The 528,434-nt window shown below is 46.1% G+C and overlaps 2 protein-coding genes across 2 annotated transcripts; one reads left to right on the top strand and one right to left on the bottom strand.

Moving 5' to 3' along the window:
- Nucleotides 1–146,058: 146,058 nt before the first annotated feature.
- On the top strand, nucleotides 146,059–230,897 carry KCTD3 (potassium channel tetramerization domain containing 3). The gene is made up of 18 exons (XM_073671943.1): nucleotides 146,059–146,396; nucleotides 149,333–149,386; nucleotides 150,189–150,234; nucleotides 159,356–159,429; nucleotides 159,872–159,930; nucleotides 161,037–161,117; nucleotides 164,043–164,177; nucleotides 171,045–171,135; nucleotides 179,542–179,732; nucleotides 183,888–184,003; nucleotides 201,135–201,222; nucleotides 202,341–202,457; nucleotides 203,374–203,544; nucleotides 208,828–208,983; nucleotides 211,273–211,369; nucleotides 218,751–218,935; nucleotides 219,017–219,155; nucleotides 228,584–230,897. The coding sequence occupies exons 1-18, from the start codon at nucleotides 146,326–146,328 to the stop codon at nucleotides 229,134–229,136; spliced, it is 2,424 nt and encodes an 807-aa protein (XP_073528044.1). The 5' UTR covers nucleotides 146,059–146,325; the 3' UTR covers nucleotides 229,137–230,897.
- A 9,595-nt stretch (nucleotides 230,898–240,492) lies between these two features.
- Nucleotides 240,493–465,085, bottom strand: LOC141258620 (usherin-like). The gene is made up of 18 exons (XM_073673581.1): nucleotides 465,031–465,085; nucleotides 462,837–462,944; nucleotides 459,924–460,107; nucleotides 457,433–457,590; nucleotides 436,133–436,291; nucleotides 435,322–435,484; nucleotides 393,866–394,220; nucleotides 282,456–282,680; nucleotides 280,739–282,252; nucleotides 279,250–279,559; nucleotides 262,159–262,368; nucleotides 261,133–261,371; nucleotides 256,636–256,853; nucleotides 254,216–254,392; nucleotides 253,703–253,786; nucleotides 245,542–245,786; nucleotides 240,604–240,816; nucleotides 240,493–240,498 (listed from the first exon to the last, which is right to left on the bottom strand). Exons 1-18 carry the CDS (start codon nucleotides 465,083–465,085, stop codon nucleotides 240,493–240,495), a joined length of 4,623 nt encoding a protein of 1,540 aa, XP_073529682.1.
- Between the last annotated feature and the right edge of the window lie 63,349 nt (nucleotides 465,086–528,434).

Raw genomic sequence — 528,434 nt, 5'->3', positions numbered from 1 at the left:
GAACTACTTAATTTGGACATAAAACCTGTGATCTACACCCAACGGAGGAAGCCAAGTTTTTACAACTTTAAAAAGAAAATTCTTGGGTGGCAAAGTCTATGGCATGAGATTTGACACCTTACCATCTGCATTGAGCTTGGTTATTTACCAAATCCTAATTAAATGGCAATATTATAAGATTCTTAAAGGGGTATTTCCAAAATTAAAAATCGTCTTCTAATGTAATATATTTATTATAATGGCAATATAACACATTTTTAATTTAGCCCTGTTTTGCACATATCACCCCCCCTAAGAATGACCCGCCAGGCTTTCGTCCTTCAGTTCTCATTGAAACCACCTTTCTTTATAGTTCCACTGCTCCTGGTCAATCATGCGCAGGCCAGTCTCTTTCAGATAGCTTCCTGCTTACAAAGCACAGCTCTGAGACGTTTCGAGAATGGACTTTCTCCTGTGAGGGATGAGCATCCTTCATTACAGTTCAGAGCTCATACCAGGAGTCAGCAATGTGCCCTTGTGCTGGTCAATAAGAAGAGCAATGTATTGCAGAATGCACTGTAAACAAGGGGCTGAGAAGAGAGATATACTGCAGGATGGGTTATGTTCAGTGGCTGAGAGGACCAATATACTGCAGGGTGGGCATTATAAATGAAGTTGAGAGGAGAAATAAACTATCAGATAGGCTGTATACAGTGGTGTGAAAGGAGAGATACTGTTGGATGGGGCACTGTTTACAATGCCTGAGAGGAATGATATACTGTAGAAGAGGGCTCTGTATAGAGGAGCTGAGAAGAAAGATATACTATAGTATGGGGATCTGTATACAGGGGCTGAGATTAGTTGAACTGTTTTTTGCTTGCTGCTTAGAGACCATTGATTTGAGACTGCAAATGCCACTCTATTAATGCATATGGCAGAGGATTATCTTATGCTATATGCATCAATAAAGCAGCTTTTGCAGTTAAACAAAACTGATCTGTCTGCAGCAGGTGGCAAAGAGAAGGTGGGTTTTGTTTTATTTTTTAACCCTTTCCCTTGCCTTGTTTCTTAAGGTTTTGAGGTCAGGAGAGACTTTTCATAGCAATCTGGGCACTTTTGATTTGGTCCAAATTGAATCATCGGCTGGGTTAATTAAAGGAATCTGTCGGAAACAAATTTTGGAAGATTTGCTAGTTCGCATTCAAGACCCAATTTGTCAGAGCTGCTACAAAGAGCATCTATCACCCCAGAGAACTGATATATTTTATAGAAAGTTTATTGATTTCCATGACAACTGTGTAATTATATATTTCCCCTGTGGTTGAGCTCTCCTCACTTGTCCTCAGTAGAGATGAGCGTTGTTCTACTCGAACTGTTCGCCAATCTCAAATTCGAGCTGTTTTGGGCGGTGTTCGAGCCGTTCGGCGAACACGAATAATTTGAGAAAAATTCGGCTGTTCGAGGTTATGTTCGATAACTGTTCGTGCACCAAAATCATAACTGGATTTTTTCTCAGTAATGATGAAGCAGCGCACACACGGAGCGAAGTGCTTTTTTTCACACAAGCAAGGGCATGTGTCATTGGCAGTGTATGTCACATGTCCTTGCCCTATAAGACCAAGCCATTTTCCCCGTCGCCACCATTTTCTCACTGCTGCAGCTGCGTGTTAGACGGCACCGCTGTTGCTGTGTGCGCTATACCTTGTTAATTTCAAGCCAATTTTCGCACAAATATACAGATAGCTTGGGAGTAGGGAATAGTTGTGATTGCAGTCCTTTTAAGGACTAGGTTACAGCATTTCCTACGACTTTTATCAGGGAGGTCTGTGCTCTTAAATAGATAGTTTGTGGGAGTAAAGACTAATTGTAATTGGAGTCCTTTTCAGGACTAGGTTACATCAGTTCCTATCAGTTTTTGCCAGGCAGGTCTGTGCCAGTGCTGTGCAAGTTTTTTTCACAGCATTTGGCTGAATCTAGCAAAGCTAATCCTTTTTGGCCTATTGCAGAGTGTGTTAGTCAGTGGAGTAGCCTATCTGTGTTGCAAGATATACCACCTGTGTATAGAATACCAATTTTTTTACTGCACCTAGTGAAGTAAAATCTTTTGGGCATAGCATCATTCTATTAGTCCATCTATACTGACCTCCATCAGGTTGCAAATTAAAACTAATTTTTATCTGCATCTACAGTACCTCTGAAAAAATATTTGGGCTTCTACCTGTGTGTGGGACTTGTTGTATTAGTCCATCTATACTGACCTCCATCAGGTTGCAAACTGAATATATTTTTTTCCTGCATCTACCTCTGAAAAAATATTGGGCTTCTAGCTGTGTGTGGGACTTGTTCTATTAATCCATCTATACTGACCTCCATCAGGTTGCAAACTGAATATAATTTTTTTCTGCATCTAGCTCTGAAAAAATATTTGGCCTTCTAGTAGTGTGTCGGACTTTCTCTATTAGTCCATCTATACTGACCTCCATCAGGTTGCAAATTAAAACTAATTTTTATCTGCATCTACAGTACCTCTGAAAAAATATTTGGGCTTCTAGCTGTGTGTGGGACTTGTTGTATTAGTCCATCTATACTGACCTCCATCAGGTTGCAAACTGAATATATTTTTTTCTGCATCTACCTCTGAAAAAATATTGGGCTTCTAGCTGTGTGTGGGACTTGTTGTATTAGTCCATCTATACTGACCTCCATCAGGTTGCAAACTGAATATATTTTTTGCTGCATCTACCTCTGAAAAAATATTGGGCTTCTAGCTGTGTGTGGGTCTTGTTCTATTAATCCATCTATACTGACCTCCATCAGGTTGCAAACTGAATATAATTTTTTTCTGCATCTAGCTCTGAAAAAATATTTGGCCTTCTAGTAGTGTGTCGGACTTTCTCTATTAGTCCATCTATACTGACCTCCATCAGGTTGCAAACTGAATATATTTTTTTCTGCATCTACCTCTGAAAAAATATTTGGCCTTCTAGTAGTGTGTCGGACTTTCTCTATTAGTCCATCTATACTGACCTCCATCAGGTTGCAAATTAAAACTAATTTTTATCTGCATCTACAGTACCTCTAAAAAAAAAATTTGGGCTTCTAGCTGTGTGTGGGACTTGTTGTATTAGTCCATCTATACTGACCTCCATCAGGTTGCAAACTGAATATATTTTTTTCCTGCATCTACCTCTGAAAAAATATTGGGCTTCTAGCTGTGTGTGGGTCTTCTTCTATTAATCCATCTATACTGACCTCCATCAGGTTGCAAATTCAAAATAATTTTTTTCTGCATCTAACCCAGCCAATAGTTTTGGCCTAATACCACAGTTTGGCCACTCAGCTCTGCTCGGTTACCATCCATTGTTTTTTTGTGCAAACAACTCCAGAGTTGTGAATTAGTTAACCACCAAAATGAGTGGAAAAAGGCCTGCTGCTGGTGGAAAGGGGAATAGGCGTGTTGGGAAGGGGAAAAAAGGTTGTGCCCGTGGGGTAGGTGTTAAAGCAACAGTAACATCTGCAGAAGAAAGACCATCTTCCAGCCAAACTAAAATGTCTACTTCTTTTAGCGGACAATGTGATAAGATCCCTTTCTTACGGCCACGCCAATCGCTACAAATTCCAGATGAGGCACAAAAACAGCAGGTGCTTCAACGGATATCAAGTGCTCCTTTAAGTGGGCTCTCCTCCACATCAACTTCAACATCACAAATACTCCAGTCCTCAAAGGTGTCACCCAAATCGCACTTGCTTCCTCACAGCTCCCAAATCTCCAGCTGCCCGTCTGAGTATGAGGTAGAACAGATGGTTGAGTCTGCAGAGCTGTTTACTCATACTATAGCCTGGGAATCAGAGGTCGACTCCAGCGCTTCTGTGAATCCAGACGAGGAAATGATCTGCACTGATGCCCAGAATCTTTATGAGTCGGATCCAGGACCAGACGCAGAAGGTTCTGACCATAATGTAGACCCTCATTCCCAAACTGTAACTCCTGTTGGTGGAGACAATGAGGAAGACGATGATAAGACTCAAATACCTGATTGGAGCGACAACTTTAGTTTTTTGTCAGGGCAGGAACAGGTTGGCTCTGAGGACGACGGGTGTGATAACGCACAGGGTGATGATGATGAGGTCGGAGATCCCACTTACTGTCAACCCACAGTTAGCCAAGGGATGAGGTCAGCAGAGGAGGTGGAGGAAGATGCTAGTGACGACGAGGTCAGGTTGCGCCTTCCTGGACAGAGACGTAGTACTGGAAGCACGTCAACAACTGCATCCTCAAACACAACTCTGCCTCTCACCACAAGTCGTGGTGGCTCTTCAGGTCGCATGGGTGCTAAGCCTTGCATAGCCTGGGCATTTTTTCAGATCGATAAAGATGACCCAACTCGTGTTATCTGTAACATTTGTCAGCAAAAGCTAAGTAGAGGCCAAAAAATACATAGTTTGAGTACTTCATGCATGAACCGGCACATGGACATGAAGCATAAGTTGCAGTGGGAAGCTCAGTGTGCTACAATGCGGCCTAGCCGGCCGGGCCAACCACCGTCTGCGATATCTTGTGCATCCGCGGCCTCTTCATCCTCTGTGACTGGGGGGACAGCAGTCACACCTGTTTTGGGGCGCAGACCTGCCACCTCTTTACCCGCAACAGCCAGCGTGATTGGCAGGTCATCATTTTCTTTGGAGGTGGTAACACCAGCTGGTGTTGAGCGCTGTCCGACATCGATAGCACCACCTTTGGATCAAGGCAACCTAACATGTCCGCCTGCATCTTCCTCACAGACCGGCAGTTTGCCGGGGACACCCTTATCAACCCCGTCTAAGCACAATAGCCAGCCCTCGGTCCCTCAGATGTGGACAAGTAAAAGACCATTTCCTCCTAGCCATGAGAAAGCTAAGAGGTTGAATTTCACCATCTGCAAGCTCTTGGCTACAGAAATGCTGCCTTTCCGCCTGGTGGACACAGAGGATTTTCGAGACCTTATGTCCGTCGCAGTGCCCCAGTACCAGATGCCCAGTCGGCACTACTTCTCAAAGAAAGGTGTGCCTGCGCTCCACCAGCATGTCGCACATAACATCACCGCTTCTTTGAGAAACTCTGTGTGTGACAGGGTGCATTTCACCACAGACACTTGGACGAGTAGGCATGGACAGGGGCGTTACATGTCGCTGACTGGGCACTGGGTAACTATGGTGACAGCAGGACAAGGGGCTGCTGTCCAAGTCTTGCCGTCCCCACGAGTTGTGCGTCAATCCTCTTTATGTCAAAGTTCCTCCACTGCTTCTGCCTCCTCAACCTCCTCTCGGTCTTCCACCTGCACCCAAAGCCTGTCTTGTCATGCCACAAGCTTTCTAACTGCGCAGAAGGGATCCTGCACACCTCCTTACTATGCTGGCAGTAGGGCTCAACGTCATCAGGCGGTTTTTATATTGAAATGTCTGGGAAATGTGAGTCACACAGCTGAGGAGTTGTGGTCAGCTCTGGAGAACCAATTTCATGAATGGTTGTCTCCACTGGACCTGAAACCAGGGAAGGCCGTGTGCGACAATGCTGCAAACCTGGGTGCGGCCCTTCGCCGGGGCAATGTCACACACGTGCCTTGTATGGCTCACGTGTTGAACCTGGTTGTCCAGCAATTTTTAGCCCACTATCCCAGACTAGATGGCCTTCTGCAGAGGGCACGGTCGCTGTGTGCTCACTTCCGCATCCCGCAGCTCAGCGACTTACATCTCTATAGAAGTCGCTGGGCCTGCCACTTCACCGGCTAAAATGCGATGTGCCTACCCGGTGGAATTCAACTCTGCACATGTTGCAGCGACTGTGGCAGCACCGACAAGCCCTGGTGCAATACGTTCTGACGTATAGCCTGGGCCAACGAGATTCAGAGGTGGGGCAAATCACGCTGGAGGAGTGGTCTCAGATCAGGGACCTATGCACCCTTCTGCACAGTTTTGAAATGGCGACGAAGATGTTTAGTGCTGACGATGCCATTATCAGCATGACTATTCCGGTGATTTACATGCTGGAGCACATGTTAAACAGAATTCGGAGTCAGGTGGTGGCACAAGAGGAGGTGGAGGAAGTAGAGGAGGAGGAGTTGTATGCGGAAGGGCTAACATCTGCAAGGTCCAGACGGTCGGCAGCACCAAGGCGGCAGGCATGTGAGGGTGGGGGAGATGGTTTTACCAGGGCGCATGGTAGCAGCCAAACTAGTGAGGAAGGTGCAGGAGCCCAGGAAGAAGTGGAGGACGAACTGATGGAAGACTCATCAGATGAGGGAGACCTTGATCACATTTCTGTTGTGCGAGGTTGGGGGGAGAGGACAGAGGAAGGAAGCATGATTGTTACCTCGCCACCAACACAACAGGGACTTGGTGCTCCTGGATGCGCAACACACATGAGTGCCTTCTTGCTGCACTACCTGCAACATGACCCTCGAATTGTGAGAATTAGAAATAATCCTGACTACTGGGTTGCCACACTGTTAGATCCCCGGTACAAAAGTAAATTTGCAGAAATTATTCCTGCCATAGAAAGGGATGCACGCATGCAGGAGTATCAGCAGAGACTGTTGCAGAATCTTACATGTGCTTTTCCACAAAATACCAGTGGTGCACGTAGTGAATCTCACAGTTCCAACTTGCCAACCGTGGGACCGTCAAGTGTTCAGCACTCAAACCGTAACAGAACCACAGTATCTGCTGGTAACATCAATTTTGCGGAATCATTTCACCACTTTTTTAGCCCATCCTTTGCAAGGCCACAGGAGACAAGAAGTCTGACACATAGTCAACGCCTAGAGACGATGGTACAGGAGTATCTCCAAGTAAACATTGAAGCCACGACTGTGTCACTGGACCCTTGCTCTTTTTGGGCTTCCAATCTGGATAAATGGCCGGAGCTAGCCACTTACGCCTTGGAGATCTTGTCATGCCCCGCAGCCAGCGTTCTGTCTGAACGTGTGTTCAGCGCTGCTGGTGGTGTGCTGACAGATAAGCGCACGCGGCTCTCCACTGATAATGTAGACAGACTCACGTTCATAAAGATGAACAAATCATGGATCCGAAACGACTTTTCTACCCCTGTGTCATCCTGGGGAGAGTAAAAGCTTGATGATTGGTTAAAATCACCCTACCAACCGTTTTAATCTTTCAAATTACTAATCATGTTTATCTGTATCTTGACTGGAAAATAATTTGGGCTTTGTAGCAGTGTGCAGCACTGATCCTATTAGGCCATCTATACTAAAGCTTCACCAGATTTAAAATTAAAAATAATTTTTAGCTGCATCTAGCCCGGAAAATAATTTTGGGGCTCCGAGATGCGCAAGGCACATAAGTGCCTTCTTGCTGCACTACCTGCAGCATGACCCTCATATTGTCAGAATTCGAAGTAATCATGACTACTGGGTTGCCACACTCTTAGATCCCCCAAACTTTTCGATCAACCTTTTCATTTTAATAAAGACCAAAAAAATGGTCATTTTTGAAATTATAAGCATTAGCAGGTTGTTAGAAACTGAAATCAAACAGTTTTCAACTCAAAACTTTATTCTAGGTGATGTTACATTTTCACATAGGACCCCTTGTTCGAAAGGAGCTTCTGAACTCTCTCGTCCATTGAATTTGTCAGGTTTTGGATGGTTTCTGCTTCAATTGTTTTGCATGAGGACAGAATACCCTCCCAGAGCTGTTGCTTAGATGTGAACTGCCTCCCGCCATCATAGACACTCCTTTTAATGATGCTCCAAAGGTTCTGAATGGGGTAGAGGTCAGGGGAGCATGGGGGTCACACCATAAGTTTGTCCCCTTTTATGCCCATATCAGCCAGAGATGCAGATGTTTTATGTGCAGCATGAGATGGTGCATTATCATGCAGAAAAATGATCTTGCTGTGAAATACACGGTTCTTCTTCTTGAACCATGGCAGGAAGTGCTGTTTGAGAAAATCCACATACATTATGGAGTTCATCTTTAGCGCCTTCAGGGATCCTAAAGGGGCCGACAATCTCTCTCCCCATGATTCCAGCCCAAAACATTACTCCACCTCCTCCTTGTTGGCGCTGTAGCCGTGTTTGCGTGGGGTGTCCATCAACCAGCCATCCTCCACTCCATCCATCTGGACCATCGAGCGCTGCACGGCACTCATCCGTGAACAAAACAGTTTTGAAATCAGTCTTCATGCAATGTTTGGCCCACTGGAGCCGTTTCTGCTTGTGTGAAGTGGATAGAGGAGGTCGACAGGATGGCGCATGCACAGCTGCAAACCTCTGAAGGACCCTGCATCTTGTTGTTCGGGGGACGTTGGAGGCACAAGCAGCTTCAAAAACTTGTCTGCTGCTATGACAAGGCTTTTTTGCCGCTGCTCTTTCAACCTGACGTAATTGCCTGTAGGAAAGAGTCCTCAATTTGCCCTTATCAGCACGCACACGTGTGTACTGTGAATCAGCTACATACTTCTTGATTGCCAAGACACTTCATCCTGATCATCGCACAATGTTGATTGTAGTCATGCCTTGACCTAAACACTCCACAATTTGTTGCTTCTCAGCAGCCGACACATCCTTTTTCTTTCCCATTTTGGCAGAAAATGTAGGCTGCTTAATAATGTGAGGGAGCCTTCTTAAGTAGTCTTGCCTTTCATTGGACACACCTGCCAAACTAATTAGCACAGGTGTCTGCAATTGCTTACAGTGATATAAAGAGCCCTGACACACATCACCATCAATGAGTTTAACTGACAAACAAACAAATTCTTCCCTTATCACTCCTAAACACTTTTTGCATAATAATTTGGAACGCAGTGTACATGTGCTTTTCCACAAAACACCAGTGGTTCACGTAGTGAATCTTACAGTTCTAACTTGCCAACCGTGGTCTGTATGGAGTTGTTCAATAAAGGGCCCAAAATTAAGATAACATAGATGGGAGAGGTCTCTATGAATATGAATTCCTAAGTATTTGATACCCTGTGAGGGCCAGGCAAAGGGAAAGTTGGACTGGATGGAATCCTATATGGATTTGGGGAGGGAGACATCGAGGGCCTCAGACTTCGCTGCATTGATTTTAAAATTTTACCATGTAACAAAGTGATCTATTTCAGCCATAACAGCATGGATGGATATATGTGATTGAGTGATATATACTAGGACATCATCAGCAAATAGAGAGCACTTGTACTCGGTGCCTCCCACCTCAATCCACCTAATATTGGGGTTATGGCGAATTGATGAGAGCAGGTGCTCCGTCACTAGGATGTATAAGAGAGGGGACAGAGGACATCACTGCCTTGTCCCATTGGTGATTGTGAAAGGTGATGAAAATGTTCTGACGCACCCCCTGGGCCTTGGGACACCCGGAGCCGGACCCTTTTTGGTGGATGCTGGTGGTTGTAGTCTTCGTGGCGGCGACCCGGTTCCGTGGCTCAGGGCGGTCAAACCAGTGGCGGAACTATTTATGTGGTTTTGATGTTTAAATGTCCGACTACGCCACCCGTGGATTGCGGTCAGAGTGAACCGCCGCTACAGGGCAGACCGCTGAGGCTGGTGTTGTGGGTGCAGCAGAGCGTAGCATAACTCCCCACGGGAGGAGTATAGCCTCAGGGCAGTGTATGCGGAGGATGGGGGTGATGGTGCAGGGCAGCAGCAGTAACGACACGGAGTCAGTGATGCAGTTCAGGGCCTTTACTCACAGTTCTTATTATCCAGACCACGTCTGCAGGTAACGGCTGCCCACGTCGTACTGTGCTCACCAGGTGAGGGGCTCAGACAACTCCCAGATAACTTTGGAGCACTTCACAGGACCCCCTTTGTGTGTCCTTTGTCTGGCTTTTCTTACCAACACTTCTGTCCGGCTGCCTCGGGCCTCCTCTTGGTAAACTTGGCGCCAGTTTCCCTGACCCTATGTGGTGCCTTCCTAGCGGGTGTAGCGAGGGGCTGCGCCACATAAAATGTCAGAGCCTCCGGTTTCTAGCTGAGGGTCGTTTCCTGCCTCCACTAGTTCGGGGACCGGTCTCCCCCTTTGGCCTGACCCCTCCACGCAGGTGGATTCGGGCATGCGGTGGCGACTCGCCCGTCCGCACCCCTGGGATCCCTTCATTCCTCGTTCCTGGAGCCTTCTCCGCTCCTCTTCCTTCCTTCTCCCTCTTCCAGGCCTGGGCCTCTGTTACTAGGCCCGCCTCCGGAGCAGAGCTCATGCAGAGCCCCTGCTCCCTGCCACTTCTGCTCAGACTTCTCTGCACTGAACTAAGATGGTGCCCACCTTTTATACTCCCTTCTCAATGCACCCAGGAACTGCTTCCTCCCTGCTCCTGCACTACAGGGTTCCCCTTCCTCAGTGTTCCCTCCCCCCACTCCAGCCAGGGACAGGGACTGTCGTGCCCATCTCAGGGGCATATTGGTCGCCCTGCCCCACGGCAATGTGGTGTAATGCATGCAGGTGTCGGGTCCTGATCCACACTCCATCCTTACCTGAGAGTGAGATATCACACCTCTGGGTGAGGTGCAATACGTCTGTAGCAACCGAGCCCTCAGGGTGCTACAGTTCCATTTATCTTCAGCCTAGGTGACGTATTGCGATACAGGGCCGTGATTTTGGCTATAAAAGGGTCCCCTAGACCCCTACCCCAAGCTTTTTAAGAGAATCATATATGGCGTGCCAGGAGACTCTATGGAATGCTTTCTCAGCATCCAACGAGAGTATCTAATTACAAATTTTTAACTGCATCTAGCCCAGGAAATACTTTGTGCCTAGTAGCAGTGTCTGCTAGTCAGCGGATTATCCCGGCTGTTAAGCAAGCTGCACCACCTGTAGTTTAGACACTTAATTTTTTCAAAGGAAATGCTTCTGGACCATGGGATACTTAGTGAAGAGCATCAGGAGGCACCCCAAGGCATAGGGGCTGGGACTGGCAGTAGGATGCCTTGCGGTGGACAGTCGAGCTCGATCCTTATAAAAGCTTTTTAACTGCAGCAGCTTTAGTGGACGCTACTGGAGCTGGAATTACCGCGGCTGCTGGCATGAGACTTGCCCTCCAATAGATCCTTGTAAATGGATTTAAAGTGTATTCATTCAAATTAGAGAGACAATTTAAATTAAAAAGCTTAGAGCTGCCTCCACCACAGGGGGGCTCGCTCAACCCACCAGCGGACAGGCACCAGTATTGGGAGAGGGGGGCTGGCCGTCAGGGTTCACCGCGGCTCTGGCACAAACCCGGCGACACGGAGGTGGCACGGGCAGGAGCGGACTGGCCGTGTCGGCTTCTCACTTTTTGGATTTTAGAAGGGCATGACATGCCTATATCTGTGTCTCCCCCTCCTTTTACTCCTCCACCTCTTTTATTTTCGCATGACTATATGTACTTGTCACTTTTCCATGTGTTAGTTATGTCTTCTGAGCAGTTTGTCAGCTTTTGGACACCTTTGAAGGTGTTTTCTATGTGTTTCTATGTGTTTTTGTTTGCCTGCCATTGGTTTTAACGGTGTTCGAAGGTGTTCGACGAACAGATCGACGAACAGTTCGGCGAACACACGGGTGTTCGACGAACCGAACCGAACTCGAACACTACGGGGGTGGCTCAACACTAGTGCTCAGTGTGCATCTCCCATACACACTGAGCAACAGATACTGCAGCTTCATCCCCTTCTCTCCCCTCCTTTCTGATAACTATTGTGTTACTATTGAACATTTTTTTTATATAACTGAATTTTTATTGAATTTTTAAAATAAAATTACAGTATAAGAAATTATAAAACTTAGGATAGTAGTATACAAGAATTTAATGGTAACAGACTCTTTGCATGATAAAAATACAGTACTGCATAATGGCTATACTTTAAGTTGCTATAGACCTTATGAAAATCACAGAATTTCTTCTACTTATATATTTTTTTTAATTTATATATTTACATCCCAAACCCATTTAACAAAGAACAAAAGGCACAAAAACACTTAAAAGTAAGAAACATATTCATTTTATTGTTCTCCTGTGTAAACTGCTCAACTAAATAAATGTTGTAGGGTAAATGTTGACCTCAAGAACAGAATCCCATCTCTACAGATTAGTTCTGGAATTTTTGGATACTTAAAGGGGTTGTCCACTACTTGGACAATCCCTTCTTAAATACTGTACTCCACAGTGTAAAATAAAAATATTATATACTCACATCCTGTACCGCTGCCGTGTCTCCAATGTTCACATGACATTTGCATGCCACGCGAGTGCAGTCAATCAGCGGCCACTATTGGGTTGCTGAGCTCTCATTTCCTTATGAGGAAATTCAGACGTCCAAGGGAGGTGGCTACTGATTGGCTGCAGTGCTCACATGGCATAACAATGTCATGTGACCACCGGGACACAAAATGTTGACAAAGCTGGAACGGCACTGGTGCAGGAGGTGAGTATATGTTCTTTTTATTTTTACACTGGGAAGTTCAGCGGTTAAAAAGTGGTTGTCTGAGTAATGAACAACCCCTTTAATTAAATTACAATTGAGCACTGAATGGCGGTAATGTGTGGGAATAACACAACGATGTTCTAGATAACATTATTATTTGGATACTGTATGGTGATACTATATAGATATTGTATGGCAGTATTATTTAGACATTGAATGTCTGATTTATGTGGGCATTGTATGACAGTGATATGTAGGACTTACATGGCAAGGTTACAGGTACTATTATTTAGATATTGTATGGGGAAATTATTTAGGCATTATATGGCAGTGATATGTAAGAATTACAAGGTAAGGTTACAGGTAATATTATTTAGATATTATATGGTGGTATTATTTATGCATTACATGGCAGTAATATTTAGGAATTACTTGGTAAGGCAAAGAGTAATATTATTTAGATATTGTATGGTGATATTATTTAGGCATTACATGTCAGTAATCTGTAAGAATTACATAGCAAATTGAAGAAGAGTAATATTATTTAGTTATTGTATGGCAGTATTATTTAGGCATTCCCTGGCAGTAATATGTAAGAATTACATGGTAAGGTGAAGAGTATTATTATTTGGATATTGTACGGCGGTATTATTTGCGCATTATATGGCAGCACTATGCAGGAATTACATGGTAAGGTTAAAGCCAATATTATTAAGATATTGTATGGCAGTATTATTTAGGCATCATATGATGGATTGATTTGGGTACTGAATGTACTGTCTGAATACTCTGTACTTTTTGGTGGTGTATATATAGCACAATTAGTTTATAAATACTGTTATTTTGGGCACCCAATTTTGCATGGTAACCTGTGCATTCATTCTGGCTTTGCACACAAGGCGTCAGTCATTTGGGTTGTTGGTGACCGTGATCCTACAGAAATACGTTGGGGCAAAAGCCATTATGGTGGAAATCTATTAGATCTGAAGAACTCAGGATAAGTGAATAGATATCCCCTGTATCTAAAGAAGGTATTGCCCAGGTGGCATTCCAGTAATACCGCCGGAATGATATTAGCCAATTATAATAGGCAATTTTCCTTTAAAATTGGATGTGGGTTGACACTGAACCATTTGCCAGAACAGGTGGTAAGGTTTCCGTGTTGATGTAATGTAATGGGATTTAATCTGTCACTTTCATGGATCACAGGAACAAATGTTCTGGAACAAAAGTGTTTGACACGGCTGATAATAGCGATGGGGGTATAAGGGAGTTATTATCAGGAAAAGACATATAGAGGAAATCCTCCGGCTTCTCACCTCTAAATGGTCATAGCAATAGCATCGGATAAAATCATGCCGATATTTGGTGAAGTCAGAAAGGTCACCCAAATACAAACACGCATAGAGCAATAAAATAGACAGAGGGCGCCAAGACATTATCATCACCGCTGTCCTAGTTCTTGTCATGGTGCAAAAATAGAAAAAATCCTAATTTCATGGCCCCTGTACTTTCAGACACTTTTATCTTATTTGGTGGATAATGTAACAAATAGATCATGTTGCTCGTGCTACTGTGAGCTGCCTGCATGGCCTCAATATGCTACCATAGCCTACAGCATCACACATTGAGCACATCTGGGACGTCATTGGTCGATAAATACACAGGAGCTGCCAGAAGCGGATCTTGATGATTTGCTCAAATGTATTCAGCATATCAGAACATTTTTTAGGCAACCATTAACCCCGTCACGCACCATGATGTACCATGTCATGGAATGTGTCAGGGATTTTGGAGCGGGGAGGAGACCAAAAACTGAAAATGCTAAATTGAAAATTGGGTGTGGAGGGGAAGAGTTAATAACCACATTGATAATGTGAAAACGTTAAGAAAAAATGGCCAATACTCAATAATAGAAAAATTAAAAAAATATTACAAGCTAGAGAAGAAAAAATATATATATAATGTAGTGACACTGGTACTGGTAACAGCCAAAGAGCAACATATAGAAGATGGCTAAAGAAAAGGATGCCCACAAAATGTCTATGCCTTCTGGGATGACACCTACCCCTGCGTACCTTTTGTATGAAAATAGAAATAGTCACTTGTGACTAGCAAGCAGACTGTCTCTGAAAGACACAGATTTCAGATTTTTTTTTCTATAAAAAATATTGTGCTGCTTTGCTGCTGCTGTCTAGTGCATTAAAAATAAAGAAAAGAAAAAAGTGAATTTCAAATGTAACATGACAAATGCCAGGCATATCAGATCACTGCAAATCACTAATCAATCACACAGAGTCTGGCACTGCTGCTGGCACCTCTCCTATCTCTCTCTCCTTTTCTTCACTCTTCTCTCATCTTCTTCATGGCTGCAGTTGTATATTACTGTCTAGAGTATCTGTCCAATTTTTTATGACTTTCTCCCCTTATCTCTGTTGATGAGCTGTGATGTACTCTCACTATCCAGACTCACCCTAAAATAGCTGCTGCATTCCTCACCTCAGCTTTTATACAAGCTATAATAGTCACTCCTGATTTCGCTATAGCCTGTGCTGTAATATCTGCAAGGCATTGATGGTAAAGCCCGCGAGGTCACACCTGAGGTCATGTGAGGCTTCTGTGGTGGATACAATTTAAAAATGGTGGTGGGCATTTTTTGGTGATTTTTATGTATCAAATTCCAAACTGTTCCAATTTTGCCAGGACCTGCAAATTTCCTAAAATTGAGCAATAATTCAATTTGAATGGAATTGATTAAGTCATCTCTATTTAGTAATTGATCTTTAATTTGTCTGCTGAGGAGCACTGATATGTAAGCACTGTATGACTCTGTTAAGTTCATCAAGATTAGATCAGTGGGGGGTTGATATCCGACACCCAGCTGTTCGCAACCCTCACTGCAGTGGAATATACGCAGTGTACGGAGCCAGAACACCACATTTCCATACACTATGTAGCGGCCGTTGTTTGGTACAGCAGGTCAGCACAAATTCACTTCATTAGGAGCTAATCTGCAGTGCCCAGATTGCCCATTACACAGTGTACAGAGCTGTCCTATTTAGGGATCTGCTAACAGCTCAACTTTTAGGCGACCAAGTGTCACATCTCCACCAACCTGGTATCCATATGCCATCAAAATCAAAGTCCTGAGTAACCCCCTTTAAGATACTTAGGAACATTTCTTAGCTATTTTTAATTCCCTTTCATTCTCTTTTTTTGGTGCTGGTGTATATTTAAAAATGACTTAATATGGTACATAGCATCACTGTTGCCCATTTATTCTATAGGTCACTGCCACAGACTGGAACCATTCAAGAAAGAAGGTGCTGTTCATGGTGCTGTAGGACCTTAAAGGATGGTCCTATTGTGGTGAATGAGAGATTCCAGAGTTAGACTTTGGTATCAGAAGACCTTCAAGTAAAAAATCAAAGAGGCACAGTGATAGGATCAAGGAAGAGAGATCCAGCTCCACGGACATAAAAATCTTTGATGCACCCGTGTTTCTAGTTTATCAAAGTTGTTAGACGCACCAAAAACATTTTGGTGATTTTTATTGTTCTAAGCAGCTATGAATGTTATTTGGAATTTTAACACGTACCAATAAAGAAAATTTTTATGTCCGTGAAGCTGGATCTCTCCTCCTTGCTTCCAGTTTTGGGTGTTTTTGGCAGTAACATTATCTCTGTGTGACATGCAGAAGTAGTGCTGTTGTGCTTCAGAAGCATCCAGCCACTAGAGGGGTTAACACAGTCACAGGAGACAGAGAGTGTTTTAGCAGAGCCCCAGGGGGATTGTGGGGAACTTGCTATTGTAGTCTGGCTGAAGCTGAAGGGAAAGGTAGTGTGTTATCTGTATCTGAAAGAAGGCAACTGAACAGGATTCAGATCAGGAGAGAAACTAAACACAGGTCAGATAAACTCCCGGAATAGTGCAGAGTATTATCAGGCAGGAAGATAAGGACCGGAAGGAATTGTGTCACAGGGATCATCTCCCTCCTCAAACCCTCCCCCCTCCATCTCCATGCAGGATAAAGAATGCTGTGTACTATTGTGTCCCTGTGTAGGAAAAGCCTGTGGTTGTGTATGCATAGAAGTGTGCTGCTAAGAGATCTAATCTATGCTGAATTATGCTACTGAAGAGACTGTAATACTGTGCATTGTGAAGAAACTACTGTATTGTTACTGGAGCCGGTTGCTCAAGAAACTCAGACTGTACTGTAATGAACATTGTTGCTGTAATATCCCTGAATTGCACTGGCCGTGCTTAAGATTAATTTCCACTGTTAGGCTATGTGCACACGATGCGGATTTGGTGCGCTCTTTGTGCATTTTTTTCCGTGCGGAAATGCAGCAGAAACGCATTGCACATCTTATCCCATGACTTACTATGACATTTTGCAAGTTCTGTGCACATGGTCAGGATTTTTTCTGCGCGGATTTTAGGTGCGGAAAAAAACGCAGCATGACCATTTCTTCTGCGTTTCCACATGCAGATTTGCCTATACAATGCATTGGAAAAACACATGGCAAATCCGCAAGTAAAAACGCTTCAAAAACACTTCAAAAACGTGTGTAAAATCCGCATGCGTTTTTTTCTGCCAAAGACATGCAGAAATGCTCCGGAAAATTTCTGCTTCATTTCTGCATCGTGGGCACATAGCCTTAGGCTGTGTGCCCACGATGTGTTTTTTAAGCGTTTCCACAGCGGCAAAAACACTGCAGAAACGCTTAAAAAACGCATGGTAGAAGGCCTGCCATGTTCCCCAATGATAATCCACATGTGCTGTGCACATGCTGCGGAAATTTCCGCTGCGGATTATCATTGCGGAAAAAAACGCAGCACTACCAATTATTTTGCGGAAGCGCTGCGTTTTCGCCGCCATTGACTTGCATTAGATTGCATGGATTACGCATCACTGTATATGTAGATGTGCATTCCATGCGTTCTAATGTGCGGATGGTACCCGGGTGTGGAGGACAGGAGACTCTCCTCCGGACCTGGGTACCATAGAAAACTGTAAAAAAAAAGAATAAAATAAAAAATAAATGTATACTTACCTTCTGGCAGCCCCCGGTGCGCTCCTCCTTGCTTGCCGGCAGTTCGCGATGGACTGAAGGACCTGCGCTGACGTCACAGTCATGTGACGGGTCACGCGACGCTGACGACGGCAGGTCCTTCAGCGCAGTGTACCGCTGCCGGCAAGGGAGAACGGAGGGAAAGCAGGACACCGGGGGCCATCAGAGGGTAAGTATATATTTATTTTTTGACATTCTCTCGGGTCACACTATATAAATCCATGCCGTTTGCATGGATTTATATAGTGTGACCAAGTTGACAAGCACTTTCCAAGTGATGTTAAAATCGCTTGGAAAGTGCTTGACAACCCGCATGCGGAAATGCAAGTGAAGAACGCTTCACATCAGCATGTCCCTGGCAGCAAAACGCATGTACAATCCTCATGTACAATCCGCATGTACAATCCGCATGTACAATCCGCATGCGTTTTTTTCTGCCAGGGAGATGCAGAAACGCTCAGGATAAAATCCTGAGCATTTCTGCATCGTGGGCACATAGCCTTAAACTGTTGAAAAAGACTCTTGTCAGATGTGTCTGGTCAGCAATTGAATCTATCGTGTGCCTGAGAGAAGCTGCAGCACATGGTCTATGGTCGCTCTGAGTAACTGTTCCCCCAGGATTCCAAAGAATTCATGAAACTCGTCTCGCCCCTATCTGAACCTAGCGGCGTGCGTGTAACATATGCTCCGGACAGGACTGGGTTCAGGCATTACTGGTGAGCTGGACTTTGTTTCTCCACAGTGGTGGGATGAACACTGTGGCTCCTTCGTTCTAGTAATCCATGTAGTTTTCCAGGTACAGAGCCCTGTCGATGTTCCTGGCACATCTGTAATGTGCAGGATCCGTTGCTGGTTCATGGGAGAATCTACTGTAGCAAAGATCTTCAAGTCAGAAGACGAAGGAGCACAGTGCTAGGATGAAAGCTGTGAACATTCGTTGCAGAGATCAGTCGCGGTCAGCCGGTCACCCTGGACATTGTATGACATGTCTCAGAGACAGGTCAGAAGATGTTTATAGGTGAGCATTGCCTTAAGGCTGTTAAGTGTGTGGTATTCAGAAAACTAACAAAACTGCAAGTGATTGATGGGGCGGATTCACTCACTGTACTTCCTAAGTAGTTTATAATAAATTAGGTACTCTTAAGTGGTTTATAATAAATTGGATGTTCTTCCAGCAATAAAACAAAAACAAAACACAAATGCAGAAAGTCACTGTATCTGTAATTAGAAAATAACTAATCATCCTGGATATACTGCAGATTTTAGGGTCCACTCGGTCCTGGTCATTATGACTGCTCCATATTAATCAGGTACTGTAAATAGCATTGCTTGGAAACGGCCCCATGTCTTCTGTAACTTGAAACTGCAAGTTATGACGAGCAGGAAAAAAATAACAGATCTGAAAATTCAGCAGCTTGTTAGGACGGTAGACTTGCTCTGTTACTGAAATCCATCCAGTGCAAGCAGGGCCGGCTCCAGGTTTTTCTGGGCCCCGGGCGAAAGAGTCTCAGTGGGCCCCTTTAACACATACCACGATTCATGATGCAGAGAAATATATAAATATATATATATATATATATATATATATATATATATATATATATATATATATATAGTACAATGCAAAGATTTCACTTCTTACATTACATGAGTGATATCTATTGTAAATTCCACAATAGCTCAGAAACCGGTGAATCGCTCCACACAGAATACTGGCCCCCATATAAGGCTCCATACGGAATACTGGACCCATATAACGCTTCATACGGAATACTGGCCCCCATATAAGGCCCCATACGGAATACTGGCCCCCATATAAGGCCCCATATGGAATACTGGCCCCCATATAAGGCTCCATACAGAATACTGGCCCCCATATAACGCTCCATACAGGATACTGGCCCCCATATAATGCTCCATACAGGATACCGGTCCCCTTATAACGCTCCATACAGGATACTGGCCTCCATATAACGCTCCATACAGGATACTGGCCCCCATATAATGCTGCATGCAGGCTGTTACCACCCACATAATGCCCCATACAGGCTGTCCCCCCCTTATAATGCTCCATGCAGGCTGTTACCCCCCACATAATGCCCCATACAGGCAGTCCCCCCCCTTTTAATGCTCCATGCAGGCTGTTACCCCCCACATAATGCCCCATACAGGCTGCCCCCCCCTTATAATGCTCCATGCAGGCTGTCCCCCCCCTTATAATGCCCCATGCAGGCTGTCACCCCCTCTCTCTATAATGCCCAATGCAGGATGTCACCCCCTATCTTTATAATCCCCATGCAGGATGTCACCCCCCCCTCTTTATAATGCCCCATGCAGGATGCCACCCCCCCTCTCTTTATAATACCCCATGCAGGATGCCCCCCCTTCTCTTTATACTGCCCATGCAGGATGCCACCCCCACCTCTTTATAATGCCCCATGCCACCCCCCCCTTTATAATGCCCCATGCAGGATGCCACCCCCCCTCTTTATAATGCCCCATGCCTCCATACATTAAAAAAAAAAAAATCAAATACTCACCTCCCTCCTCCTTACCTGCTACCTGCTGCCCGCTGCTCAGGTCCGGACTCCAGCGTTGTCGGCGTCTTCCCGCTCAGTGCTCCCTGTGACGGCTCAGGGGAGGACGCGGTGTAAAGACGTCACCGCACCCTTTGACCTGAGACGTCACAGGGAGCGCACAGCAGGAAGACAGCGGATCTGTGGAGGCATGGGGAGAGGTAAGTATCCGGCTGCCGGGGCCCTGAGCAAGCGGGGGGAAGGGCGGGCGCTGACACCGCTCTCCTCCGCCCATAGTCCGGCGGGGTGCGCGACCGCCAGTGGGCCCCTCTGCCTGCTCAGGGCCCCGGCATTTGCCCGGGTGCGCCGGGTGCTGACGCCGGCCCTGAGTGCAAGAATAAAGGAAGTGAGTGACCCATCTTCACCCAACTAGGAATATATCAGGGAACCTATGGAATGACAGGTTCTTGTCTTCACTAAGACCAATGCTCCAATAATGACAAAAGATTTTTAAACTTCAAAGTCAAAGCAGTTTTGCATTTTTTTTAATATTTTAAAAATGGACACACCTACCAGACCACCACAGTTCCTCAGGCCTCCTTTCAATGCCCTCTGCAAGTCTTCTCACCTCTTCTAGCTTAGACAGCACATAACTGCTGCAGCCAATCAACAGCCATTGATTGGTTGCAGTGGTCACCTGATATAAACCAATGGAAGAGGAAGCAAGGAGACTGGTGGAGAAAATGGGCAGCAGTACCAAGGAGGGGCTGGGTATGTTACCATATTACTATATACACATACAGTTGTGCTCAAAAGTTTACATACCCCGGCAGAATTTTTCCTTTCTTGGCCTTGTTTCAGAGAATATGAATGATAACAAAAAAACTTTTTATCCACTCATGGTTATTGGTTGGGAGAAGCCATTTATTGTGTTTTCTCTTTTTAAATCTTAATGACAACCAAAAACATCCAAATGACCCTGATCAAAAGTTCACATACCCCATGTATCAATACCGTGTATTGTCCCCTCTAAGATCAATGAAAGTTTGAAGTCTTTCGTGGTAGTTGTGGATGAGGTTCTTTAATTTCTCAGATTCTCTCATTCTTCTTTGCAAAAATGCCTCCAGTTCCTGTAAATTCCTGGGCTGTCTAGCATGAACTGCACGCTTGAGATCTCCCCAGAGTGGCTCAATGATATTGAGGTCAGGAGACTGAGATGGCCACTCCAGAACCTTCACTTTGTTCTGCTGTAGCCAATGACAGGTCGATTTGGCCTTGTGTTTTGGATTGTTGCCATGTTGGAACGTCCAAGTACGTCCCATGTGCAGCTTCCGGGCTGATGAGTGCAAATTTGCCTCCAGTATTTGCTGATAATGTGCTGCATTCATCTTTCCTTCAACTTTCACCAAGTTTCCTGTGCCTTTATAGCTCACACCACCCCAAAACATCAGCGATCCACCTCTGTGCTTTACTGTTGGAATGGTGTTCCTTTCATCATAGGGCTTGTTGACCTCTCTCCAAATGTAACGTTTGTGGTTGTGGCCAAAAAGTTCAATTTTAGTCTCATCACTCCTAATTACCTTGTTCCAGAAGTTTTGAGGCTTGTCTCTGTGCTGTTTGGCGTATTGTAGGCAAGATACTTTGTGCCATTTGCGCAGTAATGACTTTCTTCTGGTGACTCGACCATGCAGCCCATTTTTCTTCAAGTGCCTCCTTATTGTGCATCTTGAAACAATCACACCACTAATTTTCAGAGAGTCCTGAATTTCAGCTGATGTTATTTGTAGGTTTTTCTTTGCATCCCGACCAATTTTCCTGGTAGTTGTGGCCCAAATTTTTGTTGGTCTACCTGACTATGGTTTGGTTTTTACAGAGCCCCTGATTTTCCATTTGTTAATCACAGTTTGAATGCTGCTGACTGGCATTATCAATTCCTTGGATATTTTTTTGTATCCCTTTCCTGTTATGCAGTTCAATTACCTTTCGCCGTAGATCCGTCGACAATTCTTCTGCTTTCCCCATGACTCACAATCCAGAAACGTCAGTGGCTGGATGAAAGATGCAAGAGTCTGTCTGGATCCCAGAAACTCACTCAGCTTTTATGCACACACACTGATTACAAGCAAACAGGTCACAGGTGAGGATGTTACCTTTAGTAGCCATTCAAACCCATTTGTGTCAAATTCTGTGCATGTTATCAGGCCAAAATCACCAGGGTACGTGAGCTTTTGATCAGGGTCATTTGGATGCTTTTGGTTGTCATTAAGATTTAAAAAGAGAAAACACAGTAGTTTGACAATAAATGGCTTCACCTAATCAATAACCATGAGTGGAGGTAAAAATTTTGGGTTATCATTCATATCCTCTGAAACAAAGCCAAGAAAGGAAAAATTCTGACAGGGTATGTAAACTTTTGAGCACAACTGTATATTGTAAGATGGTAGATGGACTGGACAGGATGGGAGGTATCTGTCACCGAAATGGCAACCCTCGGTGATGTAGGACCCGGAGAAGCAGGCTCCAGCACATATAGTGCTGAGAGGTGTTTTCTAAAAGGCCCAGATTTTGGGTCCAGTTTTTGGGACGGACAAAGAGCTGGGTGGGACTGGTCGTTCCCTTACCTCCAGTTCCAGGAGTTCGAACGGGCAAAATATAAGGTAGTTCAGCTGCCTCATTCAGGGGCTGTGTGGACAGGTGGAAATACCTGTTGTGCTGGTCAGTCTTGATCAGAGTCAGACTAAGCCCTGTGATATGTGAACGGCTGAGCCATATTGCTGTATGGACTATTTATGTTGTTTTCCTGCTTTATGCCGGAAAGCTGTACATTTGTTTATAGTTGTTTATCGTTGTTTATCTGCCGGTTTGGTCAAAGATATCTAAAGCGTGTGTGAATGCTATCGTATACCAAGGAGTGTGAATCCTCACAACTGGTCCTTAGAGTGTGGGCAGTGATTCCCAATGAGGTCAGGTGATTGCTGGAAAGACAGTATGTCCTGGGTGAAGGCAGCGGCTGTTAAGGCAAGGTCTGGATAAGCTAATCAAGCAACTGGTCTAGGCCAATATGCAACAACAGAAAGCCCAGCAGGAAACTAATAAACTGTTGATGCAACAGGTGCAGCAGCAACAAGAACAACAACAGCAGCAGATTAAACTTTTGGCAGAGACACTCTGGGCCAGGGAAGATTCACCCACCCAAACTGAAGTAATCAGAACCAGGTGAGGAAGGCAGTAAGAGGGTCATTGCAAAAGATGTCTCTGGGTAATGACGTTGAAGCGTTCCTGATGGTGTTCGAGAGGGTGGCGGACTGGGAGAAATTGCCTCAGGAACAGTGGGTGGAGGTTCTGGCTCCATATTTGACTGGGGAACCACAGAAGGGTTATTATGACTGGACCTTTCAGGACACCAAGGATTGCGGCAAGCTCAAGGTGGAGATCTTGGCACGGCTAAGCGTAACCCTGGCAGTAAGGGTGCAAGAAGTGCATCAATTGAATTATCACAGGAACAAGCCTAACTGGTCCCAGATGTTTGACTTCCTGCACTTGGTACAAAAATAGCAACAACCAAAAGACATGTTCTCCAGCCCAGATGGTGGAGAGAGTGGTAATGGATTGGCTTATCCGCTCTCTGCCAAGGACGGTTTAATGATGGTTTGCCCAGGGAGTTCCCCAGAACACAGATGACCTAGTGGGCCTAGTGGAGAGATACTGGGTGGTAATGCCTTGGGTCATATAGCCATCTGTTGCCCCATGACCTCAGAGCCAATGGACTGCAGCATAGGCTGGCGCTGCTCCTACTTTGCCTACTCTGTCTACAGTGCGGTTCCTCATTCTGGTGAGGGGACTTTGGCCTGCCAAGTGACTGAACGATGCACAAGTGATTGAACTTCTGGACTGTGGGAGTTTGGTGACCCTGATAAGGGCCATACTTCTGGGTATGCTAGTCCCGGGGAAAGCGGTCGGGGTGAGGTGAAGTTGACGCGCCCCTCGGCCTGTGTCGCGCTGCGTTGCGCACGCGGGAGCTTACCCGGAGCCGGATCTCTTGAGGGTTGTAGTCTCGTGGCGGCGACCCGGTCCGTGCCCAGGGAGTCAAACTGAGCGGCGATGTACTAGCAGTAGATGGTTGGTGACTACGCCACCCGTTGAATGCAGCTATGGAGCTGCCGCTGCGGGGCAGACCGCTGAGGCCGGTGGAAGGATGGTGCAGCGTGGATGGTATAACCCCCAACGGGAGGGGTATGGCCTCAGGGCAGCCGACGTGGATGATGGGGGTAGCAGGAACCACTCAGAGACGGTGCGGTGTAGTTCAGGGTCTTTACTGGTGACAAAGATAGACCCTCCCGGAGTACTTGCTAGTGATAGGGGCCTGGTCAGTCCTTGAGCAGATGGGATTTCCCCTGGCCAGGCGGAGTTGTAGGCCTTCCCAACTAACTGTACTCTTCTGGCTACCTTGCTAGAGGCGGGAATAAGTAGCCCACGTCCCTGAGTGTACCGTGTGGTGCTCACCCGTATGGCCGGTGACTCGGGGCCTTCTAATGGCTTCCGCTCCACGATGGCGGTGCTGGTCCCACGCGTGTGACCGTGCCTTCGGGCTTCTGGGCCAGAGGACCTGAAATCCTCTGCCGGACGGTTTCTGCTGCTGGGTAGGAGTTAGTCCCCACAGCCTCGGACTCCGGGTCCGGTTAGAAATCTTCTCAGTCAGGGCGAGCTCTGTAGCTGCCAGCCCCTGACTCGTTGTAACACTGCTCCCCACAGAGCTCCTGATGTTTCTTGCTATGCTGCTTCTCTTCTCTACTCTTGTTCTGTCTTCTTTTCTCACTCACTCTGCCTCAGCCCCGGGTTTATATAGGGGAAGTCCTTCCCCTCCCAAGACTGGGCAGGAGGTGTGGCATGCACAAGATCCCTGACCAAAGGACCTCCCACCTGCTCTCAGACGTAATATCTCTATCACTGTGGCAACCAGACCCCTGGGGTGTCACATTCCCCCCTAGTGAAATTTAGTACTCCGGGACTAAACATATTTTTTAGAAAAACATAACAAAGTATAGCAATAACAATACAACAAGAAAAACACATAAGATGGTTACGGCGTGTCCGCAACCGGGTGCAGTTTTGAAAAGCAAGGTGTGCATTTCACCAAAACAGGGAGACGTAACCAGGTAGGGGCCTGTCCTGCCCCGAGTCCTTAACAGTCTTTAGTCCATCCTGGGTTACGCTCCAACTATGTACAAGGATTCCCGGTAAATCCACCAAGGACTCCTAAAAAGAACTAGAAACACAAAATTATACACAAGCAACTATAAACAAGTAAACAGTATAAGATAGCTTAAACATTTAGATCCTCCAACGTGCGGGTAGCTGGCCTCTAGTGGCCCTAGTGGACCTACGGAGCTGACTGTCTGGCCCTGAACTACAGGGTGTAGGAGCTGTCAAGGGTAAACTGGGCAGCTGTCTATGGGCCCTCTGGCTCACTAGGGGTATGGCAGGCTCACTATAAGCAGAGGGTTGACTTTCCGGGTCTGCTTGTGTAGAGTCTTCTGCCTCCTGGACCGGCTGTTCTTCCAGCTCTACCGGTTGCTCCGTAGGTTCTTGGGATGATGGTTGGAGGAAGGTGAGTACGGGTACCACGACTGCACCATTGACTTGAGTCCAAGACCGAGGGAAGTCCCCGAGCACGGTACTAACCATATCTTCCCTTTCCTCTACGGGTCGATGGTCTTCTTGTTCCTCTTCAGGGTTCCTCAGTTGTTCGGGACACTTCTTCAGGTGGTCCCGGGATACAATGGCTGTGGTTTCCCCTCCGTCTTTACTGATGGTACAGACCTTCGGGTTTTCGTGGCTTAAGGGCAGTACGGTGTACGGGTCCTTCTCCCACTGGTCGTCCAACTTGTGGAGCCGTCTCTTCCTCTTCAAGACCTGCTCTCCGGGTACCAGGGGAACAGCGGGAGCATACTGGTTATAAGTTTTCTCTTGTCTTTCCCTAGCCTGACAGAGACTTCGCTCCACGCTCTCCTGTACTCTCCGGTACTGCTGCTGCCTCTCTGTGTCCCAGTCTGTTTCTGGTGAAGTGTCCTCGGGTGTCAGGACTCCCATTTCCAGGTCAACAGGTAACTTACCAGGTCTTGCCCTCATTAGGTAAGCCGGGGTACAGTTGGTGGAACCTACCGGGATGTGGTTGTATAGGTCCACCAGATCGGGCAACTTTTCAGGCCACAGACTGCGTTCTTCCAGGGGCAACGTTTTTAGAAGATCCATTACCACCTGGTTCATTTTTTCACAAAGTCCATTAGTCTGCGGATGGTAGGGTGTCGTCCTTATCTTCTGGCAGCCATACAGATTGCAGAATTCCTGGAAGACCTCCGCTTCAAAGGCAGGTCCCTGGTCCGTCAGCACTTGGTCCGGGTACCCGTGTGGACGGCAAAAGTGCTGCTGGAAGGCTCTAGCTGCTGTTTGAGCCGTTAAGTCCTTGACGGGGACGACAACCAGAAACCGGGAGTAATGATCCACGATGGTTAACGCGTAGACGTAGCCACTTCTGCTTGGGGTCAGTTTTACATGATCCAAGGCTACCAGTTCCAACGGTTGCCGGGTGACGATGGACTGCAGGGGAGTCTTCTGGCTGGCGCGGTCCTTCCTTCTCAGGTTGCACGGGCCACAGTCTCTGCACCACTTCTCAATGGTTCCCCTCATGCCTACCCAATGGAATCGCTCGCGCAGCAGGAACTCCAGCTTCTTCCACCCGAAGTGTCCAGCTCCGTCGTGGTATGCCTCCATCACCATGGCTGCGTCTCTTCGTGGCACCACTACTTGCCAGAGTAATTCATGCGTCCGGGAGTTAACCATTCTGCGGCACAACTTCCCTTTGTAAAGGAACAGTCGACTCTTCTCTGCCCATAGTTGTTTGGCTTCCTCCGGAGCGTCTGGTTCAAGGCGAGCCTCCGGCCGAGTCAGCATCTCCTTCACCAGTCGGACGGCAGGGTCGCTGTCTTGCGTTTCCGCCCAGTTGTAGTGAGGTAAGGGGTTCAACGTAGCAGCCTGCTTACTCCTTACCCGATGGGAATACTGGATAGTCCCATGACGGTGGAACGCAGGGAGTTCAATCTCTTCCAGTCCCTCCGGATCTTCTCCTTCGTCCGGCAGGTTGGGCATCCTGGACAGGGCGTCCGCGTTAGTATTGGAGCGCCCTGCCCGGTATTTGATTATGAACTCGTAGTTGGACAGACGGGCCATCCACCTCTGCTCCAGGGCACCGAGTCTTGCCGTGTCCAGGTGTGTCAACGGGTTGTTATCCGTGTACGCGGTGAACCGGGAAGAAGCAAGGTAATGCTTAAAGCGCTCAGTGACTGCCCATACCACGGCCAGGAACTCTAGCTTGAATGAGCTATAATTCTCGGGGTTCCTTTCAGTGGGTCGCAGTTTTCGGCTGGCGTAGGCGATTACTCGTTCTTTCCCCTGCTGGATCTGGGACAGTACGGCTCCTAGCCCGATGTTACTGGCGTCGGTGTAGAGGATAAAGGGCTGGCTATAATCCGGGTACGCCAAGATTTCATCCCCCGTGAGGGCCATCTTCAGTTGGCGGAAGGACTCTTCTTCTAGCTCTTCCCATTTGAAGGGCGGCTTCTGGTTCTTAGCCTTCCGGGACTGGCCTATCAGGAGGTCCTGCATAGGCGCTGCCTTTTTGGTGAAACCGGGAATAAACCTTCGGTAGTAGCCTACCAACCCGAGGAACTGCCGCACTTCTTTTACGCTGGAGGGGCTTGGCCATCCCTTAATTGCGGTGATCTTATCGGGATCGGGAGCCACTCCGTCAGCGCTCACCACGTGTCCCAGGTACTGCACCTTTGGTTTCAGGAGGTGACACTTGGAGGGTTTCACCTTTAGGCCGTAACTCGCCAGAGCTTCGAACACCTCCGCCAGGTGTTTCAGGTGGTCCTCATAAGTTTTGGAGTATACAATGACATCGTCCAGGTGCAACAGGACCGTCTCGAAGTTTCTGTGGCCCAGACAGCACTCCATTAATCGTTGGAAGGTTCCTGGGGCGTTGCAGAGTCCGAACGGCATGCAGGTGAACTCGCTAAGTCCCATCGGGGTGGTGAATGCGGTCTTCTCCCGGTCCGCCTCTGCTACAGGAACCTGCCAGTACCCGCTAGTGAGATCCAAGGTAGAGAAGAAGTTAGCAGACCTTAAAGCAGCCAATGACTCCTCTATCCTTGGTAAGGGGTACGCATCCTTGTGTGTGATACGGTTGATTTTCCGGTAATCTACACACATCCTCATGGTGTTGTCTTTCTTTTTGACTAAAACTAGCGGGGCTGCCCAGGGGCTACAGCTATCCCGGATTACCCCAGCCTCCTTCATGTCTCTAAGCATCCCCTTGGCGTGTTGGTAATGTGCAGGGGGTACGGGTCGATACCTCTCTTTTATGGGAGGATGATCTCCCGTGGGGATGCGGTGTTCTACCCCCTTGACTCGCCCGAAGTCTAACGGGTGTTTACTAAACACTCTCTCATACTCTTGAACCACCCGGTAGACTCCCTGTTTCTGGTGGGAGGGAGTGGAGTCAGTTCCCAAGTGTAGTTGCTGACACCAATCCTCCATTACTTTCTTAGAGCCGTTACCTTCCTCCGGGTGAGATGGAGGCAAGGGTTCCACAGACTGTATAGAGTTTTGGTTGATGGTATATAATTTTGCTAGCGTGGCATACCGGGGCAGGTACACTTCCCTCTCCCCGATATTGATTATGCGAACGGGCACCCTCCCATGGCGTACATTGACCACCCCCCGTGCTGTCAAAATGGTGGGCCTACTGTCTGAGTAAACTGGTTCTACCATTGCCTGGTAATCTCTACCTCTCAGACCAATAGCTGCCCGGCACCAAATCATCATTTCACTTTTTGGGGGCATGGCAATAGGAAAAGGGTCACACATTCTTACGCTACCAATCTCACCGCCGGAGAGTTCCACCTGTTGCCGTCGCATCAGTGCCCGGATCTCTTTCTGGAGCACTCGCTGCTCGCCGGAGCTGGCGTTCTTGGCAACCTGTTGTAGAAGGAAAATCACTTCTGCAAGACAATTCTCAATTACATTAGTTCCTAGAGTTATTTTTGGGTGGCTCTCATGTTTGTCAATGTCTACAATGATCAGTCCCTGTGCTGCCAGTTCGACTCTACCGATTTTGATGGTCACCTCTTTAAATCCGATTTGTGGCACGGGCTGGCCATTGCTGGCGATGATACTCAAGTCGTCGTCAGGGTAGCGGGTAATATCCGAGTCATTCCAGTACTGCTTAAAGAGCACGTACGGGATGGTGGTGACCTGTGACCCGGTGTCCAGTAGGGCACTCATGGGAATGCCATCCAGTACCACAGGCAAGACTGGACGTCCTCCCACATATCTGTCGCGCCAGTTCGATGGGCCTGGTGATCTTTTTCCTGGGGGTTGGCCCTCTACCCCAGGTTGTGCCCGTTTAAAGAACAGTACCTTTCCATATGTCCGGGTTGATTGCAGCGGCGGCAGATGGGTCGTCCGTCCTCGCTGTATCGGTCACTGGGTCTTCCTCTGGCCGGTGGGGTCCTCCTTGGTCGACGCCACGGGATGTCCTCCGGTCCGGATGCCAGCTGGATCTTCCATGGGGTGGAAACCTGTAAAGACTGCACAGTTCGGGTTAGCGCAGCAACGCTCTTAGCTAGCTCTTGGACCTGATGGCGTAGGTCTGGAGCCGGGTCATTGTCCAAAGCCTGCGCATCAGCTCCCACAGGCCCTGCCGACAAGGGCGCCGCCTCCTGGTGGTAAGTGATAGCTGGGCGCCTGTGGGTCACAACGCCACCCGGTGCCGGTTCTCGGAGCACCCGGATGGCTCTGTCCTTGAACTGTGCAAAGTCCAGATGGGGATCTTGTAAGGCCATTGCCCGCAACTGGGTTCGGTGGGCATTGCAATATAAACCCTCTATAAATTGTTCAGTCAACAGCCTGTCCTCGTTTCCCACCCCATCAGGGTCGGTCTGCTTTATGGCCCTCAGGGCCTCTTGTAGGTTTAGTGCATAGTCCCTTATACTCTCATGCGCTCGCTGCTTGCACCCGTAGAATCTAAGCTTAATCTCGGCTGAGGTGCGGGTATCAAAGGTGTCCTTCAGCCGGGTTAGTATCCCTGCGACAGTCTTCCTCCCAGGTGGCCAGGATTTTACTTCCCTTTTGGCTGCCCCGGTTAGTTGGGCCACCAGGATGCTCACTTTTTGCTCTTCTGTGAGGGGGTACACCTGGAAGAGGCTATCCAGCTTTTCTCTAAAGTCATGCAGGGTATGTGACTCCCCTGAGTACTGGGGTAGCCAAGCTGCTCCCGGGATATAGGGCATGGTGAAGGGCATAACTGCAGCAGCGGTGGCGCTGGCGGGGGTTGAGGCAGTGAAGCTCTCCTCCGTATCCGACATCTTCCTCCCCCCTAGTGGACCGTGGCCTACCTTGCGATGATCCTGTTCCGTAGGCCGCGGCTCCGCAGTGGATCGTCAGGGTTGAGGACCTTCCGTCGCGCTCCGGTGACGTCGGCGTCTGCTGGGCTCCTTCCAGGACCTTACGCAACGTCCGGACGTGAGGCGGGGCTTCAGTTCTCGCGCGCTTTCGGAGTCCACGCCCCTCTTCTTCCCGTGCGGCGTCCTCAAGATGGCGTCCAATGGCGGGAAAACTCCACGGATGGCGGGAAGAAGGTCGAAGATGGCGCCGGATGGCGGGAAAACTTCGCGGATGGCGGGAAGAAGGTAGAAGATGGCGCCGGATGGCGGGAAACCTCCACGGATAGCGGGAATCTTCACCACTGGTAAGTTTGAACAGTCTTTGCTTTTCAGGCACGCAGTACCCGGTGGTTGCGGGCACGAAATCCTGCCGACTACGCCAAAGTTGACGCGCCCCTGGGCCTGTGTCGCGCTGCGTTGCGCACGCGGGAGCTTACCCGGAGCCGGATCTCTTGAGGGTTGTAGTCTCGTGGCGGCGACCCGGTCCGTGCCCAGGGAGTCAAACTGAGCGGCGATGTACTAGCAGTAGATGGTTGGTGACTACGCCACCCGTTGAATGCAGCTATGGAGCTGCCGCTGCGGGGCAGACCGCTGAGGCCGGTGGAAGGATGGTGCAGCGTGGATGGTATAACCCCCAACGGGAGGGGTATGGCCTCAGGGCAGCCGACGTGGATGATGGGGGTAGCAGGAACCACTCAGAGACGGTGCGGTGTAGTTCAGGGTCTTTACTGGTGACAAAGATAGACCCTCCCGGAGTACTTGCTAGTGATAGGGGCCTGGTCAGTCCTTGAGCAGATGGGATTTCCCCTGGCCAGGCGGAGTTGTAGGCCTTCCCAACTAACTGTACTCTTCTGGCTACCTTGCTAGAGGCGGGAATAAGTAGCCCACGTCCCTGAGTGTACCGTGTGGTGCTCACCCGTATGGCCGGTGACTCGGGGCCTTCTAATGGCTTCCGCTCCACGATGGCGGTGCTGGTCCCACGCGTGTGACCGTGCCTTCGGGCTTCTGGGCCAGAGGACCTGAAATCCTCTGCCGGACGGTTTCTGCTGCTGGGTAGGAGTTAGTCCCCACAGCCTCGGACTCCGGGTCCGGTTAGAAATCTTCTCAGTCAGGGCGAGCTCTGTAGCTGCCAGCCCCTGACTCGTTGTAACACTGCTCCCCACAGAGCTCCTGATGTTTCTTGCTATGCTGCTTCTCTTCTCTACTCTTGTTCTGTCTTCTTTTCTCACTCACTCTGCCTCAGCCCCGGGTTTATATAGGGGAAGTCCTTCCCCTCCCAAGACTGGGCAGGAGGTGTGGCATGCACAAGATCCCTGACCAAAGGACCTCCCACCTGCTCTCAGACGTAATATCTCTATCACTGTGGCAACCAGACCCCTGGGGTGTCACATACACATAGAGACGCCAAGAACTATAGTGTGGCCTGCGTCAACATAAGCACAGACTGTGGTATGACATCCCATAAAGTGGGAGTGGTCAAGGACTTGTTGCACCTTATAATTGTAAGACTTGATTTTTCTTTGTTTTGGGACCTGTGGAGGAAAGCAATGTCACCTGGTAGCTCGACAACCAGGTCAAAATTAAAGAAACTTTTCAGTTTTCTGTGCTCATTGGCAATGAGGAAGAGGGTGCATCCTCTGAAGCCAAAGTTCCTGAGCTGAAGGTGTCCAGGGGAAACTTTGAGACCACCCAACTCAGGGATTTAATGTTAAAAGGTACGAAGATGGCTATGGCTAAGTGGTCGCAGGAAGCTGAGGCCGCCTTGCAGGAACTGAAGCTGGCCCTCTATAAACAGCCAGTGTTGGTGGCACTAGAGTTCTCCAGAGAGTTTGTGGTCCAGACGGATGCATCGGATGTTGGGCTGGGAGCGGTCTTGTCACAGGAGATTAACGGGGAAGAGCACCCTGTGATGTACTTAAGTCGTAAGCTTTTCACCTGTGAGAAAAACTACTCCATAGTGGAGAACAATGTCAAGTAGACATTGGACACTCTGAGGTACTGCTTATTGGACCGGAAATTCGGACTGGTATCCGACCATGCCTAAGGTGGAGAAAAAGGGGAAATACTCAGGTGACTTGGTGGTTCCTAGCATTGTAAGATTTTAGTTTTCAGGTGGAGCTTATGCAGATGACCAATTAAGGGTCTATTGTATTTTGGCAGAAGGTGGCCAGCCCCCCCAGCTTTAGGCAGAGGGAAAGGTAGGTATGTATGGTGGCAGCTGGACAAGTCCTGGATGGGAGGTATGTGTCACCAAGGTGGCAAGCCTTGGTGGTGTAGAGCCTGGAGAAGCAAGCTCAGCTAGTGCTGAGAGGTATTTTGTATTTTTTTTTTAAATGATAAAAGATAGAAAAGAACCCTTTTAATCTTCAACCCTGGACGCTATTTTTTTTTAACTAAATGAATTTTGTGAAAAATATCTGAATAATATAATCTGTATACTTCTGGATACTGTAAATCAACTTCATACACATAGAACAAAATGATGAAATTCCCACTTGCGACAGTCACAGGCAGTCTGTTTCTCCAAACACACCCACATTTATGCAGACTCTTCAATTCTCCTCAGGGTGTAGGTTCCTCATTTCCCCCTATTAGTGACTTCTCACACTTGTCCACTCTGCTAGACACTTCCATGGTACTTCCCCTCACAGTACCATGGAAGTGTCTAGCAGAGTGGACAAGTCTGCAAGCAAAGCTGCGTACCGCTGTAGATCTAAGTACAAAGTGTGAGAAGTGTCAGGAGCCATTCCACTTCCTTTCTAATAGTAGCCAATCAAACAGGAGCCATTGTCTGCTATGGAGCCATCCAGTTTTTTTTTACCCAAATGTAGTATTTGCTGACATAGCGCACAAACCACAATAACATGTGATAACTTGATGCAGAAAACTGTATTTTGACACCTAACTTTCCATGTTCAATGACTTGTGTAATATCAAGTGTCAAGTTGCAAGAAGACATTTTTCTACATCATGGAATAGTTAACATGTCATGTGTAAGGTTATAGAATGCTGCACGATATGGCAGCACACAAACTACCTAAACTACTTCCCAATTGTTTGAATAGGGAGTTGCAGTAGTATTCAGTATGTTTCATACATTTTTTCCATATTTTTAAGCCACACTTCAATCCACCCAGAAAAAAATCACACATTTGCATAAACCCCATCCCATATTGAGTCCAATTTGCAAGCTTATATGTGGTGTGCACTTAAAGAGGACTTATTACTTGCCATAAATATGTAATTTTCTTTACCTTGTGTAAATGCTGCTGTTCATCTGAATCAAACATAGTTTTTCTTTTCTTCCTGCTCCTCTCCGTTCCTGAGATATGGCCTCCTCTTTCCTGTATGTAAATTTAGTCTGCTTAGCTAATTTGGTGTTAGCCAGGAAGACGCCCATAGAGAAGAGTTGAGAACCACACCCACTTAGGCTAATAAGATAATATTTACGTAGAGGAATGAGTAGGCCATATCTCAAGAACAGAAAGGCTCAGGAACTAAAGAAAGACAAAGTCGGATTCAGGAAAACATCGGCAATTACAATGGGTAAAAAATAAATAAATACACATTTATGGCAAGTGACAGGTCCTCTTTAAGTTCCTCCTGCAAAAGAAAAGGCTATGACTACTGTCATGGAGATATTAAGAAAATATTAACCATTTCTCTCAAACCCCTCTTCCCTCTTCACCCTCCCTTATCCACCATTTGAGAGAAGAGATGACAATCTAAATTGGTTGCTATGCAAATTAATGCCCACAGCAGAAGTGGCTTAGACAGATGCTGGCACAAAGAGAGGTGCTACAGACCCATTTAGCAGGCAATTGTGTTTTCCTCTGACACAGAGAAGAGGACGCAGCTCGTTAAGATCAAACCCACTCACAATAATTAAGAAAATTCCCCAGCTGCAAACTGCAGGATTTTCGGCTCCGATACAAAATGTGTAATAATTAAAGTTCCATGCGTCCGATAATAACGGGACCTATATTTTTAGTGGCAGGGTCAACCCAGGAACAATGTGATTATTTTTCCATAGCTGTGAGCCCCTTCGGGGAGCAGTAATGCAAAAATACCAGAATAATGGATCGCAGCTACGCTATGTGTGGTTTCTAAAGAAAGGTAAATTCATAACGGAAAATATGGCGTCGCTTACAAGCTTCTGCGAGCAGCCAGGGGTAAGTTATGGCGGAAGTTAGATATTTTAATAAAAACATGAAGTGTGGAGCCCGATCCCACATGATGACATCACAGGGGTGTGTGGGCCGGTATTTCCCCTTGGCATAAAAGAGCCAACTGAAGATTGATCCATATTCATTGCCAGGGGGTATAGATACTATAAGCAACGGATCGCATTTGATAACGCTCAAATCAAATTGGGGAGCCCCTTCTCCAGCTATACTGATTTGTCCCTGCGAACTGTATAGTAAGTTTCTTCTGTAATCCTGTTTATTTTATGTAACTGTCTATTCTGTACTGTAAATGTCCATTTGTAAAATCTTTGTATATTTTTCCTAGACACTGCCTCCCTTTTGGATTAAATATAAAATGTAATAGCTCTGTTTCTTTTGCTCTGTAATTGTTCCCTCCCCCGAAGCGATATACGCTACCAGAAAGCAGGCGTCCGGCCAGGCCTGTATTATAGTTCAAACTCGGCCGGTGGTGGCAGAGAATAATATTAATTGGGCTATCGTGAAGCTAGCAGTAACCATATGGGTGTGTACACATATTCCATGCGTTGGAATCCGGAGGTGTGCGCCATACGCTTTCTGCTCGCTTGCCAATAGCTAAGTAGTGAGTAGTCGGGATCGTGTGCTCGCGAATCCCTGCTCCATTCTGTGAATAATTGACAGAGTGACGGCAGCGGTGAGATAATGTGTGATCTCCCTGGTGTCGCCTCTGAGAGTCCCTGACAACTACTATTACTACTACTACTACTACTACTACTTTAGTTCCACCCCCATTTACTTGAATTGGTTAAAGCTGCAATACTGGACACAGCCTATAGACCAGAGTGGCGCTGTTTCAGGAAGATAACCAGAACTTTTTTTTCTTAGCTTTCGACACTCTCAGTAATTTCAGAACTTATACTCCAAAAAGAGTTATGTATTGTTCAATGTAGAAAGAAATTTCATGGAGGATCGAAAAATCAAGAAGTAGAATATGACAAGGTTGAACATATCAATTCTTTATAGATGATACCACTAGCAGATAGCGCCCCCCTAATGACCCCGTACAATAATTAACTATATAGAAATCAATACATAACCTGTTCTTACTCACTGCCTCCTGTAGATCTATATTTCAGCCGTTCTTTAGCGAAAATCAATATCCATTGAAATTTTCCGAGATTTATGGGGGACGGCTTCAGATTTCTGTGATTTAGCCAGGAGTAATTCATTTGCATTTCTCATCAGAATAAATGTTAAGGTTTTGCATTGGTAAACTGAAATCTCCATTAATACATTTATGATTGAGAAGTTTTGGAGGGAAGATCTGTTTTAGATGCCACGTTTGTAATTCAGGAATTACATTAATGGCTGTGAAAACTGCTCCATCAATTAGTAATTTGCAAGCAAGATAGAAATATCTGCAAAAGATGAAGCTGTAAAAGACGAAACATTTATCTGGTGAAATCAATACTGGACACCGACCATGCTGGAGGCTTAAAAGCACCAGTTAAAGAGGTATAAACCAAGTAAAATTCATTTAAAGGGGTATGACACATAAATGTCAGATGGCTATCAGCGAGGTTGTAAAGGGGGTTTAAAACGGGTCTTGTGCTAAGCAAACCCTAATGCTATGATTTGGACTGTCAATGACTTATGTATCCTTTGTAGATACCATTGACCCATAGCAGTGGAGATACCACCTAGGTATCAAATCTGAATATTATGCAAATGCAAAATTTATGGAATTGCTGTAAAGTGCTTTATGCTGATTGATGTTGATTGATATGTATCCCCTCCGGATTATGTTAAATTTAGAGGTCTGAGGTCCCAACCATTATACTCAACGATTGTGCTGTTTCCACTAACGCCTTCACACTGCGGCCAATTTTTGTGTAGTGTAAAACATTGTGAAAGATGCCTATGACAGCGCCAAAATTCAGCTTTTATTGATATGCAAATAAGATTTGTAAGTTCACTTTAGAGCCTATTTGTGCATTTGCAGTGTATGGCTCCTCTTTGCTTCTCCGTGTGGGGGCCAGTTCTACAACCACTTCTTGACTGACAATGAAGAATGTGGTGCTGCTGAATAACGTCACCTCTGCTCTCCAATGTCAGCCAATAAGCAGGGTGCGGCGATGTTGAAGAGAAGCAAAGAGAAGCCATTAGACTGCAAGAGCATGATTATACATGCTGATCCACTTGGCAACCTAATTTACATATCGATAAAACCCAAATTTTGGTGGAATAGTCACATTTCATAGTGTTTTACATTGCCCTGTCCTGCAATACCAATGTTTGCACAGGGGTTAGGTTAGTGATACGTTTCTTTAAAGAGTTAATACAATGAAATGCTGGTGATAAAGATGGTTCAGAGGTTAAAATTAGATTTAATATTAGAATGTGTGCACACACTCCTACCAAGAGAAATCATACAGATGCAGACAGCATGGCAGAAGAGGGGAGAGCAGTGGAGCCAAGCTGAAAGTGGCTGCATCATAGCTAGCTAGAAGTAGGAGTGAGAAGTCCTTTCTGAGTGTGAGGAACTGATACACAATAATAAGCTCAAATTATTATTATTATTTATTATTATAGCGCCATTCATTCCATGGCGCTTTACATGTGAAAGGGATATACATAGCACAAACAATTACAATACATTTGAATAATACAAGTCGGCGACTGGTACAGGAGGAGCAAGGACCCTGCCCGTGAGGGCTCACAATCTACAGGGGATGGGGGAGGATGTAGTAGGTGAGGGTAGAGCTGGTCGTGCAGCGGTATGGTGGAGCGGTGGTTACTGCAGGTTGTAGGCTTGTCGGAAGAGGTGGGTCTTCAGGTGACTTTTGAAGGTTTCCACGGTAGGCGAGAGTCTGATGTGTTGGGGTAGAGCGTTCCAGAGTAGGGAGTATGCACGGGAGAAACCTCGTGTACGATTGTGGGAAGAGGAGATAAGAGGGGAGTAGAGAAGGAGATCTTGTGAGGATCAGAGGTTTCGTGTAGGTAAGTACCGGGAGACTAGGTTGCAGATGTATGGAGGTGGCAGGCTGTGGATGGCTTTGTATGCCATTGTTAGGGTTTTGAACTGTAGTCTCTGGCCAATGACAGGACAGTTCAGAATGGACATGTTGTTCCAGTAGTTTTGAGGCATAGGTGAGAAGTGAAATGGGGCGATAGCTAGACAGAGAGGATGGGTCAAGGGATGGCTTTTTGAGGATGGGTGTGATCGAGGCATGTTTGAAGCATGAGGGGAAGACACCAGTTGTTAGTGACAGGTTAAAAAGGTGGGTTAGGGTTGGGATGAGGATAGTGGTAAGGTTAGGTATGAGGTGGGACAGGATTGGGTCAAGTTTGCAGGTGGTGAGGTGTGATTTGGAGAGTAAAGAGGAGAGTTGGTCCTCCGTAATGGTGGAGAAGCTGGTTTTGGAGGAGGAGGATTGAGTTGGTGTGAGGAGGGGCTGTGGGGACTTTAGGCAAAAGTTTTGTCTGATGTTATCAATCTTCTGCTTGAAGAATGTGGCAAAGTCTTCGGCTGAGATGAGAGGAGAGGGAGGAGGCACTGGGGATGGAGGAGATAATTGAAAGTTTTGAATAGTTGTTTAGGGTTGTGAGACAGGGAGGATATGAGAGATGAGAAGTATGTTTGTTTTGCTGCAGTAAGTGTGGACTTGAAGGTAGCTAAGGACTATTTGAATGCAATGAAATGCTCGTTGGAGTGGGACCTTTTCCATCTCTGCTCAGCAACCCTGGAGGCCCTCCGCAGTTCTTTAGTCAGGTTGGTGTGCCAGGGTTGCCGGTTGAGTGGGCGAACTGTGGTATGTGTGAGGGGGCAACCGAATTGAGAGCTGCAGCTGTTATGGTGTTATATAAAGTCGCAGCAGCATTTGCATCATGTAATGAACTTATGCCTATGAGAGGGATAAGGGATTCAGAGAGTGAGTGTAGGTCAAGGTGTTTGAGATTTCTGCGAGAGTATGCAAGTTTGTGGAGTGGGGCTTGGGCACCTGAAGAGGAGAGGGTAGAGAATGTGAGTAGGTTGTGGTCAGAAAGAGGGAGAGGTGAACTAGAGCACTTAGATAGGGAACAGAGGCGGGTGAAGATGAGGTCCAGTGTGTGGCCATCTATGTGAGTGGGGGCAGAAGACTATTGAGCAAGGCTGAAGGAAGAAGTGAGGGATAGAAACTTAGAGACAGATGAGTGGGAAGTGTCAACGGGGAAAAAACAAGTCACCCATGATGATAGTGGGGATGTCAGCGGAAAGGAAATGAAGCAACCAGGTGGTGAAGTGGTCAAAGAAGGTGGTGGCTAGTCCTGGGGGGCAGTAAACAACAGCCAGTTGGAGGTTGGAGGGGGAGTAGATGCGCATACAGTGCACTTCAAAGGAGGGGAGAGTAATGGAGGGTGGCAGTGGGATATGGGTGAAGGAGCAGTTGCCTGACAGGAGAAAACCTACTCCTCCACCATGCTTGCCATTGGAGTGAGGGGTGTGAGAAATATGGAATCCACCGCACAAAAGTGCAGCTGGGGAGGCAATGTCAGAAGGGGTGAGCCAGGTTTCGGTGATGCCGAGGAAGGAGAGTTTGTTAGTAATGAAAAGATCATGGATGTACGAAAGTTTGTTGCACACGGAGCAAGCGTTCCATAGAGCTCCTGTTAGTGGGGCTGGGGAGGCGAGGGCTGGGCAGATGGGAATAAGGTTAGAAGGGTTGCAAGAGTTTGAGACAGATCGTGGATAGATGTAAGTGACTGTGGGGATGTGGTGAGGAGGACCAGGATATGGAGAGATATCGCTGGCAGTCAGAAAGAGCAGGGAAAATGTTAGCAGGTGGGAGCAGGAGAGGGCATGAGAAGGTTGTCTGTGTTTGGAGACACAGGAGTGAATACTGAGGAATAGTTCTGAGGAGGAGGTGAGATGAGTGGGGAGGATGGAGGGAGAAATAAAGAGTTCCTTAGCAGCTGTAGGGATTAAGGGGGTTAGTAGAAAGTGAAGGACTATAGAGGAGAGAGTGAAGACAAACAGGAACATCATTTATTTTGCCTGGGTATCCTGTTTCCTTCGGTTCCCTTCAGGATTAATTCAATATCACACTGGCCAGACCACGTCAACCAGACTTAGGCTTCACAATATATATGCTAGCAAATGCATTCAGCAGTTAAGGGGAGGGGAGAGGCCTCTGACCCAGGTTTATCAGATAATTACAAATTGGGCCAGAGTGGGATATAATACAAGCAAAGTAAAACAGGCTGGTCATGAAGAAAAGAAAGTGTTGAACATGGGGTCGTGCTGTGGTCAGTTTACAAACATACCAGGTTAGTGCAGATGATAGGAATGGCAAGATAGGTTACACATATGGAAAGATGGGTGCCGTACCAGGTTAGTGCTGATGATAGTGCAGAATCACTTGTGTTACAGGCCGATACTGGCTGTATAACACAACTGGCAAATAAAAACATTTTATTTGTGTCACCACTTTCTTAGACTGGTAAGTTTTATAATTTTTGGTTGATGGGGATGTGTGAGGGCTTATTTTTTGTTCCCTGAGCTGAAGTTTTTATTGATACCATTTTGGTGTAGATATGATACTTAGATCACTTGTTATTGTGGAAAAACATAATTCGACCATTTAGATGTTTTTTTTATTACCCCATTTACTAATCAGGTTAAATAATTTTATATTTTCATAGATTGGACTATACCAAATATGCGTATTTCTTATTTCTTTATTTTTAAAGGGGGAAAAGGGTGGTGATTTGAATGTTTATATATTTTTTATTTATTTTTATTTCGTTCTTTGCACTTTCTACTGTATTTGTTAGTCCCCTAAGGGGACTTGAACCTGCGATCATTCGATCAATTTTACTTTACATAGTAGTACAACAACACTGCTATGCATAGTGAAAATCACGGTTTCCCATGAACGGCAGCTACAGGCTGTCTTTCACAGGAGATCCCTCATGACAAGCACGGGAGTTTTCAGCAGATCCCAGACCGTTATGGAAACCCATTGGCGCCTCGTGATCATGTCAAGGGCGCGACGATGGGCGCATAGAATGACGCACCCTCTTGCTGGCACTTGTTCAATTTGTAAAGAGATTGACAGCAACTTCTAACAGGTTAACAGCCACAGCCGCAGCTCAGTTCCATCCTCGGCTGTTAGAGGTAGATGATGATTGATTATCACAGCCATCATCTGCTGGGAAAGATGCGGCTTCAGATGTGAGCCCGCATCAAAGTTAGGGAGCTGGCATGTGACATAAGGGGTTAATATCAGGAGTAAAAAAACAACACTATTTTGACTATGATTTTCAAAGTAAGTAAAACAGGTCTCATCAGGTCTACGACAGCTATTTAAAAGTGTATGCAGTCTGTATGGTGGAATAATAGCTCTGCTTTAATAGGCAGCAGATTTTTTTCCACCAGATGTTTGAAAAATCCACATCATGGAAAAAGTGATATGAAATTAACGTGGATTCCACAGATAGAGCGTAAAATTGTAATTCCTTTGCAAAAGTGAACACACCCTTACATACTATATTTAAAAAAAAAACATTCAAATCAACGCCAATATCAGATTTCCACGTAGCTGTGATAGATCATGTCACTTTTTTAATTAAACCTCGACTTACTCATTTTACAATACAAACATATTACCCTATATATACATTTTGAAAACTGTCAACATCAGGGTGCGATAAATCCGATCCCATTAATGTTATTTCAAGGAATTGTCTTAAGGCGAATACAAATTGATTTATAAAGTGCCAGGAATAAAATGAAGCTATATTTTCTGTCGTTATAGAGCGCGGCATAGTGGTAATGAAAATCGTGTTATTTACAGTTAGGAATTGTTCATTTCACACTGTCTTGATCACAATAACAGCTGCAGGATCCATTATTATTCTTTTTATGCCATAAGAGAGGAAGCAACGATCTGGAGGGCATCAATCAGCCCCCCGGTAAAATGTTACTTAAGGAGAAATAATACAGATAAAGTTTGACTTTATTTCCCAGGGTTGTGATGAGGAAAACAGTTTTGCAGACTTTTTAATTAATTCTTATCCTATGCAAAACCGATATCTGCTAAATTGCTGCAAAGTGTCCCATTAGGAACTGGTGGGAACACCCCTGGTTTGATTAAAGGAGAAATATTATTAAACAAGGACTGTCAATACGATGAGTAAAATGATATTTGCTTTGATAATCCCTGATACATTGTTGCGGCCGACCTGAAGGGGAGTTAGGAAAATCCTCATTTGCTTTAGAGGTCAGTATGTAGTGAACCTACAGTTAAGAACTATTTATTTTACTCGCCCCATTAATTCTACAGCATGTCAACATCATCACTGTCCTCATTGGGGGCTCACAATCTACATTCCCTATCAGTATGTCTTTGGAGTGTGGAAGGAAACCAGAGAACCCGGAGGAACCCCACGCAAACAAGGGGAGAACATACAAACTCTTTGCAGGTATTGTCCTTGGTGGGATTCAAACCCCGGACCCCAGTGCTGCAAAACAACAGCGCTAACCATTGAGCCACCTTACTGCCCGCACGTATATACAGTATACACATTACACATATACAACACCATAATCTGTACCAGTGTTTGTCGACAGATAATAGATTCCAACAAGGGAAAATATTAAAAAAAGTTACACTTTATTGATTCAATTCATAAAAACATATCACATTTTTTAATATTTTCCCTTGTTGGAATCTCTTCTTATCTGTCGGCAAACACCGGTACAGATTATGGTGTTGAATTTGTGTTGAAGCGTCTAACACTATACCCCTTCTGGACATATAAGAATAATTACACATATATAGTATACACATTACACATATATAAACATAACGCAGTTGGTTTATTTTCCTATAATTTGCACCAAAAAATGCACAAAAAACCTTGCATGTCATAGCGTATCCTAAAAAGGAGAGAGGCAGCTGAACTAGGTACATAACAATTCATTGGCAGGTAGGTATGAATGGAAAGCTTAAAAGTCAGAAAGACAACCTACAGAAAAATTAACAGATGAAAATAGACAAAAGCCCATCTTGTTTATATGTACTGTAGATGTAAGGAAACTCATTGAAACAGAAGTCAAATTTAGAGAGGAACAAAAATATTTCCAACCTCCGATCTAACAATTAAAAGAAAGAACAATGACTCCACAGTCATAATTACGTGCAGTCTGGTTTCCCCTTGTTATAGCTGCTGTCTTTTTAAAGTGTCTCACTGCTCGTACAGTAAAGAATCGCCATCTTAATAACTCAAAGGGGTTGTCCAGAGAAAACAAGTTATCATCTATCTACAGGATAAGCGATAACTTGCTGATCAGTGGGTGTCCCACCGCTTGGATTGGCACCAATCGGCACAGCTGAGAATTTTTATCCCTGTGATGATGAGTCACTACTCACAGGTAAGCCATGAGAAAGGGTAGTCAGGAGGTCCAAGGTCAGATACCAGGAGGGCTCGTAGTACAGAGGGGTAAGCCAAAGGCATGGTCAGGAAACAATCCGGGGTCAAATACCAAGAGGGTACATCAAAACAGAAGGGCAAATCCACAAGAATAGTTACGACAAATCCTAGGTTCAGCAACTGGGTCAGAGGCAAGAGATTCAGAGCTAAGCAACCACATCCAGCTAAGCAAAGCTACAACTGACACAGACTACTAGCAGCAAGCTACTCAAATACCCTGCAAATGATTAAGGATGGGAGACACCTGGGGGAAACGTCCACAGACTAAACCAGATAGGACAGCGGGGCTGTCAATCAAAATGATGACAGCCCAGCACGCCCAGGGTCAGATTGGATGACTGGACTGTCACTTACAAAACCAACAGTCCAGCACACTCCAGATTCCATAGGGCGGCTGACCTGTCACTCACAGCGTCCCTAGGCCACATTCAGTAATGGATCCCTCAATGGAGAACTTTTATCCTCGTTACATAATGGATTGGTAGGTCAGATGCCCAACTGCTGCTCCATTCATTCTCTATGGAGCACAGAACTAGGCAGCCTGAGAATGAATGAAGTGGTGGTTGAGAGTGCTCACTGTCACTCTATTCTAAAGAGGGATGAAAGTTCCCCGTTCTTTGGATTGGTGTGGTTCCCAGTGGTCGGACCTTCGCTAATTAACAAGTTATCACCTATCCTGTGGATAAGAGATTACTTTTTTCACTGGACAACCTCATAAATACTGTTGTTACCCAGTGATGCAAATATAAGGTGTGAAGCTGTTACAACTTATTGTCCTAAACTGCTTTGCTAAAGAAGTTGTCCACTACTTGGACAACTCCTTGTATTACCCCACGCCTGGCCCCAATAAAATAAAAAAGCTTATACTCACTTCCCGTGCTGGCCCTGTTCCAGTGGTGTCGGTGCTCAATGTACCTGGGCTCTCGTGCGGTTGTTGTGACACGTGGTGCTCGGCACCCAATCAGCGCTGGCGTCTCTGTCTCCACCTTTGGACAAATTAAACATTTAGAGGAAGTCAGAGATCAGTTGCAGCCACGACTTCCTCATCATGTTCAATTCGACAGAAGACGGGAAAAGTGATGCCAGAGCTGATTGGGCGACGGGCTCACATGTCACAACAACCACACGGAAGCACTGGGACCGCGAATGCTGACACCACTGGAACTACACTTCTGGGGTGAAACTATTCAAGTGAAACCCAGCAAAAGAAGTGCAGATATTTAGGGATGAGCATACATGCAAATACTTCTTCGTCCAACTATGTTATTTTTCGGCTTACACATATTGACCATTGATTTCAAGGTCAAGGACTTGGAATTTCGATAATTCCAACTTTTGTTCTGCTACTGTTTTCTAAAAAGGTGCACACTTCAGCCTCATAAGTAAGTTAATGAAGTAGACTAAAAAAATTTAAAGGAAAACTCAAGGTCAGAGCTTGATGGAGGTGGTGTATTTGGATTCAAAAAACACCAAAGAGAGCGCTCATTTTCCATACATCATCCCCAGGCTCTGTACTAGGTGTGAAACAGTGTATCAGTTTTGAATTACCTGTTCCATTAATGTTTAATTATCATTTTGTAAAACTTTTTATACTCTATATTGTAGGTGCTGCATAGTGTTACTGAATGATGTGGTTCTAGGTCCTGAGACCCTCAGGTCAAAACTCTGCTCTATAGTGCTCTTACATGAGCTCTGTGTGCGCACAGAGCGGTGTACAAGCTCTACAGTGGGGTATCGAAACTTTAAAAAAAGTTTCATTAGTTATAGATTCTATTAAGTGTTGTTGACCGATCGGGTTCTGGTTCATGAGATATTCACCGAACGCTTAATGGAAAGGAGAGGAGCACAACGTTTATTCACCAGCGTGAGCAAAGTGATGTATGGACCCAAAGACTTTCTACTAGGCTTGTAGACCCCTCTAATACTTCTGCTCCATTGTTTGAGCACTGAGTGGGGATCTAAAGACCTGGATCCCTACCGATCAACACTACTAAACAGGAGCATTAACATACCAAAAATGTGTAACAGCTTACTAAATCTGTAAAAAAATGCATTACAATGCAATACATTTTTCACTGAATAATCACATAATTTCTATTAATTATAAAAATTCCGAAATCTCCTGTTTGGTTACAATGAGCCTTGATTTTTTTTCTTTTGCATTGAAACATTTCCCCATTGTTTTTCACAATGAATCATTTACGTAATTTTAATTGGAAAATATATATGAACAGATGCTTCGCGCTACAAGAATACCACTTGAGAGAGCTTTATCGTACTTGCCCACAGCCAATATCTGTCGTTTCTAATGATTTAATGAGAAGTAACATTATGTTTACAGAACTTTCTGAAATATTTTTTCACCGCTTTTGGAGCAATCACCGAACAAAATCTTACGACTTAGCCTGGGGCGCATGCTTATTAACAGGCAGTGGAAATATCTGTATAGCAACAGCGATGATCGCCTCTGCAACAGATGAAAATGAAGTCTAATAAAGGGAGAAGTTAACTTTTATTTGATTGCCAAAGAACAAAATGAGCATCATATACAAAAAATATATTCCCAGTAGTTACACTATGGGGAAAACTATAAAAGACTCAAAAATCTCTAGTACAAACACCATACAAGAACCTATGCTGTTTGCTTAATATACAGTTGAGTAAAAAGATTTGCTCTACCTTGGTCCGGTGTCCAGTCCGGTCCTCCCCTGGCAGCGAGGCCAGGGCAGTCTCTCACTTCCACGACCCAACATTGGGCACCTCCAGCCCTTACTAACCCCTGCAATGTCATGACATGTGTTACGTCGCAATGTTATCACACTCCGAGCCTAGTAAGCGCAAACGGCACAGTGTTTTCTTTTTCCTTTCATGCTTTTATTTATTCTTACATTTATTTTATACATTGTCATGAAAGACCTTTGTTGGCATTTCAACATATTTTTATATGTATATATATGATTTCCCCTGTAATTGGGGATGGTATATTAGCCCTTGTCAGGGGTGGATTAAGAGTAGCAAGGGCCCCGGGCAGTTTAGAAGGCGCGGGCCCCCCCCCCCCACACCTGATTTATCACGTGACATGTCACATGATCCCCTGTGATAGATCATGTGATAGTTCACGGGAAATTAATTTGCCACAATATTAATTGTGCTGCCCCATCTGAGAGCAGCACAATATAGGGGCAGATACCCTGATTCCAGCGATGTGTCACTTTTTCAGCTGCTTGTTGTCATTTTGAGAAAATCACCGTTTTATCTGCTGCAGATCTAGCAGCTCTCTGAATGCTGAGCTCTGTATAGCCCCGCCCACACCACTGATTGGCAGCTTTCTGCCCATGCTCAGTGTACACAGAAATCTACTGATCAGTGATGGGGGAGGGGTCCTACAGAACTTACTAGTCATCTAGTGATAATTACCTTCTGACAAATCAATGATTTTATCAAAACAACGCTAAGCAGCCCAGTAAGTGACACATTACTGGAATCAGTGCCTCTAACCCTACATTATGCTGCTCTCAGATTAGGTGGCAAAAACCTGATGACAGATTCCCTTTAAAGGAGCTGTAAAGACAAAAAAGTTTGTATTAAAAAAAAATACAAGCCATTTGTGAAATTAACTTTTTTTCATTGTTAATTCACATTAGACTGTATCTTCAACACTTTTGTCAGCAGGTCTTATTACAGACTCTGAATAGGGCAGCTCTCTCCCTCTCCCTCAGCAGAAAGTCACAGCATGGTTAAAAAACGGGATCTTTTATGATTTTCTCATAATAAATAAAAAAGTACATGCAAGTCCTCCAAACTATTTTCCGTTTCTCTATAGGGGAGGTCCTAAATCTTTCTTGTTCTTTAGTTGATCACATGTCAAAAAGGCAAAGCATTTACTATGAACTCGCCTAAAAAAATATACACTTGGAGAGTAATATCATCATCTGCATGTAAATATTCCTTGACTCTAAGGGCTCGCTCACACTGTCGTATAACACGGCCGAATGCTATGTGATGTTTTATCGGATAGGACTCGGCCCTATGTTATACTATGGGACAGTGCAGATCTGCGATTATTGGCATGAGAAAATAATCTCATTCGATAATCGGACCATGTGCACCCATACAAGTCTATGGGTGCACGTAAAACATTGGACTGCACTCGGATGTCATCCAAGTGCAGTCCGATGAACACTCACAGAGACTATGGAGAAGATGGAGAAATTAAGTTCTCCATCTTCTCCATATCTGTGCTGCGAGAGAATCGGATCACACTCAGTTGAAGCTCTGACAGAGTTTGAGCCGAGTGTCATTAGCATAATTGGCCCTATTCTCTTGCATGAGAGAATATATGGCTTAGTGAGTGGACCCTAAAACTGAATAGTAGTGACGGACAGGCACCTCACAAACGGGATCCATGTAGCTCTCAGATGTCATGTAGGTAGGGCTTCATTCCATGGGGTAGGGCTTAATTTCAAGGTATATAAAAAAATGGACTTCAAATAAAAATTAAATGAACACAAAAAGCACTAATTAAATTATTTTTTTCGTATTTATGTTTGCAGCCCCTTTAAAAACCCTTTGAGGACCAAGGCACATATATGTCCCATAGTTTTAAACTGGAAAAAAATTTGATTGAATAAAATTTAAGGTCCTCGAAGGTGTAAGTAGGTCATAAATTCATATGAATACTTGCTCATACAATTGCACATGCCAAAAGATGAAGAAGAACAGAATCAAAAATATGACATTAAGTGGATCACTTACAGGTATTCAAGGTGAAAGAGACCAGCAAAGGCATCGTCTCGAATGACAGTAAATGAGTTAGAATTCAGCAAGCTGAAAATGAAGACAGCAGGTTAGAAGCGAACCAGACTTTATGGTGCTCAGAATTAGTCAAGCAGAATTTATTGACTGCTGTTGCAAAGCACTGAGACTCCCGCAGTGTATAGTTGGCGCCGTGCGGCCTCCCGCTGTGTATAGATGGCACCGTGCGGCCTCCCGCTGTGTATAGATGGCACCGTATAGATGGCTACGTGCGGCCTCCCGCTGAGTATAAGTGTATAGATGGCTACGTGCGGCCTCCTGCTGAGTATAGATGCCGCACGGCGCTCCCCCCAGAGACAGCAGGAGGCCGCACAGCGCCATCTATACTCAGCGGGAGACCGCACGTAGCCATCTATACACAGCAGGAGGCCACACGGCGACATCTATACTCAGCGGGGGGCCGCACGTAGCCATCTATACACAGCGGGGGGCGCACGTAGCCATCTATACACAGTGGGGGCTCGCACGGCGCCATCTATACACAGCGGGGGGCCGCACATAGCCATCTATACACAGCGTGGGGCCGCACGTAGCCATCTATACACAGCGGGAGGCCGCACGGCGCCCCCCCAGAGACATCAGGAGGCCGCACGGCGCCAACTATACTCAGCAGGAGGCCGCATGCAGTCATACACACACACAAACATATACAGACATGCATAAACACATTTGAAACACAAAAATACAAACAAACAGACATCACACAATGACATCTGCCCACACACACAGACAAACACACACACACACACACACAGACAGACATCACACACACACACCTGCCCACACACACACACCTGCCCACACACACATCTGTGTGTGTGTATGTATAGTGTGTGTGTGTGTGTATAATGTGTGTGTATGTATAGTGTGTGTGTATGTATAGTGTGTGTTTATGTATAGTGTGTGTGTGTGTGTATAGTGTGTGTGTGTGTATAGTGTGTGTGTGTGTGTATAATGTGTGTGTATGTATAGTGTGTGTGTATGTATAGTGTGTGTATGTATAGTGTGTATAATGTGTGTGTATGTATAGTGTGTGTGTATGTATAGTGTGTGTGTGTGTGTGTGTATAATTTGTGTGTGTGTATATTTTTTTAAGTTAAAAACAAGTAAAATGCATGTGGCATCAATATCAAGACTCCAGATATAAGGGCCTATTCACACTGAATTTTGCAATGCATTCATCTCCTCTTTCCAGGCTTCTATCTAAATCTCTGAAAAATGGCATTCAGATGGGCCTTGACATAGCCATTGATTTGAACAAAGGCAAACCGAGGCTAAAGTCTGAATCTTTAGGCTCCATTTGCTCTGCTTTCAGATGCCTCATTTCAGACAGCACAATCCTGAATTTCAGGGATTCAGTTGTAAGCCTTGTGTAAAGACCTGAATGCAGCGCTGAATGTAGTGTGAATAGGTCCTTACATCCTACACCACCTCAGGGGATTGTTGTTATGGAGTAAAGCCCCTGGGTGGCCGCAGTTATGACCACCACCAGGGCTCGCGGTCACCCACCCTAGCTTTGGTATTCTGGGGAGCTGGTATAATGAATATCTGAGAAGAGCCCTAGAGAAGCAAGAACATTGGACAACCAAGAGGTGGTGGCCTCAAGTCAGGTGTAGTGTTCAACAGGGCAAGACTTTCTAACCTGCCCACACACACACACACACACATACACACACACACCTGCCCACACACATACACACACACCTGCCTACACACACACACATATACACACACACCTGCCCACACACACACACACACCTGCCCACACACACACATATATACACACCTGCCCACACACACACACACCTGCCCACACACACGCCTGCCCACACACACACACACCTGCCCACACACACACACTTGCCCACACACACACATACACACCTGCCCACACACACACACACACCAGCCCACACACACACACACACACACCTGCCCACACACACACTTGCCCACACAGACATCTGCCCACAAACACACACACACACACATGCCCACACACACACACACCTGCCCACACACACACACACCTGCCCACAAACACACACACACACACACACTTGCCCACACACACACCTGCCCACAAACACACACACCTGCCCACACACACACATATACACACACACACCTGCCCACAAACACACACACACCTGCCCACACACACACACCTGCCCACACACACACACATATAGACACACACACCTGCCCACACACACACACACACCTGCCCACACACACACATATACACACACACACCTGCCCACACAGACACCTGCCCACAAACACACACACACCTGCCCACACACACACACCTGCCCACACACACACACCTGCCCACACACACACACATATACACATACACCTGCCCACACACACCTGCCCACACACACACACATATACACACACACACACACACACATATACACACACCTGCCCACACAGACACACACACACACCTGCCCACACACACACACACACCTGCCCACACAGACACCTGCCCACAAGCACACACACACCTGCCCACACACACACACATATACACACACACACACCTGCCCACACACACAGACACCTGCCCACAAACACATCTGCCCACACACACACACACACACACACACACACACACATACACTCACCATCCCCCGGCTCCATTCCTCCTGCCTGCTCTGTCTCTTTTCCGTTGCAGCACTGCAGGCCGGGGCGCACAGCGTGACCTCACAGCTAGGAGACACAGCCGCGCACAGGGCCATGTCTCCTAGCAGTGACGCGGCTGGGCCAGCACAGGGAAGTTAACTGCTGCAGTGCTGGCCCGGCCGATGAAGAAGTAGCGGCGGCCGCTGCTGGGGGAGCGGTCCGGGCCCCCCCCTCCCGCCACTGCTACCGCTATGTGCCGCGGCGGCCCGCACATATAATGAGGGCAATCCGGCATTAGACACCCCGCCTGGATCCGCGGGCCCCCTGCCGGCTCGGGGCCCCGGGCGGTCGCCCGGATTGCCCTCATTATAATCCGCCTATGGCCCTAGTTACAGAGCAAATTCAGTCTCAAGGTTGCACTCCAGAGCTGATCTGGGTCTCCAAGGACCCAGCAGCTTTAGCTCCTTACTGGTACCAGCATTCACATGATCGTTGGGATTGGTGAAGGTGCTGTGAGGGCTTCCTATGCTGAATATATAGTGCTCGGTCAACACTGCACATACAGTTGTCTGTGAGCGCTTCCTATGTTGTATATACAGTGCTCGGTCAGCACTGAACATACAGGTGTATCATCTGTCAGAGGTCGTAGGCTCAAAAAGGCTGCCTAAGACAGACTTGGCGCTAGCCACTCTCTAAGGTAGATTCCAGAGGAATGGCCTTCACCTATTAACCTCTGTTCATGGATCTGGTCTTTCAAACTGGGTCCACAGGAGCAATCCAAGGGCTGCTGGCCGGAGGAGCGAACCAGAGGCAAGTTAAGTCAAGGTAGCAGGGTCAAAACCAGCAGCAAAAGTACAAAATCATCAAACAGAGAATGATCAGGAAACTGGCTGTGGTCAGACTACAGAAATTCAACTAGCCAAACAGGATCATATAGCATCAGACAGAGCCAGAGAAGAGCTTTAGCTGGCAGTGAGCATCAGAGGTTCAGAGGCTTAAATAGAAGATAACCCCACCCAGGGCCCACAGAAAGAAACCAGGAATTCACCCCAGCTCCTTAACTAAGCAGCATAAAAAGACTCAGGAATGAAATAAAACTACAGCTTCGCTGCTCTGCTTTGTACACTGGGGAGAGGCGAGTATAATTTGTTTTTCCAAAACCCTATCTTTATTTTGCTTTGAGGTATTTAGAGACCTTACAGCACAATATTGTGTTAAGCGAGGGCAATAACCCTTCACGGTTGACCAAGTGAGTGTCAAATTATTATGTTGATTGCGCAATCCAACAGGGAACCAAACGGAGGCAATGCGTGCTCTGTATTGGGAGGATTCAAAGAATCTCTCATCCCGTTTATTTTGCTTAGCATTTTATAGTGTTTTGAGTTTATTAATGTCCAATCATCTACAGCCATACTACAGGCTTGAACCAATGTTAGTACAATTATTATGGAAATACACATATGGTCATATTATTGTTAGCTTGGTGCATGGTGGAAATGTACAAGGTCAGTCCTGGCCTAGACTAGTTAGATAACAGGAGCGGGGTGTCTGACAAAATGTTCTTGAGATAAAAAGTTAGTGTGGGAAAGTTCCATGGGAAGAGAAGGAACGAATGTATGTTATGCAAGGAGTGATAATAACATGATTTTAAAGCAAGCAGACAAAATGGAGTTGCTCTAGCATGAGTATCAATATGTCTTTTACACTTGGACAGCATGAATATTAATATGTCCTTTACATTCGTCCCTAAAAATTATGTTATTATCAACAATAGAGGTGCTTTCCCAGGGTCATGTTTTGAGCCTGAGGGACATTGGTCTTCACTCAATTAGTGCCCTTGTTACCATTTGAGGCTGTCGTGGCATGTCCATCCCCCCTTGTTAGTTGATATAATCATAAAGCTCTGATCTTCAGAAGTGAGGCTGGTTGGGGCATGCGGGTAAAGATCATCATTCCCTTGTCGTCCAGGTCCTCAATGCTGGTTACATCTGGGAGGTTCGTGTATAGTAGCACTGGATGTTGGTTGACAGTGTCCTCCTTGCTCTCTGATGACTGGCAGGTTTTCCTCATGTAAAATGGGATACAATAAAAGACTAGTTTTAGTAAGACATATATTAACAAGATGCAAGCAACAATATGCAACACTCCTTGTAATATTCCAGCAATTCATCCACCAATCCCTTTAAACCAATTAGCAGGATTTAAAAAGGAAAATGTATCAGACCACCAACTGTCTTCTGGTCAATTCATTATGTTTGTTATATTCTTCCCTGAGTTTCCTAATGTCTTCCATTTTAGTCTTTAACCATATGGTAGAGTCGGGGTCAATATAGTGACAACAGACTGGGCCTATAACCTGACACATCTCTTCTTGAGCTTCTGTCAAATAGTCCAACACTAAAGTATGTTGATTAGCCACTATGATAAGCTGATTCTGCACCGCAACAGTAGTATTAATTACTTCCAAAATATTCCAAATCTGGTCATTTAAGTAATCAGTGACTTCTACTAATTTGTCCCACATTTGTGTAACCATAGGGTAGAGGAAGACAGTACTGGCTATCTTATTGGGTATACTCTTTTGTACTAAATGAGGTCTTCCTGATGGGCGTGGGGTGTTGTCTTTGGCACGTTTATAGATGGTATGAAGAGGGATGGCTCTCATATCTACTTTACTATGGGGAATAAGATAAGTGGCTGAAGTTAGCCGGGCCAACGTACAACTCCCCCCTACTCCAACTGGGAGCCATTTATACGTATTATTTCCACAGACCCAATATGTGGTTGATGGCAGGTCCCATAAAGCAGAGTGCTGTAATGCTAATTTATGTACCAAATCGATAAAAACGGTGTTATTTGATAACATACACCATGAAGGCATTTGTCCCAGGGGGCTACAATATCCAACATTCGGATTGCCACATGTTGGATCATTAGACTTATATTCAGAAAATTCATATTTTACTGCTGTTGGGGTTGTCAGGAGCACTTGGTATGGTCCGTCATACAATGGTTCTAGTCCATGTTTCCGAACATGCCTCTTCACATACACATAATCCCCAGGCTTGAGGGTATGACAACCTTCTGCATCAGCTGGATCTGGAATAGAAGATGATACTAATGCATGGGTGTTAGTTAAGGCTTTGGCAAGCTGAATCACATATTGCACAACATAATCTGTTTCTTCTGATAATTGTTGTGGGGTAAATCTAGCTATGGCAGGTTGTGACCCAAATAGTATCTCATAGGGTGACAGTTTGTGTTTCCCTATGGGTGTGGTGCGTATGTGATATAGTGCAATGGGAAAGAGCTCAGGCCACTGGGCCGTAGTCTCCTGCATCATTTTGGTCAACTGCCTTTTCAGTGTGCCATTCAATCTCTCCACCTTGCCACTTGACTGTGGATGGTAAGGAGTATGTAACGTCACTGTTGAACCGATCATGGTAAGTATTTCTTGATACACACATGAGGAAAAGGCTGGTCCTTGATCACTTTTGATAACTTCTGGGACTCTATAACGGCAAACAACTTCAGAGACCAGCTTCTTGGCGGTAGTCTTGGCAGTCATGTTTGGAACGGTGAATGCTTCTGGCCAACTGGAAAACATATCCACTACCACTAAGCAGTATTCATATCGTCCTGCTTTAGGGAGAGTGATGTGATCAACTTGCAATCGTTGGAACGGATACTCTGGTTTGGCAAGGTGCTTTGTCGGTACATTCTGTAATCTGCCTGGGTTGCAGGTTTGGCATATTGTGCAACCTTTGTTCTGTGCACTCAATACGGTGGAAATTCCTGGAGCCCAATAGAGTTTCTGTACCAGTAGCAAAGCTTGATTCTTCCCTCAATGTACCGGTCCATGGGCCCAGGCCGCAACGGCTGGATACAGGAGTCGAGGCAAACAGTACAGTTGTTCCTTCTTCCATAGCCCATCTATCAATTTAGCACCGCCTCCTTCCACGACTGGCGTTCTTCTTTAGAGACTTTCTGCTGTGTGGAGCGTAGCTTTGTGATTGGAGGGACCGGTTGATGCTCTTCTGCAGGTTGATCCTGGGTTGGCATGGAATTTAGCTGTTTGGCCTGTTGCCGCGTAACAGCCATGGACATGGATGTCGGAAGAAGAGCTGCTCGCTTAGCATGGAGATCAGCAAGTGCATTACCTCTTGCTTCAGGGGCATCTGGTCGGGTATGGGCTTTTACCTTTACGACAGCCAACTGTCTTGGTAGTTGTACCGCTTCCATCAATTGTCTGACTCTTTCAGCATTTTTCACTGGAGAACCTGCACTCGTGACGAAGCCTCTCCTTGCCCATATTTCCCCAAAATCATGTGCAATCCCGAATGAGTATCTCGAGTCAGTAAATATATTCACATGTTTTCCTTTGGCCTATTGACAAGCAGCAATCAGAGCTTTGAGCTCTGCTTCCTGTGCTGACATACTGGGGGGTAAGGCCGCAGCCTCTATCAATGTATCAGAAGATTGAGAGTAGGGGGGAAAATGTATCTTCAGTTGTGACAGCATATCCAGTATGAAACCTGCCAGAGGTGTCAGCATATCTGGATCCATCCGTATATAACGTAAGTTCTAGGTCATCCAAGGGTACTTGCTCCACTAGAACAAGTGGAGTTGACTCCGCAGTAATTTGTTCCAGACAATGAGGTGGTGGAGCCTCTTTCCCCTCTCCTTCAGGTGCCGGTAGCAGGGTGGCTGGGTTGATGGTGGTGCACCGGTGTAATTTCACATTTTCTGGCAACATCAACGAACACTGCAGCCGCAGGTGTCTCTGTGTGGACAGATGTTTAGGTTGCTGTACAGCCAGAACAGCCGCAATATCGTGTGGGGCATAAATGTCTCATGTCCAAGGATGATGTCCGCCGCTGTTTTCTCAAGTAACTGCTGTGTGGCATGAACCGCTTGTAGACAGCTGGGGGAGGCCCTGGCTACCGGGTCCAGATGCGCTGAGTAATACCCGACTGGGCGCTGCTTTGTACAGTGTCTCTGCGTGAGTACTCCGGCTGCATGTCCTCCTGTCTCAGAGACATACAAATGGAAAGGTTGAGCATAGTCCGGATTCCCAAGGGCAGGGGCTGTCATTATCCTTGACTTTAGTTGTTCAAAGGCTTGTTGCAGCAGTTCTTGGTGGTCCTTGTTGTTTACATCAGCCAGAGTGTCTTCTTTTAATGCATCATATAGGGGCTGCATCAGACTTGAGGCGTCTGGGATCCATTGTCTGCCATATGTACATAGTCCGAGGAACCGTTGCAGCTCTATGGGATCTTTTGGGAATGGTAGTGCGTAGATGGTTGTCTTCCTTTCTTCTGTGAGATGTCTGGCACCCTGAGTAAGGCAATGGCCTAAGAAGACCACTTGACCGAGGCAGAACTGAAGTCTCGAGGCTGAGACTCGACAATTCAGTTTTGCTAGATGCTTGAGGAGGCTAACACTGGCCCTGATGGACATTTGCTCCATGGGGGCACACAAAAGAAGATCATCCACGTATTGTAAAAGTACTACCTCAGAGTTGTCCAGCTGCCACGGCAGCAGACAGCTAGACATGTTCTTTGCAAACTGATTAGGGCTATTCTGCGCACCCTGCGGCATCACCGTCCAAATCATTTGCCTGCCCTGATATGTAAATGCAAACAGAAACTGACAGTCTTTGTGCAGTGGAATGCTAATAAAAAAAACAAAAACGTTTGCTAAATCAATTACTGTAAACCAGACAACGTGTATGTGCATCTATTAGAAACTTAAGGATATATGACCATCTAGAAAATTAGTTTACATCACCATATTTTAGCCCTAATGTCAAAGTGGACATAAATATGTGCTGTTGAGGGTAGTGGATTGATCAGCCAACTTATCCTGAGCCCATATTTTAAGGGCTTGACAGAAGTTAACCCCACTCTCATACGTATTGGCGTCTAATGCTTTGTCACAGACTGATCATGATGATCTTCCTCATACACATCCCGGGTGTAGTGTGTATTGCTGCCTGTATTTCGGGTGTGCCAAGATGGCCATCACCAGAAGGAAGCATACTACAAGAAGGGTGCACCAAGATGGCCACCACCAAAGGGACATCTGGTCAGAGGCCGGAGGTGATGCAATGGGTGTAGCAACATGGCCGCTGCAGGAAGGGTTGGAACTTTGGGTGGACATAGGTATAACAGATGAGGATGCTACTAGGAGTGGCTTGGGTAGTAGCGAGGGGTGGGCCTTCTGGACCCTGGACGGGGTGCGTGACATGCAACACAATAATCTGCTGACAATGGATTCTGCGGGCCACAATTAGAACATTCCCAACAATTCATTACTCCGCCATTATCGGAGAGCAGTATCTTTGTAATACACATAACATAGCGTCTTTCCCTTATTGTCTGTATTTTCTTCCTCCATTCACCCTATTTTTTTTTTTCCATTTTTTTTTTTTTGACAAATTCTCTGCTGTTCCGTATCAAGCCAAGGCCGTTTCCTATCTTAGCAGCTGTAACTGGGTGCTTATCTGGCAGCGCGCATATTTTAGTTAACCATTTAAGTTCCTCCACATATCCACATACTTTTTCCTTCTGTCAGCAAACTCAGCGCAACCTTTTTTTTTCACATGCATTCACTTTATTTTTCAACATTCCATCATCTCTTCCTTGCTGCATTTAACATCTTCTACTGTAATTTACAGTACAACCCACACACATTACTCTTTTGGTTTTCTCTACATGTATAACAAACTGACATGATAGCTGTCCGGCTCTTGTAGCCATCACCTCTCCTTCTCTTAACAGACCATGGTCACGGATGTAATTATTAGATGCAGCTTGTATTGTAGGTCCCCCAATACGACATATCTCTGCAGCTAGCCCCCACCCATGCTGCAGTTTCGCATTTGCTGCGTTTACAATGATCCCAACCTGCTGTCGTGGTATACTCCCCATGCCTATTCTCAGTATAGTGGAGAATTCCGAAGGACCATTCAGTAAAACAGACGCCACCTCCTGATACTCGTGTCCATGTTCTATTTCCCCAGTTTGGGAGAGGGTGAATAGAGAAGAGTTCAGAGGACCCTGGGTCTCTCTGAATGCAGTATGGACCATGGCAGGGACAGGTGGGGATAGTGATTTATAATACCCCCCGTCAGCATTAAGTAATGGGCAGGTTGGTGCTACAACACCGGTTTTACGTGCTCCACAATTATAGCACGTCTTGCGTCATCCTGGATTAGTGACCCAACACACATTACAGAGCCAACCGTCTGGGTTATATGATGGTGGCTGGCTCTCAGTGGAAGTGCAGGGTATTTAATCTCATAAGGTAAAAATTGCTCAGCTTCCGGATTGAGGGGCTGGGGTACTGCTACATTTGTGGGGGTAGGGGATGCTTCTTTAGGGACTTCGGAGTTGGTTTCTGGACACATAAGTTGGGAAGGGGAATCTACTTCCGCCCTATTTTTTTCCCAGCAGCTTCATTTTGTAACACAAAACAGCCAGTCTTCGTTACAGGGCTAGATAATTTTCCCTTCTTTACATAAAAATAATTGAAATAACCAGGCTTCATCTCCTCCGCTATTTCTACATATCCTTCATCACAAATCTCATGTGCAACTTTCCTGAACTTCTTAGCGTCTTCCAACAATCCACAGTCAACTAATCTACCCCTTTGCTGCCGGATGCCTTCATCCCACAACACAGGCTGAAGCCTCCCCTCCACAGGAAAATTTAACACCTTAAACACTTTTGGTGCATTCTTAAAAGATCTTTTCCCTTCTCGACCGATCATGATATTCATCACATCCTCCCCCTCCTGCAGGGGAGACAAATTTTTTCTGCTCCACGGAAACATTGATTAATCACTACAACTGACAAAAAAAATCCTTAATTTGTGCACAGCACGAGTCCGAACCTCAGCTGCTGTTTCACAGACTTTATTTCACCCCTTCCCGTCGGGGAGTCTCGAACGGCCAGATGAAAGGAGGAGAACTCTCAATATAATAATTTGACACTCACTTGGTCAACTGTGAAGGGTTATTGCCCTCCCTGGTGGTCTAGTGGTTAGGATTCGGCGCTCTCACCGCAGCAACCTCGGTTCAAATCCGAGTCACGGCACCAGCTGTTAAGGGAGGGCAATAACCCTTCACGGTTGACCAAGTGAGTGTCAAATTATTATGTTGATTGCGCAATCCAACAGGGAACCAAACAGAGGCAGTGCTCTGTATTGGGAATATTCAAAGAATCTCTGATCCTATTTATTTTGCTTAGCATTTTATATTGTTTTGAGTTTATTAATGTCCAATCATCTACAGCCGTACTACAGGCTTGAACCAATGTTAGTACAATTATTACGGAAATACACATATGGTCATATTATCGTTAGTTCGGTGCATGGTGGAAATGTACAAGGTCAATCCTGGCCTAGACTAGTTAGATAACAGGAGCGGGGTGTCTGACGAAATGTTCTTGAGATAAAAAGTTAGTGTGGGAAAGTTCCATGGGAAGAGAAGGACAGAATGTATGTTATGCAAGGAGTGATAATAATATGATTTTAAAGCAAGCAGACAAAATGGAGTTGCTCTAGCATGAGTATCAATATGTCTTTTACACTTGGATAGCATGAATATTAATATGTCCTTTACATAAACAGGAAACTGGCTGTGGTCAGACTACAGAAATTCAACTAGCCAAACAGGATCATATAGCATCAGACAGAGCCAGAGAAGAACTTTAGCTGGCAGTGAGCATCAGAGGTTCAGAGGCTTAAATAGAAGATAACCCCACCCAGGGCCCACAGAAAGAAACCAGGAATTCACCCCAGCTCCTTAACTAAGCAGCATAAAAAGACCCAGGAATGAAATAAAACTACCGCTTCACTGCTCTGCTTTGTACACTGGGGAGAAGCGAGTATAATTTGCTTTTCCAAAACTCTATCTTTATTTTGCTTTGGGGTATTTAGAGACCTTATAGCACAATATTGCACATACTGTATGGTTGGCATCACATAAACTCAATGCAAATCCAATTTCTGGACTGATTTGTTGATTCTGCTGAATTTGAATTTTTACAGATTTGCACGTCTCTATCAGACCTTAAGAAGGAAAACACTCCCCTCCTTTTTCACACAAAACTCCAAACATATACTGTAGATATAACACAAAATGAATCAAAAGAGCGCAAAAACTTGACAAATGTGACGAAAAGCAAAAACTCACTCCAAAAGTTACAAACAAACACTCAAAAAAATAAAATAAAAAGATAACCCCTTTATTTCTAGTCTTGTACCGAACTTTATTGGTAATTTCCTGGACACTTGGCTCATAACAATGTTTTGGAAGTCTGTTTGTGTAGGATGCGCATCTCATATGTTTTGTGCTTTGTTTAGAAAACTTGCATCTGAATTGCTCATTTCGGATGATTTATTTTCAGTATTCTCCATGTGGAGGATAACAGAGGGTTTATCTATATGTAAAAATGCTAATTTTGAAAGAAAACAGCATCTCGGTCATATTGTATCCTTATGTTTTCATGTATATTTTAGGTTACCGCCAATACAAACTCATCCAATTGTAACAGATCCACCTGCAGCGCTCAATCATCCGGGTTTACATGATATTTTTGTTTAGTCTTCAAGACAGTATGCCATATGTCCTCCCGATTCATTACGGGCACTGAGTGCAAGCTCTGCTCCATATTAAAGACCCCTTATGATACAGTCTTTCTAAGTGTAGATCTGGGGTACTTGCTGGATCATGGGTTATACAGGATCCGAAAAACATGGCTTCTTTCTGTTCTCAGATCATTCGCGGTATTGCAAATCATTCTTGTTCATTTCAAGAGCGCTGTGCTGCAATACTTCAAACCACCTGAAGAAAGGAGTGGCGCTGTTTTTGATGAAAGCTTCCATGTTTTTATAATCCTGTACAAGCCCTTTAAATATTAGGTCCTTTATAACAGCATTGAACTGCAGGTGTAAGCACAAGTGCGACCTTGGTGTTGCCAACTATTTAGTGAAGGTTCCCACCAACTTGTTTTCCATCAGTCTCCAACCTGTCAAACAAAGAGGAGGTAAAATGTCAATTTATCTTGCGTCGGATCTTCCCCATAGAATTGCAATAGATGTGGTAAATGTGCAAGTAAAAAACACATGTAATCCGTACATGACTATAATTGAAATGTCATCACAGGAAAATATCAGGAAGTATCAAAAACAAAGCAGCTTTATTTAAAGGGAATGTGTCAGCAGGTTTTTACTATGTAATCTGAGAGCAGCATGATGCAGGGGCAGAGACCCTGATTCCAGCGATATGTCATTTACTGGGCTGCGTTTTGCTGTTTCAATACAATCAGTGTTTTATCAACAGGAGATTATCACTACAGGACTAGGTGTCTCATGCTTCCTGGTCCAACCACACCCCCACCACTGATTAGCAGCTTTCTGTGAATATATAATGTATACAGAAGGCAACCAATCAGTGATGCAGGTGGGTTTTTACACAGAAAGCAGACAATCAGTGATATGGGTGGGGTTAAACACAGAAAGCGGCCTATCAATGGTGTGGGCGGGGTTATACAAGGCTCAGCATTCCGAGCTCTGCTAGATATGCTGCAGAGAAAACTGTGATTCTATCCCCACTGCTGCACCCAGTAAACTAAGTGATACATCATTGGAATCAGGATCTCTGTCCCTACATCATGCTGCTGTCAGACTACATAGCAATATGCTGCTGTCGGATTCCCTTTAAAATGTGACAAACTAAAAAGAGACAAAAACTACAACATCAAAAACGTAAAAAAAAAAAAAGCAAAAGTCACTTAATTTACTTAACAGGTGCAAACAAGTTGCAACATAAAAAAATCACCAAACACTCATCGTGGGAACTAAGCCCAATTCAGATGGATTCTGCCGCCATAAAAAAAAAAAAAACTCTACAAAGAATGAACATAATGCACAGCAATGTAAAAACGTCGTTCCGTGCACATGTTCCCTCTTTTGAAACTTCTTTTGACTCTCTCGGGCATCGAATGGGAAGGAAAAAGCAAAGGTGAGATAATGAAAATTGTAAGTGGGAGGAAAGAGTTAAAAAAGCGCCTTTTCCATTGATCTTTGCTATGGAAGCCAGGGGTGAAGCCATAGTGCAAGCAGAGGTACTAGTTATACCCAAAAGGTTCCTCGGCCACATAAAAAGACTTTGGTTTTAGAAATGGCACACGATAATCGGGGGCTGTTGGATCTTGCATTGGCCAAGAACTTGCTCTTGGATGGGAGCCTCTTTTCTCCATTATTGCTCTCCCAACTTGAGCCGTCTAATTTATTATAGATTATGGTTCTTTTTCAGAAAGATCATCTTCATCTACTGAAAAAAAGAGAATCCTCTCCAGTAGTTTTATTAAAGAAAGACGTGAGTTTCTTGCAGGGTGGATGGCAGCCTGACCCGTCGATACACTTCATGTCTCTGATTTTTTTTGTGTTGGAGAAAGGTTTTAAGATTCTGCTAATTACTGAATTATTGTGACTCCCGGTGAGGGGCACACGGTGACACTGCAAACTTCAGCTGTCATTTTGTGGTTAATAGCTCAGTCTGCGTTTGGCTATCTATCAGGTGCTATATTTACCGGCACTTCATAAATGGAAACTGATTTTGTCTTGCTCCTTAGGTTGCCGAAAGTTGTGAGACAAGAAAACTTGTTGTAATATTTTTGCCGCTTTCTTACAAAGGTAATTGGAAAAGACATATAGGTTACATAAAGGGATTTAGAAAATAGCGTATAGCAGGGATGTCAAACTCAAATACACAGGGGGTCAAAGTGAAAAACTTGGACAATGTCGTTGGCCAACCAGTATACAGTATAATGGGCCCACATAGTCCTCCATACAATATAATGGCCCCACATAGTGCTCCATACAGTATAATGGGCTCCACATAATCCTCCATACAATATAATGGCCCCACATAATCCTCCATACAGTATAATGGCCCTACATAGTGCTCCATACAGTATAATGGGCCCCACATAATCCTCCATACGATATAATGGCCCCACATAATCCTCCATACAATATAATGGCCCCACATAGTGCTCCATACAGTATAATGGGCCCCACATAATCCTCCATACAGTATAATGGGCCCCACATAGACCTCCATACAGTATAATGGGCCCACATAGTCCTCCATACAATATAATGGCCCCACATAATCCTCCATACAGTATAATGGGTCCACATAGTCCTCCATACAGAATGATGGGCCCCACATAGTCCTCCATACAGTATAATGGGCCCCATATAGTCCTCCATACAGTATAATGGGCCCCATATAGTCCTCCATACAGTATAATGAGCCAAACATTGCCTTCCATACAGTATAATGGGCCTCACATAGTCCTCCATACAGTATAATGGGCCCCACATAGTCCTCCATACAGTATAATGGGCCCCACATAATCCTCCATACAGCATAATGTGCCAAACATTGCCTTCCATACAGTATAATGGGCCCCACATAGTCCTCCATACAGTATAATGGGCCCCACATTGTGCTTCATACATTATAATGGCCCCACATAGTCCTTCATACAGAATAATGGGCGTCACATAGTGCTCCATACAAAATAATGGGCCAAACATTGCCTTCCATACAGAATAATGGGCCCCACATAATCCTCCATACAGTATAATGGGCCCCACATAGTCCTCCATGCAGTATAATGGGCCCCACATAGTTCTCCGCACAGTATAATGGGCCCCACATAGTCCTCCATACAGTATAATGGCCCCACATAGTCCTCCATACAGTATAATGGCCCCACATAGTCATCCATACAGTATAATGGCACCACATAGTCCTCCACACAGTATAATGGCCCCACATAGCCCTCCATACAGTATAATAGGCCCCACATAGTGCTCCATACAGTATAATGAGCCCCACATAGTGCTCCATACATTATAATGGGCGCCACACAGTCCTCCATACAGAATAATGGGCCCCACATATTCCTCCATACACAATAATGGGCACCACATAGGGGTGGTGGTTCTGGTGTTACGGGCCGAACAAAACCACCCTGTGGGCCATATTTGGCCCACGGGCCAGAATTTGACATGTATGGCCTATAGTTTTAAAAAGTGTCATTAATGCAGGTCTGATCATCAGGACCCCATCATTCAGTTGAACTTCAACTGATTCAGATACAGTAGCCCACTCATGCATGCAGCTGTAATTAGCAGCAGCTCAGACCAAAATGGCAGGTGCTGAAGACCGTATTTTTGGTCCTAGTACGATCCGACAAAACATTGTATCGCACTCAAACCAATGTTAGTCTATGGGGCCGTGCACATGTCCGAAATTTTCATCAGACAGAGCCGGTCCAAGGATAAAACATTAGCAGCATGACAGAGTTTGATCCGATATTTGGATTGCACTAGGCAAGTCAATGAGTCCGTGCAAACCATCGGATTGCAGTCGGATGACATCAGAGTGCAGTCCAATTTCCACAGACTGAAATAATGGAGAAGATGGAGAATTTTTTTCTCCATCTTCTCATTATCCGAGAGAATTGGATCACATAATCGTTCCGATTCTCTCGGATGAGAAAACATACAGCCATCTGCACCTGTGTAAGGGAGTGACAGGGGCTGTCATATGCCTCTCCCTCTTAAAACAATGTTTTTAATAAGTGTGTGATTTTATTGTATTTTGTGACTGTATTAATATGTGAAACTGCATAGAGTTTTATAAGCACTAATGTATGCAGTTAATGTAATGTATTGTGATTAATATAGCATGTAATGTATAGGGAAAGTCTAGGATGAAGTTTAGAGCATCAGGTATAGTAGGATAGGGTTTATAGTTTAGATTAGGAATGGAGAAGATGCAATTGTGGGCATATTTTATATATAGGAAGTGGGTTTACAAGTTAATATAGAGGTAAAATGTTTGGGTTCAGCCCAGCAAGAAAGGGGAAAAGGTCATATAAAAAGGGGACTCTTCCTGGTTAGAGAGAGTTGAAGATTAGACTTCAGATAGATAAAGTGATAGCAGGAGTTCAAGGTCAGAGAGGGCTGCAGGCACAAGAGGTATGGACTGTTTAGCAGTATGAGAACGTCAGCAACGAACTTCAGTGGACATTCCTGTAATGTCCGTGGCCTATGCCCCGAACTAGGCACTGAGAAGTGTGCCTTATTCTCTTCCCACAAGGGGAAGCAGGACGGAAAAATGAATGAGGGAGACGGGACGGGTCACGCTGTGTGCAATGCAGTGTACTCACATTCAGGCCACCGGCCTGTGACACTCTTTATTTGTGGAGTGCCAAGGCATGGGAAAGCAGCCCCTTGACGATGACTAATGCCCTGCGCACCTTACTCCTGCCCTAAGGATAATCCATCAATGAGGTTTTCTGTAAATTTTTAAAGTAACTAAATTTTCACTTTTTTTTATATTTTACAGGCACTTTAATTTCCTACAAATCGGTGGGTGTCCGGATCCTGACACCCCTATCGCTCAATAGACCCCGGAACAGTGCACAGGTCAGCAGACAGGAGAGCACATCTCCTGTCTGAGCGCGCACACAGAGCAAAGTATGAATTCAATAGAAAGCATAGGCTTTTAAATTATCGATGGAGGTCTCAAGACACCACCGATCTGCAGGTAATAAAAGTGGCTGCCAAAGATGAAAAAATTCCCCCAAAATTTAGTTATTCTTTAAGGCTACACTGACATCGAGATTTTTTAAAGATTTTTTTTGAGTTTGCTCTAAAATCGTTCTCAAAAGCATTTCCTATTTAGTATCTATTCAATGGAAACCCACTTTGCAGTTCACAAGGATTTTTTTTGAGTGTATCTTTTATCCAGAAGTTGTTTTTTTTTAATTCCTGATGGAAAAAAAAAGGCATGTCCCTTCTTTGAAATAGATACTGATGTAATCCGCTCTAAACAAAGGTAGGCATAAAGCATAACGCCTGCAAAATAATGCATGAGGGAAAAAAAACTCTTCCAAAACACTTTAAAACTTCTTCAAAAGTACTTTAGGAAAAGAAAAACTCTTTCCAAGCCCAACTCTCCTTGAAAAACTAGTCATTTTTTTGCATGCTTCAAAAACTCAATATTCACCTTGTCTTAGGATTCCTTCATGCAGAGATTTTTTACCACTGATTTCTGTTTTGTAGGACGAAAATAAGCTTTTCATGTTTTTTTAAAAAGTGCTTTATACTGTAGGTAATATATATATATATATATATATATATATATATATATATATATATATATACAGTACAGACCAAAAGTTTGGACACACCTTCTCATTTAAAGATTTTTCTGTATTTTCATGACTATGAAAATTGTACATTCACACTGAAGGCATCAAAACTATGAATTAACACATGTGGAATTATATACTTAACAAAAAAGTGTGAAACAACTGAAAATATGTCTTATATTCTAGGTTCTTCAAAGTAGCCACCTTTTGCTTTGATGACTGCTTTGCACACTCTTGGCATTCTCTTGATGAGCTTCAAGAGGTAGTCACCGGAAATGGTCTTCCAACAATCTTGAAGGAGTTCCCAGAGATGCTTAGCACTTGTTGGCCCTTTTGCCTTCACTCTGCGGTCCAGCTCACCCCAAACCATCTCGATTGGGTTCAGGTCTGATGACTGTGGAGGCCAGGTCATCTGGCGTAGCACCCCATCACTCTAATTCTTGGTCAAATAGCCCTTACACAGCCTGGAGGTGTGTTTGGGGTCATTGTCCTGTTGAAAAGTAAATGATGGTCCAACTAAGCGCAAACCGGATGGAATAGCATGCCGCTGCAAGATGCTGTCATAGCCATGCTGGTTCAGTATGCCTTCAATTTTGAATAAATCCCCAACAGTGTCACCAGCAAAGCACCCCCACACCATCACACCTCCTCCTCCATGCTTCACGGTGGGAACCAGGCATGTAGAGTCCATCCGTTCACCTTTTCTGCGTCGCACAAAGACACGGTGGTTGGAACCAAAGATCTCAAATTTGGACTCATCAGACCAAAGCACAGATTTCCACTGGTCTAATATCCATTCCTTGTGTTCTTTAGTCCAAACAAGTCTCTTCTGCTTGTTGCCTGTCCTTAACAGTGGTTCCCTAGCAGCTATTTTACCATGAAGACCTGCTGCACAAAGTCTCCTGTTAACAGTTGTTGTAGAGATGTGTCTGCTGCTAGAACTCTGTGTGGCATTGACCTGGTCTCTAATCTGAGCTGCTGTTAACCTGCGATTTCTGAGGCTGGTGACTCAGATAAACTTATCCTCAGAAGCAGAGGTGACTCTTGGTCTTCCTTTCCTGGGGCGGTCCTCATGTGAGCCAGTTTCTTTGTAGCGCTTGATGGTTTTTGCCACTGCACTTGGGGACACTTTCAAAGTTTTCCCAATTCTTCGGACTGACAGACCTTCATTTCTTAAAGTAATGATGGCCACTCGTTTTTCTTTACTTAGCTGCTTTTTGCTTGCCACAATACAAATTTTAACAGTCTATTCAGTAGGACTATCAGCTGTGTATCCACCTGACTTCTGCACAACACAACTGATGGTCCCAACCCCATTTATAAGGCAAGAAATCCCACTTATTAAACCTGACAGGGCACACCTGTGAAGTGAAAACCATTTTCGGTGACTACCTCTTGAAGCTCATCAAGAGAATGCCAAGAGTGTGCAAAGCAGTCATCAAAGCAAAAGGTGGCTACTTTGAAGAACCTAGAATATAAGACATATTTTCAGTAGTTTCACACTTTTTTGTTAAGTATATAATTCCACATGTGTTAATTCATAGTTTTGATGCCTTCAGTGTAATGTACAATTTTCATAGTCATGAAAACACAGAAAAATCTTTAAATGAGAAGGTGTGTCCAAACTTTTGGTCTGTACTGTATATATATATATATCTATATATCTATATATCTATATATATATATATATATATATATATATCTATATATATATATAGATATATATATATGTCAAAAAAACTGACCAGCACATCCCAAATGTGAAAAGGTGCAAGCATCCATCTATCTATCTATCTAAAAAAAGCGATGAAAACAGCACTGCTTGTAGAAAAAGGTGATTTATTTAGCTAAAAAAAGAGCTCTAATTACGTTTCGGCTCTAGTGTGAGCCTTTCTCAAGGCTTGAGAAAGGTTCACACTAGAGCCGAAGCGTCGCTAGAGCTCTTTTTTTTAGCTAAATAAATCACCTTTTTCTACAAGGAGTGCTGTTTTCATCGCTTTTTTTACTTATATGGAAGGTTTGATACATACCTAGAGAACGAGGACCCTGATTTTTACAATTTGGTTGCAAGTGCTGCTTGAACTTTCTTTTTTTATCCATCTATCTATCTGTTATCTATCTATCTATCTATCTATATACAAATATTCTTTATTCCGCGTTTTCTTTCTATATTGAATAGTGATGAGCGAACGTGCTTGCCACTACTCGGTACTTGCCCGAGCATCACTGTGCTCGACAAGCTCGGCGAGTATTTCCGGGTTGCTCGGGCGGGAGCTCGGGTTCCCGCTCTACATGTTTGGTGCTCTTTAGAGAGCCAATAAACATGCAGGGATTACTTGCCACGCACTGTAATGCCGCAGCCATGTCTCAACTATGAGAGACAAAATGAGAAAACAAATCCTGAAAATCACATTGTCTGATATGGAAAGAAATTTTTTACAAATTTTGGTGGAAAATGAGTATTTGGTCAATTACAAAAGTTCATCTCAATACTTTGTTATATATCCTTTGTTGGCAATGGCAGAGGTCAAACGTTTTCTGTAAGTCTTCACAAGGTTGGCACACACTGTTGCTGGTATTGTTATGATCTGCTACAGAGACTAAGGAAAGGCAGGAGATCTGTCCCTACAATAGAACTAAACTAGATCCCTACGATGTAACGGGGAACCTGATCCTGCGATCAGACCCGCTAAAGTCCTCGGCTAGTCTGAACGCAGACCTATAGATGTGGGGGAGGGATCCCTACCAGATCTACCAGATCTAGGGACTGGGACAAGTTGGACACCTCCTAGCAGAAATAGTAGCAGTCAAAGACAAACACACAACAAAAAGCATAGAGGTCCGAAGACCTAGCAAAACTAACAGAGAACGGCAATAGAGCAACAAGCTAGCTCAACAGTAGTAAATACAAATGAAGTCCAGCAAAGCCAGGAGAGTTGTAACAGTACCCCCTCTTCTAAGAGGATCCTCCGGATCCCCTAGGCCCAGGCTTACCAGGAAACCTCCTGTGAAACGCTCAGACAAGTCTGGGAGCAGAAACATCATCCGCCCTCACCCATGAGTTATCCTCAGGTCCGAAACCCTTCCAAGCGACGAGATACTGCAAACTCCCTCTATACCGTCTAGAATTTAGGATGCGGGAAATTTCATATTCCCCGTCCTCCACCACCGGAGGAACAATGGCAGAGGTGTCGCCATCCGACACATCAGCTTTTTTCAACAGAGAAACATGAAACACCGGATTAATCCTCCAGGAAGTAGGAACCTCCAGCCTAACAGCAGATTGGTTAACTATCTGAAGTACCTTAAAGGGCCCTACGAACTTGGGACCCAATTTTTTAGATGGAATCCTCAATCGTAGATTCTTAGAGGACAACCAAACCATGTCACCAACAGCAAACAAAACCTCTTGCCGTTTCCTATCAAAGTACCTCTTAGATTTCTTGTTAGCCTCCTGAAGATTACCACGCACATCCGTCCAAACTCTCTCCAAATCACCGGAAAAACTCTCCTCCTCAGGCACAGCCGAAACCAATTTGGAAAATGACCCAAAAGACGGATGTCTCCCAGAACAACAAAAAAAAGGCGAACACCCAGCAGAAGAGGATGTATGGTTGTTAAGAGCAAATTCAGCAAGTGGCAGAAACTCAGACCACCCCTCTTGATTGTCTGCCACAAAACAACGCAAGAACTGCTTAACATCCTGGTTCTTCCTTTCTGTCTGGCCATTAGACTCAGGATGATATCCGGATGAAAACGACAAATGAACTCCCAACCTGTCACAAAAGGCACGCCAAAAACGAGCCACGAACTGAGGTCCCCTATCAGAAACAATGTCAGTAGGAACACCATGTAGTCTGACAATTTCCTTGACAAAGGCCTTGGCGAGTGTCTTAGCGCAAGGTAGTTTGATGAAGGGAACCAAGTGACACATCTTGCTAAAACGGTCCACGACCACCCAGATGACCGTGAAACCTTCAGAGGGAGGAAGGTCAGTAATAAAGTCCATAGCCAGATGTGTCCAAGGTGCACTAGGAACCTCCAGAGGGCAAAGCAACCCCGCAGTAGGAGCATGCGAAGACTTAGATCTAGCACACACAGTACATTGACGCACCCACTTAATGACTTCCTTCTGCCATCCAGGCCACCAAAAACTGCGACCCACAAGTCTCTTGGTCTCAGAAATTCCTGGATGACCTGCCAACCGAGACTCATGACACTCAACAAACAAATCTCTCCTAAAGGTCCCAGGCACAAACAACCTCCCATGGGGAGTGTTAGATGGGGCATTCTCCTGTGCTTTAAGAATCTCATCCTCCAAAACGGAGTCCAAAGCAGCAATCACAACACCTTCTTGTAAAATGGTCTCCTCTTCCTCCTCAACACCGACCATGTGAGAAAAGCTGCGAGACAAAGCATCCGCTTTAACATTCTTGGTACCCGGGATGTAAGTAACGGAAAAATTAAACCGCGAGAAAAAAAGTGCCCACCTAGCCTGACGGGCATTCAAGCGCTTGGCAGCATCAAGATATATCAGATTTTTATGATCAGTGAAAACCTGAACGGGAAATTCAGCACCTTCCAAGAGATGACGCCAGTGTTCAAATGCGAGTTTAATCGCCAGCAATTCCCGATTACCAATATCGTAATTAAGTTCAGTCTCGGAAAATTTTTTTGAAAAAAAGGCACAGGGATGTACTCCATCCTTGTTTTCCTGAGACAACACCGCACCAACCCCCACCGAAGAAGCATCAACCTCAACCAAAAACGGCTTAGTCACATCAGGCTGCATAAGGATGGGAGCAGAGGTGAACCTCTCCTTTAGAAACACAAAAGCTTCAATGGCCTCAGAAGTCCACTGAACCGCATTAGCACCTTTCCTGGTGAGATCGGTCAGCGGTTTGACAATAATAGAAAAATTTTTTATGAATTTTCTGTAATAATTGGCGAAACCCAAAAACCTCTGTATCGATTTCAAACCAATAGGCCTAGGCCATTCCTGCACAGCTTGAACTTGAACCGGGTCCATCTCAAAACCTTCACTGGAGATAATGTAGCCCAAAAAACTAATTCTCTGTGCAGCGAACTCACATTTCTCCAGCTTAGCAAAAAGCGAATTGTCCATTAATAACTGTAATACCTCACGTACGCTCCGCCAATGAGACTCCAGATCCGGCGAATAAATCAAAATGTCATCCAAATACACCACCACATCTTTGCCGATTAAAGGTCTAAGGATATCATTAATAAGATTCTGAAAAAATGCTGGAGCATTGGGGAGACCAAAAGGCATAACCAGATTCTCAAAATGACCCACAGGAGTGTTAAAAGCAGTCTTCCATTCATCACCCTCCTTCATGCGCAATAAATTGTATGCCCCCCGGAGATCAATTTTAGAGAACCACTTGGCCCCCACTAACTGGTTAAATAAATCAGGAATCAATGGCAGTGGGTAAGGATTGCGTACAGTAATTTTATTAATCTCACGAAAGTCCAGACAAGGACGTAAACCGCCATCTTTTTTTTTCACAAAAAAAAACCCAACAGCCACAGGAGACTTGGAAGGCCTAATGTGACCAGCGGCCAAGCTTGTCTGTATGTATTCCTCCAAAGCCTTTCTCTCAGGAATAGTAAGATTAAATAAACGACTCTTAGGAAGAGTCGCTCCAGGGACAAATTCAATGGTACAATCATAGTCTCTATGGGAAGGCAAAACCTGCGACTCCTCCTCAGAAAAAACTCTCCAAAAATCCTGAATAGGTACAGGCAATTCCCCTCTATCCACAGCAGCAATGCGTCCGTTACAACACTTGTCATAACACTTAGGGCTCCAGGACTTAATTTCATTGGTAGACCAATCCAGTACAGGATTGTGCAATTTTAACCAGGGTAACCCCAATATTACTGGAGAAGGCAAATTATCCAATACCACCAAATCCAACTTTTCTTGGTGAATACCATTAATAGTGAGGGGAAATTCACAGACCTTGTGAGTAACACTCTTCAAGGGAGAGCCATCGACAGAAACCACAGCAATAGGGGATGACAAAGTTTTAGGTTCTAATCTAAGTTTTTCCAAGAATCCCCCATCAATCACATTCAGAGTAGATCCACAATCCACAAATACCCGAAATTCAATTAATTCATCCTGAGCAGCAGTAGTGGCAGATAGGAATACTCCCTTAGAATTTAAACAGGCAATACGAGCATGACTGACCATTTTTTTTTCTTTCTTCTTACGAAGGACACAGCTCTTAATAAAATGACCAGATCTTCCGCAATAGAAACACAAGCCTTCAGAAAGTCGGCGGTCTTTTTCCTGAGAGCGGGGTGCCATCGCCCCAATTTCCATCGGCTCTCCATTGTCAGCACAGAACCTCTCAGGACTCGAAGCTGACATAGCAGAGGATTTGCTCTCATTAACCCTTGCACGCAGTCTCCTGTCCACCCGTATAGCTAATTGCATTGCCTCCTGCAAGTTTCCAGGTGTGGGATAAGCAATCAGTAAATCCTTAACCCTTTCACCTAGCCCTGCCAGAAACAAGCTTTTCAAAGCTGAATCGTTCCACCCTACCTGGGCAGACCACCGACGGAAGTGAGAACAATATTTTTCCACATTACCTGATCCCTGCCTCAAACGTCTTAATTCAGACTCAGCAGATGAGACACGATCAGGATCATCGTACAACAAACCCAAAGCAGAAAAAAAACTATCCACTGAACTAAAGCACGGATCACTAGGTTGGAGAGAGAAGGCCCATCCATGAGGATCTTTGCGCAAAAGTGACATTATGAACCCTATGCGCTGTGATTCATCACCAGAGGATCCGGGTCTCAAACGAAAATATAATAGACAAGCATTTTTAAAAGAAAAAAAATCTTGTTGTTCGCCAAAAAATAGATCAGGCAGACGTACCTTTGGTTCCACAAAATGCGCTCCAGAACAGCTACTCACGTGTTGTTGGAGCTTGGTCACCTCCAGAGAGAGTACCTGCAAGCGTTGAGCCAAATCTTGCACCGAGATCATGATGGAAAACTGGAGGTCTTTCCCCAGAGAAAATCCTTTCCTTTTTATTTTTATTTATTTATTTTTTTATGGCTGGACTTACTGTTATGATCTGCTACAGAGACTAAGGAAAGGCAGGAGATCTGTCCCTACAATAGAACTAGATCCCTACGATGTAACGGGGAACCTGATCCTGCGATCAGACCCGCTAAAGTCCTCGGCTAGTCTGAACGCAGACCTATAGATGTGGGGGAGGGATCCCTACCAGATCTAGGGACTGGGACAAGTTGGACACCTCCTAGCAGAAATAGTAGCAGTCAAAGACAAACACACAACAAAAAGCATAGAGGTCCGAAGACCTAGCAAAACTAACAGAGAACGGCAATAGAGCAACAAGCTAGCTCAACAGTAGTAAATACAAATGAAGTCCAGCAAAGCCAGGAGGGCGGAGCCGGATTAAATAGGCAAAATGGTCATGTGACCAGCAAACTAAAAAAAACCTAACAGGAGAGTTGTAACAGGTATGTTGGCCCATTCCTCCATGCAGATCTCCTCTAGAGCAGTGATGTTTTGGGGCTGTCGCTGGGCTACACGGACTTTCAACTCCCTCCAAAGGTTTTCTATAGGGTTTAGATCTGGAGACTGGCTAGGCCACTCCAGGACCTTGAAATGCTTCTTATGAAGCCACACCTTCGTTGCCCTGGCGGTGTGCTTGTGATCATTGTCATGCTGAAAGACCCAGCCACTCTTCATCTTCAATGCCCTTGCTGATGGAAGGAGGTTTGCACTGAAAATCTCACAATACATGGACCTATTCATTCTTTCATGTACACGGATCAGTCGTAATGGTCCCTTGGCAGAGAAACAGCCCTAAAGCATGATGTTGCCACCTCCATGCTTCACAGTAGGTATGGCGTTCTTTGGATGCAACTCAACATTCTTTCTCCTCCAAACACGACGAGTTCTACTTTGGTTTCATCTGACCATATGACATTCTCCCAATTCTCTTCTGGATCATCCAAATGCTCTCTAGCAAACTTCAGATGGGTCCGGACACGTAATGGCTTAAGCAGGGGGACACGTCTGGCACTGCAGGATCTGAGTCCCTGGTAGCGTAGTGTGTTACTGATGGTAGCCTGTGTAACGTTGGTCCCAGCTCTCTGTAGATTATTCACTAGGTCCCCCGTGTGGTTCTGGGATTTTTGTTCACCGTTCTTGAGATCATTTTGACCCCACGGGGTGAGATCTTTTGTGGAGCCCCAGATCGAGGGAGATTATCAGTGGTCTTGTATGTCTTCCATTTTCTAATTATTGCTCCCACAGTTGATTTCTTCACACCAAGCTGATTTCCTATTGCCGATTCAGTATTCCCAGACTGGGGCAGGGCTACAATTTTGTTTCTTGTGTCTTTCGACAGCTCTTTGGTAGTGTTGAGCGAGCACTAAAATACTCGGGTGCTCGAAGCTCGGGCCGTGCTCGCCGTGATACTCGGGTGCTCGACCCGAGCAACGAGCCCAATGTTAGTCTATGGGAGACCAGAGCATTTTTGCGGCGGCACACCCGGCAGTCTTTTAAAAGCCTAACAAGTGCCCAAAATGATAGTGACAGTGCTCAAATGACATGGGGACAGCATGGGGATTGCCCCAGGAAGCATTTCTGACCCCCAGGTCACTGCTGTCAACAACGTGGTCAGAGGTATTAAGCCACTGTTAAGGGCTCACAATAAAACGTTCAAAAATGAAACTGAAAGTGCTTTCCTGTGAAATATGTTAAGGAAGTTCCTTTCCAGGGTAAAGACTTGTGTATAAGGTAAAATAAATAACCAAAAAAAAAATACTCCTCCACAGCTTGGGCTATGTTCACAAGTAGCATTTTTTATGCGTTTTTGCACTTTTGTATTGCTTTCAACCGTGACAAATCCATTCACCGGGAAATGTCATTTTAACATTTTACAACCTTATCTGGCCATGTGCTGTGTGACACGTGCATACAGCGCTGAAAAGACATGGGAACAGAATGGGGAAGACCCCTTGAAGCATCTCTGACACCCAGGTCACTGCCTAAAAGTGTGCCCATCAGAAGTCATCCTTGCCGCATCAGAAGATGCAGACTTGCAACTATCCCCGTGCAAGTTCTTGTCCCAGGGCAGTGTTCAATTGCACCTCCCCCATTCCTTGCAATGCAAGCGCAAATATGCAGCCAACCACCCACCCACCCCCAGGCTGCAATACCATACTGCTTGCTTGCTTGCACTTGAAATTGGGCCTTTTAGGCATGTGGAGGCGGAATCTGGCCACCACGTCATGGCTGCGTTGGCGGCCTGGTATCCATACTAAGTCCCCAGCCGCCCGGCGGCCGGGTGTCCACACTCGGTCCCCAGCCGCCAGGGGGCAGCTGGGTGTCCACACACGGTCCCCAGCCACCTGGGGGCAGCCGGGTGTCCATAAACGGTCCCCAGCCGCCCCTATTTCTCCTTGGAACATTCCCCACACACTTTTCTTAGCCTGGCCTGCATTAGGGCAGCATTGGACAAGCCCACCAGAGAACCAGACTCCTCCGGTGGGCCCTGGCTTCTCCATCAGGGGAGTTGAGAGTGCCAAGGTGAGGAGCATGATGATGATGATAGAAGTTAGCATCTGCTTTGTTTTCTTGGAATGCAAGCGTAAGTGTGCAGCCTGCCACCCACCCACCCCCAGGCTGCAATACCATACTGCTTGCTTGCTTGCACTTGAAATTGGGCCTTTTAGGCATGTGGAGGCGGAATATGGCCACCACGTCATGGCTGCGTTGGCGGCCTGGTATCCATACTCAGTCCCCAGCCGCCCGGCGGCCGGGTGTCCACACTCGGTCCCCAGCTGCCAGGGGGCGGCCGGGTGTCCATACTCGGTCCCCAGCCGCCCCACGGCCGGGTGTCCACACACGGTCCCCAGCCGCCTGGGGGCAGCCGGGTATCCATAAACGGTCCCCAGCCACCCCTATTTCTCCTTGGAACATCCCCCCACACACTTTTCTTAGCCCGGTCTGCTTTAGGGCAGCATTGGACAAGCCCACCAGAGAACCAGACTCCTCCGGTGGGCCCTGGCTTCTACATCAGGGGAGTTGAGAGTGCCAAGGTGAGGACCATGATGATGATGATAGAAGTTAGCATCTGCTTTGTTTTCAAGGAATGCAAGCACATGTATGTAGTAGCGGCTAGGCCTGAGGTGGTCAGCGTTTTGGCGCATATCCTACCTCCTCCGAGGATTGCTGGATGTTTTCCTACTACTATACAAGTTCTATGACTCCTGTTAAAACAAAGCTTCAGGTGATAAATGATGGATGAGGTGGTGGCAAAGGAGAAAGAGCAGGAGGAAAAGGGACCATTCACATCAATATCAGGCCAGTCATCCACATATGTCTTGTAGGATATGTTTCTGTAACAAAAGGAGCGGTTCGACTACACAGTTATAGGGCATACAGTGAGTGCAATGCCTACCAAAAATTTTGAGGCACTCCAATGCCCCTTGGAAATTACATGGAGGTCAGAGGGCCTTAACTAAACCGTTTTTTCCATTTATAGCAAATGGGTCTCCTGTACACTGTTGGCCTAAGCAGTGAATGGAAGGCTTTCCAAAAATTATGAGGAACTGCAATGCCCCTTGAAACAGACGTGGATTACAGCGTGCTAAAAACCTTCTACCCATTATTGGGGAGTGGGTCTCCCTTAGTTTTCGCCTTTGCATTGAAAAGCAAAAGCTGACTAAAATTAGGAGGAAATGCAATGCCCGTTGGAAGAGTCGTGGAGGTTAGAGGTAATTAAAAACAACATTTCAATGCCGCTTGGAAGAGCTGTGGAGTTCAGAGTGGCTTAAGAAGACGGTTTTAATGCCCCTTTGAAGAGACGTGGAGGTCACAGTAGCTTAACAAGATGGTTTTAATGCCCCTCGGAAAAGACGTGGAGGTCCCAGTGGCTTAACAAGACGGTTTGAATGCCCCTTGGAAGAGACGTGGAGGTCACAGTAGCTTAACAAGACGGTTTTAATGCCCCTCGTTAAAGTGGTGGAGGTCGCAGTAGCTTAACAAGACGGTTTTAATGCCCCTTACAAGAGCCATACAGTACAGCATCTTAAAAACATTATTCCCATTATTGGGGAGTGTGTCTCCCATAGTATTTGCTTATGCCTTCCAAGCAAAAGCTGCCAAAAATTAGGATGGAGGAACTTGCAATGCCCCTTACAAGAGCCATGCAGTACAGCATATTACAAACATTATTCCCATTATTGGGGAGTGTGTCTCCTATAGTCTTTGCTTATGCCTTCTTGGCAAAAGCTGCCAAAAATTAGGATGGAGGAACTTGCAATGCCCCTTACAAGAGCCATGCAGTACAGCATATTACAAACATTATTCCCATTATTGGGGAGTGTGTCTCCCATAGTCTTTGCTTATGCCTTCCAAGCAAAAGCTGCCAAAAATTAGGACGGAGGAACTTGCAATGCCCCTTACAAGAGCCATGCAGTACAGCATATTACAAACATTATTCCCATTATTGGGGAGTGTGTCTCCCATAGTCTTTGCTTATGCCTTCCAAGCAAAAGCTGCCAAAAATTAGGACGGAGAAACTTGCAATGCCCCTTACAAGAGCCATGCAGTACAGCATATTACAAACATTATTCCCATTATTGGGGAGTGGGTCTCCCATAGTCTTTGCTTATGCCTTCCATGCAAAAGCTGCCACAAATTAGGACGGAGGAACTTGCAATGCCCCTTACAAGAGCCATGCAGTACAGCATATTACAAACATTATTCCCATGATTGGGGAGTGGGTCTCCCATAGTATTTTCTTATGCCTTCCAAGCAAAAGCTGCCAAAAATTAGGATGGAGGAACTTGCAATGCCCCTTACAAGAGCCATACAGTACAGCATCTTAAAAACATTATTCCCATTACTGGGGAGTGTGTCTCCCATAGTCTTTGCTTATGCCTTCCAAACAAAAGCTGCCAAAAATTAGGACGGAGGAACTTGCAATGCCCCTTACAAGAGCCATGCAGTACAGCATATTACAAACATTATTCCCATTATTGGGGAGTGGGTCTCCCATAGTCTTTGCTTATGCCTTCCAAGCAAAAGCTGCCAAAAATTAGGAGGAAATGCAATGCACGTTCGAAGAGTTGTGGAGGTTAGAGTTAATTAAAAACATTTCAATGCCCCTTGGAAGAGCTGTGGAGTTCAGAGTGGTTTATCAAGACGCTTTTAATGCCCCTCAGAAGAGACGTGGAGGTCCCAGTAGCTTAACAAGATGGTTTTAATGCCCCTCGGAAAAGTGGTGGAGGTCCCAGTAGCTTAACAAGACACTTTTAATGCCCCTCAGAAGAGGCGTGGAGGTCCCTGTAGCTTAGCAAGACACTTTTAATGTCCCTCGGAAAAGTGGTGGAGGTCGCAGTAGCTTAACAAGATGCTTTTAATGCCCCTCAGTAGAGACATGGAGGTCCCAGTAGCTTAACAAGACGTTTTTAATGCCACTCAGAAGAGACGTGGAAGTCGCAGTAGCTTAACAAGACGGTTTTAATGCCCCTCAGAAGAGACGTGGAGGTCCCAGTAGCTTAGCAAGACGGTTTTAATGCCCCTCAGAAGAGACGTGGAGGTCCCAGTAGCTTAACAAGATGCTTTTAATGCCCCTCAGAAGAGACGTGGAGGTCCCAGTAGCTTAACAAGACGCTTTTAATGCCCCTCAGAAGAGACGTGGAGTCGCAGTAGCTTAACAAGACGGTTTTAATGCCCCTTACAAGAGCCAAACAGTACAGCATCTTAAAAATATTATTCCCATTATTGGTATAGTGGTGGTGGAGGCTGAGGATAAGGAGAAGAACATAAAACAGCCGAAATGAGGAAGCGTATACCCATGTGTGGGTGTGAAGCGGTGCATGTGAATACACCTCCCGAAAAAACACAGTGGATTTGACTTTATGTTACTCTGCTGTCATTTGGTGGTGATGAGAAGTCTGGCCCAATCCAGCCCATGTTCATTTTGATAAGGGTCAGCTTGTCAGCATTGTCAGTTGACAGGCGAGTGCGCTTATCAGTTATAATTCCCCCAGCGGCACTAAAAACACCCTCCGATAACACGCTAGTAGCAGGGCAGGCCCGGACCTCCAAGGCGTACAGAGCGAGTTCATTCCAAGTGTCCAGCTTGGATACAAAATAATTAAAAGGCACAGAGGAATCACGGAGGACGCTGGTACGGTCGGCAAGGTACTCCCTCACCATCTTTTGAAATTTTCCACTCCTTGTGAGAGTACTCTGCGCCTCAGGGCCTGTAAGCTGGGCGGGTCTCAGAAAACTGTCCCAGAACGTTGACAGTGTTCCCCAGCCTCTGCTGGATTGGAGTTGCCTCTCTCTCGCTTGTACGCCTTGGTTGGTCAACGAACTGTGACCTCTGCCGCTAGCGTGTTCAGATGGGAACTTTTTTAACAGTTCTGCAGCAAGGGCCTTCTGGTACTGCCCCATTTTTGTAGACCTCTCCACCTCAGGAATAAGAGAGTGAAAGTTCTCCTTGTAGCGGGGGTCTAAAAGTGTCACCAACCAGTAATGACTGTCACCCAACATTTTGACAACGCGAGGGTCACGGTTAAGGCAGCGTAACATAAAGTCAGCCATGCGTGCCAGACTGGTAACGGGCAAGACTTCCGTGTCCTCACCTAGATCACGACTGACCATGCCCTCCTCCTCCTCCTCTCCCCTGTCCTTAGGCCACCCACGCTGAACCGACGGTATGACAGTTGTACAGGTACTACCGTATACAGCGCATGATACAAGCTCCTGTTCTTCCTCCTCCTCCTCTCCCTCATTGTCCCCCAATGCACGTTGGGATGAGATGAGGCTGGGCTGTGTGTAATCGACCGCTACGGCTTCTTGATCCATCTCATCATACTCTGGCTGCAATGCCTCCTCTTTAATTCTCTGCAGAGAGCGTTGCAAAAGACAGACAAGTGGAATGCTGACGCTAATGATTGCGTCATCGCCACTCACCATCTGGGTGGACTTCTCAAAGTTTGTCAAGATGGTACAGATGTCACACATCCAGGTCCACTCCTGAGGTCTTATGTGTGGAGTCTGACCTGAATATCGACGGCCTTGTTGTAGCTGGTACTCCACAACTGCTCTCTTCTGCTCACAAATCCTTTGCAACATGTGGAGGGTAGAGTTCCAATGTGTGGGGATATCACACACCAGTCGGTGTGACGGAAGCTGCAAACGCTGCTGCAACACAGCAAGGGCGGCGGAAGCTGTAGCCTACTTGCGAAAATGAGCTGACAGGCGGCGTACTTAGAAGACCAGATCTGGCAACTCGGGGTACGATTTAAGAAACCGCTGAACCATGAGATTAAGCACATGAGCCAGGCATGGTACATGTGTGATCTCGCCTCGCCTCAGAGCCGCCACCAAGTTACGGCCATTGTCACACACGACCATGCCTGGATGTAGGTTCAGCGGTCTCAGCCACAGATCTGCCTGCTCTTTCACAGCTGTCCACAACTCACAAGCAGTGTGAGGTTTCTCACCTAAGCTTATGAGTTTCAGCACAGCCTGTTGCCGCTTGGCGGAGGCAGTACTGCAGTGCTTCCAGCTTGTAACTGATGTGTTGATATCTGAGATGGAGGCTGAACATGAGGAGGAGGAGGAGGATGATGCGCAGGAGCTGTACACTGTGGGGGCAACTCTGACTGACATAGGGCCCGCAATCCTCGGTGTGGGGAGGATGTGTTCCGTCCCAAGGTCCGACTGGGTCCCTGCTTCCACTATGTTTACCTATTGTGCCGTCAGGGAGATGTACAGTCCCTGGCCACAAGCACTTGTCCACGTGTCCGTTGTCAGGTGGACTCTCCCAGTAACTGCGTTGTTGAGGGCACGGCAGATGTTTTTGGACACGTGCTTGTGTAGTGCGGGGATGGCACACCGGGCAAAATAGTGTGGGTTGGGGACCGAGTACCGAGGGACCGCCACCGCCATAAGGTTGCGGAAGGATTCCGTCTCCACCAGCCTAAAAGGCAGCATTTCCAACGCAAGCAGTCATGAAATGTGTGAACTTAGGACTGTTACCTGTGGGGCGTTAGCTGCGAATTTCCGCTTTTGTTCAAAGCTCTGGGATATGGACAATTGAACGCTACGGTGGGACGTGGACGTGGATGTTGATGCTGTTTCTTGAGAAACTGCCATAACAAGTGAAGACTGAGAGGAGGGGGCATCTTTGCATGCAGTATGGACAGGGGATTTCCTTGCACACACAACAGAGGGTTCTATTGCACGCACAACAGCGGAAGAAGCAGTGGTGACACCTGCTGACACTGGTCGTGGACCCTGGGGTTCGCCCCACAAAGTCGGGTGCTTTGCTGCCATGTGCCTGATCATGCTGGTGGTGGTCAGGCTGGTAGTTTTGTCACCCTTGCTGATGCTGGCATGGCAGGTGGTACAAATGGCCTTTTTGGGGTTATCAGCAGAGTCTTTAAAAAAATTCCAGACTCTGGAAGACCTACCGCTTGTACTGGCAACGTCCCTCGTGTTGGTGTTACGGGGAACGGTTGCCCGCCTTCTGTCTGCGGCCACCACACTGCTTCTTCCTGCCTGTTGGGGTACTCTGCCTCCCTCCCCCTGTATGCTGCTGGCCTCACTCTGCATGTCATCCTGCCACGTTGGGTCAGTTACTAGATCATCCACCACCTCCTCCTCTTCCACTTGCGCACCACGATCCTCCTCCTCACTTCCTGGCAATTGTGTCTCGTCATCGTCCACCTCTTGTGACAAATTGCCAGCGTCGACTTCCTGTGGCCGTGGCTGTTCAAATATTTGGGCATCGCTACGTGGGATCTCCTCTTCCACCACTTCAAGCTGGAGCAGGCGAGGGGCACAAATCTGGAAATGGAACAGTGAACAGCTCTTCAGAGTGTCCAAGTGTGGGATCAGTTGCTGTCTGACGACACTCGGCATGGTGGGAGGAAGGAGCATCAGGGTGAGGAGGAGTATTTGGTCGAGACTCATGGCTACTAAGAGTCGACCGTGTGGAAGACAGGCCGGAGGTCGTGGTGCCCAGGTAACTGGAAGTATTATCTGCTATCCAATTAATAACCTGTTCACACTGATGAGTTCGCAATACTGGTGTTGTTCTGTGCTTCCCTAGTAATTTGGTCAAGAAGTGGGAGCGAGAAGATGTGGCTGTTGGTTGTGGCACATTTTCACCTTGGCCACGGCCCCGTCCACTGCACGCACCATCACCAGAACGTCCACTTCCACGTCCCTTGCTACGCGCCTTGCCCATTGTACAGGAAGTAAAATAGCTTACACTCACACTATCAATGGAAAAAGGGTAATAAAAAGTAGATTAGAACCGTGGAAGAGGAAAACCACAGTTCTATTTCTCTGGCCTACACCAGAGTCTTTTAAACAATCTGAACAATCAGGGAGAAACTATTACTGTTTTTCTTTACGGAAAAAAATACCAAAAGCTGAATAATAGAGATTTCTTACCGTGGAACAGCAAAACCACAGTTATAATTTACTGGTGTTTACCAGACTTTAAATATATATATATTTGCGACTGAACAGTGAACGACACACTCAAACTGTTTTTTTTAGATACAAATGGCCCAAAAGTGGATAATACAGAGGTTTGAACCGTGGAACTGCAAAACCACACTTGTATTTCTCGGGCCTACACCAGACTATTTTCAACAGATATATTTGTGTCTGAACAATCAGGAGACACTATTATTTATTTTTTACGGCAATAAATGCCAAAAGCAGGATAATAGAGATTTTTTTACCGTGGAACAGCAAAACCACAGTTATAATTTACTGGTGTATACCAGACTTTTTTAAATATATATATTTGCGGCTGAACAGTGAGCGACACACTTAAACAGTTTTTTTTTAGATACAAATGGCCCAAAAGTGGATAATACAGAGGTTTGAACCGTGGAACTGCAAAACCACACTTGTATTTCTCGGGCCTACACCAGACTATTTTCAACAGATATATTTGTGTCTGAAAAATCAGGGAGACACTATTATTATTTTTTTTACAGCAAAAAAATGCCAAAAGCAGGATAATAGAAATTTTTTACCGTGGAACAGCAAAAGCACACTTCTGTCTCTCTAGCCTACACCAGACTATTTTCAACAGATATATTTGTGTCTGAAAAATCAGGGAGACACTATTATTATTTTTTTTACAGCAAAAAATGCCAAAAGCAGGATAATAGAGATTTTTTACCGTGGAACAGCAAAACCACACTTCTGTCTCTCTGGCCTACACCAGACTATTTTCAACAGATATATTTGTGTCTGAAAAATCAGGGAGACACTATTATTTTTTTTTTTCGCCAAAAAATGCCAAAAACAGGATAACAGAGATTTTTTACCGTGGAACAGCAAAACCACAGTTATAATTTACTTGTGTTGTATACCAGACTTTTTTAAATATATATATTTGCGGCTGAACAGTGAGCGACACACTCAAACTGTTTTTTTTTAGATACAAATGGCCCATGGAACTGCAAAACCCCACTTCTATTTCTCTGACCTACACCAGACTATTTTCAACAGATATACAGTACAGACCAAAAGTTTGGACACATCTTCTCATTTAAAGATTTTTCTGTATTTTCATGACTATGAAAATTGTACATTCACACTGAAGGCATCAAAACTATGAATTAACTCATGTGGAATTATATACTTAACAAAAAAGTGTGAAACAACTGAAAATATGTCTTATATTCTAGGTTCTTCAAAGTAGCCACCTTTTGCTTTGATGACTGCTTTGCACACTCTTGGCATTCTCTTGATAAGCTTCAAGAGGTAGTCACCAGAAATGGTTTTCACTTCACAGGTGTGCCCTGTCAGGTTTAATAAGTGGGATTTCTTGCCTTATAAATGGGGTTGGGACCATCAGTTGTGTTGTGCAGAAGTCTGGTAGATACACAGCTGATAGTCCTACGGAAAAGACTGTTAGAATTTGTATTACTGCAAGAAAAAAGCAGCTAAGTAAAGAAAATCGAGTGGCCATCATTACTTTAAGAAATGAAGGTCAGTCAGTGCGAAAAATTGGGAAAACTTTGAAAGTGTCCCCAAGTGCAGTTGCAAAAACCATCAAGCGCTACAAAGAAACTGGCTCACATGAGGACCGCCCCAGGAAAGGAAAACCAAGAGTCACCTCTGCTTCTGAGGATAAGTTTATCCGAGTTACCAGCCTCAGAAATCGCAGGTTAATAGCAGCTCAGATTAGAGACCAGGTCAATGCCACACAGAGTTCTAGCAGCAGACACATCTCTACAACAACTGTTAAGAGGAGACTTTGTGCAGCAGGCCTTCATGGTAAAATAGCTGCTAGGGAACCACTGTTAAGGACAGGCAACAAGCAGAAGAGACTTGTTTGGACTAAAGAACACAAGGAATGGATATTAGACCAGTGGAAATCTGTGCTTTGGTCTGATGAGTCCAAATTTGAGATCTTTGGTTCCAACCACCGTGTCTTTGTGCGACGCAGAAAAGGTGAACAGATGGACTCTACATGCCTGGTTCCCACCTTGAAGCATGGAAGAGGAGGTGTGATGGTGTGGGGGTGCTTTGCTGGTGACACTGTTGGGGATTTATTCAAAATTGGAGGCATACTGAACCAGCATGGCTACCACAGCATCTTGCAGCGGCATGCTATTGACGCGCCCCCTGGGCCATATTCTTTAGGGGGAATATCCGGAGCCGGATCAGATGGGAGTTGTAGTCTTCCGAGTGGCTGTGACCCGGTCCGTGCCCAGGGTGTCAAACTGAGTTGTATGTGGCAGTCCTACAGATGTTACTAAGTTCTTAATGTCGACTACGCCACCCGTTGTGTTGCGGTCACTGTGGCCGCCGCTGCAGCAGGGTCCGCTGAGGCTGGTGGTGTAGGTGCAGCTTTGGTGATATAACCCCCAACGGGTGGGGTATAGCCTCAGGGGGATCAGGTGCAGAGGATGGGAGTTGTGGTGATGCAGTGTAGACGGCAATCAGAGACAGAGTCGGGTTATGCAGTTTAGGATGTTTACTCACTGCTGATGTTCTGGTCACTCCAGCTTCGAGTGACCTCCCGAGCCGTGCTGCGTCCACCAGGTTCTGGATCCAGCCAACTCCCAAATAAGTCCGGAGCGTGACCCTGAGCTCTCCTTCTGTCCTTTCTCTGGCCGTCCCCACTATTGATCCACCCAGGTCCAGCTCCCTCGGGCCTTCTGTTGGGAGACCCTTGGCCTTGGGTTCCCTGACCCTCCTCGTGGTATGCCTTCGTGGTGGATGTGGTGGGTGACCGTGGCAAACGCTGCCCACGGTCTCCGGTCTCTGGCTGGGGAGTGTTTTTGCCCCCACCAGCTTGGGTTCCGGTACCCTGATGCCGACTCTTCACCCGGGGATTTAAGTTGGGTTCTTGGAGTCCTTTTCTTCTGTTTCCCCCTCTGGGTCTCTCTCTCTTCTCCTCTCTCACTCTGGGTCTCTCTTCTCCTCTGCTCGCTGACTTTCTCTCTGCAACTGACCCTGTTCTTAGTTGGTGCCCACCTTATATACACCCTCTATGTGTGAGCTCAGGTGACCAGCACCCATTGAGCTCCTATCTTTACCCAGGCTGCTCCCCCTATCTGCCCCTACACTACTTGGGATGTACCACCCCCCTCCCACTCCAGCCAGGAACAGACTCGGTCGTACCTGCACATTTCTAAGTGGGAGTACCGTCGGTCTGCTCCTCGGAAATGGGATGTGTGTAGTGCATGCAGCCTACCGAGCTCAGTTTCACACTCCTTCCTTACCCGGGAGTGGAATATCACACCTCTGGGTTGAGGTGCAATACCCCTGTAGCAGCCGAATCCTCAGGGTGCTACATTCCCCCCTGGTAAATCACAGCACGTCCTCGGGCTGTAAGACAAAAACATCACAAAACATACAAAATTTTTCATAAACATATAAAACATATAAAACATCATATAAATTAGCAGCATCAATAAAACTTTTTATAATAAACATTCTCGTCGTCTCTTGTTCCTCCTTCGGTCACTGGGCAACTGTTGACCGGGCAAAGTGCGACAGTCTTTCTAGAAAAATGGTTTTCCTATAAAACCGGTAGGGGGCGCTTTAGGACGCGCAACTATATACAGGGATATGGCCGCTCTCAGTCCTCGGCCAGTTAAGGAGGGAAAGGGAATGGCTGCTCACAGTCCTCAGCCTGTGGGATTAAGGGTAAACGGGTAAACAGTTCACTCAGCTGGTCCCAACGGGGACTATATTAGCAATAACAGTTTCTTTATACCCCGATCGGGTAACTATTTACAGCACCTACTCCGCTGTACTCAACAACGTCTTCCTCCTGCTCCTTCTTTGGGGATCTCAGCTTCAGACCCGTCCGGATCCTCTTGCTCTTCCTCCTCACATCGCAGCTCCTCCTCTGTCAGGCGATGCACATGGAGGGCGTAAGGTCCTTTGGCACACTTGTGCCGGGTAAAGGTGACCTCGTCCCCGATATAAAGGTCACGACCTCTGTGCCCCTCCGGCAGATGGGACTCCACATCTCTGCGCGTGACAAAGACGTCGCCGGGGGTGTTGTGGTCTCTGATGAAGCCCCACCCATGCTGCATATTGAACTTAATTACAGTCCCGGTGGTGCGGGGACTGTGCGCTGCACGGGGGTCCCTCCTGGTTCGGCTCTTCTGCTCGGCGCTCCTTATTTGGGCCTGTTGTTCCCGGACCCGCCTCTCTCTCCGCTCCCTCGCAAACTCCTCGAGCTGCTGTCGGCAGCACTCAGCACGCTCCGCTGCAGCTGCCCTGGTTTCCTGAGTGAACCCCATTAGGTCTTCTCCGGTGGGGTCCCACTCAAACTGGGTCTCTTCAAGCGGGGGCGAGATCCTTATCACGGGCTTCGGAGCCGGAATCAGGGGTGCACACATGGCCCCAACTCTCCTCTGGTGCTCCAGTTCATAATATTTCTGGGGCCAGATGAAAGGCTGCCCGTCCGGCCACGTGTGCTGGGCAAACAAGTCCTCTCCCAGACGCGGCACCCTTGGTTTTACGGGTGCGGGCGCGGTGGTGGTGGCGCCCGGGTTGCCCAGGCCTTGCGGCCAGGCCTGGGGCACCTGGAAGGTGAAGGGCACCGTTAGGACGGCGGCGCCCTGGGCTACCTGGCCTTGCGGCCAGGCCGGAGGCTCCGCGGAGGTAGGGGGCGCTGTTGGTGATGCGACGCCCGGAAATTCTAGGCCCTGCGACCAGGCTGGTGTTACTTCCTGTTTTGCCACGCTCGGGGTCGGTGCGCATGGCGTCACAGGGGTCGCGGCGGCGGCTTCCGGTTGGGGCCTAGTCTGCGTCGGTGACATGGCGTTTTCGGGCACAGCAGGGGGACTTTCGGGCTCTGCGACGGGGAGCTGGGGCAGGTACGCGGTTTCCCGGTTTGGGGTATAGACGTCCCCTTTACCTGCCTCCATGCGTTCGGCTCCCTTCTCGGCGCCGTCTCCGGCCTTGGGTCCTCCCGCGCCTTCCTCAGAGGCGGTCTGTCTCCTCATCTTGGCTGGCGTGCTCCGGGTCTTGGTTTGCTGGGCCATCTCTCGGCTCCACTCCGCCAATGTCTCTCGCTGTACCCGGGCCATCCTCCGTGCGAGGCCCTCCAGGGCAGTCTGTGCACACTCCCGGTCTCGGGGAAGCTGTGCGAGGACCTCCACTAGGCCTAGTGGGGTCGTGGTTTCCAGCAGGCTCCTGACCAACGGGTCGGTGCTGCTCTGCTCTTCTTCCAGCAGGCTCCTGGCCAGCGGGCCGGTGCTGCTCTGCTCTCTCGCCATCTCCGGGTGAGCTTCTCTGCTACTCTTCTCCAGGCTTCCTGCCTCCGGGTGCGCTCGCTCCAGACTGCTCCAAGCGGCACCCATCTTTGTTCTCTCCTTTCGTCTCCTCCCACCTCGAGGGCGGTCCCGGGGCCACTTGGTGACTGTCAGCTCCAGGGGCGGTTCTTTCACGCTGACAGACACCTCTAGCATCACAGTCTCTGTTGGTGGGGGCGGTTTCCACTTTTGGCGCCATTTTCGGTCCTGGCCCACGATGGGAGGTGGCCTCTTGCCATCCTCTGGCACGCCCATAATGGCGTCCGCTCTGACAAGGCAGGAAACCTTTGGAAATGGCGGGAATCGTCTCCCAGTGGCGGGAAACTCTGCAGATGGCGGGAAAAAGCTGTTAATGGCGGACACCCGGCGGGAATCGACTGGTGATGGGGTCCGATGGCGGGGACCCTCCGGAACCGGCAGGAGACTTCTTCTTGAGGTAAACTTGCACTTTCCTTCAGGCACGCAGTACCCGGTTGTTGCGGGCACGTAATCCTGCCGACTACGCCAAAGTTGACGCGCCCCCTGGGCCATATTCTTTAGGGGGAATATCCGGAGCCGGATCAGATGGGAGTTGTAGTCTTCCGAGTGGCTGTGACCCGGTCCGTGCCCAGGGTGTCAAACTGAGTTGTATGTGGCAGTCCTACAGATGTTACTAAGTTCTTAATGTCGACTACGCCACCCGTTGTGTTGCGGTCACTGTGGCCGCCGCTGCAGCAGGGTCCGCTGAGGCTGGTGGTGTAGGTGCAGCTTTGGTGATATAACCCCCAACGGGTGGGGTATAGCCTCAGGGGGATCAGGTGCAGAGGATGGGAGTTGTGGTGATGCAGTGTAGACGGCAATCAGAGACAGAGTCGGGTTATGCAGTTTAGGATGTTTACTCACTGCTGATGTTCTGGTCACTCCAGCTTCGAGTGACCTCCCGAGCCGTGCTGCGTCCACCAGGTTCTGGATCCAGCCAACTCCCAAATAAGTCCGGAGCGTGACCCTGAGCTCTCCTTCTGTCCTTTCTCTGGCCGTCCCCACTATTGATCCACCCAGGTCCAGCTCCCTCGGGCCTTCTGTTGGGAGACCCTTGGCCTTGGGTTCCCTGACCCTCCTCGTGGTATGCCTTCGTGGTGGATGTGGTGGGTGACCGTGGCAAACGCTGCCCATGGTCTCCGGTCTCTGGCTGGGGAGTGTTTTTGCCCCCACCAGCTTGGGTTCCGGTACCCTGATGCCGACTCTTCACCCAGGGATTTAAGTTGGGTTCTTGGAGTCCTTTTCTTCTGTTTCCCCCTCTGGGTCTCTCTCTCTTCTCCTCTCTCACTCTGGGTCTCTCTTCTCCTCTGCTCGCTGACTTTCTCTCTGCAACTGACCCTGTTCTTAGTTGGTGCCCACCTTATATACACCCTCTATGTGTGAGCTCAGGTGACCAGCACCCAATGAGCTCCTATCTTTACCCAGGCTGCTCCCCCTATCTGCCCCTACACTACTTGGGATGTACCACCCCCCTCCCACTCCAGCCAGGAACAGACTCGGTCGTACCTGCACATTTCTAAGTGGGAGTACCGTCGGTCTGCTCCTCGGAAATGGGATGTGTGTAGTGCATGCAGCCTACCGAGCTCAGTTTCACACTCCTTCCTTACCCGGGAGTGGAATATCACACCTCTGGGTTGAGGTGCAATACCCCTGTAGCAGCCGAATCCTCAGGGTGCTACACTATTCCATCCGGTTTGCGCTTAGTTGGACCATCATTTACTTTTCAACAGGACAATGACCCCAAACACACCTCCAGGCTGTGTAAGGGCTATTTGACCAAGGATTAGAGTGATGGGGTGCTACGCCAGATGACCTGGCCTCCACAGTCACCAGACCTGAACCCAATTGAGATGGTTTGGGGTGAGCTGGATCGCAGAGTGAAGGCAAAAGGGCCAACAAGTGCTAAGCATCTCTGGGAACTCCTTCAAGATTGTTGGAAGACCATTTCCGGTGACTACCTCTTGAAGCTCATCAAGAGAATGCCAAGAGTGTGCAAAGCAGTCATCAAAGCAAAAGGTGGCTACTTTGAAGAACCTAGAATATAAGACATATTTTCAGTTGTTTCACACTTTTTTGTTAAGTATATAATTCCACATGTGTTAATTCATAGTTTTGATGCCTTCAGTGTGAATGTACAATTTTCATAGTCATGAAAATACAGAAAAATCTTTAAATGAGAAGGTGTGTCCAAACTTTTGGTCTGTACTGTATTTGTGTCTGAAAAATCAGAGACACACTTTTTTTTTGGGGGGGGGGGGGGGGGCACGGACACCAAAAGGTTCATAAGACGTGTATTTGTACAGTGTGAAGGAGGAAAAAAAAAAGAGGATTTAGATTAAAAAAAAAAGATTTTTCCTGGCCCCCGAGACCTGGAGCTAAGTCCAGCAATTTCAGCAACAGGAGCACACAGGACTGTAATGCAGCGTTTGCTGGTATAACCACTGCGTCTCCTATACAGCCTGCCTGCCTGCCTGATATACCTGGGATGGATATTTGTCCTGAGGAGGACTGTTTGTTTGATCTGGCAGCCTTTACAGACCCTACACTAACTATTTTGCAGGATATATCTCTCCCTAAATCAGCAGCGCTGTCCCTACACTGTCTAATCCGGATACTCGAGGTGACGCTGTGCGGCCAGCCAATCACTGTAATGCCCACAAACAACATGGCTGCGGCATTACAGTGACTGGCTGGCAATCCCTGCATGTTCATTGGCTCTGTAAAGAGCGCCAAACATGCAGGGCGGAGACCCCAGCTCCCGCCCGAGTAACCCGGAAATGCTCGGTGCTCGCCGAACATCCCGAGTAGTGTGATGCTCGGGCGAGTACCGAGCAGTGTCGAGCATGCTCGCTCAACACTACTCTTTGGTCTTCACCAGAGTGGAGTTTGGAGTGTGACTGTTTGAGGTTGCGGACAGGTGTCTTTTATACTGATAACAAGTTCAAACAGGTGCCAGTACTACAGGTAATGAGTGGAGGACAGAGGAGCCTCTTAAAGAAGAAGTTACAGGTCTGTAAGAGCCAGAAATCTTGCTTGCTTGTAATTAACCAAATACTTATTTTCCATCAAAATTTGAAAAAAATGTCTTTCCAAATCAGACAAAGTGATTTTCAGGATTTGTTTTCTCATTTTGTCTCTCATAGTTGAGGTCTACCTATGATGTCAATTACAGGCCTCTCTCATCTTTTTAAGTGGGAGAACTTGCACAATTGGTGGCTGACTAAATACTTTTTTTCCCCACTGTATATATCCATATAAACTAACAGTCCTTCTGAGGACTAATCCAGCTGCATATTTTCAGTGGTGAAGGTGATAGCAGGAGTTAGGCAGGCAGGCAGGGTATGTGACAGACTGCAGTGCATGATACAGCACAAGAGGGTCCACTGCATGTTCAACTTCTGACTGATCCTGCTGTGACAAATATTTGTGGACATAGCCCTAGGTATGAGGGGCCAGGGCTAATTTTTTTTATCTTAATCCTAGTTATTTGCTTAAAAAGAGTACACAATTTTTCTGCTCCAGTTGCTTGTTAGCACTGCAGAATACAGCCAGATCTTTTCCATATTACAGCGATAAAAATTCAGAAATTTGAATGGAAAGTGGAAAATATTGGCCTCCATTTCCATTTTGTTGCAGTGTGTAGGTCAAGCTAATCACACTAGGCTCTGTGAAGAATAGTATTAGTAAACTACAGGCCTGCTATTTAAAACCGTGGTTCTCTGTCAGACCTATCACATATAACAGCGTTCCAAAATCAGCCATTTCTAGTGAATGTGGAAAATATTGTCCTCCATTTAAAATGGGCAAGGTGCGTGGCAAGGGATGGGGAAGTGGACGTAATGGTGATGGTGCATGCAGAGGCCGCGGCCGTAGGCAAGCTGAAATTGTGCCACAACAAACACCCACATCTTGTCGCTCGACCTTCCTGTCCCAATTACTAGGGAACAGCACAACACCACTATTGAACACAGAGCAGTGTCAAAAAGGTTATTGGTTGGAAAGCAGATAAAGCTTCCAGTCACTTTACCACCACCACCACCTTCCACCTTGTCTTCCACACGGTCAAGTCTCAGTAGCCGTGAGTCTGGACCGCAAATTCCTCATCCTGATTCTCCTTCCTCCCACCATGCCAAGTGCCTGGAGACAACTGCTCCCACACTTGGACACTTAGAAGAGCTGTTCACTTTTCCATTTGTAGATACGGGCCTCTCGTCCGGCCAGCTTCAAGAGGAGAACATGTGTAGCAATGCCCAAATATTTGAGCAGCCACGGTCACACGAAGGCAATGGTGGGAAAGTGCAATTACTGTCACAAGAGGTGGATGACGATGACGAGACAATTGCCAGAAAGTCAGGAAGAGGACCAGGGTGCGGAAGTGGAAGACGAGGTGGTGGGTGATATAGTAACTGACCCAACCTGGCATGGGTACATGCAGTGCGAGGACAGCAGCACACAGGGGGAGGGAGGCATAGCACCAAAACAGGCAGGAAGAAGCAGTGTGGTGTCCTCAGACACAAGGCCGGAAAGCGTTTCCCGTAACGCCAGCACGATGGAAGTTGCCAGTACAACTGTTAGGTCTTCCCGAGTCTGGTTGTTTTTTAAAGACTCTGCAGATAACCCCAAAAAGGCCATTTGCACCATCTGCCAGGCCAGCATCAGCAGGGGTAGCAAAACTAGCAGCCTGACCACCACCAGCATGATCAGGCACATGGCAGCAAAGCACCCGACTAAGTGGGCTGAACCCCAGGGACCAGAATCGGTGTCTGCGGGTGACACCACTGCTTTTTCTGCTGTTGTGCGTGCACGCCAATCCCCTGTCCATGGCGCATGCAAAGATGACTCCCGCCTTATACTCTCAACTAGCACCATCAGCAAGCATGTCTACATTCTTGTCCCAGCGCAGCATTCAGTTGTCCCTACCCCAGTCCTTGGATGCAAGCACAAATACGCAGCCAATGCCACACAGGCCACACTCCTAAATAAACATATTTCGCGAATGCTTGCGCCGAAATGTTGCCTTTTAGTCTCGTGGAGACGGAAGCTTTCCGCAACCTGATGGCGGCGGCTGTCCCTTGGCACTTGGTCCCCAGCCGCCACTATTTCTCCTGGTGTGCCATCCCCGCATTACACGAGCACTTGTCCCACAACATTAGCCATGCCATCAACAACGCAGTTGCTGGGAAAGTCCACCTAATAACGGACACGTGAACAAGTGCTTGTGGACAGGGAAGGTACCTCTCGCTGTCAGCACAGTGGGTTAATAGAGTGGAAGCTGGGACCCAGTCGGACTTTGGGACGGAACACGTCCAACCGACGCCGAGGATTGTGGGCCCTGGGTCAATCATGGTTGCCCCCACATTCTACAGCTCCTGCACCTCCTCCTCCTATTCAGTCTCCATCTCCGAAATGACCACATCGGTCACAAGCTGGAAGCACTGCAGCGCTGCCTCAGCCAAGCGGCAACAGGCTGTGCTGAAGCTAATATGCTTAGGTGACAAACTACACAATGCTGAAGAGCTGTGGACAGCTCTGAAAAAGCAGGCAGATCAGTGGCTGACACCGCTGACCCTACAGCCAGGCATGGTCGTGTGTGACAATGGCCAGAACTTGGTGGCGGCTCTGAGACGAGGCGAGCACACACGCGTACCATGCCTGGCCCATGTGCTTAACCTTGTGGTTCAGTGGTTTCTCAAAACCTACCCGGATCTGCTTGTCAAAGTACGCTGCCTGTGTGCCCATTTTAGAAAGTCAGCTACAGCTTCCGCAGCCCTTGCGGTGCTTCAGCAGCGTTTGCAGCTTCCAGCTCACCAATTGGTGTGCGATGTCCCCACACATTGGAACTCTACATTGCAGATGTTGGGAAGTTGGGAAGGATTTGTGAGCAGAAGAGGGTAGTTGTTGACTACCAGCATCAACAAGGCGGTCGGTATTCAGGTCTGACTCCACACATAAGACCTCAGGAGTGGACATGGATGTCAGACATCTGTACCATCCTCCAAAACTTTAAAAACTCCACCAAGATGGTGAGCGGCGATGACGCCATAATTAGCATCACTATCCTGCTTCTCTGTCTTCTGAAACGCTCTCTGCTCACAATTAAAGAGGATGCATTGCAGGCGGAGCACGATGAGATGGAGCAAGGAACCATACAGGGTGATTCCACACAGCCCAGCCTCATCTCATCCCAACGTGGATTGGTTGACAATGAAGAAGAGGAGGAGACACAGGAGCTAGTTTCCTGCGCTTTAGACGATACTACCTGCACAACTGTCATACCGTCTGTTCAGCATGGATGGCCTGAGGACAGGGAGGAGGAGGGGGAGGATGAGGAGGAGAGCATGGTCAGTCGTCCTCTTGGTGAGGACACGGAAGTCTTGCCTGTTAGCAGTCTGGCACACATGGCTGAGTTTATGTTACGCTACCCTTCACATTGTCCACCAAATTTTGGGTGACAGTATTACTGGTTGGTGACACTTCTAGACCCACGTTACACTAGAACTTTCTGTATCTTAATCCCATGCCGGACAGGCCAAATAAAATGGGGCAATACCAGAATGCCCTTGTTGCGGAATTATTAAAAAAATTCCCATCTGAAAACGTTGGTGGCAGAGGTCACAGTTTGTTGGACAACCAAGTCCTGTTTTTATTTGCTCTTGTCCTCCACTACCATATCTACCATATCACCATATCTACGTCTTTTGCAAGGGACATTGGAGTTCCTCCAAATTTTTGGCAGCTATTGCATTCATTGCAAAGGCAAACAGTATGGGAGACCCACTTTCTAATAATGGGAACATTGTTTTCAGGAGGCCCTTTGACCTCTACGTCTCTTGCAAGGGGCATTGGAGTTCCTCCAATTTTTTGGCAGCCATTGCAGTCACTGCATAAGCAAGAACAGTATGGGAGACCTACTCCTTTCTAATGGGAACATGTCATTACTGAGGCACAGCTCTATGTGTCTTTAAATTGGAATTTTTCCTAATTTTTGGCAGCTGTTGGACTCACTGGATACCCTATAACGGTATAGCATACCTGCCCCTTTCTAATGGGAACATGTCGTTACTGAGGCCCAGCTCTATGTGTCTTTAAATTGTTATTGGGGTTTTTCCTAAATTTTGGCAGCCATTGGACTCACTGCATACCCTATAACTGTATAGCAGACCCACTCCTTTCTAATGGGAACATGTCGTTACTGAAACCCAGCTCTATGTGTCTTTAAATTGGTATTGGGGATTTTCCTAAAATTTTTAGTAGACCCGCTCCTTTCTAATGGGAACATGTCATTACTGTGGCCCAGCTCTATCTGTCTTTAAATTGTTATCTGGGTTTTTCCTAAATTTTGGCAGCTGTTGGACTCACTGCATACCCTATAACTGTATAGCAGACCCGCTCCTTTCTAATGGGAACATGACATTACTGAGGCTCACCTCTATGTGTCTTTAAATTGTTATTGAGGTTTTCCCCAAATTTTGGCAGCCCTTGCGGTCACTGCATGGTCTTTACCACCATAGGAGACCCATTCCTTTATAATGGGAACATTTTTTTTACTGAGACCCTCCTCTGTGTCTCTTCAAAGGGGTATTGGGGTGTGTCCAAATTTTTGGCAGCCCTTGCAGTCACTGCATACACAACAACAGTATAGGAGACCCATTCTTTAATAATGGGAACAACAAAGCATAGCCGACTGCTGGCCCTTTAAGAATAGTAAGGGCCGCCTGATGGCCCTATAAAAATAGTCTTTGTGACTTTCAGAGTCCCTCCTTCACAAATGAAACAGGATGTGTCTGATCATGTCACACTCACACATGGCAAGATAAGGTAGTAAAATGTAAAAATGATATTTACCAGTGAATGTATTTTTCACCTTTGAAAGCAATGCAAAAGTGCAAAAATGCTACGTAGCCCAAGGTGTGGAGGAGCATTTTTGTTTTTGTATGTTTATACAAGTCATTACCCTGGAAAGGATGTTCCTTAATATTTTTCCCAGGAAAATCATTTTGGTTTCATTTTTGTATGTTTTATTGTGAGTTTGTAAAAGTGGCATAATACCTCTGACAACGTAGTTGACAGCAGTGACCTGGGAGTCAGAAATGCTTCCAGGGGTCTTCCCCATGCTGTTCCCATGTCTAATGAGCACTGTTACTGTGACGCCTCAATTCTCGAAAGAGCCCTTTTTAGTCTTGAGTTTACCCTGGGTGTTGGGGGACTCGGTGTTGGGCCCTGTGACGAAGAGATGGGATGTAGCCGTGGCCCGGACCCGACCCGTGCTCAGGGCTGTCACATGAAAAGGCAGATGTTGTGGGCTCCTCCGGGTTGAGTGGCTTATTTTAACGACTACGCCACCTGTGGTGCCTGGTGAAGGGTCACCAGCGCCGCTTCAGTCCGCCGAGGTTCTCACTGCTCCCCACAGGCGGAGCAAGGCCTCGGGGCAGGCAGGCAGGATGGAAGGGGGGCAGTAGTAGTGCGGAGAGTACGGACACCGCGTCGCATGGTATTTCGCATAATGAACAGTCTGGAGGCCATAGAGGTGAACTTCCTAGGCTTTACTCACTTAGAGATGACAGCAGGAAGGCGACTCCCTGCTCCCCGCAGAGTCCTGCGGCCACCAGGGACGGGGGTCCGACTACCTCCGAGAAAGTCCAGTGTTCGGTAGCGACCCTACACCAGAGTGTTCCTGCACTACAGACTTCACCCTTTCCCGTCTGTGCGTGTGTAGATAGGCCGGGTCTCCCTCTGAGCTCCTCTCAGGACTAGGGCACGGGTGGCAATTCCTCTCCATCCGATGCCCGGTGGGATCCTCAGGGCCTAACCGGGCTTTCCCGTCCATGAACATAGAGTACCAGGTCGGGTGTCGGGGGCCGGTACCCCTCTTGCAGCCGGAATCCCTCTGAATAGATCAGGTAGGCGAGGACAGGTGGCGTATTCCGCTCCGTCTGCATCCTCCCCGGGACCCATTTGCTGGGGAGCCACACTCTAAAGCTCCCGAGCCTTCTTGATCCTGGTCCTCGGCCGGGTTGAGACATTCCTTGTCTGCAACCTACCTCTCGTCCCAAGACCAGGGTACGAGGGCTGTGTCCCTTACCGGCGCAGGCCCACACAGGATCTGCGCTCCCGGAGGGAGGTCACATTACACACAGTATTCTGACAGCACAGTAAGACCAACTAATTAACTAGGGAGAATTAGCAGAAGGACCAAGAACCAAGATGGCTTTTTATTAAATATGAATTCTAAAGTGCAACTAACTTATAAGTCCTCCACCCTCACCCACTAACTGGTTCCTACCACTTTGTGTTCCCCAGTCTCCCTGTAACCAGGGGAGCAGCACCTAGTGAATACTAGCTTCCTCTGGTGGTGAAGTGTGGTGTTGGATGCAAAAGGTTAGGTCACGACTATCACACTGGCCTTACCTCAGAGGAGGAACACTACACTCCATTAAAGAAGTGCAGCATCCCTGTGGCGGTCGAACCCTCAGGGGCGCCACATTACCATCGATTTGTGCAATTTTTAGGCCCTCTGCAGACCGCCGGGGGGAGCCGCCGGAAAAATGCTTGAGTTTCCCATAGACTTACATTGGGCTCGTTACTCAGACCAAGCACTCGAGCATTCCGATTTCTCGACCTGAGCAACGAGTACCTGAGCATTTTAGTGCTCTCTCATCACTAATAGTGAAGCCTATGGGGAGATAACTTTTAAAAACAAACCTGGAGCATGCATAAAAGAAATATCAACCCCCAAAAGAACACCTTAGGGTTCGCTCACACTGGCGTATAAAACAGCCGAGTGCTATCTGATGTTTTATCACATAAAATTCGGCCCAATTTTATACTATGGGGCAGTGCAGACAATCAAGAAGATGGAGAAATTAAGTTCTCCATCTTCTCCACACCTGTGCTGCAATTCTTTAATGCGAGAGAATTAGATCATACTTTTTCTCCACTACTTCCCAGGAGATGTGGTATGATCAGACACAGCTATAACACAGCACACAGCAGGGGCACATTTATAAGATTATCTCAGGGCAGGAATATTTTATTCAATCACATCCAATTGTTGAACTTATTATTATTGTAAGATCTATTGATTAAAATGAACTTTTGATCATGGGAAAACCCCTTTAACATAATCAGCCCGATTCTCAAAAGAGAGAACATACGCCAGTGTGATCGAGTTCTAAGGGTGTGAAATAAAAAAAGAAATGACAAAAAAGCAGCTCGTTATACAGCTCATATTTTCCTATTAATTTCCATTGTGCATCTGGTTGCAAAAAAGCACAGAAAATAAAAAGGGTTAAAAAAAAGCAGTAGAAAAAGAGACATTTTTACAAACCGATCAACATGTAAAACCATTTTCATGAGTATGCTCTTTCCTTTTAGGTTAGTGATTCCAGCAAAGTTACATTTTCTAATAAGGCTGTGTGCCCACTATGCGTTTTTTAAGCGTTTCCGCAGTGGCAATTCCGCTGTAGAAACGCTTAAAAAAACGCTTGGTAGAAGGTCTGCCATGTTCCCCAATGATAATCCGCATATGCTGTGCACATGCTGCGGAAATTTCCGCTGCGGGTTATCATTGCGGAAAAATCTGCAGCACTAGCAATTATTTTGCGGAAGTGCTGCGTTTTCGCCGCCATTGACTTGCATTAGAACGCATGGAATCCGCATCACTGTATATGTACATGCAGAATCCATGCATTTCAATGTGCGGATGGTACCCGGGTGTGGAGGACAGGAGACTCTCCTCCGGACCCGGGTACCATAGAACCTGTAAAAAAAAGAATAAAATAAAAAATAAATATTATACTTACCTTCTGATGGGCCCCGGTGTCCTTGTCTCTGCTTGCCGGCAGCTCGCGGTAGACTAAAGGAACTGCGCTGACGTCATTTAGTCATGTGATGGGTCACGCGACCGCTGACGTCGGCAGATCCTTAAATCTACCGCGAGCTGCCGGCAAGCCAAGACGCATCGAATAAAGACACTGGGGGCCATCAGAAGGTAAGTATATATTTATTTTTTTATTTTTTACCATTCTTTCGGTCACACTATATAAATCCATGCCATTATATAGTGTGACCAAATTGTCAAGCACTTTCCAAGTGATGCTAAAATCGCTTGGAAAGCTCTTGTCAACCCGCATGCGGAAATACATGTGAAGAACGCTTCACATCCGCATGTCCCTGGCATGAAAAACGCATGTACAATCCGCATGTACAATCCGCATGTACAATCCGCATGTACAATCCGCATGTACAATCCGCATGCTTTTTTTCTGCCAGGGAGATGCAGAAAAGCTCAGGAAAAAATCCGGAGCATTTCTGCATCGTGGGCACATAGCCTAAGAGTCAAGCAGTCTGTTATGCACCAGGGGCACAGTTCCCCCACCATGCTTTACACTGCCGCTCTACTTATCAGATTGATTTGTGTATTAGAGGCCTAGTATAAGTTAACCTCTACGAGCAACTAATCCCCCAGTGACAGAAAAAAAAGAAAAAAGATCAAATCTGCTTTAATGACCATTTTGTACTTGATTCGGGGTCCCTGTTATTCAATCACTCCAGATATAATACATCCTCTCCGTCCTCCGCCACAGTCAGGAATCATTGTAAGCGCTGATAATACAGAGGAGGCAATGGGTATAAAATACTCCTGGGACTGTGGAAATGAACTTTTACTGATCAAATGAATTATATTCAAGAGCAGAAAGATTAGACTATAAGAAGCCGTATAAAGAAGAAGCTCTTCAGAGGTAAATGAAGGTCACAGCAATGTGTGAAGGCACAAAAGAAGAAAGAGCCCCGAAAATGATATACTGGCTCCAAGTTAATGAAGACATTACTGGGAAGAATTACCCGGCTCCAGCGACTGATTGATGGACGCGATGGTTTAATGGTCACTGATTATTTCCTTTCTCGACAGAACTTTGCAGAAGTTGGAGCCTGTTACCGGTAGAATCGGCGGGCGCTCAGCGACAATAGGAACACAATCTCCAATTCTGAACTTGATTTTGTTTTTTTTATTTTTTTTTACTGTATTCCAAATTACCCTAAATCCAACGTCCTGCATGACGGAAAAAAGAAATCTGCAAAGAACTTTATAGGAGGAAAATGACAGTGAAAAATCTGTGTACTACACAAGCTCTGTCGACGCTAGCGAGAGCGCTGGATATTTATTGAACGGGTTGTTAGAAAACACAGCACCATTCTTGCTTCTGGCTTAGCCCGGTGATCACCGCTTAAATAGGGTTACATTGCAATAACAGAGAAAACCCATGGACACACGTTGTGCTGATTTTGGAAACCTTTTTGCTAATTCCGGACAATCCCTTTAGCTACCATTTATATATATATATATAACGCTACTGCAAAAGGGTTCACACGATCTGCCATGCATGTACTGCATGGTATAATGTAGACTCTGGAATAGGAGTGAGCGGACCCGTGTAAGTTTGGGTTCTGATACTTGACCAAAACTTTATTCCAAAGTTCGGTTTGGGTACCAGAACTTTACCCGAACATGAACCTGAACCCCAATGAAAAGAATAGAGACCCAAACTTTTGAGCTGGAAAATATTCTCTCTCTCTACAGCTGATACTTGGCTTCAACAGCCAGGATCAGAGATAACTCGGATCCTGGCTGTTTGATCATTTGATCTTGTAGATGCTGAGGTCAATAGTGGATAGACGTAGGGGGCTGATTGCAAGCTGCTACAGCCACTGGGGGCTTAAAGGGTTATTCCCAAAAGAACTAAGTGATTCCCTATCCATAGGATAACTTACAGAGCACTGGGGTCCGACTTGCTGGGACACCTTTGGAGCGAGATTTTGCAGAGCCTCATAGTGAATGGTAAAGGTGTGCATGCTTTACCTCCGCTCCATTTATTGTCTATAGGACTGACTGCAGGGCTGTACTCAGCTTACCCTGTCAGTTTCATAGACAATGAATGGGAGTGCTCCTTTATTCCATTCATGATGGGGCTGCAGAACCCTGTTCCTGGGCTCCAGTGTCCCAATATCAGGATCGCTTGGGTTTTATTGAACCTAAAGCAAACAATAAGCTACCTCTGATCCTAAGAACAGGAAGAACTTAATATTTTGGGAACAACACCTTAATGAATGCAACTTTGTGCACCTATCAGGTGATAATATGGCGAGCAGAGTGATTGAAAGTTAAATAATATGTTAAAAAAAATGACAAAAGCAATTTTCCCAGTTAAAATGTTCACAATCTTATATTCTGCTTTATTAAATCAGAAACATTCTTAACAAGCCATTTATGTCACATTAGTGTCATGATTGCTGTTTTTTTTATTTTAGTCACCCCGACCCCACCCTCCTCAAAAAAATAAAGTGATCAACTCATTCCACAAAAAAAAAAACAAAGGCCCCTGTTGATGGAAAAGTAAAAAAGATATACGAGCTCTCGCAATATAGCAACACAAAAACAAAGATCAAAAATGCTACGCGGCACTCCTTTATCAAGTGGGTGCTCAAGTAGGATTCCACTCCGAATATGATAAAGATTATTAACTTGGCACTCCAAAATAGATGAGAAGAAAAGAGAAAGATTTATGTTATTTTCACCCAGGCTTATGTGAAATAAAATAAATCTTTTCCTTTTCTTTGCATCAATTTTGGAGTGCCAAGTTTATAATCTTTAACACAAAAAAAACAAAGTAAATAATAATAATAATACAAAAATATATATAATTGGTTTCACTGTAATTATGAATTGCAGAATAAAGTCATTTACAATACAGGGTAAGTGTCATCAAGATAAAGCCCCATAATAATAAAAATAATAATAATAATAATTAAAAAATTCCAGGAGCCGTTGAGAACTCCACCCACGGAAAACCTTCCTAATGCTGGTAGGGGCCAGTATCAAACATGGTAAAGTCCCTGTGTGCACCATGGCGGCATCATGAGTGCATGAGCGCACTCACACTGCCTACACTTAAAGGACCGGTTGCCAAAAACCAGGGCTGACGGCGCACTTTGTAGCTCAGTGCTACAGCCCGGCGGGCATTTGCCCGCTTGGGCAGATGGCCTGTCCGGTCCTGGTTATATAGGTTGAAAAAAGGCACAACCTATGTCCAGCGGTTATATATTTTCTATCGCTAGATTATTTATAACTCACAATGTCATTTGTCGTGAGAAAAGCATCCAGCCCTTTTTTAAAAAGCTGCTACTACCTCTTCCGGTAGGGACTACCTCTTGTGGTAGGGCATTACATAGTAAAAAAAAAAAAATGTAATTAAAAACTACCAATTGTCTAGCAAAAAAAAACAAGACCTCATGGTTATACCATTGAAGAATAAAAAAGTTGTGAATCTTGGAAGAAAGGGAGGAAAAAATGGCTGTCGGCGGAAGCAAAATAAAGGGAAAAAATGAAAATTGGCCATGGTGTGAAGGGTTACTTGAAGGTTGTTAAATAAAATAATCAATAATTTTAAAAATATAAAATATTTGCAGCAACAAAACTACAAATTAAATAACATATTACTGTATCATAAAATATTACATAATAAAAACTCGGCTATAGGCAAATGGAAATCTTGTGCATGTGACACCTAAGCCCTCTGCGGAATCTGAGCTAATATTAGTGTTGAGGTCAATATGTTCACTGAGTAGTAATAATGTCTGGATGACAGAGGTAACTAAACATATTAATAAGATATAACAGCTTAGCTCCGGTGCATCAGGCTGCAGGGCTCCCATAGTGAAGGTTAAGCTCCTGGTGACCCCTCTATTGTTAGGTGCCAGTTACTGGGGGATTCTTTAACTCCACAATCCTATAAAATAAGCTTGCTCTCCTGCGTGTGACCAGCACAGTCAGCTATTCCCACTTTACCGTGTATCCTTACTGATTAATGATTGAAATGGAATTTCCCAGGTTTATTGTATCCCATAGTCCAGGTCTTTTTTGTACTGTGTGGGTGCGTGGTGATGGTGGATTTCTCGCACCAATTTATGTATGTGTGTTGATGTTGCTCCTTTTGTTTTGTAAGAAAGGATTAGTGGTATCATATCATGGGAAGATTCCTCTAAAGCAATGGGCTGGATAGGGCCAACATTACAGAAAAAGACTGTTTTATTGTGTCTGGATTTTGAATGGTCAAGAATCTACCAAAAATTGCCTAAAAGCTGATGGTTTGCTTTGTAGAAAATAAAAGACAGGTGGACAAAGCATTGGCCATAGGTAGGTGCCCGTTATGGCACCTTCTGCTTGTTCCACCCCCATATGGTACTGTAAAACATGGTAAAATTACCATAGTCCAGGTCTTTTTTTTACTGTGGGGGTGCATGGTGATGGTGGATCTCTTATGCCAATTTATGTATCTGTGTTAATATTATTCCTTTCATTTTGTAAGAAAGGATTAGTGGTATGATGCCACAGGAAGATTCTGCTAAAGTAATGGGCCAGACAGAGCCAACATTACAGTAAAAGTCTGTTTCGATGTGTCAGGATTTTTAATGGTCAAGAATCTACTTAAAGCTGTCCTAAAACCAATGGTTTGCAGAAAATGAAAGACAGGAAGACACATGGATGGTGCCCATTATGGTACCTTCTACTAGAGCTACCATTATTTGGTATAATATAATACATGGTAAAATTAATGTAGTCCAGGTCTTTTACTGTGTGAGTATGTGGTGAAATATCACTCATACCAATTTATGCATGTTTGTTGATGTTGTTCCTTTCATTTTGTAAGAAAGTATTGGTGGTATCATGTCATGGGAAGTATCTGCTAGAGCAATAAGATGGCTAGGGCCAACATTACATAAAAATCTGTGGTCAAGAATCTAACTAAAATTGTCCTAAAGCTGATGGTTTGTTTTGTTGATCATGAAAGACAGGCAGGCACAGGGCTGGCCATAGGTTAGTGCCCGTTACAGTACCTTCTGCTGGTGCCACCCCCTTATGACATACTGTAATATATGGTAAAATGACTAAACTATACAATTTGGTGATGAGTATCCAAAAGAATTTTGCCCAAAATAAGAATACACAATGATGGCTAATGAAAAAATGAATATAATGAGTGCCCAACTTACAGTGCACACAGTGGTAAATTAACTATTAGCCTATAGAGATCAAATTATACCAACATACAGTGCTCAGTGTCTCTGTGTCCATCCCCAGCCCTGAAGAGGTGTGTGCTTTTCTCTAACACTAAGAGAGTGTGTGTATGTTTCTAGTACTGAGACTGTGTGTTATCAGAACTGAAGCAGTGCAACATAGCAGTGCGCACACGCTAGCAAAAAGGATTATGGCGATGGGCGGTGCATGCGCACTGCTATGTTGATGTTGTAGTATATTACTTCAATAAAATGGCGCCGGATAGCGTGGTATGCACACACACTGAGTCTGGCGCCATTTTATTAAAGTATTGTACTACAACATTAAAGGGAACCTGTCCTCAGAAATAACACTATTAACCTGCAGATATTCGGTTAATCTGCAGAGTAATAGCGTTACTAACCTACCTAGTGCCTGCATGCAGCCAAATGCAGCAGGGAGAAAATTAACTTTATTCTCCCCGCCAGCATTCGGTTTCAGTCATGGGGTCGGGGGCGGCGCCAGTTCAGTCATTGCTCTGAATATACAGAGCAGTGGTTGTAACTGTCCCCGCGGTTCTGAATGACACCCCCTCAGCATTAGGGCTTTCAGTCAGGGTTGGGGCGCCATGCGGGCACAGGGCAGCATAATAATGCTATTAACCTGCAGATTAACCGCATATCTGCAGGTTAACAGCGTTATTTCTGGTGACAGATTCCCTTTAACATAGCACAAAAATGTACCAATAAAAATGTTAGCCACCTGCGCGTAGAACGGGTTCAATAGCTAGTCCTGGTATATGCCCCCCAGCCTGGTATATGCTCCCTCAGTCTGGTCTCCCATCCTATTATATGCTTACCCATCCTGGTCCACCATGCTGATATATGCTTCCCCATCTTGGTATATGCTCCCCCGTCCTGATGTATGCTTGCCCAGCCTGGTCCCCCATCCTTTTGTATGCTCCCCCATCCTATTATATGATCCCCCATCCTGATCCCCCACCTTTGTATATGCTCCCCCATCGTGGTCCCCCATCCTGGTATATGCTCTCCTATCCTATTATATGCTCCCCCATCCTGATCCCCCACCTTGATATATGCTGCCCCATCGTGGTCCCCCATCCTGGTATATACTATCCCATCCTGGTATATGCTGCCCCATCCTGGTCCCCCATCCTGGTATATGCTCCCCCCATCCTGGTATATGCTCCCCCCATCCTGGTATATGCTCCCCCCCATCCTGGTATATGCTCCCCCACCCTGGTCCCCCATCCTTATATATGCTCCCTGATCCTGGTATATGCTCCCCCATCCTGGTCACCTATCCTGGTATATACTCCCTCCATCTTGGTATATGTCACCCATCCTGGTATTTGCTTCCCCATCCTGGTATATGCTCCCCCATCCTAGTCCCCCATCCTGGTATAGGCTTCCCCATCCTGGTATATGCTCCCCCATCCTGGTCCCCCATCTTAGTATATGCTCCCCCATCCTGGTCCCACATCCTGGTATTTGCTCCCCCATCCTGGTCCCCCTCTCCCCCATCCTGGTATATGTTCCCCCTATCCTATTATATGCTCCAAATCATGCCTTCGCTGCTGTTGTTCCATCCATCCATACATACATAAACAAATACTGCTACTCACCCCCGCAGTGCGTCATCTGTGTAAAATATTTAAATGGCTATCCGGCGCCATTTTGTTGAAGACACTGTGTGTGTATTTGTCTTCAACAAAATGGCGCCGGAGATCGAACTATGTGCAGGTGCTAACTCCAGCGCAACACTCCTCCTCCAGCCTTGCTGGAGATTGCGGTATGTCCTCATGGTGCCGGAGACTGCAGTATGCACAGCGCCTACGCATACAGCGGTTTCCGGCCCAACACTCCTCCTCCAGCCTCGTCCTCCTGACTCCAGCCACACTGCGCAGGTGCAGTCTATTCTGGCTTTGGACAGAAGGATGCATCCAGTGTTATATTATAGATAGAAGTGCCTCTCATTAAATTAGAATATCATCAAAAAGTTAATTTATTTCAGTTCTTCAGTACAAAAAGTGAAACTCATATATTATATAGAGTCATTACAGACAGTGATCTATTTCACGTGTTTATTTCTGTTAATGTTGATTTAGTGAGAAGCACTTGTATATCTGTACCAGTGGCATATGATCCCAAGGATGCATGCAAGCTATTCCCAAGGAGTACAGTGAATTTCTGTACTCAGGAGAAACTGAGTAACAAATATTGAGGTTCCAATTCTCTCCTATTACTCCATAGGAAAATTAAAACATTGAGGATAAAACAGTTTTATGGCAAAAATCTGAACCTTTCATTTTTTTATTCCACTTTGCGTTAATTCCTGTGAAACGCCTGATGGGTTAAATATTTAATAAATACTTTAAGGGTACACATTTGTGATTTTTGGGGAATTTCTACTATATAAGACTCTCAGAGCAACCTGAGAATTGAATTGTCCACTAATAAATAAGTTTGTCAAAGTTTTTTGAAAAAATTGCTGCTAAACTTTTAAAGTGTCTAATGTGCCATAAAAATAAATGGATGAATAAAAACAAAGGCAATATAAAGTAGATATATGGGGTATGCTCATTTTAACTAATTGGTATGGCATGACTATCTGTTTTAAGGGCAGACACATTAAAAGTTTGAAAAGTGCAACTGTTTCTATTGATTTTGTACATTTTTTAAAATGAATTTAAAACATATTGACCTACGTAAAGTAGAATCTGCCACAAAAAAAGAGATTTCAGAATAACTTGGATACGTAAAGGTGTTTCATATTTACTGTTATGTAAAGTGACACTTTGAAAAATGGTGCGGAATCCTAAAGTCCAAAATAGGAAGCACCATTAAGAGTTAAAAAAAAAAGCCTCATAGACTTTCAGCTCCAATCTGATCTGCATCAGACATGAAGATGCATGATGTTTTCCTGCCTTCTGGGAGCATTGGACAGTCCATGATGCCACAGTGCCCTACAGTAGCCATGTTATACCTAATTACTACAAAATTTGGATTTCCTGCCCTCCAATGGTCATAAATAGAATATGTGAAACATTAATATTCCACACCTCGAAGTTAAAGAAAACCCACAAAAAATGGAGAAATTACAGAGAAATTCTCTAAATCTTGGTTTTACATTTAATAGTGGCCCACATTTATTTAGTACTGAACACTTTAGGACATTTTTTAGGTAATCTTTTGGAAATTATGACAAATTTGTGCTAAAATTCACCACTTTTATTATTGACCTTCAAACTAGAAAAGTGACTACAAAACTGACCGTAGTCTCTACTAGATTTACCGTATTAAAAAGGACATGGGGTGCAAAATTTGGCGCAAATCGACACCTTCTCAAAGCAGCATATATTGATTATCCATAAATATCCATTACATCCAAATTTTATAAAGGGATATATACAGTCATGACCAAAAGTGTTGGCACCCTTAAATTTGTTCAAGAAAATTACGTTTCTCCCAGAAAATTATTGCAATAACACATGTTTTGTTATACATGTGTTTATTTCTTTTGTGTGTATTGGAACAACAAAAAAAAACAGAGAAAAAAAAAGGCAACTTGAACGTAATTTCACACAAAACCCCAAAAGGGGGTGGGGCAAAATTGTTGGCACCTTTCCAAAATTGTTGGTAAACAACTTTGTTTCAAGCATGTGATGCTCATTCAAACTCATCTGTGGCAAGTAACAGGTGTGGGAAATATGAAAATCACACCTGAAAGCAGATAAAAAGGAGAGAAATTGACTCAATCTTTGCATGGGGAGTCTGTATGTGCAACACTAATCATAAAGAACAAAAAGAGGAGAAGAGAAGTGTCTGAGGTCTTGAGAACCAAAATCCACAATGCTAACTATCTGTCGACATTTGCATGGAATGAAAAACTATGGCAGGAGACCCTGCAGGACCACATTGCAGACACAGAGACATGAAAAAAACAGACTGCAGTTTGCCAAAATCCTTCTGGGAAAGCATCTTGGGGACAGATGAGACCAAGATAGAGCTTTTTGGTAAAGCACATCATTCTACTGTTAACCAAAAAGGGAATGAGGCCTACGAAGAACACAGCACCTACAGTCAAATATGGTGTATGTTCAAAGATGTTTTGGGGTTGTTTTGCTGCCTCTGGCACTAGGTTCCTTGACTGTGTGCAAGACATCATGAAATCTGAAGACTGCCAAAGGATTTTGGGTGGCAATGTAGTGTCCAGTGTCAGAAAGCTGGGTTTGCATCCTAGGTCATGGGTCTTCCAGCAGAACAATGACCCCAAACATACTTCAAGAAGCACCCAGAAATGGATGGAAACTAAGTGCTGAAGAGTTCAGAAGTGGCCAACAATGAGTCCAGATCTATATCCCATTGAACACCTGGGAACAGATCTTAAAATTGCTGTTGGGAGAAGGCGCCTTCTAATATGAGAGACCTGGAGCAGTTTGCAAAAGAAGAGCGGTCCAAAATTCCAGGTGAGCGATGTAAGAAGCTTGTTGATGGTTATAGGAAGCGATTGATTGCAGTTATTTATTCCAAAGGGTGTGCGACCAAATATTAAGTTGAGGGTGCTAAATATTTGTCCGGCCCATTTTGGGGGTTTTGTGTGAAATTATGTTCCATTTGCATTTTTTTCATTTTTTTGTGTTGTTCCAATACACACACAGGAAATAAACATGTGTATAACAAAACATGTGTAATTGTAATAATTTTCTGGGAGAAATACTTCATTTTCTGGAACAATTGCAAGGGTGCCAACACTTTCGACCATGACTGTATTCCATCAATACCCATTACACCCAAATTTTATAAAGCGGCATATAGCTAAATTTGACACTCTCATCTTAGTGAATGTGGGCTGTTGATGATAATTGAGACTATTATCAAGAACGCTTGAGAGAAATGGGAGAAAGTTTGGCTTTGGGACCTCTCTCCTATCTTTGGGAAATGATTAAATGACTTGGTGTTGTCTTTCATTTTTTCACATTACAGAGCTGCAGTGAGGATTGAGCCGTTCTTTAGCTTTTTCCTGGGATTTCCTGGAATGTGATTGATCAATGATTCAATAGAGCGCTGACCTTGTCTGCCACCCAATACACACGGTGTCGTGCACCATAAATGTAGAATAAATGGTACAATAACTGTCTTTTCACATAATGATAATCGTATTTACAATTAAAACTAACACTCATTACAGTATATATGGATTTTATTATCAGTGCTATAAATACATTATTACTAATGTGTGTTGCTATGGAGCAGCCAGCGAGAAAATATAGCCAGCAATGGGTATGTATTGGAAAGAGACTGCAGAGAATAGGGACAAGTGGGTTAATCCGCTTGCGAACCTCTCACCTCTGTGATTACAGATTCCTTTAACCTTGCCCTGAAGGTTCTTATTGATCATTCTTAAAGTGCTCCCCATTTTATATGTCTTTATACTCCATTTTGTATGCTTTCAGCTAACTATGTCGTTTTTCTATTAGTGTGGAGCTTTTCTAAGTGTAACACCCATCTATCTTCTGAGAAGCTGCTAAGATTCAAGGCCATATTTACAATTATAAGAACTAATTAAAGTCTGCATGCAGACATGCTTGCATGGGACTGTCTCGATAGCAAATAAAGTTGATTTTTTTTTTTTGCATTTGCCCATTATGAAATTAGCTATGTGACTTCTTTGTATAAGTTGGTGTAAATTAATAAAGTTAAAAAAAACCTTATACTTACACCTGACTCTTATGAGTAAGTGTTGTTCTCTCAGGTTATAAGGAAGAGAATGCTGGAATACAAGGGAGACTACTTTGTTACTATGCAGCCAATACTTCCATTACCCATGTGGAGTGGTAAGTTCATGCACTAATTTTGGCCCACACCAGACACTCTTCTCACTGTGGGAGAAGTCCAATCTGAGGTTTCATCTTTCAACAGATTTAATGCAGGTTGCAGTAAAAAAAATGTTTAGCCACAGTTGGGCTCAATTTTGCAGTGTGGATTTTATGTCAATTCAGCCAATAATGAATTTATGACATCAGGAGGATCTGAGGTTGAATGAGAAAGTTTGGCTTGCTGTTGGATGGAGTTGGGGTCCAGGCTCTGTGCAGCCATTCACACCCCTAATGCTTTGCAAATTTGCAAACTGATCTTGATTAGAGATGAGCGAACTTGATCGGAAAACATTCGCCAAACTCAAATTTGGCACGAACATTGCACATTTGGATTTGTGTTCGGACCCCCAAGCGTTTTTACTCAAAATAGTCAAAATTTGGCCAAAGTGCGGTAAATGATCACATTTCCACTAGTGTTTTTTAGGACTTTGGCTAGGATAGTGGTGCTGTATGATGAGCGTGGGGGACATATTTAGTGAGGGGAGGGGATGGGGAGAGGTCAGAGGAGTGGTGGACTGTTATTTTTAATTTTTTTTCTTAACTTTATGTGTGGAGATTCCGGCAGCCAATCAGGGAGCAGGAACCATCCACAATGTCCAGACACAAGGGCTTGGGTCATTGGCTGCTGAAGTCACATGTCCCTCTTCATATAAACAGCGGAAATGTTGTTTTGCGCCATTTTGTCGCTGTAACAGCACAGAGAGGCTGCTCCTGCTGCTAGATAGTGAGATAGTTAGCTAGGTGGTTGCTTGTCAGTCAGCTAGTTTAGATAGATAGGATTCTGTGTGACTTCCAGCAGATCAATCCTTTGTGCTAATAGTGTGGTCCAGAGACACCAGGCCACTTTTCAGCATATAACTCTGTTGTGCTGCTAATATTGTGCTCCATGCAGGAGTACACCTTTGAAACTCTAAATTCTTTCTGCTAATACCGTGGTCCAGAAACAAGGCCACATTTGTACATAGAAAGATTTGATGCTGGTAATTTTTTTGGCCAGGCAGGAGTTCACATTAGAAAATCTATTTTTTTTCTGCTACTTGTGTGCTTCAGAAACCAGGCCACATTTGAGCTTTTAATTATTTTGTGCTTAGATTCTGTCCCATCCAGGGGTTCACATTAGAATATCTAATTTTTTCTGGTACTACCATGCTCCAGCCACACTATCTGAGCAAATAAATACTGATTGGTAATTTAGTGACAGGTGACTGACAGGTTTGGGCATAGGTTTGTGAAACAGCTGGTTAAAAGAGGGGAAGGGTACATCCAACATGAGTGGGAAAAAGCGAGTTCATGGTGGAAAGGGGAATAGGATTGAGTGGGAAAAAGCGAGTTCATGGTGGAAGGGGGAATAGGATTGAGTGGGAAAAAGCGAGTTCATGGTGGAAGGGGGAATAGGATTGGTGTTCAAGGTGTATGTGGGGCAGGTTGTAATGTTAGTGAAAGCACTAGTGAACAAACACCATCACGTCCTATCCAAAGACAATTGACAACTTCTGTTACTGGACGAGCTACTCCACTCCCTTTCTTTAGCAGCCGCAGTGCGGTACGCCCTGTAGATGAGGGCCAGAAAGAACAGGAGCTCCAGTGGATGGCAAGCGCTGCTTCAAGCGGCCTCTCCTCCTCTTTCTCCACCTCAACAACACACATAGTACAATCCTCAGAGACAGCACCCCAGTTACCCTTGTTTACCCCTGCGTCACAACTCTCTAACCACCCAACTGACTGTAGGGAACCACAGTTGGGCGAGTCTGCAGAGCTGTTCACACATGCCATGGGCATAAGAGGTTTGCTCCAAAGATTTGCAGACTCAAAAGGAGGAAAGCATCTGCACTGATGCCACCAAAATCTGGTCGCAGGTCTGCATTTCAAAGAGGCGGCAAGGGTTGCCTAGCCTGGGCCTTTTTTGAGATGGCAAAAGATGACCCAACTCATGTTATCTGCCAACTTTGTAAAAAATGACTCAGTAGAGGCAAAAATTGCAATAGTTTGACTACTACATGCATGAACCGGCACATATGCGATCATGCATTTGTCTGGGAATCTCACTGTGATAAAATGCAGACTAGCGGGCCTGGTCAACCCCCGGCCGCCCCATCAACTGCATCTGCTGCTTATTCCTGCTCCATTATCGTAGCAAGTGTTCTCACATAGGTCTCCGGCCGCAGAACCTCTACTTGTTTACCAGCTACAGTCGGGGTGAGTGAGAGCCCGTCAGCTGCTATGAAAGTGGACATGCCTGCTTTTGTTTCACCGAGTACACCATATCTTTCGCAATCCTCCATAAGATCTCTGCCTGCACCTCACTCACAGTCCAGCAGTGTGTCGTGTTCACCCTACTCCACCCTATCTCAGCACTGCAGCCAGCCCTTGGTCCCACAGTTGTCGTCACGTAAAATATTGTTTCCTCCTACACATGCCAAAGCTAAGAGCTAGAACACCACCATCTGGAATCTGTTGGTCACGGAAATGCTGCCTTCCTGCCTGGTGGATACAGACGATTACCGAAAGCTGATGGCCGTCGCCATCTCTAAGAAAGCTGTGCCTGCACTACACCAGCATGTCGCAGACAACATCACCCGTTCTTTGAAAAAATCTATGTCTGCCAGGGTGCATTTCACAAGGTTACTAGAAGGAATATAGAGCGCACTTAGGGTCTTATCCGAGATAAAAGGAAAAGATAATTCAAATTCACTCACCAATTAGGGTTGTGTAAGACACAACCACTGTACTTAGCATTGGCGGCTGCTGCAAACCCCAAAGCAATCTAGACTGTCTATCTAGACTGTCCTGAGGAAGTGGTGTAATCACCACGAAACGCGTAGAAATAAAGTCTATTTCATCATTACATCGACTTGGATTCCTCTGGTACATTATTCTGAAAGGCGAGGAGCGCAGTCTGATGCCCCATTCTCTTCACCCAACAAAGGGTGCATTTCACCACAGACACCTGGACGAGCAAACATGGCCAGGGGGTCGTTACATCTCGCTGACTGGGCACTGGGTGACTCTGGTGGCTGTGGGGGCAGGGGCTCCACAATTCTTGGAATCCCCAAGGCTTGCGGGACAAACCTCTATATCTAACACTTCCTCCACTGCTTCTGCCTCCTCCACCTCCTCTTGGGCCTCCACCTGCACCCTCAACCTCTGCCTTAACAAGACACGCGTTCCAACAGTACAGAGAAAATCCCCCCCACCTACTGTGCAGCTAGGGCTCAAGGCAATCAGGCAGTGTTAAAATTAATATGCCTTGGAGATCGCAGTTACACAGCTCACCAGTTGTGGACAGCTATCCAGGCCTAGTTTGAGCAATGGCTGTCTCCACTGAACCTGGAGTCAGGGAAGGCCGTGTGTGATAACGGTGCAAACCTGGTGGCGGCCCTATGCCGGGGCAACCTCACACATGTGCCTTGCATGGCCCACATCCTCAACCTGCTGGTACAGCAATTTCTCCGCCACTATCCCAGTCTGGAAGCACTGCTGCAGAAAGCACGGTCACTGTGTGCTCACTTCCGCAATTCGTATCCAGCACGTCATTGACTTGCATCACTTCAGATGTCTTTGGGCCTACCAGTTAACTGGTTGATATGCGATGTGCCAACACTGTGGACTTCCACTATGCACATGTTGCAACGACTATGGCAGCAGCGATGAGCCCTGACGCAGTATCTCATTTTGCATAGCCTGGGCCAATGAAGTATGGATATGGTGCAAATTACGTTTGTGGGGTGGGCACAGATTAAGGACCTCTGCACCCTTCTGCACAGTTTTGAAATGGCTACTAAGATTGTTAGCGCTGATGATGTCTTCATCAGCATCACTATTCCGGTCATGTACATGCTGGAGCACATTTTGAATAGTCTGTGGGAGTTGGTGGTGGTCCTAGAGGAAGTGGAGGAAGCAGAGGAGGATGCAGAAGGGATACCAATGTCTCTAAGTTCCAGACTGTCGTCGCACAGGTGGGTGCCAAGGGAGAGTGGATTACAATGATCAAGGGGGGCTCGTGGTATCAGACAAACTGTTAGTGAAGGTGCAGGAGCCAAGGAACAAATGGAGGAGGACGAGGAGGAAGAGGTGATGGGTGTGCAACAGTCAGGAGATGAAGAGAATAATGATCCCCTCTATGTTGACCGTGGTTGGTGGGAGGGGATGGAGGAAGCAAGCTTCAGTGTTACCCCGCCACCAACACACCATGGGCTTGGACCTCATGGAAGAGCCCGACACATGAGCGTCTTCTTGCTGCACTACTTGCAACATGATCCCCATATTGTTAGGAGTCTAAATAGTGCTTACTACTGGGTTGCCACTCTGTTAGATCCATGGTACAAAAGTAAACTTTGCCAGATGCTTCCCGCCCTGGAAAAGGATGCGCGCATAGAATATTGAAACACGCTTGTAGACAACCTTAAAAGTGGTTTTCCCCAAGACAGCAGTGAGGCACACAGTGTGCATCGCAATTATAGATGTCCTACCTCAGGAACGTCAATTCGTCAACACAAAAACATTAGCAGCAGCAGCAGTGTAAGTGACAGAAGCAATTTCTGTGAGTCATTTCACATGCTTTTTAGACCAGCCTGTGCACCAGCACAACAGAGTACAAGTCTGACACATAGTGAACGACTGGAGAGGATGGTGCTGGAGTATCTCGAGCTCAATATCAATGCCATCAGGGAGGCTTTAAACCCTTTTGCATTTTGGTCTTCAAAAATTGAAGTGTAGCCTGAGCTCGCCTGTCACGCCTTGGAGGTTTTGTCATGCCTGGCAGCCAGCATTCTCTCAGAACGTCTCCTCGGCGCTGCTGCTGGCGTCCTGACAGATAAGCGCATCCGGCTGAGCCCTGAAAGTGTAGACTACCTAACTTTCATCAAGATGAACAAGTCATGGATCTCCAAGGACTTTTGCACCCCAATCGCAGACTGTGCAGACTAGGCGATGGTGTAGTTTTTAGTGTGCTGCATTGATCTTGCGCTATTGCAGTCGGTGACACCTTTGCCGTGGCTTCTGTGCCTGCTGTTGCTACTGCTGCTGATGTTATTAATAATTTTTTGAAATGTGGAGACTCCTCATTGGGTCTCTATCTGGTGTGTTTTCTGTAGTGGAAGGGGTGTCAGCGCCCCATTATACTATTTCTACTCTGGTGAAATTGATGCCACGTTAGTGGTTTGTGGCAATAATTTTTTTAAAATGTGGAGACTCCAAGTTGGGTCTCCTTCATTTGTGTTGCTCGTAGCAGTAGGACACCCAGACCGGCAGGCCTGCACTTACTTTCAGTCAACTACCTGTGTTACTATCCTTACATTATTCTAGCAATAGTAGACTACAAAACTGATATATGTGCCACCTGAATGTGGCTGAGCAGAAAAGCAGTTTGAGCTGTTGCATGAGGTATCAGGGCTCCGAGCACAGCAGGCCTACACCGATCTCTCACCCACCTCATCTTAATTTGAACTCTTACATTCAAATCTGTAAATTCTGGCTAAGACCCTGATACTTCATGCATGGCCCATGGCTGACTGCTGCTGTGCCATTATAAAATTTCAACTGTGGGTCAATTGATGCCACTTTTCCAGGTGTCTGCCCCTAATATGAGCTGTTTTTGCAGCTTTTGGCACCCCTCCTGAAAGTGTTGTCTATGCATTTGGTTTTGTTTCCCATTGAATTCAATGGAGTTCAGATATGTTCGATGAACTGTTCAGCGAACTGTTCGGTGAACATCGGGAAATTCGTTGAACGGAATCTAATCGAACCTTGAAAAGTTTGCTCATCTCTAGTCACGATTTTGCCTATTGGTGTGTCTGGAAGCAGTCAGTGACAGTTCAACCATCCAATCTAGGACAGGGGCGTGCTGAGCTGTCAGTGTGTTGAGCGACAGTTCAGCTGTCCAATCAGGGTCGGGGCACACTGGGGCCTCCTCCATGTGTCTGCTATTCGAGTGTTTACCTGGCTATTTAGCTGGTTCTCTGCACCCAATTAGTGCTAGTTGTAACTTTGCTCAAATGGTGTGTGCTTGCTCTGTTCTCTGTGTTCCTGCATTTGATCTTTGCTGCCCGACTTTGGACCTTGCCTTTGACCATCTGTTTGCCTTGCCTTTGTCACAATGGCTTTGGAACTTTGCGTGCTAGCCAGGTCCCTAGAACTAGGTGCACTCTAGTCTATCCCTGTCCCCTGGATTACTTCTGTAGGTGAAGATGCCAGGTTCACGTATCTTGCTATACTTCTATATCAACCGTTATCTGTCCCCTTCTCCATCCAGGGTAGTGGAAGCTGAAGTGAATAGGAACACACTAACCAGACAAACAAGGGAAGACAGTCCGGATAAATGAAAATACCAATCATACAAAATACACTCACAAAACAACAGAGTGGGACACATGGGAGTTAAAGGAAGAAGAAACCAAATAGGAGAGGATGTGCACACAAACTCCAAACAAATATCTCCTGAACTAATCTCCAAACGCCAACTCCAACCACAATCTACACATCCAACTCCACACCAGACAGTAAGAACTAACACTGGCAATTCCTAAGTGCCAGAGGCAAGTATATATAGCAGAGGGGAGTGGCCAACACTGAACAGCTGAGACAATCCTGGGAGAAAAGCTCCAGGAGCTTCAACTGAACAGATTAACCCTTGCAATGCTTGCAAGGAAAAAAATGCACTGTTTAATAAGATGGTGAAGTATTTCTAATAAGTGCAGGAGTTTGTGAAAGCAGACACCGCGGTCTTCTGGCCCCTCTCTCGTGGTATCCCCGTGACAGCCCTTTTGTCTTGATCCGCTACCTTACTGCAATTCTGACCTGGGATTGAGACCTGACTACGCAATTGCCTTACCCCTTTGTATATAACAAGCCCTCTTGGTATCTGATCCTGGACTTTTTGACTACACAGCTTAACAGCTTGTCAGTGAGTAGTGACTAGCATCAGAAAACTGATTTTTGGCAAAGGTAGTGTCCTTAAAGGGGTTGGCCTAACATGACCATGTGCAGAAAAGGTGATAAATGTATAATCATTGGTGGTCCCTCAGATTGGGCCCTAAATGATCAGGCGAATTGAGTGGTGGTTGAGTCTTGCATTCATTGGATCCTATGACAGTGCTATGCTTAAAGAAGGGTGTAATATGGCCACCAATGGGAGATATGTATCATCAAGGGTGGTAGCTTTTGTGATGTAAGCCCGGGAAAGCAGGTTCCAGCATGTATAGTTCTGAGAGAGTTAATAGGGTGTGTCAGGGCCGGGTTTATGAGCAGTCAAAGAGATGGGTGGGACTGGCCGCTCACATATCCCCAACTCGGCGTGATATGGAAGATAAGAAGTAGAGCAAGTGTCTCATTTAGTGTCTGGGTCTGGAGATGTGTAGATCTCCAGTGTGTTGGTCTTTGCTAAGGACTTAAGAACTGGACACTAATCCAAGTGGGCGAACCCGCAATACTGTATGGACTATTTACTTAGTGTTTTCACTTTGTGCCAGAAAAGACAGTCTTTTTGCTTGGTTTCCTGAGCGCTTTATGCAGTCTTAATAAATCAGCCTGGACATTTGAATGAAATTGCTTCCTGTGTCTAACTCAAACGCAACTGAGTGCGTTGAAACCCCCACAATTGATGCTAGAAGCATGGGCACGAATCCCGAGGGGCAGTGTGACTGCCGAAGAGATACCGCATGTCCAGGGTGAAACTGACAGCATGAGCGAAAGCCGACAACATGGAGGAGTTGATAAAGCAAGTGGTGCAGGCTAATCGCTAGCAGAAACAACTATGGCAGCAGCAGCAACAGCAGCAGTGGCAACAACAGGAGCAGATGCAGCAGCAGCACAGGCAGCAGATGGATCTCCTAACCGAGACGATCCGTGGCAGGGCAACCGCCCCACAACCAAGTCAAGCTAATGATTCATACATGAGGAAGACAGTAAGGAAAGCCTTGCAAAAGATGACCCCAGGTGATGATGTCGAGGCATTCCTGACGGTTTTTGAAAGGGTGCAGGAACTGGAGAAAATGCCTCCGGAGCAGTGGGTGGAGGTTCTGGCACCATATCTAACAGGGAAACTGCAGAAGGTTTATTATGACTTGACCTTTCAGAACGCAAGTACACCAAGTTGAAAACTAAGATCTTGGCACACTTACGAGTGACTGACTGTCAGGGTGCAACGGGTGCACCACTGTGCCTAACGTGGTGACAAACCTCCCCGGTCCCAAATGTTCAACCTTCTACACCTGGTCCAAAAGTGGTTGCAACCTGAATCTTCCTCCCCAGCACAGATGGTGGAGAGGGTCATCATGGACAGGTTCATAAACTCCTTACCGAAGCCAGTGCAATCCTGGGTTGCCCAGTGAGATCCCCGGAATGCCGATGACCTGGTGGGCCTGGTGGAAAGGTGCCAGGCAGTCAAGAGGGGTTGTAGTATCTTCGTACTGGGGTTCTCAAAGGGGGGCTGACACCCAAAAGAGAGGAGCTAGAGCCATACCTGGGAGGACGTCCAAGAGCCCAGGAGGCGTCTGAGTTGTTGCCAAAGGCCCCATCTAATAATGTGACTTGTTGGAGGTGTTACACCCCAGTTCACATAGCAGCCCGCTGCCCCATGGTCACCGAGCCAATGCATTGCAGCATAGGACGTCGCTGCTCATATTTTGCATTCCCTGCCTGCTGTGCTGCTCCTCAAAGCGAGGGGCTGCAGGTATGTCCCGTAGCAGTAAACAGAATGACTGGTTTGTTGGACTTGGTAAGTTTGATAACCTTAGTGAGGGCCACAGTTCCTATAGTTCCTCATTGACTGATTCCTGGGAACATGGTGGGCGTCCGCTGTATCCATGGGGACGCTAAAGACTACCCTGTGGCCCGGAGGCCAAAATTACTGATCTGAAGGTTCAGGGGGAAACTTTGGAACTGCCCAACTCAGGGACTTAACTCTAAAATGGGCATTTGATAATGTGACTGTTCTTAATTAATGGTGTTGCTCAAGAGCCGGGGGCTGACCACCCATATCCGTATTTTGCTATAAATGGGGAATTACTATATCGGGTCACTAAGCTGAGAGGGGATGTAATCGAGCAGTTACTGGTGCCAGGGCCGTACAGATGCAAGGTGTTAGATATGGCCCATACACATATGTTAGTCAGTCATCTGGGGTTAGAAAAACCAAGGAAACAGATTCTCCAGAGGTTCTACTGGCCCTGTTGTAACCGAGAAATTGTGAATTATTGTAGGTCCTGTCCCACCTGTCAGCTGATTATCTATCTATCATTGAGGTCCTATTTGATCTCATAGCCATGGATCTAGTAGGACCCATAGGCAAATCCACCAGAGGGCATCAATATATCCTGGTGGTACTGGACTATGCTACACGGTATCCGGAGGCTGTACCACTACGAAACTCGTCTGCCAAGTGTATGGCCCAGTAGTTGGTTCATATCTTTTCCAGAATGGGTTGGCTAAGGAGATCCTAAAAGACCAAAGGACTCCATTTATGTCAAAGGTGATGAGGGAGTTGTGCAAAACCCTGCAAATTACACAACTCAGGACCTCAGTCTACCATCCATAGATCGACGGTTTGGTGGAAAGGTTTAATAAAATCTTGAAGGACATGTTGCAGAAGGGCATAGAGAAGGACAGCCGAGACTGGGACTGTCTACTGCTGTATCTTCTGTTCTCCATCAGAGAAGTCCCACAGGCCTCTACTGGATTCTCCCCTTTTGAACTGTTCTATGGCCGACACCCCCGTGGATTCTTGGATGCAGTGAAGGAGACCTGGAAGGTTGAGTCTACCCCTACAGGAGTGTAAGGCTATGTTTGGTCATTCCTGTTCTGATTACCCCCGTTCAATAAACCAAAACATTGCACACGTATAGGGGTCTCTTCTATCTTGATGAGAACCCTTTTAAATCCTTGATCTATTTTTTGAACACATATATAGAGAGGACTGCACATGTCTGTTTAGGCAATGAGGCATTTTGGTTATGACCAAACATAGCCTTTATACTATGAATACGGGGCATTCTCTATAGTAAAGGAGGTGTGGTAAACCTAAGGCTTCTCCTCCCTCTATTGAATATTTCCTATCCCGTTTATTATGGCTGCTGGACCACCTAAGGGAGGAGTTTATGCGCTCCAGCATGGCGTGATGCTGTATCACGTGCTCGGGAGGTGACGCGTGTTTCTCAGCATCACGTTTGCGTTCCGTGTCCATAGGAACGCGTGACGCTGGCTTCCGGGAGCCGGGCATTCTGGGACCAGAAGCGCGTCACGGCAAGCGCGGCGATTATGAAAGAGCGTGGCTTGATGCACATATATAAAGCACAGCAGCACATATACCTGACCGTGGCATTAGGATGGAATTGAGGAACTAATGCGGAATTGGAACTATATATCCCTGATGAAGGATAGAAACGCGTCGGGATGTTCCGTGGATTAACTAATCACCTTTAACATAGGGGGGACATACATGAAAAGACCCCGGGTGAGATGTTTCCATTGTCTATGAGGGTATAATGCCTGGATGGTAATAGAAGGCTCCTAATAGATTTGTTTATATACACATACCTACCATTTGATAATGGCTTGTTATGTTTATGGGTATATGCATATATAGGTACGATCACGGAAGTTATTGCTGTATGTTTTTATTGGTGATCTGTACTCTAGTTCATTATTGCTTATATGTAAGGTTCTTTCTGGACTTCACAGTTTAGTACCTTTTTGATCCTTACCTATGCTTTATCTGATAGGGCTTTAGATTTTGTTTAGCCCTCATTATAGATATTTATTATCTGACGTTTTTTGGTGGTAGCACCTTTCTATTCACGGTGTGATTTTACACCATATGGGCATCTCGCAATATACAGTTTTTATATATTATTAATAAAAGTTATATTTTATATGCACTTGTTCGCTACATCAATTTGAGATTTTCAGAACAAGTCTCTGGCCTTTGCTAGATTTTATTTCAGAACAGAGACTAGTTCACAGAAATACCGGGTTATACTCAGATCATAGAGCATGAGGTTCTCACGGAGCCTCATGATATGGTGAGCTTGAAGCCGTATCGGATTCCCGAAGCCTGCCGAGAGGTGATTTTGAAAGAGATGAAGTGGATGCTGAGCCTGGGAGTCACTGAAGAGTCCAAGAGTGGATGTTCCAGTCCCATAGTCTTAGTGCTGAAACCAGATGGAGAATGGCGGTTTTGCAATGACTATAGGAAGCTGAATTAGGTCTCCAAGTTCGATACGTACCCAATGCCCCGTGTCGATGAACTGATTGAAAGGCTAGGGCCGGACTGGTACATTACCACCCGTGACCAAGAAACCCAGGAAATGGATCCTCCAGAGGTTCTATTGGCCACGGTTGTAACCGAGAAATTGTGAATTATTGTAGGTCCTGTCCCACATGTCAGCTGATTATCTATCTATCTATCTATCATTGAGGTCCCATTTGATCTCATAGTTATGGATCTAGTGGGACCCCTGGTCAAGTCCGCCAGAGGGCATCAGTATATCCTGGTGGTACTGGACTATGCTACACGGTATCCGGAGGCTGTAGCACTACGAAACTTGTCTGCCAAGTGTATAGCCAATGAGTTGGTTCATATCTTTTCCAGAACGGGTTGGCTAAGGAGATCCTAACAGACCAAAGAACTTCACTTATGTCAAAATCACACAACTCAGGACCTCAGTCTACCATCCATAGATGGACGGTTTGGTGGAAAGTCCCATAGTCTTAGTGCTGAAACCAGATGGAGAATGGCGGTTTTGCAATGACTATAGGAAGCTGAATTAGATCTCTAAGTTCGATACGTACCCAATGCCCAGTGTCAATAAACTGATTGAAGGGTTAGGGCCGGACTGGTACATTACAACCCGTGACCTCACAAAAGGGTATTGGCAAATTCCTATGTCCCAAGATGCCAAAGAGAAGACAGCCTTCTCCACGCTAGACGGTTATTTCCAGTATACAATTATGCCGTTTGGGTTGCAAAGAGCTCCGGCCACCTTCCAAAGAGCCATGGACCGGATCCTAGCTCCCTACAAGAAGTACGCATCATCCCTACCTGGATGATATTGTGATCTTCAGACAGTATTGGGGAAGCCATCTGAGCAAAGTCCAGGCAATACTTGCTCTACGGAAGGCAGGGTTTTCCATAAATCTGAAGAAATGTGCCATGGCCATGGAGGAAGCTAAAAACTTGGGCTATGTCGTAGGCAAGGGTAAAATAAAGTCCCAAATAAATAAAGTTGACGCTATCCAGAGTTGGCCACAACCTCTCTCAAAGAAATAGGTCAGGGCGTTCATAGACATCGTGGGTTACTATTGCCGGTTCATCCCTAACTTTGCCATGATAGCCGCCCCTCTGACAGACCTCCTTAAAGTGACAAAGTTGGCTATGGCTAAGTGGTCTCCAGAAGCATCCTGATGCCTCCTGAAGCATCAGATCATTAACTTACCTTATGAATACAACTAACTTCACTAAAGTTGTGAATGTCATGTCCAGCGTCAGAGACAAGAGTCAGGAATCTGCCTCTTCGTGCAGGAGATAACTGCTTGTCTTGGGATAGACATCCTATAATGATTGATATATGGTGCTGTGATACAGGATGATGTGTAATTGATTAATTTAATCTCTGCTCATTCTTGGATTAGGAGTCCAGTGGGTGGTCCTAACTTCTGATTGACAGATAACTCCGTATGCACATTTATAAAAAGAAGGCTGTCAATTATTGAGATAGCCCCTCTCTCCACTTCCTCATGGGACTCCTAAGCCCAGAATCTACAGGAATGCCTTGTTACACTTGTCGCAAAGTGCATCTTCTTACAGTCACCACTGTACTTACGAGAGCTTTAATCAGCAAGATATCTTGAGTAAACAGTATTTACTTCATACTGGTTAAACATGAGATACAATTCAGTGTCACACAGTCCGTGTGCTGCTGACATAACACATTCAGGAAAGGAAAGAAAACACAGGAAGTAAAAACAACCAACAATTGAGAGCTTTCCTCCCACACATTACAGCAAGCATATAACTTTACACACTATCGCCATCTGCTGTCTGGTTAGTATAAAGTCCTCCTTTCACTTATAATAAGTCCTAATCTGTTGTATATGCCAACACCCTTTCTCAACAATAAGGACTTATTCAATCAAACCCAACTTCTTTATTAGTCTCTGGTGTTTATCAGCATTCAACGCCTTCGTGAAGATGTCTGCTGTCATTTCTTCAGTAGGACAATACTCTAACTTCAAGACTCCTTGTTCCTGATGATCTCTCAAGAAATGATATTTCACATCAATATGCTTGGTTCTTGGATTGACTCTTTCCATCTGAGCAAGAACAAGACATCCTTGATTGTCCTCTTTCAGTTTTGTTGGTTCCAACTGTGGTTGTCCTAATTCTGTCAACAATTGTCTTAACCACAGTACTTCTTGACTCACATGTGCTGCGGCAACATATTCCGCTTCTGTTGAAGACAGTGTCACAATTGACTGTTTCTTACTTGTCCAACTTATTGGTTCTCCTGAGAGAAAAAAAATATGTCCACTGGTAGATCTTCTGTCAGTTGGATCTCCAGCCCAATCTGCATCTACATATCCTGTTAAAATACAATTATCACTTGTGGGTAATTTCAGCTTAACATTTCTAGTTCCTTTCAAATAACGCATTACTCTCTTCACCGCATTCCAATCAGCTTTATTTGGTTTTGATACCTTTCTACTCAGGATTCCTACTGCTGCTGCGATGTCTGGTCTTGTAATGGTCGCTAGATACAGTAGTTTTCCTATTGCTGTTCTGTATTCTTCATTATTTGGTAGAATATTTTTTTCACTGTTCATCTCTTTGAGATAATTAGTTTCCATTGGAGACTTTACTGTTTTTGCATCCTTTAATCCAAATTTTTCTGTTATGTCTTGAATCATGTGATTTTGATTCAGTAGGAAACTTCCGTCTTCTTCTCTTTCTACCTGTATTCCTAGGTACTGTTTTACATTTCCCAAGTCTTTGATTTCGAAATGTTGCTTCAGGGTTTTTAGAATGTTTTCTTTATCCCTTTCTTGTTTAAAACAAATCAAAATGTCGTCTACATATATGAGTACATAAATCCATCTATTAATCAGCCTTTTTGTGTACAAGCATGGATCAGCGTTGCTTCTTTGAAATTTTTCATTTGTAAGTACTTCTGTGATTTTGTCATTCCACGCTTTAGCTGCTTGCTTTAAACCATATATGCTTTTCTGTAGTTTGCAAACTTTGTTTGGATTTCTTTCATCTTTGAATCCTGGAGGTTGTTCCATGTAAATGTCTTCTGTTAAATCTCCATTCAAAAAAGCTGTCTTTACATCCAGATGTCTCAGTTCCATCTGTTTCATTGCTGCAACTGTAAGTAAAGTTCTTATTGTAGTGTGTTTGACAACTGGAGCAAATGTCTCATCATAGTCTTCTCCATATTTTTGAGAATACCCTTTAGCTACGAGTCTTGCTCAGTATCTTTCAGCTGTGCGATCTGTTTGGTATTTTACTTTAAAAATCCATTTACATCCTATGGCTTTTCTTCCTTCTGGCAAATCTGTTAGTGTCCATGTATTTGAATCATGCATGGATTTAATTTCTGTTTCTGTTGCTTCTATCCATTTATTAGCTTCTTCTTCAGGAAGTTTAGATATGTCTTCCCAAGAGGTAGGCTCATAGATTTTTCTTATGCTTGTCTTGTATGAGAGACGTTTTGGTGGTTTTCCTTTGTTCTCTCTCATTGAACGTCTTGGATCTGTGTCTGTAGTTGTGATTCTTCACTTTCAGTATTTCGTTCTTCATTAATTTCTGCTTCTTTCTAATCAGATATTTCTTCAGTTATGTCACTATTGTTTTTCTCATTTTTGTTTCAACTGAAATCATAATGTCTTCATTTAAATCTTCAATGAATGTCACACTGTTACTCACTGTAACTCTGTCTGTTTTGGGATCTAGGATTCTATATCCTTTACAATTTTCACTATATCCAACGAATATTCCTTCCATGGATCTGTTTTGAAGTTTGGAACGTTTTTCTGTTGGAATGAATATAAAAACTTTACATCCAAAAACTTTTAAATGATTGACACTTGGTTTCATACCTTGCCACAGTTCATATGGAGTTTTCGTCAGTTTTCTGGAAAAAGGTCAGTTCTGTAGATATGTAGCTGTCATTGCTGCCTCACCCCAATATTTCTCTGGTAGTTTGGAATCCGTCAGCATACATCTTATCATTTCTGTTAGAGTTCTGTTTTTCCTTTCTGCTACTCCATTTTGTTCAGGTGTGTATGGAACAGTTTTCTGGTGTTCTATTCCATTTTGTCTTAAGTAGTCTTCTATTCTGTGACCTGTAAATTCACATCCATTATCACTTCTGATGACAATTGGCTTCCTTTGAAATTTGTTACTTGATCTTATTACATAGTCTACAAGTTTATCAAAAACTTCACTTTTGTTCTTACAGTAATTAAGTATGTGACTGTGTATCTTGAGTAGTCGTCTATAAAAGTCAACATGTATCTATTGCCTCCTGATGTAGTCACTTTCATGGGTCCACATACGTCAGTATGCACCAAATCAAGTGGTCTTTCGCTTTTCATCTCACTTTCTTTTGGAATAGATATCCTTGTGGCTTTGGATTTTATACAACATTCACATCTTACGGTAATTGAGCAATCTGATATCTTTAAATCTTTTGTCAATTCTTTTCTCTGTAGTTCCCTTATACTGTCAGAGTGTCTATGTCCTAGACGTCTATGCCACATGTGAATACAGTTTTTGTGATCATGTGTACATACCTTCATCTGTTCCTTTGGTGTGTCAAAATGATATAATTGTTCATCTGCCTTGACTTTGGTTATCACCTTGTTTCCTGCAATAATTGCACACTCATTGTCTTTGAATTTTACTGTAAGTCCTTTTGCTGTTAAACGTTTCACAGATAATAATCCGCCTTCCAATTTTGGAACATACAACACATCCTGTACAAGTATCTCTGAATCTTGTCCGAACTTGTTTGAACAATTTAGCACACCTTGTCCGATACCTTCTGCGGTTATTTTGCTTCCATCTGCAAGATAAATGGCTTCTTTCTTATCTAAATCAAGATCAATAAAGAAATTCTTGTCACTTGTCATATGACTCGTTGCTCCTGAATCAATAAACCAACCAAGTGATGATTTCTTGTCTGTTACTTTAAATGTGGCATTCCAATTATTCTCACATGAATCGGAAATTGTGTTTTTTACTTTCTGTGTATGCTTTTTATGTTGTAATTTTTGTTGTTCTGCTTTCCATATGGTATAGTCTTTCTTTAAATGACCTTTTTTCTTACATCTGAAGCATTCTCTTGTCTCTTTATTATAGGGTTTTTTAAATTCTGTAGCTTTAAGAGCGTTTTCACTGTCCTTTTCAGTAGAAGAATCATTTCTTTGTTCTTTTCTTCTCTGATATTCATCTATTAGTCTTGTTTTCACAAAATCTAATGCAATGTCAGTTTCTGGTCTCGTCTCAAGGGCATTTATCAAGGCTGTACACGAATCTGGTAAACTGCACAATAATATAGCTGCTACATGACTGTTTTTAATGTCTTCACCAATAGATCTTAGCTGTGATATCACTTCCATCATTGAGAATATGTGCTTCTGCATGTCGTCATTTGCACTCAATCTCATACTGTAAAGCTTTCTTAATAAAAATAACTTGTGATTCAAGCTAGGTCTTTCATACAGTTTTCTTAATTCTTCCCACATTCCTTTTGCTATTTCTTAATTTCTTATATGTATTACTTGAGCATCATCCACTAATAAGCTAATGATGGCTCTCGCTTGTCTATTCTTCTTATCCCATGTCTGATTATCTTGATCTGGTCTTTCTTTAACAATTACTTCCCATAAATCATCCTTAGATAACAACATGTCTACTTTGAATTTCCATAACTGATAATTTTCACTATTCAGTTTAGCTACTGTGAATTTCAGTTCTGTGTTACTCATCATCTTTATATACTCTTACTTGTTTAGAGAGTTGTCCTGAAGATATTCTCCTGTTTTTTCTTGCTGATAGTTCCTGTATGTCCTACCTGTGTTGAATTCTCTGTAATTATATCCAGCTCCTGGGATCATGAATTCCTCTGTCACTCTGTATCTGGATTTATTTCCTTCTGTTTACAGAGCTTATCTGTGTGCTCCATTATCTGGGGTTATAAACCAGGATCCTCTTGTAGTGCAGGCATGTAGTGTCTAGGCTTTAGTGTCTGGGTTCCGGCCTGGGCCCATAACCTGTCGCAGAGTGCATCTTCTTACATTCACCACTGTACTTACGAGAGCTTCAATCAGCAAGATATCTTGAGTAAACAGTATTTACTTCATACTGGTTAAACATGAGATACAATTCAGTGTCACACAGTCCGTGTGCTGCTGACATAACACATTAAGGAAAGGAAAGAAAACACAGGAATTAAAAACAACCAACAATTGAAAGCTTTCCTCCCACACATTACAGCAAGCATATAACTTTACACACGATCGCCATCTGCTGTCTGGTAAGTATAAAGTCCTCCTTTCACTTATAATAAGTCCTAATCTGTTGTATATGCCAACAACACTAACATCACGCAGGCCCCATTCACACCTTCAGTATTTGGTCGGTATTTTACATCAGTATTTGTAAGCCAAAACCAGGAGTGGAACAGTGAGAGGAAAAGTATAATAGAAACAGGTCACCACTTCTGCATTTATCACCCACTACAGGCTGGATGTGAGCTCTGTGTGTCCAGGTGCTGTGCGTTCTGTTATCTGTCACTGATATACTGCCAGTAGTGGTAATGGATTATTATTAACATTCATTTCTACAGAACATGAGGTGTGAATTTATTATTAGGCTTAAATGTTACTGTGAAAATTGCAAGAATTCTGAATTATTTCTAATAAATATTGTAATATAGAAAATTGCAAAAAAAAATGTACAAAAATGAAAAAAAAAAGTCTTGTACCCTGCAACTGCTACAAGGGGAAAATGTGTTCCCTGTAGTCTGGTAGATTTAAGAATACTCCTAAAGAAAATGTGATTAGGCAAATACAACATACACCGAAGAGATATCATATATACACTGCAAAGTACACAAAGTACACACATATTCTGGCTGGGTAAATCAGAGGATAGTGAGAATTCCATCTTCCCCGTTCTAAAGAGAATGAATAAGAAAATCAAATCCAGAACAAAAGTAGAATAAGATCAGCATCTAGTGGAGAAAAAGCAGAATGCAAAAAAAAATTTATATAGTATAATATGGTAACTCCCTACTGTCAATTATATGGGATTACCTGACACCTTACTATAAATTATATATGGGATGTGACTATCAATAATTCATGGGGTAAGGTGTCCACCTGAGGTGAACAAATCGCTTCTGCAGAAATTGATTTCAGAACTCACTTTTCAAGATAATTCTTGACTTATTTTTGCCAAATTGCCTAATTTGCACACCGCCATGTTACAGATCATAATAAAACAGAGACGGCTCACGTCAGGGGTCAGGTATGCAGACACGGACTCTGGCTTGTTCAGACTACCCCGGTTTTGGATTCTAGTGCAGAACAAACGCTGACACAGAGTCACACACAGGGCTGGATTTGGAGACTGTTATAACAGTTCAGACAACACGGAGTACTGGGATAGGCACACGTTCAGACACATGGGTCTCGGGAACTGGTTCAAGTACCAGTGGAGTGGCTTCAGAGTTCAGGTACCACCAGAGAGGCATCAGAGTTCAGGACCTGGCCGCGCAAGGACTCACTAGTTGAACAAACGAATGAAACCCATTGCTTCGGCACCTCCCTATTGGGGAGGGTGCCTTACATACAGGATGCCTCTCAGCCATTGGCTGGGGACATCTTTGTAGGTGCGCGCGCTGTGCCTTTAAGAACAAGGGAGCACGCCGAGGAGGATGTCGTGTGGCTGGGGCGGCGAGTATAATGGCCTCCCTGCATGGAAGGGGAAGGAGAACTATGCGGGGACCGGCATTTGCGCTACACATACTGCATTAATCAGTCTGGTCTGTGTCAAGTAAAGTGACAATTTATCAGGGCACAGCAATATTTTTTTGGCACCTATGCAGAGTCCGACTGCTGCACCCAATATTCGCCATTTGTATTTTCAACAACAAATTGGCAGCAGATTTATACACCACCGTTAATGAGAGATCACACTGTTTCATTGCACTCATTGTTTTGCATCTGTCACCCAATATTGCTGTTTGCATTTTCTGCATCAAACTACAGGTAGTACCAGTACATATAAAGTCCACCGTTAAATTTCGTTCATCCTTTTAAAACTTTTTTTGTGTTATGGCTCTCATTTTTTTGGCATCAGTCACTGTGTAGTGTTGACTGCCGCACCCATTATTGATCAAACATGCCGCTAGTTTTAGTTCACTTCAGTCTGTGAGGGTATCTGCACACAGAGTCTTTTTCTGCCCGGAGTTCGTGTGAAAAAGCGCTGCCAAAGCTACACATAAAATGAGCATAATGCGCAGCAATGTCAAAACATGCTCTTCTTCGTGCAGGCACTCTCTTGAAAGTATAGAGTGAATGACGCTGCAAGAACGACTGCAAAACTGCTGCCAGAATATTACGGCTGACACTTGCCTGAAGTGACTTTGCCTGGGAAAACTTGGCAGCTTCCACATGTACAGATAACCTTAAAAAGCTATGTTTTTTTCTGATATCACCGTATGTGTATAAACATCGACACAGCTCCCAAAAAAAGATCATTTTTGGACCATCGCTGTCAGAAATCCATGGCTTCTTCCGTAAAAAAGGCATATTTTTTGGACCACCGATGTTAGGAAGACATGGTTTCTTCCATATACAAAAGGGATAATTTTTGGACCACTGCTGTTAGAAAGCCATGGCTTCTTACATACACAAAAGGGATAATTTTTGGAACTTCTTTAATTTTAAAAAACAAAAAAAGTCTGACAGTGCAGTGTGTTATTAAACTGGCTAATGGTTACCACCAGTTACCATCTGATAACCCAAAAGCCATATACAGTATATGGAGATCACTTTGATATTACTGTGCATCAAAGAGATTGAAAGGGGTTGGATACAGTTGTAGGAAACCTCAGTCTCACATGTCTGTTCAGGGAAATTGATGGCTTTGAAGCTCTTTCGATTTGTGACAAACCAATTTGGTCCCAATCAGATTTTTCATACAAATCCAACCCAGAACAAATTTCAGGAAATTCGCTCATCCTTGGGACCCACATTAATTCACACACACTGACTGTTTTAGGGAATCTGAGGTGTCTTCTATTACTGTTATAATTTTACGTCGGATGAATATTCTTTACAAAACACCTCTGCTGCTGCAGAACCTAATTTTTAAGAAATAAAATCTTCATGTCCATCACTGATTCAATAACATGAATTGGTTCTATTCTATTTGGTTCTGAAGTATTTGGGCATAGGACTATATATGATTTACTGTATATACCCCAGCTGCTTCAGAACCTCTTTGTAAAGAGAAAGGAAAGTGTGTCGTGCCATTACTCTATAGCTCCTTCATAGAAATGTAATCAATAAACTGACAACTGGGCGTTATCATTCTAGTGCCTTTACTCAGACTATAATCACTGATTGAACAAGATCAGACGATGTAGGTCTAATCCAATATGGACACACCCCACTGGAAAAGAAAAAGTATCACCCTGTAATCAGTTTATTTATTCTTTTCCAGGAGGAATAACAAAGAAAGCAGCCCAATGCAGATTTCTAAGAAAAAAATGCTCTCAAATTGCTATAGAATTTACAAAATAAAAAAAAAAATAGGAAAGCAGACAGATGAGGACTAAAAATATAAAGCGTAAAGTAAAAAAGAAATTGTTTTTTTTTTAATTTTTTTTTATTAAAATTTTCTCCTTTTTTCCCTGTTAAAAAATAAATAAATAAAAAATAGCATATATGGTATTCTAAAAGTCTAAGTCCTTACGGTAAAAGCTGTAAAGGAAAAAAATCTCCAAAACTTTTGTTTTTTGATCTACACACCTCCACTTAAAAACTTTAATAAAAAGCAATGAAAATGTTACATGTGCCCCAAGATAGTATCAATAAATACTACAGTACATCGCGGCTGGCAAACAATCAGTCCTCACCGTAAAAATCTAAATGTTACCGGTTGCAGAAAATGGTGATAAAAAGTATTTTTTTTTACAAACTTCAGATTTAAAGTGCTAAAGTGTATATATATGGTATCACTGTAATCGCATTGACCCAAAGAATCCCACCCTCCGGTCATTTTTCCTTCCCAAAGAACGCTGTGAAAACAAAACTGTAAAAATGCAACAAAAAAAAAAACAGTGTTGGGGCTGCATTTTTTTCTCACCATTTCACCTCACTTGAAGATTTTTCTTCCTGTTTTTCATTATGTTTTTTTTTTTTTTTTACATTATATGGTTAAATGAACGGGTGTTATTCAAAACCACAACTCACCACCCCCCAAAACAAGAGAAAAAACAACCAAAAACCCAAAACGGTGTGTGTGTGTGTGTGTATATATATATATATATATATATATATATATATTGTATATATACACTTGGTGTCACCACAATCGCACTGACCCAAAGAATCCCATCCCCTGGTCATTTTTCCTTCACAAAAAAAAAAAACACAATGAAAGAAAAAAACAGAGTGGAAAAACAAATATTGGCTGCAACGGGAAGCTATGTACATATATATACAGTTAAGGAAATAGGTATTTGACCCCTTGCTGTATTTGTAAGTTTGACCACTGACAAAGACATGAACAGTCTATTATTTTAAGGGTAGGTTAATTTTAACATTGAAAGATATAATATCCCCAAAAAGTAAATCAAGAAAATTGTATAAATTAGATAAATTTATTTGCATTTTGCAGTGAGAAATAAGTATTTGGACCCCTACAAACTTATGAGTTCTGGATCCTAAAGACGAGTTAGACGCTCCTAATCAACTCATTACCTGCATTAAAGACAGCTGTCTTACATAGTCACTAGTGTTGAGCGAGCATGCTGGACACTGCTCAGTACTCGCCCGAGCATCTCACTACTCGGGATGTTCGGCGAGCACCGAGCATTTCCGGGTTACTCGGGCGGGAGCTCTGGTCTCCGCCCTGCATGTTTGGCGCTCTTTACAGAGCCAATGAACATGCAGGGATTGCCAGCCAGTCACTGTAATGCCGCAGCCATGTTGTTTGTGGGCATTACAGTGATTGGCTGGCTGCACAGCGTCACCTCGAGTATTTAAAACCGGGCGCCGCCATCTTGGACTCCAGATCAGACAGTGTGGGGACAGCGCTGCTGATTTAGGGAGAGATATATCCTGCAAAATAGTTAGTGTAAGGTCTGTAAAGGCTGCCAGATCAAACAAACAGTCCTTCTCAGGACTAATATCCATCCCAGATATCAGGCAGGCAGGCAGGCTGTATAGGAGACACAGTGGTTATACCAGCAAACGCTGCATTACAGTCCTGTGTGCTCCTGTTGGTGAAATTGCTGGACTTAGCTCCAGGTCTCAGGGGCCAGGAAAAATCAGTTTTTTTTCATCGAAATCCTCTTTTTTTTTCCTCCTTCACACTGTACAAATACCCGTCTTATTAACCTTTTGGTGTCCCCCCCCCAAAAAAAACAAAAACAAAACAGTGTGTCTCTGATTTATTTTTCAGACACAAATATATCTGTTGAAAATAGTCTGGTGTAGGCTAGAGAAACAGAAGTGTGGTTTTGCAGTTCCACGGTTCAAACCTCTGTATTATCCACTTTTGGGCCATTTGTATCTAAAAAAAGCCAGCTTGAGTGTGTCGCTCACTGTTCAGCCACAAATATATATATATTTAAAAAAGTCTGGTATACACCAGTAAATTATAACTGTGGATTTGCTGTTCCACGGTAAAAAATCTCTATTATCCTGCTTTTGGCATTTTTTGCCGTAAAAAAAAAACGAATAGTGTCCCCCTGATTTTTCAGACACAAATATATCTGTTGAAAATAGTCTGGTGTAGGCCAGATTACTAGAACTGTGGTTTTGCAGTTCCACGGGTCAAATCTCTGTATTATCCTGCTTTTTTGCATTTTTTGCTGTAAAGAAAAACAGTAGTGTCTCCTGATTGTTCAGACACAAATATATCTGTTGAAAATAGTCTGGTGTAGGCCCGAGAAATACAAGTGTGGTTTTGCAGTTCCACGGTTCAAACCTCTGTATTATCCACTTTTGGGCCATTTGTATCTAAAAAAAAACAGCTTGAGTGTGTCGCTCACTGTTCAGCCACAAATATATATATATTTAAAAAAGTCTGGTATACACCAGTAAATTATAACTGTGGATTTGCTGTTCCATGGTAAAAAATCTCTATTATCCTGCTTTTGGCATTTTTTGCCGTAAAAAAAAAACGAATAGTGTCCCCCTGATTTTTCAGACACAAATATATCTGTTGAAAATAGTCTGGTGTAGGCCAGATTACTAGAACTGTGGTTTTGCAGTTCCACGGGTCAAATCTCTGTATTATCCTGCTTTTTTGCATTTTTTGCTGTAAAGAAAAACAGTAGTGTCTCCTGATTGTTCAGACACAAATATATCTGTTGAAAATAGTCTGGTGTAGGCCCGAGAAATACAAGTGTGGTTTTGCAGTTCCACGGGTCAAATCTCTGTATTATCCTGCTTTTTTTTTGCATTTTTTGCTGTAAAGAAAAACAGTAGTGTCTTCTGATTGTTCAGACACAAATATGTCTGTTGAAAATAGTCTGTTGTAGGCCAGATTACTAGAACTGTGGTTTTGCAGTTCCACGGGTCAAATCTCTGTATTATCCTGCTTTTTTGCATTTTTTGCCGTAAAGAAAAACAGTAATGTCTCCTGATTGTTCAGACACAAATATATCTGTTGAAAATAGTCTGGTGGAGGCCAGATTACTAGAACTGTGGTTTTGCAGTTACACGGGTCAAATCTCTGTATTATCCTTCTTTTGGCATTGTTTGCTGTAAAGAAAAACAGTAATGTCTCCTGATTGTTCAGACACAAATATATCTGTTGAAAATAATCTGTTGTAGGCCAGATTACTAGAACTGTGGTTTTGCAGTTCCACGGGTCAAATCTCTGTATTATCCTGCTTTTTTGCATTTTTTGCCGTAAAGAAAAACAGTAATGTCTCCTGATTGTTCAGACACAAATATATCTGTTGAAAATAGTCTGGTGGAGGCCAGATTACTAGAACTGTGGTTTTGCAGTTCCACGGGTCAAATCTCTGTATTATCCTTCTTTTGGCATTTTTTTGTGTAAAGAAAAACAGTAGTGTCTCCTGATTGTTCAGACACAAATATATCTGTTGAAAATAGTCTGGTGTAGGCCCGAGAAATACAAGTGTGGTTTTGCAGTTCCAAGGGTCAAATCTCTGTATTATCCTGCTTTTTTGCATTTTTTGCCATAAAAAAAACAGTAGTGTCTCCTGATAGTTCAGACACAAATATATCTGTTGAAAATAGTCTGGTGTAGGCCCGAGAAATACAAGTGTAGATTTGCAGTTCCATGGGTCAAACCTCTGTATTATCCACTTTTGGACCGTTTGCATCTAAAAAAAAACAGTTTGAGTGTGTCGCTCACTGTTCAGCCGCAAATATATATATTTAAAAAAGTCTGGTATACACACCAGTAAATTATAACTGTGGTTTTGCCGTTCCACGGTAAAAAATCTCTATTATCCAGCTTTTGTTATTTTTTCCATAAAGAAAAACAGTATTAGTTTCTCCCTGATTGTTCAGATTGTTTAAAAGAGTCGGGTGTAGGCCAGAGAAATAGAACTGTGGTTTTCCTCTTCAATGGTTCTAATCTACTTTTTATTACCCTTTTTCCATTGATAGTTCGAGTGTAAGCTATTTTACTTCCTTTACAATGGCCAAGGCGCGTGGCAAGGGACGTTGAACTGGAAGTTCTGGTGATGGTGCGTGCAGAGGACGGGGCTGTGGCCAAGGTGAAAATGTGCCACAACCAACAGCCGCATCTTCTCGCTCCCACTTCTTGACCGAATTACTAGGGAAGCACAGAACAACACCAGTATTGCGAACTGATCAGTGTGAACAGGTTATTAATTGGTTAGCAGATAATACTTCCAGTTACCTGGGCATCACCACCTCCGGTCTGTCTTCCACATGGTCAACTCTTAGTAGCCGTGAGTCTTGACCGCATACTCCTCCTCACCCTGATGCTCCTTCCTCCCACCATGCCGAGTGTCGTCAGACAGCAACTGATCCCACACTTGGACACTCTGAAGAGCTGTTCACTCGTCCATTTCCATATTTGTGCCCCTCGCCTGCTCCGCTTGAAGTGGTGGAAGAGGAGATCCCATATAGCGATGCCCAAATATTTGAACAGCCACGACCAAAGGAAGACGACGCTGGCAATTTGTCACAAGAGGTGGACGATGACAAGACACAATTGCCAGGAAGTGAGGAGGAGGATTGTGGTGCGCAACTGGAAGAGGAGGAGGTGGTGGATGATCTAGTAACTGACCCAATGTGGCAGGAGGACATGCAGAGTGAGGCCAGCAGCACACAGGGTGAGGGAGGCAGAGTACCCCAACAGGGAGGAAGAAGCAGTGTGGTGGCCACACACAGAAGGCGGGCAACAGTTCCCCATAACACCAACACGGGGAACGTTGCCAGTACAACCTGGAGGTCTTCCAGAGTCTGGAATTTTTTTAAAGACTCTGCTGATAACCCCAAAAAGGCCATTTGTACCACCTGCCATGCCAGCATTAGCAGGGGTGACAAAACTACCAGCCTGACCACCACCAGCATGATCAGGCACATGGCAGCAAAGCACCCGACTTTGAGCGGCGAACCCCAGGGTCCACGACCAGTATCAGCTGGTGTCACCACTGCTTCTTCCGCTGTTGTGTGTGCAATAGAACCCCCTGTTGTGTTTGCAAGGCAATCCCCTGTCCATACTGCATGCAAAGATGCCCCCTCCTCTCAGTCTTCACTTGTTATGGCAGTTTTTCAAGAAACAGCATCAACGTCCACGTCCACGTCCCACCGCAGCGTTCAATTGTCCATATCCCAGACCTTTGAATGAAAGCGGAAATTCGCAACCAACGCCCCACAGGCCACAGTCCTAAATTCGCACATTTCACGACTGCTTGCGTTGGAAATGCTGCCTTTTAGGCTGGTGGAGACGGAATCCTTCTGCAACCTTATGGCGGTGGCCGTCCCTCGGTACTCGGTCCCCAGCCGACACTATTTTGCCCGGTGTGCCATCCCCGCACTACACAAGCACGTGTCCCAAAACATCTGCCGTGCCCTCAACAACGCAGTTACTGGGAGAGTCCACCTGACAACGGACACGTGGACAAGTGCTTGTGGCCAGGAACGGTACATCTCCCTGACGGCGCACTGGGTAAACATAGTGGAAGCCGGGACCCAGTCGGACACATCCTCCCCACACCGAGGATTGCGGGCCCTATGTCAGTCAGAGTTGCCCCCACAGTGTACAGCTCCTGCGCATAATCCTCTTCCTCCTCCACATGTTCAGCCTCCATCTCAGATATCACCACATCAGTTACAAGCTGGATGCACTGCAGTACTGCCTCCGCCAAGCGGCAACAGGCTGTGCTGAAACTCATAAGCTTAGGTGAGAAACCTCACACTGCTTGTGAGTTGTGGACAGCTGTGAAAGAGCAGGCAGATCTGTGGCTGAGACCGCTGAACCTACATCCAGGCATGGTCATGTGTGACAATGGCCGTAACCTGGTGGCGGCTCTGAGGCGAGGCAAGATCACACACGTACCATTCCTGGCTCATGTGCTTAACCTCGTGGTTCAGCAGTTTCTTAAATCGTACCCTGAGTTGCCAGATCTGCTTGTCAAAGTACGCCGCCTGTCAGCTCATTTTCGCAAGTCGGCTGCAGCATCCGCCGCCCTTGCTGTGTTGTAGCAGCGTTTGCAGCTTCCGTCACACCGACTGGTGTGTGATGTCCCCACACGTTGGAACTCTACCCTCCACATGTTGCAAAGGATTTGTGAGCAGAAGAGAGCAGTTGTGGAGTACCAGCTGCAACAAGGCCGTCGATATTCAGGTCAGACTCCACACATAAGACCTCAGGAGTGGACCCAGATGTCTGACATATGTACCATCTTGACAAACTTTGAGGAGTCCACCAAGATGGTGAGTGGCGATTACGCTATCATTAGCGTCAGCATTCCACTTGTCTGTCTTTTGCAACGCTCTCTGCAGAGAATTAAAGAGGAGGCATTGCAGCCAGAGTATGATGAGATGGATCAAGAAGCCATAGCGGTCGACTACACACAGCCCAGCCTCATCTCATCCCAACATGCATTGGGGGACAATGAGGGAGAGGAGGAGGAGGAGGAAGAACAGGAGCTTGTATCATGCGCTGTAGACGGTAGTACCTGTACAACTGTCATACCGTCGGTTCAGCGTGGGTGGCCTGAGGACAGGGGGGAGGAGGAGGAGGAGGAGAGCATGGTCAGTCGTCATCTTGGTGAGGACACGGAAGTCTTGCCCGTTACCAGTCTGGCATGCATGGCTGACTTTATGTTACGCTGCCTTAACCGTGACCCTCGCGTTGTCAAAATGTTGGGTGACAGTCATTACTGGTTGGTGACACTTTTAGACCCCCGCTACAAGGAGAACTTTCACTCTCTTATTCCTGAGGTGGAGAGGTCTACAAAAATGGGGCAGTACCAGAAGGCCCTTGCTGCAGAACTGTTAAAAAAATTCCCATCTGAACACGCTAGCGGCAGAGGTCACAGTTCGTTGTTGCCCAACCAAGGGGTACATGCGAGAGAGACGCAACTCCAATCCAGCAGAGGCAGGGGAACACTGTCAACGTTCTGGGACAGTTTTCTCAGACCCTCCCTTCGGACAGACCCTGAGGCGCGGGGTACTCTCACAAGGAGTGGAAAGTTTCAAAAGATGGTGAGGTTGTACCTTGCCGACCGTACCAGCGTCCTTCGTGATTCCTCTGTGCCTTTTAATTATTGGGTATCCAAGCTGGACACTTGGACTGAACTCGCTCTGTACGCCTTGGAGGTCCTGGACTGCCCTGCGACTAGCGTGTTATCGGAGCGTGTTTTTAGTGCCGCTGGGGGAATTATAACTGATAAGCACACTCGCCTGTCAACTGACAATGCTGACAAGCCAGACTTCTCATCACCACCAAATGACAGCAGAGTAACATAAAGTCAAATCCACTGTGTTATTTCGGGAGGTGTATTCACATGCACCGCTTCACACCCAGATATGGGTATACGCTTCCTCATTTTGGCTGTTTTATGTTCTTATCCTTATCCTCAACCTCCACCACCACTATACCACCAGGGTGACCGTGGTCCGTGTTGCCATTATTGAAAGTTCCTCCGTCCTTATTTTTGTCAGCTTTTGCTTGGAAGGCATAAGCAAAGACTGTGGGAGACCCACTCCCCAATAATGGGAATAATATTTTTAAGATGCTGTACTGTATGGCTCTTGTAAGGGGCATTAAAACCGTCTTGTTAAGCTACTGTGACTTCCACGTCTCTTCCAAGGGGCATTCAAACCGTCTTGTTAAGCTACTGGGACCTCCACCACTTTTCCAAGGGGCATTAAAACCATCTTGTTAAGCTACTGGGACCTCCACGTCTCTTCTGAGGGGCATTAAAAGCGTCTTGTTAAACCACTCTGAACTCCACAGCTCTTCCAAGGGGCATTGAAATGTTGTTTTTAATTACCTCTAACCTCCACGACTCTTCGAACGGGCATTGCATTTCCTCCTAATTTTTGGCAGCTTTTGCTTGGAAGGCATAAGCAAATACTATGGGAGACCCACTCCCCAATAATGGGAATAATGGTTGCAATATGCTGTACTGCATGGCTCTTGTAAGGGGCATTGCAAGTTCCTCCATCCTAATTTTTGGCAGCTTTTGCTTGGAAGGCATAAGCAAATACTATGGGAGACCCACTCCCCAATAATGGGAATAATGTTTGTAATATGCTGTACTGCATGGCTCTTGTAAGGGCATTGCAAGTTCCTCCGTCCTAATTTTTGGCAGCTTTTGCTTGGAAGGCATAAGCAAATACTATGGGAGACCCACTCCCCAATAATGGGAATAATGTTTGTAATATGCTGTACTGCATGGCTCTTGTAAGGGGCATTGAAAGTTCCTCCGTCCTAATTTTGGCAGCTTTTGCTTGGAAGGCATAAGCAAAGACTATGGGAGACACACTCCCCAATAATGGGAATAATGTTTTTAACACTAGGACTACTGGACTCGTGACCCCGCCTAGAACTACTGAAAGGAGTCATTTTGACTCCTTGCTTGTTTTCGTTTATTTTTAGAGTTTCATTTGTGGTTATTTATTAATAATTATATTTTTTGTAATGTATTATTATTGTGAGATCCAACAGTAATGCTTTTGATTGTTTTTTTTCTGCTTTTCTTATTTTTCTACAGAAAATAACAATAATTATAATAGACGTTTTTCAAACATTTTTTTTTATTCAAGTGCACACATATAAACAACAACTGAAGAACAAAAAGCAGAGAAAATGTAGGTGGAGGAGCATAAAAATGAAAATATGGCGCAGAATTCACCTTCTAAACATTTGGTGTTTCGCATTTTAGGCATTGCCTTTGATTTATGGCAGTACATTGCCCACACAAAGACTTACCACAAGTCTTACAATTTTCGACAGATCTATTTTTCTTGCACTTTTCTTTGATCTGGCAAAATTTTGTTTGAACCATCACTTCTGAGCATGTAGAAACTTGGGACGTGGAACCCTTTTCCCTATCTGTGACATAAGGACCACTCAACTCTCTCACAAGCGTTTGCAAAAATGCCTTGCGTGACATTTTTTGGTGGGTAATCTCCTTGAATATTATCCATGCATTTATACCCGCAAAGTCTAAGGCATTTTCAAATGCATGAACAGGCCATCTCCTTGTGCATGTTCGTGTGGTATATTTTCGTGCCATCTGATCCACTACATCTACTCCATATTTTGTTTCATTGTAAAACTTTACCGTTTCTGGAGTTTTTTTAGCGGAATCAGACGCAACAACAACATCTGGATGGACGGAACTCAAAATGACAACATTTTTGTTGGGCTTTCCTTGATCTACTGTAAGTGTAAAATTGTCTTCATTTCTAAACACTTTAGTGTTGTACAATTCCTCTTTCATGGATTTTATTTCTTTAGGCACTTCTCGCCTTATCTTGTTCAGTGTTCCCACGATGGTTGTTCCTTTGCTTTTTAGCTGTTTAGTTAATTTTACTGAAGTAAAATAATTATCGGTTGTAACATTGCGACCTTTTTTCAAAAACGGGTCCAATAACTTCATTACCACATGGTCAGCTAAACGGTCCTCAGCACGGCGTGTGTCATCTTTGCCTAGATAAGGGAAGCCATTTGCCAGATATTTGCTCCTCTTATCAACAGCTAGCCAATATTTGTGGCCATATTTATCTGGTTTGAAAGGCATGTACTGTGTGAATGGACACCTAGTTTTGCTTGGGAAAAGTTGCTCATCCACCGTTATGTATGGGCCAGGTTTGTAACACGCAATACAATTTTCAATAAACCTGTCCCACACAGTAGAAAATAGAGCAAACTTGTCCGTTTGCAGTCTCTCCGATCGAGTAGATTTCTCATCAAATCTGAGAAACCTCATAATTTCAACAAAGCGGTCCCTAGACATTGTCGCTTTGCAAAACGGTATTCCCCAGTCATTACACCAAATACTGCTAATCGAGTGACGGTTCGTGCCAGATATTCCACGAGCATAGAATATCGCAATGAATGCATCTAGCTCCTCATCAGATAGAGTAAACTGTAAATTATTGTTCCTGCATGCTTCTGCAAGCGTACAGTTCTTTATATGTGTCAATATATATGAATCAAAAAATAAATGCCATGCGCTCAAAGGACTATCGATAATGATATTTCTTCTGGCGTATCCTGTAGGGCCAGGTGCTTCTCGAAGAATATTTTGGCTGTCACGCCTACCAGGCAAGTGTTCTCCAATTTCAACAGGTTTCCATTGAATACCATCCGCTGAAACTAGTATTCCTTCAGATTCGCCTTCTCTGGTGTTTGTTGTTGCATTACCTTCGCCGCCATCGTTATCTGTTGTTCTTTCATTTCTGGGACGTTTTGCTGATTTTTTCTGTCCACGACCAGGAGGATGGTCACGAGGCAACATAACTGCATGAGCCCGATCTCCAGTTGATGTGCTTGGAATATCTGTAAAAAAGTTGATGAATATTTAGAATTTTTGTTTTGTAAGGGTCCGTGCACACTGGCTGGATTAGCGGTGGAATATCCGACCGGATATTCTCACCACAATCCGGCCCGTACCTGCCCGCTCAGGTACAGAGCGGAGTTTCATACCTGAAGCTCCGCTCCGAACCCCGGGCTGGAGCCGCTGTCTGGGACGGAGCCGTGCTCGCGCGTAAGCAAGCACTGCTCTGTCCCTGACAGCGGCTCCAGCCCGGGGTTCGGAGCGGAGCTTCAGGCATGAGCGGGCAGGTACGGCCTGTATTGCGGCAAGAATATCCAGATGGCTATTCAGCCAGAATTCTGCTAGTGTGCACAGGCCCTAACTCAGTGTGTGGAAGAACAAATAAATACACATAACTACTTACCTTCTGGATTTGTTCCTTCTGAGTCTTCAGATTCACTTGATATGTTCTGAGGAATGAAATCTTCATCACTGTCAGAATCAAATACATGTTCCTGCAATTCGGATTCCGATTCATCCTCCGGTATGGATTGCAAAGTAGCCAGAATATCCTGAGGCTTTATCAAACGTCTTCTCTCCATATTCCTCACAAATTCCATAATTCTATATAGTTCCCTGCTGAAAAATAGAAATGAAATGAAAACTAAAAGAAATAATAACTGTTCTGCCACCTTCAAAAGTAGGTGGGCTGAATCAGTTGACAGACAGCTAAACTATTTCATAACAATTCATACCTGTATGAGTCTTCAGAGCTCGTATGTCTGCGTCTGTTCTCTTTGTCTCTTCAGCTGAACTGAAAGTAAAGTTACTATCCAGAATACTGTCTCCTGCTAGGACCTTAGAAAAACACCACCCTTCATTAGCATAAGATAAGAGCCTAGAGTAAACAAGCTATTTTGTTCAGCATTACACAGTAATACAAGCAGGTAAAACACAAGGAAAATGTGAAAAGTTGACATGTAAATTGAACTACATCTATATGAACATCAGGGTAAATAAGACAGAGTGAAAAAATTATGCACAAAACTTTATAGCAACATTTAGTGACAAAAGGACCTCAAAATATAGTAGGGAGTCAAAATGACTCCCTTCAGTAGTTCTTGGTAAATTTTGAAAAAAACGCGCAAATTTTTCACCAAAATTATTTATTCTCACAAAATCTTTTTTCACATCATATTTGAGGAAAAGTCACCGAGTTTCAAGCCGGAATTCTGAAAAATGTAGTCACAGAAGAGAAATAAAAAACGAAAGGAGTCAAAATGACTCCATCAGTAGTTCTAGTGTTAAGATGCTGTACTGTATGGCTCTTGTAAGGGGCATTCAAACCGTCTTGTTAAGCTACTGCGACCTCCACCACTTTTCCGAGTGGCATTAAAACAGTCTTGTTAAGCTACTGTGAGTTCCACGTCTCTTCCAATGGGCATTCAAACCGTCTTGTTAAGCTACTGTGACCTCCACCACTTTTCCAAGGGGCATTAAAACCGTCTTGTTAACCTACTGGGACCTCCACGTCTCTTCTGAGGGGCATTAAAAGCGTCTTGTTAAACCACTCTGAACTCCACAGCTCTTCCAAGGGGCATTGAAATGTTGTTTTTAATTACCTCTAACCTCCACGACTCTTCCAACGGGCATTGCATTTCCTCCTAATTTTAGTCAGCTTTTGCTTTTCAATGCAAAGGTGAAAACTAAGGGAGACCCACTCCCCAATAATGGGTAGAAGGTTTTTAGTACGCTCTAATCCACGTCTGTTTCAAGGGGCATTGCAGTTCCTCATAATTTTTGGAAAGCCTTCCATTCACTGCTTAGGCCAACAGTGTACAGGAGACCGAGTTGCTATAAATGGAAAAAATGGTTTAGTTAAGGCCCTGTGACCTCCACGTCACTTCCAAGGGGCATTGGAGTGCCTCAAAATTTTTGGTAGGCACTGCTCTCACTGTATGCCCTATAACTGTGTAGCCGAACCGCTCCTTTTGTTACAGAAACATATCCTACAAGACATATGTGGTTGACTGGCCTGATATTGATGTGAATGGTCCCTGTTCCTCCTGCTCTTTCTCCTTTGCCACCACCTCATCCATCATTTATCACCTGAAGCTTTGTTTTAACGGGAGTCATAGAACTTGGATAGTAGCAGGAAAACATCCAGCAATCCTCGGAGGAGGTAGGATATGCGCCAAAACGCTGACCACCTCAGGCCTAGCAGCTACTAGATACATGCGCTTGCATTCCAAGAAAACAAAGCAGATGTTAACTTCTATTATCATCATCATGCTCCTCACCTTGGCACTCTCAACTCCCCTGATGGAGAAGCCAGGGCCCACCGGAGGAGTCTGGTTCTCTGGTGGGCTCATCCAATGCTGCCCTAATGCAGGCCAGGCTAAGAAAAGTGTGTGTGGGGAAGTTGACAGGAGACATAGGGGCGGCTGGGGACCGTTTATGGACACCCTGTTGCCCCCAGGCGGCTGGGGACCGTGTGTGGACACCCGGCCGCGGGGTGGCTGGGGACCGAGTATGGACACCCGGCCACCCCCTGGCGGCTGGAGACCGAGTGTGGACACCCGGCCGCCGGGTGGCTGGGGACTGAGTATGGATACCAGGCCGCCAACACAGCCATGACGTGGTGGCCAGATTCCGCCTCCACATGCCTAAAAGGCCCAATTTCAAGTGCAAGCAAGCAGTATGGTATTGCAGCCTGGGGGTGGGTGGGTGGTTGGCTGCATATTTACGCTTGCATTGCAAGGAATGGGGGAGGTACAATTGAACACTGCCCTGGGACAAGAACTTGCACGGGGATAGTTGCAAGTCTGCATCTTCTGATGCGGCAAGGATGACTTCTGATGGGCACACTTTTAGGCAGTGGCCTGGGTGTCAGAGATGCTTCCAGGGGTCTTCCCCATGCTGTTCCCATGTCTTTTCAGCACTGTATGCATGTGTCACACAGCACATGGCCAGATAAGGTTGTAAAATGTTAAAATGACATTTCCCGGTGAATGCATTTGTCACGGTTGAAAGCAATACCAAAGTGCAAAAACACATAAAGAATGCTACTTGTGAAAATAGCCCAAGGTGTGGAGGAGTATTTTTTTTTTGTTATTTATTTTACCTTATACACAAGTCTTTACCCTGGAAAGGAACTTCCTTAACATATTTCACAGGAAAGCACTTTCAGTTTCGTTTTTGAACGTTTTATTGTGAGCCCTTAAAAGTGGCTTAATACCTCTGACCACGTTGTTGACAGCAGTGACCTGGGGGTCAGAAATGCTTCCTGGGGCGATCCCCATGCTGTCCCCATGTCATTTGAGCACTGTCACTATCGTTTTGGGCACTTGTTAGGCTTTTAAAAGACTGCCGGGGGTGCCGCCGCAAAAATGCTCGGGTCTCCCATAAACTAACATTGGGCTCGTTGCTCGGGTCGAGTACCCAAGTATCACGGTGAGCTCGGCCCGAGCTTCGAGCACCTGAGCATTTTAGTGCTCGCTCAACACTAATAGTCACCTGTATAAAAGACTCCTTTCCACAGACTCAATTAATCAGTCAGACTCTAACCTCTACAACATGGGCAAGACCAAAGAGCTTTCTAAGGATGTGAGGGACTAGATCATAGACCTGGACAAAGCTGGAATGGGCTACAAAACCATAAGTAAGATGCTGGGTGAGAACGGGACAACTGTTGGTGCAATAGTAAGAAGAAATACAAAATAACTTTCAATCGACATTGATCTGGGGCACCATGCAAAATCTCATTCGTGGGGTATCCTTGATCATGAGGAAGGCGAGAGATCAGCCTAAAACTATACAGGGGGAACTTGTTAATGATCTCAAGGCAGCTGGGACCACAGTCACCAAGAAAACCATTGGTAACACATTAAGCATTAGGGGTTTAAAATCCTACAGTGCCCGTAAGGTCTCCCTGCTTAAGAAGGCACATGTGCAGGCCCGTCTGAAGTTTACCAATGAACACCTGGATGATTCTGTGAGTTACTGGGAGAAGGTGCTGTGGTCAGATGAGACCAAATTTGAGCTCTTTGCCGTTAACTCAACTCGACGTGTTTGGAGGAAGAAAATGAATGAGTACAACTCTAAGAACATTGTCCCAACTGTGAAGCATGGTGGGGGAAACATTATACTTTGGGGGTGCTTTTCTGCAAAGGGGACATGACGACTGCACCGTATTGAAGGGAAGATGGATGGGGTCATGTATTGCGAGATTTTGGCCAACAACCTCCTTCCCTCAGTAAGGGCATTAAAAATGGGTCGTGTCTGGATCTTCCAGCAAGACAATGACCCAAAACATACAGCCAAGGCAACAAAGGAGTGGCTCAAAAAGAAGCACAGTAAGGTCATGGAGTGGCCAAGACAGTCTCCAGACCTAAATCCCATAGAAAACTTATGGAGGGAGTTGAAGCTCCGAGTTGCCAAGCGACAGCCTCAAAATCTGAATGATTTAGAGATGATCTGCAAAGAGAAGTGGACCAAAACTCCTCCTGACATGTGCGCAACCCTCATCATCAACTACAAAAAACGTCTGACTACTGTGCTTGCCAATAAGGGTTTTGCCACCAAGTATTAAGTGTTGTTTACCAGAGGGATCAAATACTTATTTCTCACTGCAAAATGCAAATAAATTTATCTAATTTATACAATGTGATTTTCTTGTTTTTTTTTTTTTGGGATCATTCATGTTCATGTTTGTCAGTGGGCAAACTTACACAAACAGCAAGGGATCAAATTCTTATTTCCTTCACTGTGTATATATACATACAAGAATCCCGTCCCTCGGTCATTTTTGCTTCCCAAAGAACGCTGTGAAAACAAAACTGTAAAAAGAAAAAAAAACAAAAAACGGAAAAAACAAAAATTGGCTGCGACAGGAAGGTGTATAAACATAAAAACAAAAATAAAACAGAATTGCTGTTTTTCCATACGATTAATCATTTCCATTTATACTGTAATGGAGCCGGGGAAAAGTACAACGTGACTAAAATAACACCACTCATTTTTTTATTTTAAAGTTGAGCCTCAAAAATGAAAGAAATGGAGGGAATATAAGCACATTGCAAAAATATACACCCTCTGTGTATATATATATATATGTGGTGTGGTTATCTATCTCCCCTCATCCTCTGCTGTCAGGAGCAGAGGCCGCAGCCGCCATCATGGTGTGCGGTTGCTATGGAGACAGCAGTCCCGGCCCGGGCTCAGGGATGACGGGAGAGGCCTGGCAGTGACGCCGCCTCCTCCACATCCCGGAGCTTCTCCTCCTGCTCCTTGTCTTCCTCCTCCTCCGTGTTGTGCACGGCCGGGACATGTCGGGCTCCGGGCGGCCCTGCAGGAGCGGATTCTCCATGGTGGAGTGAGCGGCGCTCCTGGCTGACATCCCGGGATAAGGCCGCACCGCCAGTCCGGGGATCGGGCGCAGACTGGAGGCCGCAGCTGACATGGCCGGGAATTGCAATAACTTCACCCCGGGCACCGGGGAGATCATCCAGCTGGACGTGGGGGGCACCAGGTACCGGCAGGGGCCATTGTTATTATTAACCCCTGGGATATCAGGCTCCATTCTGCATCATTCATGTATTTCTATCATCTCCGCCATAGAATGTAACAAGCGAGGTCTATTCACTGACAGCAAACACCAAGCACAAGGGGCTGTTTTATTTTCTTTTATTTTCTTCCATGAAGTCTGATCCAAAGTCTTAGAACTGTCCATCACCAGACAAGAGGCGCTTCAGCTGGCCATTTTTTCCTTTTTTATTTCCTCTTTTTCTGCTTTCTTCCTTCCTTCCTTCTTTCTTTTTCTTTTTCCTTCCATCTTTCTCTTCTATCTTCTTTTCCATCTTTTTCTTCTTCCTTCTTTTCCATCTTTTTCTTCTTCCTTCCATCTTTCTCTTCTATCTTCTTTTCCATCTTTCTCTTCTTCCTTCTTTTCCATCTTTTACTTCTTCCTTCTTTCTCTTCTTCCTTCTTTTCCATCTTTTACTTCTTCCTTCTTTCTCTTCTTCCTTCTTTTCCATCTTTTTCTTCCTTCCTTCTTTCTCTTCTTCCTTCCTTCTTTCTCTTCTTCCTTCCTTCTTTCTCTTCTTCCTTCTTTTCCATCTTTTTCTTCTTCCTTCCATCTTTTTCTTCTTCCTTCCATCTTTCTCTTCTTCCTTCTTTTCCATCTTTTACTTCTTCCTTCTTTTCCATCTTTTACTTCTTCCTTCTTTTCCATCTTTTTCTTCTTCCTTCTTTTCCATCTTTCCTTCTTCCTTCTGGTACTCTTAAAAAAACAAACGTGACCTCATTCCCGATTCTAGTTGTGGGGTGCCATTCATCATTACGTTTTCGCCAGTATTTTTTATTTTTACATAAATATACCTGTGACTTTTTGATTTGCAACAAATTCATCAAAAGATTTGCTTTTTTCTTCTTCATTTTCTGCTCCGATGCTTAATGTTCAGATTTTGCTTTTACAATTTTTTTTTTTTTACACTGATTTATCAAATGCATTTTTTTTGTGCAAATGTACTCAAGCCCGGCTCCTACCCCACTGGAGTGTTTTTTTGTTTTTTTTGCATGCCTGAAGTTTTTGTGAAACATTTGCTCTAAGAAGGTGCAAGACAAAAATAAAGACCGTTTTTGACTTGGCGCAAAACACGTGAACTGAGTGGGAGTTGATTGAAAGCATGTGGTTAAAGGAGCTGTCACATGGAGCCATCCTTTTATTTAAACTCATAACCTGTTTGGTGATGGAGGATTTTGGGTAGAGGGTCTCACCTATGGGACCCCGCATTGCTGCAATGGATGGGCGTCCCCATTACCAGATATAGAGCAGGACAGGCAGAGACTTGAATGAGGAGGTGTTGGGAATAGTTGATTAATCTTAATGGCGATTTAAAGGGGTTTTCCATTGCTCAGATACTGACGGCTGATCCTTACTGAACGTGTGAACGTGGCCTATTTGATCAGTATTTTACATCAGTATTTGTAATCTAAAATCAGGAGTGGAACATTCATAGAAATAGTATAATAGAAACACGTCACCACTTCTGCATTTTTCACCCACTCCTGGTTTTGGCTTACAAGTGCTGTTGTAAAATACTGAACGTGTGAACGTGGCCTTAGGATAGGTCATCAATATCCGATCAGTGGTGTTTCGCACGTAACTTTGCATCTCTGGTGTTTTCTGGTATTTGTTCTCCACTCCTATTGAACTGAATATGACCTGAGCTGCAGTACCCAGAAACGACCACTACACAATGGACGGCGTCCCACTGTACCACATCCGTACATCGTTTACATCAGGTCGCTGTCGGAGCTAAAAGCAGCTGATTGCTGGAGGTCCCAGGTGTCGGACCCCCACTAATCTGATATCAATATACTATTCTAAGGATGGGCCATTAAAATCATAAGTTGTTGACAATCCCTTTAAGGGCTTTAGGGAATGGTGTGGGGGCAGAGGTGTAACCTCTACCCAGCCTATAAAAGTATATCACAGGACAGATAATTTAAGGTCGCCTTTGGCTGGGAGGTGCCCCGTGGTTGTGAATGTGGCCACTTTTGGTGCTGTGACCATATGATGTTTGGACGAAAGATGCTTTTAAGTGATATTCCAGCCATCGCCTTCCATCACCTGCCCTTTGGGTGGTCAGGACGGAGCCCCCCGGTCCTCTTTCCCATCTGCAGCAGGTTGGCCTGCTCGGGGGTCAGACTGCTGGCATAGGTCGCACCTCAGTGTAAAGCAGCAGCATGACTGACCGCTGACGTAAAGTGCTCCACTGTCATTGTCACCTCTTGCAGTGAAGAAGTCGCGTGAAAGTCCCCCGACCACCTGGCCATTTAATTAGAGATCTGGGGGGTCTTGCAAAAAAAAAAAATCAATGCATGTGACACCGAAACGACCAAGCTCAGATGAATTGAACTGATAAGTTGCATAAATTTCTGCCGTAGTTGAACTTACCCTTAGGTGGCGGACAGTCACAGCTCAGTGCCACGATGAGTGATGTCTCAGAGTGTAACGATTGGTAGCAGTGGTCATGTGACAGTTTGGAGCATACATCTTTACGCCATTGTGCAACTAAACGCTTTGTGTCCCATTCATCATTTGCTTTTTTTTTTTTGTCTTGTATTTGTTGACTTTTTTGCCCACATTCATTAGCATGGCGCATGCGGTTTTAGAATCTTGCTCAAAATCAGAAATGCTCTTTATTTTCATCTTTAAAGGGGTTGTCCAGTCTTGGGATAAAATTCTGCAGTCAGTCTTTGTGACTATTTGTGGTGTCACGAATCCCCCCAGTATTCCCAGTACGAGCCGGCGGTCTTGAGATGGTCACATGCCAACTAGACTCGTTCAGCTTCTTTGATAAAGTCTAGTTGGTACGGGATCGCAAGCCTGCAAACTACTCACACAATACTGGGCAGCTGTAATATAATGACATATACTTTTCTTTATTTGCTTTTCTTCAGGTTCAGCACATCGAGGCAAACACTAATGTGGATCCCGGACTCGTTCTTTTCTAGGTAGGTGATGACATTATTTCTAGCGTCAGCAACAAATCCTGCAATCAAACCTGAGATGTTCTGATTCTGTCTTTTCTGCTAATGATTGGAAACGTCAGCAAAGACGTCTGTAATGTCGAGTCGCCCTGCGCCGCAAGTATTCCTGAGGATGGCATATTACTGATTATTGGGGTCCCGCTACATAAGCTGCTGGCCATACATATTAGATGGCTGTCGGTTGAAAGATTGTTCAGCCGACAGCCATCTCAGCTGACTCCCCCGATCGTGACGCATCGGCCGCCGGCTTATCTCAGGGAGAACAATGTGATCAGTCCGCAGTTGGACATGCCTGATCGACATCTCTCCTGACCATCAGTCGGCCGGCGCACCCATTCACATTAGACAGTCGGCCGAACCTGTCGATGTTGGCGGGTTCAGCTGACATAAGTCTAATGTGTATCGTTAGCTTTAGAGAAGGAGGTGCCATGTCCCCTTCTAAATTTGTTCTACACAGAAGCAAGTTGCAAAGTTTTTGCCACATTTTGCACTGTTTTACTCCAGAATTCTTGCAAAAACAGTTTGATGCGTCAAGATTTAAGTGTGAGGTACTGCTAGACGGAACAGACACGAGGACTTCTTGTGACAAGTAGCCATCATATCAGCCCCCTATGGGGAAAGGAGCTAAAAGAGTTTAATAATGTAAAAAAAAAAATGCTGAAATGTTTCTTGGACACATGGGGACTATTCTCTAAGTATTGCTTTCAGTCTATCTAGTCTTATTCTGACTTTCTTGATTCTTCACGTTCTGAAATTTATTTTTCAGTCTCTTGAGTGGAAGGATTTCAACGCTTCGGGATGAAACTGGAGCAGTGAGTTATATTTCTTATTGTCTGTGAATGTGACTTGAGGTCGTAGGTCTGGCTGTTCCCCACCAGTCCAGATGATGGGGCAGATGACCGCATATATGGGACCTATTCATATGGTAGGGATCCCGAGTGGATGAACAGTGTTACCGATATGCCCTTATGTTAGGACAACCCTTCTCACGGTTTCAATGTTTATGGATTCAGTGCAGATTTTCAGCACAGATTCCGAATTTTTCAAAAATGCTTTAGTAGAAAAAAATCTAATTTTAGGATTTCAGACTGTCCTTCCTATTTAAAAAAAATATATATACAGTTGAAAGCAGAAGTTTCCATACTCTATATAAAAAGACACATATCCATGTTTTTCTCAATATCTGACATGCATTCAGAATAAACCTTTCCAGTTTTAGATCAATTAGGATTACCATAATTTTTAATATTTGCCAAATGCCAGAATAATGAGAGAGAGAGAATGTTTTAAGGCATTTTTCTTTATCGCTTCATTGGGGGACACAGGACCATGGGTGTATGCTGCTGTCACTAGGAGGTTGACACTAGGCAAAAAAAGGAAAATAGCTCCTCCTCCGCAAAATACACCCGCCTACAGGCACCAAGCTCACCAGTTTAAGCTTAGTGTCTGTAGGAGGTAGACCTGGATCTTCACAGATCCAACCCATATTAATGTTTGTTTTTTCTCTTTCAGATACAGCTCTTCAGGCTAACAGGGCACATTGCGTCCCCTGTTAACCCACTAGCAACCGAGAGAGCAATGTGGCTACCCCCACATCGCCCACTCTCGGACCCGCTGGGCAGGACTTATCCCCTGTCACCTTAGGGTGTCTCAGGGTGATCTTGGTGGCCAGTCCTAGCCTGTTCCCCACCCCAACCCCCTCCTCGGAGCGGCCTGGGAGGGAGACGGTGGTCCCTGTGGGTGACCTTCCCCCAGTTTTCTGGGGTTGACACCGTCTCCTGCACTGTCCAGAACTGGACAGTGCGGGAAGGAGGAAAAGCCAGGATCCCCCCCTATCCAGGAAGGCATCCTGAGACCATCCTCAGAAGGAGAAAGGAAGGGACAGTTCCCGGACCCGCTAAGACAGGTACTTCCCTGCCTTCTAGCTGCAGGTCCCACTCCCCCGGCTTTACCCGCCTCCCTCCCTCTCACCAAACATGGCGCTTAATAGCGCTTCCCTGGGCCACTTTCCCTGCCGCGCTTTCTCCGTCGGGGGGGCGTGTCCTTTGGGCGGTCCCGCTCCGACGGCTATACGCCCCCTCCTTTTTGACCAACCAGGGCCGAGGAGCATAGTGACGCTTCCGTCACGCCCTCGTGCCTTCCGCGGACCTATCACGACGGGCCTCTCAAGCCCGCCCCCCCTTCCCATCTACCTATCGGAGCCTCGTCGCGCTCCGTCATCAACTCTGCGTCCTCTGCACCGACGCCATCTCTCTGCCGCACGTAGCGCCCCGCTCCGTCTGCACCTATCGACCCGCTCCAGCCTCACCTTCGGAGCCTTCAGGGGGACACGGGACCGCTTCTCTACAGGATTGGGTAGGCTCTGCCCTGACACCGACCCCCCCCTGCTCACAGAGCTCCCCTCTGCAGTATCCCTGGTCAGGCACATATGCCCAAACCCAGGGAGCCCTCAGTCCGTCCCTCTCACACCGTCACATACTACGCCTGTACTCTTTGCGGTACTAAGTGGCCTGCGGGTCTCACTACAGCCTTCTGCTCGACCTGCAAACCTCCCGCCATGCTGGCACCCCAAGATCCCCCCGCCGCTCAGGACGAGGTAACCCCCTCCCCTCCGGAGTGGGCTGTTGCTATGTCACAGTCTGTCTCGGACCTCACCAAGGTTTCTCAATCTCTGGTGCAGGTCTTAGAACGCTTGCCAGAACGTTTGCCTATGCTATCCACGGCCACCAGCGCTCCGAACGTCCCCACAGACGATTCGCAGACACCCCTGCCCCCTCCTCACAGGGCCAGACGGACGGCACGTTCTCAGAAACGGACTCACACAATCTCATCCTCCAGCTCTCCAGACTCCAAGATGCTCCCTGCGTCTCACACCTCTTCCCCGGAGGTCGCCCCGGGATCGAACTCTGCTTCAGATTCAGACTCTGGTTCTGACACAGACCAGTATTCCAGGACATGATAGACAGCCTTATAACGGCTGTCAATCAGACTCTGCATGTTACAGAAGACGAGAGCCCTTCCCAGGACTACTCAGTTTCCTTCAAAAAGATTAAGCTTCCTGCACGCACTTTTTCTAACCATGCAGAATTTGACAGCGTTTTTCAAAAGCAGTGGGAGCATCCAGAAAAGTGCTTTACAGGAAAGAAGCCGTTAAACATCCTATACCCCTTTAACCATGACCTTGTCAGCAAATGGACGGAGTCCCCATCTGTGGATCCTCCCGTCTCTCGCCTTTCCGCCAAGACGGTACTGTCTCTTCCGGATGGTTCCTCCCTTAAGGATACCACGGATAGACAGGTTGAGGCCCTCACCAAGTCAGCCTTTGAGGCTGCGGGCACCTCCCTCTGCCCTTCCTTCGCCTCAACCTGGGTATCAAAAGCGGTGTCCGCCTGGGCCAAACAGCTGAAACAGGGCATCCTAGCAGGCGCCTCCCCGGACGATCTGGCCGACTTAGCTGACTAGATCGGCCATGCCAGAAAATATCTAATTATGGCGTCCCTCGACTCCGCTGCATGCTCAGCCCGGGTTTCCAGTAATCTGATTGCCTTACGTAGAGTTCTTTAGCTTAAAGCCTGGAACGCCGACCCGGCTTCCAAAAGATCTCTAACTAATCTTCCTTTTCAAGGTTCCAGGCTGTTTGGTTCCAAGCTAGATCAGATCATCTCCGATGCTACTGGGGGTAAGAGCACCTCTCTCCCCCAGCCCAGACCCAAACGCCCTTTTCCTAGGCGACGCCCCCTTCAATTCCGCTCCTTTCGTCAGTTCGCTCAAACGAACCCCTCCTCTCAACAGGACCGTTCTCCAGCACAGCGGGACAGTCGTAGACCTTCCTTTAGGCCCACGCCTAACTTGCGCCCAAAGAGTCGCTCCTCGAAGTCCTCTGGATCACGATCCAACAGGTTTTCCTCAACATGACGGGTCACTCCCACCTGGGACTTCTCCCAGGGTGGATGGCCGTCTCCTTCTTATCACAGATTCTTGGCTCCTGGCAATAGAAGATGCCTGGGTAAAAGAAATTGTGACTTCCGGCTACAAAATCGAGTTCGATTCCAGCCCACGATCACGCTTTCTCAGGTCCCGCCCCCCACAACCATCTCTGCTTCCCGGTTTCCTCCAAGCCATCACCTCTCTTCTGCGCTCAGGAGTCATAGTCCCGGTTCCCGTTCAGGAAAGGTTTTCCGTTTTTTACTCAAATCTCTTCGTTGTCCCAAAAAAGGACGGCTCACTACATCCGATTCTGGACCTCAAACAGCTAAACCGACATGTACGCATCCGACAGTTCAGGATGGAGTCCCTCAGGTCGGTAGTTCCTATCTTTTCCTTCAAGAACGCGCATTACCAGTTCACTGCCCTCCCCTTCGGCCTCGCCACAGCCCCGAGGGTTTTCACGAAGGTGATGGCGACAGTTATGGCCATTCTTCGAACAAGGGGAATTGTAATCATCCCCTGCCTCGACGACCTGTTAATCAAAGGCCCCACGTTCAAGGACTGTCTCCACAGCCTACAGATCACCTTGAACACTCTCTCCCGGTTAGGCTGGCTGATCAACACAGACAAATCCTCCCTGGTCCCATGCCAACGCCTAACCTTCCTAGGGATGCAGTTCGACACGACCCGTGCCCGGGTCCTCCTTCCGAGGAAAAAGATAAACTCCCTACGACAAGCAATCCACATCATCTCCGACCCAGGTCCACACTCCCTTTGCCTATGCATGAGTGTCCTGGGAAAGATGGTAGCGGCCATGGAGGCAGTTCCGTTTGCCCAGTTCCATACCCGGTCCCTTCAACTAGCCTTTCTCTCAGCTTGGGACAAGAATCCGTCATCTCTAGATCGATGCATCAAGTTACCTCCTCAAGTAAGACGGTCGCTAACCTGGTGGTCCCGCCCTTCTTCCTTCAGACTCGGGAGATCATTCCTTCCGCTTCGCTGGCAGGTGATCGCGACAGATGCCAGCCTCATCGGTTGGGGGGCAGTTTTCCTACAACCCACGGTCCAGGGCCGGTGGAGTCCCCACGAAGTCTCCCTTCCCATCAACATTCTGGAGATAAGGGCGATTTACCTGGCGTTGCGTCACTGGCAGAAGATCCTGGCAGGGTCCCCAGTCCGGGTACAATCGGACAATGCCACGGCCGTGGCATACATAAACCATCAGGGAGGAACACGCAGCAAGTCCGTTTTAAAAGAGGTGGCAAGAGTGCTACTTTGGGCCGAGAAAACGGTCCCGGCAATCTCAGCAGTCCACATTCCAGGGGTCGACAATTGGGCAGCCGACTTCCTCAGTCGGCAGGGCCTCGCCTCAGGAGAACGGTCTCTCCATCCCGAGGTGTTTCACCAAATCTGCTTGCAGTGGGGCACGCCGGACTTCGACCTCATGGCGTCCCGGTTAAACCACAAGCTCCCGTCCTTTGTAGCTCGGTCCCGCGATCCACTAGCAATCGCTCAGGACGCGCTAGTCATATCATGGTCACAGTTCCAACTGCCCTATCTTTTTCCACCTCTACCTTTGATCCCTCGAGTCATCAAAAAGGTCAAGACAGAGGGAGTTCTCCTTGTAGCCCCAGATTGGCCCAGACGCGTCTGGTACGCAGATCTGGTAAATCTGCTTGTCGACTCCCCCTGGAGGCTACCAGACCATCCGGACCTCCTCTCTCAGGGTCCTATTCTTCATCAGAGTTCTCGTTCTCTGAATTTAATGGTATGGCCTTTGAGGCCGCGGTGTTGAAGACGGCAGGCTTTACTGACAATGTCATTCAGACCCTAATTAACGCCAGAAAACCCGCTACCTCGCGCATATACCACAGAACTTGGAGAGCCTTTTTTTGTCACTGCGAACAAGATCAACTGACTCCTATGTCCTTTTCTTTGCCAGTCATTTTGGCTTTTCTTCAGTCTGGCCTAGAGGCGGGACTATCTCTCAGCACTCTCAAGGGCCAAGTTTCGGCCTTGTCCATTCTATTTCAACGTAGCTTAGCTAGCCGTCCTCAGGTCAGGACCTTTCTACAAGGGGTGGCCCACCTGGCGCCCCCCTATCGCCCTCCAGTGGAACCATGGGACCTCAATATGGTCCTAAGCATCCTACAACAGCCCCCGTTTGAACCCATTCAGGACATTCCAGCCTCTCTCCTTTCCTGGAAGGTGGCTTTTCTGGTGGCTGTTACCTCTATTAGAAGGGTCGCAGAACTTGCAGCCCTCTCTTGTCGGTCGCCTTTTCTGGTATTCCATCAAGACAAGGTAGTGCTCAGGCCGGTGCCTTCTTTTTTGGCCAAAGGTGGTTTCCGCTTTTCACATTAATGAGGACATCGTTTTGCCTTCCTTTTGCCCTGCTCCAGTGCATCCACGGGAGAAGTCTCTGCACAAACTGGACCTGGTCAGAGCTCTACGTGTGTACCTTTCCAGAACGGCCTCCCTTCTGCGCTCGGATGCCCTTTTTGTCATCCCTGAGGGGCATCGCAAGGGTCTCCCTGCTTCCAAGTCAACCATCTCCCGTTGGATACGTTCGACCATCTTGGAGGCACATCGCATCTCGGGCAAACCTCCCCCTCCTGGAGTAAGGGCTCTCTCCACCAGGGCGGTGGGGGCCTCTTGGGTGGTTCGCCATCAGGCTTCGGCCTCTCAAATCTGCAAAGCCGCAACGTGGTCTTCTCTTCACACCTTTTCAAGGTTTTACAAGGTCCACACTTATTCTTCGACTGATGCAAGTCTTGGACGGAAGGTCCTGCAGGCCGCAATTGCCGAAGTCTGACCTACTCTGTGACTATCTTCTGTTCTCCCACCCAAGGGACTGCTTTGGGACGTCCCATGGTCCTGTGTCCCCCCAATGAAGCGATAAAGAAAGAGGGATTTTTGGGTACCCACCGTAAAATCTCTTTCTTGGAGCCTTCATTGGGGGACACAGCACCCTCCCTGTGTTTGGACTTATGTCCTGTTGGCCCTTTTGGGCATCTCATTTAGTTTTTCATGGTTGTGCCCCGTTGGGCATTACATAGTTGTTTTTTTATTGTGCTTCTCCTACTGCTCTAGCCACTAACTGGTGAGCTTGGTGCCTGTAGGTGGGTGTATACTGCGGAGGAGGAGCTATTTTCCTTTTTTTGCATAGTGTCAACCTCCTAGCGACAGCAGCATACACCATGGTCCTGTGTCCCCCAATGAAGGCTTCAAGAAAGAGATTTTACGGTGAGTACCCAAAAATCCCTCTTTACTGCAAAGTCAAAAGTTTACATACACTAAGATTACTATGCCTTTATACAATTCTGGACAGCCCATATGATGATGTCATGTGTTTTGAAGCTTCTGTTTTTTTGGCAACAACTGCGTTAATTAGAGACACACCTGTGGATGTATTTTAATGCACACCTGAAACACACTGCTTCCTTGTGTAGCATCATGGGAAAGTCTAAAGAAATCAGCCAAGATATCAGGAAGAGAATTGTGGACTTGCACAAGTCTGGCTCATCCTTGGGTACAATTTCAAGATACCTGAAGGTTCCTCGTTCATCTGTACAAACAATTATACGCAAGTACAAGCAAGATGGGAATGTCCATCCATCATACTGGTCAGGAAAGAGACTGGTTTTGTGTCCCAGAGATGAACGTGCTTTGCTACGACATGTGCATATCAACCCAAGGACAAAAGCGAAAGACCTTGTGAAGATGATGGCGGAAGCTGGTAAGATTGTGTCAATATCAGCAGTGAAACGAGTACTGTATCAACATGGGCTGAAGGGCCACTCTGCCAGGAAGAAGCCATTACTCCAAAAGAAACATAAAAAGCCAGATTAATGTTTGCAAATGCACACAGGAACAAAGACCTTAATTTTTGGAGACATGTCCTGTGATCGGATAAAACTAAAATTGAACTCTTTGGGCATAAAGACCATCGTTGCGTTTGGAGGAAAAAGGGAGAAGCTTGGAAGCCTAAGAACACCATCCCAACTGAGAAACACGGGGGTGGCAGCATCATGTTGTGGGGTTGTTTTGCTGCATCATGAGAAAAGAAGATTATGTGGTAAAACTGAAGCAGCATCTTAAAACATCAGCCAGGAAGTTAAAGCTTGGGCGGAAATGGGTCTTCCAAATGGACAATGACCCGAAGCATACTGCCAAAATAGTAACAAAGTGGCAAGGATAACAAAGTCAATGTTTTGGAGCGACCATCACAAAGCCCTGATCTCAACCCTATTGAAAATTTATGGGCAAAGCTGAAAAGTCAGGTGCGAGCAAGACGACCTACAAACCTGGATCAGTTACACCAGTTCTGTCAGAAGGAACGGGCCCAAATTCCAACCAACTATTGTGAGAAGCTTGTGGAAGGATATCCCAAACGTTTGACCCAAGTCATTCAGTGTAAGGGCAATGGTACCAAATACTAATGAAATGTATGTAAACTTTTGACTTTGCAGTAAGTAATAAAAATGCCTTAAAACATTCTCTCTCTCTCTCTCATTATTCTGGCATTTGGCAAATATAAAAAATTATGGTAATCCTTGAAGCTCATCAAGAGAATGCCAAGAGTGTGCAAAGCAGTCATCAAAGCAAAAGGTGGCTACTTTGAAGAACCTAGAATATAAGACATATTTTCAATTGTTTTACACTTTTTTGTTAAGTATATAATTCCACATGTGTTAATTCATAGTTTTGATGCCTTGAGTGTGAATGTACAATTTTCATAGTCATGAAAATACAGAAAAATCTTTAAATGAGAAGGTGTGTCCAAACTTTTGGTCTGTACTGTATGTGTATATATATATGTATATATATATATATATATATATATATATGTATATATATATACATACATACATACATACATACATACATACATACATATATGCAAATCACATAATTTCAGTCACATGCCCATCCGATCCCAGAGAATTTTTACAACATGCACTGTGAAGGTTCACAAGTCTGCAGATCTCGCCCAGGATGGGTGATAACCCCGTTTATTTTAACCCCATTACTAAATGGAGGACACCTGACTGCTGCTCCATTAATTCTCTATGTCGTTGCCGGAAAAAAGCTGAGTGCCGCACTCAGCAGCCTTAGCGTGCAAGCCGCCGCGGATAACAGTGCCCTGTCCTGGCGATGGGTGATTGGGTCCCCACTGACAAGTTATCACCCATCCTGGGCGAGCTCTATGAGACTGCAGACTTGTGAACCTTCACCGTGCGTGTTGTAAAAATTCTCTGGGAGCGGACGGGCGTGTGACTGAAATTATGTGATTTGCATACATGCCGACTAGACGTGCACGTTTTCGCTCAATACAAGTGTATTCAGCGAGACTGGACACGTCTAGTTTGAATGTGACTGGGATTATGCAAATCACACACTTGTAGTCAGACGCCTGCTAACTCTCGGTGATGGCACCGGAGGATCCTGACTTGTGAGGATTCTCAAGTCTACAGTCACATTGAGTGACTGCAGACTTGTACCGCAGGCCTGGACAACTCCTGTAACTTTTCACAACTGAGATGGGAGCTCCCCACAACATGTGCCATGTGCGGGGAAACCCACCGTGACAAGGGGTGCCGCGTACGGGGAAAAAACCTGCCGACAAGGGGTGCTGCATGTGGATAGAGTTGGGTGACAACAGATTAGTACGATTTTTATCTTTATTTTAATAGAATCCAACTCCCAGGTAACGAGCACCTTTTACCAAAACATCCCCTTTAAGTGGGTTTACCATCCCCAAAATATTTTTGGGTGCATATTATTTTACTGCTCTGGGACCACGTCGCACCTCAATGGCGTTATAAGACAAATGCCCATGTGCTGTAAACTTCCTCCGGTTGTAAACTTTTTTTTATGACCGTGTTTGGTCTTCTAACTTTAGTGTTCATTTTAACATGTAAGGTCAGGTTTATCGGACATTGCAGGAATAGTAAAGTCTCGTTATTTAGAATCTTCTAACCAGTCAGTTTATCTTCTTTATAGATCTTTATTGATCGCGATCCCACCGCATTTGCTCCCATCTTGAATTTCCTCCGCACAAAAGAACTGGACCTAAGGTGAGTCCCGATGTGTCCGAACCGACACCGTCTACAATACATGGGCATCGTTATCAGTTTTTTTTTGTCACCTCGGGTTACAGCAAAATGGGGTTTTACACACATAAAGGGTTTAATAAGTGGAAGAAGATTGCTATTATCAGGCCGGTAATATTCGGGCGGTTGTTTTCTGCTATGGGTTTTGTCCAGTTGATTATAGGGCGGTGTGTGTAACATTGCATCTAATGATCTCCGGTGTCGCTTGGCGACTGTGTTTGATTTTAGGTCAGAAGTCGTAGGCAACTCACTTGCAACTTAGAGTTGTCTGCAACATGGCTGTTTTATTTACAGCAAAATCAGAGCCCGGTGCATGGGATCCTCCTCACAACGTGCTCAGCAGTAACCCATTGTTCTAAGCTTTCTAGTAATGTCCTAACCTTTACTTATATTCTCTCGTTTTCAGAGGTGTCAGCCTGAATGTTCTCCGACACGAAGCTGAATTCTATGGAATCACTCCACTGGGTAATTTCATTAATGTTGCACTTATAGATGAGCCTTTATTCCCATCTTAAAGGGTTGTCCAGGCTTGGGCTACAAGTCTGCAGTCACTCTGAGACTGCAGACTTGTGAATCCTCACAGTGCGCACCGAAAGAATTCGCCGGGAGCGGACGGGTACATGACCGCATTTGTGATTTGCATACATGCAGTCAAATGCCGACTAGACGTGCGAGTTCTTGCTCAATACAAGTGTATTAAGCGAGGCGGGACACGTCTAGTTTGAATGTGACTGAGAGTATGCAAATCAAATACTTGTCACAAGGCCGCCTGCTTCCAGTGCCGGCACGAAAGGATCCTGACAACACGCACTGTGAGGATTCACAAGTCTGCAGTCACAGTGAGTGTTTGCAGACTTGTACCGCAAGCCTGGTCAACTCCCGTAACTTTTCACGACTGAGACGGGAGCTCTTCACAACAAGTGCTGGGAAACCTGCCCTGAAAAAGGCGCGCTACGTGCTGGGAAACCTGTCCCGACAAAGGCACGCCGCATGCTGAGAAACCTGCCCCGACAAAGGCGCGCCGCATGCTGAGAAACCTGCCCCGACAAAGGCGTGCCGCGTGCTGGGAAACCTGTCCCGACAAAGGTGCGCCGCATGCTGAGAAACCTGCCCCGACAAAGGCGCGCCGCATGCTGAGAAACCTGCCCCGACAAAGGCGCGCCGCATGCTGAGAAACCTGCCCCGAAAAAGGCGTGCCGCATGCTGAGAAACCTGCCCCGATAAAGGCGCGCCGCATGCTGAGAAACCTCTCCATCCTCCTCTAAAAGTGTGCCATGTGCAGGGAAGTTCCCACCCCACAAGGCCCATTTTGCTTTCTTCCCACACATCAACTTGCAGCGATGACTGTTCCCTCCATGCCTGATATATCCCATTCCTGACAGGTGCCATTATCTCCAGATAATTAATGTTTTTCACTTCACCTGTCAGTAGTATTTTAATATCCTTAGACCTGTGTTTTTAATCCATGTATATAAAGCAGGTTGGATGGAGGGAACTGTGACGTGAGGAGTGACTTCTGTATTATGGTCTATCGAGTTGTCTGTGACTATTTCATTTCCTTTATTTGATAGTAAGAAGATTGCTGTTATGTGAAGAGCTGGAGCGCTCCTCGTGTGGCAGTGTTCTGTTTCATGGCTATTTACCGCCTCCAGGTAACTATATGTCTGCAATATGGATCTCGAAGGCATCCCTGAATTACCTGTTGACTGATTGCCCCATTGGCCTTTCATTTAGGGGCTGCATATCGGGTCACATACACTTATAAAAGTAGACCTGAAAGGGGTGTTACAGTAGGTGCGATGGGCACTTAAACGGACGCCCCACGGGGTTCTCGGCACTCCGAGATTGACAGCAGCAATCGGAGCTATCTCTGACCGCTGCTGTTAGCTCAGGTGCCAGCTGTATAATGCAGCTCCTGAGCAGTCTCCATACACCCGCACCCGACAAGTGATACACTGCACACATACAGGACATTTCCACAAGGGATTAATGTTCCTGCTCATGCCATGTACTAAGAGCAGTTGTATAATATTGGAGTATATAGTATAACTTATCACAGGTTAAAGTCCATTGGGCAACTAAAAAGTAAAGTGAAAAGTAGTTAAAAAAACAAGTTTAAAAATTATGAAGAAAAATAGTAATACAAGTTTCAATCTCTCCCCTTTTTCCCAATCTGAAAATAAAAACAAAAATTATAATATAATAGACATACTCGGTATCGCCGCGTCCGTAAAAGTCCAGTCTATGAAAACATATAATTAGCTAACTATTATTAGTTAAGAAAATCAAAACGCCAAATTGCACCTTCTCCGAAAATGCAATAAAAAGTGATCACAACATTGTTTATACCCAAAAATGTATCATTAAAAAACGTCAGCTCACCATGTAAAGATCAAGTCCTCACAGTGCCATCAAGAGAAAAGTAAAAGCTATAGGGGGCCAAAAAAAAGTTTTGGGCTCCTCCTGATTTAATGGGGTTATTTGGGCAGAAAAGAAAATTTCCACTGGCTTTTGGAGCTGTAGAAAAATAAACTGATACTCCTGGCTCTGTGCTGGCACAGGAAGAAGAGACGTCACCTTTCCACCAACAGCAGGACTGATGTTTGGCTGCAGCGGTCAGGTAACTTGAGCAGCTCATAATCAGCAAACACATCTGAAATGCTGCTCAAATCACCTGACCACTGCAGCCAATCACAGATCGCATTGATCCTGTTGGAAGAGGAATGGGGACATCTACTCTTCCTGTGTCAGTGAAGATCCCAGAGCTTCCTGCGCTGGATCCAGGTGGGTGGCGGTAACTCAGTATCTCTTGGCTTTTTTTTTTTCTTCTTTTTTTTTACAGCTACAAGCCACTGGGAAATGTTTCTTTTTGCCCATACAATCCGTTAAAGACAGATGTCAGAATAAGCTCGCTGGCAGATGCTCTGTTAGCTCATTCTGCAACCAACAATGTGCAGGGAAATAAAGAAACTGCAAAAGCCAAACAGTGAAAAATGTTTCAGAAAATTATTTTTAGCCCAAAATACACATTTATTTATTTTTTTCAATTTGAATATCTGCATCTGAATGTGTCCATATCCTCAAATCTCCAAAGGAGAGTTTTTTTTTTTTTTTTTTCCCCTATTTTATTTTTTTGCTATTTATGTTCAGGGAAAGGGGTGTGTTATATACATTTTGGAATTGTGGTTTTTTTTTTTTAGACTTTTTTAAAACATTTTTAAGGGATTTGAACCTGTGCTCGCTTGATCGCCTATGCAGTACACTATTATTGTAGTGTATTATGAAATAGATAATCTCCTTTGAAGCTCGGCCACATTCTTCCTAGACATCTTACAGACATACTTGGGGGGATGGTCTTTGGAAGACCCTCAGCTGCCATGGGAACCGATTGGCATCCTGTGACTATATCACGCGGGATGATGGCCGCCATCTTGAAGACTTTTAAATGCCGCTATCGTATTTGACATCTGTATTTGAGGTTAAACTTGTGCGATCGGAGCTGGCAGTGGTCCCTAAGGTGTTATAGGGGTTGTCCCACCATTTATTATATATTTTTTTGTACAAGTCATAAATGGTGAGCGAAGTCATAACACCCAGATACACAAAAAAAAGTCCAAAAATAAGAGCAATGATTGATTTTAAGGATCTGAAGTCATTCAGTATGGCCATTCAGGAAAGAAACTCGATCGTGAAAAAAGTCACGCAAGTATTCGACTATATGGAGGGAGTCTAATAATCCACCAAGACGAGCCTTTATGGGCATAAGTCAAAAGACCGAGGGGCTGAATAATCAAGACTGGCGTAGCGCACAATCGTCAGTCTTCCTGAAATAGAAGACGCTGAATTTATTAAAAGGCGCACGACCCTTAATGAATATGGCACCTCATCAGGGACTGGAGCAGCATTTCTGGCGTACAAGGCGGCATTTTTTGATGAATTTGAGTGGACGTGGCCATGTCCCGTTGTGCCCCAGCTTCTCTCATTTCAGCGAATCTGAGTCAAAGTGACGAAAAAAAACCCCACCATAAGTGCAATTCCCTATTGCGCAAAAATTTAGAAACTTTACAAAGCTTTTACGCCAGTTATCTGGTGTAAAAGGTTTGATGAATCGGCCTCCAAATGTTTTTAGGACTTATTTTTTATCCAGATGGTAGAAACAGACGTAAGACGTCCATGTAATTCAGCAATGCTGTGTCCTCTTCACGTTTCGCCCAGGCTTCTTCAGGGAAAGAGACAAGATTAAATAGAGCTGAGAAAATGTGCCAGCAATAATAGCTAATTTAAAAGAAGACTGTGCAATCACCATGTCTCCATCTCACCTAATGAGCTGAGTGCTGGTGGACACATGTGCTCCGTCTTCTTCTTCAGGGGAACTAAGAAGTGATTGTTACCTGCAGAGAAACCCTGTAGGACAGCAATTGGAGGCCATTCAGGACTTTTGCTATGGAAATGATTTATAGGATAACCACATTAATAGCAGAATTTGGAATTTTGTGCCAAAAAGGTGATTATACCTGTAGAGAGGCTTTATGGTCAGGACGATATCCTAATGTTATATTGTGCTTGTGTGTCTCCAGCTGTTCCCAGCAGGAAACTGACTTGTGAAGCCTCGTCCTCTGCGGAGAGTAAGGTGACCAGACCATGTGAGGTATCGATCCAAGGGAACGCTGCACAGCCCACGCTCTCCGGAGTAGAAGGAATGGTAAAACTTGGTGAGGATTTGTCATTTTCTTCTTTCTTTAGGCCGGTCCCAAGCTGTGCAGAATTCAAGTGGAGAGATACAGCCATCCAAAGCATCATGATATCATCACACGGCTATAATGCAGCTGTTGTACCTCATAGTAATAGTATGGCATCACAGCACTCTGCTTTTTTATTGTTATTGCAAATTTACTGTAAGGCAACTTAGAATTTTGTAGCATTGAATTATGCAAAACACAGTGTCTTCTGCTCCTCGCACACCTTGTGTAGCTCTCGTTTTAGACTAGGGCCACATGGGCACATTGGTCATGCAGCATTATAATTGCAAGGCCGCATTAAAACATGACAAGTAATAATTGTCATATGTGGTTGCATTGATACACGAGACTCCACGTGACCACAGTGTGACTGTCATGCAAAATTCTAACTAGCTGGAATTTTGGCTGCAGATTGATTGCCTCATTGTAAGTCGCGTGCGACCACAAATCACTTGCAACACGTGAGGGTTATGTCTTGTGAATTTGTCTAGTTTCACATTACGTTCTGTGCCAAGGAAAATGGGATTCATATAATGGAGTTTGCCATTTTGGACTTCCATTTGACTTGTTTTGCAGTGGTGTATGTCTTTTTTTGCAGAACACGATAGCTCAGTAGGCTACGCTTTTGTAGTCTTTATGTGGAAACCCCTGATGGAGGCAGAAAAAAGGCAAAAAGTGAAACTAACCTAATGGGGGGATTGCAAACAATTGAGGATTGTGATCCTAATTGGGGATTGCACATAACTTGTTTGAAATGTTTGTATAGACCCAGCTTTTACAAGGCAGTTATCATCTGATGTACTGTTTTGGTTAAGAGCCTCTGTCTTACAGTATTAAAGGGAACCAGTCAGCTGTTTTTATGTATGGAAGTAGTGGTGTGTCTGTGTAGGCATTTCTCGTAGCCTTAATTGGAGAACACCGGAAACCTTGGATGTATGCTGCTGCCACCATGAGGTTCACATTAAGAATTGCAACCTAACTAAAAAATTCGGCTTCTCAGCAGGCTACACCCACCAATGGCTATAAGGTACTTGGCTTAGCTTAGTGTCACGTAGGAGGCAAACACGGGTCTGGAGTCCCAGACTGATTTTTGCATTTGGTGTTTTATTTTTTACAATTTTTTTTTTATTTCTCCTTTAAGTAGAAGAACAGAGGGGATTGGCCTCTCTGTGGTCCCAACAAAAATGATGGAGAGTATAGTCTTCCAGGGGTCAGGCTGTATCCTCTTTCATTTGGATGGCATGACCCTGGCATACTGGAGTGGATGGTTTTTGCCCTTGGTTTCCTGTCCCATACCTTGGTCACTACCCATGTCTTCTACCACACCAGGTACCACAACAGCTACCCAGAGTTAGTCAGACCCACCAGCTACTCCACACCAGCATGGCAGATCCAAGCGGTCTAGAGTGAGCTCATCATCCCGGTCTCCTCTCTCCATGACTAATAAGCTGCACTCACCATCACCTCCTCCCCAGAGGTTCAGTCACCTCCGGTATTGGACCACAATTCCAAATCAGACTCAGATTTGGCTTTTGATCAGGCGCTCATATTCAGGAACATGGTTGACAGTCTTGTCTGTTCTGTGAACCAATCCCTCAACATTAAGGCAGCGAATCCCTCACACCCTGTGTTCTTCAGGAGGGTCAGACGTGGGGCCAAATGTTTTTCTAACCACTCTGAATTCAGCGAGGTACTAGACAAGGAGTGAGCACAACCTGAGAAATGTTTCCATTGATAGAAACACATGGAGGTTTTGTATTCTTTTCCAGTTGATATTGTCAACACCTGGTCTCCTTTCCCTAGGTGGTCCCTCCGGTATCTAGGTTAAGGACTAAGATACTACCACTCTCTGACGCAACTTCTCAAAAAGACCCCACAGATAGACGAGTGGAATCCATGGCCAAATCCGCATTTGAAGCTAGGGTCTCGGCCTTGTGTCTAGCTTTGGCTGCTATCTGGGTTGCCAAGGCAGTGACTGCTTGGGCAAAAAACCTGCGCCAATGGCATGCTATCCAGGGCGCCAGCGTCCGAGTTGGCAGATCCCGTAGATCAGCTTGCCCATGCGGGTTATTATCTTTGCTCTTCCTCTCTTGAAGTGGTCAGCTGTCCTTCTCAAGCTTCAAACATTGTAGTGATCCATCAAATCCTTTGGCTCAAGTCATAGAATGTGGATCTTCCAACCAAACGATCCCATAAAAGCCTTCCCTTACTGGGCTCTTGCCTGTTCGAGGAAAAGTTTAACAAGATCCTTTCAGACACCACAGGTGGTAAGAGCACCCTGCTCCCACAGACAAGATCTACAAGATCCTTGGCCCACCGGTTGCCGCATCAGTTTTGCTTCTTTCATGAGTCCTCATCTAGCCACCAAGAGAAGCTTACTGCCCCTCAAGAAAACAAGAGACCATCCTTCAAACCAACTCCTTCCTGGCTTCCACGCAACCAGTGTGTCAAGTCCTCATGGACCAGAAGCAGCAAGTTTTTCCTCCGCATGATCGGGTGCCCCCGTTCGGGAAACCTGTTCGGGTGCGCGTCCGTCTCCTCCCATTCTGGGACACGTTGCTTCCTGTAGTCAACAATGCTTGGGTGACAAAAATTGTGTCCGGATACAAGATCTTTTGCAATATCTTTTTTTTTTTTTTTTTTTTTACTATTCCATAGCTCATGGATGCTTTCCTTGTATTCCATTTTTTTTGGGCCACTCCCTTCTCCATTCAGGCATTATTGTTCTGGTTCCCTCTCAAGAATGCTTCAAAGAGTTTTAGGCAAACTTTTTTGCCTTCCCCCCAGAAAGGATGGCTTGGTTCACCCCATTCTGGACCTAAAACTGCCGAACAAGCGGCTACGCTGCATGAAAAGTTTCCTTCAATCTCTTCTTTTGCCTCCATGAAGCCTGGGATTTTTTTTTCCTCAGTGGACATTCAGGATGCCAATCTCCACGTCCACATTTTTCCAGCGCACTAGAAGTTCCTCCGCTATTTTGTCAGTCACTCCCACTTCCACATCATGGCTCTCCCTGCCCCCAGTGTGTTCATAAAGGTAATGGCCATCTTCATGGCCCTTTTTGCATATGGATGGATAGTGATCAGAACTCTGTCATACTCTGAGAACCTCGAAAGGCTGCAGATCAAACTGGACACACTTTCTCGCATAGGGTGGATTGTCAACCAATTAAAGTAGTTTCTGACTCCGGATCAGAGCCTTGTCTTCCTGGAGATGGGGTTTAACACCGTTCAAGCTAAAGCTTTTCTTCCATAGGACTAATTGTTGACACTAGATCGGCATCCAATTTCTGAGCCGTCCTTCACCTTTTCCCCACTGCTTCTTCTATGCGTTGTAAGCTAGATGGTGGCTGCCATCTAGGCGATCCCATTTGCTCAGTTCCACACCAGGCCTCTACAGCTGGCCTTGCTCTCCCGTTGGAACAAGATTTCTCCCTAGACCGCACTGTTCTTTTTTCCTTCTTTCCCACCACATCAGGCAGTCCCTGATCTAGTGGCGGGACTGTCCCCTCATTTGTCTGTCATTCCTTTCTTCCGATTCATTGGTAGATTGGGACGACGGACCCCAGTCTTGGTTGATGAGCAGTCTTCCGGAAGTTTATGGTCTAGGGTCGGTGGAAGAGCCACAAAGCCCTACTTCCCATAAATACCCTGGAACGCAGAGCAATTTAACTGTACCTTCTAGATTGGTAGGACCAGCTGTTGCGTCTTTCAATCCGAATTCAGTCCAACAAAACCACTGCCATGGCTTACATTAACCCTCAAGGAGGGACTCTGAATCTGAATGATCTAGCCATGGCAGAGATCTCACAGATGCTTGAATGGGCGGAACGAAGAATTCTGGCAATGTCAGTGGTCCACATGCTGGGAGTGGACAACTGGGGTGTAGATATTAAAAGTCACGAGGGACTAACTGCGGGAGAATGGTCCCTGCATCCTATCATCTTCAACCAGATCTGACTATGGTGGGGCACTCCAAATGTCAATTTGTTGGCATCCAGACACAACCGCAACTTTCGTAGGTTTGTGTTCAGATCTCGCGACTCCCCCCTTCCCCCAGCAGGACCTTAATCTAGTACTTAACATCTTACAGTGGTCCAAATGGAGCACAATCTACAGCATTTCTCCACTCTGGTGTTCCTGATTGCTATCACTTCCATCAGTGTATCTGAACTCGAGCTTCTGCTGCTTTCCGTTCCTTGCCCTTCACCTAGACAAGGTAGTTTTTACCCTCTTTCCTTAGGTAGTTTGTTCTTTCCAGCTTAATGAAACAATTGTTGTACTTTCACACTGTCCTTCTCCCTCCCATCCAGCAGAGTGATCCTTACACAATTTACACTTGGTCAGAGTTTTACATCACTACTTATCACGGCTTCATTCAGACTCTGTCCTTCCAGAAGGACCTCGACCATTACACGCTTATTTCGTTCTGACATTCTGGAAACTTATAAAGCCAAGACTAAAGCGCCCCTGCTGGGGTTTAAGGCTCACTCCACCCGGGCATTGGAGGCTTCCTAGGCCATTCGACATCAGCCTTCTGTTCTGCAGCTATGTAACGTTGCTACTTGGACTTCTGTCCACACGTTCACAAAATTTTACTCGCTATTTCTCCGGGACGGATGCAAGACTGGGCAGGAAGGTGCTGCAAGCGTCAGTCACTGGGGTTACCACCTGAGGGATTTGCTTTACACCTTCTTATATATTCCACACTTAGGACTGCTCCCATGGTTTCATGTGTCCTCCAATGAAACACCCGAGAAAAGAAGAGTTTTGGGACTTACTGTAAAATTCCTTTCTCATAGCTTTCTTGGGGGATACAGCCCCCACCATTTCCTTTGTTGCCGCTGGGGTTAACCTTTTGTGAGCCGCATCGCCTGTTGCCCCTTTGAACAGCATAGTTTTTTTTTCTGTTTTCTCTTACTGCTTTCTCACTAACTGAATAGCTTGGCTGTCAGTAAGGCTGGTGTAGTCTGCCGGGGAGGAGCTGACTTTTTTTCTTTAGTTTGTAATTCCTGGTGTTCGCTTCATTGCGGCAGCAGCGTATACTCAGGTCTTCCTGTGTCCCCCCTCCAATGAAGGCCGATGAAGGAAATTCTCTTTTTTTTTCCTTTTGTTTTTGCAGATATCTGATGGGCCAGTATGAAAAAACTATCATGGAAACCATGTGCAAATCACAGTGGAAGTGCACTGGGGGCATGTCACTGCGCTTAGAAGAAGCGGTAAAAATGAACTGACACGCCACTAGTGCACTTCCACCATAATTTGCATATGGTTTCTATACTAGATTTGTCAGGACTGGCACATCAGATCTGTACAACAAAAAATATATATTTTTATTGACTAACAAGAGCCTACACAGACCTACCACTACTTCCATATTTAGCCATGTGTTGACAGGTTCCCTTTAATTATTATTTGCCATTTTCCCATAAGAGGGAAAAATACATTGATTATGCTTAGTAGTCATATGGAATGAAGTATTCTATATTCTATCCGCTAGCATCGTGCTTGCAGCCAAAAATTAAGAATTTGGTTTCACCGGGACCGGCTAACCAGCTTAGGCAAGGGTCACACTGTGTTAATGATGCATCTGTCCACCATAAGGACCCATTGTAAAAGAAAATCATATACCGCGTGATATTTGTTTTGCAGTGACTCTATATAAGGCTATCTGCCTATGGAGGTGTTTTCTAGTGGAAACTGCTTCAAGAAATATTACTTCTTGGAGGAATATTTGGATGATATTTTAGTTTCTTGGGTGGGGTGGGGGAGAATAAACCCCTTGTACCTCAAGAAAGCACATAATGAATCTAATTTCTATCCAGTTGAAAAAAAGGTATCAAGAGAATTATTAATGGGTAACGTTCTATGTGTGGATGTTATATTTTATGTATGTGTGCCTTTCCTGAAGATGCGGGGTGCACGTCTAGAATATCCGTACAATTCTGTAAGACCCTGATCATTGGGTTTACCATGAACAGAAGAGATCATTAACATGCCTGCAATGTGTTGCTGCCCCCGCTGGGTGCATAAACCGAGCATATGTACAGCGGGAGCCAATGAAGCATTTATATACATAGCACAGGCCTCCAGCGCCGCCGTCTCTGTCATCAGACGCTTTACTTCCAGGGGAGAGATCACCGCTCCCTCCATGAGGCTGCCGCCCCCTGCCACCAACAGACGCTTCAAATCTGCACATTGCACTTGTGACTCGAAATAACAATCCTTTCTAGCAAAATGTGGGCACTGCTGGCAGCAAACGGGGGGCCCCCATCGTCAGCCTAATGAAGAGATCACATTCCCCATGACATTTCTGCAACAGATTTCGCCTCTTCTTTCACTATCTTTTTTTTTTTTTTTGCATTTAGAGGATAAATGCAGCAACGATGTTTGTAAGAGCCGCACTTGTAGACATTGGCGTGTTTGAGCAAAACTCCGCTTATTAAGTATGGCTGGCAGTTTCTACTTAAGAGACTTATGATTTAGTGAGAGTGTCACTTCCAATAGCCCCATTTCACCGGAGGACGGTCTCATGAGTTCAGATTTGAGAAGCAGTGATGGATCAGTGATGGTGATGCAATTACGGGACTTGCCAGCCGCGTACCTGACCTGTAGATAAATGGAGGCAGCGTGCACGCCCGCGCTCTCCCCTTCCCCCCTCCCGCACTCACTCTGTACCAAGGTTGCATTTTTTCCAATGTGCCCACCATCCTAAAACAACATGCAACTTGCAAATTGCTACTGATTTAGGGGCTGTTGATAAGCTGTAACTCTTAACTTTTTTTTTTCTTTAATTTCAGGCTAATCTACTATATATATTTTTTTCACTTGACTTTTGTAGGATTCCCGGTGGATCCCCGAAAAGTACTAATAGTAGCAGGCCATCACAACTGGATTGTCGCTGCCTACGCTCATTTTGTGGTTTGCTACAGGTATGAATTATTCATTGCCATGCATTTTCTTCCATGTATTTTATTTTTTTATTTTATTTTTTTTGTTTTCTCCTTCTTGTCAGCCCCCTGATTGTTTTTCCCAGAGTGCACTGATCTCCGAGCGAGGCGCGCGCGAAAAAAAAATCATTTCTCTTCTGAAATTAGCTCATATGACTGCGATCACCATGAACATAAAACGTGAGCAGGATCATCTGTTCAACTGCTGCACTTTTTATATTAGATTGTAAAGAAGTCATTACTTTAAAATCTGTCTGTAGTGAGATAGAGGAATATGTACTTGTCCAGTTAATAATGTCATTCCCTACAGACGAGGAGCAATCCTGCAGAATGATGAGCCTCCATACCAAAGGCTGCAAGTCTGTGCGGCTTTATGATATTACAAAGCTAGGAAAGTTACACGCCCTAGAATAGTTTAGCGGTAGTTTTAACTTTCTTCTCGCACCCTGATATAATAGTACTGTAACTTTCTAGCATACCTTGACACACTATTACTTTTTAAAGGGGTTGTTCATTTTCAATTAAAGGGGTTGTCCACTACTCACACAACCCCTTCTGAATCCCTATGTCCCACCCCCTTGCCAGTAAAGTAATAACACTTATACGCGCCTGCGGTGCCAACACTCGCTTTCCTGGGGATCGCGTAACATTACTATGTCACGCGATCACTGTGGCCAATCAGCGCTGTGTTCACTTTGTTCTCCTTTGGACAAATCAAGACATACAGAGAAAGCGAGAGAGCAGCCTCAGCTCTCACTTGCTTTGGATATCAGTTACATTCGTAGTAGAAGGGAGTGAAGCTAGCACTAATTGTCTGCAATGTTGCGCTGGCCCCGCTGGAACTGTGGCGGCCCCGCTGGAACTGTGGCGGCCCCGCTGGAACTGTGGCGGCCCCGCTGGAACTGTGGCGGCCCCGCTGGAACTGTGCCGGCCCCACTGGAATTGTGTCGGCCCCAGAGGTAAGTATAGGTGTTTATTATTTTACTGTGGAAACACATAGAGATGGAGAACGAGTTGTCCGAGTAATGGACAACCCCGTTAAGGTTCTAACCCCAAATGCAGTTTGATCTAAAACAACAAACACCGCCATACTCTCCTTCCACAGGTCCACGGGCAAGTATCCGGTGTCTTGCATTGACTGGGGTGCCATTGGTATGTCGACATCCTGCCAGTGAGCTCAAAGGTTCTGCAAGTGTAGAAATTACGCCTCCTTCATAGCCGCTGAGCTTGCTGATTGGCTTTCATCGTGACAATGCCGGACTCTGTCAACAGCGGCGGAGACTCGTTGATGGACCCGGGAATGAATGTGAATGCAAAGTGGTTTCTTGTTTTAAAACAAACTGCAGCCAGGGTAGAAACTTAATTGAAAAGGAACAACCTCTTTAAGGGTACGTTCACATGATTTAATAGCGGCATCATACTTTTTTTTTTTTTCTCCACTGTATCGCTGCACATGCTGTGACTATGTTTTGCAGCGCACCATAAAGTGTGAACCCGACCCGATAGTTGTTTTCAAAGGTGTCGGCTATAAAAAAAAAAAAAAACCGCTTTACTTTGCTCTCAAGGACAAAGTGCTTTTTACCCTTTTGCCAGAATTGACTTTAGTCATTTGGTCTCTTTAATTTTTGCCTGTATCGACTTTTTACATGCGGAAGGAGCGAAGACCCGCTGCCCTTTTAATTCAGAGACATTACTGACCAAAAACATTATAATAAGCCTGAAATTGGTCATTTTAGCGTTGCTTTGACCAGCGGCTGCGCTCCCAGCGTATTCCTAACTGTGATAGAGTGAACACAGCGAGGGGTTTATTGAAATTTGTCAAAAATCTTGCTCTAACGCTTTTCTAATGGATTACCTGTCCGGCCACGCTCGCGGTCTCAAATTGTTTCAGTCACACTCAGGCACCCTCATGGTGACTCCAAGAAAAATAGAAAACTTGCCACCTGACAAAAACTTTTATTAATGGCAGCATCGGACTAATGCAGCATCTCCATTTTTTTTTTCTCTCTGTCTCCCCATATTCTTGACAGAAGGGGGAAAAAAAATGGAGACGTCTGTGATTTGTGGCTAAAGAACAATGTGTTCAGAGTCCTAAAAACTTATTGATCCAGATGAAAAATAACACAAGCAACTTTTTATACTTGTAACGGAATAAAGTATATGCTGTTGTTCATGGTAAATGTTTTCGTATAAATGACCTCTGGATCCTGACACACCTGAAAACTGCCGAGCCCCGCACAGTCCAGAAATCTGCAGATAGGGTGGAAATTACGTGCGAAACACAGACTGTAAAAGAAATGCTTGCAGAACTCAATATAGTCCCTTAATTTGGTCACAATGGACAAAGTAGTTTTGTTCCCAATAATAAAAGGGCATGCCGGAAACTGAGGCGCCTTGTTCATTTAGAGGTGCTTGTCTCACAAGTGGTGTGCTCCTAATCACAAATCATACTCCAGTCTGGTTACGGGAGTAAGATTAGTGGCATAATGTATGCTACTGCACGTCATGAATTTGACTAACAGATTTTGCCATGCCCCTGAGCACACTTTGTCACAGCTGGGCAAAAATATTGTAAAAACGTCAAAAGTCGCACCGTTATTGCACAGTCCCCCGTTGCGCCAAAATTCTCATATAAAGCTTTGATGAATTTGATGGCCTTTGTGTATGGAGACTAGTCTTGAAACCAAATAGCTCTTGCACAAAATTGTCAGAAAACTTGCATAGAAGATATTATTTCTTCCACCCTGTAGAGTTAAAGGGGATTTCCTTACTAAAATAATATTTCCACAGTGACTCGATCACACTGCAGTTTGAGCTTATTGCATATTGTCAGGATTTGCCAATGTCAGGATTCCCCTCTTTGGCCCCGATTTCTTTTTTTTTTGTCACGTGATTGTTCTTGTGCGATTTTCATACTTGCGGCATCTTTTTCTGATTGTCTTGTTGTTCTCTTGAGAGAAGCGGATGAGAAGCTAGTTGGCACAGGACAACAAGTTTGCAAATCACTCTACGTTGGCAGCAGAGGGGAATCCTGATAGTGAACATATTACATACCGTCAGTGCTCGACAATCTACAGTGCAATAGGGGCACTGCAGAAATCTTGGTTTAGCCCAGAAAACCCCTTTTAATATTTCAAGGTCTTGCTGCTTATTATGCAGGTAGAAAGCAATACAAGTTTAATAATCACCACAGAACAAGGGGGTTGTTGGAGGATCCTGGGTCACAAGCGGCGCAGTCACCTTTAATAATGTCTTGTGAAAAACATTGGGAACCCACATAGAGAAAGGCAGACCTACCCGAAAAGCCACCTTATTGACAACCTCGATAATGGGGAAATGGTCCTATAAACCTGAGTGCGAGCACAGGAGATAGTACCTTAATCTTGACATTCTTAGTAGACACCCAAACTCTGTCCCCACTTTGAGTTTACAACCTTGCTGACGACGCTTATCGGCCTGCCTCTTCATACTTCCCCTTCTTTCTTGAAATGGATACAGGCTTCTCCTCTCCCAAACCCTCCAGAGGCGATGGATAGTAGCAGAGACTGCCGGAAGTACATCGTCCCCGCCATCAAAACACTGAGACCTAGGATGGAATCCTAGATTACAGAGCAAGGGAAGCCCTCGTGGTGTCTATTGTTTAGGGCGAACTCTGCCAAGGCTAAGTATGATCCCCAATCATGCTGAGTATGGGAGCAAAAACCTCTTAAATAGGACTCAAGACATTGTTTGATTGGTTTGCTCCATTTGCTCATTAGTTTGAGTATGGTATGCAGATCAAAATGAGAGTTCTGACCAGAGGTGTTTACAGAAAGCCCTCCAGAATCTGGAGATAAACTGGGACCCACGATCGGAGACAATATTCATAGGAACCCCATGTAATTTACCACCTGAACAAGGAGCAAATCTACCAAGTCCTGCTCACTGGGTAACTGAGCCAAAGGAACCAAATGGCATTGTTTGAAAATCTGTCCACAATAACCCACACCGTAGTCATACCCTTGGAGTCGGGGAGATCTGTAATGAAGTCCATGGATATGTGGTACTAAGGACGTACAGGAATGGGCAAAGGGAGGCATCTTCTTCCTGGCACAGATCTCGCATGCCTTAACATAAGCTTCAACATCCTTACCCAAGGACGACCACCAATACTTTCTGCTGAACAGGTGACAAGTCCCCTTAATGCCCGGGTGGCCCACTGTAACCAAGTCATGACACTCTGAGTAAGCCCAACCGTAACTGCACCGGAACAAATAATTTATCATGAGGTGTGCTGGACGGAGCCATCCCCTGAGCCTTAACCACCTCCCAAGCTAAATTGACAGAGGAGACTACAATGCCATTTGGAAGAATTAAATCAGACTCCGTAGGATGAAGACTCCGAGAGAGAGCATCTGCCCTAACATTCTTGGTCCCAAGGAGGTAAGAGATCGAAAAACTGAATCTGGTCAAAAATAAAAAAAAGTCCCATCGGGCTTGTCTCGAGTTCAGTCTCTTAGCATTCTCAAAAAACAGATTCTTATCGTCCGTAATCACTGTGAATGAGTGCTTAGCTCCCTCAAGGAGATGCCTCCACTCTTCTAGAGCTAACTTTATGGCAAGAAGTTCACGATTGCCGATGTCATAATAGAGCTCTGGAGGAGAGCATTTCTGAGAAATAAACGCACAAGGCTGCAAATTTGTTTGCATGATGGAACCGTGGGAGAGCACCGCTTCCACACCTACCTCAGAGGCATCCACTTCCACCACAAAAGGCTTAGTCATCAGGCTGGACCAAAACCGGAGTGGAGGAAAAGGCCTTCTTAAGTGTTTAAAAGGCCTTAATAGCCTCCAGTCCCCAATTAGACACTTCTGCCCCCTTATGGGTAAGATCGGTGAGGGGTTTCACCACCTTGAAAAAACCCTTCCTAAACCTGCTGGTATTAATTGGCAAACCCCAAAAAGTGCTGCAATCCCTTGAGGTTAACCGATTGTGCCCACTCCAACACCGCCCTCACCTTCTTGGGGTTTATCTGAAACCCCATGGGGGACAGAATGAGTCCCAGGAACCCCAACTCCTGCACTTTGAAAACACATTTTTCTTTTTTGACATAAAGAAAATGATCCTCCAATCTTTTCAGGACTGTGTGCACATGGTCCCAATGTGCAGCCAGGTCTCTGGAGAAGACGAGGATATCATCGATGTAAACAATGACACAAATACCCAAAAGATCATAGAAAATATCATTTACAAGCATCTGAAACAGCTGGAGCGTTACAGAGCCCAAAGGGCATGACACAGTACTCATAGTAACCCTCAGGGGTATTGAAGGCCGTTTTCCACTCCTCCCCCTCCTTGATCCGAACAAGATTGTAAGCACCCTGGAGATCCAGCTTAGTAAACTAATTTGCCTTCACCAGTTGGTTAAAGAGGTCAGTGAAGAGTGGGAGAGGGTACTGATTATGTACAGTTATGCGATTGTGCTCTCGATAGTCAATACACTGTCTCAAACCGCCATCCTTTTTGGCCACAATAAAGAACCCTGCTCCAACCGTGAATTTAGAAGGGCAGATAAACCCATTTTTCAAATTTTCCTGAATATATTCCCTCATGGCTTGCCACTCGAGTTCTGACAGGTTAAAAATTCTGCCCTTAGGTAACTTTGTCCCCTCAATAAGCTGGATGGAACAGTCATAAGTACTATGTGGAGGTAATTTCTGGGAGGCCTCTTCGGAGAACACCTGTGGTAACTCTGCCACATTCTACGGGAACTGGGGGGTGGAACCTACAACCTTAGGAGGCTTGGTAATACAAAGGAATTGGCAGCTGGAGGACCACTTAACAATATCCCACCTTTGCCTGTCAATATTAGGGTTATAAGTGCGAAGCCAAGGAAGACTTAACACCACAGCAGTAGGAAGATCCTGTAAAATTAAAAAGCATGCCTCTTCCTTATGCAGACATCCTGTGGTGATAAATACTGGTTCGGCAGTGCAATACACAATACTCTGGGCAAGAGGAGAATTAGGAAGAGAAGATAATGTTATAGAAGCACCCAAGAAGATAAGAGAAAACTCCAACTCCTTGGCCACGACAGCATTTAAAAAACTTATCTCAACCCCGCAATCAACAAAAGCATAACCGTCCACACTCTTTCCGCTAAATGTGATAACAATAGGTAAAAGTAATTTCTGTGCTAGGGGTACCCGAGCGTCTAACTGGTGATCCCCAAACCCAGTTAGGCGCGGTTGTTTCCCGCTGGCTCCAGACGTGGGTATTCACGAACCAGATAGTGCAAGGAACCACATAAAAGACACTGTTGCCAATGCCATCTCTGCTGCCTTGGTTCCCAAGAGGTACCAACTCCACAAAGCTGCATGGGTTCTCCCTCAGCATCAGGACCGTCAGAGAGTATGGATGAACTCCGCATGAGGGACAATCCCGACATCTCTCCTGTCTTCTCCGATCAAGTCGCACAGCTAAAGTCATGGTGGCCTCCAACACCCAGGAGGAGAGTGGTGCACTGGCATATCTTTAATATGTTCATTAAGCCCAGACAGGAAAGTACAATGAAGAGCTGTGTCGTTCCACTCAGTCTCTATGACCCACTTATGAAACTGGGAGCAGTAGTCCTCTGCAGTGAGGTCCCTCTGACACAATGCCTTAAGATGAGATTCAGCTAAAGGCACCCAGTCCGGTTCATCATAAATCTGCCCCATAACCTTAAAAAACTCATCCACTGACGAGAGTATGGGTGGACCTGAGTGTAATGAAAATGCCCAAGACTGTGGATCCCCTCTAAGAACGGTAATAACAAGACCCACTCGAGTACTTTAATCCGGGCAGGAAACAGGGCGAAGTTGGAAATATAATTTGCACCCCTCCTTAAAATTATTAAATTGTTTCCGGTTTCCCCCCACCAAAAATCATGCAAGGGCACCTTAGGTTCTATGAGAATGACCCCCCCGCTGCAGGATTGGGGTTAGAATTTGCCTGTGTTGGGGGGACCACCTGAGCCAGGGTCTGGCTGTGCTGGTTCACAGTTCATACCAAATCCTGGAACATTCCCAAAAGACCCTGCGTCTGGTCAGTAAGCTGCTTGACCGGATCCATTTTTTTTTTATATCTATGGCTGTTTATTCTGTTATGCGCTTTGCAGAGGGAACCAGCAAGACTGGCACCAAACCAGCAAAGACGCTGCCACAGACACACTTGGCATAAGCTGCCCAGCTAGGAGAGCCCTTGAGGGCCAGGAATACTCTTCAATCAGCTCTCAGTAAATGGAAGGGGGACTTTGGCAGAGCCCTTCCCAGGCCATCTGTTGCCTGACAGCTGACCTCTGGTGATGTGGTCCGTGCCTAGTCAAGAACCAGGTGAGTATCTCTTCAAGAGCCCCAGGAAGTGTAACCAGAAGAGAAAATGAGAGAACCCCAGAAAAGATAACAACACTGCTAGCACCACTCACCACCACAGCACATAGGAACTGCAATAAACAGCAAAGGACTGAGCAGGGAGCAGACAGCCTAATGATCAGGTGTTGAATACCTCCCAATCATTCCTATACAGCCACCACTCCCTGCTAGTTTGAACAGCAGAATTGACAACATCCCACCACTGCATAGTTCCAGACACCGCAGCGTCCTGTGTTGTCTGGCAAACGGAGAAATCAGCGGCGTCACGCGTAGTAGCTATTCCTCCAGGGTCAGGACAATGGAGGCGCCTGCGACCGGAGTAGCGTAGTACCGGACCTGCTCCTTTCCCAGGTGGGAGCACAGAACCACGATTCCTAACATCTAATGAGTGTGTCAAAGGTCACTGAATGGAGGGGGAGCTGTGACATCTCCTTTTGTGATTGGTGCATTCTTTATCAGCTGTGTATAGAGATTTTACCTGTCATTCTAATCCTGCCTCTGATGATATTGAGCCTGCTGAAAACCCTTCCTGAAAGTCTAAAAAAGCCCCAGTGGCCAGCGTGAAAATTGCTAGATTGCGAATTTTATTTAATCAGATGTTCATAATGATCATAAAGAATTTTTATTTTCGAGATTACCTGATATTCAGCAATAAACCTCGGTCCCAGGATCAGCAGCTCCACTTTTAGTCCGACGGGAAATACTGGTGATACTTTCCTATGCCAGGATGTCATCAGAACTGTTTCAAATGGGGGTTGGCGGACTGTTCATTCATTAACTAAGCCCAGGCCGCTTCTTTGGCATGGCCAATGTTTAGACAAAGGGGCTGCCTTAGCAATCAAAAAGAGCAGCCTGCCCCCTTCACACAGAGCTCTGATGACCTCCCGGCACAGAGCACGATGAGGAGCTGCCAAATCTGGAACCGAGGGTAAAGGGCTATAATGTTTTTCCCCTTTAATAAAGTGCAATAGTCCTCTGTACTTGTATCATCTCCAGAATAAAGGAATCCTCCGGCTGGCAGCAAGTTTTCTCAAGCCCCTATCTAGACTGGACTATCGAAAGGGTGGCACTCAACGCAAAAGTTGTAGGGGGGCCCCATGGCGACAAAGACAAGATGGTGGCTGTCGCCTCGGAAAGCAGCATCATCCTTTGGAGCATTCAAGATGGTAGTAGTGGAAATGAAATAGGTGAGTCCTTTTATACAGTGGGTCAGACTCTTAGTTTATGTAGTCATCCGGAGTTTGACCCCTTTGGTTAGGATGGTAGATGCTAGGTCTATACACTGACACTGACCCAGGGGTTTACGACACATTTTAGGTACTTTGGCTCCCGATTCATCATTGCTGTTTCCCCACCTTTCTCTGGCTTTTTTAGTAGCTGTAGTATTTCCGCTTTTTATTCCCTATAAGATTTGCTCCACTTTTAATGTTTTTTCTTAAATATTTATTTATTTTTTTACTTTTCCTCAAGAACTTTGCTTATCCACATGTTCTAGACAGATTCATGAAATTAAATTTTTACCAAATGTCCCTTTTTTTTTTTTTATGGGTGCATCTCACTCCAGTAGAGTAAGGTTTCTGGAGGAGTTTTCAATTTGGCACATTTTTGAAACTTTTTATAAAGTTTTGCGACTTTTAGTGCTGCAAAGTCGCAAAAAAATGGTCAAAGACAAAAATAAAAACTTTTTTTTTGCTTTTGCACTGAATTCATGAACCGCGTACGCCATTTTTAAAGAATTTGGCACAATAAATGTCAGGGAATACCATAAAAGAAAAAGTGATTTCAGTAATTGGTGAATGGGACCCGCAGTGTCTGAAGTTCTGCAGCAGCTGCAGTATTATACAGTACATCTTCCTTTTATACCAGTGACCACTATAAAGCTGTTGACTAGTGAGAAGGAACATAATTTTAGACCCTGCAGAGGAGTTTTTTTGCTGTGGGGAGACCAACGCGAGAATAGACTTGGGTAAGGCCATGGTAAGCTCTGACACAAGGTCATCCTTGCTGATTTGAACCATAAAGTATATTTGTAAGTGCAATACTTTGAAAAATGGCACAGAAATAAATGTATGAAATGTTAAAGAGTAACTAAACTTTCAAGAAGTTTTTTTCACATGTGGCAGTTTCTTTAATTCCCTGAAAATCGGTGGGGGTCTGTGTTCTGAGAACCCCCTCGAACAGCTGCAACTCAGAGTAGCATTTGTGAAGTTGCAGAAAGCTGATCGGTGCTGCTCTCAGACGCCCACTAATCTGATATTTAAGATCTATCCTAAGGGCGCAGTCAGACGGCCATATAACTTGGACCTAGATCAGAACGCAGTGCACTGACTGGCCGGCGGCTCTCCCGAGCGTGACAGCCTCATGTACTGTATTTGCTGTCGCGCTCTGGTCGGGAGAGCTGCCGGCCAGTCCGATCTAGGTCCGATGTCTACAGCCATGTAAGTAGAAGTCATTAAGTTCTTATCCAAATCCAGTTTGTATAAAAAACTAAATAAATAATGGCGCCATTTTCCGAGATCTGTAGCGTCTACATTTTTTTGGGATCTGGGGCCGGGTGAGGATTTATTGTATGTCGAGCTGACGTTTTTATTGATACAATTTTGGGGTAGATACGATATACTGATTACCTGTTATTGCTTTTTATTGCAATATAGCGATGACCAAAAAAAATAAGTCTGGGGTTTTGATTTTTTTTTTTTCCCGTTTACCGATTTGGATTCTTTTTAGATATTGATAGATTGGGCGATTCTGAGGAGAAGCTGTGATCATCTGATCGCTTGTGCTACACATAGCAGGGTAGCAATAATCATCATCTGCTGTGGCCGGCATTCATAGGAGATCTGCAAAGACAAGCACGGGGTCTCCTGCAGACCCCCAGTTGTCATGCTAACCAATTGGTGCCCGCGATCACGTAATGGGGCGCCGATGGGCGGGGTTTGTGACGCACTTCCGGCGCACTCATGTTAAATGCTGCTGTCAGAGATTGCGATCTGCCCACAGCTGTTAGGGGCACATGTGCTGAGAAAGATGCGGGCTCATCGCCGGAGCCCGCACCAAAGAGGGGGAGGCGATCTATGACGTATAAGTACGTCCTAGATCGTAAAGGGGTTAAGAAATCATCCGAGCTGAGCATTGTTCACATGCAGCTTTGCGCGGAGCGGTCACATTTCTAACTGTACCCAGAAGAGCCATGTTTACCAGAAGTCGACATGTTTTTTTCCGACATTATCTGTCCGTACCGAGGCCTCGGATAACAAATGAATTCACCCCGAACTCGAGGCGGCAGCTGGAACAACAGAGCGGCAAAGCACAATAACTAAAGTCCTTCCAATATCTAAAAAGTACATAAAGAAGAAATTGATCATCTACTTTAATATCGGGTCCATTTCTCAGCGATGTAAAAGGGAATAAAGTTCTTCGCAGCTGGCAGAACAATCAGAACCGTGGGCACTAGGGTGAAATGCCGGGAAATTGCTTGTATCCAGCACAATTAGGTTTCCATTTTATTTAATAATGAAGTGGCTTTTTTTCTTTCTTTTTTTTTTTTCTTTACTCTGATTTGATGGCGGCGCTCGGACATGATCGTCGTGGGGACGCAAAGGTGATCTCTGCGACAACAAATCGTTTCTTTTCCAGAATATGAAGAAACACTTCAGACCCCGGGAACGGCTTGTAAGGAAAATTACAAAGCCTGGCATCTCTGTGATAGAGCTGTCCCCCAGGCAGCCCCGGCCTTCAATATTACTTACTGAAGACACCGGCAGCAGATTGCAGCTATAAGCAGTATTTTACGGAGAGGGCCCCTTAAGACAGGGACATGTCATTACTTATAGCAACTTCTCCCCGTGGAGAGCAGTCAGGATGCTTGAGACTAAGCAGGAGTGACACTTTAAATTCCTTCTGCCCATTCGAGCTGTCTTTCTTGATTTCCCTGAACCTCCAGCTTACCGGAGTAATCAATTCTTCTTGTTTTCTCCACCTTTTTATTATTTTTTTTTATTATTGTTTTTGCTGTCTGATGATGCTACGAACGCTTGCGATTAATTCTGCCATATAAGTAAGTGGGAGATCTGAATAATTTTGGGTCCTAAATAAGTATATCTGTACAGGTTGAGGCATTTAAAGTTATTTTTTTTTCCTATTTACCTTGAATCTTTTGGTCTCGTTGGCAACTGGAATATATAAACCGGCAGCAGAGCTGGAAAAGTGATGTTGCAATGTTGACTTAAAGGGGTATTCCCATCTCCAAGATCCTATCCCAATATATAGTGAATGTAATAATAATAATAATAATATTAGCAAATGCCTCCAATTCCAAATATAGTATAGTTCTTCTGATTTGCTATGTCACTTACCTCATGTGCAGGGCATTTCAGTAGCTTAGATATCCATGGTTACGACCACTAACAACTGTCACTATATGAGTGGTGGTAGCCATGGATACCTAAGCTACTGCAATGCCCTGCACATGAGGTAAGTAACATAGAAAATCAGAAGAATTATTCTACATTTCTAATTAAAGGAATTTGTTAATATTATTATTACACCTACAGTACTACATATTGGGATAGGATCTTGGAGATGCGAATGTCCCTTTTAACTTTGATACATCGGTTCCTCTTCACTAAGTTTGGTATGTAGCAGAGCTGGCATAGCGTTGTAGCAGAGTGTACACATCGAATAGAAACTGGTGTAGCAGAGCTGAGTATGCAACTGAGGCTCATGAACCAGTGTTGGAACCACAAAATGACACTGTTGTTCCCTGAAGCTTGACGTAGCAGTGCTGGGAGCTTTAGCCAGGTATATATAGACACGGATGGATTATGTCATCAGAGCACGGGAACCGATTGTACATCCTCACCACTGGACCTGGGACTGGTGAGTAACATAGTAGAGCGAGATCTGAAATTCAATCAATCCCATGATGCATAAGTACAGCATCACATGACCAGCTAGAGCCAGTCCCATCTTGCTTGCTGGGAGGACAGTGTGATTATTTTCTGTTTATTCTCCTAAATAAGCCTTAAGTCAATCGGAGGCCGAGCCATCTTCTCCATCATTATAAGAGTGTAAAAGGGGCTGTCTAATGATCATCACGATTGTGATCAGTTTCTGTCTCCCCTTGTTGAGAACTTGTGTGGTACAGATTGTGCAGTTTCCTCATATAGCATAGTCTTGTGACCCCCTTTAGAGAAGATGTGTGTAATTCCCAGTGGAGTGAGGGAGGTTTCCCATCACCAGTCCATGAATTTTAGATATTGGTCCTATTTGCTGCGATCCTGGTAATGTACAACTTTTTGGGATTACTGTGTGTCTAATTATTCTCGTATATTGATTTTTAGGCGTGTTCAACCTTGGAGTGCCAGTGGATGCGCTGTTCTTCATTGGTAACCAGTTGGTTGCTACAAGCCACACAGGAAAGGTCGGGGTGTGGAACGCCGTCACTCAGCACTGGCAGGTACGTACGCCGTCACTCAGCACTGGCAGGTACGTACGCCATCACTCAGCACTGGCAGGAACGTACGCCGTCACTCAGCACTGGCAGGAACGTACGCCGTCACTCAGCACTGGCAGGTACGTACGCCGTCACTCAGCACTGGCAGGTACGCACGCCGTCACTCAGCACTGGCAGGTACGCACGCCGTCACTCAGCACTGGCAGGTACGTACGCCGTCACTAAGCACTGGCAGGTACGTACGCCGTCACTCAGCACTGGCAGGTACGTACGCCGTCACTCAGCACTGGCAGGTACGTACGCCGTCACTCAGCACTGGCAGGTACGTACGCCGTCACTCAGCACTGGCAGGTACGTACGCCGTCACTCAGCACTGGCAGGAACGTACCCCGTCACTCAGCACTGGCAGGAACGTACGCCGTCACTCAGCACTGGCAGGTACGCACGCCGTCACTCAGCACTGGCAGGTACGCACGCCGTCACTCAGCACTGGCAGGTACGTACGCCGTCACTCAGCACTGGCAGGTACGTACGCCGTTACTCAGCACTGGCAGGTACGTACGCATTCACTCAGCACTGGCAGGTACGCACGCCGTCACTCAGCACTGGCAGGTACGCACGCCGTCACTCAGCACTGGCAGATACGCACGCCGTCAAACAGCACTGGCAGGTACGCACGCCGTCACTCAGCACTGGCAGGTACGTACGCCGTCACTCAGCACTGGCAGGTACGTACGCCGTCACTCAGCACTGGCAGGTACGTACGCCGTCACTCAGCACTGGCAGGTACGCACGCCGTCACTCAGCACTGGCAGGTACGCGCGCCGTCACTCAGCACTGGCAGGTACGCGCGCCGTCACTCAGCACTGGCAGGTACGTGCGCCGTCACTCAGCACTGGCAGGTACGTGCGCCGTCACTCAGCACTGGCAGGTACGTGCGCCGTCACTCAGCACTGGCAGGTACGTACGCCGTCACTCAGCACTGGCAGGTACGTACGCCGTCACTCAACACTGGCAGCTACGTACGCCGTCACTCAGCACTGGCAGGAACGTACGCCGTCACTCAGCACTGGCAGGAACGTACGCCGTCACTCAGCACTGGCAGGTACGTACGCCGTCACTCAGCACTGGCAGGTACGTACGCCGTCACTCAGCACTGGCAGGTACGTACGCCGTCACTCAGCACTGGCAGGTACGTACGCCGTCACTCAACACTGGCAGCTACGTACGCCGTCACTCAGCACTGGCAGGAACGTACGGCGTCACTCAGCACTGGCAGGTACGTACGCCGTCACTCAGCACTGGCAGGTACGCACGCCGTCACTCAGCAATGGCAGGTACGCACGCCGTCACTCAGCACTGGCAGGTACGCACGCCGTCACTCAGCAATGGCAGGTACGCACGCCGTCACTCAGCACTGGCAGGTACGTACGCCGTCACTAAGCACTGGCAGGTACGTACGCCGTCACTCAGCACTGGCAGGTACGTACGCCGTCACTCAGCACTGGCAGGAACGTACGCCGTCACTCAGCACTGGCAGGAACGTACGCCGTCACTCAGCACTGGCAGGTACGTACGCCGTCACTCAGCACTGGCAGGAACGTATCCCGTCACTCAGCACTGGCAGGAACGTACGCCGTCACTCAGCACTGGCAGGTACGCACGCCGTCACTCAGCACTGGCAGGTATGCACGCCGTCACTCAGCACTGGCAGGTACGTACGCCGTCACTCAGCACTGGCAGGTACGTACGCCGTCACTCAGCACTGGCAGGTACGTACGCCGTCACTCAGCACTGGCAGGTACGCACGCATTCACTCAGCACTGGCAGGTACGCACGCATTCACTCAGCACTGGCAGGTACGCACGCCGTCACTCAGCACTGGCAGGTACGCACGCCGTCACTCAGCACTGGCAGATACGCACGCCGTCAAACAGCACTGGCAGGTACGCACGCCGTCACTCAGCACTGGCAGGTACGTACGCCGTCACTCAGCACTGGCAGGTACGCACGCCGTCACTCAGCACTGGCAGGTACGCACGCCGTCACTCAGCACTGGCAGGTACGCACGCCGTCACTCAGCTCTGGCAGGTACGCACGCCGTCACTCAGCTCTGGCAGGTACGCACGCCGTCACTCAGCACTGGCAGGAACGTACGCCGTCACTCAGCACTGGCAGGAACGTACGCCGTCACTCAGCACTGGCAGGAACGTACGCCGTCACTCAGCACTGGCTGGTACGTACGCCGTCACTCAGCACTGGCAGGTACGCACGCCGTCACTCAGCACTGGCAGGTACGCACGCCGTCACTCAGCACTGGCAGGTACCTACGCCGTCACTCAGCACTGGCAGGTACCTACGCCGTCCCTCAGCACTGGCAGGTACGCGCGCCGTCACTCAGCACTGGCAGGTACGCGCGCCGTCACTCAGCACTGGCAGGTACGCGCGCCGTCACTCAGCTCTGGCAGGTACGCGCGCCGTCACTCAGCACTGGCAGGTACGCGCGCCGTCACTCAGCACTGGCAGGTACGCGCGCCGTCCCTCAGCACTGGCAGGTACGCGCGCCGTCACTCAGCACTGGCAGGTACGCGCGCCGTCACTCAGCACTGGCAGGTACGCGCGCCGTCACTCAGCACTGGCAGGTACGCGCGCCGTCACTCAGCACTGGCAGGTACGCGCGCCGTCACTCAGCACTGGCAGGTACGTGCGCCGTCACTCAGCACTGGCAGGTACGTGCGCCGTCACTCAGCACTGGCAGGTACGTGCGCCGTCACTCAGCACTGGCAGATACGTGCGCCGTCACTCAGCACTGGCAGGTACGTGCGCCGTCACTCAGCACTGGCAGGTACGTACGCCGTCACTCAGCACTGGCAGGTACGTACGCCGTCACTCAGCACTGGCAGGTACGTACGCCGTCACTCAGCACTGGCAGGTACGCACGCCGTCACTCAGCACTGGCAGGCACGCACGCCGTCACTCAGCACTGGCAGGCACGCACGCCGTCACTCAGCACTGGCAGGCACGCACGCCGTCACTCAGCACTGGCAGGCACGCACGCCGTCACTCAGCACTGGCAGGTACGCGCGCCGTCCCTCAGCACTGGCAGGTACGCGCGCCGTCACTCAGCACTGGCAGGTACGCGCGCCGTCACTCAGCACTGGCAGGTACGCGCGCCGTCACTCAGCACTGGCAGGTACGCGCGCCGTCACTCAGCACTGGCAGGTACGTGCGCCGTCACTCAGCACTGGCAGGTACGTGCGCCGTCACTCAGCACTGGCAGGTACGTGCGCCGTCACTCAGCACTGGCAGGTACGTGCGCCGTCACTCAGCACTGGCAGGTACGTGCGCCGTCACTCAGCACTGGCAGGTACGTACGCCGTCACTCAGCACTGGCAGGTACGTACGCCGTCACTCAGCACTGGCAGGTACGTACGCCGTCACTCAGCACTGGCAGGTACGCACGCCGTCACTCAGCACTGGCAGGCACGCACGCCGTCACTCAGCACTGGCAGGCACGCACGCCGTCACTCAGCACTGGCAGGCACGCACGCCGTCACTCAGCACTGGCAGGCACGCACGCCGTCACTCAGCACTGGCAGGTACGCACGCCGTCACTCAGCACTGGCAGGTACGCACGCCGTCACTCAGCACTGGCAGGTACGTACGCCGTCACTCAGCACTGGCAGGTACGTACGCCGTCACTCAGCACTGGCTGGTACGTACGCCGTCACTCAGCACTGGCAGGTACGTACGCCGTCACTCAGCACTGGCAGGTACGTACGCCGTCACTCAGCACTGGCAGGTACGTACGCCATCACTCAGCACTGGCAGGTACGCACACCGTTACTGGCCGCTGGCAGGTACACAAGCCATGGCATGCTGCAGTCATGACTGACCTTACTTCTTTTCATGATGCTGTAATAATTCCATAATGTCCCCAATAAATCAAGGCAATTCTGTTTAAAGGGATTGTGTATTACCTGGATGATCCCTTTTTATAAAATAAAAACTCCATATACTTCCCTCCTGTGGTGGAGCCGTTCCAGCATCGTCGTCGCGGGGTCTTTATCTTCAGACAAAATTTGTAGAAACGGAAGTAGCGAGAGTGCAGTAGCCTAATAGCGGCCGCTGATTGGCTGCAGTGCTTACGCAGCGTAACAATGTAACGTGAGCCTGGGGAGACCCATCGCTGACATCACTGAAACGCCGCGGGTACGGGAGGTGAATATATGGAGTTTTTATTTTAAAGAGGGACTATTTTTTTCTTTATTTTTAAAGGGTTGTCCAGGTAATAGATAACCCCTATAAGTAGTTATTTAATACGAAATCTCTATAATCCAGCTTCCGATTAACCAGAGTCTGCTAATCCGGATTTTCCTGCCTAACTGCTCTTAAAATGACAGATTTTTGGCTATGGTAGTGGTCAGTGAGAAACTTTCTGGTATTCTGTGTTGCTAGTGGAAATTCTTGTAAAGCATAAGATCCTTACTAGTGTTGAGCGAACATGCTCGACACTGCTCGGTACTCGCCCGAGCATCACGCTACTCGGGATGTTCGGCGAGCACCGAGCATTTCCGGGTTACTCGGGCGGGAGCTCGGGTCTCCGCCCTGCATGTTTGGCGCTCTTTACAGAGCCAATGAACATGCAGGGATTGCCAGCCAGTCACTGTAATGCCGCAGCCATGTTGTTTGTGGGCATTACAGTGATTGGCTGGCCGCACAGCGTCACCTCGAGTATTTAAAACCGGGCGCCGCCATCTTGGACTCAGTCGCTCCGGATCAGACAGTGTAGGGACAGCGCTGCTGATTTAGGGAGAGATATATCCTGCAAAATAGTTAGTGTAGGGTCTGTAAAGGCTGCCAGATCAAACAAACAGTCCTTCTCAGGACTAATATCCATCCCAGGTATATCAGGCAGGCAGGCAGGCTGTATAGGAGACGCAGTGGTTATACCAGCAAACGCTGCATTACAGTCCTGTGTGCTGCTGCTGTTGCTGAAATTGCTGGACTTAGCTCCAGGTCCCGGGGGCCAGGAAAAATCCTTTTTTTTTATCTAAATCCTCTTTTTTTTTTCCTCCTTCACAATATACAAATACCCATCTTATTAACCTTTTGGTCCCCCCCCCCCCCCCAAAAAAAAAAAAGTGTGCCTCTGATTTTTCAGACACAAATATATCTGTTGAAAATAGTCTGATGTAGGCCAGAGAAATAGAAGTGTGGTTTTGCAGTTCTATGGGCCATTTGTATCTAAAAAAAACAGTTTGAGTGTGTCGCTCACTGTTCAGCCGCAAATATATATATATTTTAAAAAGCCTGGTATACACCAGTAAATTATAACTGTGGTTTTGCTGTTCCACGGTAAAAAATCTCTATTATTCAGGTTTTGGTAGTTTTTTCCGTAAAGAAAAACAGTAGTGTCTCCTGACTGTTGTGACACAAAAATATATCTGTTGAAAATAGTCTTGTGTAGGCCCGACATCCCAGTGTGGTTTCGCAGTTCCATGGGTCAAATCGCTGTACTATCCAGTTTTGGGCCTTTGGTATCTAAAAAAAAAGCAGTTTGAGTGTGTCGCTCACTGTTCAGCCGCAAATATGTCTATTTAAAAAAGTGTGGTATACCCCAGTAAACAATAACTGTGGTTTTCCTCTTCCACGGTTCTAATCTACTCTTTATTACCCTTTTTCCATTGATAGTGCAAGTGTAAGCTATTTTACTTCATTTACAATGGGCAAGGCGCGTGGCAAGGGACGTGGAAGTGGACGTTCTGGTGATGGTTCGTGCAGAGGACGGGGCCGTGGCCAAGGTGAAAATGTGCCACAACCAACAGCCACATCTTCTCGCTCCCACTTCTTGACCGAATTACTAGGGAAGCACAGAACAACACCAGTATTGAGAACTGATCAGTGTGAACAGGTTATTAATTGGATAGCAGACAATACTTCCAGTTACCTGGGCACCACCACCTCCGGTCTGTCTTCCACACGGTCAACTCTTAGTAGCCGTGAGGCTCGACCGCATACTCCTCCTCACCCTGATGCTCCTTCCTCCCACCATGCCGAGTGTCGTCAGACAGCAAGTGATCCCACACTTGGACACTCTGAAGAGCTGTTCTCTGGTCCATTTCCATATTTGGGCCCCTCGCCTGATACGCTTGAAGTGGTGGAAGAGGAGATCCCATGTTTCGATGCCCAAATATTTGAACAGCCACGGCCACAGGAAGTCGACGTTGGCAATCTGTCACAAGAGGTGGACGATGACGAGACACAATTGCCAGGAAGTGAGGAGGAGGATCGTGGTGCGCAAGTGGAAGAGGAGGAGGTGGTGGATCATCTAGTAACTGACCCAACGTGGAAGGAGGACATGCAGAGTGAGGCCAGCAGCACACAGGGGGAGGGAGGCAGAGTACCCCAACAGGCAGGAAGAAGCAGTGTGGTGGCCGCAGACAGAAGGCAGGCAACCGTTCCCCGTAACACCAACACGAGGGACTTTGCCAGTACAAGCGGTAGGTCTTCCAGAGTCTGGAATTTTTTTAAAGACTCTGCTGCTAACCCCAAAAAGGCCATATGTTCCACCTGCCATGCCAGCATCAGCAGGGGTGACAAAACTACCAGTCTGACCACCACCAGCATGATCAGGCACATGGCAGCAAAGCACCCGACTTTGTGGGGCGAAACCCAGGGTCCATGACCAGTGTCAGCGGGTGTCACCACTGCTTCTTACACTGTTGTGCGTGCAATAGAACCCCCTGTTGTGTGTGCAAGGCAATCCCCTGTCCATACTGCATGTAAAGATGCCCCCTCCTCTCAGTCTTCACTTGTTATGGCAGTTTCTCAAGAAACAGCATCAACGTCCATGTCCCACCGCAGCGTTCAATTGTCCATATCCCAGACCTTTGAACGAAAGCGGAAATTCGCAGCTAACGCCCCACGGGCCACAGTCCTAAATTCGCACATTTCACGACTGCTTGCATTGGAAATGCTGCCTTTTAGGCTGGTGGAGACGGAATCCTTCCGCAATCTTATGGCGGTGGCCGTCCCTCGGTACTCGGTCCCCAGCCGACACTATTTTGCCCGGTGTGCCATCCCCGCACTACACAAGCACGTGTCCCAAAGCATCTGCCGTGCCCTCAACAACGCAGTTACTGGGAGAGTCCACCTGACACGTGGACAAGTGCTTGTGGCCAGGGACGGTACATCTCTCTGACGGCACACTGGGTAAACATAGTGGAAGCCGGGACCCAGTCGGACCTTGGGACGGAACACATCCTCCCCACACCAAGGATTGCGGGCCCTATGTCAGTCAGAGTTGCCCCCACACTGTACATCTCCTGCGCATCCTCCTCCTCATGTTCAGCCTCCATCTCAGATATCACCACATCAGTTACAAGCTGGAAGCATTGCAGTACTGCCTCCGCCAAGCGGCAACAGGCTGTGCTGAAACTCATAAGCTTAGGTGATAAACCTCACACTGCTTGTGAGTTGTGGACAGCTGTGAAAGAGCAGGCAGATCAGTGGCTGAGACCGCTGAACCTACATCCCGGCATGGTCGTGTGTGACAATGGCCGTAACCTGGTGGCGGCTCTGAGGCGAGGTGAGATCACACACGTACCATGCCTGGCTCATGTGCTTAACCTCGTGGTTCAGTGGTTTCTTAAATCGTACCCCGAGTTGCCAGATCTGCTCGTGAAAGTACGCCGCCTCTCAGCTCATTTTCGCAAGTCGGCTACAGCTTCCGCCGCCCTTGCTGTGTTGCAGCAGCGTTTGCAGCTTCCGGCACACCGACTGGTGTGTGATGTCCCCACACGTTGGAACTCTACTCTACACATGTTGCAAAGGATTTGTGAGCAGAAGAGAGCAGTTGTGGAGTACCAGCTGCAACAAGGCCGTCGATATTCAGGTCAGACTCCACACATAAGACCTCAGGAGTGGACCTGGATGTCTGACATATGTACCATCCTGACAAACTTTGAGGAGGCCACCAAGATGGTGAGTGGCGATAACGCCATCATTAGTGTCCGCATCCCACTTGTCTGTCTTTTGCAACGCTCTCTGCAGAGAATTAAAGAGGAGGCATTGCAGCCAGAGTATGATGAGATGGATCAAGAAGCCATAGCGGGCGATTACACACAGCCCAGCCTCATCTCATCCCAACGTGCATTGGGGGACAATGAGGGAGAGGAGGAGGAGGAGGAAGAACAGGAGCTGCTATCATGCGTTGTAGACGGTAGTACCTGTACAAGTGTCATACCGTCGGTTCAGCGTGGGTGGCCTGAGGACAGGGGGGAGGAGGAAGAGGAGGAGGAGAGCATGGTCAGTCGTCATCTTGGTGAGGACACGGAAATCTTGCCCGTTACCAGTCTGGCACGCATGGCTGACTTTATGTTACGCTGCCTTAACCGTGACCCTCGCGTTGTCAAAATGTTGAGTGACAGTCATTACTGGTTGGTGACACTTGTAGACCCCCGCTACAAGGAGAACTTTCACTCTCTTATTCCTGAGGTGGAGAGGTCTACAAAAATGGGGCAATACCAGAAGGCCCTTGCTGCAGAACTCTTAAAAAAATTCCCATCTGAACACGCTAGCGGCAGAGGTCACAGTTCGTTGCCCAACCAAGGCGTACAGGCGAGAGAGATGCAACTCCAATCCAGCAGAGGCTGGGGAACACTGTCAACGTTCTGGGACAGTTTTCTGACACCCGCCCAGCTTACAGGCCCTGAGGCGCGGGGTACTCTCACAAGGAGTGGAAAGTTTCAAAAGATGGTGAGGGAGTACCTTGCCGATCGTACCAGCGTCCTCCGTGATTCCTCTGTGCCTTTTAATTATTGGGTATCCAAGCTGGACACTTGGAATGAACTCGCTCTGTACGCCTTGGAGGTCCTGGCCTGCCCTGCCGCTAGCGTGTTATCGGAGCGTGTTTTTAGTGCCGCTGGGGGAATTATAACTGATAAGCGCACTCGCCTGTCAACTGACAATGCTGACAAGCTGACCCTTATCAAAATGAACAAGGGCTGGATTGGGCCAGACTTCTCATCACCACCAAATGACAGCAGAGTAACATAAAGTCAAATCCACTGTGTTATTTCGGGAGGTGTATTCACATGCACCGCTTCACACCCACACATGGGTATGCGCTTCCTCGTTTCGGATGTTTAATCTTCTTCTCCTTATCCTCAGCCTCCACCACCACTATACCACCAGGGTGCCAGCATTGCAAGTTGCTCTGTCCTAATTTTTGGCAGCTTTTGCTGGGAAAGCATAAGCAAATACTATGGGAGACCCACTCCCCAATAATGGGACTTATGTTTGTAATATGCTGTACTGCATGGCTCTTGTAAGGGGCATTGCAAGTTGCTCCGTCCTAATTTTTGGCAGCTTTTGCTGGGAAAGCATAAGCAAATACTATGGGAGACCCACTCCCCAATAATGGGACTTATGTTTGTAATATGCTGTACTGCATGGCTCTTGTAAGGGGCATTGCAAGTTGCTCCATCCTAATTTTTGGCAGCTTTTTCTGGGAAAGCATAAGCAAATACTATGGGAGACCCACTCCCCAATAATGGGACTTATGTTTGTAATATGCTGTACTGCATGGCTCTTGTAAGGGGCATTGCAAGTTGCTCCGTCCTAATTTTTGGCAGCTTTTGCTTGCAAGGCATAAGCAAATACTATGGGACACCCACTCCCCAATAATGGGACTTATGTTTGTAATATGCTGTACTGCATGTGACGCGCCCCCTGGGCCGTGTGTACACGTGTGTGGGATACCTGGTGCCGGGTCTCTGGGGTCTGTAGTCTCCGTGGAGGTGACCCGGTCCCGTGGCTCAGGCTGGTCAAACCAGTGGCAATCTTTCTTAGGTTTTGAGGTTAATTGTCCGACTGCGCCACCCGTGGATTGCGGTCAGGGAGTACCACCGCTGCGAGGCAGACCGCTGAGGCTGGTGTTGTGTGCGCAGCATAAAATGGGATAACTCCCCTCGGGTGGAGTATAGCCTCAGGGCAGTGAGTGTGGATGATGGGGGTGATGGTGCACGAGCGCAGCAGAAATGACTCAGAGTCTTTGCAGTGCTGTTCAGCGTCTTTACTGATGATTATAAGGTAGACCCTCCCGGGAGTACTGGCTAGCATAAGAGGCCTGGTCAGTCTGTGAGCAAGCAGGAGTTCCCCTGGCCAGGTGGAGTTGTAGGCCTCCCCGTCTGTCTGCACTCTTCCTGGCTACCTTGCTGTAAGCGGGTAGAAGTAGCCCACGTCCCTGAGTGTACCGTGTAGTGCTCACCCGTATGGCTGGTGACTTGGGGCCTTCTGTTAGCCTCCGCTCCACGGCGGCGGTGCTGGTCCCTTGCTTGTGACTGAGCCTCCGGGCTTCTATGGCCAGAGGACCTGAAATCCCCTGCCGGCTGGTTTCTGCTGCTGGATATATAAGTCCTCACAGCTTCGGACTCCTGTGTCCGGTTCCTATTGTCTTCTGCCAGGGCGAGCTCTGCTCAGCTTCCAGCCCCTGGTCTTTAGCTCCTAGCTCCTACAGAGCTCCTTGCTGTTACTTTCCCTTGCTCTCACTCTGACTCTGACTGTTCTCTGACTCACTCAACCCCGCCCCAGATCCAGTTTATAAGGGCAGAATTCTCCCCTCCCAGGACTGGGGCAGGAGGATGTTGCATGTTTAAGGGATCCTGACCAGGAAACCTCCCACTTGCTCTCCGACGTAATATCTCTATTACTGTGGTGACCAGACCCCTGGGGTGCCACACATGGCTCTTGTAAGGGGCATTGCAGTTCCTCATAATTTTTGGAAAGCCTTCCATTCACTGCTTAGGCCAACAGTGCACGGGAGACCCAGTTGCTATAAATCGAAAAAAAGGTTTAGCTAACGCCCTCTGACCTCCATGTCATTTCCAAGGGGCATTGGAGTGGCTCGAAATTTTTGGTAGGCATTGCACTCACTGTATGCCCTATAAATGTGTAGCTGAACCGCTCCTTTTGTTACAGAAACATATCCTACAAGACATATGTGGTTGACTGGCCTGATATTGATGTGAATGGTCCCTGTTCCTCCTGCTCTTTCTCCTTTGCCACCACCTCATCCATCATTTATCACCTGAAAATTTGTTTTAACGGGAGTCATAGAACTGGGATAGTAGCAGGAAAACATCCAGCAATCCTCGGAGGAGGTAGGATATGCGCCAAAACGCGGACCACCTCAGGCCTAGCTTCTACTACATACATGCGCTTGCATTCCAAGAAAACAAAGCAGATGCTAACTTCTGTCATCATCATCATGCTCCTCACCTAGGCACTCTGAACTCCCCTGATGGAGAAGCCAGGGCCCACCGGAGGAGTCTGGTTCTCTGGTGGGCTCGTCCAATGCTACTCTAAAGCAGGCCAGGCTAAGAAAAGTGTGGGGGAAGGTGACAGGAGAAATCAGGGCGGCTGGGGACCGAGTATGGACACCTGGCTGCCACCTGGCGGCTGGGGACCGAGCGTGGACACCCGGCCGCCGGGCGGCTGGGGACAGATTATGGATACCTCGCTGCCGAAGCGGCCATGAGGTAGTGGCCAGCTTCGGCCTCCTCCAAACTAAAAGGCCCCATTTCAAGTGAAAGCTAGCAGTATGGTATTGCAGCCTGCGGGTGGGTGTCCACCTGGGGGTCAGAGATGCTTCCAGGGGTCTTCCCCATGCTGATCCCTTGTCTTTTCAGCACTGTATGCATGTGTCACACAGCACATGGCCAGATAAGGTTGTAAAATGTTAAAATGACATTTCCCGGTGAACGCATTTGTCACGGTTGAAAGCAATACAAAAGTGCAAAAACGCATGAAAAATGCTACTTGTGAACATAGCCCAAGGTATGGAGGAGTATTTTTGTTTTTGGTTATTTATTTTACCTTATACACAAGTTTTTACCCTGGAAAGGAAATTCCTTAACATATTTCACAGGAAAACTGTTTCAGTTTCGTTTTTGAACGTTTTATTGTGAGCCCGCAAAAGTGGCTTAATACCTCTGACCACGTTGTTGACAGCAGTGACCTGGGGGTCAGAAATGCTTCCAGGGGCGATCCCCATGCTGCCCCCATGTCTTTTGAGCACTGTCACTATCGTTTTGGGCACTTTTTAGGCTTTCTACAGACTGCCGGGGGTGCTGCCGCAAAAATGCTCAGGTCTCTCATAGACTAACATTGGGCTCGTTGCTCGGGTCGAGTACCCGAGTATCACGGTAAGCTCGGCCCGAGCTTCGAGCACCCGAGCATTTTAGTGATCGCTCAACACTATCAGTCGTCATCTTGGTGAGGACACGGAAGTCTTGCCCGTTACCAGTCTGGCACCCATGGCTGACTTTATGTTACGCTGCCTTAACCGTAACCCTCGCATTGTCAAAATGTTGGTTGACAGTCATTACTGGTTGATGACACTTTTAGACCCCCTCTACAAGGAGAACTTTCACTCTCTTATTCCTGAGTTGGAGAGGTCTACAAAAATGGGGCAGTACCAGAAGGCCCTTGCTGCAGAACTATTAAAAAAATTCCCATCTGAACACGGTAGCGGCAGAGGTCACAGTTCGCTGCGCAACTAAGGCATACAGGCGAGAGAGACGCAACTCCAATCAAGCAGAGGCAGGGGAACACTGTCAATGTTCTAGGACAGTTTTCTGAGACCTGCCCAGCTTACAGGCCCTGAGGCGCAGGGTACTCTCACAAGGAGTGGAAAGTTTCAAAAGATGGTGAGGGAGTACCAGCGTCCTCCGTGATTCCTCTGTGCCTTTTAATTATTGGGTATCCAAGCTGGACACTTGGAATGAACTCACTCTGTATGCCTTGGAGGTCCTGGCCTGCCCTGCCGCTAGCGTGTTATCGGAGCGTGTTTTTAGTGCCGCTGGGGGAATTATAACTGATAAGCGCACTCGCCTGTCAACTGACAATACTGACAAGCTGACCCTTATCAAAATGAACATGGGCTGGATTGGGCCAGACTTCTCATCACCACCAAATGACAGCAGAGTAACATAAAGTCAAATCCACTGTGTTATTTCGGGAGGTGTATTCCCATGCATCGCTTCACACCCACACATGGGTATACGCTTCCTCATTTCGGCTGTTTTTTGCTCTTCTCCTTATCCTCAGCCTCCACGACCACTATACCACCAGGGTGACCGTGGTCCATGTTGCCAGCATTGCAAGTTCCTCTATCCTAATTTTTGGCAGCTTTTGCTTGGAAGGCATAGGCAAAGACTATGGGAGACCCACTCCCCAATAATGGGAATAATGTTTTTAATATGCTGTACTGCATGGCTCTTGTAAGGGACATTGCAAGTTCCCCCTTCCTAATTTTTGGCAGCTTTTGCTTGGAAGGCATAGGCAAAGACTATGGGAGACCCACTCCCCAATAATGGGAATAATGTTTTTAATATGCTGTACTGCATGGCTCTTGTAAGGGGCATTAAAATCGTCTTGTTAAGCTACTGTGACCTCCAAGGGTCGTTAATATTGTCTTTTTATTCCACTGCGACCTCCACCACTCTTCCAAGGGGCATTAAAATCGTCTTGTTAAGCTACTGTGACCTCCACGTCTCTTCCACAGGGCGTTGATATTGTCTTTTTATTCCACTGTAACCTCCACCACTCTTCCAAGGGGCATTAAAACTGTCTTGTTGAACCACTCTGAACTCCACGTCTCTTCCAAGGGGCATTAAAACCATCTTGTTAAGCTACTGTGACCTCCACATCTCTTCCAAGGGGCATTAAAACTGTCTTGTTAAACCACTCTGAACTCCACGTCTCTTCTAAGGGGCATTAAAACCGTCTTGTTAAACCACTCTGAACTCCACAGCTCTTCCAAGGGGCATTGACATGTTGTTTTTAATTACCTCTAACCTCCACGACTCTTGCAACGGGCATTGCATTTCCTCCTAATTTTTGTCAGCTTTTGCTTTTCAATGCATAGGCGAACACTAAGGGAGACCCACTCCCCAATAATGGGTAGAAGGTTTTTAATACGCTGTAATCCACGTCTGTTTCAAGGGGCATTGCAGTGCCTAATAATTTTTGGAAAGCCTTCCATTCCCTGCTTAGGCCAACAGTGTACTGGAGACCCAGTTGCTATAAATGGAAAAAACGGTTTAGTTAAGGCCCTCTGACCTCCATGTCACTTCCAAGGGGCATTGGAGTGCCTCGAAATTTTTGGTAGGCATTGCATTCACTGTATGCCTTATAACTGTGTAGCTGAACCGCTCCTTTTGGTACAGAAACATATCCTACAAGACATGTGTGGTTGGCTGGCCTGATATTGATGTGAATGGTCCCTGTTCCTCCTGCTCTTTCTCCTTTGCCACCACCTCATCCATCATTCATCACCTGAAGCTTTGTTTTAACGGGAGTCATAGAACTTGGATAGTAGCAGGAAAACATCCAGCAATCCTCGAAGGAGGTAGAATATGCGCCAAAACGCTGACCACCTCAGGCCTAGCTGCTACTACATACATGCGCATGCATTCCAAGGAACAGAAAGCTAAGGAGGTGGATGGCCTCATGATCATGAATAATTTACTCGTTGTGTAGGAGGCCGACCACTGCTGCTGTCTACCTTCTGAACTTTGTGTTGAAGCCTGATTGACCCAGGACCCGCAATCCTCTATATTCTGGAGGACGTGTTGCATCCCAGTGTCCAACTGTGTCCCGTCTTCCACAATATTAACCCAGTGTGAAGGCGTCAGTGAGATGGACCATTCCTGGCCACATTCACTTGTCCACGTGTTTGTGGTTAGGCTGTCCTTCCCACTAAATGCACTGGGGAGGGCACAGGTAATGTTTTGGTATGCGCGCTTGTGTATAAGGCGCACCGGGACAAATAGGGGCGGCTGGGGACCGTTTATGGACACCCGGCCACCCCTACGCGGCTGGGGATTGCGTGTGGGCACCCGGCCGCCGGGCGTCTGGGGACTGAGTATGAATACCAGGCTACCGACGCAGCCATGACGTGGTGGCCAGATTCCACCTCCACATGCCTAAAAGGCCCAATTTCAAGTGCAAGCAAGCTAGCAGTATGGTATTGCAGCCTGGGGGTGGGTGGGTGGCAGGCTGCATACTTGCGCTTGTAGTGCAAGTTATGGGGGAGGTACAATTGAACACTGCCCTGGGACAAGGACTTGCACGGGGATAGTTGCAAGTCTGCATCTTCTGATGCGGCAAGGATCACTACTGATGGGCACACTTTTAGGCAGTGACCTGGGTGTCAGAGATGCTTCCAGGGGTCTTCCCCATGCTGTTCCCATGTCTTTTTAGCACTGTATGCATGTGTCACACAGCACATGGCCAGATAAGGTTGTAAAATGTTAAAATGACATTTCCCGGTGAATGCATTTGTCACGGTTGAAAGCAATGCAAACGTGCAAAAACGCATAAAAAATGCTACTTGTGAACATAGCCCAAGGTGTGGAGGAGTATTTTTGTTTTTGGTTATTTATTTTACCTTATACACAAGTCTTTACCCTGGAAAGGATGTTCCTTAACCCCTTTCCGACCTGGTCAGTAATAGTACGCACCAGGTCGGGAAGGCCGGTTCAGCGGGGGCTCCGGCGGTGAGCCCGCACCGAAGCGAGCACATGTCAGCTGATTATTGGAATCGCAATCAACCCGCGGCTGTTAACATGTTAAATCTCTGACAGTGGCATTTAACCTCCGCTTCCGGGAGTCCTAAGCCCCGCCCATTAGTGACCCCGTCACGTGATCGCGGGTCACCAATGGGTGGGCATGACAACTCAGGGTCTGCAGCAGACGCCTGTGGTTGTCATGTCTCAATTGCTATGAGCGCCACCTAGTGGTCAGCGCTCATAGCAAGTGAGCATTTCTCCTGCATACAAGCGATCTGCTCATCGCTTGTATGCAGTAGAAGCAATCAGACAACTGCTGCTTCTAGTCTCCTCTGGAGACTATAGAAGCAAGCATAAAGTGTAAAAAAAAAGTTTTTAAAAAAATAAAAAATATATAAAAGTTTAAGTCACCCCCCTTTCGCCCCATTCAAAATAAAATATATATATATAAAAAAAAACACATACACATATTTGGTATCGCCGCGTTCAGAATCGCCCGATCTATCAATATAAAAGAAGAATTAATACAATAAGTAAACGGCGTAACGAGAAAAAAAAAAATGGAGAAGCTAAGGGTCTCGGAAAATGGCGTCATTTTTTTTTGTTTTTTTAGCAAGCTTTGGATTTTTTTTTCACCACTTAAATAAAAAAGAACCTATACATGTTTGGTGTCTATGAACTCGTAACGACCTGGAAAATAATGATGGCAGGTCAGTTTTAGCAATCTATGAACGTGGTAAAAAAAAGACCCAAAAAACAACTGTGGAATTGCATTTTTTTTGCAGTTTCACTGCACTTGGAATTTTTTTCCCATTTTCCAGCACACGATATGGTAAAACCAGTGATGGTGTTTAAAAGTACAACTCGTCCCGCAAAAAATAAGCCCTCACATGGCCATATTGAACGAAAATTAATAAAGTTCTGGCTCTGGGAAGAAGGGGAGCAAAAAGGGAAAACACAAAAACAGAAAGACCCATGGTCGTTAAGGGGTTAACATATTTCACAGGAAAGCACTTTCACTTTCGTTTTTGAACGTTTTATTGTGAGCCTGTAAAAGTGGCTTAATACCTCTGACCACGTTCTTGACAGCAGTGACCTGGGGGTCAGAATGCTTCCAGGGGCGATCCCCATGCTGTCCTCATGTCATTTGAGCACTGTCACTATCGTTTTGGGCACTTTTTAGGCTTTCTACAGACTGCCGGGGGTGCCGCCGCAAAAATGTTCGGGTCTCCCATAGACTAACATTGGGCTCATTGCTCGGGTCGAGCACCCGAGTATCACAGTGAGCTCGGCCCGAGCTTCGAGCACCCGAGCATTTTAGTGCTCGCTCAACACTAATCCTTACTAATGTCTTATGTCCATGATATGGAGTCAGTCCCTACTGCTGAGGCCTGAAGGATTCCTTGCCCTGGACATGGTGGGATCACAACGTTACCCCCATCTACCCATTTAGGCTCCTGTTCCTTTTTTCTTCTCATCTATTCAGGACTTTTATATTTACCCAAATATTTTGTGGACACATACTTATATCCTGATCCTTGCCTCTGTCTCCACAGGTACAGGATGTTGTTCCTATTACCAGCTATGACACTGCTGGTTCATTTCTTCTCCTGGGATGTAACAACGGATCAATCTATTATATAGGTAAGAAAAGCAGTTCTTACAGATAGGGAACCCTGAAAAACCTGCAGATATGGGGTTAATCTGCAGGTTAATAGCGTTGCGAAGCTGCCCGGCGCCAGCGCTTAGACCCCCCATGGCCGGGAGGAAATGAGTCCACTCCACTGTGTATAGAGAGCGATGGCTGTAACTGCGCCCACTGTATTGACTGACAGCAGCTCAGCCTTAGGGCCAGCTGTCAGTCAGGGCCAGTGGAGCGGTTACAGCCGCTGCTCACTATACACAGAGTGGTGACTGAAACCGGGACGCTGTTGGGGGGAATAAAGTTAATTTCCTCCCGGCAGCTTGGGTCTAAGTTCTGACACTGGGCAGATTCACAACGCTATTAACCTGCAAATTATCCCCATAAGTACAGGTTAATAGTGTTTTTTTTTTTTTTTACAGATGACAGGTTCCCTTTATATCTCCATAAATTGTGTGCTTCAAATCTGCATAGAGCAGCTGGAATTGAGGTTCCACCATTTGTACTAATAGTCTCATAGACTATGCACATTGTGTTTGAGTTTTACCTTTGCTATAAATGCCGGGGAAGCTCCTAAGATATGTCAGACACTTCTTAGAGATTCATTCAACCAACAGAAGTCAAAATTGTCAGGCTGGTATACTTTCGACTTGTCAGACAGGAGCTGTCTAATCATCATTGTTATCTGTGATCTCCTTCTTTACAACAGTGTGACAGGAGGACAGGAATAATCATCATCAAGTATGATGAGAGTTTTTGTTTTTTTGCTTGGGAAAAATTAACAAGTGCAGTCGCTGCAATCTCATTGTACCATCCCTAAGGCGTTTAAGTGTATGGGGGCCATCGTAAGATCACATGAGACTTATGGGCAGAGACCTCCCCAGGTTGGATGATAATTAGGGTAGGAGAATTGTTCTTTTGGGGGCATACGATCATTACAATGGAGGGACCGCTTTACAGATTCTCATTGCTTAATTCAGAACTGAACAAAGTGACAACTAATATAGACACCATCAGTATGAGCTGCTGACATGTTCTTATGTTCTCTATAACTAGCCGTATATTTAGGTTTTCAAATCTTATTCAGTGCTATATAATTGGTCCTGTGCATTTCCTACAGATATGCAGAAGTTTCCATTACGTATGAAGGACAACGATCTTCTAGTAACAGAACTGTATCACGATCCCTCCAATGATGCTATTACTGCACTGAGCGTCTACCTCACCCCTAAAACAAGTGAGTATATGGTGCCAGGTGGGAGATCTCTAGTCTTAACAGTTCCTGACATATATTTTGTCCAAGGAGGTGAGATGTGGTAGAACAAAAAAGAACATGTATTCATCCTTCTGTTTCAGTGCTGCCAATTCGGTCACTGTATTCTTGGCTGTATCGTCCACCACGTGACCGCTGCAGCCATTCACATGTGGTAAAGGGCACGTCACATTTTATCACATTTCACTAGCGTTGAGCGAAAATATTTGCAGGATCCTGTTCCGGCAGCCATGTCCTATAGTCTATGGTTGGCAGACCCGAGCCCGGTCAACCTCCTCCTACACTGGTGCAACGTCATTCGTTCATTGCCCCGCAACGATGACATTGGCTCGGGTCTACTAATCCGAAGAGGCGCCGCAGATGCCGGCAGCTAGGAAGAGGTTCACAGACTGCCGGCATGGCTGCTGGACCAGGTTCCTGCAAATCTTTTTGCTCTACTTTACATTTCACCTATTGGGAAGGAGCTTGAAAAACCCTTTTAAGCTTAAATAGAATTGGAGTTTGTTTTCGGTAACACTTTTATAATATGCAATTCACATTTATTTATTCTCTGAACCTCGAGTTCGCAGACCTTTTTGTCTCTTGTTACCTCCCATATGTATTAGCAACATACGCTACAAAATTGTCTCCGGGAATGACAGGAAGACCTCTCTTAGGGAGAATAGGCGGCCTGACAGGAAAAACCCCAGCGACAGTCGGCCGATCCTTAGCGAATCTTCCGTTTAAGATGAAGCTGTTTCTCCATGATGTGTCCGCCTCTATTATCTCACAGATATCAATCAGCATGATAATGGAGAGAATAATGAGAAGCTTATACGCCATCTTCAGACATAGTGATCTTATAATAAATCTGTCTCGTCTTCCGGCTTATTCCGAACAGGCGTCAGCGGAAACTGGATAGAGATCGCCTACGGCACGAGTTCTGGAGCAGTCAGGGTGATCGTCCAGCATCCCGAGACCGTCGGCTCCGGCCCGCAGCTCTTCCAGACATTTACTGTCCACAGGAGCCCAGTTACGAAGATCATGTTGTCAGAGAAACACCTGGTGTCAGGTACGGAGGCATCACAGTATAATAACAACGTAGAAGGTACTAGCATCAATGAAAAAAGATGTATACATATATATTTTAGTATATAGCAGAAAATCTCGTAGACGATGCTGTAGGGATTTAGGAAAAAGTGCAATTACTTTCCACTACATATAAAAACATTTTTTTTATTGAACACATTTTATATAAAAACTTAAACAGTAAAAAGAGGTCACCTCAAGGAATACACTAGATTAAGGCATAATAATGAATATTGGCAGAGTAGCAGTAACAAATGCAATAAAAAGCCAATGTGCCATATTGTTATGTGTGAAGGAAAAAAACTCTAAAGCCGCATGTGGTATATGGCAATTAGAATAATATAGTCTCAATTCATAACATTAAGCCAGAATAGGAGCAATAAGTTGTCACCACATATAGTATGTCCTAGAGCCAAAATAAACATAATCATCAAACCTATACGTAGTATAAAGGACCATAGTCCATGTAATAAGTGTTATATAGATAGATATATAGACAAAATAATAATGCAATAATGAATATCTAGTAATCATATCCTCTTATGGTAATACAACCTATAGGAAATTCTGATCATATTGCGGAGAAGGGGAGTACATAGATCAGTAAGCACAATAAGTAGATGTAAGTAATCCATGCAAACCTGTAAGAAAGTAGCCTACCTAGTGATGTTTGGAGCCTCGATGCGCGTTTCACCCCGCTTCCTCAGAGGGGCGTTTCCATTTTACTGTTAAAGTTTATATATAAAATGCGTTCAATAAAAATGTTTTTATATGTAGTAGATAGTAATTGCACTTTACTCTGTCGCCTCATTGGGGGACACAGGACCTTGGGTGTTATGCTGCTGTCCACCAGGAGGCGACACTATGCTTATCTGAAAAAGATTAAGCGTGGCTCCTCCTCTGCAGTATACACCCCCGGACGGCATCAGCCTACTCCAGTTTTTGCTTAGTGTCGCAAGGAGGCACACCTCAGACCTTCACTCGTCCCTCGCTTCAGCACGGGATTACAGATGAAGAAAAGAGGGTCTCCCTCGGCATGGCTCCTTCCTCTGCCCCCTACTACGGGGTGCACAGTTGAAGTTGAGATGGCGTAGCCACCATGCTGCTCCTTCTCCGGCCCCTCGGGTCATGCTCGAAGTTGAGAACCCCCCTCCTTCCCCAATTCCCTCGGTCTTGGTCCGAAGTTGAGACGAGGACAAAGCCCCCTGACAGGTGACAGCGGCACCCTCCCTAATCCCCCCTGGGGGTATTAGGTTGAGACACCATCAGGTAGGGCCTGGACGGCAGCATCTGCAGCTCTCACCAGCCAGCACACTGCAGCCGAGGACCAGCAGCAATACAGGAGCCCCCGTCTGTCTGTGGGACCCTGTAGGAGCCGGGGGGAGTGCAGGCTGCCATGGCACACACAGGCACAGGCCTTCACAGGCCCTGCACCTGCGGCAGCTTTTCATCTTAAGCGCCTAAGGGGGACTCTTTTTCAGAGACCCCCTTCCACTTATGTCCCCACCACCATATGACGGTTTTGACTCAATGCGGTGTCACACAGGGGGCGGATCTAGGCTGCAGGGCGCGCATCTCCATAGCAACTGCCGCCCTTGCAGCGCTCCGCCCCCCTTCTCCTTCATCTCTGCAAGCAGGAGAAGAGCCACGGCGGCCATATCAAGCTGCAGGACGCATACAGGCCAGCCAGGTCTCCGGGGAGGCACAGGACCAGGCTCTTTCAGCGCTGTTCACAGGGGCACATTGGTGGGGTAAGTTCACAGTCTGAGATACCTCAGCTGTGAACTTTATTACTCTGTATCCTCCTCTGCACAGTTAGCCCTTTTGCACAGCCACTCCAGGTGCACTATGCCGGGCTCAAAGTCTAAGAAAACCAAGCAGGACTGCTTTTACGCTTTCTGTACAGCCTGCAGTAATGTTCTTCCCAGCGGCAGCACATATCCGCATTGCAAGGATTGTACTCAGACTACTGTGCCAGAGTCCCAAGTAGCCCCTACCAACCCTTCAGTGTCTAATGCTACACCGGAATGGGTCACTCAAATGTCACAATCTATGACACAGTCCATAGATAACATGACCTCCAAATTGCTTCAGGCTCTGCAAAGCCATACCTCGACTATGAATGCTACCCAACAAAGGGAAAGCCGGACTCAGTCACATACTGAACAAGGCACATCCATGTCAAGGTCAGGACGCAAGCGCACCCATAGGTCACGCTCATCTGCGTCATCCCATAGCACACGGTCATCCCTGTCTAGGGAGAGATACCGTAGTCACAGGTCATCTACACAGTCCCCTACCAGGGACAGACATGATATTTCTCCGCACCAATCTCCGTCCAGAGAAATCCCTCATTCTGGGTCACCTAGGACACACCTTAGTGATACACAGGAGTCAGAAGGCGTCTGCGATTCTGACTCAGACAAGGAAACTGATGGATCCCTAACTCCAATCCCACCTAGCAATGCAGCGCTAGTTGAGGACATAATCTCGTCCATACAACCGGTGCTGGATATCTCTGATCCGATGCTGGACGCACCACAAAATAAGATTTCTTTTGAAGGAGCTCTGAAACCACCTAAGGTGTTCTTGGATCATCCAGAATTTAAATCTATCCTCACAAAACAATTCTCACAGCCTCACAAGAAGCTTAACAATCGCAAGTTTCTGGAGGCCCATTACCCCTTTCCAAAGGAAACCACCAAAGAATGGGCAGACCCACCGGCAGCGGACCCCCCAGTCTCCAGACTGGCAGCACAGACACTTCTTTCACTGCCAGATAGCTCAACCCTTAGGGATGCAGCAGACAGGCAGGTAGAAAGTATGGCTCGCTCAATTTGCGAAACTACAGGGGCCTCCCTAGCCCCCGCGTTCGCTTCAGTCTGGGCAGCCAAGGCCATACTGGCTTGGGCAAAAAATCTACAAACTGGCCTCCAAGCTCCTGCCCCTGAACTGTCGGACCAAGCAGTTCAGATAGCAGTTGTGGCAGATTACATGCTTCATGCAGCTCTGGATTCTGCAAGAGGTGCAGTGGGCGCAATATCACACGCCATCACAATTCGGCGTATACTTTGGCTGCGTGAATGGAAAGCGACGCAGCCTCAAAGAAGTCCCTCACGCACCTTCCATACCTCAGCGGTCGACTTTTCGGTGAAAGCTTGGACACGATGATATCCAATGCCACAGGGGGTAAGAGTACCTCTCTTCCCCAACTGAAACCCAAGCGCAATTATAACAAGTGTAACCAAGCTCGATTCCGATCCTTTCGGAACTCTTCCGGCTGGTCCGTTTCACGGCCACCACAAAGTAACAGCCGCTTCACATGCAGGGAAGACTCGAGGCTGACACAAAAGTCAGACAAATCCTGGCAGTCAAAGGCAGGCCACTCAAAATCAAAAGGAGGAAAATCTAAGAATTTCTCCTCATCATGACTCACGGACTCCGGAAGACACTCCACCTGTAGGAGGCCGACTTTTACTCTTTCATCAAGTCTGGCTACCTATTACAGAAGACAAGTGGGTCAGGGAACTAGTATCTTCAGGATACAAAATAGAGTTCACTTCCAACCCACCAAACAGACTCCTTATATCTGTTCCCCCAAAATCGCCAGTAAAAGCTCGCGCCTTCCACCTAGCGGTCTCATCGCTTCTTCAAGCACGAGTCATAATACCTGTCCCCGCAGCCGAGCGCTTCCAAGGGTTCTACTCCAATCTTTTCGTAGTCCCCAAGAAAGGAGGAGGGGTACACCCCATACTAGACCTAAAACAACTCAACAAATATGTACGAGTACTTCACTTCCGTATGGAGTCCCTCCGGTCAATCATTGCATCCATGGAAAAAGGAGAATATCTCTCCTCCATAGACATACAAGATGCATACCTGCATATACCGATTGCACCTGCCCATCAGAGATTTCTCAGGTTCGCAATTGACCAGGACCACTACCAGTTCGTGGCTCTCCCGTTCGGACTCGCCACGGCTCCCAAAGTGTTTACCAAAGTCATGGCAGCCACCATGCACGTTCTACACTCCAGAGGCATAGTAGTCTTTCCATACCTGGACGATCTTCTCGTCAAGGCTTCTACCTTCAAGGACTGCGAGCTCAGTGTCTCAATCACAATCGACACCCTGAGTCGCCTGGGTTGGTTAGTCAACCTACAAAAGTCATCACCAACCCCAAACCAGTCTCTGGGAATGCTATTCAATACCTCCAAGGGCCTAGTGCTTCTCCCCAAAGACAAGGCACTGCCTCTCCGTCTAGGAGTTCGCACCCTTCTCAGCAAACCCCCTCGATTTCTCCTGTTTGCAATGAGAGTCCTTGGCAGGATGGTGGCGGCAATAGAAGCGGTTCCATTTGCCCAGCTTCAAAGTGTGTAAGGCAGCCACCTGGACTAGCCTACACACGTTTACAAAACACTACAACGTTCATACCCAGTCCTCAGCAGATGCGAGCCTGGGCAGACGTGTTCTGCAGGCGGCGGTGCCCCAATTGTAGGGGCCCGCCTGCACAATATTCGTCCATTGCTTCCCACCCAGGGACTGCTTTGGGACGTCCCAAGGTCCTGTGTCCCCCAATGAGGCGACAGAGTAAAGGAGATTTTTGTGTACTCACCGTAAAATCTCTTTCTCTTAGCCTCTAATTGGGGGACACAGCACCCACCCTTTGCCCGTTCCGGGCTGTTAAGTTAAGTTCTCATATTGGTTTTCCTTTGAGTTCTTACATAGTTGCCGTCTTATAGGCATGGTTATGTTATCCATGTTACGTTCCTCCTAATGCTTTTGCACAAAACTGGAGTAGGCTGATGCCGTCCGGGGGTGTATATTGCAGAGGAGGAGCCACAGTTAATCTTTTTCAGATAAGCATAGTGTCGCCTCCTAGTGGACAGCAGCATAACACCCAAGGTCCTGTGTCCCCCCAATTAGAGGCTAAGAGAGATTTTACGGTGAGTACACAAAAATCTCCTTTTTTTCTAACTCCCTATGGCATCGTATATGGGATTTTGTGATATAATCTAGTTGGGTGTATTCACATACTTTGTATATAGGTCAGTTTAAGGATTTCAGTAAGGATTGTGTAGTGTGCATGTGTACACATATGTGTAAAAAAATAAATATAAAAAATATATAATATAATATATTATATATATTTTTATATATATGTATATAATATACACACATACACACACACACACTTATGCAATGTAAGAACGATTTTAGTAAATTACCCCCCCCCTGGTGTTTTTTTTTTTTTTATGTGTCACTTTAGTTTGTGCCGACAATAACCATGTCCGGACCTGGACAGTAACTCGCTTCAGAGGAATGATCTCCACCCAGCCGGGCTCAACTCCACTCGCCTCCTTTAAAATCCTGTCTCTGGAGGAGACTGAGAGCCACGGCAGCTATTCATCAGGCAACGATATAGGTACAGTGCATATTCACACGGTACATACGCTCCGGGCGCACGCCTATGTTTATTATTAGGCAGGCAGTACATCATAGTCACAACAGGTTCTTGGTGCTAAGTGTAACTTTTATTACTGTTCTCTTAGGCAGTGTTCACATTATGCAATTTTTTAAAAAAAAATCACGTAAAGAAGAAAATGCGTCGTGTCATAACGATGGCATCATTTAAAAAAAAAAAACTATTTTGCATTGTGTTTGAGATGAATCTTATTGCTGACCTATGCCATGACTTCCATTAGTGGGGGTCCATCGTGGCCGTGGCTTAAGCTGCATCTCCTTCTAAGTGTTCCTTGTACCGGAGAAACTGTGACATGGATGCTGCCCTGCGGCTCTGATGGCGATGGTGAGATGTATGGCAGGTGACGACCGTGCCCAGCGATTGGCTGCAGTGGTCATAAGAATGACGGCCGGTATGTGATCGCTGCATTAAGCAATCAGAAAAGTAGTCAGAGTAGTTTTGTTTATTTAGAAACTCGTTCATTTTATCATATAATGTTTTGAAAAATGAGAAAAATATTCCAAGTAGGGATAAATGGTGGAAAAAAAACATAAACAATTAGCATTTCTTTTTTGAGTTTTGGCGTTTTGATTTTTTTTTCTGTTTGTACTTTAACTTACAGTTTACATAATTTTATATTTTAATGGATGAGACTTTACGAACAAGACTGTGGCAAATATGTTTTTTTTTTAACTGGTTAAAGGGTAATTTTTAAATTTTGAGATTTTTAATTTTTTTAATTATTTTTTTACAACTTTTTGTAGGGAATTTGTCTACTTAATGCAACAGTATTGTAATACGAAGGAACATTACTGATCTCCTGTGGAGTTGAACTTTACAGGAACACCAAGATGTCGGTGAAGGGGAGGTCTTCAGCAGGTCTCCAGCTGCTTTGGTCACTCATCGGTTCCCTGCGTTGGATGCCAGACCCATTGCACCATGCAATTGGGCTATTTAGATGACGCTGCCAGAGATTGACAGCAGCATGTAAATGGTTAAAAAGCAGCAATCATTGCTGTTAGGGGCAGATGCAGGCTGTACACAGCCGCCACCTGCCGGGTATGGAGTGGGCTCAGCTCTTGATTTTGCTCCTTAACAGGCATAGTATATAACATGTTGGGAGGCATAGTTAAGTAGGCTAAATAAAGACCTAGGTCCATCAAGTTCACCCTTTCTCCCCCAATTGTACATTTTGTCACTAATTTAACTGTAGCCCACAATGTTATGTGTATCGAGGAAATCATCCAGCCCTTTTTTGAAAGCTGTTATAGTGTCGGCCATCACTATCTCTTGTGGTCGGCATTCCACAGCCTGACTGCTCTGACTATAAAGAATCCTTTCCTGTTTAGATGCCGGAATCGCCTTTCTTCCACCCGTAATGAGTTCCCCCTGGTCCTTAGTATGGTCTTTGGAAGGAATAAGTCATGGGTTAGTCCTTTGTACTGACCACACATATATTTATACATGTAAATGAGATCCCCTCTGAGGGCTCGTTTTTCTAAGCTAAACAAGCTCAACTTTTCCAACCTCTCATCATATGAGGCCTCCATCCCTTGTAATAATCTAGTTTCTGCCTTTGAACTGACTCTAACTTCTGAATATCCTTTTTAAAATGTGGAGCCCAAAACTGGATCCCATATTCCAGATGTGGCCTCACCAGTGATTTATAAAGGGGTAACAGTACATTGGGATCGTGGAATTTTCTCTCTCTTTTTATATATCCTAAAATCTTGTTTGCTTTTGCGGCTGCTGCTTGACATTGAGTACTGCTGCTCAGCTTACTTGTAACCAGAATACCCAAGTCCTTCTCCTGTTAAACTTCAAAATTAATAATTGAATATTATTTGACTTAAACAGGTATTCCCATCTCAAAGATCCTATCCCAATGTGTAGTGCGTGTAATAATATTAGCAAATACCTCCAATTAGAAATGTAGTATAGTTCTCCTGATTCGCCCATGTGCAGGGCATTGAAGTAGTTTAGATATCCATGGTTACGACCACTAACAACAAACTAAATATCACTATATGAGATGGGAATATCCCTTTAAGTTCTGTGTCTGCTCCTATGGCCATCCCATAGTACGAAATATCTGGTAATCCTGCACTTATTAGGTTCCTGTGAAGGTGGATTAAATTAAATTCACTGCATGAACCCTGAAGCCTGAGCTCCTGGCAGTCGTATAAAAGCAAGTAAATTCCTTGTCTCATTCCTCAATAAGTGAAATGATTTCTAAAAATTTCTTCCCAGGACCTTTTGGAGAACGAGACGACCAGCAAGTGTTTATCCAGAAGGTGGTTCCTATAACTAATAAGTTATTTGTTAGGCTTTCTTCAACTGGGAAAAGGTAACTGAATTAATAAGTAAGATTGCTTTTTTGTTTGTTTTTTTTCTTGACAAAAAAAATTAAAATTGTTCATCTGAAGGCCACAATGGTCACAGAAATAACTTGAATCTGACAAAAGTAATAATAAATTAATAAGTAAAGTAATAATAAATTAAAAATCTTTGAAAATGAACAAATGAAAGTCAGACATTGCTTTTCTGCTTCCACAGAATTTAAAAAAAAATTAACCTCATGAAATAGGTCTGGACAGAAATGATGGTTCTTCTTAACTTAATATTTTGTTGAACAACCTTTTGAGGCAATCACTGCAATCAAACGATTCCTGTAACTGTCAATGAGACTTCTGCACCTCTCGACAGGTATTTTGGCCCACTCCTCATGAGCAAACTGCTCCAGTTGTCTCGTGTGTGAAGGCTGCCTTTTCCAGTCGGCATGTTTCAGCTCTTTCCAAAGATGCTCAATAGGATTTAGGTCAGGGCTCATAGAAGGTCACTTCTGAATAGTCCAATGTTTTCCTCTTAGCCATTCTTGGGTGTTTTTAGCTTTGTGTTTTGGGTCATTATCCTGTTGCAAGACCCATGACCTGTGACTGAGACCAAGCTTTGTGACACTGGGCAACACATTTCTATCTAGAATCCCTTGATAGTCTTGAGATTTCATTGTACCCTGCACAGATTCAAGACACCCTGTGCCAGATGCAGCAAAGCAGCCCCAGAACATAACAGAGCCTCCTCCATGTTTCACAGTAGGAACAGTGTTCTTTTCTTGATGTGCTTCATTTTTCCATCTGTGAACATAGAGCTGATGTGCCTTGCCAAAAACTTCCATTTTTGTCTCATCTGACCATAGGACATTCTCCCAGAAGCTTTCTGGTTTGTCAACATGTAGTTTGGCAAATTCCAGTCTGGCTTTTTTATGATTTTTTTTTCAACAATGGTGTTCTCCTTGGTCGTCTCCCATGAAGTCCACTTTGGATCAAACAACGACGGATGGTGCGATCTGACACTGATGTTCCTTGAGCTTGAAGTTCACCTTTAATCTCTTTAGAAGTTATCCTGGGCTATTTTGTTACCATTTGTTGTATCCGTCTCTTTGATTTGTCATCAATTTTCCTCCTGCGGCCACGTCCAGGGACGGCTACAGTCCCATGGATATTAAATTTCTGAATAATATGTGCAACTTTAGTCACAGGAACATCAAACTGCTTGGAGATGGTCTTATAACCTTTACCTTTAACATGCTTGTCTATAATTTTCTTTCTAATCTCCTGAGACAACTCTTTCCTTTGCTTCCTCTGTTCATGTTGAGTGTGGTACACACCATGTCCCCAAACAGCACAGTGAGTATCTGTAGCCCTATGTACAGGCCCACAGACTGATACAAGATTGTAGACACCTGGGATGCTAATTAGTGGACACAACTTGATTTAACATGTCCCTTTTGTCACATTATTTTCAGAGGTACCATCATTTCTGTCCAGGCATATTTCATGAGTTTAATTTTTTGTTAAATTCTGTGGAAGCAGAAAAGCAATGACTGACTTTCATTTGATCATTTTCATAGATTTTTAATTTATTATTACTTTTGTCAGATTGAAGTTATTTCTGTGACCATTGTGGGTTTTTCTTTCATTAAATAAGGGGTACTAACAATTTTGACCACGTGTGTGTATGTACAGTACAGACCAAAAGTTTGGACACACCTTCTCATTTAAAGATTTTTCTGTATTTTCATGACTATGAAAATTGTACATTCACACTGAAGGCATCAAAACTATGAATTAACACATGTGGAATTATATACTTAACAAAAAAGTGTGAAACAACTGAAAATATGTCTTATATTATATAAGAGAATGCCAAGAGTGTGCAAAGCAGTCATCAAAGCAAAAGGTGGCCACTTTGAAGAACCTAGAATATAAGGTGAATCTCACTAAATTAGAATATCATCAAAAAGTTAATTTTTTTAAGTTCTTCAATACAAAACGTGAAACTCACATATAGAGTCATTACAAACAGAGTGATCTATTTCAAGGGTTTGTTTATGTTAATGTTGATGATTATGGCTTACAGACGATGAAAACACAAAAGTCATTATCTCAACAAATTAAATTAATTAACAAAAAAACACCTGCAAAGGCTTCCCAAGCGTTTAAAAAGGTCCCTTAGTCTGTTTCAGTAGGCTCCACAATCATGGGGAACACTGCTGACTTGACAGATGTCCAGAAGGCAGTCATTGACACACTCCACAAGGTCCCAGAGTTTCAATTTTCATTTGGAAATCAAGGTCCCAGAGTCTGGAGGAAGAGTGGAGAGGCCACAATCCAAGCTGCTTGAGGTCTAGTGTGAAGTTTCCACAATCAGTGATGGTTTGGGGAGCCATGTCATCTGCTGGTGTAGGTCCACTGTGTTTTATCAAGACCAAAGTCAGCGCAGCCGTCTACCAGGTAATTTTAGAGCACTTCATGCTTCCCTCTAGCTCTTTGGAGATGGAAATGTCATTCTCCAGCAGGACTTGGCACCTGTCCACACTGCCAAAAGTACCACTACCTGGTGTAAAAACAACAGTATCACTGTGCTTGATTGGCCGCAAACTCGCCTGACCTTAACACCATAGAGAATCTTTTACAGAGAATCTATGGGGTATTGTCAAGAGGAAGATGAGAGACCCCAGACCCAACAATGCAGACGAGCTGAAGGCTGCTATCAAAGCAACCTGGGCTTCCATAACACCTCAGCAGTGCCACAGGCTGATCGCCTCCATGCCACATTGCCGCATTGATGCAGTAACTGATGCAAAAGAAGCCCCGACCAAGTATTTAGTGCATTTACTGACCATACATTTCAGTAGGACAACATTTCTTATTTTAAAAACATTTTTCAAGCTGTTGTTATAAAGTATTCTAATTTACTGAGATAATGACTATTGTGTTTTCATTGGCTGTAAGCCATAATCATCATCATTAACAGAAATAAACACTTGAAATAGATTACTCTGTGTGTAATGACTCTATATAATATAGGAGTTTCACTTTTTGTATTGAAGAACTGAAATAAATTAACTTTTTGATGATATTCTAATCTAGTGAGATGCACCTGTGTGTATGTATGTGTGTGTGTATATGTATATATATATAATATACACTACTTAAAAAAAATAAAACACTCAAATAACACACCCTAGATCTGAATGAATGAAATATTCTCATTGAATACTTTGTTCTGTACAAACTTGAATGTGCTGACAACGAAATCACACAAAAATCATCAATGGAAATCAAATTTATTAACCAATGGAGGCCTGGATTTGGAGTCATCCCCAAAATTAAAGTGGAAAAACACACTGCAGGCTGATCCAACTTTGATGTAATGTCCTTAAAACAAGTCAAAATGAGGCTCAGTATTGTGTGTGGCCTCCACGTGCCTGTATGACCTCCCTACAATGCCTGGGCATGCTCCTGATGAGGTTGCGGATGGTCTCCTGTGGGATCTCCTCCCAGACCTGGACTAAAGCATCCGCCAACTCCTGGACAGTCTGTGGTGCAACGTGACGTTGGTAGATGGAGCGAGACATGATGTCCCAGATGTGCTCAATTGGATTCAGGTCTGGGGAACGGGCGGGCCAGTCCATAGCTTCAATGCCTTCATCTTGCAGGAACTGCTGACACACTCCAGCCACATGAGGTCTGGCATTGTTCTGCATTAGGAGGAACCCAGGGCCAACCGCACCAGCAAGTGGTCTCACAAGGGGTCTGAGGATCTCATCTCGGTACCTAATGGCAGTCAGGCTACCTCTGGCGAGCACATGGAGGGCTGTACCGTTTGTGCAGACACATGCACATTTGTGGCCTGCTGGAGGTCATTTTGCAGAGCTCTGGCAGTGATCCTCCTTTTCCTCCTTGCACAAAGGCGGAGGTACCGGTCCTGCTGCTGGGTTGTTGCCCTCCTACGGCCCCCTCCAGGTCTCCTGGTGTACTGGCCTGTCTCCTGGTAGCGCCTCCAGCCTCTGGACTCTACGCTGACAGACACAGCAAACCTTCTTGCCAGAGCTCGCATTGATGTGCCATCCTGGATGAGCTGCACTACCTGAGCAACTTCTGTGGGTTGTAGAGTCCGTCTCTTGCTACCACGAGTGTGAAAGCACAACCAACATTCAAAAGTGACCAAAACATCAGCCAGAAAGCATTGGTACTGAGATGTGGTCTGTGTTCCCCACCTGTAGAACCACTCCTTTATTGAGGGTGTCTTGATAATTGCCAATAATTTCCATCTATTGTCTATTCCATTTGCACAACAGCATGTGAAATTGATTGTCAATCAGTGTTGCTTCCTAAGTGGACAGTTTGATTTCACAGAAGTTTGATTTACTTGGAGTTATATTCTGTTGTTTAAGTGTTCCCCCTTATTTTTTTGAGCAGTGTGTGTGTGTATACATATATATATATATATATATATATATATATATATATATATATATATATATATATATATATATATATATATATATATATATTCACACACACACATACATATATATATATATATATACACACATACACATTTTATATATATATAATGTGTATGTGTGTGTGTGTATATATATATATACATATATATGTATGTGTGTGTGAATATATATATATATATATACATATATATATTATGTAGTTAACAGAAAATTGTGTGTGTATGTATATATATATATATATATATATATATATATATATATATATATATATATATATATATATATATATATATACAGTACAGACCAAAAGTTTGGACACACCTTCTCATTTACAGATTTTTCTGTATTTTTATGACTATGAAAATTGTACATTCACACTGAAGGCATCAAAACTATGAATTAACTCATGTGGAATTATATACTTAACAAAAAAGTGTGAAACAACTGAAAATATGTCTTGTATTCTAGGTTCTTCAAAGTAGCCACCTTTTGCTTTGATGACTGCTTTGCACACTCTTGGCATTCTCTTGATGAGCTTCAAGAGGTAGTCACCGGAAATGGTTTTCACTTCACAGGTGTGCCCTGTCAGGTTTAATAAGTGGGATTTCTTGCCTTATAAATGGGATTGGGACCATCAGTTGTGTTGTGCAGAAGTCTGGTGGATACACAGCTGATAGTCCTACTGAATAGACTGTTAGAATTTGTATTATGGCAAGAAAAAAGCAGCTAAGTAAAGAAAAACGAGTGGCCATCATTACTTTAAGAAATGAAGGTCAGTCAGTCCGAAAAATTGGGCAAACTTTGAAAGTGTCCCCAAGTGCAGTTGCAAAAACCATCAAGCGCTACAAAGAAACTGGCTCGCATGAGGACCGCCCCAGGAAAGGAAGACCAAGAGTCAACTCTGCTTCTGAGGATAAGTTTATCCGAGTCACCAGCCTCAGAAATCGCAGGTTAACAGCAGCTCAGATTAGAGACCAGGTCAATGCCACACAGAGTTCTAGCAGCAGACACATCTCTTCAACAACTGTTAAGAGGAGACTTTGTGCAGCAGGCCTTCATGGTAAAATAGCTGCTAGGAAACCACTGCTAAGGACAGGCAACAAGCAGAAGAGACTTGTTTGGGCTAAAGAGCACAAGGAATGGACATTAGACCAGTGGAAATCTGTGCTTTGGTCTGATGAGTCCAAATTTGAGATCTTTGGTTCCAACCACCGTGTCTTTGTGCGACGCATAAAAGGTGAACGGATGGACTCTACATGCCTGGTTCCCACCGTGAAGCATGGAGGAGGAGGTGTGATGGTGTGGGGGTGCTTTGCTGGTGACACTGTTGGGGATTTATTCAAAATTGAAGGCATACTGAACCAGCATGGCTACCACAGCATCTTGCAGCAGCATGCTATTCCATCCGGTTTGCGTTTAGTTGGATCATCATTTATTTTTCAACAGGACAATGACCCCAAACACACCTCCAGGCTGTGTAAGGGCTGTTTGACCAAGATGGAGAGTGATGGAGTGCTACGCCAGATGACCTGGCCTCCACAGTTACCAGACCAGAACCCAATCGAGATGGTTTGGGGTGAGCTGGACCGCAGAGTGAAGGCAAAAGGGCCAACAAGTGCTAAGCATCTCTGGGAACTCCTTCAAGATTGTTGGAAGACCATTTCCGGTGACTACCTCTTGAAGCTCATCAAAAGAATGCCAAGAGTGTGCAAAGCAGTCATCAAAGCAAAAGGTGGCTACTTTGAAGAACCTAGAATATAAGACATATTTTCAGTTGTTTCACACTTTTTTGTTAAGTATATAATTCCACATGTGTTAATTCATAGTTTTGATGCCTTCAGTGTGAATGTACAATTTTCATAGTAATGAAAATACAGAAAAATCTATAAATGAGAAGGTGTGTCCAAACTTTTGGTCTGTACTGTATATGTGTGTAAGTAAAAATCAACTTTTTGATTATAATAATATAATATTATTGTATATATATATATCTATATATATAATTGTCTTATCCCGTCTGTCTCTTTGTCTTTCTGTCTGTCTGTCCAGGAAATCCCGTGTCGCTCATTGGTCCGGCCGCGGCCAATCAGCGACGTGGGATTTTTGAAAAAAGATGGCGGCCGTTAGCGGCTCATCTGCCGGACGGAGGTCAGCGGCGATGCAGTTGGGAGATGAGCGGCGCTAGCAGCAGAACTACCCCGACCGGCGGCGCCGCTGACCTCCATGCGGCTAACGTCGGGAGATCAGCGGCTAGGACCGCTGATCTCCCGACGGCAAGTGTGAACGGAGGACCGGGGAGCGGCGCCGCCGGTCGGGATGCTTCTGCTGCGAGCAGCCGCTCATCTCCCAGCTGCTCGCAGCGGAAGTACCCGCACAGGCAGCGCCTCTCCCCGGTCCTCGCTAATACGACGCTGATTGGTCGCAGCGATATGGGCGGCAAATTTAAATGCCGTCCGCGTCCAATCAGCAATTTGGGCGCCAAATTTAAACTCGCTCTCCAGTACTCACTAACACGGTTCGCTGATTGGTCGCGGCTGCCGGCCGCGACAAATCAGCTATATGGGCGGCAAATTTAAACGCCGCTCTGCTGATTGGTCGCGGCCACCAGCCTTTGCACACTCTTGGCATTCTCTTGATGAGCTTCAAGAGGTAGTCACCGGAAATGGTCTTCCAACAATCTTGAAGGAGTTCCCAGAGATGCTTAGCACTTGTTGGCCCTTTTGCCTTCACTCGGTGGTCCAGCTCACCCCAAACCATCTCGATTGGGTTCAGGTCTGGTGACTGTGGAGGCCAGGTCATCTGGCGTAGCACCCCATCACTCTCCTTCTTGGTCAAATAGCCCTTACACAGCCTGGAGGTGTGTTTGGGGTCATTGTCCTGTTGAAAACTTCTAACCACGTGTTTTCTCGTGCAGAATCTGTGAAATCCAAGCAGTCGACTGCACGACCATCACGTGTTTTACTGTCCGCGAATGTGAAGGATCCAGCCGGATGGGCTCCAGGCCCCGACGCTATCTGTTCACGGGACACTCGAATGGAAGTATTCAGATGTGGGACCTGACGACCGCAATGGATATGGTGACAAAGACCGAAGATAAAGGTACAGAGCAGAAAGGGCAGAAGAGGACTGAAATCAATTAGCAAAATCCCTTCATTTTTTTTTTTCTGCATTTCTTTTTAGATGTTGGAGGCCCGACAGAGGAAGAGCTGCTAAAGTTATTAGACCAGTGTGACCTGAGTGCTTCCCGCTGTGCAACCCCAAATATCAGCCCGGCCACTTCTGTAGTTTACCAAGGTCGCCTGCGGGATTCCAGCTCCAGGTATTATTGCTTTTTATATTGTTTAATTATAAGTCGTCATGGACAAAGCAGAAATGTAATTTTTTTTTTTTTAAGTTATCACTGTTTTGCACTTTTTTTTTTTTTGTTCCACTTGTTAGAAGGGTCCCTTGAAAATGGACTTAGTACTAGAATTACTTTTCTCTCTGAGCATTTTTCTGTGGGAAAACTTGGCATATTTTTTATGTTTTAAGGTGTTGTGCGGTGAAAACAAGTTATCACCTATCAGTTTGACTGATTGTACCACAACCGATCAGCAGAATAGTGGGCACTTTTATTCACCTTGGAATGGAGCTACAGGTCAGATGGTTGACCACGGCTGCATTCTCTCTTTATGAGGTCACCTGAGAGAAAAAAATAAGCGCGGTGCTCGGAAGTCGTATTGGGAATGAGTGGAGTGAGAGTTGGAAGCCACATACAGAATAAATGAAGTGGGGGTCAGCAGCTGCATAGGGAATGAATAAAGTGGGGGTTGGCAGCCGCATAGGGAATAAATATTGTGGGGGGTCTGATGCCACATAGGGAATGAATGGGGTGGGGGTCGGAAGCCGTATAGGGAATGAATGGGGTGGGAGTCGGAAGCCTTATAGGGAATGAATGGGGTGCGAGTAGGAAGCCGTATAGGGAATGAATGGGGTGCGAGTCGGAAGCCGTATAGGGAATGAATGGGGTGGGAGTCGGAAGCCGTATAGGGGATGAATGGGGTGGGGGTCGGAAGCCGTATAGGGAATGAATGGGGTGGGGGTCGGAAGCCGTATAGGGAATGAATGGGTTGGGGGTCGGAAGACGTATAGAGAATGAATGGTGTGGGGGTCGGCCACCGCATATGGAATGAATGGAGTGATGGTCCGAAGCCACATATAGAATGAATGGTGTGGGGGTCGGCCACCGCATATGGAATGAATGTAGTGATGGTCCAAAGCCACATATAGAATGAATGGTGTGGGGGTCGGCAGCCATATAGGGAATGAATGGAGTGGGAGTTGGAAGCCACATACAGAATAAATGAAGTGGGGGTCGGCAGCTGCATAGGGAATAAATATTGTGGGGGGTCTGAAGCCACATAGGGAATGAATGGGATGGGAGTCGGAAGCCGTATAGGGAATGAATGGGGTGGGGGTCGGAAGCCGTATAGGGGATGAATGGGGTGGGGGTCGGAAGCCGTATAGTGAATGAATGGAGTGGGAGTTGGAAGCCGTATAGGGAATGAATGGGGTGGGAGTCGGAAGCTGTATAGGGAATGAATGGGGTGGGGGTCGGAAGCCGTATAGGGAATGAATGGGGTGGGGGTCGGAAACCGTATAGGGAATGAATGGGGTGGGGGTCTGAAGACGTATAGAGAATGAATGGTGTGGGGGTCGGCCACTGCATATGGAATGAATGGAGTGATGGTCCGAAGCCACATATAGAATGAATGGTGTGGGGGTCGGCAGCCATATAGGGAATGAATGGAGTGGGAGTTGGAAGCCACATACAGAATAAATGAAGTGGGGGTCGGCAGCTGCATAGGGAATAAATATTGTGGGGGGTCTGAAGCCACATAGGGAATGAATGGGGTGGGGGTCGGAAGCCGTATAGGGAAGGAATGGGGTGGGGTCGGAAGCCGTATAGGGAAGGAATGGGGTGGGGGTCGGAAGCCGTATAGGGTAGGAATGGGGTGGTGGTCGGAAGCCTTATAAGGAAGGAATGGGGTGGGGGTCAGAAGCCGTATAGGGAATGAATGGGGTGGTGGTCGGAAGCCGTATAGGGAATGAATGGGGTGGTGGTCGGAAGCCGTATAGGGAATGAATGTGGTGGGGGTCTGAAGCTGTATAGGAAATGAATAGGGTGGGGGTCGGAAGCCGTATAGGGAATGAATGGGGTGCGAGTCGGAAGCCGTATAGGGAATGAATGGGGTGGGAGTCGGAAGCTGTATAGGGAATGAATGGGGTGGGGGTCGGAAGCCGTATAGGGAATGAATGGGATGGGGGTCGGAAGCCGTATAGGGAATGAATGGGGTGGGGGTCTGAAGACGTATAGAGAATGAATGGTGTGGGGGTCGGCCACCGCATATGGAATGAATGGAGTGATGGTCCGAAGCCACATATAGAATGAATGGTGTGGGGGTCGGCAGCCATATAGGGAGTGAATGGAGTGGGAGTTGGAAGCCACATACAGAATAAATGAAGTGGGGGTCGGCAGCTGCATAGGGAATAAATATTGTGGGGGGTCTGAAGCCACATAGGGAATGAATGGGGTGGAGGTCGGAAGCCGTATAGGGAAGGAATGGGGTGGGGGTCGGAAGCCGTATAGGGTAGGAATGGGGTGGTGGTCGGAAGCCGTATAGGGAATGAATGGGGTGGTGGTCGGAAGCCGTATAGGGAATGAATGTGGTGGGGGTCTGAAGCTGTATAGGAAATGAATAGGGTGGGGGTCGGAAGCCGTATAGGGAATGAATGGGGTGCGAGTCGGAAGCCGTATAGGGAATGAATGGGGTGGGAGTCGGAAGCTGTATAGGGAATGAATGGGGTGGGGGTCGGAAGCCGTATAGGGAATGAATGGGATGGGGGTCGGAAGCCGTATAGGGAATGAATGGGATGGGGGTCTGAAGACGTATAGAGAATGAATGGTGTGGGGGTCGGCCACCGCATATGGAATGAATGGAGTGATGGTCCGAAGCCACATATAGAATGAATGGTGTGGGGGTCGGCAGCCATATAGGGAATGAATGGAGTGGGAGTTGGAAGCCACATACAGAATAAATGAAGTGGGGGTCGGCAGCTGCATAGGGAATAAATATTGTGGGGGGTCTGAAGCCACATAGGGAAGGAATGGGGTGGGGTCGGAAGCCGTATAGGGAAGGAATGGGGTGGGGGTCGGAAGCCGTATAGGGTAGGAATGGGGTGGTGGTCGGAAGCCTTATAAGGAAGGAATGGGGTGGGGGTCAGAAGCCGTATAGGGAATGAATGGGGTGGTGGTCGGAAGCCGTATAGGGAATGAATGGGGTGGTGGTCGGAAGCCGTATAGGGAATGAATCTGGTGGGGGTCTGAAGCTGTATAGGAAATGAATAGGGTGGGGGTCGGAAGCCGTATAGGGAATGAATGGGGTGCGAGTCGGAAGCCGTATAGGGAATGAATGGGGTGGGAGTCGGAAGCTGTATAGGGAATGAATGGGGTGGGGGTCGGAAGCCGTATAGGGAATGAATGGGATGGGGGTCGGAAGCCGTATAGGGAATGAATGGGGTGGGGGTCTGAAGACGTATAGAGAATGAATGGTGTGGGGGTCGGCCACCGCATATGGAATGAATGGAGTGATGGTCCGAAGCCACATATAGAATGAATGGTGTGGGGGTCGGCAGCCATATAGGGAATGAATGGAGTGGGAGTTGGAAGCCACATACAGAATAAATGAAGTGGGGGTCGGCAGCTGCATAGGGAATAAATATTGTGGGGGGTCTGAAGCCACATAGGGAATGAATGGGGTGGGGGTCGGAAGCCGTATAGGGAAGGAATGGGGTGGGGTCGGAAGCCGTATAGGGAAGGAATGGGGTGGGGGTCGGAAGCCGTATAGGGTAGGAATGGGGTGGTGGTCGGAAGCCTTATAAGGAAGGAATGGGGTGGGGGTCAGAAGCCGTATAGGGAATGAATGGGGTGGTGGTCGGAAGCCGTATAGGGAATGAATGGGGTGGTGGTCGGAAGCCGTATAGGGAATGAATGTGGTGGGGGTCTGAAGCTGTATAGGAAATGAATAGGGTGGGGGTCGGAAGCCGTATAGGGAATGAATGGGGTGGGGGTCGGAAGTCGTATAGGGAATGAATGGGGTGGGGGTCGGAAGCCGTATAGGGAATGAATGGGGTGGGGGTCGGAAGCCGTATAGGGAATGAATGGGGTGGGGGTCAGAAGCCGCATATGGAATGAATGGGTTGGGGGTCGGCAACCGCATATGGAATGAATGGAGTAATGGTCCGAAGCCACATATAGAATGAATGGTGTGGGGGTCGGCAGCCATATAGGGAATGAATGGAGTGGTGGTCGGAAGCCATATAGGGAATGAATGGAGTGGGGGTCGGAAGCCATATAGGGAATGAATGGAGTGGTGGTCGGAAGCCATATAGGGAATGAATGGAGTGGGGGTCGGAAGCTGCATAGGGAATGAATAAAGTGGGGGTTGGCAGCCGCATAGGGAATAAATATTGTGGGGGGTCTGATGCCACATAGGGAATGAATGGGGTGGGGGTCGGAAGCCGTATAGGGAATGAATGGGGTGGGAGTCGGAAGCCTTATAGGGAATGAATGGGGTGCGAGTAGGAAGCCGTATAGGGAATGAATGGGGTGCGAGTCGGAAGCCGTATAGGGAATGAATGGGGTGGGAGTCGGAAGCCGTATAGGGGATGAATGGGGTGGGGGTCGGAAGCCGTATAGGGAATGAATGGGGTGGGGGTCGGAAGCCGTATAGGGAATGAATGGGTTGGGGGTCGGAAGACGTATAGAGAATGAATGGTGTGGGGGTCGGCCACCGCATATGGAATGAATGGAGTGATGGTCCGAAGCCACATATAGAATGAATGGTGTGGGGGTCGGCCACCGCATATGGAATGAATGTAGTGATGGTCCAAAGCCACATATAGAATGAATGGTGTGGGGGTCGGCAGCCATATAGGGAATGAATGGAGTGGGAGTTGGAAGCCACATACAGAATAAATGAAGTGGGGGTCGGCAGCTGCATAGGGAATAAATATTGTGGGGGGTCTGAAGCCACATAGGGAATGAATGGGATGGGAGTCGGAAGCCGTATAGGGAATGAATGGGGTGGGGGTCGGAAGCCGTATAGGGGATGAATGGGGTGGGGGTCGGAAGCCGTATAGTGAATGAATGGAGTGGGAGTTGGAAGCCGTATAGGGAATGAATGGGGTGGGAGTCGGAAGCTGTATAGGGAATGAATGGGGTGGGGGTCGGAAGCCGTATAGGGAATGAATGGGGTGGGGGTCGGAAACCGTATAGGGAATGAATGGGGTGGGGGTCTGAAGACGTATAGAGAATGAATGGTGTGGGGGTCGGCCACTGCATATGGAGTGATGGTCCGAAGCCACATATAGAATGAATGGTGTGGGGGTCGGCAGCCATATAGGGAATGAATGGAGTGGGAGTTGGAAGCCACATACAGAATAAATGAAGTGGGGGTCGGCAGCTGCATAGGGAATAAATATTGTGGGGGGTCTGAAGCCACATAGGGAATGAATGGGGTGGGGGTCGGAAGCCGTATAGGGAAGGAATGGGGTGGGGTCGGAAGCCGTATAGGGAAGGAATGGGGTGGGGGTCGGAAGCCGTATAGGGTAGGAATGGGGTGGTGGTCGGAAGCCTTATAAGGAAGGAATGGGGTGGGGGTCAGAAGCCGTATAGGGAATGAATGGGGTGGTGGTCGGAAGCCGTATAGGGAATGAATGGGGTGGTGGTCGGAAGCCGTATAGGGAATGAATGTGGTGGGGGTCTAAAGCTGTATAGGAAATGAATAGGGTGGGGGTCGGAAGCCGTATAGGGAATGAATGGGGTGCGAGTCGGAAGCCGTATAGGGAATGAATGGGGTGGGAGTCGGAAGCTGTATAGGGAATGAATGGGGTGGGGGTCGGAAGCCGTATAGGGAATGAATGGGATGGGGGTCGGAAGCCGTATAGGGAATGAATGGGGTGGGGGTCTGAAGACGTATAGAGAATGAATGGTGTGGGGGTCGGCCACCGCATATGGAATGAATGGAGTGATGGTCCGAAGCCACATATAGAATGAATGGTGTGGGGGTCGGCAGCCATATAGGGAGTGAATGGAGTGGGAGTTGGAAGCCACATACAGAATAAATGAAGTGGGGGTCGGCAGCTGCATAGGGAATAAATATTGTGGGGGGTCTGAAGCCACATAGGGAATGAATGGGGTGGAGGTCGGAAGCCGTATAGGGAAGGAATGGGGTGGGGGTCGGAAGCCGTATAGGGTAGGAATGGGGTGGTGGTCGGAAGCCGTATAGGGAATGAATGGGGTGGTGGTCGGAAGCCGTATAGGGAATGAATGTGGTGGGGGTCTGAAGCTGTATAGGAAATGAATAGGGTGGGGGTCGGAAGCCGTATAGGGAATGAATGGGGTGCGAGTCGGAAGCCGTATAGGGAATGAATGGGGTGGGAGTCGGAAGCTGTATAGGGAATGAATGGGGTGGGGGTCGGAAGCCGTATAGGGAATGAATGGGATGGGGGTCGGAAGCCGTATAGGGAATGAATGGGATGGGGGTCTGAAGACGTATAGAGAATGAATGGTGTGGGGGTCGGCCACCGCATATGGAATGAATGGAGTGATGGTCCGAAGCCACATATAGAATGAATGGTGTGGGGGTCGGCAGCCATATAGGGAATGAATGGAGTGGGAGTTGGAAGCCACATACAGAATAAATGAAGTGGGGGTCGGCAGCTGCATAGGGAATAAATATTGTGGGGGGTCTGAAGCCACATAGGGAAGGAATGGGGTGGGGTCGGAAGCCGTATAGGGAAGGAATGGGGTGGGGGTCGGAAGCCGTATAGGGTAGGAATGGGGTGGTGGTCGGAAGCCTTATAAGGAAGGAATGGGGTGGGGGTCAGAAGCCGTATAGGGAATGAATGGGGTGGTGGTCGGAAGCCGTATAGGGAATGAATGGGGTGGTGGTCGGAAGCCGTATAGGGAATGAATCTGGTGGGGGTCTGAAGCTGTATAGGAAATGAATAGGGTGGGGGTCGGAAGCCGTATAGGGAATGAATGGGGTGCGAGTCGGAAGCCGTATAGGGAATGAATGGGGTGGGAGTCGGAAGCTGTATAGGGAATGAATGGGGTGGGGGTCGGAAGCCGTATAGGGAATGAATGGGATGGGGGTCAGAAGCCGTATAGGGAATGAATGGGGTGGGGGTCTGAAGACGTATAGAGAATGAATGGTGTGGGGGTCGGCCACCGCATATGGAATGAATGGAGTGATGGTCCGAAGCCACATATAGAATGAATGGTGTGGGGGTCGGCAGCCATATAGGGAATGAATGGAGTGGGAGTTGGAAGCCACATACAGAATAAATGAAGTGGGGGTCGGCAGCTGCATAGGGAATAAATATTGTGGGGGGTCTGAAGCCACATAGGGAATGAATGGGGTGGGGGTCGGAAGCCGTATAGGGAAGGAATGGGGTGGGGTCGGAAGCCGTATAGGGAAGGAATGGGGTGGGGGTCGGAAGCCGTATAGGGTAGGAATGGGGTGGTGGTCGGAAGCCTTATAAGGAAGGAATGGGGTGGGGGTCAGAAGCCGTATAGGGAATGAATGGGGTGGTGGTCGGAAGCCGTATAGGGAATGAATGGGGTGGTGGTCGGAAGCCGTATAGGGAATGAATGTGGTGGGGGTCTGAAGCTGTATAGGAAATGAATAGGGTGGGGGTCGGAAGCCGTATAGGGAATGAATGGGGTGGGGGTCGGAAGTCGTATAGGGAATGAATGGGGTGGGGGTCGGAAGCCGTATAGGGAATGAATGGGGTGGGGGTCGGAAGCCGTATAGGGAATGAATGGGGTGGGGGTCAGAAGCCGCATATGGAATGAATGGGTTGGGGGTCGGCAACCGCATATGGAATGAATGGAGTAATGGTCCGAAGCCACATATAGAATGAATGGTGTGGGGGTCGGCAGCCATATAGGGAATGAATGGAGTGGTGGTCGGAAGCCATATAGGGAATGAATGGAGTGGGGGTCGGAAGCCATATAGGGAATGAATGGAGTGGTGGTCGGAAGCCATATAGGGAATGAATGGAGTGGGGGTCGGAAGCTGTGTAGGGAATGAATGGGATGGAGGTCGGAAGCCACATAGGGAATGAATGGAGTGGTGGTCGGAAGCCATATAGGGAATGAATGGAGTGGGGGTCGGAAGCCATATAGGGAATGAATGGAGTGGTGGTCGGAAGCCATATAGGGAATGAATGGAGTGGGGGTCGGAAGCTGTGTAGGGAATGAATGGGATGGGGGTCGGAAGCCATATAGGGAATGAATGGAGTGGGGGTCGGAAGCTGTGTAGGGAATGAATGGGATGGAGGTCGGAAGCCACATAGGGAATGAATGGAGTGGTGGTTGGAAGCCATATAGGGAATGAATGGAGTGGGGGTCGGAAGCCATATAGGGAATGAATGGAGTGGTGGTCGGAAGCCATATAGGGAATGAATGGAGTGGGGGTCGGAAGCTGTGTAGGGAATGAATGGGATGGGGGTCGGAAGCCACATAGGGAATGAATGGAGTGGTGGTCGGAAGCCACATAGGGAATGAATGGAGTGGTGGTCGGAAGCCATATAGGGAATGAATGGAGTGGGGGTCGGAAGCTGTGTAGGGAATGAATGGGATGGGGGTCGGAAGCCATATAGGGAATGAATGGAGTGGTGGTCGGAAGCCATATAGGGAATGAATGGAGTGGGGGTCGGAAGCTGTGTAGGGAATGAATGGGATGGGGGTCGGAAGCCATATAGGGAATGAATGGAGTGGGGGGCGGAAGTCACGTACAGAATAAAGGAAGTGGGGGTCGGCAGCTAAGCTGCATAGGAAATGAATGGTGTGGGGTTCTGCATCCGCATAGGGAATGAATGGAGTGGGGGTCAGCATCTGTATAGGGAATGAATGGAGTGGGGGTCGGGCATGCGCACTGCAGCTCCATTATAACAGGCCTATAAGTGTCCCGTTCTGCTGATCGTTGCAGGTACCAATACTTAGCCCCATACCGATTAATAAGTCACTATCTCTGTCCTGTGAATAGGTGATAACTTATTTGCACCGGACAAGCCCTTTAATTGGATATTCCATGAATGTCAGATGGGTGGGGGTCCTGTTCTTGGCTTTCCCATAAGCAGCGGCACTCCAGTTGTATCGCCTTCATTATTTACTGGGTACAGCTCTGTACTTCCGGTCGGATCTGTGCCGTGTGTTACATCTCAGTCCTATTCACCTGTGTGAAACTAAGCTCCAGTGAGCGGTAACACCGGGGACGGCCCCTTACTAAAAGTACAGAGCTATGCCTGGTGATTACTGAGACCTGGCGCCCCCCTAAGCAACAAATAGATATTTCTTCAAATATATATAATATATAAAACTGTGTGATATTCAAAGGAGATTTCTTTGCACTTCTCTTCTCAATTTTCTGAACAGTGTAAAGCGGCTACGCAAAACATCTCCCACTCTGAAAGGCCCACCTTATCTGCTCATAACATGATTTCAGTGGGCGACATGTAATGTTTCCTGTCCCCTGTGGTGACGCTGCTGGCAAATTGAGCAAATTCCCCAACAGATTATAGGTGATAGCAGTGGGACACCCTACAATCAGCAATATTTTGTTTGTAAGATGCCCAGTTTGCTGTATTTTTGTCCTTCTCTAGATTTCTGTATTGACTTTGTACTTTTACTGTGAATAGTTTACAACTTCATCACGAGACGATACATGAAGCGGCAACTTACGGCTCGCTGAGGTCTTACCGCGAGAGCCCCTTACTGGCCCGAGCTCGGCGCACAGAAAGCTTCCACAGCTACCGAGATTTTCAGAACTTCAGCTTTAAGAATAACATCGAAAGAGTTAACCCTGAAAACGGGAATTCGCTTGTCAAAAATGAGACTCGACCAAGCTATCATGAGAGCAGCTTTTCCGAGAAGAAACCCACAGCAGCAGGGCAAAAAACAACCAAGTGCGCGGAAGCCACCGGGGAGAGCTGTCGCCATTCTGAGAACACCGATGTAAGGCGGAGGATTGTGGAAGAAGAATGTGAACCCAAGTCTGAATCGAAGAAGAAAAGTGCATTTGAAGGAGCGTTTCACAGCAGACGAAAAGTTTCTCAAGTACCTCATTTAAGTTCATCACCCGGTGACGGCGGAAATGAGTCATCTGGTACTGCCTCGCCATCTCCTACTAAGTCCTCTACTTCACCGCGCCGGAAAAAAAGTGACTCTTCCTGCCAGGACTATGCAATATAAGATGGTATAATCCTCTCTGATATAATCATGCTGCACTAATTGGGTGCAACACAGTAGTCATCGTTGACCCCGAGTCGAGAAGTGGCTCGTGATCCAATTCTCCTGCAGCCACGACTCATTGGAAACCATGAGTACCACAATTGGCCATTTTGGGGTCCAATTAATGGTTGCAACGACTTGATCATAGTGCCCTTTGCAGATTCAAGGTTCTCTTGAAAGGGATTGTCCTGTGGATATGCCATAGGTGTGTAAGATGGGAATACTGATATGAACCCGGGAGTCCTGCTTTCTTCTACGCACAGCATTTACCAGCTGTCAATTAGTCTGTGTCGGGCGGGGGAAACAGGACTCGCAGGCCAATAGAAAAATATATATTTCTCGGCTCAGTGGCTTCTCCTCTGTCCTATCCTGCACTGTAGGAAACCTGGTTGATCCACAACCAGAAAAGCCCTGTCCATAATCATGGTTCCCACTCAGGACCCCTGTCTATGAGCCAGAACTTATGCGACACCTAATCTGCAGTACCGTAACACTACATGCCAAGGCCTGACTGGCCTTGGCTTCCCCCGATAAAATCAGAGGTGCTGGGTCAATAAACCAGCAGCCAAGCTGCTACATCTCAAAGGGTTTGTCTTTGATGAGACAATACCTTCAAGGTCCCATGATCAGCTGCCACTTAATTTCCCAGATAAGCAACCATTGAGAAGGGCTGAAGCTGTAAGGATTAGAGTTTAAGGAAACGATTTGCAAGACCCTTGTCCAATGGCCAAGTTGGTTCTCCATGGCTGCCAGACCAGAGCCCTGCAAACGTCCTACCTGCTAGCATCTAGGTCACCTCTTCAGATTATTAGGCCCCACGACACGTCAATGCATTTAGAAGAGGTGACCAAAATGCCGGCAGGAAGTCCTCCGGGCTCTGGTCTGGCTTCCTCAGAGTACCGACATGACCGGTAGACCAGGGATAGTTTTGTTCAGCTCTAGTGAGGATTAGTTGACATTTTGGGTAGGATTTCAAGTCAGATATTTCTGCAACGCTTACATTCATCTTATTAGGGCTTGCAAATCCCATGTGCTTCCTGCCAAATCGACTCCATTGAGATGATCGTTAGCAGATTTCCAGTAGCAGAAATTTCTGCAACAGATCTGCCTCGTGTGAATATCCCCTTACATCCCATTTTGTACGTGAGGCTGCATTTTATTAGGAGAGATGACTGCCATATGGATGGGTCTCTGCTTGCCGTTGGAGCATGGCGTTATTCGGATTGGGGCTGACCTGTTTTTCTGCAGCCGTGTAACTTTTTATATGCAGATTTTTTTTTTTTACACATAGGCTAGTGAATAATTTATTGATCTATATATATTTATCCTGCTATCGGACACATTGACCGCACATAGGCATTTATCGGAAATATTTAATTTTTTTTTTTTAATAGAAGTATATAGCAATATTTGCACGAGACGCGACATAGTCCTTTTCTAGTTCAGCATCGTGGCTTCTACAGTAACATTGCACTCCGGTGTTTTCACACACCGACGTCTTCAATGCACCCGATGTCTTGTTATACAGTTTATTCGCACAGTATTTAATGTTTCAGAAATAACGAAGCTGGAAAATAAAAACGACCAATGAGAATTTTTTTTTTTAATAAAACCTTTATGTAATAGAATATATATGAGCATATTTTACAGTTTGTGATGTGTTTGTGCTCACTCTGTAACAATCCAGTATGAGATATAAAAGCTGTAAATGATTATTTCTTATATTGTGCTTTTGTTTGTTTTCCCAGGAGTTTATTAAAAAGAAGTGATATTCCAACAAGACAAATGTATATCTATAATGAAGGCGGTTCAGGGTAGACAATGTTAGTTTACAGTCCACTCCCCCCGGTGTATCGTCAATTTGCCATGAACAAAAATCGCTGCACTGCTGGATAGAGGTGCCAGAGTAGGGTCCGAACCCATATACATATAAAAATAACCTCGGCACTCAGGATAATCTAATGAAAGTGAAATTTATTAAAGTCCATTCGTTTACAAATCAAAACGTTTCGGTCAAAGTGACCTTCGTCAGTAAACTGCAGAACATAAGCAAAACATAATAATGTGAGTTTCATAATGAACACAAAATGACAGAACAACCATCTCATAAATATGATAATCAAAACATAATTCACATGGTGGGTAGGGAGGAAGGAAAATGGGAGAGGGAAAGGAATATAGAGGGTACGGTCCCCCATAATCAGGAGGATGAAACGACATCAAGCACTAATGGATAATAAATAGAGTACATACCAGAAAACCTGGTCCATGTGTAAGTAAATTATTGTTGGGACTGCTTGGGCTTGTGCTATGAATAGGCCCAGTGGAAGTCTCCTAAGAAAATGGTACAATAAAGCTAAGTGTTGGAGGATCTACTAGGTTTGAATGCCTAGATTAGAAGGATACCAGAGTCCTAGGATGTAGATTAGAAATTACATTACCTCTGGCGTGTAGTCAGGATGGCGAGCGCTTGCACGCGGTATCCACCGCTGGTGACTGCTGCCATGGTGTGTGGGAGTGTTCCTATAAGTATAGGAGTGACTGGTGGATCAGCCAATGGTAAGGGGGCGGTGGCTCATGTGACCGCACCGGGCGGAAGTGACGTCACCGGAAGTGACGTCACTGGAAGTGATGTATGCGTTCCACTGGCTGCGTTCCGAGTTCCACTATCGTCAATTTGCCGGCTTCATCAGGGGGTATGCAGTGTAATCATGTGTCTTCTGTAACAACAGTAACATCTGTCATGGAGTCGATAAAATAGAAATAACTTTTATATGGAGGCTTATTTTACCTGTATTTGCCAGGGTAAAATAAAAATAACAAATACTCCCCTCCCGCACTGCCAGGACCCCCATCGCTTGCATGACATTGGCTGCAGCACACACGAGGCATAACTATCGGCACCAGCTTTGCTCAAATGTCCCTCGCCTGAACCCATTAGCGTTTACTAGGCATAATAATGTCATGTGTGCACAGAGAGGCCCGGCGCTGACATCACTGGAACAGCGCCGGTTCGGAAAGTATTTGTTACCTTTACTTACACAGCGTTTAAGAAGTGGGTTGTCCGAGTAGTGGGCAACTACTTTAGTGGGCGATTCCATAACCGGAGATATAATATAAACCTTATAAGCCATACATTGGGTGAAATAAGTATTGAACACCAATTTTCTAAGTAAATATATTTCTCACCAGATGTCGGTAACAATCCATTCAATCCACACAGGCAAAGAATTCAAACCATAGATGTCCATAACTTAATTTATGTGTAATAATGAGAAATGACACAAGGAAAAGTATTGAACATGTGATGAAAGAGGTTAAAAAAGCCATGGAAAGTCACGACTCCAGCTGAAATCTATCAATAATTAGAAAGCAATCCTGCTAACTAGTGAAAAAACATAAAATGGTTCAGCTGATGGCCTATATAAAGGTGTCTCATTACCAAGGTGCCACACAAGAATCATCTCATGATGGGTAAAACTAGTGAGCTGTCTCAAGACCTTCGCAGCCTTATTGTTGCAAAACATAATGATGGAATTGGTTACAGAAGAATTCCTAAAATACTGAAGGTTTCAGTGAGCACTGTTGGTGCCATAATCTAGAAGTGGAAAGAACATAATTTCACCATAAACCGACCACGACCTGGTGCTCCTCGCAAGATTTCACACAGAGGAGTGAAAAGAATTATTAGAAGAGTTGTCCAAGAGGCAAGGACCACCTGTGGAGAGCTACAGAAAGACCTGGAATTAGTAGGTCAAAGATCAAAGAAAATAAGTAATGCACTCAACCTCCATGGACTATGCACGTTCACCACGCAAGACTCCATTGCTAAACAAAGAGCATGTTTAAGCGCGTTTAAAGTTTGCTCAACAACATTTAGACAAGACTGTGAAATACTGGGAGAACATAGTCTGGTCAGATGAGACCAAAATTGAACTCTATGAATGCCATAATACACACCATGTTTGGAGGCCAAAATACACTGCATATCACACCCAAAACACCATACTAACTGAAGATTGGAGGTGGGAACATCATGGTGTGTGGCTGTTTTTTTAGCATATGGCACTGGCAAATTTGGTATAATTGAAGGAATGATGAATGGACAAATGTACCGAGACATTCTTGATAAAAAAAAAAAAACCTGCTGCCATCCACCAGGATGAAGAGGAAACGAGGATGGACATTTCAGCAAGACAATGATCCCAAACACACAGCCAAAGAAACTCTCAACTGGTTTCAGAGAAAGAAAATAAAGCTGCTAGAATGGCCGAGTCAATCACCAGACCTGAATGCAAGAGAAAATGTATGGAAGGAACTAAAGCCTAAAGCTCAGAGTTCATAGAAGGAGCCCACGGCACCTTCAGGATTTGAAGAGTGTTTGTGTGGAAGAATGGGCCAAAATCACACATGAGCAATGCCTGTGACTAGTTTCTCCATACACGAAGCGTCTTGAAGCTGCCATCATCAACAAAGGCTTTTGAATGAATATTTCAACACTGTGTTGGGCGCAGAAAAATCGGCACAACAAACAAGAAGAGAATTTATTATTGTAAAAACATTCTTTTTATTCAAGTATATTAAGAACTCACGAATATTAATAAAAACAGTCAACAGCACAGATCCATCATAAGTTAATAATAAGATCTAATTTATAGCAGTGAATAGTATCAATTCTCATTGGACAAAAGACAAAAACACCTATCCCCATTAGATTCTAGGAAATAGAAAACTGCTTCTTTATGGGTAGCCAAGTACCTTGTAAGGCATTGGTATATCAAAACTACATATTGGTATATACCCTTTATTTTTAAGAAAGTGCTAGTGCGTTAGGCAAAAAAGTTTAGGGTTATATGTGTCTCTATATGTATCCCTATTGTATCCCAATTATGGAGATCTAAAAAATGCAAACTTAAAGGAGATAACCAATGAATCTAGAAAATCTGTCACTGCAGTGTTCTCCAGCTAAACGCTGGTGTGTATCCCTTTAAAAAAGTTTTTGTATAGTCTCCATAACACAGGAAAAGCTTAGGGTCATATAGATGAAAGCATATGTGTCCATATGTGAACTACCTCAAAGGTTGGACTCCCTCAAAAGTTGAATGAACACATTGTCAAAAGCAGGATACTATGATTCACAGAGCATGTAGGAGAGATAATTGTTAAAGTTATACTCACTGCTAATGGTGGATCTGAACGTGCATTAACCCCTACGACGCCGTTTCGCCTGATGCTTCTTCCAAGGGGCGTTAACAACTGAGGGGGAAATGCTCTTTAAATACCTAGTGGTCCGAATCTGACCAATCACACCAAAATTGTCCCAGCCAGGGGGCGGTGCATAGAACACTCGGTGGCCGCCCACATACAATGTGACCTCGGTCTGCGGCGCTATGGAACGCATGGTGGAACGCATGCGGCGCTATGGAACGCATGGTGGAACGCATGCAGTTCCCAAAGCGCCGGACCGGAAGTCCATTTGCGCCACGAGTGTGCGTGCGCACTAACTGGAGCAAGAAGATAACCGGAATGTGGCTGACATATACCGCTAGAAGTATCATGAGGGCGTTAACAACTAAGGAGAAAGTGCTCTCCAAATACCTAGTGGTCTGAATCTGGCCAATCATATGAACGTTGTACCAGCCAGGAGGCGGCGCATGGAGCATCCGGTGGCCGCCCACATGTAAGGTGACTTCCGTCTACGGCGCTGTGGGACGCTTGGTGGAACGCATGCAGCCCCTGTAGCGCCGAACCGAAAGTCAGTGGGCGCCACGGGTGCACATGCGCACTAACTGGAACAAGGAAATAACTAGAATGTGGCTGACATATACCGCTAGAGGTACCAAAGGGGAGTGAAATGGAGGGATTCAAAAACGAATGTAAACCAAAGTAGAAAAAAGAAAATTAAAATAATTATAACAAAAGGAACAAAGGTCTCCCTTATCCCCCCAGGTCCCAAATAGATCCGCCCTATATTCCTGTCATGGTCCTCCCACCAAAATGCATATGTATTGCAAGGAGGAACGTGCAACCAACTAATCAAAGATAACAGGCTTTTGAATGAAGTATTAAATAAATTTCACTAAAAGTGGTCAATACTTTTTTCCCTGTGTCATTTCTCATTATTACACATAATTTATTGATATCTATGGTTCGATTTCTTTGCCTGTGTGGATTGGATGGGTTGTTACTGACATCTGGTCAGAATTTCATGTCAATAGCCCCTTTAGAAATATATTTACTTAGAAAATTGGTGACGTGTTCAATACTTATTTCGCCCGCTACACTTTAATTGCATGTGATAAACTAATGGCTACAATAGCCAGTTAAAAAAAATATATATATATATATATTGGTATGGAAATTGCTTACAAACTGGTATCATTCATATCATCTCCTGTCCCCAATTAGACTCTCAGTCTAAATTCTCTCTGTAAGGGAAACCATCCGAGAAAAACGGTCCGATTATTCTGATCAGACTCTGATCACAGTTTGATCAGAGTAGCATCTGTTTTTCTCGTAGGTGGAGAGTAAAAAAGTTTCTCCACCATTCTGTCAGTCTGTGAAAATCATGTCAACCGAGTGCAGTCCGATGTTTTCCATGGACCCATGCTGATTTTGACACTCAAATCAAAATCGGACAAGTCCGATTTTTTTTTTTTCCTCGGTCCACGGAAAAATTGGATAGATACACAACCTCATAGAATATCTTGTTTGGTTTCTTGGAGCTTGTGAAGAAAAGGGAGAACCCAGAAGAAACCCATACACGCCACTGGGAGATCATACAAAGTCCATGAAGATGTTGTCTTTGGCTAGGTTTGAACCTGGACCTAGCGCTGAAAGGTTACAGTGTTTTTTGTTTTTTTTTATAAATTTTGGCAACATGATGGGTTACTAAATAAGCATAACTCCCTTTTAAAATTCCCCACCGCTCCAGCTCTGAGGCCCTGTAGTGACGAGCGACATTACATAATCTTTACCGTGATCGCTGCAGACAGTCACGGGCAGTATATGCCAGCATCACTAGCAGCTAGTGACTGTCTGCAACAGTCACATGAATGATGAATGGGACATTGGGACTGGTGGAAACTACCAGATCAGCAGTGGTGCTGGAATAGCAGAGAATTTGACATACTCATTTTATATGCAAATTCCTTTTTGAAGAGGACAAGGACTTGAACTCTTGCTATCTATTGGAAGTCGCAATCCTAAAAGTCATTATTGACCCTTTAACGAGCCTTGCCATATGACTTAGGATAAAAGCCAATCCAGAATTTCTATCTGCGGACACATGTTTTGCGGTTTTGCCCCTGCTCCGAGCAAAGCACGAGATCAGATTTGGCTGTATGAGAGGCCTCTGACTGTAGTCTAAGGGATAACATGCCAGTGTAAGGAGACTTATAGGCTATGCAATGCTTCTCTGGAGCTCCCAGAGTAGCATTACATGGCCTACAAGTCTCCTTACACTAGCATGTCACTTTCCACAAGGAGAAACGTTACCTTAGATTAATTTTAAAAAGTCATCACATATGTTATGAATACTGGTAGGAATTTCATAACCCATTTAGCTGTCAAATGCTTGCCTATTTGTAGAAAGCCAAGTAGTAGAGACAGAGGGTTGGGTGTGATATCTGTTATCTGATATCTTATTTTTAATATATACATAGTCATTGTGGCACTGTGATGACCCCAATATAAAAGATCTTCAGAAACTGTTTTATGGCATCGATATTTATTTTATACAAAATACAACACCAATTTCCTTTCTGAAATCTACAAATATACAGACTAGACAGATGCTTGATTTAGGGTTTGTGCACACTGTTTTTTTCTTTTAGGAGTCTTTTGGAGCGGGTCCTCTCCGAAGACGGTTGAAAAATAGATTAAAAACTTGCTTGAAAGACTTCCTATTCATTTCAATTATAAAACGACTATGCTGTTCATATGGTCAGAGTTTTGAGTGTTTTTCTTCCACTTCAGATTTTGAAAAATGTCTGGTGCGAAAAAAGAAAGCTCATGTCACTTCTTTGAAATGTCGCCTGATGGAAAACGCTCCAAACAAAGCACGGTCTAATCAAACGGCTGCAAAAAAAATCTTTCATGAAAACAAAAAACCTGCAAAAACATTGAAACAGTTGAAAAACTTTGCAAAAAACTGAACAACTAAAAAAATACTCTCCATAGCAGTAACGTGTCCACTAAAAAAAAATCTCGTAATTTTTGACTGCCTCTAAAAACCTCTGTGTGCACATACCGTTAGGCTCATCTCCATGGTGGTTTGATGACATTCGTATATTTTAGTGATCACAATTGTTTTGTGGACTTCCAGTCTTTAGGAAAGGTCATAACCTGTTGTGATACTTTTCAGTTGTCTTCTCGGAAGGCTCCAATCCTCCTTTTCTTCTTATATTGGCTCATGTTGGTCGGTGTTGGACACTTGGTCACTGAGCTTATTTTCAGGGTATAAAAGCGAATTCCACCAGTTCATGTTGTTAGCGCCATGGTCCATATTGCTGTCAGTGTTTTGGGAAAAACCAATCAATGCCAGATCAACATGTCACTGCGCTAGACATACAGTCATATGAAAAAGTTTGGGCACCCCTATTAATCTTAAGCTTAATGTTTTATAAAAATTGGTGTTTTTGCAACAGCTATTTCAGTTTGATATATGTAATAACTGTTGGATACAGTAATGTTTCTGCCTTGAAATGAGGTTTATTGTACTAACAGAAAATGTGCAATCTGCATTCAAACAAAATTTGACAGGTGCATAAGTATGGGCACCTCACCAGAAAAGTGACATTAATATTTAGTAGATCCTCCTTTTGCAAAAATAACAGCCTCTAGTCGCTTCCTGTAGCTTTTAATGAGTTCCTGGATCCTGGATGAAGGTATTTTTGACCATTCCTCTTTACAAAACAATTCCAGTTCAGTTAAGTTTGATGGTCGCCGAGCATGGACAGCCCTCTTCAAATGATCCCACAGATGTTCAATGATATTCAGGTCTGGGGACTGGGATGGCCATTCCAGAACATTGTAATTGTTCCTCTGCATGAATGCCTGAGTAGATTTGGAGCGGTGTTTTGGATCATTGTCTTGCTGAAAGATCCATCCACTGTGTAACTTCAACTTTATCACTGATTCTTGAACACTATTGCCAAGAATCTGCTGATACTGAGTGGAATCCATGCGTCCCTCAACTTTAACAAGATTCCCAGTGCCGGCATTGACCACACAGCCCCAAAGCATGATGGAACCTCCACCAAATTTTACTGTGGGTAGCAAGTGTTTTTCTTGGAATGCTGTGTTTTTTTGCCACCATGCATAACGCCTTTTTGTATGACCAAACAACTCAATCTTGGTTTCATCAGTCCACAGGACCTTCTTCCAAAAAGAAATAGGCTTCTTCAAATGTGCTTTTGCATACCTCAGCCGACTCTGTTTGTGCGTACTTGCAGAAACGGCTTCTTTCGCATCACTCTCCCATACAGCTTCTCCTTGTGCAAAGTGCGTTGTATAGTTGACCGATGCACAGTGACACCATCTGCAGCAAGTTGATGCTGCAGCTCTCTGGAGGTGGTCTGAGGATTGTCCTTGACTGATCTCACCATTCTTCTTCTCTGCCTGTCTGATGTTTTTCTTGTCCTGACACTTCTGGCCTTAACAAGAACTGTCCCTATGTTCTTCCATTTCCTTACTATGTTCCTCACAGTGGAAACTGACAGGTTAAATCTCTGAGACAGCTTTTTGTATCCTTCCCCTGAACAACTATGTTGAATAATCTTTGTTTTCAGATCATTTGACAGTTGTTTTGAGGAGCCCATGATGCCACTCTTCAGAGGAGATTCAAACAGGAGAACAACTTGCAAGTGGCCACTTTAAGTAGCTTTTCTCATGATTGCATACACCTGGCTATAAAGTTCAAAGCTCAATGAGGTTACAAAACCAAAAAAAGTGCTTTAGTAAGTCAGTAAAAAGTAGGCAGGAGTATTTAAAACAAGAAAATGATAAGGGTGCCCATACTTATGCACCGGTCAAATTTTGTTTGAATGCAGATTGCACATTTTCTGTTAGCACAATAAACCTCATTTCAAGGCAGAAACATTACTGTGTCCAACAGTTATTACATATATCAAACTGAAATAGCTGTTGCAAAAACACCAATTTTTATAAAACATTAAGCTTAAGATTAATAGGGGTGCCCAAACTTTTTCATATGACTGTATCAAGGCCACTGATGGTTGGTCATTGTGGATCAGTGATGGATGGATCAAAGCCGTGTCACCATGAATTGTAAAACGTTTCAATGATGACATCTTTTGGGTGAAAGTCACATATTGGTCAGCCATTGTAGATGACTCTGTGGAGCTGATGTTTGCATGGGAAAAATTGCTATTTTCTTAAAGTTTACCGGTGAAGACCATATCCTTTGGCTTGTTGCACTTCCACCGTTACAGTGGCGTGTCGGTGAAGGCCGTGTGCTGCTTAGTCACGGTGCTGAAGCTCTTTATGGTGCCGATGAGATCGTCATCATCCATAAACTAGGGATAAAAACAAAAAACATGGAATATTACTATTGATATATGAAGATAGACACAATACGGATGACCTAAAAAAATATCCAGCGCATGCTCTTCGCTTGAGTAAAACGTCTCTCTTAGGCTTCTGACGTGTAAAAATAAGTGATTCGGGCACGTGTAACATCCTATCACTAAAATGCCACCTCTCGAAATGCATCATTGCACCAATACGTTTTTTTTAAGAGTTGAGAGACTACTGTATTTTTCTTTTTTTTGGTAACGTGCTTTAATATATGTGGGCTGCTCAGTTTATGCTGCGAATTGGTAATCAAGGCTCTAGCCATGTAGCCTCTGCTATGATTTGACTTGACTATCAAATGTTAATAAACTCCAACAGAAAATACTGCTGTGGGGATGTGTCCTAATGACATGAAAGGATCACAAATAATATTCATCTTCTAATCTGAGCCCAAAAATTCCACCTGGACCCAACTGACCTTCGAGATCTGAAGAAGTTGATATTTTTTAAAGACTGTAAAGTTACTCTTTTTTTGATATTTTAGGGCATTGTAAGCAATCTCATCAATCTTCAGTACTGTCACATTGACACGATATGTGACCGCTGCAGACAGTCACTAGCTGCAGCTGTGACTTTAGCGGAATTCACATCTCGCGACTACGATCAGTGATTGATTGTTGGCATTCCATGGAAGATTGGCAGGGAAGCAGGGAAGCGGCAGAGGATTGGTAAGGTTTTATGCTATGGGGTTTTACAATTCCTTTAATAGTTCATTGGAGAACTACAGCTATAGAATATTAAAACAGCGCTTATTAATATTGATGGTGGTCCCCACATAAATTGGAACAAGCCTTTTTCATGCAACTTTTTATAAATTCTTCCATCGTCTTACCATTCCACTGTCATGGCCTTGTATGACACTATCCCATATGGGGCTGTCTACTGTAGACTTCTTATCATGGGAAGTGATGAGCTGGCTGGCGCTTCGGTATAAGGAATTCTGGGAGAAGCTATGGCTGATCTGACTTTGGCTGGTCTTCCTTACCACCATAGTGTTATGGCTTGTGTGACTCTCCGCTCCTGAAATCTTCATGTCTGATATTCCCTAATAAGAACATTAATGGTTGAATGTTAATAAAAAACACATATGATGAATAAAGTGAGATGCGAATCGGTGCAGCCCTTATGGATTTCGGATAACCTATTGGCCATGTTTCACGAACTTGCAACCAATTTATCCAACAGTCCCCCACGATCTGACATCTATGGTGTTTCCTACTGATATGCCTTCGAAATTTGTGGTTGGAAAACCCCATGATTTCCAATCGTGGTGTGATGTCCGAAAGGTCCCATGCTGTAGAACACAAGTCCTACTGGATTCCATTAGAATCCATTAGAGTTGGTGCGAATCAATTCACAACAACTGGTCTATCGGCCACGTCAGTAATCTGTGGTATTGTCGATGGGAGTCCTGAGAACCATCTCTTCCTTGACGGAATCTCTATTGATTAGCCGGCCTGGTGCCCTTCACCTTTGCGGCGTGACGTCGTGTCAGGTCGGATAATTATAAGAGCTCTCAGTTAAGAGGTGGTTCTCAATGCTCCCATTCAGTGGCCACAAATTACCGACGCGGTCAATGGAGCGGGTCCTGAGAAATGATTCACACCAACTACAAATATAATGGGTGTAGACAGTACTCACCCCAATGTTTGGTTTGTTTGCTGCCTAAATGGGGGCTCCTGATTCTGAAGAGAAGGATTAGATATGTTGAATTTCCATACCCGTTTGCTCTCTAAGGAGATAATCTGTCGGCAGAGGTGCCTGGCAGCAGCTTTCTACAGTCTCCCCATGCAATACCAATGCAATCTTGGCCAAACCGAGCATGCAAGCATATAGGGAGGTCAGAAGAGATAGTAGTTGGCCAAGCGAGTGTTTGAGCAACTACTAAAGTAATGCAGAAATTTAAAGGCAGGAATCACACAACGCATGCGAAGGAAAGCACACCACTGAACATGACTGTACCTCGAGGTGCATTATGTAACTTTTTAGAGTAATCCGATTTGATGAACCAAACACATCGGCGACCAGATCACTCTGAGCGTTGAAGGACAGAAGAAAGTTAATGACTTGACATTAACAATTTTAACACTATTAATTCAATACCTGCCCTACAACCTTCCCCCAAGTCAGTGTGACATTTTATCCTCCTACAAAAGCTTCTTTTTTTTGTGGAAGGCTTAGAGCTGCTGGTTTAAGTGTAATGGCATTATTGGTTCTTGTTTCAGATGGGAATATTTTTATGTGTCTGATGCTGGCCATACACTTTAGTTAGCAATCGACTAAACTCTATTCCCCTTGATGCCTCCCGTACTCATGGATGCGGAATGTCCATGGCCCCGATTCATCAAGACCAACAATCTTCATGCTGGTCTTGATGATGGGCCATGGTGGAGTGGGAGGCTCTGACAAGTGGCGTGTGCCTTTGTGTGCTCCTCACCACAAATCTTGTTCCAGTCCCTGCTGGAGTAAGACTTATGGCACAGCAAAAGCCACCACTCATTATGAATTTGTTGAGCGGTGGTCGCCACGCCTTGGTCCCACCCAAGCTCAAAACTTTTTACAGCAGAGTTCGGCTGTAAAAGCTTTGCTGTATCAGGCCCCATGTGTTCTAATTGGGGAGAGGGGAACTATCAGACAGCTTTTGCGACAAAGTCAATATACTGTCAGAAAAAAAAGGATTGGACATATTGAAATTCAACATGCACGATTCTTCTAATGTCGCAAATAAAAATAAGTTTAAAACGTCTATTTTATATGCTTGTTTATTTTTATGTATTTGCCATTGTTGTGGGTGTGATTTTTGTTTTTGATATGTTTGTGGCAGAGTCATCAATTGTACTCCAGTCCTTCCTCTCCTAGAATGATTTTTTTTCTACATCAGAATTTTTGCATGCTACATTTTAACAGAACATGTTTTTTTGTTCTAAAAAGGTGCAAAAAAGTTAAAGACAAAAATAAAGAGCTTTTTTATTTATGTGCAAAATTAATGAACCATTTTTTAAAAAAATTGTCAGAAATAAAATCAACTAATACCACAAGACAAAAAAAGAAAAAAGACTTACAAAAAAACGCACATGATGAATCGAGCCTTTTGCCTGTATCAGCACTTTCTCCAATTTGATGCAATTGTTTTATTCTTAGAGAATCATAGGAAACATGTTTCTCCCATTGTATTCAATAGAGGTAAAATAGCCAAAAACATTTGATCACCTCTACCGAAGATATTACTCTGCAGCTTAAAGGCATTCTCCAGGCTGCTGCTTTTTGCCCTGTGCATCGCTTACTTTATGGTCGATGGGGAGACTAGGTGTTGGAGCCCCACCGATGAATACATAAGTTTAGAGTCATGAAAATGTCTAGGTTATCCACCAGGACCCACCAGTTAGAAACAGAAAAATAATTCTGTTTTTAATTTTCTATCATTCTTACCTTTTCCGCACGTTTTTCGACACACTTTGGCGAATTAGAGACTTGAGAAACGGGATATTTCAGAAGAGGCTGCTGACTACCAGAGACTGATCGATTCTAGGTATTAAGACAAGGCAGAGAGACAGGAAGGAATGAGATCTCGAGAGAGAAGAAAAGAGAGGAAAACAGGAAGAGCACCTTTGTAAGCAACTCTACAACTGTTCGAAGTTTTGTCCATCAGGTGCAGAAGGAGTAGAGCAGTGCCAAGAATCCAGATTGGTAGGGCTCTAGGTAATATGTGATCAAGATCAGGTCATAGGCATATGGGTACCTCCTGACATGTGCCATCGGGAGAAGAAAGATCCGGGCATGTTGAACACCCAATCATTTTGTTTTCAGGGAAGATAAGCGTCCATAGCAGTCAGACAGCGGCTTTCTCCCCTCTCCTGACTGAAAGCACATAGGCAACCGGCAACACTGAGCCTACGCGTGTATAAGGTTGTCGTAAGGAATTGTTAATTGCTGAATGACTGTTCGACTGTCAGCTATTTAAGATGTACGGGCACCTTTAGGCTCCATGTACATGACTATATTACAGCTCCTCTACAATGTTTTGTACTTTTGACTTTCAGGCTCCATATCTCACCATCCACTACTGCTTCGAACGTGAGACTACCATCATTTTACAGACAATCATCTTGGCTATCTCATACATAACTTTGACTTGCAGCTATTTTGCCCATAAGTTATGCAGATTCTTGTCATGTCACTGCATTGTTACTGTTTTGCTCCTGGTAGTGGTAAAATCTTTTTCTTCCTGCAAACTACAAGTTACAACCTGTTCTCACATTCCCTAATAGCTCACTTTAGGTTGATTCCCAAGCGAAAGGTCACTGGTTCAAATCGCGGAGCAGCCATGAAGAAGATTTCCCAAGAAAAGAGAAACAGCATCATCCAGCTCATCGATAGCGGTCTCTCGGCCAAGAAAATAGTCAAACTGCATCATGAGAGTGCCATGACGGAAGGATACGAAATGAAGTCCGTTCATCCATTCAAAAGCCAAGAGGTGGACGTCCAGGCAAAATATCGGAGTCAACAAATCGGCTCATCACAAGGTCTATCAGTTCTGGCGCGATAAACACGGCAGTGTTTTGTAGTAGTGAAACCACAGACATGCAAGCACCGTGCAACGCACATTACAAAAGTCTGGACTGGTGGCCCGAAAAAAAAGGTGAAGCCACGATTTCAATATTGTCATAAGAAGCATTGGCTCGAGTTTGCAAAAAGTACGAAAAGTGGACAGTAGAAGATTGGAAATGGGTGATTTGATGAGATGAAATTCAATAGACTAGACTCTGATGGGTACAAATGGGTCTGGAAGAAACAAGGGAAAAAGGGGCTAATGGATCGAAAAATTGAAGGAACTGTCAAGTTTGGTGGAGGAAGCCTGCTTATATGGGGTTGTTTCACAGCCAAAGGCGTTGGATACTTGACCAGGATTGATGGTGGTCTCATTGCTGAGCTATATGTGAGTATCCTACAAGACGAGTTACTTTGTACATTTCAGTACTATGGGTGTGAAAAGGATGACATAGTATTCCAGCAGGACAACGACCGAAGCATACATCAAGATTAGCAAAGAAATGGTTCAATGACAATGAAGTAGAGGTGCTGGATTGACCTCAACAGTCTCCAGGCCCCACTCAATTGAACACTTGTGGGTAGAGTTGAAAAAAAAGCTGTATACACACGCAAGTAAGTCGTGCAATATACACCAACTTTGGAAACGTGTAGAAGAGACCTGGGATCAGATTTCGGTCGGAACATACTTGAATCTGAGAGCATGCCAAGAAGGATTCAGGCAGTGTTGAAAGTCAAAGGTGACAAAAGATTAAAATTTAGATTTTTAGGCGAAAAACAGTAACAAGAATCTACATAAATAATCATATGCTAATTAGTTACAAGTCAAATTTATGTATGAGCTAGCCAAGATGATTGTCTATAAAATGATGGTAGTCTCATGTTCGAAGCAGTAGTGGATAGTGAGATATGGAGCCTGAAAGTCAAAAGTTCAAAACATTGTTACCCTTTTGCTCATCAGTGTATATAAAGCCAGAGCCAACAGTGTTTTGAGGGCCGTGCCCCCTTTCTTAAGGCTTGGGTTTACTCTGCAAGGGGTGACGATGAATGCAGGCAAATAAGAAATCTGATGGAACCTTTGTCTTGCATCCTTCCTCAAGGCCAAATTGTTGCCTGTTCCTTTACTTTTATGGGTTTTAAGGAATTGATCCAATGCATTCACACGCTAAATCGATGACCTTCCCACCATTTTCACAATAAAAAACACCACATCTCTACATACCGTGTATGTGTCGCTTTCCGAGTAAGTGTTTGCCGGAGTCATTCGCTGTTGCATAGGCACTAATGGTGGCCGTTCTCTCGGATACGGCTGCTTGGTTAACTTCCTCTGTAGGAGGAGTGACAGAAGAATGGCCAGCAGCAGTAAGGCCAATAAAGCCATTAAGAGAATAAACCAAAGCTCCATGTAGATGATGTTCCCTCTCGTCTCTATCCCATTTTTTGTGCTCGGATTTGATTGTTCAGGAGCTAAAAAAAAAAAGAAAGGGAGATCATCATACCCATCACATGAAACAATATTAAATTTACTTTATGGGCATTACCGACTTAGACTTTAATTAACCTGCAATGTCCATTGCACCGATCCAATTTATAGAACCAACGCAAACTTAATTAAATATGTATTGGATAATCAAATACACATCGAAGAGAGCGCCCCAGCATTAAGCTGATATTGTTCTGTTTTGCCGGGAGGAGAAAAATCCTATTAAAATATTGAAACAGTGGGACCTTTTATTTAGAAGAACCTTTTTTTTTTTCATTCTCATTTTGTTTGATTTGTGAGTCTCCATCCAATCGAATTTTGGAATCTATCTTAATAAAAGTTTTCAAAAACAAAACAAAAATATCGGATTGGAACTGAAAAGAAAACTTTAATGGAAATCTGCTGGGTGAATTTTTGAGTTTTGGTTTCCAGCTGTATGTTCACAAGACAAATTTTTATTTTTTTCACTCAGATTTTGTCCTGTATTCTGCACCGAAATCCATATAAAGTCTGTCCTCAATTGATTTACAGAGTACTTATATTGGAGGTCTCATATTGCAGAGGATTTCAAGTGGAAAACCCGGCGAACAGTGCACCCGGCGAACGACGGGACTAATCGGTGTTCAGACTCGTAATACATCAAACTGCACATCCAAGCCAGAAATCTGAGGGTCTACCTTGGTTTTTTTTTGCCATGGCTTCACTGACAAATCTGTGTCTGAGTTTTCAGCCTCAAATTTGGTGCATGTGAACATACCCTTAGGCTCTATAGACAAGTGCATTGTGGCTTTCTATTGGAGATTCTGCCAAGACTTTTATGATCAAAACTATGGAACTATTGAGGTCCGACGTTCCAGCTGAACTGTGAGAGCTCCGTTCCACATTCGATACATTCATATTACACAATCTGATGCCCATACTCGCAACTCATATATATTATGATTCCTTCAACATGTTGACCAATTCTTCCATCAAAATGTTTTATACAAATTTTAGGGAGGATTAAAAGTAAAAGTATGGAATCTGTTGGCCACTCTTGACTTTTCTTTTAGGTCTCCAGCATAAGTAGGCAATCCTACAATCCTGTACGGAAAAAAAAACTAATCTAAAAACTGGAATAGAGTACATGGTTGAGAAAGAGGTACGGTCCAATTTCCCCACAATTCCTAAACATTTCTTTGATTACATTCTATACACTGCCGACATTTGCACCTCGACATTCAAGAGTGGAGGTTGGAGGAGGAAGATACTTTACCCCACATCACGGCAAAAAACACAGTAAAACAGGCACATAAAACTACATGGTAAAAGTGTTTTCAGTGGATATGTGTCAAAGACTCATACTGGTATAAGAAATAAAGTTAGTTATACACACCCTCACTGATCCCGTTCCGACACGCTATGGACTTCTTGGTCCAGTCTTGATACAACAGAAATGCCTGCTCAGCCAATCACTGACTGAGGTGGGTCGGCGCTGCATCCGGTGATTGACTGAGCAGATATTTACAGTACATTGAGATATTGAGAGGAAACTAGGTTGTAGAAACCAGTGGGGACCAGGTTAAGTGTCAGAATGGGAGCTGTGGGATATTGACGGGGGTGAGGGGGTGGTAGAACTTGTTTCTTTTATTTTTCCTTTATCGGTCTTTAGCCCCTTTTTGAATCATTTTTAGCCCCCTGGATGCCTCTTTTAAATCTGGCTTGTATACTTGGTGGAAAATGTGGCAAGTCAAATCAGTACCCGTCAGTACCACAGGCTGCAAAAAACAGTAGTGGGGCACCTATAGGGTGTGAATGCATGTAATTGTGGCTGGCCCTATAGACGTCTCTGCTAGCCTCTCTGGCTCCTAGCCCTATAGAAGTCTCTACAGCAGTATAACCCATCTGCACCATACACATAAAGTCCCTTTACATTTTTTACAACAGGCCCACAAGTCTTTTTTATTGCAATCCATAAAGCCACTATACCCCTTTCATCCAAGTCTTCCCATTCCTGCTTATTGCATCATTAGAAGCATTGACAATTATCTCCTGGAATATAGCAATAGTATCACCTGTCTCCTAGCACAGTAATGTCTGCCCTTGTCCTGCCCTGGAGATTGTGCTTTACCTCCTGCCTGGCCCCACAACACCTTCTCCCTTCTAAACTACTTATGAAATGTTCCACATGAGCAGTCCTCTATTATTCTGCATTGCGGCCGGTCTCCCGTTTGGCCTCAGCTCCTATTATTTGTCTCTTATTAATCCGCACATATTTATTTTCTTTGGTTCTGGTTCGCTGCACATTTGCATCTCCATACATCGTCTTACTAATAGGTCATTATACCCCTCCTCACATCTCATCCGATATACCAAGCTCCGGTCTGTAATCCGGATGATGCTACTTCTGCCGCTGCTTTGTTTCCGAAACGATTTTATCTTGTATTTGAAAAAGCTACAGACACAACTCGTAGATCCAGACGTCAGTGATTTTTCTCATATTTGAAGAAAAAAAAAATGGATCAATCCAATTTCCATCAGTGTTTGGTCAATGCGTCCATTTTTATCACCGGTGATTTTGTCATTTGCTGAAAGAAAAAAAAAGGCTAAACTTCTCCCACCCATTACAATGTTAAACCTGCAGAGCATACATGACACACCGTTCGCTGTCCGGGATTTTGATCCGTGATGGACGCATCTATTTATTTTGTGCAGACCACTCGGCCCACAAGAAAAACGGAACAGCCACGTAAACCATAATGGGTATATCTTCCTGACGAATAGACAAGGGATATAATACCCACCGGACAATTTAAACACCAAACTTATACAAATACAACATTTTTTAGTTATATGTCCTTAAATTAGTAAGTTATGCACTTTGTTATATGCTTTCCATGTGAAAGGTACCCTGATCTTCAGATACCAGCTTTGATCGCAGGTCCTAGTAGGTCCACTTCTGGATTGTGTCCCTTTAATTTATTTATTCTTTTTTATATCATTTTATTTAAAATATTATTTATTATATAATATTATTTATCTTATTTGAACTATTATTAACTTTATATTAAATATATATATATATTTAAATAAAATAATAAAAACAAATAAATATTATAGCGTACAAGGCCAGATTTCCAAATATTAAGCCCAGTGTCAAGTTTTTTTTTTCTGTGCCACAAATGATGTCAAACAGATTAATTTAAAAATAGTTAGCTGGATAAAAAAAAATGCAAATGTACAGTTTTCCGATCCGGCTCTTTGAAGGATTCGGCACAACAATTGATGGATCGGATGGATGAATGTGAATGATGCCGTAGCTAACACTCTGGGATCCGTTCTTCCATCAGTTTCCCTCTAATGTTTCACTGCCACACCAGGGGAAAGAGTCAAATAAATGGAAACCTTGCCTAAGAGGTTATGTAAATATGAGGAATAAAAACATTTCTGGCCATTATATGAGTGATATCCACCAGTTTTCCCATCTGCAGGATCTCTCTATAATGTTGGATGGAACCAAGATGCTATGATGTCTCTTATACACAGATATAAGGGATTCCTTCTCTCCGGTCTCTATGTAGCACATGGCCAGAAGCAGCGGCAGCAGCATGGAGGGCATTATACTGCAGTACTGAGCAGTGTAGCTGTGAATCCAGCTCTGGAGTGAGATAAAATACTTCCTAAACAGCTGCTTGTGTGTTACTCTCTACATGTAGGTTGTAATCTGATTCCTCAGTGAGCTGGAAGTTTGTCTTGTTCTACCAAGACAGATTTTAGCTTCCCCCCCCCCCCAGAATGAATGATGAGTTGATGAGGCAGGGGGAACAGAAGAAATGTCTCATAAGTGGAAAAAGAAGCTGATTTCTCAGATTTTACATTAGCTTGTATTATTGATTTGTGCAAAGTTTGTTGACACGACTGGGACCATTTAAGTCAACCTCAAGAAGGGGTTTGGTTTTGATATTAAAAATGAGCAGTCAGCCAGCTCCCTTCACAACCAGCCATGGCCACGATCCAACATGGGAAACACTGTACTGTGTCAGGCAGAAATGGGAAGGAGCCCTGCTTGGACCCTGGACCGAGCTTGTAGCTGAAGATTAGAGGATTTCAGATGTAAAGTATATTAGTTGACTAACTTACGGTATTAAGGAAAAATTTTTTTTTTTTTCAGTTGACCAACCTCTTTTAAAAAAAAATCTGCCCATGCTCAAACATCAGCATCAAAAAACTCTGCCAACTTCTAAGAAAACAAGGTGATGCGGTTTTTTAGGTACTATGTGTAACCTCACATTATCTCCGGGGGTTTTTCCATCTGGATGTGGTGGTTTTGGTGGTGAGAATATAGATTTCGGCAAGCCGCATGCAAATAAATGAACAGCTGTAGAAATTATCTGCCCCGTGTGAACTTACCCTTGAAGTTAAACAATGATCATTTGTTACAGTGCCGTGGAATATGTTGGTGTTATACATGAGATAGAAATAAATACTAGCATAACAAGATGGTCATTGTTATGGCGATGTTCAGACATTGCAGATCGGTTCACTGAACCGAATACTTTGTACACATGGCAGAATAAAATTTGGACAGATTTCAGGACATCTATAGGATACCCATTTGTAGGTCGGCCATGTCTGAACCAAACCATCATTTCAGCAATACAAATGAGCCAAATTGATTCATCATGGTCTTGAATTTGTAAATCACAATATTCTTCTGTAAAGCCTCGAATTCAGGTCGCAATTATCCGTACTTGCCAACCCTCCAGGAATTTCTGGGAGACTTCTGGAAGAAGGGGCGCCTTCTCGGACACAGAAGAGTTGGAAGATCTCTCGATTTCCCCTATGTAAACACCACGGTCCAGTTGGTGGGAAATTGGGTTGTGGTGATTGAAAACCCTGACAAAGGCATCAGTAAAATTTGTCAAGAATGCAATTATATGGCGGGTTGCTCTTCAGAGAGGTGAGTGCTGTTTCTGTAAGGAGGGAAGTAACAACACTCATGGGCACTGAAGAACAGTCCTTCAACTGTGTAGTCCTCAAAGACACACATACAATGGAAGGAGACCATGTGGATGTAACAGGGCACTTGGAGAGAAGAGTCCAGCCCTTTTTGCTACTAGATGAACTTCTCTCTGTAGAGTAAATGCCTTCAAAGCAAAGGACTGGGTCAGGATTTGTCCCTCTTGCAGATTTCAGCTTTCAGCAGAATCATCAGGCTTTGGGGGAGAATTAACGGTTTTACCTCGGAAACATGCAACAACCATCATCTGCATTATCACAACTTGCAAGATACTAGAAAAAAAAATTACAAACAAAAACAACCGAGAGGTCATACGGTACAATTCACACAGCGCCGGCTATTGTACTACCAGGACAAGTCCAGAGCTGTTGCTGTTACTCCAAAAGCCCCAAGAGTCATGGAAGTGGTTGAGAAAACAAGCCCCTCCATGTCAAAGCGACACCATAAAAGGGGCCCATTTTGTTTTTATTTTTAAGGGGCCCCACTCTTCTGGATACACTACTTACCAATCGTGAGAAACAAATACTTTTTCCTAGTTTTGTAATTTTATGTTTTGTATCCAAATTTACCGTAATCCCCCGTTTGGCATCAATGAAGTAACTTGAAGCTCGTAGAGGTCCCAATGCAAAAATTCCAACAGGGTCCTCAACTATCATGGGTCTTTGGAGACTTTTTGGGTCCCCCTAAGCTCCAGGTGCCGGATGCGACTGCACCCACTATCGTTTCGTCCATCCTCATTATTGCAGCCCATTCTGAGTGCAATGCGGTCTTCTTCGTTCCCTTGCTGTGGGCTCCTCTCATTATTCCAGCTGGGTCTATCTAAGAGAAAAGCCTTTCATAACTGAGCTGCTGTAAAAGAGACTGATTCATGAGTCATGAAATGAGTACAGCTCAATCTTTACACTTAGTACAGAGGGATATGTCATACTCCCCCTACATGCCCACAAATAGAAAGTGTCAGGCGCTGACTTACACACGATCGCCCGCATCCTCTGGGTGAGTAATTTTAACCTTTATTTGGCATCTTCATTTACTAGAATAAACACTGGCATCTACTGCACAGCACTGCACGTACTGATAGCCCCACATAAAACAATGAATGAAGCCATAAAAAATAATGCAACTGGGGGCACACAGCCGACCAAAGGCGGATTTAATATCAGTCCAAGTTTGGATCTGTTAACCCTGTCAAGACCAACACGTTTTCAGCCTTACCGGATGCCACCATAAGTTTTCCAATATGTATTTTGCTTTTTTATCTATTGGATCCCTGTGCAAATTCTATTTATACGGTTTGGCGTATCTTTCTTAACCCCCTTTAGCTTTTAACCACCTACCTTGTTTTAAAAAATGGCCACAAAAATGTGGAATTGTTCTATCCGCAGTATGTACACGGCGTGCTATTGGTTGTGAAACATTGTGGAATGACGGGTAATATTAATTAACTACCGATCAATAGGGATTATGATACATTTATGATTAGAGGGGGTCTGACTGCCGAGAAGTCACCGATCCAAAGAACAGGGGGTCCAAAATCCCTAGAACATGTACGACCACCACTTCATCCATTGTCGCACTTTCTCGCTACCATTCCATTCACCTAAAGACTTTGGAATACTCATTCTCTGGATCGGTGGGGTCTCACCAATCAGACCCCCAGCGATCATACATGTACTCCAATCTTTGGGGTGCACTCTATGTCATTTTTAAGTCTACTATTCTTTGTCAATTTATTTCCTAAAATATTTAATTTTTTTAGTACAAATATGTTTATATTTTCCTTTCCACCGTCAAACCGCTTAAGATGACTCGGTCACTGCTGACCACAGCATCTAAAGCATTAAATAACCATGATCTGAGATGTCTTTATTCTTAACCATTACACAAGGAGCCTGGGTCTGGCTGCTGAGAAGCCACCGATCCAAAGAACAGGGGGTAAAAAAATCCCTGGAACATGCCGGACCACCACTTAATCCATTCTCGCCACCACTCCATGCACCTAGAGACTTTAGAACCCTCATTCTCAGGATCGATGGGTTCTCACCAATCAGACCCCCAGTGATCATACATTTACTCCAATCTTTGGGGTACGCTCTATGTCATTTTTAAGTCTACTATTCTTTGTTAATTTATTTGATAAAATATGTGAATTTTTTTTTGTACAAATATGTTTATATTTCCCTCCTATCTCTCAAACCGCTTAAGATGCCTCAGTCACTGTTGACCAAAGCATCTAAAGCATTAAATAACCATGATCTGAGCTGTCTTTAATCTCAGCCATTACAAAAGGAGCCTGACTGTACTTTACATATGGCTACCACTGTGTGTTGAGCAAGCTCGGCTCTTGAGTCTTACAAATCCTTTCAAAGTCTGTATATTCACAGCAGATGTGTGTATTGAGGATCTGTCACTATTCCCTGACGTACGTTTTAGTAAATATCTGCGTTTCCCTTAATATAATAATTCAAAGAACATCTTACAACTAAGAGAACATTAAAAGAACATTTTACAATGCTTTGTTATTCCATATCTCTGGAAAATTTACATTTTTGAATACATTGACAATTGGGTGTAACCAGCTGGGCGGTGTCCCATCAGATTAAGAGTGTCAGACTATGTAGAAGCAGCCCCTCTTTCAAGTGGGGAATGATAACACACAGTTGTCATTGTATTCATACATTTTCAGGAGGAATAACAGAAGAACAACACAATGCAGAGCTATGAGAATAGATGGGAAATACATTTTTTTTTACTAAAACAGGTAGATAAAATTTGGAAACGGCATGTAACTACTATAGTATTTTAGGTGACAAAGAGCTGACATCAAGGAAAAAAGGACGACATATAAAAATACATCTTAAACAACATTATTAGTGAATTGTATGAAGAAGACGGCAGTACCTAGTCCTGTGGAGGGGCTGTATTTCATGAGTGGTGTGCTCACACTCCCCATGTCAGTCGTACACTTCACCTGGAAATAAAAAGCTGCAGAACAAAAAATATAAATGTAAAAAAATGTGAATAAAATTTGTTAATTGCCCTAAAGACATTTGTGACAACTTTGGCGGCTGGGGTGCTGCCCATTCTCCTAGATGGTACAGACTTGTTTCCTATTCCATGTGCAACGAAGACACTTTAGCAAACATCGGACCTTTTGCCCCAGGATGGGCCAATTTGGGGGCATAATTTTTTTACTTCTTCAATGGGAGCTGTATACATCTGTATGCAGTTCTCCTTGTTATGGCTGCAGATACCCGCTATGACTGTGACATGGGAAAATGTTTATTCCCTCCCGTCGCCGGCTTATGCTGCGTTGTGCCTTTTTCATGAATGCTTTACTGGGCATGGTCAACATAAATAATCTTAAATCGATTTCAGAAATGTGTTACGGTTACAGTATTACCAGACACTCACTCTTATCTGTGGTTTTCTGAATGTGTATACTGGAGTCCAGGCCACTGTAGAGACGTTGCCCTCTTTCCGTTAGTACAAACTCTTTAATCTGGCCGTTAAGTTGGAAGCTTTGTCTCCAGTCCAGGAATATGGTGGTTACATTACTGGATACATACATCACTGTTCTGTATACTGGTTCTAGGAAAAAAATGGAAAATTTGAGACCTAAGTGTGATAACAGAATGCAAAAAGCTCAACACTTAAGACTCCCCCACACACTTCACAGCAAAGTCGGACAAATCTCTTGATTTCGATTTCTTATGTACAGTATATGGGATCTTCCTGACTCTTTCCAAATATGAAGGATTGGGCATATTAATCTTCAATGTGTTATTAATCTGCTAATCTGCAGTGCTTGCTAAAATATGTCTTGCATAGATTCACACTGCAGATGTGCAGACGTGCTGCCAGTTGTGTTGAGGGTACTCCAAGAGACTCAGGGCTTAGTTCCAGTGAAGGTAAATCTTAATTCTTCACCATACAAGACATTGTGCACAATTGTAGCTTCCAGCTACTTTTATCCATATAGTGTATCTATCCATCCATCCATCCATCCATCCATCCATCCATCCATCCATCCATCCATCCATCCATCCATCCATCCATCCATCCATATCTGTCTATCTATCTATCTATCCATCTATCCCGTTTATATACAGTACATACAGTGTGTGGGGTAATTAGTATGTCTGGGCTATTCCCTCAGATAAATGATGCCTCGCAGGTTCAGTATTTATAACTACAGCGCCCAGAGGACGGTGCAAATTGATTAGATGTTTCTATAAAGTGGGCTTCTAAATAAGTCAATTATGCAGCTGTGTCACCCGCTCATTTGTATCGCTTTTCTTTCAGCCATTATCTCTCTTCCCGATTGTTACCAAAGGAAAAAATAAACATCTAAAAAGCAATTTGTGAATAATAATTCATTTCAGCGAGCAATTAATCAATACATGCGTGGACCGCTTCATTATCAGCAAGTGCTTCATTCATAGCAGATCTCATGAAAGTAACTTTGTGCTCATGCCAAGGACATGGCTATTTATCTCTCTGATCGCAACACACAAAGAAAACATAGAACAACTGCCTAGAGTTATCTGATCAATTATAGGAAAGAACTAATAATCAGATAAATACAGAACTGTGTAATTAAAGGGCTGTTCCAAGAAGAATCCCCCTCCCCATGGACATCATTAGGGATGGGGGAGGCTGTGCTTAGGACCATCCTCTGTGCCGAAAAGAAAAAAGTAGCTCCATAAGTTTGGCTATTGCTCTGGAGAACCTGGCATTTCTACACACTACATGCATAGTAATTAGTTTAAATAGCTGCAGTGTAATGCTACAACTGTCCTGTAGTGGCCACTGTGGGGGAAAACATATAGTCAAATGAGGCCGTATATTGGTGATCTGCTGATCATCACTTTTTAAAAAGAGTTGTACTTTGTTTAGTGAAGGCCCCTCATTATCATGGCTGGGTTGGAATTTGGCAACTGCCCAGAAACCCCTTGTCCTAGTATAATGGTACCTTTAGGAGAAACTTACATTTACTTCTGACCCATTTTCTGCTCTAAAAAATCAGGGAATGTAAAATTAGGGAATTTACAATTAACTTATTTACAACCCTAAACCAAAAGAGATTTTTAAGGGATTAGAACAATTGGTCAGCTTGGTAAGGGAGGAGTATCCAGGGAGCCACACTATTTAATGGTAAAATGGTTTTCTGGGTAAAAAGAAGTGTTGGATCTGTAAAAAATAAACTAACTGATACTCACCTACCGTTACCCACCTGGATCCAGCGCAGGAGGATCCATGGTCTGCGCCAATTCAGTAAGTGGAGGCATCACCGTTCCATGGGTTGCCGTAGCCTGTGATTGGCTGCAGCCGTCTGGTGACTTGAGCATTGGATGTTATTCTGATAATGCCAGTCACCAGACCACTGCAGACAATCACAGGCTAATAAAACGGTGACATTTCCACTTCCTGCATGAGCAGCCTGCGCTGGATCCAGGTGGACACATGACTTGGGGAACAACACTTTCTCGGACAACCCTTTAACGCTCCAGGTTCTGCTAGGAACTCCTTAAAGTCATGCTGTGGGAATTACTTTTCAGTGTGAGTTTTGCACTAAAAAATTGTAGTAATTTACGGTGAAAAATTAGTGGCGGCCAAACTAATGTATATTAACCTGACAGAGGCCAAAAGACCCATCTCTGCGGTGAATGGGGGGTCAAATAGACCGGAAGGGAAATTCAGATATATACGTATATATATATACACACAAACACACACATATCTATATTCATACAGTGCATGAGGTCTAGCATGACATCTATAGCCCATCAATCACACATCAGCCTCGTCGCATTCTTAGGATGTGGACATACTTTCTTTTAGTGTTGTGCATTGGACCCAATCTGAGTTGGCGCTCCCTTCAGAGTTGTAGGAAGTCACCCTGAGGTTGTACGGAGTGAACGGCTGCAGGTCTGTAACTTCGCAAGATTCGTCCTTTCCAGAATACTTCATCTGTAAGTTTCCTTCACTACATAGTTCTACAAAAGTCTGGACCGGTGGAGGACAGGTCGCCTGCATGTGGACTTCATACCTACAGAAAAAAAAAAAAATATAAAAAAATGAATAATAATATTAAGAGTTAGAGTGAATGGATTCGCAGGACCTGGTCCATGAGCCATATCGGTAATCTGTGGCTGCTGGTTGGGGGTCTTGAGAACCGCTTCCTTCGTCCTGGCATCAGCGACTCTTCTTTTGATTAGCCACCCTGCCCTGCCACAATGTCACATATGCAGGATGACATCACGCCAGGCTGGCAAATCAAGAGAAAAGCTGTGGATGCTGGGAGATGGAAGGTGGTCCTCAAGGTTCCAGATTACAGAAGTGGCCAGTGGACTGGGTCCTGCAAATTGATTAAAACCAAATCTATTAGGCTATGTGCACACGTTCAGGATTTGAAGCAGAAATTTCCTGAGCATTTCTGCATCTCCTTGGCAGGAAAAACGCTGCGGAAAAACGCACGGTTTTTACACGTTTTTTGATGCGGTTTTTGAAGCATGCGGTTTTTTGCAAACATGGTCCCTGGCCATTAATAACAGTTCACAGCTGTTTCGTTAGCCGCTACATCCCCGCCAATCAGCACTCAGCAGCGCTTTGGAAGCAATGTATTTTTGCAGCGTCCAAAACGCGGTGTTCTAATGCCGCACTTTCATTGTCGGTACATGTGAATCCACCGTATATAATGACACTTCAATTGATAAAAATTCTGTAGCAGACTAGCGTGTCCGCTACAGAAATTGACATGCTGCAGGTGAGTTTGGGTATGTCGCCACAATCAGGAGCAGCTGCAGGTTTGACGCTGCGTGCTTATACAACACCAAACCCGCAGTGTCCAGGTGTTACAGCATAGTGGATGGGATCTCTAGAAATCCCATATCCACTATGCGTGCATCTGAGGCTGCGGATCACTCATGGACACTGACATGCGGCGCGTCTTTCAGGACCGCAGCATGTCAAATTCTCTTGTTGCTAGTCGCTAGTCTTCGCAACATAAATTTGACCACTAGAATGTATTGAATGCGGTAAATACGCATGGTTCAGTGAACACATGTGAATTTACCTGCGTTCAATAGAATGCAACGTTTTGGATGCAGCAAAAAATATGCGTCCAAAGAGCTGCTATTTAAAAAAAAAATGACGTGGGCTCCCGCGTCATTTTTATAACCAGCAGAGAGAAAGCCGACCACTGGGGGCTGATATTAGTATCCGAGGAAGGGGCCATTAGTTAAAAATATTCACTGGCTATTAATATCAGCCTACAGCTGTTTGTTTAGCCTTTAAAATCTAACCAGAAAAGGTTAAACAGACAGCTGCGGCCTGATATTAATAGCCAGGGAAGGGGCCATGAATACTAGCCCCCTCCACAGCTATTAGTATCACCCCTCAACAGTCCCAGAAATGGCGCATCCATAAGATGCGCCAAATCTGGTGCTTAGCCTCCGCTCTTCCCACTGCCCTGTAGCGGTGGCGAGTGGGGTAATGGGGTTGGAGTTCACGTCAGCCTTGTTTTGGCGGCTGACGTGGAGCCCAGGTTAGTAGTGGAGGGCATCTATAAGACGACCCCATTACTAACTGTGTAGTAAAGTTATCACCGCCTTTTCAATAAAAGACACGGCCAGAAAAAGTATTTTAATGAAATAAAAAACACATGGTTTTAAAAATTAATTTTATTGTACTCTGTCCGCGAAGCCATCGATCTTCTGAAAAAAAGTAAAAAAACAAACAACCATATCCCTCATCTGTCTGCCGTCACGACGCAGTCCACAATTATGCCAACGATTGTCCCTCGGCGATCCGGGTCACTACTACAGCAGTGACATCAGCCATCACTGATGTCACTGCTGTAGAAGACAGCAATGCACACTGACGGGTGTATAATCACTCCAGTCAGTGTACATGATGCTGCAGGAGTGAGGTCACCGGGGTTCATCAGCTGAAGATCAGCTGATCAGGCCTGGTGAGCTCACTACCATGGGAACATTCTTCAGAATGTTCCCACGGAGAGGTCACATGAGCGATCAGCTGATCGCTCACGTTACTGCAGGTCCTGGCAGTGCAGTACACTGCTGGGAGCGAGCCAGCAGTGTACCGCTGGCCACCGGAAGGAGAACAGGACCAGGAGGACATGACACCAGGGGGGTGTCACTGGTGAGTATAGTTTTTTTTTTATTTTTTCCTTTTTTTTTACACCGCATGGTAGCCGGCTTGGCTGAGGAGACTACTGCTCCCCCCAGCCGCGCTGCTCTAGCTGTTATCAGTGGGAGCGGCGGTCGGATGAGAGGAGTAGTAGTCCTCCTCTCCCAACCTGGCTACCACCCGCACTGCGTTTCCACCGCAATTCGTGCCTATTGGTTTTAATTGAAACGCAGCAAATCCGCAGGTATAGAGTATAGATATTATACCTCCGGATTAGCTTCAGTTCAATTCAAGTCAATGGGTGCAAATTCGTGGTGGAAACGCCTGAACAATGGACATGCTGCGTTTTTTTCCGCAATGGTAATCCTGAGCGGAAATTTCTGCATCATGTGCACAGCACATCAGGATTACCATTGCAATAGCTGGCAGAGCGTTTTTGATGCGTTTTCGCGTGAAAAAAACGCTGCAAAAAGGCATCAAAAACGCTAAGTGTGCACTTAACCTTAAGAATATTTCTAGTAACATACTGGGTATGATGTAGATACTAAGGGATAATGTTATCTCCATACAGGATTTTCATCCATTTGTCTTTGAATGGAAAATTTGAGACCAAAAAAACCTAAAAGTGAAGTAAGTGATCTAAGAAACCCTCCCGCTTTTCACCAGTGACCCCTCCCAGGAAGTTTGGACAATCGGTCAGATCACCAGGTCACGATCCTCAGAGAAGTTACCGGTTTGCAGCGAAGATGGAAACTGATGTTCAAGAAAATGTCAAATTTAATGATACTGTGCCTATTACCATAGTGCATTGGTCCATGTATATCACATTCCTTGTATTAAATGGATTCTTTAGGATTACATAGGTAAGGTTTGATTCCATGACAGTGTTACTCTAGTCCATGGCTTGGTCTGCTATTACAGCTTTGCTCCATTCATTTGATGATGAGCTGCAATACCGAACACAACCTTTGGGGCAAGCGTGGCACTATTGTTAGAAAAAAGATTTTAGGTTGATCCTTGCATTAGCACCATTATAATATACCATATGTTACTAATAGGCCTTGTGCACATGGCAGAATGATGTATACAAGAGCCTTTATGGCTTCATAGAGTCCCTACAGTTCCATATTATGGTGCCATAAGTACTCTGTGTTGCTATATTCATATAATCTGCAGCGTAAAACATAGAAATCTTTGGCACAAAGATCCGAAATTGGGATCCTCCAGCTGTCATGACAACAACCCATCGTGTCCGAAGAGGGTGGCTGAGAGGGTCCCCCGTCAGTCTAATCACTTACTGTAGATGCCATGGTCGCTGTTCAGCACAGCATCTGAATGGCTGCCATTAGCGCCAGCTCCAGTAGTTACTGGCGGATGTCTGCTGTGTTAAACAGATGCCTCCTGCCGGGTATGGACGGGTTCAGTACTTGACTCCACTCCATACAATTCCTCCAGACTTATGGGTGGATGTTGGGAGAAGTGAGCAGATCCAAGAACACGGACAAACAATCATGGGCAGCTGCAACCATTGACGGTGTGTTACTGACCCCGACACTTCTCTGTGTGATAGAGATAGGCTCCCCTAGAAGTAATGCTGTCACGAGAAAATCATCTGTGCTGTGTCATAATGTCTCCAATATCCCACAAGACCATATGAAAATGGGTGTACATGAAAAGTCCCATAGACAGCTTTCGTGATTGGTTTTACAAGGCCATTATATGACAATGTGCATGAAGACCAAAGAGGTCAAAAGGGTTTTTGAGTCCAAAGTTTTGACAAACTCGCCCAGCGTTCTTCCTTCCAATCCATAGTTATAGACTGGTCAATAATAGTTTTATAATAATTCTATCAATACTTGTAATGATGCATCCATCCAAGTTTTAGATCCTGATGAAATCTTCCTTTAATTCCATAATATAGATTTCTCCCAAGGTTACCCACTTGTGAAGATACATCTTTTTTTTCCACCCCCCCCCCTTCCAGATTATGAAAAATGTTCCTGGTTCACCCTGTCTTAAAAATGTATAGATTACTTCACGTATCCCAAAGACGAACAGCATGATATGATTAAAACCACCCCGCCGGCCGCTTAATATATCACGCGTTTGACTGAAATATGACATTTAGTTAATTAATTATAAGATATTTCTAAATGTCACAGAAATTAGGGACTTACCTTTGAATAATGCCATTAGGTGACCCCGGCGCACTCCACCGCAGTGACACTGCCCTTGAAGTTTTGTGTGATATGAGTGGAGGTCGCTGGTGGGAAGGTGAAGCCGAGAGAGTCGTCAGCCGGGCTACTGGACCTTTACTGCAACACGTCAGACATGTGCAGGCTTCAACCCCGATGGAGTAGTTGGTGAAGGGCCTCAAGCCATGAATGGTCTGCTGGGTGGATGTTCCTTCAGACACCTATAGAAATAGGAATATGAGGCCAGGACTATATGGTGACTTTTGGCTGCAGAACACAAGATTGTGTAAGATTGTGCTCGAAATCCAACTCTTTCGGATTTCTCCATGACCCCATTCACTATCATTACTTGAGATCGTGACAGTGAGACATAGCATTCTTATGCCACAAGGCCATAAGTTGCCTAAGGAGGCTAATATGACACTGATAACATACCATTAGCTTATGGGGATCAGTTTCCGATCTGTGATATCTGTCGATCACTAGACAAATGTAGCAGAAGTGCTCTTAAATCGCCATGCACCTTCAACTCAGTTTGGCCTTCTCAGAATACCAAATAATTAACTCATAGTCAATGGTCAGCCATGCTTTTTTGGTTAGCCATAGACTATAAATAGGCCCATCACTGGGACAGAATGGCTAAAAAGTGAGGATAACCCATCCCTAACACTGTCGAAGCAATCAGTGAGGTCAACCTCCGATCTGGACATCTTGGTCATACATCATCAATGTCAACTCCACTATGTATTATGTATAGAGGCCATGTTCTTTAAAAAAAAAAACCTCCCACAGGAGATCGATTTTCAATGCAATTTAGGCCGGTGTCACTTGTCCGAGTCTCATGGTCGAGTCTCCTCATCCGAATTCAGCAGCCTCATAGGAATATCATGAATGAGGATGATGAGTTTGGGTCAGACCTTCAAGTGGTCAGAAAATCACAGTCTGTAAATGAACCTTAAAACTTAGATGTGGCTGATTAATCGAACAATAAAGGATATCCATTCTCACCACAGTGTCTTCTCCCTTGAAATTCCTGGAGAACAGTTTGTAGAGGATAACTAAACCATTTGGATTAGTCGGAGGAGATATATCTGTAACTGCTTCTGTGGAAGACACTTTGCGAAAAGTGGGTGCCAGTAAGCCTTCAGGAGCAACTGGCCCAGTTCTACAACGAGCCCAGGAACTAGGTGTTCTTCCTGCAGAATTCACAGCCCACACCTATAACAATGAAGGAGACATATGGAATTATATGATAGGAGCACATAAGTCTCACTCTGAAAACCAGGCTATTGTTACTGTCTGATTGTGAAATTGCTCCAATACAGATGTGTTTTTCCTTAGCTTTCACTTAAGCTCAACATACTTTGAGATTTTGTAGTGCGAGATGAGCAGCTTAAGAAAAAAAAAAGAGAATACTCTGTCGGGAGATGTTTATGCTAAATGTGCCTATTTGTGGCCACCTAGTGGTTGTGATACGACTTACGACCTTTCAGAATATTTGATAGCAGGTCCCAATAATGTACAGAAAAGTGACGGTTGTATATACATACAGTGCATTGTGAAAGTATTTGACCCCCTTGAACTTTTCTACCTTTTGCCACATTTCTGGCTTCAAACATAAAGATATAAAATTCTAATTTTTTTGGGAAGAATCAACAACAAGTGGGACAAAATCGTGAAGTGGAACGTAATTTATTGGATATTTTAAACTTTTTAAAAAAAATATAAAATGAAAAGTGGGGTGTGCAATATTATTCGGCCCCTTTGAGTTAATACTTTGTAGCGCCACCTTTTGCTGCGATTACAGCTGCGAGTCGCTTGGGGTATGTCTCTATCAGTTTTGCACATCGAGAGGCTGAAATTCTTGCCCATTCTTCCTTGTAAAACAGCTCGAGCTCATTGAGGAGGTTGGATGGAGGGCGTTTGTGAACAGCAGTTTTCAGCTCTTTCCACAGATTCTCGATTGGATTCAGGTCTGGACTTTGACTTGGCCATTCTAACACCTGCATACGTTTATTTTTGAACCATTCCATTGTAGATTTTGCTTTATGTTTGTGATCATTGTTGGAAGATAAATTTTCCTCCCAGTCTTTTGCAGACTCCAACAGGTTTTCTTCCAGAATGGTCCTGTATTTGGCTCCGTCCATCTTCCCATCAATTTTAACCATCTTCCCTGTCCCTGCTGAAGAAAAGCAGGCCCAAACCATGATGCTGCCACCACCATGTTTGACAGTGGGGATGGTGTTTTGAGGATGTTGAGCTGTGTTGCTTTTACGCCAAACATATCTTTTTGCATTGTGGACAAAAAGTTCGATTTTGGTAACATCTGACCAGAGCACCTTATTCCACATGTTTGGTTGTGTCTCCCAGGTGGCTTTTGGCAAGCTTCAAATGAGACTTTTTATGGATATCTTTGAGAAATGGCTTTCTTCTTGCCACTCTTCCATAAAGGCCAGATTTGTGAAGTGTACGGCTGATTGTTGTCCTATGGACAGACTCTCCCACCTCAGCTGTAGATCTCTGCAGTTCATCCAGAGTGATCATGGGCCTTTTGGCTGCATCTCTGATCAGTCTTCTCCTTGTTCGAGATGAAAGTTTAGAGGGACGGCCGGGTCTTGGTAGATTTGCAGTGGTCTGATACTCCTTCCATTTCAATATGGTCGCTTGCACAGTGCTCCTTGAGATGTATAAAACTTGGGAAATCTTTTTGTATCCAAATCCGGCTTTAAACTTCGCCACAGTTTCTCGGACCTGCCTGGTGTGTTCCTTGGTCTTCATGATGCTCTCTGCACTTGAAACAGAACCCTGAGACTATCACAGAGCAGGTGCATTTATACGGAGACTTGATTACACACAGGTGGATTCTATGTATCATTACCAGTCATTTAGGACAACATTGGATCATTCAGAGATCCGCACTGAACTTCTGGAGTGAGTTTGCTGCACTGCAATAAAAGGGGCCGCATAATATTGCACGCCCCACTTTTCAGTTTTTAATTTGTTAAAAAAGTTTAAAATATCCAATAAATTTTGTTCCACTTCACGATTGTGTCCCACTTGTTGTTGATTCTTCCCCCAAAAATTTTAATTTTATATCTTTATGTTTGAAGCCAGAAATGTGTCAAAAGGTAGAAAAATTCAAGGGGGCCAAATACTTTCACAAGGCACTGTATATAGAGAGACAGAGAGAAAGAGAGAGAGCGTTATCTCTCATGTGATTTGAAGTCCTTCAAACCAGACATCTCTTATTCTCACACAAGATGGGGTTGTCTGCTTTCATGGACCGGGCCCAAAAGCTGTCGTGTGAGATTAGAGTATGATGTCACAGAAAACAAAATATATGTACATTTGAGGGATTTAGTTCAGCAGTTATTTCATGGTTGTGGCTATAGTTCTACATAATTTTGAGCTAAGTGTAGCAGAGGTGACATCACACTGTGACTTCAAATAGGACTCCTACAAAGCTCTTCTGCTACCCGATTTCTCAATATAGACTGGAAATATTACTAAATAGATACCTTAGACCTGATGAGGCTTGTGAAAATCAATGTCAAAACGGCTATATAATTTGTTATGACAATTTAACTCAATCTCCACTCACGTAACCTAATCACAGCTCCTCAGTGTCCCTCTTCCCTGCTGCTGAACCTCCATCCACCTAGCCTAATTCACAGATCCTCAATGCCTCTCCCCTGCTCTAAATCTGTACCCATCAAACCTACTTGACGACTCTTCAGTGTCCATTCTCCGTGCTGCAGAATCTCCACCTAACTGGTGGGAATGACAGCTCCTCAGTGTCCCTCCTCCTTATTGATATCTCACACTGCTCAGTACAACCTGCATCTGTCAGTCAGAAGCTAAGCCCGGCTGATTGTATTCAGTCTGTGTACACTGCACTTGAGCCTTCTGTCAAAGGTATAAACAGAGGATATTTCCCAATGTAAATCTCTGAGGGAAGGCTCTGATGTAGGCGACATTATGGGTAAAGAGTCACCTCTCTTTTTTTTTTTGGGGGGGGGGGGTTGCATAGCAGACTATGAAAAAGTGCTTTCTGCTGTGCTTTGCTATATATTAGAAAAAAAAACATACTTGCAAAGACCACCCTAAAAAAAAGCCCAAAAGGATGCTCTTATGGCTGCCATAGTGTGAACAGAGCCTTATGGTTACTTTGGATATGTATGGATTTTTGTTGCTGCTCTGAACATATTATTGAGACACAATGTGCCCTAAGCCTAAGTCATATTGAAAGCTGCATGGCACATGACAAACTCAGCTCTGCTACACCGGTACACTATAGAAACGACCATTACACATCATTATACCGTAACTACCAGTTGTAGGTAACCTGGAGACCCCAGACAGAGTTTATTAGATATTCAGTATTGAGAATTGTCTGACTTACCTACCAATAGAAACCGCGCGATTTGAGGACTAACTAAAACTCAGCACTTATTAAGCATATTTCCACCAAATCTGCATAAAAAATTTAATTTTGCGTTCATCAAGGAGTGAATAAACATATGGGAGAAGGTGTAATCTTATTTATCACAAATCATTTGTATAATTAAACACGAATATCGCGAAAGGTCAGATGGGGTCGGGATTTGCATCAGTAAGTTCTTTGTGGGGATGTCACCAGCCATAGACGGAGGATATGGATGGGAAGGTTTATAGGGTTAAATTAGGCTCAATAATGGCGAATTACACAGTGATCAATCAGGAAGATTGATCTAAATGGCAATACAAAACGACTGCCTAAGCGATTTTCTGAGCCATATTCCTTACTAAGCTTTTGTGTTTCTGTAGATTTCTCAGCAGCGGGAATGGGGTTTTTGTTTTTATTCCTGATTTTTGTGTTACTTTGTTTCAACCTTTATGTGATAGATGCGACAAGTGCAACATACAAGTGAAGCAATAATGTCGTCCAGCACTGCTACATCAGTTATCATTATTCTGCAGAAGCATGCAGAGAAATCATAGCAGTAAAATTCAGTGCCACCCCCACCACACATGAAAGGCTCTGCTAAATATACTACACTTTTATTAAAGTTAATGTCCACTATTCTGTCTTTAGGTCTTAAGCTCTTAACTTCAGAATATATTTGCATAAGCAATTTTGTTTCTCTGACTTGAAAACCAATCGTTAATTTAGGCTATATGGAATCACCACCAGGTGGAGCTCACTGTGCATAAATGTATACAGCTGAGAATAAACACCACTATGGGGAACTCATTGCATATTGATGTATACAGCTGAGATTAAACACCACTATGGGGAACTCATTGCATATTGATGTATACAGCTGAGATTAAACACCACTATGGGGAACTCATTGCATATTGATGTATACAGCTGAGATTAAACACCACTTGGGCGAGCTCACTGCATATAGATGTATACAGCAAGGACTGAAAGTCACTAGGGAGAGCTCACTGCATGTAGATGTATACAGCTAAGATTGAACTTCACTAGAAGGAGCTCACTGCATATAGATGTATACAGCTAGGAATGAAAGCCACTAGGTGGAGCTCACTGAATATAGATGCATACAGCTGAGATTGAACTTCACTAAAAGGAGCTCACTGCATATAGATGTATACAGCTAGGAATGAAAGCCACTAGGTGGAGCTCACTGAATATAGATGCATACAGCGGAGATTGAACTTCACTAAAAGGAGCTCACTGCATATAGATGTATACAGCTAGGAATGAAAGCCACTAGGTGGAGCTCACTGAATATAGATGCATACAGCGGAGATTGAACTTCACTAAAAGGAGCTCACTGCATATAGATGTATACAGCTAGGAATGAAAGCCACTAGGTGGAGCTCACTGAATATAGATGCATACAGCTAGGACTGAAAGCCACTGGAAGGAGCTCACTGCATACAGATGTATACAGCTAGGACTGAATGCCACTAGGTGGAGCTCACTGCATACAGATGTATACAGCTAGGACTGAATGCCACTAGGTGGAGCTCACTGCATATAGATGTATACAGCTAGGATTGAACTTCACTAGAAGGAGCTCACGGCATATAGATGTATACAGCTAGGACTAAACGCTATTAGGTGGAGCTCACTGAATATAGATATATACAACTAGGACTGAAAGCCACTGGAAGGAGCTCACTGCATACAGATGTATACAGCTAGGACTGAATGCCACTAGGTGGAGCTCACTGCATGTAGATGTATACAGCTAGGACTGAATGCCACTAGGTGGAGCTCACTGCATATAGATGCATACAGCTAGGATTGAACTTCACTAGAAGGAGCTCACGGCATATAGATGTATACAGCTAGGACTAAACGCTATTAGGTGGAGCTCACTGAATATAGATATATACAACTAGGACTGATCGTTACTGGGTGGAGCTCACTGCATATAAATGTATACAGATAGGACTTAACGCCACTAGGTGGAGGTCACTGCATATAGATGTATACAGCTAGGACTGATCGCTACTGGGTGGAGCTCACTGCATATAGATGTATACAGATAGGACTTAACGCCACTAGGTGGAGCTCACTGCATATAGATGTATACAGCTAGGACTTAACGCCACTGGGTGGAGCTCACTGCATGTAGATGTATACAGCTAGGACTGAACTCCAATAGGGAGAGCTCACTGCATATAGATGTATACAGCTAGGACTCAACTCCAATAGGGGGAGCTCACTGCATATAGATGTATACAGCTAGGACTGAACTCCAATAGGGAGAGCTCACTGCATATAGATGTATACAGCTAGGATTGAACTTCATTAGAAGGAGCTCACTGCATGTAGTTGTATACAGCTAGGACTGAACGCCACTAGGTGGAGCTCACTGAATATAGATATATACAGCTAGGACTGAACGAGAATAGGGAGAGCTCACTGCATTTACATGTACACTGTGTTCCAAATTATTATGCAAATAATATTTTCTCAGATTTTCCCAAATTACCTATATGAATTGCAGTCATTGTAATTTTCCAGTCAAATAGCTATTAGAGTACAATTGAAAGGTTTTTGTACAAACTGCCTATGATAACAGGATATTTTAAAAAAAATAAAAAACTCAAACTGCACTCAAAATGCATGTTCCAAATTATTATGCACAGCAGAGTTTTCAACCTTTTCATTTTAATAAAGAACAAAAAAATGGTCATTTTTGAAATTCTAAGCATTAGCAGGTTATTACAAACTGAAATCAAACAGTTTTCAACTCAAAACTTTATTCTAGGTGATGTTACATTTGCACATAGGACCCCTTGTTCGAAAGGAGCTTCTGAACTCTCTCGTCCATTGACTGGAAAATTACAATGACTGCAATTCATATAGGTAATTTGGGAAAATCTGAGAAAATATTATTTGCATAATAATTTGGAACACAGTGTATACAGCTAGGATTGAACTCCAGTCGAAGGAGCTCACTGAATGTAGATGTATACATCCAGGACTAAACATCAATAGGGGGAGCTCACTGCATATAAATGTATACAGCTAAAATCGAGCACCACTTGGGGGTGTTCACTGCATGTAGATGTACACAGCTATTAAAGGTATCTGACTCCAAATAGGTGTATTCAGCTACAGTGGTGGCCAAAAGTATTGGCACCCCTGCAATTCTGTCAGATAATAGAATCATAGAATCATAGAATCATAGAATGGTAGAGTTGGAAGGGACCTCCTGGGTCATCTGCTCCAACCCCCTGCTCAAAGCAGGATTCACTAGATCATCTCAGACAGATGTCTGTCCAGCCTCTGTTTGAAGACGTCCATTGAAGGGGAACTCACCACCTCTCGTGGCAGCCTGTTCCACTCATTAATCACCCTAACTGTCAAAAAGTTTTTTCTAATATCTAATCTGTGTCTCCTCCCATTTAGTTTCATCCCATTGCTTCTAGTCTTTCCTTGTGCAAATGAGAATAATGATGATCCTTCTACAATGTGACAGCCCTTGACATATTTGTAGACAGCTATTAAGTCTCCTCTCAGTCTTCTTTTTTGCAAGCTAAACATTCCCAAATCCTGCAACCGTTCCTCATAGGACATGGTTTGCAGACCAGTCACCATTCTGGTCGCTCTTCTCTGAACTTGCTCCAGTTTGTCTATGTCTTTTTTAAAATGTGGTGCCCAAAACTGTACACAGTATTCCAGATGAGGTCTGACCAAAGAGGAGTAAAGACCGATAATGACTTCACGTGATCTAGACTGTATGCTTCTGTTAATACATCCCAGAATTGTATTTGCCTTTTTTGCTGCTGCATCACACTGTTGACTCATGTTCAGTCTATGATCTATTAGTATACCTAAGTCTTTTTCACATGTACTGTTGCTTAGCTCTATTCCTCCCATTCTGTATATGCTTTTTTCATTTTTATTGCCCAGATGTAGTACTTTGCATTTTTCCCTGTTAAAAACCATTCTGTTGGTTGCTGCCCACTGCTCCAGTTTATTTAGGTCTTTTTGAATCCTCTCTCTCTCTTCTCTAGTATTAGCTATCCCTCCTAGCTTTGTGTCATCAGCAAATTTAATCAGTTTACCCTCAATTCCTTCATCTAAATCATTGATAAAGATGTTGAACAATACAGGTCCCAGGACAGAGCCCTGTGGTACCCCACTTGAGACATTCATCCAGCTGGATGTGAAGCCATTTACAACCACCCTTTGAGTCCGATCACTAAGCCAGTTATGAATCCACCTAACAGTTGCCTGGTCCATTGCATACTTGGTCATTTTTTCAATAAGGATGGTGTGAGATACTTTGTCAAATGCTTTGCTGAAGTCAAGATATACTATATCTACAGCACTTCCCTGATCCACCCAGTCAGTGATTCTGTCATAGAAGGAAATTAAGTTAGTCTGACATGACTTGTTAGTTACAAACCCATGCTGACTCTGGTTAATCACTTCATTCTTATCCATGTACTTACATACATGTTGTTTAATAATTTGTTCAAAGATCTTTCCTGGTATAGAAGTCAGACTCACCGGCCTATAGTTCCCTGGGTCCACCTTCTTCCCCTTTTTGAAGATAGGAACAACATTTGCTCTTCTCCAGTCTTCTGGGACTTCTCCTGTTCTCCAAGAATTTTCAAAGATTATGGAGAGTGGTTCTAAAATTTCTTCTACGATCTCCTTCAGTACTCTGGGGTGTAATTCATCTGGACCTGGAGACTTGAACTCATTTATGTTAGCTAAATATTCCCTCACAATCTTTCTGTTTACAGATAACTTGGATTCCTCTATTCCTTTAAAAGGACAGTGAAGATCAGTTGATGTTACATTTTCTTTCTGAGAGAAAACAGATGCAAAATAGGAATTAAAAAGTTCGGCCTTCTCAACATCCTCTCTTACCATTTCTCCATTTTCATCCTGTAAAAATCCTATAGCATCTTTGACTTTTCTTTTACTTTTGACATACCCCCAAAATCCTTTTTTATTGCTTTTGACATCTCTTGCAAGCCTTAATTCATTGTCAGCTTTAGCTAACCTGATACGTGCCCTACAGGATCTGCAGACTGCATTATAATCTTCTTTAGATATGCCTCCCTCTTTCCATTTAATAAACATTTCTTTCTTTCTTTTTAGCATGTGTTTAAGTTCTGTGTTCATCCATCCTGGTTTCCTTAAATGCTTCCCATTCTTCCTACTTTTCGGGATTGTTAACGATTGTGCTTTGAGAATCTCATTTTTAAAAATTTCCCATCCTTCCTGGACATTTTTGTCCTTAAGGACATCCAGCCATTGGATCCCTCCTATTCTCTTTCTGAGTCTCTTAAAATCTGCCTTTCTAAAATCTAACCTTGAAGTTTGAGTCTTCACATGTCTTCCTCCTCTAGTTATCCAAAATTCTATAATAGCATGATCGCTGCCTCCTAGGGTCCCAGCCACCTTTATCTCCTCAACCATTTCCTCCCTGTTTATAAGGATTAGATCCAAAGTAGCAGATCCCCTTGTTTTCTCCCCTACCTTTTGGAAGATAAAGTTGTCAGCAAGAGAGGATAAGAATTTGCTTGACCTGTTAGTTTTACTTGAGAGAGATTCCCAACAAATGTCTGGATAGTTGAAATCTCCCATGACCACTACGTCATATTTTTTGGAGAACTTGGTCATTTGATACATAAAGAGTTCATCCATATCTTCAGCTTGCCCAGGTGGCCTGTAGTAAATGCCTACAATGGTGTCCTTTCCGTTGTTCTCTCCTTGTATTCTTACCCAAACAGTTTCCACAGAACTCCCAGTCTCTGAAGCTTCAATCTCTGTGCAGATATACGCTTTTCTAACATACAATGCAACACCTCCTCCTCGTTTATCAAGTCTGTTTCTTGCAAATAAGTTGTATCCTTTTAGCCTTTTATTCCAATCATGTGTATCGTCCCACCAAGTTTCAGTGATTCCAATGACATCATATTCCTTTTCCTGCGTTAGTAGTTCCAATTCTCCTTGTTTGTTGCCCATGCTTTGTGCATTTGTATAAAAACATTTTAGTTTGTGATTGGTTTCTCTTCCTCCCATATTTTTATTATATAAATTGTTTTGTCTTTGTTCTTCCTTTCCACTTCCAGTTGCAGAGATCTCAATAGTATTTGTCAGCTGTATGGCTTTTTCTGGCCTTTTGCTTCCCTTCCCACATTGTTCTAGTTTAAAGCTCTTCTGATGAGTGTAGCAAGGCGACTTCCAAATACATGTTTTCCAGTCTTCGTAAGGTGCACCCCATCTCTAGCAAGTAGTCCATCGTATAGGTAATTCATTCCGTGATCCAGAAATCCAAATCCTTGTTGACGGCACCATCGACGTAGCCAGTTGTTCACCTGTAGAATCTTATTCCACCTCATTGTTCCATGGCCATCCACTGGGAGGATGGATGAGAAGACCACCTGCGCTCCCAATTCTTTCACTTTCTTGCCTAAGTCTTCAAAGTCACTGCAGATGGTTTCCAGGTCCTTTCTTGCGGTGTCATTTGTCCCCACATGTATTAGCAGGAATGGGTAGTGATCTGTAGGTCTGAAGAGTCTTGATATCCTGTCAGACACATCTTTAATTTTTGCTCCTGGAAGACAGCACATTTCTCTTGAGGTTATGTCTGGTCTGCAGATAGCGGCCTCTGTTCCTCTTAACAGGGAATCCCCCATGACCACCACTCTCCGTTTTTTCTTCACAACATTCTTCTTTCTCCATCCAGGAGGATTCTGAGGGCTTACAAGGTTATTCATTGCTGGCAAAGTCTTATTTTGCTGTATTTCTTCATGGTTCTCCTGCGGGAGAGCCTGGTACTGGTTCCTGAGCAGTATGGGTGCTGACTGCCTCTCGATCCTCCTGCTTCTGTGGGTCACATGCTTCCATTCCTCTGTTTCGTCAGGTGCAGTTCGAATTTCTTCTCTTTCTGAATCATGAAGAGATAATTCTGCTCTGTCTAAGAACTCTTCACCTTCCTTAATGATTTTCAAGGTAGTTAACCTCTCTTCTAGATTTCGCAACTTTTCCTCCAACAGGGACACAAGCTTGCATTTCTGGCATGTGAAGTTTGGCTTTTCCACTGGCAAGTCTGTGAACATGTAGCAGGATATGCAGCTCACCAAATGGCTCCTGGACTCTTCCATGTTCTTATTGTTAATGTTCTGAAAACAGTGAAAAAAGCTTAAAAAAAAAGCTTCAAAATGCGCGCGCCGGCAGGCGCGCGGTTTACCGATGTCCTCTTTTCAGCTCCAACAGCCAAAATCCAGTGTTCTTTGAGCTCGCGGAGACTCTTCACTTACCCCAAAATGCAGTGGGAATATGCAAATTATCTCCTCAGGACTCCTCCCCTGGTTTACCGATGTCCTCTTTTCAGCTCCAACAGCCAAAATCCAGTGTTCTTTGAGCTCGCGGAGACTCTTCACTTACCCCAAAATGCAGTGGGAATATGCAAATTATCTCCTCAGGACTCCTCCCCTGGTTTACCGATGTCCTCTTTTCAGCTCCAACAGCCAAAATCCAGTGTTCTTTGAGCTCGCGGAGACTCTTCACTTACCCCAAAATGCAGTGGGAATATGCAAATTATCTCCTCAGGACTCCTCCCCTGGTTTACCGATGTCCTCTTTTCAGCTCCAACAGCCAAAATCCAGTGTTCTTTGAGCTCGCGGAGACTCTTCACTTACCCCAAAATGCAGTGGGAATATGCAAATTATCTCCTCAGGACTCCTCCCCTGGTTTCTTCCTGAAAATGATTGCAATCACAAATTCTTTGGTATTATTATCTTCATTTAATTTGTCTTCAATGAAAAAACACAAAAAGAATTGTCCTAAAGCCAAATTGGATACAATTCCACACCAAACCTAAAAAAGGGGGTGGACAAAAGTATTGGCACTGTTTGAAAAATCATGTGATGCTTCTCTAATTCGTGGATTAAAGTTGACTCAACCTCTGTCCTGTGTCCTTGTGTGTACCACATTGTGCATGGAGAAAAGAAAGAAGACCAAAGAACTGTCTGAGGACTTGAGAAACCAAATTGTGAGGAAGCATGAGCAATCTCAAGGCTACAAGTCCATCTCCAAAGACCTGAATGTTCCTGTGTCTTCCGTGCGCAGTGTCATCAAGAAGTTTAAAGCCCATGGCACTGTGGCTAACCTCCCTAGATGTGGACGGAAAAGAAAAATTGACGAGAGATTTCAATGCAAGATTGTGCGGATGGTGGATAAAGAACCTCGACTAACATCCAAACAAGTTCAAACTGCCCTGCAGTCCGAGGGTACAACAGTGTCAACCCGTACTATCCATTGGTGTCTGAATGAAAAGGGACTGTATGGTAGGATATCCAGGAAGAACCCACTTCTTACCCCGAGACATAAAAAAGCCAGGCTGGAGTTTGCCAAAACTTACCTGAGAAAGCCTAAAACGTTTTGGAAGAATGTTCTCTGGTCAGATGAGACAAAAGTAGAGCTTTTTGGGAAAACGCATCAACATAGAGTGTACAGGAAAAAAAAAGAGGCATTCAAAGAAAAGAACACGGTCCCTACAGTCAAACATGGCGGAGGTTCCCTGATGTTTTGGGGTTGCTTTGCTGCCTCTGGCACTGGACTGCTTGACCGTGTGCATGGCATTATGAAGTCTGAAGACTACCAACAAATTTTGCAGCATAATGTAGGGCCCAGTGTGAGAAAGCTGGGTCTCCCTCAGAGGTTATGGGTCTTCCAGCAGGACAATGACCCAAAACACACTTCCAAAAGCACTATAAAATGGTTTGAGAGAAAGCAAGGGAGACTTCTAAGGTGGCCAGCAATGAGTCCAGACCTGAATCCCATAGAACACCTGTGGAGAGATCTCAAAATGGGAGTTTGGAGAAGGCACCTGTAACGGGGCCGGGTGGTGGAACCTCTGTGCCTTGGAACAAGGAGGGACCCCGAGGGGCAGGTGTTAGTCTGGGGACGACCTTGTAATTGAGCAGGTGGCTCCCACGGGTCAGATAGCGGGGACTGACCGGTGTAGCGGGTGGACACAACAGGAGGGTAGCAGTCTCTGGGTGAGCAGGCGGGTGGTCACGGCAAGTGACGGCAGAACGGGTAAGAGTCTCTTCACATCTCCCGGACGCCAAGCAATGCCCGCCTACTAGTCCAATTTCCATACTCACCCCACCTCCCCTGCACAGGGCCCTGTGAGGTGCAGTTCCCGTTCGGATCCCTCGCCTGCGCTGTTTCCTCTGTATGGACGGCGCTCTTCTCCCTGCCGTCAGTGTAGTGTTTTGCAGCAGGGAACTTGTGCGCAGATGCTGGGAAGGCAGAGTGACTCACCGCGCCTGCGCACAAGTTCCCTGCTGCACAACACTACACTGATGGCAGGAAGAAGAGCACCGTCCATACAGAGGAAGCTGCGCAGGAGAGGGATCCGGTCGGGAACTGCACGTCACAGGGCCCTGTGCAAGGGAGGTGGGGTGAGTATGGAAATAGGGCTAGTAGGCGGGGATTTCTTGGTGTCCGGGTGACGCGAAGCTTAGCTTTTTTATGAAATTATTTCTGCTATTACACAGCAACCAGACCGCTAATATGGGCCATACAGGTAAGTATAGATTCACATTTCTATCACCTGTATGCCCATATTAGCGATCTGAAAAGTCCCTTGGGGTGACAGATTCCCTTTAAATGTCACGAGAGAGAGCGAGAGATACAGTGAGTAAAGTAAGTATTGAACATGTCACCAATTTTCTAAGTAAATATATTTCTAAAGGTGCTATTGACGTGAGCAGATTTTCAGCAGATGTTGGTAACAACCCATCTAATCCACACAGGCAAAGAAATCAAACCAAATAATGTCCAAAAATTAAGTTATGTGTAATAATGAGAAATGACACAGGGAAAAAGTATTAAACACATGTTACCTGAAATGTATTCAATGCTTCTTACAAAAGCCTTTGTTGGTGATGGCAGCTTCAAGATGCCTCCTGCATGGAGAAACTAGTCACAGGCATTGCTCATGTGTGATTTTGGCCCATTCTTCCACACAAACACTCGTCACATTCTGAAGCTCCGTGGGCTCCTTCTATGAACTCTGAGCTTTACTGTAGTTACTTCCATACATTTTCTATTGGATTCAGGTCCGGTGGCTGCTCGGCCATTCTAGCAGCTTTATTTTTAATTTCTCTGAAACCAATTGAGAGTTTCCTTGGTTGTGTGTGTTGGATCATTGTCTTGCGGAAATATCCACCCTCGTTTCATCTTCATTATCCTGGTAGATGGCAGCAGATTTTTATCAAGAATGTCTTGGTACATTTGTCCATTCATCCTATCTTCAATTACATGAAGTTTGCCAGTGCTTCATTCTAAGAAACAGCCTCACACCACGATGCTCCCACCTCCAAACTTCACTGTTGGTATGGTGTTTTTGGGGTGTTATGCAGTGCCTTTTGGCTTCCAAACATGGTGTGTATTACAACGTCCAAAGAGTTGAATTTTGGTCTCATCTTACCAGACTATATTCTCCTAGTATTCTCCCAGTATTTCACAGGCTTGTCTAAATATTGTTGAGCTAACTTTAAACACTATTGAACATGCTTTTTGTTCAGCAATGTCTTGCGTGTTGAGCGTGCATGCAGGCCATGAAGGTTGAGTGCATTACTTATTGTATTCTTTGAAACAATTGTACCTGCTGATTCCAGGTCTTTCTGTAGCTCTCCACAGTTGGTCCTTGGCTCATGAACAGCTCTTCTGATAATTCTTTTCACTCCTCTGTCTGAAATTTTGGGGGAGCACCTGGTTGTGGCCGGTTTATGGTGAAATGATGTTCTTTCTACTTCTGGATTATGGCTCCAACTGTGCTCACTGGAACATTCAGTAGTTTAGAAATTCTTCTGTACCAATGCAATCAGTATGTTTTGCAACAATAAGGTTGTGAAGGTCTTGAGACAGCTCACTGGTTTTACCCATCATGAGATGTTTCTTGTGTGGCACCTTGGTAATGAGACACCTTTTTATAGGCCATTAGTTGAACCAGCTGATATTATTTTTCACTGGCAGGATTAGTTTCTAATTACTGATAGATTTCAGCTGGTGTCATGACTTTCCATGGCTTTTCCACCTCTCTTTCTTCATATGTTTAATACTTTTTTTCCGGTGTCATTTCTCATTATTACACATAACTTAATTTATGGGCATCTATGGATGATTTCTTTGCCTGTGTGGATTGGATGGGTTGTTACCGACATCTGGTGAGAATTTTATATCAGAAGCACCTTTAGAAATATATTTACTTAGAAAATTGGTGACGTGTTCAATACTTATTTCACCCACTGTAGATAAATTTAGATATGTTTTTATACAGATAGGATTGAACACCGCATACAGATGTATACAGCTAAGACTGAACTCACTGGGAGCTGTATGAATTGGGATGTAACTGCAGGTAGCTGCTATCACAGTTTAAGGTTATGTTCACATGTGCCAGAAAATTCCCACTGTGGATGTGGTCAGAAATCTGCAACAAAATGTGTTACTTGCAGATTTCATTGTGGATTTGGCTGCAGATTTCACCCTACTCCATTGCAAAGCATTGAATAGGGTAAAATCCGGAGTGAAAAACAGCACAAGAATGAACATTTTGCAGATTTGAAATCCGCACTACGCTTTTATTTTCATGCAGATTTTTTTTCTGCAACTTGTAAATGGGATCTTAAAAAAACCCATTTACTTGTATTGCACTGTAAATAGCTGTGGATATTCATTGTTAAAAAAAAATGCAACAAAAATCTGCAGCATATTCTGAACCTGTGAACTTAGCCGAAGATACAGGCTACATGTGCTGGATATATTTCTACTTATCTAACGTGGTATTTCATTTTAAAATGTAGGAAAAATGGAAATGAACTATTGCACCAATTATTGTACATTCCCATTACTGTAAAACATGCAAACAGCGTAAAAACCTTACAAAACCCTTATAAGTAAGAGAAAACAGAAGACTACAGGCAAGTCATTTAATAATCTGCTTTCTATGGGTGTGTAATGAAATAGTTATGGTTTTCCCACGAGAGCGATAAGGAGATATTAAAAGGTCTTTCCAATATCTTTAATAGCTAAGGGCAACAGCTGATTCAATAGATTCGATCAAAATCATCAGTTCCTCAGCTGCCGGTGATTTATCTCGCCTGCTCCTTCCACTCATCACTCATCTTAGTTTGCTTTTCACCGCTCATAAATTATGCCTCATAAATAAAAATACACAATCAAGAAAATCATATCAATTCATCCACAGTGAATAAATAGCTGCCCCATAGCACTCTCCCCGGTGTCTACTCAACAGACCTATTTTATATTTCACGCTAGCAGTCTGTAATTGGCCAATTCACGAATGTCTGTCTGCAAAATGCTCAGCTTTACGGAGAAATAGGAGAATGCTCCAAATTTGTGAAAAGGGCGAAGAAACATCCAATGTCGCGAATGGAAATTTGCTAAATAATTTATTTATTACATTGCGTGGGGTCAAAGTTTACCCTCTTAGATTTCAGGTACATGTTCAGAATTAGGTTGACCAAGGAGGAGACCAGAGGATTCTATGGTGAGAACATCCAAAGCAGAGTTTATGAGGCATTATCCACATTATTTGCCATACATGTCTGATAGGTGCAAGTCTCACCTCTGGGACAATTTTGACCTCTGTACCACCCAGTTGGGCAGCCAGTGGCGAAACTAACAAAGCAAGAAATTAATGGAAAGGAAGCCTAGTTGGAATTCTACACCAGAAGAACAGAAGATACTGTGATGGATCTAGCCAAAACAGTGCCCATGAGGTTATTAATTGGGCAAACCTATCTAAAGGTTAGACGTTTATTTCCAACATCTAGAAGATATGGAATAAATGATAAATGTCTGGTGAGGCAAACGTTGTCACATCCATTTGGGGGAATGAATAAAAATGTAGCCTAGTTGGATACCCCATTGGATATTCTGGTCGGCACAACCAAAACAAATTCCATGAGATCCAAAATGGGCCAAAGCTGAAGCGTAGAAGATTATTTTCATCATTCACAAGATATGTCAAAGATGTCTAATAGGTGAAAATCCCATTTCTGAGACTGTGGCCCATCCAAAATAGAAGCCTATGAGGTTCTGCAATGGTCAAGCCTATCTGAAACTATAGGGTTACTTTCATTAGCTGCAAGAAATTCTATAAATGTCTGAAACGTGCGAGTCTCACTTCGGGGACTGGAACAACTGAAGTCCTACTTGGTAAGGCAGTTTGGAGTGAATGGAACAGTAACTGAATGGAATGGACCACCCAGAAGACCAGAGGATATTTGCCATAAGTTTTACCATAAGGTCCTATAACAGTTATGGCATATCCACCTACCTATACCACAGTTGAAACTCATCCTACTTGATGAGCCGGTGTCTAACCTTTGATGGTGTGGACAGAATGTGAGATAATAAAAACATCATGTCTGTAACTTATCTATGGGAAGTCATTAATGTATTTTGAGGGAGTGCCAGAAACATCTCCAGTCAAATGCTTTACATGTTTCATGTGAGTAGAGAGTGTATTCTGCTGGTTGTCATTCATCCACTTAATTCAGGCTTACTTAACAGAAGCAAGAGACAAGTCTGGTATCACCAAAAGTTGCCTTCACCAAGTTGCCTACCTGATACTCATACTCCGTATATGGCTGCAAATCTACATCCTGAAATGACAATGAGGACCCATTGAAGACCAACTCTATGGTCAACCTTTCTTGGGAGTCATTTAGTCTCCGGCGATATACATCATATCTTATGATTTTCCCATTTGGTTGCTGGGGACCATTCCAAGCCAGTAATGGTGCCTGGGTGTTCTTCTGGACATTAATTACGGGAGCAGATTGTGATTCTGGGAGAGCCTCCATAGTATGACCAGTCATCCATTCACTTACAGCACATCCAAGCAGAGTACAAGCTTCAACCCGTGCTTCATACCTGGAAAAAAAAGTTTATAAGAACGGATCATTAAAAAAACAGAAGGCAGCCCATAGGGGAAAATTACAGTAAGTCTATGTTTGATCAAATGGATGACTTACTCCTTATTGTTAATCTATTTAGGTTACTTATTGTTGGGTGACCATAATAAGAGTTCATAGACGTGTAACATCAAGTTCTCGGATCCCATTACATAATCTGTATCTAACTGGGGCTCCCACCTACCATGTTCAATTTATAATACTGGTGTCAAGTAGCAGAGTAGCCTGTGAACCCCCCTGGCTCAAGAGCCTGGAGGCCATTGCAACCTCTTATGTCCCAATATGGTAAATATCTCACTTTGTCAATGATTTTGAAGACCTCTGCCTATCCTTAAAGTGAATAACAAAATATTACCTATACATTGCTTAGGTGAGAACTACTAGATCAATGGGGGTCCAATCACTGAGGCTCCCACTGATCACGAGAATCGGGGTCCCATGTCTCTCGTATGAATAGAGTTGCAGTCATACATGCTCACATGGCACTACTTAAGATAGTTGAAGCTATGGCCGTTTGTCTTCGTCAGTTAGATAGACCTTGAATGGAATGGTAGAGCACATGCGTGACTCTTGCTCCAGAACAGGAGTCCACATCCCTAATATGAATAGAGCTGGAGTCGTTCATGCACACATGAGACAGAGGAAGATAGCTGAGTGCTACAGTGACCTGACTTCATCAGTCCCTGCGTGACTGTTGCTTCAGAACAGGTGTCCCATATCCCTTACATGAATGGAGATGCAGTCGTTCATGAGCACATGGACTAACGAAGATAGTTGAGTGACAGCCGCCTGACTTCATCAGTCCCATAGACTTTAAATGGAATGGATGGTAGAGCGCATGTGCAACAGTTATTCCAGAACAGGGGTCCATATCTCCAATATGAATGCAGTCGTACATACCTACATGGAACTACCAAAGATAGCTGAGTGCTACAGTCGCCTGACTTTGTCAATCCTATAGACTTTGAATGGAATGGAAGAGAACATGTGTGACTGATGCTCTACTCAAACAGGGGACACTGGATTGGTGAGGACCTCAGCAGTCAGACTTCCAATGATCATTTGAGTACTCCTTTATACTATGTATGGACAATATCAGGATGATAGTGAGATCCATCAACAAAATGATTGCACTTACTGTGTATATGGTTTCAGGTCCTGGATTAGATATGATAGGTCATTCTGAAAGGTAAAAGAGCTATTCAATGTATATTGTATATCCTTCATTTCAGCTGGGTGATGAACATAAAGAGTATAATTAACTATGGGTCCATTGGCCTTCAGAGGAGCTCTCCAAGTAATCATTATCTCATGGGCACTTTTTGCATGAAGTCGAGGTGGCTCCATACCAGAAGGTGAAGACGACTGAGTCTTAATTTTTGCCGGTGTGCTTACACAACTCCCTTGGCCATTGCTGGCTTGTACGGTGTAAGTGTATTCTGTTCCTGGTTCCAACCCAAAGTCATGATAGTGACTATCCAAACCGGTATAAATCAGCAGACCATCTCTTTGTAGCTCATAGTTTGTGATTTCGCCATTAGGTCTATTGGGGATTTGCCATGAGATTTTGATGGACTGTGCACTTGTAACGACAAAACTTGGTTCTTTCATGTGTGATGGACGGGCTTCCTTTGTTCTGACTATCGTGCCTAAACTACTTGTGCAGCCACCATTGGTGCAAACAACCAGACTAATATTATAAATTGTGAAGGGCTGGAGATCGGATATGATTATGGATAATCTTCTTCCAGCAAAGTATGTCTCATTATCAAGTCTAACAACATATTTAGTGATTTTTCCATTCTGTATGGATGGTGGAGACCAAGACACGTTGACTTCTGTTGCACTAACAGCCGTAGTTGTGGGAGCATTTATTGCACCTGGTGGACCTTCTAAGGTTCTTATGAGTGTGGGATCACTAATAGTGCAACCTCCTAATGTGCAGGCTATTATGGAGTATGTGTACTCAGAATAAGGTAGCAAATCTTCATCTGTATAATTTAATGTTGCATAGTCGAAATTAAAGAGTAATGTTGTATTATTTTTGCGCAACTTGTAATACAATATCTTCCCATTGTCTTCTTCTGGCTTGGTCCATTGGATAAAGAGGTGGTTGGGGTTTTCAGTATCGTACAATAACTTAGGAGGAAGGATAAAAGTCGGTGCTGCTTGACTGGTTTGTCCGACTGTCCATGTACTATCTACGTATCCAACAGAGTTCCATGCCCGAACCTTATACTCATAGTCTGTCCAAGGTTTCAGTCCTCCATCAGTATAGGTAAATGACACAGTCTCTGTATTCAGTTGCCTAAAGACAACACTTTCAACCATGTTCTTCCGGTTTCCCAAAAACTGATCCACTGTGGACCTTTTTATGATGTCATATTGTAGTATTTTTCCATTTGGGAGAACTGGCGGGGACCAGGTGAGCTGAATGTGGGTAGCATTAAGAGGTTTAATCTGAGCTGGGGGCTGGGATACTGGAGAGGCTTCTTCTGTCTGGACACGATGAGGGAAAGTCTGGGTGCATCCTGCGGCAGTACAAGCTTCAAGCACCAAGGTATAAACTGTGAATGGTTCAAGGCGACGGAGTAAGAATTCTTGGGATAGACCACTGTATTCGAGATTGCCATCACTATATAGGTTATACATCTAAAAAAGACAGGAAAAAAAATATACAAAAAAATTAGTGTTCACTCTTGATTCTTTAGTACATCGCAGAATGAAAGCAGCTAAAAGGGGAAAATAACTTAATCGGCCAAAATACCAATTGGCCACATCTCCCTCCTCCTGAAAGAGAATGGCTAAAGTTCCCATGCATATTACATCATTGCTGCATCCCACCAAAAGCTTACCATCAATATTCCATTGGTTCTTTTTGGCTGAGACCACTTGAGGAGTAACGCTCTACCATTTTCTGTCTTATCCACGGTGAAATTAATGGCGTTTGGTGCAGCCTCCCACGTCTTTATGAAAATCCATTTACTGTACACGGTCCCAGCGCTATTAGAGGCCTCGATGCGCATGTAGTACCTTGAAAAAGGACGCAATCCAAACACTTTGGTCTCCGAGGCAGTCCCCTTAAAAGCAGATACAACACATAGTTAGAAAAAGTTGAAATGATCAGAAAGTGAACCTGTGACCAATCTGCAGGCACCATGTTATAGAGGAGGAAGATCTGAATAGACTGATATACTGTTTTGTGAGAAAAAATTGAGTATAACCCGTTTTCATCAATTAAACCTTTGCTCTTTCTGGGATCTCTGGTCCAGTGGGCGGTTCTATCAGTGATTGACAGCTAGCTCCATAGGCACAATTGTACAAGTAAAGCTGTCAATCACTGATAGGACCACCCACTTTACCAGAGATGCCAAAAAGAGCAGGGGTTTAAATGACTGAAACACAGGTTATACTGAATCTTTTCTTGCGAAATTATGTAGCAATCTGCTCTGCTCCCCTGCTCTATAACATGGTGCCTGCAGATTGACCATTTTCCTGGTCACTGGTGCCCTTTAACTTTTTTTTTTACAAAAGAAATATGTGGGAAAATTGTGATTTCCCAATGAGATTACAAAAAAATAAGATTTCTGCACAATTCGAGCAATGAAATAATTATTAAAGGAGGCAACAACTGATCCAAAATGAGATAGTTATAAATTGTCAAAAGAAATCGTAAATGAGATCAGAAGGTATGCGGCAATGCGACAATAGGCCACCTTATAACACTCAAATCTGAGGGTATATCCATTTGTGGCACATTTAACACTTCCAAATCCACAGCTAATTTTGTGCAAATCTGCAAAGGGCTTTCAAATATGTTACCAGCAGATTTTGATGTAGATTTACCGGGTATTTTACTACGCTGGGACAAAATCGAAAATGGAATTAAAGCTAAAAAAAAATTCACATGCTTTAGATTATAAAATTTACTGCATACTGGGTCATTATTGACTTTACTGTAGATTCAGTATGCAGTAAGCTTATAAGCTCCCTCTAATGGTGGCTGCAGAAAGAAAGAATTTACTCTATGCAGTGTCATAGCTCTGTACTTCAGGTGCCTGGTGCCAGAAGGGAAGGAAGGGGCACCAAAAAGCCACATTTTCTTGGCCAGGGAGGTAAACAGAACTTGAGCCCCATTTGGAAAAAAAATAGGAGATATGTGACCACCTGCTCTCACCCGTGAATCCTGACAGCATGCACAGAAGAAAACCCCTATAATTATTATGATGTTTTTTTTATTCAACTCTCAACCCCTTGTATAACAAACAGGAGCTTTAGCAATGACCCACAGATTGCACTGCTAAATATAGCAGACTTTTTTTTTGCCTAAAAAGCTAAATTGTATTCTTCTTCTTTACAGTATATGCAGTGGCATACTGCCAATGGCGGCAGGCCACATGGCTACTATGGGGCCCGTGAGTCTGGGGGGCCCAAAGCCAGCGCCAGCCAGCCTGGTGTAAGGAGGTGAAGGTGTTGCTCATGTTCCCTCTTGAAGACACGTGTATTGTTTTAGTGTATTTTGATGTGTAATGTGTTTAGTAATGTATGTTATTAGTGATAGATTGTGTTCTGCCCAGCAGCAGGGAGTTAACAGGGAGGGTTATGGTTAATAGTTGAAACTAGCCCAAAATGGAAAGGGCTAAAGTGAAGGGACACAGGGAGTTTCCTGTCAGGAAGTCAGATAGGGCCTAGCATACAGTAGAAGGAGACCTATGGTCTGACCAGCAAGCAGAATTGCATGAAGTGGGTTTCCCTGAAGTGAAAGGAGACCGAGGCAACGGATAGCGTGATCCAGAGTAGTGACGAGAAAAAGAGATAGAAGAAGTGAGTGATTCTCTGAAGATGAGATCTGGGGCAGGAGGCCTAGCAGGACGGTGCCAAGTTCGCAAGCCAAAGAGGTAATGGGACGAAAAGGAGCCGGTAACGTGAGATGAGGAGAGTGCACCGTGGGGGAGTTCTGAGGTGACAGCAAGTAGAGAAGCTATGTACAGGCAATAGAAGCTCCCCTAAAGGAAAAAGGATGCGGATCCGTGGGTTGAGAATTAGGACTCTAGCTTACGGACCTGTAGTGCCATTATTGGGGACGGAAGAAGCTCCCAAAGCACTGTGTTGGGTTGTGGTGAAGGCAGAGGAACTAACTGAGGCAGAACCGTGAGTTTATGAAATAAAGAAAGAATGTGTATAAAGATGTTCCATGTGTTAAGAGAAACGTCCATGAAGATTCGCACCCAATATCCACTGTATGTGAGAGTGTGAACTGTGATAGCAGCAGGAGAGCATTAGGACCCTGTGACTTTTGCCTGCCTGAGCTCAGAGCAGGGGCAGAGCAGGAAACCCTGTGTGTTCTGGGGGTGTCTGCTGTGTGAAGGGCTAGACAGGAAGTCTGTGAGAACTAAGCTGGAACAAGACGCTGTCTCTACAAGCTTCCCTGTGGAGATTGTTAACCCCTGTCCCTGGTGAAGCTGTGTCCCTGCTTAAGAATGAGTGCTGAGCTGGGGAAAGCTGTGTGGCTCTTTGGAGTTTTGTGGAAGTCCATGCTGAGTGGACTAGAGACTTTGTGCTGAAGGAGCCAAGTGTCGACTGAGAAGGCAAAGAGACTGAGGAATCCATCTCTGTGAAGGAGCACGTGGTCGGTGGTCTGGAAAAGAGTGAGTGACTGCGAGAGGAGAGAAAGGGTCCGGTGCCATCCACATTGAGAGGATACTGACAAGCCTTGTGAAGAGATCTTCCCAGACCTTAACCTGAGGCTACAGGACTAAAGTCCCCGGCGTGTGGGCTCGGCATCGGCCGACAAGACAAGGAACCTTTGCTGATTTTGTGAACGTTGCTTTTGTTTTGGCGCCAAAGTTTTCTGGGACTAGCTGCAGCCACCGCGATTCACAGGCCTGTGATAGACTACAGCTGAGATTAACGGTACCGTAACTTTAAGATACCTGTGTATCCTTATAATAGGGGTATAAGAGCGATTGGTATAGTTTTATGCATTGTTATTGTTAATAGTGGTAGGATTGTACTCAGTGTGCCATCTCAGGGGTCCCTATAGACCGCCCTCACTAGACTGACACTGTGTTTAAGTAAAATTGTTCCAGATCTTTAGAATAATTCACATAAGCTGGAAACCTTGAGATTGGCACATTGATTTCAGCTTTTGCTGACTGTGTGTATTTAGTAGGGACAGTGTCCAGGTAGAACCTGAGACTGATTCATGCAATACTGAGTTTTAGTCTAATCCCTGTTTTAGTAAAGAAAGTGTTGTTTATTTCTGTCTCTGTCTCAGTTTGTGACTCACTGGATCTCTCTCGGATCTCCGGTCATTACATGTACATACTCATCCCCACTTTATGGTTCAGTAAAAGACAGTTTATTTTTAAGTGGTGGTCTCCCTCATTGAACTCTATAACATCTGGTCCTGGCCAGCACTAGCACCATGCTGCCTGCAAGGGCGAAGCGCTCCTGCAGTTAAGAGTCCACACACTTAGCCAGTACCTCCATTTTCATGTAACGTGCTGGGGTGTGAAACACGAGTACCCCGCCTCCGGCATCGCTCTTTCATCTGTATCTGCATCATGGGTGCCAATATAGTTCAAAGCAATGAGGAAGGAGGGAGTGTCAGCTCCTCCATCATTATCCCTTTGCATATGACATCTCAGAGCAGTGGGTCCGATGACATCATTGTAATACGCTCGCTGTGCACAGTGCAGAGCTGCACAAGACACACTGAGGAGACTGGAGCAGTGGGGAGCGAGGATAGTATTTTATTTATTTTCTTTTTTTAATCAATGAGAACATTGATTAAATATATACTGTAATTGCCATTATAATAATACAATTGCAGATATATTATATGGAAGGCTATATGGGGGCCATTATATTATATGGAAGGCTATATGGGGGCCATTATATTATATGGAAGGCTATGTGGGGGCCATTATATTATATGGAGGGCTATGTGGGGCCATTATATTATATGAAAGGCTATGTGGGGGCCATTATATTATATGGAAGGCTATGTGGGGCCATTATATTATATGGAAGGCTATGTGAGGGCCATTATATTATAAGGAAGGCTATGTAGGACCCATTATATTATATGGAAGGCTATATGGGGGCCATTATATTATATGGAGGGCTATGTGGGGGCCATTATATTATAAGGAAGGCTATGTAGGACCCATTATATTATATGGAAGGCTATATGGGGGCCATTATATTATATGGAAGGCTATGTGGGGGCCATTATATTATATGGAGGGCTATGTGGGGGCCATTATATTATAAGGAAGGCTATGTAGGACCCATTATATTATATGGAAGGCTATATGGGGGCCATTATATTATATGGAAGGCTATGTGGGGGCCATTATATTATAAGGAAGGCTATGTAGGACCCATTATATTATATGGAAGGCTATATGGGGGCCATTATATTATATGGAGGGCTATGTGGGGGCCATTATATTATATGAAAGGCTATGTGGGGGCCATTATATTATATGGAAGGCTATGTGGGGCCATTATATTATATGGAAGGCTATGTGAGGGCCATTATATTATATGGAAGGCTATGTGGGGGCCATTATATTATATGGAAGGCTATGTGGGGCCATTATATTATATGGAAGGCTATGTGAGGGCCATTATATTATATGGAAGGCTATGTGGGGGCCATTATATTATATGGAGGGCTATGTGGGGCCATTATATTATATGAAAGGCTATGTGGGGGCCATTATATTATATGGAAGGCTATGTGGGGGCCATTATATTATATGGAGGGCTATGTGGGGCCATTATATTATATGAAAGGCTATGTGGGGGCCATTATATTACATGGAAGGCAATATGGGGCCATTATATTATATGGAAGGCTATGTGGGAGCCATTATATTATATGGAAGTCTATGTGGGGCCCATTATATTATATAGAAGGCTATGTGGGGCCCATTATATTACACAGCTCAAAAAAATAAAGGGAACACTCAAATAACACATCCTAGATCTCAATGAATGAAATATTCTCATTGAATACTTTGTTCTGTACAAAGTTGAATGTGCTGACAACAAAATCACACAAAAATCATCAATGGAAATCAAATTTATTAACCAATGGAGGCCTGGATTTGGAGTCACCCCCAAAATTAAAGTGGAAAAACACACTACAGGCTGATCCAACTTTGATGTAATGTCCTTAAAACAAGTCAAAATGAGTCTCAGTATTGTGTGTGGCCTCCATGTGCCTATATGACCTCCCTACAACGCCTGGGCATGCTCCTGATGAGGTTGCGGATGGTCTCCTGTGGGATCTCCTCCCAGACCTGGACTAAAGCATCCGCCAACTTCTGGACAGTCTATGGTGCAACGTGACGTTGGTGGATGGAGCGAAACATGATGTCCCAGATGTGCTGGGCAGTCAAGCTACCTCTGGCTAGCACATGGAGGGCTGTGCGGCCCTCCAAAGAAATGCCATCCCACACCATTACTGACCCACTGCCAAACCGGTCATGCTGAAGGATGTTGCAGGCAGCAGATCGCTCTCCACAGCGTCTCCAGACTCTGTCACGTCTGTCACATGTGCTCAGTGTGAACCTGCTCTCATCTGTGAAGAGCACAGGGCGCCAGTGGCAACTTTGCCAATCCTGGTGTTCTGTAGCAAATGCCAAGCGTCCTTCACAGTGTTGGGCTGTGAGCACAACCCCCATCTGTGGACGTCGGGCCCTCATACCACCCTCATGAAGTCGGTTTCTAACCGTTTGTGTAGACACATGCACATTTGTGGCCTGCTGGAGGTCATTTTGCAGGGCTCTGGCAGTGCTCCTCCTGTTCCTCCTTGCACAAAGGCAGTGGTCCTGCTGCTGGGTTGTTGCCCTCTTACGGCCCCCTCCACGTCTCCTGGTGTACTGGCCTGTCTCCTGGTAGCGCCTCCAGCCCCTGGACACTACGCTGACAGACACAGCAAACCTTCTTGCCACAGCTCGCATTGATGTGCAATCCTGGATGAGCTGCACTACCAGAGCAACTTCTGTGGGTTGTAGAGTCCGTCTCATGCTACCACGAGTGTGAAAGCACAACCAACATTCAAAGTGACCAAAATATTAGCCAGAAAGCATTGGTACTGAGATGTGGGTCTTCGGTCCCCACCTGCAGAACCACTCCTTTATTGAAGGTGTCTTGATAATTGCCAATAATTTCCATCTATTGTCTATTTCATTTGCACAACAGCATGTGAAATTGATTGTCAATCAGTGTTGCTTCCTAAGTGGACAGTTTAATTTCACAGAAGTTTGATTTACTTGGAGTTATATTCTGTTGTTTAAGTGTTCCCTTTATTTTTTTGAGCAGTGTATATAGAAGGCTATGTTGGGGCCATTATATTATATAGAAGGCTATGTGGGACCCATTATATTATATGGAAGGCTATGTGGGGCCATTATATTATATGGAAGGCTATGTGGGGGGCATTATATTATATTGAAGGCTATGTGGGGCCCATTATATTATATGGAAGGCTATGTGGGGGGCATTATATTATATTGAAGGCTATGTGGGGCCCATTATATTATGTGGAGGGCTATTATATTATATTAAAGGCAATGTGGGGGCCATTATATTATATGGAAGGGCCATTATATTACATGGAGGGCTATGTGGGGGTCATTATTTTATATGGAAGGCTACATGGGGCCATTATATTATATGGAAGGCAATGTGGGGGCCATTATATGGAAGGCTATGTGGGGTCATTATATTATATGGAAGGCAATGTGGGGGTGGCCATTATATAATAAGGAATGCTATGTGGGGCCATTATATTATATGAAAGGCAATGTAGGGACATTATATTATATGGAGGGCTATGTTGGGGCCATTGCATTATATGGAAGGCTATGTGGGGCCCATTATATTATGTGTAAGGCTATGAGGGGTCCATTATATAATATGGAGGACTACGTGGGGCCCATTTTATTTTATGGAAGGCAATGTGGGGGCCTTATATTATATGGAAGGCTATATGGGGGCCATAAAACTATATGGAAGGCTATGTGAAGCCGATTATACTATATACAAGGCTATGTGGGGCCTTTATACTGTTTGTAGGGCTTTGTGGGGGCCATTAGACTGTTTGGAGGGCTATGTGGGGCTTTTATATTGTTTGGAGGGCTATGTGGGGGCTATTAGACTGTTTGGAGGGCTATGTAGAGTCCGTTATACAGTGTGGAGGTTTGTGTGGGGTCCATCATATTGTGTGTGGGCCATCATATTGTGTGGAGGGCTGTGTTGGGGTCACAATTGGGGCAACCTACTGTGTTGGGGTCACCATACTTTACTGGTTGGGTTCAGTAGGGTCATCATATTGTGCATCTAGAGGGTGATGTGTAGGAATTCACTGTGTGGGTATCATACTGTGTTTGGGGGGGGCATTTTTGTTGGTATCATATTTTATGGGTGCAATGAAAGGGGACTCTAGGGCTTTAAAATGAGGAAGATTACTCTGAAAGGGCTGCAAAGTTGTGAGATAAGCTCTTCTATGCACCACCGAATATTTTTTTTTTTTTTTTGAGGGGGAGGCCCGATTAAAACTTCTGCTGTGGGGTTCCATGATTTCTATGTACGCCCCTGTTTATATGCATAATGTACTGGTACATTGAGATACATCTCTATATAAACTGGTTTATTTGTAATTGTAATAGTGCAGTAATGATAAAAATAAAAATGGTAATTCATTTGTGAGGCCTAGTTCCAGTAAGTTAGCGTAGTGTTGGTATGGGGAGTACAAATGGGGGAGAAAGGTTGAACTTGATGGACCTAGGTCATTATTCAACCTAAGTTACTATGTTACTATGTTACCAGTACATTTCTATATACAGGTGCATCTCACAAAATTAGAATATCATGAAAAAGTTAATTTATTTCAATTCTTCAATACAAAAAGTGAAACTCCTATATTATATAAAGTCATTACAGAGTGATCTATTTCAAGTGTTTATTTCTGTTAGGCTGAGTGCACACGATGCGGTATTAATGCGTTTCCGCGGCGGCTATTCCGCACGGAAAGGTATTAAAATCGCTTCGTAAGAGGTCTGCCATGTATACCAATGATAATCCGCATGTGCTGTGCACATGATGCGGAAATTTCTGCTGTGGATTATCATTACGGCACAAACTGCAGCACTACCAATTCGCGCCCATTGACTTGCATTGAATCGCAGCAAACCCGAATGTATAATATCTATACATGGGGATTTGCTTTGTTTCAATGTAAATGAATAGGCACAAAATCGCGCCAGAATCGGGCCGCGGCTGGTACCTGGGTCGGGAGAGGAAGCTGCTACTTCTCTCATCCAACCGCTGCTCTGGCTGATAACAGCGAGAGCAACGTGGATGGGAGAAGCAGCAGCCTGCTCCGCCCAGCCAGCGTGCCAGCGGCAGTTAAAATAGAATAAAAAAGTAAACATTAAAAAAAAAAACTTCATATTCACCTGTCCGGCGGCCCCCGGTGTCCACCTGGTCCCCGGCGGTGATCCTCTCTCGTCGGCAGCCAGTGGTACACTGCGGGGTGCGGGATCGCGCCCTACAGTGTACTTCCAGGACCTGCAGTGACGTCACTGACCACCTGATGGTCATGCGACCATCAGGTGATCAGTGATGTCAGCAATCACCTGATGGTTGCGTGACCATCAGGTGATCTGTGCCGGCAGCATTCAGCTGATGGTCACGTGACCATCAGCTGATTGCTGAAGCTAGTAATCAGCTGATCGATCTCATGACCGATCAGCTGATGCTTACGTGAAACCTTCACAAGAAGGTTCCCATGGTCTCTAGCTCACTGGGGCTCATCAGCTGATGAATCTCAGTGACCCCCTGCAGCACTGTATACTGACAGGGGGTGATTTTACACCCCTGTCAGTATAGAGTTCTGTATTCTACAGATGTGACATCAGTGATGGCTTATATCACAGCTGTAGAAATGATCCGGATCGTCGTGGGACAGTCGTGATCGTGGACTGCGTTGTTGACAGCGGACAGGTGAGGGATGTTGTTGTTTGATTTTTTTCTTTTTTTCGGGAGATCGAGGCGTGTAATAAAAAAAAAAAGTTTTTTATTTCATTAAAATACTTTATTCTGGCAGTGTCTTTTATTGAAAAAGCGGTGACCATTTAACCACGTGGTTAGTAATGGGGGCGTCTTATAGACGCCCTCCATTACTAACCTGGGCTTCACATCAGCCGCCAATACAAGGCTGACGTGAACTCCAACCCCATTACCCCAGTCGCCACCGCTACAGCGCAGTGTGGAAGAGCGGAGGCTAGGCGCCAGTTTTGGTGCATCTTGTGAGTGCGCCATTTCTGGGACTGCTGAGGGGTGATATTAATAGCCGCAGAGGGAGCTAGTATTCATGGCCCCTTCCATGGCTATTAATATCAGCCCGCAGCTGTCTAGTTTAGCCTTTGCTGGTTCAATTTTATAGGGGGACCCCACGTAAAAAAAAAATTTCTGGGGTCCCCCTGTAATATAGCCAGTAAAGGCTAAACAAACAGCTGTGGGCTGATATTAATAGCCATGGAACATTGTTGGCTAATGGCCCCTTCCGCGGCTGCTAATATCATCCCCCAGCGGTCGGCTTTCCCTCTGCTGGTTATAAAAATGACGCGGAAGCCCACGTCAATTTTTTTTAATTTTAGGCTTTGTGCCCATAATTCAGACGTAGTACCGCTTTGGACGCAAATTTTTGCTGCGTCCAAAACGTTGCATTCTATTAAACGCAGGTAAATCCACATGTGTTCAATGAACCATGCGGATAAACCGCATTCTATACTTTGTCAAATTTCTGTTGCGACTAGCGACTCCACAAGAGAATTTGACATACTGCGGTCCTGAAAGACACGCCACATGTCAGTGTCAACGGGTGATCCGCAGCCTCAGATGCATGCATAGTGAACATGGAATTTCTAGAGATTCCATCCACTATGTTGTAACATCTGACACTGTGGGTTTGATGTTGTATAGACACGCAGCGTCAAACCTACAGTATAGACACGCAGCGGCTCCTGCCCGTGGCCACATATCCAAACTCACCCGCAGCATGTCAACTTCTGTAGTGGACACGCTAGTGTTGACTGAAGTGTCATTATATGCGGTGGATTCACATGTACCGACAACAAAAGTGTGGCATTAGAACACCGCGTTTTTGACGCAACATAAATACGTTATGTCCAAAGCGCTGCTGAGTACTGATCGGGGAGGGGGGACGTAGGGGCTAACGAACCAGCTGTGAGATGATGTTAATTATGGCCAGGGAAAATGTTTGCCTACTGGCACATTCCCAGGCTAAAAAAAACAGCTCACAGCAGTCGCATAAATTACGTGAATAGAAATGCTAAAGAAGATTGGGTGAATGGGACTAGCTGACACCCAGCTCTTTTGTTTGGTAATGTCAAGGTGTCAATTAGACCTTTTCATGACCAAACAAAGTAAAGAAACACACAGACACAGTGTAAACATTTTATTTGAAATACAACAGACCCATTATTTAATCATTTAAATGAACCAATATACTCACCCTAGTTTTTATGGTAATCCAAGGGCTTAAGCAATGTCCCACCAACTTTATTTAGCTCCAAAAATCAATCATTGATGCTCAAAATCGCTTAATAAACACATGTAAAGACGCATGAAAAATGCATGTAAAAAACGCATGCGTTTTTTCTGGCAAGGAGAGACAAAAACGCTCAGGAAATTTCTACTTCAAATCTGCATCGTGGGCACATACCCTTAATGTTGATGATTATGGTTTACAGCCAATGAAAGCACAAAATTCATTATCTCAGTAAATTAGAATACTTTATAACAACAGCTTGAAAAATGTTTTTAAAATCTGAAATGTTGGCCTACTGAAATGTATGTTCAGTAAATGCACTCGATGCTTTGTCGGGGTTCCTTTTGCATGAATTACTGCATCAATGTGGCGTGGTGTGCCTGTGGCACTGCTGAGGTGTTATGGAAGCCCAGGTTGCTTTGATAGCAGCCTTCAATTCGTCTGCATTGTTGGGTCTGGTGTCTCTCATCTTCCTCTTGACAATACTCCATAGATTCTCTATGGGGTTAAGGTCAGGCGAGTTTGCTGGTCAATCAAGCACAGTGATACTGTTGTTTTTAATCCAGGTATTGGTACTTTTGGCAGTGTGGACAGGTGCCAAGTCCTGCTGGAGAATGAAATTTCCATATCCAAAAAGCTTGTTGGCAGAGGGAATCATGAAGTGCTCTAAAATTTCCTGGTAGACGGCCATGCTGACTTTGGTCTTGATAAAACACAGTGGACCTCCACCAGCAGATGACATGGCTCCCCAAACCATCACTGATTGTGGAAACTTCACACTAGACCTTAAGCAGCTTGGATTGTGGCCTCTCCACTCTTCCTCCAGACTCTGGGACCTTGATTTCCAGATGAAAATTGGATCTCTGGGACCTTGTGGAGTGTGTCAATGACTGCCTTCTGGACATCTGTCAAGTCAGCAGTCTTCCCCATGATTGTGGAGCCTACTGAAACAGACTAAGGGACCTGTTTAAACGTTTAGGAAGCCTTTGCAGGTGTTTTTTGTTAATTATTCTAACTTACTTCGATAATGACTTTTGTGTTTTCATTGGCTGTAAGCCATAATCATCAACATTAACAGAAATAAACACTTCAAATAGATCACTCTGTTTGTAATGACTCTATATAATATATGAGTTTCACTTTTTGTATTGAAGAACTGAAATAAATTAACTTTTTGATGATATTCTAATTTAGTGAGATGCACCTGTGCCTGTACATCTCTAGATACCTGTATATTAGAGGTATAATACAATAAAACTACAATAATCACACATTTTTAAAAATAAACATTTGGCGTTCCTGTAATCGTAATAACCTGAACCACACAGTAAACAGATTATTTATGGTGGTCGGTAAATGATATAGAAAATGACGTTATTTGATTTCTGTCTACATTAAAACTATTAAAAAGTTATCACCAATGGAACTTTTATATACTTCTTTGGCAAAATGGCACTTAAAAAACTGCAGCTTGTATCACAAAAAAACAAAACAAAAGCAAAAAAACTGATAAAAATAAAAAGTTATGGTTGTTGCAAATATGAACAAGTGTACCACAAAAAAATGTCACTATGTACATGCATGTGTTATGTGCATACATTTATCTTATTTCTGCTTGTGTGCATGTGTGTACTATGTATATGCTGCTTAATATGTGTATTACAGTAGTGTTCAAAATGATAGCAGTCCAATATGGGTCATTCAATGCATTATTCAGAAGAACAGTGTACTGTGATTAAAAGGTTGATTGATGAACCAAAGAGAGGGGGAACCGGTAGTGGGTGTGGGTGGAGGAAGCAGTTTAGGGGAGCACCATTATAGGAGGTATATAAAGGGAAGCCATCTTAGAGGAGCTGGTTAGTCAGAGTGGATTCAGTGAGAGAAAGGACGGGAGTCTCTTTAGGAGCTCTGCTCCATGACTGGGGCCTAGTAAGAGAGGCCCAGGAGGGGAGCAGAGGAGAAAGGTTCCGGTAACATAAGGGATCCCAGGGGGTACGGTAAGTACAGGATGGCACCTGTACGCCCGAATCTGCCAAGTGTCAGAGGGATCAGGCCGCAAGAAGGGAACCGGTCCCTGGCCCAGCCGTGTTACTCCAGGTCTCGGCTGGAAAAACCGGAGGCTTCTGCACTTCCATGGTGCCGTTGCCACAGTCTCACCCTAGTCACCGTGAAGGGCATCAAGTAGGTCCGGGACATCCAGGTTGCCCAGAGGGACTTCAGAGCACCCGATCGGGATTGTGTGTGGGGAAGCGTAGGGCAGGAGGAAGAAGACCCAGTGCGGGAAGTCGGTCTAGTAAGGAACATAAAGAAAGCGGGGTTCCATCAAGCGCTCCTGATATGCTTGAGAAAGTGCTGAACCCCTCGGCTGGTAGACGCAGTATGTCTGCTGCTGTGTTGAGGGCCCCGAGTGTGGCTGAGGCAAGAGGAGAGGAGAGAGGAGTTGAGGGGGCAGAGTAGCATCACAGGCTCACCCCAAGACACAATCCGGACACCGGGTCCGCGCCTACAGGGTTCTCTACACCCAGTAGGGACAACCGGCATACCAGGAGGCTTCCAAACCCCTGGTCATCCTGAAGCTGCTATCAATTACAGGACTAGGAACCAAAAAGGCCCCGGCATCCAGGGATAGTGGTTGCCAGAGAAAAGTCCTACTACCAAGCGGTCAGGTGAGAGAGCAACACAACATAGAAGCTAGGCCAAGTTCCAGGCGGGCCAGAAGCTTAGAGAGGGGAAGAAACGGATCAGGAGGCCTTATACCCGCTCACTGGGGAGAGTCCTGAAGTGCACCCTTCCTAGCAAGTACCCTGGACCATACCTGCCGTTACACCAGTAAAGGTACTGAAGCGAATCCCCTGTGTGCGTGTCCATCATTCTCCCTGACCCGACCGGGCCATCTCTCACCTGCATCCCATCTATCAACTCTGCCACGGGGGTCCGCTCCACCTGTGGGGAGCAGAAAAATCCCAGCTGCCATCCCAACACCCCCGGAGGTCTGCAGCAGCACTGGTAACTATTACCAGAAACCACAGGTGGTGTCACGAGACAAACTGTTAACAAAAACACTAAAACTTAAAGAGTGACCCAGAGGACGGGCCCCGGAGCCGACTGCCGCGACATCCCAAGGAGGTAAAGGCCCGGGTACCGAGTTTCCCCCATATATCCCCCCCTGGGCGAGTCCAACGCTCCTAGGTTGGTTCGTTCATTCCACACCTCTTATCCTGAGAAAAATGATCCTGAGAGTCCGGAGGCCACTTGTAGAGGCGGGGGGGGGTACTGTCACGGGTGTGTGAGAAGTGACAGACAGTCGCCCTGCAGTTGGTTGCAGGAGATCTCTACATTTGGCATTGCAGACACCTTCTTAGAGGCTGTCTCTAGGACCCAGTGGCTACCTTCCTTTGGCTAATTAACATCCTGGCCTGGGTGTATAAATACCTGCTGTGTTCCACAGGGAGTTGCCGGCGATATTCATTACTCCTTGTGAAGGCTTTAGCAAGAGCAGTACTTCCTCCTCTCTGGTGCTGATGACATGTGCACATTTGTCTGGAGTCGTCTAAAGCTAAGCAATTTCCCCCTGATTATCCTCCCTTGTTGTCTTTAGTGTTCAGTGGGGATCGGCTAGTGCGCATCTCCTCCCTTCCCTAGCCTTAGCCAAACGCCAGGGAAAGACAGAGCGAGGAACACGTGATTGGTGAAGATCCAATATAGGGATGTTAGGGGAGACAGTGTGATATTCTATAAGCCAGGAGGTATCCACTTTCTCCTTTCCCTAGAGTCTGGGCTTCCTTTTCCTCTTCCCTTTGTGTTGCACTAAGTCTTTCCCACAACTTGTGTGACAACAGTGTATAGTGTCAGTGTACAGATACCACACTGACTCACCGGTGACGTCTCTAATTGAAGTCCTTCATCTTCGCTTTTCTTGTTCATCCAGCGCAGACCGCCATCACTTCTTCCAGCCAGGACTCATCTCTGCAAACAATAACACAGTTATCTAGAGCAGCTTCCAGAGCACATTCCCCAATTTTTCCCCAACTTCTACACTACACCAGATGAAGAAAAAAAAGCGACATAGTGCTGCCCTGCACAGTAACAGGACCCTCCCCGCTGAAAACAGTATCCTCAAAAATAAAATACGTCACAGCATTAATAATATCCTTTAATTAGCCCCTACAGTAATAATATCCTACATCCTTCCCCCATTGTCTCAATCCTGCGCCATGTCTCTAAAATTAGCCCCTACAGTAATAATGTCCCACATCCTGCCCCCAATGTCTCCATGCTGCCCCCAATCTGCCCCATGTCTCCATCCTTCCCCCCTGTCTCCATTCTGCCCCCATAGTGTCTCCAGCCTGCCCCCATAGTGTCTCCAGTCTGCCCCTATGGTGCTGCTTTACACAAAAAAAAAACGTAAAAAAAACGTTCTCCTTACCTTGCCTCGCTCCAGCGCCCGGCTCCTGACTCTCATATCACCTGAACCACGGTCGCTGGCGCATGACAGTGACGTCATATGCCAGCGACATGCGCGCTGACGTCAGCCGCCGGCCTGTTTAGTCGGCAGCTGTTAACTATTGCCGTGCGGGAAGCTTCCTGCACGGCAATAAATTTAAAGCGAACCTGCGTCCGAGGAGTAATGCCCTGTATACGGGTATGGGAGACCAGACACCAGTCCTATACAGGGGCCTTGATTCAAAGCCATCCATTAACGAGCAAGTCTCAATTAATAGGTATCAATAACTCTGATCATACATCATAGACAAGTACAGAGCAACAGTTACAAGACAAGGTCACTGTAAGGGACGATAGACACAATTACGATTCTACAAATATGTCGAAATTGAAATCTGGCGTCTGCTATTGTGCATGACTTAGGAATTGCTCCACTTTTTTTTTTTTGCAGACATCTTAATCTTTCTGGTAATATGATTAGTTGCTTCATCAAAAATTAAAATTGTATTCTGTGCACAACAAAGGGAATGGCTCCGTATGATGAATGGTTTGTTTACAGTGTAAACTGGACAAACACATGGAAGATGAATAATGTACAAAACATATAGAAGGGGGTCTATCCGGGTCTAGAGAGGAACCGAGGCAGCGACCGGGAGGCCTCTTCTGCAATGCAAATACTAATCACCTCTAACGGATTATATAGGAAGCCTCCAGTTGCCTGGGGATATTTTAGAAGTATCTTTTAGCGGAAGAAACATGGTTAGCATGTGGGCAATAAAGCAAAAACATATGCAGATTGTCAATAGCAGCACCTGTTCAATTCCGTTTTATTCCAGGGTGGAGAGTTGCGCTCAGGCCCCTAGGTGGCAATACCGGCAAATACTTTTTGCAACCTGAGGACTTAATGATTAACAACTCTCGCTCACTTATCTAACACACTCAAGGCAGCTATTAAAACACAACAAAACTGATTTCATTATAGATTCTTTTAATAAACATTTATGGCTTCTAATCTAAAAGAAAAAAAGAAAAAAATACAAAATAGAAGAAAAAAAAATACAAAATTTTAATTTAAATTTTTTTATACGTCTCGGCCACAATTCACTTAGAATGTCTAATGAGATCTTACAACATACAGGCTGAAATTTAGAATAAGAAATACATTTTTGATTAAAGGAGGAAAAGATAAGGACTATAGGTTTAGTATTAGGCCACGTTCACATGTTCAGTATTTTCCATCAATATTAGTCAGAATCAGAAGCAGAACAATCATAGGAATAGTATAATAGAAACACGTCACCACTTCTGTATTTATCACCCACTCCTGATTTTGGCTTACAAATACTGATGTAAAATACTGACCAAATACTGAGCGTGTGTACGTGGTTTTATTTGTATTTACTGCTATGTTTTTTAAAGGGATGTTCAGGATTAACCCCTTAAGGAAGCAGTTTACTTTGACCACCAGGACATGGTATTTTTTAAATTAGATTTTTCCTTCCCAGCTTCCATGAGTAGTAACTTTTTCATTTTTATGTCGTTGGAGCCACATAATATAATTGTTTTCTATGTTTTGTAGTTGACGTTTTTAAGGGGAGGCGAGTGGAAAAAAACTATTTCACTTTTTTTATATCTATGATATTACAGTTTCGGAGTCTTGGTTTTAGATTGTTTTTTTTGTTAATCTTGGTTAAAAAATAAAACAAACAAACAGCAATTCAATCATGTTTTAAATCGGGTCTTATTCTGGCTAGTGATGAACAAGCACTAAAATGCTCGGGTACTCGTTGTTAGAGTCGAGCAAATTGGAATGCTCGAGTGCTTTGGTCGAGCAGCAAGCCCAATGTAAGTCTATTGGAAACTCGAGCATTTTTCAGGCGGCTCCCCCCGGCGGTCTGCAGAGGGCCTAAAAATTGCCCAAATCGATGGGAACAGTGCTCAAATTACATGGGAACAGCATGGGGAAGACCCCTGGAAGCATTTCTGACTCCCAGGTCACTGCTGTCAACAGCGTTGTCAGAGGTATTACGCTACTTTTATGGACTCACAATAAAACATACAAAAGTGAAGCCAAAATGGATTTTCCATGGCAAATATGTTAAGGAACATCCTTTCCAGGATAATGACTTGCATATAAGGCAAAATAAATAACCAAAAACAAAAGTGCTCCTCCATACCTTGGGCTATGTTCAGACATAGCGTTTTTGATGCATTTTTGCACTTTTGCATTGCTTTCAACGGTGAAAAAACATTTACCAGTAAATGTCATTTTAACATTTTACTACCTTATCTGGCCATGTGGTGTGTGACACATCATCAGACACATCCTTTTTCATTTATGATGGAGGGACTCTGAAAGTCACAAATATTTTTAATTGGGCCATCAGGCAGCCCTTACTAGTCTTAAAGAGCCAGCAGTCGGCTATGGTTTGTTGTTCCCATTATTAACGAGTAGGTCTCCTATATTGTTATTGCGTATGCAGTGACTGCAACAGCTGCCAAAAATTTGGAGGCACTCCAATGCCCCTTGCAAAAGACGTAGCGGTCGGAGGGCCTACTGAAAACAATGTTCCCATTATTAGGAAGTGTGTCTTCCATACTGTTTGCCTAAGCAGTGAAGCAATGGCTGCCAAAAATTTGGAGGAACTCCAATGCCCCTTGCAAGATATGTTGATACGGTACATATGGTGGTGATATAGTGGTGGAGTATGAGGATGCGGAGAAGGAGGAGGACAAGAGCAAATAGACAAAATCAGGAAGCGTATACCATGTCTGGGTGTGAAGACAGAGGTGCATGGGAATAGAGTTAGACCTCCCCCAAAAAAGACACTGTATTTGAGTTTATGTTACTCTGCTATCATTCGGTGGTGTTGAGAAGTCTGGCCGAATTCAGCCCTTGTTCGTTTTTATGAGTCAGCCTGTGAGCATTTTCAGTTGACAGGCGGATGCGCCTATCGGTTATAATTCCACCAGCGGCACTAAAAACCCGCTCTGACAAAACGCTAGCGGCAGGGCAGGCCAGGACCTCCAAGGCATAGAGAGCCAGTTCATTCCACGTATCCAGCTTGGATACCCAATAATTATAAGGCACAGAGGAATCACGGAGGACGTTGGTACGGTCGGCAAGGTACTTCCCACCATCTTCTGAAACTTTTCCTTCCTTGGGAGAATACCCCGCGCCTCAGAGCATGTGCGATGGGAGGGTCTGAGAAAACTGTCCCAGAACTTTGACAGTGTTCCCCTGCCTCTGCTGGATTGCATGTGTGTCTCTCTCGCCTGTACTCCTTGCTTGTCCAATGAACTGTGGCCTCTGCCGCCAGTGTTTTCAAATGGGACTTTTTTAAATAATTCCGCAACAAGGGCCTTCTCGTACAGCCCCATTTTATTAACCCTGTCCTAAGTGTGAGGAATATGCAGTCCAGACTCACGGCTACTGAGACTCGACTGTGTGGAGGACAGGGTGGTGGTGGTGGCTAAGTGACTGGAAGCATTATCTGCTATCCAACCAATAACCTTTTGACACTGCTCTGTGTTCAATAGTGGTGTTCTGCGGTCCCCTAGTAATTGGGACAGGAAGGTCGCGCGACAAGATGTGGGTGTTTCTTGTGGCACAATTTCAGCTTGACCACAACCATGTCCTCGGCCTCAGCCTCTGCATGCACCATCACCATCACGTCCACTTCCCCGTCCCTTGCCACGCACCTTGCCTATTTTTAATGCAGGACAATATTTTCCACGTTCACGAGAAATGGCTGATTTTGTAATGCAGTTATATGTGATATGTCTGACAGAGAACCACAATTTTAAATAAATAGCAGGCCTGTAATTTGCTAATACTCTCTAAATAGCGCCAAACATGCAGGGAGAGGACCCGAGTTCCCGCCCGTTCAACCCGGAAATACTCGCCGAGTGCCGAGCTCATCGAGCACAGCGATGCTCGGGTGAGTACCGAGCAGTGGCGAGCACGTTCACTCATCACTAATTCTTAGGGTATTTATCATGCGGTATAAATGAAATGTTAACTTTATTACGCTATTTTTTTGCGCAATAAAAACATAAAAATATATTTTATTTTGTATATTTTGAGATCCATAACTTTTTTTTTATTGATGTTTTCAATGGTATAATTTTGGGACACAAACGACTTTATGATCACTTTTTTTTTTTTGGAAGCTGTATGGACAAAAAAAAAAAAGCAATTCTGGCATTATACTTTTTCTTTAAAGCGCTCACCATGCTGGATAAAATGATGAGATAATTTTACGTCTTGAATTATTTCAGAAGCTGTGATACTAATTATATCTAATTAGTGTTGAGCGAGCACTAAAATGCTCGGGTGCTCGAAGCTCCGGCCGAGCTCACTGTGATACTCGGGTGCTCGACCCGAGCAACGAGCCCAATGTTAGTCTATGGGAGACCCGAGCATTTTTGCGGCGGCACCCCGGCAGTCTGTAGAAAGCCTAAAAAGTGCCCAAAACGATAGTGACAGTGCTCAAAAGACATGGGGACAGCATGGGGATCGCCCCAGGAAGCATTTCTGACTCCCAGGTCACTGCTGTCAACAACGTGGTCAGAGGTATTAAGTGTAGCGTCGGCGTCCCTGCCTCCTGCTAGGCAGGGACGCTGTTCCCCTCACCTCTCCACTCCGTGCCCGGCGTCCTCCTCCCGCTCTGCTGGCAGCGCGCGCTGCTTCCCGGCCACTGTGCTTAGGGCGCGCGCGTGCGCGCTCCCCCTCTCTTAAAGGGGCCGCGCGCGCCGTCCTAAGGAGTCCCCGGCCAATGGCCGGAGGACCTCACCATATATAAGGCACCTCCTCCAAAATGGAGGTGCCCGAGCAATGTTGTTGCAAAGCCTTCACTCTGCTTCAGCCCTCAGGTCCCGTTACCAGTTACCTGCCAGTCACCTGCCAGATTCCTGCCTGTTACCTGCCAGTCACCTGCCAGATTCCTGCTTGATACCTGCCTGATATCCGTTTACCTGCTTGCAAGCCTGCGGTCCGACGGTCTGCCTTCCGACACCTGTCAGTCTGTCTATGGACCAGCCTGCCCGCTCACCTGGGAGCGCTCATCTGCTGCCTGCCTGCTAGCCTCCCCCCGGCGGTCTGCAGAGGGCCTAAAAATTGCCCAAATCGATGGGAACAGTGCTCAAATTACATGGGAACAGCATGGGGAAGACCCCTGGAAGCATTTCTGACTCCCAGGTCACTGCTGTCAACAGCGTTGTCAGAGGTATTACGCTACTTTTATGGACTCACAATAAAACATACAAAAGTGAAGCCAAAATGGATTTTCCATGGCAAATATGTTAAGGAACATCCTTTCCAGGATAATGACTTGCATATAAGGCAAAATAAATAACCAAAAACAAAAGTGCTCCTCCATACCTTGGGCTATGTTCAGACATAGCGTTTTTGATGCATTTTTGCACTTTTGCATTGCTTTCAACGGTGAAAAAACATTTACCAGTAAATGTCATTTTAACATTTTACTACCTTATCTGGCCATGTGGTGTGTGACACATCATCAGACACATCCTTTTTCATTTATGATGGAGGGACTCTGAAAGTCACAAATATTTTTAATTGGGCCATCAGGCAGCCCTTACTAGTCTTAAAGAGCCAGCAGTCGGCTATGGTTTGTTGTTCCCATTATTAACGAGTAGGTCTCCTATATTGTTATTGCGTATGCAGTGACTGCAACAGCTGCCAAAAATTTGGAGGCACTCCAATGCCCCTTGCAAAAGACGTAGCGGTCGGAGGGCCTACTGAAAACAATGTTCCCATTATTAGGAAGTGTGTCTTCCATACTGTTTGCCTAAGCAGTGAAGCAATGGCTGCCAAAAATTTGGAGGAACTCCAATGCCCCTTGCAAGATATGTTGATACGGTACATATGGTGGTGATATAGTGGTGGAGTATGAGGATGCGGAGAAGGAGGAGGACAAGAGCAAATAGACAAAATCAGGAAGCGTATACCATGTCTGGGTGTGAAGACAGAGGTGCATGGGAATAGAGTTAGACCTCCCCCAAAAAAGACACTGTATTTGAGTTTATGTTACTCTGCTATCATTCGGTGGTGTTGAGAAGTCTGGCCGAATTCAGCCCTTGTTCGTTTTTATGAGTCAGCCTGTGAGCATTTTCAGTTGACAGGCGGATGCGCCTATCGGTTATAATTCCACCAGCGGCACTAAAAACCCGCTCTGACAAAACGCTAGCGGCAGGGCAGGCCAGGACCTCCAAGGCATAGAGAGCCAGTTCATTCCACGTATCCAGCTTGGATACCCAATAATTATAAGGCACAGAGGAATCACGGAGGACGTTGGTACGGTCGGCAAGGTACTTCCCACCATCTTCTGAAACTTTTCTTTCCTTGGGAGAATACCCCGCGCCTCAGAGCATGTGCGATGGGAGGGTCTGAGAAAACTGTCCCAGAACTTTGACAGTGTTCCCCTGCCTCTGCTGGATTGCATGTGTGTCTCTCTCGCCTGTACTCCTTGCTTGTCCAATGAACTGTGGCCTCTGCCGCCAGTGTTTTCAAATGGGACTTTTTTAAATAATTCCGCAACAAGGGCCTTCTCGTACAGCCCCATTTTATTAACCCTGTCCTAAGTGTGAGGAATATGCAGTCCAGACTCACGGCTACTGAGACTCGACTGTGTGGAGGACAGGGTGGTGGTGGTGGCTAAGTGACTGGAAGCATTATCTGCTATCCAACCAATAACCTTTTGACACTGCTCTGTGTTCAATAGTGGTGTTCTGCGGTCCCCTAGTAATTGGGACAGGAAGGTCGCGCGACAAGATGTGGGTGTTTCTTGTGGCACAATTTCAGCTTGACCACAACCATGTCCTCGGCCTCAGCCTCTGCATGCACCATCACCATCACGTCCACTTCCCCGTCCCTTGCCACGCACCTTGCCTATTTTTAATGCAGGACAATATTTTCCACGTTCACGAGAAATGGCTGATTTTGTAATGCAGTTATATGTGATATGTCTGACAGAGAACCACAATTTTAAATAAATAGCAGGCCTGTAATTTGCTAATACTCTCTAAATAGCGCCAAACATGCAGGGAGAGGACCCGAGTTCCCGCCCGTTCAACCCGGAAATACTCGCCGAGTGCCGAGCTCATCGAGCACAGCGATGCTCGGGTGAGTACCGAGCAGTGGCGAGCACGTTCACTCATCACTAATTCTTAGGGTATTTATCATGCGGTATAAATGAAATGTTAACTTTATTACGCTATTTTTTTGCGCAATAAAAACATAAAAATATATTTTATTTTGTATATTTTGAGATCCATAACTTTTTTTTTATTGATGTTTTCAATGGTATAATTTTGGGACACAAACGACTTTATGATCACTTTTTTTTTTTTGGAAGCTGTATGGACAAAAAAAAAAAAGCAATTCTGGCATTATACTTTTTCTTTAAAGCGCTCACCATGCTGGATAAAATGATGAGATAATTTTACGTCTTGAATTATTTCAGAAGCTGTGATACTAATTATATCTAATTAGTGTTGAGCGAGCACTAAAATGCTCGGGTGCTCGAAGCTCCGGCCGAGCTCGCCGTGATACTCGGGTGCTCGACCCGAGTAACGAGCCCAATGTTAGTCTATGGGAGACCCGAGCATTTTTGCGGCGGCACCCCGGCAGTTTGTAGAAAGCCTAAAAAGTGCCCAAAACGATAGTGACAGTGCTCAAAAGACATGGGGACAGCATGGGGATCGCCCCAGGAAGCATTTCTGACTCCCAGGTCACTGCTGTCAACAACGTGGTCAGAGGTATTAAGTGTAGCGTCGGCGTCCCTGCCTCCTGCTAGGCAGGGACGCTGTTCCCCTCACCTCTCCACTCCGTACCCGGCGTCCTCCTCCCGCTCTGCTGGCAGCGCGCGCTGCTTCCCGGCCACTGTGCTTAGGGCGCGCGCGTGCGCGCTCCCCCTCTCTTAAAGGGGCCGCGCGCGCCGTCCTAAGGAGTCCCCGGCCAATGGCCGGAGGACCTCACCATATATAAGGCACCTCCTCCAAAATGGAGGTGCCCGAGCAATGTTGTTGCAAAGCCTTCACTCTGCTTCAGCCCTCAGGTCCCGTTACCAGTTACCTGCCAGTCACCTGCCAGATTCCTGCCTGTTACCTGCCAGTCACCTGCCAGATTCCTGCTTGATACCTGCCTGATATCCGTTTACCTGCTTGCAAGCCTGCGGTCCGACGGTCTGCCTTCCGACACCTGTCAGTCTGTCTATGGACCAGCCTGCCCGCTCACCTGGGAGCGCTCATCTGCTGCCTGCCTGCTAGCCTACCTGGAGGCTCCGCCGTCACTTGCCGTGACCACCTGCCTGTCCAGAGACTCTTGCCTGCTCACCTGGGAGCGCTCACCTGCTACCTGTCTGCTAGCCTACCTGGAGGCTCTGCCGTCACTTGCCGTGACCACCTGCCTGTCCAAAGACTCTTGCCTGCTCACCTGGGAGCGCTCACCTGCTACCTGCCTGCTAGCCTACCTGGAGGCTCTGCCGTCACTTGCCGTGACCACCTGCCCGTCCAGAGACTCTCGCCCGCTCACCTGGGAGCGCTCACCAGCCACCTGCCTGCTGTCCTTCTACCCAGAGACTGTCCCTGTCACTTGCCGTGAGTACCCGTCCTTCTACTCAGAGACTGTCCCTGTCACTTGCCGTGACTACCTGCCCTTCTACCCAGAGACTGTCCCTGTCACTTGCCGTGACTACCTGCCCTTCTACCCAGAGACTGTCTCTGTCACTTGCCGTGACTACCTGCCCGTCTTCCCTGGGAGCCACCCGCTTCCTTACAAGGACCGCCCCCTTGTATAGTTGCTCAGAGGTTCCGCCTCCCAGACCCGTTACATTAAGCCACTTTAAGGGCTCACAATAAAACGTTCAAAAACGAAACTGAAACGGTTTTCCTGTGAAATATGTTAAGGAACTTCCTTTCCAGGGTAAAGACTTGTGTATAAGGTAAAATAAATAACCAAAAACAAAAATACTCCTCCACACCTTGGGCTATTGACGCGCCCCCTGGGCCATATTCTTTAGGGGGAATATCCGGAGCCGGATCAGATGGGGGTTGTAGTCTTCCGAGTGGCTGTGACCCGGTCCGTGCCCAGGGTGTCAAACTCAGTTGTATGTGGCAGTCCTACAGATGTTAATAAGTTCTTAATGTCGACTACGCCACCCGTTGTATTGCGGTCACTATGGCCGCCGCTGCAGCAGGGTCCGCTGAGGCTGATGGTGTAGGTGCAGCTTTGGTGATATAACCCCCAACGGGTGGGGTATAGCCTCAGGGGGATCAGGTGCAGAGGATGGGGGTTGTGGTGATGCAGTGTAGACGGCAATCAGAGACAGAGTCGGGTTATGCAGTTTAGGATGTATACTCACTGCTGATGTTCCGGTCACTCCAGCTTCGAGTGACCTCCCGAGCCGTGCTGCGTCCACCAGGTTCTGGATCCAGCCAACCCCCAAATAAGTCCGGAGCGTGACCCTGAGCTCTCCTTCTGTCCTTTCTCTGGCCGTCCCCACTATTGATCCACCCAGGTCCAGCTCCCTCGGGCCTTCTGTTGGGAGACCCTTGGCCTTGGGTTCCCTGACCCTCCACGTGGTATGCCTTCGTGGTGGATGTGGTGGGTGGCCGTGGCAGACGCTGCCCACGGCCTCCGGTCTCTGGCTGGGGTGTGTTTTTGCCCCCACCAGCTTGGGTTCCGGTACCCTGATGCCGACTCTTCACCCGGGGATTTAATTTGGGTTCTTAGAGTCCTCTCTTCTGTTTCCCCCTCTGGGTCTCTCTTTCTCCTCTCTCACTCTGGGTCTCTCTTCTCCTCTGCTCGCTGACTTTCTCTCTGCAACTGACCCTGTTCTTAGTTGGTGCCCACCTTATATACACCCTCTATGTGTGAGCTCAGGTGACCAGCACCCAATGAGCTCCTATCTTTACCCAGGCTGCTCCCCCTATCTGCCCCTACACTACTTGGGATGTACCACCCCCCTCCCACTCCAGCCAGGAACAGACTCGGTCGTACCTGCACATTTCTAAGTGGGAGTACCGTCGGCCTGTTCCTCGGAAATGGGATGTATGTAGTGCATGCAGCCTACCGAGCTCAGTTCCACACTCCATCCTTACCCGGGAGTGGAATATCACACCTCTGGGTTGAGGTGCAATACTCCTGTAGCAGCCGAATCCTCAGGGTGCTACATTCCCCCCTGGTAAATCACAGCACGTCCTCGGGCTGTAAGACATAACACCAAACACATACAAATTTTTGCACGAACATATAAAACATATAAAACATATAAAACATTATATATATATAAAACATTCTCGTCGCCTCTGGCTCCTCCTCCGGTCACTGTGCAACGTGTGACCGGGTAAAGTGCGACAGTCTCTCTGGAAAAACTGGTTTTCCTATAAAACCGGTAGGGGGCGCTTTAGGACGCGCAACTATATACAGGGATATGGCCGCTCTCAGTCCTCGGCCAGGTATTGGGGAGGAATGACCGCTCTCAGTCCTCGGTCAGTGGGATTAAGGGAAAAACGGGTAACAATTCACACATGCTGGTCCCAACGGGGACTATATTAGCAACAACAGTCTCAGTTTCAGTACTCAGTTTCAGTTTACGGTTTCAATTTACTGTGCCGCGACGGGCAACTATATACAGCTTCTGCTTCGCTGTCCTTAGCGACGGCGTTCTCCTGCTCTTGCTTTTTGGTTACCTTTGGCTCTAGTTTCAGACCCGTCCGGGTCCTCTTGCTCTTCCTCCTCACACCGCAGCTCTTCCTCCGTCAGGCGATGCACATGGAGGGCGTAGGGACCTTTGGCACACCTGTGCCGGGTGAAGGTGACCTCGTCCCCGATGTAAAGGTCACGACCTCTGTGTCCCTCCGGTAGGTGGGACTCAACGTCTCTTCTGGTCACAAAGACGTCGCCTAGGGTGTGGTGGTCTCGGATGAAGCCCCACCCATGCTGCAGGTTAAACTTTATCACAGTCCCGGTGGTGCGGGGACTATGCGCTGCACGGGGGTCTCTCCTGGCCCGGCTCTTCTGCTCCGCGCTCTTTACTTGAGCTTGCTGTTCCCGAACCCGCCTCTCTCTCCGCTCCCTCTCGAAGTCCTCGAGCTGTTGGCGGCAGCACTCAGCACGCTCCGCTGCAGCTGCCCGAGTTTCTTGAGTGAACCCCATAAGATCTTCTCCGGTGGGGTCCCACTCAAACTGTGCTTCCGCTAGCGGGGGCGAGATCCTCTTTACGGGCTTTGGAGCCGGGATCAGGGGTTCATCCAGGGGTCTCTCTCTCCGGAGTCGGGGATGGTGAAACTCCGGTGGCCATATAAATGGCTGCCCATCCGGGCACGTATGCTGGGCGTACAGGTCCTCTCCCAGATGCGGCACTCTTGGTCTTATGGGCGCGGTGGTGGTGGCGCCCGGGTTGCCCGGGCCTTGCGGCCAGGCCTGGGGTATCTGGAAGGTAAAGGGCACCGTAAGGACGGCGGCGCCCTGGGCTACTTGGCCCTGCGACCAGGCCGGGGGCTCCGCGGAGGTAGGGGGCGCTGTTGGTATTGCGGCGCCCGGGGGTACTAGGCCTTGCGACCAGGCTGGTGGTACTTCCTGCTTGGTCACGCTCGGGGTCGAGGCGTGTGACGTCACAGGGGTCGCGGCTCCCGTTTGAGGCCTAGTCTGCGGCGGTGACGTTGCAGCGACGGGCACGGCAGGATAGACTTCGGGCTCTGCGACGGGGAGCTGGGGCAGGTACGCGGTTTCCCGGTTTGGGGTATAGACGTCCCCTTTACCTGCCTCCACTCGTTCGGCTCCCTTCTCGGCGCCGTCTCCGGCCTTCAATCCTCCCGCGCCATCCTCAGAGGCGGTCTGTTTCCTCGTCTCGGGTGGCGTGCTCCGCTGACAGGTCTCGGTCTGCTGGGCCATCTCACGGCTCCACTCCGCCAACGTCTCTCGCTGCACCCGGGCCATCCTCCTTGCGAGGCCCTCCAGAGCGGTCTGTGCACACTCCCGGTCTCGGGGGAGCTGTGCCAGGACCTCCACTAGTCCTAGTGGGGTCGTTGTTTCCAGCAGGCTCCTGACCAACGGGTCGGTGCTGCTCTGCTCTCCTACAGTCGTCTCCAGCAGGCTCCTGGCCAGCGGGCCGGTGCTGCTCTGCTCTCCCTCCTCTGTTTCTAGCAGGCTCCTGGCCAACGGGCCGGTGCTGCTCTGCTTTCTCGCCATCTCCGGGTAAGCTCCTCCGATATTCTTCTCCAGGCTTCTTGCCTCCGGGTGCGCTCGCTCTAGACTGCTCCAAGCGACACCCATCTTTGTTCTCTCCTCTCGTCTCCTCCCACTTCGAGGGCGGTCCCGGGGCCACTTGGTGACTGTCAGCTCCAGGGGCAGTTCTTTCACGCTGACAGACACCTCTAGCATCACAGTCTCTGTTGGTGGGGGCGGTTTCCACTTTTGGCGCCATTTTCGGTCCTGGCCCACGATGGGAGGTGGCCTCTCGCCACCCTCTGGCACGCCCATAATGGCGTCCGCTCTTCCAAGGCGGGAAACCTTTGGAAATGGCGGGAATCGCTTCCCAGTGGCGGGAAACTCTGCAGATGGCGGGAAAACGCGGTTAATGGCGGACAACCGGCTGGAATCGACTGGTGATGGGGTCCGATGGCGGGGACCCTCCGGAACTGGCAGGAGACTTCTTTTTGAGGTAAACTTGCACTTTTCTTCAGGCACGCAGTACCCGGGTGTTGCGGGCACGTAATCCTGCCGACTACGCCAAAGTTGACGCACCCCCTGGGCCATATTCTTTAGGGGGAATATCCGGAGCCGGATCAGATGGGGGTTGTAGTCTTCCGAGTGGCTGTGACCCGGTCCGTGCCCAGGGTGTCAAACTCAGTTGTATGTGGCAGTCCTACAGATGTTAATAAGTTCTTAATGTCGACTACGCCACCCGTTGTATTGCGGTCACTATGGCCGCCGCTGCAGCAGGGTCCGCTGAGGCTGATGGTGTAGGTGCAGCTTTGGTGATATAACCCCCAACGGGTGGGGTATAGCCTCAGGGGGATCAGGTGCAGAGGATGGGGGTTGTGGTGATGCAGTGTAGACGGCAATCAGAGACAGAGTCGGGTTATGCAGTTTAGGATGTTTACTCACTGCTGATGTTCCGGTCACTCCAGCTTCGAGTGACCTCCCGAGCCGTGCTGCGTCCACCAGGTTCTGGATCCAGCCAACCCCCAAATAAGTCCGGAGCGTGACCCTGAGCTCTCCTTCTGTCCTTTCTCTGGCCGTCCCCACTATTGATCCACCCAGGTCCAGCTCCCTCGGGCCTTCTGTTGGGAGACCCTTGGCCTTGGGTTCCCTGACCCTCCACGTGGTATGCCTTCGTGGTGGATGTGGTGGGTGGCCGTGGCAGACGCTGCCCACGGCCTCCGGTCTCTGGCTGGGGTGTGTTTTTGCCCCCACCAGCTTGGGTTCCGGTACCCTGATGCCGACTCTTCACCCGGGGATTTAATTTGGGTTCTTAGAGTCCTCTCTTCTGTTTCCCCCTCTGGGTCTCTCTTTCTCCTCTCTCACTCTGGGTCTCTCTTCTCCTCTGCTCGCTGACTTTCTCTCTGCAACTGACCCTGTTCTTAGTTGGTGCCCACCTTATATACACCCTCTATGTGTGAGCTCAGGTGACCAGCACCCAATGAGCTCCTATCTTTACCCAGGCTGCTCCCCCTATCTGCCCCTACACTACTTGGGATGTATCACCCCCCTCCCACTCCAGCCAGGAACAGACTCGGTCGTACCTGCACATTTCTAAGTGGGAGTACCGTCGGCCTGTTCCTCGGAAATGGGATGTATGTAGTGCATGCAGCCTACCGAGCTCAGTTCCACACTCCATCCTTACCTGGGAGTGGAATATCACACCTCTGGGTTGAGGTGCAATACTCCTGTAGCAGCCGAATCCTCAGGGTGCTACACTATGTTCACAAGTAGCATTTTTTTATGCGTTTTTGCACTTTTGTATTGCTTTCAACCGTGACAAATGCATTCACTGGGACATGTCATTTTAACAATTTACAATCTTATCTGGCCATGTGCTGTGTGACACATAAACGGTCCCCAGCCGCCCCTAGTTCTCCTTGGAACATCCCCTCACACACTTTTCTTAGCCCGGCCTGCTTTAGGGCAGCATTGGACGAGCCCACCAGAGAATCAGACTCCTCCGGTGGGCCCTGGCTTCTCCATCAGGGGAGTTGAGAGTGCCAAGGTGAGGAGCATGATGATGATGATAGAAGTTAGCATCTGCTTTGTTTTCTGGGAGTGCAAGCGCATGTATGTAGTAGCGGCTAGGCCTGAGGTGGTCAGTGTTTTGGTGCATATCCTACCTCCTCCGAGGATTGCTGGATGTTTTCCTGCTACTATCCCAGTTCTATGACTCCCGTTAAAACAAAGCTTCAGGTGATGAATGATGGATGAGGTGATGGCAAAGGAGAAAGAGCAGGAGGAACAGGGACCATTCACATCAATATCAGGCCAGTCAACCACACATGTCTAGTAGGATATGTTTCTGTACCAAAAGGAGAGGTTTGGCTACACAGTTATAGGGCATGCAGTGAGTGCAATGCCTACCAAAAATTTCGAGGCACTCCAATGCCCCTTGGAAGTGACATGGAGGTCAGAGGGCCTTAACTAAACCGTTTTTTCCATTTATAGCAACTGGGTCTCCTGTGCACTGTTGGCCTAAGAAGTGAATGGAAGGCTTTCCAAAAATTATGAGGAACTGCAATGCCCCTTGAAACAGATGTGGATTACAGCATACTAAAAACCTTCTACCCATTATTGGGGAGTGGGTCTCCCTTAGTGTTCGCCTATGCATTGAAAAGCAAAAGCTGACTAAAATTAGGAGGAAATGCAATGTCCGTTGGAAGAATGGTGGAGTTCGCAGTGGAATAAAAAGACAATATCAATGCCCCTTGAAAAAGTGGTAGAGGTCGCAGTGGAATAAAAAGACAATATCAATGCCCCGGGAAAAGTGGTGGAGGTTACAGTAGCTTAACAAGACGGTTTTAATGCCCCTTGGAAGAGACGTGGAGGTTGCAGTAGCTTAACAAGACGGTTTAAATGCCCCTTGGAAGAGACGTGGAGGTTGCAGTAGCTTAACAAGACGGTTTTAATGCCCCTTGGAAAAGTGGTGGAGGTCTCAGTTGCTTAACAAGACGGTTTTAATGCCCCTTGGAAGAGACGTGGAGGTCGCAGTTTTTTAACAAGACGGTTTTAATGCCCCTTGGAAGAGACGTGGAGGTCGCAGTAGCTTAACAAGACGGTTTTAATGCCCCTTGGAAAAGTGGTGGAGGTCTCAGTTGCTTAACAAGACGGTTTTAATGCCCCTTGGAAGAGACGTGGAGGTCGCAGTTGTTTAACAAGACGGTTTTAATGCCCCTTGGAAGAGACGTGGAGGTCGCAGTAGCTTAACAAAACGGTTTAAATGCCCCTTGGAAGAGTTGTGGAGGTCGCAGTAGCTTAACAAGACGGTTTAAATGCCCCTTGGAAGAGACGTGGAGGTTGCAGTAGCTTAACAAGACGGTTTTAATGCCCCTTGGAAGAGACGTGGAGGTCACAGTTGTTTAACAAGACGGTTTTAATGCCCCTTGGAAGAGACGTGGAGGTCGCAGTAGCTTAACAAGACGGTTTAAATGCCCCTTGGAAGAGTTGTGGAGGTCGCAGTAGCTTAACAAGACGGTTTAAATGCCCCTTAGAAGAGACGTGGAGGTAGCAGTAGCTTAACAAGACGGTTTTAATGCCCCTTGAAAGAGACGTGGAAGTCGCAATAGCTTAACAAGACGGTTTAAATGTCCCTTGGAAGAGTTGTGGAGGTCGCAGTAGCTTAAGAAGACGGTTTAAATGCCACTTGGAAGAGACGTGGAGGTTGCAGTAGCTTAACAAGACGGTTTAAATTCCCCTTGGAAGAGACGTGGAGGTCTCAGTTGCTTAACAAGATGGTTTTAATGCCCCTTGGAAAAGTGGTGGAGGTCGCAGTGGAATAAAAAGACAATATCAATGCCACTGGGAAAAGTGGTGGAGGTTACAGTAGCTTAACAAGACGTTTTTAATGCCCCTTGGAAGAGACGTGGAGGTTGCAGTAGCTTAACAAGACGGTTTATATGCCCCTTGGAAGAGACGTGGAGGTTGCAGTAGCTTAACAAGACGGTTTTAATGCCCCTTGGAAGAGACGTGGAGGTCTCAGTTGCTTAACAAGACGGTTTAAATTCCCCTTGGAAGAGACGTGGAGGTCGCAGTAGCTTAACAAGACGGTTTTAATGCCCCTTGCAAGAGCCATGCAGTACAGCATATTAAAAACATTATTTCCATTATTGGGGAGTGGGTCTCCCATAGTCTTTGCCTATGCCTTCCAAGCAAAAGCTGACAAAAATTAGGTCGGAGGAACTTGCAATGCTGGCAACATGGACCACGGTCACCCTGGTGGTATAGTGGTGGTGGAGGCTGAGGATAAGGAGAAGAGCAAAAAACAGCCGAAATGAGGAAGCCTATACCCATGTGTGGGCGTAAAGCGGTGCATGGGAATACACCTCCCGAAATAACACAGTGGATTTGACTTTATGTTACTCTGCTGTCATTTGGTGGTGATGAGAAGTCTGGCCCAATCCAGCCCTTGTTCATTTTGATAAGGGTCAGCTTGTCAGCATTGTCAGTTGACAGGCGAGTGCGTTTATCAGTTATAATTCCCCCAGCGGCACTAAAAACACGCTCCGATAACACGCTAGCGGCAGGGCAGGCCAGGACCTCCAAGACGTACAGAGCGAGTTCATTCCAAGTGTCCAGCTTGGATACCCAATAATTAAAAGGCACAGAGGAATCACGGAGGACGCTGGTATGGTCGGCAAGGTACTCCCTCACCATCTTTTGAAACTTTCCACTCCTTGTGAAAGTACCCCGCGCCTCAGGGCCTGTAAGCTGGACGGGTCTCAGAAAACTGTCCCAGAATGTTGACAGTGTTCCCCTGCCTCTGCTGGATTGGAGTTGCGTCTCTCTCGCCTGTACACCTTAGTTGGTCAACGAACTGTGACCTCTGCCGCTAGCGTGTTCAGATGGGAATTTTTTTAACAGTTCTGCAGCAAGGGCCTTCTGGTACTGCCACATTTTTGTAGACCTCTCCACCTCAGGAATAAGAGAGTGAAAGTTCTCCTTGTAGCGGGGGTCTAAAAGTGTCACCAACCAGTAATGACTGTCACCCAACCTTTTGACAACGCGAGGGTCACGGTTAAGGCAGCGTAACATAAAGTCAGCCATGCGTGCCAGACTGGTAACGGGCAAGACTTCCGTGTCCTCACCAAGATGACGACTGACCATGCTCTCCTCCTCCTCCTCCTCCTCCCCCCTGTCCTCAGGCCACCCGCACTGAACCGACTGTATGACAGTTGTACAGGTACTACCGTCTACAGCGCATGATACCAGCTCCTGTTCTTCCTCCTCCTCCTCCTCTCCCTCATTGTCCCCCAATGCACATTGGGATGAGATGAGGCTGGGCTGGGTGTAATCGCCCGCTATGGCTTCTTGATACATCTCATCATACTCTGGCTGCAATGCCTCCTCTTTAATTCTCTGCAGAGATCGTTGCAAAAGACAGACAAGTGGGATGCTGACGCTAATGATGGCGTCATCGCCACTCACCATCTTGGTGGACTCCTCAAAGTTTGTCAGGATTGTACATATGTCAGACATCCAGGTCCACTCCTGAGGTCTTATGTGTGGAGTCTGACCTGAATATCGATGGCCTTCTTGCAGCTGGTACTCCACAACTGCTCTCTTCTGCTCACAAATCCTTTGCAACATGTGGGGGGTAGAGTTCCAACATGTGGGACATCACACACCAGTCGGTGTGCCGGAAGCTGCAAACGCTGCTGCAACACAGCAAGGGCGGCGGAAGCTGTAACCCACTTGCGAAAATGAGCTGACAGGCGGCGTACTTTGACGAGCAGATCTGGCAACTCGGGGTACGATTTAAGAAATTGCTGAACCATGAGGTTAAGCACATGAGCCAGGCATGGTACGTGTGTGATCTCGCCTCGCCTCAGAACCGCCACCAGGTTATGGCCATTGTCACACACGACCATGCCTGGATGTAGGTTCAGCGGTCTCAGCCACAGATCTGCCTGCTCTTTCACAGCTGTCCACAACTCATAAGCAGTGTGAGGTTTATCACCTAAGCTTATCAGTTTCAGCACAGCCTGTTGCCGCTTGGGTGAGGCAGTACTGCAGTGCTTCCAGCTTGTAACTGATGTGGTGATATCTGAGATGGAGGCTGAACATGAGGAGGAAGAGGATGATGCGCAGGAGCTGTACACTGTGGGGGCAACTCTGACTGACATAGGGCCCGCAATCCTCGGTGTGGGGAGGATGTGTTCCAAAAGCTGGATAATACAGAGATTTGACCCGTGGAACTGCAAAACCACAGTTATACTTTTCTGGCCTACACCAGAATCTTTTAAACAGATATATTGGTGTCTGACAAGTCAGGGAGACACTATTACTGTTTTTTTTAACGGCAAAAAATGCCAAAAAAAGGATAATACAGAGATTTGACCCGTGGAACTGCAAAACCACAGTTATATTTTTCTGGCCTACACCAGACTCTTTTAAACAGATATATTGGTGTCTGACCAGTCAGGGAGACACTATTACAGTTTTTCTACGGCAAAAGATGCCAAAAAACAGGATAATACAGAGATTTGACCCGTGGAACTGCAAAACCACAGTTATACTTTTCTGGCCTACACCAGAATCTTTCAAACAGATATATTTGTGTCTGAACAATCAGGGAGACACTATTACTGGGTTTTTTTACGGCAAAAAATGCCAAAAAAAGGATAATACAGAGATTTGACCTGTGGAACTGCAAAACCACAGTTATACTTTTTTGGCCTACACCAGAATCTTTTAAACAGATATATTGGTGTCTGACCAGTCAGGGAGACACTATTACAGTTTTTCTACAGCAAAAGATGCCAAAAAACAGGATAATACAGAGATTTGACCCGTGGAACTGCAAAACCACAGTTATACTTTTCTGGCCTACACCAGAATCTTTCAAACAGATATATTTGTGTCTGAACAATCAGGGAGACACTATTACTGGGTTTTTTTACGGCAAAAAATGCCAAAAAAAGGATAATACAGAGATTTGACCTGTGGAACTGCAAAACCACAGTTATACTTTTCTGGCCTACACCAGAATCTTTTAAACAGATATATTTGTGTCTGAACAATCAGGGAGACACTATTACTGCGTTTTTTTACGGCAAAAAATGCCAAAAAAAGGATAATACAGAGATTTGACCTGTGGAACTGCAAAACCACAGTTATACTTTTCTGGCCTACACCAGAATCTTTTAAACAGATATATTGGTGTCTGACCAGTCAGGGAGACACTATTACAGTTTTTTTTACGGCAAAAAATGCCAAAAACAGGATAATACTGAGATTTGACCTGTGGAACTGCAAAACCACAGTTATATTTTTCTGGCCTACACCAGACTCTTTTAAACAGATATATTGGTGTCTGAACAGTCACAGACACACTCAATTTTTTTTTTTTGGGGGGGGGATGCCAAAAGGTTAATAAGACGCGTATTTGGACAGTCTGACTGAGGAAAAAAAAAATACAGGATTTTTATGAAAAAAAAAAAGGATTTTTCCTGGCCCCTGAGACCGGGGAATAAGTCTAGCAATTTGACCAGCAGGAGCACACAGGACTGTAATGCAGCGTTTGCTGGTATAACCATTGCGTCTCCTATACAGCCTGTCTGCCTGATATCTGGGATGGATATTAGTCCTGAGAAGGACTGTTTGTTTGATTTGGCAGGCTTTAGAGACCCTACACTACCTATTTCGCAGTATAAATCTCTCCCTAGGTCAGCAGCCCTCTCCCTACACTGTCTGATCCGGAGCGACTGTGTCCAAGATGGCGGCGCCCGGTTTTAAATACTCGAGGTGACGCTGTGCGGCCAGTTAATCACTGTAATGCCCACAAACAACATGGCTGCGGCATTACAGTGACTGGCTGGCAATCCCTGCATGTTCATTGGCTCTGTAAAGAGCGCCAAACGTGCAGGGCGGAGACCCGAGCTCCCGCCCAAGTAACCCGGAAATGCTCGGTGATCGCCGAACATCCCGAGTAGTGAGATGCTCGGGCGAGTACCGAGCAGTGTCGAGCATGCTCGCTCAACACTATATCTAATATTTTGTTCTGTAAATATATTTTTTTAAAATAGAATAAACCATTTTAACTGGAAATAAAATGATTGTTTATTCTTTTCTATTTTTAAATATATTTTAAAACATTTTATTGCTTTTATTTTATTGCCACTATGGAATGTATATAACGTGCAAAACTGGGAGGTGGTGGGGGATAGGATGAAAGAGGAAGCCATCTCCCTCTGTCAAACCGCTTAGATCCTGGAGTTGCTACTAACTGCAGCATCTAAGGTGTTAAACAACTGGGATCAGAGTGATCTCTGCTCCTGGCAGCTGTGGCAGAGTATATATTTATACAGCACATATCGCCACGGGACCGGTTATTACTGTAGGATCTGATTATTACTGTCCAGTACAAATCTTGAAGAAGTTGAGCAGGAATTAGGAAAATATGGCCTCTTTCTTTGAGAAATAGCACCGCACCTGTCCACAGATTGTGTGTGGTTTTTCAGGTTAGACCCATTTACTTCAATGGAAATGAGATGCAAATCCAGATAAAATCTATGAATAAGTGTGACCGTGAGGCTAGTGGCTTTCTGGTGGACTCTGGCCATCCATTTTTTACATGGGCAGCCATTTATCTGAATGGCCAGTGTCTAAATGATAAGCAAGGAAAAACTTTCCCTGCAAAACCATATCTGTGATAATACAACCCATTTCCGAGAGACCTGTGCTCCTTGAACAATATATGTGTATCTACAGCTCTCCAAAATGTAATTTGTTGAGACAGAGGACCTCAACATAAAGATTTCTCAAGAGCGTACCATTGTGTCCAAAGAAAATCCTGACTGTCCAGTCTGTAATAAATGGAAGGAATCATTATTGCTTTCCTTGCACATGGTTCCTCTCCTCTAAAAAGTGCACGAGGTATGTATCCCACCAGTAGGATTACAAGTCATGTAACAGCATATAATACAACTAGATTGTAAAATGTTGAATCGTATTCGCACCAAACTTGATATCACATAGTCTTAACAGAAGACCCTCATAATTATAATGAGAAGTGGGGGATACTCTACCTTCAGACCATGTGCGGACTAATCCTGATCCATACTTTTTTCCATCTGTCTCCTACTTCCTGATTACATATAGATTGTACTTTTTGCAAAAAAAAATGCCACATATGAATGTGGGTTTATAATCTAGTCACTGTGTACATACATTAGATTACTGATTGTTACTCAATTCTTCACAGGTTAACTGAAGAAGCAGCTCACTAATTCTGTCCATTTGTATTTCCACATCCATTGCTGCTAGTGAGTTTTCTTTAGGGCTGGTCCCTTTTAACTGGTGTAGCAGAGTTGAGTTAAGGTGCTGTGCTGCTGTGTTTTTCCAGACACTTTTCCTCTTCTCCCTCTACACACTAATTCCTGCTCAGGATTCCCCGTACGGGCCACCAATGTTACACGCACGCCCCTATGTTCAGATAGGGCAAGACGGGTTTCATGAATTCTTTGGAATCCTGGGGGAACTATTAATAGGGGCGACCATAGGCTGCAGCTTCTCTCAGGCACGGGACAGATTCAATTGCTGACTAGACACATCTTACAAGAGTCTTTTTCAACAGTTTAACAGTGGAATTTAATCTGAAGCTCGGCTTTTCAATGCAGGGATATTACAGCAACAATCTTCATTACAGTACAGTCTGAGTTTCTTGAGCAACCGACTCCAGTAACAATACAGTAGTTTCTTCACAAGGTACAACATTACAGTCTCTTCAGTAGCATAATTCAGCATAGATTAGATCTCTTAGCAGCACACTTCTATGCATATACAACCACAGGCTTTTCTTTCACAAGGACACAATAGTACACAGGATTCTTTATCCTGCATGGAGATGGAGGGGGGAGGGTTTGATGAGGGAGATGTTCCCTGTGACACAATTCCTTCCAGTCCTTATCTTCCTGCCCGATAATACTCTGCACTGTTAGTTCAGGGAGTTTATCTGACCTGTGTTTAGTTTCTCTCCTGATCTGAGTCCTGTTCAGTTGCCTTCTGTCAGATCCAGATAACACACCACATTTCTCTTCGGCTTCAGCCAGACTACAATGACAAGTTCCCCACAATTCCCCAGAGGATCTGCTAAAACACTCTCTGTCTCCTGTGACTGTGTTAATCCCTCTAGTTGCTGAATGCTTCTGAAGCACAACAGCACTACTTCTGCATGTCACATGATCCTGTACTGATCCTGAGTTACATCCTGTATTATACTCCAGAGCGGCATTCACTATTCTGCTGGTGCAGTAACTGTGTACATACATTACATTACTTATTCTGTACTGATCCTCAGTTACATCCTTTATTATACTCCAGAGCTGCACTCACTATTCTGCTGGTGCAGTCACTGTGTACCTACATTACATTACTGATCCTGAGTTACATCCTGTACTATACTCCAGAGCTGCACTGTTAGAACCCTCCTGTTAGTTTTTTCTATTTTGTGTTTTGCGGTCACGTGACCAGCTGCCTATATATTCCAGCTCCGCCCTTCTGGCTTTGCTGGACTTCAGTGTTTTTTGCCTGTCTCTCTAGCCAGGTGCTTCGGTGCCTATCTCTGTCTAGTTTGCTTGGTCCTCTGGGACCTCTAGTACTTTTTGTCAGTTTGTCTTTTTGCTCTGCAACAACTTCTGTTAGGAGGTGTCCCATTTTTGTCCCAGTCCTTAGTTCTTTTAGGGACCCCTCTCTTTATTCTATAGGTCTCCGTTCAGACTAGCCGAGGATGAAGGCGGGTGTGTTCACAAGGAACAGGCTGCCCGCTACATCGTAGAGATTCAGCTTAGTCTTTCTGTAGGGACAGCTTTTCCCATTCTTTCCTTAGTTTATGTTGCAGTTCATAACATGCACTCAGTATTCTGCTGGTGCAGTCACTGTGTACATACATTACATTACTGATCCTGCGCTGATCCTGAGTTACATCCTGTATTATACTCCCTTGCTTGTGACCGTGCCTCCGGGCTTCTATGGCCAGAAGACATGGAATCCCCTGCCGGTTGGATTCTGCTGCTGGACCTGGATGTCCCCACAGCCTCGGACTCCGTGTCCGGGTTTAGTGTCTTCAGCCAAGGTGAGCTTTCTAGCTTCCAGCCTCTGGCACTCACTATTCTGCTGCTGCAGTCACTGTGTACATACATTACATTACTGATCCTGTACTGATCCTGAGTTACATCCTGTATTATACCCCAGAGCTGCACTCACTATTCTGCTGGTGCAGTCACTGTGTACATACATTACATTACTGATCCAGAGTTACATCCTGTATTATACCCCAGAGCTGCACTCACTATTCTGCTGGTGCAGTCACTGTGTACATACATTACATTACTGCTCCTGAGTTACATCCTGTATTATACCCTAGAGCTGCACTCACTATTCAGCTTGTGCAGTCACTGTGTACATACATTACATTACTGATCCTGCACTGAGCCGGAGTTACATCCTGTATTATACTCTAGAGCTGCATTCACTATTCTGCTGGTGCAGTCACTGTGTACATACATTACTGATCCTGAGTTACATCTGTGGCGCCCCTGAGGGTTCAGTCGCCACAGAGGTACTGCACCTCACCCAGAGGTGTGGTGTCTCCTTCTCTCAGGTAAGGAGGGAGTGCTACCCGGAACCCCAACACCCGCATTCAACAATACACTACTCCAGGCCGGCCAGAAGGGCAAGATGTAATGTGTTTCCTGCTGAGCCCTGTCCCTGGCTGGAGTGGGGGGAACCAAAGAGAGGGGGAACCAGTAGTGGGTGTGGGTGGAGGATGTAGAGTAGGGGAGCACCATTGTAGGAGGTATATAAAGGGAAGCCATCTTAGGGTGGCAGAGAGCAGTCAGTGGAGAAGTGAGTGAGAAGTAAGGAGGGGAGCAGAGCCTCTTCAGAGCTCTGCTCCACAGTTGGGGCCTAGTGATAGAGGCCCAGGAGAGGAGCAGAGGAGAAAGGCTCCGTTCTACAGAAGGGATCCCAGGGGGTACGGTGAGTGCAGAACGGCACCCGTACACCCGAATCTGCCAGGTGTCAGAGGGATCAGGCCGCAAGAAGGGGACCGGCCCCTGGACCAGCCGTGTTACTCCAGGTCTCGGCTGGAAAAACCAGAGGCTTCTGCACTTCCATGGTGCAGTCGCCACAGCCTCATCCTAGTCTCCGTGAGGGTCAAGTAGGTCCGGGAACTCCAGGTTGCCCAGAGGGACTTCAGAGCACCCGATCGGGACTGAGTGTGGGGAAGCGCAGGGCAGGAGGGAGAAGACCCAGCGTGAGAAGTCGGTCTAGTTAGGAACATAAAGAAAGTAGGGTTCCGTCAAGCGCTCCTGACATATCTAAGAAAGTGCTGAACTCCTGTTCTGGTGGACGCAGTGCGACACGGAGGCGGACACCCGTACAGTGTACCTGAGAACCTTGAACAAGAACTGTGAGTAAAACTCGGATGCCTGTGACGCGCCCCCTGGGCCAGTGCTGTGCAGGGGATACCCGGAGCCGGATCGCTGGGGGTTGTAGTCCTCCGTGGCAGTGACCCGGTCCGTGCCCAGGGCGGTCAAACCAGTGGCAGTCTTAAGTAATAACAATGTCCGACTACGCCACCCGTGGATTGTGGTCAGTGGGGACCGCCGCTGCGCTGCCAACCGCTGAGGCTGATGTAATTTGCGCAGCCGAGTATGGAATAACTCCCCACGGGAGAAGTATTGCCTCAGGGCAGCTAGTGTGGATGATGGGAGTGATGGTGTGAGCGTCCCAGTAGTAATGGTGCTGGTGCGGCGATGAAACACAGAGACGTGTGGTGCAGTTCAGGGTCTTTACTGATGGTATAAAGCTGACCCTCCCGGGAGTACTGGTTAGCAGTAGGGGTCTGGTCAGTCTGTGAGCAAGCAGGATCTCTCCTGGCCAGGTGGAGTTGTAGGCCTCCCCAACTATCTGCACTCTTTCCTGGCTACCTTGCTCTATGCGGGTAGAAGTAGCCCACGTCCCTGAGTATACCGTGTGGTGCTCACCCGTATGGCCGGTGACTTGGGGCCTTCCGTTAGCCTCTGCTTCACGATGGCGGTGCTGGTCCCTTGCTTGTGACCGTGCCTCCGGGCTTCTATGGCCAGAGGACATGGAATCTCCTGCCGGTTGGATTCTGCTGCTGGACCTGGATGTCCCCACAGCCTCGGACTCCGTGTCCGGGTTTAGTGTCTTCAGCCAAGGTGAGCTTTCTAGCTTCCAGCCTCTGGCACTCGCTCCTGCTCCTACAGAGCTCCTGTTCTTGCTTTCCCTGTGTCTGCTGTCCTCCAGACCTGACTGCGTCTCTGTCTGGGACTTCACTCACTAATCCCGCCCCAGACCCAGTTTATAAGGGCAGATTCCTCCCCTCCCAGGTCTGGGTGGGCCGTGTTGCATGCTTAGAGCTCCTGACCAGAGAAACCTCCCACTTGGTCTCAGACATAATATTTCTATTACTGTGGCAACCAGACCCCTGGGGTGCCACACCTGCACTGCATTGCCTCCGTCAGTTATTTACGCTGCGCCATCTCTCCTGCACCACAAGTACCAGCATCACCACCCACCATCAAACTCTACACTGCCCTGAGGCCCGCTCCACCTGTGGGGAGCTGTTCTATCCTAGCTGCCCTATCAACTACCTCAGAGGTCTGCAGCAGCGCTGGTACAAATTACCGGAAACCACAGGTGGCGTCACGATCAAACTACAAATCCCATATAAACTATCCCCTTTTTGTTGACCGCCCTGGGCCACAGACCGGGCCAGCCACTGTGACATATTCCCCCCCAGCATCCATAGGCCCGGACACTGAGTACCCCACTGCCCTGGGGGCGCGTCATCTCCTGTATTATACCCCAGAGCTGCACTCACTATTCTGCTGGTGCAGTCACTGTGTACATACATTACATTACTTATACTGTACTGATCCTGAGTTACATCCTGTATTATGCTCCAGAGCTGCACTCACTATTCTTATGCGGTCACTGTGTACATACATTACATTACTTATACTGTACTGATCCTGAGTTACATCCTATATTATGCTCCAGAGCTGCACTCACTATTCTTATGCGGTCACTGTGTACATACATTACATTACTGATCCTGTACTGATCCTGAGTTACATCCTGTATTATACTCCAGAGCTGCACTCACTATTCTGGTGGTGCAGTCTCTCTGTACATACATTACATTACTCACCCTGTACTGATCCTGAGTTACATCCTGTATTATACTCCAGAGCTGCACTCACTATTCTGGTGGTGCAGTCTCTCTGTACATACATTACATTACTGATCCTGTACTGATCCTGAATTACATCCTGCATTATACCCCAGAGTTGCACTCACTATTCTGCGTGTGCAGTCACTGTGTACATACATTACATTACTTTTCCTGTACTGATCCTGAGTTATTGTATCATAATCTAGAGCTGCACTCACTATCTGAAACTTTAGAAATGAAGTCATCCTGATGTTGAACCAGCGTTTCGGCTCATCTCTGGCACACAGCTTGTTCTTCACTATATACTGTACAGTAATCCAATGTGGAGAAAAATAACTGCTTGTCTTCCTGTCTCTCTATTTTGGTCTGTATAACTTTTCTGTCCACACTGGTCGTACTTTCCTCCTGACTTCACAGAATATTTTTTCTTCTCGTCTCTGAGACAAGAACAGGACGACAGTGAAGATATCGTATATTGGTAAAATTAACTTGCTAAATAGAGAATAACTTTGAAATGTGCCTTTCTCCATATCACCGGCCATGTGTTTCTCCACTGTAGTTTTGGTTCCTCTTGATTTTTATTATAATGATCGCTTTCACTCCTCTCCAGATTACAGCTTCAGCATGAGTTGTGGGGGTTATGGTTTTAAGAGCTGGGACAAGCTACTGGAACTGATCACAGTGTGAAGTGGAGCCAGGCCATTAACTTCCACGGGTCCTAATTCAAAAGATACAAAGAGCCATCAAAAATCCAACTTTGGATAATCATTTTACTACTACGAAGATCAGAAATACGATGTATCAAGTCATGGATTGAGATACAGATGTGTAAAAAGTAGCAAAAACCACTGTGCAATCGCTACGTGCCATATTTATCACTTTGGCATCCATCAACAAGCTGTTCTACACTACTAGAAAGGTGCATCAAGCTTTTTTGTTTCATGAATTAGCACCATTTTTGGTGAAAACAATAACAAAATACTGGTGTGTTTGGTTTGGTCTTTTCTGTGGTAACATACGAATACAAAAACCTGGACGATAAAGAAACAAGACAGAAAAATGGATGCCTTCGAAATGTGGTGCTGGAGAAAGATGTTATCAATACCATGGATGGCAATAAGAATAAACAAATCAATTTTGGAATGAATCAAGCCAGAGATGTCAACCAAAGCAAGAATGACCAAGCTACGACTTGTCTACACATAATACGAAGAGAAGGACATCATGGTCGGAAGGATAGAAGGAACAAGGAGAAGAGGAAGATCAGCAACCTGATGGCTTGATATTAAGATAGCAGTGGAGAAGACCCTGGTGGACCTATCTAGGCTTGCACAAGATCGATCTTCCTACAGATCTTTCATCCATCAAGTTGCCATGGTTCAAGAGGCCATTAAATAATAAATAAATTTGATTGTCAGCCATGGTGTGGTGTTTGGACGAGAAATGTGTTTACTATGCCCGATAACGAGGTTATTATCTTGCATGAGTTATGGTGCATTTTTTTTCCGACTAATGCTCTTTTCACATTTCGTTAGCACCAAGAAATCTGCCGACGCATCCATAAGCTCCACTCACCAGATGGAGGCAAAACAGGTGTCCTTTTGACGAAAACATCTGGACAGTATACATTGGGGTTTCAGTTTTTTTGGCTATATGGAAAAACCAAGCAGACTTTCTATGGGGAACCTCGGATTCACACTGTGAAAGAAGAATAATATCGTTTTTTTCTTTTTCCCTGTGCGCCTCTGTATAAAAAAGTGCAACAGACTATGTTATACAGCAGAAACAAAAGGTATGCAGACCTATACCAGCCCAATGGGGGATTATTTTTTGACACGGAATGCTTGAGACCCTATGAATATGTTTGGCACGTGCTCCGGGATCTAGGGTTGCGCATGGGCTGAAACTCGTAAAAAAAAGTTTATAGAAAAGAGTTTCTTGAGTTAAACGGATTATATAGAAATTGAGACTAATGTTTGTCTGAGATAAGGGATCACACGACCGATTTTTTTTCTCATCTGAGGATAATCACACTGTGATTAGAATTTGATCAGTGTGATCTGATGTTCTCGGAAAAAAAAATTCTCCACCTTCTCTATATTGTCAGTCTGTGAAAATCGGACCACACTCGGTTGTCATCCAAGTATGGTCCGTTTTTTTCCATGCACCTATAGACATGAATGGATTCTCGGACACAAATCGTGCATGGTGAGATTTTTCCAAGACGGTCCAATGAAAAAAAATCAGGAATGTGCACGGCCTTATTAAATAACATGGGGACGAGTGCCATCTGTCAAAATGTTGCTTAATTACCTCTCATCCGATTTTTATAATTGTCTGCATGAGCCCAAATGGTGAGAATCTCTGTACATCGTTCAACAATATGTTGGTGTGATATAAATAAGGTTAGATAAATACTTTAGAAGGATTTCCATAATGGCTACTAGCCTATTTTTTACTTAGTGTGTGCAGTGTTGGACTGGAGTAGCTTGAGCCCCCCCCACCATTCCCGAAATTTTTTTACTAAGGACCACCCTCCATCCATGATACAAGTAGGAATCATCCATAAGATGCAATAGGTTATTTATGTATCATCCCATAGGAAATTAATTCGCTCCAAAATCCACTCCAAATAGGGTTGTTTTCTGTTGGACCACAGGGGCCCATTGTTATGGCAGAGTCTGGACCACCAGGGGAATCTCCGTGGACCAGATTGTGAGTGTGGCTGCACACAAAAGCATTTTCTATTTCTTCCATGTTCACTATGGAGTGACCACTTAAGGATATCATGAGAAGATCATCCCTGTTTTCTGCTGTTAATAAAAATGCTGAAAAAGTTTAGAAAAACTCTGCATTTTTTTCCAAAAATAGCGGCACACTGGCCAACAGGATGTGCCTGGCATTACAGCATAATGTTGTAAATGGGGTGAGCTGCGCTACCAGAAACAACCTGCAGGTGTGGCTTTATTTTGGGAAGAAAACATGTTTTCCTAAACTTGGATAACCCCATTAAACAAAATGTGCTAATTATAAAGAAGATAAGGACATAACGGCAGAACTTTGTGGACAGCGATATCTGGAGGGAGGCGATGTCTCTGGCTGCTCCGCTGTGGACATGAGTGGCGTTAGGTCAAAGAGTTTCTGTTCTCTGGAAATGATCAAAATGAGAATTGATCTCTAAATGTCAATAGATTTCACGTTGGTGACTTAGTACAGAAATTGGGCGCCGGTAGAGACCTGCCGAAAGTATTCTGGTCATTTTCAATTTATCCATCTGCTGGCACAGCATTCTTATTCAGCCTTATCAATGGCTTCACTTTCAATTATACAGGATGGAAACTTTCTTGTGATGTCAAGTTGGAGGAGGAATGGTTTAAAATGGCTTATAAAACTGAATTTTAGAATTTAACCCCTTAATTGTTTTATACACATGGTGAATTTTCTTTACTATTGCCTTTTTACATGAAAAAAAAGTTGAGGCATTCCAGGCTGATGGATGCCAAGATGATATTCTCTGTAGATACGCAGAGTGCATGAGACTACAGTATGGCTGCGTGTGCGCCAGGAGCTATAGTGTGGCTGTTTATGAGGTGAGAGCTATAGTATGGCTGCGCATGAGCCGGGAGCTGCAGTATGGCTGCACATGAGCCGGGAGCTACAGTATGGTTGCACATGAGCCGGCAGCTACAGTATGGTTGTGCATGAGCTGGGAGCTACAGTATGGCTGCACATGAGCCGGGAGCTACAGTATGGATGCACATGAGCTGGCAGCTACAGTATGGTTGTGCATAAGCTGGGAGCTACAGTATGGCTGCGCATGAGCCGGGAGCTGCAGTATGGCTACGCATGAGGGGGGAACTACAGTATGGCTGCACATGAGCCGGGAGCTACAGTATGGCTGCGCATGAGCCGGCAGCTACAGTATGGCTGCACATGAGCTGGGAGCTACAGTATGGCTGCGCATGTGTCGGGAGCTAGAGTATGGCTGCACATGAGCCGGGAGCTACAGTATAGCTGCACATGAGCTGGCAGCTACAGTATGGCTGCACATGAGGCGGGAGCTATAGTATATCTGCGAATGAGCCGGGAGCTACAGTATGGCTGTGCATGAGCTGGGAAATACAGTATGGCTACAGATGAGCCAGGAGCTACAGTATGGCTACAGATGAGCCAGGAGCTACAGTATGGCTGTACATAAGCCGGGAGCTACAGTATGGCTGCGCATGTTCCGGGAGCTGCAGTATGACTGCACATGAACCAGCAGCTACAGTATAGCTGCGCATGAGCTGAGAGATACAGTTTGGCTGTACATGAGCCGGGAGCTACAGTATGGCTGTGCATGAGCTGTGAGCTACAGAATGGCTGCACATGCACCAGGAGCTACAGTATGGCTGAGACTGATCCGGGAGCTACAGTATGGCTGCACATGAGCCGTAACCTACAGTATGGATGCACACGAGCCGGGACATCCAGTCTAGCTGTGCATGATCCAGGAGCTACAGTATGGCTGCACATGAGCTGGGAGCTACAGTATAGCTGCCCAGGAGCCGGGAGCTACAGTATGGCTGCACATGAGCCAGGAGCTACAGTATGGCTGCACATGAGCCGGGAGCTACAGTATGGCTGCACATGAGCCGGGAGCTACAGTATGGCTGCACATGAGCTGGGAGATAGAGTTTGGCTGCATATATGCCGGGAGCTACAGTATGGTTGCCCATCAGCTGGGAGCTACAGTATGGCTGCACATGAGCCAGGTGCTATAGTATGGCTGCACATGAGCCGGGAGCTACAGTATGGTTGCACATGAGCTAGGAGCTACAGTATGGCTGCACATGAGCTAGGACCTACAGCATGGCTGCACATGAGCCAGGAGCTACAGTATGGCTGCACATGAGCGGGGACAGTATGGCTGCACATGAGCCAGGAGCTACAGTATGGCTGCACTTGAGCTAGGAGCTACAATATGGCTGCACATGAGCCAGGAGCTACAGTATGGCTGCACATGAGCCAGGAGCTACAGTATGGCTGCATATGAGTCGGGAGCTACAGTATAGCAGCATATATGCCGGGAGCTACAGCATGGTTGCATATATGCCGGGAGCTACAGTATGGCTGCCCATGTGCCAGGAGCTACAGTATGGTTGCACTTGAGCTAGGAGCTACAGTATGGCTGCACATGAGCCAGGAGCTACAGTATGGCTGCACATGAGCCAGGAGCTACAGTATGGCTGCACATGAGTCGGGAGCTACAGTATAGCTGCACATGAGCCGGGAGCTACAGTATGGCTGCACATGTGCCAGGAGCTACAGTATGGCTGTGCATACACAGGGACCTGCAGTATGGCTGCACATGAGCCGGGAGATACAGTATGGCTGCACATGAGCCAGGAGCTACAGTATGGCTGCACATGAGTCGGGAGCTACAGTATAGCTGCATATATGCCGGGAGCTACAGCATGGCTGCCCATGTGCCAGGAGCTACAGTATGGCTGTGCATACACAGGGACCTGCAGTATGGCTGCACATGAGCCGGGAGATACAGTATGGCTGCACATGAGCCAGGAGCTACAGTATGGCTGCACATGAGTCGGGAGCTACAGTATAGCTGCATATATGCCGGGAGCTACAGCATGGCTGCCCATGTGCCAGGAGCTACAGTATGGCTGTGCATACACAGGGACCTGCAGTATGGCTGCACATGAGCCGGGAGCTACAGTATGGCTGCACATGAGCCAGGAGCTACAGTATGGCTGCACATGAGCAGGGACAGTATGGCTGCACATGAGCCAGGAGCTACAGTATGGCTGCACTTGAGCTAGGAGCTACAGTATGGCTGCACATGAGCCAGGAGCTACAGTATGGCTGCACATGAACCATGAGCTACAGTATGGCTGCACATGAGTCGGGAGCTACAGTATAGCTGCATATATGCCGGGAGCTACAGCATGGCTGCATATATGCCGGGAGCTACAGTATGGCTGCCCATGTGCCAGGAGCTACAGTATGGCTGCCCATGTGCCAGGAGCTACAGTATGGCTGCCCATGTGCCAGGAGCTACAGTATGGCTGTGCATACACAGGGACCTGCAGTATGGCTGCACATGAGCCGGGAGCTACAATATGTCTGCACATGCGCAGATTCTAGAGTAAAGACGTTATGATGGAGTATTGTGATTTTATTCTAGCCATATTTTCTTCACTATTGAGGCTACTTGAGTCATTTTTGAAGGATGAGTTGTACCTGTTTTAGGGATAGTTTCCGGGTGTGAATGTTTGCATTCAATTTCTATTATCTTTTTTTTCTTTTTTTTACAACAATAGAATCCTAAAAAAGGCACATATCGCTATTGTTTTTCTTTCACCATACATTTTGAATAACATATTGAACTCATTTAAATTAGGTATGTCTTAACAGTCATCCTGATAGGACAATCTTCATGGCCTTAACTAGACCCTGGGCTGTCAATATAGTACAGCGGATTGGTCAACAGATTTCTCAATGCAAATTACATACATTAGAAAGATTTCTCAATGCAAATTACATACAGTACAGACCAAAAGTTTGGACACACCTTCTCATTTAAAGATTTTTCTGTATTTTCATAACTATGAAAATTGTAAATTCACACTGAAGGCATCAAAACTATGAATTAACACATGTGGAATTATATACTTAGCAAAAAAGTGTGAAACAACTGAAAATATGTCTTATATTCTAGGTTCTTCAAAGTAGTCACCTTTTGCTTTGATGACTGCTTTGCACACTTGGCATTCTCTTGATGAGCTTCAAGAGGTAGTCACCAGAAATGGTTTTCACTTCACAAGTGCGCCCTGTCAGGTTTAATAAGTGGGATTTCTTGCCTTATAAATGGGGTTGGGACCATCAGTTTTGTAGTGCAGAAGTCTGGTGGATACACAGCTGATAGTCCTACTAAATAGACTGTTAGAATTTGTATTATGGCAAGAAAAAAGCAGCTAAGTAAAGAAAAACGAGTGGCCATCATTACTTTAAGAAATGAAGGTCAGTCAGTCTGAAAAATTGGGAAAACTTGGAAAGTGTCCCCAAGTGCAGTTGCAAAAACCATCAAAGGGAAAGTAGGATCCAATGTTAAAGCACCACTCCAGTGTTTTTATTGTTTGTTTATTTTACCACCGGAGTGTTTTCTCTAATGTAAGTTCTCAACCCCTAGTAATATACTTACCAGCCGCCATCTTCTTCTGTCATCAGCGTCGCTCCGTTCATCTTCTGCTGTATCTGACCTGCCTGATCGCTCCAGTGTTTGCTGGGCGAGCCGGAGGTCACTTCTCAATGTGAGTCTATGAGAGCAAGAACGAGAAAGCTACTGACCGTCCATTACCTCTAACTTCCGGTCAGTCAGGAGCTGCGGCTACAAGATGGTAGAGGGGATACGGAGCGATGCTGGGAAAAGCAGAAGACGGCGCCTGGTAAGGGGCAGGGATCATGGATTAGTGAAATTTAAAAAAATGCTGGAGTGGTGCTTTTATTAAAAACATTCTTAGACTGTTGGGAGGCGCTCAACAATGGAGGCAGTCACAGCAGCTTGAAGTTCACATTAACCTCATTCTGTTTGGAGGTGTTGGTCAGGTTTGTTTCTGCTTAGCATACATTGAAAGTAGTGATTGCCCCCATATGACTAAGACTGGATCCTTCCTGCCCTTTAAATTTGTAGGCTTTTAGCCAGGGAGAGGCATATCCGGTAGAAATGTTTAGGGTCCCATCAGAGAAAGGTCGCCTTCTCATGGCTAATGGGCACACACAAAATGCACAATTTGTGCGCTAATTACAGCTGCGTAATTGCATTAATCATATTTGTCATTCTGGCACCCTGGTGGTTACAAGCTATAAAAGGGTGTAAGAAATGGCACCACCTATTTGGCAGAAAACAATAACTAAGAGCTATTTAGTATATGTGAGAGCATAGACATAGGCACATATATAGGTCAAGTAGAATAGAACAGCCTCATATAAAATCTGCTGCCGGTGCAGTATTTTAGTTGCGATAAGTTTGACTTGTTGATAAAGTGACATCTCGGCCAAGCACGCGTGATGTAAAGCTTATATTAGAGCACGAAGCCTAATGTCACCAGCATAATGTGCTGCTTCGTTTACAATATTATATCGTAATTTTAGGTAAAAGCACTTTCTTGTTTTATTTAAGTAGGCACCAGCTGGAGAAACTTAAAAACTCCCAGTAACTGCCCAGTCAGCAGCTCCCTGGAGGTCAATGCGGCATCCGCTTTAAGAAGGTCCTGCACATAACAAGTGGAAATAAAGTCAGTCGTTCTCGCCTCGCAACTGCTCAGAGCAGCAGAGGAGGCATCGCGCGCCTGGTCTCAGCAACGAGCTTATGTGGCCCAGGAGGACGCCATGTTAGAGGACGACCACTAGACAATTTAATAGATCCAACTGTTCATCATATCAAATGGCTTTATATTGACAAACTGTCGCGTTTCGGTGCACATACAGAGCACCATGCCATAAAAAGGCAAAGTGCAAAATACTACATGTATTATGTAGCATGTACTTAAAGTGCACCCTCATTTTGTAAATCACCATAGTGACTTTAAATTTAGGTCTTTAAGGGACCCTGAAAGCTGATCCATATTGCCAATCCATAGGCAGTGTAACATACCTGGCGGCGTCCTTGCATAGTGGTCCATCTCCCACTGTGCAAGAGCGCGCACTTGATCTCCAGTCCAGAATGTCTCTCTGGCTTCCCTCCATGCTGTCTGTTTGTGTCTGTTTCTGCTGCTTAAGGGCGGCGCCCGATCACTTCCTGCTTTTTGTACCTGCTGTGGGTCACACCCCTTGTGCGTCCTCAGCCTATTGCTGTCTGTCACCTGGTATATAGCTCAGCTGCTCCCATCTATCCCTGCCTGAGCATAGTGTTTCTTTCAGTGTGTGCTTGCACTCTGAAGGTGCCAGGTCCCGTTCTGTGTTCTCTTGTCTGCCTATCCTGGAGGCTGTATTTCCAGGCCTGTCTGAACACGCTCCTAGCCTGTTCCTCCTGCCTTCTAGGGGCCGATTACCTAGACCCGTTCCTGTATCTTGTCTGACCTGTCTGAACACGCTCCTAGCCTGTTCCTCCTGCCTTCTAGGGGCCGATTACCTAGACCTGCTCCTGTATCTTGTCTGTCCTGTCTGAACACGCACCTTGCCTGTTCGTCCTGCCTCTCTGGGGGCCGTATTCCCAGACCCGCTCCTGTATTCCGCTGCAGTGTCGGTCTCCTCCGTACACTCAGTTCCAGTCTGAACTCTCTCCTATCCTTTACCTGTTTTGCCTCTATGTCCGTTCCCTTCCTTTTTCTGCAGAGTCTGAACTCGTACCTAACTCCTGCTTGTTGTCTCTGTACTCCCGTTTGTGAGTTTGTGGTCCACTCGCTACTTCTCTGCTAGTACCCTGTGGGTGTCTGGCTCTGCCTTTCCCTTCCTGTCTGTTCCGTGTGAACAGAGCCCTGTCCCCCCTACTCAGCCTAGCCTGCTCTGACTCCTTTGCTCACCGCTCCGGTGGTTCTAGCCTGCTCTGACTCCTTTGCTCACCGCTCCGGCGGTTCTAGTCTGCTCTGACTCCTTTGCTTACCGCTCCGGCAGTCCTGTCCTGCCCTGCTTCTGCCCGCTGCTCCGGCAGTCCTGTCCTGCCCTGCTTCTGCCCGCTGCTCCGGCAGTCCTGTCCTGCCCTGCTTCTGCCCGCTGCTCCGGCAGTCCTGTCCTGCCCTGCTTCTGCCCGCTGCTCCGGCAGTCCTGTCCTGCCCTGCTTCTGCCCGCTGCTCCGGCAGTCCTGTCCTGCCCTGCTTCTGCCCGCTGCTCCGGCAGTCCTGTCCTGCCCTGCTTCTGCCCGCTGCTCCGGCAGTCCTGTCCTGCCCTGCTTCTGCCCGCTGCTCCGGCAGTCCTGTCCTGCCCTGCTTCTGCCCGCTGCTCCGGCAGTCCTGTCCTGCCCTGCTTGTGCTCGCTGCTCCTGCAGCCCCGTCCTGCTCTGTTCTTGCCCACCGCTTCGGGCGTTCCCTCTCTGCTGTGGTTGTCTACCGCATCTGCGGTTCTGTGACCCAGTCTGTACTGGGTCTTAACCTTTCTGTGCTCCAGCCCGTCCTTTCGGCCAGTACCTCCCTGCCTGCATACTCGCCTGTATCCACCCATCTGCATACCTGCCGTGTTTGCTTATATCCACCAGTCTGTGCCAGCCTAACCTGCCTGTTCCTGAGTCCCAGTGTGTACTGGGTCCTATCCCGCCTGTGTTCCTACCTGCTAGTGCCTCCCTGTCTGCACTCTAGCTGCGCTTGCCTTTACCCGCCTGCCTGCATACCAGTCGTGCCTGCCTATACCCTCCAGTCTGTGCGCCAGCCTAACCAGCCTGATCCAGTAATCCCTGTGTGGGTCAACCCCCGTGTCCGGAGTTTGACCTGGAGTAGCACCTGGTCCCTCTGCCCGGTTTTTCCCTGGTGCACTGGCGTCGTATGCCGTCGTGCCATCTTGGTCGGATCGGCCAGATACTTAGTCACGCCCCTCCAGGCACTCTCCGGTTCATGGTCCAGTGGAATCACTACAATCACACGCACACGCCGCTCAGCCCGGGCGTGTGCATAACAGCATGCTCAGGCCATGGTTCCCGTTGAGCCCCACGGCCTTCGCTCTCTGAGAAGTTTTCCAGCGAATACATACATTAAAATAAATAAATAAATTTTTTTTTTTTTTTCCTTTAGCTGAGTTCCAGGCGAATTACGCACCCGTCCAGATGGATCTATCTGCTCTCGTTCCCGCGGATCCGCTACGTTATTATGGGGATCCAAGACAAAGTCGTGCATTTGTGGAGCAATGCATGCTACACTTCAAGTTCTACCCTCTATGTTTTCCCACCGATCGGGTTAAGGTGGCATTCATTATGTCTTACCTGGCGGGTGATGCCTTGGAATGGATCAACCCCCTATATGAAACACAGGATCCGATCCTCCTGGACCTAATGGCCTTCCTGGTGGCCTTTCTAATGGTCTTCGATGATCCTAACCCGGAGGCTCCTGCTGAAGCTTCACTTCCCAATATCCCGGAGCAGCCCCAATGGGTAATGTGTGTGGGTAGCGCAATAGTCCTCCAGCCCAATGAGACTACTACCCACCCAGAATCCTCACAGGGTGACTACGCTTTCCGGAATACTTCTCCCAACCTCAAGAGGCAGTCCAGACGTGCTAGACGTAGAGGCAAGCCGTCACGCCAGGGTCTGTCCTCCCTGAGACCTCCTGACCCCAACCTTGAAGTCCCTACTGAAGCTTCATCTCCCTGTATCCCGGAGAAGCCCCAACGGGTAATGTGCGTGGGTAGTGCACCAGTTCTCCTGCCCGAAGAGACTTCTGCCCATCCAGACTCCACACAGGAGAACTTCCTGCACCCGGCATCAGATGCTTCACCCACTTTAACCGGTGTGCATGTCCAAGGATGCTCCAAAGCTGTGGTTACCTCAGAGTCTGTGCACCTCTACTACCTGGCGGAGGACCCCCTGTTGCCTCCTGAATCCTCCGGGATACCACTCGATGACAAATGGAGAGAGAATTCTCTACACCCGGTACTCGATACTTTGTCCGCTTCGTCCTGTGAGCCTGACAATGGGTACCCCAAAGTGGTAGTTACCCCCGAGTCTCTACACCCCTCCGACCAGGCGGAGGACCTCCAGTTGTCTCCTGAACCCTTCGGGGTGCTACCTGGTAGCGAAAGGACAGAGACTCTCCTATACTCTGTACCTGATACCTCGCTCGCTTCGTCCAGTGAGTCCAACCTAGTGTACTCCGAAGCAGAGGTTACTCCCGAGTCTCTACACCCCTCCGACCAGGCGGAGGACCTCCAGTTGTCTCCTGAACCCTTCGGGGTGCTACCTGGTAGCGAAAGGACAGAGACTCTCCTATACTCTGTACCTGATACCTCGCTCGCTTCGTTCAGTGAGTCCAACCTAGTGTACTCTGAAGCAGTGGTTACTCCCGAGTCTCTACACTCCTCTGACCAGGCGGAGGACCTCCAGTTGTCTCCAGAACCCTTCGGGGTGCCACCTGGTGGTAAATGGACAGAGACTTTCCTATATCCTGGATCTGATACCTCGCTTGCTTCGCCCAGTGAGTCCGACCTAGTGTACTCTGAAGCAGAGGTTACCCGTGAGTCTCTACACCCCTCTGACCAGGCGGAGGACCGCCAGTTGTCTCCAGAACCCTTCGGGGTGCCACCTGGTGGAGAATGGACAGAGACTTTCCTATACTCGGTACCCGATACCTCGCCTGCTTCGTCCAGTGAGTCCGACCTAGTGTACTCTGAAGCAGATGTTTTCTCTGAGCCTCTGCACTCTTCTGACCCGGCGGAGGACCTCCAGTTGTTTCCTGAATCCTCCGGGGTACCACCAGAAAACAAAGAGACAGTGACTTTTCCTCATTATGTACCTGATAACCCGTCTATTTCTTCCTGTGAGCTTGACAAGATGTACCTCAAAGCAGAGATTACCCCCAAGTCTCTGTCCCCCTCCAACCCGGTGGAGGACTTCCAGTTGTCTCCTGTACCCTCTGGGGTGCCACCTGAAAATATGTGGAGAGAGACTTCCTTGTGTGCTGTTCCTGGTACTCCACCCGTTTCGTCTGTTGCTAAGGGTGGCTGGATGGGAGGTAGCATCCTAGCTACCCAGAGGAGACCAGTTTTTCCGGTGGACAGGGGAAGTGATCTCTTCGAAGTGAAGAATTGGCCCTCGAATTCCCTGCAGAAGATTCTGGCAGGCCTGAAGAAGAGGGGGCGTAAGGGGGGGGGTACTGTAACATACCTGGCGGCGTCCTTGCATAGTGGTCCATCTCCCACTGTGCAAGAGCGCGCACTTGATCTCCAGTCCAGAATGTCTCTCTGGCTTCCCTCCATGCTGTCTGTTTGTGTCTGTTTCTGCTGCTTAAGGGCGGCGCCCGATCACTTCCTGCTTTTTGTACCTGCTGTGGGTCACACCCCTTGTGCGTCCTCAGCCTATTGCTGTCTGTCACCTGGTATATAGCTCAGCTGCTCCCATCTATCCCTGCCTGAGCATAGTGTTTCTTTCAGTGTGTGCTTGCACTCTGAAGGTGCCAGGTCCCGTTCTGTGTTCTCTTGTCTGCCTATCCTGGAGGCTGTATTTCCAGGCCTGTCTGAACACGCTCCTAGCCTGTTCCTCCTGCCTTCTAGGGGCCGATTACCTAGACCCGTTCCTGTATCTTGTCTGACCTGTCTGAACACGCTCCTAGCCTGTTCCTCCTGCCTTCTAGGGGCCGATTACCTAGACCTGCTCCTGTATCTTGTCTGTCCTGTCTGAACACGCACCTTGCCTGTTCGTCCTGCCTCTCTGGGGGCCGTATTCCCAGACCCGCTCCTGTATTCCGCTGCAGTGTCGGTCTCCTCCGTACACTCAGTTCCAGTCTGAACTCTCTCCTATCCTTTACCTGTTTTGCCTCTATGTCCGTTCCCTTCCTTTTTCTGCAGAGTCTGAACTCGTACCTAACTCCTGCTTGTTGTCTCTGTACTCCCGTTTGTGAGTTTGTGGTCCACTCGCTACTTCTCTGCTAGTACCCTGTGGGTGTCTGGCTCTGCCTTTCCCTTCCTGTCTGTTCCGTGTGAACAGAGCCCTGTCCCCCCTACTCAGCCTAGCCTGCTCTGACTCCTTTGCTCACCGCTCCGGTGGTTCTAGCCTGCTCTGACTCCTTTGCTCACCGCTCCGGCGGTTCTAGTCTGCTCTGACTCCTTTGCTTACCGCTCCGGCAGTCCTGTCCTGCCCTGCTTCTGCCCGCTGCTCCGGCAGTCCTGTCCTGCCCTGCTTCTGCCCGCTGCTCCGGCAGTCCTGTCCTGCCCTGCTTCTGCCCGCTGCTCCGGCAGTCCTGTCCTGCCCTGCTTCTGCCCACTGCTCCGGCAGTCCTGTCCTGCCCTGCTTCTGCCCGCTGCTCCGGCAGTCCTGTCCTGCCCTGCTTCTGCCCGCTGCTCCGGCAGTCCTGTCCTGCCCTGCTTCTGCCCGCTGCTCCGGCAGTCCTGTCCTGCCCTGCTTCTGCCCGCTGCTCCGGCAGTCCTGTCCTGCCCTGCTTCTGCCCGCTGCTCCGGCAGTCCTGTCCTGCCCTGCTTCTGCCCGCTGCTCCGGCAGTCCTGTCCTGCCCTGCTTGTGCTCGCTGCTCCTGCAGCCCCGTCCTGCTCTGTTCTTGCCCACCGCTTCGGGCGTTCCCTCTCTGCTGTGGTTGTCTACCGCATCTGCGGTTCTGTGACCCAGTCTGTACTGGGTCTTAACCTTTCTGTGCTCCAGCCCGTCCTTTCGGCCAGTACCTCCCTGCCTGCATACTCGCCTGTATCCACCCATCTGCATACCTGCCGTGTTTGCTTATATCCACCAGTCTGTGCCAGCCTAACCTGCCTGTTCCTGAGTCCCAGTGTGTACTGGGTCCTATCCCGCCTGTGTTCCTACCTGCTAGTGCCTCCCTGTCTGCACTCTAGCTGCGCTTGCCTTTACCCGCCTGCCTGCATACCAGTCGTGCCTGCCTATACCCTCCAGTCTGTGCGCCAGCCTAACCAGCCTGATCCAGTAATCCCTGTGTGGGTCAACCCCCGTGTCCGGAGTTTGACCTGGAGTAGCACCTGGTCCCTCTGCCCGGTTTCTCCCTGGTGCACTGGCGTCGTATGCCGTCGTGCCATCTTGGTCGGATCGGCCAGATACTTAGTCACGCCCCTCCAGGCACTCTCCGGTTCATGGTCCAGTGGAATCACTACAATCACACGCACACGCCGCTCAGCCCGGGCGTGTGCATAACAGGCAGCATGTATCAGACATCGGCTGTATGATAACAGCCAGGTGTGTTTGTCTCTGAAAAGCTGTAGCATGTATATATATACAAATTACTGTGGACCGCAGTGCTCGGGCTGGCAGCCGGCAAAACACTGGACATCGGCCCTTTAATTACTCCTGACACTGCGAGCATGCAACGTTCACTAATGAACGCAGTGGCACATGTAATTAAGGATTATGTCCTGCTGCTGGCCAGGATAGGTGTGAGGATGTACTATGTGGGCGGAGTCAGCACACAGCACACTCTGTGTTCCAGTCCCACTGACCACAACAGCAGTGGCAGCTCCAGCTCCTCCTCTGATGTATATGACCCAGCTCCTCCTGTGATGTATATGCCCCAGCCCCTCATGTGATGTATATGCTCCAGCCCCTCCTGTGGTGTATGTGCCCCAACATCTCCTGTGATGTCTATGTCCCAGCATCGACTGTGATGTCTATGCCCCAGCCCCTCCTAGAATGTATTTTCCCCAGCCCTTCCTGTGATGTATGTGTCCCAGCCCCTCCTGTGAGGTATGTGTCCCAGCCCCTCCTGTGATGTATGTGCCCCAGCCCCTCCTGTGAGGTATGTGTCCCAGCCCCTCCTGTGAGGTATGTGTCCCAGCCCCTCCTGTGAGGTATGTGTCCCAGCCCCTTCTGTGATGTATGTGCCCCAGCCCCTCTTGTGATGTATGTGCCCCAGCCCATCCTGTGATGTATTTGCCCCAGCCCTTCCTGTGATGTATGTGCCCCATCCCCTCCTGTGATGTATGTGCCCCAGCCCCTCCTGTGATGTATGTGCCCCAGCCCCTCCTGTGATGTATGTGCACCAGACCCTCCTATTATGTATATGCCCCAGCCCCTCCTGTAGTATATAAGCCCATCCCCTCCTGTGATGTATATGCCCCCAGAATCTCATGTGATGTATATGCCCCAGCCCCTCCTGGGATGCATACGCCCAAGTATCTACTGTGATGTATAGTGGGCATGGAAAGTAATCAGACCCTTTTCAATTTTTCAGTCTTTATTTCATTGCAGCCAGTTCGTAAATTATAAAAAGTTCATTTTTTTCTCATTAAAGTACACTCTACACCCCATCTTTACTGAAAAACAACAGAAATGTAGACATTTTTGTAAATTTATTAAAAAAGAAAAACTGAAATATCACATGGTCATAAGTATTCAGACCCTTTGCTCAGTATTGAGTAGAAGCACATTTTGAGCTAGTACAGCCATGAGTCTTCTTGGGAATGCTGCAACAAGTTTTTCACACCTGGATTTGGGGATCCTCTGCCATTCTTCCTTGCAGATCTTCTCCAGTTCCGTCAGGTTGGATGGTGAACGTTGATGGACAGCCATTTTCAGGTCTCTCCAGAGATGCTCAATTGGGTTTAGGTCAGGGCCCTGGCTGGACCAGTCAAGAATGGTCACAGTGTTGTTCTGAAGCCACTCCTTTGTTATTTTAGCTGTGTGCTTAGAGTCCTTGTCTTGTTGGAAGGTGAACCTTCTGCCAAGTTTGAGGTCCAGAGCACTCTGGAAGAGGTTTTCATCCAAGATATCTCTGTACTTGGCTGCATTCATATTTCCTTCAATGGCAACCAGTCGTCCTGTCCCTGCAGCTGAAAAATAGTGCCATAGCATGATGCTGCCACCATCATGTTTCACTGTTGGGATTGTATTGGGCAGGTGATGAGCAGTGCCTGGTTTTCTCCAAACATACAGCTTAGAATTATCACTAAAAAGTTCTATCTTCGCCTCATCAGACCAGAGAATCTTATTTCTCATAGTCTGGGAGTCCTTCATGTGTTTTTGAGCAAACTCTATGCGGGCTTTCATATGTCTTGCACTGAGGAGAGGCTTCCGTCGGGCCACTCTGTCATAAAGGCCCGACTGGTGGAGGGCTGCAGTGATAGTTGACTTTGTGGAACTTTCTCCCATCTCCTACTGCATTTCTGGAGCTCAGCCACAGTGATCTTGGGGTTCTTCTTTACCTCTCTCACCAAGGCTCTTCTCCCACGATTGCTGAGTTTGGTTGGACGGCCAGGTCTAGGAAGACTTCTGGTGGTCCCAAACTTCTTCCATTTAAGGAGTATGGAGGCCACTGTGCTCTTAGGAACCTTGAGTAATGCAGAAATTCTTTAGTAACTTTGGCCAGATTTGTGCCTTGCCATAATTCTGTCTCTGAGCTCCTTGGGCAGTTCCTTTGAGCTCATGATTCTCATTTGGTCTGACATGCACTGTGAGCTGTGAGGTCTTATATAGACAGGTGTGTACCTTTCCAAATTAAGTCCTATCAGTTTAATTAAACACAGCTAGACTCCAATGAAGGAGTAGAACCATCTCAAGGAGGATCACAAGGAAATGGACAGCATGTGACTTAAATATGAGTGTCTCAGCAAAGGGTCTGAATACTTATGATCATGACACGCCCCTGAAGAAGCGACATAGCGAAATGGCGTCCGTCGGGTGTGGGGGGAGGACACATCTGGTCCTCTGCATGTCAGGATCCACCTCTATAATCAGGTACTAATGTTTCTTTATTAGGCACCTTTCTGTATCAGCGTACCTTGCTTCAGGCTTAAGTCTGTATCCATTATAAGCGGCCTCTGCCTAGCTGTACTTTAGCCATATTTAAATTTGATATACATTTAGTGAGGACCTATTTTCCTTGTCGCACTTGCGCTATACTAGGACATAATAGTCCTCCCATTGGTATATCTCCTCATTGTCTGTATTCTACCATTGAGGTGTGTCATCCTGCAAACATACTCATGCATCACATATGCTAGCAGTGGACCTTTTAGTGTTTTCCATTCCCCCATTTTTTTGGAGGTTTTCCCTTGTCTAATTTTTATGCATCTTTTATTTTTGAACTGAATAAATATTGTTTTAATTTTATATTTTGTCATAATCTCTTCTTGTCTGGCGGTTATGTGCCGCGTCAGACCTCTTTGGTGTTATAGACAGGTGTGTGCCTTTCCAAATGAAGTCCTATCAGTTTAATTAAACACAGCTGGACTCCAATGAAGGAGTAGAACCATCTCAAGGAGGATCACAAGGAAATGGACAGTATGTGACTTAAATATGAGTGTCTGAGCAAAGGGTCTGAATACTTATGACCATGTGATATTTCAGTTTTTCTTTTTTAATAAATTTGCAAAAATTTCGACATTTCTGTTTTTTTTTCAGTTAAGATGGGGTGCAGAGTGTACTTTAATGAGAAAAAAAATGAACTTTTTAGAATTTACCAAATGGCTGCAATGAAACAGAGTGAAAAATTTAAAGGGGTCTGAATACTTTCCGTACCCACTGTATATGCTCGAGCATCTCCTGTGATGTATAACCCTCAGTGTCTCCTGTGGTGTATATATACGCCAGCCCCTCCTGAGATGTACATGCCCCAGACCCTCCTATGATGTATATGCCTCAGTGTCTCCTGTAATGTATATGCTCCAACCTCAGTGTCTCCTATGTGATGTACAGTATATAGATTCATAGAATCGTAGAGTTGGAAGGGATCTCCAGGGTCATCTTGTCCAACCCCCTGCTCAATGCAGGAGTCACTAAACCATCTTAGACAGATGTCTGACCAACCTCTGTTTGAAGACTTTTCAGGAAGGAGATATTTGTAATTAACTAAACTAATATATACCAGTAGTGCTAGTCATGACTTCAAATTCAACATAATTATATACTAGCTGAAACAATCAGTGGTACACATCTGATCAAATCATGATTCTAGAAGGTAAATATCTGATCAAAATTGAACAAAATAATTCTAAAGACTGGCATGACATGATGATGATTGGTGTAAACATATCAACCTCAACATATCTTGCTCTAGACTACATTTCCCAAAAGGCAGAGCTGTATCTGTCCCACAACTCACACACTCCCACCCTCAATGCCTACCCACTCTACCTACAAAGCACCATCCTGAGACTCCTATACAGTCTCAAGATGGATAAATTGCTGCACACAATTTCTCCTTCCTTACATTCCTCCCACTTCACCTGTTATCTGCTTTCCTCGCACTCTTATGTAGTCAGTAATGTTACATGTGCTGACATTGGCACCACACAGGATCAGTGTACTGCATGAGTCATATAATGTATTCCTATATTATAATGTAATCTAGCACTCCATTCTCTCTTGCTAGAGTCTAAAGCTGATGAGATTACTTGTTCTGTGTGGAGCCTGCAATGTTCGCCCCTTCCCTGTGCACATCCCCAGTCACTATAAACTAGCTGATGATCATAGGCCACATCCCCTATGACATCACAGTTCAGAGCACACTGCAGAGCTGGTGGCTGAGCCTTTCAAAGCACAGATTGGACATGGGGACAGCATGGGGATCGCCCCAGGAAGCATTTCTGACCCCCAGGTCACTGCTGTCAACAACGTGGTCAGAGGTATTAAGCCACTTTTACAGGCTCACAATAAAACGAAAGTGAAACTTTTTTCCTGTGAAATATGTTAAGGAACATCCTTTCCAGGGAAAAGACTTGTGTATAAGTTAAAATAAATGACCAAAAACAAAAATACTCCTCCACACCTTCGGCTATGTTCACAAGTAGCATTTTTTATGCGTTTTTGCACTTTTGTATTGCTTTCAACTATGACAAATGCATTCACCGGGAAATGTCATTTTAACATTTTACAACCTTATCTGGCCATGTGCTGTGTGACACATGCATAAAGTGCTGAAAAGACATGGGAACAGCATGGGGAAGACCCCTGGAAGCATCTCTGACTCTCAGGTCACTGTCTAAAAGTGTGCCCATCATAAGTGATCCTTGCCGCATCAGAAGATGCAGACTTGCAAGTATCCCCATGCAAGTTCTAGTCCCAGGGCAGTGTTCAATTGTACCTCCCCCATTCCTTGCAATACAAGCGCAAGTATGCAGCCTGCCACCCACCCACCCCCAGGCTGCAATACCATACTGCTTGCTTGCTTGAACTTGAAATTGGGCCTTTTAGGCATGTGGAGGCGGAATCTGGCCACCACGTCATGGCTGTGTTGGCGGCCTGGAATCCATACTCAGTCCCCAGCCGCTCGGCGGCCGGGTGTCCATACTCAGTCCCCAGCCGCCCCACGGCCGAGTGTCCACACGGTCCCCAGCCGCCTGGGGGCAGTCGGGTGTCCATAAACGGTCCCCAGCCGCCCCCATTTCTCCTTGGAACATCCCCCCACACACTTTTCTTAGCCCGGCCTGCTTTAGGCAGCATTGGACGAGCCCACCAGAGAACCAGACTCCTCCGGTGGGCCCTGACTTCTCCATCGGTGGAGTTGAGAGTGCCAAGGTGAGGAGCATGATGATGATGACAGAAGTTAGCATCTGCTATGTTTTCTTTTAATGCAAGTGTAAGTGTGCAGCCTGCCACCCACCCACCTCCAGACTGCAATTCATACTGCTAGCTTGCACTTGAAATGGGGCCTTTTAGTTTAGAGGAGGCCGAAGCTGGCCACTACCTCATGGCTGCTTCGGCAGCGAGGTATCCATACTCAGTCCCCAGCCGCCCCTATTTGTCCTGGTGTGCCTTATACATAAGATTAAGCGCGTATACCAAAACATTACCTGTGCCCTCCCCAGTGCATTTAGTGGGAAGGAGAGCTTATTCCACTGTAGTGTGTGCATGCCAAACCCCTGTTCATGGTACATGCGAAGATGCCTCCCACCTTGCACCTGTCGTTGCAGACTTGCAACTATCCCCATTCAAGTCCTAGTCCCAGGGCAGTGTTCAATTGTACCTCTCCCATTCCTTGCAATGCAAGCGCAAGTATGCAGCCTGCCACCCACCCCCAGGCTGCAATACCATACTGCTTGCTTGCTTGCACTTTAAATTGGGCCTTTTTGGCATGTGGAGGCGGAATCTGGCCACCACGCCATGGCTGTGTCGGCGGCCTGGTATCCATACTCAGTCCCCAGCCGCCTGGTGGCCGGGTGTCCCCGCTTGCTTCCCAGCCTCCAGGGGGTGGCCGGGTGTCCATACTCGGTCCCCAGCCACCCCTATTTGTACCGGTAACCTTTCCCACACTTTTCTTAGCCTGGCCTGCTTTAGGGCAGCATTGGCCGAGCCCACCGGACTATCAGACTCCTCCGGTGGGCCCTGGCTTCTCCAGTTGAGAGTGCCAAGGTGAGGAGCATGATGAGGATGATAGAAGTTAGCATCTGCTTTGTTTTGTTGTAATGCAAGCGCATGTATGTAATAGCGGCTAGGCCTGAGGAGGTCAGTGTTTTGGCGCATATCCTACCTCCTCCGAGGATTGCTGGATGTTTTCCTGCTACTATCCAAGTTCTATGACTCCCGTTAAAACAAAGCTTCAGGTGATAAATGATGGATGAGGTAGTGGTAAAGGAGAAAGAGCAGGAGGAACAGGGACCATTCACATCAATATCAGGCCAGTCAACCAGATATGTCTTGTAGGATATGTTTCTGTAACAAAAGGAGCGGTTCGGCTACACAGTTATAGGGCATACAGTGAGTGCAATGCCTACCAAAAATTTCGAGGCACTCGAATGCCCCTTGGAAATGACATGGAGGTCAGAGGGCGTTAACTAGACCTTTTTTTCCATTTATAGCAACTGGGTCTCCTGTGCACTGTTGGCCTAAGCAGTGAATGGAATGCTTTCCAAAAATTATGAGGTACTGCAATGCTTCTTACAAGAGCCATGTGTGGCACCCCAGGGGTCTGGTCACCACAGTAATAGAGATTATGTCTGAGAGCAAGTGGGAGGTTTCCTGGTCAGGATCCCTTAAACATGCAACATCCTCCTGCCCCAGTCCTGGGAGGGGAGAATTCTGCCCTTATAAACTGGATCTGGGGTGGGGTTGAGTGAGTCAGAGAACAGAGAACAGTCAGAGTCAGAGTGAGAGCAAGGGAAAGTAACAGCAAGGAGCTCTGTAGGAGCTAGGAGCTAAAGACGAGGGGCTGGAAGCTGAGCAGAGCTCGCCCTGGCAGAAGACAATAGGAACCGGACACAGGAGTCCGAAGCTGTGAGGACTTATATATCCAGCAGCAGAAACCAGCCGGCAGGGGATTTCAGGTCCTCTGGCCATAGAAGCCCGGAGGCTCAGTCACAAACAAGGGACCAGCACCGCCATCGTGGAGCGGAGGCTAACAGAAGGCCCCAAGTCACCAGCCATACGGGTGAGCACTACACGGTACACTCAGGGACGTGGGCTACTTCTACCCGCTTACAGCAAGGTAGCCAGGAAGAGTGCAGACAGACGGGGAGGCCTACAACTCCACCTGGCCAGGGGAACTCCTGCTTGCTCACAGACTGACCAGGCCTCTTATGCTAGCCAGTACTCCCGGTAGGGTCTACCTTATAATCATCAGTAAAGACCCTGAACTGCACTGCAAAGACTCTGAGTCGTTCCTGCTGCGCTCGTGCACCATCACCCCCATCATCCACACTCACTGCCCTGAGGCTATACTCCTCCCGAGGGGAGTTATCCCATTTTATGCTGCGCACACAACACCAGCCTCAGCGGTCTGCCTCGCTGACCGCAATCCACGGGTGGCGCAGTCGAACAATTAACCTCAAAACCTAAGAAAGATTGCCACTGGTTTGACCAGCCTGAGCCACGGGACCGGGTCACCGCCATGGAGACTACAGACCCCAGAGACCTGGCACCGGGTATCCCACACACGTGTACACACGGCCCAGGGGGTGCATCACATGCAGTACAGCATATTACAAACATAAGTCCCATTATTGAGGAGTGGGTGTCCCATAGTATTTGCTTATGCCTTGCAAGCAAAAGCTGCCAAAAATTAGGACGGAGCAACTTGCAATGCCCCTTACAAGAGCCATGCAGTACAGCATATTACAAACATAAGTCCCATTATTGGGGAGTGGGTCTCCCATAGTATTTGCTTATGCTTTCCCAGCAAAAGCTGCCAAAAATTAGGACGGAGCAACTTGCAATGCCCCTTACAAGAGCCATGCAGTACAGCATATTACAAACATAAGTCCCATTATTGGGGAGTGGGTCTCCCATAGTATTTGCTTATGCTTTCCCAGCAAAAGCTGCCAAAAATTAGGACGGAGCAACTTGCAATGCCCCTTACAAGAGCCATGCAGTACAGCATATTACAAACATAAGTCCCATTATTGGGGAGTGGGTGTCCCATGGTATTTGCTTATGCTTTCCCAGCAAAAGCTGCCAAAAAATTAGGACGGAGGAACTTGCAATGCTGGCACCCTGGTGGTATAGTGGTGGTGGAGGCTGAGGATAAGGAGAAGAAGATTAAACAGCCGAAACGAGGAAGCGTATACCCATGTGTGGGTGTGAAGCGGTGCATGTGAATACACCTTCCGAAATAACACAGTGGATTTGACTCTATGTTACTCTGCTGTCATTTGGTGGTGATGAGAAGTCTGGCCCAATCCAGCCCTTGTTCATTTTGATAAGGGTCAGCTTGTCAGCATTGTCAGTTGACAGGCGAGTGCGCTTATCAGTTATAATTCCCCCAGCGGCACTAAAAACACGCTCCGATAACACGCTAGCGGCAGGGCAGGCCAGGACCTCCAAGGCTTACAGAGCGAGTTCATTCCAAGTGTCCAGCTTGGATACTCAATAATTAAAAGGCACAGAGGAATCACGGAGGACGCTGGTACGATCGGCAAGGTACTCCCTCACCATCTTTTGAAACTTTCCACTCCTTGTGAGAGTACCCCGCGCCTCAGGGCCTGTAAGCTGGGCGGGTGTCAGAAAACTGTCCCAGAACGTTGACAGTGGTCCCCTGCCTCTGCTGGATTGGAGTTGCATCTCTCTCGCCTGTACGCCTTGGTTGGGCAACGAACTTTGACCTCTGCCGCTAGCGTGTTCAGATGGGAATTTTTTTAAGAGTTCTGCAGCAAGGGCCTTCTGGTATTGCCCCATTTTTGTAGACCTCTCCACCTCAGGAATAAGAGAGTGAAAGTTCTCCTTGTAGCGGAGGTCTACAAGTGTCACCAACCAGTAATGACTGTCACCAAACATTTTGACAACGCGAGGGTCACGGTTAAGGCAGCGTAACATAAAGTCAGCCATGTGTGCCAGACTGGTAACGGGCAAGATTTCCGTGTCCTCACCAAGATGACGACTGACCATGCTCTCCTCCTCCTCCTCCTCTTCCTCCTCCCCCCTGTCCTCAGGCCACCCACGCTGAACCGACGGTATGACACTTGTACAGGTACTACCGTCTACAACGCATGATAGCAGCTCCTGTTCTTCCTCCTCCTCCTCCTCCTCTCCCTCATTGTCCCCCAATGCATGTTGGGATGAGATGAGGCTAGGCTGTGTGTAATCGCCCGCTACGGCTTCTTAATCCATCTCATCATACTCTGGCTGCAATGCCTCCTCTTTAATTCTCTGCAGAGAGCGTTGCAAAAGACAGACAAGTGGGATGCTGACACTAATGATGGCGTCATCGCCACTCACCATCTTGGTGGCCTCCTCAAAGTTTGTCAGGATGGTACATATGTCAGACATCCAGGTCCACTCCTGAGGTCTTATGTGTGGAGTCTGACCTGAATATCGACGGCCTTGTTGCAGCTGGTACTCCACAACTGCTCTCTTCTGCTCACAAATCCTTTGCAACATGTGGAGGGTAGAGTTCCAACGTGTGGGGACATCACACACCAGTCGGTGTGCCGGAAGCTGCAAACGCTGCTGCAACACAGCAAGGGCGGCGGAAGCTGTAGCCGACTTGCGAAAATGAGCTGACAGGCGGCGTACTTTCACGAGCAGATCTGGCAACTCGGGGTACGATTTAAGAAACCGCTGAACCACGAGGTTAAGCACATGAGCCAGGCATGGTACGTGTGTGATCTCACCTCGCCTCAGAGCCGCCACCAGGTTACGGCCATTGTCACACACGACCATGCCGGGATGTAGGTTCAGCGGTCTCAGCCACAGATCTGCCTGCTCTTTCACAGCTGTCCACAACTCACAAGCAGTGTGAGGTTTATCACCTAAGCTTATGAGTTTCAGCACAGCCTGTTGCCGCTTGGCGGAGGCAGTACTGCAATGCTTCCAGCTTGTAACTGATGTGGTGATATCTGAGATGGAGGCTGAACATGAGGAGGAGGAGGAGGATGAGGATGCGCAGGAGCTGTACACTGTGGGGGCAACTCTGACTGACATAGGGCCCGCAATCCTCGGTGCGGGGAGGATGTGTTCCGTCCCAAGGCCCGACTGGGTCCCGGCTTCCACTATGTTTACCCAGTGTGCCGTCAGAGAGATGTACCGTCCCTGGCCATAAGCACTTGTCCACGTGTCCGTTGTCAGGTGGACTCTCCCAGTAACTGCGTTGTTGAGGGTACGGCAGATGCTTTGGGACACGTGCTTGTGTAGTGCGGGGATGGCACACCGGGCAAAATAGTGTCGGCTGGGGACCGAGTACCGAGGGACGGCCACCGCCATAAGATTGCGGAAGGATTCCGTCTCCACCAGCCTAAAAGGCAGCATTTCCAATGCAAGCAGTCGTGAAATGTGCGAATTTAGGACTGTGGCCTGTGGGGCGTTAGCTGCGAATTTCCGCTTTCGTTCAAAGGTCTGGGATATGGACAATTGAACGCTGCGGTGGGACGTGGACGTGGACGTTGATGCTGTTTCTTGAGAAACTGCCATAACAAGTGAAGACTGAGAGGAGGGGGCATCTTTACATGCAGTATGGACAGGGGATTGCCTTGCACACACAACAGGGGGTTCTATTGCACGCACAGCAGTGGAAGAAGCAGTGGTGACATCCGCTGACACTGGTCGTGGACCCTGGGTTTCGCCCCACAAAGTCGGGTGCTTTGCTGTCATGTGCCTGATCATGCTGGTGGTGGTCAGGCTGGTAGTTCTGTCACCCCTGCTGATGCTGGCATGGCAGGTGGAACATATGGCCTTTTTGGGGTTATCAGCAGAGTCTTTAAAAAAATTCCAGACTCTGGAAGACCTACCGCCTGTACTGGCAACGTGCCTCGTGTGGGTGTTACGGGGAACGGTTGCCTGCCTTCTGTCTGCGGCCACCACACTGCTTCTTCCTGCCTGTTGGGGTACTCTGCCTCCCTCCCCCTGTGTGCTGCTGGCCTCACTCTGCATGTCCTCCTTCCACGTTGGGTCAGTTACTAGATCATCCACCACCTCCTCCTCTTCCACTTGCGCACCACGATCCTCCTCCTCACTTCCTGGCAATTGTGTCTCGTCATCGTCCACCTCTTGAGACAGATTGCCAACGTCGACTTCCTGTGGCCGTGGCTGTTCAAATATTTGGGCATCGCAACATGGGATCTCCTCTTCCACCACTTCAAGCGTATCAGGCGAGGGGCCCAAATATGGAAATGGACCAGTGAACAGCTCTTCAGAGTGTCCAAGTGTGGGATCACTTGCTGTCTGACGACACTCGGCATGGTGGGAGGAAGGAGCATCAGGGTGAGGAGGAGTATGCGGTCGAGACTCACGGCTACTAAGAGTTGACCGTGTGGAAGACAGACCGGAGGTGGTGGTGCCCAGGTAACTGGAAGTATTGTCTGCTATCCAATTAATAACCTGTTCACACTGATCAGTTCTCAATACTGGTGCTGTTCTGTGCTTCCCTAGTAATTCGGTCAAGAAGTGGGAGCGAGAAGATGTGGCTGTTGGTTGTGGCACATTTTCACCTTGGCCACGGCCCCGTCCTCTGCACGAACCATGACCAGAACGTCCACTTCCACGTCCCTTGCCACGCGCCTTGCCCATTGTAAATGAAGTAAAATAGCTTACACTTGCACTATCAATGGAAAAAGGGTAATAAAGAGTAGATTAGAACCGTGGAAGAGGAAAACCACAGTTATTGTTTACTGGGGTATACCACACTTTTTTAAATAGAGATATTTGCGTCTGAACAGTGAGCGACACACTCAAACTGCTTTTTTTTTAGATACCAAAGGCCCAAAACTGGATAGTACAGCGATTTGACCCGTGGAACTCCGAAACTACACTGGGATGTCGGGCCTACACAAGACTATTTTCAACAGATATATTTTTGTGTCACAACAGTCAGGAGACACTACTGTTTTTCTTTACGGAAAAAACTACCAAAACCTGAATAATAGAGATTTTTTACCATGGAACAGCAAAACCAGAGTTATAATTTACTGGTCTATACCAGGCTTTTTAAAATATATATATATTTGCGGCTGAACAGTGAGCGACACACTCAAACTGTTTTTTTTAGATACAAATGGCCCAAAAGTGGATAATACAGAGGTTTGTACCGTGGAACTGCAAAACCACACTTGTATTTCTCGGGTCTACACCAGACTATTTTCAACAGATATATTTGTGTCTGAAAAATCAGGGAGACACTATTTTTTTTTTTTGTTTACAGCAAAAAATACAAAAAGCAGGATAATAGAGATTTTTTACCGTGGAACAGCAAAAGCACACTTCTGTCTCTCTGGCCTACACCAGACTATTTTCAACAGATATATTTGTGTCTGAAAAATCAGGGGGACACTATTATTATTTTTATACAGCAAAAAATGCCAAAAACAGGATAATAGAGATGTTTTACCGTGGAACATCAAAACCACAGTAATAATTTACTGGTGTATACCAGGCTTTTTAAAATATATATATATTTGCGGCTGAACAGTGAGCGACACACTCAAACAGTTTTTTTTAGATACAAATGGCCCAAAAGTGGATAATACAGAGGTTTGTACCGTGGAACTGCAAAACCACACTTGTATTTCTCGGGCCTACACCAGACTATTTTCAACAGATATATTTGTGTCTGAAAAATCAGGGAGACACTATTTTTTTTTTTTTTACAGCAAAAAAAGCAAAAGGCAGGATAATAGAGATTTTTTACCGTGGAACAGCAAAAGCACACTTCTGTCTCTCTGGCCTACACCAGACTATTTTCAACAGATATATTTGTGTCTGAAAAATCAGGGAGACACTTATTATTTTTATACAGCAAATAATGCCAAAAACAGGATAATAAAGATGTTTTACCGTGGAACATCAAAACCACAGTAATAATTTACTGGTGTATACCAGGCTTTTTAAAATATATATATATTTGCGGCTGAACAGTGAGCGGCACACTCAAACTGTTTTTTTTAGATACAAATGGCCCATAGAACTGCAAAACCACACTTCTATTTCTCTGGCCTACACCAGACTATTTTCAACAGATATATTTGTGTCTGAAAAATCAGAGGCACACTTTTTTTTGGGGGGGGGGGGGGCACCTAAAGGTTAATAAGATGGGTATTTGTACATTGTGAAGGAGGAAAAAAAAAAGAGGATTTAGATAAAAAAAAAGGATTTTTCCTGGCCCCCGGGACCTGGAGCTAAGTCCAGCAATTTCAGCAACAGGAGCAGCACACAGGACTGTAATGCAGCGTTTGCTGGTATAACCACTGCGTCTCCTATACAGCCTGCCTGCCTGATATACCTGGGATGGATATTAGTCCTGAGAAGGACTGTTTGTTTGATCTGGCAGCCTTTACAGACCCTACACTAACTATTTTGCAGGATATATCTCTCCCTAAATCAGCAGCGCTGTCCCTACACTGTCTGATCCGGAGCGACTGTGTCCAAGATGGCGGCGCCCGGTTTTAAATACTCGAGGTGACGCTGTGCGGCCAGCCAATCACTGTAATGCCCACAAACAACATGGCTGCGGCATTACAGTGACTGGCTGGCAATCCCTGCATGTTCATTGGCTCTGTAAAGAGCGCCAAACATGCAGGGCGGAGACCCGAGCTCCCGCCCGAGTAACCCGGAAATGCTCGGTGCTCGCCGAACATCCCGAGTAGCGTGATGCTCGGGCGAGTACCGAGCAGTGTCGAGCATGTTCGCTCAACACTAGTGGCTATATCACAAAAAAAAAAAAATTCCTAACTTTTAACATATGTTTTTTTAAATGGACATAAAAAAATTGGGAGTTATAACTCTCTTGAGCTGGATTTATAACTAATTTGGGGAATTTTGTCAGATTACCCAGGGCCAGGGGCTCCTTCCGTGTCCCTAGTGCTAGGGGCACCCTTGCTATCCCTACTCCCCGGATTACTTCTGATGGTGAAGACACTGGAGTCCCATAGCATTATATCTGACCCCTCCCCCACCCAGGGATGTGGGGAGTGATAGTGTAAGAATATACACAAACCAGACTAACAAGGGAAGACGTACAGGGATAAATGAAAATATTAATCTTATAAATATGCACTCACAAACAACAGCGTGGAACACCGGGGAGAAAAGGAAGGAAAACCAAATAGGAGAGGATGAGGATTTGCACACAGCCTTAACACCAAGAACAGTCAGAGATCAACACTCCAAACGCCTCTACCAACATCCGACTCTTCCACTCCACACTAGGCAGTATGAAACTAATACTGGCAATTCAGATTATATAGGAGAGGGGAGTGGCCAACACTGAACAGCTGAGATCATCCAAGCAGGGAAGCTTCAGAGACTCTAAGCTGAACAATTTAACCCCTGCACTGCTAGCAGAAACCCGCACTGTGTAATATGAAGGAGACGTGCTTCCAATCAGTGCAGGGGTATGTGAAATCAGCTGCTGCAGTCTTCTGGCCCCTCTCTGTCACGGTAAACCTGGTATCTGTGTATCTGTGGTATCTTGTAGCATCGGATGCTACCGCATTGGCATGAGAAAAAAAATCACAGCTCTGCATTGCCTCATAGTATAACATTGGGCAGAATGCTATAGAATAAAACATCGGATAGCACTCGGCCGTGTTATACGCCAGTGTGAGCGAGCTCTTAGACTCAGTCTCCTAAAATAATCTGCAGCACTTCTTGGCTATTAGCACATACTTGACCATTCCTAAATCCTGTTAAACTTCCCTCTGTTCTGTGTCATACAAGTTTCCTGCCCTTGTTCGTAAGCAGTACTCAATGTGTTCAATGTGCCATCGAGCCAATTAAAGTGTTAATTCATACTCGGCGTTCAGCGCGATGCTCTTTAATAAGCCACTCTGTAAATTAAATTCCCATAAAACGACTTTGGCCGTGGCATTAAATTTTAATCCTAATGAGCGTTTTTTTTGCATTTTCGACACCTTCCTCATCATCAACGATTTGGGTTCAAAAAAGCGATGAGTCCTGACGGTGCTCGGCGAGCCCTCCGCTGGATTTCGATGGGTCTCTCGTACGTGAAAGCATAATTATGTTTGTGCAATTCTGACTGTTCTTAATGACGGAGTAACAGATTGTAAAACACGCAGTTGGCTTGGAGTGTTTTTTTCTTTTTTTTTAAAGCTATGTCCTTCATGTAACAGTAGTTAAGCGTGGCAGAAGGACATCGTTAGGACTATGGTTAAACTGTAATTTACACCATTAGGAAGGCAGGAGCGATTTTTATTGTCTGGCAATTTTCTTTGCTGAAATATTTGGACCATATGGTTTCATTTGTGTAATAACCTTAATTTCTGCACCCTTCAAATCAGCCTCCGTCTTGTTCGGAATGGCAAAACATGGTCTTGCGGAAAAAAATAAAAAGGGCGACTGTCTATGCTTAGAGAGCGGAGATTAATAACATGTCATGTCCTGTTTTTGGTGAAAGAATTTCGAACAGAAGCCAGATGGTATCTTTAGGAAGAACTGTCAGAGGTCCCCAGCTAATCAATACAATATATTAATATATCTCCCCGTGTTGTTCCTCAAGGGGAAAGCGTGCAACATCTGGAAAGATCGGGGGGACCGCCAAGTAGAGCGCTCATACCTTCCTATTCTTTCCAGAATCAAACAGAGCTTCAATTAATTTTTCATGTAGACTTGATAAGTGTTTCATAATGAGCTGCCGGCCTTGACGGATTTAGGGTCTTGGCAGTTCGGGAAGCCTGGGCTATAGCCGTCCCCATTGAGTCCACTTTTTGAAACCAATCCATTCATCAAGTTTGCTGGCATCAAGCTGAGATCTCAGCTCAGCAAGAGATCAATAACCATCTGAAATATAGAAATATAGAAACAGGGGAGCTGCCACTAATGGGCACGGATTACCCGGCCGTGACGCCTAGTGATTGTTTTAGGACAAGAAATGTCTTCATTTTTTTGGGGGGGGTGGGGAATTTTATACAAAATAACAACAATACAATTAAAATAAATAAAATTAATAATAATGAACATAATAAAAGGGAAAAAAATTGCCAAATTTACAACTAGTACGCCATGGAATATACTAACTGTCCATTGTAAATAATATTTTTCATACTGCATGTTAATTGAGTTTTCATGTTAACTGTATTCTTTTATTAGATTTTTTTTAAACATTATTATTATAATTATTAATTATAATATATTATTATCTATCCATCTATACAGTCATGGCCGTAAGTGTTGGCACCCTTGAAATTGTTCAAAAAAATGAAGTATTTCTCCCAGAAAATTGTTGCAATTACACATGTTTTGATATACACATGTTTATTTCCTTTGTGTGTATCGGAACAACACAAAAAAACTGAAAGAATTGCAAATTGGACATAATTTCATACAAAATCCGAAAAATGGGCTCAAGAAAATTGTGGGTAAACAACTTTGTTTCAAGCACGTGATGCTCGTTCAAACTCACCCTTGGAAAGTAAAAGGTGTGGGTAATATGAAAATCATAAATGAAACCAGATAAAAAGGAGAGAAGTTCAATCAATCTTTGCATTGTGTGTCTGTGTGTGCCACACTAAGCAATGGAGAACAGAAAGAGGAAAAGAGAACTGTCTGAGGACTTGAGAATCAAAATTGATGAACAGTATCAACAATCTCAAGGTTACTAATCTCCCTGGACGTGGACAGCAGAGAAAAATTGTTGAAAGGTTGCAACGCAGGATAGCCTGGGTGGTGGATAAGCAGCCCTAATCAACTTCCAAAGAAATTCAAGCTGTCCTGCAGGCTTAGGGTGCATTTGTGTCAGCACAAACTATCCGTCAACATTTGAATGAAATGAAATGCTATAGCAGGAGACACAGGAGGACCCCACTGCTGATACAGAGACATAAAAAAGCTATACTGCAGATTGCCAAACTGTATGTGAGTAAGCCAAAATCCTTCTGGGAAAGCGTCTTGTGGACTGATGAGACCAAGATAGAGCTTTTGGGTAAAGCACATCATTCTACTGTTTACCGAAAACAGATTGAGGCCTACAAAGGAAGAAACAAATATGGTGGAGGTTCAAAGATGTTTTGGGGTTGTTTTGCTGCCTCTGGCACTGGGTGCCTTGACTGTGTGCAAAGAATCATGAAGTCTGGACTAAAGAATTTTGGGTCGCAATGTAGTGCCCAGGTTTTGCATCCTAGGTCACGGGTCTTCCAGCAGGATAATGACCTCAAACATACTTTAACAAGCATCCAGTAATTGATGGAAACAAAGTGCTGGAGAGTTCAGAAGTGGGCAGCAATGAGTCTGGATCTTTTGAACACCTGTGGAGAGATCTTATAATTGCTTTTGGGAGAAGGTGCCTTCAAATATGAGAGACCTGGAGCAGTTTGCAAAAGAAGAGTGGTCCAAAATTCCAGTTGAGAGGTGTAAGAAGTTTTTTGATGGTTATAAGATGAGATTGATTGAAGTTATTTATTCCAAATGGTGTGGAACCAAATATTAAGTTTAGGGTACAGCCAATTAACAAGCTTTTAAGCTTTGGGCACTTCGAAGAGCAATCACAGCCATGCCAAGAATTGGCATGGCTGTGATTGTCTGGCACCACCCTTGACCCTGTATAACCGCTGGATCACAGGTGGCAACACTGTTCAAGCAAGAGATAGTGTAAAATAAATAAATAATTAAAAAAAAGACGTGGGGTCCCCTTTATTTTTAATAACCTCCCAAGAGAAAGCAGACAGCTGTGAGCTGGTCTTAGTATGCTAGGAAGGGGCCAATATCCATGGACCTTCCCAGCCTATTAATATCAGCCCCCAGCTGTCTGTTTTGCCTTTGCTGGTTATTAAAAATAGGGGGACCCTTAAAAATGTGCTTCTATTTTTAATAACCAGTTCTTGAGGTTCCTTAGGTCACTTGCGGTCACGTCACAGGCTCACCACTCATCATTCCGGCTCTCATGCTGTAGTCCGCGAAACCCGAGGTCAAGTTCAAGTCAAGATCTGGTACCCGAACCAAACTTTGGACTAAAGTTCGGCCAAACCCGATGAACCTGAAATTCCACGGGTCCGCTCATCCCTAGTCATGTGCATGCAGCCACTGAGGATAACCTCCAAGTGTTTAAAGAAATTTTTAGTTTTTTCAGGAGGATTTTGGAGAGTTTCTGCTCCAAAAAAAATCAGCAAAAATATTCAATGTGAACATACCCTAAAGTGATTTTCTCATTGAAAACAGCAGGATGCATTTTTTAGGCAGTTTTGTACAATATGGTATGTTTTGGAAAATGTATATTATTTTACTTAGTGTATTTTTTTTGTCTTTTTACAATCAAGTAGCATTCTGACATACACTATAGCTCTTCCTGTGTAAAAAGAAAAAAAAAAATCACGTTTCCTAATTCTATCCTTGGATCTTTTATTTTTTCTATACAAGCCCCCCCAAAAAAACTACATTGAAAAATTGTGGCAAGCACACACAGAATACTACTAGGGTCATAGAGCACACGAGTTTAATTTTTCAAAATTTTTCACCTACTTATTCACCTATTATGTAGAGATTTTTTTACTTTTTTTCGGAGAATAGCTCACATCGGAGTGTCAGACCTTCTGGCTTATCTGTGTCTACCTGTCCATGTAGTTATATATGTACTCAGTATCTGGAATTGTACTTGTTTCCAGCCTTATACAACTTTCCAATTTTCGATACCAGTAAGCACCAATTCAGCTTTCGGAGCTATATGACCACTTGACCACTTGCTCAATAAGACTGGCATCGGGATGACACCTTATTTCACGTCTGGCTGCACAGCTATCAGCCGATGACAACTTTCAGCCACAAAAGACCTAAACCTGATTTGAACCGGTGACCCCCAGGTGAAAGGCACTCTCTCCTGGTGACAGACCTTTAAGTCATCCATCCTGGCTGCGAATTGCGCTTCTTAATTGTTTGCTTTAGTGGACATTATAACTACGCGTGGATGAACCTGTTGTGACCTAACCGGGCCCAACATAATTGTTTTTTCAGAATGGATTTGATTTACTAGGTCCCTATGTGAAAGAATTCAGATCCTATGTAAGCTCCCAGCTCGGGGTCACCATTTATCCCAGTCCTGTCAGAGGTCAGAAATGTAATATCTACAGTTTAGCAAGCTTAGCTCCAGTCAATAGATAGAGATTTATGACATTTATAATAGATTAGATTATTTCATGTGTTTTCTCGGAGTTGAACTTGTAGTTAGGATGTGATGAAGGGGTCAGAGGAGCCCCTTTTAGCAAATGAATGACATAACTCTCAGCAGCGAACCAATCTAGTATATAATGAAGTACTTAAAGGAATAGTCCACCCAGAAAAAAAATAACTATCTACCTGCTCCAGCTTCATCATTTCTTAGGGTATGTGGTTTATTTATTTTTTTGAGATGATCAAAAACGACAAATTTGCTAGTCTAAACTGTTTTACGAAAAGCTTCTTCGGAGAATTTTTGGAGTTTTTCCATTTTCTTTTTCCAGTTTTGAACAGATTTTAAAGTGTTTTGGTAGAGTTTACAATGATTTCAGCACTCATATGGAGTACAAATGATGGCAGTGATGGGTCAGTTCAGTATCTGTGTGTCACTAAGGGCGCAGTCAGATGGCCACATAAATCAGACCAAGATATGAAGCTGTAATGCTCGAGTCAGGAGGTGCAGACGACTGTATGTTCTCCATCTGAGAAAAAGAGTCTGATTACGCTAATCAGACTCTGATCAGAGAGGGATCAGAGTGTAATCAGAATGGGATCAGTGTGATCAGAATGGGATCAGAATGGGATCAGAGTGTGATTAGAATGAAATCAGAGTGTGATTAGAATGGGATCAGAGTGTGATCAGAATGGGATCAGAGTGTGATTAGAATGGGATCAGAGTGTGATTAGAATGGGATCAGAGTGTGATCAGAATGGGATCAGTGTGATCAGAATGGGATCAGAGTGTAATCAGAATGGGATCAGAGTGTAATCAGAATGGGACCAGAGTGTGATTAGAATGGGATCAGAGTGCGCTTAGAATGGGATCAGAGTGTAATCAGAATGGAATCAGAGTGCAATCAGAATGGGATCAGAGTGTGATTAGAATGGGATCAGAGTGTAATCAGAATGGGATCAGAGTGTGATCAGAATGGGATCAGAGTGTGATCAGAATAGGATCAGAGTGTGATCAGAATGGGATCAGAGTGATCAGAATGGGATCAGAGTATGATTAGAATGGGATCAGAGTGTGATCAGAGTGTGATCACAATGGGATCAGTGTGATCAGAATAGGATCAGAGTGCAATCAGAATGGAATCAGAGTGTGATTAGAATGGGATCAGAGTGCAATCAGAATGGAATCAGAGTGTGATTAGAATGGGATCAGAGTGTATTTGAATGGGATCAGAGTGTAATCAGAATGGGATCAGAGTGTGAATAGAATGGGATCAGAGGGTGATCAGAATGGGATCAGTGTGATCAGAATAGGATCAGAGTGCAATCAGAATGAGATCACAGTGTGATTAGAATGGGATCGGAGTGTGTTTGAATGGGATAAGAGTGTAATCAGAATGAGATCAGAGTGTGATTAGAATGGGATCAGAGTGTGATCAGAATGGGATCAGAGTGTAATCAGAATGGGATCAGAGTGTGATCACAATGGGATCAGAGTGTAATCAGAATGGGATCAGAGTGTGATCAGAATGGGATCAGAGTGTAATCAGAATGGGATCAGAGTGTGATTAGAATGGGATCAGAGTGTGATTAGAATGGGATCAGAGTGTGATCAGAATGGGATCAGAGTGTGATTAGAATGGGATCAGAGTGTGATTAGAATGGGATCAGAGTGTAATCAGAATGGGATCAGAGTGTGATCAGAATGGGATCAGAGTGTAACCAGAATGGGATCAGTGTGATCAGAATGGGATCAGAGTGTAATCAGAATGGGATCAGAGTGTAATCAGAATGGGATCAGAGTGTGATTAGAATGGGATCAGAGTGTGATCAGAATGGGACCAGAGTGTAATCAGAATGGGATCAGAGAGTGATTAGAATGGGATCAGAGTGTGATCAGAATGGGATCAGAGTGTAATCAGAATGGGATCAGAGTGTGATTAGAATGGGATCAGAGTGTGATCAGAATGGGATCAGAGTGTAATCAGAATGGGATCAGAGTGTAATCAGAATGGGATCAAAGTATAATCAGAATGTGATCAGAGTGTGATCAGAATGGGATCAAAGTGTAATCAGAATGGGATCAGAGTGTGATTAGAATGGGATCAGAGTTTGATCAGAATGGGATCAGAGTGTAATCAGAATGGGATCAGAGTGTAATCAGAATGGGATCAGAGAGTGATTAGAATGGGATCAGAGTGTGATCAGAATGGGATCAGAGTGTAATCAGAATGGGATCAGAGTGTAATCAGAATGGGATCAGAGTGTGATTAGAATGGGATCAGAGTGTGATCAGAATGGGATCAGAGTGTAATCAGAATGGGATCAGAGTGTAATCAGAATGGGATCAGAGTGTGATTAGAATGGGATCAGAGTGTAATCAGAATGGGATCAGAGTGTGATCAGAATGGGATCAGAGTGTGATTAGAATGGGATCAGAGTGTAATCAGAATGGGATCAGTGTGATCAGAATGGGATCAGAGTGTAATCAGAATGGGGTCAGAGTGTAATCAGAATGGGATCAGAGTGTGATTAGAATGGGATCAGAGTGTAATCAGAATGGAATCAGAGTGTGATCAGAATGGGATCAGAGTGTAATCAGAATGGGATCAGAGTGTAATCAGAATGGGATCAGTGTGATCAGAATGGGATCAGAGTGTGATCAGAATGGGATCAGAGTATGATTAGAATGGGATCAGAGTGTGATTAGAATGGGATCAGAGTGTGATCAGTATGGGATCAGAGTGTGATCACAATGGGATCAGAGTGTGATCAGAATGGGATCAGAGTGTAATCAGAATGGGATCAGAGTGTAATCAGAATGGGATCAGAGTGTGATCAGAATGGGATCAGAGTGTGATTAGAATGGGATCAGAGTGTGATTAGAATGGGATCAGAGTGTGATCAGAATGGGATCAGAGTGTGATTAGAATGGGATCAGAGTGTGATTAGAATTGGATCAGAGTGTAATCAGAATGGGATCAGAGTGTGATCAGAATGGGATCAGAGTGTAACCAGAATGGGATCAGTGTGATCAGAATGGGATCAGAGTGTAATCAGAATGGGATCAGAGTGTAATCAGAATGGGATCAGAGTGTGATTAGAATGGGATCAGAGTGTGATCAGAATGGGATCAGAGTGTAATCAGAATGGGATCAGAGAGTGATTAGAATGGGATCAGAGTGTGATCAGAATGGGATCAGAGTGTAATCAGAATGGGATCAGAGTGTGATTAGAATGGGATCAGAGTGTGATCAGAATGGGATCAGAGTGTAATCAGAATGGGATCAGAGTGTAATCAGAATGGGATCAAAGTATAATCAGAATGTGATCAGAGTGTGATCAGAATGGGATCAAAGTGTAATCAGAATGGGATCAGAGTGTGATTAGAATGGGATCAGAGTTTGATCAGAATGGGATCAGAGTGTAATCAGAATGGGATCAGAGTGTAATCAGAATGGGATCAGAGAGTGATTAGAATGGGATCAGAGTGTGATCAGAATGGGATCAGAGTGTAATCAGAATGGGATCAGAGTGTAATCAGAATGGGATCAGAGTGTGATTAGAATGGGATCAGAGTGTGATCAGAATGGGATCAGAGTGTAATCAGAATGGGATCAGAGTGTAATCAGAATGGGATCAGAGTGTGATTAGAATGGGATCAGAGTGTAATCAGAATGGGATCAGAGTGTGATCAGAATGGGATCAGAGTGTGATTAGAATGGGATCAGAGTGTAATCAGAATGGGATCAGTGTGATCAGAATGGGATCAGAGTGTAATCAGAATGGGATCAGAGTGTAATCAGAATGGGATCAGAGTGTGATCAGAATGGGATCAGAGTGTGATTAGAATGGGATCAGAGTCGGATCAGAGTGTGAACTTAGATGAAAATTTAAAAAAAAAAAAAAGTTTCTCCATCTTTTCCATTCAGTCAGTCCGTGAAAATCAGACCACACTCGGATATTATCCGAGTGCAGTCCAATGTTTTCCACTGACCCATAGATATGAATGGGCGAGTGCCATCCAAATATCAAAGGCAAACCGTGCAAGTTTTGATTTTGGACAGACATGATCCAAGGAAAAAAATCGGACATGTGCACGGCACCATAGAATAACATTGGCCCAAGTGCGATGTTTCGAAGAATTGCACTCAGACCAAATCTACTAGTCCTAAGCACAACACTAAGAGGAGAATACCGGTGCTGACCCATCACTGCCATCAACTGTACTCCAAATGTGTACATTCTGATATCATTGCAGTTGAAGGCAAATAGACTTTTTTTTTTTTTTTTTTAGAAATGAAGACAAATCCCTAACTAAAGTGAGTTTCAAAGTTTCATAACTTTCAATGCTGGACAAAAATGATTATAAAAATAATTTAAAGTTGAGTTACTCTTAAAGGAAAACCAAAAAACTGTCCCCAAAGGTGAAAAATCCTTTAACCATTTGCTCATCTAGATCAGTGTTTCCCAAACTCCAGTCCTCACGGCCTCCAACAGATGATGTTTTCAGGATCTCCTTAATAGAGATGAGCGTTGTTCGACTCGAACTGTTCGCCAATCTCAAATTCGAGCTGTTTTGGGCGGTGTTCGAGCCGTTCGGCGAACACGAACGATTTGAAAAAAATTCGGCTGTTCGAGGTTATGTTCGATAACTGTTCGTGCACCAAAATCATAACTGGATTTTTTCTCAGTAATGATGAAAATTAATGTTAATACGCAGTTTGAGTGTACAGCGGGGTGGGGGGAGGGGCAGGGGATGGATCTCTGCAGGAACAATGAAGATCTCCATTTTTTTTTCTCTTTCCCGCATTTACAGTGGGGAGGTGCAATCTGTCAGCCTATCAGCAGCGCACACACGGAGCGAACTGCTTTTTTTCACACAAGCAAGGGCATGTGTCATTGGCAGTGTATGTCACATGTCCTTGCCCTATAAGACCAAGCCATTTTCCCCGTCGCCACCATTTTCTCACTGCTGCAGCTGCGTGTTAGACGGCACCGCTGTTGCTGTGTGCGCTATACCTTGTTAATTTCAAGCCAATTTTCGCACAAATCAACAGATAGCTTGGGAGTAGGGAAGAGTTGTGATTGCAATCCTTTTAAGGACTAGGTTACAGCATTTCCTACGACTTTTATCAGGCAGGTCTGTGCTCTTAAATAGATAGGTTGGGAGTAAAGACTAATTGTAATTGCAGTCCTTTTAAGGACTAGGTTACAGCATTTCCTACGACTTTTATCAGGCAGGTCTGTGCTCTTAAATAGATAGGTTGGGAGTAAAGACTAATTGTAATTGCAGTCCTTTTCAGGACTAAGTTACATCAGTTCCTATCAGTTTTTGCCAGGCAGGTCTGTGCCAGTGCTGTGCAAGTTTTTTTTCACAGCATTTGGCTGAATCTAGCAAAGCAAATCCTTTTTGGCCTATTGCAGAGTGTGTTAATCAGTGGAGTAGCATATCTGTGTTGCAAGCTACACCACCTGTGTATAGAATACCAATTTTTTTACTGCACCTAGTGAAGTAAAACCTTTTAGGCATAGCATCATTCTATTAGTCCATTTATACTGACCTCCACCAGGTTGCAAATTCAATATAATTTTTTTCTGCATCTAGCTCTGAAAAAATATTTGGGCTTCTAGCAGTGTGTGGAACTTGTTCTATTAGTCCATCTATACTGACCTCCATCAGGTTGCAAATTAAAATTAATTTTTATCTGCATCTAGCTCTGAAAAAATATTTGGGCTTCTAGCAGTGTGTGGGACTTGGTCTATTGGTCCATCTATACTGACCTCCATCAGGTTGCAAATTCAATATAATTTTTTTCTACATCTAGCTCTGAAAAATATTTGGGCTTCTAGCAGTGTGTGGACCTTGTTCTATTAGTCCATCTATACTAACCTCCATCAGGTTGCAAATTCAATATAATTTTTTTCTGCATCTACCTCTGAAAAAATATTTGGGCTTCTAGCAGTGTGTGGGACTTGTTCTATTAGTCCATCTATACTTACCTCCACCAGGTTGCAAATTAAATATAATTTTTTTCTGCATCTAGCTCTGAAAAAATATTTGGGCTTCTAGCAGTGTGTGGGACTTGTTCTATTAGTCCATCTATACTAACCTCCACCAGGTTGCAAATTCAATATAATTTTTTTCTGCATCTAGCTCTGAAAAAATATTTGGGCTTCTAGCAGTGTGTGGGACTTGTTCTATTAGTCCATCTATACTAACCTCCATCAGGTTGCAAATTCAATATAATTATTTTCTACATCTAGCTCTGAAAAAATATTTGGCCTTCTAGCAGTGTGTGGGACTTGGTCTATTAGTCCATCTATACTGACCTCCATCAGGTTGCAAATTCAATATAATTTTTTTCTGCATCTACCTCTGAAAAAATATTTGGGCTTCTAGCAGTGTGTGGGACTTGTTCTATTAGTCCATCTATACTGACCTCCACCAGGTTGCAAATTGAATATAATTTTTTTCTGCATCTACCTCTGAAAAAATATTTGGGCTTCTAGCAGTGTGTGGGACTTGTTCTATTAGTCCATCTATACTAACCTCCACCAGGTTGCAAATTCAATATAATTATTTTCTGCATCTAGCTCTGAAAAAATATTTGGGCTTCTAGCAGTGTGTGGGACTTGTTCTATTAGTCCATCTATACTGACCTCCACCAGGTTGCAAATTGAATATAATTTTTTTCTGCATCTACCTCTGAAAAAATATTTGGGCTTCTAGCAGTGTGTGGGACTTGTTCTATTAGTCCATCTATACTAACCTCCACCAGGTTGCAAATTCAATATAATTTTTTTCTGCATCCAGCTCTGAAAAAATATTTGGGCTTCTAGCAGTGTGTGGGACTTGGTCTATTAGTCCATCTATACTGACCTCCACCAGGTTGCAAATTGAATATAATTTTTTTCTGCATCTACCTCTGAAAAAATATTTGGGCTTCTAGCAGTGTGTGGGACTTGTTCTATTAGTCCATCTATACTAACCTCCACCAGGTTGCAAATTCAATATATTTTTTTTCTGCATCTAGCTCTGAAAAAATATTTGGCCTTCTAGCAGTGTGTGGGACTTGGTCTATTAGTCCATCTATACTGACCTCCATCAGGTTGCAAATTCAAAATAATTATTTTCTACATCTAGCTCTGAAAAAATATTTGGCCTTCTAGCAGTGTGTGGGACTTGGTCTATTAGTCCATCTATACTGACCTCCATCAGGTTGCAAATTCAATATAATTTTTTTCTGCATCTACCTCTGAAAAAATATTTGGGCTTCTAGCAGTGTGTGGGACTTGTTCTATTAGTCCATCTATACTGACCTCCACCAGGATGCAAATTGAATATAATTTTTTTCTGCATCTACCTCTGAAAAAATATTTGGGCTTCTAGCAGTGTGTGGGACTTGTTCTATTAGTCCATCTATACTAACCTCCACCAGGTTGCAAATTCAATATAATTTTTTTCTGCATCTAGCTCTGAAAAAATATTTGGGCTTCTAGCAGTGTGTGGGACTTGTTCTATTAGTCCATCTATACTGACCTCCACCAGGTTGCTAATTGAATATAATTTTTTTCTGCATCTACCTCTGAAAAAATATTTGGGCTTCTAGCAGTGTGTGGGACTTGGTCTATTAGTCCATCTATACTGACCTCCATCAGGTTGCAAATTCAATATAATTTTTTTCTACATCTAGCTCTGGAAAAAATTTGGGCTTCTAGCAGTGTGTGGGACTTGTTCTATTAGTCCATCTATACTGACCTCCATCAGGTTGCAAATTGAATATAATTTTTTTCTGCATCTAGCGCTGAAAAAATATTTGGGCTTCTAGCAGTGTGTGGGACTCATTGTATTAGGCCATCTATACCAAGCTCCACCAGCTTTGAAATTAATAATAATTTTTAGCTGCATCTAGCCCTGAAAATAATTTTTCTTCCCAATAGTGGTAGCAATAGAAATATGGGGTGCGCGCCTGGCTTACAAAAAGATACGCTTCATAACAAAAAACACCAGCCTAGCGCACTGCAGTAATAAGATGGCATCATCGTCTCTACGCAGGCTAGCATTCCTGTGCCTAAAACACAATGTATGGGTCCGCGCTAGCCACTATGCTGAGGGGTCTAAAGCTGCTGCTAACGCTTTATAACAATTCAATTGGCAGATTTTCAAGAGCTCTTCCACAACGCCCACCCATCGGGCAACAGTTGCCCACCTTCCCTATGGGATCTAGTGACGAATAGTTGATGCCATTAATCAGAGCGTCAGTTGCCCCGTCGATGTGGCAAGCATACGGTAAGGCATGGGAAGAGTGGACACGACTAGTAGCAGGCAGATGGGTTGACCAATGTGAACAAGCCAGATTACAAGTCACCATAGAATTTCTCCACCAGCTAATGATGAGGGGCATATCAGGGGCGTCAGTGCAGCGGTGTCTGACCGGAGTAGCATTTCACTTCCAACTACTGAATTGGGGAGATGTGACAAAGATTCATCATCAGACAATCCATAAAAGGGTGGAAAAGGGGTCAGCCAAGTCAGGAGTGTAGACGTCCCGTCCTGTGTCACTAAAACTGATTTCTCACATCATATCCCTAACACCATTAACATGACACTCACAATTTGAAGAAACACTACTGTCTACTGCATTTGTGATCACCTTCTTCGGGGCGCTATGCATAAGCGAATTAGTCCCTCAATCCAAAATTACCACCAGTGGAGGCTTATTACACCAGGACGTAGTCATAGCCAATAATGCAATACGTCTACGCATACACCAATCGAAAACGGTTCCAGCGGGCAGGGGCACTTGGGTACTTCTACAACCCACAAACGGTACACTGAGTCGGGTAACAATAGTAAAAACATATCTAACCATCAGATCACAAAGTAATTTCTTCCTATCACACATTGACGGAACGCCATTATCAAGATACCAGTTCCAAGCTATATTTAATAAATGCATAACATCGGCAGGGAACCACACCAAAGATTACGGGACACACTCATTCCGCATAGGCACGGCCACGGAAGCAGCAAGAGCAGGACTGTCAGAAACGGAACTTCAGAGGATAGGGAGATGGCGATCCACGTGTTTGGCGAGATACATAAGACCGGACTTGTTATCCTAACGTGGTTTGTTTCTTTTACAGGTCACGCTAAGCCAACAGTGTGGGTGATAGGCCACTCGTATATATATTGGGCAGAAAAAAGGGCGAAAGTCCGCCCAGGCGGGAGGAAATTAGAGTTTCATAACATATATTTCAACTAGAGAGGTATTAGAGGCCTGCTATGGCCACAGGTACTAATGGAGGTAATCAAGGTAGGGAGAGAGGCAAGAGGTCCGGTTATCTTAGTTATACAGGCCGGGGGAAACAACCTAGGTCATCACAAGAGCGCATAACTAATGGCAATAATGAAACTAGACACTGAGCGCTTCAGAGAATTTTTCACAAAACTAGTTATAGTATGGTCAGAGATTGTGCCGATAGCGGTATGGCAAGGTGCGTGAGACATCACGGCCATCGAACGGACAAGGCGGGTAATAAATATTCGGATGGCAAAATTTAGAAGAGACAGAGGCGGTGTAGTGGTACGACACCGACAACTGGAAGGAGATAAAGCAGGCCTCATACGGCCCGACGGTGTTCACTTAATGGATATTGGACTGGACATATTCCTGTCAGGACTAAAGGACGGATTGGAACAAGCGTTAAGAGTGATGGGTGGGGGTCAGAGTCCTGCATACGAGTACGCAGGATCCTCCGTGGCCTGGAAATAGAAAGGACATGTTGGAGAGTTACACTTGTTGGCCAACTTGCCGGAGTGGAGACCCAGGGCATGCTGCAACAAGCTGAATTATTTTAGAAATAAAATGCCTTTCTAATGGAATGAGTATAAAGAGTTAATAACGCTGTGACCGATCCTCATCCATCCAGTTGTAAGAGTTATATTATTGTATTGTCAAGGAAAGGGGGGCGGTAGGGGGGCTGAGCGTCTGGGTTTGGTTGGGGGTCCCCACAGTCAGCCTAGGCTAGATGCATTTAAAAATTCTTATTAGATACACAGGCGGTGCAGCTAGCTTCGCAGCTGGGCTACTACGCCCAAAGTATTGCCTAGGCTAGATGCAGTTAAAAATTCTACGCTGACTAGCAGACACTGAAGATTTGGAGCAGACCTCTGAGTAAACAGCTCTTTAGACTCAACCATCTGTGTTACCCCAAGCCATAGTGTATGTAGTTTCTTACAGTTAAAAGAGGGGGGAGCGACCCAACCCACCTGGAATTGACGATGCCAACGTCACGTAAGACACAGCAAGGGGACTCCAAAAAGAGTCTCCATTTTTTCCCAAAATTGTGGCACAGACACCACTTAACCCTAGAACGCATACCTGGGGCCTCACAGGCCCGCCCTGTTAATTGTTTTCTATTTTCTGCAAGATCACTTTAGTTAGAATTTTGAAACTCTAGGTATTCTTCATGTATATAGTTGTTTGTCATTTGAGTTTGAGTTATTCCATGTTATTTGCACACGGGCCTTTTGGTATGTGAAAGTGTAGATTTTTATGGTCATGCGTTCTAGGGATAAGTGGCATCAATTGCCCCACAGTTGCTTAAAACAGTTGGTGAGGTGATTTTACCAAATCCTCAAGCTTTTAGTCTCCCAAGGATAACACAGGGGTAGAAAATAGTGTTGAGCCACCCCCGTAGTGTTCGAGTTCGGTTCGGTTCGTCGAACACCGGGATGTTCGAGGAACTGTTCGTCGAACTGTTCGTCGAACACCTTAGAACACCGTCGAACACCGTTAAAACCAATGGCAGGCAAACAAAAACACATAGGAACACATAGAAAACACCTTCAAAGGTGTCCAAAAGCTGACAAACTGCTCAGAAGACGCTTTCTTTAAAAAAGCCGGCCGGCAATTCAGCAGCGGCATACACCGGTACCCGACAATTTAGACATGAAGGAATAGAGCATCACACATAGATTAGATAGATAGAAACATGTCAGTCACATATATATGAAGTACAGTGACAGTGTTGCTTACTGTACTTGTCATTTAGTGTAAAGGATTTATTAAAAAATATAATAGTGTTTTCGTGCACCGTCTCTTTAAAAAAGCCGGCCGGCAATTCAGCAGCGGTACCCGACAATTTATAACAGACAGAATAGAGCTTCACACATAGATTAGATAGATAGAAACATGTCAGTCACATATATATGAAGTACAGTGACAGTGTTGCTTACTGTACTTGTCATTTACTGCAAAGAATTTATTTAAAAAAATAATAGTGTTTTCATGCACCGTCTCTTTAAAAAAGCCGGATGGCAATTCAGCATCTGTACCCGACAATTTAGAATAGAAGGAATAGAGAATCACACATAGATTAGATAGATAGAAACATGTCAGCCACATATATACGAAGTACAGTGACAGTGTTGCTTACTGTACTTGTCATTTAGTGTAAAGGATTTATTAAAAAATATAATAGTGTTTTCGTGCACCGTCTCTTTAAAAAAGCCGGCCGGCAATTCAGCAGCGGTACCCGACAATTTATAACAGACAGAATAGAGCTTCACACATAGATTAGATAGATAGAAATATGTCAGTCACATATATATGAAGTACTGTGACAGTGTTGCTTACTGTACTTGTCATTTACTGCAAAGGATTTATTAAAAAATATAATAGTGTTTTCGTGCACCGTCTCTTTAAAAAAGCCGGCCGGCAATTCAGCATCTGTACTCGACAATTTATAACAGACAGAATAGAGCTTCACACATAGATTAGATAGATAGAAACATGTCAGTCACATATATAATAAGTACAGTGACAGTGTTGGTTACTGTACTTGTCATTTAGTATTAAAATAAAGGATTTATTATTAAAAAAAATTGGCGTGGGGTTCCCCGTAATTTTAGTCTCTAGCGGAGGTTAAGCAGACAGCTGGGGCAGATGTTTGAAGCCTGGGAAGGGGGTAATACCCACGGAGCTTCCCAGGCTACTAATATCAGCCCCCAGCTGAATACCTAGCCTTTACTAGCTATTAAAATGGAGGACCCCCCCAAAAAAATGACGTGGGGTCCCCCCTAATTTAATAGCTAGCAAAGGCTAGGCAGACAGCTGGGGGCTGATATTAATAGCCCAGGAAGGGAGCCATGAATATTGGCCCCCTCCCAGGCTAGAAACACCAGCCCTCAGCCGCCCCAGAAATGGCGCATCCATAGGATGCGCCAATTCTGGCACTTAGCCTCGCTCTTCCACGCTGCCCTGGTGCGGTGGCAGGGGGTAATAGGGTTGGGGTTGATGTCAGCTTATAATGCCAGCTGACATCAAGCCCAGGTTAGTAATGGAGAGGCGTCTATAAGACACCCCCATTACTAACCCCATAGTCAAAGTTAAAAAAAAAACACAAACACCCAGAATAAAGTCCTTTAATTGAAATAAAGACACAATTCTTTATTGTTCTAAATTAAACCATACTTACCATCACGCCCATTCCAGCTGAAGCCAACGATCTCCTGCAATAAAAGAAAAATAATAAAGCAACCTCATCCTTACCTTTCCATGGTTCCCAGGACAGCTCCAGCTCTGCTACATCGAGATGACAGGCTGGACCGCAGCAGAACGCTGCCATCCAGCTTGCCATGCCGCACACACTGAGAAGCGCAGGCATGCTTGCGCTCTTCAGTGTCTGACTGTGACGGCATCCAGATGAGCCGACAATGAACTCAGCTCACCTCATGTACGTCACTGACAGCGTGGGAAAATTCTCCTGCACTCAGCGCTTCAGCGTGAGAATTTTCCCACGCTGTCAGTGACGTGCATGAGGTGAGCCGAGTTCATTGGACATGACCTCGGCTCATCTGGATGCCGTCACAGTCAGACACTGAGTAGCGCAAGCATGCCTGCGCTTCTCAGTGTCTGCGGGATGACAGGCTGGATGGCAGCGTTCTGCTGCGGTCCAGCCTGTCATCTCGATGTAGCAGAGCTGAAGCTGTCGTGGGAGCCATGGAAAGGTAAGGATGATGTTGCTTTATTATTTTACTTTTATTGCAGGAGATCATTGGCTTCAGCTGGAATGGGCGTGGCGGTAAGTATGGTTTAATTTAGAACAATAAAGAATTGTGTGTTTATTTCAATTAAAGGACTTTTTTCTGGGTGTTTGTGTTTTTTTTAAATACTTTACTAGAAATTCATGGTGGTCATGTCTAATATTGGCGTGACCCCATGAATTTCGGGCTTAGGGCCAGCTGATAATGCCAAGCTGGCCTTAACCCCTTTATTACCCAGTGAGCCACCGCACCAGGGCCCTGGATGAGTTGGGTACAGCGCCAGAAGATGGCGCTTCTATGAACGCGCCATTTTCCGGGGCGGCTGCGGACTGCAATTTGCAGCGGGTGGGGCCCAGAAAGCTTGGGCCTCCCTGCGCTGCAGATTCCAGCCCCCAGCTGCCTAGTTGTACCTGGCTGGACACAAAAATATGGCGAAGCTCCACGTATTTTTTTTTTAAATTCATGAAATTCATGGAATAATTAAGAAAAAAAGGGCTTCCCTATATTGTTGTGTCCGGCTAGGTACAAATAGGCAGCTGGTGGTTGGGAGCAGCCCGTTCCTGCCTGCTGTACCTGACTGGACACAAATATAGGGCGAAGCCCCACATCAATTTTTTTTTCATTATTTCATGAATTTCCTGAAATAATTTAAAAAAAATTGGCGTGGGGCTTCGCCCTATATTTGTGTCCAGTCAGGTACAGCAGGCAGGAACGGGCTGCCCCCAACCACCAGCTGCCTATTTGTACCTGGCCAGACACAACAATATAGGGAAGCCCTTTTTTAAAAAAATTATTTCATGAAATAATTAAAAAAAAATTGAAGTGGGGCTTCGCACTATATTTGTGTCCAGCCAGGTACAGCAGGCAGGGACGGGCTGCCCCCAACCACCAGCTGCCTATTTGTACCTGGTTGGACACAACAATATAGGGAAGCCCTTTTTTTCTTAATTATTCCATGAATTTCATGAAATAATTAAAAAAAAAAATGCGTGGGGCTTCGCCCTATTTTTGTGCCCAGCCAGGTACAACTAGGCAGCTGGGGGCTGGAATCTGCAGCGCAGGGAGGCCCAAGCTTTCTGGACCCCCCCCCGCTGCATATTGCAGTCCGCAGCCGCCCCGGAAAATGGCGCGTTCATAGAAGCGCCATCTTCTGGCGCTGTACCCAACTCATCCAGGGCCCTGGTGCGGTGGCTCACTGGGTAATAAAGGGGTTAAGGCCAGCTTGGCATTATCAGCTGGCCCTAAGCCCGAAATTCATGGGGTCACGCCAATATTAGACATGACCACCATGAATTTCTAGTAAAGTATTTAAAAAAACACAACACCCAGAATAAAGTCCTTTAATTGAAATAAACACACAATTCTTTATTGTTCTAAATTAAACCATACTTACCGTCACGCCCATTCCAGCTGAAGCCAATGTCTTCTGCAATAAAAGTAAAATAATAAAGCAACCTCATCCTTACCTTTCCATGGTTCCCACAACAGCTTCAGCTCTGCTACATCGAGATGACAGGCTGGACCGCAGCAGAACGCTGCCATCCAGCCTGTCATTCCGCGGACACTCAGAAGCGCAGGCATGCTTGCGCTCCTCAGTGTCTCGCTGTGACGGCATAAAGATGAGACAAGCTCATGTCCAATGAACTCGGCGCACCTCATGCACGTCACTGACAGCGTGGGAGAATTCTCCTGCACTCAGCACTTCAGCGTGAAAATTCTCCCACGCTGTCGGTGACGTACATGAGGTCAGCTGAGTTCATTGGACATGAATGAGCTCACCTCATGCACGTCACTGACAGCGTGGGAAAATTCTCCTGCACTCAGCGCTACAGCGTGAGAATTCTCCCACGCTGTCAGTGACGTGCATGAGATGAGCTCATTCATGTCCAATGAACTCAGCTGACCTCATGCACGTCACTGACAGCGTGGGAGAATTCTCACGCTGAAGTGCTGAGTGCAGGAGAATTCTCCCACGCTGTCAGTGACGTGCATGAGGTGCGCCGAGTTCATTGGACATGAACTCGTCTCATCTTTATGCCGTCACAGCCAGACACTGCAGAGCGCAAGCATGCCTGCGCTTCTCAGTGTCTGCGGGATGACAGGCTGGATGGCAGCGTTCTGCTGCGGTCCAGCCTGTTATCTCGATGTAGCAGAGCTGAAGCTGTCGTGGGAACCATGGAAAGGTAAGGATGAGGTTGCTTTATTATTTTTCTTTTATTGCAGGAGATCGTTGGCTTCAGCTGGAATGGGCGTGACGGTAAGTATGGTTTAATTTAGAACAATAAAGGAATGTGTCTTTATTTCAATTAAAGGACTTTATTCTGGGTGTTTGTGTTTTCTTTTAACTTTGACTATGGGGTTAGTAATGGGGGTGTCTTATAGACGCCTCTCCATTACTAACCTGGGCTTGATGTCAGCTGGCATTATAAGCTGACATCAACCCCAACCCTATTACCCCCTGCCACCACTACAGGGCAGTGGGAAGAGCGAGGCTAAGTACCAGAATTGGCGCATCCTATGGATGCGCCATTTCTGGGGCCGCTGACGGCTGGTGTTTCTAGCCTGGGAGGGGGCCAATATTCATGGTTCCCTTCCTGGGCTTTTAATATCAGCCCCCAGCTGTCTGCCTAGCCTTTGCTAGCTATTAAATTAGGGGGGACCCCACGTCATTTTTTTGGGGGTCCCCCATTTTAATAGCTAGTAAAGGCTAGGTATTCAGCTGGGGGCTGATATTAGTAGCCTGGGAAGCTCCGTGGGTATTACCCCCTTCCCAGGCTTCAAACATCTGCCCCAGCTGTCTGCTTAACCTCCGCTAGAGACTAAAATTACGGGGAACCCCACGCCAATTTTTTTTAATAATAAATCCTTTATTTTAATACTAAATGACAAGTACAGTAACCAACACTGTCACTGTACTTATTATATATGTGACTGACATGTTTCTATCTATCTAATCTATGTGTGAAGCTCTATTCTGTCTGTTATAAATTGTCGGGTACAGATGCTGAATTGCCGGCCGGCTTTTTTAAAGAGACGGTGCATGAAAACACTATTATTTTTTTTAATAAATCCTTTGCAGTAAATGACAAGTACAGTAAGCAACACTGTCACAGTACTTCATATATATGTGACTGACATGTTTCTATCTATCTAATCTATGTGTGAAGCTCTATTCTGTCTGTTATAAATTGTCGGGGACCGCTGCTGAATTGCCGGCCGGCTTTTTTAAAGAGACGGTGCATGAAAACACTATTATTTTTTTTGATAAATCCTTTACACTAAATGACAAGTACAGTAAGCAACACTGTCACTGTGCTTCTTATATGTGTGACTGACATGTTTCTATCTATCTAATCTATGTGTGATTCTCTATTCTTTCTGTTCTAAATTGTCGGGTACCGGTGTATGCCGCTGCTGAATTGCCGGCTTTTCATGTTTCACTGTGAGCACTGTTCCCATCGATTTGGGCAATCACTGTAATGCCACAACCACCATGGCTGTGGCATTACAGTGAGTGGCAGACAATCCCTGCATGATTGGTGCTCTAAATAGCGCCAGACGTGCAGGACACGCTTTTGGTGCACGAACAGTTATCGAACATAACCTCGAACAGCCGAATTTTTTGCAAATCGTTCGGGTTCGTCGAACAACTCGAACACCGCCCAAAACAGCTCGAATTTGAGATTGGCGAACAGTTCTAGTCGAACACCGCTCATCTCTAGTAGAAAAGTCCTTGCGAATCCATGATTTGTTCATCTTTATGAACGTGAGTCTGTCTACATTCTCAGTGGACAGCCGCGTGCGCTCATCTGTCAGCACACCACCAGCAGCGCTGAACACACGTTCAGAGAGAACACTGGCTGCAGGGCATGACAAGATCTCCAAGGCGTGAGTGGCGAGCTCCGGCCATTTTTCCAGATTGGAATACCAAAATGAGCAAGGGTCCAGTGACACAGTCATGACTTCGATGTTCACTTGGAGATACTCCTGCACCATCCTCTCTAGGCATTGACTATGTGTCAGACTTCTTGTCTCCTGTGGCCTTGCAAAGGATGGTCTAAAAAAGTGGTGAAACGATTCCACAAAATTGCTGTTACCAGCAGATACTGTGTTACTGTTACGGTTTGAGTGATGAAGACTCGACAGTCCCACGGTTGGCAAGTTAGAACTGTGAGATTCACTACGTGCACCACTGGTGTTTTGTGGAAAAGCACATGTAAGATTCTGCAACAGCGTCTGCAGATACTCCTGCATGCGTGCATCCCTTTTTATGGCAGGAATTATTTCGGCAAATTTACTTTTGTACCGGGGATCTAAGAGTGTGGCAACCCAGTAGTCGGGATTACTTCGAATTCTGACAATCCGAGGGTCATGTTGCAGGTAGTGCAGCAAGAAGGCACTCATGTGTCTTGCGCATCCGGGAGGACCAAGTCCTTGTTGTGTTGGTAGCGAGGTAAGAATCATGCTTCCTTCCTCTGCCCTCTCCCCCCAACTTCGCACAACAGAAATGTGATCAAGGTCTCCCTCATCTGATGAGTCTTCCATGCCCTTCGCCAGTTCATCCTTCACTTCTTCCTCGGCTCCTGCACCTTCCTCAACAGTTTGGCTGCTACCATGCGCCCTGGTTAATCCCTCTCCCCACCCTCCCATGCCTGCCGCCTTGGTGCTGCCAACCGTCTGGACCATGGAGATGTTATCCCTTCCGCATATGACTCCTCCTCTACTTCCTCCACCTCCTCTTGTCCCACCACCTGACTCTGAATTCTGTTTAATGTGTGCTCCAGCATGTAAATCACCGAAATAATCATGCTGATAATGGCATCGTCGTCAGCACTAAACATCTTCGTCGCCATTTCAAAACTGTGCAGAAGGGTGTGTGGCGCCCCTGAGGGTTCAGTCGCCACAGAGTTACTGCATCTCACCCAGAGGTGTGGTATCTCACCCTCAGGTAAGGAAGGCGTATGGCTCGGGACCCTAACACCTGCATCCAACACATACCCGCAGTGGGGGTAGGGCGAGATTGCTCCTAAGGGAGAGCACAGTCCCAGGTCCCTAGCTGGTGGGAGGGTCCTATGTAGTGGGTGCTTAGGGGAGCAGCTTAGGGGAGCACATGACAGGGAGAGTATAAATAGGAAGCCATCTTAGAAAGAGCAAGCTAGTCAGAGGAGGAAAAGTGACAGGAGCAGAGGCTCGGCATGAGCTCTGCTCCGGAGGCGGGCCTAGCCTGGGAGGCCCAGGACTGAAGGAGAGAAGAGAGGAGAGGGAGCAGGAAGGCTCCAGGAACCGAAGGGACCCTAGGGCTACGGGCCGTGCAGAAGGCCACCCGTACTCTCGCTGCTACCAGGAGGTAAAGGGGTCAGGCCAGATAAGGGGAACCGGTCCCTCAACTAGCGGAGAAACAGCAAGGCTCAACTAGAAACCGGAGGCTGCAGCATTTCATGTACTGCAGGCCAAAGTCCACACCAGTCTCACTAAGAAGGTAGCCACATAGGACCCAGGGGACGGAACACAAGTTGCTCGCCAAGGCCCGAGGATAGCGGATAGAAGTGTCACTGGGTGTGAGGTGCAGGGAGAAGGCAAGAGAAAGGACACACAGAAGGGGGTCCTGCTAAGTACTCCGGAGCTATCTGGGGGTGGACTGAGCCCCTCACTGAGTACGCACAGCACGACGGGTGAGATTGCTCTGGTACCTGTAATCTGGACTGCAACAACTGTGAGTAAAGATCTTGGGACTGCATCACATGGACTCTGTGTTCATTACTGACTCCCTGCACTACAACCACCATCATCCACCCATACTGCCCTGAAGCTACACTCTTCCTGTGGTGAGTAATAATACCATTGCTGCAAAACCACCAGCTTCAGAGGACTGTTCCGCAGCGGCGGCCCCTTTGGCCGCACTCCACAGGTGGCGTAGTCGGACATTATAAAATCCATATATACAAATTACCCTTGGATTGACCGCCCTGGGTCACGGACCGGGTCACCGCCACAGTGACTACAACCCCCAGAGTCTACCGGCCCGGCTCAGGGTACCCCACGGCCCAGGGGGCGCGTCAACTTCATAGGTCCCTGATCTGAGACCACTCCTGCAGCGTGATTTGCCCCACCTCTGGATCTCGTTGGCCCAGGCTATACGTCAGAACGTATTGCACCAGGGCTTGTTGGTGCTGCCACAGTTGCTGCAACATGTGCAGAGTTGAATTCCACCGTGTCGGCACATTTCATTTCAGCCGGTGAACTGGCAGGCCCAACGACTTCTGTAGAGATGTAAGTCGTTGAGCTGCGGGATGCGAACGGCGGAAGTGAGCACACAGCGACCGTGCCCTCTGCAGAAGGCCATCTAGTCCGGGATAGTGGGCTAAAAATTTATGGACAACCAGGTTCAACACGTGAGCCATACAAGGCACGTGTGCGACATTGCCCCGGCGAAGGGCCGCACCCATGTTTGGAGCATTGACGCACACGGCCTTCCCTGGTTGCAGGTCCAGTGGAGACAACCATTCATGAAACTGGGTCTCCAGAGCTGACCACAACTCCTCAGCTGTGTGACTCACATTTCCCAGACATTTCAAAGTAAACACTGATGCCGTTGAGCCCTGCTGCCAGCATAGTAAGGAGGTGTGCAGGATTCCTTCTGCGCAGTTAGAAAGCAGGTGGCATTACCAGACAGGCTTTGGGTGCAGGTGGAGGACCGAGAGGAGGTTGAGGAGGCAGAAGCAGTGGAGGAACTTCGAGATAAAGAGGATTGACGCACAACTCGTGGGGACGGTAAGACTTGGACAGCAGCCCCTTGTCCTACTGTCATCATAGTTACCCAGTGCCCAGTCAGCGACATGTAACTCCCCTGTCCATGCCTACTCGTCCAAGTGTCTGTGGTGAAATGCACCCTGTCACACACAGAGTTTCTCAAAGAAGCGGTGATGTTGTGTGCGACATGCTGGTGGAGCGCAGGCACACCTTTCTTTGAGAAGTAGTGCCGACTGGGCATCTGGTACTGAGGCACTGCGACGGACATAAGGTCTCGAAAATCCACTGTGTCCTCCAGGCGGAAAGGCAGCATTTCTGTAGCCAACAGCTTGCAGATGGTGAAATTCAACCTCTTAGCTTTCTCATGGCTAGGAGGAAATGGTCTTTTACTTTTCCCCATCTGAGGGACCGAGGGCTGGCTGTTGTGCTTAGACGGGGTTGAGTAGGGTGTCCCCGGCAAACTGCCGGTCTGTGAGGAAGATGCAGGCAGACATGTTAGGTTGCCTTGATCCAAAGGTGGTGCTCTCGATGTCGGAGAGCGCTCAACACCAGCAGGTGTTTCCACTTCCCAATGAACTGACGACCTGCCAATCACACTGGCTGTTGCAGGTAAAGAGGTGGCAGGTCTGCGTCCAAAAACATGTGTGACTGCTGTCCCCCCAGTCACAGAGGATGAAGAGGCCGCGGATGCACAAGATGGGGCAGACGGTGGTTGGCCCAGCCTGCTAGGCCGCATTGTAGCACAGTGAGCTTCCCACTGCAACTTATGCTTCATATCCATGTGACGGTTCATGCATGAAGTACTCAAACTATGGATTTTTTGGCCTCTACTTAGCTTTTGGTGACAAATATTACAGATAACACGAGTTGGGTCATCCTTATCTATCTGAAAAAATGCCCAGGCTATGCAAGGCTTAGAGCCCATGCGACCTGAAGAGCCACTACGACTTGTGGTCAGAGGCAGAGTTGTGGTTGAGGATGCAGTTGTTGACGTGCTTCCAGTACTCAGTCTCGGTCCAGGAAGGCGCAACCTAACCTCGTCGTCAATAGCATCTGTGACGCCCCGCTGCGCTTGGTATCACAGATCCTAGAAGAGTGTATTGATGGAATCCTCCACAAGAGGCCCCCATAAACATTCACACATCTCCACCTTCCACCTCAGACCAGCAGAGGGAGCCCGTTAGGGATATAAATAGGGAAGGTGGAGCTAGGCAGTTCAGCTCCTCTGAAGAGTTCCTGCAGTAGAGAAGCCTAAGAGAGGTCAGTCTGCAGTGGAGCTCAGTCTAGTCTAGAGAACTCAGTTAATAGTTCAGCAGTGGAGCACGAGGCTCCTGCTAGCTAGATTCAGGGAGCCCAGATAGAGCTTAAGGTGTGCCGGCGCCATAAGATCGGTGAAGCACGGCAAGCTGCCGTTAGTGTATATAGCCTAGTGAGGGCCCGAGTAGGCCGAAGGCGAGTGGTGAGTTAGTACATAAGGGGCAGAGGAGCTTAACCGGCTCACCCCGAAGCATTTACCGGACACCGGATCCGAGCTTACCGGGATCTCTATGACCCAGTAAGGCTTAACCGGAATCCCTGGAGAACTACAAGTCCCAGAATCGCTAAGGTGCTGATACATAACAGAGCCAGGAGACGCTTAGGCCCCGCATACTGGGAGCGTTAACTCCAAGAGAAGGCCCTACCACAAGGTCAGCCAGCGCAGGACAGAGACAAAGTTAGGCCTAGCTCCAGGCAGGTCAGAAACTTACTACGCAGAGGCAAGAAACAGTAGGCCCTACACCCGCTCATTGGGGAGGATCCTGATATGCACCCTTCACCCTACAGTGCTCCGGGATGTGCCTGAATTTCCTCCAGTAAAAGGTACTGAAGTGACTACCGTGTCCATTCCCGTTCTTGCTCTGACCCAGCTGGGTCTCGCCTGTCCTGCATTCCCCCTGCATACGCTGCCCTGAGACCTAGCTCCACCTGTGGGAAGCTATACCATCGAGCTGCCTTATCACGGGCCTCAGTGGACTGCTGCAGCGCTGGTGCTTCTCACCAGATACCACAGGTGGCGTCACGAACTCTTACAAAATTAACAATTATCCACCCTTTTAAAGAGTGACCCCAGGGTACGGGCCAGGGAGCTGACCACCGCGACATCCCCAAGGCCAGGCAAAGGCCCGGGTACCGAGTCATCCCCATCCCCCGGGCTAGTCACATCCTCCTCCACCTCCTCCGCTGATCTCATCGACTGGCTGACTGTGGGTTGACAGTAAGTGGGATCTCCAACCTCGTCATCATCACCCTGTGTGTTATCACACCCGTCGTCCTCAGAGCCAACCTCTTCCTGCCCTGACCGAAAAGTCAAGTTGTCGCTCCAATCAGGTATTTGAGTCTCATCATCGTCTTCATCATTGTCTCCATCAACAGGAGTTACAGTTTGGGAACGAGGGTCTACATTATGCTCAGAACCTTCTTCATCTGGTCCTGGATCCGACTTATAAAGATTCTGGGCATCAGTGCAGATCATTTCCTCGTCTGGATTAACAGAAGCTCTGGAGCAGACCTCCGTTTCCCAGGCTATAGTATGAGTAAACAGCTCTGCAGACTCAACCATCTGTGTTACCCCATACTCAGACGGGCAGCTGGAGACTTGGGAGCTGTGAGGAAGCAAGTGCGATTGGGGTGACACCTCTGAGGACTGGAGTATTTGTGATGTTGAAATTGAGGTGGAGGAGAGCCCACTTGAAGGAGCACTTGATATCCGTTGAAGGACCTGCTGTTTTTGTGCCTTATCTGGAATTTGTAGCGATGGGCGTGTCCGTAAGAAAGGGATCGTATCACATTGTCCACGAAAAGAAGTCGACATCTTAGTTTGGCTGGAAGATGGTCTTTCTTCTGTAGATGTTACTCCCCCCCCACCGCGGGGGGGCTCGACCCACCAGCGGACAGGCACCAGTATTGGGAGAGGGGGGCTGGCCGTCAGGGTCCACCGCAGCTCTGGCACAAACCCGGCGACACGGAGGTGGCACGGGCAGGAACGGACTGGCCTTGTTGGCTTCTCACTTTTTGGATTTTAGAAGGGCATGACATGCCTATTAGTGTTGAGCCACCCCCGTAGTGTTCGGGTTCGGTTCGGTTCGTCGAACACCGGGATGTTCGAGGAACTGTTCGTCGAACTGTTCGTCGAACACCTTAGAACACCGTCGAACACCGTTAAAACCAATGGCAGGCAAAAAAAACACATAGAAACACACAGAAAACACTTTCAAAGGTGTCCAAAAGCTGACAAACTGCTCAGAAGACACTCTCTTTAAAAAAGCCGGCCGGCAATTCAGCAGCGGCATACACCGGTACCCGACAATTTAAACAAGAAGGAATAGAGCATCACACATAGATTAGATAGATAGAAACATGTCAGTCACACATATAAGAAGCACAGTGACAGTGTTGGTTACTGCACTTGTCATTTAGTGTAAAGGATTTATTAAAAAAATATTAGTGTTTTCATGCACCATCTCTTTAAAAAAGCCGGCCAGCAATTCAGCAGCGGCACACACTGGTACTCGACAATTTAGACAAGAAGGAATAGAGCATCACACATAGATTAGATAGATAGAAACATGTCAGTCACACATATAAGAAGCACAGTGACAGTGTTGGTTACTGCACTTGTCATTTAGTGTAAAGGATTTATTAAAAAAAATATTAGTGTTTTCATGCACCGTCTCTTTAAAAAAGCCGGCCGGCAATTCAGCAGCGGTACCCGACAATTTAGAACAGAAAGAATAGAGCTTCACACATAGATTAGATAGATAGAAACATGTCAGTCACATATATAATAAGTACAGTGACAGTGTTGCTTACTGTACTTGTCATTTAGTGTAAAGGATTTATCAAAAAAAATAATAGTGTTTTCATGCACCGTCTCTTTAAAAAAGCCGGCCGGCAATTCAGCATCTGTACCCGACAATTTAGAATAGAAGGAATAGAGAATCATACATAGATTAGATAGATAGAAACATGTCAGTCACATATATAATAAGTACAGCGAGTGTTGGTTACTGTACTTGTCATTTAGTGTTAAAATAAAGGATTTATTAAAATAAAAATTGGCGTGGGGTTCCCCGTAATTTTAGTCTCTAGCGGAGGTTAAGCAGACGGCTGAGGCAGATGTTTGAAGCCTGGGAAGGGGGTAATACCCATGGAGCTTCCCAGGCTACTAATATCAGCCCCCAGCTGAATACTTAGCCTTTACTAGCTATTAAAATGGGGGACCACCCCAAAAAAATGACGTGGGGTCCCCCCTATTTTAATAGCTAGCAAAGGCTAGGCAGACAGCTGGGGGCTGATATTAATAGCTCAGGAAGGGTGCCATGAATATTGGCCCCCTCCCAGGCTAGAAACACCAGCCGTCAGCCACCCCAGAAATGGCACATCCATAGGATGCGCCAATTCTGGCACTTAGCCTCTCTCTTCCCACTGCCCTGTAGCGGTGGCAGTGGGGTAATAGGGCTGGGGTTGATGTCAGCTTATAATGCCAGCTGACATCAAGCCCAGGTTAGTAATGGAGAGGCGTCTATAAGACACCCCCATTACCAACCCCATAGTGAAAGTTAAAAAAAACACAAACACCCAGAATAAAGTCCTTTAATTGAAATAAACACACAATTCTTTATTGTTCTAAATTAAACCATACTTACGATCACGCCCATTCCAGTTGAAGCCAACGATCTCCTGTAATAAAAATAAAATAATAAACCAACATCATCCTTACCTTTCCATGGTTCCCAGGACAGCTCCAGCTCTGCTACATCGAGATGACAGGCTGGACCGCAGCAGAAAGCTGCCATCCAGCCTGTCATCCCGCAGACACTGAGAAGAGCAGGCATGCTTGCGCTACTCAGTGTCTGGCTGTGACGGCATCCAGATGAGTCGAGGTCATGTCCAATGAACTCGGCGCACCTCATGCACGTCACTGACAGCGTGGGAAAATTCTCCTGCACTCAGCGCTTCAGCGTGGGAGAATTCTCACGCTGAAGCGCTGAGTGCAGGAGAATTTTCCCACGCTGTCAGTGACGTGCATGAGGTGAGCTGAGATCATTGGACATGAACTCACCTCATGCACGTCACTGACAGCGTGGGAAAATTCTCACGCTGAAGCGCTGTCAGTGACGTGCATGAGGTGAGTTCATGTCCAATGATCTCAGCTCACCTCATGCACGTCACTTACAGCGTGGGAGAATTCTCACGCTGAAGCGCTGAGTGCAGGAGAATTTTCCCACGCTGTCAGTGAGGTGCATGAGGTGAGCTGAGTTCATTGGACATGACCTCGGCTCATCTGGATGCCGTCACAGCCTGACACTGAGGAGCGCAAGCAAGCCTGCTCTTCTCAGTGTCTGCGGGATGACAGGCTGGATGGCAGCGTTCTGCTGCGGTCCAGCCTGTCATCTCGATGTAGCAGAGCTGAAGCTGTCATGGGAACCATGGAAAGGTAAGGATGAGGTTGCTTTATTATTTTTCTTTTATTGCAGGAGATCGTTGGCTTCAGGTGGAATGGGCGTGACGGTAAGTATGGTTTAATTTAGAACAATAAAGAATTGTGTGTTTATTTCAATTAAAGGACTTTATTCTGGGTGTTGTGTTTTTTTTAAATACTTTACTAGAAATTCATGGCGGTCATGTCTAATACTGGCGTGACCCCATGAATTTTGGGCTTAGGGCCAGCTGATAATACCAAGCTGGCCCTAACCCCTTTATTACCCAGTGAGCCACCGCACCAGGGCCCTGGATGAGTTGGGTACAGCGCCAGAAGATGGCGCTTCTATGAACGCGCCATTTTCCGGGGTGGCTGCGGACTGCAATTTGCAGCGGGGGGGGGGCCCAGAAAGCTTGGGCCTCCCTGCGCTGCAGATTCCAGCCCCCAGTTGCCTAGTTGTACCTGGCTGGACACAAAAATAGGGCAAAGCCCCACGTATTTTTTTTAAAATTATTTCATGAAATTCAAGAAATAATTAAGAAAAAAAGGCCTTCCCTATATTGTTGTGTCCGGCCAGGTACAAATAGTCAGCTGGTGGTTGGGGGCAGCCCGTTTCTACCTGCTGTACCTGGCTGGACACAAATATAGTGTGAAGCCCCACTTCAATTTTTTTTAATTATTTCATGAAATTCATGAAATAATTAAGAAAAAAAGACCTTCCCTATATTGTTGTGTCTGGCCAGGTACAAATAGGCAGCTGGTGGTTGGGGGCAGCCCGTTCCTGCCTGCTGTACCTGGCTGGACACAAATATAGTGCGAAGCCCCACTTCAATTTTTTTAAATTATTTCAGGAAATTCATGAAATAATTAAAAAAAAATTGACGTGGGGCTTCGCACTATATTTGTGTCCAGCCAGGTACAGCAGGCAGGAACGGGCTGCCCCCAACCACCAGCTGCCTATTTGTACCTGGCCGGACACAACAATATAGGGAAGCCCTTTTTTTCTTAATTATTTCATGAAATAATTTAAAGAAAATTGACGTGGGGCTTCGCCCTGTTTTTGTGTCCAGACAGGTACAACTAGGCAGCTGGGGGCTGGAATCCGCAGCGCAGGGAGGCCCAAGCTTTCTGGGCCACCCCCGCTGCAAATTGCAGTCCGCAGCCACCCCGGAAAATGGCGCGTTCATAGAAGCACCATCTTCTGGCGCTGTACCCAACTCATCCAGGGCCCTGATGCGGTGGCTCACTGGGTAATAAAGGGGTTAGGGCTAGCTTGGCATTATCAGCTGGCCCTAAGCCCGAAATTCATGGGGTCACGCCAATATTAGACATCACCACCATGAATTTCTAGTAAAGTATTTAAAAAAAACACAACACCCAGAAAAAAGTCCTTTAATTGAAATAAACACACAATTCTTTATTGTTCTAAATTAAACCATACTTACCGTCACGCCCATTCCAGCTGAAGCCAACGATCTCCTGCAATAAAAGTAAAATAATAAAGCAACATCATCCTTACCTTTCCATGGTTCCCATGACAGCTTCAGCAATGCTACATCGAGATGACAGGCTGGACCTGCAGAACGCTGCCATCCAGCCTGTCATCCCGCAGACACAGAGAAGCGCAGGCTTGCTTGCGCTCCACAGTGTCTCTCTGTGAGGGCATCCAGATGAGCCGAGTTAATGTCCAATGAACTCGGCTCACCTCATGCACGTCACTGACAGCGTGGGAAAATTCTCACGCTGAAGCGCTGAGTGCAGGAGAATTTTCCCACGCTGTCAGTGACGTGCATGAGGTGAGCTGAGTTCATTGGACATGAGCTCACCTTATGCACGTCACTGACAGCGTGGGAGAATTTTCCTGCACTCAGCGCTTCAGCGTGAGAATTTTCCCACGCTGTCAGTGACCTGCATGAGGTGAGCCGAGTTCATTGGACATGAACTCGGCTCATCTTTATGCCGTCACAGAGAGACGCTGAGGAGCGCAAGCAAGCCTGCTCTTCTCAGTGTCTGCGGGATGACAGGCTGGATGGCAGCTTTCTGCTGCGGTCCAGCCTGTCATCTCGATATAGCAGAGCTGAAGCTGTCGTGGGAACCATGGAAAGGTAAGGATGATGTTGCTTTATTATTTTTCTTTTATTGCAGGGGATCGTTGGCTTCAGCTGGAATGGGCGTGATTGTAAGTATGGTTTAATTTAGAACAATAAAGAATTGTGTCTTTATTTCAATTAAAGGACTTTATTCTGGGTGTTTGTGTTTTTTTTTAACTTTGACTATGGGGTTAGTAATGGGGGTGTCTTATAGACGCCTCTCCATTACTAACCTGGGCTTGATGTCAGCTGGCATTATAAGCTGACATCAACCCCAGCCCTATTACCCCACTGCCACCGCTACAGGGCAGTGGGAAGAGCGAGGCTAAGTGCCAGAATTGGCGCATCCTATGGATGTGCCATTTCTGGGGCGGCTGACGGCTGGTGTTTCTAGCCTGGGAGGGGGCCAATATTCATGGCACCCTTCCTGGGCTATTAATATCAGCCCCCAGCTGTCTGCCTAGCCTTTGCTAGCTATTAAAATAGGGGGGACCCCACGTCAATTTTTTGGGGGGTCCCCCATTTTAATAGCTAGTAAAGGCTAGGCATTCAGCTGGGGGCTGATATTAGTAGCCTGGGAAGCTCCGTGGGTATTACCCCTTCCCAGGCTTCAAGCATCTGCCCCAGCTGTCTGCTTAACCTCCGCTAGAGCCTAAAATTATGGGGAACCCCACGCCAATTTTTTTTTTAATAAATCCTTTATTTTAACACTAAATGACAAGTACAGTAATCAACACTGTCACTGTACTTCATATATATGTGACTGACATGTTTCTATCTATCTAATCTATGTGTGATGCTCTATTCCTTCCATTCTAAATTGTCGGGTACCGCTGCTGAATTGCCGGCCGGCTTTTTTAAAGAGACGGTGCATGAAAACACTATTATTTTTTTTAATAAATCCTTTACACTAAATGACAAGTACAGTAAGCAACACTGTCACTGTACTTCATATATATGTGACTGACATGTTTCTATCTATCTAATCTATGTGTGATGCTCTATTCTTTCGGTTCTAAATTGTCGGGTACCGGTGTATGCCGCTGCTGAATTGCTGGCTTTTCATGTTTCACTGTGAGCACTGTTCCCATCGATTTGGGCAATCACTGTAATGTCACAACCACCATGGCTGTGGCATTACAGTGAGTGGCAGACAATCCCTGCATGATTGGTGCTCTAAATAGCGCCAGACATGCAGGACACGCTTTTGGTGCACGAACAGTTATCGAACATAACCTCGAACATTCGAATTTTTTGCAAATCGTTCGGGTTCGTCGAACAACTTGAACACCGCCCAAAACAGCTCGAATTTGAGATTGGTGAACAGTTCTAGTCGAACACCGCTCATCTCTAATGCCTATATCTGTGTCTCCCCCTCCTTTTACTCCTCCACCTCTTTTCTTTTCGCATGACTATATGTACTTGTCACTTTTCCATGTGTTAGTTATGTCTTCTGAGCAGTTTGTCAGCTTTTGGACACCTTTGAAGGTGTTTTCTATGTGTTTCTATGTGTTTTTGTTTGCCTGCCATTGGTTTCAACGGTGTTCGAAGGTGTTCGACGAACAGTTCGACGAACAGTTCGGCGAACACACGGGTGTTCGACAAACTGAACCGAACTCGAACACTACGGGGGTGGCTCAACACTACTCCTTAATATTGCCCAGGTGACAGAACTAGTGGCAATTTCTAATACCTTGGTAGTAATTCCATCACCTGTGCAACACGAAAACCTGATGTGTTGGGGGTGGTGAGCAGTGGAGTTTGGGAAATGCCGGTCTAGATCATGACCACTACATGATCTAAGGGGAATCTCTTCTTTAGGTTACAGGGATTCCTGGTGATCTGTTTGGAGACTGGTGTACCCCTCTGCAGTAAGCAATGGGAAACAAGGAAAGACCCCAGATCTGTCTGTTCGGTAAGGGCTCATTCAGACATCCATTTTTTTCACGTACAAAAAAAACAGACCGAGATTTATAAGTGACTTGGATCAGAGATTAATCAAGGATAGTCATCTAAGTTTCAACAGTTTTTCTTGGTTGAGGAAAAATAAAAGTTTCTCTACCTTCTATCAGTCTGTGAAAAATGGACGGCAGTAGGATAGCATCCGAGTGCTGTCCAAATTTTTCACAAACTCCTAGACTCGGATTGCCGATTTTGATCAATATCGGACACATCTCTGCGATTTTGCGCCAACTATCCGCAAAAAAAAAAAAAATGGTCATGTGAACTGCCTCATTACAACGCTAAATAAAGTTAATAAAAAAGTTTATTAAAAAAAAATATATACATATATTATTTAGTATAAATCTATACCAAATAGCATAGTATAATATCTCTTTCTCCTTTTTGCCTGTGAAATTTCACATCTTTATACTAATTTCATTTCTAAAATTTTTCATGAATATATATTTGATAAAGTTACTATTTTATCATGATGTTGCGCCTGATGTTTTTTGGTGAACCAATTTGAGATTGTTCGGGTTCTGTACCATACATGACCATTGGCCCTTTTTTCTTGTGTGTGTATTTCATATAGCAAAAGTCCCAATTGTCTCATGAATGTAAAAAATTCTAATAAAATTTGCGCCACAGGGAACTGTAACAAATATGCGATGTATGAATAAGTGGAGCACTCAGGATAAACAAGAATAACAGAGGGTGATCAGTATATATTGTTTTTATATTTATTGTGCATGTTCCTTTAAGACTTAGACTAAAGATGAGAGGGGAGAAAATGTGTTCCAGTTACCAATGGGCCGGGGCCAATTAACTATAAATGGATCAGTGTTAAATAATTATTAAAACAAAAATCATCCACTGGAATCAGTATGTAATGAAAACAGAGAAGACGACGTCTGATTTGACCCCGAGTTTCCCCTTGCATGCACGTCCATCATTTTAATAAATTACACAATTCCCTCCGGGCCGCGGTTCTCAGCGTTACCAGATGGCTCATATGAAATCATCAGCAATTTCCACATCGCCAGAACAAATATAAAATGATCAGAAGGGGCCGTTCTGTAGAAAGGGAGACTGTCATCAGCAGAAAAATGTCATATCATACAGATAAGAGGGTACAACACAGTGACATCACAGGAGGAGTATATCAGCTATCTAATATCTAATATCTATCTATCATCTATTTATCATCTATCTATCCATCCATCTATCTAATATCTATTTATCTATCTAATATTTAGCTTTCTAAATTCTATTCTATCTATCCATCTATCTCATATCTATCTATTATCTATCTATCCATCTATTTATTATCTATCTATCTATCTAATATCTATTTATCATCTATTATCTTTTATCTATTATCTATCTATCAATTTATCTATCTATTTATCTATCTCATATCTATCTATCTATTATCTATCTATCTAATATCTATCATCTATTATCTATCTATCTATCAACTATCTATCTATCTACAGTACAGACCAAAAGTTTGGACACACCTTCTCATTTAAAGAAATTTCAGTATTTTCATGACTATGAAAATTGTACATTCACACTGAAGGCATCAAAACTATGAATTAACACATGTGGAATTATATACTTAACAAAAAAGTGTGAAACAACTGAAAATATGTCTTATATTCTAGGTTCTTCAAAGTAGCCACCTTTTGCTTTGATGACTGCTTTGCACACTCTTGGCATTCTCTTGATGAGCTTCAAGAGGTAATCACCGGAAATGGTCTCCCAACAATCTTGAAGGAGTTCCCAGAGATGCTTAGCACTTGTTGGCCCTTTTGATTTCACTCTGTGGTCCAGCTCACCCCAAACCATCTCGATTGGGTTCAGGTCTGGTGACTGTGGAGGCCAGGTCATCTAGCGTAGCACCCCATTACTCTCCTTCTTGGTCAAATAGCCCTTACACAGCCTGGAGGTGTGTTTGGGGTCATTGTCCTGTTGAAAAATACATGATGGTCCAACTAAACGCAAACCGGATGGAATAGCATGCCGCCGCAAGATGCTGTGGTAGCCATGCTGGTTCAGTATGCCTTCAATTTTGAATAAATCCCCAACAGTGTCACCAGCAAAGCACCCCCACACCATCACAACTCCTCCTCCATGCTTCATGGTGGGAACCAGGCATGTAGAGTCCATCCGTTCACCTTTTCTGCGTCGCACAAAGACACGGTGGTTGGAACCAAAGATCTCAAATTTGGACTCATCAGACCAAAGCACAGATTTCCACTGGTCTAATGTCCATTCCTTGTGTTCTTTAGCCCAAACAAGTCTCCTCTGCTTGTTGCCTGTCCTTAGCAGTGGTTTCCTAGCAGCTATTTTACCATGAAGGCCTGCTGCACAAAGTCTCCTCTTAACAGTTGTTGAAGAGATGTATTTGCTGCTAGAACTCTGTGTGGCATTGACCTGGTCTCTAATCTGAGCTGCTGTTAACCTGCGATTTCTGAGGCTGGTGACTCGGATAAACTTATCCTCAGAAGCAGAGGTGACTCTTGGTCTTCCTTTCCTGGGGCGGTCCTCATGTGAGACAGTTTCTTTGTAGCGCTTGATGGTTTTTGCAACTGCACTTGGGGACACATTCAAAGTTTGCCCAATTTTTCGGACTCACTGACGTTCATTTCTTAAAGTAATGATGGCCACTTATTTTTCTTTACTTAGCTGCTTTTTTCTTGCCATAACACAAATTCTAACAGTCTATTCAGTAGGACTATCAGCTGTGTATCCACCTGACTTCTGCACAACACAACTGATGGTCCCAACCCCATTTATAAGGCAAGAAATCCCACTTATTAAACCTGACAGGGCACACCTGTGACGTGAAAACCATTTCCGGTGACTACCTCTTGAAGCTCATCAAGAGAATGCCAAGAGTGTGCAAAGCAGTCATCAAAGCAAAAGGTGGCTACTTTGAAGAACCTAGAATATAAGACATATTTTCAGTTGTTTCACACTTTTTTGTTAAGTATATAATTCCACATGTGTTAATTCATAGTTTTGATGCCTTCAGTGTGAATGTACAATTTTCAAAGTCATGAAAATACAGAAAAATCTTTAAATGAGAAGGTGTGTCCAAACTTTTGGTCTCTACTGTATCTATTTATCATTATTTATCCATCTATCTCTTTCATGTTATCTAATCATCTAATATCTGTGTCTCTCATTTTATCTATTATCTATCTAGTCATCTTATATATAAATATCTCTATTATTTCACTAGCTAATATCTGTATCTATCTCTCAAAAGCTATCTATAAAATATCCAGATCTCTCTATCCAATATCCATCTGCTAGATATTAGATATCAATGTAGATTACATTTGATAAATATAGACATATATCTATTATATATACTATTATCTATTGATCTGTCTAATATCTATCTACCTAATATATATTTAATATCTATTATATATATTGATAAATAGACATATATCTATACTGGACTGACAGACAGATGGGGTTAAAGTCAGGCTTCAGTACAAAATCTATAAAAAAAAAAAAAAAAGAGAATTGTCCTAATCTCAGCCTGCGCCGCCTAAATCTACAATAATAAAATAACAATTGTGTATAAATTATTGATGGGAAGCATTCGCATCTTAAATAAATATTTTAAAATGGGTTTAACCGTCGCGCAAAATGTATAATAGCAAGAAACGAAGAAGGAAAATGCCGGATTTATGTCCAGAATAAAGTGGGAAATTAACTTTTGCTGAGGGTGAAATCATTTGATTTTACTGCACAGGATTCTTACAGGGAATTTACTAATTCAATGCGAGCAGTTTTCTCGTAATTTTTTTTCGTGTGAAGCCCGCAGAGCTGACGCCGGCGCAGGCCCCTCTCACGCCACGGAACAGTGAAGTGGTTATCACCCATCAAGGTAATTACTTTCAAGTTGAAATAATTACTCTATCAATGTTAATGGTTTTTCAACTTCAATAAAGCACTCACCTGCCGATAATCACCGCTAACCCCGTGCTCGAGCGCAATTCCCTCTCTATTAGGAGGTTATAATATAGCTGATAGAGTGGTCACTTGTCCTGAACAGCTGCTGAATTTCACTTTAGTCTTCTATGAACCATAAAAAAATGAGTCATCTGAGTATGATTCGCTTGTCACAAGCCTTTGGATGGAAAAGAAAACCATCCCTAAACCCAGGAGGGCAAACGTGTTGTGTCTAGAGGTTGTCCCTATACAGAATAAGGCACATCAAAGAGCGCCACCCCTCTAAAATACCTTTCCCAGTGGTCTTTGCTGTAACTTTTGAAATATTTTACTGTAATTATTTAGGTAGATAGATCATCATGAGCACGCCTCACCCTAGCCTCCCTTCCTGCCGGGGGACGGTGCGCTCCTGAAGATAAACAGCTTGGACCAGTGGCATAGCCAAGCCGTTGTCCCGAATTGTGCTCTCCCCGATGCTGTTACTTGAAGGAGCCTCTGCAGCATTTGTAGTATTGAAGAGATACAGAAGCCGACCTGATCCAGTAATTCAGCCAGCTTCAGAGTAGCACTTACAAGCTGGACAGTAAAGATTTTGTAAGAGCTGCACTCCTTTACCAACAAGCTCCCGTCAGGGGCGCAGTGTTTGTGCTGATGTTAAAAAGGTTGTCCACTACTTTTTGATTGATAACTTATCCTTAGGATAGGGCATTAATGTCTGATCAACCAGGGTCTGACGCCCAGCACCCTTGCCGATCAGCTGTTATCGATGACGGCAGCCGATCTAGGGATAGGTCATCAATCAAAGAACAGTGGACAAACACTTTAATACCAGAAGAGATTTGGACTCTGCAGTTATGGAGTCAGCAGAGCGGTGGTGACTTTTCTGCCCTCTGCTCCTCAGCACTCGGCCTCACGCTCTGTAATGTTACGGGGTCTCCACATCGTGGCTGAGTTGCTGCGGTTCTTTCCTCTTCTCAATAATATCACTCACAGGTGATGGGGCAGATTTAAGAGGACAAAATGTCATGGACGGACTTGTTACCCCTGTGGCTCCTATTACAGGACCGCACTGGTATCAGGGAGCTCTGCACCACCGGCCGATCTGTCACATGTTAGTAAAGGAAGACAGCATGGGGGGGCTGGAGGTTATAAACTGGGGAAAAATGGGCCAGATGTTATACACCAGGGGGCAAGAGGACCGGATGTTATATACCAGGGACAATGGGGCCAGATGTTATACACTGGGGGTGATAAAGTTGAATGTTAAATACCGGGGGGCAATGGGGCTGGATATTACATATTGGGGGGGGGGCAATGGGACCAAATATTGCATATGGGGGCAATGGGGCGGCTTGTTATACACTAGGGTTGAGGGGTCGGATGTTATACACCGAGGATAATGGGACTCAATGAAAAAATCCACAATTCAGTGATTAAGAAGAGTGTCCCATACTTTTGTCCATATACAGTATGATAGATAGAAAGAATGATATGAGCAAAAAGATTTGCAAGACCTTGGTCCAGTGTTCACATCGATAGTCCATTGCCTCTGGACCAGAGCCCTGTGAACCTTCTACTACTGGCCAACATGCCCGACACCTCTTCTCATTAGAAGGCTTGGCGTGACTTATTATTATGGCCCGACACACACATGACGTCATGCTGGGCCTACTAACCAGAAGATGAGCCAGGGATGCTGGCATTTTGGAGGCTCACAGGGCTTTGGTCCGGAGGCCATGGACTACCAATGTGGACACTGGACCATGCTCCTGCAAATCTTTTAGCTCATCTCTTATAGATAAATATCAGATAAATACATGGATATACACTTAACAACATTAAAATTACACCTAGAGGGAAAAGTCTTGGAATTCTGGAAATCACGTGGCCTGGCATTGTCATGTTAAAAAATGGCTCTTGGGCACTTTGTAAAGATGGCCGCACCACTGATTCCATAACCAAGTTGATGTAATTCCAAGCTGTTAGTGTACCTGGAGTGAAGACTATTACCGTACATTACGCTACCCCATACCATAATCCTGGGAGTAAGACCAGTGTGACGTTCCCTCGTAAAGGCCTCTTCATGGTGTTGCCTATGTAGTCTCCGGATTTATCTCCGGCTATCATTGTGTCCAACAAGACAAAAGCAGGACTCAACGCTGTAGAGGACAGACCTCAATTCCAGCCTCCACGGCTCCATTGCAGGTTCCGGTCTCCATCTAGAGATCACATGGACAACCCCATGAAGATGAATAAATAATAAATTTAAAATTTCGTTTCCATTTTTTCTTCATCTGCAGATCAGTAAAGTGTCTATCCGGCCTGTGATTTCCATAATTCCATGACTTTTCCTATTTGGTGTTGCAATGTCAATGTTGAGGAGCATAGTTTTACAGATAGAGATGATCTGCCGATAGAGAATCAAGAGCGGCATACAATGGCACACATTGATGACTTACCGGGATGGTTAATGTTGACCCGGTGAATGTGGTGGATGTAGGCTCGCTCATGCTCTCCTGATACATGATGAGATATTTTCTTATAATTCCATGGGGTCTTGCAGGAGCGGTCCAGGTAAGACTCACAGAATATGCACTTGTTACTTCGGCTGTTGGTGGGTCTAAAAGTTCAGGAGCAGCTTCAAGAGTGCGGACCACCGACCAGGAGCTCTGCAGCAGGCCCTCGTTGTTATGAGCAGTGATTGAGTATTTATAAGGTGTGTACGGCTGTAAATCTTCTGAAGCATCAGTGTGTTCTAAGATCCCACCGGGCACCTGGACCGTCGTTATATTATCATGGCTGCCAGCAAGACACCTGCGATGGAGGGAAACCGATGTCAAAAATTTCCAGAATCAAATGGAATTAACTTAGTAGGAAAGTGATGATCATCTCCAGGATGAACATTGTAAATACATCTACATACATAAAGCATGAGAGATTGAGATGGTGGAAAGACATAAACTGTTGACATTATATAGTTTCCTACCGTGTCATCAGAGGAAGAATTATAATGACAGGTAACAACAGCTCTATACACAGCTGACAGCACAGGATCCATCGATCACAATAGGCGATGTCATAGCCGACCTTGCTCCCCCTCCCTTTAAAATGATCTTTGCACACACTCATTAGATGCTTCAAAACAAAGGATATGGTCAGAGTCTGTTCATTGCGGCTAATATGTATGTAAATTTCCAGAAACTGCAGGAAGTTAGAGCCTAAAAAAGCCTCAGTTGCAGTCGTGTGAAAATTGCAAGCTTTCTATCCTTTATTTTTAATTAAGTTTGTGATATGGGAACAAAAAAAAACATTTCAGAGAAAAATAAGATTTTTTTTATGATGATAACCTCCCTTTAAAAAAGGCTAGTTTTAACATGGGTATGTTTGGAACCCAAACATGCTGGTGGTTTAGTGGCTCCCAGCCTAGTGACAGGTTCCCTTTAATTCTTTTATTTTTTGCTAATGGTTTGCAGACATGTGAGTAAAGCAAACATCTCCTCGTTTGAGGTTATTTTATCTGTATTGGCGGTAATACGCCACGACGGTCCTTTATTGCTGGGTACGGCGCGACGGTTTAATAATCAGAGCCGCAGACAAGGCTGGGAAAGCTTTCATTTAACGTAACAGCATAATATAATGGAGGAGACAAATGCGAGGGTGTATGAATGTGATGAAACATTTTTTCCATCCTGCTTGACACAAAGCACTTTTTTGTCCTGATTTAAATAGGTCAAGTCTTGTGGCAAATACGCGAGATCTTTGAGAGATTTCCGGGACTGCCTCCCCTCCTTCAAGCTACTGTAGTTTGATTAGGAATAAAATTATGTGAATGGAGGAATTACACTGAATGTGAATATCACCCACCAACTGTAGGCATTATCCTTTACTGGGAATAATATTAAAAGGAATTGGTCACCTGGTTTTTGCTACCTAATCTGAGAGCAGTATAAAATAGAGACTGAAACCCTGATTCCAGAGATGTGTCACTTACTAGGCTGCTTGCTGTAGTTTTTCTAAAATCCCTCTTTTATCAGCAGGAGATTACCACTAGAGGACTAGTAAACCTGCTGCCAGGTAGTCTAACCACACCCCCACCACTGATTGGCACAGCATACATAGAAAGCTGCCAATCAGTGCTGTGGGCGGGGTTATACTGAGCTCAGCATTTAGAAAACTGGTAAATCTGCAGCAGCTAAAACTGTGATCTTTATCAAACCTATAGCCAGCAGCCCAGTAAGTGATACTTCGTTGGAAGTGATACATCGTTATACTGCTCTCAAATCAGGTAACTTAAACTGGTGACAGATTCTCTTTAAATTGATACATGTGGATTACATGTCTAAATCCTGATATAATCCACTAATATTTTACTTGTAATGCAAGTGCTTCATTCACAGGCTCCGAATAATATCAGCAAAGAATAACGAGCAAGCGAGTTCACAATTGTTACGAAAAAGCTACATTGAATTACACTGAATTAACCTATAATCCGCCATCAATTTCTGCCACTGATTCTCTAAAGCATCCAAAGAAGGTAAATGCACAAAAAGCAAATTTGACCATTACAGCACAAAGGATATAAATGGCGTCTAGATACATGAGCTATGAATTATATAATTCGTTATTACTATAACTTTGCATTGAGGCATGTGTTTTCTTAGCCAGCGCAAAAGCTCTGGTCATTGATAAGGTTCTGTTCATTCTATTTGTTGGACGATCCAACAGCTGCAGGCTTATGCTTTGGCAGGGACTAAATGCAGATTGCACTGTGTTAACTGTTCCAACTTGCTTCGAAACAAACCTCTTTCTAATAACCCCCATGGTTTTTGGCAACTTTTGATGATTTAGTAAAGAGGTTGTCACACTTTTATAGTATGCGATCTACTTTTTGTGGAGCTTAAGGTAAGTTACCAACCAGGAGACTTGGGACAGACAAATGACACTGCAGTTAGCAAGTTTTACTGGCATCCCACCCTGACATCTAGTGGTTGGTCATAATGTACTATTTTGCCACCACTGCTTTAGACATTTTAACAAGGGATGCAATATTTCACGATACCAAATATCTACCTGGAGAGCCTTAATTTTTTGGGGAACATAAGTTAACTCCATCCCAATGGGACAATTTTCATTTTTGCACTTTTTCCTGTCCTTCTTTCTTTTTTTTCCATACATGGGTTTTTTGTGGTATGATTTGTAGTTTTGAATGACAACATTGACTTTACCATATCATGTACTGAAAAACAAGAAAAAAAAGAGGTGGCATTTATGGGAGAGTGGGCAGAAAAAGTCTTTACTTACACACAAAAATTGTAAAGATTGTTTTGGGTTTGCCAAAAGACATGTGGGAGACTCCCCAAATGTATGGAAGAAGATGCTGTGGTCAGATGAGACCAAAATTGAACTTTATGGCCACCAAAGTAAACACCATGTCTGGCGCCCAAACCAACACAGCTCATCACCCCAAGAACACCATCCCCACAGTGAAACATGGTGGTGGCAGCATCGTGCTTTGAATGTTTTTTGCCAGCAGGGACTGGGAAAATGGTCCGAGTTAAGGAGAAAATGGATGGGGTCAAATATAGGATATTCTTGAGCAAAACCTGTTTCATTCTGTCAGTGATTTGAGACTGGGACGGAGGTTCACCTTCCAACAAGACAATGACCCAAAACATACTGATAAAGCAACATTCGAGTGGTTTAAGGGGAAATGTGTAAATGTTTTGGTCTAGTCAAAGCCCAGACCTTAATCCAATTGAGAATCTGTGGTCAGACTTGAAAATTGCTGTTCACCAGAGGAAATCATCTAACTTGAAGGAGCTGGAGCAGTTTTGCCTTGACAAATGGGCAAAAATCCCTGTGGTAAGATGGGGAAAGTTCATAGAGACTTATCCAAAGTGACTTGCAGCTGTAATTGCTGCAAAAGGAGGCTCTACAAAGTACTGACTTTAGGGGGGTAAATAGTTATGCACACTGAAGTTTTCATTTATTTTGTCCTATTTGTTGTTTGTTTCACAATAAAAAGAAAACCAAATGTTCACAGTTATAGGCATGTTCTGTACATGAACTGATGCAAACCCTCAAAAAAAAACAATGAAATTCCAAGTTGTGAAGTAGCAAAACACAAAAAATGCCTAGGGGGTGAACACTTTTGCAAGCTGCATTATTTTTTTTAATCCCCCCCAAAAATAAGATCTTTATCAAAAGCCAACGTATGTCTATGGGCAGCTTACATCATGACCAACTTTGAATAAGACATCATTTTGTGATACTCTGTTAAGAGATGTTTATGCTATATGTGACTTTATGTGGACATCCACAGGTTGTGAAATGGGTTAAATCCTGGTGAAAATTTTAAAGGGAATCTGTCAACAGGTTTTTGCTAAATAATCTGGGAGCAGCATGAAGTAGGAGCTGAGCCCCCAATTCCAGCGATGTATCACTTACTGGGCTGTTTGGTACAGTTTTGATATTTTCTCTGCTGCAGGTCTGGCAGTACTCTGAATGTTGAGCCTTGTAAAACTCACCCACACCACTGATTGGCAGCGTTCTGTGTACACAGTACGTTAACAAAAAGCTGCTCATCAGTGGTGGAGGAGGTGTTACACAGAGCAGGAGAACTAGATGGCACGAGACCCCTTGTCCTGTAGTGATAATCTGCTGATAAAACACTGACTTTATTGAAACAACAACACACAGCATAATAAGTGACACATCAATGGAATCAGGGTCTCTGCCCCTACATCATGTAGCTCTCAGATGAAATAGCAAAAACCTGCAGATAGATTCCCTTTAAAGGCATTTCATGAGATTATATTTAATTTCCATCAGGAGAAATTGGATTCCTTAGAGGGATATTCCCACAACTGAAAGTTACCTTCTATTTATAAATAAGGGGAAATCATACTGATCACTGGGTTTCCAACCTCTGGGACCCTCGGCAATTCCTAGAATGTGGCTCTCCGCAGTCCTGTCAGGTAGAAATGGAGCAGAGGTGCGCATGCTTTGCCTCCGCACCAGTCATTGTCTAAGGTACTGTTGAAAAGAACAGAGCATTGCATGTGGGTTTTTCTGGCAGTCCCATAGACAATGAATGGAGTGGGGTCTATTCAGATCTGAGTCCTGTTATCAGGATCGTTGAGGGTCCCAGTGGTCAGACCACCAGCAATCAGGAAGTTTTCCCCTATCGAAATGATGAGGGATAACTTTCAAATGTTGGAATATCCCTTTAGGGTAAGGGTGAACACATCTGTAGGTTTTTCTCCCTGCAGTCTCGATAACACAGAGATATCATAGCAAATGAACTTCTTTTACATTAGCAGCAAGAATTCGGTATGAGTGCGTCACAATGGAATAACTATCTCAATAGCTGAGCTTTTGGGATTGATCTAACTCTGTGCATTTTTATATTTAAGAAAAGTTCAAATACTTGAACTTTCCCTTCCCAGGAAATAAAAGATAAAAAATGTCGTCTTCCGTCATAAATCTCCAACTCTGCTCACCGCGTTAAACACACTTTGAAATGTCTCTTTCTACCATCACACAGAACAATGGCTCATTTCTGTATGACAATGGCACAATTGACTTATACGCTGAATAGAAAAGGAGATACATTTACAGATAGGAATCTGGGAAAGCAAACGGAGAGAAAAAATAACAATTTGTGAAAACCAATGACTTTATCGTGTTCTCTGTGCACGGCCGCTTATACGGAAAAAAAAGCCCAATGAACTGCAACTGCCTCGCTCCATCTATGAAGCCAATACTGAAAATGCGAAAATGTACTTTTACTACTGAGAATAAAAGTATCAGAAATATAAAATGAAATTAGGACCCTGTAGTATGCAGAGACAATGCATGCCCTGACCTAGGGTGGCGCGAGAAGTGAGGCGGCCTATTTTCTTCTACTTCAAGCCTTTCAGGGGAGAGTTTTGGATAACTGTAGTAAGTTTTGATATAAAAACTTTTTCTTCCGCTATTCTAAATTCAGATCTGCTAAAAGTAACCATTTCTTTTCTTTTCCAGAAATTATTTTTATATTAACAAATGTCTGACAAAAACATTTGCACTCCCCTGGTAAGGCATCCAGTCCAGTCCTCCATGGCAGCTGGACTAGTGCAATCTTCACTTCTGCGGCCGGTATCCTTGGGCCGAGATCTTGGTGCCTCTTGTGCCTGAGTTGCTGGTCCAGGATGCTCGCTGCAGGAGTCAAGACTGCCATAGTCTGGCTGCCACGGAGGACTAGAGAATGGACTAGGGCAGCGTGAATCTTTTTGCTCAACTTTACTATTAACACATGTAAGGCAGCGCTAGACATCATAATGGGGATACTCGCTTCGCTGCGACAATCAATGCACACGTGCAATGTCTTTCCGTTTTTAAACAATGCTCAGCAGTTTATTACTTCATAAACCGCATATGACCGGGTCCAACTCAGTGGCACGCCGACACACATATATATAATATTCATGAGCCAAGTGACACACAGGCCCACTTGCTCCAGGTACAGCCTTCAGCAAGGTAATCATATAGCAATGTCCATAGCAATGTCCATATAACGTAGTGTATTACCTTTGCCGGGTTTAGCTGTCTCAGTCCATTACTCCGCCACCACTGTGGTTTTGCGGCTTCCCAGGTGGGGGTTTCTAGCCGTCGTTCCCTCAAAGGCCACTGACATCCACACAGGATCCAGGCTCTGCCTTTCAGGACTCTTCCTCAAACCTCTGCCTTCCAAGGCCACTAGCATCCACACAGGATCCAGTCTCGACCTTTCAGGCACCAGGCTTCACTCGGCCTCACTAGGCCACACACGGTCGGTGTCCCACACACACGGGAACAGGCCTTACGCCTCTCTCACAGAACACACCTGTCTCCCATCAAGCAGGGTTTATATATGCATCCCGTGCGCACACACACACATACTGACAGGACCTTGCTGATGTCACAGTCATGTGATCAGACAGACATTCTGTGCGCGCAGGAGCTGTGCTATGTCACAGTCATGTGACCAGTCACCTGAGGGGGAAGGTACATAGTCAGGTAAAACACATCCTGGACCATTACCGTAATGCCAGCAAGTCGCTGCATTACATATCCCCCCCCCTCTGTTCAAACTTGTGGGGTTGAACACATAATATACACAATCACTATAACCCCCAGCTCACATAGAGACCATGTACTTTACAATTGTGCTACTCAGCCCCTGGAACCTTAGTCAACGACATTAGCCCATTCCTTAGGGACCTACCATTTGTCACTGTCACTGACTTCGTCAGGTCACCTTTCCGGGTCGTAACCTTGTCAGAGCTCCCCCACTCCCAGCGGTCAGTGGTAACCTTGTCAGGTCTCCCCCGCTCCCAGCGGTCAGTCATAATCTTGTCAGACCTCCCCCGCTCCCAGCGGTCAGTCATAACCTTGTCAGGTCTCCCGCGCTCCCAGCGGTCAGTCATACAGCGGTGTGACTCACATGCCCTGGTATCTAAGGACCGGTTCGACTCCGTAATGTTCCGTCCTCTATTGGGTCGTTTGTATGGGCTGCTCAAACCTGAGTTACTGGAGGTCTCACTACCTCTAAACCCACGCCCACTACTCTCAGGACATCTTGAAAGGTCCCTAACTCCAGCTATAGCTGTTCTGTTATTTAGGGGGCCCTTTCTCTGTCTGGTCTCATAATTTCTAGACGGCTGCCATCTTCTGCTACTCAGATGATGCTGTCTATCCACTCGCAGTCTAGCGAGATTCAACTATTCTACCTTTTGCAGGTAGGTCACTCGGTACTCCAACAGCATGCGCATATATCCCAGGCTTTCTTCTGTTCCTACAGCGGAGAATGATACTATGCCGTCTTCGTCTGGTATCCAGTCCTGACGATCACGTGGACTGCTTTCTTTCACCACACCAGACTTCTTGACCATCATCTGCATGGCTCGACCATTTCTCCCAACGAGCTTCCTCACCAGAACATGAGGCACCCGGATGACCTCTTCAGGCATACTGTGAGCTTTCCTCATCAACTCTAGTTGTCTAACGGCTTGTTCTGTCTTCAACCGGAGAAACCGCTTCGTGTTAATACATCGCCAGTGCATGTCACTTAGGATAGCCACCCTCTTCACTGTGACTTCGGTCGTGGACAGGACCACCAGCTGTTTAGCTTCTGAGGTCAAGTACACCTTACAGGCTCCCACGGCCTTCTTAAACTCCTCATGCACGGACTCACTGGTGCATTCTTCCCTCAAATCCTCGGGTACATCTACGAGGCACTTGTACTGAGACGTTTCGGTCTCACCAGTGGTTTCCAGACGATCAACCAGCTCAGGTTTCAGGGACAACTGACCTCCAGCTTCTTCACCCTGTATGCTTTCCCTGAGTTGACTCACAGCTACAACTTCACAAATTTTCGTCTTGACCACTTCCATCTCATATTTATCTGTGGTTAACACTCTCTTAGCTCTCCTCAGGTCCACCTTCTCATGGTATAAGGGATTGAGTGCAACATGTTCGCCCTTTTCCTTCTCCAAGAAGGCCTCGTTCACTGAGTGATACTTTGTCAGGCGACTTTTGAGCCCGGAAACTTCTTCCTCTAGCTCCGCCACTCGCCTCTCAGCGGCCCGTCTCTGAAGCTCTTCCTGCTTCCAATGGGTTTGTAGCGACTCCTTGAGCTCCTTGATCTCGGCTCCTACATCCATCGAATTATCCGAGCTCACATCACTCGAGGAGATATCTACTTTATACCTCCCATCTCCAGTGACCAACTCCTGGCCCTGGTCTGTGACTTCTCCAATAGACTCCATCATCTTTTTCCGCTCAGCTTCCATCTTGCTGACTGTTTCCTTAAGGTACGTCTCCGCCTTCTGGAGAGTATCACAGGACATCTGTAGCTCCTTCACCTGAGCTTCCAGATCTAGGGTCTTTCCCCGGAGATCATCATTCTCCTCACGGGTGTCTTGCTGAGTGGTCTCAACCACTTGGCGCACTTGCTCTGCACCCGCCTTATCCTCCTCTAGTTTTTTTCTTCACCTTGAGGAGATCCTCATAGTCTCTCTTGATTTGTTGCAGTTCCCTATTCAGCTTTTCACCATATTCCTTCTTGGAGTCACATAGCTCCCGGTGGAACTGTTCGCGCAGTCGTTTTAGGTTTTGGTCACGTCCGGAAACTTCAACCTGCAGCGCCTCTTTTAAGGCAGACAGCTCTCTACCCCTCTGGTGTAGTCCCTCATCCAGCTTTTGCTTCACTTGTATCAGCTCTACGTGTACCAGGGAGAACCGATCTTTCAACTCGCACAGCTCATCTTCAAACTCCGCTTTGTCAAGTCCCAACTGAAAAACCTCCTCTTTATTTCTCTGGAACTTTTCCTTCCAATTGTTGACTTCCTTTCTGTTTTCCTCCAGTTCTCGCTGCAAGTTCCTCACAAGCTGGTTTATTTTCTGCCGTTCAGACTCCAGGTTTCCACATAGTTGCTGCACGTCACTCTGACCCGGCTGCCTGATAGGCTCCAGCTCTTGGTCACGACTAGCCGCCTCCTCTTTCAGGGCTGTCAGATCCTTCTGACTCGGTACTGTATCGGAGGTTGCTACTGGCAACGTCACCTCCTCTTTGGCCTCGGAAGGAGGATCCACTCTTGAAACAAAGGCACACCGTACTACATTTTCCTCATTTTCACCTTCAGCCAAGTTTACAGGAGCAACCTTTTTGTGGCCCTTGTGCCGTCTACGAGATGGGGACTTTCTCACCTCGTCTAGCCCCTCCTGACTGACCTCTCCTTCTACTTTCATAGTGTCACCGTCAGCTACGGGGTCTGTGTCACTCCCCATGGTGTTGTGGACTAGTAGGTCACCTCCCACTTTGACGTCACCCCCTTCTACTGGAGCTACCCCGTTATCAACGGTCACATTGTCATTTTTAGGAGGTACCAACCCACCACCAGTAATTTTTTTTGATTTTCTATCCTCCACGCTGTTTTGAACAACCGCTCCTTTTTTAGACTCCGCCCCCTTTTTAACAACCACACCGGCAGGGGAATTTTTTACAAGAAAAATCAACAGTAGTCTTAGGACTCAGTTTACAACAGCTCTTACCACCTCCCCGGGCACTCTGGGACAACAATGGCGCCCCCGGAGAGTTCACAGAATGGTCCGCTGCCGCCATTCTATATGGTGCCCACAGCTCCTGCAGTTCCTGCACCATGTCCTGTAAAAGTTTCTCAAATACCTGCTGTGAGTCCTGTCGCTGTTTCTCAAATGCCTGCTGTGAGTCCTGTAGCTGTTTCTCAAATACCTGCTGTGAGTCCTGTCGCTGTTTCTCAAATGCCTGCTGCTGCGACTCCACCAGGCATTTCAAACGCTCAACAGCTTCAGACTCATTTGCTGCTCCTTTCACAGCCATTTTTATCAGCTCCTGCAATTCTTCAGGACACTCCATTATGCCGAAGAGCAATTGCACACGGTCATCTAACTCCTTCTCCCTTCCGTCTGGAGATGCTGCACCATTCATGGCCATTGCGGTACACACTAGACACTTTACACCGCTCTCCCCGAAAATTTTCGTTGCCCCGCCGAGCCACAGCAAAACCGGATTTGAGTGCGATGACAACCTTCGCAACCCCGCTGAGTTGCAGCCAGATGCTTTAAACTTCGTGAGCCCCGCCGAGCCACAGCAAACCAGGTTTGAGTGCGACGCCAATCTTCGCAACCCCGCCGAGTTGCAGCCAGATGCTTTACCACACTCGTCGACCTGTGCCGTTGCCTCTAGCAACCGGGCTGCAGTTGCCTCAAGCAACCAGACTGCAGTTGCCCCTAGCAACTGGGTTGTCATTGCCGCTAGTAACCTGGCTGCAGTTGCCCGCATTCTCGAACCATATGTAAGGCAGCGCTAGACATCATAATGGGGATACTCGCTTCGCTGCGACAATCAATGCACACGTGCAATGTCTTTCCGTTTTTAAACAATGCTCAGCAGTTTATTACTTCATAAACCGCATATGACCGGGTCCAACTCAGTGGCACGCCGACACACATATATATAATATTCACGAGTCAAGTGACACACCGGCCCACTTGCTCCAGGTACAGCCTTCAGCAAGGTAATCATATAGCAATGTCCATAGCAATGTCCATATAACGTAGTGTATTACCTTTGCCGGGTTTAGCTGTCTCAGTCCATTACTCCGCCACCACTGTGGTTTTGCGGCTTCCCAGGTGGGGGTCTCTAGCCGTCGTTCCCTCAAAGGCCACTGACATCCACACAGGATCCAGGCTCTGCCTTTCAGGACTCTTCCTCAAACCTCTGCCTTCCAAGGCCACTAGCATCCACACAGGATCCAGTCTCGACCTTTCAGGCACCAGGCTTCACTCGGCCTCACTAGGCCTCACACAGTCGGTGTCCCCCACACACGGGAACAGGCCTTACGCCTCTCTCACAGAACACACCTGTCTCCCATCAAGCAGGGTTTATATATGCATCCCGTGCACACACACACACATACTGACAGGACCTTGCTGATGTCACAGTCATGTGATCAGACAGACATTCTGTGCGCGCAGGACCTGTGCTATGTCACAGTCATGTGACCAGTCACCTGAGGGGGAAGGTACATGGTCAGGAAAAACACATCCTGGACCATTACCGTAATGCCAGCAAGTCGCTGCATTACACACACCATACTTCAGCAGTTTGCATGCTTTATCATCACCATCAGTGATGCACCCTCTATAGTTATGCCCAACAAGAAAGTTAAGTGTCTCTCCAGCTCCTGATAACTGTTGAATAGAAAATCATCATTCCCGCTACCAATCCATACAATCTGTATACACAAGGGCGTAACGACCGTGGTTGAAGAAGTCGTAACTGGGCCCATGCGGGTATGGGGGTCTGCCGACGCCAGCAAAAACTTCAGCTGGATGTGCGTCCTCGCATGCATATTCAGCTGAAGTGTTTTGTGGCACAGAGACCAGTCAGGTCCGTGGCGGCAATACACACTGCCGGCCAATCAGAGGCCAGAAACTGACATCGGCGTGCAAATGACTGGGGGGCGCATAGCAGTGACATCATTGTGCTTTCATTGCTTGCACACTGAAGTCATCTGCCGGCTTCAGAAGAAGATGCTGCACGGTGAAGGAATGGGTGGGAGGTGAGTATAATTGTTTATTTTTTAACCCTTTCGCAACCTTGGGTTTTGTCGTTTTTGCTTTTTTCGTTTTTTGCTCCCCTTGTTCCCAGAGCCATAGCGTTTTTATTTTTTGGTCAATATGGCCGTGTGAGGGCTTATTTTTTGCGGGACGAGTTGTACTTTTCAACACCATTACTAGTTTTACCATATCGTGTACGGTAAAACGGGAAAAAAATTCCAAGTGTGGTAAAATTGCAAAAAAAGTGCAATACCACAGTTGTTTTTTTTTTTTACCACGTTCACTGAAGCTAAAACTGACCTGCCATTCTTATTCTCTGGGTCATTACGAGTTCGTAGACACCAAACATGTATAGGTTCTTTTATATTTAAGTGGTGAAAAAAAATTCCAAAATTTGGTAAAAAAAAATAAAAAAAATAGCACCATTTTCCCAGACCTGTAGCGTCTCCATTTTTCGTGATCTGGGGCTGGGTGAGGGCTTATTTTTTGCGCGCCGGACTGACGTTTTTATTGATAACATTTTGGGGTAGATCCGATGTTTTGATCGCCCATTATTGCATTTTATTGCAATTTTGCGGCGACCAAAAAACGTAATTCTAGCGTTTAGAATTTTTTTCTCGTTACACCGTTTACCGATCGGATTAATTCTTTTTATATTGATAGATGGGGCGATTCTGAACGCGGCGATACCAAATATGTCTATGTAGGGTTCTTTTTTATATATTTTATTTTGAATGGGATGAAAGGGGGGTGATTTAAAAACTTTTTTTTTTCACTTACTGCATGCTTAAATAGTCTCCATAGGAGACTAGAAGCAGCAGTTGTCTGATCGTCTCTGCTACATACAGGGGACGAGCAGATCCCCTGCATGCAGCAGAAATGGTCCTGTGCTATGAGCGCCGACCACTAGGTGGCGCTCATAGCGACCAGATCATGACAACCACAGGCGTCTGCTGCAGACCCTGGGTTGTCATGCCCACCCATCGGTGACCCACGATCTTGTGACGGGGTCGCCGATGGGCGGGGCTTATGACGCGCAACCCGGAAGCGCGCGTTAAATGCCGCTGTCGGAGATTGACAGGGGCATTTAACATGTTAACAGCCGCGGGTGGATCGCGATTCCACCCGCGGCTGTTGCAGGCACATGTCAGCTGTAAGAATCAGCTGACATGTGCTCGGTCAGTGAGGGCTCAGCGCAGCAGCCCTCACTGAACGGGGGGTACGCAAATGTGCGTACTAAGACGTCATGGGTTGGAAAGGGGTTAATATGCATTAACAGCAGCAGAACGGGTGACATATACCAGAATGGGGGCTATATATACCAGGATAGGGGATATACGTATGTACCAGGATGGGGCCCAGGTTAAGTGTCTCCGATTGAGATGCTGTGGCATGACCTTACAAAGGTGGTTGATGCTCGGAAACCCTCCAATGTGGCTGAATTACAACAATTTTGCAAAGATGAGAGGCCAAAATTCCTCCAGAGCGTTGCAAAAGACTCATTGCCAGTTATCACAAATGCTTCATTACAGTTGTTGCTGCTAAGGGTGGCCCAACCAGTTATTAGGTTTAGGGGGCAATCACTTTTTCACCCAGTGCCCTGTAGGTTTGGATTTCTTTCTCCATTAATAATAAAGACCTTCATTTAAAAACTGTATTTTGTGTTTACTTGTGTTATCTTTGTCTAATATTTAAATTTGTTTTGTGATCTGAAACATTTAAGAGCGACAAACATGCAAAAGGAATAAGAAATCAGGAAGGGGGCAAACACTTTCACACCAATGTATACTCTATAATGCATGCACACAAAGTAGAGGAGCCTGTGCCCAGTACTACAGCTTGTTCCATTCAAAGCGTATCTGTCTAAATTTGAATTTGCTCGAACTTTGCCTTGAAATTCAATTCACATTGAATATATTTGCTGCAAATTAAATGTTTCTTATTATGCTTTGGGGTCTTTGCCGATTCCAGAGCACAATAAAAGTAGGATGAAAATTTTAAAAAATATATATTCTGGGGATCCAGCACCAAGACGACCTCTCTTGTCGCCTGTGATGCAGAAGGAAAGAAGAAAGAGTGATGTACCGAGGACTGGACAAGGGCTGAGGTGGTGGGACAGGTGAGAGGCAAGGTGAGTATTATATATTTTCACCACGTTTCCTGGACCTCCACCAATCTGTAAAATGCTGATCAGCCGCAATTTTGCTCAATTTGCCAGAAGCAAATCACAAACAATTTGGATTCAGGAGAATCTAAAGTTTTTGTAAAATTTAAAGTGAATTTAATTAGCCTCATCTATAGGCTTTGGCCTCGCTTCCTTAAAGGGTTATTCCCAGTATCTACAGGATAGGTGATTACTTTGTGAGAGGTGGTTGTCCAACCACTGGGACCCCCACAGACCCAGAAAATGAGACTCTGTTGAAATGAAACAGTGGCTGCACATGACCGCCACCATTCTCTTCATTCTCTCTGGGATTGTTGCATGTAGCCGAAAAGATTGCTTGGCATTTTCTGGCAGTCCCAAAGACAATGAATGGAGCATATGCACAGTCGTTGCTCTGTTCCAACGGGGCATTTTCGGAGCTAAATTCTGGAAATTAATGGTGGCGCAAGTATTTGGAAACCCACCGATCACAAAGTTATCACTTATTCTCTGCATAGTTGATAACTTTTTTATTAAGACTAGTGATGAGCGAGCACTAAATTGTTCGGGTACTCGTTGCTTATGTCGAGCAAATTGGACCCGAGCAACGAGCCCAATGTAAGTCTATGGGAAACTCAAGCATTTTTCAGACGGCTCCCCCCGGCGGTCTGCAGAGGGCCTAAAAATTGCCCAAATCGATGGGAACAGTGCTCAAATGACATGGGAACAGCATGGGGAAGACCCCTGGAAGCATTTCTTACTCCCAGGTCACTGCTGTCAACAACGTTGTCAGAGTATTACACCACTTTTAAGGACTCACAATAAAACATACAAAAACAAAACCAAAATGGATTTTCCTGGGAAATATATTAAGGAACATCCTTTCCAGGGTAATGACTTGTATATAAGGCAAAATAAATAAACAAAACCAAAACTACTCCTCCACACCTTGGGCTATGTTCACATGTAGCGTTTTTGATGGATTTTTTCACTTTTGCATTGCTTTCAACCGTGACAAATGCATTCACTGGGAAATGTCATTTTAACATTTTACAACCTTATCTGGCCATGTGGTGTGTGACACATCATCAGACACGTGCATACAGTGCTGAAAAGACATGGGAACAGCAAGGGGAAGACCTCTGGAAGCATTTCTGATTCCCAGGTCACTGCCTAAAAGTGTGCCCATCTTAAGTGATCCTTGGCACATGCGAAGATGCCTCCCGCAATGCACCTGTCATTGCAGACTTGCAACAATCACCGTCCACGTCCTTGTCCCAGTGCAGCGTTCAATTGTCCCTACCCCATTCCTTGGAATGCAAGCGCAATTATGCAGCCAGCCACCCACCCACAGGCTGCAATACTATACTACCAATTTTTTGACAGCTGCTTGCACTTGAAATGTGGCCTTTTAGGCTCGTGGAGGCGAAAGCTTTTCATAACCTCATGCCGGCGGCGGCCGGGTGTCCATACTCTGTCCCCAGCCGCCACTGTTTCTCCCGGTGTCGTCTCCGCCTTCCACAAGCACGGGTCCCACAACATTACCCGTGCCTTCCATAGTGCACTTACTGGGAAGGACCGCCTAACCACAAGCATGTGGACAGGTGAATGTGGCCAGGGACGGTACGGAGCCAGTCCACAGCATTTTTTGCTGAGAGTTGTACTTAGCTCGGTGAAAGAACTGGCATAGAGGGAAACCGTATCTACCCTGGGTTTCATTTCTCCCAGAAAGTTCTCTAATGCAGCTTGTTGCTGAAGCAGTGGCAGCCCGTCCAACATCACCTCGCACTTGTCGGTGGTGGTTTGACACACAAACATATTTCTTTGCACATTTAATTTCAAGAATACAGAGTTGGATAATGGCCTGATCTGCAATGAAGTTTAAGAAATAACATGCATAAGCATGTCCGATCCACATTAAAAAAGCAGCCATAGAGTGTCCGGGAACTTTCCCCCACACTTTTCTTTCTTAGCCAGGGCTGCTTCTCGGCAGGGTTGGACGGGCCTACCAGAGAATCGGAGACTTATCCGGTGGGCCCTGGCTTCTCCTTCAGGAGAGTTCATAGTGCCGAGGTGAGGCCATGATGATGATAGAGACCACCATCTGCTTAGTTTTCTGTTACTTGGAATGCAAGCGTAAGTATGCAGCCAGTCACCCACCCACAGGAAGCAACACTAAACTGCCAGATTTCTGGGCAGCTGCTTGCACTTGAAATATGGCCTTTCAGGCTCGTGGAGGCGGAAGCTTTTCACAACCTCATGCCGGCGGCGGCCGGGTGTCCATACTTGGTCCCCAGCCGCCACTGTTTCTCCTGATGTCGTCTCTGCCTTCCACAAGCACGGGTCCCACAACATTACCCATGTCCTCCCCAGTGCATTTACTGGGAAGGACCGCCTAGCTACAAACATGTGGACAGGTGAATGTGGCCAGGGACAGTACGGAGCCAGTCCACAGCTTTTTTTGATGAGAGTTGTATTTAGCTCGGTGAGAGGACTGGCATAGAGGGAAACCGTATCTTCTCTAGGTGTCATTTCTCCGTCACCAGGTTCCGCCCATTGCCACACACGACCATGCCTGGCTGTATGTTCAGCGGTGAAAGCAACAGATCACGCTGCTGTGTTACAGCTTTCAACAACTCTGCAGCGCTGGGCGGTTTGTCAATTAAGCATGAAGCATGTTCTCTTCAGCACAGCCTGTTGCCGCTTGGCCAAAGCAGTGCAGCAGTGCTGTCAGCTTGTGATGTGGTCATTTCGGAGATGGAGGAGGAGGTGCAGGAGCTGAACAATGTGATTACATTGAGGTTAAATTGGTGATGCTGTTTTTTATACTAAAGAAAGATCCTATTGTTTTGTGTTTTTTTACGCTATTTTTTAAGAGAAATGCATTCACTGGGAAATGTCATTTTAACATTTTACAACCTTATCTGGCAATGTGGTGTGTGACACATCATCAGACATATCCTGTTTTATTTATGATGGAGGGACTCTGAAAGTCATAAAGCCTATTTGTATAGGGCCATCAGACGGCCCTTACTATTCTTAAAAGGCCAGCAGTCAGCCCTCGCTATTGTTAGAGAGCCATCAGCCGGCTATGCTTTGTTGTTCCCATTATTAACAAATGGGTCTCCTATACTGTTGTTGTGTATCCAGTGACTGCAAGGGCTGCCAAAAATTTGGATGCAACCCAATACCCCTTTGAAGAGACATAGAGGAGAGTCTCAGTAAAAAAAAGTTCCCATTATAAAGGAGCTGGTCTCCTATAGTGGTAATGCCCATGCTGTGACTGCAAGGGCTGCTAAAATGTGGGAAAAACCCCACTAAGAATTTAAAGATACATAGAGCAGGGCCACAGTAACGACAAATTCCCATTAGAAAGGAGAGAGTCTGCTATACAGTTATAGGGTATGCATTGAGTCCAAAGGCTGACCAATTTTAGGAAAAAAAACCCACTAAGAATTTAAAGACACACAGAGCAGGGCCACAGTAACAAGTATGACATGTTCCCATTAGAAAGGAGAGGGTCTGCTATACAGTTATAGGGTATGCAGTGAGTCCAAAGGCTGACCAATTTAGGAAAAACCCGTCTAAGAATTTAAAGACACAGAGAGCAGGGCCACAGCAACGACAAATTTCCATTAGAAAGGAGAGAGTCTCCCATAGTGTTGGCCTATGCAGTGAATGCAAGGGCTGCCAAAAATTTGGACGCACTTCAATGCCCCTTGGAAGAGACGTGGAGGAGGGCCTCATAAAAAAAAATGTTCCCATTAGAAAGGAGCGGGCCTCCTATACTTGTAATGCCCATGCACTAAGTGTATGGGCTGACAAACATTTAACCCTGGGGGGTATACATGAACATACTGTATAAAAATTTTTTTTTACGGACATCATAAACACCCTTTAAAAAAATTATGTGGGTGTTGCATCACGGACCACGGTCACCCTGGTGATATGGTGGTGGAGGATGAGGAGATGGAGGAGGACAAGAGCAAATAGCCAAAATCAGGAAGCGTATACCCATGTCTGGGTGTGAAAAGGTGCAGGGGAATACACCTCCCAAGAAAAGACACTGGATTTGAGTTTATGTTACACTGCTATCATTAGGTGGTATTGAGAAGTCTGGCCCTTGTTCATTTTTATAAGAGTCAGCCTGTCAGCATTTTCAGTTGACAGGCGGATGCACTTATCAGTTATAATTCCACCAGCGGCACTAAAACCCGCTCTGATAAAACGCTGGCGGCAGGGCAGGCCAGGACCTCCAAGGCATAGAGAGCCAGTTCATTCCACGTATCCAGCTTGGATTCCCGATAATTATAAGGCACAGAGGAATCACGGAGGACGTTGGTACAGTCGGCAAGGTACTCCCTCAGCATCTTCCAAAACTTTTCACTCCTTGTGAGAGTACCCCGCGCCTCAGGGCGTGTGATGGGAGGGTCAGAGAAAACTCTCCCAGAACTTTGACAGTGTTCCCCTGCCTCTGATGGATTCGAGTTGTGCCTCTCTCGCCTGTACTCCTTGGTTGTCCAACGAAGTGTGCCCTCTGCCGCTAGCGTTTTCAGATGGGAATTTTTTTAATAGTTCCGCAACAAGGGCCTTCTGGTACAGCCCCATTTTTGTAGACCTGTCTGCCTCAGGAATAAGAGATAGAAAGTTCTCCTTGTAGCGTGGGTCTAGAAGTGTCACCAACCAGTAATGACTGTCACCCAAAATTTTGAGAATGCGAGGGTCATGGGAAAGGCAGTGACTAGCCCAGGGGATGGGGATGACTCGGTACCCGGGCCTTTTGCCTGGCCTTTGGGGATGTCGCGGTGGTCGGCTCCCGGGCCCGTACCCTGGGGTCAACTTTAAAAAGGGGATTGTATACTGGGATTATAGGTTTGTTAGTTTTATGAAAGTTTGTGACGCCACCTGTGGTTTCTGATGAGAATCACCTGCGCTGCGCAGTCCACTGAGGCCGGTGATAAGGCAGCTTGATGGTATAGCTCCCCACAGGTGGAGCTAGGCCTCAGGGCAGCGTACGGAGAGGGGGACGCAGGACAGGCGAGACCCAGCCGGGTCAGAGCAAGAACGGGGACGGACACGGTAATCTCTTCAGTACCTTTTACTGGTGGAAAATCAGGCACATCCCGGAGCACTGTAGGGTGAAGGGTGCATATCAGGATCCTCCCCAATGACCGGGTGTAGGGCCTCCTGTTTCTTGCCTCTGCGTAGTACGTTTCTGACCTGCCTGGAGCTAGGCCTAACTTTGTTTCTGTCCTGCGCTGGCTGACCTTATGGTAGGGCATTCTCTTGGAATACACGCTCCTCAGCTTGCGGGGCCTATGTGTCTCCCGGCTCTGTTACGTATCAGCACTTTAGCGATCCTGGGACCGGTAGTTCTCCAGGGATTCCGGTTACACCTTACTGGGTCATAGAGATCCCGGTAAGCTCGGACCCGGTGTCCGGTAGATACTTCGGGGTGAGCTGGTTGAGCTCCTCTACCTCCTATGTTACTCACTCTCCACTCGCCTTCGGCCACGCTCGGGCTCTCACTAGGCTACTCACACTAAAGGCAGCTTGCCGCGCTTCACCGATCTTATGGCGCCGGCACACCTAAAGCTCACTATTCTGAGCTACAACTGAGTCTGAACTATGCTCCACTGCAGACTGACTTGTTTCTGTGTCTCACTCTGCAGGAACTCTCTCAACAGACTCAACTGCCTGGCTCCACCTTCCCTATTTATATCCCTAACGGGCTCCCTCTGCTGGTCTGAGGTGGAAGGTGGAGATTTGTGAATGTTTATGGGGGCCTCTTGTGGAGGAATCCATCAATGCACCCTTCCAGGATCTGTGATACCAAGCGCAGCTGGGCGTCACAGCAGCGTAACATAAACTCAGCCATGCGTGCCAGACTACTAACAGGCAAGACTTCCGTGTCCTCACCAAGAGGATGACTGACCATGCTCTCCTCCTCCTCCTCTCTGTCCTCTGGCCATCCACACTGAACAGACGGTATGACAGCTGTGCAGGTAGTACTGTCTATAGTGCATGAAACTAGCTCCTGTCCTTCCTTCTCCTCTGCAGCTTCCGGCTCACAGACTGGTGTGTGATGTCCCCACGCGTTGGAACTCTACACTGCAGATGTTGGGAAGGATTTGTGAGCAGAAGAGGGCAGTTGTTGACTACCAGCATGGACAAGGCAGTCGGTATTCAGTTCAGACTCCACACATAAGACCTCAGGAGTGGACAAGGATGTCAGACATATGCACCATCCTCCAAAACTTTGAGGACTCCACCAAGATGGTGAGCGGCGATGACGCCATAATTAGCATCACCATCCCGCTTCTCTGTCTTCTGAAACACTCTCTGCTCACAATCAAAGAGGATGCATTGCAGGCGGAGCCTGATGAGATGGAGCAAGGAACCATACAGGGTGATTACACACAGCCAAGCCTCATCTCATCCCAAAGTGGATTGGGTGACAATGAGGAAGAGGAGGAGGAGGAGGAAGGACAGGAGCTAGTTTCATGCACGATAGACGGTACTACCTGCACAGCTGTCATACCGTCTGTTCAGCGTGGATGGCCAGAGGACAGAGAGGAGGAGGAGGAGGAGAGCATGGTCAGTCATCCTTTTGGTGAGGACACGGAAGTCTTGCCTGTTAGTAATCTGGCACGCATAGCTGAGTCTATGTTACGCTGCCTTTCCCATGACCCTCGCATTCTCAAAATTTTGGGTGAAAGTCATTACTGGTTGGTGACACTTCTAGACCCACACTACAAGGAGAACTTTATATCTCTTATTCCTGAGGCGGACAGGTCTACAAAAATGGGGTTCTACCAGAACTATTAAAAAAATTCCCATCTGTTGCGGAACTATTAAAAAAATTCCCATCTGAAAACGCTGGCGACAGACGGCACACTTCGTTGGACAACCAAGGATTACAGGCGAGAGAGAAACAACTCCAATCCATCAGAGGCAGGGGAACACTGTCAAAGTTCTGGGAGAGTTTTCTCAGACCCTCACATCGCACACGCCCTGAGGCGTGGGGTACTCTCACAAGGAGTGCAAAGTTTTGGAAGATGCTGAGGGAGTACCTTGCCGACCGTACCAACGTCCTCCGTGATTCCTCTGTGCCTTATAATTATTGGGTATCCAAGCTGGATACGTGGAATGAACTGGCTCTCTATGCCTTGGAGGTTCTGGCCTGCCCTGCTGCCAGCGTTTTATCAGATCGGGTTTTTAGTGCCGCTTGTGGAATTAGAACTGATAAGCGCATCCGCCTGTCAACTGAAAATGCTGACAGGCTGACTCTTATAAAAATGAACAAGGGCTGGATTGGGCCAGACTTCTCAACACCACCGAATGATAGCAGCGTAACATAAAGTCAAATCCACTGTCTTTTCTTGGGAGGTGTATTCCCCTGCACCTTTTCACACCCAGACATGGGTATACCCTTCCTGATTTTGGCTATTTGCTCTTGTCCTCCTCCATCTCCTCATCCTCCACCACCATATCACCAGGGTGACCGTGGTCCGTGATGCAACACCCACATAATTTGTTTAAAGGGTGTTTATGATGCCTGTAAAAAAATTTTTTTATACAGTATGTTCATGTATACCCCCCAGGGGTAAATGTTTGTCAGCCCATACACTTAGTACATGGGCATTACAAGTATAGGAGGCCCGCTCCTTTCTAATAGGAACATCTTTTATGAGGCCCTCCTCCACGTCTCTTCCAAGGGGCATTGAAGTGCCTCCAAATTTTTGGCAGCCCTTGCATTCACTGCATAGGCCAACACTATGGGAGACTCTCTCCTTTCTAATGGGAATTTGTCGTTACTGTGGCCCTGCTCTCTGTGTCTTTAAATTCTTAGTGGGGTTTTTCCTAAAATTGGTCAGCCGTTGGACTCACTGCATACCCTATAACTGTATAGCAGACTCTCTCCTTTCTTATGAGCATTTATCGTTACTGTGGCCCTGCTCTATGTGTCTTTAAATTCTTAGTGGGGCTTTTCCTAAAATTGTTCAGCCTTTGGACTCACTGCATACCCTATAACTGTATAGCAGACCCTCTCCTTTCTAATGGGAACATGTCGCACCTTGTTACTGTGGCCCTGCTCCGTGTGTCTTTAAATTCTTAGTGGGGTTTTTCGTAAAATTGGTCTGCCTTTGGACTCAATGCATACCCTATAACTGTATAGCAGACTCTCTCCTGTCTAATGGGAATTTGTCGTTACTGTGGCCCTGCTCTCTGTGTCTTTAAATTCTTAGTGGGGTTTTTCCTAAAATTGGTCAGCCGTTGGACTCACCGCATACCCTATAACTGTATAGCAGACTCTCTCCTTTCTAATGGGAATTTGTCGTTACTGTGACCCTGCTCTATGTGTCTTTAAATTCTTAGTGGGGTTTTTCCCAAATTTTGGCAGCCCTTGCACTCACAGCGTGTTCCTTTATAATGGGAACATTTTTTTTACTGAGACCCTCCTCTATGTTTCTTCAAAGGGGTATTGGGTTGCGTCCAAATTTTTGGCAGCCCTTGCAGTCACTGGATACGTAATAACAGTATACGAGACCCACTTGTTAATACTGGGAACAACAAAGCATAGCGGGCTCTCTAACAATAGCGAGGGCCGACTGCTGGCCTTTTAAGAATAGTAAGGGCCATCTGATGGCCCTATAAAAATAGGTTTTATGACTTTTAGAGTCCCTCCATCATAAATAAAACAGGATGTGTCTGATGATGTGTCACACACCACATTGTCAGATAAGGTTGTAAAATGTTAAAATGACATTTCCCAGTGAATGCATTTGTCTTAAAAAATAACGTAAAAAAAACAAACAATTTGATCTTTCTTTAGTATAAAAAAAACAGTGTCACCAATTTAACCTCAATGTAATCACATTGTTCAGCTCCTGTACCTCCTCCTCCATCTCCGAAATGACCACATCAGTCAAAAGCTGACAGCACAGCAGCACTGCCATGGCCAAGCGGCAACAGGCTGTGTTGAAGATAACATGCTTAATGCTTAATTGGCAAACCGCCCGGCTTTGTTGAAAGCTGTAACACAGCAGCCTGATCTGTGGCTCTCACCGCTGAACATACAGCCAGGCATGGTCGTGTGTGACCATGGGCGGAACCTGGTGACAGAGAAATGACACCCAGAGTAGATACGGTTTCCCTCTATGCCAGTCCTAAATACAACTCTCAGCAAAAAAGCTGTGGACAGGCTCCGTACTGTCCCTGGCCACATTCGCCTGTCCACGTGTTTGTGGGTAGGCGGTCCTTCCCAGTAAGTGCACTGGGAAGGGCACGGGTAATGCTGTAGGACCCGTGCTTGTGGAAGGCGGAGACGACACCGGGAGAAACAGTGGCGGCTGGGGACCGAGTATGGACACCCGGCCGCCAGCGGCATGAGGTTGTGAAAAGCTTCCGCCTCCACGAGCCTAAAAGGCCATATTTCAAGTGCAAGCAGCTGCCCAGAAATCTGGCAGTTTAGTGTTGCAGCCTGTGGGTGGGTGAGTGGCTGGCTGCATACTTCGGCTTGCATTCCAAGTAACAGAAAACAGAGCAGATGGTGGCCTCTATCATCATCATGGCCTCAACTCGGCATTATGAACTCTCCTGAAGGAGAAGCCAGGACCCACCGGAGGAGTCTCCGGTTCTCTGGTGGGCCCGTCCAACCCTGCCGAGAAGCAGTCCTGGCTAAGAAAAGTGTGGGGGAAGGTTCCCGGACACGCTATGGCTGCTTTTTTAATGTGGATCGGACATGCTTATGCATGTTATTTCTTAAACCGAATTGCAGATCAGGCCATTGTCCAACTCTGTATTCATGAAATTAAATGCGCAAAGAAAGATGTTTGTGTGTCAAAGCACCACTGACAAGTGCGAGTTGATGTTGGATGGGCTGCCACTGCTTCAGCAACAAGCTGCACTAGAGTACTTTCTGGGAGAAATGACACCCAGGGTAGATACGGTTTCCCTCTATGCCAGTCCTTTCATCGAGCTAAATACAACTCTCAGCAAAAAAAGCTGTGGACTGGCTCCGTACTGTCCCTGGCCACATTCACCAGGACTTCCTGGGAGAAATGACAGCTGGGTAGATATGGTTTCCCAAGTCCTTTCACCAAGCTAAAGAATATGGCTGTGGTGAAATACAACTCAGCAAAAAAATCTGTGGACTGGCTCCATACCGTCCCTGGCCACATTCACCTGTCCACGTGTTTGTGGTTAGGCGGTCTTTCTCAGTAAGTGCACTGGGGAGGGCACGGGTAATGTTGTGGGACCCGTGCTTGTGGAAGGCCGAGACGACACCGGGAAAAACAGTGGTGGCTGGGGGCCGAGTATGGACTCCCGCATGAGGTTATGAAAAGCTTCCGCCTCCACGAGCCTTAAAGACCACATTTCAAGTGCAAGCAGCTGTCAAAAAATTGGCAGTATAGTATTGCAGCCTATGGGTGGGTGGGTGGCTGCCTGCATACTTGCGCTTGCATTCCAAGGAATGGGGTACGGATAACTGAATGCTGCACTGGGACAAGGATGTGGACGGTGATTGTTGCAAGTCTGCAATGACAGGTGCATGGCGGGAGGCATCTTCGCATGCACCAAAGATCACTTATGATGGGCACACTTTTAGGCAGTGACCTGGGAGTCAGAGATGCTTCCAGAGGTCTTCCCCATGCTTTTCCCATGTCTTTTCAGCACTGTATGCATGTGTCTGATGATGTGTCACACACCACATGGCCAGATAAGGTTGTAAAATGTTAAAATGACATTTCCCAGTGAATGCATTTGTCACGGTTGAAAGCAATGCAAAAGTGAAAAAATCCATCAAAAACACTACATGTGAACATAGCCCAAGGTGTGGAGAAGTATTTTTGGTTTTAGTTATTTTTTTGCCTTATATACAAGTCATTACCCTGGAAAGGATGTTCCTTAATATACAGTACAGACCAAAAGTTTGGACACACCTTCTCATTTAAAGATTTTTCTGTATTTTCATGACTATGAAAATTGTACATTCACACTGAAGGCATCAAAACTATGAATTAACACATGTGGAATTATATACTTAACAAAAAAGTGTGAAACAACTGAAAATATGTCTTATATTCTAGGTTCTTCAAAGTAGCCACCTTTTGCTTTGATGACTGCTTTGCACACTCTTGGCATTCTCTTGATGAGCTTTAAGAGGTAGTCACCGGAAATGGTCTTCCAACAATCTTGAAGGAGTTCCCAGAGATGCTTAGCACTTGTTGGCCCTTTTGCCTTCACTCTGCGTTCCAGCTCACCCCAAACCATCTCGATTGGGTTCAGGTCTGATGACTGTGGAGGCCAGGTCATCTGGCGTAGCACCCCATCACTCTCCTTCTTGGTCAAATAGCCCTTACACAGCCTGCTCGAGTTTCCCATAGACTTACATTGGGTCCGTTGCTCGTGTCGAGCACCTGAGTATTCCAATTTTTCGACCCGAGCAACGAGTACCCGAGCAATTTAGTGCTCGCTCATCACTAATTAAGACCCAACAAGTTGCCAACACCAAAGATCCCCAAACAATAAGGCCCATATGTATTCTGCCCTCTAACATTGGCTTGTACACGAGACATCCATGTCTTCTAGCCAAAAGAATGAAGAATGAATATATGATTGAATTTGTCTGACCCAAAATGTTACGACAATACACTTGACTTTAAAGCATACGTGCTAGCTCTACCAGGAACCTCCAGGAAGTTACGGAAAAAAGTGAAGACCTCTCGGATTCTTGGAGGAGTTGGCAAATCTTTTGGACAATTGGCACTACCCATATGAGCAACAGGCCACTTTAGATGCACTTTGGACCTCATGTGGCACAATGAGGCCATGTAATTGCACCACCTGCGAGGGGAGTAGGACAGTAGAAGACATCCTGAACTCTGCGCCCAACAAAGGCACCGGGATACAGTAACATCTTTGCTTTGTCTGCTATTATGTGAGGGCAGAAATGGGGATATTATTATGTGGTGGTTAAACTAATATGTAAGTTGCACATAATAACGTTTTATTAGGCCAGGAAGAATATTGCAATGCATGTAACATAATCTATATGAAGATGCAATATTCTGGTTACTTATATATCTTAAGGTAAGATGTGGGTTGTCAGATTAAATTGTACATTAGCAATAAGTGTGGAAGACAAGTATGAAATTTTAATTTGATGGAAGAGTCTAAGCCGTCAAATGTCATTCACAATTCATATAGGAGAATTGACATTTTAATGTACTTTTTAACCCAGATTTGACGACATGACTTATAAATGACAAGACATTAAGATGAAAATCGCACACAGACAGAAACTCCCCATATCCGTGAGCGGACGACGATGATTATTATTACTAGAACGTGATTATATTGTTATTATTTATATTAAATATTATTATTATTTTATGTGTATTTCCACCACTGACATCCCTATTATTTTTAGAGCCAACATTCTGTGCGGATTATTTCCCTAGTTCTACGCTATTTCAGTGACTTCCATTCACTTGTGCGAAAGTTTTGGAAACAAAGCCATGAAAGGCTGAGGTGGGAATAACCCACCATCATCAGGTCAAAAATGAACAGTTTGTGGGCTTCTTTTATTCCCGCTGTTTTCCTGAGTGTTCCAATTTTTTTTTAATCCCCCAGATGGTGTCAGAGATAAGAGACTTTTAATTTAGTGGTCATTTTTATACTTTTTACTAAGGGGCAGAGCTTACAGGATCCTCGGGGGCGTGTCTTTAGGCTGCTCTGCATAATTATCCTATGAATCACGCCCCCTTGTAAAGACTATAAAAGTTTACACTTAACAAAAAGGCCCATATATCTGGAACTGTATGGCAGATTTAAATATACAAACAAACAAAAATCTAAATACCCAGGTGAGCAGAAGAAATAAAATAATGGATAAAAACTTGTTACTTTGACCTGGTGACAGGTTCTCTTTAAATAATAAAAGCCTTCAGCCACCGATAGAGGGAGCTTTGGAGCATATTGCATAATATTTTATTATTAAACTGAATATAAAACAGAACACATTGGTCTCCTAAGCTCCTCCTTGTTATTATTTAAAGGGAAAATGTCACCCAAATTATTTATTATAATGTAGAACCAGATATTCATACACCCTTTTTTTTTACGTCTAATCTTTTTTTTATTTTGTGATACGAGATTTTTTTTATTCTGCTTTCGGTGTATGATTATGGGCACATCCATGTTGACATTAACAGCATTTAGAGATATGTTTTACAGCAGATACAGGAAACATGTAGTCTGGAAATGGTCATTGACTTCTATTGGAGAGTGTTGTGCTTGTTCTGTGACCTGAGCACAGGTCATTGTGCACGGAGGGAGAGATGGTGAGCTGTGATGTCACCTATTGATGGATCTAGCGTTACTTAATTATAAGTGATACCTGTCGTTATGATCCTGCCTGTGATGATAATGAGACTGCTGAAAATCAGTTATATATATTTTTTTACAAAATTATAGTTAATATTAAAAACTTGATTTAAACAATAGGTTATTTTCTCTTGACACATTCTGCTTAAAGTGAACCTGTCAGTATGATTTTACTGATGAAACAAGTGATATAGGTTTTATAGATCATAATATAACAATAAAAGTTAGACCTGTTTTGTAGTAATCTGATGTGACAACGCTGTGAAATCGACCTTTAACTGTACGTTTTTTTAGGTCTCATGGAGTGTACCCAGTATATGGCAGGTCTTGTGGGGTGTTCCGAGTATACTGCAGGTCCTGTGGGATGTTCCCGGTACACGGCAGGTCTTCTGGAGTTTACCCCATATACAGCAGGTCTTGTGGGGTGTTTCCAGGATAAGACAGGTCTTGTGGGGTGTTCCCAGTATACGGCAGGTCTCGTGGGGCGTTTCCAGTATACGGCAGGTCTCGTGGGGTGTTTCCAGTATACGGCAGGTCTTGTGGGGTGTTCCCAGTATACGGCAGGTCTCGTGGGATGTTCCCAGTATAAGACAGGTCTTGTGGGGTGTTTCCAGTATAAGACAGGTCTTGTGGGGTGTTCCCAGTATAAGGCAGGTCTTGTGGGGTGTTTCCAGTATACGGCAGGTCTTGTGGGGCGTTTCCAGTATACGGCAGGTCTCGTGGGGTGTTTCCAGTATACGGCAGGTCTTGTGGGGTGTTCCCAGTATACGGCAGGTCTCCTGGGATGTTCCCAGTATAAGACAGGTCTTGTGGGGTGTTTCCAGTATAAGACAGGTCTTGTGGGGTGTTCCCAGTATAAGGCAGGTCTTGTGGGGTGTTCCTGTTCCAGGATGTTAATGTTTTCTGTTATAAGATATGATGCCGCAATAACTTAGTTCGACCACTAGAGGTCACCCTTGAACAAGAGAAGAAAAGACTGAAAACAGGAAGAAGAGAAAAATGGTCGTTTTTCCTGAGCTGGTTTTGAAGAGAGGTCCTGCGGTTGTGACACAGAGAACTGGGACTCTAAAGTGACCCAAATTGGATGATGTGATACAGAGGGAGAGGCTCCATGAGTAAACTCTAATGTGTGACCGGTCACCGACTGTTTAGTTAGTTAGGGAGAGCTAGATAGGATTCACAGCTTCACAAGGAACATCACTATTAATGAGAATATAGATGGACTGATGGAGACTGTGTGAACTCCAGTATATCGACACTCTGGTAAATGTGGACGCCATAGGAGAGCTCCGTGAAATAATACTGGGATTGATCTGAAACAGTTTCTGCTCCTGTGACAGAGAAATTGGTGACCTAGGAAGCTGATCAAATCTTGTGGCTGGATGTCATCATAGAATCATAAAATCATAGAATGGTAGAGCTGGAGGGGACCTCCTGGGTCATCATATCCAACCCCCTGCTCAAAGCAGGATTCACTAAATCATCTCAGACAGATATCTGTACAGCCTCTGTTTGAAGACGTCCATTGAAGGGGAACTCACCACCTCTCGTGGCAGCCTGTTCCACTCATTGATCACCCTAACTGTCAAAAAGTTTTTTCTAATATCTAATCTGTGTCTCCTCCCATTTAGTTTCATCCCATTGCTTCTAGTCTTTCTTTGTGCAAATGAGAATAAAGATGATCCTTCTACAATGTGACAGCCCTTGAGATATTTGTAGACAGCTATTAAGTCTCCTCTCAGTCTTCTTTTTTGCAAGCTAAACATTCCCAAATCCTGTAACCGTTCCTCATAGGACATGGTTTGCAGACCGGTCACCATTCTGGTCGCTCTTCTCTGAACTTGCTCCAGTTTGTCTATGTCTTTTTTAAAATGTGGTGCCCAAAACTGGATGCAGTATTCCAGATGAGGTCTGACCAAAGAGGAGTAAAGTCCGATAATGACTTCCCGTGATCTAGACTGTATGCTTCTGTTAATACATCCCAGAATTGTATTTGCCTTTTTTGCTGCTACATCACACTGTTGACTCATGTTCAGTCTATGATCTATTAGTATACCTAAGTCTTTTTCACATGTACTGTTGCTTAGCTCTATTCCTCCCATTTTGTATATGCTTTTTTCATTTTTATTGCCCAGATGTAGTACTTTGCATTTTTCCCTGTTAAAAACCATTCTGTTAGTTACTGCCCACTGCTCCAGTTTATTTAGGTCTTTTTGAATCCTCTCTCTCTCTTCTCTAGTATTAGCTATCCCTCCTAGCTTTGTGTCATCAGCAAATTTAATCAGTTTATCCTCAATTCCTTCATCTAAATCATTGATAAAGATGTTGAACAATACAGGTCCCAGGACAGAGCCCCCACTTGAGACATTCATCCAACTGGATGTGAAGCCATTTACGTCCACTCTTTGAGTCCGATCACTAAGCCAGTTATGAATCCACCTAACAGTTGCCTTGTCCATTCCATACTTGGCAATTTTTTCAATAAGGATGGTGTGAGATACTTTGTCAAATGCTTTGCTGAAGTCAAGATATACTATATCTACAGCATTTCCCTGATCCACCCAGTCAGTGATTCTGTCATAGAAGGAAATTAAGTTAGTCTGACATGACTTGTTAGTTACAAACCCATGCTGACTCTGGTTAATCACTTCATTCTTATCCAGGTACTTACATACATGTTGTTTAATAATTTGTTCAAAGATCTTTCCTGGTATAGAAGTCAGACTCACCGGCCTATAGTTCCCTGGGTCCACCTTCTTCCCCTTTTTGAAGATAGCAACAACATTTGCTCTTCTCCAGTCTTCTGGGACTTCTCCTGTTCTCCAAGAATTTTCAAAGATTATGGAGAGTGGTTCTAAAATTTCTTCTACGATCTCCTTCAGTACTCTGGGGTGTAATTCATCTGGACCTGGAGACTTGAACTCATTCATGTTAGCTAAATATTCCCTCACAATCTCTCTGTTTACAGATAATTTTGATTCTTCTATTCCTTTAATAGGACAGTGAAGATCAGTTGATGTTACATTTTCTTTCTGAGAGAAAACAGATGCAAAATAGGAATTAAAAAGTTTGGCCTTCTCAACATCCTTTCTTACCATTTCACCATTTTCATCCTGTAAAAATCCTATAGCATCTTTGACTTTTCTTTTACTTTTGACATACCCCAAAATCCTTTTTTATTGCTTTTGACATCTCTTGCAAGCCTTAATTCATTGTCAGCTTTAGCTAACCTGATACGTGCCCTACAAGATCTGCAGACTGCATTATAATCTTCTTTAGATATGCCTCCCTCTTTCCATTTGATAAACATTTCTTTCTTTCTTTTTAGCATGTGTTTAAGTTCTGTGTTCATCCATCCTGGTTTCCTTAAATGCTTCCCAAATCTTCCTACTTTTCGTGATTGTTAACGATTGTGCTTTGAGAATCTCATTTTTAAAAATTTCCCATCCTTCCTGGACATTTTTGTCCTTAAGGACATCCAGCCATTGGATCCCTCCTACTCTCTTTCTGAGTTGCTTAAAATCTGCCTTTCTGAAATCTAACCTTGAAATCCAGTTGTTTTCTGTTTGAGGATATTCCGTTAGGGCGTCCGCCCTAAGTGCTTACAAAGAGGACAGTGCACTGTGTACATTTAGTGTTGGTTCAAGTGATTGACGTGGAAATATATATATATATATATATATATATATATATCAAGGGGAAAACAGGGCACCCGGAATCTATTGTAATTAAGGCGGGAGTAAGATTGTATGCCTGAGAGGACCACGTGTCACGGTCACGGTATAACTACAGGTAGGCCCTGTAACGGATATGGTTGGAAGTGGTACAGCCTGTGGGTAGTCCTTCTCCATACTGTGAAGCTGATACTTGGGATCTCTCAGGCTGTATAAGTTGTATTTGTGATTGTTGGCTGTTGTGGCCCATATCTTGTTTAGAAGAGAAATACTGTCATTTATTGCAAGTTATAAAAAAAGAAGCTTGTTTGGTAACATATCAGAGTCAGAGTCATTCATAGCAGCGCCGTATCTCACACACACTCATATACGACGGCGTTAGTCGTTGCATTCCCAGTATAATGCAGGTCTTGTGGGGTTTTCCCAGTATAATGCAGGTCTTGTGGGGTGTTCCCAGTATACCGCAGGTCTTGTGGGGTGTTCCTAGTGTATGGCAGGTCTTGTGGGGTGTTCCAGTATAAGACAAGTCTTGTGGGGTGTACCCAGTATACGGCAGGTCTCGTGGGGTGTTCCCGGTATGTGACTGACTTGTAGGGTGTTTCCAGTATAATTTTTTGTGTGCCCTTTATGCACCTTTCAGCCATAAGATTAAAACCACTAAACAGCTATGGACTTCACAAAATGTCTGAAGTGACGAATATTAACTTTTTTTTTTTTTTTTTTAGCAATATGTGTGTATTCAGAGCTCCCTACATGCCATACATTGGGAACAACTCACAAGACCCACCATAAACTGGGAAACACCACTCAACACCACTGGGAACACTCCATAAGAACTGCTCTATACAAAGGACAACCCACAAGACCTGCTGTATACTGGGAACACACCACAAGACCCGTCGAATACCGGGACCACCTCACAGGACCTGCTTTATAACAGGAACACCCCACAAGACCTGCTTTATAACAGGAAGACCCCACAAGACCTGCTTTATAACAGGAACACCCCACAAGAACTGCTTTATAACAGGAAGACCTCACAAGACCTGCTTTATAACAGGAAGACCCCACAAGACCTGCTTTGTAACAGGAACACCTCACAAGATTCAGCGTATACTGGGAACACCCCACAATACCCGATGTATACAGGTAACACTCAACAAGACCTGCTGTATACTGTAAAGACCTGCGCTTTTGGAGACGCTCTGACAACTTGGCTATTGACACAGTCACTCAGATCCTTACATTTGCCCATTTTTTCTGCTTTCAATACAACATTTTCAATATCTGACTGTTCACCAGTTGCCTAATATATCCCACCCCAAATATTGGAGTGAGAAGTTATTCCCTTCACTCGTTCATGTTACGGCTAGTGGCTTTGGCCATGACTGTTCATCTACAGGCGCCTCTGCGTGTGTGGTGCCCCTGAGGGTTCAGTCGCCACAGAGGTACTGCATCTCACCCAGAGGTGTGGTATCTCACTCTCAGGTAAGGAAGGAGTATGGCTCAGGACCCTAACACCTGCATTCACTACACCACATTTCCGGGGGACAGGGCGAGATTGCTCCTACGGGAGAGCACAGTCCCTGGTCCCTGGCTGGAGTGGGGGGAACCACCTAGAGAGGGGGAACCATGTAGTGGATGGGATGGAGGACGTAGATCATGGGAGCACTTCAGAAGGACGTATAAAATAGAGACACCATCTTAGATCAGGACAGTCAGTCAGTCAGAGGAGGAGAAGTGACAGGAGCAGAGGCTCTGTATGAGCTCTGCTCCAGAGGTGGGCCTAGCCTGTGAGGCCCAGGACTGAAGGAGTGGGAGCAGGAAGGCTCCAGGAGGAGAAGAGAAGGGACCCTAGGGGTACGGGCCGTGCAGAAGGCCACCCGTACGCCCGCTGCTACCAGGAGGTAGAGGGGTCAGGCCAGATAAGGGGAATCGGTCCCTCAACTAGCGGAGAAACAGCAAGGCTCAACTAGAAACCGGAGGCTGCAGCACTTTATGTACCATAAGTCAAAAGTCCACACCAGTCTCACTAAGAAGGTAGCCACATAGGACCCAGGGGACGGAACACACATCCCTCGCCAAGGCCCGAGGGTAACGGATAGAAGTGTCACTGAGTGTGAGGTGCAGGGAGAAGGCCAGAGAAAGGACACACGGAAGGGGGTCCTGCTAAATACTCCGGAGTTACCAGGGGGTCGGCTGAACCCCTCACTGAGTGAGCACAGAACGACGAGGGCCGTTACATGGGTCCTTGTAACCAGAACTGCAACAACTGTGAGTAAAGATCTTGGGACTGCATCACACGGACTCTGTGTTCATTACTGACTCCCTGCACTACAACCACCATCATCCACCCACACTGCCCTGAAGCTACACTCTTCCTGTGGGGAGTAATAATATCCTTGCTGCAATACCACCAGCTTCAGAGGACTGTTCCGCAGCGGCGGCCTCATTAGCTCACTCCACAGGTGGCGTAGTCGGACATTATAAAAACCCATATATACAAAGAACCCCTTGGATTGACCGCCCTGGGTCACGGACCGGGTCACCGCCACTGTGACTACAACCCCCAGCATCTACCGGCCCGGCACCGGGTACCCCTCGGCCCAGGGGGCACGTCACGTGCACCTTTATGAATATACACCACACACCAAAGCGACTGACACCCTAAAATAAAAGGTGTCCACCTACTATATGCCATAATATATGACCCGGCTGGAGGGAATTCTGGGTCCCATAGGCACCAGGACCAGGGTGTGCCGCTACCTCTGCACCCCCTATAACTTCGCCCCTGCAACACTCTGAACGTATGGATTTTCCTCCTGCCTGGATGTAGTTACCGGAAGGAGATTTAATATTGTTGTTGTCTCAGTACATTTAGACTTCAGGAGAAGCGGCGCCCGGTGATTCATGCTCATGTAGCGGAATATAACGATTGTATCTGAAGCCCCAGTGCGCCATTCTCATTTCACTCAAAATAAAAAACAAAATGTATCTGTGTCAGTCAGTGCCCTCCGCCATACTCCGAGGTATCAAACAGGCGACAATTATGATTGGGAGGTGATTGTGTCACATTGCTGGAAAGTTTATTGCTCGGCAGTGTGTTTGGCAGTAACGCATTCCCTTTCATATTACTCTTTATATCATTGTTTGCCTGTGACTGGAATAATCAAATGGCATCAAACTCTGTCACATTCAATTTACAGGATTTCCCACCGACGCCGATGGCTTCTTGCTGTGTATTCGAGATTTGTGAATTATGCTGCCGCCGTGGAGCGCGTGTAATGATTATTATTATTAATAATAACAGACTAAAGCCACATATAAAGCAACATTCAACGTAGACTTGCGGCAAAAATTCGCCGTAAATGCTGGGAAAATCTACTACTGTAGGCGACCAATGTTCTAAAATGGACCCCAGCAACATATACTATATATAGGGCTGCTTACTCTTTTTTTAAATAAAGTGAAATAAAAGGTATTTTTAAAATATAAATGTACTTTGCAAATAAGTATATACAGTAAATGTCACGCAAGGTGTGGAAAAGACTAAGAGCAACACAAAGAGAAGAGGGAAAGGGAGCCCAGACTCTAGGGAAAGGGAGGAGTGGAGACCTCCTAGGCAGATCTAGTGTCACTCTGTCTCCATTAACGTCCCTATATTGAGTCTTCACCAATTGCCGCACGAGTACCTCGCCCTGTCTTTCCCTGGCGTTAGGTTCAGGCTAGGGAAGGGAGGGGATAAGCACTAGTCGATCCCCACTGAACACTAAAGACAACAAGAGGGGGACAAACAAGGGAAAATCGCTTAGCTTTAGTCGACTCCAGACAAATACGAACACGTCCTCTAGCACCAGAGAGGAAGAAGTACAGCTCTTGCTCAAAGCCTTCACAAAGGGTAATGAATATCGCTGGCACCTCCCTCTGGCACACAGTAGGTATTTATACAACCAGGCCAGGGTGTTAATTAGCCAGAGGAAGGTAGCGGCCGGGTTCCAGAGACGGCCTCTAAGAAGATGTCTATAGCGCCAAACGAAGAGATCTCCTGCAACCAACTGCAGAATGACTGTCTGTCACTTCTGACACACCTGTGACAATAGTATGCAGTATACATTTTTTGCAATGGACATCATTTCAACGCTATGGCATGCAATGGCATATGTCGGTGTGGCGCCCCTGAGGGTTCAGTCGCCACAGAGGTACTGCACCTCACCCAGAGGTGTGGTGTCTCCTTCTCTCAGGAAAGCAGGGAGTGCCGCCCGGAACCCCAACACCTGCATCCAACACTACACTACTCCAGGCCGGCTGGAGGGGCAACATGCATGTGCGTAGCTGCTGAGCCTTGTCCCTGCTGGAGTGGGGGGAACCAAGAGGTAGGGGGAACTAGTAGTGGGTGTGAGTGGAGGAGCAGTTTTAGGGAGCACTATAGAGTGAGGTATAAAAAGTGAGGCCATCTTAGGGTGGCAGATCAGAAGAGTTGAGTCAGGGAGAAGAGTCTCTTTAGGAGCTCTGCTCCACAAGTAGGGCCTAGTCCTAGAGGCCCAGGTGAGGAGCAGAGGAGAAGGCTCCGATCTACAGAATGGATCCTAGGGGGTACGGCGAGTGCAGGACGGCACCCGTACGCCCCGCATCTGTCAGAAGACAGAGGGATCGTATGCCGCAAGAAGGGGTCCGGCCTTACTCCAAGTCTCGGCTGGGAAAACCGGAGGCTTCTGGCTTATATAGTCAGTTACTGAAGCCTCATTCTAATCCCCGTGAGGGTCAAGCAGGTCCGGGAACTCCAACAAGACAGGAGGGACTTCAGAGCACCCGAGCGGGATTGAGAGTGGGAAGCGCAGGGCAGGAGGGAGAAAGACCCAGCGTGAAGACGGTCTAGCTAGGAACACAAGAAAGTGGGGTTCTGTCTGGTGCTCCTAATCTGCCTGAGGAAGTACTGAACCCCTGCCTGGTGAACACATCGTGACGTGGGAGGTTGACACCTGTACAGTGCACCAGTGGAACAGTCATAAGAACTGTGAGTAAAAACTCGGATGACTGCACCGCACTGCCTTCGTCCCTTCTTTCATCTGCGCCATCTCTCCCTCCTGGCACTACAACGCCCAGCGCAACCTACACTATCTACACTGCCCTGGAGCTAGCTCTACCTGTGGAGAGCCACACCATCCCTGCTGCCGTAACACCAGCTCCATAGGACTGCTCGCAGCGGCGGCTCCCTTTAGCCGCAATCCACAGGTGGCGTCACGAACACTTTCCAAATCCCCTATAAAAAAAAAACTTTTATTGACCGCCCTGGGCCACGGACCGGGTCAGCCACCGTGATATCCCATAGCAACCACGGGCCCGGCTGCCGAGTACCCCACGGCCCTGGGGGCACGTCATCGGTGCATATAAGGTCTCCTAGCTTACGAGCTCGTATATCCATAATTTACAGATGTTGCCTAATGATTGATTCAGAAAGTTTGTACCAACATTTGTTTTCTCCATTGCAAAGTAAAAAAGTGTCTTTGCCTCACTGGTTCACCTGCTACATCTGTAATGTGCATGCAGGACAAGGGCGGACATATCATTGGTGCAGCCAAATAGGGGCCCAAGAGGTAATGGGGCAAATGTTCACATCCAAAACAGCAAGTCATGACAGAACTGTTGGACTGGAAAGGACCCATACATGGATCTCGCACAGGAGCATGAAGCATGAAATTGATTTTACACCACAGGCACATTGTAATGTCTATTTCCTCACGGGACCCAATTGCTGCCGATTTTACCTGTGATTTGCAAAGATGAAATATTAAAAGATCTGCATATATTTTGACCTGCAGTGCAGATAAAATTTGCAGACTGTCAATTTCAGTTGCGCAATTTTGTCAAATCTGTTGAAGATTTTCCCCATTTCCCAAGCATTTCCCAAGATTTTCCCCATTTCCCCCTGATATGCCGTTTGCAGCCTGATCCAAGTTTCAGTTTCCAGTCATATAGGCTGAATGTGAAATCTTAATGCATCCAGGGAGCTGCTGTATTTCATGTATCAGAACAGCTCTGAAACTTTACTTACTTCTGATTTCCAAATCTACATATTCTATTTTCTCTGCCTTACCTGAAACTATAGATGCTTTCTCACATCTATATTTTGTGGAGATCAGTGTGCAAACCTTTCTCCCCTCCCTTTTGCTATCTTTAACTGCTGAGATATGAGAGTGAGGAGCAGAGAAAGTCAACAGTAACAGGAGATCTTACAAGTTGTGACATTTTTGCAAACCAGGCAGCTAGCGTTACGGGTTTACCATGACAGAGAGAAGCCAGAAGACCACGCTGTCTGATTTCTCCTACTTCTGCACTGATTGGAAGCACTTCACCTTCATATTAAATGGTGCAGGTTTCTTCTAACAGTGCAGGGGTTAATCTGTTCAGTTGAGAGCTCCTGGAAGCTTATCTGGGTGAGTCTCTCTGCTGTTAAGTGTTGACCACTCCCCTCTCCTATATATACTGGACTCTGGCTAGCAGGCATTGCCAGAGATAGCTTCATGCTGCATGGTTCAGGAGTTGGTGGAGTTTTATTGTTTAAGGAGGCGTTTGGTGGATTTAGCTTAAGTCTGTTGCTTGGTTTTTGTAACATCCCTGGCGGCGTGCTGGCATGGCTTACCATCTCCCACCATGCAAGTCCGCCATCTTACCTATCAATCCAGGCTGCACACTTTGTTCCAGTACCTGCTGTGTCTCTTGTCTGATTGTTAGGGCGGCGGCGCGGTTACTGCCTGATTCTTATAGTTACTGTGTGTGCACTCCTAATGCCTCCCCAGCTTATTGCTGTGAGTCACTGGATACTTAAACCCCCTCCACCCAGTAGGGGGTGCCTGAGCAACACTTTCATTCAGTGTGTTCTGTGCAACTGAGTTGCCAGGTCCTGTCCTGTATCTTGTCTGTTTCCGCCCCTGGGGGCTGTATACCCAGGCCTGTTACCTGTATCTGTGACTTATGTCTGTCTCCACCACCCTGGGGGCTGAGTTCCCAGGCTCGTTTCTGTATCTTATTCCTGGTTCAGTTCCTGTCTGAACTGTGTCCTAGCCCGTTACCTATTTCTCTCTATGTCCGAACCTTCACTTTTCCTGCAGTGTCTGAACCTGCACCTAACTCCAACTCATTGTCTCTGAACTTCTGTTTGTGAGTTTTGTGTACACTCGCTACTTCATTGTAAGTACCTTGTGTGTATCTGATTCTGCTTGTTCACTGCACCTGCGGTTTTGCTCTGCCCTGCTTGTTCACCGCACCTGAGGTTTTGCTCTGCGCTGCTTGTGCACCACACCTGCGGTTTTGCTCTGCTCTGCTTGTTCACCGCACCGGCGGTTTCACTCTGCTCCGCTCTGCTTGTTCACCACAGCGGCGGTTTTGCTCTGCTCTGCTTGTTCACCGCATCGGCGGTTTCGCTCTGCTCTGCTTGTTCACCGCACCTGCGGTTTCGCTTTGCTCAGCTTGTTCACCGCACCTGCGGGTTTTGCTCTGCTCAGCTTGTTTACCGCACCTGCGGGTTTTGCTCTGCTCTGCTTGTCTACTGCACCTGCGGGCTTTGCTCTGCTCTGCTTGTCTACCGCACCTGTGGGCTTTGCTCTGCTCTGCTTGTCTACCGCACCTGCGGGTTTTGCTCTGCTCTGCTTGTCTACCGCATCTGCGGGTTTTGCTCTGCTCTGCTTGTCTACCGCATCTGCGGGTTTTGCTCTGCTCCGCTTGTCTACCGTATCTGCGGGTTTTGCACTGCTCCGCTCGTCTACCGCACCTGCGGGTTTTGCTCTGCTCTGCTTGTCTACCGCATCTGCGGGTTTTGCTCTGCTCTGCTTGTCTACCGCACCTGCGGGTTTTGCTCTGCTCTGCTGGTCTACCGCATCTGCGGGTTTTGCTCTGCTCTGCTTGTCTACCGCATCTGCGGGTTTTGCTCTGCTCTGCTTGTTTACCGCATTTGCGGGTTTTGCTCTGCTCTGCTTGTCTACCGCACCTGCGGGTTTTGCTCTGCTCTGCTTGTCTACCGCATCTGCGGGTTTTGCTCTGCTCTGCTTGTCTACCGCACCTGCGGGTTTTGCTCTGCTCTGCTGGTCTACCGCATCTGCGGGTTTTGCTCTGCTCTGCTTGTCTACCGCATCTGGGGGTTTTGCTCTGCTCTGCTTGTTTACCGCATTTGCGGGTTTTGCACTGCTCTGCTTGTCTACCGCACCTGCGGGTTTTGCTCTGCTCTGCTTGTCTACCGCATCTGTGGGTTTTGCTCTGCTCTGCTTGTCTACCGCATCCTCGGGTTTTGCTCTGCTTGTCTACCGCATCTACGGGTTTTGCTCTGCTCTGCTTGTCTACCGCATCTGCGGGTTTTGCTCTGCTCTGCTTGTCTACCGCATCTGTGGGTTTTGCTCTGATCTGCTTGTCTACCACATCTGCGGGTTTTGCTCTGCTCTGCTTGTCTACCGCATCTGCGGGTTTTGCTCTGCTCAGCTTGTCTACCGCATCTGCGGGTTATGCTCTGCTATGCTTGTCTACCACATCTGCGGGTTTTGCTCTGCTCTGCTTGTCTACCGCCCCTGCGGGTTTTGCTCTGCTCTGCTTGTCTACCGCATCTGTGGGTTTTGCTCTGCTCTGCTTGTCTACCGCATCTGCGGGTTTTGCTTTGCTCTGCTTGTCTACCGCATCTGCGGGTTTTGCTCTGCTCTGCTTGTCTACCGCACCTGCGGCTCCGTTCCTGTGTCCCAGTCTGTACTGGTCCCTATCCTGCCTGTGTTCCTACCTGCCAGTACCCGCCAGTCTGTATGCCAGCCGTGCCTGCCAGTGTCCACCTGTGAGCAAACCAGCCGTGCCTGCCAATATCCACCTGTCTGCATACCAGCCGTGCCTGCCAGTACCCACCTGTCTGTATGCCAGCCTAACCTGCCTGTTCCTGCATTCCCCGGAGTGGGTCAACAGCTGTGACCGGGGCCTGACCTGGAGTAGCACCTGGTCCCCCTGCTCGGTTCCTCCCTGGTTCATGGAGTCGACTGAGCCGCGGTGTGACCTTGGTCGGACTGAGTTGATACTTAGTTAAGCCCCTCCAGGCACTCCTCGGTTCATGGTCCAGTGGGATCACTAATCATGCTCACGCCAGTCAGTCCGGGCGTGTGCGTAACAGTTTTTGTTGTGTGCAAATCCTCTTCTTCTCCTACTTTGTGTTTTCCCTTTCTTCACTCCCTGTGTTTCTCTCTGTTGTTTGTGTGTGCTTATTTATATGTATGGTATTTTCCTTTATCTCTGTACATATTACCTTGTTAGTCAGGAGGGTGTATTACCATACACTACTACTCCCCTCTTCCCTGGGTGGGTGGAGGGAACAGACTGAGGGAGGATTCAGGAGCTCAGCAAGGTATGTGGCCCTGGCGTTTTCACTATTAGAAGAAATATGGGGAACAGGGATAGCTAGGGAGCCCCTAGCGTTAGGGACAGGGAAGGAGCCCCTGGTCCTGGGATACCCGACAACAAAGGCATGACAGCTAGATATAGAACTTAGAGACTCTGTAGGAAAATGGTAGAAAGTTTTTAGTGAAGACCATTTAGAAAGTTGCTTCCCTTTGCATTTAGGAAACAAATGAACAATAAAAAAAAAAATACTATGAAAAGGGACACATAGACTCTAGACTCTTCCAGACATCCACCGTACATGTACAGCGCATGTTGGGTGCAGATATATGGAGTAGGTTTAGGAGCTCAGCCCTCTTGATACGTGGCAGAAGACAGCTGTGCTGTACAACCGGCACCTCCCTTCGGCATAGCTCCAATCATTGCTGTTTAACCACTTATATGATGTTGTTATATAAATGATGCTCGAATTCGGGCACACATCGATTCCCTCTCGATATGAGCTTTTAATGGTTTGTGAAACTTGAAGGAGAGGAATGGCTACAACAACAGCCCATCACTCATTTTACTTCCAAATACAATGACCTCATGGACACCTTACCCCAGGGCCGTAGCTCGGGAAGGCTGGAGGGACATGTGCCACTTTATCTCGACCATGATACTTAAATACTCAGCTAGTTGGTAAACTGAATCATTGCCCCAGGGAGGGGTGGCTCAGCTATAACTCAAGGATCATTCAACTGCCACCATTACTCAAAATAAAGGGGCCATATTACTTAGAGGTTCACCTAACCTCAATACATAATTTGCAAGAACAATTGATTTTCCAATGAATAAAGCCTTTCTGCTTCGTTGCATCTAAAATTTAGATTGTCCAATGCATCCAAAATAAAAAAAAAATTGTGAGCAGTCTTGCACAATTTCCAATAGTGTCCAACAATTCTAAATTTGCCATGACTGTTCCAAATTTTTGCAAAACTATGGTGGCAAATTCTGGCGTTACTTGCGGAAAAAGAGATTGGGTTTACACGAACTGTGCGCAAAAATCAGAATTGTCAACCAGATTGGAGGCAGAACATAAACTAATTTACCAATGCTGACTTTGGTATTTATGGTCTTTTTAAAAAAATCTCCTAGAGTTTTGTGTCGACACTCGACAGCTCTTATGCACATCTTTGTGTCTCCATGGTACATACAAAAAAATACCTTGAAAAACATTTACCTGTGAATGATATATCTGGTTATCAATCCATTTGACTTCTTAGGTTCTTTCCATGTAATTCTTATAGCTTTTGGGCCGGTGGCAGTAAGTGTAGGTGGGTCAAGACCTTCTGGTGCGGCTTCTGAAGTTACCATGGATGTGATGCTGCTGACTCCACAGTTACCTATAAAAGAAGACGTATAACTATATAAAGCTGAGGAGACATTGAAAAGAATTTGTCAGGAAACTCTTCTGTAATGTAAGATATCATCCCATTCAAGTAATACATGAATCCCACAAAATACGTTGGATGCCGCCATATTATATGAAATCGAGAGCATACAGAAGTACACTAGGGCCCATAACCTTCTATTGGAGCCCTGTGCAAGGTGGAGGTTATATGGACTTGTAATGTGGCCATGTATGTTTGGCTTTAGTCCAAAATTTGACCTGTATTAAAGAGTTGTTTTCATGACTGATCTTCAGGAGCACACTACTCCCCTGACTCCTGGCTTCTTTAGCCGGGGAGCTGCACGCTCCTGAATGATTGACAGTTGGGACCAGCAGAATGGTTCAGTTACTGGCCCAAAATGTACCCTCTTCTATGCTGCAAGTCTAGCTGCAAGCAAGAGCTCCTTGCCTAGGAAACCAGCCACCTTTGACTACACAGGTGGCTCGTAAACTAGGCAACGTGCGGTAAAAATGACAAATCTTCATTTTTGAGAATGGAGAGCATTTCTAATACAAGGTGTCACCATTTCTGATGATGAGAAAAACCACCTTAATAGACATCCAAAATCTGACCAAGCATTTCCTTCACTTGTCCTCTTACCATGTTGACAAGCTTGTAATCGGAGGGAATACTCAGTGCCAGGAACCAAGTCCTGCAGAATTGTGAACCGTTGTTCTCCAGCGGCGTGTCTCCTTGCATCATTGCTAACCGCATTCACCAGTATAAAGAAATCCAATGAAACGCTGGGGTCAAACATCCCTGAAATAAAGGTTTAGGAAGCAGATGATTGAAATTGCTGTACAGGCAGCAGATTTTTAAAGTTAGAAAGATAAATATCCCTAACAAAGCACAACGTTCTGCACCAAATCTGCTGCACCAAAGTCTCCGGATGTGCCCAGTATTTGCAATGAGGTAGGAACAAATTTCTATATTGTTTCCACAGATTATTCCTGTAGTGATGGGAGTCTAATGTGCAGCTATGCATCTCCCCTTATTGTGTACACAGCACCAGTGCAGACACCTACAGTGTTCAGCATAAATGAGTACACCCCCTTTGAAAAGGAAGATTTCAATTCACATCTCCCTGAACACAAGAACAATTTCCAAAATTCTGACAAGACTTTACTTTCATGTTATGGGTTAAAAAAATGTCATATGAAATGCAGTCTTGTCAAAATTTTGCAAATTGTTCTTGTATTCTGTGAGATATTGATTACAAACTTACTTTTCAAAGGGGGTGTACTCATTTATGCTGTGTACTGTACCTGTTTCAACAGTTACAGAGTGAGAACAAACCCTAGATCTGATACTGCTAACATGGAGATTAAAAATTTGCATTTACAGAAACCAATCTGATGTCTGGCCCTACTGCCTGTTACGCTCGCGCCTGGACTGACTGGCGTGAGCGTGATTAGTGATCCCACTGTACCATGAACCGAGGAGTGTCTGGAGGGGCGTAACTAAGTATCAACCCGATCCGACCAAGGTCGCACGGCGGCTTAGTCGACTCCGTGAACCAAGGAGGAACTGAGCAGAGGGACCAGGTGCTACTCCAGGTCAGGCCCCGGTCACAGCTGTTGACCCACACCGGGGAATGCAGGAACAGGCAGGTTAGGCTGGCATACAGACAGGTGGGTACTGGCAGGCACGGCTGGTATGCAGACAGGTGGATATTGGCAAGCACGGCTGGTATGCAGACAGGTGGGTACTGGCAAGCACGGCTGGAGTTCAGACAGGGAGGTACTAGCAGGTTGAAACACAGGCTGGATAGGGTCCAGTACAGACTGGGAGACAGGAACAGAGCCACAGATGCGGTAGACAAGCAGAGTAAAGCGAAACCGCCGGAGCGGAGGACAAGGCAGAGCAGAGCGGAACCGCCGGAGCGGTGGACAAGGCAGAGCAGAGCAAAACCGCAGGTGCGGTGAGTAAGCAGAGCAGAGTGAAACCGCCGGTGCGCTGGACAAGGCAGAGCAAAGCGAAACCGCCGGAGCGGTGGACAAGGCAGAGCAGAGAGGAACCGCCGGTGCGGTGAGCAAACAGAGCGGAGCGAAGCCACAGGTGCGGTGGACAAGGCAGAGCAGAGTGAAACCGCCGGAGCGGTGGACAAGGCAGAGCAGAGAGGAACCGCCGGAGCGGTGGACAAGGCAGAGCAGAGCGAAGACGCAAGTGCGGTGAGCAAGGCAGAGCAGACCGAAACCAAAGGTGTGGTGAGCAAGCAGAGCAGAGCGAAAGCGCAGGTGCGGTGGACAAGGCAGAGCAGAGTGAAACCGCCGGAGCGGTGGACAAGGCAGAGCAGAGAGGAACCGCCGGAGCGGTGGACAAGGCAGAGCTGAGCGAAACCGCAAGTGCGGTGAGCAAGCAGAGCGAAACCACAGGTGTGGTGAGCAAGCAGAGCAGTGCGAAACCGCAGGTGCGGTGGACAAAGCAGAGCAGAGAGGAACTGCCGGAGTGGTGGGCAAGACAGAGCAGAGAGAAACCGCTGGTGCGGTGAGCAAGCAGAGCAGAACTGGGCTGCAGGTGCAGGCAGAGAGGACAGGGCTCTGTTCACATGGAACAGACTGGAAAATACAGGAAGATGGTTAGAACACAGGAGGTAGATACGGAGGAAGGGAAAAGGGACAAACAGAACCAGATACACACAAGGTACTTACAATGAAGTAGCAAGTGGACACAAAACTCACAAACAGAAGTACAGAGACAATGAGTTGGAGTTAGGTGCAGGTTCAGACACTGCAGGAAAAGGGAGGGTACGGACATAGAGACAAACAGGTAACAGGCTTGGAGACAGTGCAGACAGGAACTGATGCTGCAACGAGATACAGGAACGAGCCTGGGTATACAGCCCCCAGGGTGGCAGAAATGGACTAGAAGTCACAGATAACAAGCCTGGGTATACAGCCCCCAGGGTGGCAGAAACAGACTAGAAGTCAGAGATAACAGGCCTGGGTATGCAGCCCCCAGGGTGGTAGAAACAGACTAGAAGTCAGAAATAACAGGCCTGGGAATGCAGCCCCCAGGGTGGCAGAAACAGACAAGATACAGGACAAGACCTGGCAACTCAGAGGCAGAGAGCACACTGATAGTTAGTGTTGCTCAGGGACCTCCTTCTGGGTGAAGGGGGTTTAAATATCCAGTGACTCACAGCAATAGGCTGGGGACGCATTAGGAGTGCGCCCACTGCAGCTATAAGAATCAGGAAGTAACCGGGCCACCGCCCTAAGCAATCAGACAAGAGACATGCACACAGCATGAACTGGAGCAAGGTTTGCAGACTGGACTGATGGGTAAGATTGCGGTCTTGCATGGTGGGAGGTGGTGCACTATGCAAGCAAGCCGCCAGGGATGTTACACTGCCTTCATTCCCTTCTCACAGTTTGTGGTCTCATAAAAAATACATACTGCAGCTGCAGCCTCCTCCTCTCCCCTTTTGCAACATGCAGTCTCACAACCATATCTAGGAAGACATACTGCAGCTGCAGCCTCCTCCTCTCCCCTCTCACAGCATGCAGCCTCACATCCATATGTAGGAAGACATACTGCAGCCTCCTTCTCTCCCCTCTCACAGCATTCAGCCTCACATCCATATGTAGGAAGACATACTGCAGCTGCAACCTCCTCCTCTCCCCTTTCACAGCATGCTGACTCACATCCATATCTAGGAAGACATACTGCAGCTGCAGCCTTCTCCTCTCCCCTCTCACAACATGCAGCCTCACACCCATATCTAGGAATTCATACTATGGCTGCAGCCTCCTCCTCTCCCCTCTCACAGCATGCAGTCTCACATCCATATCTAGGAAGACATACTGCAGCTGCAGCCTCCTCCTCTCCCCTTTCACAGCATGCAGCCTCACATCCATATCTAGGAAGACATACTATAGCTACAGCCTCCTCTCCCCTCTCACAGCATGCAGCCTCACATCCATATCTAGGAAGCCATACTGCAGCTGCAGCCTCCTCCTCTCCCCTTATACAATATGCAGTCTCACAACCATATCTAGGAAGACATACTGCAGCCTCCTCCTCTCCCCTCTCACAGCATGCAACCTCACATCCATATCTAGGAAGACATACTGCAGCTGCAGCCTCCTCCTCTCCCCTTTTACAACATGCAGTCTCACATCCATATCTAGGAAGACATACTGCAGCGGCAGCCTCCTCCTCTCCCCTTTCACAACATGCAGCCTCACATCCATATCTAGGAAAACATACTGCAGCTGCAGCCTCCTCTTCTCCCCTCTCACAGCATGCAGCCTCACATCCTTATGTATGAAGACATACTACAGCCTCCTCCTCTCCCAGCATGCAGCCTCACATCCATATGTAGGAAGACATACTGCAGCTGCAGCCTCCTCCTCTCCCCTCTCACAGCATGCAGCCTCACATCCATATGTAGGAAGACATACTGCAGCCTCCTCCTCTCCCCTCTCACAGCATGCAGCCTCACATCCATATGTATGAAGACATACTGCAGCCTCCTCCTCTCCCCTCTCACAGCATGCAGCCTCACATCCATATGTAGGAAGACATACTGCAGCTGCAGTCTCCTCCTCTCCCCTTTCACAGCATGCAGCCTCACATCCATATCTAGGAAGACATACTGCAGCTGCAGCCTCCTCCTCTCCCCTCTCACAGCATGCAGCCTCACATCCATATCTAGGAAGACATACTACAGCTACAGCCTCCTCTCCCCTCTCACAGCATACAACCTCAGATCCATATCTACGAAGACATACTACAGCTGCAGCCTCCTCTCCCAGCATGCAGCCTCACATCCATATCTAGGAAGACATACTGCAGCTGCAGCCTCCTACTCTCCCCTTTTACAGAATGCAGTCTCACATCCATATGTAGGAAGACATACTGTAGCTGCAGCCTCCTCCTCTCCCCTTTTATAACATGCAGTCTCACATCCATATTTAGGAAGACATACTACAGCTGCAGCCTCCTCCTCTCCCCTTTCACAGCATGCAGCCTCACATCCATATCTAGGAAGTCATACTGCAGCTGCAGCCTCCTCTCCCCTCTCACAGCATGCTGTCTCACATCCATATGTAGGAAGTCATACTACAGCTGCAACCTCCTCCTCTCCCCTCTCACAGCATGCAGTCTCACATCCATATCTAGGAAGACATACTACAGCTGCAGCCTCCTCTCCCCTCTCACAGCATGCAGCCTCACATCCATATCTAGGAAGTCATACTACAGCTGCAGCCTCCTCCTCTCCCCTCTCACAGCATGCAGTCTCACATCCATATCTAAGAAGACATACTGCAGCTGCAGTCTCCTCCTCTCCCCTCTCACAGAATGCAGCCTCACATCCATATCTAGCAAGACATACTACAGCCTCCTCCTCTCCCCTTTTACAACATGCTGTCTCACATCCATATCTAGGAAGACATACTACAGCTGCAGCCTCCTCCTCTCCCCTTTTATAACATGCAGTCTCACATCCATATTTAGGAAGACATACTACAGCTGCAGCCTCCTCCTCTCCCCTTTCACAGCATGCAGCCTCACATCCATATCTAGGAAGTCATACTGCAGCTGCAGCCTCCTCTCCCCTCTCACAGCATGCTGTCTCACATCCATATGTAGGAAGTCATACTACAGCTGCAACCTCCTCCTCTCCCCTCTCACAGAATGCAGCCTCACATCCATATCTAGCAAGACATACTACAGCCTCCTCCTCTCCCCTCTCACAGCATGCAGCCTCACATCCATATGTAGGAAGACATACTGCAGCTGCAGCCTCCTCCTCTCCCCTTTTACAACATGCTGTCTCACATCCATATCTAGGAAGACATACTACAGCTGCAGCCTCCTCCTCTCCCCTTTCACAGCATGCAGCCTCACATCCATATCTAGGAAGACATATTACTGCTGCAGCCTCCTCTCCCCTCTCACAGCATGCAGCCTCTCATCCATATCTAGGAAGACATACTGCAGCTGCAGCCTCCTCCTCTCCCCTCTCACAGAATGCAGCCTCACATCCATATCTAGGAAGTGTAAGGCAGCGCTATTCATCATGTACCTTCAAAGGCTACTGGTATCTCAAAACACAGGGGAGATCCAGCCTCTGCCTTCCAGGGTAGTGGAGTCCCACACAGGGACCAGGCCTCCCGCCCTCCAAGGCTACTGGCATCCTAAACACAGGGGGATCCAGCCTCTGCCTTTCAGGCTTCACCAGGCTTCACACTCTCACGGTGTCCCACACACGGGGAACAGGCCTCACGCCTTTCTCTACACTGTTTCAAAAGCAACAAGTTTTATATATCCTTCAGTGCATACAGGACCTGTGCTGATGTCACAGTCGTGTGATCAGTCCTTCTGAGTGCACAGGACCTGTGCTGATGTCACAGTCATGTGATCAGTCACCTGAGGGAGAGGTACATGGTCAGCCAGAACACACCCTGGACCATTACAGTAATGCCGCAAGCCGCTGCATTACATATCCCCCCCCTCTGTTCAAACTTGTGGGGTTGAACACATAATATACACAATCACATTATAACCCACCGTTCTTGACAATTGCGCTGCTCAGCCCCTGGAACATTAGTCATCGATATTAGCCCATTCCTTAGGGACCTACCATCCGTCATTGTCACTGACTTCGTCAAGTCACATTTCCGGGTCGTAACCTTGTCAGACCTCCCCCACTCCCAGCGGTCAATACAGCAGTGTGACTCACATGCCCTTGTATCTAAGGTCCGGTTCGACCGTTTGTATGGGCCTCTCAGACCTGAGTTACTGGAGGTCTCACTACCTCTAAACCCACGCCCACTACTCTCAGGATATCTTGAAAGGTCTCTAACTTCAGCTGTAGCTATTCTGTTATTTAGGGGGCCCTTTCTCTGTCTGGTCTCACAATTTCTAGACGGCTGCCACCTTCTGCTGCTCAGGCGATGCTGCCTTTCCATTCGCAGTCTGGCGAGATTCAACTGTTCTACCTCTCGCAGGTAGGTCACTCGGTACTCCATTAGCTTTCGTATATATATGCAAGACTTTCTTCTGTTCCTACAGCGGAGAATGACACCATGCCGTCTTCATCTGGTATCCAGTCCTGACGATCACGTGGACTGCTTACTTTCATCACGCCAGACTTCTTTACCATCATTTGCATGGCTTGGCCATTTCTCCCAATGAGGTTTCTCACCAGAACATGAGGCACCCGGATGACCTCTTCCAGCAGACTGTGAGCTTTTCTCATAAGCTCCAGCTGTCTAACGGCTTGTTCCATCTTCAACCGGAGAAACCGCTTCGTGCGAATACATCGCCAGTGCATGTCACTTAGGATCGCCACCCTCTTCACTGTGACTTTGGTCGTGGACAGGACCACCAGCTGTTTAGCTTCTGAGGTCGAGTACACCTTACAGGCTCCCACAGCCTTCTTAAACTCTTCATGCACGGACTCACTGGTGCATTCTTCTCTCAAATCCTCGGGTACATCTATGAGGCACTTGTACCGAGAGGTTTCTGCCTCACCAGTGGTCTCCAAATGATCATCTGGCTCAGGTTTCAGGGACAACTGACTTTCAGCTTCTTCACCCTGTATGCTTCCCCTGAGCTGACTCACCGCTACAAATTCAAGAATTTTCATCTTGACCACTTCCCTTTCATACTTATCTTCTGTTAACACTCTCTTAGCTCTCCTCAGGTCCCCCTTCTCATGGTATAAAGGAGTAAGTGCAACGTGTTTGCCCTTTTCCTTCTCCAAGGAGGCCTCGTTCACTGAGTGATACTTTGCCAGGTGACCTTTGAGCACGAAAACTTCTTCCTCTAGCTCAGCTACTCACCTCTCAGCAGCCCATCTCTGAAGCTCTTCCTGCTTCAACTGCTCCTTTAACAGTAGAGTTCTCTCAGACCTCTCTGTCTCCAATTCGCCCACTCGGCTCTCAACAGCCAGTCTCTCAAGCTTCTCTTGCTTCAAATGGGCTTGTAGCGTCTCCTTGAGCTCCTTGATCTCGGCTCTTACATCCACCGAATCATCCGAGCTCGCATTATTCGAGGAGGTATTTGCTTCATACCTCCCATCTCCAGTGGCCAACTCCTGGCCCTGGTCTGTGACTTCTCCGATAGACTCCTCCATCTTTTTCTGCTCAGCTTCCATCTAGCTAATTCTTTCCTTAAGGCACGTCTCTGCCCTCTGGAGATTATCACAGAACATCTGCAGCTCCTTTACCTGAGCTTCCAGACCTAGGGTCTTTCTGCGGAGATCATCATTTTCATCACGGGTGTCCTGCAGAGTGGTCTAAACCACTTGGCGCATGTGGTCTGCATCCGCCTTATCATCCTCTAGTTTTTCCTTAACCTTGAGGAGATCCTCATAGTCTCTATTAATTTGTTGCAGTTCCCCACTGAGTTCACCATACTCCTTCTTGGATTCACATAGCTCTTTCTTCACTTGGTACAGCTCTAACTGTACCAGGGTGAAACGATCTTTCACCTCGCACAACTCATCTTCACACTTCGCTTTGTCAATCTCCAATTGAAAAACCTCCTCCTTGGTTTTGCGGCGGTCCTCCTTAATTTCCCGGAACATTTCCTTCCATTGGTTAACTTCCTGTCTGCTTCCTTCCAGTTCTCGCTGTAAGTTCCTCACAACCTGGTATATTTTCTGCCGTTCAGACTCCAGGCTCCGCTGGTCTGAGGACACGTTCTCTAGGTTTTCCCATAGTTGCTGCACGTCACTCTTATACTGCTGCCTGATAGGCTCCAGCTCTTGGTCATGACTGGCCACCTCCTCTTTCAGGGCTGTCAGATCCTGATCCTTCTGTCTCAGTGTGACGCCCTCCCTGAGCAGATGGGGGATACTCGGAGCCGGGCATTGCAGATGTTGTGGGGATGCAGTCGTGGCCTTGACCCGGTCCGTGCCCAGGGCTGTCACATAAAAAATGGGCTTTGGATGAGTGGTTGTTCGACTACGCCACCTGTGGTTTCTGGTGAAGGCCACCAGCGCCGCAACAGTCCTCCGAGGCCGGTGTTCCGGCAGCTTGGTTGGTACTACTCCCCACAGGCGCAGTAGGCCTCAGGGCAGTGTTAGATCTGGAGAGTAGTGGTGGGTGAAGTGCCGCGCAGGAATGAACAAATGGAGGCAGTAAGTGAAGTCATCCAAGCTTTACTCACTTTGGTGAAGCAGCAGCTGTAAAGCTTCTCTCAGCTTCTCGTGGCGTGCTGTGGCCACCAGGAAGGGGGTTCAGCACTTCCCAGGTAGATCAGGAGCACCTGTCAAGACCCCGTTGGTGTGTTCCTCTCCTTCTCCTTCTCCTTTTACTCCCGCTTGTGTCCCCCCCTGGGATACACTAAGCCGCCGGGCTTTTCCAACAGTGACGTGAAGTACACAGTCACCCCTCTTGCAGCAGGAATCCCTCTGGCTTGGCCAGAGTGAAGAATATGTGGCACCCCTGAGGGTTCAGTCGCCACAGGGGTACTGCACCTCAGATAGAGGTGTGGTATCTCCTCTTCCAGGTAAGGATAGAGCATCACCCAGGAACCCACTTCACACTCAACACTACACCACTCCTGTCCTGTAGGGGGCCTAAATGCACCAGGGTGCTGCCCCGGCCCGGGATAGAGGAGATGGGGGGAACCAAAGATAGGGGGAACCATGTAGTGGGTGAGGGTGAAGGACACACTTTTAGGATGCACTTATAGATTCATATGTATCCAACGGCCATCTTAAGTTCAAGGTCTTTGATTGTGGTCTTCTGCCAGGGTCCAGCACGAGTCTGCAGCTGACTGAAGATACACGGTCCTCGTACTCTGGCCTTGAGACGAGGAGCAGGTCAGAGTTAACCACTGTCTCTACCCGGTCAAGGTCCTGACCTAAGAAGGCCTTGGAGGGGAGCAGAGGAGATAGGCTCCACAGGCAAAATGATCCCAGGGGGATACGGACGGAGCAGAGTCGCCACCTGTATTCTTTATTCTGGCCTAGTCAGAGGGATTCCTGCTGCAAGAGGGGTGACCGGCCCCCGATATCTGACTTTGTTACTTCACGTCTCAGTCAGAAAAGCCCGGAGGCTTAGTGGATCCCAGGGGGATATGGACGGAGCAGAGTCGCCACCTGTATCTCTCACACTGCGTTTATCCAGTGGGACCCGGCTTTACACCACGTTCGAACCACACACAGTCAGGAGAAGACTTAGTGGGAGAACTTACCAAGGAGAGGAACACACACCAGAGGGGTCTCGACAGGTGCTCCTGATCTACCTGGGAAGTGCTGAACCCCCTTCCCGGTGGCCGCAGTACGCCGTGTGTAGCAGAGGGAAGCTTTGCGGCTAAAGTTCATCTACAGTGAGTAAAGAACCGGATGACTTCACATACTGCCTCAGCCTGTTATTTCCTGTGCGGCACTGCACCCACCATTCCTTCTCACACTGCCCTGAGGCCCGCTCCGCCTGTGGGGAGCCGTTCCATCTTAGCTGCTCATAGCACCAGCCTTAGTGGACTGTTGCAGCGCTGGTGGCCCTCACCAGAAACCACAGGTGCCGTAGTCGAGCAAACCACTCATCCTAAAAGAAGCCCATTATTTTTATGTGACAGCCCTGGGCACAGAATGGGTCATGGCTACGACTGCATCCCTCTAAACATCAGCAAGGCCCGGCTCCGAGTAACCCCATTTCCCAGGGAGGGCGAGGCGTCACATACTTGGCGTAGTCGGCAGGACTGCGTGCCCGCAGCAACGGAAGAAGATAATCCCCATTGCCGCCGGGTACTGCGCGCCTTTCACAAAAGACTGTCGTTACACACTCAATGTGGCGCCCGCCCAAGAAGAACGGACGCCATTATGTGCAAAAACAACAGCAACCTAAGACCTCCCATCGTGGGCCTGGCTCCCCAATGGCGCCAAAAGTGCCGACCGCCCCCTCTAGCAGAGACTGTCCGCATAGTAGTGTCCGTCAAGACGGATGGGACGTCCCAAGCAGTGCCCCGTCAGCCAGCCGCCCTGGAGTCACCCCGAAAAGAGGAGGAGAAGCAGACCGCACCCTGCAGCAGAGATGGACGCAGCCAAGGAGATGCCCTCCGTCGCTGGCCCACCAGCTGCTACCTCCCTCAATATGGAGGGAATCCACCTGACCGCGGAGGAGGCCGAGTTCCTCCACGGTGAAACGCAGGATCTTACCCGGAGGGTTGAAGAGGCCCAACAACGGGCCGCCGCTGGTTGGAGGGAAGAGGTGCTGCGGAAAATTAAAGCCCGCCGCCAGAGCTCGTCGCACCTGAATATGGAGGCCTCAGCCCAGGCGGAGGAAGCCCAGGAGGCCCTGTGCAGCTGAAGAGCGGTTAAGGATGAAACCCCTATCCCGGGCGCGGGACGCACCGAGGCCCTCCTGGATCTCCTGCCGTCACCCCTCTCTCCGGGCGCCGTCGTTTGGGAGCAACTCTTGGCTCCGGAGGCCGAGGCCCAAGCCACCGCCACACCCGGAGGCCTGCTACGCCTCCCGACTTCCGACCCGGAGACCCCTGCACTCACCTGGGTGTACACCTGCCCCAACCCGGACTGGTCCGCACCAATAGAGGGCCCGCAGCGGCCCCCGCTATTGCCGCTTCCCGCACTTCCGGTCACCTGCCCGGCGGCAGAAGAGTTTGCCTGGGACAACCAGGGGGGCGACCTGATGGGCTTCCCCCAGGAGACCCAGTCCGAAGCGTGGAGGCGGGAGGAGTTCTGCCGTAAGGAGCTCCTCCAGCTCGACAAAGAGCGGTGAGGGAGGAGGATCCGCTGCGAGCGCATGGAGGTGCACACCAAGGCTGCAAAAACACAGGCCCGTCAGGCGGAGGCCACCCGTCCAAGCCCCCGGGAAGAAGGCCTTATCGTGCGCTTCCACCAGGAGGCAGGATGGGGCTTCATTCGTAGCCACAGTTCAGCCGGGACGTCTTTATCAACCGGCGGGACGTCGAGCCGCAGCTGGAGCAGGGCCACCCTGGCCGGAACCTCTACCCGGGTGATCTCGTGTCTTACACCCGCCACCACGGGGAGCGTGGGTGGTATGCCCTGGATGTACACAGAGTATTCAAGAAAAATGCCCCCACGCACCTAGCTACAGAGGACCGGTCAGGCTCCGTCGGAAAGAATGAGCCTTTTCCCCGGTGGGTATACCACTGTTAAGAAACCCTGGAGGATGCACCTCCCTGTTGTGTGAACTTTTTCTTTGTTTTCGTGTTTCCTTTTTGCACCCGGTTATCCACAAACATTTGTCCCTGCAGACGCTGAGCATGAGACAGACTCATGTTGTAAATAGTTTGCACCTATTTAGGTGCCCCTTATTGGTTTTATGCAGAACCACTTCTACCTCTACCTCTGACCTCAGAAGCAAAACCTGTCTGGTGTGGCTCTACTGGAGGTCCAACTCGGGATCTCCATGCCCTGCAGCCACCCCAGGGCCTATGTTGAGGGTTTTGGGCAGGTCCCTCATGCTGCTGAACTGCACTTTTCTACAGTGTTTTCTACATGCATAATGTCTCTTTAATGTTTTATATATTTATACTATATATATCTTGCAACGTTAAAGTGTCCAAACCTCCCATAAAGGGAAGATTGTTTTACTGTTTACAAAAGCATTTAAAATTTTGAATGTCTGTACCAACACTTTGCTCTATGGCAGCCCGCGTATGTGCTGTGTTTCACCAGGGGGGAATGTGGCGCCCCTGAGGGTTCAGTCGCCACAGGGGTACTGCACCTCAGATAGAGGTGTAGCATCTCCTCTTCCAGGTAAGGATGGAGCATCACCCAGGACCCCACTTCACACTCAACACTACACCACTCCTGTCCTGTAGGGGGCCTAAATGCACCAGGGTGCTGCCCCGGCCCGGGATAGAGGAGATGGGGGGAACCAAAGATAGGGGGAACCATGTAGTGGGTGAGGGTGGAGGACACACTTTTAGGATGCACTTATAGATTCATATATATCCCACGGCCATCTTAAGTTCATGGTCTTTGATTGTGGTCTTCTGCCAGGGTCCAGCACGAGTCTGCAGCTGACTGAAGATACATGGTCCTCGTACTCTGGCCTTGAGATGAGGAGCGGGTCAGAGTTAACCACTGTCTCTACCCGATCAAGGTCCTGACCTAAGAAGGCCTTGGAGGGGAGCAGAGAAGATAGGCTCCACAGGCAAAAGGATCCCAGGGGGATATGGACGGAGCGGAGTCGCCACCTGTATCTCTCACACTGCGTTTATCCAGTGGGACCCGGCCTTACACCACGTTCGAACCATACACAGTCAGGAGAAGACTTAGTGGGAGAACTTACCAAGGAGAGGAACACATACCAGAGGGGTCTCGACAAGTGCTCCTGATCTACCTGGGAAGTGCTGAACCCCCTTCCCGGTGGCCATAGTACGCCGTGTGTAGCAGAGGGAAGCTTTGCAGCTAAGGTTCATCTACAGTGAGTAAAGAACCGGATGACTTCACATCCCGCCTCAGCCTGTTATTTCCTGTGCGGCACTGCACCCACCATTCCTTCTCACACTGCCCTGAGGCCCGCTCCGCCTGTGGGGAGCCGTTCCATCTTAGCTGCTCATAACACCAGCCTCAGTGGACTGTTGCAGCGCTGGTGGCCCTCACCAGAAACCACAGGCGGTGTAGTCGAGCAAACCACTCATCCTAAAAGAAGCCCATTATTTTTATGTGACAGTCCTGGGCATGGAACGGGTCACGGCCACGACTGCATCCACCTAAACATCAGCAAGGCCCGGCTCCGAGTAACCCCATTTCCCAGGGAGGGCGAGGCGTCACAAATACAGGTGGCGACTCCGCTCCGTCGGTATCCCCCTGGGATCCTTTTGCCTGTGGAGCCTATCTCCTCTGCTCCCCTCCAAGGCCTTCTTAGAACGGGACCCTGACCGGGCAGAGACACTGGTTAACTCTGACCCGCTCCTCGTCTCAAGGCCTGAGAACGAGGACCGTGAATCTTCAGCCAGCTACAGACTCTTGCTGGACCGTGACCGAAGACCACAATCAAAGGACCTTGAACTTAAGGTGTCCTCCTATTATAAATGATTCTATAAGTGCTTCCTGTAAGTGTTTCCTCCACCCTCACCCACTACTTGGTTCCCACTATCTTTGGTTCCCCCCCATCTCCTCTATCCCGGAACGGGGCAGCACCCTGGCGCATTTTGGCCCCCTGCAGGACAGGACTGGTGTAGTGTTGAGTGTGAAGTGGGGTCCTGGGTGATGCTCCATCCTTACCCGGAAGAGGAGATACCACACCTCTATCTGAGGTGCAGTACCCCTGTGGCGACTGAACCCTCAGGGGCGCCACATCAGTACTGTACAGGAGGTTGCTACTGGCAACATCACCTCCTCTTCTTCTAAAAGAGGATCTAAACTCGGAATAAAGGCACACAGCCTTGCATTTTCTTTATTTGCCCTTTCAGTAAACTCTACAGGAGCAACTTTTTTGTGGCCCTTGCGCCGTCGACGACGCCGTCTCTCCCCTCGTCTATCCCCTCCTGACCGAACTCTCTTTCTACTTTCATAGTGTCACCGTCAGTTGTGGGGTCTGTGTCACTCCCCATGGTGTCGTGGACCAACAAGTCACCTCCCACCTTGATGTCAACCCCTTCTACTGGAGCTACCCCGTTATCAACGGTCAAATTGTCATTTTTAGGCGATACTAATCCACAATCAGTAACAAATTTTAGTTTCCTATACTCCATGCTCTTTTGAAAATACGCCCCCTTTTGAGACTCCGCCCCCTTTTGGACACCCACACCTGTAGGGGGATTTTTACAAAAAAAATCAGCAATAGTCTTAGGACCCAGTTCACAACATCTCTTACCACCTACCCGTGCACTCTGGGATAGTACCGGCGCACCAGGAGAACTCACAGAATGGTCCGCTGCTGCCTTTCTGTAAAGGGCCAACAGCTCCTGCCCTTCCTGCACCACGACCTGTTGTCGTTTCTCAAATACCTGCTGTTGTTTCTCAAATGCCTGCTGCTGCGATTTTAACAGGCACTTTAATCGCTCAATAGCTTCAGTCTCATTTGCTGCTCCCGTCACAGCCATCTTTATCTGCTCCTGCATTTCTTCAGGACACTCCATTTTTCTGCAGGACGTTTGCAGCCAGTCATCTAACCCCGTCTCCATTCCGTCTGGAGATACTGCACCATTCATGGCCATCGCGGTACACTATTCACACTAGACACTTCACACCGCTCTCCCCGGAAAATTTTCGTGGCCCCGCCGAGACACAGCAAACCAGGTTTGAGTGCGAGGACAATTTTCGTAACCCCGCCGAGTTACAGCAAGATGCTTTAATCTTCGTGACCCCGCCGAGCCACAGCAAGATGCTTGCATCCACACTCTGTCCTGTGCCGTTACCCCTAGCATCCAGACTGCAGTTGCCCCTAGCAACCAGACTGTAGTTGCCCCTAGCAACTGGGCTGCAGTTGCCCCTAGCAACCAGGCTGCAGTTGCCCGCATTCTCCATCACATGTAAGGCAGCACTATTCATCATGCTGACGGACACTCGCTTCACCGGGTCAATTAAAGCACACATGCAATGTCTTTCCGGTATTTCACAATCTAGCATTTATTATTTATCATAAACCGCTCATAACCGAGTCCATCTCAGTGGCTCGTCGACATATTACACATATGATGTCCAAGAGCCTTTCCAGTGACAGATATGTCCACTCGGCTCCAGATACAGCCTTCAGCAAGGTAACAATATAAATGTCCACATCAAACAGCGTTTTTACCTTTGCCGGGGTTTAGCTGCTTCAGTCAGTTCGGTTCTGCCACCGCTGTGGCTTCACGGCTTCCCAGATGGGGCCTCCGGGCCACGTACCTTCAAAGGCTACAGGTATCTCAAAACACAGGGGAGATCCAGCCTCTGCCTTCCAGGGTAGTGGAGTCCCACACAGGGACCAGGCCTCTCGCCCTCCAAGGCTACTGGCATCCTAAACACAGTGGGATCCAGCCTCTGCCTTGCAGGCTTCACCAGGCTTCACACTCTCACGGTGTCCCACACACGGGGAACAGGCCTCACGTCTTTCTCCAAACTGTCTCAAAAGCACCAAGATTTATATATCCTTCAGTGCATACAGGACCTGTGCTGATGTCACAGTCATGTGATCAGTCACCTGAGGGAGAGGTACATGGTCAGCCAGAACACACCCTGAACCATTACAGTAATGCTGCAAGCCGCTGCATTACAGAAGACATACTGCAGCTGCAGTTTCCTCTTCTCCCCTTTTACAGCATGCAGTCTCACATCCATATCTAGGAAGACATACTGCAGCTGCAGCTTCCTCCTCTCCCTCCTTTCCTATCTATCATTCATTGTTTTATATATGTTAACTTGTTTGAAGTCTGAAAAGGTTCATGAATTTTTACACATAGGAAAAGGCAGGAAAAGAAAACTATACAGATTGTTGGAAAATGAGAAAGATGCCTCCTTTCCCTACAAAGTTTCATGGCTCCTGGTGATTTACTGATTCACGCAAAATAAAAATGGACACACTTTACATAGGACCAGGCTACTGACAAGCTCGATTGTGTAAGTCCTTGTGTTACAGCATATTTTATTAGAAGTATGTATTATAATGTACCTCTGTTATTCTCCCTGGAAATATGACTAAACTGACAACTTAGCGTTACCATTATTCAATTGTGAACATATGTTCCTTCGCTTTCTGACACTGTCCGCATTGGTTGGACAGTGCGTGATTGTATTGGGATTTGCTTTTTTAACTAATGAAATTGTAATACACAGAGATCAATTTATTTAGAAATTTCCAGTAGGAATAACAAAGAAACACAATGAAGCAACCTAAGGAAAGCAATTACTAAAACAGACATTACAGACCTGCTTACAGACCCCATCTAAGGGACGTCCACATGTACAATTTTTTCTCTGCAGATTTTGCCGTGGATCTCCAACAAATCTGCAGCAAAAATCATTCAGATTTGTCGATTTTGATACATATCTACATTGCACAGGGTGAAATCCGTGGTGGAATTTTGTGTTATAAATTGGAATACTACAAATTTAATTACATTTTTTTTTTGTAGAATGTGGATGACATTTGCCGCTAGCTAAGTGAACAAAATTATTAAAATCTCATCTTCGCAATGCGAATATTTTCCCAAATTAAAAATTTAAAAATTTGCAGCGTGCCATTTTTGTCTGTGTAATTTATTACAATTCTAAATGGGAAACGTGCTGCAAATCTGTAACAGAATTTGCTGCAGAATCTGTAAATATCATCTATTTTGCTGCTATTTTAATAATGCTGCACATTTTCTTTCTGGATTTTAGCAGAAAAGTGCTTGAGATTTGCAGCTTTTTACAGGTTCTGCTGCAGATTTGCCACAGATTTCACACTTTGCTTTACGATGGACGAAATGGGCACTAAATTCAAAGCACAAAAATTGACATGTTGCAAACTTCTCCATGTCTATCTCCTTGCAGAGAAATTTCCAGAAGTTGTAAATTGCAATTTACTTAGCTGGAGATTATTCAGCAAAATTTTCCGCATGGAAAATCTGCAGCAAATACTCTACTTGTGCATTTACCCCCCCAAAATTGCAATATCGGTAACTTTGCACTTTTGCTGTTCTAAATCCTTGACCCACCTAATAGAATATGAAGCACGGTACTTGAGACAGTGAATGAAAGGCGAGTAGCCTTTGTAATATTTTATGTTCCTCCATCCTAGCGGAGGAAGGCCCATATGAAACAATTTATACTAAGTGTAAATGGCACTTTTGTTATTTGGTGTCAGATTTGCTATGAGTATAATGACAAGCTGCCAAAACAGATTTCGAAGCAGACTAAAGAACAAGGTTTGTGTGCGTTAATATTCCCGGCACAGCGGCTTTCCATAATTTACAAGCCAGCGCCGATAGTTTATTTAACATTTATGAACTTACAATGCAATCAGAAATTCATTATTATCCGTACAAATAAATAGTTGATATGTGACGAGTTCTCTGCCGGAGAAAGTGGGACACGTGTCTCAATAAATGTTTTCTTCTGCAATAACTGGAGTATAATTTGTCAGCGCATCGGAGAGCTGAATAATTAAAAGGAAACTGTAAAGACTCCAATAAATACAATACATGGGTGGATTGCGGCTTGTTTTATGGAGAGCCGGGTATCAGGTCTCCTCTGATACAAGGCAGTGACTATGAAACACAGATCTTTTTTTTCTTTCTTTCCAGTTGTGTTACAATGTTGCTAAATATTACATTTATGAGGCCATAAACGTTTCATTGTAGAAGCTAATAAAATGTAACAGTATTATTCGCAGGATTGCCACATTGTAATTTCTACGATAGGAGGCCGGTTAATGGCTTACAAAGAAAAAGAGGTCCCATAAAACCAGGCTTTCCATTATGCTGCTGAGTTTTGCTACCCAGAAGAGAAGGTCTCCCCAACATTCCTTTTATCCCTTGGGACTATTTAATATTAGTGAGGATCGGGCCAACCAGGACTGGGTCCCTTCTTTTTATGGGCCAATGCTAGCACATGTGCTACATTTATGGTATAGATGCTTCTCTCTGGTAGCTGCTTGGATACACAGAGATACAGGGTTTTTAAATCAAAACAGAATAAAGTTTATTGTCCTTCATATACTTTACAACTCAAAAATGAAAAGTCTTTCTTCAGCACAAATGAACAAAACAGTCCTTTCTTCAGCACAAATGAACAAAGCAGTCCTTTCTCTGGGAAAGACAAAGTAAATTGAAACGTCTCATCAACAAGGCACTTCTCAGTCTCTAGCATAGACTGTCCATGATGAACTGTCTTTCTCCAGCTCCAACAGAATCCCTCTACTGAGCTAACCCAGATGCCTGTTATTAGACCTGTAGGCCCTGGACTGGAGTATGGTAGTGACTTTTCGCACCCAGGTTCTTTTAGTCGCTCCTAAATCCCGGATCCAAAATCTAGTCAAAAATAAAATCATCTCAGTAACCTATTATTACTGGTGCATTTTTTTCCGGGATTTAAATCACCGAAACCAACCACCTCGGTGACACAAATCTGCCATCCAGAACCTTACTTCCTGCTTTCTTACAATGCCTTTAGTATCGGACTGGGAGGTCCTTGAGCCCACCAGAGGAAATCATTCTGAGGGTCAGATAAGATATTTGCCCTAATGGCAATTGACTTTCTCCAAAGTCACCTCCAAATGGGGTCTGGTATTATGGGGAGGTGAGTCTGACCCAAAGACCTTTTAACGTGGGCACCTAATATGTTGTACAATCAGTTATAAGAATATTTCTAAATATCCTTGCAAACAAGACACTAATAAGTCAATAAGCTGTTATGATACTGTAACAACTCACTCGGAAAAATAGATAACACACTAAAATCTGCAATTGACCCTGCTGGTTCCTGTACAGTATAGAGATCCTGACCCCACAGTCCCTAGTGGTTCCTGCGTGAGCTGACATAGCTCTAACCACCAACTAGACAATGGCAACTCGGACCTATGCTACCTGGAAGGCCATCAAGTGCTTCATGTTCGTCCTAAAGAACCAGAGAGCAGAGCAGAGTGCAAATTACCTACAGAAGGGAAAGTGTGCTGAAATAGAAAGAGATCCCAGCAAACCATGAAATAAGAAATAAGAGATTAAATACTTAGTGCTAGAGAATATGCTGCCTATGACGCGCCCAGGGGATGGGGACGACTCGGTACCCGGGCCTTTACCTGGTTTTGGGGATGTCGCGGTGGTCGGCTCCCAGGCCTGTACCCTGTGGTAACTCTTGAAAAAGGGGATTGGAGCTTGGATAGAAAATAAAAATAAAGTAAATAGTTTGTGACGCCACCTGTGGTACCTGGTAAGGATTACCAGCGTTGCTGCAGACCTCTGGGGGGGGTAATGGGATGGCAGCTGAGGTGTTCTGCTCCCCACAGGTGGAGCGGGCCCCCTTGGGCAGGGATGGTGTGAAAGTATACAAGAGAGAGGGGACCCAGCCGGGTCAGAGGAAGAACAGACACACACACACCGGGGCTAGTTTCAGTACCTTTACTGCAGATGGTAGTCAGGTACGGAAAAGGGGTACTTGTAGGTGGCGTGCACTTCTGGACTTGCTCCCCAGTGAGCGGGTGTAAGGCCTCCTTTCTGTTTCTTCCTGTCTCTCTCCCTGGAGCTTCTGACCTGCCTGGAACAGGGTCTAGCTCCCTTGATGTTTCTCTCACCCGTCTTGCTTGGCTGCGAGGGCTTTCCCCCTGGTTACCACGATCCCTGGACGCTGGGGCCTTCATGGTACCTAGTCCTCTGAATGTGCGGTATTCACGGGTGGACTGAGGGATATGAAATCCTGCTCAGTATGCCGGATTCCCTACTGGGCATAGAGATCCCAATAGGCTCGGGCCCGGTGCCCGGCTTGCATCAGGGGACGAACTCTCTGTGGTTCCTCTGTCCCTCATGGCTCTTCTCTTCTCTTTGCCTTCTAGCCCACTCTAGACTCTCACTGGCCAGACTAGCCCGCAGCTTGGGCCTAGCCTGGCTTTCAGCCACACAGACTTCAGCTTGTCTGGTGCTGCAGCATCGTGTCACCCTCTCAGCTTCCCACTGACTGACTTCCTGAACTCCACCCCCCAGTATATATATACCTGACAGGGATCCATCTAGTGGACTTGGGTGGGGTCTGCATGTATTGAGGCCACTGGGGAGAATCCATCTGTGCAACACCCAGGAGTTCTGTGACAGCCTGTAGCCGCAGGGCATCACACCTACTTCTAAAAAGAAACAGAAGATAGGTGCAAGGTAAAGAACATAAACAGCAGAGAGGTAAACCCTAGCTGGTCTTTCACTAACTGGCTTAAACTACAGCAGTATGGCTGGACATCAAAATGAGATTATCACCAGCTAGAAATACCAGTAGAGGGAAATATATAAAGCCGCACCTAAAAGGTGATAGAGCAGACAAATGAGTAAATGGAAACACCTGTTACCCTAAAAAGACTGAAGCAAGTATAACAGAAACTAAACACCCAGAGAAAAGGTGTATCTGTTGTGGCTCAGCGGATAGAGAAGCTAACCACAAAGCACAGGCTCAAGGGTTTCAAACCCAGATTCATGACACGAGCAAAGCGCTGACTTGAATCACTTTTTGAAGGCCTATAAATCATTGCTGTTGGATGCTTATTTTTCCATGTAATCAGGAACTCTGTTGCTGACAACATAACTACTGAATGGGGATAGCATTTACCATTTTTCAGTCCCCATACAGTTGGTATGACTGATGAAACAGCCCTTAAATGAGCAACTATGCTTTTTTTTTTTGCTTTTAATTCTTGATCAGTCTTTGCAAATGCATGACATTTTGCAATATACTTCAAACCCTTATTCTGCCTACTTGTTGCAGTGTTGTTTTAACTGCCTAGTTCAACCTCCCTAAAAATCTGATGTCAAGTGACGCTCAGCAAAAATCCATACTCTACTTACAATTAGACTACGAGACGTTACCTGTCTGACTATTCAGGGTAAGTCTGTAACTTAGAGTATGGATTCTTGCTCAGCAGTAGCTGAAAGCAGATTCTTAAGGAGCCTAAACTACGTAGGTAAAACAGCACTGCAACACGGTGTTTGGAAGAAAAGGGGGCAAAATAAGGTAATGAAGAATATTACAAAAATTCAAATATTTACAAAGGCTGATCAATAATAAAATGCACTGATTATGAAACTGTTATATCGTTGATCAGCGCTCATTAGAGGCTGAAATTTGACCTTGTAAACCACCTTACATCTCAGTATAGTGGTTACAGGTCTTTCCATACTTGCCCTTAAGGGAAACCCAGGTCACAAAAAGATTCAGCTTTGGTTATTGGTTCATGTTGATAATTTTATATGACATTCTTTTAAAAAAAAATGTTTTGGTATATGTTGTAATAAATAATTGGCCTCAAAATAAATAAATAAATATCATAATTAAAATAAATATACCTGGATCTTTCCAAGCCACAAATGCAGAATATGGTCCCAGGACAGTGATATTATGAGGAACAGGAATTTCCTGTGGAGCTTCGATTGGAGTTTCTACTACATAGACATGACTAATGTTGCTTCCTGCTTCATTTTGGGCCTCCAGCTGGTAGAAATAACTAGAAAACAGAACAAAACACATTTACATGTTGATGAATGGTACTAGATATTGATAAAAATTGATCGCTTCCAGCACTGATCACCAGAAAGTGGCCATACACACCAGATATTGCCAGAATCTCAACCGCCCAACCATCTAATCATTATAGGGACACCCTGACTCACCCCTCAAGGGGAAAAGACGGCAGGGCATTTTGGATTTAAACATGCCCAATTCTTTTCATCCTCTTGCCCTCCCTCTTTTTGCTACTATCTCTAACATTGAGAGAAGGGAGGCGGAGAGCAGAGAACCATGAAACCCAAGAGCAGGCCTGTTGACGGATTTGTAACTTGCTTGCAGATCACTCAGCTAGATAATGGAATTACGTTAGAAAATTTTCAGTGAAAGCTATTTAGAAAATTGTTTCACTTTGCATTTTGGAAGCGAAGAAAAAACAATAAGAAAACGCTGTAGAAAGGTGTACATAGTAGATATGAGTGAATTGACTTTGATATATTTATATAATATATTTGCCGACGTATTAAATTTGTGATTTGATTTATGAAAATTGCCAAAACAATGCCCGCCGCCAAGTTACGCAAAGCAAAAGATTTTATGAACCAGAGAAGAAAACGACAGTCAGGTATTGATTATGGGGAAACGGATGGTAGCTGTTCTTCACTAGATGGGGCTTGGCCGCGCTCCATACACTTGCATAGAGCAAGACCGTGCCCACTAGACTGATTCTGCCCGGAACTATGCATATGGCATACCTGACCGCCATTCCCAGGGAGGGCACAGTGCATGGGAGGATTCCAAAAGTCTGTGGTCATGCAGAGTGACTGCACATTTTTCATTTTAGACTGGACAACCCCTTTAATGCCTTTCAGCCATCATATTACTTGGTATAGCACAGCTAATTAGTGATGTGTCACTTACTGGGCTGCTTGGTGCAGTTTTGATAGAATCTCAGTTTTCTCTGCTGTAGATGCTGAGCTGTGCATAACTCCGCCCATACCACTGATTGGCAGTCTCCGGTATACATTGTCAGCAAGCTGCCAATCAGTGCCGGGGATGGGGTTACACAGATTAGCTGGACTGCTTTGCACGTGAGATCTAGTCTGCACACAGCCTAGTATGGGACACATCACTGGAATCAGGCTCTCTCACCCTATAACATGCTGTTCCCAGATTACGGTAAATAGAAAAAACACACTGACAGATTGCATTTAAGATGGCTGGGGAGGTCTCGTGCATTTAGTAGGAAATAGAGGACAGATAAATATGCTGTCCAAAATCAGTCCCTGCACTGGTGGACTCCATGAGGCCATGTATAAGACGATCTCCCTTTTATTCCACAATGATGTCAAACTGATAGCGGTGCAGTATTAATATTGACACGTAATTATATGCCAGCAACATGGCAGCTTAGTAATTACTGTTGAATTATGATGCTGGAACATGAGTTTGAATAACAATGTGCCAGTGGGTGCAATGATTAAAGGGGTTGTCCGGGACTTTAACACTGATGGCCTATCCTTAGGATAGGTCATCAATGTTTGATCGGTGGGGGTGCGACACCTAGAACTTCCACCGATCAGCTGGAACTGCTCAGCTGTGGAGCTGCACAGCACAGCTCCGTCAACCGTATAGTGGCCGTGACCAGGTACTGCATATCTGCCCCCTATTCAAATCAATAGGGGGTGGATATGCAGTACCGGCCACAGCCACTATTCCGGCAACTGAGCATTTCCGGCCACCACCGACACTGGGAACAGCTGATCAGCGGGAGTGCCAACTGTCGCACCCCCATCGATCAGACATTGATGTCCTATCCTAAGAATAGTCCATCAATGTTAAAGTCCTGGACAATCCCTTTAAGGATTGAAAAAAATCAATGTGAGTGTGAGCTTTGGGATTTCTTGGTGCCATTAATATAGTATGTACCAAGTAATATATACAAAGATATAACAAAATAATACATAAAGATCTGGTAATTTTCGGCTCTGTCCCTTTAAATATTGTCTGCAGCGGGGATAGGGAGGGTATTTTTTTCACTTTAAAAAGCGGCTAAACTATTTATACTAAAGTCTTTCCTTCGTTTTTATGGATGATCTCCTTTTATTTCTGAATTGCAGGGGAAAGCAGCCGGCAGTCAATACTCGTCTCTTCAATATGTGCAATGACAAAAGTCCTGCAGGGGATTTTGTCAATGGCGTTTAATGATTAAGCAATAACGATTTTTCCCTTTTTAAAAGAGGAAGTAAAAGTCTTGTTTGTCCCGTACCCCAGATACAATATCATTGTTAATCATTGCTTGAAAGCTTAATATAGATCAGCGTTAAACATTACCTGCTGTTGGGCTGCAGGCCAATATCGGTGAAATTCAGATATTCACCACTTCTTGTGGAAATGACTGCCCCGTTCCGTATCAGTCTATACTCAGAAATCATCCCGTTGGGCTTCTCGGGTTGCCTCCAATATAGTTCCAGCGCTGATGAATTGATTGTGATGTGGAGAGGATCCTGCCAAACTCCTAGACCATGAAAAGAGCAGGAGACTCTGTTATTTCGCTGTTGTTTAGATGGTGTTTTATACATATTGTTCTATTGTGTTGTTTATTTTACTACTTTCTTAGATTTATTTGACAATACTTTATAGGAAGAATAAAAAATGTTGAGGTTTGTTTTTCTATCCTTTTATATGACACATAGGTATCAAAGAAGGGACTCCAGGCTCAGGACCCGGAAAAGATAGTTGCTATAGAAAACAGGTAAGTTATACATTTTCATTGGTTCGCAAACATATTTAGAGGATCCTAGCTATTTAAAAGGAATCTGTCAACAAGTTTTTTGCTTTTTAATGTGAGAGTCGCATAATGTAGGGGCAGAGAACCCGATTCCAGGGATGTGTCACTTGTTTAGCAACTTGTAGTTTTAATACAATCAGTGTTTTATCAGAAGGAGATTATCACTGCAGGACTAGGTGTCGCATTCATGGCAGTCCAGCTACTCTCTATAACCCTGCCCCCAGCACTGATTGGCAGCTTGTTGACAGTGTACACAGGGAGCTGCCAATCAGAGGTGTGGGCGGGGTTATGCACAGCTCAGCATTCTCTACAGCAGAGAAGACAGGGATTATATAAAAACTGCACCAAGCAGCCCAGTAAGTTACACATCGCTGGAATCAGGGTCTCTGCGCCTACATTATACTGGCTGCTCTCAGATTACATAGCAAAAACCTGCTGACAGATTCCCTTTGAAGAATAACTAAACTTTTAACATTATCTTTTTCATTGTTTAGGAACTTTAATTATCTGTTTTTTTTTCATTATGGATAAGCACATAAAAGTGACTAAATGGCCAAAGCCAAATCCATCTATCTATAGATATAAATTAATTATATACATATATACAGTACAGACCAAAAGTTTAGACACACCTTCTCATTTAAAGATTTTTCTGTATTTTAATGACTATGAAAATTGTACATTCACACTGAAGGCATCAAAACTATCAATTAACACATGTGGAATTATATACTTAACAAAAAAGTGTGAAACAACTGAAAATATGTCTTATATTCTAGGTTCTTCAAAGTAGCCACCTTTTGCTTTGATGACTGCTTTGCACACTCTTGGCATTCTCTTGATGAGTTTCAAGAGGTAGTCACCGGAAATGGTTTTCACTTCACAGGTGTGCCCTGTCAGGTTTAATAAGTGGGATTTCTTGCCTTATAAATGGGGTTGGGACCATCAGTTGTGTTGTGCAGAAGTCTGGTGGATACACAGCTGATAGTCCTACTGAATAGACTGTTAGAATTTGTATTATGGCAAGAAAAAAGCAGCTAAGTAAAGAAAAACGAGTGGCCATCATTACTTTAAGAAATGAAGGTCAGTCAGTGCGAAAAATTGGGAAAACTTTGAAAGTGTCCCCAAGTGCAGTTGCAAAAGCCATCAAGTGCTACAAAGAAACTGGCTCACATGAGGACCGCCCCAGGAAAGGAAGACCAAGAGTCACCTCTGCTTCTGAGGATAAGTTTATCCGAGTCACCAGCCACAGAAATCGCAGGTTAACAGCAGCTCAGATTAGAGACCAGGTCAATGCCACACAGAGATCTAGCAGCAGACACATCTCTTCAACAACTGTTAAGAGGAGACTTTGTGCAGCAGGCCTTCATGGTAAAAGAGCTGCTAGGAAACCACTGCTAAGGACAGGCAACAAGCAGAAGAGACTTGTTTGGGCTAAAGAACACAAGGAATGGTTTATCATAGTGTCGCATAAACCAACAGTTAGTCCATGAAAATAAACACAGCCCACTGGGGAAAACAGGAAAAACAAAGCAACAATGGTAACACAAGGAACACAGTCCTTGTAGTAGCAGGGATCCGCCTGCTGAGAGTTCAGCAGCAACTCCACATGGTTCAGGAACAAATATACAAAAGCTCCCTTAAGGATCTAGCTTCTCCAGACACTGAACTCTGAATGCCTCAGATGGCAGAGTATTTAAACCCCCCAGACCACACCCCGAGGTGGAGATATGGTGAATGGCCTCCTGCCCTTCACAAAAACCACTCCCTTTTACAAATGTACTTAACCCCTCTCAGCAAAAAACATGCTGGAGGAAACTTAATCATTTTAATTCACTGAAGCTAACAGCCGCAGGGAAACATATCTCCCCTCCAGCACTTTACCAGTGACTTTGTCACAATATATGTATATATATATATATATATATATATATATATATATATATATATACAGTATATATACATACATATATATACATATACACACACCTATATATACATATATATAATTTTGGTTATTTAGTTACTTTTATGTGACTATCCATAATGGAAAAAAAATCTTAGAATCTTGCATTTCTTATATTCACAGAAGGCTGAAATTTCCTGTACCACACTAGATAGCTTTGCAGTATAGATAGGAGCAATACCAGCAGAGTCATCTCATTATGTGGGGAATTTCATGTTCTTTTCTCCTTCTGAAGGTCTAGAAAAAGCCAAATAGTAACAATATACACATAGATGAGAATCACAGATAAACTGCAGCTCCTCTGTCACTCCCTGTTCTTGGTGGGAGGTGCTTTATATGAAGCTCTTGTGTTGTCCATCTCCTTGGTTTGGAAACCCCAGTACAGCTTATTTACAGGCACCATCAAAACATCTGGTGTCGGCAGACAGGTAGACAAAGATAAATGCATCTGAGTTCACATGGTACATTTATGTTACCTATGAGTACTTACCTTCAGGAGGAGCTTGTGATGTGCAGCCTGATGCTGTTTCACTACTATTGCATCCTACAGAAGTGCAGACGGTGAGGAAGAAGAGATATTGTGTAAATGGCTGAAGACCTAGAGGAATGAGATCAAGAGAGAACATTTAATAAAAAATCCCCTAAAATACAAAACAATAGAGATGGACCTTGTTATATGTAGTAAAATGGTTTTAGTATAATCTATAAATTACATTGCACCATTTAAATCCTGTTCATGTGATCGCTCAGAAGGAAAAGAACACTCATGGTTCCGCTATAAACATGCACAATTGCTAAGCAAGCAGGTTTATCTAAATGGAGAGAGGGGAACAAGCCATAACTTATGTATGGTTAACTTTACTATTTTCATGATTGCAGAAAACCCAAAACCAAATTATTGGTGTTATTAGACCGTTTTTGCTAGGAGCATTTACTTCTTCTACCTGTATGAGTAGACCAATCACAAGCAGGCGCCGATACAGCAGAAAAGGAATTGATAGAGACAGATGTTTCTGATCTTAACTTTATGCAAATTTTGTTCAGAACTCCAACTTCTCACAATATAAATTCAATTCAAAATCACAACATACAAGCAAAGCAATTGACAGACTGCAATTCAGATCCTATAGACAAATATAGCATAAATGTCTCCCGACAGAGAATTGCAAAATCATTTTTTTTTTTTTTTTCATGCTGGCTGTTTTGCACTACTCATTTCAGAATTTGTTTATCCAAAAGAAAAAGTAAATGTGATGCTTGTCACTACTTACAGACATGCCGTAAGGTTGTGAAGTCAGAGAGTCTGAGGTCAAAAGCCAGGAGGGTACGTGATAAACAGAGGTTTGAGACAAAGGTATAGTCAAGTCACAGTCCGGGGTCAGAATTCCAAGAAGGTAGCGGATCAAGACAAAGGGACTAGGCAAATGGATAGTCAAAGACAAATCCGAGGTTGGTCAACAAAGATCAAAACACTAGAACTCAAAGCACAGAGCAAACAAACACCAAACTGAGCAGAGCTACAACTGGCAGAAATAAAAGGCATACAGCCAGCTGAATAACCTGGGAATTATTCTGAGAAGGAGACCCAGCACGCCCTGGCTCTGATTGGGTGACTAGTCTGTCACTCCCCACACTGACAGCTCAGCATGCCCAAGCGTCAGTATCATGGCCGTAACTCACATGACTACTCAGTGCCGCCCTACTCACCATGCAGCTCCTCCTCGTGTCAGGCTGTCCCGCTGAGTTTGCTTCTTTCAGCACTTCTCAACACTGCTGCATCTGCATGTGGTTTCCATTTAGCTTTAGGGGGCTTTTCTAGTCTCTGCAGTAATTTAACTCTGCTGTGTCCTGCAGAGATTAGGTTCTAGGCAGCTCTTTCCACCCCTTCTTGCCCGAATGTTGGTTCCTAGCCTGCTAGCCCCTGTTTATGCATTTCTCAGTATTCTGTCTCCCATTATCGACTCGGCCTGTTTACCCACTCAGTTTGACTTCTCCATCCTGGACTTTGGCTTTTGTTTTGTGAACTCCGGAGCGTCTGACTACCCTTTGTCTTGCCCTCCTGTACCTCTGAGCCTCCGGTCAGCTTTTGCAGTCCTGGGGACTGCCCTGGAGTGGTACCTGGTGTCTACCGGCAGCCCAGCCTATTCTCACCATCAGAGGCTCTAGTAAAGGCCCGGCCCATGGTGCAGTGGGTTCACGCCCACCAACGTTACACTCAGATTGGATGGTTGAGCTGTTTATCACGATACTGACACAGCTCAGCACGCCCCTGCCCCAGACTGGACGGCTGAACTGCCACTCACCACACTGAGAGGAGGAATCGTGACAGTAAGGAAGGACAGATAGGTATCCCCCAATGTATTCTCTAAACGTTCATGTTTTGATTGAGAAACATTGTATCCTTCAGTATTGAGAAATGTACATTGGTCATTTTTCTGAAAATTAGGCAGGGAGCGATTGGGCCTTGGAGCAAGAGTAACAGATGGCATCCTGTCTATCCCACCCTCATTTTGACCTGCATAAGGCAGATCACTGTAGGCAGCCAAGCAGAGTAGTCTCTGGCATCCACCTATGGTCCATCCATAACCTTGGTGGGTTCTAGTATCTCCCTAGGGTTGTTTGGTCCTGATCCAACCTTCTTTGTGAAGCACACGTCATAGTGGTTGTCTTAAGAGAAGACTTACAAACTGAAGGAACCCAGTGGCCCTTTTCTTGACCATTTGGATGATGATGTTCCATGTTGGTCACCTACCTGAAGATATCTGAGGGGCAGATTACTTTTTTGGTGCACGAGTAGCCACTACCATATAGTTAAGAGCCTTCGATTAATTGATAACCTTGGGCATTCTCCGTTACATCGTTCAAAAGAAGATGACCCTTTAATTCTAAATTTGCCCTTCTAAATGAGTTTACTAAAAGCCCCTGATTCCTGGTGACCCGTCTGCATTTACCAATAACTATAAATCTGTTCAGCCGGCAGTTCGATAAATGTAAACTGTATAATGTGAGAAGCGAGCGGCAGAAGTAATGTCGAAAGGCAAACGACAGATAGTAAATTAGCCGCCTGAAATCAACACAAAGCGACTCGACTGCCAAATCAGTCTGGAATCGCCCTATGATTATAATGCCTCTTCCTCCATTTGAAGCATAGAAGGTGCTTTGCACTATGGATGCATTCTTTCCGTGACCTTCGAGGAGAGCCACCGCCGGCTGCCGAGACTCTCTGAACCCATTTGCAAAGCACAGCATTTTCTTCCAGGACAAAAACAGGCACCAATTAGTGACAGTCACATTTCTGCCAAAGTCATACACTAAATCAAAAGCCATACACAACCACTCTAAAATAAGATAAATCAATTAGAGGAGGAAGACACACACAACAGAGGCGGTAGACGTGGTCCGGATTTATGCCGCACTACTTCATGTAGACGCGGACATCCAGAGATCCAGAAAACAGTGGAGACTGATGAGCGCGAGACAGACCAAACACACAGAGATAATGGGATTCAGGTAAAAACTTTTCATATCACTTGGACTTAAAAAATAGATGAAAACTTGTTTAACTCATGAAAGATTTTTATTTCTTTCTATGTAATATGAGAACTAGTAATAGATAGATAGATGAGAAATAGATGATAGACTAAATGGAGGAAAGTACTGGGACACCTTCACCAGGAGCTTTTCTGACCTACAATTCTACATCCATAGACATTAGTATGGAGTTGTCCCCTTTTGAGCTATAACAGCTATTGCTCTATTGTGAACAGTTAACCAAGTTGAAGATGAAATGATCTCTAAAAGGGCTAAAGTTAAAGATGACACATTTCCTTTGTATTTTAGGCAAAAAAATATATATATTGTAATTTTTTACATTTTAAAAATGACAAAAAGGAAAATGGGCCGATGCAAAAGTTTGAGCACCCTCTGAGATTTGTGCGCTCAGATAACTTTGACCAAGGTTTCAGACCTTAATTAGCCTGTAAAGGTTTTGGCTTGTTCGCTATCATTGTTAGGAAAGGTCAGGTGATGCAAATTTCCCAGCTCTATATATACCCAGCTTCCTCTAACCTTGTGCCAAAAACAACAGCAATGGGTTCTTCTAAGCAGCTGTCTAGCACTCTGAAAATGAAAATGGTAGAGGCCCACAAAGCAGGAGAAGGCTATAAGAAAATAGCAAAGTGTTTTCAAGATCCCCTTTCCTCAGTTCGAAATGTAATTAAGAAATGGCAGTTAACAGGAACAGTGGAGGTCAAGATAAAGTCTAGAAGACCAAGCAAAATTTCAGTGAGAGCTGCTCATAGGATTGCTAGTGAGGCAAATCAGAACCCCCTGATTGACTGCAAAAGACCTTCACAAAGTTTTGCGGACTTTGGAGTTGTGTTACATTGTTCTACTGTTCAGAGACACCTGCAGAAATATGGCCTTCATGGGAGAGTCATCAGAAGAAAACCTCTCCTGCATCCTCACCATAAAATTCAGCATCAGAAGTCTGCAAAAGAACATCTAAACAAGCCTGATGCATTTTGGAAACAAATCCTGTGGACTGATAAGGCTAAAATAGAACTCTTTTGCCACAATGATCAAAGGTATGTGTGGGGAATAAAGAGCTCAGAATTTCAGAAAAAGAACATTTCGCCAATGCCAACCATTAAGCATGGGGGTGGATCAATCATGCTTTGGGTTTGTGTTGCAGCCAATGGCACAGGGAACATTTCATGGGTAGAGGGAATAACAGATTCAATGAAATTTCATCAAATTCTTGATCCAAACATAACATCATCTGTAAAAAAGCTGAAGTAGATAATGATCCTAAACACATGTCAAAATCCATAATAGACGACCTCAAAAGGCCCAAGCTGAAGGTTTTACAATGGCCCTCACAGTCCCCTTATCTGAACATCATTGAGAATCTCTGGCTGGACCTCAAAATAGCAGAGCATGCAAGACGACCCAGGAATCTCGCAGAACCGGAATTGGAAGAATTTTTCAAGGAAGAATGGATGAACATCCCTCAAACAAGAATTGAAAGACTCTTGTCTGGCTACAAAAAGCATTTACAAGCTGTGATACTTTCAAAAGGGGGCGCTACTAGGTACAAACCATGCAGGGGTCCCAAACTTATGCATCGGACAATTTTCCTTTTTGTAATTTTTAAAATGTAAAAGATGAAAAATTATATATTTTTTTGTCTAAAATACAAAGGAAATGTGTCATCTTTAACTTTATTCCTTTTAGAGATCATTTCATCTTCAACTTGCTTAACTGTTCACAATAACAGTAATTTTGACCATGGGTGCTCAAACTTTTGCATGCCACTGTATGGTTGTAAATTGCTTTAATTAGGAAGAGGTTACATTTTTTGGCTGCATTGCTCTATAATGTGCCGAGTACAGCTCAAAATAGAAAAATAAAAAATTGGGTTGTAACACTAGATTAGAAATACTCATACTCAGCTTTTTTTAGTCCACAGTCAGTGCCATACCCATGAAGAGGTTGTGATTAGTATGGCTGTTCAGCTCCATGTATATGAATAGGGCAGAGATGCAATACCAGACACAACCTGCGGAAACATGTGGCGCTGTTTTTTTGGAAACCGGACATTTTTTTTTCTAAATCAGGACAGTATGGCTGGGCTGGCTTTCTGACAGTTTTGCAACAAAAAAAATTATAATAGATAAGAATTGAACATTTTGGATGAAAGATATTACTGTGGCAACCAATTATTCTGCTTCCCCTAAAGGGAGTCATGTAACATCTTCAAGAAAAGCATCATAAAAACCCAATCATTATAAGTACATTTCTCAGAGTAAAAGGCACTTATCATAGATTTGATATAAAATAGCTCCCAGCATATATCATTCATGGTCCCTTCCACATGTCATACCTATATAAACTGACATGAAGAGCTACGCTTACAAATTATACTCCACAGTCAAATGGCACCCATGATAATGCACTAATGTGAAGCATGCACCCTCATCATGTAAGGCTTCCCTTGTTAATTACTACAGGGGTACATTGTCTGGAGCAATTCTCAACTCTGTCATTCAAGAAGAATCTAATTTATCTAAACGGCTGCCATTCCCGGATGAGGCAGATTTGTATGTGTTACTGTGTAGTTGGGTGAACAAAAGGACAACACTATTGTCTGATACATAATACAGTCCGTATGTATTATACTATATACTCTACTCATATATATAAAGAATTGCATAATATGGAAATAATAACACATGTGCTCTTATTAGAGGGTATCCAAATTGTTTTATTGGTAGTATTATTTATTTTATTTTACTCACGTATATAACGCCATTAATTCCACAGCGCTTCATAGACATTATCACATGCAAATTTATAAAACTTCATCATATATAAGAAAAATGGGGTCTTCTCCAACTTCTAGCAGTCTATAGTATCCTCTCCATCTTCATGCAACCAAAGTATATTATTCATCTTCCAGAAGCCTGTAGTGTCTTCTCCACCTTCCAGCAGCCTGTAGTGTCTTCTCCACCTACCAGCAGTCTGTAGTGTTTTCTCCACCTACCAGCGGTCTGTAGTGTCTTCTCCACCTTCCAGCAGCCTGTAGTGTCTTCTCCACCTACCAGCAGTCTGTAGTGTCTTCTCTACCTACCAGCAGTCTGTAGTGTCTTCTCCACCTTCCAGCAGCCTGTAGTGTCTTCTCCACCTTCCAGCAGCCTGTAGTGTCTTCTCCACCTACCAGCAGTCTGTAGTGTCTTCTCTACCTACCAGCAGTCTGTAGTGTCTTCTCCACCTACCAGCAGTCTGTAGTGTCTTCTCCACCTACCAGCAGTCTGTAGTGTCTTCTCCACCTACCAGCAGTCTGTAGTGTCTTCTCCACCTACCAGCAGTCTGCAGTGTCTTCTCTACCTACCAGCAGTCTGTAGTGTCTTCTCTACCTTCCAGCAGTCTGTAGTGTCTTCTCTACCTACCAGCAGTCTGTAGTGTCTTCTCTACCTTCCAGCAGTCTGTAGTGTCTTCTCTACCTACCAGCAGTCTGTAGTGTCTTCTCTACCTTCCAGCAGTCTGTAGTGCCTTCTCCACCTACCAGCAGTCTGTAGTATCTTCTCCACCTACCAGCGGTCTGTAGTGTCTTCTCCACCTACCAGCGGTCTGTAGTGTCTTCTCTACCTTCCAGCAGTCTGTAGTGTCTTCTCTACCTACCAGCAGTCTGTAGTGTCTTCTCTACCTTCCAGCAGTCTGTAGTGTCTTCTCCACCTACCAGCAGTCTGTAGTGTCTTCTCCACCTACCAGCAGTCTGTAGTGCCTTCTCCACCTTCCAGCAGTCTGTAGTGTCTTCTCCACCTTCCAGCAGTCTGAAGGCTCTTCTCCAACCTCCAGTCCCCTGTAGTGTCTTCTCCATCTTCCAGCAACCTTTAGTGTCTTCTCCAACCTCCAGTCCCGTGTAGTATCTTCTCCATCTTCCAGCAACCTTTAGTGTCTTCTCCAACCTCCAGTCCCGTGTAGTGTCTTCTTCATCTTCCAGCAGTCTGTAGTGTCTAGTGTAGGTTCAGAAACTTAATTATTCACCAAAAAATGCATATAGAGTACAAGTGGAACTACTTTAATGTAATGACAATAAGGGAGAGGAGGGGGATGTGGCTGCAGCTTCTTGACCATATTCTTTTATTCCAGGGAAAAAACACAGAGATGTCCACCTTGTTGAACAGGAACTGGCAATGCAGTTATCGAACAGGAAGACCCGACAACAGCACTGTAGATCATTTATCGTTTTAACTTTGCATTGTCTTTCCTTTGTTATTCCTCCTGTAAATGTATGATTAAATTGTCAACTAGGTGTTACCATTCCTTTTGTCATTAGGTAGTCAGAAGCGACCCCAGTGGCACATTGGCAATGCGATTGCCCTCAGGTCTGCTATCTTTGCTTTACAATTAGGCTTTGTCATGAAATTAAAAAAAATGACAACGTATACGTAATTATGGCTGTAGATTTTAACGAAAAAAAAACAAATACGTTATTTATCTTTTGCAGTGAAACTACCAACATTGTTTTTCCTGCTTCTCAAAAAATGAAATAAGTAAAATAAAAAAAATTGTAAGTATCCCAAAGTCGTACCTATAAATAAGACAGTTTGTTCCCTGAAAACAAGTTCTCATACAGCATAGAAAAATAAAAATGTAGTTTAGACTTTTTTGAGGGACCAAACTGGAGGATTCCTTGCCAACATAATTGGTTGCCCTATCTGAAGGATTGGTCATCATAGAAAATGACATACCTACTGTCCACCACATGGCCCACAGGGGGGACAAATCTTTTAAAAGTTAAGAAAACTTGGAACAAACTTACGTTTGTCCAATATCAACCGTGGCCATCAGTAGCATCTTCTAAACCACCGCCAGCATGAAAGGGTACAGAAATAGCTGTGCTTCCAAAAATGTATTTCCCCTCTCGTAAGAAAATAGTAACCCAAGGTGAAGCAGATTGTGGTGGAAACATCCAGTAATAAATGATATAGGAGGTCCTCTATTGACAAGCTGCCATGTGCTGTTTGCATTCTGGAATCTGAGACGATGATGGTTGCTGGCCGCGCTCTCCCAGAAGCATTGAGCACAGGGAGATAGCAGAGGATGCCTCCGTTTACCCGCAGCACAGATAACACCTCTGAATAATTAACTTAGGACTTCCGTCTTCAATTACTTCAGGCTTTTTTTTATTTAATATCTGTAGAGGATTATAAGCCATTTATGGATTTCACATGACGAGAGCATTCATCACAATTCCCATGCAACGTTCACAGGATGAGACAGCCGCACCTTCATGTAATAAAATAGATAGAAAAGTATAAAGCAGTACAGGATGACTACGAGGAAAACTAGAAAACAATTAACAGTAGTAAAAAAAAATTTGTTTTAGGATTATATTTTTATACATATCTATTTGTCTGTGTCTTTTTGAGTTCACAATACAAGCTGCAGACATTATTACTTACTGTGACAATCCATCTCAGAATGGCTGTATAATTCTGATCTCAAAATAAGTATTCTATGAGTCCAGCTAAAGAGAAAGAGAGTTCATACATCCATGTGTATTCAGTCACCGAAGCCTGACTGACAGCAGCAGCTTGTACTGAGCAGTGTGAGAGTTTAGCAGAGAGGAGGAACACTGAGGAGCTATCAATCAGGATAAGTAGATGGAGATTCTGCAGTAGCAGGGAGGAGGAAAACTGAGGATCTGTCAGTCTTGATATATGGGTGGAGATTCAGCAGCAGGGAAGAGGTACACTGAGGAGCTATCAGTCTGGAGAGTTGGTGGAGATTCAGCAGCAGGATGACGGACACTGAGGAGCTATCAGTCTCGATAGGTAAGTGGAGATTCAGCAGCAGGATGAGGGATACTGACGAGCTATTAGTCTGGATAGATGGGTGGAGATTCAGCAGCAGATAGGATGGACAATATGCACAATAAGAAACTTTTAATTAGTCTAGGAAGATGGAAATACAAAAGCAGCAGCAGCAGGGAGGAGGGACACTGAAGGAATGTCAGTCTAGGAGGATAGTGGTTCAGCAACAGAAAGGAGGAAAAATGAGGAGCTGTTAATCATTGTAGGAAGGAGGAGATTCAGAAACAGCAGGGAGAAGGGACACTGAGGAGCCGTCAATCAGGATTGTTGGGGTTGAAATTTAGTATCAGCATGGAAGAGGGACACTAAGGAGCAGTCAATCAGGCTAGGTGGGTGGAGATTTAGTAGCAGGGAGGAGGGACACTGAGGCACAATAACAGCATACAGCGTTCTTGTACATACCTGATACGGTATATTGCTTATTTCCGGTACTGCCCACATAGATAATTCCTTTACCGGCCTGGTGAACCTGATATTCTCTTATTTCACCATTTGGCTTGTTGGGAGCTGTCCAGCTGAGGAGTAAAGCCGAAGAGTTCACTGTGAGAATAATAGGTGGAGGGATGTTCTCCGGGACTCCTTGTTTAATGGCTGCGGTCACCTTAGATAAACACAAAATATAGGTTAGTTTTACTATCTATCTCTCATATCTATCTCATATCTATCTATCTCTCTATTTCTCATATCTATCTATCTATCTATCTCATATCTATCTTTCTACATATCTATCTATCCATCCATCCATCCATCTATCTATATATCTCTCTATCCATCTCTATATATATCTATCTCATATCTATCCACTGTATATATACTTATCTATCTATCTATCTATCTATCTATCTATCTATCTATCTATCTATCTATCTATCTATCTATCTATCTATCTACCTATAAGAAATAAACTTCGACACTCCGGTATGTGTAATATGCAAAAAAGATTTTTTATTAATCACATGTGCTCCATGTTTACCACTCCTTTACTTGTATAAATATATTAAAGTTTTGGTGCACCATTATATGTAGACACCACCACACGTTACTATTTAACCTCTTTCTTGTTTCCTATTACCTGATGACATATCATGTTACAATACTAGATTTATTTATGTATAATTTCAGTAATTAATTATTTGTTTGTTTGTATTTAGTGATGAGCTTGAAAAAGACCGATCCAAAGGTCGAAACGTTGGTCTATATTACGGGCTTATGCCCTATTTTGTGAAACAAGGGGCACATGTGATTAATAAAAAATCTTTTTTGCATATTACACATACCGGAGTGCCGAAGTTTATTTCTTATAGTATATTTCGATTTCTTCTGAGCACCCACTATAACAGTGAGCGACCCCTCATTCTTTTGCTTATCTATCTACCTATATCATATCTATTATCTATCCATCTCTCCATATTTCTATCTCTCTATCAATCTATCTATTAGCTATCTAGAAAAAATATACTGTTCAGCACAAGTAAGCTAAAGGAGATGGCGGGTGCAGAGCCTAACAGGCATAACCAAACCTCAGGTATATCCAACAAAGATAGAGGCAGCACTTCAATTTTCAAATAGAAATTCTGTGATTTATTGACACAAAGTCAAATAATGGCGACGTTGAAAAGTTCCACATTTGGAAAGAAACAAGAAATTTTATTTGAAAATTGGAGTGCTGCCTTTATTTTCGTTGGATATCTATCTATCTATCTATCTATCTATCTATCTATCTATGTAATTTCAGTGGGCGCCCACCTTAGCGCTGTGTAAGCAGCCCACTTCCGTACACGCCTTCAGTTGGTATGTATATTCTTTATACGATTGGATCCCTCCTTGATCTTCATAATGTTTCTCAGTCCCTATAAACCGCTGCAATCCATCACGTACGAGCACATAATAAATGACACCTGTAGTAACAGCAACATTAGGATTATTAGCCATAATCATTTATTATTTATCAGTTACAATTGTTTGAATGCAGGGTTGGGTTACAGGGGTTGTCCATTGGATACAATTTTTTTTCCCAAAGGGCTCATAGTCTTTAAAAAAAATAGCCTTTCTGTTTCCATCTTAATATATTGTAAAAGACAGTGCAGTCAATGATTGGTTGTAGCGGTGGCTCAACCACCTTTAATTTTTACTGTTTCCTGTGTGTCGAAATGGGACTGGGTAAGCATCAGCACTGTTGATGTGGGGGTCAGGGAGGGCGTCCATCACTTATTTACTTTTTTTTAACCATTCTGAGACCTTAAAAAAATCCATTGTAAAAGTTGGTGGAGGACCCTGGCCAAAAAATTTGGTGGAGCTTCAATTTTACCTCCAGACCTCAGCAAACCACCTACAGTTTTGTAGCTACGATACTGTAAATATTTATGTCAACAGGGAGTCATTGATTCCTCTTGATGTCAATGGAGAACCACATGGATGACTGGCCACTTCTTCTTGGGCCGATCACCACCAAACTAGTAACTACCAAGCAATCGTAGCAGACCTACATAAATAGAGGACTACCAGGAGGCAACAAGCTAGAATTAGCCTGTGGCTTGTAAGCTAGAAAGCTGGGCACAAAGTATAGACTTTATGGTACCCACTGGACAACCAGTTCTCCCACTCCAGTTGTGACATTCACAATCATATCAGAAGATCCCCAAGTAGGCATTGACCCTGAGACTCATATTATATAGGTCTTCCCTAGATCTCAGTCCTGGTTACAAGTTCTACATGTGTTTGTGTACCTCACTAGCACCGTCTGGTAATATATTAGGCTATATGATGGGGTGTAACTATTGTGAGTACTGGGGTTGCAGTCACACCTGGACTGTGGAGAATAAAGGGGGCCCAAAAGGTTCCTTTGTCCCATATGAGAACACTAATTCTGTTACAGACTCTTGAAAGTTTGGGGCCGAGTTGGAGATTTTGCAATGAGGCCCATGAGCTTCAAGCAAAGCCACAGGCTGTGTGGCAGGGTGGAAGGATTGATGCTATACTAGATCTGATGAATGCTAGGTGCAAAGGGGCCAAGTGGTGCCCATTGACAGCAAAATGGGGTCATGTCATGGTGGTCGGCTCCCAGGCCTTTACCCTGGGGTCACTCTTGAAAAAAGGGGGGAAGTTATATGGGATAGGGATGTTCGTGACGCCACCTGTGGTGTCTGGTGAAGATCACCAGCGCTGCGACAGTCCTCTGAGGCCGGTGTTTAGGCAGCTTAGTTGATGCGGTTCCCCACAGGTGGAGCGGGGCCTCAGGGCAGCGTAAGGGTAGGGGATGCAGGACAGAGGGGACCCAGCCGGGTCAGAGGAAGGATAGACACACACACACGACAGTTCACTTCAGTACCTTTACTGGTGGTGTTTCAGGCACGATCCAGGGCACTTTAGGGTGAAGGGTGCATATCAGGATTCTCCCCAGTGAACGGGTGTGGGGCCTCCTGTTCCTTGCCTTTCCTTGATAAGTTTCTGACCTGCCTGGAGCTAGGCCTAACTTGGTCTCTGTCTTGCACCTGCTGACCTGGTGGTAGGGCCTTCTGTTGGAGTTCACACTCCCTGGTCTCTGGGAACTCCTGACCCTGGTACGTAATCAGCTTTTGGTGTTCCTGGGGCATATAGTTCACCAGGGGTTCCGGTTGTTTCTGCTGGGTGTAAGGAATCCCTGCAGACGCGGACCCGGTGTCCGGTAGATGGTTTTGGGGTGAGCTGGTTAAGCTCCTCTGCCCCCTATGTTACTCTCCTTCCACTCGCCTTCGGCCACGCTCGGGGCCCTCACTAGGCTTCACACTGCAGCAGGCACGCTGCGCTTCACCGCTCTTTTGGCGTCAGCACGCCCTAGGCTCACTAACTCGAGCTCTCTGAGTCTGGACTGAACTGACTGAGCTCCACTGCAGGCTAGCTTCTGCAGGAGCTCCTCTCAACAGACTGACCTGACAACCTCTCTGGCTGCAGCAGACTCCAGACTGACTGCCTAACTCCACCCTCCAGTATATATATCCCTATCCGGGCTCCCTCTGGTGGTCTGAGGTGGTAGGTTGGAGATGTGTGAATGCCATGAGGGCCTCTTGTGGAGAAGTCCATCCATGCACCCCTCTGGGATCTGTGGCACCAATGCGCAGCAGGGCGCCACATTCCCCCCTAGCAAAGCTCAGTACTCCTGGACTGAAGTAATTTTTATAACAGGTAACAACAATAACTCTTCCCTTTATGGGAGGCACTTTGCTTGAACGTTGCATAATAAAACATTATAAATAATAAATATATACATACATACAATAAGCAACCTCAGAATTTAAGTCTGTTCCGGTGAGGTCCCCTGACAGGGTGTCCATCTCACGGGTAAAGTACAAGGTAGCTTGAGGGACCTGTCCAAAGCAAACCATCAAGTAGGCCCTGGGGTGGCTGCAGGGCATGGCGTACCTGAGTTGGACCTCCACTTCTGCCACGGCAGACAGGTTTTTGTTCTGAGGTCACCTAAAGGGGCACTCCAGGGAGTGCAATTATTTACAGCAAACAGTTATTGGGCTGCACACAGTCCTCAGCCACAAAGTTCTTTATGTACCCTTACGGGTAACTAGAGATAACAAGGGAAGTGTCCATATCACTTAAATTGTCCATTAGTAAGACAAAGCACAAGTTGAGAAATTCATACATGAAAATACACAATATAATTCCCCAGGAGCAACTATTTACACTGTCAGAGTTTCCTTCTCTATTCTCTGTATCTGACAGGGGTCTGACCTCGTGTGCTACGTGTCGACATACGTGGTATTGGGATGCGTGAGGCACTAGTGGTTGCACTACCCGCTATCCTGTCAGTTCTGTGTGTTGGGGGGCTGCAGGGTTGCCTTAACCTCTCTACAGGACTGGCAAGTATACCAATGGCTGGGCCTTCTTGCTCTGCTCCAACCAGGGATCCTTCTTCCGGGGATTCTTCTTGAGCAGGCTCTTCTGAAGCACTTACAGATTCTACTTGCTGTGGAGGGTCTTCTGGCTGTTGAAAGAAGTGGATCACAGGTATTATTACTGCTCCTCCTAGTTGAGGCCAATCTGCCGGGAAATCTCCTAAGTCAGTATGGAGTACTGCTTCTTTAGGCTCCTCCGCTACGGTGAGAGGCACTTCTTCTTGGGGCTTTAGCAGGTCTGGACACAACTTCAGATGGTCTCTAGATACCGTTGCAGTCGTTATTCCTCTGTCTTTGCTAATCAAACAGGTCTTCTTGTTATTAAATCTTGAATTTAACACAGTGTAGGGTTCTCTCTCCCACTGGTCATCAAGTTTGTGGTTTCTCATTTTCCTCTTTAACACCACTTCTCCTTGTGTGAAGGGTTATGCGGGCGCACTTTTATTGTAGTGGGCTTCCTGCTTGTCCCTTACCCGAGTGAGACTGTCTTCGACACAGGCCTGTACTCTTCTGTACTGCTCCTGTCTGGTCGTGTCCCAGTCCTCAGTGGACATATCTGCTTCTGGTTCTACTACACCAAGCTTCAGGTCCATGGGCAACTTCCCGGGTCTTGCTCGCATGAGATATGCCGGAGTACAATTGGTGGAACTCACAGGTATGTGGTTGTACAGATCTACCAGGTCAGGTAGTAGGTCTGGCCACTGATTTCTCTCCTCTAGTGGTAAGGTCTTCAGCAGGTCGATGACGATGTTATTCATCTTTTCACAGAGACCGTTGGTTTGGGGGTGGTACAGTGTAGTCCGGATCTTTTTACACCCGTACAGATGGCAGAACTCCTTGAACAATTCGGCTTCAAAGGCTGGGCCTTGATCCATCAGCACCTGCTCCGGGTATCCATGGGGCCTGCAGAAGTACGCCTGAAACGTCCTCGCTGCTGTCTCTGCCGTCAGATCCTTGACGGGGGCGACCACCAGGAACCGGGAGTAGTGATCCACCATGGTCAGGGCATAGGAATATCCTGACCTGCTGGGTGACAGCTTGACATGATCCAGGGCCACGATCTCCAAGGGACGAGTCGTCTTGATGGGTTGCAGGGGTGCCTTCTGGCTGCTGTAGTCTTTTCTTCTGAGGCTATAGGGTCCACAATTCCAGCACCACCTCTCAATGGAACTGCGCATTTCTACCCAATAAAACCGACACTTCAGCAGGGTTTCTAGCTTCTTCCCAGCCAAAGTGCCCCGCCTGATCGTGACAGGCTTCCAACACCATCTGGATGTCTGTCTTGGGCACCACTATCTGCCATACCATCTCATGGGTTTTGGGGTTGACGTACCTCCAGCACAGCTTCTCTCCATAGATGAACAGCCGACTCTTCTCGTTCCACAGCTGCTTGGCTTGTAGAGACGCATCCTTCTCCAGGGAGGAACCTTCTTGGGTTATCAGCTCTTTGATACGGCTGACAACCGGGTCGCTGTCCTGGGTCTCCTTCCAGCTGTGGTGAGGCAGGGGGTTTAACGTCTTACCGCGATGCCTCCTGGAGGCTCGTTGCTCATGGACCATTCCATTCCGATGAAAGGCAGGTAGTTCAATCTCCTCCAGGTCATCCACTTCTTCTTCAGTGTCCGACTGGTGAGGCATCCTGGACAGGGCATCGGCGTTGGCGTTCTTGCGGCCCGCCCGGTACTCAATAGTGAATTGGTAGTTTGACAGCCGAGCCACCCATCGTTGCTCCATGGCTCCTAACTTGGCTGTTTCTAGATGAGTCAAGGGGTTATTATCAGTGAAGGCAGTGAACTTACTGGAGGCTAGGTAGTGCTTGAACCGTTCAGTGATGGCCCAGACCAGGGCCAGGAACTCCAACTTGAAGCTGCTATAGTTCTCTGGGTTCCTCTCGGTCGGGCTGAGCTTCCTGCTTGCATAGGCGATCACCTTCTCTCGGCCATCCTGCTTCTGACTCAGTACAGCTCCTAATCCTTCGTTGCTGGCATCAGTGTACAGCAGGAACGGTTGGCTGTAGTCAGGGTAGGCTAGGATCTCTTCGCCGGTCAGGATCTCCTTCATCACCTTAAAGGATTCAGCTTGCTCCTTACCCCACTGGAACAGGGGATTTCTGCCTCTGGGGGACTGTCCTACCAGGAGGTCTTGCAGAGGCGCCGCTTTCTTGGTATAGTCCTTCACAAACCTCCGTTAGTACCCGACTAGTCCCAGGAACTAACGTACCTCCTTGAGGCTCTTCGGCTCCGGCCATTTCTGGATGGCAGTGACCTTCTCCGGGTCTGATGCTACTCCCTCTGGACTAACGATGTGCCCCAGGTACTGTACCTTTCGCTTGAGCAGGTGGCACTTTGAGGGCTTCAGCTTCATCCTATACCGGGATAGCGACTCAAATACCTCCGCCAGGTGCTTCAAGCGGTCCTCATACGTTTTGGAGTACACTATCATGTCGTCCAGGTATAGTAGTACAGTCCCGAAGTTGTGGTGTCCCAGGCAGCACTCCATCAATCTCTGGAACGTTCCGGGGGCGTTGCAGAGTCCAAATGGCATACTGTTGAACTCGCAGAGTCCCATTGGGGTAGTGAAGGCCGTCTTCTCCCGTTCCTCCTCAGCAACAGCTACTTGCCCTTACCCACTAGTGAGGTCAAGGGTGGAGAAGTAATTTGCAGACTTTAAGGCAGCCAGGGATTCCTCTATACGTGGTAAAGGGTATCCATCTTTATGTGTAATGCGATTTACTTGTCTGTAATCTACACACATTCTCATGCTTCCATCCTTTTTCCTGACTAGAACTAGGGGAGCTGCCCAGGGACTACAACTATCCCTTACTACCCCTGCCTTCTTCATGTCGTGCAACATCTCCTTCGCCTTCTGGTAGTGTGCTGGTGGTATAGGCCTGTAACGTTCTTTGATGAGTGGATGGTCACCTGTGGGGATACGGTGTTGTACCCCTTTAATCCTCCCAAAGTCAAGTGGGTGCTTACTGAATACCTGCGCGTATTCCTGAACCACCCGGTGTACACCCTGCTTCTGATGGGCAGGAGTGGTGTCTGTCCCAACAGACACCAACCCTCCATCTGGGTTCCCAGGTCATTATCCTCCACTTCGTCTGGTGAGGTTAAGGACTCCGCCGTGTGTATGGAGTTGTTATCTACTGTGTACAATTTGGCAACAGTGGCATAGCGTGGTAATCTAACCTCGTCCTCCCCATAGTTCAGAAGATGGACGGGCACCCTCCCATTGCGTACATCCACTACCCCTCTGGCAGTCAAGAGTGTAGGTCTATGCTCTGAGCTAAGGGGCTCTACTACCACCTGGTAGCTCCGTCCTTTGAGACCTATTGCTGCTCTACACCAAATCAGCATTTCACTCATCGGGGGAATCACAATGGGTACCGGGTCTGTCACCCGTACATTACCAATTTCACCACCTGTTAGCTTTACCTGTTGCTGGTACATAAGGGCTCGGATCTCTTTCTGGAGCGCCCTTCTCTGCCCAGGTTTGGCAGTGTCAGCCATCTGTTGGAGCAAGAACAACACTTCTCCCAAACAGTTACTAACAATATTTGTGCCAAGTACCATATACAAGTCTGTATCATCAGGATTAGTCCCTACTACAATTAGTCCCTGGTCCTTCATTTACACTCTTCCCACCTTTACTGCCACATCCTTAACCCCGACTAGGTTAAGGGGGAGGCCGTTTGAGGCATACACGGAAAGATTTGGATCTGGTGGGTGAAGTTCGTCTATGGACCAGAACCTTTTGTAGAGGACATCAGGCATGATGGTTACCTGAGATTCTGTGTCCAGCAGAGCAGGTGTCGCGATGCCGTCCAGCACGATGGACAGGAAAAGTCTTCCTCCCACGAACCTGCGGTACCAGTTTGATGGGCCTGAGGGGTCTACTCCTGGGTGTCAGCCCTCGGCCCCAGGGTTTGCTCATTTAAAGGACAGCTCCAGACGGTGTGACCTGTCTTGTGGCAGCGGTGGCAGTCAGGGTCCTTCGGCGGGCAGCGTTGCTCGCTGGTCCTCCCAGGGGGTGGCGTTGTCCTCCTCCTCCTTCTCATCCAGGGGACATCCTCAGGGCTGTCGGCTAGCAGGATCCTTCCTTCCTCCTCGGGCTCCGTCCGCAGCTGCAGGGCACTCAGTACAGTGGTCAGGGTTTCGCTCAACTGACGCACTTCAGAGCGCAGGCTGTCCAGCTCACTAGGGGACGTTGCTTGCACCTTGACTTCAGCAGCCACCGGGGAAAAGGTGGACGCTGCAGGCACTGGGGTGGCCCCACCCTGGTAACATTGGATAGCAGTTGTTTCCAGGGGCTGCAGTCCTTTTATAGCCATGTCCTTAAGGGTGTCAAAGGTGGCATCTGGATGATCCAGGGACCACCAACGCACCGTCCTGCTCTCCTCTTGAGACCTCAGTCCCCGGATAAACTGTTCCTTCAGCATTTTATTTTCATCTATGATGCTGGTTGGACTAACCTGTTTCAGAGCTCGCAGGGCCCCTTGTAAACGCCAGGCATAGTCCCGAACACTGTCCTCCGGTTGCTGAGAGCAGTTGTAGAACCTCATCCGGAGGTCTGTCTCAGTACGATTCTCAAAGACAGTCTGTAATTTTTTAAAGACTGCGGACACTGACTCCTGGTCTGCGGCCGACCAGGTTTCAACTTCTCGCTCCGCAGCACCAGTCAATTGTCCCAATACAACAGCGGCTCTTTGCTTGCCTGTCATAGAGTACATGTCCAGTATACCGCATATTTTCCTTTTGAATCCAGACAGGGTATCTGGTTTTCCACTGTACTGGGGGAGCCACTTCGCTCCAGGGATGTACGGTAGGGCCATGGGTATGATAGGGGTTAAAAGCCCTGCTGGTGGAGCGGCCGCTCCGGCCTGCTCGGCGCCGGGCGCGGGTTGATCATCAGGGCCGTTAACCGGTACTCCGGCGTTGTGCTGTTCTTCGGACATTCTGGCGCCCCCCTAGCGAACCGTGGCCTACCTTCTTTTCTTTTCTTCCGGTAGGCCGCAGCTCCACAGGTGACGGTCTTCCTTCAGGACCTTGCGTCGCTTGCGTCCTAGGTCAGAGCACTCACCGGGGCTCCTTCCAGGACCTGGCACTTCCTGGTTTGACGTCGAGGCGTGGGGGCTTCGCGCGCTTCAGCAGGTACGCCTCTCAGTTTCCCGCGCTTACGCCCTTCTTCCCGCTTGGCGGCACAACAATGGCGGCGATCTTCGCCACAGTTAAATACACTGTTCTGATTAAAGGCGCACAGTACCCGGTGGCAACGGGCACAACACTCCATCGTTGCAGCGGGCACGGAATCCTGTTCGTGACGCCAGGGAGAGATGATGTGCCCAGGGGATGGGGACGACTCGGCGCCCGGGCCTTGTTGTTGCCTGATCTTGGGGGATGTCGCGGTGGTCGGCTCCCATGCCCGTACCCTGGGGTCATTCTTGAAAAAAAGGGGGGAAGTTATATGGGATAGGGATGTTCGTGATGCCACCTGTGGTGTCTGGTGAAGATCACCAGCGCTGCGACAGTCCTCTGAGGCCGGTGTTTAGGCATCTTAGTTGGTGCGGCTCCCCACAGGTGGAGCGGGGCCTCAGGGCAGCGTAAGGGTAGGGGATGCAGGACAGAGGGGACCCAGCCGGGTCAGAGGAAGGATAGGCACACACACGACAGTTCACTTCAGTACCTTTAGTGGTGGTGTTTCAGGCACGATCCAGGGCACTTTAGGGTGAAGGGTGCATATCAGGATTCTTCCCAGTGAGCGGGTGTGGGGCCTCCTGTTCCTTGCCTTTCCTTGATAAGTTTCTGACCTGCCTGGAGCTAGGCCTAACTTGGTCTCTGTCTTGCACCTGCTGACCTGGTGGTAGGGCCTTCTGTTGGAGTTCACACTCCCTGGTCTCTGGGGACTCCCTGGTACGTAATCAGCTTTTGGTGTTCCTGGGACATATAGTTCACCAGGGGTTCCGGTTGTTTCTGCTGGGTGTAAGTGTGACACCCCAGGGGTCTGGTTGCCACAGTGATAGAGATATTACGTCTGAGAGCAGGTGGGAGGTCTCTTGGTCAGGAATCCTATGCATGCCACACCTCCTGCACAGTCCTGGGAGGGGAAGAACTTCCCCTATATAAAACTGGGGCTGAGGCAGGGTTAGTGAGTAGAGAAGAAGTAGAGACAGAGAAAAGAAGCAAATATAGGAACAGAACATCAGGAGCTCTGTGGGAGCAGTGTTACAAGGAGTCAGGGGCTGGCAGCTGCAGAGCTCGCCCTGACTGAGAAGATTTCTTACCGGACCCGGAGTCCGAGGCTGTGGGGACTAACTCCTACCCAGCAGCAGAATCCGTCAGGCAGGGGATTCCAGGTCCTCTGGCCAAGAAACCCGAAGGCACGGTCACACGCGTGGGACCAGCACCGCCATCGTGGAGCGGAAGCCATTAGAAGACCCCGAGTCACCGGCCATACGGGTGAGCACCACACGGTACACTCAGGGACGTGGGCTACTTTTACCCGCCTCTAGCAAGTTAGCCAGAAGAGTACAGTTAGTTGGGAAGGCCTACAACTCCGCCTGGCCAGGGGAGATCCCATCTGCTCAAGGACTGACCAGGCCCCGATTGCTAGCAAGTACTCCGGGAGGGTCTATCTTTGTCACCAGTAAAGACCCTGAACTACACCGCATCGTCTCTGAGTGGTTCCTGCTACCCCCATCATCCACGTCGGCTGCCCTGAGGCCATACCCCTCCCGTTGGGGGTTATACCATCCACGCTGCACCATCCTTCCACCGGCCTCAGCGGTCTGCCCTGCAGCGGCAGCTCCATAGCTGCATTCAACGGGTGGCGTAGTCATCCACCATCTACTGCTAATAGACTGCCACTTAGTCTGACTCCCTGGGCACGGACCGGGTCACCGCCACGAGACTACTACCCCCATCTGATCCGGCTCCGGGTAGGCTCCTGCGTGCGCAACGCTGCGCGACTCAGGCCCAGGGGCGCGTCAACTTTTGGCGTAGTCGGCAGGATCTCGTGCCCGCAACCACCGGGTACTGCGTGCCTGAAAAAGACTGTTCAAACTTACCTGTGGTAAAGATTCCCACCATCCGGCGCCATCTTCAGCCTTCTTCCCGCCATCGGTGAAGATTCCCGCCATCCGGCACCATTTTCAGCCTTCTTCCCGCCTTCCGTGGAGTTTTCCCGCCGTTGGACGCCATCTTGAAGACGTCGCGCGGGAAGAAGAGGGGCGTGGACTCCGAAAGCGCGCGAGAACTGAAGCCCCGCCTCACGTCCGGACGTCGTGTAAGGTCCTGGAAGGAGCCCAGCAGACGCCGACGTCACAGGAGCGGAAGGTCCTCAACCCTGACGATCTACTGCGGAGCCGCGGCCTACGGAAGAGGATCATCGCAAGGTAGGCCACGGTCCACTAGGGGGGAGGAGGATGTCGGATACGGAGGAGAGCTTCACTGCCTCAACCCCCGCCAGCGCCACCGCTGCTGCAGTCATGCCTTTCACCATGCCTATATCCCGGGAGCGGCCTGGCTACCCCAGTACTCAGGGGAGTCACATACCCTGCATGACTTTAGAGAAAAGCTGGATAGCCTCTTCCAGGTGTACCCCCTCACAGAAGAGCAAAAAGTGAGCATCCTGGTGGCCCAATTAACTGGGGCAGCCCGAAGGGAGGTAAAGTCCTGGCCACCTGGGGGGAGGACTGTCGCAGGGATACTAACCCGGCTGAGGGACACCTTTGATACCCGCACCTCAGCCGAGATCAAGCTTAGATTCTACGGGTGCAAGCAGCGAGCATACGAGAGTATAAGGGACTATGCCCTGAACCTACAAGAGGCCCTGAGAGCCATTAAGCAGACCGACCCTGACGGCGTGGGAGACGAGGACAGGCTGTTGACTGAACAATTTATAGAGGGTTTATATTGCAATGCCCACCGAACCCAGTTGCGGGCAATGGCCTTACAGGACCCTCATCTGGGATTTGCACAGTTCAAGGACAGAGCCATCCGGGTGCTCCGAGAACCGGCACCAGGTGGCGTTGTGACCCACAGACGCCCCACTACCACTTACCACCAGGAGGCGGCACCCTTGTCGGCAGGGCCTGTGGGAGCTGATGCGCAGGCTTTGAACAATGACCCGGCTCCAGACCTGCACCATCAGGTCCAAGAGCTAGCTAAAAGCGTTGCTGCGCTAACCCGAACTGTGCAGTCTTTACAGGTTTCCACTCCAGGGAAGATCCAGCTGGCATCCGGACCGGAGGACATCCCGTGGCGTCGACCAAGGAGGACCCCACCGGCCAGAGGGAGACCCAGCGACCGATACAACGAGGACGGACGACCCATCTGCCGCCGCTGCAATCAACCCGGACATATGGCAAGGTACTGTCCTTTAAACTGGCACAACCTGGGGTAGAGGGCCAACCCCCAGGAAAAAGATCACCAGGCCCATCGAACTGGCGCGACAAATATGTGGGAGGACGTCCAGTCTTACCCGTGGTACTGGATGGCATTCCTATGAGTGCCCTACTGGACACCGGGTCACAGGTCACCACCATCCCGTACGTGCTCTTCAAGCAGTACTGGAATGACTCGGATATCACCCGCTACCCTGACGACGACTTGAGTATCATCGCCAGCAATGGTCAGCCCGTGCCACAGATTGGATTTAAAGAGGTGACCATTAAAATCGGTAGAGTCGAACTGGCAGCACAGGGACTGATCATTGTAGACATTGACAAACACGAGAGTCACCCAAAGATAACTCTAGGAACTAATGTAATTGAAAATTGTCTTGCAGAGGTGATTTTCCTTTTACAGCAGGTTGCCAAGAACGCCAGCTCCGGCGAGCAGCGAGTGCTCCAAAAAGAGATCCGGGCACTGATGCGACGGCAACAGGTGGAACTCTCCGGCGGTGAGATTGGTAGCGTGAGAATGTGTGACCCTTTCCCTATTGCCATGCCCCCAAAAAGTGAAATGATGATTTGGTGCCGGGCAGCTATTGGTCTGAGAGGTAGAGATTACCAGGCAATGGTAGAACCAGTTTACTCAGACAGTAGGCCCACCATCTTGACAGCACGGGGGGTGGTTAATGTACGCCATGGGAGGGTGCCCGTTCGCATAATCAATATCGGGAAGAGGGAAGTGCACCTGCCCCGGTATGCCACGCTAGCCAAATTATATACCATTAACCAAAATGCTATACAATCTGTGGAACCCTTGCCTCCATCTCACCCGGAGGAAGGTAACGGCTCTAAGAAAACAATGGAGGACTGGTGTCAGCAACTACATTTGGGTACTGACTCCACTCCCTCACACCAGAAACAGGGAGTCTATCGGGTGGTTCAAGAGTACGAGAGAGTGTTTAGTAAACACCCGTTAGACTTTGGGCGAGTCAAGGGGGTAGAACACCACATCCCCACGGGAGACCATCCTCCCATAAAAGAGAGGTATCGACCCGTACCCCCTGCACACTACCAACACGCCAAGGGGATGCTTAGAGACATGAAGGAGGCTGGGGTGATCAGGGATAGCTGTAGCCCCTGGGCAGCTCCACTAGTCTTAGTCAAAAAGAAAGACAACACCATGAGGATGTGTGTAGATTACCGGAAAATCAACCGTATCACACACAAGGATGCGTACCCCTTACCAAGGATAGAGGAGTCTTTGGCTGCTTTAAGATCTGCTAACTTCTTCTCTACCTTGGATCTCACTAGTGGGTACTGGCAGGTTCCTGTAGCAGAGGCGGACCGGGAGAAGACCGCATTCACCACCCCGATGGGACTTAGCGAGTTTACCTGTATGCCGTTCGGACTCTGCAACGCACCAGGAACCTTCCAACGATTAATGGAGTGCTGTCTGGGCCACAGAAACTTCGAGACGGTCCTGTTGTACCTGGACGATGTCATCGTATATTCTAAGACTTATGAGGACCACCTGAAACACCTGGCGGAAGTGTTCGAAGCTCTGGCAAGCTACGGCCTAAAGGTGAAACCCTCCAAGTGTCACCTCCTGAAACCAAAGGTGCAGTACCTGGGACACGTGGTGAGCGCTGACGGAGTGGCTCCCGACCCTGATAAGATCACCGCAATTAAGGAATGGCCAAGTCCCTCCAGTGTAAAGGAAGTGCGGCAGTTCCTCGGGTTGGTAGGCTACTACCGCAGGTTCATCCCCGGTTTCACCAAAAAGGCAGCTCCTATGCAGGACCTCCTGATAGGCCAGTCCCGGTAGGCCAAGAACCAGAAGCCGCCCTTCAGATGGGAGAAGTTGGAAGAAGAGTCCTTCCGCCAGCTGAAGATGGCCCTCACGGGGGATGAAATCCTGGCGTACCCGGATTACAGCCAGCCCTTTATCCTCTACACCGACGCAAGTAACATCGGGCTAGGAGCCGTGTTGTCCCAGATCCAGCAGGGGAAGGAGCGAGTAATCGCTTACGCCAGCCGAAAACTGCGACCCACCGAAAGAAACCCTGAGAATTACAGCTCATTTAAGCTAGAGTTCCTGGCAGTGGTGTGGGCAGTCACCGAACGCTTTAAGCACTACCTCGCTTCTTCCCGGTTCGTCGTGTACACGGATAACAACCCGTTGACACACCTGGACACGGCAAGACTCGGTGCCCTAGAGCAGAGATGGATGGCCCGCCTGTCCAACTACGAGTTCACCATCAAATACCGGGCAGGACGCTCCAATACCAACGCGGACGCCCTGTCCAGGATGCCAAACCTACCGGACGTAGGAGAAGATCCAGAGGGACTGGAAGAAGTCGAACTCCCCGCGTTTCACCGTCATGGGACTATCCAGTATTCCCATCGGGTAAGGAGTAAGCAAGGCGCTACGCTTAACCCCTTACCTCACTACAACTGGGCGGAAACGCAAGACAGTGACCCTGCCGTCCGGCTGGTGAAGGAGATGCTGACTCGGCCAGAGGCTCGCCTTGACCCAGACGCTCCGGAGGAAGCCAAGCAACTGTGGGCAGAAAAGAGTAGACTGTTCCTTTACAAGGGGAAGTTGTGCCGCAGGATGGTTAACTCCCGGACGCATGAACTAATCTGGCAAGTAGTGGTGCCACGACGAGACGCAGCCATGGTGATGGAGGCATACCACGATGGAGCTGGGCATTTCGGATGGAAGAAGCTGGAGTTCCTGCTGCGCGGGCGGTTCCATTGGGTAGGCATGAGGGGAACCATCGAGAGGTGGTGCAGAGACTGTGGCCCGTGCAACCTGAGGAGGAAGGACCGTGCCAGCCAGAAGACTCCCCTGCAGTCCATCGTCACCCGGCAGCCGTTGGAACTGGTAGCCTTGGATCATGTAAAACTGACCCCAAGCAGAAGTGGCTACGTCTACGCGTTAACCATCGTGGATCATTACTCCCGGTTCTTGGTTGTCGTCCCCGTCAAGGACTTAACGGCTCAAACAGCAGCTAGAGCCTTCCAGCAGCACTTCTGCCGTCCACACGGGTACCCGGACCAAGTGCTGACGGACCAGGGACCTGCCTTTGAAGCGGAGGTCTTCCAGGAATTCTGCAATCTGTATGGCTGCCGGAAGATAAGGACGACACCCTATCATCCGCAAACTAATGGACTTTGTGAGAAAATGAACCAGGTGGTAATGGATCTTCTGAAAACGTTGCCCCTGGAAGAACGCAGTCTGTGGCCTGAGAAGCTGCCCGATCTGGTGGACCTATACAACCACATCCCGGTAGGTTCCACCAACTGTACCCCGGCTTACCTAATGAGGACGAGACCTGGTAAGTTACCTGTTGACCTGGAAATGGGAGTCCTGACACCCGAGGACACTTCACCAGAAGCAGACTGGGACACAGAGAGGCAGCAGCAGTACCGGAAAGTACAGGAGAGCGTGGAGCGAAGTCTCTGTCAGGCTAGGGAGAGACAAGAGAAAACTTACAACCAGTATGCTCCCGCTGTTCCCCTGGTGCCCGGAGAGCAGATCTTGAAGAGGAAAAGACGGCTCCACAAGTTGGACGACCAGTGGGAGAAGGACCCGTACACCGTACTGCCCTCAAGCCACGAGAACCCGAAGGTCTGTACCATCAGTAAAGACGGAGGGGAGACCACAGCCATTGTATCCCGGGATCACCTGAAGAAGTGTCCTGAACAGCTACGGAACCCTGAAGAGGAACAAGAAGACCATCGACCCGTAGAGGAAAGGGAAGATATGGTTAGTACTGTGCTCGAAGACTTCCCTCGGTCTTGGACTCAAGTCAATGGTGCAGTTGTGGTACCCGTACTCACCTTCCTCCAACCAGCATCCCAAGCACCTACGGAGCAACAGGTAGAGCTGGAAGAACAGCCGGTCCAGGAGGCAGAAGACCCCACACCAGCAGATCAGGAGGATCAACCCTCTGCTTGCAGTGAGCCTGCCATATCCCTAGTGACCCAAAGGGCCCATAGACAGCTGCCCAATTTACCCTTGACAGCTCCTACACCCTGTAGTTCAGGGCCAGACAGTCAGTTCCGTAGGTCCACTAGGGCCACTAGAGGCCAGTTACCCGCACGTTGGAGGATTTGAAGTGTATAAATTGTTTTATTTGTGGTTACCTGTTTTTCTTGTTGCTTGTGTATAATTATGTGTTTCTAGTTGTTTATAGGAGTCTTTGGTGGATTTACCGGGAATCCTGTGTACATAGTTGGAGCGTAACCCAGGACGGACTAAAGACTGTTAAGGACTCGGGGCAGGACAGACCCTTACCTGGTTACGTCTCCCTGTTTTGGTGAAATGGACACCTTGCTTTCTTCAAAGACTGCACCCGGTTACGGACATGCCGTGACCACCTTTATGTGTTTCTTTATTGTATTGTTATTGTTATATCTTGTTATGTTTTTCTAAAATATGTTTAGTCCCGGAGTACTAAATTTCACTAGGGGGGAATGTGACACCCCAGGGGTCTGGTTGCCACAGTGATAGAGATATTACGTCTGAGAGCAGGTGGGAGGTCTCTTGGTCAGGAATCCTATGCATGCCACACCTCCTGCAGTCCTGGGAGGGGAAGAACTTCCCCTATATAAAACTGGGGCTGAGGCAGGGTTAGTGAGTAGAGAAGAAGTAGAGACAGAGAAAAGAAGCAAATATAGGAACAGAACATCAGGAGCTCTGTGGGAGCAGTGTTACAAGGAGTCAGGGGCTGGCAGCTGCAGAGCTCGCCCTGACTGAGAAGATTTCTTACCGGACCCGGAGTCCGAGGCTGTGGGGACTAACTCCTACCCAGCAGCAGAATCCGTCAGGCAGGGGATTCCAGGTCCTCTGGCCAAGAAACCCGAAGGCACGGTCACACGCGTGGGACCAGCACCGCCATCGTGGAGCGGAAGCCATTAGAAGGCCCCGAGTCACCGGCCATACGGGTGAGCACCACACGGTACACTCAGGGACGTGGGCTACTTTTACCCGCCTCTAGCAAGGTAGCCAGAAGAGTACAGTTAGTTGGGAAGGCCTACAACTCCGCCTGGCCAGGGGAGATCCCATCTGCTCAAGGACTGACCAGGCCCCGATTGCTAGCAAGTACTCCGGGAGGGTCTATCTTTGTCACCAGTAAAGACCCTGAACTACACCGCATCGTCTCTGAGTGGTTCCTGCTACCCCCATCATCCACGTCGGCTGCCCTGAGGCCATACCCCTCCCGTTGGGGGTTATACCATCCACGCTGCACCATCCTTCCACCGGCCTCAGCGGTCTGCCCTGCAGCGGCAGCTCCATAGCTGCATTCAACGGGTGGCGTAGTCATCCACCATCTACTGCTAATAGACTGCCACTTAGTCTGACTCCCTGGGCACGGACCGGGTCACCGCCACGAGACTACTACCCCCATCTGATCCGGCTCCGGGTAGGCTCCCGCGTGCGCAACGCTGCGTGACTCAGGCCCAGGGGCGCGTCATAAGGAATCCCTGCAGACGCGGATCCGGTGTCCGGTAGATGGTTTTGGGGTGAGCTGGTTAAGCTCCTCTGCCCCCTATGTTACTCTCCTTCCACTCGCCTTCGGCCACGCTCGGGGCCCTCACTAGGCTTCACACTGCAGCAGGCATGCTGCGCTTCACTGCTCTTTTGGCGTCGGCACGCCCTAGGCTCACTAACTCGAGGTCTCTGAGTCTGGACTGAACTGACTGAACTCCACTGCAGGCTAGCTTCTGCAGGAGCTCCTCTCAACAGACTGACCTGACAACCTCTCTGGCTGCAGCAGACTCCAGACTGACTGCCTAACTCCACCCTCCAGTATATATATCCCTATCCGGGCTCCCTCTGGTGGTCTGAGGTGGTAGGTTGGAGATGTGTGAATGCTATGAGGGCCTCTTGTGGAGAAGTCCATCTATGCACCCCTCTGGGATCTGTGGCACAAATGCGCAGTAGGGCGCCACAACAGCACAACAGAAAAGAAGATTAGTGTGTGAGTGTTGTTTACCACCGGTTACAGTCTGTTTTCTAATAGCCAAATATGTTGTGGTTACTATTATATTACGAAGGCTGTGTTTGCATTACAGAGCTTAAAAGGGGTTGGATACCATCGTAGGAGACCTCAGAGTGTTACACACGACTTTTTGGGGCCATTGGAGGCTTCGGAGTACTTTCGATTTGCCGTGAATCGAATATTCTGGGAAATTTTCAGTGAAGCTGGCAAATTTGAATGTTCAAAAGATTCGCTCATTACTATTTCTCAAGAATGCTGCTGAATGGCGCTGTAAACAGCAGTGTGAACAGTCTGTAGGACATAATCTGGTCCTCCCCAAAAATAACTTATTTGTTAAAATAAAAGCACAACATTTTAAAGGTTAACTTTAACCCTTATATGACCAGATAATTTTTCGTTTTTGCTCTTTCAGTTTTTTCCACAACTTTTTTTTGTTGTGTATCGCCATTTGCCAATACAACAGGACCCATAACATTTAATTTTTCCGTTGATGGAGCTGTGTGAGGACTTTGTTTTTGTATGGTGAGCTGACATTTTTGTTTATTTCATTTTGGAGTACATATGATGTTTTGACTGTTTTTATGTCATTTTTTTTAAAGAGGTGGGTTGACAAAGAAATGAAATTCTAGCATGTTGATTTTTTTTCTTTTTACAGTGTTTACCATACAAGTTAATTAATTACTTTCATATTTTAATAGATCGGACTTTTACGGATGCGCAGATACCAGACATGTTTATTTTTTTCCTTTCTTTATTTTTAATGGGGGAAAAGTAGGATGGATTTGAATTTTTTATAGTTTTATTTCTTTATATTTTAAAAAAGTTTTTTTTTATTTTTACATCATTTTTTGGTCACTTAGGGCACTTGAATCTGTGATCATTTGATCCCTTATACTATATACTGAAATACCACAGTATTACAGTATAAAGGAAAGATCATGGTCTCCTATGGAGCTCACTTCACAGAAGTACCAAGATGCAGCCATGGGGGCCTTAAATAGGTCTGTTGGTACCCCGCAATTGCAGCATGTAAATGGTTAACAGCCAAGGTCCAGCTGTGGCTGTTAGACACAGACACTAGTAATATAACATCTTCTGTGTCTGGAGGGTACTTGAGCCCCCTACATACTTGCAGACCCCTACCCAGGATATTTATTCATGTCCTAATGCATGAAGGCATTCAAGTAGATCTTAAGATACATGAGGAGATGCTGAGCTCAAAGATATATAGTTTTCTATTATTTGATTTAGTATTTTCATGTAAAAAACTTGTGCCAATGAAAAAGCATGTGAGTCCTGCTTGCCCCACCCATTGATAAAGAAGACTGTGAGACTTGCTTTCCCTGCCCACTTGTAAAAAAGACACGGAGTCTTGCTTCTCTCTCCCACTTATGAAAAAAATCCTGGCTTCCAAGTTCACACACTTCCGATTGTAATATCTTCATTCATACAGGGAAACCTGTTAAATAGTGGTGAATGGGAGGAACAAGCAGGACTCACAGGCTTTGAGTAACAGTGGGAGGGGCAAGAGGACTCACAGGCTTTCTATAACAGTGGATGGGGCAAGCAGGACTCACAGGCTTTGTATAACAGTAGATAGGGCAAGCAGGACTCACAGCCTTTATGTAACAGTGGATGCGGCAAGCACAACTCCCAGGCCTTGTTTAGCATTGTGTGGGGCAAGAAGGACTCACAGGCTTTGTATAACAGTGGATGCGGCAAGCAGGACTCCCAGGGTTTGTTTAGCATTGGGTGGGGCAAGCAGAACTCACAGGCTTTGTATAACAGTAGATGGGGCAATCAGGACTCACAGGCTTTGTGTAACAGTGGATGGGGCAAGCAGGACTCACAGACTTTGTGTAACAGTGGATGGGGCAAGCAGGACTCCTAGGCTTTGTGTAACAGTGAATGTGGCAAGCAGGACTCACAGGCTTTGTGTAACAGTGGATTGGACAAGCAGGACTCACAGACCTTATGTAACAGTGGGAGGGGCAAGCAGGACTCACGGACCTTGTGTAACAGTGGATAGGGCAAACAGGACTCAGAGACTTTGTGTAACAGTGGATTTGGCAAGCAGGACTCACAGGCTTTGTGTAACAGTGGATTGGACAAGCAGGACTCACAGACCTTGAGTAACAGTGGATGGACAAGCAGGACTCCCAGCCTTTGTAACAGTGGATGCAGCAAGCAGGACTCCCAGGCTTTGTTTAGCATTGGGTGGGACAAGCAGGACTCCCAGGCTTTGATTAGCATTGGGTGGGACAAGCAGGACTCACAGACCTTGAGTAACAGTGGAAAGGGCAAGCAGGACTCACAGGCTTTGTGTAACAGTGGATGGGGCAAGCAGGACTCACAGACCTTGAGTAACAGTGGATGGGGCAAACAGGACTCACAGGGTTTGTTTAGCAGTGGATGGGGCAAGCAGGACTCACAGGGTTTGTTTAGCAGTGGATGGGGCAAGCAGGACTCACAGGGTTTGTGTAGCAGTGGGTGGGGCAAGCAGGACTCACAGGCTTTTTACTACTGACAGCAGTTAAATGACTTTTTTACTTAAACATACAGACTCAAACAATAGAAAACTATATACTGTATCTCTGATCTCAGCATTTCCTCTTCTATCCTATGCTGTCATATAGAAGAACATTGGGAATTGTAACATTGAAGCATTATACAAACCATTTAGCTTCCTAGGTTCCTGCCAGTTCAGTGAGATGATACCTTCCCGATTTTCCGATACAGTCCATCTCGGAGGGCTCAGTCCTTGAGGTATATCCTGATTAGTAGTGACTGTACTCACATTACTGGAACTGTAGCCAAAACTATTCCAGGTTGATATTCGATATTCATAGTTTGTGAAAGGGATCAGACCAGTATCTGAAAGGCAAAACAATAACTACAGCACTATGTAAAAATTATTTTTGTGGGTCGGGCTGATAGTACCCACCAGTACTAATGATTGGGGATGGTTTGCTATTTTTGGGAATCTAGGGTCCCTTATATCAAACATGGAGAGCGGGAAGTCCCATGACACCGAGGGGACTTCATTGTTTATTGTCACATTTAAATCAGGACCAATTGTTGCTTTATCTCTGCCATTTGACGCTGATCTAAAACTCAGAACTCAACTCCGTAAAGTATAATACTAAATACTGTGGTCATATAAAAATGACATATATAATGGGTATAATAAACTGCTTCTACCGCTGGTGTCTGCCAGAAAAAAGAATGCGCTGCTCACATTTATTATTAATGAGAAAAGTGACAAAACAGTCGAGGTTATAGCTCCTGCCCCAGCTATGCCACCTACAAAAGAAGATGCAGAAAATTCACTATCACACTCTCAGTACGTCCCCCTGACATGTCTGGTATACTAAATTCTTGAATTTCTCCAATTCTTGAAAACCATTGAATTGTGCTGATCCTGTTATTCCTCCTGGAAATACATGACTTTATATTCCCCATGACATGGACAGCAATGATTGCACAGTGTTAGCTACCATATATTTCCAGGAGGAGTAACAGAGGAACAGCAACAAATAATAAATTCTAAAAAAAATACATTAGTATTTAATGTCGAATTCTGGTATCTAAAAAATAAATAAATAAATAAAACAGATGTCAGTAAAATTGATGAGACCTGTTTATTGTAACTGACATACAAAAGGGGCATTTTTCACTTTTTCATGATTGGTGGGGTGCCCTTTTAATAACACATATGGCTATAAACTTGGGGTCTCTCTGCAAAGGTTTGAAACACCACCCCCCCCAAAAAAAAGAAACTAAACAAAACAAAACAAAGAAAGAAAAAAGAACAAAACAAAAATCACCCTATAGTAAACCCCTCTCAGTAAAAAGCCATTCTCTTCTGGGCTCTGGTCTATAGATGGCTTTTCATTGGCGCTGCTTATTTTCCAGTAGGAGTTAATGAGGGTTGTTGTCCCCATATTGGGAATAGAAAAAGTAAGTAAAAAGTAAATATATTTTTATTAATATATATTTACCAGTAAAAAAATATTGGTCTGATCTTCCAGAGTAGACGACTTCCTCATCTGTCCAGCAGTTATTGTCCTCCTCCACCGTGCGGCTTTTATCACTTATTACACCTCTTACTGAGAAACAAGAATCAGCGCTGGCGTTAAAATGACACTGCCCACAGTATGCGGAGTCCGACAGTGATAGCGGGCACACGGCACCGGAACTGCAATGGTCTCCCTTTACAGAAAAATAAATATAAACATAAAAAAGGTCAACTTTTATAATAAAGAAGTAAAATGTATCAATAAGTAACCAACAAAAAAAATGTTACAAATTATATAAGGTCGTGTTCACATCTGCATCAGAGGCTCAAATGGGAGCAGTGGCCAGATTCTGTCAATAGCGCAGATTGGAGCTTATTCTCTCTATTTAGAAAGTCGGACTCTAAGAAGGAAACCAAAGGTCAACATGGATCTTCTGACACTGCTGGGTTGTGTTCTGCAATGGGGATAGATGGATAGATATTAGATAGATAATAGATAGTGTGACAGAGTCTCTGGCATGATATATGAGGGGAGGTTTGTGTCACGCAGGTTGCTAGCCTATGTGAACTGAAACCAATAAACTTTCTGCCAGCATGTTCTATGCTGGGGGTTAACTCTTTTAAAGGGTGTGGTTTTATGGGAATGACATAGAGATGGGAGGGAAGTCATTCCTCATACCTCCACCTCAGGGTGTGGCTGAGCAAGCTTTAAATATTCAGTCCTGTTTTTTTTTCTCTGTTGTGGTTTGGAGAGGCAACGTCTCCAGACTGGGAGAGCTTCACCTTAGGATGGAGCTGAAGGCTCAGACTACAACCTGTGTGTGTGAATCCCATACTCGTATGGACTCTGCTATCGTTTATTCTTTTGTTTTGTCATTTTGCCAGTAAGGCTGTGTTTATTTTGCTGGAGTGCAGAGATTTATGCCGTTTAATAAAGCCTACAGAGAAAACCTAGAGTCCTGAGTCTACTTCAGGAAGCGGCCAAGTGAGTCGTCTTGCCACAATAGATAGATATTAGATAGTGTGAGGCAGTGACCGGGATTGTATACGAGGGACGTTATATCTCCCCCAGAATGTGCACAGAGACCTATTAAAACCATTGGAGTGCATTGCAGTCACGGACACACCTGCGGCTGCAATGCAGGAATGAAGGTGAGCATGGACCTAGTCAGGCTATCTGGCTAAGGCAGATTAGTAAAACCTGGCAGGGCCTTCATTTCTGGGAGGAGGTCACAGGAGGCAGTGGGGCGGCCTCCTCCCTCCAACCCGGGTTTTCCAGTGGCTCTTCCACAGGTCCTTTAAAACCCCTGCACTAAGGAATAGTGTGGTTCTATGTTGGAACCTGCTAGGAGCACAGCAGGAAACCTCAGCAGGACTGAGGGTGGCTGAACCCCTGCCTGGGATCCCTCTGCACCTGTCAGGCTCTGTGCGGCCGGCACGGCCGTCGCCCTCGGCAACCATTGTGTATGGACTTTCTGTTAACCCGACTGCGAACCGGAGGACTTCCTGTTAACCCGTGAGTTGCTGAAATAAAAGCTGTTTATGTTGGACTTGCTTGGGTCACTGCCTCAGTTACTGCACGGTATGAACACCGCCGCCTTACAGCTTGGTGGAGAATGTGGGCACAGTGACTGAGGCATACCCTACCGGCCGCCGCATGACCACAATCCGGCCTGCCACCTTTCAGCCTCACCCCGTGGACAAAATGGACGAGCTGTTAAAGCAGCTGGTGCTTGCCCAGCAGCAGCAGCTGCAGACTCAGCGGCAACAGCAGGAGCAGTACCAGAGTCTCCAACGGCAACAGCAGGAGCGGGAACAGCATCATAATCAACAGCAGCAGCTGCTGTACCAGCAGCAGCAGAAAACAAACGAACTGTTGCTGCAACAGATTGCTGCCCTGCGGGAGACACCGACGGCACCAGCCCCAGAACGTCGCGAAGCCCGGGACAAGGTTTGCTCAGCTTTGAGGAAGATGGGACCGGAGGACGACGTGGAAGCCTTCCTGACCATTTATGAGCGCACGGCAGAGCGGGAAAACCTACCAGCTGGCCAGTGGGCAGAAGTGGTGGCTCCGTTTTTGGTCGGCGATGCCCAAAAGGCCTGCTTCGACCTCAGCCGAGAGGACGCCCAGGACTACCAGAGACTCAAAGGTGAGATCCTTGCCCGGCTGGGGGTCAATACATACGTGAGGGCTCAGCATGTGTTTTTGTGGGCCTATGTGGAGACCCGACCCGCCTGGTCTCAGGCTTATGACCTCCTGCAGCTGGTAAAGAGGTGCCTCCAGCCTGACACTTTGACTCCAGCCCAGATGGTGGAGAGGGTGGTGATTGACCGGCTGGTGAGGACTCTGCCAGCCACTATCCAACGTTGGGTGGGGCAAGGGGACCCCGGCACACTCGACCAGGTGGTCAGCTTGATCGAGCGCTACTCGGCCACTCAGAACTTTATCCGGGAATCTGCCCCCTTGCGGCTGTCACGCCGATCCCTGCCAACCCAAGAGTCGGGAAAGGGGTCGCGTCCCTCTGCTGGGGATAGTCAGCACCGTACCCGTGCTGAATGGGAACCCTGGAGTGAGAGTGGGAGGAGACCGGTTCCCTCCCAAACTGTCATAAGACCTAACAGTACCTCCACCCTTAGGTGCTGGAGGTGTCAGGGGCCGGGACATGTGGTTGCTAATTGCCCCCTGACTACGGAACCCATGGACTGCGGATATAGCCGCCGGGTCTCAATGTATGCCCAGACCGTCTGCACGGCGAGCGCCGACCCCGGGGACAGTGAACTCCAACTATGCCAGGTACTGGTTAATGGGTACCCCACGGAGGCCCTCCTGGACTCAGGGAGCCTTGTGACTTTGGTACATGGGTCGCTGGTGGCAGGAGACAACCCCAGTGGACGGCCCGTCGGGGTTGTGTGTATCCATGGGGACCTCCGAGAGTACCCAACTGCAGAGGTAGCCTTGTCCACGCCGTGTGGAGAAATAAAGCATGTGGTAGGGGTGGTAAAAACTCTTCCCTATGGGACTGTGTTGAGAAGAGACTTGCCCCTGTTCTGGACTCTGTGGAAAAACAAAATCCACTCTCCCCCGGTAAAATGTATTACAGGCGTTGTACCCGATGAACCTGAGTCAGGGGAACCTGCCGTAGGGGTGTCCAACCTAGGGACAGAGTGTGACCCCGATAGGTTTCCCTTAGAGGTGCTGGCAGGAGAGGTTGAGGAGATCCCATCGATTCCCGAGCTGGAAGGGTCCCGGGCCACGTTTGGGACTGCTCAGCTACAGGATCCCACCCCGGCTCAGGCGCGGGAAAGGGTGTTAGAGGTAAATGGCGTAGCTCAACAGCCCGGTGCAGATACTGTATTTCCACGCATGGTAATCAACGGTGAGTTGCTCTATAGGACAGATAAGATCAGGGACGAGGTTGTGGAACAGTTAGTGGCTCCTCAGTCGTACCGTCGGGTGATTCTGGAGATGGCACACTCACACCTGCTGGGTGGACACTTAGGGGTAAAAAAGACACTAGAACGTATCTTATCGCGGTTCTTTTGGCCTGGGGTTTACGCGGAGGTCAAAAGGTACTGCAAATCTTGCCCCGAATGTCAGTTGACTACACCGACCGCAAGTTTCCGTAGCCCATTGGTACCCCTGCCAGTGATAGAGGTACCTTTTGAATGGATTGTAATGGACTTGGTAGGGCCCATTGTAAAATCAGCCCTGGCCACCAACATATACTGGTGGTCGTCGACTATGCCACCCGGTACCCGGAGGCTATACCACTACGCCACACCTCAGCAAAACTGATTGCACGGGAGCAGTTTGCTATGTTCTGTCGCCTTGGACTACCTAAGGAGATCCTGATGGATCAAGGGACCCCTTTTATGTCCAAAGTGACAAGGGAACTGTGCAAATTGCTAAAAATTAAACAATTGCGCACCTCGGTGTACCACCCTCAAACCGACGGGCTAGTAGAACGGTTCAATAAAACCCTCAAGTCCATGTTAAAAAAGGTGGTTTCTAAGGACGGGAGGGATTGGGACATGTTGCTACCCCATCTGATGTTCGCCGTCCGTGAGGTACCCCAGGCTTCCACAGGATTCTCTCCCTTTGAGTTATTGTACGGCAGACACCCTAGGGGTCTGTTGGATGTAGCCAAAGAGACATGGGAACAAGAGCCGACTCCACATAGGAGTATAATTGAACACGTGGCTAGTATGCAGGACCGGATCGCGGCGGTCATGCCCATTGTGAAAGAACATCTGTTAGATGCCCAGGCAGCCCAGAGGCGCACATATAATAAAAGGGCCAGAGTCAGGTCTTTTAACAAGGGCGATCGGGTGTTAGTTCTGGTACCCACAACCGAGAGTAAACTCATGGCCAAGTGGCAAGGACCATATGAGGTTCGAGAAAAAAGTGGGGGAGGTAAATTACCGGGTGTATCAGCCCGGAAGAAGGAAACCAGAGCAGCTTTACCATGTAAACCTGCTAAAACCTTGGAAAGACAGAGAGTGTTTAGTTACAGACGTCACCACGGGCATATCGCCAGAGAGTTCTCTACCTTCAGCCAGGGAAGCGTCCGAGGGGGGAGGCCCTCACTAAACAGCAGCGACGGGAGGCTCGCTCGCTGGTGCAGCACAATACCGACGTGTTCTCAGAGCTACCGGGTAGGACTACGGTGATCCAACATGACATTGTCACTGAACCTGGGGTAAGGGTGCGAATGAGACCATACCGGGTACCTGAAGCCCGGAGGCAAGCCATCACGGCTGAGGTAAAACAAATGCTTCAGTTAGGCGTCATAGAGGAGTCACGGAGTGAGTGGGCTAGCCCCATCGTACTGATTCCAAAACCAGACGGATCGTTATGCTTCTGTAACGATTTCTGGAAATTGAATGAAGTGTCAAAATTTGACCTCTATCCAATGCCCAGGGTGGACGAGCTGATTGAGAGACTGGGGCAGGCCCAGTACTTTACCACGCTCGATCTCACCAAGGGTTACTGGCAGGTACCTCTCACAGATTTGGCAAAGGAAAAAAAACGCCTTTGTAACTCCGGAGGGTCTATACCACTATGTGGTCTTACCTTTTTTGTTACATGGGGCCCCGGCTATGTTCCAGAGATTGATGGACATAGTGCTGAAGCCTCATCAGGAGTACGCGTCCGCGTATTTAGATGACATTATCATCTTTAGCACTGACTGGCATACGCACCTATCCAAGGTACAAGCGGTTCTGGATTCTCTCAGAACTGCGGGGTTAAGGGCAAATCCAAAAAAATGTGCGATAGAGCTAGAGGAAGCCCGATATTTGGGGTATGTGATAGGCCGAGGAGCTATTAAGCCCCAAATCAATAAAGTTGAGGCCATAAAAAACTGGCCTAAACCGTCAAGTACAAAGCAGGTGAGTGCGTTCCTTGGCATCCTGGGGTATTACCGCCGGTTTATACCTAATTTTGCTGGGCGAACGGCGGCCCTGACTGATCTCTTGAAAGGGAAAAAAATCGGTAATGGTTCAGTGGAACCCTAAGGCAGAAGAAGCTTTTCAGTCCATGAAGTTGGCCCTGTGTGGACAGCCGGTCCTCATTAGCCCCAACTTCAAGGAAACCTTCATTGTACAGACAGATGCCTCGGAGGTAGGCCTAGGAGCGGTATTGTCACAAAAAGTGAATGGTGAAGAGCACCCGGTCACCTACTTGAGTAGAAAACTTGTCCTGGCAGAGAAAAACTATAGCGTGGCAGAGAAGGAGTGTTTGGTTATTAAGTGGGCCTTGGAATTGCTACGTTATTATTTACTCGGGCGTCAGTTCCGCTTGGTGACGGACCACTCACCCTTGGTATGGATGAGAAATGCCAAGGAGAGGAATGCGCGAGTCACCAGGTGGTTCCTGTCACTGCAAAATTTCAGTTTTTCTGTAGAACATTGCCCTGGGAAGTCACAAGGAAACGCGGATGCCCTGTCCCGGGCACCCTGTATGATGGCAAATGTTCAACCCTACAAGTTTGAACAGAGGGGGGGGATATGTGAGGCAGTGACCGGGATCGTATACGAGGGACGTTATATCTCCCCTAGAATGTGCACAGAGACCTATTAAAACCATTGGAGTGCATTGCAGTCACGGACACACCTGCGGCTGCAATGCAGGAATGAAGGTGAGCATGGACCTAGTCAGGCTATCAGGCTAAGGCAGATTAGTAAAAACCTGGCATGGCCTTCATTTCTGGGAGGAGGTCACAGGAGGCAGTGGGGCGGCCTCCTCCCTCCAACCCGGGTTTTCCAGTGGCTCTTGCCACAAGTCCTTTAAAACCCCTGCACTAAGGATTAGTGTGGTTCTATGTTGGAACCTGCTAGGAGCACAGCAGGAAACCTCAGCAGGACTGAGGGTGGCTGAACCCCCGCCTGGGATCCCTCTGCACCTGTCAGGCTCTGAGCGGCCAACATGGCCGTCGCCCTCGGCAACCATTGTGTATGGACTTTCTGTTAACCCGGCTGTGAACCGGAGGACTTTCTGTTAACCCGTGAGCTGCTGAAATAAAAGCTGTTTATGTTGGACTTGCTTGGGTCACAGCCTCAGTTACTGCATGGTGTGAACACCGCCACCTTACAATAGATATTAGATAGATACTGTAGATAGGTAGATATGGATAGCTAGATAGATATAGGATAGATACTGTAGACAGAGATATATACAGCTCTGGCAAAAATTAAGAGACCACTGCAACATTTTCATTTTCTCTGATTTTTCTCTTTATAGGTATATTTTTGAGTAAAATGTACATGTTGTTTTATTCTATAAACTACTGACAACATGTCTCTGAAATTCAAAGGTAAAAATTTTGTATTTATTTGCAGCAAATGAGAAATCGGCAAAATAATAAAAAAGAAGCCGTGCTTTCAGACCTCAAATAATGCAAAAAAAAAAACAAGTTCTTATTCATTTAGAAACAACAATACTCATGTTTTAACTCAGGAAGAGTTCAGAAATCAATATTTGGTGGAATAACCATGATTTTTAATCCCAGCTTTCATGCGTCTTGGCTGCTTTCCACCAGTCTTTCACGCTGCTTTTGGGTGACCTTATGCCTCTCCTGGCACAAAAATGTAAGCAGTTCTTCTTTATTTGATGGCTTGTGACTATCCATCTTCCCCTTGATTACATTCCAGAGGTTTTCAATGGGGTTCAGGTTTGGAGATTGGGCTGGCCATGACAGGGTCTTGATGTGGTGCTCCTTCATCCACACATTGATTGACCTAACTGTCTGGCATGGGGCATTGTCCTGCTGGAAAAAACAGTCCTCAGAGTTGGGGAACATTGCCTGAGCAGAAGGAAGCAAGTGTTTTTCAAGGATAACTGACGCACCCCCTGGGCCGTGGGGTACTCAGTAGCCGGGCCGGTTGATGCTGGGGGATGTCACACTGGCAGTGACCCGGTCCGTGACCCAGGGCGGTCAATAAAAGGGGAAAAGTAAAAGGGGAATGAAGTTTTTATAGAGATAATATTCGTGACGTCACCTGTGGTATGCGGCTATATGGGGCCGTGGCTGCGGTGCCGATCCACTGGAGCTGATGGTGATGCAGCAGAGTTGGTTCAGCTCTCCACAGGCAGAGCTAAGCTCCAGGGCAGTATAGTGATGTTATGAGGTAGATGTTGCTGGTGCTGTGTAGTGCAGGGCTGGTGATGGTGCCGCAATAATTCCAGGACACAGTGGGGTGCAGTCTTCAAGGTTTACTCACAGTTATCACGCTGCTCCAGGTTACAACTGCCAGCTTATAACCACCCACGTCATCCTGCGTTCACCAAGGAAGGGGTTCAGCAGCTCTCAGGTATTTCAGGAGTACTTAAACAGGACCCCGTTCTATGTGCCTTCCTCGGTCGTCTTCCTGCGCTGGCTCTCACCCTCTTGCCCTGCGCCTCACAATCAGTGTCCCAAGCCGGTAGCCTCGGATCTTGTTGGGCGACGTGCAGTCCCCTGGACCCTCTGTGGCCACCTTTTCGGCGATGTAATTGTGGTGGTTGGCAGCTGCACCTTGCAAGTACAGTAGCCACCGGTTATCTAGCTGAGCCTGATTATTCTCCGCTAGTTTAGTAGCCGGTCCCCTCTGATCCCTCCACGTCCGTGTAGATTCGGGCGCACGGGTGGCCTCTGCACTCGCCGTGCCCCTGGGATCCCCTCTGTCTCTGGAGCCTTCCCTCTGCTCCTGTCTTCTCCTCTCACTCTCTCTCCTGGGCCTCTCAGACTAGGCCCGCTCTTCTCTCTCCTGAGCGGAGCTCCTTCTGAGCTCCCACTCCACACTGTTTCTCCTCTGTACTCACACTGCTCTCCTGCTCCCAGCACTTGAGCAGGAGACTGGCTTGTTCTAGACTTTTCTTTTCAACTCATTTGGCATGGTTAAAAGTTATTTTTTCATTCAAATTACTTTTGGGATATTCCTAGCACTTGTTTTTCCATCCAGCTTGTCCTATTGCAAGAGGATTGTGAAGACCACAGCAGTGTTTTTTATACTTTCCCTCGTTACATAAGATTTGGTTCAGGTGATCACCTAATCAGAAGCATATTAAGTAGAATGAGGTGGACTGTGGTTGGAATTCAACTGACACTGGAATAGAATGGCTGTCAGACATGTAGAGATGGGGATTTTTAGAAAACTGTGCAGTGGTCTCTTAATTTTTGCCAGAGCTGTAGATATTTAATAGTTAGATAGAGATTAGATATATAGATATTAATAGATAGAGATAGACAGACATTAGATACTGTAGATAGAGATAGATATGGATAGATAGATAGATAGATAATAGATAGATAATAGATAGAGTTGATCAATGGATATACTCCGTATACAGTATATATAGGGCTATATATGTATAGGTAAAATGGATATAAATGATACATGATAGATATATAGACAATAGACATACATATATTCAAATATCTATCTATCTATCTATCTATCTATCTATCTATCTTTAGAATATCTATCTATATCACTTTATGGAGATTCATCATAACTAACTTTTTGAACTTGTATCCCAATGCGTCAGTCGCATCATGGAAACTTCTAAAACCTCCTTACAGAAATAGGCCGGTTATCTGAGCATCGAGAAGACATGGCTTTCTTTAATTACCGTGATAAAGCTTTCTGTCGATGGCTTGTCAGAACAAACATGAGTCACTGGATTATATCCAACTCCTTTACAGCATTGCTCGTCTTCGGTAATCAGCTCAGTTTCACAGCATTTTAATGGAATTCCATTATTTAACTTTAGATGTGCTTTAAATTGTCCATTAGGTCCCGAACAGCAGGTTGTATCTGACACATTCACATAGTCTTGGCCGCAGCAGGACATTCCTGCAAAGTGCAATTACATATATAACCGTCAAAAATTATATCTATAATAAGAACAATTAAAGAATGATATATGTATATATATATATATATATATATATATATATATATATATATAATATATATATATATATGTTATATAGCTATGTAATCTCTTAAGCAAGAGATTAAAGCTTCTGGGTCCCTCCACCTTCACTGGTGCCATTTAAAATACTGCTGTCTTCTCATTGCAACCTCTGCAGCCGTATAACTATGCAACTGGCAATTAAAAGGCTGAAACCCTCTGGTATTATAAAGACATGTGCAAGCGTGAACCAAAGGGGTTTTATGGGATGAAAATTGAAATCTTACACTATGGCCTATGACCCTTTTGGTTGCATAGAGGAACTAAAAGTTGGAGCACCACATCCATTTTATTGCCTACACAGGCACTGCGACAAGTTGGTCCTTTTCAAGTTAAATAGTCTTAGCTGTAGTACCAGGCATAGCCACAACTGCGTATATGATGCTGTGCTGTATAAACAAAGAAATGGCTCCAGTGATAGCGATGGGTTAATGGGTCATAGGACGGGCCATCAATATTTACATCAAGAAAAGGTGTTGATAAAAGAATGATGGCTGTGAGTCTCAATGATGTTAACAAGAGGTGTCCCAAAGTCTCAAGAGGGAAAGGAGCAGTAGTGAGCTTGTGCGACCACCTCTCTATACACTATATACAGTGGTGTATAAAAGTGTTTCCCCCCTTCATGACTTCTGATTCTTTCGCATGCTTGTCACACTTAAATGTTTCATATAACAAAACAAATTTAAATATTAGACAAAGATAACACAAGTAAACACAAAATGCAGTTTTTAAATGAAGGTATTTATTATTAAGGGAAAAAGAAATCCAAACCTACAGGGCCCTGTGTGAAAAAGTGCTTGCCTATTAAACCTAATAACTGGTTGGCCGCCCTTAGCAGCAACAACTGCAATCAAGCGTCTGTGATAACTGGCAATGAGTCTTTTACAACTCTGGAGCAATTTTGCCCACTCATCTTCGCAAAATTGTTGCAATTCAGCCACATTGGAAGGTTTCCGAAGATGAACCACCTTTTCCCATAGAGGTCTTTGGGTCCCTCATTCTCAGTATCATTGGGAGTCTTAGCAGTCGGACACCTAGCGATAAATGTTTATGAGAAAATCCCTTTAAAAAAGGATCTGTCTCCAGTTCAGGAGTGACCAGTTTTTCCTCTAGTTTTATTCTTGCTGCTCCCTGGAGTATTTAGCCTTTTGTATTTTTTAAATCCACCACACAGTTCCTCAGATACGGGCCTTTTTATTTAGAGCTAATTTTTATGGTTTATGCCAAGGGGGTATGTCTCACTGGGTAATTATGCAGATTAGCTTAAAGACACACCCTAGAGGATCCTGTGAACCACATCCTCTTCATAAATACCATAAAAACCTAATACTAAGTGAAAAGGTCCATATCTCTTGAACCGTGCGGCAGATTAAAAAAAAACAAAAAACGAAAATACTCAGCGGAGCAGCAGGAATAAAAAGATCAAGAACTGGCCACTTTTTACCTGGCATCAAGTTCTCTTTAAGGGCCCCTTTATTGCTATATCCATTTTTACCATTGATATTTTTAGGCTAAAGTGTCATTCTTTAAGACAGACAGCCTTCTGACGACCCCCCCGGAACCCACGATATTACTCTTCTTCTCAGATTTGATGACACTTATGACAGATCTCAAGAAACAGATCATAAAAACTCATAAAAGCGATGCCGAAAGCTGGAGAGGACTTCTGACAGACAGACTGAAATTTTCTTAATGAACTATTGCAGCTTGAGAGAGAGAGAGAGAGAAAAAAAAGCAAACAACAGACGCCGCGTTACGGAAAAATTCTATCTGTGACAGAATCGGAAACTTAAGCCAAGAATTCAGTCTCCTAACACAAAATGACTCCCTTTCTAGTTTCTTTAGTAAACCATTACTTTTTTTTTAATTATTATCAACCTTGTTCCAGTGTGATAAATTGCTAATTACTTAATACCCTAATCAGCGTTCATTCTTTGCAAAGATAAACTGTGACAGGGCCATTAATTTAAATAGTAATTTCACTTAATAGCCAGAACGGCGCACCAGATTTTTATGCAGCATTTTCTGAAGACTGCATCCATCACGGAAATATTCTGACATAAAGATGTCTGACATGCACTAACTCACTTAGGGAGAGCAGATGTTGCGGAGCAGAGTTTGATCGTAATTCCCATAGTGCATCACTTCAGCATGAATGAACTGCAAATGCAGAGCTAGACAATTGTGCGGAGCTGCATTGTGGAGCCTCTGACCCCGGCCTAATTCATCACATGTACTCCAGCACTTGACTTTTGATCTGTAACATCAGAGGGGAATTTTTCGCTCAAGCACAACCAAAAACAAAATAGGTTCAGGACCCGACAATTATATCTTCTGTGCCAACCTGAAGACTAAAAAAGTATGTGTGTTGTGTGTTATGTATGGTTGGCAGTGGGTGGGAGTCTAAACGGAAGGGCTACAGAGCACCAATTATGGTTGAGCAAAAAGATTAGCAGCACCACAGTCCAGTAGCCACGTTGGTAGTTTATGGTTGCTGGACCAGAGTCCTACGAACCTCCTCCTACTTGCCGGCATCCCCAGTGAATCTGCTGATTAGTGGACTAATCGTTGCAGCTCAATGCACGCATGAAGAGGTGTCGACAGGTAGGAGGTGGTGGCATAGCTCTGGTCAGGCAGCCATAGACTACTGACGTAACTCCTGGACCAGGGTATTATGAACCTTCTACCTACTTGCCGACATCTCCAGTTCATCTGCTAATTAGTAGACCTGGCACAACACAATAATTGCAGAACGATGCATGCATGAAAATGTGTCCACAGGTAGGATGAGGTTGCAGGGCTCTGGTCAGGCAGCCATGGACTACTGACGTAACTGCTGGACCAGGGTTCTATGAACCTTCTTCCTACTTGCCGACATCTCCAGTGCATCTGCTAATTAGTAGACCTGGCCCAATGCAATCGTTGCAGATAGATGCAAACATGAAGAGGTGTCGGCAGGTAGGAGGTGGCAGGACTCTGGTCTGGCAGCTATGGACTACTGACGTAATCACTGGACCATGGTCCTTTGAATCTTTTTGCTCAACTCTAGTACAAATCAATGATCTAACAAGTCGATCGACTAGATTTTGAGGCCATCTGGGGATCGAACTGTTTTTAGAACAAACATTTGGTCCCCATACAGTTTGAATAACAGCATATCCCCTGTACGCAGAAGGATGTACTGGTGAAAAGTATGATTTTAGGGCTCAGATAAATGATACAATCAGCTGCTGAATTAGTGTTTTGCTCGTTTCTTCAATTGATCGGTGCTATGTGACGCGCCCCTGGGCCTACTTGGTGTAGCGTTGCGCACGCGGGGACTACCCGGAGCCGGGCCTGTTGGGGGTAGTAGTCTCGTGGCGGTGACCCGGTCCGTGCCCAGGGAGTCAAACTGTGTGGCTGAATATTAGCAGTAGATGTTGGACGACTACGCCACCCGTTGAATGCAGCTATGGAGCTGCCGCTGCAGGGCAGACCGCTGAGGCCGGTGGTACGATTGTGCAGCGTAGATGGTATAACCCCCAACGGGAGGGGTATGGCCTCAGGGCAGCCGACGTGGATGATGGGGGTAGCAGGAACCACTCAGAGACGATGCGGTGTAGTTCAGGGTCTTTACTGGTGATATAGATAGACCCTCCCGGAGTACTGGCTAGCGATCGGGGCCTGGTCAGTCTTTGAGCAGATGGGATTTCCCCTGGCCAGGCGGAGTTGTAGGCCTCCCCAACTAATTGTACTCTTCTGGCTACCTTGCTAGAGGCGGGTAAAAGTAGCCCACGTCCCTGAGTGTACCGTGTGGTGCTCACCCGTATGGCCGGTGACTCGGGGCCTTCTAGTGGCTTCCGCTCCACGACGGCGGTGCTGGTCCCACGCGTGTGACCGTGCCTTCGGGTTTCTTGGCCAGAGGACCTGAAATCCCCTGCCAGTCGGTTTCTGCTGCTGGGTAAGGATTAGTCCCCACAGCCTCGGACTCCGGGTCCGGTGATAATTCTTCAATCAGGGCGAGCTCTACAGCTGCCAGCCCCTGATTCCTTGTAGCACTGCTCCCACTGAGCTCCTGATCTCTCTTTCCTATAGCTGCTCCTCTTCTTAACTCTACTCTTCTCTCTAACCCTGCCTCAGCCCCAGTTTTATATAGGGGAAGTTCTTCCCCTCCCAGGACTGGGCAGGAGGTGAGGCATGCATAGGATTCCTGACCAAGAGACCTCCCACCTGCTCTCAGACATAATATTGTTATTACTGTGGAAACCAGACCCCTGGGGTGCCACATTCCCCCCTAGTGAATTTTAGTACTCCGGGACTAAACACATTTTTGTAAAACATAACAAGTAAAAACAGAAACAGTACAATAAAGAAAGACATTAGGATGGTCACGGCATGTCCGCAACCGGGTGCAGTCTTTGAAGAAAACAAAGATGTCCATTTCACCAAAACAGGGAGACGTAACCAGGTAGGGGTCTGTCCTGCCCCGAGTCCTTAACAGTCTTTTAGTCCGTCCTGGGTTACGCTCCAACTATATGCACAAAGGATTCCCGGTAAATCCACCAAAGACTCCTACAAATAACTAGAAACACATAATTATACACAAGCAACAATAAACAGGTAAACAATAATAAAATAGCTTGAACATTTAGATCCTCCACCGTACGGGCAACTGGCCTCTAGTGACCCTAGTGGACCTACGGAGCTGGCTGACTGGTCCTGAGCTACAGGGTATAGGAGCTGTCAAGGGTAAACTGGGCAGCCGTCTACGGACTCTTTGGCTCACTAGGGGTATGGCAGGCTCACTATAAGCAGAGGGTTGATTCTCCTGGTCTGCTTGTGTGGGGTCTTCTGCCTCCTGGACCGGCTGTTCTTCCAGCTCTACCTGTGTCTCCGTAGGCACTTGGGATGCTGGTTGGAGGAACGTGATGACGGGTACCACAACAGCACCATTGACTTGAGTCCAAGACCGAGGGAAGTCTCCGAGCACAGTACTAACCATATCTTCCCTTTCCTCTACGGGTCGAGGGTCTTCTTGTTCCTCTTCAGGGTTCCGTAGCTGTTCGGGACACTTCTTCAGGTGATCCCGGGATACAATGGCTGTGGTTTCCCCTCCGTCTTTACTGATTGTACAGATCTTTGGGTTGTCGTGGCTTGAGGGCAGTACGGTGTACGGGTCCTTCTCCCACTGGTCATCCAACTTGTGGAGCCGTCTTTTCCTCTTCAAGACCTGCTCTCCGGGCACCAGGGGAACAGCGGGAGCATACTGGTTGTAAGTTTTCTCTTGTCTTTCCCTAGCTTGACAGAGACTTCGCTCCACGCTCTCCTGTACTTTCCGGTACTGCTGCTGCCTCTCTGTGTCCCAGTCTGCTTCTGGTGAAGTGTCCTCGGGTGTCAGGACTCCCATCTCCAGATCAACAGGAAGCTTACCAGGTCTTGCCCTCATTAGGTAAGCTGGGGTACAGTTGGTGGAACCTACAGGGATGTGGTTGTATAGGTCCACCAGGTCGGGCAGCTTTTCAGGCCACAGACTACGTTCTTCCAGGGGCAATGTTTTCAGAAGATCTATCACCACCTGGTTCATTTTCTCACAAAGTCCATTAGTTTGCGGGTGATAGGGTGTTGTTCTTATCTTCCGGCAGCCATACAGGGTGCAGAACTCCTGGAAGACTTCCGCTTCAAAGGCAGGCCCCTGGTCCGTCAGCACCTGCTCCGGGTATCCGTGCGGATGGCAGAAGTGCTGCTGGAAGGCTCTAGCTGCTGTTTGAGCCGTTAAGTCCTTGACGGGGACGACAACCAAGAACCGGGAGTAGTGATCCACGATGGTTAACGCGTAGACGTAGCCACTTCTGCTTGGGGTCAGTTTTACATGATCCAAGGCTACCAGTTCCAACGGCTGTCTGGTGATGATGGACTGCAGGGGAGTCTTCTGGCTGGCACGGTCCCTCCTTCTTAGGTTGCATGGGCCACAGTCTCTGCACCACCTCTCGATGGTTCCTCTCATGCCTACCCAATGGAACCGCCCGTGCAGCAGGAACTTCAGCTTCTTCCATCCGAAGTGCCCAGCTCCGTCGTGGTATGCCTCCATCACCATAGCTGCGTCTCTTCTTGGCACCACTACTTGCCAGATTAGTTCATGCGTCCGGGAGTTAACCATTCTGCGGCACAACTTCCCCTTGTAAAGGAACAGTCGACTCTTCTCAGCCCACAGTTGCTTGGCTTCCTCCGGAGCGTCTGGGTCAAGGCGTGCATCTGGCCGAGTCAGCATCTCCTTTACCAGTCGGACGGCAGGGTCACTGTCTTGCGTCTCCGCCCAGTTGTAATGAGGTAATGGGTTGAACGTAGCGGATTGCTTACTCCTTACACGGTGGGAATACTGGATAGTCCCATGACGGTGGAACGCGGGGAGTTCAACTTCTTCCAGTTCCTCTGAATCTTCCCCTACGTCCGGTAGGTTCGGCATCCTGGACAGGGCGTCCGCGTTGGTATTGGAGCGTCCTGCCCGGTATTTGATTGTAAACTCATAGTTGGACAAGCGGGCCATCCATCTCTGCTCTAGGGCACCGAGTCTTGCAGTGTCCAGGTGTGTCAACGGGTTGTTATCCGTGTACACTGTGAACCGGGAAGCAGCGAGGTAGTGCTTAAAGCGTTCGGTGACTGCCCACACCACTGCCAGGAACTCTAGCTTAAATGAGCTGTAATTCTCAGGGTTTCTTTCGGTGGGTCGCAGTTTTCGGCTGGCGTAAGCAATTACCCGTTCCTTCCCCTGCTGGATCTGGGACAGTACGGCTCCTAGCCCGATGTTACTGGCGTCGGTGTAGAGGATAAAGGGCTGGCTATAATCAGGGTACGCCAGGATTTCATCCCCCGTGAGGGCCATCTTCAGCTGGCGGAAGGACTCTTCTTCCAGCTTCTCCCATCTGAAGGGTGGCTTCTGGTTCTTGGCCTTCCTGGACTGGCCTATCAGGAGGTCCTGCATAGGAGCTGCCTTTTTGGTGAAACCGGGAATGAACCTTCGGTAGTAGCCTACCAACCCGAGGAACTGCCTCACTTCCTTTACGCTGGAGGGGCTTGGCCATTCCTTAATTGCGGTGATCTTATCAGGGTCGGGAGCCACTCCGTCAGCACTCACCACGTGTCCCAGGTACTGCACCTTTGGCTTCAGGAGGTGACACTTGGAGGGTTTCACCTTTAGGCCGTAACTTGCCAGAGCTTCGAACACTTCCGCCAGGTGTTTCAGGTGGTCCTCGTAGGTCTTGGAATAGACGATGACATCGTCCAGGTATAACAGGACCGTCTCAAAGTTTCGGTGTCCCAGACAGCATTCCATCAATCGCTGGAAGGTTCCTGGTGCGTTGCAGAGTCCGAACGGCATGCAGGTAAACTCGCTGAGTCCCATCGGGGTGGTGAATGCGGTCTTCTCCCGGTCCGCCTCTGCTACAGGAACCTGCCAGTACCTGCTAGTGAGATCCAAGGTGGAGAAGAAGTTAGCAGATTTTAAAGCAGCCAAAGACTCCTCTATTCTTGGTAAGGGGTACGCATCTTTGTGTGTGATACGGTTAATTTTCCGGTAATCTACACACATTCTCATGGTGTTGTCTTTCTTTTTGACCAAGACTAGTGGAGCTGCCCAGGGGCTACAGCTATCCCTGATTACCCCAGCCTCCTTCATGTCTCTAAGCATCCCCTTGGCGTGTTGGTAGTGTGCAGGGGGTACGGGTCGATACCTCTCTTTTATGGGAGGATGGTCTCCGTGGGGATGTGGTGTTCTACCCCCTTGACTCGCCCAAAGTCTAACGGGTGTTTACTAAACACTCTCTCGTACTCTCGAACCACCCGGTAGACTCCCTGTTTCTGGTGGGAGGGAGTGGAGTCAGTACCCAAATGTAGTTGCTAACACCAATCCTCCATTATTTTCGTAGAGCCATTACCTTCCTCCGGGTGAGATGGAGGCAAGGGTTCCACAGACTGTATAGAATTTTGGTTGATAGTATATAATTTGGCTAGCGTAGCATACCGGGGCAGGTATACTTCCCTTTTCCCGATATTTATTATACGAACGGGCACCCTCCCATGGCGTACATCAACTACCCCCCGTGCTGTCAAAATGGTGTGCCTACTGTCTGAGTAGACTGGTTCTACCATGGCCTGGTAATCTCTACCTCTCAGACCAATAGCTGCCCGGCACCAAATCATCATTTCACTTTTCGGGGGCATGGCAATAGGGAAAGGGTCACACATTCTTACGCTACCAATCTCACCACCGGAGAGTTCCACCTGTTGCCGTCGCATCAGTGCCCGGATCTCTTTCTGGAGCACTCACTGCTGGCCGGAGCTGGCGTTCTTGGCAACCTGCTGTAAAATGAAAATCACCTCTGCAAGACAATTTTCAATCACATTAGTCCCTAGAGTTATCTTTGGGTGACTCTCGCGCTTGTCAATGTCTACAATGATCAGTCCCTGTGCTGCCAGTTCGACTCTACCGATTTTAATGGTCATTTCTTTAAATCCGATCTGTGGCACGGGCTGACCATTACTGGCGATGATACTCAAGTCGTCGTCTGGATAGCGGGTTATATCCGAGTCATTCCAGTACTGCTTGAAGAGCACGTATGGGATGGTGGTGACCTGTGACCCGGTGTCCAGTAGGGCACTCATAGGGATGCCATCCAGTACCACAGGCAAGACTGGACGTCCTCCCACATATTTGTCGCGCCAGTTCGATGGGCCTGGTGATCTTTTTCCTGGGGGTTGGCCCTCTACCCCAGATTGTGCCAGTTTAAAGGACAGTACCTTGCCATATGTCCGGGTTGATTGCAGCGGCGGCAGATAGGTTGTCCGTCCTCGTTGTACCGGTCGCTGGGTCTTCCTCTGGCCGGTGGGGTCCTCCTTGGTCGACGCCACGGGATGTCCTCTGGTCCGGATGCCAGCTGGATCTTCCCTGGAGTGGAAACCTGTAAAGACTGCACAGTTCGGGTTAGCGCAGCAACGCTTTTAGCTAGCTCTTGGACCTGATGGTGCAGGTCCGGAGCCGGGTCATTGTTCAAAGCCTGCGCATCAGCCCCCACAGGCCCTGCCGACAAGGGCGCCGCCTACTGGTGGTAAGTGATAGCTGGGCGCCTGTGGGTCACAACGCCACCCGGTGTCGGTTCTCGGAGCACCCGGATGGCTCTGTCCTTGAACTGTGCAAAGTCCAGATGAGGATCCTGTAAGGCTATGGCCCGCAACTGGGTTCGGTGGACATTGCAATATAGTCCCTCTATAAATTGCTCGGTCAACAGCCTGTCCTCGATTCCCACGCTGTCAGGGTCGGTCTGCTTAATGGCTCTCAGGGCCTCTTGTAGGTTTAGTGCATAGTCCCTTATACTCTCATGTGCTCGCTGCTTGCACCCATAGAATCTAAGCTTAATCTCGGCTGAGGTGCGGGTATCAAAGGTGTCCCTCAGCCGGGTTAGTATCCCTGCGACAGTCCTCCTCCCAGGTGGCCAGGACTTTACCTCCCTTTGGGCTGCCCCGGTTAGTTGGGCCACCAGGATGCTCACGTTTTGCTCTTCTGTGAGGGGGTACACCTGGAAGAGGCTATCCAGCTTTTCTTTAAAGTCATTCAGGGTATGTGACTCCCCTGAGTACTGGGGTAGCCAGGCTGCTCCCGGGATATAGGGCATGGTGAAAGGCATGACTGCAGCAGCGGTGGCGCTGGCAGGGGTTGAGGCAGTGAAGCTCTCCTCCGTATCCGACATCTTTCTCCCCCCCTAGTGAACCGTGGCCTACCTTGCGATGATCCTCTTCCGTAGGCCGCGGCTCCGCAGTGGATCGTCAGGGTTGAGGACCTTCCGTCGCGCTCCTGTGACGTCGGCGTCTGCTGGGCTCCTTCCAGGACCTTACGCAACGTCCGGACGTGAGGCGGGGCTTCAGTTCTCGCGCGCTTTCGGAGTCCACGCCCCTCTTCTTCCCGCGCGGCGTCTTCAAGATGGCGTCCAACGGCGGGAAAACTCCACGGATGGCGGGAAGAAGGCAGAAGATGGCGCCGGATGGCGGGAAAACTTCGCGGATGGCGGGAAGAAGGCAGAAGATGGCGCCGGATGGCGGGAATCTTCACCACTGGTAAGTTTGAACAGTCTTTTTCAGGCACGCAGTACCCGGTGGTTGTGGGTAGAGATGAGCGTTGTTCTACTCGAACTGTTCGCCAATCTCAAATTCGAGCTGTTTTGGGCGGTGTTCGAGCCGGTCGGCGAACACGAACAATTTGAGAAAAATTCGGCTGTTCGAGGTTATGTTCGATAACTGTTCGTGCACCAAAATCATAACTGGATTTTTTCTCAGTAATGATGAAAATTAATGTTAATACGCAGTTTGAGTGTACAGCGGGGCGGGGGGAGGGGCAGGGGATGGATCTCTGCAGGAACAATGAAGATCTCCATTTTTTTTTCTCTTTCCCGCATTTGCAGTGGGGAGGTGCAATCTATCAGCCTATCAGCAGCGCACACACGGAGCGAAGTGCTTTTTTTCACACAAGCAAGGGCATGTGTGATTGGCAGTGTATGTCACATGTCCTTGCCCTATAAGACCAAGCCATTTTCCCCGTCGCCACCATTTTCTCACTGCTGCAGCTGCGTGTTAGACGGCACCGCTGTTGCTGTGTGCGCTATACCTTGTTAATTTCAAGCCAATTTTCGCACAAATATACAGATAGCTTGGGAGTAGGGAATAGTTGTGATTGCAGTCCTTTTAAGGACTAGGTTACAGCATTTCCTACGACTTTTATCAGGCAGGTCTGTGCTCTTAAATAGATAGATTGTGGGAGTAAAGACTAATTGTAATTGGAGTCCTTTTCAGGACTAGGTTACATCAGTTCCTATCAGTTTTTGCCAGGCAGGTCTGTGCCAGTGCTGTGCAAGTTTTTTTCACAGCATTTGGCTGAATCTAGCAAAGCTAATCCTTTTTGGCCTATTGCAGAGTGTGTTAGTCAGTGGAGTAGCCTATCTGTGTTGCAAGATATACCACCTGTGTATAGAATACCAATTTTTTTACTGCACCTAGTGAAGTAAAATCTTTTGGGCATAGCATCATTCTATTAGTCCATCTATACTGACCTCCATCAGGTTGCAAACTGAATATAATTTTTTTCTGCATCTAGCTCTGAAAAAATATTTGGGCTTCTAGCAGTGTGTGGGACTTGGTCTATTAGTCCATCTATACTGACCTCCATCAGGTTGCAAATTAAAAATAATTTTTTTCTTCATTTAGCTCTGAAAAAATATTTGGGCTTCTAGCAGTGTGTGGGACTTGTTCTATTAGTCCTTCTATACTGACCTCCATCAGGTTGCAAATTGAATATAATTTTTTTCTGCATCTAGCTCTGAAAAAATATTTGGGCTTCTAGCGGTGTGTGGGACTTGGTCTATTAGTCCATCTATACTGACCTCCATCAGGTTGCAAATTAAAAATAATTTTTTTCTGCATCTAGCTCTGAAAAAATATTTGGGCTTCTAGCAGTGTGTGGGACTTGGTCTATTAGTCCATCTATACTGACCTCCATCAGGTTGCAAATTAAAAATAATTTTTTTCTTCATTTATCTCTGAAAAAATATTTGGGCTTCTATCAGCGTGTGGGACTTGGTCTATTAGTCCATCTATACTGACCTCCATCAGGTTGCAAATTAAAAATAATTTTTTTCTGCATCTAGCTCTGAAAAAATATTTGGGCTTCTAGCAGTGTGTGGGACTTGGTCTATTAGTCCATCTATACTGACCTCCATCAGGTTGCAAATTAAAAATAATTTTTTTCTTCATTTATCTCTGAAAAAATATTTGGGCTTCTAGCAGCGTGTGGGACTTGTTCTATTAGTCCATCTATACTGACCTCCATCAGGTTGCAAATTGAATAAAAAAATTTTCTGCATCTAGCTCTGAAAAAATATTTGGGCTTCTAGCTGTGTGTGGGACTTGGTCTATTAGTCCATCTATACTGACCTCCATCAGGTTGCAAATTAAAAATAATTTTTTTCTGCATCTAGCTCTGAAAAAATATTTGGGCTTCTAGCAGTGTGTGGGACTTGGTCTATTAGTCCATCTATACTGACCTCCATCAGGTTGCAAATTGAATAAAAAAATTTTCTGCATCTAGCTCTGAAAAAATATTTGGGCTTCTAGCGGTGTGTGGGACTTGGTGTATTAGTCCATCTATACTGACCTCCATCAGGTTGCAAATTAAAAATAATTTTTTTCTGCATCTAGCTCTGAAAAAATATTTGGGCTTCTAGCAGTGTGTGGGACTTGGTCTATTAGTCCATCTATACTGACCTCCATCAGGTTGCAAATTAAAAATAATTTTTTTCTTCATTTAGCTCTGAAAAAATATTTGGGCTTCTAGCAGTGTGTGGGACTTGTTCTATTAGTCCTTCTATACTGACGTCCAGCAGGTTGCAAATTGAATATAATTTTTTTCTGCATCTAGCTCTGAAAAAATATTTGGGCTTCTAGCGGTGTGTGGGACTTGGTCTATTAGTCCATCTATACTGACCTCCATCAGGTTGCAAATTAAAAATAATTTTTTTCTGCATCTAACCCAGCCAATAGTTTTGGCCTAATACCACAGTTTGGCCACTCAGCTCTGCTCGGTTACCATCCATTGTTTTTTTGTGCAAACAACTCCAGAGTTTTGAATTAGTTAACCACCAAAATGAGTGGAAAAAGGCCTGCTGCTGGTGGAAAGGGGAATAGGCGTGTTGGGAAGGGGAAAAAAGGTTGTGTCCGTGGGGTAGGTGCAGAAGAAAGACCATCTTCCAGCCAAACTAAAATGTCTACTTCTTTTAGCGGACAATGTGATAAGATCCCTTTCTTACGGCCACGCCAATCGCTACAAATTCCAGATGAGGCACAAAAACAGCAGGTGCTTCAACGGATATCAAGTGCTCCTTTAAGTGGGCTCTCCTCCACATCAACTTCAACATCACAAATACTCCAGTCCTCAAAGGTGTCACCCAAATCGCACTTGCTTCCTCACAGCCCCCAAATCTCCAGCTGCCCGTCTGAGTATGAGGTAGAACAGATGGTTGAGTCTGCAGAGCTGTTTACTCATACTATAGCCTGGGAATCAGAGGTCGACTCCAGCGCTTCTGTGAATCCAGACGAGGAAATGATCTGCACTGATGCCCAGAATCTTTATGAGTCGGATCCAGGACCAGACGCAGAAGGTTCTGACCATAATGTAGACCCTCATTCCCAAACTGTAACTCCTGTTGGTGGAGACAATGAGGAAGACGATGATAAGACTCAAATACCTGATTGGAGCGACAACTTTAGTTTTTTGTCAGGGCAGGAACAGGTTGGCTCTGAGGACGACGGGTGTGATAACGCACAGGGTGATGATGATGAGGTCGGAGATCCCACTTACTGTCAACCCACAGTCAGCCAAGAGATGAGGTCAGCAGAGGAGGTGGAGGAAGATGCTAGTGACGACGAGGTCAGGTTGCGCCTTCCTGGACAGAGACGTAGTACTGGAAGCACGTCAACAACTGCATCCTCAAACACAACTCTGCCTCTCACCACAAGTCGTGGTGGCTCTTCAGGTCGCATGGGTGCTAAGCCTTGCATAGCCTGGGCATTTTTTCAGATCGATAAAGATGACCCAACTCGTGTTATCTGTAACATTTGTCAGCAAAAGCTAAGTAGAGGCCAAAAAATACATAGTTTGAGTACTTCATGCATGAACCGGCACATGGACATGAAGCATAAGTTGCAGTGGGAAGCTCAGTGTGCTACAATGCGGTCTAGCCGGCCGGGCCAACCACCGTCTGCCATATCTTGTGCATCCGCGGCCTCTTCATCCTCTGTGACTGGGGGGACAGCAGTCACACCTGTTTTGGGGCGCAGACCTGCCACCTCTTTACCCGCAACAGCCAGCGTGATTGGCAGGTCATCATTTTCTTTGGAGGTGGTAACACCAGCTGGTCTTGAGCGCTGTCCGACATCGATAGCACCACCTTTGGATCAAGGCAACCTAACATGTCCGCCTGCATCTTCCTCACAGACCGGCAGTTTGCCGGGGACACCCTTATCAACCCCGTCTAAGCACAATAGCCAGCCCTCGGTCCCTCAGATGTGGACAAGTAAAAGACCATTTCCTCCTAGCCATGAGAAAGCTAAGAGGTTGAATTTCACCATCTGCAAGCTCTTGGCTACAGAAATGCTGCCTTTCCGCCTGGTGGACACAGAGGATTTTCGAGACCTTATGTCCGTCGCAGTGCCCCAGTACCAGATGCCCAGTCGGCACTACTTCTCAAAGAAAGGTGTGCCTGCGCTCCACCAGCATGTCGCACACAACATCACCGCTTCTTTGAGAAACTCTGTGTGTGACAGGGTGCATTTCACCACAGACACTTGGACGAGTAGGCATGGACAGGGGCGTTACATGTCGCTGACTGGGCACTGGGTAACTATGGTGACAGCAGGACAAGGGGCTGCTGTCCAAGTCTTGCCGTCCCCACGAGTTGTGCGTCAATCCTCTTTATGTCATTTTTCCTCCACTGCTTCTGCCTCCTCAACCTCCTCTCGGTCTTCCACCTGCACCCAAAGCCTGTCTGGTCATGCCACAAGCTTTCTAACTGCGCAGAAGGGATCCTGCACACCTCCTTACTATGCTGGCAGTAGGGCTCAACGTCATCAGGCGGTTTTTACATTGAAATGTCTGGGAAATGTGAGTCACACAGCTGAGGAGTTGTGGTCAGCTCTGGAGAACCAATTTCATGAATGGTTGTCTCCACTGGACCTGAAACCAGGGAAGGCCGTGTGCGACAATGCTGCAAACCTGGGTGCGGCCCTTCGCCGGGGCAATGTCACACACGTGCCTTGTATGGCTCACGTGTTGAACCTGGTTGTCCAGCAATTTTTAGCCCACTATCCCAGACTAGATGGCCTTCTGCAGAGGGCACGGTCGCTGTGTGCTCACTTCCGCCGTTCGCATCCCGCAGCTCAGCGACTTACATCTCTACAGAAGTCGTTGGGCCTGCCACTTCACCGGCTAAAATGCGATGTGCCTACCCGGTGGAATTCAACTCTGCACATGTTGCAGCGACTGTGGCAGCACCGACAAGCCCTGGTGCAATACGTTCTGACGTATAGCCTGGGCCAACGAGATTCAGAGGTGGGGCAAATCACGCTGGAGGAGTGGTCTCAGATCAGGGACCTATGCACCCTTCTGCACAGTTCTGAAATGGCGACGAAGATGTTTAGTGCTGACGATGCCATTATCAGCATGACTATTCCGGTGATTTACATGCTGGAGCACATGTTAAACAGAATTCGGAGTCAGGTGGTGGCACAAGAGGAGGTGGAGGAAGTAGAGGAGGAGGAGTTGTATGCGGAAGGGCTAACATCTGCAAGGTCCAGACGGTCGGCAGCACCAGGGCGGCAGGCATGTGAGGGTGGGGGAGATGATTTTACCAGGGCGCATGGTAGCAGCCAAACTAGTGAGGAAGGTGCAGGAGCCCAGGAAGAAGTGGAGGACGAACTGATGGAAGACTCATCAGATGAGGGAGACCTTGATCACATTTCTGTTGTGCGAGGTTGGGGGGAGAGGACAGAGCAAGGAAGCATGATTGTTACCTCGCCACCAACACAACAGGGACTTGGTGCTCCTGGATGCGCAACACACATGAGTGCCTTCTTGCTGCACTACCTGCAACATGACCCTCGAATTGTGAGAATTAGAAATAATCCTGACTACTGGGTTGCCACACTGTTAGATCCCCGGTACAAAAGTAAATTTGCAGAAATTATTCCTGCCATAGAAAGGGATGCACGCATGCAGGAGTATCAGCAGAGACTGTTGCAGAATCTTACATGTGCTTTTCCACAAAATACCAGTGGTGCACGTAGTGAATCTCACAGTTCCAACTTGCCAACCGTGGGACCGTCAAGTGTTCAGCACTCAAACCGTAACAGAACCACAGTATCTGCTGGTAACATCAATTTTGCGGAATCATTTCACCACTTTTTTAGCCCATCCTTTGCAAGGCCACAGGAGACAAGAAGTCTGACACATAGTCAACGCCTAGAGACGATGGTACAGGAGTATCTCCAAGTAAACATTGAAGCCACGACTGTGTCACTGGACCCTTGCTCTTTTTGGGCTTCCAATCTGGATAAATGGCCGGAGCTAGCCACTTACGCCTTGGAGATCTTGTCATGCCCCGCAGCCAGCGTTCTGTCTGAACGTGTGTTCAGCGCTGCTGGTGGTGTGCTGACAGATAAGCGCACGCGGCTCTCCACTGATAATGTAGACAGACTCACGTTCATAAAGATGAACAAATCATGGATCCGAAACGACTTTTCTACCCCTGTGTCATCCTGGGGAGAGTAAAAGCTTGATGATTGGTTAAAATCACCCTACCAACCGTTTTAAGCTTTCAAATTACTAATCATGTTTATCTGTATCTTGACTGGAAAATAATTTGGGCTTTGTAGCAGTGTGCAGCACTGATCCTATTAGGCCATCTATAATAAGCTTCACCAGATTTAAAATTAAAAATAATTTTTAGCTGCATCTAGCCCGGAAAATAATTTTGGGGCTCCGAGATGCGCAAGACACATAAGTGCCTTCTTGCTGCACTACCTGCAGCATGACCCTCATATTGTCAGAATTCGAAGTAATCATGACTACTGGGTTGCCACACTCTTAGATCCCCCAAACTTTTCGATCAACCTTTTCATTTTAATAAAGACCAAAAAAATGGTCATTTTTGAAATTATAAGCATTAGCAGGTTGTTAGAAACTGAAATCAAACAGTTTTCAACTCAAAACTTTATTCTAGGTGATGTTACATTTTCACATAGGACCCCTTGTTCGAAAGGAGCTTCTGAACTCTCTCGTCCATTGAATTTGTCAGGTTTTGGATGGTTTCTGCTTCAATTGTTTTGCATGAGGACAGAATACTCTCCCAGAGCTGTTGCTTAGATGTGAACTGCCTCCCGCCATCATAGACACTCCTTTTAATGATGCTCCAAAGGTTCTGAATGGGGTAGAGGTCAGGGGAGCATGGGGGTCACACCATAAGTTTGTCCCCTTTTATGCCCATATCAGCCAGAGATGCAGATGTTTTATGTGCAGCATGAGATGGTGCATTATCATGCAGAAAAATGATCTTGCTGTGAAATACACGGTTCTTCTTCTTGAACCATGGCAGGAAGTGCTGTTTGAGAAAATCCACATACATTATGGAGTTCATCTTTAGCGCCTTCAGGGATCCTAAAGGGGCCGACAATCTCTCTCCCCATGATTCCAGCCCAAAACATTACTCCACCTCCTCCTTGTTGGCGCTGTAGCCGTGTTTGCGTGGGGTGTCCATCAACCAGCCATCCTCCACTCCATTCATCTGGACCATCGAGCGCTTCACGGCACTCATCCGTGAACAAAACAGTTTTGAAATCAGTCTTCATGTAATGTTTGGCCCACTGGAGCCGTTTCTGCTTGTGTGAAGTGGATAGAGGAGGTCGACAGGATGGCGTATGCACAGCTGCAAACCTCTGAAGGACCCTGCATCTTGTTGTTCGGGGGACGTTGGAGGCACAAGCAGCTTCAAAAACTTGTCTGCTGCTATGACAAGGCTTTTTTGCCGCTGCTCTTTCAACCTGACGTAATTGCCTGTAGGAAAGAGTCCTCAATTTGCCCTTATCAGCACGCACACGTGTGTACTGTGAATCAGCTACATACTTCTTGATTGCCAAGACACTTCATCCTGATCATCGCACAATGTTGATTGTAGTCATGCCTTGACCTAAACACTCCACAATTTGTTGCTTCTCAGCAGCCGACACATCCTTTTTCTTTCCCATTTTGGCAGAAAATGTAGGCTGCTTAATAATGTGAGAGAGCCTTCTTAAGTAGTCTTGCCTTTCATTGGACACACCTGCCAAACTAATTAGCACAGGTGTCTGCAATTGCTTACAGTGATATAAAGAGCCCTGACACACATCACCATCAATGAGTTTAACTGACAAACAAACAAATTCTTCCCTTATCACTCCTAAACACTTTTTGCATAATAATTTGGAACGCGGTGTACATGTGCTTTTCCACAAAACACCAGTGGTTCACGTAGTGAATCTTACAGTTCTAACTTGCCAACCGTGGTCTGTATGGAATTGTTCAATAAAGGGCCCAAAATTAAGATAACATAGATGGGAGAGGTCTCTATGAATAGGAATTCCTAAGTATTTGATACCCTGTGAGGGCCAGGCAAAGGGAAAGTTGGACTGGATGGAATCCTATATGGAATTAGGGAGGGAGACATCGAGGGCCTCAGACTTCGCTGCATTGATTTTAAAATTTTACCATGTAACAAAGTGATCTATTTCAGCCATAACAGCAGGGATGGATATATGTGATTGAGTGATATATACTAGGACATCATCAGCAAATAGAGAGCACTTGTACTCGGTGCCTCCCACCTCAATCCACCTAATATTGGGGTTATGGCGAATTGATGAGAGCAGGTGCTCCGTCACTAGGATGTATAAGAGAGGGGACAGAGGACATCCCTGCCTTGTCCCATTGGTGATTGTGAAAGGTGATGAAAATGTTCTGACGCACCCCCTGGGCCTTGGGACACCCGGAGCCGGACCCTTTTTGGTGGATGCTGGTGGTTGTAGTCTTCGTGGCGGCGATCCGGTTCCGTGGCTCAGGGCGGTCAAACCAGTGGCGGAACTATTTATGTGGTTTTGATGTTTAAATGTCCGACTACGCCACCCGTGGATTGCGGTCAGAGTGAACCGCCGCTACAGGGTAGACCGCTAAGGCTGGTGTTGTGGGTGCAGCAGAGCGTAGCATAACTCCCCACGGGAGGAGTATAGCCTCAGGGCAGTGTATGCGGAGGATGGGGGTGATGGTGCAGGGCAGCAGCAGTAACGACACGGAGTCAGTGATGCAGTTCAGGGCCTTTACTCACAGTTCTTATTATCCAGACCACGTCTGCAGGTAACGGCTGCCCACGTCGTACTGTGCTCACCAGGTGAGGGGCTCAGACAACTCCCAGATAACTTTGGAGCGCTTCACAGGACCCCCTTTGTGTGTCCTTTGTCTGGCCTTTCTTACCAACACTTCTGTCCGGCTGCCTCGGGCCTCCTCTTGGTAAACTTGGCGCCAGTTTCCCTGACCCTATGTGGTGCCTTCCTAGCGGGTGGAGCAAGGGGCTGCGCCACATAAAATGTCAGAGCCTCCGGTTTCTAGCTGAGGGTCGTTTCCTGCCTCCACTAGTTCGGGGACCGGTCTCCCCCTTTGGCCTGACCCCTCCACGCAGGTGGATTCGGGCGTGCGGTGGCGACTCGCCCGTCCGCACCCCTGGGATCCCTTCATTCCTCGTTCCTGGAGCCTTCTCCGCTCCTCTTCCTTCCTTCTCCCTCTTGCAGGCCTGGGCCTCTGTTACTAGGCCCGCCTCCGGAGCAGAGCTCATGCAGAGCCCCTGCTCCCTGCCACTTCTGCTCAGACTTCTCTGCACTGAACTAAGATGGTGCCCACCTTTTATACTCCCTTCTCAATGCACCCAGGAACTGCTTCCTCCCTGCTCCTGCACTGCAGGGTTCCCCTTCCTCAGTGTTCCCTCCCCCCACTCCAGCCAGGGACAGGGACTGTCGTGCCCATCTCAGGGGCATATTGGTCGCCCTGCCCCACGGCAATGTGGTGTAATGCATGCAGGTGTCGGGTCCTGATCCACACTCCATCCTTATCTGAGAGTGAGATATCACACCTCTGGGTGAGGTGCAATACGTCTGTAGCAACCGAGCCCTCGGTGCTACAGTTCCATTTATCTTCAGCCTAGGTGACGTATTGTGATACAGGGCCGTGATTTTGGCTATAAAAGGGTCCCCTAGACCCCTACCCCAAGCTTTTTAAGAGAATCATATATGGCGTGCCAGGAGACTCTATGGAATGCTTTCTCAGCATCCAACGAGAGTATCTACTTACAAATTTTTAACTGCATCTAGCCCAGGAAATACTTTGTGCCTAGTAGCAGTGTCTGCTAGTCAGCGGATTATCCCGGCTGTTAAGCAAGCTACACCACCTGTAGTTTGGACACTTAATTTTTTCAAAGGAAATGCTTCGGGACCACGGGATACTTAGTGAAGAGCATCAGGAGGCACCCCAAGGCATAGGGGCTGGGACTGGCACTAGGATGCCTTGCGGTGGACAGCCGAGCTCGATCCTTATAAAAGCTTTTTAACTGCAGCAGCTTTAGTGGACGCTACTGGAGCTGGAATTACGCGGCTGCTGGCATGAGACTTGCCCTCCAATAGATCCTTGTAAATGGATTTAAAGTGTATTCATTCAAATTAGAGGGACAATTTAAATTAAAAAGCTTAGAGCTGCCTCCACCACAGGGGGGCTCTCTCGACCCACCAGCGGACAGGCACCAGTATTGGGAGAGGGGGGCTGGCCGTCAGGGTTCACCGCGGCTCTGGCACAAACCCGGCGACACGGAGGTGGCACGGGCAGGAGCGGACTGGCCGTCTCGGCTTCTCACTTTTTGGATTTTAGAAGGGCATGACATGCCTATATCTGTGTCTCCCCCTCCTTTTACTCCTCCACCTCTTTTCTTTTCGCATGACTATATGTACTTGTCACTTTTCCATGTGTTAGTTGTGTCTTCTGAGCAGTTTGTCAGCTTTTGGACACCTTTGAAGGTGTTTTCTATGTGTTTCTATGTGTTTTTGTTTGCCTGCCATTGGTTTTAACGGTGTTCGAAGGTGTTCGACGAACAGTTCGACGAACAGTTCGGCGAACACACGGGTGTTCGACGAACCGAACCGAACTCGAACACTACGGGGGTGGCTCAACACTAGTTGCGGGCACGAAATCCTGCCGACTACGCCAAAAGTTGACGCGCCCCTGGGCCTACTTGGTGTAGCGTTGCGCACGCGGGGACTGCCCGGAGCCGGGCCTGTTGGGGGTAGTAGTCTCGTGGCGGTGACCCGGTCCGTGCCCAGGGAGTCAAACTGTGTGGCTGAGTATTAGCAGTAGATGTTGGACGACTACGCCACCCGTTGAATGCAGCTATGGAGCTGCCGCTGCAGGGCAGACCGCTGAGGCCGGTGGTACGATTGTGCAGCGTAGATGGTATAACCCCCAACGGGAGGGGTATGGCCTCAGGGCAGCCGACGTGGATGATGGGGGTAGCAGGAACCACTCAGAGACGATGCGGTGTAGTTCAGGGTCTTTACTGGTGATATAGATAGACCCTCCCGGAGTACTGGCTAGCGATCGGGGCCTGGTCAGTCTTTGAGCAGATGGGATTTCCCCTGGCCAGGCGGAGTTGTAGGCCTCCCCAACTAATTGTACTCTTCTGGCTACCTTGCTAGAGGCGGGTAAAAGTAGCCCACGTCCCTGAGTGTACCGTGTGGTGCTCACCCGTATGGCCGGTGACTCAGGGCCTTCTAGTGGCTTCCGCTCCACGACGGCGGTGCTGGTCCCACGCGTGTGACCGTGCCTTCGGGTTTCTTGGCCAGAGGACCTGAAATCCCCTGCCAGTCGGTTTCTGCTGCTGGGTAAGGATTAGTCCCCACAGCCTCGGACTCCGGGTCCGGTGATAATTCTTCAATCAGGGCGAGCTCTACATGTTATGTTCTGCTACCAAAGCTAAGGAAAGAGAGGAGATCTGTCCCTACTATAAGACTCAGCTGAATCCCTACGATGTAACAGGGAACCTGATCCTGCGATCAGACCTGCTAAAGTCCTAATCTAGTCTGTACGAAGACCTATAGATGTGGGGAGGGAATCCCTACAAGTACTAAGGACTGGGAGGAATATGGGACACCTCCTAACAGAAATAGTAGCAGACAGACGAACAAACGAAATAGATAGAACATAGAGGTCCGTAGACCAAGCAAACCAACAGAGTTAGATACAGAGCACAGGCAAGCTAGAAAGTAGATATACAATGAAGTCCAGCAAAGCCAGAAGGGCGGAGCAGGATTAAATAGGCCAACAAAGTCATGTGACCAGCAAAGGAAAAAAAACCTAACAGCAAGGTTCTAACACTACAGCTGCCAGCCCCTGATTCCTTGTAGCACTGCTCCCACTGAGCTCCTGATCTCTCTTTCCTATAGCTGCTCCTCTTCTTAACTCTACTCTTCTCTCTAACCCTGCCTCAGCCCCAGTTTTATATAGGGGAAGTTCTTCCCCTCCCAGGACTGGGCAGGAGGTGTGGCATGCATAGGATTCCTGACCAAGAGACCTCCCACCTGCTCTCAGACATAATATTGTTATTACTGTGGAAACCAGACCCCTGGGGTGCCACACTATGTTTATATAAGCAAATGATCTAGAGCAAGCATCCTTAAAAACCAACATTTGGTCAATTGTCAACCCATGTAAAAGAGTCTTAAAAGGATTGGTCACCATATTTCACTGTGAAAGTGGAAGAATAGTGGGAATCTAAAAGTAGGGCTACAGAGTACCAATTATGGTTGAGCAATAAGATTTGCAGTATCCTAGTCCAGTAGCCACGTCGGTAGTTCCTGGTTGCCGGACCAGAGCCCTATGAACCTCCTCCTACTTGCTGTGAATCCATTTGCTCAACTCTAGTGCGGATCAATGACCTAAAAAGTCGATCGACTCTCATTTAAAGGTTTCTTGGGATCGAACAATTGTTAGAATGAACATTTGTTCCCCATATGGTTTTAATATTGTCAACAGCACATCACCTGGGCAGATGCACTGATGAAAATCATGATTTTAGAGCTCAGACAAATGATCCAACCAGATGATTAGTTAGTGCTTAGTTCATTTCTTCAGTTGATCGGTGGTATGTTTATACAAGCCAATGAACATCCTTAAAAACCATTGTTCAGTCAATTATCGACCCATGCAAAGGAGTCTTAAAAGGATTGGTCACCAGATTCCACTATGTTAACTGCAAATATTATTGGATAGCTCTCTTAAACCTGATGAGACTGGTGTACTTATTTGAAAATACATGTAAGAATGACTGCATAATCCTGATATTAAAATTACCATTTTAATTAATACTCCCAACTTCCAGCACCTCCAGACCCAGCTACTATCACCAACCTCAGTCCAGCTATTACTGTTGTTGTCCTCACCTTTGTCTCTGCTAGCAAGGTACTGGATAACCAATTCTTCTCTGCTATCTTGAAGTTGTCACACCCTCAACTTTGCTTTGTCAAATTACCTAATAATCATCTCTTTTCAATTATCCTAGCACTGTGCAAATCTTCAACTCTGCTGCGTCAAATTACCTGGTATCCAAATCGTCTCAGCTATACTGGTGCTGTCCACTAGTGTTGAGCGAATTTGTTTGGCGAATGTTCGAAAGTTTGAAATTCGTCACGAATATGGTACATTCGGATTCGTGATCGTAGTAAATTTTCTGAAAATCAGAAAAGTTTGACGAATTTGCGCGGGACCGCGAATACAGGGCAACCACGGCGTTTTAAACAGTTTTGTTAGCATAGTGCAAGTGTATGATAAGCGGTGACATGTGCCAGGTGAGTATGAGGGTTGTGGAGAGCTTAGAACAGGTCAGATCAGTGGCGCACTGTTTTTTTGTTTCCTGTGGTAACTTTAACTGAGGAAAGCACGGCCAACCAATCATAGCGCAGGAAGCATCTACACTGTCCAGACATAAGGGCTTCTGCAATTGGCTGCAGAAATCACATGTTCTCTCAATATAAAAAGCAGCCATGTTCCCTCAGCGCCATTATATCCATGTCACTGCTGGAGACAGACGCAGCTCAGTGTTCTCTTGTGTAATGAGAGATATTAGCTAGATACAGTAGATGGGCGCTTGTGTGGTAGTCAGATAGTGTAGATAATTCCTGGCCTGTGTACCTCCGCAACCGCTGGTGCAGCACATTTTTGGTGTTCTTGTGCAAGTACTGATATTCTGACAGAAACAGAGAGCCCATGCCATACAATAGTGCTGTGCACCGCTGGTACAGAGCTCCATGTCTC

The sequence above is a fragment of the Phyllobates terribilis genome, unplaced genomic scaffold (genome assembly GCF_046119375.1).
Source record: "Phyllobates terribilis strain yellow unplaced genomic scaffold, ASM4611937v1 Scaffold_3__8_contigs__length_932513732, whole genome shotgun sequence".
Classification (NCBI taxonomy): domain Eukaryota; kingdom Metazoa; phylum Chordata; class Amphibia; order Anura; family Dendrobatidae; genus Phyllobates; species Phyllobates terribilis.
This window is presented reverse-complemented; position numbering and strand designations above follow the sequence as displayed.

Coding starts and splice junctions, on each gene's coding strand:
- KCTD3 (XM_073671943.1), top strand. CDS start 146,326: ATGGCCGGGAATTGCAATAACTTCACCCCGGGCACCGGGGAGATCATC. Junction 218,936..219,016: donor GACAAAGACCGAAGATAAAG/GTACAGAGCAGA, acceptor ATTTCTTTTTAG/ATGTTGGAGGCCCGACAGAG. Junction 219,156..228,583: donor CTGCGGGATTCCAGCTCCAG/GTATTATTGCTT, acceptor TACTGTGAATAG/TTTACAACTTCATCACGAGA.
- LOC141258620 (XM_073673581.1), bottom strand. CDS start 465,085: ATGGAACATCATCATCCAAATGGTCAAGAAAAGGGCCACTGGGTTCCT. Junction 282,681..393,865: donor GGTCAACATTAACCATCCCG/GTAAGTCATCAA, acceptor TCTGCTTTTAAG/GGGACTGCCTCGGAGACCAA. Junction 256,854..261,132: donor CCTAATGGCATTATTCAAAG/GTAAGTCCCTAA, acceptor TTTTTTCTGTAG/GTATGAAGTCCACATGCAGG.